This window comes from Astatotilapia calliptera, chromosome 3 (assembly GCF_900246225.1).
Source record: "Astatotilapia calliptera chromosome 3, fAstCal1.2, whole genome shotgun sequence".
In the NCBI taxonomy this organism is placed as follows: domain Eukaryota; kingdom Metazoa; phylum Chordata; class Actinopteri; order Cichliformes; family Cichlidae; genus Astatotilapia; species Astatotilapia calliptera.
Window position 1 is genome coordinate 3,709,112 of NC_039304.1, and position 576,716 is coordinate 4,285,827.

Sequence of the window (576,716 nt, forward strand, 5' to 3'; positions counted from 1 at the left end):
ATCTGGGTGCCCAGTAACCTGAAGGTGGAGACAGATTACACCCATTCTCCATTTGAGGGGAGTGGACCTCTCTGTGTCTCCTCCAGTCCATGATAGGTTCTTTCGTTTTAAGGATGTTCAGTGTCAGGTTGTTTTGGACAAATTCTCTACCTCGGCCCTGTACGCTGTCTCATCTCCATTGGACATCAGCCCACCACGGTGGTGTCAACAGCATTCTTAAAGATGATGTTGGTTGGATGGATTTGTGTACAGTCCTCCATGGACCGATTTGCTTTGTAAGCAACCTGGTAGGGGTCGAGAGAGAACGGTAGGCAGTCTCTGATTTGCTGGGACACCTTCCACTCAAAAATGTCATGACTACAAACGTGAGGGCTATAGGTCTATAGTCGCTAAGGCTGTCTATTCCAGACTTTTTTAGCACTTTGTTTAATGAGGGAATTAACACAGCCACAGAAATCCTTTATTCCTCATTAGGAACAGCAGCAAAAACCAGAGTGAACAATCACTCTAGCTAATGGTAATGGTGCTAGCTAACTACCTATCCAACATAAATTTACTGATCATTGTGCTGAGCTTACATTAGCATTTCATTTTCATTTCATTTATTTGTTCATTTTCAGGCACAACAAATACCTATATTGAACATAAAATGCACAAAACAAAAAACAAACATTACTTAGTTGACAGACATTCTGTCCACATTCCAGCAGTGTCTTCTCACTCGGTTTGTCCTATGGTTGGCAGTAAAATGGGACTGTTAATTCATGCCTGAGCCCTCGCTCTGAACCACAGAACAGTAACTCAGCAACATCAGTACATCACACTGTAAACCATGTTTATTATGCTAAAAGGAAACTGTACTAAGTCCATATGAAAACATGCATAATAAATCCCTGAAACCAACAATTAAAGGCTTTGAGAACATAACTAATAGGCATTAACTTGTAATTTTAAAAAATGAAAAGCATGTTGACTACTAAAGCAAACTCTGATTACCACCAGTGGTTTACTGTTTGTTATATTGTTTATTGATTATATTTTGTTATAGTAGACAATAGTATGTGTCCAAGAGTGATCCATTTTCTTCAGTCACAGGATATAAACCAAAAACCAGAGGAGTGCTTCTGATAGGTCCAACTCCAGTGTTGGAGCCTGAGGACTTGAAATACACTGTTAAAGAATATGGTAACACATTTAACCCCTAAAAACCGAGGGGATGAGCTGAGATCCCATTTGCATAACTATTTTTAAATCTCGGTAAAATGGCAACCAAGTAAGCTAGAGCACAAATGTTTTGCATATAAAAGCAGAGAAGTTTTATTTGCATATCATGCATTTAACTTGTCCAAGGCAGCAGTTTCCTTCCACTAATGGGTTTGCAGTGTCTCTTTTCCCACTGTATTATATCCACACAGAGAGTGTGTTGCAGTCAAGGCAGCTTCATTCTCTTCTCCAACTTCTCTGCTCCCAAACACTGGAACAAAGTCAGGATTAGCTTAAAATAGGTTAGGGATCCAAGTGATTAGATTCTGTGATTATTATTATTTAAATCTGCTTTTCCTTTGATCCTGCTAAATTGCTTTAATAAAATCTTCTGCATTAAAGAAGTCTAAATTGTGGACGTTCCCTTTTTAACCCTTCGTGAAACAGCAAAAGGTAAAAGTCCTCAGTATTAATCCACATTAGTATAAATAGCTTTACTTTTATACATCAGCCTTCTAAAAGTAACAGACCCTCTGGGCTTAGTTTTGTATAGCTGGAAATATGGAGGTGAATAAATAAAGGAGCTTAATAAAGGTTGGACCATATAAAATAATTTTTTTATTCATAGTTAATTGTTTGTTTTCTTGTTTGTTCCACGTTAACTTTGTCCGTTTGTCTGCATCCACATTTTTCAAGATACCAATACCAGCTTGAGCTGATTTATTTTGTTCAAAATCAGGTAACGGTAAAAGTCCACAATGTGAAAATCAGTGAAAAGTTCATATTACCCACAATTTTTTCTGGATATTCTTCAAAGTTCTCACCCAAATACTAGGCCTTAGGGGACATGAGTACCTAGGTTGGCTTATGCACTTGACCTTGAGTTTCACTGTTAGCATAGCAGGTCAAAGTTAACCTTGGGAAAAAAATGTCATGAAACTTTATCAAGTAATCCGGTCTTTAAGTCTGACGTCATTAGCCATATCTGGACCCAAACTCCGCAGCAGATCCCTAAGTCACACAATCACTGCGGCATCACTGAGAGTTAAAAACTGTCTAAATTCTTGCATCTGTAATAAAATGATCAGTGTGGCTGCTCTACCAGGTGTAACAGTTAAGTTTAACATCCAGGCATCCATGAAAATGGAATTCATGAAATTTAATAGAGTTAGAAGTTAGCAGGAAGTTATCTTGCTAGTTTCCATCTAAATATAATATAGCATGTTCTGACTGAGGGATTTCTGAAAAAATTAAGAGGTACAACTCTGTTATCACTTCCGACATAAATGAAGACAGGAAAGTAAACAGCAGTGACGTTTGTAGGGTTACTGACGTTTGGCTAGCTGGCATGTGCTACGTGATCACTAGCAAAACAGCTATGTTAGCATAATATAAACAGTGAAGCTGCAGGATGAATGCTAACCTTCTTCCACTCCAAAAGTTAATGTGAGGGTTCCCGAAGGTTAGGGACAATAATCCATCCACAATACGAGGTTAGTCATTAATATACTGCTGGGGTGTAGTTACATCGTACGGTTTTACAAAAATGAGATTTAAAATGAATAGCGGTAATAAAAACTGAGAGAGGCCAACAGTGATCACTGACTGTTTTTAGGGGATTGTTGAGATTAAATAGAACAAGATACAAAGCATTAAAACATGTAAAAAACATAAAAGCCTTATTAAACACAGTAGTTTGGGCCCAGAAGCAGGATTCATCACGTCATCACTTAAAGACTGGATATATCATGAAAGGCATGGAAAGTGCTGTACTACGCACTTTCAATCACCATCATGGTGATTTAAAATTCACCAACAGAGCATGTTTAAGTTCAGGTATTTCTGTAAATTATTCAATTTTCAAGGTGCACAAGAAGAATATGAGTCTATTTTTATAACAAAACTATCTGTGAGTGTGCATATTGTAATTAGTGTGTGTGTGTATCAAGATGCTGTGTACTGAGATCCATATCATGCATCACATGCATGTTTGTAGATTTGTAAATGTATAAATACATCTGTAAACCTGTAAAAGATTTGTGAACATCTGCTACAATCTACAATATGTATCCAGAATGTGTATGTTATCAGAGGCGTGAAAGTGTAAATATATCAGAAAACTTGCAATAATGGATAAAAAGTCTTATAATTATCAGTTACATGTCATCCAGCGAATGACTGGCAGTGACGCCACCTTAAAAATTGAAAGTTATCTCATTACTGTTCTGCATGCATATATATATATATATATGAATGAGGAATAATGAACAAGAGTGTCACGGCTGCACAGCAGTCGTGTGGTGAATTGAGTGAAGGATCCAAGATGCAGGCACTGACTGGGGTGCGAGTGAATATTTATTTGCAGAGGTGATAAGGTGACAAAAACAGGAGGAGCAGAGCGGGGAGTAAACCAACCTAAACTGGGGAAAACTAAAGAACTCAACTAAAACCAAACACGCACAGGGGGAGGAACAAAATACACAATGAAAGATGGCGGAGAGACGCAGACTAAACACCAAGTTACACAGAATGATGCAGACGGACACGGCGTTAAACAGACGACGCGACAGAGAGCACAGGAAAACACAGGGCTTAAATACACGGGGAGTAATCAGGGAATGGGCCACAGGAGGGAGACACAGCTGGGAGCAATAAGGCTAACGAGACAGGGGAGAGGTAAAACTGAACACACTGACATGAGACATGAACTTTCAGAATAAAACAGGAAACTAACAGACACAGAGAATCAGACAGGACACTGAACATGACAGGCAGACTCATGAGCAGACACAATAACACCATGGACAGACAGAGGGAACACAGAGAAGTGGGAGCAGGCAGGCAAAGAACAGAAACCTAACAAATGGCAAAATCACAACAGAATACACACTCGGAATGAACAAAAGCATAAGGAAACACAAAACACTGAGTCCTCAGACTCAGGACCATGACAAAGAGTCTCTTTTAAAAAAAAATTAAATTATGGAATCTACACCAAAAAGGGATGTTTTAGTAAAGTAAGTAAAGTTTTAGGACATACACATACAGGTGATTTTACTTAGGATGGATGAATGGTGTATACACGGCCCCTTTTTGCCCTTTTCATTTTTTTTTTATTGTAACCTGTAACATTGAATATATATACGAAAGAAAATGGGTGCAGCTTTGTGGGCAAACAACATTTTTTGCGCACCCTCCTACTGTCATTTTCCATCGCCGTGACAACACTGTGTGTCACCCAACTTGAAACCCACAGAAAGGCAAGCATTTAGCTCTGCAATAAAACCCCATGCAACAAATGCTGCAGTGCTTTCCGTGCAGCATTTGCTTCAAAAACAGCAGTTTTGAGCACTTCTACAATGGCCTTCATTTTTAGGAGGTTTCACCTCTAGCTATATTCAGAAGCAGACCCCACATCTTTTGCTAATTATTAGCAATTAAAAAAAGGTTTAAAATGCATTTTTATGAACAGGAGAACAGCAAAGTTACATTTGTTTATTTTGCCTTCACACTGCGCCCCTATTAGAGGGGTCCACCCCATAGTCTGAGAACCACTGCAGCATGCAACGTGTCACAAAGCTTATATCATTTCAGAATGCTCTCGTCAACATATCTTTTTGCTGTCAAATGGTTAGTAAGGTGACTATATCTCAACCTATCACATCTTTTGGGGATGTGATGGAACTGAAGGTTTGCTAAATGAAGGTCCTGTCTTCAGTTCTACAGAAATGATAGTCTCTGAGGAATGTTTTCAGCCGCTTGCTGTGTCTAAACTAAAGCATCTGGTCCAGCTCGATACCATCAAGCTATACCTAATCAAACGGCCTTGAAAAAACGGAATTGAATCTCAAACGATTTCCTCCTTTACCAAACTAATGTACAGTTTTTATCTTTTTTATTTCTTTGTTTTTTGCTTCGGGGAAAAAACAACAACAAAAAAAGGAAAATTGAGAAGTGGTGAAAACACTGGTTACTCATAATACCAGACAGGAAAGGTGCACCTCACGACCCCTGGCTCATTTTGGTACTTGTGGCGCATAACGTGGGAGTGATTTTAGAGCTGCTGTGTGTCTGAGCAGCGGGGTAAAAATAGGAACCTTCTTCTATACTGAACCTTCCTTAGTGAAGCTCTGTGATTTCATATCAACAGTGATGAGCTTTACTATAAGAACTGCTTTGCTGGTCTGCAGCCTCGGTAAGTAACAGACCTCATTTTATCTCAAAATGTCCGTGATAAAGGTGTGTTTAACCTGAATTTAAAACTACCAAAACCTTTGAGGGTATTAGTTTCTGTTTTGGTTTTACTGGATCAAAAATATATTTCTTTGCCGTTTGTTTCAGGCTGGATCTCCCGCTCAGAGTCCTCGATTGTGGAAGTCCAGCCTGGAGAAAATGCCACACTGCTTTGCTCCAAACTTTCAAGTTTTCCTACTCACACAGTCTGGTTCAGACTAGTGAACAGAACCCAGCCTTGTTGCATTAGCATTTACAATTCTATTGAGCCACCATCATTCTGCGACGGAGTTGATCAGGAAAAATTTGAAGTGACATCCAACTTTTCGACGATCTTCCTCAAAATCAAACATGTGGATTTGTCTGACACTGGGTTTTATTTTTGTGGATATTACACAAACGGACTCCCAGTGATTGTTAATTCAATGGATCTGCAGGTTCAAGGTAAGAATGGTGAGATAAGAAATAACAAAGAGAATGAGATACGCAGCTTTCACCACAGTCAGATTGAAATGTGGTAATGTAAAGAGTTTGGATCACATGTGAAGAATTTTGTCAATCTTTGCAACAAAACATATCATTCATGACATCAAGTGTAGGCACGTTTCTTCTAGAGGAAGCTGGTGAAACAACAAACCTGACAACCCTGATCCTGAGTGCTGTGACTGTCGTTCTCACTAAGGTCATCATTTGCCTTGTTGTCAAAATGAGGCTTCAGACAGGTACTGCTGGAGGACTTGTTGATATTTATTCCATTTTCTTTCTTCTTTAAAAATTTCTGTATCAACAGCACATCAAAAGCCAGCATAAGTTAAATTAAAAAAACAAATAACTAATTTGTCTGCGCCAAAAATAACTGATCAACCAGATAATCCATTTGTAATATTCAATATTGAATGTAATATTCAGTGGAAGATATAATCTGTCTCTTCCTTACAGAATCCGAATCGAGTCCCGAGTATTGATTGTCATCGAGCAAAACAGAAGAGGAAACTCAATCATTTCAGTTTGATTAAGATCAAGACCATTTTGAAACTCCAGATGTTTTTTGCCCCACAATTCCCAACTTTAACTGTGTTCACAGATGTTAGATGTTACATAAACATTTCATCTATAGTGTGCGATCTCTGGAATTCCTTGGATTCACCGCTCCATCAAACCTCCGTCCTCATAGAATACATTACGGAAGTTGCAGCTCTCTGAACTGCTTTCACTTCCAGACTTTAAAAGATGTAAAAATGACCTTGTGAAATAATTACTGTGAACTTCTTCCTGTTTATGATATGACTGTGTAAACATTAGACAATCTTAGCTATTTCATTGTTTCGTTTTTTAATATGTTTGTCTGAAACAGGTCTATTCTAAACGAGACAAAAAGTCTCAATTGAACTACCTGTATAAATAAAGGTTAAATAAATAATGACTTCTGAAAGTGTTTCTGAGCCACTACAGTGATTTCCATGACAGAATCATGCCCCGAGGGTCTCAGGATGATGGATAACCAATACTGATTTTTGGACTTATCCCTTCTGCACAGAGAATTTTCCATATTCCCTTAATATTATGTACTGTAGATAATGAGATACTCAAAAATGATTCTTAAAGTATTCAATAATTTATAGAAACAGTTATAGTTTTGTAGGGGTAGGTAGAGAGTGACCGGTGAGACTCTGTCAATCTTCTGCCTCTCTAAGATGCTCGTTTTGTATCCAGTCATGTCACTGATCTGTTGCCAATTAACATAATTAGCTGTGAAATATTTCTCCATGTTTATTTTGGTGCTACTTATTTTTCCAACCTTTTTTACCTTCTCTCAACTTTTTTGACACATGCTGCTGTAATCAACTTAAAAAGAGCTAAAAGTTTTCATGAAACAATAAAATGTCTCAGTTTAAAAATTTAGATTTTTTTCTGTGTTTTGCTGCTAATAAAATATGGGCTTATGAAATTGCAAATCATTGTAAGCAGTTTTATTTTTTTATTTTATATAGAATCACAACTTTTATGGAACTGAGATTTTGTATTTTATACACTTTCCAAAACACACTGAAAACTAGAGACAAGTAACTTTGTTACAGTTAATTGCTTGTAGGTGTTAATATTTTCATCTACAGCTACAGTTAACTACAGCTGTTGAAATGAGACGTACATTACCAAACATTTTCTTGGTTGAAATGAAAAATATTATTGGTGAGCTATTTTTCATGTCTTTCTTTATAAATATGTGGACAGTAGCATCAACAGTACATTGATGAGTATCAGTCGGCAATACTGACAACATCATGATCCACTTGCCGGGTGTCAGTTTGCATCTTTATAAAAGTCGTGATGTTATTTTGCTGGTTTTCCCATCCACAGAATTTCCCTTCCAGGGACTCGCTGACAGTTTCATGCATCATAAAGATCAATCTATTGCATATGTTTTAACATAATATTCTTTCAATGTAGTGCTTTCAGGCTTGTTTAATCACGTCAACTCAGTTATTTAGTGCATGTACTTTATTTACAAAACCTAGACTCCAATGACATGAAAGCACTGAGCATGCCCAATTTCATAATAAGAAGCAGAAGATCTGTAGCAGGTGGAGAAGTAGAGATGATTTTTATACCAGCAGCAGCTTTTGATCTCACCTGTCTCTATTTAATTTTGTCTGCTTTTGTGTTTCAGTGCGGGACATGCAAATCATATGAGTAAGCAGTGAGTCAGAAGTCAGAATTAGAGGGGAGTTTGCAGTAGGGCTGAAATGAGTGTTTGACAGGAAGAGGCAACATGGTGTGGTCGAACACAACTGAGGTGAGGAGAATGAGGACTGTAAGAGCAAAAGTCAAACCTGAAAAGGAAGCAGTAAACACCAGCTGAGAATATTCATGTTATTCACTGCACATTCAAAACCGAATATTTTAACTGCTATCATAAAATCTGTAAATGTTACTGCTAATAAAAGTAAATTTATAGAATTATATATCATCTATCAACATATATGTACTTCATTCGTGTTCTACCTGATTCTGTTTTAGATCATTTTTTCTAAGGTCGCTTGTAGACAAATTATTTGATTTTTGTGGCCAATATTTAACATCCACCATTATACCAGAATCTATGAGAGAGACTATATATGTATATACAGTGGGGCAAAAAAGTATTTAGTCAGCCACCGATTGTGCAAGTTCCCCCACCTAAAATGATGACAGAGGTCAGTAATTTGCACCAGAGGTACATTTCAACTGTGAGAGACAGAATGTGAAAAAAAAATCCATGAATCCACATGGTAGGATTTGTAAAGAATTTATTCGTAAATCAGGGTGGAAAATAAGTATTTGGTCAATAACAAAAATACAACTCAATACTTTGTAACATAACCTTTGTTGGCAATAACAGAGGTGAAACGTTTACTATAGATCTTTACCAGGTTTGCACACACAGTAGCTGGTATTTTGGCCCATTCCTCCATGCAGATCTTCTCGAGAGCAGTGATGTTTTGGGGCTGTCGCCGAGCAACACGGACTTTCAACTCCCGCCACAGATTTTCTATGGGGTTGAGGTCTGGAGACTGGCTAGGCCACTCCAGGGCTTTCAAATGCTTCTTACGGAGCCACTCCTTTGTTGCCCGGGCGCTGTGTTTTGGATCATTGTCATGTTGGAAGACCCAGCCTCGTTTCATCTTCAAAGTTCTCACTGATGGAAGGAGGTTTTGGCTCAAAATCTCATGATACATGGCCCCATTCATTCTGTCCTTAACACGGATCAGTCGTCCTGTCCCCTTGGCAGAAAAACAGCCCCATAGCATGATGTTTCCACCCCCATGCTTCACAGTAGGTATGGTGTTCTTGGGATGCAACTCAGTATTCTTCTTGCTCCAAACACGACGAGTTGAGTTTATACCAAAAAGTTCTACTTTGGTTTCATCTGACCACATGACATTCTCCCAATCCTCTGCTGTATCATCCATGTGCTCTCTGGCAAACTTCAGACGGGCCTGGACATGCACTGGCTTCAGCAGCGGAACACGTCTGGCACTGCGGGATTTGATTCCCTGCCGTTGTAGTGTGTTACTGATGGTGACCTTTGTTACTTTGGTCCCAGCTCTCTGAAGGTCATTCACCAGGTGTGGTTCTGGGATCTTTGCTCACCGTTCTCATGATCATTTTGACCCCACGGGATGAGATCTTGCGTGGAGCCCCAGATCGAGGGAGATTATCAGTGGCCTTGTATGTCTTCCATTTTCTGATGATTGCTCCCACAGTTGATTTTTTCACACCAAGCTGCTTGCCTATTGTAGATTCACTCTTCCCAGTCTGGTGCAGGTCTACAATACTTTTCCTGGTGTCCTTCGAAAGCTCTTTGGTCTTGGCCATGGCGGAGTTTGGAGTCTGACTGTTTGAGGCTGTGGACAGGTGTCTTTTATACAGATGATGAGTTCAAACAGGTGCCATTCATACAGGTAACGAGTGGGGGACAGAAAAGCTTCTTACAGAAGACGTTACAGGTCTGTGAGAGCCAGAGATTTTCCTTGTTTGAGGTGACCAAATACTTATTTTCCACCCTAATTTACGAATAAATTCTTTACAAATCCTACCATGTGGATTCATGGATTTTTTTTTTCACATTCTGTCTCTCACAGTTGAAGTGTACCTCTGGTGCAAATTACTGACCTCTGTCATCATTGTAGGTGGGGGAACTTGCACAATCGGTGGCTGACTAAATACTTTTTTGCCCCACTGTATGATATGTATATAAGCCCCACTTTAATCTTAGAAATCTGACTTAATCTGGCTTGATAATGGATATATAGAAAATGAATAGTTGATTAAAAAACGTACATGGTGAGTGTGCTCTGAGCGCCAGACGACGTGACAATGGAGCTCTTTATAGTCAACAAGGAGCTTCACTGTTAAAAGCTGCTAAGTTGTTCAGAGAGTGAGGACTGATTCAGTCAGTTGGAAGAAATCAAGAGCGTTTGTGTTTCTGCTTGCTGACAAAACCTAAATTAGGACACATCTTCACTGTAAGTCAACCTCACTCTGTTATTCATACAAACTCACATCACTACCCTCTGCTTCTCAGGGTGACACCTACACACCCTCGAATCAATGTGGTTACTCGTCCACGTGCTGCACACCAAAGCCACACTAGGTGAAGGGTCCACACTAGCATGCACTTGATCCTACTAAGCCTTGCTAACATAATATAATCAAGCATGGTGAAAAAATACGTTTAATTTGTTTTTTAGTGTGGGGCCAATAGTCAGCTTCATGCAGTGTTAGCAGTTACAAAATCAACAGAGAACTTCAGCGAGTGCGTCACATCAGATTATTATTTCTGGCATAAAGTAGGGCTGAACCTCTGCAAAGACTTGTGTAACAACTAGTGTATATTTTTATTTTAAAAAATGTTTGACATCTAATGGTGACGACAACAAATGCTGGGTAAAATTATGCAGACCGACAGCTTTTTCATGTATGTAAACTTCTAAAAAAGATATTATCTAGATTATCTGAAATGCTGTCAAAACATTAGTATATTATTTTGTTCCTAAAGCTGTAGGTTTGTACCATTCTCCTAAAACTGGTGGCACTGTGAGTATGAGGAACTGTACATATAACAAAGCAGCCCGCCTCTTTACAAAGAGATCACTTTTACTGGAGCGCAGTTCAGTTAGCAACATTGCAGTGGTCATACACACGATGCTGGAAGTTAAGTGGATTGCAGTTTTACTCTACACCTTAAGTAAGTAGACCCATCACTTTTTTCTCATGAAAGAATTACTTGTTGTTGAGTATTTCAAGAGAACTGACAACAATTCATAGGCATTGTTTGGTTCCTGTGGAATTTGAAGTTTATGAAAACGTGTTGTTTGGTTCAGGTTGGATCTCTTCCATAGTCACAGAGTTTCATGCTGTGGAGTTTCAGGCTGGTGAAGAAGTCACACTGCTCCAACTCCTGGTCACATATTCTGGTTCAAAATGATCAACAGACCTGACACGAGCTGCATCTTGTTTATATGCAGTGCTGATATCAATGCTTCTCTCCTTGTTGGTTTTCAAATTGGCAAATATAACATGATGTCCACTGTGCTGTTTGTTAAGCTCAAACAGCTGGACTCATTTGACTTATTGTATTTCTTTGGTGAATTTAACACTAATGCAACATATTTAACGGTTTAAGGTAGAGCTTTTTTTAAGACATCCCAATAAAATACACATTCATATTTTACTCATTTTGATGATAATTACTTGCCTCAAACCACAGCAGACCAAACGTTATGAGAATATTCTTATTTAAGTTACAAGTAAAATTGTAGTGCTACATGTATGTCAATTGTCTCTGTCTTGAAAGAAACACACTGAATCATAACTGTAGTTCTGGAATGCAGATGCAACTCAATAAAAGTTTATTTACAGCACAGCAATAAACCACAAATCATTTTCTCTGTAAGACTTTCTTTCATCAATCTCTGTCTTTCTGTCTCAGACAAAACTCTAAGGTTTCTGTGCAGAAGAGAAAAAAAGGGTGAATAATTCACAGGGCAAATACTGAGCAAACATTCAAGCAACAAGAACCGGCTTCACGAAAGCAGTTAGTTAATCTTAAGTTATTGCTGGAAATAAGATTTTCAATAGGTAAACTTGTTACCTCAAAGTGTGTGGATGTAGAGGGTGGAAACCCAGGAAAGGTCCCAAACACAAAGGTGAGGTTAACACGCAGGTGAGGTTAACTCGCACCACACTTACAGTATTCATACACACCAATGAGACAGAAGTAGCACAGGAAAAACAATTTAGAGCAGTTTCCTGTGGTGAGTTAGACTCACTTTTTTCCTCCTGCTCACCATCAGTCAAAATCTCCTGTTCACTCTGCAAAAGGGTTAATGACTAGCCCGTGCTGGGCTGTCAGAAGACTGGTCGTATTCATCCTGCTTCCATAAACACTATTCTGCCCTCTGAGACTCTAATTACAGATCATTATGTTTCTGAAACTGATCATTTCTGATCTCCTGTGGTTATTTCAGAACCTGTCTCTCAGCCTCTCAGCGGTTTCAATGGTAAACACGTTTGAAGAGCTAACTCGTCAGGCCAGGACTCCCAGTCTATTTACACCTACAGGCCAGTGGACACTCTTTCAATGGTGAGGATGTGTACACCCTGGACAGGGAGGAACGCTGGTTTGAGCGCGGAGTCAAGGAGGCCATTTACATGAAAAGGGAAAAACTATCTCTGAATCGAGGAGGAGGCCTAAGGGTACATTATTCCCCATCTTAAAATGCAGCCATTTCCCAACTCTCTGTGGATGGTGCTCACGGCCATTGATCAGTGGCCATGGCAATTTGCATATTAATGATCAAGGAACTGACCTCACAGCCCACTGTTCATTCAGTGGTGCTAGTTTCAGTCATTGTGCAAATGTTGTGTTTATAAGTCTGGGGAAACCTGCAGTCAGCTCAGACAGAAGAAGTCACTTGGATCAGTGATGAAACGTTTCTCCCACTGAAAACAACATGTCCAGATGAACAGAATCAACTTTTATGGATTTACTTACCTGGATGACTGAGCATGCATCAAGACATGTCGCTCAGCCTGTTCCTGCTGGCCGTGTGACTTGGACCCTGCCTTCCACTGCACCCATTGTGGGTGCACCTGGGTGAGTGTGGCTAGGGCCCAGCCAGTCCCTGCTCCTGTTCTTGTTTGCATTCCTGCTTGCAGAGCAGCTTGGGCCACCTTATACCCATTCCAGTTCTTCAGGTGATGGTGGCCAGGGCCCAGCCGGTCCCTGTCCTGGTTCCTAGAGCAGCTAGGGCCCAGTGTGTCCCCGCATCCATACCAGTTCCTCAGGTGGGGGCAGCTGGTGTCCATTGTTGCCTGCTCCTACGGTGAGGCCAGTCCACCTCTGGGCCTGTACCAAATCCTTGCGTGAGGGTGGCCGGTGTCCAGCAGGCTCCTGTACCCACAGGGCAAAGGCAGCTGACACTCAGTCCACTCCTGCACTCGTATCTGTTCCTTCGGTGGGGGTGGCTGGTGTCCAGCTAGCTCCTGCGCCTACCCCTGCTCCTAGGGTGAGAGTGGCCAGGACCTGAACCTTTCCCTGCATCCATACCTGTTTCTCGGGTGGTAATGGATGGGGTTTGGCCAGTTCCTCCACCCATTCCGGTTCCCAGGAATAGATGGCTAAGCCCTCAACGCGAGCTCCAGCCGCAGCACCCAGAGCCTGCAGCAAGCTCTGCACAGCCCCGACCACAGGTTTCTGCACCAAACTTTTGGTTCAGACTCTGGGGCCGGAAGGAAGAAACGCACATGGACACAAGACAGACCGGGGAGACAAAGGGAGGAGACACAAAGAGGGAGACACAGAAACAGTTAAGGGAGACGAGACACTGTGGGAGAGGGAGACATGAATGCACATGACGGAAAGGGAAAGATGGAATGAAACACAAGGAGGGAAATGTGAACAGAAAAAGGAAAAGAAATGCAACGACCTGTCCAAGACACAGAAGTGCGAGGAGCGATACAGACACATAAACACAGACTACAAGAGAGGGAGACACAAAGACAAAGGCACAAAATGGACCCAACAAACAAGAGAACGTAAACCAGAAATTACATTACAACACAAATAAATCACAAAAACGCGCTCTCAAAATGGTCGGTCAAATGACCCAGAACCATGACACGTAGTTCTGAATAGCCGTTAGCTGACATGTTTTGTTTGTCATGGTTAAAAAAAATAGTTCCAAAATAAAAATGAACTGACTTTGCAGATGTTACCACAACTTTGGTTTGAGCTATGTCTTCAGTGTTGGAAGAATCAGAAGACAAAGTTGCATTATGAATGTGACCCACAAACTCTTGCTGACTGGCAGACTGGGAGGAGATAATTGTAAGTCTGATGTGCTAAATTCAGCATGCCAGCATGCCAAATGAAACTGAAACTGGTTGTTGTGATTGTTGTTCTCATCCCCGTTATCACAGCTATGGCTGTAAAACTCTGGAGATTTCAGATAGGTACTTGATGAAGACTACAGTTAGATCTATTTACGTTGTACCAAAATGATAAACTAATCCAATAGCACATTCACAGATGGTGTACAGTTATTTTTGGTAAATGGTATGTCATCCAGATATGGGCCAGGTCTGGCAATGATGGCACTGTTTATGTGATGGCATGCCACATCTGGCCTGATTGTGGTGTATGTGGCCCAGGCTCATAGAAAACAGGTCTGGCCCAGATCCGGCATCAAGCTGGCACTTCTGACTGACTGGTGTCATGGAGGGTGTCTGTCAAAAAGATGTGGGCCAGGTTTGGCAATGATGGCACTATTTATGTTCCTATTTTCCTATTTTAGTTAGAAGACCCAAATGCCATGTTGCAACACTATACTGCTATGGTAGCCAACGTTTCAAATGCAAGGGTTTATGCATGAGTGTACACTTTATCCAAAACCTTGTGAGGGTTTACTCATGTTTACTACTGGGAGGCTGTAGCTCAGGAGGAGGTCACCTACTAATCGGAAGGTTAGTGGTTCGATCTCTAGCTCCTCCAGTCTGCATGTCAAGAGTGTGAATGCAGTTAGGAAGCACTCAGTTTAGAGAAAGTGTGTGATTGGGTGAATGTGGCATGTTGTATAGAGCACTATGAGTAATCCATGAGAGTAGAAAAGCGCTATATAAGCATCAGTCCATTCACTATCTGAATAAAGTTTCGTCATGCTACTTTTGCGCTATTATGTTCCGGCACATCTTGTTATTAGTTGGCTTGATTAAGGTACACATTAGGCTGACATCTGGGGCCAGAGCTGAAACTGTTCTGGGCCAGCACAGGTCCAGCAGTGTGTCTGCAACTGGCCCGTGGCTGCACACAACTTACACATGGCCCACATACCGCAAAAAATGACGGCCCTTTTGTGGCCCAGATCTACTTTGCCAGAGGTAATCCACACATGGGCCAGTTTGTGAGTCTGAAGGTTTGGGACCTGATTGACGTGAGGCGCTGACGTGAGGACACCTGTGGCCCTGGTTTTCCTGAAACAAGAGGATCTAGCGATGGCTTCCAAGGGCAGCCAACGATTCATTGCTATGGACCAGGGTTGTAGTGGTGCACAAAAGTTACAGTTTTGTATATAAGCTAATTTATATAACATTTATGTAACATTCTGTCATTTATGTTAAACAATGAGAATATTCCAATGTGTCTTATTCCTAATGAAACAATAGTGGTACCAATACTTCCAACTTATAAAGGCAGCTTATGTAGGGGAGGCTGGTCTGTCATGACTGATGAGATCATCAGTTTGCCAAATCTGAAGACATTTTAATGACAACTGAATCTCTGTGACTTTTACTTTCCAGAGTTAAGACAACAAAACACGCCTTTCAGTTTCATTGTGAAAATGCCTGTTTGGAGACCTGTGATGCAAATCTGTGTTTAAAGCACTCTGGGTCAGCTTCTGTTGTTATCTGTAGTAGACTTGACAGTCAGCACAAAAATGTTAATATTATGTTATTTTATTATGTTGAGACATTTTTCATACTGCATGTTTGAAGTGTATTTGTTTAATTTCCAATAAAAAATATTTATTTAACACAATGCAGTGGACTGAATGCATCATCTGAATGTCTGAACATAGTTTACAGGTAATCTGTGTGCTAAAGAAACTGCTATGATGTATCAAAACACAAACATTAACTAATGCTGAAGAACCGACATGTGTTGTGACTGAAACATCACTTCCATCATTAAATGAGCTACTTGGTTGGATCTCTGCGTCTCTGAAAGGACTTTAAAAGAGAAGCAGCAAAAAAAAAAAAAAAAAGCATCAAGAGGAGGAAATAAATCCCTCAGACAGACCCAGACGCCAAATGTTTTACATTGGTCACATCATTCTGAGTGAGCTCTAATCACCGCTATGCAAAAATTAACAATGATAAGCAGCTTCATAATTTTGAGATGAGTGACTGTGGTACCAACAATCATTCCAAGTTAAAGCTGATTAAATACATTTTTGCCCAAATTTTGTGAGACTGGACAAAAAGGACCTGTTGATTCGAAAAAGTAAACAATGAGTGCACCAGCTGATGTGACAATTGTGCTCAACAAGGAGCTTCACTAAGTTGCTAATTTATTCAGGGCTGATTCAGTCGGTTCACTCGAAGAGCATTTGTGTTGCTGCATGCTAAACAAATCTAGATCAGGACACATCTTCGTGGTAAATCAATCTCACGTTGTTATTCACACAAACTCACATCACTACCCTCTGCTGTAGCAAGGTGACACTTGCACAGCCTCATATCAAAGGGTTTACTCCTCCACAGGCTGTACGTTTCAAACCCACACTAGCTAAAGGCTCCACACTGAGATGCACTTGAACCTACTAAGCCTTGCTAACATAATATAATCATGCATGATGAAAAAAGATACTTGATTATAGTATTAATACTTTATTTAGTTTGGGGCCAATAGTCTGCTTCATGCAATGTTAGCAGTTACAGAATCAACAGAGAACCTCAGCGAGTGCTCGATATCAGGAATTTTTGTCACGTATTATTACTGACACGTCTGATGCTGAGTTAAACCTTTTCAAAGAGCTGCGTAACCACTAGCGCAAAGTCTTATTTAAAACATCTAATTGTAAAGACAACAAATATCTAATATATCAAAATGATACAGACTGACTGCTTTTGTAGATGTATTTTAAACTTGAGACTGTAAGACTAAGACTGTATTTTAAAATAAGTCATCTATTAAATATATCCTATTAACCAGCATTATCTGAAATGCTGTCAAACAATAAAATATTGATGTTCTGTTCTTCCTAAAGCTTTAGGTTTGCACCATTTTCCTAAATCTGGTGGCACCGTCAGGCTGAGGAACGGTACATATAAAAGAGCAGCCCGCCTCTTTATGTAGAGATCACTTTTACTGGAGCACAGTTCAGTTAGCAACATTGCAGTGGTCATACACACAATGCTGAAATTTAAGTGGATTGCAGTTTTACTCTACACCTTCAGTAAGTAGACCTATCACTTTTTTTCCTCATACAAGAATTACATTTTGTTGAGTAATCCAAGAGAACTGAATCTTGAGACACTGAATGGCCAGTGTAGTTCATAGGTATTGTTTGGTTTTGGTGGAGTTTGAAGTTTATTTTGTTGTTTGGTTCAGGTTGGATCTCTTCCATAGTCACACAGTTTTATGCTGTGGAGGTTCAGGCTGGTGAAGAAGTCACACTGGAGTGCTCCAACTTTAGCAGACATACTGGTCACATAACCTGGTTCAAAATGACCAACAGACCCAACGTGAGCAGAATCTCATCTATGGTCAGTGCTGAAGGAAATGCTTCTCTCCAAGATGGTTTTCAAGCTGGCAAATTTAACATGACGTCCAACACCTCTGTGCTGTTTCTCAAGATCAAACATCTGGATTCATCTGACTCTGGCTTGTATTTCTGTGGAGAGTACAATGATGAAAAGACGGTAATTTCAAGTGGAACATATTTAAAGGTGCAAGGTAAGAGTGTAATTATGTTTTCTGTCATTTAAATCTTGTTATTTTGCATGACTTTTTACTGTCATAGGCAGTATATTACACAAAGTTTTATTTAAATTGTCCATTTTGTAGATGTGTTTGATGGATTAACAAATGTGATGCCTGTGATCCTGGGCAGTTTAATTGTTCTCCTTCTACTGGTCATCATTGGTCTGGCTGTCCAAATCAGGAAATTTCACTCAGGTATTTATATGATTTGATTTCATTTAAATTACAAATACAAAAGCAGAAGCGAATTACTGACGGATGGATTGTTCCTGTCATTTAGCTCAAGATGATGGACAGAATCCACAACAGAGTGAGGTAATCTATTTAAGATTTATTCTCACCAAGCAAGATATTAAACTTAACTGCCTTGAACCCATTTAGGGTAACAGTTGGAGGCCGTGCCTGACCATACCAGGCTTGAATATGCACATTTTAAGGAATTACAGGATGCTAAAATCCAAATTAAGTCTCACATATTCATTTTGGCATTGCAGTTTTTCTGTCAAAAGCTCTTTCATTTTAATGATGAAAGTTCAGTAGCTGGACCCCAACACCAGAAGGGTTCCCTGTGACCTTCTGGATGTTAAGAGGTTAACAAGTAATGTGCAGGATTAGTGACTTTGAACATTTTCATTTACAGAATGTGGACTCTGATGACATGAACTATGCAGCACTGAATTTCCATCCCAAAGCTAAAATCAGAAGGCCTGTACCACAGAGTGAGCTGGACACAAATGTGGTGTATGCTTCTACGAAACACTTGAAAAACAACAGGAAGATCAGCACAGAGTGAAAGCTGTCACACTGATCTCTCGTGAGGGATTTGACACATACACACATGCATATATTCAGTCCTGTTTTTTGAGTATTAAAATCTGATGAACTGAACGGACGAACATGAATATCTCAAGGATTATAATATATAACATGATTATATTATATTTTATTATATTATAACTGTATAACACAATAATGATAATATTATTTACACTTTTCAAGCTTTAACTATCAAAAAGAAAGAAAGAGCAACCCAATTTTGGGCCATTTTCACAACTTTCTAGTTGTAACTGTAACTGAGAAAATACCTTTTTTTTAGCACTATCTGAAAATTCAGTTTCTATTTGCATGTAAATTATTATAATAATATATAATAATATTAATTTGTATAAATTTTTATTCTAAAGTATTATTCTAAGGTAATAAGGTAAAAGGTAAAATGAAATATGTATTCTTTTTGAAACTAAAAAGATATTTCTACTAATTAAGCAAATAGCAAACTGAATTTGTTATAACCTAATTTCACACACACACGACTTCTCTGAGAAATCAAGCATAACAAGCAACCACTGTTCCACACACTGTGGCGATCTTCAAACTTCATGTAAGAGATTTACTTCTCTGCAGCTTCTGTAAGTCCTGGAACTGAAATACCTACAAATCACTGATTTTATTCATTATTCTTCTCTTCTTTTGCTAATTTTTTTTCTTTATTATCAAAGAATTTATGTCTCTTTTGTTTCAGCCCAGGCAGTTCAGTTTGGTGAAGAATTCAAACTGCTCTACTGCAAACTTCTTCTCAGATATTCTGCCTTAGATACATAAACAGAAGCAGTCCTATTTGTCTGACCTACGTGCTCAGATTTTATTAGCAACATTTATATCTACATTCAACAAAGTATTCAAAGTATTAATGTGATAATGGCTGTAGTAAGTAATAAATTGGGCACATCATTTTTATCATTTAGGTGGAAATAAGAATCTTAACAAATAATGTAGAGATGTGAATAAACAGGTGACACAGCATAGCAAACACAGACATTTGAAATAAATTAATGCTTATCTTTAAAGAAGACCTTTCATAAATCTCCTTACCATCTGTCACACATATACTGGTACATTTGTGTATGTTCATATTAAAGATGGCCAAAGTTTCAGATAATGAGGTCGTCTTACGTACGAATAACCCCTGTGAGTCATAAGTACAGACGGCTGATTGTTCAGAGATAAATTTAGTCGTTAAACCCTTGCATCAGTTTGATGTCACAGATATAACTAATCTCACCTACACAGGTCTGGTTGGTAAATCTACAGTTTATGACGGGCAGCCAATCAACAGAAAGCTAGCGTAAACGGACAGTGAGGGCATCAGGAGGATTAGTTTAAAAGGAAATCATGAAAAACTGCTTCAGTAGTTGCCAAGAATAACTTTATGATGATGAGCTTAAATGCCCTCTTCTGAGAGCTATTAAGCTCTGTTGTTTAGTTGCATCTCATAAAGGGAAATCGTGTTTGACTCTTATGACTCAGCTCTTGATCTAGACTCTGATGATCATCAGGATGTAACACTTCATCTGCATGGAACAATTAAAACCAGGAGGCATGCAACAGGGGAGAAATAAGAAACTCGTGTTATCCATGCTGCAACCAGACAGCCTGAACACAACCAACTTTTTAAGATAGCGTTGATACGTTGTGTCTGTCCCAAAAAAATAAGATCGCTTCTGTATTGTGATTAAAAGTTAAGCTTGTAATAAATATGATGAACAGGATATTGTTGTCTTTATTAATTTTGATGTTGAAGGACATAAGTCAGGACATTAAAGACTGTCAAGTGTTTCTTAAGCTGAGAGTTAGATGGAGGTTTGCAGCAGTTGAGGAGAGAGTGAGATATACATCATGAGCAACAGGAAACAATAACACGGTGTGGTCTGAGCAAAGCTGACTTTGAGATCGTGAGGTCTGTCACATCAAATATCTGTCTCTTGTTTGTCTGTTGTTGTCTTGTTTGGGGTTTTTTTTTCTAAATAAAAAAAAAAAATTGTTTCTCAGCAGAACCACCTGTCTTCAGTATGCTATGACAGAGCAGGTGTAACGCTGGTGTAATGAGTGTTTTTTGAGTTTGGACAACTTTTCTGATGCTGCAACACAAAATTTATAATAATAATAATAATAATAATAAAGTATAACAATCCAGGAAATGATGTATGCAATGTTTATTGTAGATTCATATCATTTGTTGGAACATTTTCAATATAATTATCCGATAAATAATATAGCTGCGGATGCATATCCATGACACACAGTGCTTTCTCACCTCAGATGCTAAAACCCCAACGTGGTGACCCACAGAATGCAAACGCTCAGGCGTTAAGATGGCAACTTTTTTTATAGTATATTATTTATCGGATAATTATATTTAAAATGTTCCAACAAGATGAACATCATGGACAAGTCGGGTTTAGTACTGTCACGTGAGGCCTAGCAGTCAGCTAGAAGCCAGAGCTGCCTACACTGACATACCTGTCAATCAAAGTGACCAAGTCCATCATTTTAAGCCTCAAGAATGTCTAAATAGATGAGGTAGTCTTGGGGAAATTACTCCTTTTAGAGCCATATTTAAGAGGACATAAGAACTGCAGATTTTAGCTCTTTACTAGTTGGTTTCATTTTCCAGCCCCAGAAATTGCTCTTTAATTACAACTTATATATTTACTAGTTGTACCGATATCGCCCTCTAGTGGTCACAGCAATTAAAACATATCTAAGATAGTGGTAAAAGATACACAAAGTCTGTTTGGGGACCAGAATAGGTTAATTGTTTCTTTTTTTCACTACAGTCATTATTTTTCATCCATTATTTATTTTCCACCGTAACTGCAGCTCAGGAATAAACCATTAATCTTTCAGATTAAACTCCTATTGAGACTTCTGTGTATAAATGAGCATTTATTGACCTTTGCTTTGCTTTTGTAAGACATTATCTATTTTTTGCATATGACCTCACCTGTCCATTATTGCATTTACTCTGTGGTAACATTCACACCAGTGCGGTATTTCTATCTATATCTTGAATCAGGTCTTCAGCTGCCTGAGTCACAGCCACATACAGCAAGCCGCTGTATCTTTTGGTGGACTTCCTGTTGTTATTTAACCTGTCTATAAGTGTGAGATGTGGCGTGGCAGTTGCACAGCCTCAGATTATATTCTCCGGTCTGTACCAGGGTGATAGCCACAGCAAAGGTGCTGGTGCACAAGTACACAGTCTGCCTATAAGCTGCTGCTTCAAATAAGAAGCTATCTATATGCGGCTTCAGACTGCACAACCTTGGGAACCTTTACTGGTACACAATCTTTCGATGTATCTGATAAGTGGATTGATCCAGGCATGTTTCCAATTTTGTCACATTTTGTGTGGGTCAAATAAAACAGGTCTAACAGACGTGAGTGAAGTGCCCTGCCCCCACCTTCTTCAAATCAAACAAAACTGATGTCAAACGTGCTGTGTGCTGATTTTGTTTTAAAGACATTAAAAAGATGAACCTTTTGTGTGACTCCCCATTTACATGCAGAAATTGGAATATATCACATATTCAAATTATTCAAACCAATGAAGTGTGTTCTAGTCTTTGTAATAAGATATTGCGATCAGTAGTATTGAATACTGGACTGATGTCCAACAGGACAAGCACAAAGATGAGCATAACAAGGTCATTAGTAACCTTCACTGCTGTTTCTGTGATAAGATTCACTCTAAAACTCTGAATAAAAATATTCAAATGAACCATTCCTCAATTCTGTCTTGAAAGAGATATTTAAAATTAAAGCAGTAAATAACGATAAGAGGTTTTGAGCATTCTTGTAGGAATGTGTAACAGACATGTTAGTGGCATACAGGGAGTGCAGAATTATTAGGCAAATGAGTATTTTGTCCACATCATCCTCTTCATGCATGCTGTCTTACTCCAAGCTGTATAGGCTCTAAAGCCTACTACCAATTAAGCATATTAGGTGATGTGCATCTCTGTAATGAGAAGGGGTGTGGTCTAATGACATCAACACCCTATATCAGGTGTGCGTAATTATTAGGCAACGTCCTTTCCTTTGGCAAAATGGGTCAAAAGAAGGACTTGACAGGCTCAGAAAAGTCAAAAATAGTGAGATATCTTGCAGAGGGATGCAGCAGTCTCAAAATTGCAAAGCTTCTGAAGCGTGATCATCGAACAATCAAGCGTTTCATTCAAAATAGTCAACAGGGTCGCAAGAAGCGTGTGGAAAAACCAAGGCGCAAAATAACTGCCCATGAACTGAGAAAAGTCAAGCGTGCAGCTGCCAAGATGCCACTTGCCACCAGTTTGGCCATATTTCAGAGCTGCAACATCACTGGAGTGCCCAAAAGCACAAGGTGTGCAATACTCAGAGACATGGCCAAGGTAAGAAAGGCTGAAAGACGACCACCACTGAACAAGACACACAAGCTGAAACGTCAAGACTGGGCCAAGAAATATCTCAAGACTGATTTTTCTAAGGTTTTATGGACTGATGAAATGAGAGTGAGTCTTGATGGGCCAGATGGATGGGCCCGTGGCTGGATTGGTAAAGGGCAGAGAGCTCCAGTCCGACTCAGACGCCAGCAAGGTGGAGGTGGAGTACTGGTTTGGGCTGGTATCATCAAAGATGAGCTTGTGGGGCCTTTTCGGATTGAGGATGGAGTCAAGCTCAACTCCCAGTCCTACTTCCAGTTTCCAGCCTCCACCACTCTCAGCACTGGAACCCCCCAGGGGTGTGTTCTGAGCCCCCTGCTGTACTCTTTGTACACATATGACTGTGTGGCCACTACCAGCTCCACCACCATCATCAAGTTTGCTGACGACACCGTCGTGGTGGGCCTGATCTCTGATAACAACGAGACGGCCTACCTGAAGGAGATTAGGAATCTGGAGAACTGGTGCCAGAGGAACAACCTCCTTCTAAACGTCAGTAAGACAAAGGAGCTGATAGTGGACTTCAGCACTAAGCAGGAGAGGAACTACCAGACCCCCGTCATCAACGAGTGCCCAGTGGAGAGAGTGGACAGCTTCAAATACCTCGGAGTTCACATCACGCAGGACCTGTCATGGTCCTGTCACATCAACACCGTGGTGAAAAAGGCCCGACAGCGTCTCTACCACCTCAGACGCTTGAGAGACTTCCAACTGCCCTCCAAGGTGCTCAGGAACTTTTACTCGTGCACCATAGAGAGCATCCTGGCGGGAAACATCTTAACCTGGTTCGGGAACAGCACCATGCAGGACAGACGAGCTCTACAGAGGGTTGTGCGGTCAGCTGAGCGCACCATCCGCTCCGAGCTCCCTGACCTGCACTCAATCTACAGCAGGCGGTGCTGGACCAAGGCCAGGAAGATCGTGAAGGACCTCAGCCATCCCAACAACAGACTGTTCTCTCTGTTGAGGTCAGGAAAGCGATTCCGCTCCCTGAAGACCAACACAGAGAGACTGAGGAGGAGCTTCTTCCCGCAGGCGATACGGTCTCTCAATCACACCACCACACAGTACTGACCCACACATATGGTTCTTACACACACACTGGACTTTCTGGACTTTGGTTTTGCACAACACTGGTCACTATATTCTTCATTTCCAGTTAATACTTGTACAGCTGCTGTTATTGTGTATATATTTATTTATATTTAGATTTCTTCATACATTCTTATATAGTTCTATATTGTGTATTGTGTATTTTGTTGTACAGTTATTTTATTTTCAACTTTAATTTATATATTTATCTTTATCTTATTCTTCCCAGTTAAATTTACCCTTCATTCTAATTTGTGTTGTACAGCTATTTCATTTTTAACCTTAATTTATATTTTATTCCTTCCTAGTTAAATTTACCCTTTTTAATTTTTCATATTTATTTCCTATCTTATTCATAGCCTTTTCCTTTTTTGTTTTCTTTAGGTCACGAGCAGTTGTCCAAGCATTTCACTACATATCGTACTGTGTATGACTGTGTACGTGACAAATAAAATTTGAATTTGAATTTGGAAGACACCTTCTTCAAGCAGTGGTACAGGAAGAAGTCTGCATCCTTCAAGAAAAACATGATTTTCATGCAGGACAATGCTCCATCACACGCGTCCAAGTACTCCACAGCGTGGCTGGCAAGAAAGGGTATAAAAGAAGAAAGACTAATGACATGGCCACCTTGTTCACCTGATCTGAACCCCATTGAGAACCTGTGGTCCATCATCAAATGTGAGATTTACAAGGAGGGAAAACAGTACACCTCTCTGAACAGTGTCTGGGAGGCTGTGGTTGCTGCTGCACGCAATGTTGATGGTGAACAGATCAAAACACTGACAGAATCCATGGATGGCAGGCTTTTGAGTGTCCTTGCAAAGACAGGTGGCTATATTGGTCGCTGATTTGTTTTTGTTTTGTTTTTGAATGTCAGAAATGTATATTTGTGAATGTGGAGATGTTATATTGGTTTCACTGGTAAAAATAAATAATTGAAATGGGTATATATTTGTTTTTTGTTAAGTTGCCTAATAATTATGCACAGTAATAGTTACCTGCACACAGATATCCCCCTAAAATAGCTAAAACTAAAAACAAACTAAAAACTACTTCCAAAAACATTCAGCTTTGATATTAATGAGTTTTTTGGGTTCGTTGAGAACATGGTTGTTGTTCAATAATAAAATTATTCCTCAAAAATACAACTTGCCTAATAATTCTGCACTCCCTGTACATATGTGGGCTGGTCGGGGTCAGTGCATGACTCCAGGGTGCTCCACAACAGCCCACTGTACTGGCAGGCCATTTACCCTCCTCCAGTGCATTTCATCCTCACAGATGGAGGGTACCCATCTGTCCAACATCCACTCCCTCTTATCATTCCCTACAAGAGGCCAGTCCAAGGTGTGGGTGCCCAGCGCTTCAACTCTCATCAATCCAGGTCATGGTCTATTATAGAGCATGCTTTTGGAATGATGAAGACAAGGTTCCATGCCATCTTCCTCCAAGCGCTGGAGGTGCACCACACCTTTGTACCATATATAAGTCATTAGAATACATCTTTATTGTTTTTAGTGTATGTGCATGTATAAACACTTTATTTACAGAACGAAACATCTGTTTCAGGTCATAGCAGCATGTGCTGTTCTGCATAACATCTGCCTTGGTGTTGGTGACATTGCGGCCCCGGGGGATGAGCCCAAGGATGATATGCAAGATGAAGGGGAGACTGGTTTGCACCACTTTGATCTTGCATCGTTCTGAATACATTTTAGTGACATGGCAGGCATTAGTCACATCAGCCCTGCAAACCCAAGAGATACATGATGCAGTGGACAATGGAGAAGAGCATCCCTGAACACCTTGTGGAGACCACCCTGTATGATGCTCCACTCAGTAGCTGGAAACACAAACCAAGGGTCTCAGTTGTGGCACCTCCTTCTTCTTTTTGGTCCTGGTCCAGCAGATTCAGCAGCACTGCTCGAGACTTCATACTCAGGCAAATATCAGGCCTGATTAAAGGTGCCTGTGCACACTGGGACACTCAGGTTAATGGAGGTCATTAGGACTGGAGTCCTGGTAGAAGGCCTCTGCCTTAACACCTCATCCATGAGGGCAAACCAAAACTCATGATGGACCAGAAAGACCTCTTAGGACAGAGCTTGCATATGGGCAGAAATCTGTGCCATCAGAAACTGAATTTGAATAAGTTAAATTTGAATTTGAATTGCTCAGATTGAATCTGAATTGTAACTTGAATAAATGCTTTTGAAAACTGAATTTGAATTAGTCTAATTTGAAATTGAATTTATGGTTTGAAAATGATCATCACTAAATTGAAATTGAATTTTATATTTTGAAAATGAATTGATTTGCTTTGAAACTGCATTTTATCCTTTAAAAATTCAGCTCTCGAATAATTTCAGTTTCACTTCTCACCATTCAGTTTCAGTTCTACAATTCAATTTCAGTTCCAAAATTCAGTTTTTTGGAACTTACATCCGGTTCCGGTTCAAGCGCAGATTAATAGAGCTACGTTTTACTAGCGGACCGAAAGTGTTACTGACAGGAATCTACAGCGTCTTTAGCTGAATTAAGACTTCAGAAGTCATTCGTCATGTCGAATGAACTCTCAGGTTGGTAATACATGTATAAGAACAAGCGTCATGTTAACAAATGATAGCCGTACGGTAACTTTTATGCTTATTGTAGCTGCTAGCTAAAAACGCTAATTTAGCGTAGTTTGCCCTGAATTCAGCTTTGACAACAAATATGATCGACTGTTTCTAGTAGAATTCCAAAGTTGTCATCTTGGACCCTCTCAGAGTACCCCCTCTGTATGCTTGCAGAGACCCCTACAGTAGGGAAACATGCAAAATGGTGTCCAAACCTTTGTGTTTTAGCTTTATTTATGTCTTACACAGCATCCCAACTCTTTAGCTAACTTAATAACTTTAGCTAAAGTGAATAGTTAGTCTAATTCATTAGTGCAGCATTACTGGATCACCTCTGTTTGAAGTGGTATAATGTGATATATAACTATCACTGAAACAGCAAACTTTGTAAATAAGCAAACAACACTTCTCATTCTCTAAACGTTTGGCCACAGCTGTAGATTATACTATCAGTGCTTGTTCACTCTTGACAATAATTACATTTCTAAATTTACTTTGTGCATTTACAGGTAAACAATATCTAATATTTTATCTAAATGACTGCTTTGTCTTTGAAAAGGGTGAAGAGCCTGAGGCCGGTGACAGTCCAGTTCTACTCTAAGTACATCCTTACAGTGGCTCACAGGACAAGGCCACATTCTTGTCCTGCCAGAAGAGAAGAGAAGCTTCAGAGTCTTCATGCAGTTCAACCACACCTGTCATATTCCATATGACAGGGGTCTCAAACTCCAGTCCTCAAGGGCCAGTGTCATGCAACTTTTCCATGCCCTCGAGGACTGGAGTTTGAGACCCCTGCCGTATGGTGTTTATGCTGTTTTCTACCCCACAGTTACAGCATGTCTGGCTGCCTGTTCAGCATATGCAAAAATATATGATGAGTTCAAGCATGTGATGACTAAGGCCTTCCATTGTGGTGTTTGTCATCACATGTCACAGACATCTGGATGATCATTTGGAATAAACTAAAAACTAAAAACTTGTTACTTCAACTTATCTTTATTATTGTTCTTATTTTACACTTTTCATTGTTAGGCATTAGGTTTATTTGCAGTAGTCCTTTCCAACTTCTTTCCCTCTTCCATGTTACTGTGGCAGCTTGTCAGCATCTATTTGGGGTTGGGAGTGGAACAGAAAGTAAGGAAATCCAAAGTGCCATTAAAACCAGGAGAGGTTCTTATATTTCAGAAGAAGGGATTAATTCAAAAGACCTCAATGCCATATTTTATTTAGGAACCCTAGAGAGCACTTTGCAAAATAACACATTCTTATAATTTCACCCTCAGATGAGCCAAGCTACGACTGTCAGGGAAGGTGATGTAGGTACAGAGCATATGAGAGTGGTTACGTTTGTCTCTTGTCTAGATGAAGGCACAAGAGGGATGGATGGCAAGGCGTAGAGATTCAGTATCTTCAGTCTTCAGTGGACACTCCATTTCTGGCACAAACCACCTGTAAAAGATGGTCGATTTAGGAGGTGACCCGACAACTTCAGCCTGTCAAACATATTAATGGAGCAGTATGTTTAAAAAAAAAAAAAAAAAAAAATCTAATTAAGTAGAATTATTATGGTAGTTAAACACAGTGATAGTTGTATATCATATTATATCACTTCAAACAGAGGTGATCCAGTAATGCTGCACTAATGAATTAGACTAACTATTCACTTTAGCTAAAGTTATTAAGTTAGCTAAAGAGTTGGGATGCTGTGTAAGACATAAATAAAGTATTTTAGTATTTATTTATTTATTGTCATTGTCAAGAACAATGAAATTGCGTTTGGGGCTTCCATACAACCCAAAAAAAAGAAGAAAATAATAAATACCCCTTAAAACCCAAGTGTACATATTTAACCCAGTGTGACTCCAATGCAATAAGACAATCCTTAGCAATAATGTTCGTAGAAATTCAGACAAAGACCTGAGAAACATGACAAAATACAACAATGCAACCCATTCAATATTATTGTACTGTGAGATATGATATCAGATATGATAGTTATCTATTTAAGAAAGAGGGGGGGGCAGGAGGGGGAAGAGAATAAAGATATGATGCACCAAATAAAGCTAAAATACAAAGGTTTGGACACCGTTTTGCATGTTTCCCTACTGTAGGGGTCTCTGCAAGCATACAGAGGGGGTACTCTGAGAGGGTCCAAGATGACAACTTTGGAATTCTACTAGAAACAGTCGATCATATTTGTTGTCAAAGCTGAATTCAGGGCAAACTACGCTAAATTAGCGTTTTTAGCTAGCAGCTACAATAAGCATAAAAGTTACCGTACGGCTATCATTTGTTAACATGACGCTTGTTCTTATACATGTAGTACATTTATTACCAACCTGAGAGTTCATTCGACATGACGAATGACTTCTGAAGTCTTAATTCAGCTAAAGACGCTGTAGATTCCCGTCAGTAACACTTTCGGTCCGCTAGTAAAACGTAGCTCTATTAATCTGCGCTTGAACCAGAACCGGATGTAAGTTCCAAAAAACTGAATTTTAGAACTGAAATTGAATTGTATAACAAACTGAATGGTGAGAAGTGAAACTGAAATTATTCGAGAGCTGAATTTTTAAAGGATAAAATGCAGTTTCAAAGCAAATCAATTCATTTTCAAAATATAAAATTCAATTTCAATTTAGTGATGATCATTTTCAAACCATAAATTCAATTCCAAATTAGAATAATTCAAATTCAGTTTTCAAAAGCATTTATTCAAGTTACAATTCAGATTCAATCTGAGCAATTCAAATTCAAATTTAACTTATTCAAATTCAGTTTCTGATGGCACAGATTTCTGCCCATACTTGCATGCAAAAAAGAAAAATAGTGAAACAAAAGATACAAAACCGACTGGAAAAAAACACACGCTTGAAGCCTACAGCTATGTGAAACCAACAGTGAGTAACCTTAATGTCAACTTGGAGTGTAATTTTCTGTAATTATATATGCTTATAATTTTAGAAAGTTACGCCCAATTTTGCAAACAACAAAGTCATATGCAACATTTTACCTAAAAATTCAGCCTGTCAGGTTTTGGAGAAACAGGACTGGATAGGTGAGAGTTAATTTTTGAATTTATTTTTTTAATAGTGAACAAACAAGCAAAGATGTGCAAAAACAGTTTGAATAGCATGGTTTCCTCCGTGACAATCTCCCAACTTCCGAACAGTGAATTCTCCTCTTGGTCCGTGGTACAAGAAACAACTCCCTCAGCAATATTTATAAAAGTGCTCGGCTCCCCCCACACTCTCCCTTCTGGTTTGTTTGCAAAACAAGACACAATTTAGTTCATTTCTCACCGACAAAGGACAAAGACAGGTTCACCTGAGCGAGCCGGAGTTTACTGACTCACTTAGTGATCCCAAACCTCAGCCACTCTGTTTCAGGGTGAGCCTATGACGAGGATCATCAGCAGCAGGTGAGTATGATTGTTGGCAGGTGTGGCTGACTTCAGGGCGGGAAACTCTCCAGCCTTGGTGTTGCACATAAACAAGAACCTAGAGACACACATACACACAATGCAAAATCTTTCAAAATGACTGGTGTTCAAGTTCTTCCTCTCGTGGTTTCATGCTACGACTTGTCAGCCACAGAGCTTTTGTTCAGATCCCCTGATGGTTTGTGTTACTGTGGCATCTGACACACACCCAAGTCCTTCGCTGCAGGCTGTCTGATCCAAACATAATGATCATCACTGCTGAATGATGATGATGTGATGGTTCAGTAAATTTACTGAACCAACCATTATCACAAGAAAGGCTTTAAAATTCGAATTTGCAGAGTAACCTTTTGCTTTTAAATGTATATTATAAATATAAATGTATACATATTTATTTTGCTGCACGATTTAGCTTAATCAGTTAAATCACCACCACTCTGCACAAGGTTTAACTGCTGACAAGAACAGCACTTAAACTTTCCGCTGTCATTAAAATGGACAACAGAGAAAATTTAGACGATATTGTGTAAACATGGGGTCAGAAGGTACTCCTTTTTCTTGGGCCATTACCCAGCCCTTCCCGTCCTCCTCCTTTCCCCACTGGACCCTAACTCTAAAATCAATCTGCGGTCACCTTCCTTGTATTTTACCTTTGTGTAACTGTGCTTTGAAGCTTTGCTAATCAGTAAATCACTGCCAGCGAATCATAATTCAAAAGAAAACTCAGCAGCGTAAAGTGAAGTTATGTATGAATGTAGTTTTATGCACAGCCCACTGATCTCACTTTTAGTGGAGAAATCATAATCATACACAGCAAATCCAGCATGTCCAAATTAACACTGTCGGATTTGATTTCAACACTATTAAAGTGTCTATATGGGTCCACACCAGAGTGTTAATTTAACTCTTTTTGGAGAGTTGGTACGTTAACTCTGATTTAGTGTTAAACACCAAATCTGTCTGGAGTTGATAATTTAACACTTGGTGTTAAGAGTTTATATATTAACTCTCAAAGAGTATTTTAGTTTAACTACGTAAGAGTTATCTTCTAATTCATTCTAAAAAGCGGGAATTTTACTGTTCTGAACTTCTAGAAATTTCTTTTGGAAATAAACATTTACTAAAAAGACGCAATGGTTTTTGAAAAACATTTATTCTGAACTGTGCACCACAATTTCAAAACATTTTCTGAAAGATGTAACAGTATACATGTTCTCACTTTCATTAGAATTTTGTTTATCAAAATGTCTGACATAGTAAATGCAAATAACAGCATTCTCATCACTTATTTCTTCAATACAATATGCATGTCCTTCATTCATCCCTTTGTGGAACTTCAACGCACTTCTGCTCTCCCCCATATTCCATCTTCACAAGCATATCCTGTGCGGAGATTGAATAAAAATTAGTTGACACTAATTAATGGCACAAATAATCCAGTAATCAATTGCAGCACAGTAAAAAAAAAAAAAGGAATCCTCTTTGAGCCATTACTTGTGTAAAGTATTTTCCCAAAAGACAAGGACACAGGCAACAGGTAATACTGAACTAAATGTAAAACCTCAACCTTTTTAATTTTTACCTAAACCGTGTGCACAAAACTCTGGAGGGATCTAAATGCTAACGTAGAACCCAGTCAGGACGTCTGCTACTGCTGTTTGCTCGTCTTTTTTTTTTTAATTTTTATGGGAGATCATTTTCAGGCTTCGAGTAGCACCATTATACCAACATTTCACATTCTAGACATTGTTTTAGGTGTATTTGACCAAAGGTTTGACTGAAAATTCACATGCAAGCTTTTTTTCAAGGCTGTGGTATTTGCCCGCAAACAATATGTAAGGACAAGAAAGACATTGTGGACAAAACAAGACACCCCCCATAATCTTTAGTGACAATATTGTAGTGAGTTAAATGGTCTGATTGTTCAAATATGTATTTTCTTTGATTGTGGTAAAATAATGTGTGCCCCAGTCTCCAAAAATGACATAGTGCAGGAAGCGTAGTTATTCCTCCGTTACACCACAAGAGGGAGTATCCCCTAAAATGAGCAGCTCTAGCGGGAGTAAAGAAGCCAGCCACTACCCATAAGGCAGTGCGCCTATAAGCGTTATGTGAGACTGCAAAAGTGTGTAACGCTGTGCTATGTCCATGTATATATTTGCAGGTAAGCAGATACAAGATGGTAAATAACTTAAAATGTGTCTACAGATGAGTCCACGGGGTTGCAGAGAATGTGGGAAAGTTGGCCGTTAATCCCCACTATGTGTCATTAGTGTATAAGTTATTGGTAGCGATGTGAATTAGCTGTGATGCTAACGATTAGCAGCTAGATCTGATTCATTAGTTTGTGCGGAAACCTCGTGGCACTTTTGTGGCTTTATACCTGTACCGGGCTGTAATCACAGCAGATGTAGACTGGTGGATCACACTACCTTTTGTTTATGTTTATTTCATTGTTACACGGTAAGAAATATTAGTGATTTGAGTTTAAAGACTACCCATAAGGCAGTGCGCCTATAAGCGTTATGTGAGACTGCAAAAGTGTGTAACGCTGTGCTATGTCCATGTATATATTTGCAGATGCAGTAAAGGCGAACTCACAAAGCCACACTGGTTTCAATTCATTTTAATTCAAGTGTGCAACAAAATTTGGTGGCAGCGGTGGGATCAGCGGTGCTACTGAGAAGCAGTGTGAGATTACAGAATCGTCACACACAGTATGGAGTTGGAGCAACTGCAAGACCAGCTAAGTGAGAGCTTGCTGCAGTTAAGGTCAGACCAACTACAAGAAGTGTGTTTACAAGCTAAAATCTCAATTGGGAAACAGACAAAGAAGCACACGCTGATCAGAACAATAAGTGAAGCAGTTGAAACAATTATTGAAGTGGAGGAAGAGGAAGTAGCACACACATTCCTGGACAGATTAATTAAAACTGTTAAAGAACTAAAGGAAAGAGATGACCCTGCACAGGAACATGAAGAGAGTATCAGTAGGGATGCGGTTGCATTGGCCAGTCTACAAGAACAATATGCAGCATTGCAACTAAGTTTTCAAACCTCAACAAAAAGGTTAGAGGAAGAAATGGCAAGACTGACAGACAGAATGGCCTCCCAAGAAACTAGTCAGGGTCTGGCTGCACAGCTACCTACTCGTCCATCACCGTTACCTGCTTCACCAGCAACACAGCCCCCTGAAGTGACTATACGCAGGGAATTTAGAATCAGTGGCCAAATTGGGGAACGGGGTCAGAAAGACAAACTGTCATACTCCAACTTGATTCATCAAATCGAAATGGGACTTAAAAAGAATCACAGCGAAGCTGAAATTATTGAAGCTGTTGTTAGGGCCATAAGCCCAGGCCTAAGTCTCCGTGATATGTTGGAGATTAAAACAGACCTTACCCTCATGCAGCTTCGTACCATACTGAGGGGACACTACAAGGAGGATAGTTCTACTGACCTCTATCATCGTCTGATAAATATCACTCAAGGAAGTAATGAGTCCCCACAGAACTTTCTATTTAGGGCAATCGAGCTGAAAGAAAGACTCCTAGCATCATCAAGGGAGCCAGGGACAGATGAACAATACAGTGTCGAACTGATTCAGAAAAAGTTTCTGCGAGCCGTTGGCACAGGTCTGATTAGCGACAATGTGAAATACCAGATCAAACCCTACCTGGATGATCCAGCAGTCACTGACGATGTGCTGATTGCAAAGACAAATGAAGCGGCCAGCCTTGAGTGGGAGAGGCAACAAAAATTCAGAAAGACCACCCGAGAAATGAAAGTAAGAGAGATAAAAGCAGAGGCACAGTCAGTGCAAGAGGCAGCAGTTGGTGCAGTGGGTGGGCAAGACCAGCCATTCTCCACCTCGACAAAAGGTAAAGCTGCTAAAGCACCAGCAACAGTGACACGCAAGGAAACTGAGCTGTTTGATATCATCAATCAACTAAAAGGGGAAATAGCTGAAATAAAAGGAGTTATTCGTGAGTCGCACCGACCTTCTCCCTCACACCGCCCAAGTCTCAAACGTGGCTGCAGGGATTGTCAGGACAGCAATAGAGGAGAAAACTGCGACCACTGCTTCAAATGTGGACAAAGTGGGCATTTGTCTAGGGGATGCCGCACCCGGAGAAAACTTCCAGACAGGGCAGAGCAGATTGGTATGTCAGCTAGCACGGTGAACCCACGCCCGTCACCCTCTTTTCAGCTACTAAACCAAGGTGAGCAACAACAAGATGTTCACAAACTCTTGACGGACAGTATAAAACATTTGGAGACAAAAACAGCAGCCGCCACACCAGATAAGAGGAATGAAGCGGTTTCCGTCAGCCTCCTCTCCCCAAAACGAAGAGCCCAGCTCCTCAATCTTATAGGGAGGAAGCACCTGATCACCTGCCTGCTTGAGGGAGTAAAAACCGCAGCGTTGTGGGACACGGGATCACAGGTTTGTCTCATAAATGAAAAATGGAGACAACAGAACATCCCACACCTCAAAGTTAGGAGTTTAACTGAAATCATTGGGCCTGGTATATTAGATGGGAGGGCAGTAAACCAGACACCAATCCCATTTTCCGGGTGGGTTGAAATCAAATTCAGGTTGCCCACAGAAGAGGCTGCACAGTTAGAACTTCTCGTGCCAGTATTAGTAGCTCAGGAAGACGGGGTGGCGGAGGAGCCAATAATTGGCTTCAACGTGATTGAATACATGCTAGAGAGGGGAATAGAGCCACCTCGTGCTGTAACAGAAGCTGTTAGCACAGCATTCTCCATTGACTGTAAGAAAGCTGAGGTCTTTATAAAGGTGATGAAGAGTGGAGACGATGGGCTAGGTGAGGGCAGAGTGAAAACTGGGAGAGAATTAATGAGTATCCCACCTGGTCAGACAAGAGTGGTCAAGTGTAGTGTGAGAGCAGGCCCACTCCCAGCAGGTCAGGATGTACTGTTCGAGCCCAGCCCCTACCCTCAGATGCCAGAGGGATTGGAGGTGCAAGAGGGCGTTGTCCATTTACAGCAAGGCAGGTGGTCCTGTATGAGCCTCCCAGTCACTAATACCAAAGCTTATGAGATCATACTGCCTCCGAGAACTGTTTTGGGACAAACTCAGAGGGTTCGAACTATTTACCCAGCAAACACAGTGACAGTGGAAATAGAACAAATGGGAACAACAAGATCTACTGTAGAAGCAACAGCTACACCTCCAGCTAGCCAAATTGGGGAACAGGAAAACAGAACAAGAAGCAACAGTGAAGGTGTTTGGGACCCCCCAGTTCCCCTCGACCATCTCTCTCCGGCACAGCAGCTGAAGATCAGGCAGCTATTAAGGGAGGAGAGTAATGCCTTTGCTCGTGATGAACACGATGTTGGCAATATCCCCTCACTGCAGCTTAAGATCCGCCTCAGCGACCCCACACCTGTTCGCCGAACATATACATCAGTGCCTAAGCCACTTCATAAAGAAGTAAAAGAATATTTGGAAGACTTGCTGAATAGAGGGTGGATAAAGAAATCAAAATCCCCCTACTCCAGCCCCATCGTATGTGTGCGAAAAAAGGATGGCGGCCTCCGCTTGTGCTGCGACTATAGGGAGCTAAATACGAAGTCAATCCCGGACCGCCATCCCATACCACGCATACAGGATATGCTCAACACATTGAAAGGAAGCTCCTGGTTCTCGGTCTTAGACCAAGGGAAGGCTTATCACCAGGGCTTCCTGGAAGAGTCAAGTCGCCCTCTCACAGCATTCATCACACCCTGGGGATTGTATGAATGGGTAAGAATTCCTTTTGGGCTGTCGTCTGCACCGGCAGAGTTTCAGAGGTCGATGGAAGAATGCCTTGCAGGGCTGCGGGACGACACATGTCTGCCTTACTTGGATGACAACCTTGTTCATTCAAAAACATTTGAGGACCACTTAAATGATCTAAAGCAGGTCCTGCAGCGTTATCAGAGCCATGGAGTGAAATTAACACCCAGGAAATGTGAACTGTTCAAAAATCAGGTGAGATTCCTGGGGAGGTTGGTAACTCAAGATGGTCACACCATGGACCCCGCTGACATTGCGCCTGTCCAAGCCTTAAAACAAAGGAACCCCACCACCATTGGGGAAGTGAGGAAGCTGTTGGGATTCATCTCATACTATCGCAACTATATTCCTAACTTTTCGCGCATTGCAAAGCCACTCTATGACCTGCTCTCTTCAGAAAAGCCAGGGGAAGGGAGAGACAGGAAGTCAAAACACAACAAAAAGACAAAGAATCAAGGGGGTCAGCTACCATCCTCTCACCCAGTGGCATGGTCAGCTGAGCATCATCAGGTGGTCTGTCAGCTCGTCAACTTCCTCATTCAGCCCCCCGTTTTAGGTTATCCTGACTTCGAGCAACCATTCATCTTACACTGTGATGCATCACAGGAGGGACTTGGAGCTGTGCTTTACCAAAGACAAAATGGGAAGCTAGTGGTTATTGCATATGGGTCTAGGACCCTTACTGCCCCAGAGAAGAACTACCACCTTCATTCAGGGAAGCTGGAATTTCTTGCCATGAAGTGGGCCATATGTGAGAGGTTTAGAGATTATCTCTACTATTCACCACCCTTCATTGTCTACACTGACAATAACCCCCTCACATATGTGCTGACAACGGCAAAACTGAATGCAACCACACACAGATGGGTGGCCGAACTCGCTGACTTCCAGTTCTCCATCAAGTATCGACCTGGTAGAGCTAACAGGGATGCAGATGGTCTCTCACGAATGCCCTTGGATATGGAACACTACATACAAACGTGTACAGAAGCAGTGACACCTGAGGTCCTAGACAGCGTGACTCAGGCTCTGGCTGTTCAGCTGCAGGGAAGTGAACCCTGGCTCTGCCCGTTAAACATCTCAACTGTGGTAGCAGAGCAAAGTGAGGAGGTAGGGATGTCAGGTCTGGAAATCCCTAAGGCAAACTTAAGAGATGCACAAAAAGAGGATTCTGTGATCGGGGAAGTCCTGAAGTATGTCATCTCTAATCGGTGGCCAAAAGGCAGAAAACAGGCAGGCAACAAAGAGATCGCTGCCCTGGCAAGGGAAAAACAGAAACTGCACCTTGATAATGATGGGTTACTGTACAGGAAAACACTCAGCCGAACACAGCTACTCCTGCCTAAGAAGTTCCATTCGCTCATTTATAAAGAACTACATGAAGACATGGGTCACCTGGGGGTGGAGAGAGTTTTGGCCCTCATTCGGGATCGCTTTTACTGGCCTCACATGCAGAAGGACGTGGAGCACTACATAACACAGGTGTGTAGTTGTCTAAAAAACAAGCGTCCCCACAAGCCCACCAGAGCCCCACTGATCAATATCACTACAACGTACCCGTTTGAGCTGGTCTCCATTGATTTTCTACATTTGGAGAAATGTAAGGGAGGGTATGAGTATATCCTCGTGGCCATGGACCACTTTACACGATTTGCTCAGGCTTATCCCTGCAGAGATAAAAGTGCCAAAACAGCGGCAGAGAAAATATTTGGAGACTTTGTGTTGAAGTTTGGTTTTCCCACACGGCTCCATCATGACCAGGGAAGAGAGTTCGAAAACAAACTCTTTGCCAAGCTGGAGGGATACAGTGGAGTCAAGGGGTCCAGAACCACACCATACCACCCCCAGGGAAATGGTCAGGTAGAAAGGTTTAATAGGACACTGCTGGCCATGCTTCGGAACCTCCCAGAGGGGGCAAAAGCAGACTGGAAGGCATCCCTGGCAAAGGTGGTCCATGCGTACAACTGTACGCGCAGCGAGGCTACTGGATATGCACCTTATTTCCTCTTGTTTGGGAGGAACCCCAGACTCCCCATTGATATGATTTTTGGTCTCACAGCTAATGACCAAAGCCCTTCTCATCAAGACTATGCTGAGAAGTGGAAGATTCGCATGAAGGACGCTTACAAACTGGCCTCGGCGACAGCCTGTAAGGAGAGTCGACGGGGAAAAGTGCTCTATGACAGAAAAACACATGGTGCAGAGCTGTACCCAGGGTGCAGAGTACTGGTCCGAAATTTTGGTGAGAAGGGAGGACCAGGGAAACTGAGATCCTTCTGGGAGGACCAAGTGTTTCAGGTGACACAAAGGAAACATAAGGAGAGCCCAGTATATGAGATTAAGCCAGAAAATGGCAAGGGACGTGTCAGAGTCGTCCACAGGAACCTCCTGCTGCCGTGTGACTTCTTACCAGCCGGAAAAGTCAACTCCCATGCAGAACTGGGAAAGCAAAAACAGAAAAACAACAAGGACAGACATGAGCGGCATGAGCAAGAGGACAGTTCGGAGGATGAAGATGAATGGAGAGCAATCAGAGGACTGTCAACAGAACAAGGGGAACGTGGTAGACAGTCCTGGTGGACAGAAGCATCAGAGTTCAATGCAGAAAGTGGAGCAGGCAGTAGGGAGGATCTCTGTGATGACAATGACATGGAACACCAGGAGGATTGCGAAGAAGAGAATCTGGGCGTGAACGATATAGAACACCAACGCGACCAGCATGACGAGGATACAGAGGCACAAGAGAACATTAAAGACACAGAACAGACGCACCAGCTCGAGATGGAGTGCAGTGACCAAGAGGACACTGACCAGTCACCTGTCAGTGTGAAAAAGTATCCTTTCAGAATGAGAAAACAAAAGCGAATGTTTACTTACCACAAGTTAGGACAGCCAACGTTAGCACTTGAATAAATACCTCAGACACAGTCATATGTTACATATTGCAGTAAAGCAGTTATAACAGTTACATTTTCGGGTTTTTATTAATGCTTATTAGAAGGATAGAAATGTTAATTCTGTTTTGTTAGCCATAAAGAAGAGTTAGTGTAATGACCTGTTATGAGAATGGCACCCTATGTGATGTAGCGAGGTTATGTCCAGGTGAGAGCACCTTACTCAGTAAAGATGCAGATACCCGTGATATGGACGGAAAAGCAGTGGACTGTTATCGTGCACAATAACACCTGCTGCGGCATATGACATGAAGGGGAGATACATGTCATGTGTTTCACTGTGGCTAGCAGTGATGCTGAACTCTGACTCCTAAAGGGATGTAGCCTCCTACAAGCAATGTATAGTTGCCACATAAGGACTGATATTGGTAGAATGTCGGGACGCCATTAACTTTTTGAGGGGAGAGTGTAAGGACAAGAAAGACATTGTGGACAAAACAAGACACCCCCCATAATCTTTAGTGACAATATTGTAGTGAGTTAAATGGTCTGATTGTTCAAATATGTATTTTCTTTGATTGTGGTAAAATAATGTGTGCCCCAGTCTCCAAAAATGACATAGTGCAGGAAGCGTAGTTATTCCTCCGTTACACCACAAGAGGGAGTATCCCCTAAAATGAGCAGCTCTAGCGGGAGTAAAGAAGCCAGCCACTACCCATAAGGCAGTGCGCCTATAAGCGTTATGTGAGACTGCAAAAGTGTGTAACGCTGTGCTATGTCCATGTATATATTTGCAGGTAAGCAGATACAAGATGGTAAATAACTTAAAATGTGTCTACAGATGAGTCCACGGGGTTGCAGAGAATGTGGGAAAGTTGGCCGTTAATCCCCACTATGTGTCATTAGTGTATAAGTTATTGGTAGCGATGTGAATTAGCTGTGATGCTAACGATTAGCAGCTAGATCTGATTCATTAGTTTGTGCGGAAACCTCGTGGCACTTTTGTGGCTTTATACCTGTACCGGGCTGTAATCACAGCAGATGTAGACTGGTGGATCACACTACCTTTTGTTTATGTTTATTTCATTGTTACACGGTAAGAAATATTAGTGATTTGAGTTTAAAGACTACCCATAAGGCAGTGCGCCTATAAGCGTTATGTGAGACTGCAAAAGTGTGTAACGCTGTGCTATGTCCATGTATATATTTGCAGATGCAGTAAAGGCGAACTCACAAAGCCACACTGGTTTCAATTCATTTTAATTCAAGTGTGCAACAAATACCTTTCAGCTAGCTAAAACAGAATATTATGCTATCAGCAAGCAACATGGCTAATGCCTTTCACACAGCTTTGTCTCAACTCCAAAGAGCCACAGAAGTAAAAGCTAATAACAATTGAAACAATCTTTGAAAAAATGACTTACCAAGCATGGCAAACAACTCAAATATGTAGAGCAAAATGTTCTGAAACGGCTTCACTTCAGCTTCGATTGGAGCCGTGCTGGGGGCGGAGTCTGTGAATTTACTCTATTGGTGTCATAGCCCCTCTAGGAGTTCAGAGTTAAGAGGTCAAGAGTTAATGTTTCCATTGTAACACCTCCAGATTTGACATAGAAACACTCATTTTTAACACTCGATTTTAACTACTATCATTTTACACCTCAGAGTTACATTAAAAGAATGTGACTCTGCTTAGAGTAAAATTAACTCTACTTTTGCAAGAAGACTACTAACACCGAAACATTTAACACTTTTGAATTTGCTGTGTATCTGTCTCTCTGTATATCTGTAAGCACGGTGTGAAGGTGTGTGATTTTGTATCTCCTCCACCCGACAGCTCCACTCCAAAGTAAGTTTCTCTGCTGTTTTTTCTGGAAACTGACTACAATGATTCACGCAGAATCTGCTTGCTCTTACTCTGTGTCCCAACAAGATGAAGACAGGCCATACATCAAGAAGCCACCAAACGTCTTCATGCTTTATCCTAAGGAGCAAAGGCCAAAGGTCAAAGCTGAACTAAACGTCACTGAGAGAGCAGCTCTAAATGCAGTCGTGGGAGAGAGAGTAAGTTTGTAACTCTCCATATATTTATGCATCTCCTAATATTTCATGCCTGTGTTTGTGCATGCATGCTGTAGCTATGTGAAGTAGCAGTGTACCTGTGTATTTCTATGTGCTGAGTGTTTTTTTTGTGTTCTTCTGTCCACAGTGGAAGTCACTTTCAAAGGATGAGCATAGGAAATATTCTGATCAGGCGGAAACAGAAAGATGTCGTCATGCCAAAGAAAATCCAGCGTGGTCTACCAAAGACAACTACATACGTCCAAAGGGCCAATATGCAGTTCATACATGGGCCCATCGCTGCTCTAAATGATGAAACATTCACAGCAAAGCGTTTGAATCACTTTTTAAAATTCGAATGTGTTTGTATTTAGGGAAAAAAGAGGAGAAGACATCTCACACATCTAGCACAAGTGAAAAAACCATTTCAGTTATTTTTATTGCAAAATGTGATAAAAACAAGACAATAATTTGGTGTTTTTGTTTGTTTTGCAGCATCTGCAGTTGAATCCAAGGATGAAGCACAGCAAACCAAGAGGCTTTGTATGAGGCCAGCTGAGAGAGCCATCCACTTCCTCTTATTCAGTTGTGAAGGACCCAGATCAGCAGCCACAGCTAGATGTTAGCAAAGTGCCTCACCAGCAGTCAGTGTGTGCGCAGAATCCAAACACACAGACATCACTCAATACACCTGTGTGTCAAGGAAATCAGGTCCCCACTTCCTGTCACTGGCTGCCTCTGCTGCACCCGTTCAGCTCCGCACTGAGGTCACCTTTAACAGAGACGATCATTGAATTCAACTTGATCCTTTCACCTTCTCACAATCTCAGCAGCCCTCCTGTCTATGTGCAGACCCCGGCACTGATCTTCTATTTAAAAAGACCTGGGGCCCGTTCTTCGTACGTCGCTAAGTAAGTTAGCTGGATTTGATTGTTGACGATTTCGCGTGATCTTGGATCGTTCGGTTCCCCGACGCTCATCCGGGACTTGCTGTCATAGCAACAGAGCCGTAAGCGTAAACCTGCTCGGGAGCAGGCTTACTTTATGTAAACAGGATTAGATCGCGGCCACTCAGGTATGTCCGCCTCATGTATACGAAAGCAACAGCGATATCCCACCACTGTTTCACCAGAAATAGACATCATCAATGTAACTAAAGATAATGCAGCACTTGATACTGTTATTGATGTCACACAGATACATACAGGTCATTTCCTAAAAAAGGGAAATGCACTATTAATCAAGCTATGTCATGTAGGTGATCACGCCAGATGCAACTCATATGTCAGAGTAGTAACAGCAAATTACGTCGTGTAATCAAGATGGGAGACCACGGCTATAAAAGCGAAGGTGGAAGTGGGAAGTCTGTCGCAGCCATGTCCTGTCCGTTTGTACGCGAGCCACCCATTGCGGAAGGTGCAAGAGTGATAAGGAGAGTTTTCAGAATCCAACGTATATTGCGGGATAGACAGGATCCTTTAGCTCAGCGCGACAGTGTGCTCATAGAGAGATACCGATTTTCCCGTGAGGGTATCATCTACCTAACCAACTTGCTGGATCCCCATGTTAAGAGTACCACTCACCGTAGTCGGGCATTAACAACTGCACAAACTGTGTGCATTGCCTTGCGTTACTTTGCGAGTGACACGTTTCTGTACGCTGTTGGAGACGCAGAGAACGTTGGCAAGAGTGCTGTCTGCCGGGCCATTCGCAAAGTGTACCTGGCACTCAAGCATTTCCTGGGTGCGTTTGTGGTTTTTCCAAGCCACTTAAGACCACAGGTTGTCAAACAGGGCTTTTTTGCCATTGCAGGTACAGTAAATTCGATAGTGAATGTGATGCAATCATGACCTATGTCGGTAACTGTAGCTCGATTGTCCGCAGGCTTTCCGAATGTGATTGGTACCATAGACTGCACACACATTGCGATCAAGGCCCCCCCCAGGCCCCAATAAAGGGGATTTTGTCAATCGAAAGGGGGTCCACAGTATAAATGTGCAGGTGAGTAATACTAACATTCCAGATGGCAATATATAATGGGAGGAGTGTGTTCACATATAATGTAATCTCCCAGATGGTGTGTGACTCTATGTGCCATATCACAAATGTGGAAGCTAAATGGCCCGGATCAGTGCATGACTCAAGAATTTTCAGAGAGTCAGGGTTATGCACATTATTTGAGCGTGGTAAGAAAAAGAGACTTATTTTGATATTTCATACTTATTTTGGGCATAACATAACAGCATTTCTCCATTACACAGGGGCCTACGATGGGATTCTCCTTGGAGACAGGGGTTATGCATGCAGGCAGTACTTCATGACACCGTTCCCTGACCCCAACCCTGGGCCACAAACCCGCTACAATGCAGCTCTAGCCAGGACAAGGGCACGCATTGAAATGACCTTTGGGCAAATGAAGGAACGATTTCAGTGTCTGAAACGCCTGAGGGTTGCACCTGACAGGGCATGTGACATTATTGTTGCATGTGCCGTACTGCACAACATTGCCACCATCAGAAAAGAGAGGACTCCCGTGGTGGAGGTGCAGCCTGATGATGACCTCCAGCCAGTGCACTTGGACCAACCTAGTGGCAGAGCTGCACGGGACAGAATTGTGCAACACAATTTCGAATAATTAAATCATGACATAACATATTTTCTATTGACGTTTATTTGAGCATCTTTGTCTGTCATCACACACAAGCCAGTCATCAGTTGCCTGGAAAAACAAATCATATATACTGTGTCATGCAAGGTCATCAATAGTGCTCCGTATGAAAGTGTATTCTTACTTACTCTGAAGTTCCTTTTGAAGCAACTTGATTTCCAGTTGAAGTTTCTGCCTCATTAGAGCTTGAAGTTCGAGTTCACCTAGGAGCCTTTGTTTCTTCAGCTCAGTGTACTCCATTTTTTGCTGGAGACTTCTCTTGTAGAGCAGACGAATGTCACCCTGTTTCAATTGTAGTGACAACATTTAACGGGAAATACATGTCATATAGGCAGTAAAATTAATCACAACACTGCCCACCTCTGTATCAGCAGGCCTCTCTGCCGGCCTCTTGGCCTGCAAATCATACTGCAGTCAGACACACATGGCAGTGCACAAGTAGATGGCAATTCAGGCCAATTCATGCATGTACTCACAGGGTCTTCCTCCAAACCACAGTCATCTGACAGGGTTGCGTCACTGTCCTGTGCAATGGAAACACAATGGTGTTACAAAGGGACGTGGTACAGCCTATTGTTCTGTACAATTGGGTGGGGACAGATATATATATATATCTCCCAACTTACTATGCATGCTCCAGTCACCCCTTCCATGGGAACAGGTAAAAGTGATGGAGTGTCATGTAACACTACACACAAAGGAAACCCACAATGCCAATGAATGTCAAAGTACGAATAGCATTTTCATTAAGGCAACAATCAAATATTTTACATTGTGCAAATGGAATCATGAGCCCATTCACCAGTTATGTAGGTGCTGCTGCTACTGCACCCCGGCTTCTGGTCTGTGGAAGAGCTGCCCCCAGGGATGCCCTCAACAATGGGTCTGGTGGCATTCAACCTTAGGGCCAGCTCCTCTGCCGGGGTGTGACGAGGGGGTGCAGGACCACCACCTGTCTTTTGTTGCTCTGCCCTTTTCTTGGTTGCTGTTATACACAAACACAGGGATTGTTTCAGGGTGTCTTTTCAAGAGACTGACAGCAATATGAGTGATAGATATTACCATTCTGTAGAATGTTCTTGTATTTCACTTTTACTTGTTCCCATGTTCTGGTGGGTCCTTTTGTGGCTCTAATGTGTAGGAGGATATCATGTGATATGATTTGATATGATATAATATGATATGGTATGGTGTCATGTAATATGTTGAATTACTTACGTGTTTAATTTGTCAGCAACTTTCTGCCAGCCCTCTCTCCTTGCTTTTGCAGCCTTTGCAGTGTTCCCTTGCATTTTAATTACACTCTGGAACTCCTGAAATCCCTCAATCAAGAGTTCTTGCTCTGCTGCGGAGAAATACCGGGCGCGCTCCTTCGACATTTTCACCGACCAATCAGAGGGTTGCCGATCAATGTTTCTGCTATCGATGCGTAGCTCCTTTTACGACACCCAGTGATCTCACATTACTTCATCCAGCTGTACTAATCGTCAACAGCAGGTGTGTTCGGAGAACCGGATTAGCGAGCTCACGGTTAGCGCGATGATTTGGTCTTGGATTTGTCATTTGATCTTGGATGTAGTAAGCGACGTACGAAGAACGGGCCCCAGCCCTGCTTCTCCTGTTGATTCTACTTCATCTACATAATTTTCATCTGCAGTTACATTCTTTGAACACAGAAAAGAGCCCATCTGTTTTGCTGATGTTCAAGAAGACATGTGGTCACTGTTTGACTTTGATTTACAACCTCCTGGAGACACCCTACTTCCAGCCCCCACCCATCCACATCTGGGATTTAAAAATGCGGGACAGGGTCAGGGTCATCACCTGGGACCTACAGGATGGAGTGGCTAAACCACTCATCACAAAACAAAAAACAAAAAAAAACAAAAAAAAAAAAAACAAGGTGGCAGCCATCTCCGATGGGGAGATGGTCATAAAAATAGCATTGTTTGAGGAGTTCTCCTCAAAAGTCCTGGAGGGGGACATGAGCTCAGAGGCACAAATCCCCCTTACGTGATAAATATAACTGCCAAGACTCAGTTTTTCAGGGTAGCTGTCCTTCCAGTCCCTGAAGAGCTTATGGCAAAAGCGGAGGACCTTCTGCATTCCCTTGCCCCTGTAATGCCACTGAGAACGAGCTAAACTGTGGGGGGGCTTATGTCAGTGGACAAAGAGGTCGTGGAGGTAAGTGTTTGAGATTAGTCAAGAAAGAAACAACCATCATAGATCTATACAATCACTATTCCTGACATTGTATTTTAATTGAATTTTCAGTGTGTGGCAGTGAGGAAGGTTGTCTCACGGAAACAACTGAAAGTGGTGAAAGTAATTTGGCATATTTGAGATTGGTGGTAGATGAGCAGATTGTATTAGCTTGTAGGCTTGGTTTTGGTGTTAGTGGCTTTTCGTATTAATTAATGAAAACATCTTTTATTCTGTCATGTTTGTGATTTCAGGATTGTTATACCATGACAGTGTCTCTGTGGAGAGAGGCAGCAATGCAGCACTTTCACGTGGGAGATCACATAAAGGTCTCCCATGTCAAACTTAACCAGTCTGCTTATGGTCCGCAGCTGCACACGACCTCATTTACAAACATTGAGGTATGAAGAAGCCATATGTTTGTACCAACATGTAAAAGCAATGTAACAAAATGCTTAGAATTATAGGTTTTGAAATGTAAATAGATCCTCTGTCAGTGTTGGTCAAAATATGATATATATGTATATCTATATATGTCTAATTGTCTCTCTATATATCCCTATCGAAGATAGATAGATAATGCAAATGTAACCAACCCAAAAGGTTGATTCTGTTTATCTGGAAATAGCATTTTCAGTGGGATAAACATTTCCTCACTCATCCAAGTGACTTCTTCAGTCTCAGCTGATCAGTGGTTGTTGATCATTGGTCATGAGATTTTGCATATTGATCAAGGAACTGACTTCACAGCCCATTGTTCATTCAGTGGTGCTAGTTTCAGTCATTGTGCAAATGTACTGTTTATAAGATTGGGGGAACCTGCAGTCAGCTGAGACTGAAGAACTCGCTGGGATGAGTGATGAAACGTTTCTCCCACTGAAAACACTTCATCCAGATGAACAGAATCAACCTTTTGGTATCTACTTACAGTGGGGCAAAAAAGTATTTAGTCAGCCACCGATTGTGCAAGTTCCCCCACTTAAAATGATGACAGAGGTCAGTAATTTGCACCAGAGGTACACTTCAACTGTGAGATTTGTAAAGAATTTATTCGTAAATTAGGGTGGAAAATAAGTATTTGGTTACCTCAAACAAGGAAAATCTCTGGCTCTCACAGACCTGTAACATCTTCTGTAAGAAGCTTTTCTGTCCCCCACTCGTTACCTGTATGAATGGCACCTGTTTGAACTCATCATCTGTATAAAAGACACCTGTCCACAGCCTCAAACAGTCAGATTCCAAACTCCGCCATGGCCAAGACCAAAGAGCTTTCGAAGGACACCAGGAAAAGTATTGTAGACCTGCACCAGACTGGGAAGAGTGAATCTACAATAGGCAAGCAGCTTGGTGTGAAAAAAATCAACTGTGGGAGCAATCATCAGAAAATGGAAGACATACAAGACCACTGATAATCTCCCTCGATCTGGGGCTCCACGCAAGATCTCATCCCGTGGGGTCAAAATGATCATGAGAACGGTGAGCAAAGATCCCAGAACCACACGGGGGGACCTGGTGAATGACCTGCAGAGAGCTGGGACCAAAGTAACAAAGGTCACCATCAGTAACACACTACAACGGCAGGGAATCAAATCCCGCAGTGCCAGACGTGTTCCGCTGCTGAAGCCAGTGCATGTCCAGGCCCGTCTGAAGTTTGCCAGAGAGCACATGGATGATACAGCAGAGGATTGGGAGAATGTCATGTGGTCAGATGAAACCAAAGTAGAACTTTTTGGTATAAACTCAACTCGTCGTGTTTGGAGGAAGAAGAATACTGAGTTGCATCCCAAGAACACCATACCTACTGTGAAGCATGGGGGTGGAAACATCATGCTATGGGGCTGTTTTTCTGCCAAGGGGACAGGACGACTGATCCGTGTTAAGGACAGAATGAATGGGGCCATGTATCGTGAGATTTTGAGCCAAAACCTCCTTCCATCAGTGAGAACTTTGAAGATGAAACGAGGCTGGGTCTTCCAACATGACAATGATCCAAAACACACCGCCCGGGCAACAAAGGAGTGGCTCCGTAAGAAGCATTTGAAAGCCCTGGAGTGGCCTAGCCAGTCTCCAGACCTCAACCCCATAGAAAATCTGTGGCGGGAGTTGAAAGTCCGTGTTGCTCGGCGACAGCCCCAAAACATCACTGCTCTCGAGAAGATCTGCATGGAGGAATGGGCCAAAATACCAGCTACTGTGTGTGCAAACCTGGTAAAGACCTATAGTAAACGTTTGACCTCTGTTATTGCCAACAAAGGTTATGTTACAAAGTATTGAGTTGTTTTTTTGTTATTGACCAAATACTTATTTTCCACCCTGATTTACGAATAAATTCTTTACAAATCCTACCATGTGGATTCATGGATTTTTTTTTTTTTTTTCCACATTCTGTCTCTCACAGTTGAAGTGTACCTCTGGTGCAAATTACTGACCTCTGTCATCATTTTAAGTGGGGGAACTTGCACAATCGGTGGCTGACTAAATACTTTTTTGCCCCACTGTACCTGGATGAGCACACATTGAGACATGTGATTACCATATTTTTGTTGTTTTTATATGAAAACAGGTCAAGTTGCAAGGTTACATATTTGCTTATTGTGTATCCACAGACAAAGGAAGAGGACAGAGCAGAGGTTCATATAATTGGTGTGGCCACTGCAGAGAAGTCCAACCAGCTCGAGGTGCTCATAGAAACTGGCAAAACCCTGTACATTGACAGCGAAATGTGGAAGCCCTATGATGAAGACCTAGAGAAGGCAACTGTCATCGTCAGTGTGAAAATCAAAAAGGGAAACAAATTACTGACATCAAAAAGAGAATTTAAAATACAGTTACTTTGTTTTGTTCAAAGTGTTTATAATGTTCAAATATCCAAAATTATATTTTATAAAGGATGAATTAAGTTGTTTTTGTGGGTATTTATAATTGTTTGTTAGATGGTATGTTCGTTCATTTAAACTATATTTACATTTTATACTTTCAAGTGTATTCCTATGCCAAGTTTTTATATTTTGAAAAAATCTAATAAATAGCTGGAAATGCATAAAACAGTCTCATGTTTATTAATGAGACAGAAGGCATGTTAATAAAACACTCTTTAACGTACAATTATATTGCAACCTCCAAAGTTTTAGAAGTAGTTAGTCGTTATTAGAAGTGTTTGTGAACTCAAAATCAAGAATGTGGGATACTGTTTGTCTGTGATTTGGAGAGCCCAGCGTGTGCTCCCAACGCAAAAGCTCAACACTGCGCCTAGCATCCTGGAGCACTTCTGTTGTGTTTTGGAGTTCGTACGTGCTTTGTCTCTAGGGACCTATGGAGTTAAATCAGGGCCATAATGTTTGTGTAGTTAAAAGAAAAATTTGAAATCGAAAATATGTAAACTTAAAGCAAAAGTCACATTTTTAGAGTGAACTTTGAAAAAGAATGATTTTATTTGAAATCCAACTCTAACGTTTTGAATATTTGTATTATTTCTCTGAGTAAACTTTATTTAAAAATTTTCAGTAATCTTCTTTTCATTATTATTATTTTTAAAAATTCTATTCAGTCTCAGATTACATTTTTTCAGATTCAGATCTTTTAAATTAATGTACAAAAAAAAATTTCTTCAGGTTCGGATTTTTCTCTCAGTTTCAATTTTTTTTTTCACTTTAAGATCTCTATTTTTCAGTTACAGACTTTTGGCCCTGTTTTGGCCTGGTGGGCGTGGCTACACCGAGAGGGCCGGGGAGTCATGAGTGACAGCAGACCGCTGCAGGCTCAAGATGGTCCATTTTTCATGTTGCCTTCAGGAAACCTGGGAATGAACATAATTTATCAAACACCTCCTGCACTGTATTATTTGATAATGTTTAGAAAACATGTCATGCATAACTGCTAAAACTCAGTTACTAAAGCTCTTTCAAGCAGTAATGTGTACAAATTACGCCGTAACTGATCAATTATGACACGTTTTCCCAGCCACTACGTGAGAAGTGGTCATTTTCCATGCTCTCAAAGTAGCGCGCATTGTATCGGGTGGGGGCTGCTGTTAACTTGTCCCTCAGTGAACGATGGCGTCGTCTTCCAACAACACTGCTGGCGCGAACAATCAGGTGAGTGTTTAAGTTTGGAACAATTACACTGCAGTCTGTGAATACTACGAATTTAAGAAGTGGCTATTGTTACGGTTAATTTTTTCGGCTATTCTTTTTTTTTTTATTTTATAACGTTTTTTGCTGAAATGCTAGCTCAACAGAAACGCCTCGCTATCATTTTCGGCTGAAACTTATGTCCTAGTTGATCTGTAAGCTTGGAGAACAACAAAGTTAGTGAAGTAACGTAAAATTCTTTGTATTTAATTTAGGAGCAGCTAAAAAGAGAGATGCTTCAGCGACTACTGCATAAAGTTTCCCAGGTCATGCACAGACAACCCCTCGATGTGGACTATTTGCAATTTGTTATCTACCATGAGATGGTCCTTTTAAGATCTTTGTCCCATCAGGTTGAGATCCCTCAAAGTATTATAAATGCTCTGATAGAGCTGTCAACTGTGCTCAGTATGGAGGACGTCAATGAACAACCCCCCTCTCAGATGTCAGTGTCAGAAGGAAAGCTGGGATGTCCAAATTACAATGTATCGCCTGTATAGCTCCAGATACTGACAGAAATGTTCTTATCAATAAACAATAAATGTAAGTATATAGGGCTTGACATTACGCTTTGAATTCTGGTATGTGGGAGCCATGTTAATTGTGTAAGAAATGTAAATAAACCATAGAAACAAACAGTACATCAGAGAAACAGCCAATTTAGAAGAGGGAAGGTAAAAACAACATATTAAAATTCCCAAAAGTATGCTGCATATGAATACGTGAACGAGGGAAGCCTGGAATTTGTATGTGGACCAAAATCTGCATTATGTACAGGTTGGATCTATATGAAACAGCCAATAATGAGCACATAGACATAAGAAAAACTTCTTGCCACCGCAGTTTGCTCTCTCTCTCTCTGTTACGTAATAAATTGTAAACTCCTTTAGTAGTGCCTTTATTACTTAATTATTTTTATTATTATTATTATCATTTATTGTTATTTACATAATCATGTAAACATCCAAATAAACTAAACTCAAAACACCCAGGATCGTGACAATCTTTGCCTGTTATGTTATTTCCTGTTGTGTCCTTTGTGTGTTGTACTCTGTCCATAGTTTTAGTTATAATTGTCATTGATTATTTTCACCTGTACCTTTTTTCCCCAGCTGTGTCTCATCCCCTTAATTAGCCCTCAGTATATTTGAAACCCTGTCTACCATGCTGTTAGCTGGTTTCTTGTAACGTGTTCGTGTTTCTTCTGGGATCTCTTTTTCTTTTTTTTTTTTTCTTTTTTTTTTTTTTTTTTTTTTTGTGCCATAGTGTTTGCAGCCCTCTGGAGTCTGTTGTCTTTGGGTCTCCGCATAATGCCCAATGATGTAAATTTTGTTTTTCCAGATTTTGTGGCCTGCCTCAAATGGGGGCTCTTCCTGTTACAACATGTGGTGGTGTTATTCCATTGCAGGAATAGCAGCATTGCAACCTTCAGTGTTCTGCCTGAAACAAACACCCAGACAGTTGACTGTAGTAGGGTTTAACATCCAGGAGCCTGAGGTTAACAGGCAAGTGGTAACTAGGGGTGGGTTTTGATTATCGATTAAAATCCATTCTAGCTTGGATAACGTGATATCAATTCATTAAAATCCTGAATTGATTTTTTTTAATATAAATTTATTTTGGCCGAAACGCCAGAATTTCAGTGAGATGTCTCCTTTCTCACCCGATCGGGGCCATTTTTTATTATTAGAGTCAATAAATAAAAGAATCTTAACCTTCCCCCCCCCCCCCACTGTGCCCAAAATGATGCACCTGAAGATGAACTAACTGGGCAAAGCTCTGGCCACACTGATCACAAGAATAGGGTTTTTGTCCAGTGTGCAGACGCTGATGCACCTTCAAACTGTCACAGTCGGGCGGAGACAGATGTATATATTCTGAAGAGTGGACCCAAAATTCAGACACATAGGAACTTGGACCAAAGCTTGAGTATTAACAAAAAGCAAGCCGTTTAATATGGCTGGTAACAAAAGGTACAACTAGTGATGTGTCCTGTGTGTCGAAGCTTCGAATCGTGCGTCGGGTAATCGCGGGGGCGTTTTTCTGAAGCGCGTATCGAGGCTTGCTTTGATTACGTATGCAGTGACGTTCGAGGCCTCGCGGGTAGTCCGTACCACGTGACTGATTCAGGGACTGGTTCACCAGTTCGCGCCAGATTCGAAATAACATGGGCAGGAAAACAGCTGATTCCCCATCACACCGTGTTGTGGAATGGGATTACGTACGTGCTACATAGTTACTTGTGCATTTCTTCTTCGATGGAACCAGCAAGGAAGAGATTTTTTTTTTTTAATTTTGTCTCTCCTAATAAAGTATGCACACAGTAATAAATATCACAAATGATAAACACCAAAATATAAATAAACAACACTACACATCCTATAATCTGATTTCTGTCTTTTAGTTTATTAAAAAGTGAAGCACCAAACACTAGTTTGTGTCATTATCCAGATGTACATAAGGTTTACACATCATTATAATCAAAGAGCCCGCTTCACTTGAATTGTCCACTTGATGGCGCAGTAGAGCAAATGAATCATCACAATGCTTCGAACCATGAGTCGACCAATTGGATGGAAAGCTTCAGTTCATCATGAGGCTTCATCTCACCATCACTAGGTACAACCAAAGTGCAAGGCAAACTGAAGTAAAACTAACATTAACCTAAACTGGGAGAACTAAACAAACAACAAGAAAAACCTAGACTTGAACACATGGCGTGGACAACAGACGACCTGACAAGAAATGAACAGAAACACACAGACTAAATACACACAAGGGTGATTAGGGGAAGTGGAAACACATGGGGAAACAGCTGACACTAGTCTGACATAACGAGACAAAGGAAGCAAAGCTGACTACACTGACATAGGACACAGACCTTCAAAATATAACAGGAAACATGTGATGCAGACAAGACAATATAAACTTGACAACATAAGACACACAGCATGAAACACATAAAGGGCAAAGGGAGAGGGAAACTTAAATAGAAAACATAAAGGGAAACTAATAAACAACTTAGCTACCCTAAAGAACTCAAACATATCATCCAAATAAACTAAAACTCAAAACGCTGGGTCAACAGACCCAGGAACATAACACAAACTTAATAGTGTTTTGAACATTTTCCCACACTGCTCACAGAGGTATCGTTTGGTGTGAACTTTTGTGCGCAGATCCAGCTGTTCTTCAATTGAATCTTCCCCCTTCTTATGGTGAGGTCTTCTTTGCATTTTCCCGGTCTGTATATAAAGAGAAAGAAGAGATGGACAGAGTAACAACAATCTACAACCATTTGATCTTATAGACTTCCTCCTTACAAAGACTGAGGTGTTGTGAAGAAAGTGGAAATGGGAAATTAGTGAAGAGTTGTTGTGTCCTTCATAAACTCCTCCCGCCAGGTGAGGGAGGAAAAATGTGTGTGTAGTCAGAAGATGTTTTGATGCAGTCAGCATGCTCATTAACCCAACAATATTTTGCATATTAATTATACATGTTTTTTCCCCATTTATATGTAACTTGTTCGAATTCAAAGAGCACTCAAAATGTGGCGACAAATGCATCCTACCTCTCCGCGAATTTGAGGGTTAGTCGTGTCCGAATTCGGGGGAAGGATGCGCCAATGCCACACTTGGAGGCAATGACGTCACGGCGACACGACGAAGACTGTCCGAATTCAAAGAGTACTCAAAATGTGGCGACAAATGCGTCCTACTTTGCCCTGAATTCTAAGGATGGGTCCGATGTATCCTTCATGTCCTACTATATCCCAGGATTCATTGCGGGCCACCTGCCGCATAAATTCCGAACCAGTAGAAGGATTTTGGACCGGAACAATGGTGGGTGAACCAGGCGTGACAGTGGGAGACGGGATTATTTTTTAAAACGAAAACGGAAAATCTCCATTTTCAAAAATACCCGTGTACGTGTGGACGTAGCCTAAGATGTCAGAGATATGCAAGCAGGAGTGCCATGAAGTGCCATATACCACCGGAGAAAAGGTTCCTAGACAAATTTGCGCTTGCCTGTTAACAGTAGTTGTGGTCTGGTGGTACCTCCTCCAGGGCTGACACCTCAGATGACAGTTGGTCCCGCCAAGGAGCACCACTGACTGCCTCCAACCCAGCCTGGATCACTGAAAATATACACTTAATTCTTTCAACCCCACAATTATTGTTTCTACATAAATATTTTCTTGAATCCTGTAGTTGTTTTACTGTCCTTCAAATTGAACAAAAAGTGTAGAAAGTTCTGTTTGAATTATTGAAATGTCGTGTGACCGAGCAGTGAAAAATTAATTGACATCATAAGAAAACACAAGAATTTCATTAACATTTAAAGAAAAATGTATTTAAAATGCATTTGTATATATCTGTAAGCATCAACTTCCTTCACAGTAAACTGTTGGGAGAGATTAATCAAAATTGTAGATGTTTTCTCCAAAAATTAATATTGTATTAGTTTATCACAAGAAAGGCTTTAAAATTCAAATTTGCAGAGTAACCTTTTACTTTTAAATTTATATTATAAATATAAATGTATACATATTTAGTTTGCTGCACAATTTAGCTTAATCGGTTAAATCACCACCACTCTGCACAAGGTTTAAGTGCTGACAAGAACAGCACTTAAACTTTCCGCTGTCATTAAAATGGACAACAGAGAAAATTTAGACGATATTGTGTAAACATGGAGTCAGAAGGTACTCCTTTTTCTGGGGCCATCACCCAGCCCTCCCCGTCCTCCTCCTTTCCCCACTGGACCCTAACTCTAAAATCAGTCTGCGGTCACCTTCCTTGTATTTTACCTTTGCGTAACTGTGCTTTGAAGCTTTGCTAATCAGTAAATCACTGCCAGCGAATCATAATTCAAAAAGAATAACTCAGCAGCGCAAAGTGAAGCTATGTATTAATTTAGTTTTATGCACAGCCCACTGATCTCACTTCTAGTGGTGAAATGGTAAATGGCCTGCATTTGTATAGCGCTTTACTCAGTCCCTAAGAACCCCAAAGCGCTTTACACTACATTCAGTCATTCAACCATTCACACACTGGTGACGGCAAGCTACATTGTAGCCATAGCTGCCCTGGGGCGCACTGACAGAGGCGAGGCTGCCGGACACTGGCGCCACCGGGCCCTCTGACCACCACCAGTAGGCAAACACGGGGTTAGTATCTTGCCCAAGGATATTTGGCATGCAGCCAGGAGGCAGCCTGGGATCGAACCACTGACCTTCTGGTTAGTGGCTGACCTGCTCTGCCACCTGAGCTACAGCTACCCATCATAGTGTTGCATCGCATCTCATCATCTGTTGTATGTTTTGTGCGTTTTCAAGTGTGATGTCCTCGTGATTTTTGATGACACGGTACAACCTGCATCCTGTTGGAGAACTGTATGTAAAAGGAAACAAATTAGCGACATCAAAAAAAGAGTATTTAATATATAGTTGCTTTGTTTTGTTCAAAATGTTTATAATGTTCAAATATGCAAAATGATATTTTATAAAGGATGAATTAAATTGTTTTTGTGGATATTTATAATTGTTTGTTAGATGCTATGTTCGTTCATTTAAACTATATTTACATTTTATACTTTCAAGTGTATTCCTATGCCAAGTTTTTATATTTTAAAAAAAATCTAAAAAATAGCTGGAAATGCATTAACAGTCTCATGTTTATTAATGAAACAAAGCACTCTTTAACATACAGTTATGTTGCAACCTCCCAAGTTTTAGAAGTAGTTAGTCGTTATTAGAAGTGTTTGTGAACTAAAAATCAAGAATAGGGGATACTGTTTGTCCGTGATTTGGAGAGCCCAGCGTGTGCTCCCGACTCAGGGGAAACAAATTCTTGGAACAACAACTGTTGTGCAGGTGAAGCCAAAGGCAAGACATGCTTCGCATATCTTCTAGTTTTGGCTTGGAAGGAAGTTGGTTTGGAAGCATATTTGGCGCTGCTTCAACCTCTGCTTTCTGTTTGTGTGGGACCCCTGTCAAAAAAACCTTATGCTTGCAGTATTCAATTTTTTTTTTTTTTTAATTCAACCCCCCACTTTGGGATTCACTGGTGTAAATGTTTCTGCTGTAGATTACAGAAGACAGTCAGGGCTCAACTTGTGGTGAAGTTATTCAGTCTTTGTTTCCTTGGATCTTTTAGTCTAGTCTAAATGTATAATATATTTGCCTGTTATGTTATTTCCTGTTGTGTCCTTTGTGTGTTGTACTCTGTCCATAGCTTTAGTTATAATTGTCATTGATTATTTTCACCTGTACCTTCTTTTTCCCTAGCTGTGTCTCATCCCCTTGATTAGCCCTCAGTATATTTGAAACTAGTGACGGGATTTCCGGCTCTTTTTAGAGATCCGGCTCTTTCGGCTCGACTCACTAAAAAACCCCAGCTCTTTCGGCCCCCAACTGGCTCTTCAGGTTGTTTTGTTGCTTTAATTTATTATTAACAACAGTATGAAATCATGCTAAAAAAAATTACTAATGTAAAAAAAAACATGGTTTTATTTATATATGTTTATATATAAATATATACGGTGGCCCCTAGAGAAAAGCAAACTCCAAAACACATTTCTAGCATTAACTGAACTGCCAAAACAGAGCTACCTAGATCACTTAAATTACACAATTGAAAGCATAGGTGTATTGTTTCTGTATTTATACACAAGCACTCATATATATTTAAATAATGTAAAAAAAAAAAATGTTCATTTACCTGTTACTACTACACACCAAATCCGGTCGTTGGTACTTCCTGGCTTGTGTAGGTAGGTAACAAAAGCTCAACACTGCCTCAAACAACCTGGAGCACTGTTGTCTTTTGTACGTGCTTCGGAGTTTGTACGTGCCTTGCCTCTAGAGGCCACCGTAAATATACTTTTATTTATTCACTCCACATAAAATGCAATAAATAAACCATATAATACAAATTATACAAAATATAATACAAAAAACATTTCAACTTTTTCTATTTAAATTTTCAGCTTTTCCCTTTTAAACAAATTTAAAGTGAAACAACACAAAACACTGCACAACACAATTAAATATAAATTAAAATATGAAAACAAAAAGAAGATGCACATTCTCAGTCATGGGCCTACATGAATAAACTTTCTGAATCCTTTATCATCCGCAACTGAAAATAGTTGTGGATGATTACTATACCTTTCTAATGTGACGTTGTTGTCCCTGGCTCTTTCTCTCTCTCTCCCTCCCGCTCTGTTCCTGTGCTACTGCGAGTGTAACTACCGCCCCTCCCCCCTCTTCCCAGCGCAAAGCACAAGGCTCGCATGCGGAGTGACGCGGGAAAAAAGTGCGAGAGAGTCGTTTCGTTTGCGACCGACACATCACTAGTTTCTGCTGTAAATTACAGAAGACAGTGAGGGCTCAACTTGTGGTGAAGTTATTCAGTCTTTGTTTCCGTGGATCTTTTAGTCTAGTCTAAATGTATAACATCTTTGCCTGTTGCCCAATAATGTAAATTTTTTGTTTTTCTAAATTTTGTGGCCTGCCTCAAATGGGGGCTCTTCCTGTTACAACATGTGGTGGTGTTATTTCATTGCAGGAATAGCAGCGTTGCAACCTTCAGTGTTCTGCCTGAAACAAACACCCAGACAGTTGACTGTAACACCAAGAATAGCTGTCTTTTCCAAAAATATAAAAACTCCCAGGCTTCTAGACTTATGATTGCCCAAAATTTCATTTATAACGTTTACATGTGGACGGAGATATTTTTTTCAAAACTGCACATGTGGACAAGATGGTTTTTTTTGTTTTGTTTTTTTTAAAAATGCCCATGTACATGTGGACGTAGCCTAAAACATGCTACCAATAAATAGTGATAATAAAAACTATGAGAGGCCATTAGTACGGTGGCTGGGAAGTGCAAATCGCAACAAATTAAAAAACCGCAACAAATTACAAAAACCCCACAACAAAATACAAAAAGCCCACAACAAAATACAAAAAGCCCACAACAAATTACAAAAAGCCCACAACAAAATACAAAAAGCCCACAACAAATTACAAAAAGCCCACAACAAATTACAAAAAGCCCACAACAAAATACAAAAAGCCCACAACAAAATACAAAAAGCCCACAACAAATTACAAAAAGCCCACAACAAATTACAAAAAGCCCACAACAAAATACAAAAAGCCCACAACAAATTACAAAAAGCCCACAACAAAATACAAAACCCCCACAACAAAATACAAAACCCCCACAACAAAATACAAAACCCCCACAACAAAATACAAAAAGCCCACAACAAATTACAAAAAGCCCACAACAAATTACAAAACCCCCGCAACAAATTAAAAATCCTTGACGGAAAGGGATTGTCTGAAATACCGGAAGTGACACAACGATTAAGCTTACTCCATATTTTTAGCTCAGAAAAGTGATTCGGGATGTAAACAAACGTCGAGAAACGCACTCCTCACAGCGCTTCCTCATTACCCTGACCGTGCTCGCTGCATTAAAAATAGATGGAAAATGTTTTGTCCGTTTTGTGGCGTTAGCTTCTGCCTCTTCGCCCCTTTTTGTGCTTCCTGTGGACGGTCTCTGGAGCTTTTGCGGGACACAGACCAGGCCGAAGGATCAGACTCCCCAGGGACATCAAAACATACAAAAAATTCTGAACAAAGTAATTTTGATATATTACTCACTTTTTTTCTCTTCAGTCTATACTATTTCAGTTAAATAGCACGTTTATTTACCATTTTGGCTTTTGTTTCTTTTTATGTTTCCTTATACTGTATTCTCGTCTACGTTTAGTAATGGAGAGTGCTTATAACCCCGTTTTGATGTTAAACGTTTTTCATTCAACCAGAACAAACATGTCCGTCATACAAGCAGTTCATGGAGTACAAAAAATCAAAATCCAAAGAGCGTCAAGCCTTCAACTGTGGAGCAAAATTAAAACTCAAGCAACAGAGTAAACCTGTCAAGGTAAGCCATCACAGGTAAATTTATAAACGAGGATTTGGCAATTATTCTTAAAGTGATCTTGCTTTTATTATTTGTTTCTAGATCAATATAGGAATAATGGCGAAACAACAAACGGACTTAAAACCGCTAAGAGGGAAAACACTGCCCTTATTTATTAGCCCCGAAATTACAGCCCCTGACCTCCTGAAGCAGGCTGTAGAAAAAATGATAACATTCAACAAGGACTTGGTGGAGGGACCATATGTCCTTTTGTATCCCGACTGCACAGAGGTGATAAATGTGCCTGGGACAGAAAGGCCATTCCGACTGGCAGACTACAAAGATGAAATAGGAAAGAACTACAACAGGATTTCTCTTTTCATTTGCCCAGAGAGCCACTTCAAACAAGGTTTTTTAATTTTATATTTTGATGTATTTACATATACAACAACTAATAATGTGTTTATTTTCTCAGCTCTGATTGCAGAGGATGGTACCTCAGACTCAGACCCTGAGATTGTGATTACATCAAGAAGCACAGCTGAGTTCAACCAGGCAGACACATTGGTGTGTACCTTTTTCCCCCTCCACCATGCCAGAGGCCTGTGAGTGGCCCAGGCTGAGTGCTCTATTTTTTTCTCTATAATGATCATAATTCTGTAACATCCATGGGTGGATTATTTTCATTGTGTGATTGTATGTTCTTTAAAAAAATTATTATTATTATTTTGATGAACTAAATGCAATACGAAGTTGTTGAAAGCTTTGAAAAGTGCATATTTTTCATCTTAGGTTTTCAAACCACAAGACCAGAGTACCCCTAATGGTAAACATGCAGAGAAGGAGTAAGTTATTTCAGAGCTTGTTCTGCTATATATTAGAGTTGGGCAATACAATATGTCACAATATTTCTTTGTTTTATTTCAGGGAATATTGATATACATCACAATATAAACAGCTAGATTTGTACATATTAAATGTGCCGTTGCTCATAAGTAAGATGTGAAATCCTCAGAAGCTTGTTTTGATTTAAATATTTATTTCCTGTCATACGTTCAGACAGACAGATGTATTACCATATTACATTCCTTTCAGATAACTAAAAAAAGGTACATGTTAAAAACTAGATAAAAAGTCAGGGATAAAGATTTCCAGTTTCAAAAGACAACAAACACCATATCACTCAATTGCTTGGTCAATTACATTTAAAAACCAAAAAGAATGATTCTAAAAATAAATCTTAGTTTACAGTAAGTTTTACAGGAGAACAGACATAAAATTGACAGTTTTTGTCAATATCATATGAATAAGCTAAGAAATTGTCACGGCTGGCGGGGTGAGCCGTGTGGTGTGGGGGAAAAGGAGGACCCAAAATGCGGCAGTGACTGATGATTCGAGTGTTTATTTACAAGTGGTGGAGTGGCAAAAACAGGCAGTGAGGCATGACAAAACAACTGCAGAAACCTAAACTGGGAGAACTAAATGACAAACCTGAGACCATGCAAAAGGGGTGCGGGGCAGAGAGACAGGAACGGAACACCATAGAACGCAGACGAGCCGACAACGAACACAGACCGACACCCACTATATACACACACACATACACAAGGTAATCGGGTAATCGCACACAGGAGGGAAGAACAGCTGATCTGAATACACATGATGACTGGAGGACACAAGCTGAACACAATAACAGACACAGACTGTCAGAATAGAACAGGAAATCCAGAACACGAGCCTTCAAAGTAAAGCAGGAAACACACAGACTGATTTACAACACAACACGGGGACATGAACAGAGCACCAAGGACAGACACAGGTAGGGCTGAATATACACCAAACTTCAGGTTCAACCCTAAACTAATACAAAATCAGAATAAACACAAAACGCTGGGTCAACGACCCAGGACCATGACAGAAATAAAAGCAAATTCTCCTAATCTCTCCTTGTATATTTATTTTAATGGTTTGTTTAGATGTAAATGGTGCCCAAACATCTCCACGGGTGGTGTTGCTACTTCACTGTGCTGCAGGTAACAAGTCACCCTAACTGGACATGACGCTGTTCCCATAGCAATTGGTTGCTGCGCAACTTGATAAGGATTGACTATTCTTATGTCAATGAAAAAAAAGAGGGATTAGAGGAATAAGCAGCATGTAAAATGGATGGATAGCTCTATTGCAATAGTCTCATATTTCCATTGAGAAAAAAGTATAGTGCAATACATATTGTTATTTTATTGCCCCGCCCTAATACAAATATTTATTGGTTTCATAGCATTTTTATAATGTTGGTATCATAAAAAATATAAAACTGTATGAGATTCTTATCTGGACATTTTAATTCCAATTCTGTTTCAGACATGCTCCAGGACCTTCATCTACCATACAGCCATGTCAGGTATTTGGGCAATTTATGTCAGCATGAGGTTTTTTGCTATTGTTGAAATAATACAATGCTATGTATGTTTATGTACAGTATGCAATCTTTGTTGTTCTTGTTTTTCAGATTGTAATATCTGATACAGAGGATCTTGATCACCAAAACGAAACAAATCCAGTCATGAGTCCCTATAGGTAAATAAAATTGTGTCTTATACGTAATTTTAAACCTGTAACTACAGTACACGTTTGGGTTTGTGAAATGGGTAAAGATAGTTATAGGGTCAACACAAGTTTTTCTAATGTTGGAATTATAATTTCTCAACAGTAAATATGCAGACCTGTGTGCCCCCTGCATTGAGGACGAGGATGAAGAGCTGGTTGAAGTTGCTTCACCGATGGATTCCAAAACACTGTAAAATATCAAATAATACTTCAAATAACAACGCTAAATTGTATAGTCTTGCATTCTGTCTTTCATTTTTGTGATTACAGGGAAGACGTTAACATTACTCTACCTGACATCATTGCAAACTTATCCAGTGCTATTCATCATGGAAGTGTCAGCAGATTCAACATCTCAAGAGCAAATGTCTGGGATGGAGCAGTCAGGGGTTTCAGGCGGTTGTCATACTCTGAAACCAATGACATGTTGGTTAAATTTACTGATGATGCTGGCATTCTAGAAGAAGGACTTGATGCAGGTGGCCCAAAACGAGAGTTTTTGAGTCTGCTAATGAAACACATGAAAGATCGTCCCATTTTTGATGGACCAGAAGGACATCGATTCCTCGTCTACAATGCAAAGGGTATGCAATGATCAGATCTTTGATAAACTTAATTTAAAAACATTTTTGGGACTTGTAAATCAATTTGTTTTTAATTATTATCAGAAGCAACTCATTTTTTTTTGGATTATTTCAACACAGCATTAGTATGTCTATCTGGTCGATTGATCTGACATCGATCGGCTCTGATCGATTGATAGAGAGAGGTGTGTGTGTGTGAGAGAGTTTATCATTTACTGTATTCATTCACAGCTGTAAGAGAGGATGACTACTACCTAGCAGGAAAGATGATAGCCGTGTCAGTTGTGCATGGTGGTCCAGGGCCCCATTTCCTGTCAGAAGAGCTGGTACATTATCTTGCAGGCCAGACTTCAGTAAAAGCAACAGTTGCCTCAGTCACAGATGACGACATAGGGAAAGCTTTACTAGAGGTGAGGACAGCGCAGGATTTGAATGCAGGATAGAACTATAGTTTCTTCATCTGTATGAAATTAAAATCTTCTTTCTTTGTGTAGGGAAAAAAACAGGAATGAAAATCAGACACGTAAGCTTACATTGTGTATGTCCATTTTTATGGGTTTTTCAGATCGACAGTGCTGGTTCAGTGGATGTCCTGCGTGACTGTGTCATAAAACACAGTACTATGCTACAGGTGGCTGGTTGTCTAAGGCATGTTTCCACAGTTGAGGAAAAGAAAGACATTGTGTCTGACTATCTCCGGTGGTATATAATTGCTCGAAACTCATCTGTAATTGACAGGTAAGACTATTATAGAAGAGACTATGCACAACACCGTCATAACAATAATTCTATAATTTCCAACTGAAATGTTTTACATTCTCCAAGGTTTCCAAAGTTCAAAGTGTGTCCATAGTTTATGCATGTATTATGAACTGGTAAATGACACAAAGTTCTCCTCATTCTTTAGATTTAAAGAGGGTCTTTCAGCACTTAATTTCCTGAGTGCGCTCCAGCAACACCCTACTTTGCTTTCCCCGGTCCTGTGTCACATGGAAAAGAAACTCACAGCTCTTGAACTTGAGAGACTTTTCAAACCTGACTTCAGCCCATCTGGAAGTAACAGGAGACATCTGGAAAGTCAAACTGTGGGCTACTGGTCAGACTATCTGCTGGACTGTGAAGGTTTATACCAGTATTTCTTTTAGTACTCATTACAAGACAATGTGTTGAATTCACATATACATATATAATTTTTTTATTTTTTTTTAATTTTTTGCAGAATCACAAACTGCTGTGTCGGTGGGCGATGTTCTGATGTTTGCAACTGGGCTAACATCACTGCCACCTTCTGGATTAGATCCACTACCAAGCCTACAGTTCCTGGATGACTCTTTATTCCCGATGGCAAATACATGCTTAAACTTATTGAAACTACCCATGACAACCTCATATTCTGTGTTTAAATCCAACATGGATTTTGGAATTCAAAACTCCCCAGGATTTGGATGTTTCTAGGATGTCTGGCCTTGTATTTCAAACCTGCTGTTGATTTGTTTCTCTAGTTTTTAAGTCAAGATTTTTTTAAAATATGTTATGAATAGGAGAAGGTGGGACATACTAGTGGTACAGCACAAATCCATTTTGGTTTACCAGGTGTAATTTTATTAGATAACCCAGTCACTTACAGCTGCTTCTTCTTGGCATTACATTGTAAATTCTGTAGGGTTTTTTTGATACAGGACTTATCCAGAAATCAGTTATGTATTTGAGCGTGTTTTATTTTTTATTCTAAAATGTAGGTACATATGTTCAAAGGAGATTGAAAATACAATGGCTTGACTTGATTTGTTCAAAGGTTTGACAGTGCCGCTAAAAGTAAAGGCATTTAAAAGTGCACCGTGTTCTACTCTTAAAAGTTGTAATAAACCCACAATACAGTGCAAGATTTGATTTTATTATTTATCGAAATGTTCAGGACTGTATCTCAACTTCCATCAGCTAAACAAGCATCACAATTTGCAAGACATTGCAGTAAGAATGTGCTTTTACAAACACTAACTTAAACTTTTGGCATCTTCAGCCAACTCATGTAGCCTAGTCCAAAAATACAGCATATGCTATAGGTTTTGGTAAAAAACCAAAAAAAAAAAAGGTTGGTTTTTTTGGGGTTTTTTTTAGAAATTTGCAATTTCTAATAACTTCATGTAGAGTTCAGTGGCAGACTCCCAGCAGACTGGCTTTTGAAAATGATTTTGGTCCATTACAAAATCCAGATACTCCTGTATGTTTGAGTCCCCACATACAACTACTGACAACCTAGACTCAGGAAAAGTGTCCAGTTCAGATTGTTGAATCAGGAATCCACAGTCCCTGGAGCTGTATCTGTGGTCAATGGAAGACAATTGCATTAATATAGGTTTACACAAAGTAATTATTTGATCATTATTATCCATTACCTGTGGGGTAGGTAGTACAGTTCATTTGGCACGCCTCCTGGACATGAAGCTGTTCTTGAAGGACGAATCCGATGAGTGTTCCACAACTTCACACATTCATCAAGATCCTTCTGAACAATGTCAGTGAAGCAAAATCTCAAAAGGCACTGATGCTCATGACTTCCATTGAAGTATCCAGCGTCTCGAAGATCCGCAAACAGCTCCAACCAAAACTGAGCCCTACAGAAATTGTTAAAAAAAAATTGTTTAGAAATAGTTTAGTTAGTTTACATGGCATCGTTTCACAACATGTCATCGCATGGCACTTTACAGTTCATTTTAACTGAATCATATATAGACTCCAGTCAGTTTAAATGTTTTCTATTGAAAGGGATTGCATACAGGCAAAAATCGAAAACATTTGAGTAATGTGCAAAAGTTCATTTATTTTAGTAATTCAAATTAAATGTGAAATTACCAATATTGACTCATTACATACAAAGTGAGGCATTTCAAGTATTTGTTATAATGTTAATAATTAAGACGTAGAACTTATGAAAAACATGTTCTATTTGTTTGGGTCCTTTTTGCATAAATTACTGCCTCCATGCAGCGTGGTATGGATGCTATCAGTCTGTGGATGTGTTGAGGTGTTATGGAAGACCAGGATGCTTCAGTAGCAGCCTTGCGGTCTTAGCCACTACACTATGTGACACCCCTTTCATCCACACTTACATTGGACAAAACTTTCTATTAATGTGCTTTGATAGTCTCTGGGAACAGCCAACGTCTTTTAAGGTGTTCTTTATGGAGGGTGTCAATTATGTGTTTTTTTCCCCACAGCTGTCAGGACAGCAGTCATGTCCATCCTGTGAGTCGTCCTAAATTAGAAAGACCATTTAGAGGCTCAGGAACCCTTTGCAGATGATTTGAATTAATTAGCTCATAGTAGAGTGGCACTTTAAGTCTAAAATATTTAACCTTTTCACAATATTCTGGTTTTGAAGTTGGGTTTTCTTAAGTTCAAAATCATAATCATCATAATTACTAAATGGGCTAAAAATGTCTAGTTTGGCAAATAATGAGTATTTAATATCGGTTTTACTTTTTAAGTTGAATTACTGAAATAATAATAATAATAATAATAATAATAATAATAATAATAATAATAATAATAATGGATTGCATTTATATAGCACTTTTCGAGGCCCTCAAAGCACTTTACAATTCCAGTATTCATTCACTCTCACATTCATACACTGGTGGAGGCAGCTACAGTTGTAGCCACAGCTGCCCTGGGGCAGACTGACTATAAATCAACTTTTGCACAACATTCAAATTTGTTACACCTTTAAATATCAGGCAAACTTAAATGTTATATTTACCTTCCTTTTCGATATATGGACCACCAGGACTCAATTCGCTGGTTATTCGTTGATGAACCAAACATGTGACTGGACTCTCCGCTGAAGTGGTCATCATGATGGTGACGTAGTGCGCACTGAACTGCAGCCATAATGCCGTTTTCTGTCCCACAGTCAGTTCTCAGTCTCATCGGTACAACACCAAGGCTCCCAACACATGACAAGTAATAGTAAGCTATGACCACTGGATTATTATTGGTTGGTCCACATTCTAGCCACAAAACCTTGCGTGAAAATCCATCAATGCACCCTGAAATGGCCAAACCGAATGGTTTGAGCTTGTCATAACCATCAGCATGCCACATGTAGTTGGGTCCCAGCGAATGATAGGTTCTCCTAATGAATCTTCTGCGTGTTCTCATCTGGCATCCATGAGGATTAAGCTCCCGGAGTATTTTCATCACATCATCCCTCTTCACTTTAAGATGATGCTTTTGTTTAAGTACCTGCCACATTGTTCAATACCCAAACAATCGCCCAGGTCCTTGAAGCTCCGCTCTGATTGCGTTAATGATTGTTGTTCTGGAGTGAAAATGTTTTCTTCGGTAAAGTCCAGCATTATTGAGTTTACTTTTAAGACTCCTTAAACTCATCTTTACACCATGCAAAGTTAACATCATGTCCATGATAACACTATATGAGTGACCTTCGTTGAAATATTTAATGCAGCACTGTAGCTTGTCTGATCCTTCGGCCTGGTCTGTGTCCCGCAAAAGCTCCAGAGACCGTCCACAGGAAGCACAAAAAGGGGTGAAGAGGCAGAAGCTAACGCCACAAAACGGACAAAACATTTTCCATCTATTTTTAGTGCAGCGAGCACGGTCAGGGTAATGAGGAAGCGCTGTGAGGAGTGCGTTTCTCGACGTTTGTTTACATCCCGAATCACTTTTCTGAGCTACAAATATGGAGTAAGCCTAATCGTTGTGTCACTTCCGGTATTTCAGACAATCCCTTTCCGTCAAGGATTTTTAATTTGTTGCGGGTTTATTTTAATTTGTTGTGGGTTTTTGTAATTTGTTGTGGGCTTTTTGTATTTTGTTGTGGGCTTTTTGTAATTTGTTGTGGGCTTTTTGTATTTTGTTGTGGGCTTTTTGTAATTTGTTGTGGGCTTTTTGTATTTTGTTGTGGGCTTTTTGTATTTTGTTGTGGGCTTTTTGTAATTTGTTGTGGGCTTTTTGTATTTTGTTGTGGGCTTTTTGTAATTTGTTGTGGGCTTTTTGTAATTTGTTGTGGGCTTTTTGTAATTTGTTGTGGGCTTTTTGTAATTTGTTGTGGGCTTTTTGTAATTTTGTGGCTTTGTATTTGTTGTGGGCTTTTTGTAATTTGTTGTGGGGTTTTTGTAATTTGTTGTGGGCTTTTTGTATTTTGTTGTGGGCTTTTTGTATTTTGTTGTGGGCTTTTTGTAATTTGTTGTGGGGTTTTTGTAATTTGTTGTGGGGTTTTTGTAATTTGTTGCAGTTTTTTAATTTGTTGCGATTTGCACTTCCCAGCCACCGTACATTAGTGATCATTGACTGATTTTATGGGCTTGTTCAGATTAAACAGAACAAGATATAAAGTCTTAAGACATATTTCAGTCTTGTTCTCATGTCTGTTTCTGCACCTGCCACTGGAGCCTGGAGGCTAGTGCATGAACCAGGATCCAAAAGCAGATTCAAGCATGGAAGGAAAGTGAACTAGTTGAAACCTTAACATTAAGCACAGGAGTTAATAACAACGCAAGGAGAGACTCTTGGCAAGAAGGCAATCTCAACAGTGGATAATCCAGTCTGTAACGGTGTGTTCACACCGAACGCGATGGGCGCGTGAAAAAAGCCCCAAACGCCCCTAACTTGACGCGTGCACATTCGCACCTCTACGCGTGTCCAAGAAAAATCCATCGCGCCCCAAAATATCATATTTTAACGCGCGTGAACCGGAAATGTGGGAGGAAGTTTTGCAAGATGGCAGGTGTCGAGCTAGCGCTTGAGGAGAGAGTCTCCCTTCTCTATTTACTGTGGAGAGCAGAGCAGCGGCGTAAAAGACGTCCTCGCCGTAACTGGGTCCATCAGGTCCTCGAGACGCATGAGCAGTTTGGTGAGTTTCACCATTTGCTACAGGAGCTGCGCCTGGATGACGGCAGATTCCAGCGATATCATCGTCTGTCACTCGGCCAGTTTGAGGACCTGCTTTCCCGCGTCGGTCCCAGAATTGCCCGCCTAGACACCAATTACAGGCACTCAATCCCACCAGCAGACCGCCTGTCCATCTGCCTGAGGTTAGTAAAAGTGTTTAATACGGTAGTCCTTTATTGATACCTGCGCTAATATATGCTAAACCATCCATTTATACACTGCTAACATGGATGTGCTATGCTAATAGTGAATGCTGTCGGCGTTTACTGATAGCATAGCACATCCATGTTAGCAGTGTATACTAACATGGATGTGCTATGCTAACAGTGAATGCTCTCGGTGTTTACCGATAGCAAACTGGTACGAGACGACTTCATAATATTTGTAGTGATACTCAGACGGTCTCATCAAGTCCCGATTTAATTCGATTTATGCTGTTATCAGTGTTTGAATGATAGCATGGCTGTGGTGTCATAGGTATGCTCTCGGTGTTTGCTGATATCAAACTTGTACTAGGACCAATGTGGGTTAATCTTTGTAGTGATACTCACTCCTTTTTTAGACCTGGTTTAATTCTGGGATAGTTGAATATTTGTTTATGATCACGGCAGATTGTTCTAGATTATATCAAATATATATCATGTAATTATCCTTATAATTACAAAATGTTTTATGTAAGATTTATGTTTTGGAATTTGTAATTTTGGAATTTCAATAATGTATTTTGTAACTGCAGTACACATAATACTCATTTTAAACACTGTTGTCCAGGTTCCTTGCCACCGGGGACTCCTTCAGGACCATCGCGTTCAGTTTTCGAGTCGGTGTGTCCACGGTGAGCCAGATCATCCCCCAGGTAGCGACGGCCATCTGGGACTGTCTAGTGGACGATTTCATGGCTGTGCCTTCAACTGAAGACTGGCGGTCCATCGCAGAGGGATTCCAGGAGCGCTGGAACTTCCCTCTCTGCTGTGGAGCTCTGGATGGGAAGCACGTCCAGACGAAGGCACCCCCCAACTCAGGATCCATGTTCCACAACTACAAGGGAACTTTTTCCATTGTTCTCCTTGCGGTTGTGGATGCAGAGCATCGCTTCCGCGTCATTGATGTTGGGGGGTACGGGAGGACCAGCGACGGTGGTATTCTGGCCAACTCCACCTTTGGTCAGGCTCTTCGGGCTGGGACTCTCCATCTGCCTCCTGACCAGCCTCTACCTGGTGGAGAACACCGTGGAGCCCAGCCCCATGTCTTTGTGGCTGATGAAGCGTTCCCGCTGCGGCGTGAGCTCATGAGACCTTTCCCTGGACGCCTCCTCCCTTTAGAGAAGAGGGTCTTTAACTATCGCCTTTCCAGGGCCAGGATGATAGTGGAGGGTGCCTTCGGTATCCTCTCCTCACAGTGGAGGTTGTATCGGCGCGCCATAGAACTCCGTCCTGAAATTGCGGAGAAGTGTGTGAAGGCAACGTGTGTTCTCCACAACTTTCTGCGCTGTGTGGACGAGAGAGGGGCACCTGCTGTGAGAGGTGTGGCGCCTGCTGTGGTGGAGCAGTTGCAAGACCTGGGTCGTATGGCAGCAAACAACTCCTCCAGAGAGGCTGTCCTGGTGAGGGAGAAGTTCATGGCTCACTTCTCGGCAGAGGGAGCCGTGTCTTGGCAACCAAAGGAGTAGCCTGTTTGAAGTCTGAACGACTTCCCCACAACGGCTCTTTTAAGAGCCACCCACAAACCTCTAAAGAGTGTTCCTGTCTTTTTAAAATTTTCTTAATAAATGGAGCTCTACTCCAAAATAATCTAACCTCTTTTTACTCTCTTAAGTAACTTGTCTTCACTATGTTCCTATATACAGTGTGGTGCAAAAGTTTGGGCAACCTTATTAATAGTCATTATTTTCCTGTATGAATCGCTGTTACAGTAAAAAATGTCACTTACATATATCATATAGGAGACACACACATTGATATACACTACATATTTATGTTATTTCTCTTTTTAGTGTTGCCAATTTATGCACCTGCTTGCTTTAGTTTAAACAGTTATTGCACACTTTCTGTAAATCCAGTGAACTGCATTTCACTTCTCAAATATCACTGTGTCTCCTATATGATGTATTTAACTGACAATTTTTATTGAGACAACCAACAATTTGTACAGGAAAATAATTACTTTTCACAATGTTGCCCAAACTTATGCATCCCACTGTATTAGTATGTTTTGTTATTAGTGTAATATGAAATAAATTCTACTTTTGTCAAGTCGGGTGCCAATATTTGCTGTGTAGTAGAACAAAGACATTTGTCATTATAAATGTTTATTTGATAAAATATATAAATTCAGTAACAAAAGGACATAAATAACATAAATATATGAAATCTAACTATTTACAGACAGACAGGAATAAAAAGGACCCAGCTTGGAGTGGAAGAGCCTCAGGGAGAAGGAGGAGAAACATAAGAACATTGTTTCTGCCCTGGAGAGCTGCTGCCTCATCAGAAAACTACTGATCATTAGGGTCCAATGTTTCCAAATTTAGCACAGCTGTGCTATTTTCAAAAACTGATTTAGAAATTTGGAATTTCACGAATTCTCGTGTCTAAGGCGGCATGCTCTCCAGAGCAGGAACAAGGCTGAGGAGAAAATATTCTGTTGCAGACGGGCGTGGCCTCTTTAGGCACTCCAGGATAGCCAGCTCCACCGCCGATGGACCGTCCTGGGACCCTTCCCTCGCCCGCCTTCGAGTTGTCCTCCTCTGTGGGCCTGTAAAACACAGAACAAAACACCACAAAGAAATGAGAAGGCTGCTACTAGATTTTCATTTTCAAAATTGAAAAAAACCAGGATATGAACAGATTGGTTGTAGATATTTAGTAAAGGTGATCACAAGGGGATTCAAGCAAGTAAAAAGCTATCAGTGCTTGATGTTCATACCTGTGGGTGCAGCAGCAGGAGTGGAGGGACCAGGGACTGGGGAGTCAGGAGAAGCAACAGGGGAGGACTCTGCTGCATGATTACTTGACTCTATCAAGACAATATTAAATGTTAACAGGTCAAAGACAATAGTCATAGAGAATATTATATTATTATATACTTATTATTATATACAGTGGTCTCTCGTTTATTGCAGCACATGAACAGTAGTCACAGTTCTCACAAGTTGATTCTCAAAGTGCAAACCAAGTCAATTTTAAAACGTAAAAGTATGCCGCGCTTTTTCTCCGTCTGCGACGCCACTTTGGTGCGCCTTTTTCGCTCCCGGTGCAGGTGCCTATTTCCGAATGAGGGTCATAGTTATGAGTGTTTTTGTGCTGTTTTTTTCTATTTGAAGTGATGGTTATCAAAACCAAACATGATAAGTTTGGCAAGCGCAGGAGACATGACATGGAGGAGATTTGTCATTTCGGCTGCAGAATGCAATGCGCATTGTTGAAAGCTGTACGGTGCAATAAAAAAAAAAATCAGCGAAAAGGCGAGGCAGTGACGGATGAACAGTGGGACTACTGTATACTGTTTATTAATAAACAAAATATATTCCTGTATGACAACACGCATTAATTAACTGCCTACATTAATTCATTGTAAACATACCTTCTGACTGACACTCCCCTGCTGCCTCTTCGGGCTGTCCCTGGTCCTTGGGGGAGAAGTTCTCCACGGTCCGCACCATATTTCCGCTAGTCTCCCGCGGGGTGAGGAAGGGGTCCAGAAACCCCATGACCGCGAAGAACTTCCATCTCCTCCCCGATCCTGCTGCTGACCCACTCCTCTTCTCCTTCTCTGCCCTCTTCTCCTTATTATAGGTGTCCCTGAGGCTCTTCCACCTTCTCCTGCAGATGTCCTCTGAATAAACGCATTATCTGGTTAGCGGAAAGGTATTTGTACAACAGTGGGAAAATCGCGGGACAGTAGGCGGGCTTGCTAGCTTTTGCGCCGCTTCATCGGGTCAGTCTGAAAATTAAAAAGAAGGAATGAACTTACCAGGTTGCCCGATCTCCTCACTGATTTGTCTCCAAGCTAGGTCCTTTTTATTCCTGTCTCGGTAGAAATAGTAGGTAGCATCGTATAATTCGGGATGATTTGCCACAGCACTGATTAGTTTTTCCTCCATGATGAATGCAGAATGAATGGCTTTGGCGGGATCTGCCCCTTTGAACTAGGTAACAGCCACGTCACCAGGCTCCTGATTGGTTGTCGCGGCGCGATTTGACGCTGGAGTTCAGATTTTTCCAACTCGAGCGGGGGATGCGAAACGCATAGAAAAATCTGCGTTTTCAAAAATACCCGGGTACATGTGGACGTAGCCTTGGTGCCACTGAATCTTTGATTTTATCTATTTTTTGCTGTGTTTTACTTGCATTTATTTGAAAGTGTGAAACGCAAAACAGTTTATTTTATATGCTGGAATATGCAGAAAATGGGCTTAAATGTAAAACAAAAATCTTCCAATCAGAGAATGTTGCATGGAGTTTAATTTTTGCTTGATGCAGAAAATTAAAGTTAAAAGATTAATGAAACCAGTTTTAAAAAGAGACTTTTTCATTGTGTATTATGCAGAAAAAATAGAATTGGGCTGAAAGGTCTATTGCTTTATAACATATTGAGGTTGTGTAGAATGTTTTTTAAAAAGTAACTAAGTAATAAAGTAACCAGTTACTTTTAAAAATAAGTAATCAGTAAAGTGACAGGGTTACTTTCTTGGAGAAGTAATTAGTAACTAATTACTTTTTTCTTTTTTGTCTGTCCCGTTTGGTTCTTTTGCCACCAGAATTGTTGTCTAAAGGCAAAGAAAGATGCCCAACGGATTTACTTTACCAGATGGACCATCCCAGCCTTGCCGTATTGGTCTATTTGATTCACCTTTGCTTTTATTGTTTATTTTATTTTCATTTGCTGAACCGGTGGTTGCAGTGACATGCCCGTGAGCTCCACCGGCAGCCAGCTGTGCCAGAGTGACCAAGCTCTAATTACTATTTTCAAGTAACTTGACAAATAATCCTTATGAATCTTGTTGTTTTATTGTTTTGATCTTGAGGAATCAGTTACGCATAAAGGCCTGTGAGGGAGATGGGTGACGAGGTCAGTTCCTTGAGTGGTGACTGATGGGAAGGACAGGTAGGTGAAGTAGCAAATGGTGCTGTCTTGACGTCTGGCAACAACAATGAAGCTTTGTGGTGAAGATCTGCATCCATAATATACAGAGCTGCTTGAAGGGGTGATGGAGTAACGTGACAAATGAGGTTAGGTGACCCCATGCCTAGTGTCAAGCTGTGTGTCTTAGTCTGCATCTCAGTGTGCTTCCTGTTTTATTTTTACAGTTTCTCGTCGTGTATTGAATTTTCTCTCCCCGCCTCGTTATGTCTGTTTGTTTCAGCTGTGGTTTCATGTTACTATACTTTCCCTAATTACCCTTGTGTTTCAGGCTTTCCGTGTTTCCATGTTCAGGTTTCAAGTTTGGATTTCATTTTCAGTGTTTCTATGTTTTAGTGTAGTTTTGCTCAGTTTTAGTTTGATGTTAGTTTTGAGCAATGTGCTTTATTTAAAAAGCTCAATTAAAGTTTTTAACTGTCAATCTGGCTGACGTCCAGTTGTTGTCTGAGTGGGTGCAGCGCTTTTCTGGTTTAGCTGAGGACCAGTGGAGGCGTCTAACTGGTTGAGGTGAGATCAGATCACCCTGTGCTGTGATGGGAAGGTGGTCAAGCACTGATCACTTCTCAGTGTCAGTGAAAAGGATGGGCTCTGTTCGGGGTTGTCTTGCTTGGGAGGCAAATGATGTGGATGGAGTGGAATCCGCAGGAAAAGCAGGGCTGGTGTTACTTAGTTTAGGACCAGCACAGAGGTCTGTAGGAACATCCACATGTGAGGAGGAGAGGACCTGATTTGGCAGCTGCAGACACACTGCCTGCTGGTGAGGCAGGCTAGTAACACCTGGCTGTGGCTGCTGAGCTGGTGTGATGTAAGGCTTCTTGACCTGTTGATCTTCCTGGTCAGATGCAGACACTGCAACACAAACAAAACACAATGAGTCTTCTTTTTTTAAACAAATGTTTGTCTTTCACATGAAGGAAACGCCGTGATTCCCAGAAATAGTCTTTCACCGGTGGTACAGCTGCGATTTCTGATTCTCTTCCTCTTTTTGCCCTAAAAACAAACACATTAGAATTTTCACGGGCTGATACAAACTCTCTGATGTGAATGTTTCATCATTCAGTGCAGTCACAGGCACATGTATGAATATTGGCACTTTGGACATACATAGTTGTCTTTAGTGGACCACTGTGGATGCTCTTTTGTGTGACGCCATCTTTCTGTCTCCGCCCGATCAAAATATTTCGCCTGCTCATTTTTTGAGAGCAACTTCCACTGTGGACAGAAGACCACAGGAACACACTTTCAGCATATATAAATGCACAGCTACACTGTTACTACACATTACTACAGGACAGCTGGTACACATGCAAAGACACCAGCACAAAACATGAACAGATCCATAAATGTATGTAGAGTTAGTTACACACTTACTCTCGCTCCCACAACTGCATTCACAGCTGCACTCCCACTGACGTTCAGTTCAGCCTCCACCTTCGGCCTCTGCTCTTCCAGATAGACCATGGAGGCATTTGGTGGCTTCTTAATATAAGGACGGCCGTCATACTGATGGGATTGACACGGTTGTTTTCTACAGGGATAAAACACAGTGTAAGAGCACATGTCAACACTGCGAGAAACCTGCAGGACAGTGCAAAAAAGCAGTACAGCAAACTTACCTTGGAGTGGACCTGGTGGGTGGACGAGCAAAAACAGTGCCTGGTGGTGTTTTGGGGATCATATTTGCAGGCTACTTATACAGTAGCTTCTGTGGAGGGAGGGAGAAGGTTAAAACCACACAATACTGACACTTAACCCAGCACTTCAGAGGCTAATAATGATGAGCGCCACAGAAACATGTACGTGTGGGCAAATTCAAACTTTGGTAATTTCTTCACCAGATTCAGAGAAGATTGCATGAACAACACAAAGTAAAGTGATCACTGGGAGGAGAACGTGTGCATAAAACTACATTTATAGATAGCTTCACTTTGCTCTCAGTTATTTTTGGATTGATTACAGGTAGTGATTAAGTTTTCTGATCAGTGTGACAGTCCTGCTCAGGTGGAGCAGATGCTGCAGATGGACAGAGTGTGGTCTCCGCATGCGAACTTTCCACATTTGCAGCAGGTGGTGACAACTCTTCTTCTGCTTTCTGCGCAAAACTGGCACTGCCTCCTGACCTTCCTGGCTGGAGAGGGGCCTGCAGCAGCACCTTGCGCACTTTTGACAAAGTCTGCTGCGAGTGATGAGCGGGGAAGGTAGCCTCTCTTCGCTATCTGTGGATTGACTAGCATTTCTCCCACCTCCTCAATATACAGCCTCCTTCTGTGTGGTTTGGCCTGCTGCCATAAAGGGTCAATTGCGGTCCACAAGACGTAGCCATTGTAGAGCGAGACGTCAAGGAGATGGTGGAATAGGGCCAATGGCCACCGATTCGTTCGCCTCCTGCACGTGTAGGTGCCAACAACCTAACCCTAACAAAAAACAAACAAAAAAAACCCCGAAAACATTAAACCTACAATATATGAGCAAGAATGAATAAATGTGTGCGTAACTGCGTAATGACACCTCCTTTACATTTGTTGTAATCTTTTATTATTGCTGGCTTTCTCTCAGCATCATCGCTTACGCATGGAGTCCGGTGCTTTGTGTTCAGCAGGAGGACATTCGTGCCGCATCTGGGTGCATAAGACACGAGCGTGTGCGTCTTCGTGAAGGCGAAGATGAAGGAGAACACCTCTCTCCCGCTTGTCTCCAGCAAACGTGGTGGAAGTTCGGGCTTATTTTTCCGAATTGTGCCAACCAGGGCCAGTTTCCTCCTCAGTAGCTCTTCTGACAGAGGGAAGGAGGTGAAAAAAATTGTCACATGTTATAATGTGATCTGTCATGTCCAGGACCACCCTCATCCCCTGGTTGACCTCCAGGCGTTTGCCAGCTGCTTTGCCTGTCTAGACCTGTAGTCTGCAGGCGTAGGACGTCTTGACATCACATAGTGCCCAAATCTTCAGGCCATACTTGGCAGGCTTTTTTGGCATGTACTGCCTGAAGCTGCATCTGCCTTTGAATGGTACGAGTTGTTTGTCCACACAAACGTCTCTGTCTGGGCAGAACAGCATCTGGAGGCGGTGCGTCCACATATCCCAGACTTTGCGGATTGGAGCCAGTTTGTCACCTCGGGGTCAGGAAAGTTCATCATCAAAGCGCAGCGCCCTGGTGATGTAACGGAATCATTTTTCCAACACGGTCGCCCAAAAAATCCGCCATCCGGATTTCTCACTCCAAAGGTTGGCCGTTGATTCATTTTTTGAACGGTACACACTGGCCAAGATCAGCTGTCCCACATAGGCCCTTAATTCATCGGTGTCCACATCTCTCCAGTCTGCGATTGTGCGTCTCCCTTGCAGATTTGTCATTGATGCAATATGCAGCACGATTTCATCTTTGAGAAATAGTGCAAAGCTGGACTGTGGGTCGCTAATTCAGGCGGTGGCATAATGTGTGGGTCCCAGGATAAGTCCTGTGGCTGCAGGCACATAGCGGAGCGTCTTGGCATTTGTAGGAGACCACACTATTCTTCCGTTCTTAGACGTCCACTCTGCTGTCATCCCCAGAGTCCTCGGAGAATGACGCGGAGCCATCCTCGCAATCAGGGTCCAGGACCATTTCCAAAACTTCCTCAGTGCTATAGTACCTTGCCATCGTGAAAATGACTACTCCCACGCTACGGCTCATTCTTATAACCGCGGCTTTAGTGCAGCTGCATACACAACCTATCCACAAAGAAGTTTAGAAAGTCATCACTCTCAGATTTAGAGGACACGGGTACTGGGTGGTGCACGGGGGAAACAATAGATTAATTCTTGTCTGGAAATATCGTAAGAGTTTATTTTGTGACCCGGAAAAAGTAATATTAAAACTAACCGTAATGTTACAAAAAGAAAGCATCTACAGCACATGTCAAACTCAAGACGAGTGGTTAATGTGTCTTATAATATGTCTATATGTCAATATGTCGATTGTGTTACCAGTGCAGTGACAGTATTCCGCCATTAGGTCGCAGTTTATCCATTTCCGTGTTTAATTAATTAAGTGTTATCCACAAATAAAATAAAATAAATGCATGTCAACCATGTGCAATTTAATGATAGTACCTGCATGTTGTTTTGTGTTTGTTGTTTTCAGAACATGATCAATGGATGAGGTTGGTGGAGAGCGGATCCACTTGATGTGTTTAATGACAGGCAGCATGTCATTTTGAACTCAGTTGTGAGCTGAGACAATGTTTATTTGTCATTTTGAGTTATATTATACTACTTTATGTGCAACAATGTTTTTGTGGGCAGTCTTTTGTTTTTTCAAAATTCTACATCTGTCACGTTCTTTGTAGCTCACTATTGATGGTTGTATGTTATTCTGTAGTGATGGGTCGTTCTCGAACGAAATGGCTCTTAGAGCCGGCTCATTGACGTGAACGACACGAGCCGGCTCCTTATCGCGAGCCGTCACATGGGGGTTTTTTTTTTTCTTTCTCTCAGCCTCTCTCTCGCACTTTTTTTCCGCTTCACTCCGCACGCGAGCCTTGTGCTTTATGCTGGGAAGAGGGGGGAGGGGCGGTAAATACACTCAGTAGCCCAGCAACAGACCCAGAGGAAGAGAGAGAGAAAGAGAGCCAGGGACAACAACGTCACATTAGAAAGGTATAGTAATCATCCACAACTATTTTCGGTTGCAGATGATAAAGGATTCAGAAGGTTTATTCATGCAGGTCCATATGACAGAAAATATGCATGTTCTTTTTGTTTTCATATTTTAATTTATATTTGTGTTGTGGTTTGCAGTGTTTTGTGTTGTTTCACTTTAAATTTGTAAAAGGAAAAAGCTGAAAATTTAAATAGTTAAAAGTTGAAATGTGAATAGTTGATTTTTGTATTATATGATTTATTTATTACATTTTATGTGGAGTGAATAAATAAAAGTATATTTAAGGTGGCCCCTAGAGACAAAGCACATACAAACTTCAAAATCACGTACGAACTCTGAAGCACGTACAAACTCCAAAACACATTAAAAACATGTACAAACTCCAAAACACATAAAAACACGTACAAACTCCAAAACACGTAAAAACTCCAAAACACGTAAAAGACAACAGAAGTGCTCCAGGATGCTGGGCGCAGTGTTGAGCTTTTGTTATCTTGTGGCTACACAAACCAGCAAGTACCAACGACCGGATTTGGTGTGTGGTAGTAACAGGTAAATGAACTTTTTTTAAAATTATTTGAATATATATGAGTGCCTGTGTATAAATACAGAAACAATACACACATGCTTTCAATTGTGTAATTTAAGTGATCTAGTAGCTCTGCTTTGGAAGTTCAGTTCATGCTAGAATTGTGTTTTGAAGTTTGTACGTTTTTTGTCTCTAGGGGCCACCGCATATATTTATATATAAACATATATAAATAAAACCACTTTTTTTACATTAGTAATTCCTTTTGTGCATAATTTCATATTATTGTTAATAATAAATTAATTAAAGCAACAAAACAACCCGAAGAGCCGGTTCGGAGCCGAAAGAGCCGGCTCTTTTTAGTGAGCCGAACCGAAAGAGCCGGATCTCTAAAAAGAGCCGGAAATCCCATCACTATTATTCTGACCCTCTCAATTGAGACCAAACAATTTTGATAAGTTATTATCATACCTTGTTTAAATATTTTTCTTTATTTGCTTAAATAGTTTGATTGTGAGCAGTGGAGTAATGTGGGTTTCTTAACATGACAAATTAGATTAGATGTATGTTATCTATGCAACTTAAGACAATTTTGAATATTCTTTTTCCAGTCCCACCATTAATTGCGTACTCTACTATGGGACTTACAGTCTATAAAAAGTAAAGGTAAGAGTACTTGGAACCACTATTCACAATTACAAGTGGTTTCCCTTCTAAAGTCAACATTTACTCACCTTAACTTCCACCCCAGGGACAAAAACAGTGATTGGCAGATGTTTGGGTACTGGCTCAGTAGATCAGTACGACCATGAAGTTTTAGACCATCACGTAGCTGGGTGGGAAGAGGCACCAACTGAAGGATGGCATGAAGAACAACAGCATTGAAATGCAGAAAGAAAAAAAATTGCATACTGTTAAATTAAAAAGAAAAAAAAGTTTTTGTGGAAAAACAGAGTAAAACAATTTTACCAAACAATTTCTTCTTTCTTTTAAATATTAACAGTGAGTTCTGTCTTTTTATCTTCTGCGGCCGACTCAATCTTAAAGGACAGAAACACACACAAGAGATGGTACAATCTGTGCCACAAACATGTAATTCCAAACATTTTAGAGCAGTGAAACCTATAAAACTTAATACCTGAGAGATAAAAGAAGTATAATGAACATCACAGACATCCTCCTCTCATAATGCTTTCAATCAAAAGCTCTCCATTGCACAAGTACTGGTAACACCAATCTTTGAGGCAGCAGAAATTTCACCAGTACTACTGTGAGAGAAGAGATAAATAAGATCAGTCAAGTAATTTCCAAAATGTGTGTTTGTGTGTACACACAGACAAGGACCCCACTGCATGTAAGCAAGGCCTACTGGAAGTTTCCTTGATCAAGATCCAGCAAGGAATATTTGGGAGCCTTCGCAGTCTGGTCACTCTCAATGACCGTTGCTCCAAGCCTGCAACCATTTCTTTTAACACAAATTGTTAGTCAGGTTAAGTAGCTATTTTTATTCCTAGCAATTTAGAGCATATTTTAAATATGTGTACCATCTCTCCTGACACAATATTCTGCTAGAATGACACAATATTCAGAAGAAGCATCTCATTGTTTTATGCTAATTAATTTATATAGTACAAAAGTAACACACATGTCAAATGATTCAAAGGTTTTTTTGTTAATCTGTGCATGTGTTGCTTGCGTCTAGTTTCACAAAACCTGGGAGGCTCTTGGGGAGTTTGAACACTGGGCTGAACAGTGGTAGATGTAGAAGTGAGTAAATTTAGCAGGCGTCTTGCTGACCTGACAAGTTCTGAACTGTCTGTCAAACACAACAATTGAGCAGTATGTTAAGAGTACTCTGTAATTAAAAGATCCTTAAAAATAACTTAAGGCCAAAAAAACAGCCACTTCCCAAAAAGTGCTGCAAAAATGTTATATGTTAATATTTTAATATTAATTTAACATTCATGTCTGATGTCAGTGTGTTCAGGTTCACTTGCCTCCTGTCTCGTTAGCCCTAATTTCTCCCAGCTGTGTCTCCCTCCTGTTTCCCATTCCCTGATTACTCCCTGTGTATATAAGCCTTGTGTTTCCTTTGTTCTGTCGCGTTGTGAACGTCTGTTTACCCTCATACCACCCTGTGTGTTCTGTTTGCCTGCCTGCGAGTTTATTTGCTTTCCAGTTTAGTTAGTTCTTTGTTCAGTCTGTAATTCACCTGTGCCTCCGTGAGTTCTGCTCTCGGGTCCACCTTTCCTGCCTGCCTTCACACATTCATGACAGTTTTTTTTAACAGAAAAAACAAAAGGTTTAAATATTTTCCATAAAATGCATTTCAATAAATATTTGATTGTTATTATAATTAGGCCTTTAGGTGGGTGAAAGATTGGCACCAACACTGATTTTGATACATCATTATTATTAATTTTTTGCAGGGGCACAGTAAATTTAATAATTGTAGCCTAAATGGTATATGTTTTTCACTTTTCCCCACTAAATGTTTATTACCTTGTTGCGTTCTAAAATTAAAAAAAACATTGTGTAAATAAAAATACAAGATCAGTTTGAACCAGAAGAACATTTATTTTTGAAAGATAAACAAGAACAGGTGGAGCAGACGCTTCAAATTGAACTGGCTGTGGTCTCTGCAGGTAAACCTCCCACATTTGCAGCAGGTGTTCCCAATTCGTCTTTTTTTGTCAGTGCAAAACTCGCACTGCTTCCTGCCCTTGGATTTTATGAATCGAGAGGGGCCTGCAGCAGCACCCTGCACAGTTGTAGCGATGCCTGAAACGGCTGAGCGGGGAAAGCGCCCTCTCTTCATTATGTGCTGGTTGACTATCATTTCTCCCACCTCTTTGATGTACAGTTCCTACTGTGCCAGTGGCCACCAATTTGTTCGCCTCCTGCATGAGTAGGTGCCAACAATCTAACAAAAAAAAAAAACCCCGAAAACATCAAACCAATGTATATTTTACACAAGAATATATGAGCAAGAATGAATAAACGGGTGCGTAATTAATGCATAATGACACCTACCTTATCAAGGTTGTCGACACCTCCTTTGCATCGGTTGTAGTCCTGTATTATGATGGGCTTTCTTTTCCCTTCATCGCTGACGTCCTGACTGCAGTGTTTGGTGTTTAGTAGGACCACATTCTTGCCCAGGGGATGTAGGACATGAGTGCGTGCGTCATTGTAAATGCAAAGGTGGAGGAGAAGACCGCTCTCCCTTTTGCTTGGGAGCAAAAGAGGTGGAAGTTCGGGTTTTGTTTTGTCGAATTATGCCAACTAGAGCCAGTTTCTCTTGCGCAGCTCATCTGCCAGTGCAAACGAGGTGAAAAAATTATTGCAGGTGATGACATGTCCATGGAGCCCTCTGTCATTTCCAGGACCACCCTCATCCCCTGGTTAACTTCAGAGCGATCGCCAGCTGCTTTGCCCGTGTACACCTGCAGCTTCCAGGCATAGGATGTTTTCAAATCACAGACTGCCCAAATCTTTATGCCATATTTGTCTGCTTTTTCAGCATGTACTCTCTGAAGCTGCACCTGCCTCTGAATGGGACGAGCTGCTCATTTACACAGAGGTCTTTTTCTGGGATAACAGCATCACCAGGCGGTACGTCCACATATCCCATACCTGGCGGAAGACAGCCAACTTGTCTTCCCAGTGTCGGGGTCAGGAGAGCTTGTCATCAAAAGGCAGCGCCCTGGTGATGTGATTAAATCTCTTGTGGGACATCGTAGCCCGGAAAATGCTCCGTCCTGATTTTTCATACCAGAGGCTGAGGGTCCACATTTCCAAATCTCGCCAGGCTTGGATTGTGCGTCTCCCATCAGATTGGTCATGGCAACAATATGCTGCACGATTTCATCGGTCAGGAACAACACGAAGCTGGAGATTGTGTCAGTTATTCGGGCGGCGGCATAGTGAGTAGGTCCCGGGATAAACCCTGTGGCTGCTAGGACATAGTGGAGCGTCTTCGTATTTGTGGGAGACCAAACTATTCTCCAGTTTTTTGAGGTCCATCCTGCTGCTTCTTCATTCATCTCCCCTTTGCTCTCATTTTCAGAAGAGAAATCAGATGATTTGGACGTGGACTCCAGCAGCTCTGTGTGTATGCTTCCTCCGTGTCCTTGGCGGGTGACGAGGAGCCATCCTTGCTCTCACAGTGCATGAGCATGTCAACAACTTCCTCTGTGCTGTAGTATTTTGCCATCGTGGAAATGACTACTCCCGCGCTATGACTCATTCTTATAACCTCGGCTGCAGTGCACCTGAGCAGAGCTTCAAGACAAAATAAAATCTATTTTGCTTTTGGTCCATGCTTTTATATTTAATTTGTTTGTATTGCAGTGTGGACAATAGAAAAAAGAGTGTCTAAATCCAAAAGTCTTTTCTCTTTGAAGTTAGATACAGACATACTTTTTGGGGGGGGGGGGCAAAAAGACCCTTTTTTTTTTTTTTTTTTTTTTTTTTTATTAAACACACATGCCGTTATCCAGTATTGATAGTGACACATAAACCATTGCAGAAATTTAAGGCCAGTAGTCCAAAATGAAATCCTAACATAAAGGAGTGGATTAGTTGATGTTATAATAAATGTGGAATGGAAAATTGTGTTTTTAATGGTTCTCAGTGGGGCAGTTTTTGTCCCTAGGATCAATAGTTTAAGTTTTTGTGTATCTTAGCCATTTTAGGCTAATTTAATGGACCGAGGCCACAATTCTAAAATTAAAATATATATATATATATATATATATATATATATATATATATATATATATATATATATATATATATATATATATATATCCTTTAGCAAATTTGTCTATATTCCACTCAACACAAACACAGTGAAAATGGTTTAACATTAAAAAAGCAAATGGCAGAAAATGTCCCCAGGATCTTTTAAGGGAAATAACCTCTGAAGGATCCTCCATGGGTCTCTGTATCTTACCCAGAGTTGCTGTGGTGATTGATGACTGTTCCATGCATCTCTGAAAGAGTCGAGGTTGTTCTGCATCTCTGGAAGGAAGACTAGGTGCAAGGCATAAAGATGGATTTCATTGTCTGGCTGAGGTGTTCCCTGATCTACCAGTGAAATGAAGATCTGATCTGAAGAGCTTTAGTAACACACTGGATAAAAGTCATGACTTAAGCTGTAAATACCTTAAGCTGCTTTGTTCCATACGCCTCCTGATTGTCCTTTCAGACACTGAACCTCGCCACTATTTCTCTCACCGTTAATCTACAGAGAACATGATGTTATAGAACGGCACTCGGTATGTCAAAAGGTGGGTGCCCTGGTCTGTGAGTGTGCCGCTGTTCCAGGATTAGTGGTGTGCGGATCGATATTGATTCCTCCGATACCAGTTATTAAAATACCAATATTTTAGTAATTTGGGGTAAATTTCTAGTTTATCATTAACGGGATCAGTGGAAAGAAGCTCATTCGGATTGTCTAACTTGGAAGGAACTACTTCCTCTTCCGCGTTTCACAGTCATGTGCGAAATATGGCTGTATAAATGTGTCGCAGCCCTTTTGGCGTGCGCGCATTCACAACAATGGCTGAGCGTAAACAGAGTCATGTGTGGACGTATTGTACCTCCACAAACAGCCAAGACGCAGTTTGCGATACATGTGGCAAGAAAATGAGGTGTTGTGGCAACACCACTAACCTTGTCAGTCAGTCAGTTTGATATGATATATGATTCTATCAGTGTTTGACTACCCTAATCTTTCTTAATAACTCTTGGGTTACTGAGTGTATGATTAAAGAACAGCTTTTTAACAAAATTATTAAAATTGTCTACTCATAGGCAAAAAAAAATAGCTACATATTGATCTTAGTTTAGATCCAAACCTAAGCTCTCCAAGATTTTCTGAGCTGTGAAGGTTTCCTTTGGTGCATGTACATGTAGCAGAATTGTACTGTTTTACAATATGTATTTGGGAACATATAGTATTAAAAGAGTTGAGCAAAGTGCTTCACAATTGGTTAAAAACAAGAGAAAACAATAGAGAAACAAATATAGATAAATTGGAAACAAATACAGATAAATGAGAAGGCACTGTATTAACAATAAACATAACAAACAAAACGGGCCTGATGGTACTCATACTGAACTCTAATTAAAAGTCAAAATAAAAAAGCGATTTAAAAGACTGAATAGACTCTGAAGTACGAATCTCCTCTAGCAGATTATTCCAGAGTCTGGATGCTGCTACAGCGAAGACATGATCTCTTCTATTCTATACTTCAATCAAGACTATCTCAGTGCTCTTTTGGGGTCATACATGTTGAGGAGTTCATTTAAATAACTGGATCATACCTGGAGACAGTCCAAGTCCTGTCAAGAATCACAGGAGACTGACCAGGCTTTTTATTTAGCATGTTAAAACAAACAGAGATGCACTGTCACAGGTTTCAGAAGGACTCACGCGCAGACCAGGAATCCTTTTGCAAAGAGACTGTGATTTATTTATAATGTTTACCTAGTGCAATATATGCAATGCGCAAGGAGGGTCCATGAGAGGGATATGGGGAAAGGTCCACACATATGAAGCTCTCCAGAAAACTCTCCACTCTTTCCACATGGGAACACCTAATAATCTATTTACAAGAAATTATTAATCAGAACCAGGCTAGAGAAAACACACAGGTTCAGCTATTGGTTGCTGGACTAACTAACACAGGTTATTCAACGATCCAGCAACTAGAAGCACAGAACAGCCATCTTAAATAGCAATCAGGTAGATCAGCAGCAGGTTTGGCAACCAGGGCAGGTGTGTGGGCCAGAGGCGAGAGCCCAAAATGAGCCCTGCCCAGGCAGGCAAAGACAGAGGAGATGAATTAAAAATAATTTTAAAGCCCATTTCTTAAAGCCCGTCATCACGTTTGTCACATAGTTAAGCTTTTTTTTTAATATCACATTATAATCTTCGGTTTGTTGTAAATGAAATTACCTTTAACAAAAATAAACATGACGGCTGGAGATGCAAAACTGATAACTTTCTCTAAACGAAAGATACATTTTGAATAAAAATGTGAATCTGCTGTTTGTAAATGTGTAAAAAAAAATAGAAATAATTGCGTCCTCAAAATCTTTGTACATTTGGAAATGAGCTGGCAGCTTCAGAGTTTTAAAGCACGTGGAGGCTGTAGGAAAGGTCCCCCCAGAGATCTCCACTTTCAGTTCAGGAAGAAGCATTTAGTTCATTGTTCATAATACTTCAAAGGAACTACACCGTTAAACTATAATTTTCATGCATTCTATAACTTTAAGTGTTTTATTAACAAGCATTTGCAATATGAGCAATAGCTTTGTTTAAAAAAAAAAAAGTTGCCTATACCGGTTTCAATGAACATCCATAGAAAACCAGTGATGCAGCAATTCTGGACTCAACATCAAATTCTTCATCTTCATCAGTATCCTCAACTGGCCGTGTAATTTTGTCTAATACCATCTGATAGAACATGAAAGAGGACAACTTCAACCCTGTGAAAAGAATATATAGGTTACCATTTTTGTTAATAGGAAAATAACAAGTTCAGTATATAAATATTGCATGGTAAGTTCTACACACATATTTATAAATAAGGTTATATAAATGATGAGAAAGAACTGATTTACCTGCGGAGTAAACAGGATTTCTGTCATTCTTGGAAAAAGAAACGGGACAATATCTGGCCTACATGTACTGCTCAACAAACAAGGCAACTTAAAGATGGCAAGGCAGCTGTAGAGGTGAGCTAGAGCGTCGATCAAGCTAAAGACTTAGTATGGGTAATGCTAAGAGAGTACTGGAGACAGTCGGCTCTTCCTGTATCTTCCCATTAGGGAAACCATGTAGTCATGGGCTGCTATTCTGTGGAAGGTATATCACTTATCTGGATATCAGAATGTTTAAATGACTGAAACAGAAACACTGGACGCTGCCATCTAGCTAAGTGCTACGTGGAGCGCTGTTTACATGTGAAAGCCAGTCGTTAAAGCTTTGTGTGGGCTGTATGCTGTACAATCACACAAAGTTTAAAATAATATTTAAAAAAAATAAAAGAAGGTCCATTAATTTACAAGATAAGAAAAAAATACATTTATAAGAAGATGTGACACTGGGTAGTATATATAGAATACACCAGTATATACTTATTTTAAAAAAATTGCAGACTGTGGATGTATATTTCTGCAACAAGAAGCAAATGACTATTAATATGTGTGGCGTGGGTGTGGTCTCTGGTCGGCTGCAGAGGAGGGGTGATGCAGTGAGCTCCCGGGGCAGCGCAGAGGCGGGGTGAACAGGTGTGCTGGGATGTGAGTGTGATTATGTCTCTTTATATGTTCACAGTGACAGTCGGAGTGGGAGAGAGCGGACGTGACAGCAGAACGGGAGTGTCTGTGTCCCTGTGAAAACAAAAACCACAGTGTGATCACATTCGAAAATAAAGTAGTGCTGTCATTACGTCCGTGTCCTGTCTATGCTTAACGGGTCCAACGTTACAATATGAAATGGAAAATGTGTATTTAGTTCAACAACTACAACAATCGTTTTGACACTTGACCAGCAAGAAAATTGGGATCTCCCAGCAGTCACTGAAATAAATTGGAGATGGCTGCATACACAAGGCAGCACGGTGGCACGGTGGTTAGCACTGTTGCCGCACAGCAAGAAGGTCCTGAGTTCAATTCCACCATCAGGTCTTTCTGTGTGGAGTTTGCATGTTCTCCCCCTGTTTGCATGGGTTCCCTCCGGGTACTCCGGCTTCCTCCCGCAGTCTAAAGACATGCAGCTTGTGGGGATAGGTTAATTGGATAATCCAAATTACCACTAGGTGTGAATGTGCGAGTGAATGTGAGTGCGAATGGTTGTCTGTCCCTGTGTGTTGGCCCTGCGACAGACTGGCGACCTGTCCAGGGTGTACCCCGCCTCTCGCCCTATGACAGCTGGGATAGGCTCCAGCGCCCCCCGTGACCCTGAAAAGCGGAAGCGAATGGATGGATGGATGGCTGCATACAGTTTCTTGCTAACAGTGTCTGACAGGCTTTTGACATTTTTTTGTGCACATCGTGCGATGTATTTGTTGTTACTCGAGCCGTACCGGAAACCCGATCCATATCACGTATGTGCAAAAAGCATCTACTTCTACTCTGAGCATTTTACAATGGACCCTGTGCACGAGAAAATGCTAACTTCCTGGTTTGAGACCGGATGTGGGGTTGTACATTTCCGGTAGCTTTACTTTACGGTCAATCGCTACTGCGAAGATATACTCCAAAATCATGTCCAAAACTCGAAAACAGAAAGATCGCGTTAAGTTACAAAGAGGAGAAGGTGGGAACACTCGCCACCATTGTGTCATAAAAAAATCTAATGATCAATTTTGACGTTTAAAGAGTTTAGATCGATCAGTTGTTTATATCACTCAACACAAGCAGAACTGCATTACTGCAGCAGAAGACACATCGTCCACATTCAGAAGCACATCTCTGTATAATGACTGGTCTTATGATTTAAACAGGCAAATGTTCAGCATTCAAACTACAGGTGAAGAATAGTCCAACCAGATGTTTCCCTGTTATGTTGATATCAGCTAGTCAAGTACACACCTACACAGCATGTTAACAAACTGTGAAAAAAGCCACACAAAAAATGAATGATTGCTGGTAACGGTTTCTATGCATTAGTATTTACTCTGTATAAATACTAATGCAGGTATGTTGTGACTTACTTTCAAAATTACAGCGGTCCTTCGCTATAACGCGGTTCACCTTTCACCTCGCTGTTTCACAGATTTTTTTTTTTTAGTGCAAGTTTGCATGCTTTTTTTTTTTTTTTCTTACGTCACATTGTGTCCTGCGTCCTGATCGCTGCAGACGATCTCCTCCGTGACGTCTCTCCTGTACAGTCCAGAATCACTGCATCGATCATTAGCAGTGTAACACTGATGTGCAGTACTGGATGTCCACAATGTCCATGAAACGTTTTGCACCATCAAAAAATAAAATTGGCTACTTGATTTCACCCATCGCTGGTTATTTTTAGAACATAACACCCACAATAAACGAGGGACAGCTGAGAAATATAAAATTTGAATCCCTTTTCTCTTTTGCTCTGAGGCGCAGGGGAAAAAAAAATCGACAAGTCGATAAACATCATTTACAGATATATTGGATAAATGCCCAAGACATCTAGAGAAATGTAAATCGCAGCTTGATTCATTAATTTGCTTAACTTGTTTTGGACCGTAAACAAGGTGCGAATAGGACACCGGAAACAAAGCTCCCCACAGGAGTTTCCACACCGGAAGTAGCATATGCTAACGTGCACATAGCACATAGTTACGGGTGCACTCAGACCAAAGGGGGCTGAATAATTACACACACCCCACTTTGCAGTTATTTATTTGTAAAAAATGTTTGGAAGCATGTATGATTTTCATTCCACTTCTCACGTGTACACCACTTTGTATTGGTCTTTCACGTGGAATTCCAATAAAATTGATTCATGTTTGTGGCTGTAATGTGACAAAATGTGGAAAAGTTCAAGGGGGCCGAATACTTTTGCAAGCCACTGTATTCCACCTAAATGAAAAAAGCATTTCATGTGATTTTACTTCAATATAATATATACAATAATAAAGAAACAGATTAAAAAGACAACTACAAAATAAGGCTGGCATTATTTCTCATGCTTCAGCAATTCTAAAACCATCAAGGTTCAACGTGAATGCATAAAAATGCGCCTCACCAGACTGGAATAAATAGGGTCCAAGTCTTTCTGACACTTTGCTCCTGGACTGGCATACCGATGATCAATTTGCCATTCAGGAGTCCCATATGAGTGGTCCAGGAGAAACTTCCTCTCAGTTGGTGGATCTGATAATATGCAAATAATGAATAATGCATCTCTTGTGCGTCTCCTTTTTGGATCTCCTGACAAAAGAACATCATCGCCTGCTTGAACAACACAATGTTGTACCTGCTTCCTTTTCCGTGTTCCAAAGGTCTTCCACTAAACAAATCTCCTTTCCCTGTCAGTCAGCCCTTCTTAAATGTACAGACCATTTCATTCAGAATCGTCATCTCCTCAAGTCTTGTGTCTTTATGTCCTCTTCTGGGTTGGCAACTGCAAGGTCATCATCCATGGGACAGGCGTTTGTCACAGCAGGAAGACGTGGATGTCGGTGGAAGAGCAGGAAATAGGGACTGTGGTGGGTGTAGTGCTGATCACATAAAATCTCTTCATTAATTCATTATCTCTTGCACTTGTCAATAACTTTTAAACTTTAAATAAGTTTAAAAATACATTCTTAAGACGATGATACACTGTAAAGCATCACGAGTAGTCATCGTGGTTCTGGTTGATGCACTTTCTGAGAGCACGCTTAATGTTCTGGTTGGTCCTCTCATCCATTGAGTTGTATTGTAGAATAGATAAATAAGCATGACTGATTTCACTTGAGTTACTGAAGGTTAGACATCCAAATGCTAACCTGCCCGTTGGTCTGGGGGTGGTATGCACTGGACACAGCATGTTTAATATTGAGCTTGCTGAAAATGCTGTTGTTGAGCTGCAGTTACATGAGCAGACTTGGCCTAAATACATCATATCATAGGTAAAGGTACGAATAACACTTTCACAAGTTTTACCTGGTTCACAAACTCCTTTCCTTGGTCAGTCATGATTTTCCTGACCATGCCAAATGTGTATAACTTAAGAGATCATGATTGCAGAGACCTCAGCTGCAGTCTTGGACTTAAGAAGTTCTGCAATCAGCATTGCCAATTAGTATACAGATCGGTCATGGTTAGCACATATCGGTTCCCTAGACATGTTTCCGGGAGTGGTCCAATTAAATCCATGCCCAGCACTTCGAAAAAGTTCTTTTACCTGCAGGTCACAGAACTTTTCAAATTAAAATTTAAAGCTACCCTGGAGCACACAAGCTTTTTAACATGTAAATTAAAAGGGTGAACAGGCTTTAAGATGTACCTTGATGGGATGTAATCCTGGTGCCACGGTTTTGATTTGGTCCTTCATCTGGCAGCGATGATGACATCTGACCTGAAAAATGTACTCCAAACAATATTTCTAGGATACTGAAAAAACAGTTGATGTAAATTGATAACAATAAAATAAAAAGACAGAAACTAATGTTGAAATGTAAGTGTGCAAGTAAACACATTCATACAGAATTATATAGTTAACAAATGTTTTAGAAAAAATTAGGAAGAGGTTCTGATTTCTCTTGTTAACTCAAATAAGACCATGTCCATTCACCGATGTCCTGGTTCAATGTTGGCTAGTAATAGCCAGCAACAACCCTGTTTCTGGTACCTCTGACAAGATTCTTCTTATTTTTCGGCTTGTTGTTCAGTCGGAGGAAGCTCTCCGTTGAGAAGAAAAGCATGAATTTGTTTGTATACGGCGGTATCCATTGTTTAAATGTCTCGGGCAGTTGAAAAGGAGGCAGAGCTGTCGAGAAACGCTAGGAGCTGACTGGGTGCTAACCGTGTCATTTAAATATATTAACTGTCGCAATGTTGGCAAAGGGAGGAAGTGATGTAAGATTCGCGCATGCGGTACCACACATGCGCGAATGGTAATAGTGACGCACACAACTATTATCAAGTTATCCTCTTGATTTTTCAAGCATTCAGTATTTCAGCATTTAACTATTCAAACAAAGTTAACGATGAATATCGCCTCCTAAAGGAGCAGAGTGTAATTCACTGGGTGTACATCAATCTATTATCTGGCATGGACCTGTGTGGACTTGTTGTGCAGTTTAACCAATCAGATTTTAGACATGCCACAGTGGCAGTGTTAACCCCGCCCCCCGACTTTGATCAGTGAGACTGACAGATAAAATTAATTCATGATGACAGCTGCAGGGCCAGGAGTGCCAAAATGAATGAAATAAATACAGTATTAAATAATTAATTTAATGCTTCAATAATTAATTAAAATTTAAAATAACTAAATAATTAATTAAATGTGTCGATAATAAATAAATTAAATATATAAAAAATAAAATAAATGTGTCATTAATAATAGAAATAAATTAATTAATAATTTATTAAATGCTTAAATGAAATGGAAGGGCATTTAAGTAATTATTAATGGGATATTTAATTCATTCATTTTGTCACTCCTAGCCATCCATACACTATGGCCCTAAGTACATAAGTGGTTATAAAATTAAGCTGATATTGAATATGAACATTAAATGGAAATCCACTTGTAATAAAAAAATTCCTATGTATTCGTAAGACTTATACGAGTAATATGGATAACATTTAAAGACTGAATTGCTAACCTTAACCCTGGCTCAACAGTAGACAATTCCTGAACTGTCAGCATTAGTAAATTTTGTGAAGGTGAGCAGCTTCGATCATCGTTTCAAAACTTGTCCTCTGGGTTTTAACTTTGAGGTAGAGGTTATTGTGTTCATTTATGTTTTTTGAGCAGTGTAAAAAAAAAAATCATAAATAAACACCAAATTAAAGATGTCCTTTGTTTTAAACAGCATTCTATTTGTAAAGCTTCTCTCATACCTGTTTGCATCCATCCTTTACATCACTGACATCTTGTGGCCCCAGTTGGCCACTGTCACTGGAATAGTTTCTGCTTGTCTTATTGTAAAAGTCACCACACACCACCACAGCCACCAATCAAATCTAATCATTGAAATCTCTCCAGGGTAGTTGAATTAAACTGATTCTACAAAAAAATTAAAACTCAGGAAGGGGGCCAAAGACACACAAACACTGTTTACAACAGTATACCTTGAACTGGAAGCTAATGTTAAAGCTGAACTCATATGAAGGTCTTTAGAAATCTTCCTAATGAAGAAGTACATACGATTAGTCTGTTTCTGCTACCAAAAACGAAACATTGCTATCCATAACTCCAAATATGTGACTTCTTTATTGCAGTAAGAGAAATAAGCTTCAATAGCAGGTTGATGCCATGATGCAAAATAGAAAAAAAAAATCAGGATTATGAACATTTGAATAACTAAAAACCAGATTTGGCCTGCAGCCTAATTACATTTGGCCCGCGAAGCCATACCAAATTACTATTAGAGCTGGCCTACTGGTATTATACAGCTAATATATATATCGTTTAGTATTAAGCTTTGCTTGTTCCATATTCAGTTTTTCAGCAAAACTTGTTTGAGTCCATAAGAAGAGATTCATTCTTAAATCTGGAGGAAGATTTTTCTTTCAATAAATATTAACGTTAGCCCGCGACTTTGTTCCAGTTTTGAATTTTGGCCCACTGTGTATTTGAGTTTGACACCCCTGCTCTAAATAAACACCTCTGCGTTAGTGCATTTGGTGAGGTCTGTAGTTACAGGCAACAGCTCACATATCAATACAACTCACAGTTAAAGCAGGCATAGTCCTTCATCTTGACATTTTTTTATTTTTTTTTAAATAGAAAGAATAAGAAAAACAAAAACCTTCACCCACATCGACTGTTAGCTTTGTCGTAATTCAGGGGCTGCACCTTCTGAAGGGTGCCTTTGAAGGCTGATTGCGTCACAGCGAGGTGATGAGCCTTGGGAGAGCCTCCTTTTCCCCAGATTTGAAGGACAGTTAGGTGTATGCTTCATGGCCCAAACTATCCCAAGTTTCATAGTGCGATGGTGGGTAATTTAAAATGATGGACAGCTCAAGGCCCTTTCACATTGGATGCAGCAGTCACCACAAATTTTGGGTCAGCACAGCACATGCTGTGTCCTATTTGAAAAGGCCTCAAGGAATAATCGCGAAGAAATGCGATGAGCAGAATGTTTGTTGATTTTACGCTGCTTGTGTCAGGGCAGAGTCCGTGACCCAGCATTTTAAGTTCATTTTGTATTTTGTGATTTCTTACATTATATTGAATATATGCTTAGTTCTTGTGTTGACATTATTAGTTAGGGGTTGGTTCTCCTATAATTCCTGATTCATTGTTAGTTTCTTGTCTTTTGTGTCAATATGTCATGTGTTCCTTGTCTGCGTGCTTCATGTTGTCAAGCTTGTGTGCCATGTCTAAGTCTTTAATTGTTTCCTGTTTTATTTTGAAAGTCTGGTGTTTCTATGTTAAATGTGCTTATTTTTACTCTTCCCCTGTGGTGTCATTGGCTGTGTCTCAATTCAGTGACTACATCCTTCGGAGGCCGCATTTGAAGGTCGAATACGTTACAGCAACGCCTGTGTATAATTAGTCTGTGTGTGTGTCATTCAGTCTTTGTCAGATCGTCTGCTATCCTGCCACTTCATGCCATGTCCCAGGTCTTCATGTATTTATGCCAGGTAGCCACGTTTAAGGGTTTTTCATGTTTAAGATGTGTCATGTTTCCTGTGTAGTTTTCCCACTTTTGGTTATTGTTTAGCTTCGCCTTTTGTTTTGTAATGTTTTACCAGCCTTATTAAACTTGGGTCCTCTTCTTCACTCCACACAGTCAACTTTGCAGTTCATGAGTATGTCAATAACCAGCATGAGTTAAATTTAAAGGCAATAGAGGGGCTCTGATGACATGATTAGCAGTGACCTTCTGTCAAAGAGTGAAAACAGAAGTGTCACAGAGAGCTGATTCTACCACCACAGTGACTGACCTCTCCACTAGTGTCCCATTCAAGCCATTTGATATTCAATGTCTCACATTAATGAACAGATGCAATTTGTAGCAACACACTACTCCCTACAGTACAATACTGTTAAACTGAAGCTCACAGTTTAACTTCTATGTAGACAGAGGGGGGTTGTAAGTAATCCAGAAAAGGGTTTGATTATAAAAGTTGCTTACAGCTTTGTTAATTCTCTTTTGTTTTCTATTCTATTCATTCATTCTTGTCGCTGCTTCGGTTTTGTCTCTCTGTGGGTGTCTTTCACGTTTCCCCATTTAGTTATCGGTTAATCAGTTTCATCTCTCCATTCAGTTATGTCTCACTTACTGTTTTATTTTACTGACTGTTGCCCTGTCTTAGTTTGTGTTTAGTTTTACTTCCCCTTGAGTCATTATGCTAGCTTCCCTCAGCTGTGCTCCCACCTGTTTCCCCTTGTTATCTCGTGAGTGCTTATTGTCTGTGTCTCTTTCTGTCCTTTTAAGTTTGTTCAGCCTCTTAAATTCTCCATTCAGGTCCACTTCCTGCCTGCCAGACTGCTGAATATTGGCATATCGTTCATGATAATGTGGATTTATTGTGATAACTGGGTCTGAGGATGATCTGTACTGTCAGAATGAGCTTACTGTAATAGTGTGCCTTTATAAATCTTCTGTAGATTCCAGTCATTTCACATTCTGAGTTTTTATGATGAAGTCTCAGATTTTTACAACCCTGACTTTGGGACCAGTCAGATGACTTCCTGATACTGTGAGAGACGAGGTTTGCAGTGGGACTGTATGCAGTCCAAAAAAAATCCTCTGGTCTACACGTGCTGTGCTATTTGGAAACCGAATTTCCCAGAGGAGCCCACCCGAGAGATTGATTAAGTTTATCTAATCTAATCTAATGAAATGTGTAAACCTGACTGTCATGTTTATTGGACTAAGAAAACACTCAGAGCAACTGCACTGTCACAAGTCTTATTTACAAGAAAGAATGAGTTTAATAGGAAGAGGGAAGTGGCTTGAATAAATTTATTACCCAACAGGAATGAAACAAAGAGCTCCTCCAGAGAAGAAATGTTACGAATGGTCAAGGTGAGTTCAAAAAGTTCTTGAAATATTTGTGATTTGGTTCTGAGGCCTTACTTGTTTGCTTTTTAATCAGAGAATCTGGAGTAACTGGCGAGCAGACGAAATGCCGCTGCTCAGAGTGCAATGCAGGAGAATGGCAAAGCAGGTAAATTACTGGGAAGTACTTTCCTTTTCAGGTTCAGAAATCAGCTGGAAGGTTTAGTTAAGAATAGCTAGCAGTGGTTGTGAAAATCCTCAGGAGCACCAGGAGGCTGACAAAGTTACTGGCAAACAGCACTAGCATTAGCATGTTTCAGATGGGGCCTGCTTGCCACCATGGTGAGAAATAACAACCTTCAGAAAAAAGAACAAGGAATGATTGCCCACAGCTCCACCCGAGAATTACTGGGGATTTATACTTCAGAAGGCAGCATCAATTCAAGTCCACAAATCCACACCAGGTCGATGCAGCCTGCAGCGTGTTCAGTACTGTCCACACTTCATGTGCATTTTTGGCTACTTCTTCACTGCAGTTTTTGAATATAGCAGTGACAGAGTAACACCCCTAAAATAAACTGAAAGTTGGGAGCCAGGAGGGGAAAAGTGGCAGCATTTTATTTTTTTCTATTGACTGGTATAAAATGCCAGGAAACAATCACAAAATAAGGTCAGCCACAAAGATCCTCCAGAAATATGTAAATCAGGCCTTAGAGAGATGGCTTTCAGAGGGAGACAGACAAAACCTCAAGCCTGTCAGGATCGCTTTGGTTGCTGTATCCTTCAAGGTCATCTGTAACCCCAGTTCCAAGAGCGTTAATGTGAAGTTGTACTGGGACTCTCTGAGAGGTTTGTTTTTAATGAGCAGATGTGATAAAATATTTCAACAGTGGTTTGAGAGTCTACATGCGAACAATCACAATCTTTGTCTCTTGGTTCACTGTTAGGGTTAAACTTTCTGGGGGGCGTGATTATTCTTTCACAGATGTATTGTACAGCACATACAGATACTAAAAACCACACCTCTTCAGACTACCCTATATGAACTTGTAGAGCACCATTTCAGGGACATCGTGTGCACAATGAGGAACTTTGACTCTCTAACAGTTTTACTTGTCTGCAGCCTCAGTAAGTACAGCAACTCATTTACTCCACAGAACCAGCTGATTCTGTTGATTAAGATTCTGTTGCTTTAATGTTTGTGTTTATTTATTTTCTTTTGTTTTTCAGGTTGGATCCCTGTATCACAACCTGTGGAGGTTCAGTCTGGAAAAGAAGTCACGCTGCTGTGCTCCAACTTTTCCAGTTTTCCCACACAGATACTCTGGTTCAGAGTGACCAAGAGAGCCAAACTCACCTGTATCGCCTCCATGTTCGAACCTCATGAACCTGCTTCATTCTGCGCTGGATTTCAAAATGGAAAATTTGAAATGAGCACTAATTTATCCACTGTGTTTCTCAAAATTAAACAAGTGGATTTATTGGACTCTGGACTTTATTTCTGTGGATTTAAAATAGACCGCAGTCCGGTTATTGTTGAAGCAACAGATTTAGTGGTCCAAGGTAAGAATGACCTCTTCATTTGGTTTTATTGAATTTCATGAAAATAAGAGTCAAAGTTTAAGATGTTAGATTCTGAACCACACATTTAATAAACTGCAGCTGCTGTCATTTCATTTATTATAATCTTTGTCACAGACACTTTTATCGGATTACCAAATGTGATGAGTGTGATCCTCGGTGTTCTGACTGTTTTCCTCATCACAGTCATCGTTTGTCTGGCTGTTAAAATCAAAAAGCTTCAGAAAGGTATTTTTATTGTAACAGATTTTTACATGTCTTTTATGATTACACTTAAAAAGGAACAACAACTATTTTCTATTTTAAAAATCCCCCAACAGGAATATTTTTAACATTATAATTCAACCAACCTCATAAATTGTTTGTACTTTTTGCCGTAGTTCACACTAAAGGAAAGAATCTACAACAAGAAGAGGTGAAGTGTTTCATTTTGTGTCCTTCACACTCTTTATCAGTTAATGTTGCTAGTTTTTTACTCAGCCGTGAGACTGACAGTTCTCTTATTCACAGAGGCAGAGCTCAGAGCACCTGCACTATGCAGCTGTGACATTTCATCCAAAAACAGAAAGTCCTCACAGGCCTGCATCAGCCACAGAAGTGGACTCAGATGTTATTTACCGAGCACTTCATGGAACCGAGGCGTCATTATTGATCTGCTGATGTTTGTTTGGTGGATATTGTCATGCTGTGAAATCACAAGTGAAAATGTACATGAATCCTATTGGTGTCCTGTGTTACTGTTATAAGTGGTCTATATGTCATATGTCAAAACATTTTAGCCTCCACAATCTTTATTGTGTTTTTTGTCCTATCTTCCTCCCCTCACCTCAACTGGTTGTGGCAGATGCCTTTTCCTCTTTGGAGGTTTCTTCTTGCTAAAAGGGAGTTTTTCCTTCCCACTGTTGCCGAGTACTTGGGATCATGTAATTGTTGGGGTTTTCTCTGTATTATTGTAGGGTCTTTACCTTACAGCAGAAAGCACCTCGAGGCAACTGCTGTTGAGATGTGCGGCTGTATGAATTGAATTGATATTAGTGTCAGCCACTAATCAAAAACGTATCAATCACTCAGAATTATCAGTGCAAGAGGAAATAATTTGAACAAAGGTAACAGGAATGAATGTATTTCTGTCTGCTTCATATTATGCAATATAATATCAAGAGGTTATGAAGGTATTTTGTCGAGCCATGTGTTTTTTGTAAGTATGGTTTTTAGTGTTTGTTGGAGCAGTTCAGCCAACATTTTGCTGTGATCTTTAATTTGAATTTCTAATTATAATTTTCATTATTTTATGTTATAGTGTAATATACCGTGCTTCATAAATTGATCCTGCTTTGTTAGTCTTTTCTGTTGTTGTAAAGTGTTGGTAGGTGTCGTAAAGGGGGTGTGTTAAGCACGAGGGGGGATGAAAGGTTAGTCAAGTAAGCAGGACCCGGAGCAACAGTTTTCTAACCGGCACCGTTTATTGTGCTTTCGTTGTAACATAAAAGGAATGTAAACGGAGCTCCCACCAGAGGCCTTTGTTTGTATTTTTCAGTTTGTATGGAGAATAAATGTTTTTTCCTTTTTTACAAGCGCCTTGTTTTTGCTACCGAAAGGCATACAAGCGATTCAACAAGAGCACGAGTCAGAAACTTAAGTCCTGCAGAAGCGGCAAAGAAGGACCGAAGGTTGCCGCTACAGTGTTTGTGTTTTTTATTTTTGGTGCCAGCCTCAGGTGGCCATTGGAGGTACTGCACTTCTAAGCAGGCAAAGTTTTATTTTAGTCCTGGATGTTGCCATTTGGCTTTAATTCGGTATTAACAATTCTATATCGATATCATGGCACAGAAAAATGGGACAGTGTTATGATACAGTGAGCATTTGTACAGTTATTTTGGTCTTATTCTCAGAATTCTTTTATCTGTAATCAATCTTAAATATCAGTACAAATACAAAGGCCTTTCATCATCTTAAATCTTCTCATGTCTCATATAGCTTCACAACATCTTACAATGTTAGTAAGGGCAGAGCATAAAAGATAAAAATAAATAATTAAGTCATCTGCTAAATGCCAAAAGAATAATAAGTTGATAATGACAGGTTAACAGCCGTTCTTCATTCTCATCTTGTCAAAGCCGTGCAACTGCTGACCGTTAACCACAACAGAGCTCACTCTGTATCAAGTAGTGAATACTTCCTGTCAGACTGTGCAGAGTGTTTTCACAGACTAAACAGATCAGGGACATTAGCGTTATGCACTGGTGGTTCCCATTAACAGTAAAAGTTCAAATGTATAACTTTTCATTTCTTTAGATTTGCAAGGGTTGCAATATGTATCATTTTAACAAATTGTAAGCTTTTGTGCAGTGATTCAGTGATTTTCCATTTTAGTTATTGCATGCTTTGGTGTTTTAGTGTTTTGTGGGGAGTGGAGATTCCACTCTCGTCCAACTGCCACCTATTTGGAGTTGAGTACAGGGAGTAGCTGACTGGTAATGATTTGAATCCTTCTCTATAAAGGGGAGAGAAAACAGGAAGGAAGGGGATTTTTCTGTAGGACACAGTTATAGTGGGGAAGATGGTTGAAATTTTTGACTCCAGTGAGAGCGTGTGCGGTAGCATAACTTAAACAGCAAGGAAGGTGATAAGTAAATAGCATCAGCAGACCATTTAAGTTCTTTTAAGTATCCTTTATTTCTGGCATCTCCATTCTACCATAAAACAATTAACCTGGTATGCAAAAATCCCACTTGCTTTATACACCTGACCTCGTTAGTCTCTACCATTGAAACAAATAGGTCAGACCAAACAATACAATTCTAAACAAAGAACAGGAATAAGATCATGCATGAAGTTGACCTCATGACCCTATATAAACACGAAGTACTGGGGCGGCTCTTCCCATATACCTGTCTTAAATATAGGACCTGAATAAACAACATGGACAAACATGGTTAAAAAAACACATGCATGGATGTAATGGATGTAACTACTGCTACCACAAACAAAACCCGGGATAGTGTGTGTTAAGCAAAGTTACAGCAGCAATGTCTAAATTAAAGCATTATGGCTGACTGTAAAATAACAAGGAAAGAAATTATCAATATGGTTAAGGGATAAGTGGTAAATGAGTTCATGCCTAACCACTTTGTCACAGAGAGGTGAGCATTTTAGAGCAAAACCCTGCAGGCCTGGAGGGTTTTGCGTTAAAGTGATCAAATGACAGTGGGTGGAGGATTTGTTTCAATTATTATTTATATGGATTTGTTGTGATAAAAAAAAGACTGGATTGAAGACTGTTGGTGTGCTGGACCTGCATATTCTGGGAGTTCACAGAGGAAAAGCCTACTCCGAAATTAGAGGTAACCGATGAGAGGAAACTGTTCAAGACTTGGTGAGGAAGAGCAATATTGACATGTGCTTGGCTGTGTTTTCTCAGTGACCACCTTTTCCTGTTTTTAACCAGGCTAACAATTTTGACCATGGTGGCTTTGGACCTTGGATTGCAGGCCAGATCTGTGTCTGCAGCCACTAGTCTGCTTCAGAGGAAAATCTTGTATGCCCTAGTTTCACTTTGAATGTGGTGGTTTTCCACAGTTCACTATTTAGAACGTATTCATTTCCTGTGATGATGCCATTTTTGTGGCCCCTTTAGCATTGTCAACAGGATTGTGGCCAGTATATGAAACCACCTGCCTTAAAGTGATCAATATGGCAGATGAATTATCCAAAACTGTTAACATGGTCTCAAAAGTGGTCTGTAGTACAGCAGTGTGATTTTCTGCTGAGTGCAAAACCGTATGGGGATAAAACGGCTGTGGGTACCTTGCATGCCATGTTTTACAATTGCAGACAAAGGCCAGAAGAGCCTATTAGAAAGTTTACTTTACGTTCCAGAGAAGTCACCGCCCGCAGATAACGGAGCCACAAGACCCTTGGTGTGCTGACCTGCACATGTGTGATCAGTTTGCCTTAGGCCTCAGAGAAGGTGCGATATAAAATCTACAGCATCTGTTAAAGCATTACCCTAATCTCCCATTCAAACAGGTGAGCAAAGAGGCCTTACAGTGGGAAGCGCCTGCTTCCCACTGTAAGGCCTCTTTGTTACCAGTTATTACCAGGTTTTTGTTGTTGTTTTTTAATCCTATAATGCAAATATTTTTAACATTAGAAAATTTATTTTTGAATTATATTTTTTGCCGTAGCTCACACTGGAGAAGACAATCTGAAACAACAGGTGAAGTTTTTAGTTTTGTGTCTTTCACTATTTATCAGTTAATGGTTGTTTACTTTTCTACTCAGCTGTGAGACTGACAGTTCTTGTATCGACAGAGGCAGAGCTCAGGACTCCGGCACAATGGAGCTGTGACATTTTGGCCAGACACAGAAAGTCACCACAGCCCTGCATCAGTGGACACAAATGTTATTCCTCTGCTCGATAGACTCAGAAAGTAACTGAGCTTTCTGGCTGGTGGCTGTTCTTCTTTATAGGTTTCTTCCTCCTCCTTCGGTATTAATAATTCTAGATGAATATCATGGCACAGAAAGATGGGACAGTGTTATGATACAGTGAGCATTTGTACAGTTATTTTGGTCTTATTCTCAGAATTCTTTTATCTGTAATCAATCTTAAATATCAGTACAAATATAAAGGCCTTTCATCTTAAATCTTCTCGTGTTTCATATAGCTTCACTGCATCTTACTATGTTAGTAAAGGCAGAGGAACTCATGTACCTGTTTCCTAATAAATAATAGGGGGTTGTGAGAATAAATAAAAAAATTAATGAAATCATATCGATACTGCATAGAAATATATTTGACATGCCTAGAAAAGGCCTCCGCTAAATTCTAAAAGAGTAATAATTTGATAATGACAAGTTCACAACTTGTTTTTCATGCCCATCTTCTCAAAGCTGTGCAACTGCTGACCGTTAACCACAACAGAGTCAGTGGTTGCTTGACGTCTATACATAGTCATGACAAATACGAGCGCCTTTAGAACTTGTGAAAACACTCTGCACAGGCTGACAGGAAGTATTCACTACTTGATACAGACTGAACAGATCAGGTACATTAGCGTTACGATGGTTCCCATTAACAGTAAGAGTTCAAATGTATAGCAAAGTTTCGTTGTTTTTTTTTCTTTAGATTTGCAAGGCTTGCAATATGTATCATTTTAACAAATTGTAAGCTTTTGTGCAGTGATTCAACATGCACTTTTAAACCTCAGGGATATCATTCTGTCGATATGGGAAGCATAAATAATTGTGAATCAATTTGATCTCTTTTGATGTAAATGGATAAGACAACACAACCAGTAAAAAGGGAATGGATTTGCAGGTAGTGGCTGCAGGCTGTCCCCTTCTCCTTGTCCCTCTGGACTAATTTTTGTCTAGTTTTGCTTTTTGCTAGTGTCCTTTCTTTACTGGTAGCAGTATAGGTGTTGCTACAGCATCTCCAGACCATTTTATGGGGGTAATCCTGTTTAGTTTACTTTTCCATGTATCTATGTTTGCTTGTATGGCCCAGTTATTATGACCCAAACTGGCCAAGCACTATTGATTCATTCTAATTTATGTAGTATTAACCGTAGCATCTAATTACTTGTGACAGATGAAAGATGTGAAAGATGAAATGAACTGCCCAAACGTGGACATTTGCATCTAGCTGTCAGATATTCATGTTGTGATTATCTTAACCACTACTGTTGGGTGGCAGATACATTTCAAATAAGACTGTGCAGATTTTTTTATGGCCACTCTAACCTACAGCGTTTCAAGAACCAATTTTACAATTTATCTTGTGATACTTTATTTGAAACTGTGAAAAATGCCTAAGATAACACACAATTGTATTTTTGCACCAACAAGGTGATTCCCGAAGAGGTTGAGCAAAAAAAAACTAGTATAACACAGTATGATGTGCAGTGTCTCCTTAAAAATTTGAGGAAACTGGACAAGTGAAGGACAAAAGAAAACATGCCAAGTCTAAAATTGAATATTGCAAAAATATGTACGGACCTTAGTGTCTGCACATGTGTTTTGACATGTGTGCATTCACTGCTGTTGTACATTTTAGAGAAGCTGTAAGGAAAGACTTCCGAACTCTCTCCCTCGCATACTGTGGGTGCACCAATGTGTTACCGAAGGAGCTGTCCAGTGCTGTCAGGATGACCCTGGTGTATTGATGTCTGTGTGTGTCTGCACATGTGTAGTCGTCTGCAAGGTGTTGTAGAGTCTGACAGCAGTTGGAAGGAAAGACTTGTGGAATCACTCCGTCTCACATCGTGGGTGCCGCAGCCACTGAAAGAGCTGCTCAGTGCTGTCAGAGTCTCCTGCATGGAGTGGGAGATATTGTCCAATGGGGATGACAGCTTAGCCACCATCATCCTGTCACTCACAACCTATACTGGCTCCAGGGGGCTCTTAGAGTTGGCCCTCCGGATCAGCTTGTTCAGTCTCTTCCTGTCCCCAGCAAAGATGCTGCTGCCCAGCAGACCACACCATGAAATATGGCTGAGGCCACCACGGAGTCATAGAAGGTCTTCAGGTGTGGGCCTTTCACTCCAAAAGACCTGAACCACCTGCAGCTATCCACACTCTCAATGTCCATGCCTTGGATGTTTAGTGGTTGCAGTGGAGGATGTTTGTGCCTGCGGAAGTCTACCACCAGCTCCTTGGTTTTACTAGTGTTGATCTGGAGGTAGCTCTGCTGGCACCAGTTCAAAGTGATCTGCCACGTGATACAATCTGAAAAGTGTTTGACTGGCACATTTATTTATCCTCAAAAATAAAGCAGTTGCCAAACATATGATAATGGTCCCAAACACACTGCTGATGCAGTAAAAGCATGTCTGGATTTAAAAAACAAACAAACACAAACTGCAACATCATCATTTGGCCTCCCCAAGTTTAACATTGTTGAAGAAGTATGGGTACAAAAGATGGTAAACATCCAAAGAAGAGTTCTGAATATCATTCAGGAAGGCTGGAAAATTATTCCTCATGACTACAAGAAAGCTGCCCAACAGATTGCAGGCTGTGTTGAAGAATAGAAGTAATCATACCAAATATTGGCTTTCGTTTGTAAGCTGAGCAGGTTACTAATGGCATACAGAAGATATTCAGCTTACTCACAGTATGATGTATGCTGTATTCTAAACAGTAAAGAGTATTCAGCCACATTTCCTGTGTCTAACTTTCACAATTTACTCTGCAGCGGCTACATCATCAGATAAAGCCGTAACCAGCTGTACATGTGTTGCTTTCTCAGTCATAGTCGTCTGTTTGTCGTGCAGAATGTGTACAGACTTGAGGATGAGTAAGGCATGCATCTGTTAACCTATCCAACAGTGCACGAAAAGAAAATGTTTAATGTCATTTCATGCTAAAGTCAACATCTTTGCCCCTCTAGTTTACACCTTAATCTGTAGGTTTCCTTTAACCTGGCTGCATAAGAGAACCTCTTTCCTGTTGAGGCCATCTAGTCAAAACGTAGGGTCAAGAAAAGCTCACAATAATCATTTATGTCCATCTGATAAATAAACATTTCTAACTAAATGAGACCCAAATTAACAAAAATATGTGATAAAATATGTTTCATCACAGCGCTTTGGTGACATTTTGTGGAGGTAATGCTAAATTATCTATGTAGGAAAATTAACTTTCACCTTTAATCTTAATTATGCAAATTCTCATGACCATGAGTGACGAAACGTTTCTCCCACAAAACGCTACGTCCAGATGAACAGAATCAACTTTTGGAGATTTACTTTCCTGGATGATTGAGAATGCATCAAGACGCTTCTGCTCAAACATTGATGTACCCGGTTTGAATGAAGAAATAAACATGTACAGTACTCCACCTCTTTAAAGCAAAAGATCTCAGAGATAAAGTGTCATAGCAGTGAGGCAACGCACACAATGAGGAGCTTCATCTGGATACCAGCTTTATTTCCCTGCAGCCAGAGTAAGTACTGAATTAGGAATTGTTTAATATTAGCTGTCCCCTTCTCAGCTAAAAATAAATCAAATCTGAACAGTTTCTTTTAGACTGGATTTCTGTTTCGACCTCTGAGTCTGAGACTGTGGAGCCTTGTCATGCCACTGATATTTAAGGGCTCTTAAATGCGTTTGCCTTGAGGAGAATTTGTGTAAAATGTAAACATTTTAAATTCATAAAGTTTTGTCTCCTTTATTGATCATGCAGAGCAGTGTTCCAGTTTAATAACTAAGCTGGCATGTTTGATGATGGCTACTTTGGCTGCTGTATTTCTAGTGATCACCATCGGTAGGTAGTAAACGAATCGCTGCACTGATCCTACTTTTGTCTCCACATGATGTTACGTAGTTCATGAACAACAACACATTCACCAAGAGCAGAATCCTTGCATTTTTTGAGGATCTTGTGTTCAGTAGGAGTATCTGAGATGTGTTTTCTTGAAACACTGTTTCTGCGGCTTTCAAACCATAAAACGCACTACTCCAAAACTTGGTCCACTCCAAAGACCAGTCTAAGGAACTTGGAAAGAAAAGTGTCTGGACATCTTTAGGTTTCTTGAAGATGTCACCTCTCATCTGAGAAACTTCTTTTCAGTTCTAAGAGCAATTGGTGGAGAGTGCAGAACCTTCACAGACATATTGCCTTCCAAGGACCAGGTTCCCCAGCACAAACAGTAGTACAGTACACAAGGTGCAAGGACCATTGCCATAAACGTGTAGATTGGGGAAACCAAACAACCCCTGGCTAAGCAGATGACACGACAAATAAGAGCTGCCTCCTCAGGCCGGGACTCTGCAGTCTATTTACACCAACAGAGGACTAGCCACTCTTTCAGTGATCAGGTTGTGCACTTCATTGACAGGGAGGAACGGTCCATCCTGTGAGCATTGCAGAGGAACATTAAGTACTCAGTGATGGACAGGAAGGTGTTGCATCCACCAGGATCAGTTGGACAACAAGACTTGGGGAGGGGGAAAAAAAAAAAAGACCAAATGACAGAAATCAATGAGCTACAACTCTTAATACACAGCACATTGTTGCGTTTCTGAAAAGTGTTTCAAGTTCTGCAGGTTGGGACCCATTCTTCAGACAAACAGAGATCCCATAACAAGCAATTCATCATTTGCTGAAAGTCTACAAGGAAGTTTGCCGCTTAAATTATGTTTATCTGTCTCTCTAACCAAGCCTAACTTACCCTTAAATTAAGATTTTCCAATTAAGGTGAATAATAATGGACTTGATCTTTCACCTCACGTATTTGTTTAGTGATTTTTTTCCTCACTACACTGATCAAATGCTTTTCTACATTGTTGTGATTTGGCTCTATAAATAAAACTGAATCGAATCGTCCCTCCACTGGGCTCGTCACATCCCAGCCCAGCTCACACTCTGCACTGGAGTCTGTCGCTCTATGCCACTGCGGCTCCCCTCGTGGCATCGCCCTGCAAGTAAACAAATATTGGCCAGAAGCATCATCCCGGAAGCTGGCATGGCTAATAGCCGTGGCGACCCTCTCCCAGCACAGCTGCACCTGGTGAACAACAGTGGAGACACTACTCACAGATGTACTTCTGCCATGCTGTCAATCACACGCATTGTCTCCTACTGTCAGGACTGGGTTGCCACGTTACACTGACTGGTCAGTCTCCAAATGAGTCGCCACACTTCACAATCAGGAAGGAGGTCCCTCTTTTTCACACTGGCATTAGTACTCAGCCAGCTCCCTTTTAATAGGTCCATTAACAGCTGATAGGTCACCTCAGGACACATGGCCTCAGCAGGTGATCACTATCAGCCAATTTGTCAGGACCAGAGGAGTTTCCCGCCTTCAGGCTCGCACACCTGGTGGCAATAACACACTTGCTCTGATGATTTCATTTGGGCAGCTTAATAAGGAAGCAGCGGTGGATCAGGCTTTGTTTGACTGTAGCCCTGAAAGCAGTTCAATAAGAACAGATCATTAGAATGAAAGCAACATGCTTTACTGATGTCCAGAATTTTAAATTTTGGCGGTTAGAGTCCAACAGCCCGTCTCAGCACAACAGAACCCCAGCGGTGATAAGTATTAGAGTCGGACCTCTCAGAGTCTAGACGCTGGTGGTGGTAGAGATGAAGATGGAGGCTGAGCGATGAGGCGGGTTGCACAAAGGCATCTCCAAAGGAGAGTGACAGATAGACATAGACTGGCTTGACAGTCTATTCCTGTAATGCATTTTATAAAGTTAATTTTTGAGAACGCAGCTTCACAGGTGTATGTTGAGCCAAACATGGTGAGCACATACATGGCCAACGTGTATCATACTCTTGGGGACAAGCCACCCAACGGTGCTCAAGCTTTCCGATAGCCGATAGTGGAGTCCAGGTCTCTTGGTCATTCTGAACCAGAACATCTCTGGAGAGCAGCCTTCATGTCACTAGTGGCCTGGATGTCAATCAGTTCACTTCAAACAGCTGCCTCGTCAAGGCCAGTATATGGCTTGTTGTGCTTGGAGAAAACCCAGGCAGCCTGCTGAGACGTGGTTATTTTCCCTCTCTTGTTCAGTTAAAGTTCAGTTAAGTTTCAAAGCATCATTTTTTTTCTCTGATGGGTCTCTGACTGTTCAGGATATGACGCTTTGAGGTTTAAATACTTTGTGGTGTTGTGGTAGCTCAATTTATATTCTTCAGCAACAGCGACAGTTTCACTGCAAATGAGGTTTACAGGTACAGCGTTTCTAAAGGTTGCCCTATGAATACATATCGGTTCAGTCTTCATTATAGCAGCGGTTTTCTGCATCAACTGTCTGCTTGAGGTTGTGTTGTTGAGGTAAAGGTTAAGGTTAGGTTTTCTTTGCAAACCATGACATTGCATGTGACAGTGATGGACAACATGAGGGCCTCACAAGTATGAAGCTTAACATATCACAGTCGCCCTCTTGTGGCTTGTTGCAGTACCGATAATGAGTCCATCAACACTGACCAGGTGAAGAAATAACATCAACTTGGGAGGAAAAATATAATGAAATAATCACATATTACCAATGATACTGTATTATTTTATTGTACAACAGCATCTGCCCCTCAATGTCTACCAAGAAAAATTCAGGCCCTTGGACAAATGTAGTTGCCGACCCCTGCCATAAGCTCATTCAAAAGTCATTAAGCTGTTTTCCTGTAATAATAATAATGGATTGGATTTATATAGCGCTTTTCAAGGCACCCAAAGCGCTTTACAATACCACTATTCATTCACTCTCACATTCATACACTGGTGTAGGCAGCTACAGTTGTAGCCACAGCTGCCCTGGGGCAGACTGACAGAAGCGAGGCTGCCATATCGTGCCATGGGCCCCTCTGGCCAACACCAGTAGGCAAGTAGGGTAAAGTGTCTTGCCCAAGGACACAACAACCAGGACAGAGAGCCCAGGGATCGAACCGGCGACCTTCCGGTTACAGATGCGATTCCCTAACCCCCTGAGCCACGGTCGCCCTAGACTTCTACAGGACCAAAGTCTTTCTTTGCAACAGCATCTATTGCCATCTGGTGGCTTTCTGAGAGAATACAGGCAATGGACTTACACATTGCCTTCCCTTCCCCAACCCAGAAGCTGACATCCATATTTTATACTGTCTATGGCCCAAACCGATTCAGTTGGCACTCACAATTTAAGTCAAAATTAAGTGCAATTAACTGTTTTTTGCTTTTAATGGAAAGCTTGATGAATTATTAAACATGGTGTGTACAACATACTTTCAAGGTTGAAGATTTATTTTTAATTTGGTTAATTTGTTTATATGTGGACAATCATGTAATTTGTCTCTTACATTTAATTTTCTCAAAGCAAACGGTAACATTTATACAAACAATTTGAAGAAAGCAGCACTGGAGACTAATTAGCAAATCATCAGTGTTAAACTGTGTGTAGGCGTGTTCATATGTGTGTGCTTATAGTAGAAACCACACCTTTTCAGACCTTTGTGTAGAGCTCCATTTCAGGGGCATCGTATGCACAATGTGGAGCTGTCCCTCTCTCACAGTTTTGTTTCTCCTCAGCCTCAGTGAGTGGAATTCATTTACACAGAATTGATTGCATTTTCTAAACGATTCCGTTAATTCATTTGCCAAAACTTTATCTTGCATGTCCAGTTTTTTGGAGTTTTTTTTTTTATTTCTGTTTTGTTTTGTTCTTATTTTCAGGTTGGATCTCCGTCTCTGTTTCTGATTCTCAGACTTTTGAGGTTCAGTCTGGAGAAGAAGTCACGCTGCTGTGCTCCAACTATTCCAGTTCTCCCACAGAGATATTCTGGTTCAGAGTGACCAAGAGATCTGAACTCCACTGTATCTGCTCTATGTCCCAGCCTCATGAACCTGCTTCATTCTGCACAGGAATTCAAAGTGGAAAATTTGAAATGAGCACCAACATATCCACGGTGTTTCTTAAAATCAAACAAGTGGATTTATTGGACTCGGGGCTGTATTTCTGTGGAACATACTTAAGCAATTATGCAGTTATTGTTCATGCAACAAATGTAGAGGTCCAAGGTAGGAATTTTATATTGATTTCATTATGATGAATGCATGAAAACATGGATCTAAGTTTTAGATTCGGAATGTTGAAGTTGGAAAATCTTCCTAGCATTAAAACTTAACAACACTAAACTTAGCATTTATTTTATAACTGTAGCACACTGTGTCACTGTTATTTAATTCACTTATGTTTCTCATAGATGTGTTTGATGGATTACCAAAGATGATGAGTGTGGTCCTGGGTGCTCTGACAGTTTTTCTCATTGTGGCCGTCATCTATCTGGCTGCTAAAATCAAACATCTCCAGAAAGGTATTTTTGTTTCCACAGACTTTCACATATACTGTTGCTATATAAGAGAAACATTTTTCTTCTTGTTTAAAAAAAATCCTTCAATAGCATTAGTTAGAAACATTGCAACTAAAATGACTATACAATTTATTTCTGTGCTTTGCAGTACCTCACACTGGAGAACAGAATCTACAGGAAGAGGTGATGTGTTTCATTTTGTGTCCTTCCTAGATTACGATGTTTCTTTTTCTTTACCCGCTTAGTTATGAGACTGACAGTCCTTTCATTCACAGAGCCAGAGCTCAGACCCGGATTATGCTGCTGTGACATTTCATCCAAAAACAGAAAGTCACCACAGGCTGGCATCAGTCAGAGAAGTGGACTCAGATGTTATTTATTCCTCCACTAGATAGAATCAGAAAACATCTGGAACTGTGTGGAACTGAGGTTTTATTATTGATTTTCTGATGTTTGTTTGGTGGATTTCCATAGCTGGAAAAAAAAAAGAAATTATGAATAAAAGTTGGACAAAAATGAACAAAAAGAAAAATTGTTTTTTAATTTCTTACTATGTGCTATTATTTTAATTGCATGTTTTTTCTTTATAATTCTAGTAATGGCATCTCACTGGCAGAACATGTCTTTGTTTCATATAGTCCCGTAAACCTGATTGATTACTTTTTGCCACTGTTCTTCACTGCCGTTAGCATGAGACAAGGCCTGGGTATTCTCCTGATAAGATAACACACGATGTCACAGGAGATCTCCTCCCAGATTCAGATAGAGGTGATGAGTGATCTCCTGAACAGTGTGTGTATTGGCAGCATTGGATATGTGATATGTAACATCCCAGATTCTTTCAATTTTAGGTCTAAAGAAATTAAGACCCAGTTAATGTCTCTGCACTGCCCACCCAGCTGGTCACATATGACCAGGCACTGTCCTCGGTCAAAAGGAATTCAGAGTCAGCTGCCCCAAATGAGGTCTGAAAAAAGCTCTACGGCCTGAGGAACCACTCAGTACCACCCAGTCAGGGTACCAGTGGGTAGCAGGTCGGGGTCTGTATGTCCCTTCATGGATGTGTCTCCCCAAATCATCACCGCCCCACTGCCAAACTGGTGCAGGTGATATTTACTACAATTCTGTAACGGAAACCCTTTTTAAACTGCACAGATTACTGAGAGCCAAATATTCAGGCACACATACACAATTTGCAGTAGTTTACCCACAGTGTGTGGTTTGGTCTATGCTGTATTCTAAACAACAGGAAGAAGAGCGTTCACCAGCATGCTAGCATTTCCTGCATCTTTCACAATTTAGCCACAAAGGACAGTAGATAAAGTAATAACTGACTGTGCTCATGCTGTTTTCTCAAGCATGGTGGTCCATTAGTTCTGGAGAATGTGTTAAAGATCAGACATGCAACACTTTCACGTCCTGCAGGTTTTTAATATTGTTTACTGAATGGATTTTACTCCAATATAACCAACAGTACACAAAAAGAAAAGGTTCTAAAGTCACAGTCATCTTTCTGACTGTTTGGTGCCCATGGCAGATAACTTGTCTCTACAGATATTCTAAACTTACAACCCCTCTTTGTCACAAAGCATGCAGACTGCAGTCATGTTATCTGTACTGTTGTTTGAAGCCTTTACAGAATTAAATAACACTCACAAAGTGTGTGTGACTCAATTTATTTCAAATTTCAGCAAATGGCTGCAAGATATTGTCTCCATATAGGAAAATAGGCCTTACCCTATAAAATACATTCAGAAATCAAGTTGCATTACAATTAAACACTGTTACCTTTTTGCATTCTTTTTTAAACCAGTGTTATCAGTTGACTTAATCATTGCACTGTGGTGACCACGGTCTATGTCCACCTAGAACACCAGGGTAGGTAAAGCTTGTTAATTCACTGGTTAAGACTGAACTGAAGTGTCCAGTTTGAGTAAACAAATTAACATGTACAGGATCTCAAAGATAGTCCCAGGCAAACTGAATTACTGTAGTGCAACTGTTGGGTTATTTACCGGAATGATAACTGCTCTTTTTCCCAGCTAAAATAATAAAAATAGTAATTAAACTGTTTGTTTCGGACTGTTTTGACCTCTGAGTCTCAGACTGGGAGGTCCAGCCTGATTAAGAGGTCACCCTGAGGTGCTCCAACATCTCCAGAGTTATACCTTACACATTGTGGTCCAGAATAGATGTTAACAGAAACAAGATCAGAGCACCACCTCTATGCACTGGTCTAGTGGTGATGCAGCATTCTGTCGTGGATTTCAAAACGGAAAATTTGACATGAGCGCCAACATCTCCTTTCTTAAGAGCTTTCTTAAGTTTTGTCCACTTTATTGATCGAGCAGAGCAATGTTCTAGTTTAATAACTGAGCTGGCATGTTTAATAACTGCTTTGACTGCTGTTCTTGTAGTGATGATCGTGGATCTCCTGGTGAAAATCTTCATCCTTCAAACAGATCAGGTCAATCAGACGAGTGACCGAACAATTGCAAATGTCTTTTTTCGCCAGAAAGTAAATGAACCACTGCCCTGACCCTACTGTGTTTTACTTGTCATCAAACAGCTCGTCATCGGATCCCTTGTCTGCATTCGTGACACTCAGTTTCACTAAGCCTCGGTTTTTACCTTTGACTTACAGAGGGCAAAGTTTTGGATGATGGTGCATTCTGTGATTGTGCCATACTCGCTAAAGAGTGTCCTGAATTCTTCCTCATCTGCCTTTTGGGGCACATTTCCCACAAAAATATCTTCACCATTGTTAAATATCTGAATAAAAAACGTTTATAGACAAAAAGGAGAAAAAAAAATATGACACTTGGAAACAGGATTAACTTAAGTATTGATGAAAATAAATGAAAGCAACAGTCGTCCTGATGTCTTAGAACAGCAGCAGGATCGCATATTACTTTTTTGTATTTGTCTTGTAAATTACTGCACTCTTGTGGCCACAAGCAGGTACTGCATCTGAAAGCTTTTCTGGGGAGGTAGTTGTGATCAGATGACAAAGATGGAGCTTGTGAAACGGAGGGGAGAGCAGCATTTTTGGACAGCTCTGGCTTTGATGGGTGACTAGTTATAGCTGTGAACCCAAATCTACAGCGTGGTAAATACACTTTGAAAGCGTACAAGCGTCTTAAAACAGTCCGCTAGCAAGCAAAGCTAAGCTAACACTCAACAGCGCTGCAGAGGTGAAAAGCGGCGGAAAAACACTGAGGGTTAGGAACTATCCAGCTTTTAAAATGCGACCAATTGTAAATATCGTGACAAGATGATATACATGCCCTGCTACTTTTAGCCGCCACAGCGATTTAAAACCCGTGGAGACGTTTCCTTTTACCGACTTCCGGTGCTTTTTTGCCTGCCTGCCACGATACAAGCTAGATTCTATGACAAACACAGCGCCACCCTGTGTATAGGAGGGCGCATTGATCTACTGAAGGACTGGTTAATTTAAAGAAAAGTAAACCAGTACTTTAGACCTTTCAAGCCAATGATAACTAATAACTCTATGGTACATATAATCTACTTTCTATTCAATATGCCCAGTACAGTTAAAAATTATAATACTGCACTATTTTCTGTCTGAACAGCCTTAAACAAACTTCCTGTATCATACCGTGGCCCTTAAGTAAGTGACTTCATAAGCTGTGGTATGAAATGGTTTGTACATGTTTGGTCATATCCACCTCTCCGACATTTATTAACATTAGCTTTTCTCTGCTTGACTCATATCGTGGCAGAGGATTAGTTAATGTGTAACAGTTGAATATTGCAGAGTTCCTTCTTCCCGCTCTAGTTTTAGATACTGTGAAACAGATGCTGTGCCTTAATGTCAACTTTAAGGTTCATCCATGGACTCCAGGTGGAGATTTCACCAGTGTAGTGTGACATTCATACGCTCATCCACAGAGTGTGTGTTAGACTACTCACCAAGCTATGAGAATATACTGTGTCAATAGTAGCCATGCAGTCACAGAGTCCTCTCTTAAGTATTTCTTCACTAAACACGTTTTTTCAGGGAAATTCTATTTTCCTGACTTGTCTTACAGACACCTACCCTAAATTCTACACTGTTAACAAAATCAAATCAAATAAACTTTTTTTTTCTTTTCCAATAACGTGAACTTTACTTCATCCAGAACAGTCTTTGTGGTATTTGCAGATTTGCACTTGAAACCAGCAGGGTTACTGCAGAGCCAATGAGGAAACTTCCTTGAAACAAAGACAGCCGCTTGTAAAGAGCAGTATAGTCATAAAGACTCATTCATATTTTTCTCTGGCGGCGACAGCACAGTTAGTTGAATCTTCTTACTGAGATACTTTGCATTTCTTGTTTTCCATTTTACCGGTTAAAAGCAGCAATCTTCTACAATTTGAAAACTAAGTCACATTCTTACCTAAGATTATGTTTTTGCCTTGCCTCCAAATCAAGCTTTACCATCCTCAGCAGAGCTGTAAGGGCTTTTATGGTCGTCTTCCTCTGGGAGCCAGAAGAAGACACACTGCCGACGACCCTCTCAGGCTGGGCCGTGACACCGAAACCTGTGCCTACGTCCTGCTTGATCCCCGGGTGTCCCGTAAGCAGCTGGCGCTCTACGCCTACCACATTCCCCAGAGCTCAGAGATGCTGTTTACCATCCAGAATCTGAGCCAGAGGGGGAAACTGTCAGTGAACACCTCAGCACTGGGATACCTGGAGAGGATGGATCTGCCATACAAAGCTCTGATCCAGTTCGGAGAGTATGAGATCCTGATCATCCGCGAGTCTGGTGAAACCAAGGCCAACTTTGAGGTAGAGTTTGAGGTGCTGGCAGTACCTCCTTCCAGAGAGACACCCATGAGTATGATGAACAACTTCTCAGCTGAGCTCAGTGTACGCAACCCTCTGGAGAGTGATGAGATGCACTATCCTTACTGACATGTATATTGTTTATGTTAATGACTTAGCGAACTTACAGGCAAATTGCTGTGGTGTTGTTACATTAGAGTTCAAGCTGGCTGAGACAAATCTGCCCTCTTTGTACCCTGTAGATATTAAAAAACTCTTATCATAATATGATTACAGCTACATTTAAAGCGTTTTAAATGCAAATGTTTTAGAACCTTAAAGCAACTTGTTTCTATATTTTCAGTGTAAGAAATTAAACTGTTTTTCTGCACATGGTTTTAGATAATGTTTGATGTGACTGCCAATTATACACACTTTGAGTTTATGGAAATGGTTTATAGAGGCCTTTACCTTGAACACAAACCAATTTGGCTTATTGAGACAGGTTTATCAAGAGATCAGATAAAACAGCTACAGTTATAAAGTGATCTACATACACGACAAAGTGCAAACCCGGATAGTTTCAGACACAGCGTTCTGACATTTTGTCAGATGAATATAATTAAATATAATTTATAATTCTAATTTCCTTTGTGTGTCTTCAGTGTAACAGTTACAACATGGTTTTCCAGCTCAGGGCCATGCAAGGAAATAAAAATGACATCCGTAGCTGCAGGTACTGCAAAAGTCTCAGATAAGTCCACATAAACTCCTCAAAGTGTCAACAAGAAGTTGTTTAGCCATCAGATTGTTTGGTGAAGCAGCATACTGCATTCTAGTTTCAGTCTGACAAACACCGGTTACACAAGTGTAAATAGGAAAAATACCCACAGTATATGGCTTGAAATGAAGCAAAATGCATCCTAATGTTACTGCAGAACAGTTCACTTCACCTTTCATTTTGCTCTTGCACATATTTCTGTAAGCTTCACAAAGCCTGTTTCAGCTTCAGCTTGGCCAAAATGCTCTCTTTAGACCGTCTGCCTTCAGCATCAACTTTGTGTGTCAGCTGGCTAGTTTCCAGTTTCAGTGTGTGTGTGCCGGTATGCTTGGTGTTTGGTGAAACATATCAAGGAAGGTCAAAACAGAAAAAATACTTTGGGGAATGTAGGCTACTGTTGTTGCATCATTACTAGCCAGTATGGCAGGTTCAGACAAAAACAACATTTTTGTTGCCATAGTGAGAAAATATAATTTGAATTAGTTAAGCCAGCCATAGAGACACATGGGTCATCTGTTACCTCTGGGTCAGGTCCAAAAACTAGTTCTCATTGTCGTAGAGCAAAGTCCAACCTAAAGGTTCATGTTCCTACATTACTGAATTTACAAAGGGGGAACTCTGCTGAAGCTGTATCAGATTGTTATCTTATCTCGTGCTACATGAGATGAGGTGGAGATGCTCCAGCACGCCTATGACTAAATGACATTTCCCAGAAAAAGCAGATAAAATTATGTTTCTCATTCTTTGGCTAAACTTGATATTTTACTTTCAGTTTTACTATGATTCTCCTTTGTGTTCTACTGGGAAAATCAGTGTTACACACACACACACACACACACACACACACTATATACATATATAGAAACTAAAAGTTAAAGTCACTTTTTAAGATATATATGTACTATGCTGCTCTATACAGCATTATATGTTTTTAAAAATACCTTAACTTCATTAAGATGAGGAGTTAAATTAATAAGAATCAAACCTAAATACACAATATGATTAAGACCAAGTTGGAGGGCTCTTTCTCCCCATCACTGCGTCACTTGTGTCAGGTTTACAACAGGGAAACATCCTCTGATGAGTTTGAAGTTTCTGGTTACTCAGTGACTATTGAATGCAGCTTCCACACTCTGGTGATAGAAGAGTATTTATTGTCTCATTGCAACTTTCTGCAGATATTGTTTTACCGCTGTTTGGAATTTATTAGTCAAGATGGGGAAGTATCAGGACGCTGTTACTGCTCTGAACACTTACTTTACATAACATCACACAACATAAGTTTGCCTTCAGGAACTTTGCCAGAAATGCTCACTAAAATATTAATATTGTTGCTGAAAGGGTTAATGGTAACCTAAAGCCTTGTCCTGACAGCAAACATCACCCACTAAGGTTTGCTGGCATAGTGAAACAACTTTTTAAACGGATCAATTTACACCCAATCCTGCCACATGAAGTTAGTTGTGCACTTATTTATATCAAAAGTAGGAATTAATGTACACAAACTGTCCTAAAGTGTAATTTTTTATAGCAAAATTGAAATCCTTATTTTTAACTGATTTTGGTTATGGGACAGAAAAAAAGTGTTTCCCCATTCCATGACAAAAAGCCTGAATTTAGTTTTGTAGTATAAAATCTATGTTAGATTTACTTTCCCATATAAAATTGAGCAAAGAGCTCTTCCCATGAGGTATCATAGCTCTGCTACTGTCCAGTTAAAAACCAGGATGTTAAGAAATTGCTTCTTGTGCACGTGTTTGAAGACAAATAAATTTGGACAGGGCCAATGTGCAGTAGCAAACAGAACTAAAACAATGCAGTGAAAACAGTGACTCAAATGGCAACCAGCCAAGTAACTAGACACACAGCATGTAAGTTAACAGAGTCCATGTTGTTGTTTTTAAATATTTTATTGATATTTGCAAAAATCCAAAAACTAACAATACATTAAAGAAATTATTACTGTGAAATTCCCACACACTTAACCAACTTCATGTTTACAAGGGTTTAAAATCTATATTTATCATATATAGAAATATCACATCTTCAAGTCCAAATGTAGTGTTCTGTGGTAAATCCTTCACATTCATTCAATCAAAAAGAAAAAACTGTAAAAATAAATTATTCAAATTTCCAATTTTAAAAAGACCTCGACTTTCCCTAAAAGCTGCCATCATTTTTTTAAAATTCAGATGCATTTGAAACCCTACAGCTGGCATCCAATCTGTCAGCAGCAAAGCGTACCGCTCACAGTCTGTACAGTGTACATAAAGAACAGCCGGACAGTTTTGCAGACTAGCTAACACCTCTGAACCTCAGATTTCCCTAAAATAGATAAGAGAGAACCCAAATAAATAAGTGATCCAGTATTAGCCATCTATGAGCGATGGAATGACACAAACCAAAGCACCACTGTTCTTATTTAACCCCACTACCCCCTGCCCCAGCTGCTCTCTCACTTGTCCCTATCATCATTAGCAAACTGCAGACAGGCAGACGACAGTCGAGTTCTTCTCCATGCTGTGATTCAACATTAGAGAATGTGACAGATGTCTGATTACTTAAAAATGACCCGTTCTTTCAACTGCCGGCCCATGGCCCAAATCCACACTAGCACTGTTTACTCATTGGAGTGGAGGGTGAGATATACTGAGTGCTGATCCATACTACCTAAGTGGAAGTGGGTTACGAATCCCTAAACCACAGGTGTCGAACTCCAGACCTCGAGGGCCACGATCCTGCTTCTTTTCAAACTAACCAGCCCTTGTAGCTTCTTATTGGCAAAGCACACCTGATCCAGGTAATCAACAGCAGGTAGTGCAGGGATATCTCACAAACAAGCAGGATACTGGCCCTCGAGGCCTGGAGTTTGAGACCCCTGCCCTAAACGGTCTACACCATGGGTGTCGAACTCCAGGCCTCGAGGGCCAGTGTCCTGCAGATTTTAGATAACATCTTGGGTCAACATACCTGACATTTTGAAGAGGTAATTTAGCCATTTAAATCTGCCGCCCTCAAGGCCTGGAGTTCAACGCCTGTGGTCTACACCGAAGCAGGCGTACTAACCAACAATTACACTCACATGCCAGGTTTACACACACCGGATAGCTATAGAAACCACAGATGACAGTGGAAGTTCATTTAACCTTCAGAGAAGCACAAGGGCCTTAACAGACTCCACAAAACCAAACTGAGTTAACGTTTGTTCTCAACTTTCCTTCACCTGTTCAATCTAGCTTAAGACATTTGTGTAAGATTTTCCAGCATGATGATGTTTTTCCCCAAAAGATGCGTAAGAGTGGATCATTCCATCACTAAATAACTGACCACACCTGATGGTTTTCTCTTATTCATGTTCCCTGTATCTACCTTTGGTACTTTCAGGACTTTTTTGGCATAAAGAGCCTAAAGAAATCCCCAACTTTTTTCTGGCTACTACAAAAAACTATTGAATGAAAGTAATAATTCACCTAAAAGAATCATACAAATGTGGAATGTGTTTCAGCACTACATCAGCATTCTTTCCAATCCAGTAACCTGTCACTTACCTTTTCACTGCGAAGGTGTCCAGAAGTTGTTGAGGTAATACCCCCCTCCCCCTCCCCAATATGACTCAAGGTAAACCAGTCTCACCTATCAAAACCAGTGTGGGTTCAGTAGGTTTAGAGAGCGCTAGCTCGCTAGCTTTTCTTTACTTGCCTTCAACTTTGGCACTGAGGAAAGACGTCAGACGCCCTGCTGAGGAATAAAAGCTGCAGCATTTCAGACAAGACCAGTGAGGAAAGTTTGGGCGTGTTTTTTTTTAATCAGCGTGACGATTTTAACAAGCTTGTCTCACGGTATTTCATCGCTAACAAACGGATAACTTAAAATAATGATATTTCCGGTGACCCTACAACAATATTTGAATCAGGTTAATTAGAAGTGTTTGACAATGCACATATAAACGCTCTGAGGAGGCTTCCGATTGACATTTATTTTCTGTAAGTTAACAGTTACTTCCTGCATGCATCGAACTCCTACATTTGAGCAGTTTAAGTTTTTCACAGCGGTTTGTTGTGCGGTGTAAAAGTTTTACATGATGGAGTCAACGTGCAGATTAGATTTTATACCAAACAAAGTTAAGTTCAGTTAAATCTACAGTCACAAGTATCGCCTAGAAACTGTTGCTGAACTCATTCAGCTTCTCTAAGGTCACAAACAACATCAGTATTACTCAAACGAAAAAGTACAAAAAAAATAAAATAAAAAATAAACACCTACTCCAGACGGCAAGCAGTAAAAGTACTACAGCACAATTACATATTAAAACAACCAGGAGGAAAAATACGAGTGTAAAAATTGCCTCAAAGTAATAAAAACAGAAAGAGACGTGGACGTCGGCTATTCGGTTCCTCCTGTCAGCATCGCAGGGGAACGTTACGCGCTCAGCCACTGACAGGGAGAGGATAGAGTCACGTGCATCAGGAGGCGCCGAGCGGCGACGCAGTCGGACGACAATCCTGAAAAAAAGAGCAAATGACAGAAATGAACGATCTGCAACTCTTGAATACAGGACGTTGTTCCAGGTTAATTTCTAATTCGACTTGTTTTTCCCGAAATTCAGAGATTCCATCCTCAACAGTGCATCTTTGTCGTATTATAACACACTTAGTACTATTTTGTTATCTGAAAAGCCATGTTAAATGGATCGACGTGCATTACCAACGAATTTACTTGTGGAACAGCACCTTGTACGCATGCTTTTCAAATCCCCGGCTGCCTCTGCCGTTACAGGAACGCTGTTTTAGGAAAGAGCAACACCAGTCTACCTCAGACCTATCCTCACCTTCAAAATGCGCCGCCCTTGCTTAATAAGCGTAGCGTGCAGGCGGTGGCGGAGGCAGCCGATCTGCGTAGGGGTCCCTTGCACGTGGAACTCCGTATGCAGAGCGATCATAGGAGTAGCCGTTACTGGCAGGGGGCACTGGTGTGGTAGGCGGTCTCCTAAGCGGACTTCGATCTCGGGCGTAGTATGAGGACGGAGGAGGTGGAGGAAGGGGCCGACGCTCATATGGGTCGAGCGACGAGTTCGGAAGACGGTCTCGGACGACGGCTGACGGGGGAGGGGGAGGAGGAGGCACGCCGGGACGCTGGTCGTCGTAGGTGGCCATGCCATACGGACGGGCTCGATACTTCTCATAGTAATCTACCACGCCATATCTGTCCCTCTCAGCATCGTAAGGGCGATCTGGATAAACTGCTCGTCTAGGGGGAGGGGGAGGCAGAGGAGGGGCAGGGTAACCTGGGGGTATGTGGCTAAGACGACCCCTCATGTAGCCAGGTGGAGGAGGCTCGGGCCACTCTCCTGGATAGCGTGGGGGCCAATAGCCACCCCTGTCTGGGGGAGGAGGGGGGTAATCATCCCGTTCTTCATGTCTGGGACGACTCTTGGAAATCTGGACATGGATGCGTTTGCCTACATTAAAAAATAAAAAGTAAAAACACAGGTTATGTGGGCTGGTTTATAATAAGGCAACACTTTAAGGTTTCTTCTTGACCTCCTTATAAATGTTGGTAATCTCTCTTACCTTGAAATTCTGTGTTGTCCAGTCCCTTGATGGCATCCATGGCCTCGTCAGAGTTGGACATGTGTACAAAAGCAAAATTCTTAACAACAGCACACTCTGTGACCGTGCCGTACTCCTCGAACAAAGCACGCAGCTCATCATCAGATCCTTTCTCTACATTTGCTACATGCAGTTTGACTGAGCCCTGGTTCTTTCCGTGACTGGCCTCCACGTTGATTGGCGTGCCATGCAGCTTGTAGAGGTGCAGATTCTTGATGGCTTTGGTGGCAGCCTTGCGGTCGTCCATGTGGACGAAGGCAAAGTTTTTGATGATGGCACATTCTGTCACAGTGCCATACTCGGTAAAGAGTGCCTTGATCTCATCCTCGTTTGTCGCTCTGGGCAGATTTCCCACGAAAATCTTCACCATGATTACAAATCTGTTTCGAGATAATGCAGAGTGTTAAGAGAGAGAAAAACATATAGTTACAATTTTTTTAGTACATACTATTGAAGAGTACGTTTGACCCTTTCTGAGTCTATAAAAACAGCAGCGTTGTTAACAGGCCCGCGCATAGTAAAAACCTAGAGTCGTTCACGGCGGCACAAGTACCAACAATTTAACAACTTTAAATCATTATTATCAATAAATCGTTTCTTTCATATCTGTATATGTCTACAAAAAGAACAAATGAGCAGAGTTTAAACGCCGCTCGTGTAGCCTGTTAGCCCCGGTTAGCCACGCTAACAGACAAAGCAGCGCAGTCGATATTCTCGCGCAACGAGGCTAGCGGGCGAACAAAGGAACCGAGGTTAACAGGGTACTCCACACATACCTATGCGCCACACAAGTGCATTTATATAAAGACGTAAATTTTCTATTTTCATTACCTTTTAGTCGGCGCTCACAAAAAGGAATTGAAGTCCCCTTCGAGAGGTTTCCTTTTGCTAACTTCCGGTTGTGTCTTGCCTGTGGCATACAAAAAGCCAGCTGCACCGCCCCCTCCGCCCGGGCGTGCGCAGTAATCTAAAGTCTTCGGGTAAAACAACAATTTTACAACTTTACAACTTTTATCCGCATTAAATGTTACATATTATACACCCAGTAGTCTACAATATATCTATTTTTCTACTTTGCATGTCTAATAAAAATAATAACAATATAAAAAAAACTAGCTATAGCACTGTGCTTTGTTATAAATACCCTACATTATCTTACGGTACACTTTTGTCCATGTTTTGTAAGTCACCCCGTTTCGTATTTATTAACCAGTAACATTTCAGAACTACATTTATATGGTGAAGAAAAGAGAGTTAAGTACGTTTTAAACGTACTTGGTTAATGTGTAACGGTCTATTTTACGAGGTTGCTTCTTCCCGTTATAGTTGTAAATACCGCAGGGTGGGAAGCAGTGTCTTTAGTTGAGTCTGTTTACAGTAACTGGTTGTGACACTTCTGATGACATTATTATTATTTTTCACTAACCCCAGCCACCCCAGTAATGAAGAGCGACTTTTCATTCTGAAATAAGTAGCTAAATTTTGACATACATAAAATTACATTCCTTAACAGATTACCCTGTTATACTGCGTTTAAAGAAACACATCTCATTTTGTATTTTAAAACATTGTTGCTTCTGAAAAAACCCTATAAGTAATTTGTTAAGACTGCCGAGATATGCAAAACATAAAAATTATCACTAGTTGATCAATCCTCTTGTAAAAAAATGTTGTTGTTTTTTTGGTTCATTTACTTTTTTTATTTTTTATTTTTTTTTACAAAACATCATTAATGTCCTCTGTTTCACATCTAATTGTTTCTTCTGTATGTTTGCATGTCTGTATTTTATTTCTCTGCTTTGTTTACATAAAAAGTATTGTAAATAATCATAATACACGGCTCCAAATGAAGTTTTAAAAGCGTTTCTGTCTACTCCGGGTTGCGTCATCATGGAATTTTCAGTGTTGTAATGCTACATTCAGGTGCTCGCGTTAAAAATCGCACAGTACAGCAAACCAGCGGAAAAGAATGTAAATTGTAACAAAGACTTCGGTGAATTATGTTGAATTAGTATTTTTCTTATTAGCATTTTGTTTCATTTTCTTTAATTTCACGTGGCAAACTGTTTGCATTGACTTCGCAATCAAACATACATAAATATTTCAGATCTGCGTAACGCCATTACTGTCCAGTCTCCTGATTTAACAGTGGACATACTTTTACTTTAATAACTGTACTGTGTATTGTAGTGTCTAATTCTTGGATGCTATGTTTTTCAGCTTTTGAATGAAAATTTGTATTTTTCTTTCTTTTATGTTGCATTCACAAAATTTAATTCAACCTGAGAGTAAAATTTCCGGATTTGCACTTGAAAGCAACACTGTTGGACCAACAGGAAAACTGGCTGAATAAAAGGCAACAGCTTGCAAAGCGCAGCAATCAGTCTTCCTGTTTTCGCAGCAGTAGCAGCACCGTTAGATTCTTCTAACTCAGTTTCTTTCTGTCCCGTGAATGGAATAAAAACCTCGTTCTTTAATTAAGAAAGTTTCACATTCAGGTAAGGCATCTAAAAAAACAATGTTTGTTGATTATATGCAATACGATTTAACCCTGCTTTACAGATAAGATGGTCTATTTTCACTGTATGACTAATTTTGTTGTTTGGTTTTTATTTTTTGTCCTTTCTTTAACTATCAGCTGTCTTCTTTTTTTCATCTGGAGTTATTGTTTCACAATGAATGTGTCTATGACGATGGAGACAGAGGAGGACCTCCTGACTTGCCTCCAAATCAAGCTTTACCATCCTCAGCAGAGCTGTAACGACTTTTATGATCGGCTTCCTCTGGGGACCAGAAGAAGACATGCTGCCGATGACCCTCTCAGGCTGGGCCGTGACGACCAGGCCTGTGCCTACGTCCTGCTTGATCCCCGGGTGTCCCGTAAGCAGCTGGCGCTCTACGCCTATCACATTCCCCAGAGCTCAGAGATGCTGTTTATCATCCAGAATCTGAGCCAGAGGGGGAAACTGTCTGTGAACACCTCAGCGCTGGGATACCTGGAGAGAATGGATCTGCCAGACAAAGCTCTGATCCGGTTCGGCGAGTATGAGATCCTGATCATCCGCGAGTCTGGTGAGGCCATGGCCAACTTTGAGGTAGAGTTTGAGGTGCTGGCAGTACCTCCTTCCAGAGAGACATCCACGTCTCTCTGGAAGGAGCAGACATCCATGTCTCTTCCTCCAGTCATGGAGACATGCTCAGATAGTAGGATTAGTTTGTCACCCAAAGATAGCTCCTTTGGCCCCCAGGAGAGTGATGAGACTCTCCCTTGTTATTCATAACCAACCATTACTGCTTATTCACGTGTGACTTTTTTTGTTGTTATTTACTCGACTTAATGCTCAGTGCATTTATTACATTAGACAAGAAATCCCTCTTTGTATATGTGAAATCAATATTTTGCACCCTTTTCGTATCCTGTCTACATAAGCTGCATTGTTAATTTTGCAAATACTGTTAAAGTGCAAAGTTTGAAAGTTATGACTGAGAAATAAACAGTTTATCTGGAATACAGTTGTCTGCATGTTGATTATTTTGTTTTTGTTTTTTGGTGGAACCCTTTACTCTAAGGCAATCATTAATCAAAGAATGAAAAAAGTGTGGCTTTGCATTGAAGACAGAAACAGGTTTTTCTAGAAATCATTGAGATGAAGCGGTAACCTTTCAAGCCTGTAGAAATATGAGATCTCCACACAACCATGGCAGCTTAGGGGAAAACACAGCACTATTCTAGAAACAACACATGTAAGAGCCAATTAAAGGTTAATTTTATTGGTACTGGTAAAATGATTAGAGGAGAAATATACATGTTTGATGTTAAGAATATAATTCTAGTTGATTTTAAAATACTGTTTGTTAAATGTATAGAATATAGAAGTGCAACATTCTAATGCGCTTTTTAGTATTTTGGGCTTCCGGCACACTGTAATTACGTAGTTGGGGAGTCGGATAAGCTGGAGGCAACACAGTTTTTGAACGAGTCTTGCCATGTAAATTAAAAGTTTCAATAAACATATTTTTTGCAAGAAAAGTACTTGGACTAGCTCGCGTTTCAAATGCATGTTGCCGGACTGACTCCTAAAGGTGGAACAGAAGAGTGAAATAGAGACGGAGTGCTGCCACTACAACACACATTTATAGAGTTGAAAAAAGGCATTCCTAGTCTGGAATGTGGTCACTGTCGCTGCCATGCAGGCGGTAGTTGTACAAGTTTCACATACTCTAAATATCTAGCAATGTATTTTTGTGCTCTGTGGAGGACGTAATTGTGTGAGACCACTTCTTAAAACATCATTTATGCAATCTATACGAGTCCTATATACTGTCAGGAGAAATCAGTTGAGCAGAATGAATAGATTTCTTCTTCCCCCTGTTGATTTATTTAATTACTGTTCTAAAAGTACATTTAACTGTATCTCTCCTGTCTTTATCAAGTGAGTTCAAATTATTCAGAAATGGTGAAAATGGTTTTTCACCATGAAACATGAAAACAGGAAAAAATCTGCCCACAACTACCAAGACAGCTGGTCCTCTAATTATGTCAAACAGAAAAGATGCATCCAAGTTTCAGAGAAACGTAAAGGTCAGAGCACACAAACCAGAGGGATGTCCTCAACTACGAAGATAGCATTAGGCATGAAAACATTGTGTATGTGGATAACCTCAGATCTGAATTTACAGGTTTCTGGTTGTAGCTATGAATCGAGGCAGATTCTTCAAGATTAGGCAGCCCATCAAAGTAACGATCTTGATATCTCTGAAAGAACGTCCTCTGGGAGGTGAGAACTCTCTCAAACAGTGCTGTCATGGAAAGACGATTCCCTTCATTGGCTGGTGTCCTGTATGGCAACTAAGAAACCAAATCCCACAACTTCAAAGCCTTAGCTTCCATAATGGACTTTGGGTGTTGTTATTCTGCCCCTTTCAAGTTCCTCAAACCCTGGCCTGAACTTTCACCTTCCAGCTCTAATGTCTGTCCCCCTTCAACAGTTTGAGGAAAATGCTTCACTCAGCACTCTGTCATACCAGCTATGATCATGGAAGTGCCACTGGTGACATGACCTAACCAGTTTTCAGTATTCCAATATGTTTCATTGATCTGTTGTAATTCACGTGAAATAAACTAAAAATTTAACTTTGCCATAAATCCACATAAAAATGAGACAAAATATAATTCTGTGATCAAATAAGACTTGATGTCCACTACAAAAGACTGAAGATAAAGAATAACAAGTAAAGAAATAACAATTCAAAATGTAAGTATTAAAAAAAAAATTCTTCTTGGATGAGCGCACACGATTTCCAAGTATTTGTTTGATTTAGGGGAAAGTGACTTAGGGACTAGAGGAAATGATACTTCGCTCTTTAGCAGATCCAATGAACTCACTTCCAGTTTCACTGTTCATTGATTAGGCAACTATAGTATCCATCTATGCATTCTGCCCCTCACTCAGTGGAAACATCTGTTTAAAACCTGGATTCAACACTCCTCTGCTTTAACTGTCTGGTTTCTCACAAATGAATAACATCATGTTGCTGGTTTCTCACAAATAACATTATGTTAGTGAGTGCTGAATAAGCACAGCTGTGGAATCGTGCAAATAAAATCACACTGACTCATTGTGCTTTAGGTTTTTGGGGAGGGAGTATGTGATGACTGTATGTTTTAATGCTGCAGGCAGTTCCACACCCCTCTGGTGAAGATAACACTTTGTAGCTCAAAAACTACACTTTTGCACTCGGCCTGAAACCAAAGCAGCATCAGTCTAAGTCAGTTTATATGCTGAAGTCTGACTTTTATAGATGCTTTGTGCTCAAATCAATCAACCACTTGTAATTAATGATATGTGACATTTAAAGATCTCATAATAACGCCCCGAAAGAACACATTGCTGTCACATAGCTGGGTTCTTGTGGTTCCTGGGATATTTAAAAGTAAAATTGAAGGAAGAGCCTTCTGGTTTAAGATCCCTTTTCTGTGAAACCAACTCTCAGTTTAGATTCAGGGGAAGATACCCTCTCTACTTTTAAGATTAGGCTTAAAACTTTCCTTTTTTATAAAGTTCTTCCTCTCCTCATCTCCAGCCAGACATCTCAGATGGCCCCCGTCCCTGAGCCTGGTTCTGCTGGAGATTTCTTCCTGTTAAAGGGAAAGTTTTTCCTTCCCACCGTCACTAAGTGGTTGTTTGATTGTTGGGGTTTTCTCCATGTTATTGTAGACCTTACAATATAAAGCTCCTTGAGGCAAACGCTGTTGTGATTTGGCATAAATATATAGTCATCTGACAATTTATTAGATATACCTTACTAGTATGAGTTTTGCCTTCAGAACCATAATTCTTTATGGCATAGATTCAGACATTTTGGTCCATATTGACATACCGATAGCATCACACAGTTGCTGCAAATGTATGCTGTAAAAATCCGGTTCCACCACATTCCAACGGTGTCCTTATAGACTGAGACCTGATGACTGACAACCACTGGAGCACAGCAAACTCACTGTCACGTTCAAGAAACCAGTTTGAGATAATCTGAGCTTTGAGGCATGAAATGTTATCCTGCTACAAGCAGCCATCAGAAGATGGCTACTACCATAAATGGATGGTCAACAATACTTGGGCAGCTGTGGCATATAAGCAATTCTCACTTGGTACTCAAGGGCCCAAAGTGTGCCAAGAAATATTCTCCACATGCTCGCAGCATCAGAAGCAGCATGAACCTTTGACATGAGGCAGGGTGGATCCACACTTTCATGATGTTTACACCAATATTTGGTTACAGCAGAAATTAAGAATTATCAGACTAGCCAACATTTTTCCAGTCTTTTATCGTCATACTTTGGTGAGCCTGTGCAAAATGCAGCCCGAGCTTCCTGTTATGACCCCTGGTGTGGTCTTCTGCTACTGTGGCCCATCTGCTTTATAGTTCAACATGTTGAGAATTCAGAGATTCTCTTCTGCATACTTTAATTCTCGTCTGACACTGGACACCAACAAAAATATTTATTTATAATACAAAGAACTGGGTTTTTGTTTTTTTTTTGTTTTTTTAATGTCTTACACCCTAGAGATAGTTGCCTGGAAAAAGGTTTTGTTTTAAATCCCAGTAGATCAGAACAACCCATGCTAGCAGGCTGTGTTAACCAGTTCTACATGCGTAAATGCATTGAGTCGCTACCATGTGATTGGCTGCTTAGGAGCAGTTGAATTTATGCAACTTAAAAAAAGATAATTAAAAACTTCACTATCATATAACCCTAACGTACTGTATGATGTATGATGCTAACTTTTAAAAATAGAAATAAAGAAATCACAACATTTTCAAATGTAAATTGTTTATTTCATAATAGCTAAAATTCAAAAGGTAGAAAATGGGAGTTAAAAAAAAAAAGACAAAAAGTAGGTCCTTGTAGTCAATTGCAACATACAATAACTTTCAATTACATTTAAAAGAGGGAAATAGGAAAACCACTTAGTTGTCGTATTTCCCTCTTTCCCACATTTTTTTTTTTTACCCTCCAATCAAAGCAGAGATGTAGCGACACAGCCGTCCCATCGCCCATGATGTTCACTCCAACTCATCAACCAATCATTCAAACTTTCAGTGAGGGACAAAAATCCATACCCTGTAAGAGCAGACACTTTAAACAAGGTTCACAAATTGAACTGATCAAAGAAGAGTCCCTTTACCTTAAACTGCATTCTAACCAGGTCCTTCCCAGCTTGTAATCCCCTTTGAATTCACTTCTAGACCCGGAGCAAGTGCCAGAGGAAAGACACGTCTGTGAACAAAGACACAGATTCAAAGACTCCATAACAAGCCTTCAATCTACATGAATCAATTCTAACAAAGAGAGACAGTGTTGCTAAAATGTTATTAAGTAAAATGTTATTTATATGGCACCTTTTAAGATTAATATTAAATTGCTTTGAAACAAAATACCACAGCATTTTTTTAAAAGTTATTATCATTATTGTAAGTGCCAGGGTTTGTTTGTTTTTTTACTTTCAAAACTGCAACAGCAGAAAAAGTATGAATCCAAGAAGACAAAGTGTGATCATTTATTGCAATACCACAGTTTAAGCAGCATGTACCTGTTTTAATCTGGGTGCTGGACATCTTCTGAGGACTTACCATGAGCTGGCATCTCCTGCACTGAATCTAACAACCTATAAAGAGCACACAGGCTAAGAATATCACACGCGCATTTCATGTGTTACATATATTAATTTAGAAATAGTAGAAAAATGACTAAAATGTATGAAATGAAGGATGATACAAATAAATAAACTTTGGACAGAAGCATGGGGCCATTGATGAAAAACCCAAGGTAGGCAATGGGAGATGACTGACGAAATGTGACTTCAAAACACGGAGAAGCCGGTGTACACAGCTTTAAAAAAGTCTTTGTGTAGCCACAGAGTGGAACGGAAGTTTAAGTTGCCTATTTTTTTGCGACTTTTGGGAGTGGACATTTCCGTACTTCATTAACTGCGCTGGATTTGAGCTTTAAAGTTAAATCAACTTTTGGTTTCTTTTTGCAGTCTAACCTGGCAAGACTTCAAGAAGGCAGTGGTAAGTCTCGGGTGTGTCACAAAAAGGGGGGAGAGGGGCAGGGGGTTAATAAGCATTATAGTTTTTCACACTTTACATGGAAAACCAGTCTGGCAGGTTTTCTAGTAGTGAGCTGAGGATTAAAAAAAAAAATAAACACCTACCATGTGTCATGCTGATAATATCAGGACTGAAGAGTGAAACTGAAAGTGTTTCAAGAGTAAAGAAAACTAAATCTTATCTGACGAATTGGTTTTCGTCCTAAGAGGCCAACGCAACGAGGAATAATTTCACAGTTAAAATGTTTTTTTTTTGTTTTATTCATTTATTAAAAAGCTTTCAAAAAAAGCAGTCTGTAAAGTAAATAAAAATCATACATAAATGGTGGCTAAGGAGTCTACTGTCGCATGAAAAGAACACAAAGTGTAAAAAGAACAAAACCACACTGAAACTTCATGCTAACATGTGTCGCAAATCTTAAAGATTGCTGTACAACCTCCAACAGCAGGTGTTGTATTTAAGAACTACTATGCTGAAATTTCTTTAAAACTTGGATCAATAAGCATTTTGTAATCAACCAACAATCTTAAAATAAACAATTTTTGCTTACAAAGCCTACACGTATTTGTATCTAAATGAATCCCTTGTTCTAAAAAGAAGAAATAGGCCACAGTTTCCCAGATTACATTTTCCACTTAGAAAAATTGAAAAGCAGAGTGTCCAGTTTTGGTCACACTGGAAGTCCAAGCACCTATTCTGCAAAACATTTTGAAAGCTTTTAACAGGAAAACAAAGAGAGGAGGAGAAAAAGGCATGATCAGCTCAGAAGAACTGCAGACAAAGAAATCGTATATTTTTTAAATACGGGGCTGTCCGCAATACAGTATCTTCCAGTAAGTCTCAGCAAACGCAACGCAATCCGCCATAGACATGGGAGGGGGGAGGGGTGCGTATAGCGCCACGTGCATCAGCAGACGACGACGATCTTGTCATATTCTAAACCTGGAAAAAGAGCACACCACACATGTCAAGGAGCGCGTTTTACTTAGGATTCGCGCAACACTGATCTGAGAAGTTCAAGCAATAATATTTTAGGATTCTAGCAGCACCGTTTAAATTCCTTTATTATTAACCTGAAGGAAATTTTGAGTTTTGGCTGATGGTTTAAAGCGTGATTCTACCTCAATTAACGGATTCAGCTCTCATGTCTATTATAACTTTTGTTTCCGTGTCATTTCTGCTTGTTATCAATGTGATTAATGAGTTCATGAAGCATCCACTCTTTGTTCTCACCTTGTATTACACTCGAGGAGTCTTAATAGCCTGCATAGCGAGGCGGCGGCGGTGGTGGTGGCGGAGGCGGCACTCTCGCCGAGTAGGCTTCCCGGGGACGGGGAACTGCGTACATTGGCGCCCTTGACATCGGAGACAATCGAGAACGCTCGTAGGAGTAACCATTACCAGCTGCAGGAGCAGGCGGAGGGGGGGCTCTTCTGATAGGGCTTCGATCCCTCGCCATGTAACCTGCAGGAGCGGGCAGTGGACGCCGCTCATACGGATCAAGAGAGCCCATTCCGAGACGCTCCCTAACCAATGCAGAGGGAGGAGGGGGTGGAGGGGGGATGGCACTGGGACGCCTGTCATCGAAGTTCGGGGCGTAAGGACGGGCTCTGTATTTCTCATAGAAATCGACCACCCCATAAGGTTCTCGATCGCCATAGCCACGATCAGGATACGCTGCTCGTCTCGGAGGAGGGGGAGGTGGCGGGGGCGGAGGAGGAGGAGGGTAAGCGGACATGCGGCCTCTGTAGGGAGGCTCGGGTCTCTCCCCTGGAAAGGGAGGAGGAAAATAGCCTCCTCTCACAGGCGGAGGTGGATACTCCTCCTCCTCTGGTTCCCCTCTCGGTCTGCTTTTTGATATTTGAACGTGTATGCGTTTCCCTGCGAGAGAGAAAAACATTGTCCCTCAAATCTAAAAAGTAAGGAAGCCCTGAAAAACCCCTTATAGACCCAAACATTTACGCTTACCTTGAAACTCTGTATTATCCAGGCCCTGCAAGGCATCCATAGCCTCGTCAGAATTAGGCATATGCACAAAGGCAAAGTTTTTGACGATGGAGCACTCCGTGACATTGCCATACTCCAAAAACAGGTCACGGAGCTCTTTGTCAAAGCCCTTCTCCACATTGGCCACGTGAAGCTTCACGGGGCCCTGGTTCTTGCTTCTGCTTGGCTCTACGTTGATGGGTCTGCCATTCAGCTTATGAAGATGCAGTTCACGGATTGCTTTGGTGGCAGATTTGCGGTCTTCCATGTGAACAAAAGCATAGTTTTTGTACTTGGCACATTCTGTTACTGTGCCGTACTGAGTAAACAGAGCTTCAATCTCATCCTTCTCAGTGTTCTGAGAGAGGTTACCGATAAAGATCTTTACCATTGTTGCTCCAGTGTAGTACCTACAAAAGGTAAACACAGGATGTGTCATCAGAATCCACAATAGAATAAAATAAGCCTCTGTCCTGATCTCCAACACAGTACCGTTTACTGAAGAGTTTGGGTGGGTGTTTTTGCTTTTTAGGAATCAGAAGTAACAAAACAAATGGGTTGATGATTAATGTGGCAGAACACCTTAAAGGGTGTTAACACTAGTCTTGAGAAGGATATATGTACGTCACTTTTCCAATGCAAATAAAGACGGTGTCGCTCGTCTACAACAGGTAGCAAACTAACATGACATACACATGTTCTGTAAGTGCTGCCACTCACAACAGCAGAGGGCGGAGACAAAAGGCAGCAGTAAGCTAGACAGCTTCCAACAGCCTTCTGTGTGTAAAGAAAATTCTGCTTCATTCAGTAAATCATCAGACAGTGCCCCTCAGTGACAATAAACCCTGTTTGTTTGCTTTGTTTCAACTTTCTTACACTTCACCCTGATTCACTGCATACGCAACAAAACAAGGAACCACAAGTTATTATTGTGTTATTGTGGTGCAGGGATAGCTCAGTAGGTAAAGTGGTCGCCCCATGATCGGAAGGTCGGCGGTTCGAATCCACTTAACAGCTACCCTGAGGTACCCCTGAGCAAGGTACCGTCCCTACACACTGCTCCCCGGGCGCCTGCTTAGTGGGCTGCCCACTGCTTCACTGAGTGAATGGGTCAAATGCAGAGAAAAACAAGTAATTTCCCCATGGGGATCAATAAAGTATCCATTATTATTATTCTGGCTTGACAAGACCAACAAGCAGAGCGCCTGCTCCAAAAAAAAAAAGAAAAAAAAAAGCAACTAATATTTGGTGTTCCAGTATGAGGGATTAACTCATATATATGTTTATTAAGACTTTCATAAATACACAAATAGAGAGAAAGAAATAGAATAACTCAAATGCTGCCTTGTTGACTGCATTTTTTACCCAGACTATGATTTTTTTCCCCCAATTTACACCAAGCAACTGTGTTTGCAAGGCATAGAAGAAAAGGGTGTCTGTCAGAAAAAAGCCCCACGTCCACGTGATGTCACATCAAGTGACGATGAGTCGTGCAGGGACCCTGTTATTGACTTTTGCTGACTGCAGTCAAGTGAGCGAAGAGACAGTCAAGCAAGCTGCACCACCAGCCGTACCTACAATGTTGTTGCACTTTTCTTATACATATTACGGTACGGGTGCCGACTGGCTTATATACACACAAGAGTCTAATAAAGAGTTCTGAAATATTTGCAATTTTCTCACTATACTGTACATTTCTATTCAACTTGATCTTATCCCCAATTTAATAAAATTGCAAAACGGTATTTTTGATATTGTGTATTTTTTTTTTAGCATTTATTACAGGAAAACTATTACAGATGATGCAAATATTTCACTGGATTCTTACTCTGGATCACCCTCACTCTTCCTCTTCCGCCTCACAGCTCTCTGAATTGTATGGTTTCTGAGAAATTTCTGTACTGTACTTTGAATAATTTCATTTTTTAGCTGATAATACAGGGAACCCGTATGAGGTGACACAAATATTTCACTGGATTCTAACCCTAGGTCACCCTGACTCTTCCTCCTAATGAACTGTACGGTTTGACAGAAAACTAAACATAAACAGATACCATATTGAAAAGTTAGTGTACACTTTTACAGAGAGAACACTGGGAATGATTTCCTGAAGTGTTCTTCAGGGCTGAAATGTTGGATCAGTTAGAAGGAGCTCTGCTGCTTCACAAGGGTGAAATGGAGCAAGTGTAATGGATTGTCCATGATGGAGAGCAGTTTTTTCAGTGACCTATGTCATCCAGTCTAGTCTGTCATTCAGGTGAACCCCATAATACCTGTAGCTGTCCAATGTTTTGACCTCCACAACCATGTCGTCGATGGGCATAGTCCCAGTTTTTTCCTTCAGAAGTCAGCCAGCATCTTTTTTGTCTTACTGACATTCAGATGGAAGAGGTGATTTCATGCAGACCACTCAAAAAAGTTCCTCACCAGATTCCTGTGCTCCGATTTCTGCCCACCCTCAGTACACCCAACCAATACAGTGTTGTCAGTGTCAACCCTCTTCAGTTTGCTTACCAGCCTTGTGGGAGTGGAGCAACAGGTGCAACCGGTAGATAACTCTGACAACACTGCACTGTTACAGAATTTGTACTTTTTGTTGTTGTTATTTTCAATGTGTAGTGTAAGAATTATAATTTATGATTAGCTAATATTTCAAAGCTAGAAGTGGAATGAGTTGTGAAATAGTGAAAAATGAATAAGAAGACTTGTGTTTCTAAGCCTGTCGGCACCTGTACCGTAATATCCGTAAGAAAAGTGCAACAACATCGTAGGCGCGGCTGACTGTGCGGCTAGCTTGACTGTCACTTCGCATGTGAGGCTCACTTGACCGCGGTCCTAAACAAGCGCACGAGCTCATACTGACTTTCGGTTCCTTGCTGGTCCCACCCTCCACACAGGTCGTTGCTGTACATGTTTAAAAGCGAGGTGGGGCAGAATAAAGGCGCGGTTCATAGTGGTTTTACAAAAAGGGAGCTTAGAGAAAGCTTTCTGGGTCCCAATAGTGAATGTACAACGTCATTATGAGGAAATAGAAAGCTTGTAATGGAGTCGAGCGAGGAGGGCCACCACAGTAAAGCGATGACTCCATTTATCGTCATCGCCCATATTTAGCTTTCATTGCATTCGTATTTAAAATTAGCCACCAGCGTTAGCCTAAAGCGGTCAAATTCGGGGGACTTCAGCAAAACCTAAGTTCAGTAAGTTTCGTGTTTGCACTTCCTGGCTGTTAAGCTGCTAGCCAGGTTGCTGTTAGCAAGCTAATATTCGTTACCGACACTCACGCGAACGCGAACTGGCTAGCAAAATAAAAAATAACTTTAACAACTGAAAATGTCTGACGTTGCAATTGTGAGTCTGTAAAAGTAAAATGATGACACCTTAGGAAAAGGACAGGAGAACAACACCAAAAACTACCATACTCACTGATTGTGAACTGTGCAACAGCGAGGTCGAAACTCCAAAGATGAGTAGTAGATATCTGCTGGCGGTAGAAGCGCACGTAAGAATCTGATTGGTGGGAAGGTGTGTCTCTCAATAAGTCCGAGCTGCCATTGGGTGACGGGTTTAGTTTTATTCTGAAAGCGCTTCCGCTGCACTAGAGTGACGGGGCGTAGCGCGAACGAGTGTTTTGTAACGAGCGCCTTTAGCTTGTCGAAAACCGAAACCAAGTTTCTGTTTTCTATATCTAAATCGGACACTAAAAATAAATGCTTAAAAAAAGACGGCCTTAACCTCTCGTTGTATTGCTCACAGTAAACGCAGTGAGTGAATAGTGACAACTTATAGAACTTATTTCTAAGTTAAAAGTTTAATATATGAGAGTAAAAATGTCGTAAACTGCGCAGAATCGATGTCTCACAACCCGACATAAGTGAGCAGCAAAGGAGAACAACAAGTACGCAAAATAAGGCGCTGCTCTTGTTTTTCATGTCTTCTCTAACACCGAACCTGTGTTTGCTTTACCTTCACAGTTCATGTGACTGCTGCACGTCAAATTATGGAAATTGGAAATTCTTGGTGTCACTAACCGGCTTAGATAATAACCACTGGGTCAGTCTGAAACTTGTGTTATAATACTCAATGGAACTTCCTTCAAATTTAAAGCTGAATATTTTTTTTTCTCCTTAGCTAAGTATCATTAACTCACATCATTATCTCTTATCAGTAGCAAGTATTTGAAGGGCATGTTGATAACATCTTAAAATCTAAATAATAACAACATTAAGATCATATGATCTTGTGTAATTTAGCTTTTTTTTTTTAAACACAGTATATAAAATTATAGAATTATTCAAATTGCCATCTGTGTACAAAAAGCAATTACTAATGTAGCTAGATCTTTTTACATGAGGTTGCAGTGCATTATTAAACATTACTTATTTAGCATCAGCATTAGATTATTAGAATGACATATTCTTATGAGTGAAACTAAGACTGTTTTTCATCATTGAACCACTGCTTTACTTTTGCTAAAATGCCCCTTAAAAACTTACAACTTAAGACATTTATTTAGCAGTTAGTCTGCAAATGTGACATAACAGTAAACTTCCAGTAGAGGGAGACGCAGACAGAAAAACGCAAAGGAGTTGACTCATCATTACTTAGGGTAACTAATCAGGTGACACCCCAGTTTTGATAAAATCACTTCTTTATCTAACAAGGAGGAAACCTGCTGAGGGCAAGCTGTTGTGAATGTGTGTCTCAAGCCATAAAACCTTTTTATGTAAGATGTCATGCACAGTAGCACCAGTTGCCTTGAAGAAATAGGCTGATGGTAATTAAAAGGATGTTATACTACTGGCCATATATATCAATATATTTTTCCCAGTGTGTGAGTACTGCATGAATTTCCTTTTGTTTTACCTTTACTTATGTAGCCTACATTGTTATCATCTACTCATACTAATGTTTGAGGTGCATTTATATTTATCACTCTTTAACATCTACACATTATAATGTCCCCCAACAGAATGTTACAAAAGAGCCAATGTCCAGTCTCAAATCCTGGATTATACTGGACACTAATTTGGCGAAACTCTGGGTATAATATACTAATATCCTTACCTGCTGAATAAAGTCTTTCATTTTCCCCCCAAAAAAATCCTTTTTGTATCCACCATCAGATTTATGTATGTACGTAAAGTCAAACTCTGCAAACACAACCATGAAAGGATGTTTCTCCACCACCCTGTCTCTAAAAGCTTGTGACTTCTATCAGTTTTAATGCAGAAGCTGCTGTCTATCAAAGAAAGCAGCCATATTCTTGTATTATAGTACATTTCTCTCTTCTTGGTTTATTTCAAGCACTTTTAATCACACATTTGTCTCTTTTTGCTTTGAAATTTGATCAGCTGCGTTTTCATTTATAGCGATCTGCACTCATCCTTAAGATGGGCTGACCCGGTCACTAAAGAGGTGATGACTCACCATTTGTACGGGCAAATAGAAACTATGTTGCTGTAAATACCCCGCTGAATCACTACTGTGTAAAAGTACACGTTTTAAAGAGACATTTGATCAGATAGAGGGTGGGGTCTCATATCTGTATTAGACATTTAAAGTATTTTACTTTAATTATTCCATATCACAATAAGTCACCTTAACATGCTTTATATTGTAAAATAAAAAACTTAAAATATTACAGACCACCCACTATGAGCAAGCACTTGGTGACAGTGGGGAGAAAAAACAAAAAACAAACTTTTTAACAGGAAGACGCCTGCAGGAGAAGACCAGGCTCAGAGAGGGTTGACTATCTGCCATGAACGGTTGGTAGTTGAACAAAGGTCTTAAATCCCTTTAAAAATCTGTTCTTTCAGGTGCAAAAATGGTTCTTTGAAAGATTTTCCTCACATCTAATTAAACCTCACTATGCTCATTTACTGAAAAATTTTTAATGAAAAAGAGGGTAGGAGGGGGGTGTGTGAGATAATGGCCAACCAAATACTGGAAATAACAGACGATGCTTCTTTAAATTCAAAATAGGCTTGCTTAAAATAGCCTGGGACAAATTTAACACTGCAGTAGGAACAGTTATATCATCCATAATTTTTCTTTTTACAACTCAGAAGACACCATTGTGATCGTCCCCTAATTATTACACTGAAGTACACTCGCATCAACATAACATCCTAATCTAATGTGGTTTGTTTCGTATATGTTAAAAAGAAAAAAAAAAAATGTATACCAAACAATGAAAAGTCCTTTATTGCCATCAGAACATGAGTGAGAAAACCAGAGACAAAATCTGACAGAGTGAGGAGTCGACTGTACAACCAGCATCCACGCAGACGCACGTGCGCGCACGCACACACACACGCAGCAGTCTTTCAACAGGACGCGAGGGATACAGATACATTAGGGAATACAGTACTCACACAATGAGGTATAAAGGTAAACACAAACATACCACGCAAGGCTTCATCCTCCACTCGCACACATGCAACTGAACCAAGGTACAAATACTCAAGTGTTCGATCATCCTCTAAAAACACAACATACAGGTGAGCAGAAATGTAAAACAGCAGCATCTGGGTCATCTTGAGTCAACCACACTCCCATTCGTCTGTCTCTCAAAACCTTTGGTCATGTGGATGCTTGCTTGTCATGCACAATGTCGCCCTTTGTAATTTCACAATTTAACACTTTTGAAACTCTGAAAACTTGTAAGTAAAAGGAACCGGTCCCTTCCTGACTCGTACCCGCCAACAGAGTGTGTGTGGGGGGTTGGGGGTCTGGGCAGATATATAAGTATTGGAGGGGGAGAGAGAGAAAAAACAGAAAAATCAGTCACAAATAGTTCTTTTTCCTCTCTTCATGGTAGAGTTTCTACGTTAGTTGGACATTCAGTGTGTACATTAGCAGCAATTCTAGTGAATGAAACAATGGCTTTGTAAGTCAGATTAACAACACCCCTTTTTTCCTCATGCACAGGACAGGCACCACCTACTACTCGAATGGCCATGCAAGTTAGAAAAATAGACTGCAAACTCACAAGACAAGAGAAATCAAAGTTCATCTCCACAGAAGAGGTTGATTTCACTTCAGTTTTTTATTTCATATTTTCTACGATGTGGAAAGAGCAACAAAAAGAACTTGAGAGCGACAACCAAGACAACAGTAACAACATGAGCAGAGAGCCGCTGAGGTTTTCGAGTCCGTCTCTTACTCCGTATGCCGAAAACAAAGAAAACAAATAAAAAATTACCCCAAACCGCCAGGTACAAAAGACGGACAACCTCGCTCGCTCAGAGTTTTTGGGTCCTCTACTTTTGCACTACGCGGGCAACCACGCCGACCTGGTGTGTGTGTACCTGTAAATGTGGGCCTGTGTGTCGTGTGGCTCTCATGTCATTTTAAGCTGTCCCGTTCCCACAGTCTGCAGTCTCCAGGCTCTCCCCACCCCTTCCCACGTCACTAGCAGCACCCGTCCCAGAAAAGGTGGTCGCGCTCCCTCCCCCCTTTCGTGTGCGTCTGGAGCTGTGCACTGCAGTGGTTTTAATCAAGACACTAAGTGTGGCTGGAAGCTAGCGCCGCCGCCCCTCTGACACAGAAAGAGGCACGGTGTAGTTCTCTCTAAGTCGAAATCTTAACAGTTCAAGTGTGCGGTCGGTCTGGTCTCAGCCCATCCTGTTTGCGGGGCTGCACCGGGGTGCCGGCCCTGGAACAATTCCAAGGACCTGAAACAGGCGAGAGGAGGAAGAGACGCATGCCGTGACAACGCCCCTCGGGGCTACGTTAGGTTTTCCCCACGTCATCCGCTCTCAGTTTAAAATTTTTGTTGTTGCCAAATGTCTCAACTGTTCACACACAGACAGACACACGCGCCGACCCCGCTCCTCTTCCATTCCCCCACACTTACCTCCCCTAACGCCGTCCGTTCTACGCGGAATGAGAACAAGCGCCTTGAATTTCGCGTTTGGCACCAGATTGAATTTTCCTCACATCGGCCACCCACGCCATCTGTTTCTGCATCCTCTTTTTTTTGTTTTTGTTTTTCCTCATCACTCCCTCACAGATCTGTTCTCTCCTTCAAACCAAAAACAGAAAAAAAAAAAAAAAACCTGGAAGAAGAACTCATTTTCTTCCCCTCAAAAACAAACTTAATGGAAAAAAAAAAAAAAACAACTCAAGTTTTTTTTGTTTTTTTGTTTTATGTGTTTATATATATATATTTGTTTTTCAAATTCAAGGCACAATGTCTATCTGTATTCCAATCCGTCTTCACTCCCAGGTTCAGTGTGCGAACATGGCGTCACATGAGCCGGACTGTCTGCTCATACAGCTTTACATCTCTCCTGTGTGCACTTTAAACACCGTTATAAAGAGATGCGTCTGTTTTGGTTGAGAGAGCGACCGCCGAGTCGAAACCAGTGATAAACAATGAACAAAATTAACATTAACAGAAATAAAGACAAACAGTTCAAAACAAAAAACAAACAACAACAAAAAAAAAAAAAACGTCTCGTCCTGTTTCTCGTGTTTCAGTATTTTTAAAAATCAAGTCATATCCACCAGCTCTTTTTTTGGCAAGCTAGTTGTTTTTTTCCTCTTTTTTTTCTTTTAAATAAGCACTAAGTACTGATAGATAGGATAGCATACACCGTTAACGTGTGGTTTTAAGTAGATGCGTTTGTCGTTTTTTTGTACTTTTTCACTCTCGTAGTATGAACTCAGGTATTTTGTCAGGTACTTTTTCACTCATCTGTTTAAGGTTTAAGTTAATGCAAGCAGGGACAGAGTTTGCCATGGAGTCTTGCTCTAGACTTGGGTTCGCAAGGGTTCGCTCGTCTCTTTATGAGACCCCGTTGACCAAGGTCAGGGTCTCGCTGGGCGAGGTCAATCCTGTGCTGGGGGAACGCTTCGAGGGCGTTCGCTCTTCCTTCTTGGCGGTGGTGCCGTTCTCCTGTGGGTGCAAAACGTAGATCAAAGTGAGAATTGTCACTGAGCTAAAGCTGAGATCACTGCCTTGTTTACCACAGAATTAGATCATTTTTCTGCAAGCAGGAGGGGAACACGGTGTAACTATGCTTTTTTAAGTACATAATAGCTGCCCTCACCCTGAGTGCTTCATCTCATGAACAAGCTAAAACTGCAGTAGCCCTTGTTCTGCTCTGCTGCCTTGGTGAACGTAGCGTTAAGAAAGAAAGGTGATAACCAATGCTGTGAGAGATTATCTCTGAGGGGCGTTTTAGTTTCTGTCATGGCAGCAAAAGCAAAGATAGCCTGGCTAAGTTCAGCCTGCTCTGTGAGAGGAACTGTCCCCTGGTGAATCAATCACCTCATTCACTTAGAATGAACGCAAATGACAAAATGAACTTCAAAATGTAGCCGATATATAACCGAAACATCGGGGGTGGGGGGGGATAGTGTCTGTGCATATGTCAGCTTGTACCTTGGGCTCAGGGGCAGCGTGGTTTTCCTTCTGGGGCAGGTTCTGTCTGCTCTGGGACTCGGCGCGGGATATGTAGTCAGCAACAGTCACTGGAAACATTGAAGTCTGTTAGCTAGAACAGCAGCTGGGGTGTGTTCATTCTGAAAGTGGAAAGTAAAATAGCTAAACTAGTAAAAGGACAGCAACTCACCACTTTCTGGCTGTCTGTCACGGCTGGTTGAACCTCCCTCTGGGCGGTTGCCACGGTTACGGCGGCGGCGGCTTCGGTTGCGGCGCTGAGGCCGGGCTTCTTCATCTAACAGTCAAATTAGAAAATGTAGATCATCTCCCTCCAAAAGTTTCGGATTTCTGCTCGACTAACCACGAACGCACGGCAACAAGTTTCAACAAGGAGAACGCACCACCGCAACTCTCACCTAGTCCGTTCTCACTCGGGCCGGCCTGGCTGTCCGACTCTGCAGCTGCGTCCATGACACTGGGCTCCTGGTCGTTCCGGCGGCGGCGGGATCGTCTGCGGCGGTCTCCCATGCCTTCACTGATGTCTGCGTCAGCCAGCTCTCCTTCACCCTCCAGCAGGGAGTATGGATTACTGTCTGGGTCCTTCAGTACTGTTCAGGTGACAAAACAATAGTTTAACACTTGTGTATCATTTCTTCCATTTAATGAGTGCAGTTTTAACATAACGACCTGCAGTAAACCTTTTCTGACTGAAGGATGAAGCTTAGAGGTTTTTCAGGTTTTTCCTCTTCACTTCATTAAGAGGACCACACCTTTCAGGCTCAATTACAAAAAACTGCTTGCCCGCTGCTTCTCGGAAAATCTTCAGTAGCTGCTTGCACCAAAAATACATTTGGTTTCTTAATCTTAAAGTTCTTATATAGACTGTTACTAAGGTGGATGTTCATGTTAAACTTAGCAGTCATAAATAAAGAAGTCAGCTCAAGTAAGCTGCAAGCTCAGGCTTCAGACAGCTGTAAAGAGAAGAAAATTGTTTCTCCCATTCTTTGTTATGATCTTTTGGGAGAAAAGAGATGCCATATGTGTCATTAGGTACAAAGAGGGTTACCTGAGCTGATTGAGTTCGAAGGCTTGGATCCTGGCCCTCCGCGACCTCGTCCTGAGTTGGATCCTCGGCCCCTACCACCCCGTCGGGATCCCCTCTCATCGTTGCCTATTCCACGGGGCCTCTGGTCTCGCTCGGTGAGGTCCTCTGGCTCAGAGGCATTGGACAGCTCAGAGTTTGTGCCTGCATTAGGTAGACAATCAAATAAAAAATTATTTTTAATTTATTTCATGACTGAATCTTATGTTGTACTATTACTGTATTGTATTATTACAACCGCACGTTAAAGTCAAATTTGAACTCTGTAACTCTCACCATATCCGGAGTACTGACTGTTGGAGGCCCTTCGCCCTCTGCCGCGGCCCCCGTAGGTTCGAGTGTGGAGTGAATTGGTGCTTTCATCTGTCAGGTAGCCTTTCTCTCGATCAACACCAGGGCCCCCGGTTCGGCCGGTAGGCGCGCGGTACCCAACCCCGATCTGACGGAGCTGCTCGTCAATCTGCAGGCGCTCAAGGCGCAGCTGCTCCACCTCCTACAGGTCGGGGACAAATCGCATTTAAGAGCCTGTTCCGCGAACAGAAAGGACTCAAGAGTCCACTCACACAAGATTATTCTGTTGGGCCTAGAGCTCCCATCCGTTGTGGGCCTTGCTTTGCTTTGGTTCTCTTAATAAGCCTACTGCTCACCACTAGGTGGCAGCAATTGGTGAAGTTCAACCTGAGCATTCTCACAGAACACCCACTTGTGTTCACCTAGTGATTTTTAACAGATGGACCGGCTGACTGCGATAAACATTAATTCATAGTCGAGGGTTGAACAAGCAGCTGTATCTGTCACACAGACACAGGCATGCCTGCCATCAATTACAGTCTCTTTTTTTTAAGCAAACTGCTGCCTTTACACTTTTAGAAATGCACCCCCCCCCCTTTACTAAATCTCTAAAGGATAACAAAGAGCTCCACAGTCTGCTTGCTCACATGTTCTCAGTCAGTTCAAGTCACAGATGCTGAGTGGTTCTGCAGAGATTGTCCAGTTGGTTGGATCTCTGTATCATCTTGCTGGAGAGGATACCACATAAGCAACAGCCAATAAACCGATAACCTCTCCCACAGCCCTCTAATAAAACAACTTGACAGCAGGGATAAACTTAAAGGTATCAGTTTATCAAATTTGATGACACCTTCAATAAATTAAAAGCTTTTTTTTTTTTTTTTTTTTTTTAAATAGTAGATGAGTGGGCAGTGGTGACTAATGGCAGTTTAGAAGTGGGTGATCTAGAGGAGGATTTAGTGGGGAGAAAGGTCTCAGTTCACGGTGTGACAGCTGTCTCCACCAATGACAGCTGAACCTCAAGGGAAGTGTGAAGGAAGGGAGGGGCGACAGGAGGGGGTCTGATGTTATTTTTGAACACTGAGGGTCCAGATAGCTGGTAATCTATACTCAGGCATACTCTCCACCCCATCCCGTAGAGAGGAGCTATTTATAAAAGCACATGAGGTAAGGGCAAAATAAGGAGCTCTCAGCAGCTTTCCTCATGTGGAGCTGGAAAGTCGAGAGACAGGTGACCGATACACACCTACTCCACGTTCCCAAAGAAGAAGAAATAATTGTTGTGGGATGAACACATGTATTCAAATAAAGTCGAGGTGGCAGAGACAGAAAATACACTGTTTTTATCTTTTTCTGTCACAAAAAAAAAGACAAAAAACGAAAAGCAGTGGTGCCATCTACTGGTAAAAATGGAAGACTGACAAACCTGGAGATAGGACACGTGGTACTCCAACAGAGCCTGAGCGTTGCTGATGTTCTCCTTGGTTCCCACAAACACAAAGGGAACCATGCCCTGAAACAACAGCAGAGAGTGGGGGAGGAATTAAAAGCTGAAGGTCTTTTTTTTTTTTTTTTTTTTTTTAAAGAAAGGAAACAGATAATCATCAGTTTAAACAATGAGCAACTATATACTTAAATTGCACACTCAACAGGAGCATACCAACCCATCAGACCACAGTTGGCTAACCAGCCCAGTATAACATATATGCTGTGCAGTGGGCTGTGTGTGGAAAGCAAAGCAAACTCTGTGACAAAACAAGATACAAAGCAGCAGCAGAACGAACAGAGTCAAAGCAGACAGCACATGGGACGCTTGCACGCTGCTGCAGTTAAGTAGCTTTTCTGATTGGAGAGACGAGGGAAGATGGATGGTGGAGGGGGGAGGGTTCGGGAGGTTATAGGAGGGTCTGGGAGAGCAGCCGATCGGTCCATTCACCTCTTTGCTGCTGGCAGTGTCGTCCCTGCCAGCCCCCTGCCTGCCTACCTCCTCGCGGGGAAGCTTTTTGTCGTTGTCTCCCTCGATCCTGACACGGACCACGCCCGACTTGTCCACAATCTCCTGGATGACTTTGCCGTTTTTGCCGATGACTTTGCCTGCGCAACGGGGAAAGCGGAAAGGGTGTAAAGAATGTTCCAATATGGTGTGGTGATGAAGCAGAATGTCAGCAGCAAAATGAACCCAGGAATGTTATGTTGTTCACTCACCTACAAGGTTCCTGGGTACCTGAAAGTAGTCTTCCTTGAACTCGAGATACTCTCTGGCCTGCTTCACTGCCTCTGGGGTCTGTAACAACACAAACAATGCAGTGTACGGCACATAAGAACCAAAATGAAAGTATGCACAGCAAAAAGTTTTTATTCCGTTTCAGTGCATTATTCTGCACTAAAAAAGAACCGTGGCCCTTATGAAGTTTCAATTTTATTTATACAGCACTAAATCCCATCAACAGGTGTCTCTACCTTACAGTAATACAGAGAAAAATCCCACGAATCAAATGACTCCTTTTCAACAACCACTTGGCAACAGTGGGAAGGAAAAACTCCCTTTTAACAGGAAGAACCCTCCTACAGAACCAGGCTCAGAGAGGTGCAGCATTCTACTGTGACCGGTTGAATGTCGGGGGGGGAAGACGGACACACTGTGGAAGCAGTGCTGCTCTAGCCAGGACTCTGACAGCTTTGCTCAGACTCGGATGTTTGCAGTACTTCTGCATTTATCCGTTCGTTGTAAGCTAGCGAGTTCTCATTAACTTCTGCCTGCTGTGCTGCCCTCTCTCATTCAATAACAGCCACATGCACAAGTCTAGTGACCAAATATACAATCTAAAAAGTTAGTGCTTAATGCAACTCTCACATTAATTAGATAAAGTAATTAAAATCTGTTTCATTATTATTATGCATGTTTTTAAATTATTATCTCCAGTGGCTTCTGGGGCAGGCGGGGGTGACTGGCAACGGTAGGGTAAACACTAATTGAGTTTAAGACCAAAGTCCAAATCTGAACACAGACTTTGACAAGCAGGCAGTTTAGTTTCTCTGCATTTCTACGCACTGGCAAAAACTGTGAAGAGTCAATATTCTCAATCCATCACTCATAATCTTATGTTTTAAGACATCCCTACATCCAATAAATCACCTCATGTCGCTAATTAGCCTATAATTGCCATCTCACACTGGCAACAGCCTGAATGGATCAACTGAATTGTTATTCCATTGATCCAATCAGGATTAAAGTTTTAAAATAGTAAAAGAGAACCAAACAAATGTTATGGTTTCAGTGCTTCAGATGATATTTGCCCACCTACATTCACTAACAGTGAACTGTCAGTGCTGTATGTAAAAAAGGATCATTTGTTTTCTCCTGCTTGCTTCTCCAAAAACAGCAGCAGAAAGCCTCCTTAACCAGCGTACCTCTCCATAGATCCTGAACGTGCAGCTTTCCTCCTCCAGCTCGATCGCTGTAACACCAGGCACCTTCCTCGCTTGCTGGATGTTGGCACCGTGGGAGCCGATGGCGAGGCCCATCAGGTCCTCCCTGACCCTCACCTCCTCTTGGTACGCCGATGCTAACTGCTTACTTGTCTAGGAGAGGGGAAACGCAAGGTTGCTTGCCAAGATGCATGGCTAGGATTTAAATGATCAGGGAGACACATGTAGTTGACAGAATGTATTACCTCCAAATGTTTGGTGGCTTCTTCATTGCGGGACATTAGCATAAGCTTGGTACGGATGCTCCGGAAATGCATGTCGCTCAGAAGAGCTGCACGCTTTACTGTGGTTTCATTTGTGGACTGAAGACACAACATAAGACACACAAGGCAACAAAGGTTCAGAATCAGGTAAACTAATACAACAAAAGCCATAACCGACTCGTAAAGACGATCCAGACAGAACAGACATTCAATGCCCAGAGCAAGAAATGCTTTGAAAAACATGTTCCTAAACCACAACAGACAGTCATCCGGGATGTGTAGGGCATGAACCCCTTATTAGAGAGCCCTGAACTGAAATTTGGGTTAATTCTACAGCGGTAAAAGATGGTGGTAGAAGTCAAACTTTAAGGAGAGGGAAATTAAAAAAAGGTTTTTAAAAGTTTATTTTGGGCCAAAGGCTTCACATTTTTAAGTGGCTTTTATCAGAGTTCTCTAGCAGGCCCATAGATGTTTTTTTAATTGAGATAATGCTTTAAAATAACTGCCCAAATAAAGCATTGCAGAACGGCTGCTGTGTGGCCAGACTTTTTTCTGGTAAAGTTATTCAGCTCTAGCAAATTTATAAGACTTAAGGTCTTCGCAATTTACGATTCACACTTCTCTTTATTGACCACAATCCAAAGCACTGCTAAAATGCTCTTTCTGGAGCTGAAATGTAAACTCTTTGCCATCACTATGACACAGTTGTAGTTGAATTATTCCATGATTCAAATATCCCTACGCTGGGCCCAAACATCCAGGAGTTTGGATTTTAAGATGTTTTTAAAAGTTAGTCATCTAGTGAGCTCGACTTAAAACTGTTTACTTTCAGGGGATCGCTTATATTTCTTAAATACAGAAGCATTAGCAGAAGTATACAGTCCTATAGCCTTTACAAACATTTGTGAATGAATGTCTACACACTCAGTCACAAAGTAGCAGTGTGTGTATACGGTACAGTACTTTTGTGCATATAATGTTAGCAGCATTATCTGGATTCACATCTCTTCGTCTGTCTGCCTTCCCTGATGTTCACATTTGCGAGTGAGATTTTTTGCTGCTGCTTTGCATCATTCCTTCACGTGATGACATAAAACAAGGCCATTAACTTGATCAGGAGGCGTCTGCTGAAGTGTGTGTTCAGAGTACTAACCAGCACGATGAGCTCATGTGTTTGGGCACTGTAGAAGATGCAGTTGGCTCCGATTGCTTTCCTGAAGTCTTTGTGAATGTTGTCGTTTGCACAGCTGTCGATAAAACAATCCAGAGCAGGGTCGATCTCGTTATTCGTTTGGCACCACCGAATCATCATTACACGCATGATTGCTGACAACATATGAGAACTCTAAGGGAGCAAAGTGCTTGGATGTGTAGAGGCATGAGTGAGGGGTTGTTTATATGCAGGACTCACATGTCCCTCAGGTCTTCTGGGACGGGGATGGGGATCTTGTGGAAGGTGTTTCGAGAGGCAGGGCTGTTGGGGTTTAGAGGCCTGATGCGCTCTGACGTGACTATCTCGTTGTACGTGGCGTCGCACGCCGCATATTCGATCACATAGAACTGAAAACAACACGGGAGATACAGATTTTTAATAAAGTAGACAAAAACACAGATATATAAAGCTCCGATGGAGTCAAAGATGTCTCGAGATGCACCTCTGCGTCTTGCTGCTAATAAAACTACACTCTGTTGCTACTTTCTTCTATTTCATATACATAAAATCAAGTGAAAGAAGATGCATGAGAGTAAAGATACAGAAAAACACGACAAGTAGTGCAGAAAGAGTGCAGCAGCAAGACCAACACTGCACACTCCACGCTCAAAGGACTGAATTAAAGCCATCAGTCAATGCTAGACATTCCTGCAGGCTCTTATCAGACTGCTCCAAATAACAGCACTACAGCAGCAGCAGCAGCTCCCTTGGCACATTAGCCCTGCATAGCTGTCCTTTCCATATCCCACTGACCCACTATTCAACCTGCAGCTGGTGCCTGAGAGTCAGAGCTCCTTGTAATTATCTGAAAAATTTTAAAAAGACTGGTCCCGTGCAAATCCACTTTGACACAATAGGTCAGGGTGCAGAAGACACACAGAGTGAACGGGACAGGTAATTTGAATGTACAATGTCAGAGTCGATTAGGACAAACTCTTTGGGCCCATTACCCAGCAGCACTTCTTACTACTGGCCTATATTTATTTTACACACAGCATACTGCAGTACTCAGAGCTCCATAAAGACTTACTGGCAGTACAGCCAGAGGCAAAGTGAAAGACGACTGCTTACTGATTAATAAACAGAGAGGAAGCTGACCTAGGTGGATTCTATCACCGCTGCGTGATATCGTCTTCTCAATTATGATAGTTCCTTTCAGCTGAACAGCTCAGTGAAAGCCTCAGGAACTTAGAAACAGGAAGTAACTATTGAGTTTTCAACATATCCACAAAACAAAGATTAGGCTGGATTAAAAGAACAACTGTGTATTAAAATGTACTGAAGTGTTGTCTAATGATGGGCAGACGTTCAAACAGGGCTTGAAACGCAAAGGTAGAGGATGTTATACATACTAGTCACTCTTGCTTTATTATATAAGAGCAGGAAATATAATTTCAGTTTGTGTGTTTACCCACTTATCTCACTTGTTCAAAGATTTACTCTCAGCAAACACTTACTTCTCCCTTCATCATTCTGACCCGCGCCAGCCACCAGCCGCATGGCTCCTGTTCGTTGGCCCTGGAGTAAACCTGGAGAGACAGCGAATAAAAGCTGAACCACAGACAAAAGACAGAAACACGCTCATCCACTTTAAAAAAAAAAAAAAAAGACTAAAAATCAAATAAATAAATAAAAAGCATCACCTTGAAAAGAGAGAATGAAGCTGTTTGACTTTGAATGGGACTAATTTAACCCAAGACACCTCAGGTATTAGTTTAGTGGTTAGTAAAAACTTAACGAAACACTTGTATGAACAGCTCCCACTAATATTATGTGGATTCCACATCTATAACTCCCATAGTCCCAACTTTAAAAGATTTTTGGCACACCTTAAAAAACCGTTGCAACGAGACATTTCTGGTACTTTTTATCTAGAGCCACGTGTCCTTAAACTTGCATTTCCATGAAAACAAAAACAAAACTCTTAATGCTAAATAGATGCAGATGAGAGGTCTCCACGACTGGGACGTGTTTCAGTTATGGAGACATCTCAAAACAATCGAATGCAACACTTAAATGATCTGCGGGGTCCTCAGATCTCAGTCAGGATTGTTAAACTCACATTAGTGACAAAAATTCTAATTTAACTATGTCACTCTGTAAAAAGCGTGTGGGCTGGATCTATGCTATCGTTTTAGAAATGCTTTTTAAGTCCTTCGTAAAAGACTGCAGACCAAACCATGTTTATAAAAGCCTGAACACAACACATTTAAACAGTTACTTGATGGATAAGCACATATTCAACAGTCCAATAAACTCTGCCACACAGTATTTGATGCTTTTTATACAACTTCCTGTTTGTTACTGTTAAATGATTCCAGCTAGCGGATTAACTTTGGAAGGAACTGCTTCTTTCATTGGCTGTTAGAGAAACGGTCAAAAACACGTTTATTGGGTCTGAATACAACATCACCCACAGCAATAGAAACACATATGCACACATTTTATATACAATGTGTTTTAGATGTGACCTGTAACGTATTTAATCATTATATCAAGATCCATGATTCAAACTTCAGGCTTTTTAAATGAGCCTCAGGAACTCAGGTCATGTCTGAAATCACTGGGTGTATAGCAGACTATGTGATAATATACATCACATAACATAAACTGTAAGTACTTCCAATTAATAATGTGGAAAAAAGTATATGTGATCTAAAATGTGTACCTATCAAAGACTTCAGAATTTTCCAGGATTTTTGAAACGACAGGTGAAAAGTATCGGCGAATAATTATCTGACTGTCGGAGTGAAAAACAAGGCCTTGAGACATAATGTCGGAAAATTTATGTGTATGAGCTGAGTCAGACATATGCAAAGAGCCAGGCCTCACCTCCACTTCCTCTCCTTCACCAATTTCCTTGTGATAGTCGGCTGGAGGAGGCAACCGCACGTCACTGAAGGGCAACTGTCTCTCTGGCTGCCAGCTGTGGAGGAGACAAAACACTTGTCAACCTACCGACAATCACAGGTAAATGAAACGCTGTTGGCTGAAGCTCTTCTAAGTCACGTCACACTTGGATTGTAATGGTATGGGTACGTATTACCCACTCACTGCTGTGTAGCACATTTACAGACATAATAACAATAACAGTTTTAAAGGTTCATTAGGTTTAATGAGGAAGCCCAGGGACCGTGGCTGGTCAGTAAGTGGAAAAGTTGTCATTTTACACTCAACAAGAATTTAAAAATGACTCAGAAGCAGAAAAGTGAAAGACTTGCAAAACCTAAAGCTTGAGATTAATATACAGTATATAACAGCTCATTCAGTTTGATCTCTCAACTAAGTTTTTATAGGACTTTTCTTTTGAGAGCTTCCATCCTCCTTTGTGTTTTGTTTTGGTTTTTGTGGGTGGAGCTTTATTATGTGGTGTGGGTGGAGCTTTTATTATAGAAAGTAGCAACAATGCTTTAACATTGATAACAAAACAAACCAAAGGCATACAAATATCCTGATGTTTAAATTTTTATCCTCTACAGTCACCCCAGGACAAAGAGTATCAAGACTTGTTGTTCGTGTTTGTGTAATAGAACAACATAAGCACAAAATCCAGCTGTACTATACTTGAGCTACAACAAACCAACCAAACCACACTCACCAGCCACTCTCTTTGATACACCTTGCTAATATTGGGTTAGACTCCCTGACACAAGGCAGGATGGGATCCATCCTTTTGTTTATGCCCTACCAAATCCAAGACTCCTCAGTCTTGGACTCCTCCGCAGTGATTTTCCAAATTTCTCTAATCTGCCATCGGTCAGCCTGTGCTAACTGCAGCCTCAGTTTCCTGTTCTTAGCTGGCAGGAGATGCACCTGGTGTGGTCTTCTGCTGCTGTAGCCTGTGTGCTTCAAGGTTCATCAGGTTATGCATACCTTGCTTGAACAAGCAGTTATTACTAGTTACTGTTGCCATTCTATTGTTGTGTAACACTCTGGCCATCGTCTTCTGATTTCAACAAAGCATTTTCACCCAAAGGCCTCTTGCACCGGGACGAGCAGGGCGAATGGCCGGATTTGAGTCTGACCCGTGGCCCTTTGCCACATGTCTTCCCCTTTCTCCTCCCCCTCCCTCCCTCCCTCCCTCCCTCCGCTTTCCTGTCACTCTTCACTGCGTTGTGCAGTAAGGCTGAAAAAGGCCACACACAAAAAAAACAAAACAAAACAAAAACCTCTTGCATTGGGTCACTGAATATTTACTTTTTCTGACCAGTCTCTGTAAAGCCTAGAGATGGCTGTGAGGAATATACCAGTAGATGAGCAGTTTGTGAAACGCTCAGAACAGCCCATCCAGCACAAACCATGTTAAAAATCACTTAAATCACCTTTCATCTCCCATTCAAACGCTCGAACTTCACCAGGTTACCTGACAAAGTCTAAATGCCTATATAAATTTACTTGCTGCCATGTAATTGACCAATTAGATATCTGTTAATGAGGAGCTGAAGAGATGCATCTAACAGAGTGGTTGGTTACTGTACAAAATGCTGATGCTTCCATACACTGATAGAATAACTGTGCACGTGTCCTTGCTTACGCAGGTTCTCGCCGGGAGATCCCTTTTTTCATACCATTGGAAATAAAAACAGAGTTAATGTTGCACGTGTCAGATCAGGAACTCTGGCAAGAGGCTTATCAAGCACTTCACTTCCTGGTTAAATAACATTTTTTTAAAAATAATAGTCTATTTCATCTTTATCAACTGCACAATTGATTTTGCCTTTATGTGTGATAAACAGAGAAACAAATATTCATTCAGTCCAGTCCATTGAAAGGCTTGCAGCTGTGAACGCCACTCTATTAAAGCAGAATCCTTTCAGATTAAGAAAGGTTAGAGTCCAGATTTTTGTAAGGATTTCAGTTATTCTAAATTCAATTAAAAATAACCCCACTTTCTTTGAGTTAGAGGCATAGGGTATTTAACTTGTGTGGTTCACTCGTTGGCTTGGAACATCTCGAACTGGTAACCTGCACAGAATTTCGCTACCTTGGCTCCCAAGATGCCAAAACAAAGAAGTTATCTGAAAGCCGCTGGTTTATAAAGCCTTGATGGGTTGACGGCTAAAGCTTGACTTAAGACTACTTCCCATCCTTAAGTTGTGGTGGAGGGTTAATGGTACAGGTTACGACGTAGATCTGACGCAGACGTATAATTCACATGTAAGGAACATTTCAGTTGCTACATTATGAACCATACAGACTCTGCAGGTCATCGAGGGCCAGTTTCATTTATGCTCAGTCAAAATTAAACATGGAGATGCAATGTTTAGTTTTTATGCCGAACAAATTATCAATGAACTCCCAGAAACTGCAAACTGCTGCAACTCAGACCTTTCAAATTAAGCCTGAGGCACTTTGTTTACCACTATTAAATAAATTAATAACTAACTTCTTAAACTGTGCTTTACCTTTACTCCTTTTCTAATTGTTTTATTGGTTAAATTTAAACCATAAATTTAATTATAAGTGCCCTTACACCGTCTCATGCTTCTCAACTTAGCTCATAGACTGTTACATTTTATGAAGTACTTCTGATTGCCTTGGGGTTCAAATGTGTAGTAAACTTAAACTTGAAACACTTGGTTGAATAGTTTGATATTTTCATCAGTTTTGCCTCCCCATTCATTCTGTTGGTAGATAGCAGACAGCAAAGTGCATCTGCCTTAAGCAACCAAGTCACGATTGTCAGTGCAAATTTAAATCAGTCAACATCAGAACAAAAAATATTTTCCACTAACCAAGTCTCAATTCTTTTTAAGACCTTTGATGGATTTACGTAAGACCTTTTGCTTCTATTAAAGATTTATTTTTAGATTGATGAATTCAATGCCTTTTAGAATAAGGATGAGTAGGGACCCTTCAAAATGAGTCATCCTTTTTTAACATTTATATTCTAATCACAAACAACAGAAAATGACATTTATTAAAAAAAAAAAAAAAAAAATTATTCCAGGCTTCTCATTGATTTTCTTTCACAACCAAATTGTGGTGACCCCAAATGGGTCTCATCTTTCACTATAGACCAAAAACGTGTACAGTTCATTCACCATCTTATACAACCAGCTGCTCCAACAACTACGTGTGCTAAGGGAAAGTAAAAGGAGAAGGAAGGATGGATCCCAAAAATGACACAGGCCACCCTGTTGCCACCCCTCCCGAAGCGCATACCATGGGTCACTATTTTTAGGAGCTCCCTGATCTACACGCTGAGCCAAGTAGATAAAGAGGGACGAGTTGGGTGGTGGAGGGGTGGTAGAAGGGGACAGTAGGTGGGGCTTGGAATATAGGAAAGCATGCCACCAGGGTGGTGGTGCGAGAGGTGGGGGTTATAGAGCAGGAGGTGAAAAAACTGTTAGAGACATGTATGGACAGCTGCATGCCAAACACAGGTGCTGAACAGGACAATTTTTGATGCCTTGCAACATCCTAAACCAGGCATACTGCAGCTAAGGCTAAACAGGAGAGGTGCACAGGAAGAGCATACTTACTTGTTTTCAAACACAATTGTGAGCGAGTCTTCGTGGACATCTTTGATATAACCCTAAAAGACAAAAGAGAGAATTTTTATTCCCATGAATGCACAACAGAAAGACAGACGGGTGGGGCTGTGAGCATTTGATTTTTTTTTTTGTGTACATGTAAACAACACAGGCGGCTGTGAGCAATGTTAGACTGATACTGTGACTGGAAATACAAAAGGGAAAAAAAAAAAAAAGCGCATCTTGGGCTTTTTTAGAAGCCAAGACATCACATCGCTGACACAATTCTCTGGCTGTGAATTCTGTGTTGGATAAAGTGACGAGGAACACTGACTCCTCCTGACAGCACAGACAGCCGGGAAATCTCTCACACGCACGCTCACTCCCTCTCTCTCACACATACACACACACACGCGCAAACAACAACAGAATTAAAATCCAGAAGCGAGCCCTCTTCACTGTGTGTTTGTGTGGGAGATTTAAAGACAACAATTTTACACAGGACCGTTCAAATGAGTGCGTGTACAGGCATCCGGGCCAGCCTATAGGGGACAATCATTTGCCTGCCCATTACGAGAGATCACTTTAACCTACTACTCGTCCATCATGGCTGTCCACAGATCTGTCTCAGCATGCCATAAATTTTAAGCAACCTACTCCCCATTTGTGGTGTGGGTGTGTCACGTCTCTCGGTGTGACACGACCATATATGGGACAGAGGGGTTGTACAAGTATTCTTGATGGTTTGTACTGTAGGGGGTGGGGATTCACCTGCTGGAAAGATGCTAATGTTGACCTGAACCTGGATAAAATAAATGTTTAGACACGAGGGAGATCCTGATGCTCCAAAATACTGAGGTATAAATTTATACCGCAGTATTTTGTTTCTCATTGATTATGAATTAAAAACAAAAATACCTATAAAAAAAAACCTAATTTAAGTATAAATTACAAGATTCATTTTTATTTCAAAGTTTGCCTTCGATCCTTTCTGTTTCAACTTTCCCTACAGCTAGATGGTCAGGTCACTGTTGCAGCAGTTTGATGTCATCCAGCTACAGGACAAAATCCAAGCCTGCTGACTTAGACTGCAGCAAACGGTGACATAGTTCTGGTTCTGGTGTTGGAGGGGCATCTTTCACCAGTACCTGCTACACTGTAGCTCATCAAGGCTGCAGAGCAGAAATTAAGTCTGTACCTTCAATCCAAGACGACACAGCTGTGGTCTAGCCGCAAGATAAGACAATTACTGGAGATGCAACTGATTTGTGCTCCATTATTTACTGTCACAAAGTATGTATAGCATTAATTATTAAATAATTTAACAAAGTGTGGGTGTGCGCCCTGGGTACGGAAATGCTGAGAACACATAAGCTCCACACGGGAATCATGATACAGGAAGACAGAAACATGATACCACATTAAAAGTTTTCTAAAGCCACTTTGGTTTTGGTTGCATAGATGTCACACCATTTTTATTTTTTTGCAGTCTACTCTCAGATATTAATGCTAACCACCACTGCCTCAGTTTTGAGAAGGTCCTGGTTAGCATTCACACCATCCATCCCTCTATACTATACGTCATCGCAGGGTTCCAGCTTCAGAGCAGATTGGCCTTTATCACAGAAGTCAGCAATGCCAACCGATCGGAGTTACAAAGTAATCACCCTTCAGTTTCCACAGATCACATGTGGTGAGACAGCTGTGTGCATGCCCTGTCAAGTTACCTGCCCCTTACACAAGGCACTGCTAGGTTTGTACTACAGTTGCCCGTGTCCACAATTCAGCCTTAGGCCAGCACACACATGTGGTCACTAAGATCATTTGGAGAAAAGATGCCAGGTCTGCAATATTCCTCTCACAGATTTTTCAATATAACCAGCCACTGATCAGACTGGGCTTATAATAAAATATAAATAGATGAAAAGAAGGCAGTTTAATGCACAAGCTTCAGTGACATAGAGAAAAAAGGGAATGTCACAATGTTTAAAAATTAGTCTTCTCAGTTTTCCCATTGTGTTTTCTGCTGCAAAAGAAACCATATAGAGTGCCACTTTCCTGACACTTTAATAAACACGATGCCCATTCATAGCTCAACAGAAAACAAAGTGGTAACGGGGTGAATGGTGGTGGAATTGAATAAAATCCTTTTATACCCATGTGCCAATCACGACAGGAAAGGAGGAAAGTAGCAAAGCTTTCACCCCACTCACCTCCATCAAGGGCAAAAATATACACTAAAGAGAATCGCAGCTATGTGTCAATGACATCGGCCGAAAGAGCTGTGAAATAATGGACACAGCAGCGTTTCGTGGAAAGTGTTTGACGCCAGAGCCAAACTGTCACCCCGTAAACCAGAACAACAGGTGAGGCAGCATGAGGAGGGTAAATATAGGGTCATCACTAACCCACCATGTGCTCCACCGGCCAGCTGAAAGGTTGAGGAAAAAAAAGACTGAAGACGCAGGCAAAGAAATGGGCTATCTAAAAAGCTGAATCAAAGATGTTCTCTAAAACTAGACAGAGTTGGTGAGGGTGAGTAGGGTTTATTTCCCTATCCCCCAAAACGGTTTAGTGTCTCCTCAGTCTGAAGCTGCCCCTTAAACCTTACAATCTCTCGCAGAACCAAACCTGTGAGCCTGACCACTTAAGACATCTGAGAAAAAAAACAAACCAAAACATGCTTGATAGTATAGTTTGGCTGCCATCTTAATGTTACGTCGTAAACAAGCTGTGACACAGCAACAACAAAGACCTGAAGTCATGTGTCTGCATGTGAAAGTGATCTTTCTGTTTAAAATCAGGCAGAATTGAAACCAAAAGCGTCAGTCAGGGCAATAAACATGAGACACGCGGTACAGCGCTGTAGCTGAAACCTGGGCTGGGCTACAAAGCAATTATGAAGAATGTGAGCTTTGATGTAGCATCACATCACACTTGCACGTAGGAGCTGCACAACAGCTGTCTGATCAGCAGCTCGCTGCCCTTTTTAAATGTTTCCATCCAGGGTTTCATTAGCGGACCTGCCGTGTGTCGCTTCAAAACTGTTTACAGCGTGTTTTCACGCTGACATGTGATAAAAGAAAATGAACACACATAGGCCATGCATGGTGATGTCAAGTGTGCCTAGCCTAACTGCTAGCTACGGCTAGCTGCCTACACCACAATGGCCAGCCCTAATTGAACGCAAAACCATCCCTGTTCGTCAGGAGTGGACCCACGCTAGCATTAGCAGAGTACCAGTTAGCGAGAGCTGAGCTCAGAAGAGCGAAACCTAACGTTTTGAGAAGGAAACAAAACTTTAACTGGGACAGCTAGAAACTACGTTTGTAACCTGGTTACCTTGTAGAAGGCCCCGTTCGAGCCGCGAACTTCCACGGCCAGCCCGTCCATACTTGTCGGTAGATCCCCACGGCTGTGCTTGTCTGTAGCCGCTGTGACTCCCTGCGAGTCCGGTAGCGTTACCACCCCCAGCTTCGCCGGCCCCTCGCCGCTACCCGGCCGCTTGTGGATTTCCAGTGTTTCGGGTGGAGGAAGAGGGGCAGAGGTGATGGGGTTGGGTGTGATGGTGTCAACTAATGCAACGCAGACGCCGTCTCCAGCACCAGTGAGGAGGAACCGCTCTCTGTTTTTGTCTCAGTGTCGGATTTGATTGCCGCGACCTAAAAGGGACCGCCACGAGCGATGGCGAGGTCTCGACGTGCGCGAGGAGAAACGAGCTAATGATGCTACCGCTGAGGATGCTAGCTGATGGGCAATTAGCTGGGAGGCTAGCTATCAACACCTTGATCCCGTCTGTTTTCAGGGATGCTAGTAGGCTAACATTTGATAGCCCGGCTGCGTTTGCCTGGCTGTGCGTGTGGCGCAGTCGCTGCGTTGAAAAGATTCTTTTCACAGAAGTCGTCACCGGGGGTCGCTTCTTCGGTCTATGGTGTAATTTTTCAGCGGCGTTTCTTTCCCAAAAAAAAGCATTCGTGATGCACTAGCGCCCGGCGATTCCTTACTCCAACTACCCGTTCCCTCAACACACACACACGCCGATAGAGTGAATCAGAGAGGGACTGAATGACCTCGAACACCCCACCCCTCTACACGGAGACCCACCTACCGGGAAGTCCAACGTTATAATTGGCCGAAGTAGCTGTCGGTTAGCTTTAGCTTTCATTAATTGGTCAAGCGAATAAGGGCTGGTCTATAAGCGCAACCAATCACACCCATAGAGTCGCATCCCAGCACAATCCATTGGTTTTATCCCTTGTCAGTTACAATTTTACTCGAATTGACTGGCTCCCATGTCTAAATTTGCCCACTCATTGATGAGTGAGGACCACTAGTTATTGTGTAAACAGCAGTAGAGTGAAGTTACTATTTGTGGACCATTCAAAGTTACATTACTCTGTTGAAACAGCCACATTGAGACTGGAAACGCAAACCTTTCCGTCCAGTGGAGATCCACAAAGTTTAAAGCTGGCTAACGCTTACTGGGAGAGAAGTACACGCAGTGTTGGCAAATCTTAGGTAAGAAATCCTTCACTGAGAAGACCAGATATGGACAGGGACTGTTGCGAGGAAACAGCTGCGAGAAGCAAACATGAGAAGTCAGAGTTCATGTGGAAAAGACACTCTACAAGAATACCAGTATTGTGCAGCCCCATATGTACATATAATATGTATGGAAGAGAAACTGATAAATACAGGGGCTGATGTAGCCTGTAAAGACTTGACAGGCCCAATAAAAAAATAAATAAATAATCTACTTTAACAATGATGAACATACTGGGTTTTATTGCCTGTAAATAAACAGGGCAGTGTGCGCCATAGTCCTGCCAATCACCCCCTGCTAGTAATGTTCTGCTTGACATGTAGAAGGATATTTCCACGTCTTTGAATCCATTTTCTTTGCTGTATAATCAAAAACAGAAAAAGCAAGCAGGAGAAATCCCACAGCCAAAAATCCCCCAAATTTAGTGGAATGTAAAAACTTGATTGTCATTTATTAAAGCACAACGAGACATCTGCTTCTAATATCATATCTCCTTGGAGGTTCAAAGCGATGTTAGTTCCGCTGCCAGCAACCGCCGTGGTGCGAGGTGATCATACAAGCCCAGGGCACGAAAACAAAATCATCTTAAGGACGAGGAGACTGACAGTCAGCGTGAAAACACGAGAGCCCCATCTCTGTCCAATGAACACCCTCTCCACCTAACTTGCAGCACATAGTTGATCATATATAATTTGACCATATACACATAATTTGAGTCATTTATTGATTTTACTCCCCAACATCGAGCTATAAGAGTCAAAGCACATTTTGATTATTCGTCAATTTTATTAACTGCTTGTTCAAGGAAAGCCCAGAGACACAGCAGTGCATGCCTTATCCTCTGTCATGTGGTTGTGAAATACCTGTTTGTAGATGGATAAGATGCCAATTATAAGGAACACAGGGAAAGAGAACCCAGAGGAGACAAAGCAAAAGTCCAACATCTTTAATCGGAGGTTATGCAGATAGTGAAGCAAACAAACCAAGTGAGCAGTAAGCAAAAAGTGAAGATTAAAAATTAATTTAAAAAAAACAAATGAACAAGAAATGAACTAAAAATGTGATACAATTAAAAGTACAACAGGAAAATTGAAAATAAAAAGAATATCGAGGAGCAAAAGACACAAAAGAAAGAGAATATTCTGATAGTGTCATAATGGCCAAATGCGTTCTTTAGCTTCTAGTTGTTGTTACTGTAATTGTTGTTTAACAACAACAAACATTCAGTTTTATCTTAAGCCATGTCACTTTATTAATATTAATGTCAAAGGACGTTTAGTTGTTAGTGGGAAAAGATTAAAATCTCGATATTTTCCGCTTCAACACCTCACGCTCTCGTGAATAGCACGTTGCCGTCACCCAGGGACCGCTGTATGACCACGTGGTCCAGTTAGCCAATAAGAAGGCTTCCGGCAAACGCGCGCAACTTGATTCAGGAAGTACGTGTTTAAGATTTCAGCTCGTCTTCGTGTTTGAAAGAAATAGTTCACAAATCCACAAACCTCCTGTATGTTTGGATACTAAGGACAATAATTAATTGGAAAATGTCCGGTAGTACCGAGACAGCAAACATATCGTCGCTTGGGAAGGGTGACACTTTGCATCAACAGGGTAAGAAGACAAGTGGACTGCATATCTACTAGTAACCCTATATTGTAGCAATAACAGAAAGTAGATGTAATAAATTAACGTAGTTTAAAGTATTATCTATTAATGTATAAATAACGATGTTATTGTTAAATACGAAAGTAGGCTCTTTTAGCTTTATTTTCTTGCCAAATTTACTATTGTCCGTTTAGTTTGGCCGTCCTTAATTACTTCTCTGCATTTTGTGCCTTTCCCCTCAGTCCTCGCCTCCTTTCCACTGTGTCACATGACTGAAGAAGATCTGATCCAGAACCCGCAGTTTTGTAAACTCCTGGCCACTCTGGCACAGCATGTGGATCAAACCGGACTCACCGCTCCGCTGAAAACAGAGCTGGACAAGGTGTCTGTCGTTCCTGTTCCTATTTGTTCCTATTTGTTTTTATCAACACAGAAGTTAATCAGTGTAGAGTTTTAAAAAATAATTCAAACTGGGTCATGGAACAGTTTTTCTTGTATTTTTTTTTGTCTTGTACTATTCAGAAATGAGGAGTCATAATTTGTCACACCTCTATGGAAATGAGATTTTAGTCCACTCATTATGATTCAATAAATAGTCTGTGACTTACTGACCTCTACTGGCGAGAACTAAGAATTGCAACAACATGGATCGACCCTTTCTCTGCTCAAGAGAACAGTCTTTTTTTTTAAAAAAACTGAAAAATACTGGAATAAAAGAAGCTGTTTGTTTATTTATAGTTTTAAGAGAGCTAACTTAACCTCTGTGTCGTTTACCAGAGAAACAGATTATGTTCGAATAACCTGCTCACTGGCAAATTTTCTCCTGCAAAACCTGAAAAAGCTGTGTGGATAGCCAGACATGTAGTGAGCGCTACATGGACTAAACAGCTGGACTAAATGTATCTTACAATGGGTTTTGTGAATACAGGCTTCAGGCAGTCTGAATATGTTGTAACAATATTTCATTTCAAAAGCTTTATTTGCATTGGATTGGTCATCAGAAGCCACAGAGTCAGATTTTTACATGTAAAGTGGAAGTTTCAGGTTGGACTACAATGTTAAAATCACAGAAGTCTTTTATGTTTGGTCCATATTTGTATTACATTTTATTTTCATCTCCTATAACCTCGTCAGGTAACAGGTGAACGATTGCATTTAAAAATGAAACTGAATTCAAATAGAGACCCTGATCTTTATTGACGGGGTTACCATTAATGCTTTGGTTTATTTTTCCAGCACCCATAAAGGTGCTTAATTCAAGATGGAGCGACTCATCGTTACCTAAGCCTGATCAGCTGTTCTCGACTCCAAATCTCAAAGGTTCCTGTCTCAGTGTTTAGGGTCTGGCTCCAAGTTTGTTAAGCCTTCTTTCTAGAACTGGGACAGGATCTGACCGATTTTGTGAGGTACTGTGTGAGTCCTTACATGTGTGAGTGTTTTGGGTTTTTTTTCCCAGGCTGAAAAGAAGCTGCAGATTCAGAAACTTCAATGGCTGCGCTCCGAGAGCCTGCACAGAGGGCTGCAGGAGATGATCCAGAACCACTGTGTCAGGAAGCACCATGCCACTGTACCCCCTGACCAGAACATGGTACATTTCACTTCTTTACACAGTTTAAAAGTGCATAAAGAGCTATCAGTGAGCTATGGACAGGCTAACAAGCATTCATTGTATGTTCTTTGTCAAATTTTGAGCAGATTTTCATCTCGCTGTACGGCTAAAACGACTTTATTGAATGTTTTTTATAGATAAACGGTCAGATGAAAGTTTATAGACAAAAGTTTATCACATGGAGTTTTTAATCGATTAGGAGACTCTTACTAATGATGATCTTAAAAAAAAATACATATAATAAAACAAATAATTTGCGTTTGTTCCTTTATAGTTCTATGAGACGATGGAGAGGTGTCTACTGGTGGCTCAGTGTGTCAGGCAGCTGGATCCCAGTAACACAACAAACCAGGACCAGCCGTCGGTCCTGGGCCTGACCCCCCAGCTCGTGATGGAGCTCATGCCTTCCGAGAAGGTGAATCATAAAATTCAGTACATGCAAGTTAAAATCTGTTTGGGATGTGCTGCATCTGTTTAGCGTAAACCCATAAAAACATGCACACCACCAGAACCGTTTGGGAAACTTCTTTTAATATTCCTTTTATTTTATTTTATTTTATTTTTTTTTGATAATGAATTCAAACTACAAATGCTTTCCTCATGCCCACGCTGTATTTTCTTTACTAGAATGTACAAAGTCTGAAACAGGGTCTACCAAGACAGCTGGAGAAACATCTCAAAGAAAAGTGTCTGAGCCTTCTCTCTTACTATCAGCCTGAATGGGGTACAGCAGCTACAAACACTTTCACCACATGGCTTCATACCACGTCATTCTGTTCACTCGACACAACGACTAACCTGCTGTTTTGTGATTTCTTCTAGAGCATGAGAGCGAGGGTCTAAAGATGGCCAAGCTGTCTCATCTGTCAGCACAGCTGGACAAAGAGAAGAAAAGAGCAGAAAGTCTGAAGGAGACGTGCAGAGAAAACACTGTTCTTCTGCAGAGACAGACTGAGCTCTACCTCACTGTAAGGGAATGCTTTTAGTGGGGATATCGATCAGCAGTCCAGTCTATTTCATGCAGTTCTGTGTTTACTGTAACGCTATAATTTTACTAATGAATACCAGTATAGTGAATTACTATTCTTCAATTTAATTTTGTTACATTTTATTTCTCACATTAAATTTTTACTACAAAATTAAGAGAAAAAGAAGTAAGTTTTATGCTTTCATCAATCATCCCAGGCTCTTTCTTTGAGTGAGGGATTCAGCTCATTACATTAACACTGACAGTGGATTAGCAGACACCTGAAGCCAAAGTATTGGTATCTTATTAGAAGTGGAAAAAGCTGGATCCATGAATTCCTGCACCTGTGATTTTCTGCACACTGCATCATTCATCAAAATGCTCATTCTGACTTGACTAAGTGGTTATTATCCTGAGACCAACATTTATAAGGTATCCTTGAGGAAAAACTGCATCAGCCCATCATTGTCTGGTTCTGCTTTTTTATTTTGATGAAATTAAAATGTATTACAAAGTTCTGATATGAGCAAGTCACCACACCACATATAATTTTAAACTATTATATAAACAAACTTGAACCGCAGTCAGATTTGATAAAACATGGTTTTAAAATGCTCGGGTCAGAAAGCCAAAAACATGGGGCGCTAGTAGTAATAAGCAAGCTTGCAAGTCACAAAGTCACAGTGCTAACTAGCTTCTTTTTAAAGTGATAGCACTGCAAGCATGAATTGGTCGAGGCACTTGGGGAAGGGGGGGGAATAAGGATATGCTTCGAGGAAATGTACTCCCCACATTAAGCTGCATGAAATGCGTAAATGTGTTCTGTTTGCTTAGTCACTGTTTGCTCTTTTCATACACAGGAGCTGACAAAGTGCATTCAGCTTTTCCAGTCTTTCATCTTGAACCACAGGCTGAAGATCCAGACAGATCTGGACAGGAAGAAATTGGATTACTTTGAAGGCAAATGTGAATTAATCTTGCAGAAGATAAAGTAAGCCGTTTTCAGTGCTTCAGTACATCAGACTTGGTTTCTATATAAGGCCATTTGCATTACTCTAACGCTCTCGTAAATCAGATAGTTGGACTGCATTTCGTACTAAGAATGTTTTAATCCAGTGCTGATAGTCCAGTCGTGACTCATAGTCAAAAATGAGATGCATTAACTATACACACATTCCTGTTTCTCATGTTCATTTTTAAAGGGCGGAGATGGTGGAAATCCAGCTGGATACATACACGCCTGACTCGATTTCTGCTCACAGAAAAATAAGGCAAGACTAAAATTCTTCTGTTGAAGCTACATTCTGACTGATCCCTTTGTCCAAACCTAACCAGCTCGTCGGATCTCATTTTCAGGGAGAAGCTGGAGTCTGAGCTGAAGGCGTGTAAAGCGGAAAAGCAGTCTGTCGAGTTAAAGCTGGCCTCCTTCGAGATCTTGGGCAAAGACTTTGAGGCGCTGGCCGAGGAGTACTGCAGATTACGGCAGGAGATGGAGATGAAGAACTGGGCACTGAAAGAATTCACCCAGTATAACGACTAAGTGAAGGGCGTATCTGATGCTGACACATGCCAGCCTTGCCCTCATCCCGCTCTGGAATTCCACAGAATGACATGCTGGCTTTCAATTGTTGGACACTGTGGTGTGACGTGAATCAAATAAAGTTGGCTCTGAACATTGCTCTGTGGTCCCGCCGTGCCTTATTCACGCCACAGACACAAACTGTGGGCCTTTAGCCTGCAGTAACTTTGTAGCATGTCCATATTATTTCAGATAACAGGACTCCTGAAAGTGCCACTGAAGTGGTTCAGGCTTTTTAGTTTAAACCTGCTTTGCATGATTCACAGTTCAAAACAGAAACAGTCTGATTCTTCTTCCCTTTGCCAGAGCTGCAACGTCCTTTGACATCATCTACGAGCTGAGTCCATTGATTCATCTGGCTTAATTATTGATACTTTGCTGAGATCATCATGATGAGGGCATGAATATGAATTTGTGCCAAGAAGATGCAAAATTGCATTTATTTATTTTTAATCACCCTGCAGTCATAAAGAGTCCTTCAAAAAATTCCAGATCCGCATTAAGTTGACTCCAAAACCTTTGCTGGACAAAATGTTTGCATGACCTCCACATGTTTATGAGTAATGCAGAGATTAATAAAGCTATTCATTTGAATAAGATAAGCACTGTTACAGAAAACTTATAATATCTTTCATGTGGCTACATTAACATTTTGGCTTGCTTTCTAATATTGACATTATTGTTATTATTATTAGTGGAAATTCATACATCTTTATGGACACTGAAAAGTGTGCATGTCAGTTGTAGGTGGAAGAGCATGAGTGAAGCATCTATTCAGTGCCTCAGTCCAACGTTGTCTGAAGATAAAAGTCTTCCTTTAACAGTTTATGTAACTATGTAATATAAATTTTCAATTCATTTCTTAAACTTACTAACAGCCTGTGTTCATATTGTTGTTTCTTTGAGCTGACGGCTTCTCTCACTGCAGGTCCTGACAGGCACACAGCATCCTTTCATACAGGCTGGTGCTCATGTGTCAACACTTGATCCTAAATGAAATATAAACTTTGTCAGGACAAGAAAACTGAAGTGCATGCAGTGGGACATTAACATGAGTGTGAGTTAGCTGCTCTCATAAATAGCTTTGTACCTCTTAAACGATGCCTGACAAAGTTACCTTATATTATAATAAAAAGTAAAGGAAGACTGTAACTGAAACAAGCGCCCTCCCTCACTGCTAAACTGAACATTCAAACATAAAACTGAACCGCTGCAGACTACAGGTGGCACTTCGTTTGCTGCAGTTTGTGGAATAGTCCACAGGGTGGCAGTGTACTATTAGCTTTACCTGGAGCCAGCTATTGCACCTGAAGGATGAGATTCGGTAACTGATAAACAACCTGTTTCACATCTTCGGAACAATGTTTTATAATCCAAGACATCAAATGAGCCAAATTCCTGCGTACTAATACTTCAGATGTCACAAGATGCGCTCTAATAAATATATATAAAGGGGACACATACTTAATTTATTCCCGGCATTCTTTAACTCTTATAGAGCAGTTTTGCACAGTTCAAAATAGTCCTTGTTTGTTTTATTCCTGACCTCGTCACAACCCCTTCTTAACTCTCTTCCTCCTCCATTTAAACCAAATTTCTTCCCATTGGCTGCCCCTCTGAAACAAAAGGTTTGATCAACAGATAGATAGATAGATAGATAGATAGATAGATAGATAGATAGATAGATAGATAGATAGATAGATAGATAGATAGATAGATAGATAGATAGATAGATAGATAGATAGATAGATGACACACTGACAGTATGTTGGATATACAATAAAAACTAAAGATTAAACATCACAAAGTTCAAATTTTCAAAGAAACAAAGAAACAAACAGACAATTTGCTGTGGCGCTGTACCCTTGTTAAGTGGGTGGATGTGACCAGAAACATAACGTATACAGACATCAAACCATGGGCGTAACAACTCTGTGATGGGCCAGGGGAGGATATTTTTCTGGGCCCTTGCCCCCACGTTATACCACATTCTGTGTGTGTGTGTTTATATTTGGATGAAGGGGAAATGGTTATGTTTCAGTCTTCTATAATCATCTCTCAGAATTTCATCTGTTCAGCTTTGCACTCAGTACAGCCCTTGATAACACCACTAAAGTCTAAAGTCATCCTGATCTCTTCTCTCCTTCCTTCCTTTTCTGAGCACCGCTTTTTTTGTTCTTTTTGTGTGTCTTGATAAACATCATTAACAAAAACAAACTCCTCTATAAGATTCAAAAGAAAATTGTTGCACAGATAGCTGGTAGAGCTGACTTATGAGACGAATAATTATCAATTTGAAAATTCAGAATACATTTTAATGACCAATAAATCACTGCGATTTCTAATTTCCACAATAAATAGTTAAAACAACAAAACACAGCTTTAAGCTTCTCATATATTTTGAAACTGATTTTGTTTTGTTTTTTGTTTTTGGAAGTCTTGATTGTTAATGTGCCTTTCTGTACATCACTTATTAAATTTCGTTTTTGTGATATTTTATTTATGGACTTCTACTTCTTTTTGTCGCTTATCCTAGTAATGTAAATGTCAGGCTTTTTTTTTTCAAGAATAAGTAATACCTAAAAAGCCCACCTGTGACGCTAAAAATGTAATAAACTCTCCAAATGCGACCTGTGTTTGCAGTCCTTGTATGTGGACCGTGTTATCATCTCACACTGACGATCTTTGAATCTGCTCTCCGCCGGGGCGGGAGAAACGGAAGTGGGTCCGAGTGAAGCATCTCACGCTGTCAGCCCCTCTTTGGTCTCCTTCCAACATCATCAGCAGCAGCGGTGGCAGCACCACCAGCAGCAACGGCCCCGCCTCGCGACGTGAACCGCTGGCTGGTTCACCTCCAGCACCGTCTCACATCTGGCTGTCAGGAAACAGCGCTGCCCGCCGCTCCGTCCGGTACCGCGGCATGCTCATATCCGAAGAAGAAGAGGAAGAGGATTTTTATTTATCTAAAAGGGGAGCGAAATGTCTGAGGTGCGAAAATTCACAAAGAGGCTGAGCAAACCCGGGACGGCCGCGGAAGTCAGACAGAGCGTGTCGGAGGCTGTGAGGACCACCGTGGACCTTGTGGTGAGCGGAGCTTTTTAAAGGCTGGCTGTGAACCGGTCATTTTAGCCACCAGGGATAATGTAACTCATAGCCGACCCCCTCCACCCCCCTCCACTCTGCCCTCCTCGGGGAGGATAAGCCTATACGGACTAGTCCTCCTTTCTAGGTGGCTGCTCTTCTTCCTGGACTTTTATGTCTGTTTTGTGAGTTTTCGCGCTCCGTCCGTGTCCTCATTATTACATCTTTCTGTAAAGCCCTGGTATGTCTGCATAACTGCCACTGCTGCAACCTGTGCAAAGGCTTATAAACCAGGGTCACTGTGGGAGCAGGTATGTGCTTTAAATCCACTCCACGTGGTGGCTTGGTTTTTCTAAACGGCCTTTATTTGAAATAAATAAATAAAATGACAGCGTCCTCTAGCACACACGCTTTCTCAGCTCTGTGCGGCTCCTTTTGTGTGCTGGCGGATGAAGAGCAGTGCCAGTTGGACAGCTGCAGCAGCATGGCTTCCCTGTCCTTGCCTTGGAGCAGTGTGTGTGTGTCTGGCTGTGAGTGCTCGCCTCTCTGTTTCTGCTGGAAATTGCTCACATTGTGCATAGAGAAGCCTGTCTCCGTAATTGCTTTTTATCACATTTGTCTCGATGGTTGTGCAAAGCAGAAGGTGTTCTTTGAATGAATGTCGATGCTGGTGGCTGTCATTGGGATTAGGCGCAGTGGCTTGAAATGAACAGCGTTTAGTATCCTGCTGATGCAGCATTTGTGTGTCAGGGGAAGGATTTTCATAACAGTAAATCGAAGGCGTGACATTTGTCTTGAAGTTAAACCACAGTGATGTCAGCGCAGCATTAACACTTGCCTAATAATGACTTGTTTTCTTTTTCTTTTAACAAAATGCATCTGCCAACTCATCCGCTTTGTGTTTGTGTGACTGCGGCTTCTTGCATCTTTTTCCTTTTAGTTCTAGGTTAGTTTGGATAAGAGATAAACTCTTGTTCCCCTTGAGATCAGTCTCATGATGCTCATCTTGAGTTGTGTGATGTAAGGCGTTTCCAAGTTTAAAAACCCTGTGATAAGGCACTGATTGTTTTTCTTTTTACAGAGGTGAGAGTGTTGTGTGGCTGTGTGTATGTCTACTGTTTCCTGTTTTAAGGTTGGGCTGCAGCTGAGAACAAATGCTGTTTTGTGGAGGGTGCATGGCCTGTGCTAATTTCACATGGGGATTCCCTTGGGCATGCTGTGACCAATGCATCCTCTGTGACTGTGTCTGCGGATTCATTCTTAGCTTAGTCTCAGGAGAGTTGGTCTTATAGGAAGAGGACTCTACTCCTGGGCCCCAACAGGAAAAAAATAACTATCTTATCAGTTTCTAAGGAGAATGTTGAATAAAACTTAAAGTTGGGCTATGATACTCATTACAGGCTCCATATTTTTATTCTTGCTAGATTAGATTTCTGTAATTCATTTCAAGTAATCAGTATTTCTGCTGGGCCTTGGGGAAGCCCCTCACTATCTGAAGCAAGTTGTTTTGATCTCTTCTCTAGAGTGCATAAGGCAAAAACAGTTTGTTCCTAAAGTAGTAGTAAATTCTTTAAGTAGGAATAATTCTCCAACCGTCTTGAAGAACATTCGGAGCTCTGCTGTGGTTATCGGTCGCTGTCGAAGTGTCGAAACACTGCATCAGTCATGTTGAGGTCTGGGTATTGGTAAATCCATGACTTTAGAGTTATTTTGTGAGATGGTATTGCATGGTGGATTAAAATCTAATAGTTCTTTTCTGCCTTCATAAATTCATCAATTTCGACGAGATCCCAAACACCAGTGAGTGAAATGCAGTCCCAAACCCTCATAAGAGCCTCTGCTGAGTTTTACACATGGCTGTAAAAACTCACTATTGGACTTTTCTCTTGAAGCCGTCTGACTTTTTCTCATCTCTTTAGAAGATCTGTTTTCACAGCTTGTTTGATTTTGAGCCTTGTGTAATTTGACGTACTCCAGCCTTTTCTCCCCATTTCCCTTCTCTAAGAGTGGCTTCATGACAGTCCCTCTTCTATTGAGATCATTGCTGATGATGTTTCAGCGAACACTGGATGAATCAACTGAAGGCCCAGATGTGTCTCTCAGGTCCTAAACAGGACATAGGACTTCCTGTTTCTTAAGGACATGACTTTCAGATACTGGTCGTCTGGTGTAAAAAACTTTTTAGTCCTGATACTTTTTCGCTTATCCTCCATTTGTCCACTTTCCTTCATTTTTTTAAGGACATACTGCAAACTATGTTGAAATATACCACGTTTTTGGCTAATAGGCTTTTGTTGGAATGGACGTACAAAAACTACAGTTTTATGTTTGTGTTATCTTTGATATTTTTCATAGATTCAACAAAAGAAATGGGAACAAATTCTATGTTTTTGCGACAGGCTGTAATTACCAACATTAAAATTGGCTCTTTGCTAAGCTGTCTGTGCAGACATCCCCTGATTAGGTACCTGTTTTATGCTTGAATGATTCATATGCCAGCGTTATCTGGGTTAACGAAGCAAACAAACAAAAAGCACCCAGGGTCCAAATCAAGACTTTAAGGATCTTCAGAAAGCTCAGAGAACTATCGGTCGAGACCAGTTTAAAAGATGCAACAGAATCTGGATCCTTGGAAGCCAAAGATTTTTGCACAGTGTTATATATGACATAAAACATAGAAAAACTAAAAGGAAACTACACAATGGAGAACATGTGGGTTTTTGTCTGGCCTTGAGCCAACTGTGTTCCATGGAAATTCCCATTAGAGATGTGTTAGTGGTTATTGGGCTTCCTGCTGTTCCTAGAAAGTCCTGCTATCAAATCCACATCTGTGTGTGTGTTTTGTTTTCTATTATATTAAATTGCTTTGAACCAATTGGACAATGATAACGTACCAATCCTAAAATTGAAACCGTGTGATTACCGCTCTGTGTTGTGCCGGTGTCTCTGGCGTTATTTAATCTGACTTGATAAACGTGAGTCCTGCTGTGTGTTCTCAGGTAATCTGATAACAAGTACACAGTGATTTATAATTTCAGAAAACAGCCACTGGGAGTTGCTGGGATCTGTGGTGTGTCTGTGGTTCACACATTTGCCTTTCATGCAAAAGTCCCCTGGTTTGAGACCAGGAGGAGTCATAAACTCAGCCTCAGGGGGTCAGAAGGTAGTGTGTCCCACGTGTTGGTTGCAATGGATGAAAAAATAAGTCCAATATAAGGATCCATCTGCTGTAGTGCCCCACTGGGGAAATAAAGGAAGTGGGAAGTAGCTATAACAATGTTGGAATCCAGCTTTTTAAATGTGAAAATGAAATATCTTTGGATTTTGGACTAGTGGCACAGGAAGCCATCGATATATTGGCTGAATGTCGGTTTGGCAGATATGGGGGTTGATGACTCATGTCATTGTTTCTACAAATAAGGTAGCGTTTTCCAAAGTCAGTGGCCATTTAATCTGTTGAAGAGTGAAGAGATTTTTTTAAAATCTATTTTATAAATGGAATTTTTTTTCCCCCTCGTAAAAAGAGATATTTGATTGGTCAAATTGAAAATTAATAGCTGAGCATCATCCTTCAGATGGATCCCATTCTAAGGGTCTTGGAGTGCATCTGATGGTAGTCCCAATAGGAGCATTGCTGCATATCCGCTAGCTCTCCAAGGACTGCAGGTTAGAGCAGCACGCCAGCTCCCAGCAGATCTCTGGAGCAAAAGAAGGAATTCTATTGCCAGCTGGCAATTAGCCTCCATTTGACTGCAGGGTGATAGACTCTGTGGGAAAGTGGCTAAATGATACCGAGCACTGCCGCAAAAGCCGTCAGACTGGAGAACCAGTCATAAGTGAAAACACAAAGTGGGAAGAGTCGGGCCTAGCTGATTGGCAGTGACTAAACTTTCAAAATAAATCGATTGTGGATGGCTAAAAAAGGAGGAAAAGATCCCTAAAAGTTGTTCCTAATTCCAAGTTTAATCGTTAGCAAGTTTTTATGTGTGGGAAATACTGTACAAAAAACAAAAGAATTGGTACTGGCATGTGATATGAGTCATATTGGTATTTTAAATATAGCTTTGTCATAATCAGGGTATCTAAATAAAACAAGATGCCTGAGTGCATCTTGTTTCCATGGATTGTTGTCAGATATTCTGTAGACAATCGATACAGAAATCTATAAATAAATAGATTCATTTATTAATAAATTCTATAGATATCCTGTAACCCATGACATTACGGAGAAAACAGAGAACAGAGACAGGTGTAACTAAGAACAGATATGCTTTTTTCTAGATTAAGTAAAGATTAAAGATCAAGTCGTTGTTTGTTTGTTTTTTTAAAGAGACAGGAAGTAAGAGAAAGATTAAGCAGACGTATGCCTGTGTGTCTCACTTACACACAGATTGGAGTACTTAGTGGGGTCAGCTGTGGGACAGTGGAGCTGCTTTATGCTGTATGTGACTCTAATGTCAGTGTGTGTATATACTGTGTAAGCTCCCCTCTTAAAAGTAATGAAATCCACTCGGTCACGTTGGAGTCGCGAGTGCCTTACATCTGCAGAACCATAATGGGACACCAGACATCTGGAAATGCATGCTGCCCAACATCATCGTCATCATTGTAGTCCTATGGAGGCGGGCTGGGAGTTGTGCTTTGTACTCAGTGAATGTAGCTCACTGATAGCTGAGAGAAGTGAGTGTGTGTCCTAATTGGAGGTGGCAACAGTTTAAAGAGCCTCGACTGCTTTCAAGCTACACCCAAGTGTTGCGCTACATCCCTTTGATTGTTTTCAGTTTTCTTTGTGCCTCTCTGTTTCTCAATCAGTGACACCGCCTGTGGCTGCAAAGCTTCTTCAGTAAAAGCAGAACTTGCTCCTTCACAACTTGCTTCCTCTTACTCCCTCCTTCTGTCTGTAACGTGATCACCGTTGCAGTGGAGGCAGTGCGTGCTGCCGAGCCTGTCACCTCTGACTTGTAGCGCTGCGGTTCAGGCTTGTTGCACATGACAGGAAGCAGAGCTGCTGTGTTGGGTGCAGGGGCGGTGCACAGCCATATGTAATGGTTTTACCAGACTTGTAGGTGTTGTTTTGCTGCCGCCGGGTCTGCATGTAAAATGATAGCACAGATGCTACATAGCAGCATAAATAGGAAAATACTTAAATCCACATAGCACAAGTACCATTAGGGTCAGGAAGTTTTTATTTAAATTAGTGGTTTAAAAAATGCGAGACACAGGGTTTGTGTGGACTGCCAAGAAAGTCAGGCTCTGGTGGAAAATTGTGGAGGAACATGTACATGTACCACACTTCTTTCACAGGCTAAATTACTGGTTACTTACAAAAGGGAGAACTTTCTCTTCATTTATGGCTCATGCACAGATGCCACCATATTCAAGAAGCCGACATGCACTCCTGAAACATGCACCCTGATTTGAAGATTTAGGGTTTTGGAGAAAACGAAAAGCATTTGTTTTGGTTTAAAATGAAATAAAATTGATCAAAATGGCAATAATTACCATGTTAAAACTCAAACTGACTGTGTTAGCACATCTGAAATTATTTCTGTACAACTTTATTTGTACAGCAAATTTGAAAACACAGAATTACAAAGTGCTTCATGGTATCAATAAAAGCCAAATGTTAAAGATTAGAATACATGTTCCAGCATACAGACACACAATCAGCTGTAGGGTAACAGATTCATTCATAAATAGGTGTAAACTGTGGCCCAAAACAAGGGGAAAAGATTAAGGTAAAGCAAACCTGTAAAAATGTGTTTTCAGCAGCAGTTTGAAACAAACGTTCAAAGTTTAAGATCTGATTCTAAAGTAAGAGCGTGGAAGTGTTAGGAGAGCTGGATCAGATGATTTGTGACGCTGGCTGCAGTGATAGAGTCTCAGTAGCGCTCATGTATAACAGGAGCCTGTCCAAAGTGGATGTAGCTAGTTGTTTGTCTGGAGCATCATCTTTAGTTTCTTTAAAAATAAAGTTAATAAAGTTATCATTTGAGCCTGGAGTCATCTATTACAAGTCTTACCTCGGGGTCTCCCACTTTCCCCTCTGTTCTAGTTAGAGCTAGTCTGCAAATCTGTGAACACATTTGGATGGATTTTCTGAGCTCAGCTCTTTGAACAAGCAAACAAGCAGAGCTCTTATTTTTTGCCTTTTCACTTTTCTTTAAAAAAACAAAAAATAAACAAAGTGCAAAGTGGTCCCACACTTTTTACTTAACTAAACTGAAGAAGCCTGCACTTGTCTAAATCCAGCGCACTTTCGAAAATTGTAATATGCCCCAAAATATCCAATATGTCAGGAAGAAATTTGAGGAAACGATACAAAAAAACAGCTGGCATTTTGGTTTTGAGCTTCAACTTTACTTTTTCACACACTGTAAAAATACAGCCTAAATAGGGAGTGTATAGCAATATATGAGATGTTGCTGAAGACATATATATTTTTTCAAAGTGAGCAAAATATGTTTTAAGGCTCTTTTCATGCAATCAAAGGGGTGAATGCTATATTTGATCATAAAGCTGGATATTTCCAAAAGGCCTATGTGAGAGCTTGGATCCAGCCGGAATAATTGCACAGGTAAACAATCCTAATGATAGGCTTAACCTAAAGTGAAGAGAGAGGGGGGCAAGCAGGAGCCAAACTACTGCCTTTCTGTTGCAATAGAAGCACAAAGCTCTAATCTCAGCTACATGAATGGAAATATGACAGAGTACAAGGTGGAAAATCGCTCAGTCAGTCTCTTCCAGCTGCAAAGCTCAGTCAGCTCTTTACAACCTCGGCTCCTTAGATTCCTCACTGCGTCTGCCCACTAAGCGTGTATCAGACTATGTAGCAGCGGCTCACTAATGGGGCACAGACGCTGATCAAATCCATACAGTCTGATTGCCTCCAAGCAGCGTGGTGTCGCTGAGCCAGAGCCTTGTCGGGCTAAGCTTTTCATCACTTTTCTCTCTGCTTAACTTGAGCTTAAAATGGAACTTTGTTGGAATTAATTTTCAATCCTTCCAAGTGGGCTAGATTTATATGTGAGATCACATTCTGACCCAGTTGTGGAAAGCTACAGTGAACAGAGGCTGCATGCCTCTTTAAGACACCGTGGAAAGGCCCATTTGTTGTCATCTACTTCTCTATGAAACTTAAAACAGGAAGTCGTGATAGTTTGTTGTGGTATTTGGTTGAACTTGCTTTTTTTTAGTTTCATTATGTCTCTGTCAAGCTTTATCAGACTTCATGAATCGATGAAGTTGTTGCCTTTGCTACCCTTTCAGTCCTTACCTGAGACTTTATCTTCAGTTCCTTCCGTTTTTGTCATCTTTTGCTTTATTTCCCCCCCATCAGCCCACATTTCTCCCAGCAGCTGTTTTCCTGCACTGTGACAGCCCTCTGAACTTTGTGGTTGTGTCTTTAATCTCTTGTGGCTCTGCTGAAGCATGGGTGGTGAGGAGTTCCAGAGGTGAACACTCATTAGCTGCTTTCAAACAGCAGGGGTGTGCAGGGCCCACCAGAACCACAGAAAAGACAAACATAATTGGTGCATGAGATCAAAATGAAAAGAAAAAGAAAAAAAGTTTATTTGAAATGACATGTGTTGGTGTCCTTTCCTTCCTCCCCCTTCAGGAGCAGCCAAAGATCATTGAACCGCTCGACTATGAGGCTGTGGTGTTTCAGAGAAAGGCTCAGATCCACAGTGACCCCCACAGAGACCTGCTGCTCTGCCCTGTGGATGATGTCTCGGTGAGTCCACGCCATCAGAATAACCATGTGTCAGCTATTTTTTATAACAGGTGTAAACTGTTATTTTGTATAGATGTCTTCTGTAATCTGCAACAGTTCTGTTTATTGTGCTACATGGAATATAAACTTTAGATCTACAATATTGTCAGGTGCTTAGTTGTTATTATGCTCTTAGTTTAGTATCCTTATCAGTTTATTTCTTATTATCACAGGTGGCCCATTGCTAGCTAAACTTGAACCCTGTTTTGGGCCCCAAAACCACGTTACACCGTTAAAATAGCAAAAATCCAAGGACTATATGACATTAATTACCATTGTAACACTTTAAAAAGTAACGATTTGAACATAGTTACTTTTTAAAGTAAATTTTTTGAATCTCAAGTCATTCCTGTTATTTCAAGAGTTACACTAGTATTCTCCCAGAAGGTTAAAGTTAAAGGAAGTGCTCATTCGCAATATAAACTAGTGCAGGGCTTAACCCGTCACATATGTTGCCTCTGTCTTTGGCTCCGTCTACGGCCTGTGATTTATGGATCTTTTACAAATATGTTACGCTCAAAGCACCTGCGCTGAAATTTCCACAGTAAACAGCCAAAATCAGCTGCTTTTTCAGTCTGTCCGAGTCAAAGAGCTGTGAACTATTACTTTCCAAAGGACGTTTTCCCATCATTAATCACTGAACATCCTCAAAACACTAGGCCCAGTTATTCACGGCTGAGTCCAGCTCTCACATACGGTCCAGTCAGGTATTTATTGCTGTTGCTTCAGACACATGTGGTTTTGTTCTAGTGGTGCATCTGTTTGTGTCGACTCTTCTCCTTCGTACTGAGAGAATTTGTTTCTTTGTATATTTGTCTTCTGTTTTTGATGTTATGAGAAATATCTCCATCATGCACCATGCATGTGAATCCACATGTGGCTCATTTTGTGTTTGCATGCGTACAGGAGTCTCAGATCTCCCGGCAGAGGAGGACCGTTGTTCCCTCTGTGCCCCAGAATGCCGAGCGGGAGGCTAGGAGTCTGTTTGCCAAAGAGGTACCACAGTTATTTTGCATTATATTATCATATAGTCATTAAATACAGTCTGCTCAGTAAAGAATACGAGTAAAAATGATCAACAAAACAGGCTGTGTCTTGATGATTTCACACCAGCCTGCATGATACTGACCCTGACGTGTTCCTTGGGAGCTCATAAAGAAACGGGAGTACTCACCGTCCAGTCGTAAACACGAGCTACGCTGATGAAATATTGTATTAGCAATGAAAAACAGACTTCTCTGGCACGATGCAGTCATACACTGCTGCTCTACCAGGCTTTAAATCTGTGTTCATCTGCCAGCCGTCATGACTGCGATGTAGCACGGAAACAACTGTCATAGGGGCAGTTAAAACAGACCCTGGGCTTGCTCAGCATTTATTGAACAAAGATCCATTCAGATGACTTGCAGGAGACTTTTTGCTTGCAGTTCTATGCTGAATTAAAAACACAAAAAGTCCACTTAAAAGTGTCTGATGCTTTGCAGACTTGTATTTTGAGTTCATGAAAAATGATCGAAGTTGATTCGTCACCCCAAAATCCTCCTCCGTGATTTACAGTCATTAAAAAAAGGTCTGCTTGCTGGTATGGCTCGCTTTTTCCATTTGAACGTATCCACTGCTAATCCAGCTCTCTGTGTTCTGCAGTGCATTAAGATGTACAACACTGACTGGCACGTAATCAACTACAAATACGAGGCTTATTCTGGAGACTTCCGCATGTTGCCGAGGTAAGGAACATGAGACAGAAATGAGTGGAATAAACTGAAAATGTAGTTTGGATATATGGGAAAACATACAGGCTAAAATAAGGTAAAACAGCCAGATGTGTAACATGCAGCGGATTTCCTCAGCTGGATCAATGTGTTAGTGCAGCTCTGATGTTCAGCCAGATGTTCCTCCACACAGCAGGTGCAGTCCAGATGCAGTCCAGATGTAAAGAATTTATTTCCATGGTGATAAATATTACTGAGGAAATGACTTTATCACTGCAACCATGAATTTTGAGAAGTATTTTTGAACATAAAAAATACATGAAGGAGGCTGTAATCTGATCTAGCGTTACAAACAAGAAAGACATAAAGAACCCAGATATGTGACGTAGCTGTCAGCAGAGGGGGAGAAGGCCAGCTTCATCCGTTCACCCTCTGTTTTGTGTTTTTAAAGCAAAGGCCTGAAGACGGACAAACTGCCAGCTCATGTGTTTGAAATCGATGAAGACGCCAAAGACGAGGTGAGTAGAGCGGCCTGAGCGTGGTTAGATCACAGACGTCGTTCCCTACAGGGAGGAGGAATGATAGGCTATTGACTCACTGGGCCCTTTATGGACACATTGTGTCGCGTGCATGTGCACAGCTTTTAGTGCTCTTCTATAAATCTTGCTTAGAATTTCAAAGCCTTCTGCTCAGCGAAGCAGGTATTACCCGTGTCTTGCATGTTCCGGCTTGTCGTTCGACCCCTTCTTAGACTGACTGCAGGCCAGTGAAACCAGAACCCTTATAGTTTCTATAAATAGCTCTCATCAACCCTCCTCCCCCTGCTACCCTCAGGCCGGATGCAGATAAACTTAGACAGAGGAAATTTAACTGAAGGCAAGTAAATGCTGCTGCTCTGCTGGCTGCACAGGGAGGGCAGCTCAGGCTTCTATTATTTTATCTCTGCATCTTTGTGCATCCATGTTTTGATAAGATGATAAGAATAGTAGCACCTTTTTACAGACCTGCCAGTTTATGGGTTAATAGCACTCAGTCAGTAGATGATAATAGCAGGTATAGACTTGAGTCGCAGCTGTCAGGAGGACAACGAGAGCTGTGTGTCAGAGAAGGTACAAGAACCCTTCTTGCTCTGTGTTATGATTTCTGCATGTTGTATTCCTTCGAGTGGCCCGATGCATTACCATTATGTGTGTGTGCGTTTGTGTGTATGAGCGTGATCATTAACAGATTTGTTTTCTGTGGTGGTGATGAACAGTCCCATGATATTTACTAGTTGAGATGGAGATGTTACACTGACAGGACAAAGCCTGAATTATGATGAACTGCTTCATGGGATCCCAAAGAAATTCTCCCCATACACTGATTTATGTTCATGCTTTCTCACTGACAAAGTTAATACAGCTCTGCTCTAATTAACAAACAGTTCTCACAACCACAGGAAAAAATAATTGTTTCTTCATGGCAGAAAATACTACAAACAACGATATTAACGTGAGTTGACCGCAGTAATGAAATCCGTCTTTGCTGATTGCCAAGTGTTTGTGTTTGTGTGTCAGGACTCGGCATCGCTGTGCTCCCAGAGGGGAGGCATCTTGAAGCAGGGCTGGCTTCAGAAAGCCAACATCAATAGCAGCCTGTCTGTCTCCATGAGGGTGAGTCAGCACCAGACCTCCTGTCTGTTATCACAGCATAACAGCAACAAGTGAAACAACACAAACATGTAGAGGTCAGAATAGGAGCGTAGCTGCAGCTGCAATTTGTAATGCTGGAAAAATGATACACCGTTAAAGCTGCATCGATGTACGTGACTTTATCCTGTAACACCGTCCCACCCAGCATAAACCCTCACTTTCACAGTCCTGAATAATCAGCCCACATCATTTTACTTTCCCAGTGAAATTGCTGCTACTGTGAACCAGTGCTATATGGATAAAGTTAAACTGAATTGAACTGAGAATGTTTTGAATGTCCAGGATCGTGCAAATAAGTTCAGCATGCAACATATGAGACGTAGCGCCATGAGAAACATACAAACCCAACTCTGAAAATGTTGGGGTGGTATGTAAAATGTAAATAAAAACAGACTGTAATGATTTGCACATGAATCTGTCATTTATGAACAAAGGAACGCAGAGTTGGAGATAATTTATATGAATTTAAGGACTGGGACCACGCTTCAATGCATGCCCCTTCCAGTTCTCTCTCTACATACAACCCCTGTTTGTTCTCTTTTTTCGTGCCCCTCCCTCTCTTTTTCAATTCATTCACTTCTCATTAATACATGAGAAATACTCTGAGGCTTTCCCCAAACCGCATCCTTAATTTGTGTACAAGCTGTCTGCCATTATCTACTAGAAATGCTGTCTAACCTAAATGAGGATATGGTCTCAGATAGTGAAAGTATATAAACTGTTGGAACTGATAAACTGTACCATTTTAAGAATAATATTTGCTAATTTGGAATTTGATAACAGCAACTCATCTCCAAAGTTGGGACAGTAACAACAAAAGGCTGTTGCTGAAAGACACAGCTGTATAACTTGCAGTATCCAGTGTATTTGCCCTCATTCTGGAATTTTAACTACATTAGGAAGGCAGCACATGAGCTTGAAGTCACATGTCATAGTGTCATATTTTTGCTGTCATGAGTTGTCAGATGAGTCATATGAGATGTGCTCTGGATTGCAGGTGTTCAAGAGGAGGTACTTCTACTTGTCTCAGCTCCCCGATGGCTCCTACATCCTCAACTCTTATAAGGATGAGAAAAACTGCAAGGAAACCAAAGGATCCATCTACCTGGACTCCTGTATAGATGTCATCCAGGTAGACTCAGTACAATTAAGAACCCAGCAGCAGTGGATAAAGCTGTTTTCTCTGTTGTGACCATGTTGGTGTGCTTAATTAAACTCACTGTGTTTATTTCCCTCGTGCGCTCTCTGCGAGGTTTCAGAACTTGGCACGAGCTCCCACCCTCGTGAAATTCAGCGTGTTTCTGTGTCTTACTTTCCCTTGGGGGCTTTTGGCTGCTTTAATTGGGCAGATCTGCTGCATTCCAGTGACTTGGGCAGAAACGTCAGCTTCTAGCAGATTATGAAGAGCTGTTGCTGGCTCATGGCACAGCCTAGTACCTTGATTGCTCCTCAGGCAGAGCTGACAGCTTTCAGTTTAATGAGCACGCTCAGAATATGAATGGAGGGAGTGAGGGAGTTCATTCTGGCTCACGGATTTAATGAGGAAGCTTGAGTTTAGCATGGAAATCAGGTTTTGTTTGGTCATGGCCGAATAGCATTGACTCTCAGTTTGTTTCTGAATTTAAGTTGAGATTCTTCTGATTACATTTGATTCCCTACGCTGTGCTTTTAACGGCTTATTTAGTTGTACCAAAGATCCTGTAATTCTCATCAGTTTCCACCTGTTAGTCAAAAATCAGTCAAATATGATGTTTCTTCTTCAGAGTCCCAAGATGCGGCGGAATGGCTTTGAGCTTAAGATGCAAGACCGCTATAGCCACTTCCTGGCTGCAGACAGTGAGGCAGAGATGGAGGAATGGGTGGCCACACTGAAACAGGCTCTGCAGAGCAGCACAGAGGCTGGCCAGGACAGGAGGAACGGTGCTGAGTCGCTGGACTGTGTCCTTGGTGAGCTGTTCTACCAAACTTTGAGCAGTTACATGTCCACATTATCTTTCAGTCAACATAGTACTTATAGTCTTATTTAAAGGTTTCTATAGTTTCATAGTCAGTTTACTTTAAACACTGATTCTAACCACGGGCCTATCATGTTTTTTTCCATTGGTTTCCACGTTACAGTCACACATATGCAATTAGCAGGCGGACTCCTTCACCTGTAGCCCCTGAGACAATAACATGCTAGTATATCAGCTAACTGAGGAACAATGGAGTTTGTGTATACAGGACAGTGCAACAACCTTGAGCCACCGCTCACTTCTATTCAAGTGGACTTGAATAATGGTTCTCAAGACTTTCTGAAGGTCCTTCAAAGTCTTTCTTGGACTCAATCCTGAACATTGTCAGAGGAGTATTTTTTTTGTTAAGTCATTTACACGGACGTGTGAATCGATCAACCATAAAAAAGACACTTAGGATAAGTAAATGTGTCTACATAGAGCAGACAGAGGGAAATAAACATTTTAAAATTGTATCTTTAGGCACTTTGTTGCAAAAACAACAAATGTATTCCCATTTGTTTTGTTAAATCTACGAGAAGTGCCAAAGATAACACGATGACAGGCATAAAATACTAGTTTTGAACCAAGATGATATCAAAAGAGCTATTAGCCAAAAACTTGGCATAATATAATTTCCTTAGGGATTAATAAAGTATTCTGATTCTGATATTACTGAATGGTGTGGAAAGAAAGAAAACTGAGGAAACTAGATAAGAGGAGAACAAAAGAAGTATTAGCATTAAGGGAGGGAAGCTTTATAGGGACTTGTAGTGTGCATGGTTCTTGGTGAACAGGCATTCATGTGGATTACATGTACTGATGTCTGGTTATTGTCCTTTTCCTCTCAGATGATGACACGGCCAGCCAAGGTAAAGGCGAGAGCATGCTGGAGAACTCGGGGAGGAGCTTGCACACTGAACTCATCAAGGTATGAAGGAATGATAGATGATTAATGAAGCTGCGTTAGTTGGGCCAGACTTACCAAGTGGGTCAAATTAGTGTGAAGCTGCAGAAATGTGCTGAAGGGAGTGGAAAGTTCTGTGGCTATTAACACCGCGCTAATTTATGAACACAGACCCAGACGGGTCTTTTCAGTAACCATCAGCAAATTCTACACAGAGCTGCTCTCTGCAAACAGCCGTGCATGTGTTAAAATATAAGGGTGAAGTCCTCCATTAGAAACTAAAGGGGGTTTGTCACCCTATCAACCTTTAGCATAACATAAAACAACAACAAAAAAAGAAGTGTGCAAACTTTAAGGCATTAAATTCAACTAAATGTACATCTCGTTTTTGCATGTGTTCTTTGTGATGCTGCAGATATCTGCAAAAATCAAAGGAGAACAGTCTGACTCACAGCCACCTGTGGGCTACAGCTACAGATGCATAATCCTGAATACAGATCAGTGGTTTGTTAAATCACACTGTGGCGCTTTAGTAAATGACATAATAAGAAAGCATATGAGATGATTTTAATGAGACATTATCTAAAAAATGAATCGGAAGCAGAACAAGTTCAGCATCTCTTTTATTTGTGGTGCTCAGACAGAGCCGCTCTGATGTGTCTATAAACCCCAAACTACACAGCAGCAACAAAGCCCTCTGTTGCTGCTGTTCCACTCTGTTTGCTTTGGGCCACTGCAGCAAAGCTTTTCTCTGTGCACGTAAAAACAAGGTCGAGTTTGTCTGCAGGCTGAGCAGACAGTGAGAACAGAGGCGCGAACAGGAGGAAGAGAGGGGAGAGAAATGGACTCTGAGGGCTCTTACCTAAACCTGAGGCTTTGATTGTGCTCCATTGGACGCCCTTTGTTTTCCCCCTTTTGTCCCTTGACTACATATCAACCTTCCTGTCTTTTTCTGTTTGTGTAAGTTTACAAGCAGCTCACTGAGTACACTGTACCAGACCATTACAGTAAGGGCTGCTCTTCTACCTGCAGTTCCTGCCTCATTCATAAATGAAGTCCATGCAAATAAGCTATAAAAATCTGTTGCAATAAAGTGTGCAAATAAAAGAGAAGGAACGCAGCGGCTGAAGTGCTACTGTTTAATGTGTTAGAAGAGTTCACAAAAGGTATCAGAGATAGTTACAGATTTTTTTCTTAAAATGTGAGAGTAATATACATATTTTGGATATTTATGTAAAAAAAAAAAGCCAGACTTTGTCTTTTATCTCTAAAACATATCATCAGTTGATAACTTCCTGTTTATGTCTGCTTCAAGTGTTAAGCAGTTCGTTATGATAACTCTAACTCGGGGAGCCCTGAGGAGGCCAGGGCCCATGAAGGCATTGAATATTTTAATTTAGAGTTTTGGCGGGGATGTGGATCGAACAGAAACAGATGGGAATGCTGTTTGTTGTGGAAACAGTTTCTTCATGTTGTTTTGTTGTGTGGTTTATCCCTCAGCCTGAAAGGGTGATTGGGGTATTGTTGTCATCACTCCAGCGCAACTTTGTGAACTCGATACCTCGAGAACGAGGCGATGTAGGTTTTCAAATTTACACCATTTGTTTGTATAGATAAATAAATTCATGGGGGAAAAAATTCTGCAGTTAAAAAAAGAGAAGAAAGAAACACCTGATGGATTTTTAGCTCGCTTACATCGCTGCTGTCTGTCTGCAGTACACCAGGGAGACAGACCAGCTCAGTAAGATGAACAGGAACGAAGGCAGGCTGAAGCTCTCCTCTCTGGATCCTGAGACACAGGTACAAAAGGTTATTCCTTTAAAATGCTTAGCTTTCCTATGATTTATTTATTTCACTATTGATTCACCCTGTTTGATCTCTCCTCCCCCTTCCAACTCCTCACGCTCATCCTCCCTCCTCTCCGCGGGATCACTCTCTCCCCTCTCCTGCTTTCTCACTCTCCTCCTCCCTGATATCCAGAGGCTGGACTTCTCTGGGATCGAGCCAGACGTGAAGCCCTTCGAGGAGCGTTTTGGTCGACGTATAGTGGTCAGCTGCCACGACCTCACCTTCAGTCTGCAGGGCTGCGTGAATGAGAAGGGCGACGGTGTCCTTACCAATGTATGTCATCACCTTTGTTCCACAACACAGCTGTTCTGTGGTTTGCTACTTGTGCTACTGTTACATTAAACAGGTGTAAAAAAAGATGAATCATGGCCGCAGTTTTAAATAGGATGGCTTTGAGCACAGTCGCTCCATCTACCTGCTCTTTAAAGCATCAAGAGCTGAAGAGAGTTGAAACCAGGTATTATCTCTTCGTGCTGAGACTGTGAGGTAGCATAATGGCTCGTTATAGATTAAGACTTATGTTCAACAGAGTACATCACTACTCCTTCTAAAGGTATGTCGCCAGGTTGAAATCTATGGCTTTGACAGTGAATTACATCCTGAACCTGAGGATACATTTCTTAACTGCAGTACATAGCTTTCCTCTTCACACTGCAGATTTTCCGCCAGCCTCTCCCTCTGTAGTGCTGCCCCACATAATACACCTTCATAATTCATGTCAGTCTGGCTGGAAGCAACGGAAGTAGCCAAACTAGGATAACGCAACTCGATATTGTTGCATTAGCACTAAAACAAATCTTTCTTTATTTAAGCCTGAGGCATGGAGGGTCATGCAGAAATGTTTAATGTGTGCCGGATGAGGAGCTTTCAGTAGCGTGAGGTAGCATTTTTGAGCATATGTGAACTCGGCCTTTGTCAGGGCTTTAGATCGCTTTAGATATAAAACACAGAGCTAGACCAACTTCTCCCCCTCCTCCTTTTCCTGCTTGCTGATGCATTAGAAAGGCTGGCAGGAGAAATCATCTGACTCATTTGTGGTTTGGAAGCAGCACACGCTCTCGTTCCCTCCTCTTCTTCCATCCCTTCTTTCCCTCGGCGGTCTCAGACAGCTTTAAAGTTCACTGGATGGAGCGATTTTGTCCATCGTGCAGGAATTGCAGGTTTCCAAAATAGAAAACTTTTTGCTTGTGCTTGAGGATGACACACTGAGAGAATACAAATATTTTTAGACATTTATCCATAAATATTTTGTCTGAATCTAGAATTTTGATTATTTCAGATTAAACAGATTAAACCTGTCCATTGAATCCTATTATAATAATTATAAATATATTCTTGAGCTCACACATACGACTCTCATGTTGTATTTAGTAAAACTTTGCATGTTGGTTGGACCCAGAAGTGACCATATTTGGGCAAAAGGTTGCTAGCTGATGTTAGCAGGCTGCATTACTGGTGGGAAGAGTGTGCATTATTGCTTAATTCATGCTAAAACTAAAGAGTCATATGACCTGATTTCTGAGATTTTGTCCTAAAGTGAAATGTTGTAAAGTAATAAAGGTACGTGCTGGACTGCAGCCTGTAACCGTCCCCCTGACTCGCAGGTGGAACCGTTCTTCATCAGCCTCGCTCTCTTCGATGTCTCCAAGAGCTGCAAAATCTCGGCCGACTTCCACGTTGAGCTCAATCCACCATCTGTCAGGGAGATGCTCACCGACACCTCCGCTCAAGCATCTCCTTCATCTGACTCGGACGGTGGTGGTGGAGTGAAGGACGGGGGACAGGGAGGAGTCCTCGTGAACGGAGACTCAGGGAAAGGAAACGGCCTGCCGCTGCTTCAGAGGGTGTCAGAGGCTCTGCTGCGCTTCCCCACTCAGGTAGGAACTATAATAGCATGTCGACAGGTGTCTGATAGAGAAAGTGACTGCAGCTGAGTCACACAGTCAGACCTGGGTGTGAAAGCTGAGTCACACTGGGTCATACAGATCTTGCTGTGTGGAAAACAAAATATTTTGTGCTCTTTGCAAAACTTTGGTGCTGGAGCTGGATTATTAAAAAGAGATCCAGCATGTTTGTCATCCTGCTGCGTTACAGGTTTAGTTGATGTGAAACTGAGACTGAACTCTGCTTCTGGTTTTACGTGACCTATGGTCAGTTAGCTTATATATAGAATACACTGAAAAGGAGTGTTAATTTATTTGGGTGGGGCTTCCCTAATGACCGTAGGACATCACACAGATCGAAGAGTAAAACAATCTGAACTTAAGCTGCTGTCCTTATTTATAAAGATGGCGATGTCATTATGTGAAATCCATAACAGGAAATATATGAAAAAACCCTGAAAGCTGAAAAAACCCTAAAAAACTAACATGTTGAAACACGAAGAGTCGATCGTTCTTACGAGAAGAGGGAAAACGTGTCTTTGAGTAACTCTCTCCTTCGACAGAGCAGGTAGAAGCATGCAGAAACTAAAAAGTAATGAGAGACTGACTCAAACGCAAGAAAATGATGGTTTTATGAGCTAGAATTTATAGAAATCATTTGTCTTGCATTGTTTTTATCACTTTCTGCACTTTTCTAAGCCAAGTTGATGGTTGGAGGCGGCCCTCTGTCATGCTTAGTCTTTAAAATGTCTACACACTGTTGAGCTCTCATCTGGTTCTGTCACATAGGTTCAGCTTTGCCATATTGGTTGCAGCTGGCCCAGCACAGTCCTGGCCTCAGTCAGGACTGCTGACACTGTGTGTGCAGTGAGTTAGCTGTTTTGGCCAGTGCATGATCTTTTTTGTTTTTTCATTCATTTCTCCACTGTCATGCTGAGTGTGTCACAAGCCAGCCTTTGGTCCCCAACCAGACCTAAAGAACTGTGAAAGGATCCCGTTCGGCTCATTCGGCGAACATTTGCAAGTGATTTCAGAATCACTTTGCTTCCTGATGTGAGCTCAGGCCTCGGGATGTAAGCTTTATGTCCTGTCACTTTGTTTTGCAGTATTTTAAGTCTAGAGTTTATTTGGGGAGAAATAATGTGCATGTGTGAGCGTTACTCTTGGCTCAGGCCCTTCTGCAAACATTTGCAGGTGCTGTGAGTTCGGCGCACACACGGCCTGTTCTTTACCTCTTGCCGCTTGGCCCGTTGCAGCGATGAAGTCACTAAACAAGGCCGGTGCCTGGTATAAACCAGCAGCGGTTATAAAACAAGCTCACTTTCCATTTCCATGACGGGAGAAACGAGTTGATGAACAGCGCAGCAAAAAGCAGGAAAAAGCTCAGAGACGAGGGGATGAATCAGGGCAGAGAGTGACAAACGCAGGATTTCTGCAGCCAGCAAACCAGCAGCAGGGCCGCCTTAAAGCTACAGGCATGAAAAAGTTTCATTTTTGGACTTCTCTGCCAGAAACATCTGTGCAGCACCAGCAGAACACACATGTACACACAAATATATGCATACAAACAGAGCGGCTCCTGCCTCTGTGATTAGTGTGCTATTATAGGTCTGCAGACCGCAGTTTAATTTAGGTGCATTGGGTGTGTTCCAAGGACACAGGCTTCACCTCTCATCTCTGCAGTAGCTCTCAGGAGGACGCCACAACCTCTGGACCCTCTTTATTACGCAAGTCACAAATCTTACCCATTTGAGTTTCAGCATTTTCAGCAGTGAGATGGTTTATCTTTGCACAAAAAGGATGTGACACTGTTTATGAACTATGAGGAAAGTTTAATGCCCAAATGGAGCAGTTACAAGCTTTTTTTTAACCACACTGTAAGAACTGGTCGACGATGAGCGGTGAGGAGCAAATAACGTCAAAAACTGAAAGCAAAAGCAGCTGTGTGTGGTTTTAAGGGCTGTGAATGAGGACAGAGGATGGATAGGCTTATGGCCTGGAGAGTAACCCTGCTCTGTGTGTGTGTCTGTGACTGGCAGCATGCTAGCCTCCTTAAAGATAAGTGTTAGTAATGTCCAGATTGTTATGTCTGCATCTGAATCAGCTGCTTCCTTGGTACTGTCATTCAGTTTTGTCACTTATGCTTTTTTTCTATTTCCAGAAATTTCTATTGAAGTTTTTATTAGTCATACCAGTGCGAGCAGCATAGCTTAGTCTGATTGTAGTTACTGTCGCCTTTGTTTGCTTTACTTGAACTTGGAAGCTTAAATGCAGACGCATCTCATCGGCCCTTAAATAGACGTGTGAGCACCATGTGGTTTTCCTGTACAGCTTTAGCATCAACCATTTCCCCTGAATCGATCTCACACAGAAGCAGGTGATGAATTTAAGAGTGACTTTTACACTATCACACATTCATACAGCGCTTTATTCCACACTTTTAAATTCCTTTTACCTCTCTCACACACACCACTTGATTGGATGACCCTTCCAAACAGGAAGTCAGCAACCGTTCAAGCTTCTGTGCCCACAACTGTGTTCCTGGCATGACCACGTTAGGGATATCTGTTTTCACTGAGATCATACAGAGCCGTGAACAGACTTTGGGAGTGAGAACGTGTTGAGCAGTCTGATAGGTTGGCGTATCATTTGAAACTTTGGCCACGTCTGTAGTCAGAGTTTCTCTCCATAGAACTCGGCATCTCTCCTCTCCATTCACAGTAGCAGATTTCTCGGAAGAGCGTTCTAAGAAAAGACCCTCGAAAGCTGCCAAATCAAATCCCAACCACATGTCTTGATTGCTTCATTTCTCCCTCTCTTTTGCAGGGTATCTTTTCAGTGACTAACCCCCATGCAGATATCTTCCTGGTGGCCCGTGTGGAGAAGGTGTTACAGAATGGCATCACCCACTGTGCTGAGCCATACATGAAAACCTCTGACATCACTAAGGTACGCTGCCATTGATTTTGACCTCGTGGAGGAGACGGTGGAAACCGCTCCGGTGTTGACTTGATGATGTCTTTCCTGTGTCTCCTCAGACTGCTCAGAAGGTGCTCAAAGCTGCCAAGCAGACGTGCCAACGCTTGGGCCAGTACAGGATGCCGTTTGCTTGGGCTGCCAAGTAAGACAGAAATAATTCATGAGTCAAACCTCATAATCTTGTAAATAATCTGTTTTGATTCAACTCGGAGTGATCTCATGTGAACATGTGCAAAGGCATGAGCATAATAACATCATACAATTAGGTGTAAAGCCTCATCTATTTGTCATAGAGGGAGAAAATAAGATAATATTTACTTTTTGGACCCCAAAAGTTTAGGAATTTCTCAACTTTGAGGTTAAATAAAGTTCGTGTAAAAGAACATTTACTTGCTTGCTGATCTAGTTTGATCTGGATTATATTGATAAACATTATATTACGTTATCCCAGTTATGGAATTCAACATTCATAATGAAGAGCAGACAGTTCTGCTTTTTATTAGCTGCTGTTGGAAGTGCAGCTAATGAAAAGCAGCACAGAAAACTTCCAGGAACTGTCCGGTCTTGACGTGAAATTAGAATCTGTGACAGATTTTACAAGCCTCACGCCCCACCCCCATCTCCACCCTCATCCCCACCCCCATCTCCACCCTCATCCCCACCCCCATCTCCACCCTCATCCACACCCCAAGCCTCCAGGCCTAGTGGAGGCTTTCACATGTAACTGGTAATGCTGTGAGCTATAAAAATACTCCAGGCCAGCACAGAAGTCACACCTTTTTCTAAATGGTGTGAAAAATGATTAAGGGACTTCAGGCGTCATTCAAAAATGTTAGAACCCGCTGACATATATCCAAATATCCAGTAGAGATCACACAAAGACAAAAAGCCCCTTTCATACAACTGTTCTAAACTATAATCTGGAAGAAGAACAACAGCAACAAAAATATAGAAACACAGGGAAGCAGGGGAGTCTGTGTACAGGAGCAAGTAACTCTTTAATAGAACACATGAAGAAAACAAGTGTTTTTAAACAGTGAAAGCAAAACATTCCTTTATACTTCATACTTTATACTTTATACTGAAATGTTGGTATTTGGTTGCACATATGAGGCGAGAACTGTAATGAACCATGTGTGTTGTGGTTGCAGGCAGGTGTTCAAAGACGCTCAGGGCAGCCTGGATATGGATGGGAAGTTTTCTCCTCTCTATCGCCAAGACAGCAGCAAAATCTCGACCGATGACCTCATCAAGCTGCTGGCCGACATCAGGAAGTGAGTCAACACCACTCCTCTGCTATTTAAGCTAGCGCTTAGTTACTGTGGCACAAAACCGTCATCCAGGGGTACACTTATGCCTTTAGGTCTATATTTCACATGCCATTGCCTAAGAGGAAGTACTACTCACCCAGGATTGTCATTAAGGAGGTCATCACATCTAAAGCACACTTAACCCTTAAAAGGACACTGATCTTGTACTGAATCTCCTTTTCCCTGTCAGACCAGAGAAAAGCAAACTTCAGATCATCCCTGGACAGCTGAACGTCACCATCGAGTGTGTCCCGCCTGATTTCTCAAGTAAGCAGATTTGTGGTGTTCACTGCATAAAACCCAACAATTCCATTAAATGATTTTACATTGGCCATCTCTGCGCGGGATGCAAGCAGCTACCTGTCTGTCGAGTGTCTGGGTCTGATGTTGAGGAAATGATCTCCATTCCTGAATGAATGTAGCCTGCAGATAGGCAGTGGTCACTGCCTCTGATCAGCCTAGTATATCCCAGTGATGTTCAATAAGAGACATAAATGATTATTTAGCCACTTTCTGATCCATAAAGCCTGAACTATTAAGCCAGTGTGTACGTCAGTCTCCGTAGATCTGCTGAAACAGCCGCAGGGTGGGACGCTAAAGCAAAAATCGCACAAGCACAGGTTGGAGCAGACACTCTGTTCCTTCAGATTTCCACTAAGAGCGATCAGACTGGGCTATTAGCATGCTGGATGCTGCCTTGTAAAAGCCTTGTTAGCATGTTCTTTGAAGAACAACAGAATCAAATATTCCTGAATTAAAATTTTGTTAAATCTGAGAACTTTTGAGAAGTTAAATTTTTAGATCATCCGTATTATCAGATGCAATGATTCCCACAGAGAGCATGTGACACGGCGTGTAGGCAGCGTCAGGTTTCATGTCTGGGTTTGCACAGTGAAGGGTTTGTTTTGTAGCTCAGAAATGACGTTAACTGACATGACACGAGAGGCAGGGACACAGCAGTGGAGGTTTGGTCCTCTGACTCGACGTGTGCTCTGTGCCCCAGACACGGTGACGTCCTCTTACATTCCCGTCAAGCCCTTCGAGGACGGCTGTGAGCGGGTGTCGGTGGAGATCGAGGAATTCCTCCCCGAGGAAGCCAAGTACAACTACCCCTTCACCACTTACAAGAACCAGCTGTATGTCTACCCCCTGCAGCTCAAATATGACAACCAGAAGACCTTCACTAAGGTGCGTGAGTTAGGATGAAAAAGATGTGATGGGTGATGGTGCTGGTACATTTTAAATATTGCCCGTTTGTGTGTTACTGGTGCATACTGAGAACGAAGCGTGCGTGACTGACTGAGCTCAGAGACACAGTCGTTCTTACCGATCGTCTGCTTGGCTGACTAATGTCACCTTTCCTCCGTTGCAGGCTAGAAACATTGCCATCTGCATCCAGTTCCGAGATTCTGATGAGGAAGGTGCTGCTCCTCTAAAGGTCAGTGTGTACTGCAACATGTGACTTTTTCTAGATGCTGTTATGGTAAAGGTCAAACATTTTTCAGGTTTACCAATAAACTGTGATTGTCTTCAGACTATCATTGACATGATATATTGATGTATGAATTTATAACCAGATGTGTAGCAGTGGCTGGGGGTTGGAGCGGACTCATCGCTACATGTTCATGCAATCTGTCCAGTGTGTTTGAGAAGTACTGCACCTATATGACCTTGCTGTTCCCACTGTTTCTGTTATATATAGCAGATGGTCAGAAATGCATTAACCAAGTGCAACATTAAATCACCGCTGGCAGCCATATATAGGACAGAGAAGCAGCCACTGTGACGTCAGCCGTTGCTAGCAAAGAGCTGCTGTGAAGCCTCAGAGTGTTGTTACAGTTGCCACCTGGCTGTTGTAAAACTGGATGTGATGAGTAATTTGCATATCTTGTGGATGAATGAAAGGACGCTGCACACTAATAATTTATAAGCCTAATAGGGTCAGCTGGGGTCACGGCAGATAGCTGCCCCTCCCTGAGACTGGTTCTGCTGGAAGTTTCTTCCTGTTAAACTGGAGTTTTTGTTCCCACTTTTGCCAAACGCTCACTCACGGGGGGGTCGTTTGATTGTTGGGGGTTTCACTCTTTCATTGAAGCGTCTTTATAATACAGAATGCTTTGAGGCAACTTTTCTTGTGATTTGTTGTTGTATATAAACAAAACTGAAGTGAATTACTTACAAGGTAGGCCCACTCTAATTCAAACCCTGTTTTGCCATCTTTTTTACCTTTGTGGAGACTGTTGTTTACAAAATGAACATTGTGCTGTATGAAATAAGATTTCAAGCTAGCGGCTGAGACCATAAACTCATCAGGAAAGTTGTTTGTGAGCTCAAAGATCAACGGAGGTCCGTTTTTTCAGAGACGTTTATATGCACTAGGGCTCGGTATCGTCACTTATTTTGATTCAGATTCACAAGGTCCCGATTCAATGTGATCAGATTCGATTTGAATCGGGGAAATTTTGCCTCAGACTGTCAGAAATATTATAATTCTGATCATTTATCAGTACATATCCATATTTTTATGTCTATAAAAAGAAAGCTGACACTTGTGAGACTTTATCAAAGGTGTGAGCATCACAGCAGATGCCTTTATGTCAAAGTAGCTGAGGACAAAACACAGAAAAACATGTCAGAGATTTTCCTGGCCTGTTACAGAGGTTAAAGAGTTACAGAGGTTTTATTAGAGGCACAGCTAAGTGTTTTGCAATTTGGCATCATTTTAAGAAGTTTAATTTTCTTCAGTGAACAGCAGAAATGAGGCTTTGTTGTCAGAAGTCAGTTAAATTAAGTGGCCGACAGCGCTGTACATAACGGTAGACTGGTGCGTAATAAGCAAGCGAATGATGCAGAAAACAGAGATTTTTAGATGCGAAAGTGTTCTTAAAGTACAGAGAGAGAGAGAGAGAGTTGTGCAGGAAGTTTCATTATATCGTGGTGGAAGCAAAGCAGCAAAAGTAAGAGGGAATTCATGAGGATGTTTATGAGAAGCGAAATGTGAAGCGTAGTTTGGATCTTCTTTTGCTGCTGGTTCAGTCAATTTTGTTTGGAGACAGACAAAACTGCAGCTTCAGAGTCTAGTGCAAAAAAAGGACGTAAACACAAAGCACGGACCCGCCAACGCATCAGAATCTGTGAGCTTTTGGCTTTTAGCCCCGATGGCATCTCTGCGTACGTGCCGTCGGGTGAGAAACCTGACATCTCACTGATTCTGATGTGTTGTGCAGAATCCGTGTACCTGCTCTCATTTGGTGTTTGGTGGTTGTCGAAATTTTGTGAGGTTTAACCTGAGATTCTGTCGTTTTGGGCAAAATAAATTTTTATTTAAAAATCGATTCAGGATTTTAATGAATCGATATCGTGTTATTCAAGCTAAAATCGATTTTAATCAGAAAATCGATAATCTAAACCCACCCTAATATACACTTCTTTGCAGCCAGGAATCGCCCCTCTGCTGGCTGCCAGAAAGAATGCATCGGCTTCAGTTTTACAGACCCTGAAGCTTTTTTTTGACATTATTCTGTACATCATTTTTCTTGTCTTATATGGAATATCTGTTTTTGCCTTATTACTTCTAGAGCTTGAAAAGGAGAGTTTATAGACAAGGAATAATGTATGGAAGAGAGAGTGACTCACATCTGTGTCTCATAGTTTTGTCAAAAGACAGGCTTAGGGTGATATCCTGGCTCTCTACATAGCTCAGCAAAGCTAATGGAGAGAAGAACATAGGAAAGGTTTTGAAATGCTACAGTCAACATAACGATAAAAAGGACACAAGGAAACAAATAGAGGAAGACCAATACAAAAAAAGTGAAGATTGTTGAAGAGGCGCACCAGAAGCCCGGATTATTGTTTGAGAAACAATAACACTGCAGTGGAATGTCCTGGGAGAGATTCGATCAGTGACAGGGGCCTCAGATATGATAAACTTTTCCTTTTATTGCTTTTTACAAAGTGGACTTGAGATTGCAGCTGAGGGGCCCAGGAGGAGAAGGGAAGCTCTCGCAGCAACCAGTTATTATAGCTGGCAACAGAAGATAATGAATGGTCACTCTTTTTCTCTCTGGCCACACATTTCAAATATTTGTGGTCGGAAATAGTCATCAAAGCGCTGCAGATTGTTTTTCTTTTCACGTTTCTTGAGGGAGAGAAACAGAAATTCTGAGTTTAACCACGAAAACATTGAGAATTTTCAATCAGCGGGCAGTCAGACATATTACACCGCAGCTAGAAAACACACAGATTGACCCAGACGTGGGTCAGACTGCGTTCCAGACAACGCTCAAAGTACTGTGAGGCAGAAAGCTGTTTACAAACAGGAGCAGGCGGCACACCTCTCGGGAGATTTAATCAGAGTTAGCGGAAGCTCAGTAAGGTCCTGGGGTTTACATAAGACACAGCCGGACTGAGAGGAAATTCATTCAAAGCCTTATGGAGTCGGAATGTGAGGGCTGAAGAGGATGGAATTCTCAGAGGACGGGAATTTAAAGTGCATTCATTTCCATTTCATCGTTGAGAGACCAGTTGCTCCTCAATCCTTGAGTTCATGGTTGGAGTGCTCTCATTTTTGCACCAGTGGCCGACACTTTAAGTCATGTGTGGTACAGTTCATGTGCTAACATGCCAGCCTTTGTGATAGATAATATCAGAAGCAGCTCCTCCAGACCTCCTTCGGCCCCCATCCTGACTCAGACAATCGTAACTCCCATCAGCCTCTTTGCCTCTGCAGTGAGGGCTCTAAAGGTACACATCAAACCATGCACCACCTGCACTCCTGAATCTCAGATCTTTTCCCCCGCCTCTTTCCTGCTCCACCTACAGCTTGTTTCCAGATTGTTCTGGCATTTGTGAACCCTGTCCTCTCTCACGAAGCCTCTCCCATCCTCTGGGCTCGTCTCCTGCGGAGGCTTTCAGGCATTTGGCTCCTGTAGCTCTGTCCGTCCTGTTGGCTAGCACTGCACATTCATGCTCATTAGAGATGACAACAATAGTTAGCATCCTAATTACAGTATGAAGCCATCACAAGAGGTTGGAATTTTTTCCCTCCCCTTTGTCACCCCTCATTAGAAACATCCTGACCTGGTCAACCTTGAGCTTGTTGCGATTTTTTAATTTTTCCCACAGAGTTCTTGCACTGACTCCTCCTCAAAAGTGATCATCAGAGGTCAAAAGTCAACTTAACCTTAGCCTGGTCCTGCCAAAGGGTTCTTCCTGTTAACGGGGAGTTTTTCCTTCCCACTGTTACCAAATGCTTGCTCATGGAAACGGGGTGGGATCTCTATTATTAGAGAACCCAATAAAAGACCCTCTATTGTTGTAGGGTCTTTACCTGACAATATGAAGCAGCCCTCGAGACAACTCTTGTTGTCATTTATTGAATTGAATTGACTTGTTTGTGTCATCATGTCCTGGAGGAAGGGCTCTGCTGCTCACATAAAATAAGTCCGTGAGTTTTGTGCAAGGTTTGCGCTGTGGCATCTGTCTAGTCAGAGCCCAAACATTTTGCGATCTTAGGTCGTCCTTTGTAGTTTCTCTCAGGCTATGTTTAAATCATTGCTGATTCAAAGTGTAATGCATGATCCATACAGGCTTGCTCACTCCCTCGCCTTTTGTACAAATTATGGCAGTAACCACAGCTTCCTGAGCGCTTACTCATCACTGTGCCCGTAAAATCAAAGGAGTCCAATAACCAATGTGCCTCTTTGCCTTTCAGTGCATCTACGGCAAGCCGGGAGATTCACTCTTCACCAGCAGCACCTACGCAGCCGTCCTGCACCACAATCAGAGCCCTGACTTCTACGATGAGGTGAGCTCATGTTGCAGGCTCGACCTTATTTCTTCTATGGCATCGCCTTTCAATTCATATTAAATTAGATCAAGTTAGCAGATTTAGAGGAAGTTGAGTGCTTCCAAAAACTGAGAAATGAGTTTGATTTTAAAAAGAAATTTAGTTTATGCCCTTAAATCTTTTTTTTTTTTTTTCCTAATTGGCCGTCTTTAGTACTGACATTCCTCAGCAGCACTGAGATAATCCCATAAATCTGTCTCAGGGCTGTGATCTCGCACTAAACTGACCCGACAGTCAGTGCACGCATGCACATGCACACACACACAAATACAGCTCAGCGAGAGAGGTACAGTTAGAGCGGTAGAGCAGAGGGGGTCCATATGGCCTTGATATCAAACGGATTAGGATCTTAAGCTCCCCCTGTGTGCACCCACATGCATGCAGGAACACACAGAAGTGCACTCTGTGGGATTTCCCTTCACATTGTTCAGCTTCCAGTCACATCAACCAAAATTTCTGCTTCAGCAAGGCAACGATGATCTTTGTGCTTCTAAATCTGTCAGTCTTGTTAGTTCCATAGTGAAGTGCATTTAAAAGCAACATGTAGGACACATTTATAGTTACTGATATTATATAAAGGGTTCTGATTTTGTTTTTCACACCTAAAATTTGTTAACTTTTATATCTTAAGGATATATCTTGTCTGGTCTTTAGACTTTTGCCTAATTTACCGAGAAGAGTAAATTTAAAACAGAACGATGCATGAATCACGTGTTCTGGTGTTATAAATGTAAGAGCCGTGATATTCAGTCATGGCATTGAGAGGCTGTTTATGACGATGTGGGTCTGTGCATGTCATCAAAACTTTTTTGTGTCATTTCCTGTCAATAAAAAACAGCATGTGTGGTTGCAGGGAAAATCCATCTCCCTGTTGTTGCTGCCCTCTGGTGTCTCAGTGTCACAGCAGCAACTCCCAGATGAAACAATGCTTTTGCTGTTGTTTGTTTTTTTGATTTCATTCTAAACATTAATTTAAGGATAAACACATAAATAAAAAAGCACAAGCAAACCCCTTTCATTTTCTTCATGGAGAGAAAATGCACAAAGTGTTCAAATTCATGCCAGAAACACTCAAAAAGAGAACTGTTACACTACAAAAGCATCCCAAACGTCTCCAAACAGCTCCAGTTTCTGCTTCAGTACATGTGTCGTTCTCTGTAGAAGGTGATTTGACATCTTTAGTGTGTGACATTTACTCCAAAACAATGCTGTTAGCCTTTCGCCATCTAAAAAATATCATTTTCATTGATGTTCAACTTTTTTACTCAAGTAAAAGTGTCAAAGTACAGGCTCTGAAATGTACTCACAGTAAGAAAGTAGCTCTTTGAAGTTCTACTAACAACTTTCATACAAAGGTAACTGAACCGATATTAATATAATAATATCATAATATTAGTACATATTATTCAAATTTAAATTCAAATTTTAGTAAATGTAATTAGATGCAGTGAAACAACAACTGAATTCAACAAGATGTCAGCAGTTTCACTGTGGCAGATGTCCGTCCCTTACACTGACACTAAACTGTTTATCCTGACTTTATACCAGACAGAACACAGTTGGTATAAAGTTGGAATTCAGTGCATGAATCTAATCTTCATCAGCTTAAATGCAAATGCATCTCTGCTACACTTGATGTAACCTAACTCTGACTTTCTTTCTTATCCTTCTCCATCTCTGAGTGAAGCTGGCTCTCTTTCTTCTCTCCCTGTGAAATCCAGCAGGTGGACCTGTAGCTTGTAACACACTGCTGATGTTTGCTGATGTTCGCTGAACTGGTAGAAGCGTTGCATTTAAAATGACCTATTCTGCAGCACAAGCTAGATTCTGAAGTACTGCTATCACAACTTACACCTGCACTCACCTGCGCCCACTTTAACTCCCAACTCTATAGATGATACTGCTGAAGTAACAAGTCTGTTATGAAAATGTAAGGAATAGAAACTACAGATATTTGTTTAAAAATGTGGGGAGTAAAAATGAAAAGTAGTCCAAAAAAGCTACTCAAGTAAAGTACAGATAGCTGAAAATACACAAGATGGTTATTTTTAGATGCCTTTTGTTGATTTTATGTTAATTTTACCTCTTAATAATTTAGAGGCTGAAGGAAACCCTCACTGTCAGTACATTTTTGCAGGTTTAGAGAAACACTAACGCCATTATGGTTAATGTAACTCCCTTAATTTGAGCAAAAAAACATCAAAAAAGACAACAAGGAAATCACAGCATGTGGCACATCCTTTAAAATGTTGCCTTGGCAGTACTATGTAATACCTATATGGTATCCATTATTGGAATCAGTGCCTCTAATCTTGTTTATGGGTGAAGATTGAACTGATGGTGACATAAGAAGATTAAAACAGCGACCTGCTCCTCTGTGTGTGCAGGTGAAGATCGAGCTGCCGGTTCACGTGCATGAGAAACATCATATCCTCTTCACCTTTTACCACATCAGCTGTGAATCCAGCAGCAAAGCCAGCAGCAAGAAGAGGGACGGAGTGGAGTCACTTGGTGAGAAATTTGGCTTAATGAAGCTTTATTAAAATGTTGGTGAGCACATTATTTAGCTTGTTAAAATGCCTTCTTCTAAAGCTCGGCTGCTTTCGCGTGTTTCAGTGGGCTACTCCTGGATGCCTTTGCTTAAAGATGGGAGGATGCAGTCGTTGGAGTTCCAGTTGCCCGTGGCTGCCACTTTGCCTGCTGGATATCTTTGTCAGGACACCAGGAAGGTTAGATTGTAGCCATGAAAACGATCTGGTCAGCTCTGTCACTGTCATGCTCACGATGTTAAAGCGAACGTTGACCCCTCATGTTTTAGCCCTGAAGGTTATTGGAGTTTTGAGGGAATGTGAAAAGTTTGCAGATACTTTATTGACTCTGTTTTGTCTATTATTCTCTTCGAATGGTCTCAGGCTGATATCAAGTGGGTGGAAAACGCCAAGACACTGTTTAAAGTGAGGACCCACGTAGCATCAACGATATATCCTCAGGTACAATTTGGTTCTTTTGCTTTTTTATGCACAAATGAAGGTTTTCAGGAACACTGATGTCCTGTTTTGTTTCGCCGCAGGACCTCCACCTACACAAATTCTTCCAGCACTGCCAGCTGATGAGAACAGCATCAGAGGGCAACCCAGCAGAACTGATCAAATACCTGAAGGTAAGATGCTGTGAGGCAGTGCACAGTCAGTTTTTTAGCTTTGGTCCATGTGCAGTTATTGATCATTTACAGTACTTCCACTATATGTGTCATTCGGCAATGCACTAACAGATCGATCATTTTTGTAGGGCGTGCATCATTATGACTACTTATGAGCTTTCACAGTCATTCAACAATCAAAATACCTTTCAGTGCTATTATACAACAGCCTCCATTAAAGCAATAAAAGGCTTATAACACAGTTTATTAAGTTAATAAGGGATATGGATGGATGAATGGATGGATGATGGCAACCCCAAATGCAACAATGACAAAAGATATTGCCAAAAAACTAAATCTTTTTAGACATTAACCTCTTTTGTACTGAATTTTGTATGAAAAATCATAACTATTTAAATGCTAGAGGAAATCAGTTGAAGTATTTGTCTTATTTTTGAGAGGTTTTCCTTTGGGAAAACATTTTTATGGGATGACTAACATTTTAGGGAGCAATTAACATGTGTGGGGAATGAAGGCTGGCCCGGGTGGTCCGACCCAGCAGGCAAACTGCTGCAGGTCAAAGTTTTGCTGTTTTGGCAGCATAAGTGGTACCAACAGAATGTCACTGCGGCTAAGCCCATCTTTTTTATACAGTCTATGCTGTGAATATGAAGGAAATGTGTCAGCAATGTCTGACAGGGAATTTCATTACATCAAGCACAGAGATTCAGCTACAGATCAAGACAGATTTTCACATATATTTCTTATCAGATAAAATAATGCCGAGCGCTGATTTTATATCTAATAGGCTACAGTTTTTCAAGATCAGGGCGATATATATATATTGTGTGGAGGCGTGTAATTACGATTCTTGTAAATATCTGGGAGTCAGAAGTAAAAGTGATCTTGTCTGGCCTCTTTCCCTCAGTGCCTACATGCCATGGAGACTCATGTCATCATCACCTTCCTGCCAACAGTGCTGATGCAGCTGTTTGAGGTGCTCACAGCCGCCACCAAAGAAGCCCACGAGATTGCCGTTAACTCTTTGCGGTCAGCTAAAAAACAAATTCTTTGTACTTTTACTGCTTTTACTCCTGATAAAAGGACATAGATTGAATTTCCATGCTCTGTGCCCTCAGTGTGATCATACATATAGTTTCCAAATGCCACGAGGAGGGACTGGAACACTACCTGCGCTCTTTTGTTAAGGTAAGCTGCCGCAAACACTGCCTGTGTTTCTGCTTGTGTCTATAAACTAAAGTGCTTTTGTTTTACTGTTCTCTCTCTTCTTCGTAGTACGTGTTTGTAACCAACAATCCTGCATCAGGAAACTCAGTGACCACTCACGAGTTGCTGGCCACAGCTGTAACAGCCACCCTCAAGCAAACTGCTGATTTCAACACCAGCAATAAACTGCTCAAGGTGCGCACTCAGTCGCGCGGATAATTCATGCATCCGTCCACACGTAGAACCAACTTTAAGCAGCAGATGGTGCAACTCTCTAAGAATGGAAACGAAGGGTTCTGACAGCAGTTGTCACCAGTTTCGAAAGAGAAACTTGTTCAACATGTAGCTGCTTGTAGGACACTACACTTCTCATGTCTCTTTTATCTCTCTTCCAGTTTCCCCTGACTCACTCTGCTTGTAATGTACTCCCATTATATTCCTAGGAAGATTGCATAATGGGTAACCTTTCGCTCTTTTCTGCAGTACTCTTGGTTCTTCTTTGAAACCATGGCAAAATCCATGGCTCAGTACCTGCAGGAGGAGAACCGCATGAAGGTTGGTAAAAAGCGTTTTTCGCTCAATAACCCTGAGCAGTTCAAGAGTTTGTAGTCTTTAACTGAAAGTCTTATGTGGACTGGATGTTGTTATAAGACCTAGTCCACATATTGTTATGTCCGCGTAACCACATGCGATGACACAAAACACAGACACCCAAAGAAAACTCATTGTGTACTTGGCATTCTGATACCGCGAGCCTGTGTTACATCTGAGTCTTTGCCAAAAATCCTAAACATTCAGCAGCAGGCCGAGCTGCGCTGCTGTTTGCTGCTACACAGAAGTAGTTAGAGACAGTATAAACCTTTTAGTCTTATCTATATGCTGGGAATGATCTGTCTTCATAATATGGGTGGCTGTTTGACTTTAAAGTGATGCATCATTACATGCTATTCCTCCCCACTCTTTAGATGCCACGGGCCCAGCGCTTTCCGGAGAGTTTCCACCAGGCTCTGCAGTCCTTGGTGTTGTCCATTATGCCGCACATCACCATCCGCCACTCAGAAATCCCAGAGGAGGCTCGCTGCATCAACTTGAGCCTGGCGAATTTCATCAAGGTGTGAACCCCAAAGGCTAAATATGAAACCAGCTCAAAGAAGACCTGTTGCTCATTTCCAGCTGCTTATTTTTATTCATGGACTTTGCTAGAGTAGGGCCTTTTACTGGGCCTTGCTGTAGTCATTCAAGGCATCCCTTGATTTAAACAGGCTGATTTAGCTCCTTCTGATTGGCAGCCCTTCATAAGCAGACTGTTTACAACGGCAAGCTGGTGAGGCTTTGTTCTTTAAGCAGCTCTTTAAGCCTAAGATAACCATTTTAGGTACTCTCTTTGAGGCCCTTTCTTTAATAGGGATCACTGTTATTTATATATGACAGAAAATTAAAAAAACAAAACAGGTTTGCTGTAATTTTAGTTCAGGGTGTATTACGAGCCTGAACTTGTATTAGCAGTGTTGTTGTGATCCGTAAGATTATGTGTTACTGCTGTGCCTCAGGACACGACAGCGCCGCCTTTAAATGCTGATCTCAGACAAAATAGTGCATTGTTTTGTCTGAGATCTCCATCGTTTTGCATGAATTTCAGCAGCTTGTTTTCTCGTGTCTGCTTTCTCTCCTCAGAGGTGCCTGACTGTCATGAACAGAGGTTTCGGTTTCGGCCTGGTCAACCACTACATGTGTCATTTCAGCCCTAAAGATCCCAAGGTACGTGTTCCACAGAGCTGGGCAACCTCACAACGTCAGAGTGGAGGTGTAGCACATGTGTGACAACCCAAGGCTTCAATAATTCAATAATAAATAGCACATATCAATAATATTTAATTTATTTGTTCAATAAAATGTTAATAAAAGTAATTTTATGAATCATACACACTGTTATTGATTATAGCTGATGTAGTATGTTTTCTAATAAAGGTTCTATTACTTCTCAGTGAGTCAGTTCTAATAAAGCCGCTTCCTGCTCAGAGGTTTCCTGTCACGTACAAAATTTCATAAACGTATTAAACCATCTGTTGTAAACACAAGAACGTAAATATTTTACAAACCTGTGGACAAATTGTTTACAAATCTTAAAATCATATTGTTGTTTGTTAGTGAAATAAACTGAATGGATGTTTCTGAACTCAGCTTTGTGCAGGCATACTCTTCCTCTCTGAGATCAGAAATGAATTAAATGCAATATTAAACTCTTTTAGCAGCTTTCTTGTAAAACTGTGCGTTTGAAAAATTCATGCATGATTGCAATAATTATATTCGCATTAAAAATATTATTACTGATGGATTAACCATTACAGAAACATGAAAAATGAGTTATTATAGTTTTATATTTATTAGTTTTATATATATTTATATATAATTAATTTTAAATTTCATTTTAAATGTTTGTTTTTAGTTAGTTTTGAGGGCAGCTCTTCTTATTTCAGTTTAATTTTAATTGTTTGAAAATGTTTAATTTTAGTTGAGTTTTTATTCGCTTCAGTGTCACTTTGAGTCTTTATAATTATTACTGTACGGAGGGCATATGTCAGAGGCAAATTTAGGTTTTTAGGAAGTTTTTTTTTAAGTTTAAAAAAACAAAACAAAAACTAGTGAAACTACTCAAACTAGCCTAAAAAATTGTATCCAAAAAGGGGACATTTTTTCCCCCTTGGAGCAATTTATTATTGAATTTTCTTAAACACGTGCATCAGCACTGCTGCATTCTAAACATCAGTTGCACCTTTATGTTTGCAGATTCACGGCATTCATTATTTATTATTAACCACCTTAAAGGACAAAGATCTAAAGTGAACTGAAGCGTGCACTGGGGCGTTTTCGTGAGCGCCTCCACGATGTGTGTGTAGTCGCGCCCTGTCTCATGCTCACCTGTCGCTGTGTCTGATGTTGAACAGTTTCTCCCGGCCTTCTCTGTTTATGTTGTTTGGATTTGTTAGTCAAATGTGTTGCTCTCGCAGACGCCCCGCCGTGGGCAGCTTTTGATGTTACATTGAGAATTCTGTTTGGCCGAAATTTGCATATTTGTGTGCGAACCGCACTCTCGCCCGTTGGCCACAGGTGCTGACCGAGATGAAGTTTGACTTCTTGATGACCTTGTGTAACCACGAGCACTTCATCCCTCTCAACCTGCCCATGGCTTTCGGGCGCACCAAGCTGCAGAGGGTACAAGGTAAGAGCGCGCTGTGTAGGCCTACTTTTTACCGCACATGTATCCACTGACCTGCTGTCACTCGACCCCAGCCCCTGACCTTTTTCTGACATGCATCCACCACACTGATCCTATTAACCCGCCTGATTGTTTGGCCCACAAACACACCCACACACACACACATTACATCACACCTATCCGCATTAGTCGGATCTCTGGTGAACAAGGTTTGCCAACACTTTATCGCACAACCCGTTTTACACGACACCATGAAAACAAACACTGGAGTGCGCGCTGTGGAAATGCTGCATGGATTGTTTACAGTTTTACCCCAAATGTCTTTATTTTTACTCCACCCCTCTCTGTTTTTTGTTGTTTGTTTGTGTGTTTTTGCTTGTGGTCAGATTTTATTCCGTATGCGACGGAGCTTTTTGGGCCCGTAGGTAGGTGAAGCCCACCGCACCCATTGACACCACCACGTTTGCTGACACCTTGCACATGACTGCTCCTCCTTGTCCTCACCTGCACTAACCACACCGCCGCCTGATTTTTTTCCCTCCCACCCACCCTCATAGGGCACTCATTCCCCTCACACTCGGAATAATGCTAATTCCGGGCTCTTGCCTTCATTTTCCTACCAGGGCCCGAGCCTGCGTGCTGTAGAGGAGAGCAGCTGGGCTGTTATGGGAATCAACAAATCCTCTTTTCCTAATGCTTAATTCACTTGATTGTTGTAAACACCAGTCAGAAGCATCTCTCATGAAGCTGTGGTTCTCTCTCGCTTTCCTCCGCCCGTCTGTCTCTCTGTCTGCCTGCCCGTGTCTGTCATTAGAGGAGATAATTGGAGATGGTTTCTGTTTTCCAGGCTGCACTGCCTGTGTTAATATTAACCCAGGGCTGCTGTTGAACTCCATGTCATTGTTTCTGTTGAACTTCTCATTTTTTAGTGGTCTGTTTGTTTATTTCTCTTGTCTGAATAACACCGAAAGATCATTTCCAGCAGATTTCCTGATGAATTATTCAAGTCCGCTCCGCTTTGTGTGTTGTGGAAACGTTAATGTCCTGATGAATGTGTTCCGTGAGTTTGTTGCATAGTGGTTTGGAGCGATGCACTTTGAATGATTGAATTTGCCACACTTGCTTCTATCAAACATTATAACTACTGAATAAGACACATCATATCGTATAAATCTGCTGTGTTTGTGTCGGTGCTTGTTTGGTGCTTTTAATGCAAAGCGCTCTGAAGCATTTATCTTGCAAGGCGCCGCAAAAGAGAAAAGCCAGGAAGTAAAACTCTTGAGGGCCAAGTTGTGCACTATTAAGCCAGGATGTTTTTTATTTATAGTTATTTAGTAAAAATATGCAGTCTGAGGAGAAATTAAAGGAAAAAAACAAACAAAAACAGTTCATTAGCCGGATCACTGTTTCCCTTATGAAACATTGATTTCAGCTTTCGTGACTGGTCTAAAATCTCCTATATCCAATCAAAATGCATTGTTTCAAGCATGTGTTTATAATAAAATAAAGCTTATTTACTCATGCTTACTTTCAGTATGTTTCAGAACCTAATTTTATATGTCATTCTATCGTGTTTTAAGGGTGTGAGAAAATGTGGGAATATCACTTCCTGGCCGATGAGACGACAGAAAAGAATAACCTCACCAGTAGTTCTAGGAACCCAGTTGTAACTCCCAGAATATCCAAAAAAATCTTTTTATTGGGATTCCCGTTTTTTTTTTTGTCATTCACTCTTGCAGCTTGTCCACAGTTTCTGTCCTTTCCAGCCTTCAGCTGCCTTTACTGGGTTTTGCAGGGCTGGATGATGCTGGGCTGATTCTATCATGCTAACCTTTGTTTCAATAAAATTTTGTTCCCATTTTTCCTGTTAATAACTAACAATAGTTAAATGTGTCGTGCAGACTTTTTGTGGTTTGAGAAGTGAAGCATACCAAATGAAGTTCAGAGCACTGCCCTAAGGGGCCTAAAGTGTGCTAGCAGAGTGTGTTACACAGCTGCTGAGGTCGAGGATTTAGGCTTTCCCTTTAACATCTGCAGCTTACGTTGTTACATTATAGACTGATTGCTCACAAGGAAAAAAATGTTGTAAGAAGTCGATTCAATTAGATTGGAAACGGATTTTTACCAGACCAGAATTTACTGTTAGGAAATTTCACTTCAGCTCATCCTGATGCTCTCTCACTTCCTATTTGGCCCAATCACAGAGCAGAGTCTGGAGTTCAGTTTGACGGAGGAATACTGCCGTAACCACTTCCTGGTGGGGCTGCTGCTGAGAGAGGTGGCTGACGCCTTGCAGCAAGCGCCCGAAGTGAGGCAACAGGCCGTGGGCATCCTCAAGAACCTTCTTATTAAACACGCCATGGATGATCGCTACACCGCTTTCAAGGTTAGGAGCATGCAAACAGAAAGGAACTAGCAAAGGCAGGATGAGCAGGAATGTGGACGGAGAAAAGGGCAGAACAATGATTTATTGTTCTCAACGATTCTGTTTGGGAACAATGCAAAATAACAATGAGTTCCAATGATTAAAGTATTTGATTTGGCATTTACACAATACACACCTGCATTAAAAACAACGCCTATCTTAGAAACAAAAGTCTGAAGAGTCTGAATAAGAAATAAAGGAGATATTGTTTAATGTGTAATACATCAATCATCAACAGAGGCCAAATGTCCTACCAAGTGAGCTCAGCATTTTTACCCATAAAAGTAAATGAAGTATGTGACACAGGTCACCACCTGTGCATACCTTTCTATTTTAGTTTAGATAAGATTGTCTCTTATGCAAACCACCTAAGTTAGAGTGCAGCCACAGAAAGGTAAGGGCTATGTGTAGCTAACATTAACCTACAATAATCATCTCCTTTTACTTGTTTTCAAATGTTTATGGTTTCAGAACCAGCAGGCCAGGATCTGTTTGCTGTACCTCCCACTTTATGAGCTGCTCTACCAGAACTTGAAGCAGCTTTCCGCTCAGCCTCTCATCTCCAGTCCTGGGCTGGGCCTAAACGTGAGTCACCTCACAACGCTCCTTTTCTTGGGGATTTCTGTGATGTAACTCAAAGTCAGTTTCACATATGAATTGGCTGTTGTGCTGTAAGATCTTCAGTCAGGCATAGACTTATTCAGAAGGAGTGGTTGTTGTAATTCAATGGAATCATGAAGCATACTGTACAGTATGTACCAGTCTATTTTTATGACCGTGTTTATCAAAATAAAAATCTGATTTCATCTATAATTAGGGCCTCATAAGTTTCTCAGTTCAGTTCAAAAAGTCTCATTTACAGTTTTCCAGTTTCAAATAATTAGTTGCAAAATCCTTAATATGACAGCTACTTGTCGTATGCAGTACTAAACAAAGCCAGATACATGATGTAAAATCGAGGTAAGGAATCTTGAATTTTTCTCCAGCACGTGTCCAAACTAGCCTGTCTGACAGGACTGAAAATGACAAATGAATTAAAAAGGTTAGTTTACCTGTGCTATACAATAGGGCCCAGCCTACTGTGCTGTCGCTGTTGACCTGTTTTCAGTTCAGCAACATTGTGAGGCCTCTTGGTGGATGTGGAGTGAAAATTCAAAATGTTAATGCGAATGCAAAGGTAGAGTCTTAACACCTGGCTTGAAACCGTCTGCCAAGGACCAGCGTGGCCTGCAAAGCTTGGTTTTGGAGTGAAATTAGCCTCAAAAGGTTTACAAATGTGCGTGTGGTCTAATCCACAAACACAAGCTAACATTTACAAATGTTTACAATGATTTGTGTGCACATTTTTGAGTGCTAACAAATGTATACTCCAAACCGCACACAAATACAGAGCAATTCAAACACAACGCTATTTTGAAAAATTGATGGGAGACGGGAAACACCAGGGTAACAAGTCACAGCTGAAACTGATCAACAGCAATGAGACAGGGGAGGCAAAACTACACATCAACAAAAATATCAAAACACCAAACAGCGAGTGAGAGTTAACAGGGAAACACGGGAGGGGGGGATATAAACTGAAGGTCCAGGGATCAAAGAAACAGACGTATTCATCTTTCTGATGTCCTGAAACTCAAAGTGGTTGTTACAAAGATAGCTGAAGAAAGATCCCCGACTTGATCCCAGGACAAATACTCTCTGCCAAATCAAACATGCAAAGCTACCCGCTTTGGTGACCTCCTGTGGATAAGAGAGTAGTCAAAAGTAGCTTTTAGCTTTATTATTTGTTTTCCTTGGCAGATGACTTTAATGTCATGTAGTTTGAAGGAGCACGTTTCAAGAAGACTGCAAACCCCACCCACATGGAAAAGATATATATAAATCTTATAAAGTTTGTATCTGTCTTGTGTGAAACTTGTATGAAAAGCATATAAGAGTGAAAACAGATATAAGATCCCTTGAAAAATTATATAATGAAACTTGTATGTTTTGGATACTTACTAAAACAATATATGAAAGTGATGAGAAAGTGGCCACTTTCATGAGTAAATCACATATAAGTTTTTACTATTTCTTTTCCATATGGGCAGTGTCGCTGACGCCACTCCAGTACTGGGATTACTAGCATTACTAGCCGGAGCTTCACAACTATTCCATCCCAGGGAAGTGATCATAAGACAAAATCTTGCAGCATGAACTCTGACCCGCAGTGGGCACACATTCATGGGATCCTACAGACTATAAAAGTTCTAATGTCAGTCTCTCTATTTTAGATTCAATTCAGTTGTTGCCAAATAGTGTACCGTGGTGCCAAGTGCAGTGGATTTTGTGAAAACTGGTCTGGTCTGGTATACAGATCAGTTAAAACCCAGTGCATTTACAAAAATGTACAGCAATTATTTTGGTAATTACTGTTAATTTAGGGCAGCTGTAGAATAATAAATTGGTGGTCCAATAGATGTATTAAGCACCGTACGTGCTGGGAATCCCTCCTGTGTAATGCAGAAATTCTCAGACTGAGTGAGTAAACAGTAAAAGATTGCTCCGAGGAAGCTAAAGTGGCACAATACATTCCGAACAAAGGTGCCAGAACTGTTACGTTTTGTTTTCACCGTTAAAATATTTCCTCAAATTGCAGGAAATAGAATGTCGAACATCTGCTCTTGGTCTGATTATAATATTCGGAATGTGCCAGCTCACCTCTTTGCAACACAGTTTTCACTCGCTCCATCTTGTGGTTGGCCAGGGCTCCAGAGATGACCTAATATCCACAGACATGAGGAGGATCAGCACAGCGATCGAGAAAGAGCACGGTGAGTAGAGAACAATAGAAACCGTACATATGGCGTCTTCCTGTTTACGTTATTCATTATGATAGAAACATATGGCTTCAACACCCACTGATCCATTAGCAGCACTCTGTCTGAAAGCAGCAGCTGTTGGCCAGACAGACATCAAACTTCTTAGCCAATCCTACAACATTTCTAGTATTTTATTCACTACCAACATGATGTTGAAATCAGATGAATAAGATCGGTATCAAACAGAATCCTCGAAAACCCAGTGAACGTGGGTGTTTTACTGAGTTATAGCAGCTGCTCATTAGGTCAAATACACGTTGACCTGAGAAGATTGGGAGGCTAAACAGTTTTTATTCTTCGAGACCAAAAGGGTTAAATGTTTAAAACAGGGACCACGTAGTCTTGCATTTCGGTAGCGTAAACAGGCCAAAATAGGCAGATTGAAAGTAAACAAATATGAAAATCAAAGCAGCAGAAGCAACAATGTAATCATCTGTAGTCTCAAGTAGAAAGCCTTTGTTTATTCCAGAAAAGGAGTTCATTAGCTTCTTATTCCCTGGTGACACAACAAGGGTTGTGTTCTCAGACATCACGGTGCTGGACTACTGTGTACAATGATGTTCACAGGCTCAATGGAATGAGTAATGGTGTGTTGTTCCTGTATAGCATATTGGCCCAAACATTTCCTGAGAGTCCTGACGTAAGAATGGCTTCATACGTTTTTATTTAGAATTATGAATTTGTTTAATTTTATTGGAAAATATAAAGAATTTTCCACTAGGAGCTACTGTTAGGAAGCTTTGTGAATACGAGACATGGAGTGTAGCCAAATCTGCAGTCTTTGGACCCCAACAAACCTATTTTGGTTGCAGGTCAGCCAACTCAGAATGGCCACGTTGTGAGGAGGGAAGACTCCAGAGGCTCTCTATTTATGGACCCAGGAACACCGGACAGCAATGAGGTGAGGTAACATTTCATTTTAGCCCAACAGGTTAAACATATTTAGGGCAGATTGTCAGTCAGTTCATTTTTAGATAAATAAACTTTGTGGTTTCTCTAAGTTCCAGAAAACCGACAAGCTGGACACTGGTTTGTTCTTCTTTGTTTTTTCCCTTACCTGGAATGTCATTCAGAAATGTCAGTTATGCTGAACTGTTGACATCAAGACAAGTCTGACAATGTCTGATTATCACGGTTTTGCGTTGCAGCCCTGAAACTTTTTATATGCATTTTTAAATACTTCTAAGAATGCAGTCTGAGCCCTTTGGAGTCACCTCACGGAAGCACTTCTGAAACACTGTGCGGGAAACCTAAACATACCGTATGCAAAGCAGCCTTGAAACATGCGATATGCAAATTTCGGTTTAAGTGTTTTGTTCACTGGTAGGTTTGTTGTCACTTCCCAAATCAGGAAATTCTAATTAGTTCTGAAGTGCTCAAACTTTTGCGCTGCTTTGTTCCACTTTAACATTTTACTCACCGGACGTGGGCTTCGTGTAGGCCACGTACACACACGGCCTCGGCGTTACATCTGAAGCCTTCACGGCTCACTTTCTGGCAATGATGTTAAAAAGCAGCTGCATGTTACTTTTGGACAATGGCGGTGTCTTCTCAGCAGGAAACCTCTGTAAACTCAGAGCCAACATAAACTCTTCTCCTGCTCTTCAACCATGACTCATTTGGGAAACGTGTGACGTGGCTTGTACTGGAAAACGCCACCTTCATGTGAACCAGCGATCATTCGCGTTTCGCTATGAGATGCCAGATGAGCAGGCGCCCGTGCTTACAATTCAGTCGCAACGTGAGAAAGTGCTAGTCATGTGGATTTGACCTGTAAATGACAGTTAGATGAAACCCCTGACAGATTGAAGAAAAACACATAATGACGTTTAAACAGAAAAAGCACTCTGAAGCTATATCGTCCCCCTAAGGCCAAGGTGTAAAGACAAGTGAAAAATGAATAGGTTCTTCCTTTTCTCCGTCTCCTTCTCGCCTCCAGGACTGATGACATTCTGCTCAGTGGTTTTTGTGCAATTTTGCTCTAAATTTAGCTTTTCTGCTGGTTTATCTGTAAATCTGTATATTTTTACATCCACGATTCACCTCATCAGCATAATTCTAAGAATTGTTTCTTGTCACTGCTTTGTGTAATCAAAAGCAATAACATGTTTGTTTTGTGTGTTTGCTGATAAGAGATATTAATTGCGAAAGCAACCTCTCACATACTGTTTGCGCTCAGGATTTTTTTTGGTAACAAAGGTTTCATCAGTGAGCCTGTCCTCAAGTCTGGGTTTAAATAAATCATTCTCCTTCTGTAAAATACGACCGTTTAGATCCTCTGACACTCAAAGATTTTCCTCTAGTGCTGGTCCTAACCAAACAGGAAGTAGGAGTGCTTTAAAATGAGTTAACGAGCGTTTTCTGTGTGTTGTTCCAGCTGCAGAGACGCGCCTCAACCATGAGCAGCAGCACCATGCCTCCTATCGGCAGACTGGGACAATATGAAATCAAAGGCCTACTGTTCTCTTTCCTGCACATCGCCAAGACCTTGTCAGAAGGTCAGTGAGGCTCTATAGCCACAGTGCACATCACTTACTCAGAACGTGACTCGGCTACCTGTTCTGCTATTTCTGACAGTGATCGCTCTGGGGGACTAAAACCATATAGCCAAGTGTGTCCACTTTGTCTTTTTGCCCACAGACACTCTGATGGCCTACTGGAACAAAATCAGCCCTCAAGACATCATGAACTTCCTCAGTTTGCTCGAGTGAGTAGCTAATGAAACAACAGCCATATGTAAATATTAAACAAAACTATACGTGTGTTTTAACTGCTCTATCAGTCTTGTGTCAACATTCTAAGTGGATGCAAAAGGCGCTTCGTGCTTCATGTTTTCTCCGCAGGGTCTGTCTGGCTCAGTTCCGTTACATTGGAAAGAGGAACATCGGCAGGTAAGGCTGAAAAACAAAGCTGCGCCTTTGTATTGTGTGTCATATTTACCTTATCTGTCAGCGCCTGAAATTTGAAACCCAAATAAATTTAGTTGAGTTTTAAGGAAGCAAGGTGCCAGGTCATGTTCCAATGAAATACACCTTTACTCCTCTCTTTTTTTAAATGTATTAAAATGTTCTGTTTGGTATTAATCAGCTTGTGTCGATCTTTTATTAATTATCAGGTATTAACATATTTGTTATATATCGTAATACATCCAGCTCAGTGAGAGTTACAGGAACAGGGTCTTATGTTATTCCTCTTCCTCCTTCCTTCTTGCTCCTGTTATTATCGATATAGGAGCCAGGACGCATGTGTGTCGAAGCTGTTCTCGTCAGGTGGAAAGTCTCAGACAATGCCACCCATGCGCTGCAACCGTGCCAGCCTCATGCAGAGCAAGATACACCAGTTCAACACCATGGAAGCCTCCTTCACACTCAACATATGTAAGCACTCCCACTAGTTCACATGCAAAACGTCAGGTTGCAAAACACTTCACATCTAAGATTCCTAGAAATTTACAGGAATTGAAGTCGTAATGGAACAGTTAATTCTGCCAGCACCGCACTAATCGTCAAGAAATCATGCGGGTAAAGTGATATAGATTGCATTTGTGTTCCAGCCGAGGGAGTCTGCATACAGTTGAGGTTTGCACAGGAATATTTCATATGAAAGACAATAATTCCACAACCAATGATTTGTTTGTTAAAGATTAGGCTTGCAGAAAGATTCACAGGAGAATCTGGAGAGAGGCGGTTACATTCCTAATGTGGCACGCCTAGTCTGTAGTGACAGTCCTTATTATCCTTATGTTCACCTTTTCTGTTGAAATGAAAGTGTTTAATTTAAGAAATGTATGAATGTGAAATTATTAGTTTTGTTATTGTTTTATTTGGTATTATTTGAGGACACAAAAATCTATAAGTAGTAGAATCAGATGCAAGGAACTGGAGGCAACTGGAGCTACAATAGAGCATGCACACTAACACTCCCATCACATCATAAACCAAGTGCACGTTCCAATTTTGGCATTAAAAAGATAAAAAATGTTCTGTCTCAACCTCTGTCATGTGAGTGCTGCTGCATCACTGCCTGTTGCTTCAATCCTTCCACCACACCAGCTCCACGTGTAGGCTCTGGTAGGATGTTTGCTGGTCACGCTCCAATTTGTGTGTCATATTTGCTGGTGCAATGAGTAGTTGAAAAAGTGTGTCAACAACCTAACTGTTCAGCTCTTCTCTGTGCATGTGGACGAGGAAAAAGAAAACTTCTTAGTATGACACTAATTTCCCTGTAATCAAAAGGAATTTAAATGTATTTTATTTACAAGGTAATTAAGATTTTCCTGCAAATACTTAATACTACCAGTCAGGTTTTTACTGGAAACAAATAGTTAAACTAATTTTAAGTAAATTTTAATAGTCTGTAAGTAATACTTCTTTATTATTTGGTAATTTGTGGAAAAAACAACAGCATTTTCCCATCTTACCCTGTTGTAGGCTGTATTATGAAGGGGTTATTGTATAAGGTCACATAGGCCTGCAAATGTAAACTGGTAAAGAAGAACAGCCCTTATCACATTTATATTGGTAAAATAAAAAGACAGTTGAATGATAAATAATAAATGCACATCAGCATAATGAATTAAATAAAGTTGTAAAAAGGCAAGATTACGATTTATGATTATTTACATTTTTCTACAAAATTAGCATGAAATTGTACACTACTTAAAATTATTTACAGTATAGTCATTTCTTTGTTTCCTGTAAAAACCTGACTTGTTATTCTAGTGCCTCTACCTTTAGGTATTTATAGGTAAATGTAATTACATTGTAATTTCAAATAACATTGGTTGAAATGACATTTGATTACAGGGGAACTACGCTGTTAGTCGCCGACCATATTACAAAGTGCTACTTAAAGAACTATTAGAAACTATCAGTTCTGTTGCAGAGCAGCAGTTTCTCAACCGTGTGACCACTGATTTCACAAGTGCTAAAGTGTGAAAATCACCAAAGAAAATTGTATCTGTGAATCGTCAGAAGGTCTTTTTAGAACATGAATCCACGTGTGCATCTACATCCCCCTAACCTGGGGGATGTGGCCATGACCTGGTTAGGAGCTCTGGGGGCTCTTGGATGGTGTTTTCCTTGTGGCTGCATACAGCGGAGATGGGGGAGGGTCTGTGCTGGCGGACGTTGGTTACTGGCCTGGTAGCCTGGCTGCCCCTGGGAGGGTCCGGGACGGGCGTGGAGGCTTGGGGGTCTGGGGGTGCTCCGCCCCCCGGTCTGGGGTGCTGGCCGGGCCTTGGGCTTGGGGGCTTGGGTCCTGGCTGTTGTGTCGCCGGAGCAGTGGGCAGGTGGGTGCAGGGGGGCTCAGCCCCAGTGCAGGGGACCTCTGGTGCATCGGCCCAACTAGGGGGCTCTCTAACTGGTGGGGAGGTTGTTATATCTTTGCAGGTGGTCACCTCACTACAGGAGCTCACTCTGCAGGTGGGGGGAGAGATATAGGAGAGGTGGAGAATGAACTCAACCTGTCTGTGCAGTGTCTATTTGTGTCTGTCTACACGTTGGGTGAGTGCCGAGTATTTGGTTGTGCATATGGGGTGGGAATGCACGTCTGTGTCCGCGTGTGCCTGTTCGTCTGTGTCTATATGTCAGGTTGGGTCTTAGACTCGAGCTCTCTGGGTACATCTCAGGCCCTCTAAAGTACGCAGGCCTATCTCCCCTCACCACACTCCCTGCCGGTGGCTGATGCCCTCAGACGTTGGTGTGTTGGTGGTCCTTGTCGTCTGGGACTGGGCGCTCATGTATGTACTGGCTCACTCCTGGTGGCCGATTGGCGGGGCCGGGCGCCTGTGGCCCGGCTGGGCTCCTTCCGAGGGGTGGGGGGCCCTCAGGCCTCTGGCCTCTGGGCCTGAAGCTCGGCCCTCTCTGGCACAGCTGGCTGCCGGCAGAGCCCGCGGGCACACCACTGCAACCCCCTCTGGCCTCTGCTCCGTAGCTGCGGGGTGACCTCTCCTTTGGGGCTCTACTCAGCTCTTCCCAGGAGGGTGGCATGGTTCCCCCCCCTTTGGTGGTCCTCCTCGGGTCCTTGTACTCTGGGGCCTCTGGATATCTGGGGCCTGGATCTCTTCCATACCTGCTTCATACCCTGGAGGACGGGGCTGTGGCTCCCCACACTCCCTAGCAGATCGTTACATGGAGAAACCTTTGGAATACAAGCATGCTGATCCACACAGGTGTACACATGGGTGTTCACAGACGCGGACTACAGCTTTCTTGGCTGCTGCCTCAAAGCACATTGTGCGCTGTCTATCTTGCGTGCTGCACAATATCGTTTATTATTTAGTATCTACTGTTATCTACTGCTAGCTAGTTTATTGTGATGGTGCCGTTTTTTTTATTATGTTGCTCTTTGTTGTTTGCTTTCTCTTCTGTTTTTTTTCTCCATACAGGTGATCCAGGTGTTTTGTTTGTTTGTTTGTTTGTTTTTCTTTCTTCCCCCCCTTCTCACCGTCTCTTCTCCCCTTTGGTTTTCTTTCTCTCCCTCTCTTTCTTTCATTCTCTCTCCCTGTCCTATCCCCCAGTCATGTCTGTCGTGTTTGTAGCAACTGAAAATAAAATAAATTCATAATTATAATAAAGGTCAATCAAATGGACCAATATGGCAAGGCCATGATGATCCACTTGGCTAAAGATCCAAACGGGACACAAAAAAAAAAGAAAAAAAAAAAAGATGTGTTGTCAGCGAGATGAAGAGCGTAAGAACTGAGGGATGACAGGGGGTATATGTGCAGGAGGGGCTGTGTGTATGTCGTCACAGATCATCCACCTTAAAGGCGTGAATAAAGGTTTCTTCAGCCAGGAAATGCAAGGGCGCGATATCCCATACTTATGTGTTGTACCGAGTGAATCGACTGAAAGGAAACAGTTCATCATGGGTTGAAATGCCGCTCCTCCAAGACAGAGCTAGCCAACTGACTCTCAGGCTGTGCTTTCTAAACAGACATTATCTTGAGCCACTGACCGCAGTATGTCGAGCTCTAAGGCCTCTCTGGTCTTCACGTAATGGATTTGCAGCAATGCTAGATTAATGCAACAGTGTGTAGAATCACCACGGAAAACGCTGTTGCAGAAAATAAATGGGCGCGTTCACCCGCATACAAACAGGGATTTTCTTTGCTGCATCTTAATCTTAAACATAAAATCCTCTATAAAAAATTCTCTGTGGCTTTAATGCAGTGTTTGCTGTTTACAGGATTCCCAAAAGATTTGCATGTAATAACCTGTGTATAAAATGATTGTACATGTACCCTATAGACTGATGTGTCACATGTGTTTTCCTTGTTATTTTGCACTTTACCGAGAAACAAGTTGTTCTTATCTCTGGCTCTATGCTAATAATGAAAAATGGACTTGCGCTGGATGTTATGTTCTTTAATAACATTTGGTACCTACTAGGAGTATCTTAAACAAGATGTAATTACATGTTGATTTGTGCAATTAAATCAGTCAATGAAGCATTTGCCTAATGAGCTGTATGTAAATTACCATTTCAAAGCAAGCAGGAAATCAGCAAACACAACAATACTTAAGAATAACTTTGCAGTCATCAGTATTTTCTGGATAAAAGGGTTACAATTAGAATCTGTTCTACACCACAATGTGAACCATTAGCATGCACAGCACCTCAGGATTTCTTTATGTCTCCATGTGTGTTTCTGTGTTTCAGGGGCAGGGCTGTCAGAAGCAGAAATCCACCATCAGGCCCTGCTTGAAGGCAACACCTCCACCGAGGTCTGCCTCAGCGTCCTGGACATCCTGAGTCTGTTCACTCAGTGTTTCAAGGTAAGCACTGCACACACAGTCCAACCAAGATGGTAGATAAGCTTTTAAAGTGATTCAAATGTCACTGAGTCCTTAAATAAGTGATGTGCTTGTTATGAAATTTTGAGTCAGCCTCCGTGATGTTTAAGAGGTTTTCAGCTCTTAATAACACTCAGAGAAATCTTAATATGTATGCTCATCTTTTCTTTACATATTTCTGCAAGTCACCCGAGTAAGTGCTGAGTCTGATGTTGTCTAAATGAACGATTTAAAAAATGAACACATTTTAAACAGTTTTCTGTTATCTTTGTTTAACCTTTCGTGGCTCTGCCTGCTCCACTCTGTGTGTAGCGGGACACACACACTTTTGCCTTTTATGTCTTAGTGAGGACATCTAATTGACATAATGCTTTCACTAGCGGCTTACCCTAACCATCAAAAATGAATGCATAACCCTAACCCCTAGCATAAATCGAATCATAACCTAACAGTAACCACATTTTGAGCCTCAAAAATGTGTTCAAACTTGTGGGGCCTGGAATTTGGGCCCATTTTTTGTTGTCGTTGTATTTATGAGAGGCTATTCAAGCATTTAAAGCTCCTTCGAGTTTAACCATCACTCCTGAGTGCCAAGCTAAACCCAAGTCCTAGTCTTGACCTCATGCTTCACAGTGGATGGATGTCTTTGCTGGATTTGTGGAGCTAATTTTTTCATCCTTCATGCAGGTTCATATCATTCTGGGAGAGTTTGATTCGCTCTGCCTTTGTTTGACGTCACAGCTTCCTCAACTGCTCGGTGTTGTTTAACGCAGCTTACCTAAAGACAAAAAAACAAACCCAAACACCAGACTTGGTCCTTTTGCTTATTATCCTTAAGTGGAGATATGCTTTCGAGACAGTTCTGGACCCCAGCCAGCCTACTGAACATCTGGTGTTGTTCTCAAGTAGTCCTTTGGTGTGGATGGAGTGAAGTTGGACATATTTAGATGTCATTCTTTTTATTTGTTGGCAGCTGTTGTCTGGCTGGGTTTTTCTCAAGAAAGTTGCAACCAACAACCTACGCAATTCGCATTGCCACATTACAAGCAGGCTCACATATAGAAGCTTTTATTGGGTGTATCCTCATGCTCTAGCTGTGGTTTTTTTTTCGAAACAGTAACTTTATCAATGGCTTCATCTGATGCGAGCATGAGTACTGATACTGACACTGGATCCCAAATTGTAGGGTCCCGAAATTGATGGGACACAGTAAAAATCAGCCGCTGCCATCAGTCGTTGTCATCTCGTTTGCTTTTAGTCGATGAGAACAGAATGAGATGCGCCTAAAACGTCATCAGCATCGTTCAGCTCATAAATCTGCTCACACATCAACAGTGATGTAGGAAATTGATGAATATAGTTTGCACTGATATTTTGTGCATCTATTCTTGTGTGTGTGATTCAGAACCAGCTGCTGGACAGCGACGGTCACAACGCACTGATGAAGAAGGTGTTTGACGTCTACCTGACTTTCCTCAAAGTCGGCCAGTCAGAAGCTGCCCTCAGACACGTGTTCGCCGCTCTGCGTGCTTTCATTAACAAGGTATGTGTTCACATTCGTACGAAGTGTTGCTGCAGTAGTAAAATCAGTATGACTCAGATGATGCCTGGAGCAGGTAAACATGCTGTGTTTTTGATGACCGGAGCTGATATACATTTTTGTTTTTGTTTTTGCCGCTGCCTAAAAAACTTTCCACTGTGAACAATGAGATGAGTGAGATGTCTGGTTCCAGCCTTCACACAGACGTTCTCTCTCATTCCATCTAATAGCTAAAAAAAACCCATAGGTCACACTGCTCCAATAAAGTAACCTGGCTTTTCAGTGTTTCTCGTGTTTTCTGCCTCGTTCCCAGCCACTGGCTAGAAAAATGCTCTGAAATGTATCTAATAGGGCTGCCACAAACGATTATTTTGATAGTCGACTAGTCACCGATTATTTTTGCGATTAGTCGACTAATCAGATCATCATCCATTGGACGTAAAACGTACAGCTTATTGCACCAGCAGCATCTGCTCTTATATAACTATCATTAGCTTACAGCTTTAAGTGTTTAAGGTATGTGCTAACTAAAAATAAAGACAAGATGATAGTTTATTAAATTTTAATGAAATCTGCAGATTGTTTCATTGGAGTTTAATAAACTCAGCCGTCTGCTCCTTGCTATCTAAAATATAACAGGACACCGGAGTATATTCTTGAGCATCTCACACTTCTGATAATCAGCTGTCTGCTTGACGTTTATTCAGCTGTGTAAAAACTATAACTTTAATCTCAGCCAAACCGATTTACTCAGGAACAAATAAAATACTGAAAAAAGCCAAACAATAACATTTTAAGTTATCCAAGTGACTTATATATGTTTAACCTGAGTAGCGAAAGACGGCGGTGGGTTTGAAAACGATTTGCCCGGAGTCCGGTGTTCTCACCGGCTCTAGTGAGCCTTGAACCCCAGCTAGCTATCGAGCTGGTGGGTAACAGACGTCTCCGAAAATGTCTTGATAAACTGAGCAGATATTTGAGGTTTACACAGCTACATTCTCGCCTGAAAACATCTTAAAACTTTATTTTGTGACCCAGAAAGAATAATAAGAGTAATATTAAAACTAACTAGGTGCTGCCAATGTTGGAAACTGAGCAGGGCCACCCTATGAATTCTGGGATAGGTTGGGCCACGAAGTATACACCCGACCCATCCTTCATATCTGGAGAAATGAAGGGCGCATTTGTCGGGCGCATTTGTCGGAGTCTTCAAATTTGGACAGCCTTCGTCATGTCGCTGTAACGTAATCGGCCTACAAATGCGGGCAGAGGAGGATGTGGTTTCTGACTTTGGACACAGCTACGACACAGGAGTTGCTTCTTCTTCTTCGGGGTTTAACGGCAGCTGGCATCCTTGTACATGCAGTGCTGCCATTTTTCTGTTTCAGTCCGTTATTACACTCTTAAATCCTACTACTTATTCCTGCGTCTTTTGGGATCTTACAAAGCTTCAAACGACGCGTCGACTATTAAATTAGTCGTCGACGATTTTGATAGTCGACTAATCGTGGCAGCCCTAGTATCTAATTGAGTATTTCTCACTGTTATGTTGCATAGAAATGAGCTTCAGCACAACTCAGTCAAAAGCTGCTGAGGTAATAAAGGTAGGTCCCAAGGGAGAGAACAACCCTCTTCCTAGAGTTATCATATCAGCAGTGTCAGTGTCATGTGGGTTAATTAAGTGATGAATCAGAGAACAGCAGCGGTGAAGACTTTGTTCTGGCGTGCTTCCTCCTGTTACAGTTCAAGCATTAAAGGTTAGCCTCTGCAAATAGTAACTATCCGAACATGAACACTTTAAACACTCGTGCTTGGATCAGGCGAATAGTCGTCTGCAAATTGATTACAGTGTGTACAGGTTCATTAAAATGTCAAACAATGAGGTTTGTGAGATTCTAAAACCAATAAACTGCTCTTTGATTTCTTTGTAGTCCAGGTTTCCTGTGTCAACAGATTTTGCGCACAAACTGTTAAAGGCACACGAGCGAGCCACAGTGCAGACGTTGTCCTTCATTAACACAAATGGTGGAGTGTGTGAATGCACGGCTGAAAGTAGTCCCCCAAAAAATAGTCTTTGCAACTTGTACTTTAATCTATTCTGTCTTTATTTCTACAAAGTGGTCTGTTTACACTAGTTTGTTTTGTAGAGATTTAGTGTTTACACAGAATAAAAGTAGCAAAAACCATCACTAGGTGTTTAAATGCTACTGTAGACATCTACTAAAGAGACATGATGTCTATTTAGTAACTGAGCAGTGCTGATACAGTTATTTTTGCAGCCAGACTTATTAGGTTGTGTTTGGTATGTTTGTGTGTGTGTGTGTGTTTCATTTTCTCTGCAAACACTCAAAAAGCTTAATTTAACTGAATTCAAATAAAACTTTGTAGGAGTGTGGAGTGAGGTCAGCTTAACAAGCCTTTAAAAGGTCTTCAAGGTCAGAAATTGAGTCAACATATGGAAAGTACTTTGTAAACATTTAAAGTATCACATTACATTTGATGTTTTTTCTGCTTTTTACTGTTTAAAAAGAACGAAGAAAACAAAATGAATATGTACAAAATCCAATACTATTCCCTTAAAAGTCCACACAGCCCCGGTAGTCAGCTCTCTTGGCGGAGGTTTGAGTGCTTGTGTTTAATTTCACAACACAAAAAACAAAAGTTTGTCTTTATTTGCTTTGGCGGTCGTCATTCATTTATTTTAAATGCTGGATGAAGATGTTATCACTATGAACGATGATCCCAAAGCTGTGAGCCCCTTCATTTCTGTTATAACAATAACTTACTTGCTTAACTGATGTGAACTTATCATAGATTGCAAGAGGCAAATATGCAAACATGGTTTTCACATAGGCAGAGCGGTGTCTCTGGGTTTTAGCCGCAGTTTTGTGTGGCTAAAAATCCACCACACAGATAAGCTGAGAACGGTCTGTTTGTCTGTTCTCAGCAGTCGACACACAGTCGCGTTTTTCTTCTTTCTTCTTTCAGTATTGGATCTTTCACACTCCAAACGGAAATGTCTTTACAAACTCGGTGATCTTTTGCTTTCTTCTGCACATCATGTTTATATATGTTGGAGGTAATAATGGAGCCTTCTCTGGCTCAATCTTGTGCTCCAACTGAGCGGTCAGATTCATCCAGGTATCGCACGCATTTATCCACGCACGACACCTTCTAACAGAAGAGCTCGTCCTCGTATCAGAAACATATTGATTCTCCTTCAGCTGGCTTTCTTTGATCGGTTTCCATGTGGAACACATGCGTGAAACTTGTGCCGACTGTTATTTTAATCAGGGATTAGCCGCGCTCTCATCCGGTCTGCTTGTTTTTGATCCACTCATTTATGCTGCGTTTGGTAGAAATTAGGCCTTTGTTAGCAGACAAACAGAACTTTCCACTTCCAGAAGTGGATTTTTGCTATTGTGAGTATTGTGACTGCCTGAAAACTGGAGAAAGGTGATATGGGCAGCGAGGACTTTAACAGCAGCATTCTTTTGCAGTAAATAAAAAAATGTAGATAAACAGTTCAGATTTCCCCCCTCATTAGTTAGAGACAGAATATCAGTTTTTGTGACATTTTATTATTTATTTCGTCACAGGTTTATATTTGTAACTGCACTAGATTAAAACTCTTACCGGCAATCGTAATTCCTGGCAGCAGCGTGCCGTGTTTTCCTGTTAACAGCCAAACCTTTGCTGTTCTTGGCCACACAAACACTGGTAACAACATAGCGCATCGAGACTAATTCAAGTCTAAACACGACTCAAGACTTAGCTGGTACACAAGACTCATGAGGCAGGCATTGCAATAGTGTCCTTTAGTTCATCTTATATGTACTAGTTCAATTTATATGTACTAGTTTAAACCAGTCAGGGTCATTACAATGTGAAATAAGAACTAAAATGTTAACAGGTCCGTTTTTTGTTACTTCCTGACAATAAAATCACCACAAAAAAAAAACCCAAGCAAAACTTTGCAATAACCTTTTAACGCCAAGTGTATCATGTTTGATACACAGGTTGATGATGCAGATGTTTTCTAGACCTTTGATTTCCCCCCAAAACCTGAATAAATTTGACGTTTTACGATGTTTTGATTGAAACGTGCTGATGCCATCCTGCTTATTTTTAACAGCACCCTAATGTCTGACCTTTGACCTATGACGTCGAAGGATTATTTACCAGAGAAGCGTCTTTTCTTATCTCCTTTACCCAGTTGTCGTGCAACTCTCTCCATGCAGTTTCATGTTATTACTCAATATGGTTTCTTGAAATTTTTTTCAAGGTGAACTTTGACCTTGAGTGCTAACAATGAAGGTCAAATGCTTAGCCAACCTAGGTACTTAGCCCAGGAGGTCTACTATGTTTTTGTGAAGTTTGAAGATGATCCATAAAAAATTGTGGGTAATATAAAGTTTTTTGTTTTTTATTTTATTTTTTAGTTATTTTTTGTGGTTTTATTTTTATTTTCAGCCAAATCTAAATGGACTTATTATTAGTATCTACCATAACACAAAGTTTTAATGTGATATCTTCACTGTGTATCAAGTGATTTATCGTTTTCCTGCTGTCTTTCCTACACACTCACTCTATTTTCTAACTCCAGCCCTGTCCTGAATCTGTCTTTAATACACTAACCCGTTGTCCCGCCAGTTCCCTTCGGTGCTGTTCAAGGGTCGCGTGACGCTGTGCGAGGCTCTGTGCTGCGAGGTGCTCAAGTGCTGCGTCTCCAAGCTGGCCTCTCTGCGGGCCGAGGCGTCGGCCCTGCTCTACCTGCTCATGAGGAACAACTACGAGTACACCAAGAGGAAAACCTTCCTACGCACACACCTGCAGGTAAAGTGTTAATGTTGACAACTGTTGACGTTCAGCACTCGGTTTTCTTTTCTCCAAGCACGCTCCTCTGAGCAATTCACGTGCAGTAAGGGAGGAGAAGAATGTAAAGCGTGTTTAATTGCAGACGGTCTGCTGAGTTTCTCTTTCTGTTGTCTCGCAGTGATTAGTGCACATACTATTTACTGGATCGTGTGTGCATTTCCTCCTTTCATTTTCATCTTTCTCCGTGCCCACTGCCCCACCCCCTCCACCTTCCCCTGCTTTTCTTTCCCGAGTAGATCATCATTGCAGTAAGCCAGCTGATTTCTGACGTGGCGCTGACCGGCAGTTCACGCTTCCAGGAGTCTCTCTCCATCATCAACAACTTTGCAAACAGCGACAAGGCCATGAAGGTATTGTGGAAGTCTAGACAACCAATCACAGCTGGCACCAACAAACATTATTCATTGTTACCATTATTCACTGAGGAGTTTCCAGGTGGATGTATTGTAAAATCAATCTGTAGATTGATCTAAATCCACACTTTCTTCATAGATGATAATAATCAGCGAATGAGCTTTATTTTTATGCTCTTTTCGTGTAAATGAAGTGTCACAACAAGTCGTTACTCATTGCTTCATGATTTTTTCACTATAATTCACCATTTTTCTGTAGTACACACAAAGCACGGTGCTTCACTTCACTTATCAGGACAGAATGTGATGATTAGGAAATCCCGAGGTATTAGTGTTATAATTCAAAAACAGTAATTATAGTATTAAAGTATTAAAGATGTTATGACTTGGGTTTTTTTTTAACTTGTTAATCAGGATTCAGACAGTCTAGTTAGCAGTGGATGATTAACCACCAAAGTATCTCTGTTTTTGTCATGAGTTGTTTGGAAGAGACTGTGAATTAGCCTTCGACGATCTTCGATGACCTGAAGGTTAATCGAGCCTGACTTAACCTTCAGGTTGTTCCTGCTTCGTTTCTCTTGTTCTTTCATGAGCGATTGAAGGGAGCAAGTTTCGCTCCCCTTGTTGTTTCTTTGTGTTCTTAAGAGCAGCCACACAATCACACTTGTGAAACATTACTCCTCATGGGAATTTGAATCATTGCTTGAGTGATGTAATTTGGTTAAACAGTAAATACCGCTCAGGAGGTTTAGATGACAGATTCAAGTTACTGCTAGGACTGCTAGTGTGAAGTATGGCGCAGTGTTTTAAGGCGTATAGTATTTACTGATTAACTTAGCAGAACAAAGTGACGATGAGAATAAAAAGTTTACGTTTCAATAATGGCAAATGTAATCTAGCACAAATAAGAGGTCACAAACAACCAGCTTGTTGAGAAACTGACTGGACTCTGCAGCATCATGAAGCTTGCTGGAGACTTGGATTCATCTGGATACATTTCACACCTCACACGGACCCTAACAATCACCCAGAAAAAATGCTGCTTTACCACGGACAAGTCCATAATAGATGAGCTGGCGTTGCTGTGCCACTTGCGTAACTCGGTGATATTCTTCCTCCACGCAGTGTCATACAACAGTTGGTTAATAATGACTAAATGATGACTCTGATTTGCTCTGACTAGCTGGTGATCTGGTGTTGTTCCCCCCTCCGGCATTTCAAACAAATTGGCCTTCATGGCAACTATCAAAGATGCAAATTCCGACAAGTTTTGGCTCAACTTGCTCTTAATTGCTCGGCAAAAACGCTTTCGTGCGATTCCTGTAAATAGCTTCCTCCCCAGATACGATGCTCTGAAAAGGAAACAAATACACAGGAAGCACAGGCAGCAGCAAAAGCTACTGCATTCACACCTGTAGTCACTAAATTGTCTCTGTGCATTGCTGTTGAGTAAACCCCAATATTAGTATTTGAATGCAGAGTAAATCTGGTCCTACGTCTCTTGCACCTTCTTGTGGGTAGGACCTTACATAACGAGCCAACCATATGCATAGGTAAGATTGTAATGTAATGTAACTGTAATGTAACAAAGCAGTAACACACATAAAATGAAGGCTGGAACACAATATGGATGACCTGCATGTTGTCTTCTGTCGCTCCTATCAGAATAAGAGCCTTTTTTTAGAAGATTAGAAAGTCATCCCCCACGCTGCACTTAAAACGTTTAAAGGAGTTAATTTTAGTCTAGCAGCAGGATGCAGGCCACATCTGAAGCTCCTGTTTCCTCCTAGATCTGTTCCCTTTTTAACCAGTGTCTGTATGTTTGCTGCAGTCCACAGCTTTCCCCTCAGAAGTGAAGGGTCTGACCAAGCGGATCCGCACAGTTCTGATGGCTACAGCCCAGATGCGAGAGCATGAAAAAGATCCTGAAATGCTGCTGGACCTCCAGTACAGCCTGGCCCGGTCCTACGCCAGCACCCCTGAGCTGAGGCGGACCTGGTTGGACAGCATGGCCAGAGCGCACCTCAAAAATGGAGATTTGTCAGAGGTATGAACAGGAAGACTGTGAGTGATTCTGACGTCTGTGTCTCTCCCTTTTTAGTCATTATCTTTGTATTGTTACAGTCATGTGGATAGCGGTCTGTAGGAGAATAACGTGGACAGGCAGGTTGTGTTGTTTGACCAGGCATCTTTGATCGCACATCAATCACATTCACGCTGTCTGGTACACAGACAATGAGACCTGCAGAATTAGTCCTGCAGGCCATGTTTTCCTTTCTCAGCTGCAGTGGTGTTCAAGTTAATCCAAGATGCTGTCATTTCAAACTGGACACTGTAATATCTATAGGCCCAGCTCAACATGTATTTGAGTATTTTCAGCATTTAGTATTTTTATTGTTATTAAATGAAACTTTAAACGTACAAGTCCACTTACTTTTTGTCCCCTTTTCTTTTGTTTTTGTGTTTTTGGTGATGCTGCAGCAAAAGGTTATTCAGGGTGACTAAGAAACAAAACTGAATGCTGCATCCTCTGCCAAATGAAACTCAAATGAAAATTTTCATATTAATACCGTGAATACATCCAGTCCCGATGTTGTACAAGGAAACGCTTGGTCAGGATTAGATCATGGGAAAGCGAGTTCAAAGGTGAAGACTGATATAGAACTTGACCCTGGGTCGTGCAGCTGATGCGCTGTTAAGTGCAGGTCAAGTGTATTTATTTGGTTATTTAAAAGTTGATATTTATATAAGGACTTTTCTCAAAGGATTTCTCAAACTTTTCAGTATAAAGTGAGCCAGTTAATTTAAACACTCCAGAGGGATTGTAACATTAGATCTGTTTTTATCTCTGCCAACGAGGTTTTTGGTAGCGTTGTGTGCGTGTGTTCTGGACTTTGTAGGTGTGTGGACAGCGGTCAAATTAGCGATGCAGTTTAGCAGACATCGAGGTGTTCAAGGTCAGCTCAGTGATTTATTGATTTATTATTGATGTGAGGGTCAACATGATAATAATTCTATGTAGAGCTGCTATTCTTTTTATTTGCAACATATAGGCGTAGAATTATCGTGTTAGCTTATTGTGGCCTTGTTACATACATTACAGTAACAGGTTATAACAGTTTAAATACACATTTATGTGCAGTGTTCCTGAATACGTTTTTTGTACTTGATGTTTATTACTAAATATTTAAATAATGAATTGAATGCTGCACATGTAGCCACACAAAAACTAATTACACGTCAAATCATGTCAAGTTTATCCACATGGGTTTCAACAGGATGAACATTTTTATGTACAATTAAATGAGTGAAGTGAAAAGAACTGCTGAGCTTTTCAGCTACTGTCTATTCCACATCACGTCTCTTCCTGTGGAGAAACATATTGGGTTATGCTTCAGTAAAGGATAAGAGAAAGTCAAAAATGGCTTTCATGCCTTACAGCTATTTCGCACAGTCTGAGAAGACAGTTTCGTTTCAGTGGTAGGTGTGGCTGTAGATATCTGCCTGAATGACTGAACACAAAAAAGTCATTAAATGCAGCCTCGAAAATCATGTGTAATGATGTTATGTTGCTTGAAATATTATTGAGCAATTGCCAGCTGCATTTAAACAGTGTGCTCTGGTGTTAAAAAGTTTTTTTTCAGTGTGTTCTGTTCATGATGGCCTCTTCTTGTCTCCACAGGCTGCGATGTGTTATGTTCACGTGGCTGCGCTGGTTGCGGAATACCTGAACAGAAAAAGTAAGGTCCCCCGCCCTTCTGTACACAAGAAATACTTTGATCCTTCTTGGCATTGTGTGCCTAGTGTAACTGATCTGCTAGAAACTCGTGAAGCAGCCTTTACTGTGGACCTCCTGGTGATATACTTGGCAGTTTGTTTGTGGCTCGCTGTTGTCACAATGTGCAAACACTCCACAGCACAGTGGAGTCGCAAAAGCAAATTCTCACAATGCCGTATGTTATTTTTTTAGGTTATCCTTATCTTATGCAAAACTGGCTGTAAGTCTCTGTAATCCGCCAAACAAATGTGTGGTGGATATGCTGACAACAGTTGGTAGACGACAAAGCTTATCTCTGAAAATTTGTTTAGGTTTTAGTCCAGCGGTACGTATGAACTGAAGCTACCTTCCATCAGGTAGATTAACTATCACCAGGCAGTTACAGCATGTTGGGAATCGAAGAATATCCACCTTTCATGTGTTTCATTTGGTTGTGGGTCACACCTATCTGGATTTTCGTGAGTTCTCAGTGTCACAAAAACACCTGCCACACCTGCTGGGGGAAATAAATAAATAAATAAATAGAAATGTGTTTTGTAGAAAATGTTCTAGTGGAGGTTTATGTGAAACATTTTTTGTTTTCCTCACTCATCTTTGCTGTTTGCTTACCAGAGTTGTTCCCCAGCGGCTTGGCAGCTTTCAAGAAAATCACCTTTAACATCGACGAGGAAGCTGCCATGAAGGAAGACGCCGGCATGCAGGATGTCTATTACACTGAGGTGTGGCACCTGTTCAGGAAAAATGCTTATTTAAGATTTTCTGAAGATATAGAGATCGACCCGACAACCCAGTTAAACAGTCGTTTTACCTCAAATCAAACAGAAACAAAAATAAACGGCTTATTTGTCACTGAATTTTGTACTTGGATTTATGTTTCTCAAGCAAAGCATCAAAAATCTGTTTGGCCATCTCTACTGTAGGGTGTTTGTTAAAGAGGACCCACTGTGCTCAACACAAATTTGGATTCAACCCTTTCATGCATGAATTATGACGACCTCAATCAGGATTTCTTTTCTTAAGTATTTTTATTCGTCTTTAGGCATGAAAAAAATGTTTCAAAGAGTTTTTTACATGTCCACTGGCTGACCAGTGGGTTGCTGGGTATGGAGTGACAGGTTCTTATGATACACGCCGGGTTACAGGTAGAAATCCAGTAGAATGATGCTCCCGCTGATTTAAGTAAAACCAACATACATGTGTAGATTCATTCCAAATGGTTCTCATGTTTCCGATCTCGTAATATAGGGACGTATTAGGTGCCCGGAAGTGTGATATACCAACGATTTGTCACCTAGCGTAAAATGTTACGCTATGAGAGTGAGAACGTGTTAGGAGTGACACATCAGTGTCCAATGTACTGGCTTATGTGCGAGTATACCATCAACACTGACACAAATACCAGAAAACAGCCTTTGAATAGCTGTAGTGACCACTACGGGTTAAAGGGTTAAAACTGTGAATTCAGTTTATTAATCTAATAAAAAACAACATCATTTTTAGTTTTAGATTTCTAAAATATTTGGAGTTTTCTTGTTTTTATAACAAATGGGGTTTCCTAATCAGTGTGTTCAGCACCGTTACAGTGGTGGATACTTATATTAGACCTTTCAAATAATACGATGAGCAGTTATAAGACATTTTTAGGATCCAAATGTTTCAGCACCGAAGATGTGAAGACGTGTCAGACTGAATAGGCTACTGTCATGGGAAGAGTCAACATTCACAAACAGGTGTTAAAAATAATAAGACTTCTAGCAGGAGCAGCTAAACTTAAATTTTAATTTAATTTTAATTTGGTCATGTTACATATGCAACACTGGCTGTGAGAGTGAACCATCTAGGAAAAACTTGGTCCAAGGGGGAGGAGCCTAATTGGCTTGTTTCAGACAGAGAATGAACTGAGGGGCTGCCCCAAGGCTCAGTACAAACTGTAAATGATGCAAAGCTACTCTACCAGAGTCCACAAATAAAAGAGGAAATGAGCATAATGGGTCCCGTTTTATGAATCAGTGTTAACATTTTAAGGACATTTCTTTTTCTGCCATTGTTTAGGAAGTGTTGGTGGAACACCTGGAGGTCTGCGTGGACGCGCTGTGGAAAGCTGAGCGCTACGAAGTCATCACACACATCGCCAAACTTGTTATCCCCATTTATGAGAAGCGCCACGAATATGAGGTAGCGTGACATCATCCTTACACGCATCCGTCGTGCATAAGGCTGTGTTCCTGTGAGTGTCAGGAAATGGCCTGCATTTACAGAAGTGTCCTCTTTCACATGAAGTTCTCAGTAACTTTACCTGCACAGCGGGACGTCATTTCATCCCTTCACAGTGCATATTTTCACTTTGCGCACCTTCTCACCCTGTAAGAATTTGTGGTTGATGATTATTTCGGTTTGACAAATGCAGCTTTAGTGGATTTGGAGCGTTACTCTGGGAGTCATGAAAGTGGCTCTCTGAAGACCTGCCACGGAGAGTTTCAGTTTAAAATCAGCCAGAAATGACACCTTTTCATAAGCGTGTTCTAAGTGTGATATCAAACTGCGCAAAACTGCAAATGACTTCAATGCAAACAAGACTTCAATGCAAACTGTGCATCGCAGGGTTACTGGAACTTGCATGTGATCATTTAATGATGCAGAAAATGCCTAAATGTTGTTATAGGTGATTCTAATCTGCTGTAAAGGAATTTCAGCTGCTAGAACTTAGAAGCAAAGTTCCCTCTAAATTTTTCACGTGTCTGAGCGAACACACAAACCTCCTGAGCGATCCCTTTGACCACTGTGAGCGACGTCAGACGTGTGCACTGTGGTCACGCCGGCATCGAATCCATCCAAGTTACATGGTTTATTAAAATAATCAAATTAGAGCATTTACATTTATGTTAGACTACTTTTAATTAACTGCTTTAGCCCACTTACCATGAAAATTTAAAAAATCTTGTTCATGACCTAGTATTCCAATATGTTAACACTATTGGAAGCAAAAATAACTTGAACTCCAATTTCGAAAACACAACTTCTTTTTTTTATATATATATATATACAGCTCTGGCTTGTATTATGAGTCTGTGTGAGTGTCCTGTAACTCTCTGTCTGCAAAATACAGTAAATAATGACCAATGTTGGGCAATTAATTATATAGTTACTTCTTCAAAAAAGTAACTCAGTTTGGCAAGCAACAAAGTTTTTTGCAGCTATTTTTTTAAATGCAGCCAAGGCGTTTTTAAATAAACATTTCAAACTATTTATAGAACAATCAGCTGTTCTGCATCAAATCTGATGCCACACAAATTATTTGTGCCACTCCAAAAAATTATTTCTGTCCACTATGAGATAAAGGAGAACAACAGCCTGATGCAGGCCTGACAACAGGAGATGTATCACTCTGGAGTTTGTTTTTGCTCACAGGTGGAGAGTGCTTTCGAGCCTTTTTTTTTTTTAACGCCGATTTAATCGTTTCTTCCCGCAGTAAATATAAACAACCAGTATTCAGGAAGAAAACCAAACATTGCATTTTTTTTTATCACAACTCTGGTTTTACGTGGCCGATCAACACAATTTAAAAACTGGTATAAAGTCCACACATTTTCCCTCAATTGTTCCGTCTGTCCTGCTCACATCTCCAATGGTTGTACACGTTGTCATTAACGTCGCTTCACTCCACATCAGCCACGCCGCTTTGCCAGCTAAAACACTGGTGTCGGCACATAAGGACGCTGTCATAGGTTGTCAACGACCTTGATTGGCTGCGTATATATGGTAGGCATTATTGGCTGGACTATGGGATAAGGTGGCATTAACAATTTCCTGCTGCGTTAACCTCTTGTCTTGCTTGCAACAGTGTTGCATTTCACTGTTATATTTATCTTCTCTGTCGATTTTTACCACCAGTTCATCATCATCATCATCTGATAACGTCTCTGACTGGAGCAGGCGGCACTAATAGGGATCATTTTGTGCAGAAGAAGAGTCATATGATGCATGAAACATCTCCTTTTACTTCAGTGCGCACCAGTCTGAAGCATTGAATGGTAGAGGACTGTGAGCGCTCACCGAAACGTTCCTGTGTGTTTAAAAACTTCAAGAAAAACAATTAAAAAATGCAGGAAGCATCTTGAGTTTGAAATCAGAGATGTCAGCATTACAATCCCGAGGAGCCACTGGCACTGGTGTTTGTGTTAGATTATTTACTGCTTCATAACTTCATTTCAGTCTGTCAAATACCAATTTGACCTTTCAAAACGCCCAGTGTTACACTTTCTCTCACGAGTATATCTGGTTATATTTTGTGCTTTTAGCAGCTCTTTGCTCTGAATGGAGGAGGTCTTTCGCGGCATTTCACCCCACTCTTTTCCTCTTTTTTTTTAAGTACCTGCTTAACCGGTTCCGTCATATCTTTACTGTGCTCCACTGCGGCAACATGTTGTAACAGCATTGAAAAACAGCATGAACCAAATGTCAAAATGACAATGTGTGCAGTGCGTTGGCTCCTGCACTGGATGTGTGTGCGGCTCAGAAATAGCAATGCCTTCTTGGCGCCGTTAGTCTACTGGGGGCTGTGCTGGAACAAGTCTGATCCACAGACGTTCCAGTACTTAACCTACATCAGGGATGAGCGGCTAACCAAATACAACAGGACACCATGACTGGTGTCCAGAGTCCATGCCCAGGGAGGTCATGGTTGGCGTCACACGATGTAGCAGCGACATGTTTGGCAGAGCTGTCATAATATTTTGGTTTGTCTTGATATACAGAATTGCTTCTTTGAGCCGTGGGTTTGCAGTTTTGTTTTTTTTCTGTATACAAAAACAAATAGACTTTAATTCGTGTGTGTTTTGCCGAGTTGCATAACTCAAATTCCTGTGCCGGCTTTGTGTGTACGGCCCACTTGCTGCGATAAACAAACAATCGCTAACAACAGGCGAGCTCTGATGGCATCTGTTCTACTTTTTCCAGAAACTAAGCCGACTGTACGAAACTCTGCACAGAGCGTACAATAAGATCATGGAGGTGATCCAGTCGGGCCGCAGGCTGCTCGGGACCTATTTCAGAGTGGCCTTTTATGGACAGGTGAGGTCAACAAGCAGCTTCTGAAAGCACCCACACACTCACGAAGACTGTGTGAAATGTAAATGTTGAGTGTATACGGGGCCTGGTGATGATTCAAATAATATAAATAACAGTACTAATAGTCTTGTCACCTCTTTGCTCACTTACAAAGAGGTGAAGAGTCGTCTCTAGTTTCTGTGGGCGTTTACATGTTAATGGAGAGAGACCAAAATCACAGAAAAAAACACATTATCGATTTGCATGTCACTGAAGGACATAAACATTTGATCCCCTGCAACACAGAATTCTGGCTCCCACCGCAGATTGGCTGTGTGCCCGCAGGTTGCAATCAGTAGTCACTCATTCAGTCAGTCAGTCAGTCACAGATGCTCCGGATCTCACATAGTAATGCGTCTCTTCCAGTCTAACCTCTCCACGACCTTGGGCAAGACTAAAGATGTGTCAAAGGACGTCGGGGACACGACTGTAGAATAAAATGCTGACATCCAAATTAATTTCTCACTTCTTTAGTTGATATTCTGTCTCTCTCCTTTAAAATGAAACTACCATAAAAATTAGCCGCTGTTCATTTCTTTGTAAATGAGCAAACTTGCAATTTAGGCAGGGATCAAATAATTATTTCCCCCACTGGGAGTCCTCAGACTTATGTGTGAAACTTTGCTATTTTTGGTCATTCTCGCCTGTTAGGTTTATTAGTGGCTACTTCTGGCTTCTTTGCATGTTTAAGCTAACAGCTATGTTATCGTTGGCTGGGAAGCCAATGATGTATCAGATATTCATTTCTTCTGTTCTGACACCATCCTAGTTGGGTTAGATAGATAGAGCTTCCTCAAAAGTGTCCATGTTATGCTTTTCTCTATTAGGCAAAAGAAGAGTTGTTTCATGTGTCAGAGGTTTCAAATATCTATTTACTCAAACTACAAAAGCAGGCAGTTAGCAGGAACAGCACGCCTGCTAATTTGTCTGTGCTCATGTGCAGGAGAGCAAACAGGAAGAAATTACAAGCTGTACAAATCTCTTTGATGGACATTTCAGCATTGCAGTTATATAAATACAAAGCAGGATGTTCCGTGTTTTTTTATTTGAATGAAGCTGTCATGTTCCAGCCAGTCCATGTAAGGAAAAAGACGTTATGCTTTTGAACGTAAAAGACGTAAATTGTTCGATGGGAGATAATTAGGCCTTGAAATGCTTCTCCTTATTTCTAGGGTAGTCAGACATTATTGTGTGTTCACTTTTCTGGGAAAATGTCTCAAATTCAGACTTTAACCCTGGTCTGCGAACTACTAAGCTAAATGTTCTGCTTCTTGTTCCCTCTTGGCTTTATATGATGTCTTTAATATGGCAATCTGTGAGCACAGAAGCCCCACCCTCCTGCTGCCTAGTCTTTCTATTTATGTGAGGACAGCCAATCAGCCAATCAGACATTTGGCTTGAAGGAAGAGGAACCAAAAAGTACTTTTTCAGAAGAATAAATGAGGCAAAGTTGAAGGTAACTGAGGATTATTTAGAACTGTGAATCAGTTTCTCAACTTTGCTTTGTGTGATTCAAAGCTGTGAGTAAAAACAGTCACCTACACAATCTTAAATTATAACGGTTAGAAAGTGACTATAGCCAAGATTTGAGGAAGTTTGAGGAAAATAAAGCAAACATGTACAATGTGACATCCTTCAGCATGCGCCATGTGGTCTGTGACTGCATCTTTTATGATCATTTACTAATCAGTAAGGACATTTGTATTGAAGAAAAAGTTGAAAATTTAGTCCTAAGCAGTTTTGCCAAGTTTTTTTAAGATGTTTTCCAATATAAATGTGTATTTTGAACAGGGCTTCTTTGAGGAGGAGGACGGGAAGGAGTACATTTACAAAGAACCCAAACTGACCGGCCTGTCCGAAATCTCCCAGCGGCTGCTGACGCTCTACGGGGAAAAGTTTGGGCCAGAAAATGTCAAGATAATTCAAGACTCAAATAAGGTACAGTAGATAAATGGAGGAAGGAAAGGGTGGGAGACGGTTGGAATACTTTAATTGGCAGGCTCCTGTTTTTGTGGAAAGCAGAAAGTAGCAGAAATAGAAATAATTAATTTGGCAGTGAAGCCACACTCGGGTGTTTACTCAGAAAATATCATTTGTCCAACATAAAGTGATCAGTTTCCACCCCGTGGATTTTCAATGAAGTCCCAGTTGGTGGTTTTAAAGACTGTTTCTTTGTCTGCTTTTGATTTCAGAAGAATTCAGTGGGTTATCTAGTGATCTTTCTTTCTTTAATAACAAGACTTCATGTTGCTTCTGGATGACGTTCTCATTTAGCTTGCTGACTGCTTGCCTGCAGGTCAACCCCAAAGACCTTGACCCCAAGTTTGCCTACATCCAAGTGACCTTTGTCAAGCCCCACTTCGAGGAGAAGGAAGCGCCAGAGAAGAAGACGGACTTTGAGAAGTGCCACAACATCAGCCGCTTCGTGTTCGAGACGCCGTACACGCTGTCGGGGAAGAAGCACGGCGGGGTGGAGGAGCAGTGCAAGAGGAGGACCATCCTCATAAGTACATAGAACACGTTTAGAAAGCAAACACGAGAAGAACGTCTCATAGAGTTTTGCATGTGGATACGCCACATTAGTAACACATTCTTCCTCCGCCGTTGCACATTTCAAAGGCAAAAAAAACACCTAGTAGCAGTGTGCAGAAACATGGGTCTTTTTTTTTGTAGTTGCACGTCTGCCTACTGAATTATCAATAAATACTGAACTGTATTAACAGCTGGTTACTGTAGCAAGTGACAGCTGGACATTAGTCTCCTCTGAGCAATGAAGAGCACCTTTTATTTTATCTATTTATCTATTTCTGTTTATGTATGCTGAATGCTTGTATCTCTCATTGTTTGCGCACACAAAAGTTCATATGTCCACTTCTGCTCTGGCATGTCAGACAACAAGAATTCACCTGAATTCACCCCTACAACATGTCACTGTCTCTTTTTTTGTTGATTTTTCTTTCATTGTTTGTTGTATCTGCAGCGCAACATGACCTAACAGGTTCTGCCTGCGCTCTTGTCTTTAGCTGCCAACACTTTCCCATATGTTAAGAAGCGGGTGGAGGTGGTGGCTGAGAAGCAGGTGGAGCTTAAGCCGGTAGATGTGGCCATAGATGAGATGAAGGCACGGACGGCGGAGCTGATCAAGCTCTGCTCCAGCCAGGAAGTGGACATGATCCAGCTGCAGCTCAAACTGCAGGGCTGCGTCTCTGTGCAGGTAAAGGCGAAAAAAAAAACAAAATGTAAACTTTCTCAGATGTGCTGCACAGCTGATCACTCACTTTTATTATTATTTTTACATTGGTTTTTCTGTGAAGAGTGAAACGATAAGCGCTAGCCCATCTTAACTAATAAAAAGGTCCAGTACAAGACAGCGCTGCTCATCACTTTGTATCTCTAGCTATCAGAAGCACACACCACATAAGGCAGGGAGATGAATTGTTTTGAATTTCACAGATTTTCTTTAATCTTAGAGAAAGGTCATTCTAAAATCTGTGTTGTTTTAGTTTACAGATTACCAGTGTTGGTCAAGTTACTTGAAAATGGTAATTAGCTACCAATTGCTGATTACTTCTCCAAGAAAGGAATCCTGTTACTTTACTGATGACTTATTTTCAAAAGTATTGCTGAGTTACTTTTTAAAAACATGATACATAATACATAAAAAAGCAATAGACCTTTCAACCCAGCTCTATTTTTCTGCATAATTCATCATATAAAATTGAATCAAATGAAAAAGCCTCTTTTTAAAACTTGTTTTATTAGTTTTTTTTTTTTTTTTGAAAATATTTTTATTGAAAAAAGAAAACAGTACTTGCAGTTACCGAAATACAATCAACCTTTCATAATTTTCCTAATTAACACACACACACATTATATATACATATATATATACATACATATATACACACATACATACACACACATATATATATATATACATACATACATACACATATATATATACATATATATACACATACATATGAAAAGAAAAACAAAAAAAACAAAACACAACGCCCCCCCCCCCCCAGTCCCACACAGATCAACACAAACATATTAGAGGAATATAACAGTAACAAAAGTAGATTTAAACAGGCAATACCTCTAGACTAGCAAAATAAGAGATAAAGGGTTGCCACTTGTGAAAAAATTTGGCTGTGCAACCTCTCAAAGTATATTTAATTTTTTCAAGTTTTAAAAAAAACATGACATCTTTAAGCCACCGGGAAATAGTAGGACACTTAACAGACTTCCAATGCAACAATATTAGACGTCTCGCTAATAGGGATGTGAAGGCTATAATATCCCTTTGTGTGGAATCAAGTGTAAGTGAGCGAGCAGGAATCCCAAACACAGCAATCAGAGGACAAGGATGAAGAGTTACCCCAAGAACAGTTGACATAATAGCAAAATACCTTGTCCAGAAACCTTGTAGCTCAGGGCACAGAAAAAACATGTGGCTAAGGTGACAAGGAGAACCATGGCATTTATCACATTTATTTTCCACTTCTGAATACAATTCAGAAAGTCTAGACTTAGAGAAATGCACCCTGTGTATGACCTTAAATTGAATAAGTCCAAGACGAGCACAGGAGGTGGAAGATCGTACTCTCGCTATAGCCTGTTCCCAAGACTCCTCATGTATTCGAAATCCCAGTTCTTCTTCCCATGTACGCTTAAGCTTAACATTAGAGTGGTTACTAAAAGACAGAATAGCATCATAGAGTTTCGAAATGGTTCCTCTGTGATGAGGAATAAATGATAACGTAGTTTCCCACTGCTGTTCTGGAGGCAAAGAGGGGAAATTTGGGAAACACTTAGCAACAAAATTGTTTTATTAGTTTTAATCTTTTAACTTTATACACATTGCATCAAGCAAAAATTAAATTATATGCAACAGCCTCTGACTGGAAGAAATGTCTTTAACATTTAAACCTATTTTCTGCATATTCCAGCATAGAAAATAAAATAATGTTTTGTGTTTATACTCACTCTTTCAAATAGATGCGAGTAAAACACAGCAGAGAAAAAATAAAATCAAAGATTCAACGGCTCTTAAATCTATTTTCACCTGTATAGCAGGAGTGCGGCAGGCGGAGGTTTGCCCAGTGACCCAGCGGTCATGTCAGTGGGAGGATCCAGGGGTTTCACATTCAGCGTGCTAGCTGTTTGCTCAGATTTGAAGTTAAATTTTTTGCTGTAGAAAGAAGTTTTCCTCTCACGCAGAGTGAACAGCAGATGCTAATGTTTTTGTGACTTTTTACAGAATCAAACTCAAAGTAATGTCAGTACTTCCACGCTTTAGACGCTGCACTGTTGTACTCTCTCCCGCACTTGCTATACTGTCCATTGTTGTTGTTCTATGGCATTTCTTGCACACTCCCACTAAAATAGTATTTATAACTTATTAAGCATATATTCTTTAGGGGGTGAAACCTCAGTTGACTGGCCATAGGTACCTCCAGATTAGTTGAGATAACAAGATTTACGCATAAATAGATATTTCAGTTTTCTGTCTGTAGTTGACTTGTATCTGTAGTTGACTTGTATTATTTCTTTCTTTTACATGTTGATGAGTTATAAGTGTCATTCTTGAGTGAAAATGCTGATGGGGGGTGATTGACCCTCCTCCTCAGTCATACAGAGCACAGGATGAAAACGTGCAGTTACCTGGGAAATCCTCACTGACTCAGTAGTTACAAAGTAACAGCTCCATGGCTGAACTTCTGTCCGTAATAGGGCTGTAAATCTAAGGATGACTCAGAGCTCTTTCTTGGAATAGATTAACTGATAACCAGGCAGAAGATGTGCTGAACTGAAAATCTGATAATTTTGCTGGCTTTGTGTTTTTTTCCTCATTTTTTACAATCACCCAGTGGACATTACCCTTGAACAAGGCTGTGCTGGCAATGTGTCTGAAACCCCTGTTTTACTGTCTTTAGGTATTTCTCTCAGTGCCGCAGTCTTTCACGTTTTCACTCTTGTAGATCACCGAAGGAAATTCAAAGGGTTGATTCCAGAAACTCCCTCCAACAGTCTCCTTTTAGCTTTTGCAGTTTAACTATTAGTTATTAAATTAAATATTGCAGTTTTTACCAGAGGCTAACACACTTTTCCTGAAACCATTCACACTAAACAAACATTTCCCGAAGCTTATTGTCTGTACAGTCAGCTAGCATTTTTAAAGAAGTCAGACTTTGCCATCAGAGAAGACACGCAGGACTTTTGAAAGCTTCTTAGAAATCACGTTTACATTGCAAATGTAATTACTGAGCAACTACAGTGTGTCATCGTTTCTTGTGCGGTCTGGACCCGGCCACACTTTTTATTAACACCACATAGGATGTGTGGCCTGGTCAGGCAGTCTGCCAGCTTTAACCTTGGATGTCCCGTCAAGCCTTGCTTTGCATCTATGGATACTTCCCACAACCTCCCTAATGGAATTAAAGCGGTTTCCTTTCGTGTAGGAGTTTCTGTCAAAACACTCCCACTACTATGCTGAGAATAGATCCCCTGTTTACAAATGTGCAGTTTTTGATGACGAGAACAGGCTGGCGCTGCTCCAGTTCCCCTTCCTGTTAAAGTCACCTGAAGTAAGACTTCAAACAGATGTGCTCGTGAAGCGGCTGCTGTTTTGATGTACCATTTGTCCAGCTCGAATGTTTACAACAGGTTTTGTTGTTGTGGTCTTCTTTAAAGCTCTTATGCGGGGCAAATAAGGTGTTCACCTCCTAAAAACAAGTACATCATTCACTGTACCTGCGTGATGGATGGGACTGAAATTCATAGCTCTCTATTTGCCCTGTAACATGTGGCATTTCAGTTGTTTCTGCCCGTGAGGGTAACGTCTCTTTTTTCCAGTAAGCTGACAATTCCTGAAACTTCTGTTCCTCGCTGTGATTGGTGGACAGTTATCTTTGGCCACATGGCCACAGGCTCGATGTCGGACAGTTCACGTTAGCGACCTCCACGCTGCTTCTCTTTTCTTCGTGCATCCTTAGTCTGCCATATACTTCCAGGCGGTTGAATGAGCTGAGGTGCTTTGTAGTGCAGACACAGTCCTGTAGCACTCTTTGCTTATGATTTGTTCTTGTGGAACATCAAAGAACTTCTAAGCATTTGAAGTTTGTTGCATTCCTCCTCCAGATGGTTCAGGATAACGTTAACGCTACACAGTGGAAGGAACACAGTGTTCATGCGAGTATGTTTCAGGTGGCGATTGAGGGAGCGCTCGATTTGCTTTCGCTTCGCCTTCTGTCGGTGGTGCACACATTATCAATATCGCTCGATCGTGTTCGTTTAATTCCGGGAAGCCAAAATCACGATTGAGATTAAAATTCGATTAATTGCGCAGCCCTGCTGCTTTTCTTAATGATTTTTCTTAATGATACTTTTTCTTAATGTATGCTTGACATAAACTGGAGATATACTGATGAAGTAAATTTCATTTACCTGATTCCATTGCTAATGTTACATGTAATCAGATTAAGTCAACATTTTGGGTGTAAATAGTTTTTTTTTGAGTGCAACCTTCCTGGTATCTTGTAAGAATCTGCTTCACCAAATTTGACGAGTAACTTTGCGTTAGCACTTTACGAGAAAGTGCGTTCAGATGATAATCAGTGAAATGTGTTTGTTGTTGTGTGTTTATTTTATGACTCACTTGGGCAGAGTGCCAAGTGTTAACTGTGTGTATTTTTTATTATTAAATAAGTCCCCGTAAAAAACGAGTACAGAGCTGTTTTATTGCTGTTTGTAGTTAGAAAATACAGACGTTCCTTACACATCACTTGCAGACAGTCATAAAATCACTTGTATTCCCTGCAATCCACCCACCACGTTTGACGCTTGGATGAAAGTGAGTGGCATGTACCAGTTGTTATCTGCGTGCACTGATCAGTGAAGAAGAAGAATGCGTTACATTTTGAGGCATGTTTTTCTGCAGGTGAACGCAGGCCCCATGGCGTATGCCAGAGCATTCCTGGATGACAGTAAATCCAACCAGTCCGGCAACAAGAAAGTAAAAGAGCTCAAGGATGTTTTCAGGTATATGTCTGCTTTATGAGTAGAAAAAATCGCAAGGGGCTTATTGGCTTACCCTCACTTTAACTTGTTGACATAATGTCTTTCTTCTGATTCCAGACGTTTTGTCGAGGCTTGCAGCATGGCGCTGGACATAAACGAGCGTCTGATCAAAGAGGACCAGTTTGAGTATCACGAGGGCCTGAAAACCAATTTCAAAGAAATGGTAAAAGAGCTGTCGGACATCATCCACGAGCAGGTAATTTTATTTCCCCGAGCGCAACTCATACGTCATTTGTCTGTGTTAGGAGTGGGAAAATCCCACAGTGCATTAATTTAACCTTTATATTTTGTTCCGCTTTGAAGAGGTGTGTGGCAGAGAGGTTCCTGCAAGGCAAATCAAAATGTAGTTCACTAAAAATTTATTTTTCCGCTTGCGGTGCACACAGGTGCAATCAAAATGACCACACTCATAATAAGGTTTGAAGACAAAAGTACCAAATTTAAATTTGGCTGCAACCTTTTAAGGTCATTAAATGGTTCAGAAATGCACCGCTTCCAGCTCTATTGCCACATTTGGATCCTGCCCTGATAGTCCTGTTCTGACTGCCTACAGAAGCACTTTGTTGACACGCTCTGGTCTACCGTTTTTAAACCGACTTAAAACCACTATCTTGAAACTTGAATATCACTTTTGGGAAGCAGAACAAATTCCCATTTGGTAAGTGAGATCTGGTGGTGAGCCACAACTCACTATCATATCCAGATACAACAATGTGTGCACAATGGCATTTATGAAAATGTCAGGCCTTTGTACTAAATGTTTTCCCTGCGATGCATCAGGGCGCCGCACCACCATTTGATGTTCATTTTCAAAATCATGGTAAACAGTCCCATGATGACATAGGCAGCAAAGGCACTCATGAGCCTTTTGAACCTTCCCATTAAATAATGGAGGTCGGAAAGACGTACAGATCATGTCTGTATCAGGTCAGTCGGTCCATGACCAATTCTGGACATCTACACGACGTCCAAGGTCAGAAAATTGGACATCCTGCCGTGACCCAACTTGGACGTCAATATGACGTTCAACATTTGAACGTTGGACTCGGAAATTTTTTGGGACATCATGTGGACGTCTATGACAGGGTTAGGGAATTTACATGATTGTTAAATGTAAAATCTTTTTATTTACATTTACAACATGGATTATTTATAAACAAACACAATTTATTATGCGTTAGCCTACTGATTTATTCAGTACATGTGGGTTGGTTTTTTTGTTAATGTGGTTTTTAATTTTCCTGCTTTAACTGGTTTATTTATTTTAATTCATCAACTTACTTGTTTGTAACCAGTTTAAAACTGGGATTCATTATTTTTTTTAATATTAAAAACTTTGAAATATATGTTAAAATATAAAATAATAATGGTTAAAGTATTTAGAACAATGTTGGAATTCATTTCAATAGGAGTACAATGTGTTTAACAAGTTCAAAAGTGCATTTGCATTATATATAGTTTGTTTTTATTTTAGTGAGGTTGGTATCCTGTCTTATTGTAAAGAGTCTTGTCAGAGGAAGTGAGTGTGTGATCGGAAGTAGCACTGGGAGGAGTTGTGATGGAAAGTCCGAGAAGTTCGTGCGAGTGTGTTTGTATGAACTGGACTATCTGCTCCACAGTCTTTGTCGATGTGCACGTTTTGCAAACTGTCTGTGAGAAGCTCAGGACATTTCTGCTCCCCGGAGCAGCTGCTCACTGTTGTTTAGTTTAACAGCCCATCTGGAAACATGGGAATACAGAGTCTATACATGTGGAAGCATTACGAAAACGATATCGAAAACGAGTCTAAGTTTGACATTTAAAAGGCGTCCACAATGACCATGTTTGGATTATAAATACCCCGAACACGGAGGTTGTATGGACATCAACACTAGAAGTATAATAGACGCCTGCCGTTATAAAACAACCCCTTCAAAATTGTATGTCCAAAAGTGACTTTGTGCAGTGGGTTGTTTCTGGGTCGTTGCTGGACAGCTGTCAGGTGCAGGATGAAACCACGCAGCTGTAAAAGGTCAGAACAGGACTTCCAGGGACCGATCCCAATTCACTTCAGAAAGAGTCTGTCTTAGAGTCTAAACCTTTATATGCTGGACACACACTGAAAGATTCATGTGTAAAAGTCACTTCCTGTTGCAATGCCTGTGTGCTGGATTTTGCACCGGTGTGGAGAGTGGATATCTGAAAAGCTGGGCAAATGTCCACATCGGCAAACGAGCTGCCTGTTTTTAGGCTGATATTCAGAGTTACCCTAGTCAGGGTCAACAATGAAAAACTGTGCTTCATGCTCGATATAAACGGGAATGCTGGTGTGCTTATCATTCAACGTGAGCCAAGTTAAGTTTCATGAACACAGGCCTGATTTTGTGAAAGCGTATGTTGAGATTATTTGACCCTTTCGGTTACATAACTCACAGAGCGGTTTTCAGAAGCAGACTTTTGATTCCTCATTTTCACCACTGGGCACAACCAAACTGGAAGTGAGATGTGATGAGTGACAGTGGGAAGAAACAGTTCCTAGAAAAAATTATTCCCAGCATTACAGAACACTGCTTGTGTCCTTTGTCTTCAAAATCCTTGACAGTAGAATTTAGGCTAAACCAAAAAATGTTCGGCTTAAAAAAACCAAATGAGTCGGCTCTTGTGAAACACGTCTGTGTTGCAACTGTAACAGCGATAAATGAGTTTTTATGCATGAAAAAACTGGTCGGTGTTGCTCATCGCATTTGTGCATTAGTTTGACGTCTCTTCCCGTAAATGATAAGTCATGATGTATTGCTGCACAGCTGCCACACATCCCGTTGGTATTGTTAGGCCACATTTTCATTTGTTTTTGTGCCTGCCGATTTTTGATGCAACCAAACTAACTGGTCTGACTTTTTCTCTCCATTATGCTGGCCTTAAGCTTTAAGGAAAAAACCCAAGGTAATGTGCGACTGTGTGTGATTTTGTTTTTTTTTAAAGTATGTGTTTGATTAACATTAATGATGACTGTGCACTTTTGCGGTTAATTTCTTCCAGACACCTTATGGTTAAATCTAAAAGTAATCTAAATACATTTATCTGGATCCCCAAAAACATTCCAGCAGCAATCGATACCTGGGTGGTTAATAGTCAGGTCCTAATTAGAAATAAAACGGGATTAAAAGGAATGGATCCGACAAATGCTTGTTTAATGTCAAATAAAATGCATTCAGCTGGAAAGATCTTTATAATGCATTCAGAGGTTAAAAGTGGTTTGGCAGACGAGACACATTTTGCACACAGTTACTTCCTCCTTTGACAAACTTGTCAGATCACACTGGGACACACTGTCATCAGTAGCACTACTGATGGCGCTGAAAACCATGCAAATGAGAGACATCTTTAATCAAATCCTGTTTACAGTCACACTGGTGTCCTGGTTAAGGTTTGACTATTTGCGTGTCCGCATATGTAAAAACAGAATCCCAATTTAAAAAAAGGGATCTTCTGCCATCTGAATTATTCCCAAGCAAACTAGACTACAGGCAAACATACCATCCACTTGGCTGCCATCTGTCACCTTGTGTCTTATGTCACATGGGTGTGTTTTTAGTAGGAAGGCTTCTCTCCTTGTTAGAATAAAACAAATATAGTTTTGCACTGAATGGTCAAAGTTTTGATCCTGTTGATTTGAGGCGAGGTGCTGTTGTTGCGGGGTCATCGACAGCTGGGGAACACCCGGAGGATGCTGTGCAGCCTCACTGACTGCTGAATCATCTGTGGAATAAAGAAATATTTGCTTTTGTTTGCTTTACTGTTGCACCTTTTTTGTAAATATTCCTCGACATAGCTTGTTGACCCATATAGAAAAGATAGATAGATATATCTTATAAAGTTTGTATCTGTCTTGTGCGAAACTTGTATGAAAAGCATACAAGAGTGAAAACAGATGTAAGATCCCTTGAAAAATTATATAAATGAAACTTGTATGTTTTGGATACTTACTAAAACAATATATGAAAGTGGCCACTTTCATGAGTAAATCATATAAGCCTTATATGATTCACTATATGAAGTAGGCCACATCTTATGCAAGTATTTCATAAGTTTTTTCTATTTCTTTTCCATATGGGGAGGCTCAAATAGATCATAGTAATGCCAAGCTGTCGACGACCTTCCTCTGATTTATGAAAGCTCTGACACTGCCTGGATGAATATCTGCTAGCTAAAGTAATTTTTATGTTGTTGCATTTTATCTTTAATAAAATAAATAAAGTGACATGCATTTTAAGTCGATAAGACATTATTCTTCATAACCTTTTTCACTAAGAGTGCAGATTTTAGTGACATCACCCTTTCCAGTGTTTAGTTTTCATTGGAATGACGGATGATGTTTTTGACTTATTACAGGGCCTCTTAGTTAATATCATTCTATTATTTTTATATGAATATTTTTTAGATTATAAATATATATGTCACCGTATGTCAAATTTTTCAAAGGGAACCTATTGTGCTCATTTACATTCTTGGATTCTATTAAAGCAGCTTTACCTGAAATCACAATTCAAGTTTGGGCAAGCACTTGGCGACAGTGGGAAGGAAAAACCTCCTTTTAACAGGAACAAACCTCCAGCAGAACCAGGCTCAGGGAGGGGCAGCCATCTGCTGTTTTTGGACAGGATTAAGACACAAGACAAAAGAACCCTTAAGCCATAATGATCCACTTGAGAAAAACACCATTGGGCATCTTTCTTGGCCTTCACATAATAATTCTGATTGTAAAAGTAGCAAACGGGACAGGCCAAAAAAAATCCTTATTTTTCTCATGCGCCTTGGTGAAGCACTCTCACTTTAAACCTACTTTCTTCTTATTGCAAGACTCTCAAACATAAAGTTTCAACAGCAGGTGGGTGGGGCTTCTGTGAGCACAACCGCAGTTGTGTCCTTGAGAAGATCAGTTCTCACTGACATCACACGGAGCCAAGATTTAAAAACAAAACAAAAAACAGTCTGAAATGGAGCATTTTAAAAGGTCTTGCACAGACACTGACTTCATTAATTGCAATTTAGGATTATTATGAACATGCATGACTGTAACAGTGTGCACAGTGTTGATGTCCTGACAATGGCTAGTAACTCTTCCTACTCTGCTGGAGAGGAACTCTTTGGTTTTATGGTTTTGTTGCAGCAAAAACCAAACACAATGAACAACAGAGTTAGAAATTGTGACCGTCGTTGTCCTCGTTTCATGCTATTTGTTTAGAATTAATTATATATATATTTTACATGCTTCATTTTAAAAGAAAACAATGTCTTTGCTGCGGTTTTAAGTCAAGCTTGATTTACAGTACCACAGCAGCATAGACCCTAAGCTCTTGAACACTCTGAATGGTTCCATCCACCCTGTTATTTTCCTTGTGTCATTAAAGACTGCTGGTGTAAAACCCCAGCTGAAAAAAGAGATTATTATTATGCTAAAAATATTCAGAAAGTATTTTTAAATCAAATTAGTAATTTCTTGATGATTATTAATTGTTGTCCTGATGTCTTTCAATCAGGCTTTCATCAGTTTCACAGAAACTGCTTTTATATGGATTCAGGCAGACTAACTACCCTGGTACTGTTAGAGCTTAGTGCAGCATTTGACACTGTGCATCATAACATACTATTAGATTATAACATTCAGTTGGTCCCACAGGAACAATCCTTAAATGATTTAGTTCATACCTTGAAGGTATAATTATTATTTATTTATATAGATTATTTTGTCTTTATTAATACTTCTCAGTTGCATAAAATACTGCGTGGAGTCCCACAAGGGTCCGTTCTTGAGCCACTTTTGTTTAATCTGTATATGCTTCCTTTGTGTGACATCATTCAGGAATACAAGTCAGCCTATCATTGCTATGCAGATGATACTCAGATTTATTTGGCTATCTATGTTTGTGCCTTGAAAAAGTGAAAACAAAACAGAGATTATCCTATTTGGACACAAGGATACACGATTGCAACGTGTGGGAAAAAATCATGGAAGAGAACCTTAGATTCACTGAGCGTATTGGGGCTGTAACTAAATCAGCTTTTTGGCATCTCACAAAAGTAGCTAAACTGAGAGATTATGTCCTCAGCAAGATCTACAGAAGCTCATTCATGCCTTTATTTCTTATAGAGTTGACTTTATTGGCCTGGCTAAAAAGACTACAAGACATTTACATTTAGCCTAGAATTGTGCTGCTAGAATTTTAACAAAATCCAGGAAGAGAGTGGATATCACTCCAATTCTCAGCTCCCTGCATTGCTTCCATTAAAATACAAAATTCAATTTAAAGTTTTTTATTTTAAATAAAAAATAAAAATAATTTTTTACTGGTTGTTAAATGTATGCCTAAGATGTCTAAGATACAGATGTGGTAGGCTTCTCCAAGATCTGGTCACCTAGTGGTCACAGAGCTTAAACTAAATGGGGTGATTTAGCCAGTGTGATGCCCAAAGCTGGAACCAGCTGCCCACTGAGGTCAGGACTTCTCCAACTGTATCCATTGAAATTAAAAGAAGCTAAACCAGCTTTATTCACTATTGCTTTCAACTAACCGAGTAGCTGTTCCATCATTGTTACCATTGTCGTTTTTATTTATATTATTTCTGTCTTCTTTTTTTAAAAATCCTGTTATTTTTGTTTTTCATTTTTCTTGTAAAGCACCTTGAATGACTGTAGTGTTTGGTTCCATATAAATGAAATGCCTTGCCTTGCCTTGCATGACCTTCTCAGAAAACTATCTGCACTTTGTGGCAACACAGTACACAAAAACTGTGTTTTTGCTGCTTGGAATTAATATGCTTCATAAACACAGTTTATTGATCAACCATAGAATAATGCATCCGTTAAACACAATGTTTTATCCTGTAAATGTATCTAGCTTGCTCACAGTGCCATTAAGCCATTATTCTGCCAGTGCAGACTTATGCCATTTTCACATCTCCCACAGTCTGCGCGTTGACTCAGTACATTCTGAAATATTCTGCATTTGACAAAAAGTACCCCACTGTTGAAGATTATGGCCAAAATTCTGATCTTAGTCTCTGGTGAGGGCAGGGCGATGCAGGTGCACCATCACCCACTGTGGTGTAGGCCACTGTGCAGTACTATAAAGTCCAGCTTTAGTGTGCACTCAGCTTGCATGTGAAGAACACCAACTCACAGTACTCAAAGTGTGTGTCTGACACTGATTGTGCTTTTGTTTTGCTTTGACCCCAGATATACCCGGAGGATATGATGCGATCGCTACTACAGAACTCCCTCCATGTGTTCCGTGCCATCAGCGGGACGTCCACTGACCTCGGTTGACCTCCTGCACACCACCCTCCGTCTCTTGCGGCCACCCACACTTCTGTATATCCTTGCACTTCTCCCTTGAGGACCTGGATTGGTTTATAACAAGGAATTTGTCAGTGCAAATCTGCCCAGCTATGCATGCCAAAACATTCCCCCTGGTGAAGATGCCATTTGGCTATCAACGGCATCTTTGCTGGATGTGCAGTGGACGGTGGGGGTAACAGCTTGCGGCACAGCACTCAGATTTAGTCCTCAAACCACAGCAGCAGTAATTCTGAGAATGTATTACAGCAACACCATTTACGTGTCTGCATGTCAGGTTTAGGTGTTACGCTCAGCTGCATTGCACTTTTCCCCCCCCCCACCTTTACAGCAAACTGCCAGACTGACTGCTGGTTAAACAGTTTTTCTATTTTCTATTTGCAATGCCGCCCTTTAGATCTATGCAGGACACTGCGCTCCGTCCCAACTTTTACAACTTGAGTCACCTTTTTAAAGACAGTAGCACCTTTAGATTGCGTCTCAGTGTTTGTGGCGAGAGGTTTCGTGCTACCATACCGGCTCAACTAGTTCAACTCTTTTATAAAAGGCACTAACCGAAAGCATTTCGAGACTCTGTCTGGCAAAGGGTCGATGTTTATGTGCTAGCAGTGCATTCCTGACGACTGAGGAGAAGGTGATAAACAGATAAGTCACAACTAAAGAGCAACAGCTTATAGAGCATCAGGGCAAAGTTACTACCTTGTTTATTCAATGGCAGGCCTCTTGTGACTGCTCCAAAGTCACAGTGAAGACAAGACAGAGCTCAGGGTTGGAATAAATCTGACAGGAGTGGCTTGTGTAGTTTAAAAGTTGTCAAGTGCATTGTTAAGACAAAACAAAATCCCTTTGGAGTAACAGTGTTCTGGACTGTGCGCGCGTGAATGCATAATATAGATTGCTAATTCTATTACAGCTTGAAAACAATCATTGAAATATTATTATTTTTGGACATTTGAAATGAGAAATTGACAAAGCGATGACAGCGTTGTGATGAGATTTACTTCAGTGCATTGAGTTATTAAAGACCTGATTTTGGATCCAGTGCCTTTGTGCTCTGTCTTCTGAAAAGACTCCTTTATCTTGAGTAATAAGAAGCCTCACATGCTGGTTATTCACAGTATTTCACAAGTGCTACACTGAAATTAGCAGACAGATAAATAATATTTAAGCAGATGTACATAATTTGTCAACATGCTGTAAAATAAACTCTGTATCCATGTATGTTTATATGTATTGTATGTATGGTGTATTATTTAGCCACTTTTTTGGACTCTTGTTGGTCCAGAATCCGTCCTAGCAGAGATTTCTGTTTGTCATTTTTATTGCATTGTTTACTGAGGTGAAGCTGCTTGTCAAACTTCCTTTGTAAAATCCCTTTTTCAATAAAACCTGTGGGGGGGAAATACTCATTGCGTTTGCCTAAAATGATGTTTGAACTTAAAGACAGTAGTTGAAAAGATCTCTGTGGGGCTTTTTTAGTATCGCTCATACATTCTTTCTCCGCAGATGTGGCTGAGGACGCCGCACTGGCCTTTTAAAGCCAACATAAACAGTCTCCCAAAACATTTTCATTTCCATCACAGCTGGGAAAGCACAGGAGGAGCGTATACAGGCTGTGTCCAGTGTAAGTACAAGCAAAACCCAGTTATCTGGATATTATTTAAAAGGCTTTTAAAAAAAGAATTGTCAGTAACTGAATCAAACGATGAAATGAGAAATTAGATTTTTGCTCATTTAATGTCAGCAACATTTTTTTAAGAGAAAACATATTTCACCAAGACAGTACCAAAGCACATTCCTCATATATATACCAGCCTCGCTTCATAAGTTAAAAAACAAAAGTTGTTAGGTGTGACACTGCCTGTCAGCAAGCCTCATTGTTCAAAACACTTGAGCCATCATGAAATGAGGCCTGGAACAAATCCTACATGAGACGATCATGATAAAACTTTCCAAATGCATGAAGACGTAGATGATAAAATTATTCACAAATCACTGCAAGTACAGCGTGCAAACAAAAAAATGTATGGCTTTTGTCTGCACACTCGATTCTGCTTGTCCTAGTGAGAAACAGGGTTTATGACTGGATTATACTATCACGTCTCACACCACACATGAAGTGTCGCAGCAGCAGCTCGCTCACAGGTTTTGGTTTTTCAGGCTTCATGCGCTCTTTGGAAACCCTCGCTGGGGTTTGCTTGTTCCTCTTTCAACCACCGGCTGCTTTCTGCATGTTGAAACAGGCGAAATCCACCACAAAGTTTTCAGCAGTTTTCTTTACAACCGCAATTACTGTAGCATTAATTTAGTCTAATATCATCCACGGAGGCTTTGAGCTTGACCCATAACCGAATAAATCTGAAGTCTAACACAACTATCTATGTTTTTCTTGGCCTTTCCTGCACCCGTGTTATCAGTTTGGCCCACTCTATATTGTTTGTTGCAGCATAAAGCCATTACCACATAGATAATAAGCTTAATGATTCACAGACTCATTTAGGGCCTGACGACTTCCTGGAGGAATGGATGGACACTTGCGGTTTGATATATCGCACTTAAGATCACACGCATGCGTAATGTTGCCCCCATTAAGAGAGCGACGGGAGCAGCTTCCTTTATTCCCCAAAACGATTTGTTGTATGGACGCTGGATTCCCGTTTCCGACAGCGTTTGGTAACCGAGGCTGACGCATTTTCACTCCGTGACATGTCGTAGCTTCGTTGTCATTACAGTTTCCTCCCACTCGAAACAACTCCGCCCCGACCTTCCCGGTAAGGTTCAGTGGGCACGGAGACAGTTAAGGTGTAGCTGGAGTTTTGGCTTCGTTTTCTCGTTTCCCGGTTTCCATTCACTTTTTAGAAAAAAAACAACCTTTTTTTCTTTTAACCTAGACGGTCTGTCGCCGGTATTTTTTCCTTTTACATAGATATATATACATTTATTTTCTACTTTGATTCCTAGAGGGAATCAAACGAGCTCCTGAAACGCTTCCAGGAATAAAGTCCGGACGCTTGGAGGCAACATGACTGTCGCTCAGCAGTTTTTCATCTTTCTCTGCGCGACCACCATGACTTTCAACTGTAAAGCAGGTAAAACACTCATTAGTTGTTATCCCAGTTTTAATAATAGTCTACATCTAAAAATTGTTCGGTTAAAGGGAACCTGTCGGTGAGCGTACCCAGCCCGTCAAACCAGACTTTAATTAGCATGTTTTAGACGCACGCGCGTTATTCGTTAACCGAGCGTCTCGAGCTCTCTAACAACTTGCTATTTATTTGCCAATTAAATTAAAGCACTTTTGTGGTTGTAGTTTGTGTGTTTTTGCCCTTGTAAAAAATAATAAATTAACGCATAAGTCAGATAATATTTAAATTTTAAATGTAAGTGCGTATTTTTATTTTTATTTATTTATAGTTATTTCTGTCTCCGCTTTCCTCTCATCTTATCCGGGAATCCCACCCTGAGGTTTCTTCCTCTTCAAGGAGCATTTCCTTTCCGCTGCACTAATAACACTTGGTGAAGTGTTACTTTAAGGGTCTTGACCCTATTACACTAAGTGGTATTATTACTATTATTATTATTGTTGTTATTATTGGCATGTAATGAATTATTGCTATGAATAAACGAATTGGAAAGCACATTAAACTTGACCTCGGTGGTTTTGCGTTGTTAATTTTAATCCCCAGTAACAAAATGTGTTAATGTGTTAGGGTAGTTATCTCCAAGGATCTGGCTAATTCAGAGAGCTCTTTGGAACACATTCGCTGATGTCTTTCTGTTTGAGTATAAATTCAGAGTATATTTCTTATTCTTATGACTTCACTCAGTCTCCCTCGATTTTACCAAGTGCACCTTAACGGTTAGTTTGCGCTTAAAGAGGCTGTCTTTCACTTTACAGGTGCGCAGCGCAACCAGTTGCGGAGTAACCTGCGCAAGTGAAAGTGTAACAATGACAGAGCTGAGGCAAAATTTAAAAGGATGTCTCATAGCATTTAAATTAAATCATCTCCCCCATTATTTTTGATTCCAGGACATCTGTCTAAGATATGATATCCCCCATTATGTTGTGTCACTTTGCATAAAAAGCCTGTGCACATATACTGTAATCCGAAGAAAACGTCAGCGTCACATTTTCAACGCCGAGCAGCTGCACTTTATTGTGTGATTGTAAGATAAATCTAAAGACGCATTCATTTTTATGACAAATGAATTTAAAATGACACATTCATATTTATAATCATGTGTTTAAAAACTACTAGGAATCACTGCTGTCCTTTTCCATGCCCAGTGTGGATATCAGCGCATTTTACTACACCCTAACACTCCATGTGTGGGTGGTGCCGAGGACATTTTGCATATGATTCAAGAGCATTTCCAACCAATCTAATAGTAAAAACAGAGGTGGAGGGGGAATGTGAGGAATGTCCTCCAGTTCATGTACAGTCAGGTGATTTTCATGCTGGATATTTCCCTGATTTGGCGCAATTAAATGATTTCATTTTTCCTAGGTATTCCTAGGTGCAATGACATTTTCCGTGAGTTTGCTGGTAATAAATCTGATCATCTGTTTTTGGAGATGACTTTGCCAAATTACTGCCAATCAACTACCATTATTGCATAACAGAAGCACAAAAAATGATATATATAATGATGTATAATGATGACAACAGTTACAGCTTTACAATCTTCAGCTTCAGTCCGAGGTATTACAAAACACATCAGTGTCACAATGAGTGTCACAAGGAACTAATTGCAGACTGCAGCGAGTGTTGTGAAAGAGTTCGTGGGAAATGTCATTTCTGGCTTCGGTGGTAGCCCACCACGATCGTTTCTGAGCAGCATTGATCATTTATGCAAAGCTGGGAGTAACGGCTCTTCTTATACCTGCAGATTATCAACTTCCCGAACCAACAGATGTGACATATAGGTGGGATGACCAATTTCAAGTGACCGTGTCCTGGTCCTGGAAGAAGCCAGACAATCTCCCGAAAAACTGTACAGTCAAATATGCAGTATCCAGATATGAACTACCGCAGTCAGTTGAGGTAATATTGAACTGAAAGCCAGCAGTGAGACAGGCTGACATTAGATTTGTGAAACAAAGTTTTAACCTGTATTTGGTATTAGTTCTTATTAATAACTGTTTTTTCCATGTGTAATGACAGTTTTCAAATCTATAAAGAATATCCACTTGACCTATCTGGCATTTTTTTCATGTACCATAGACCTACTATCATCAAACGTATGGCAAATTAGTCCAAACATGTTTAATGATAATATGAAAACAAACAAAATATTAATCAAATTCTAGTTTTTCACAATGGTGAATTTATTGACCTGATAAGTTAAAATAAATAAATAAATAAAACATCATTTATATTGAACAATACAGCACTGTAAATAACCCTAAAGTTAAGTTAAAAAAACACAAAAAGCGTCATTTATCTAAAAAAATGTTTTCTATTTATGAAAATAAAGTGCCCTTAAAGTGGATATCAGACAGAGTGCTGGAGAACTAAGAATTATTTAAATTTCACTAAATATATATATTTTTTTTCCAGCCATTGCCCCGAAGCCTAGTTAATCATTTCACAGTGAAGTACTTCACAGAAGATGAGCACTCTGATCACTGGAATATCAGCATTCAAGCTGTTCTAGATCCTGTGTGTAGTCACTGGAAGGAAAGCAGACCTGTGATCAAAACCATTAAAACTTCAAAGCGCCGCAGTAAGTACCAGAAAGCTGAAATGCTGATATATAATAACTTAAGTCCTTCTAGAATAATTTTTTTTTAAATATATATCTATGTGTGTGACTTAATTCTTTTGTTGTACTTACAGCTGAATTGGTGACGGACTTCAGATGTTCACTTGAGTCTCACAGAACAAAGTGTTTCTGGAAACCAGTCAATGAGTCAGTCAAGCTGAACATCAGCTACAGGTGAGCATAAAAGCTGCAAACAACAAAAGAAATGTAACGCAGTCTCTGTGTGGAGCGAAATTTTATCTAAAGAAAAAATATAGGATTAGTGCCGTGAATCAGCACATCATTAGTCAGGGGTTCTGTGAAAATGAACTACTGCAATACATTTCTGTAGCAGTACTCTGTGTATGGATGTTACAGAGTGACAAATATTGGACAGCAGTATTTTGTTAAAACCTGCTTGTGGCTTCGTCAGAATCTTGTGCCGATTTGAATTATTTAACATTTCATCTGAATATTAATCTGGGAACTTTGAAGGAATCACATGAGTCACTGGCTGAAGTGAAAAAGCTTTTTATGTTTTTCACTTCTCTTGTTAACTCCTCATTCTGTTATTACAGGACTTCAGAGGAACATGATAAAATCAGAGCATGTGATGGGTCCACCAGCCATGAAAAGGATGTTTGTTATCTAAACGTGAATAATCTTAACTTTGGCATCTATGTGCTCGTGGAGACTGAAACTGGACGCAACACCCTCAAACCTAAATTTGGTTGGTGTTATTTTTAATTTTTTTATTGTTAATGTCATTCCAAGCTGTGAAAATGAATACGAAATGTTAACGGTTTTTTTTTTTTTTTTAACAAGTGTTTTGTTATTTCCTCAGTGATACCTTTACCAAAGATGAACATCGCAGAAGATAAAGGCTATCTCGACCTGACATGGGAAGATCGAGGTCCGGCTGTTGGAAAATGTGGATTAAACTATAGTGTCTGCATCACCGAGTGCAATAAAGTCAGAGTAAGTTCTCACATTGTGACGTTCTGCTTAAGTGTTTTATGAGACGCTGGAATAATCTCATAGCTGAACATTTCTATCAAATATCAGAAAAAAAATTATTTTCACATTTGTCTGTCTTAAATCCAGATATTATGTCAATGCTACAGTTGTTCCATACTGACAAAGTGCAACATTGGTTTTGTGTGCTTCTTATTTTTCAGACTCTCCACACTAAAGAGCCACCTCTGAAAATCCTCTATAACAAAAACTGCCAATACAAATTCCAATACAGTGTGCAGACTGATCAATACTGCATCCCTTTGTCCAGTGACCTCAGTGAAGTCATAACTCACGGTAACTGTCTAACCAGTATTACTAATTATTAATATGAGTATATTTAAATAATTATATCTACATTATCATGAGATCCCATGATGTGCACACAGAGTTGTATGTTCGTGTTTTTATCATGTACTAATCACATCACTGACAGCATATTGATTCAATGATTCAAGTTTCACTTCATCTTTAAATTTTGTGTCAAACTACATGTTGGTGCAGATATTGTAATGTAGGCCAAATCAGCGTGAGGCTGCAATCGGAAATGCACCAATTAGTGTATAAAGTTCTGTGGGTGGGTGAAGTCGGGTCATTTTAATAATGACTCATCATCATCAGGAACTTCGTTTACAAGAAAATAACTCACAGTCACTTGGACACAAGGAATCAAAGCAACACTGTCGTATACTAAACAGTATATTTTAAGGATCACACATTAATCTTACACACTCCATAAAACAAATAAATAACTAAAATGCCTGTGTCTGATGTTGCAGTGTACCGTGCTACAAAAAAGAATAGTTTTGCAGGTGCTGGCTCACTAATTCGAGCTATGTTGTACAACAGGAACACGGCTAGAAGCAGAAAATCCCAGCATTCATGTGATGGGTGATTGAGCTATCTGTTAGTTAATGAAAGCTCTATACAGCCTTGCTTTTTAGCTGTTCTCCATCATGTCTAATGGCACATTTTAAAATGAATTTACAAAAAGTATTGTTTGTAAACTTTGGAGCACTGAATTTGGATCATCAATTAGAAATTAGACACTAGCAAACCACTGTGATACACAATATTATGTGCAACACAATGTGCAAAAATGTTGAAAATCTCCTAAAAGCTTTACCAGGAAGTCTCTCTTGTTCACTCCAGGGGAGAATAGGTCTCCAGATGAGATGCTGACTGTGATCGCCATCGTCGTCCCAATTATTCTTTCTGTCTCCGTCATTCTGTCCTGCTACTGCTTCCAGAGGTATGTGCCAGAATGATTTCAAAAGTGAATGTTTGTGTGCAAGTGCAGATTTTGCAAAATCCATGTTTTAAACAATGGTTTTGCACAGCATACAGTATTGTTGAGTTGATTTAGTCAGTGTCAAGAATGATTTGTGCAGTAGCCTCATTGCACTCAGAGAGACATTAAAAGACTAATGTCAAAAGAAGCTTCTCCTACTGCGTCTGTCAAGCAATAGTTAACCAAATAAACACTAGCATGGAAGCTACCTGAGGAGGTTTCTTCTTGTAAAAGTTTTTTTCCCCTCCTCACTGTCAGTAAATGTTTGCCCCGGGGAGAGGGCTGAGTTTCTCTTTGCTTTTCATGTAGTGAAAATATCTCCTGATGTGACTTTGGTGTAATTTGATTTTATAAGAAAAGAAGATAATAGAATTGATAGACCATGGCGAGTGGCTACTCTTGAGGACTCTTGAGGACTAGTGTTTAATCAGTAAACAGAATGACGATGCCTCTGAGTGGAAAGGTTGACAAAACTGCCCCACCTGTAGCCACAGGCAGGTAGGTGTGGCCTGCAGCAAACACGTAGCAAATAGCAGAAGGCTTAGTCATAGGCCCAAATGATTAAAAACCTCTCACCCTCTCCTGCCAGACTGTGCCTTTATACACACAGACACAGCAGAAGTGAAAGCACTATAACCTCCCATAGTGCTATGAACTCATATGACTTAGCAGCTTAGTTTATTTACTCTAAGAAAAGCTTTCACACATTTTTATATCATAACTTTATTGAGTCTGTGGCGTGATCTATGTGCAGGGTAAAATAATAAAGGTTCAGACTAGAGCCTGGCCTATGCAGGATCTTTAAAACTGATATTCATGTTTGGTATTTTAAAAATCAGATATTCTGTTTGTTGTCAAAACATAAATAGATTTCTTTTACATTTATGTAGTCACTTATTTACTCTTTTGTGCTCTACATGACTCTGGATAAGCTGGTTGTTGTGTTTGTGATGTGTTGCCAAGAGGGAAGATTCAGAGTGCCCTCTGGTGAAGAAACTCTGTAACATCATGGCATGGTTGTGGGGTGTTTTTCCCATGTGTCATTTACTGGCCGCTATTAATGCCAATGCTAATAGATAGGCAAGTAGCTAATATCAGCTGGTTATACTGAGACCTAAAGTGATTCTCCCAGCACAACAGACTGGTGTGTCAGGTAGAGCTGCATCGATAAAATAGGTAAAAATATGACCTACTCTGCCATTTTCCAGCTGTGGATTTGTATTCATGGACCTACTCGACTAGCTGTGCATGATCCATAGTTGGAAATAATATTTATCTAATACTGGAGCTTCATATCGTATCTGTGTGAACGTCTGAAGTTACAAAACATACTGCTGTGACAGCCTCTTTCTGCCCTCATCCTGGCTATAGAATTTGAATATTTTATTACTACTATAGTTTCTAACTATTTAGCACTAGCTTGTAATGAGGAGTGAAGGACTGTTTAAAACTGCTGCTTTAGCAAAAGTAGCAAAAGAATACTTCACATGAAACTGTATTACTGTAAAATTGCACATAAAGTATCAAAAATCAAAGGATTTACTTTGCAGAAATATGTTTCCCATCAGTGCTAAATGAATTAATATTATTGCTGCAGATGTTTAAGGTTGGACTTATTCTAAACACTTTCTTTCATATACATGTTCTGTTTAATCTACACTAATGCCTCATATCCTATCAAATCATAGGTTTTCATCATGATTTTAGCATGTATTTTAATATTCATCTATTCAAAAAGAATCAGAGCTGAAATGAAAGACCTGAGCATGGTCTAACTTGATTTAAGAAAATATGTGGGATTAAATAATTAATGAAAAATGAAGGTTGTGTATTAGTAAAATAGCTGGGTTAATTGTACGTTAGGTCAACCAGGGGGTTTCTCAGAGATATTGAAAGTGCCTTTCAATATCTCTGAGAAACCCCCTGGTATAAAAAGTTAAAAGTAATAAAGTTAAGCAAGCTGACCAGGTGATGGTTCTACCGGCACGGTAGAACCATCACCTGGTCACCTGGTCACCTGGTCACCTGGTCACCTGCAAATTTAAACGTTTCTTACATCACGCATGTCGGCCAAAGTGGTCACTAAGAAAAAAACCTCTTCTCTTACAATGATAAATGAGAGCGCTAACTCTTATTTCTACAACTCTTATTTCTGGTAACTGATCTCAGAGCAGTGAAAGCAGAGCCAGCAACAGCTTAGCTAGCACGCTAATGTTTTGTCAGTCTTCCAACAAACACCAAAGATTTACCCACAATGCACATGTACAAAAAACTAACCAACTGCAAGCTGCTGAACACCTACCAGTCCAGATTTCAGTGGCTTCAGTGTTAATTGTGCTTCCAGAGACCATATCCACTGGTGGCCTCAAGATGGCAGTGGTGTAAAGGATGGGTCCAAACATGCACGTTTGAGGAGAGGTCTGCTTTTTACAGTTCACCTGACATGCTCTGGGTGTGTTGTTTGTCCTGACTGAATGCCAGTGAATCATGTAAAAGGTGCAACATGTTTTCAGATAAGATTTAAGATCTTTAATAATTAGTTAAAAACTTAAATAAAAATATAATATTTTTCTTGATAAGAATTAATGACAAAAATAAAGACTATATACTCCTATAGACACTGTCCTGTAAGAAATCCAGATTTATAATAAATGTTGATAAAACAGCAAACATGCAGACACACAGAAATAACACTAGACCTTCAAAGAGTCCCTGTTTTTTACACGAACTCCACCATCTTCCTTTTCTGCTGCTGTTTTCTTGGAGAAGGTGAATTGGTTCACTTCAAGACATAAAAACGACTCTGCTTTGAATCTCAGTTGGTGTTATCTTACCTGGCTAAAATACTGGAATAAAAACCAAAGAAACCTAGTTCTCACTTTTGGTTCTTGAAATCAATGAAAGAACTTGCAGGTATCTGTACTACTTCCCTGAAAAGTATTTGAATGATGGTTTAAATTTTCCATATGACGTTGTGTAACATGATTTCACACCACAAGGTACTTCCAAGGTATTTCCAGTGTCAGAGTCATGCCTAAACATGATGTGTTGGGGTTTTGTGTGTGTGTGTTGCAGGAACAGGGAAATCTTTTGTCCCAGGATACCTGATCCTTCAACAATATTCAAGGAAATGATGATGACTGGAAACAGAGATTCTAAGGTATATACTTGAAAAAAAAGTCTAGTCAAATGCTCTTTCTGTCCTCATAAATACTCATTTTTACACTGCTGTGTTTTTCAGCCCATCCCTGGAGATCTGTACAAAGCGGAGCCAGAATCCACTGAACACATCATCCTTGTATCTGAAAACACAATTCCTCAGGAAATCTCCTAATCACACATGTTCAGAGGAATGCTCGCAGTGCAGATGGACTTGAAGGAACATATACATAGTAACTTAACAGCAGGTTGAAAACATTTAGTTTCACTTGCCTTTTTTCGGTTGAAAGTTTCATACCTGTTGCAGGTTTGACGTGTGCTGTGGGGCACCTCTGCTGCACTGGTGAACACCTGTGTCCGTGTTTGCATAAAAAGGAATTTCACCTGCTAATAAGTAACTCTGTGGGACAGTGCAGATCCACGCTGATTGAGCGTGCTGTGGACAGGATAAAGAAATGCAGTAAATCTTCGGAATTTGCTTCAGAAAAGCTGCCCGACCGTGGACCCAGAAATGTGAGTGGGATTGATATCCTCATGCTGAGGCAGAGGAAGATAAGGGGAGGCTTTGCATTCCCGTTGGAAAGAGAAGACCAGAGGAGGCTGATTAATCTGGAAGATGTTCTAGTGGTAACAAGAGCTGACTTTTCCCTGGATATCTGCTGTAACTCATAAAATGGAAAGAAAAACAAGTGTAATCTTGTCACAACATGAACCTTATTTGTACAAATGAAAATTTGACTGCCATCCGGAGTCACCTGTGCAGGAATTAACTAGGATGCAAGGTTTTGGTAGCAAAAAAAGCCCCAAACTGTGGAAAACACGTCGGGATGAGAGCACACTGCTGGGCTTTAGTGCTGGGTGACTGCGACAGCCTACGTATACTTCTCTGTTTTACCATTGTTGGTGCATGTGAAAAGAACTTTCACCTTGTCCGTCTAAATATTCACTTGCATGAACTCTGCTGGCAGACATGTTTTGGATGGCATTTTCTTACTAAAGTTAAGCTGTATAAAAGATCTTTGATGTGTGGCATTAAGAGTTTTCTGTCTTTGTACAAAACTTTCAAACTTTGTAAAGAGAGAAGTGATGTAAGTACTCCAAGAACTGTAAACATCTGAACATATAATAAAATAATTACAAACTTCGACGTCACACTGTCAACTCCGTGCAGCGCTATTTTGACTTGGCATTTAACACAACCAAATGGAAATATCACCTTGAGAGGGAAATGCTCTTCCTTGAAAAGGAAGGAAGGAAGGTGAAGTCCAAAGTAGCTCCAGGGGAAATGGGGGCTTCCAACACAACTTTTGAGCTTTAGAGACTTTTTGAGAGAGATTAAAAACATGGATTTGTTTGGGGGAGGGAAACGTGTGTTGATCTGTGTTTTGGATGTGATAATGTGGAACCCGCTCAGCCTTTCTTGTAATAGTTGCTCAAACAGAAATGAGCAGCTTGTCTCAGCATCTGGATGTGTGTATTTTCAGTGAGCAGGTATTAACCTGAATCATTAACATGTTTTTGTTCCTGAAAGACGGAAACAAAAAAAACCTACCCATTGTAGATTAAACTGGAGGTTGCAGGGGGAGATACTCCCCGAGGATAAGTACAGAAGCTCAGTTTTTCAGCTCATTCTTAAAACAATAGTCAGGTTCCTGTATGAGCACTGAAACAGGATCTCATGATGTAAGTGAAGAAGGGCAGAACAATAACGCTCTTTCTAAAGCTTATATGAGGCTTCAGACACTGAGTTTGGGGTTTTTTTTTATCATTTTTTTAATGATCAACCTATTTTTCCCTTTTTGGCTGCTGTGAAGTCATAGCAAACAAAAATAGGCTTTAAATAAACTGACGCATTTGCGTGAAATCTTTAAAAAGTGAGGCCATTGCAATGGAGTTGTAAACCTGCACTTTGTTCTACTGGCCAGCAGGGGGAGTTGCTGCAAAAACAAGTGTATAAAGGTTTTAGGCTGGGCATGTGAATACTGTATGAGCACACAGTGTCTGTTTATCTGTCAGATCCAGCCCTGCTCAGCTGATTTCAAAACACTGAGGTGACAATGACAAAGAACTTTTTTACCCCACTAAACCATGTATTGTGCCACAGACGACAGTCCATTTTTATAAGTCTTTGCTTGAAGGTATGAGTGGCTGTCCATGCTCTTTCTCTGCCTGGAGAACAGGGTCGGACATCAGTTACTTCATTACTTACACATAGCTAATAGTGGGTTGAACCTCTTTTTGCCATCAGAACTGCATCAGTTCTTCATTGCATAGATACAAGATGCTGGAAACATTCATCAGAGATTCTGGTCCATATTGACACAACAACATCAAATCTGCAGCAAATTTGTTGGCCGCACATCCATGATGTGACTTTCCTGTTTAGCCACATCCCAAAGATGCTCTATTAGACAGTGATCTGCTGACCGTGATGGTCATTTGACTCATCGTTATGTTCAAGTTTAAGTTTACGATGTTTTAGACCAGTTGGGCTTTGTGACATGGCGTGTTATCCTGCTGGAAGAAGATGGGAATACTGTGGTCTTGAAGGGATGGACATGGCCTGCAACAATTCTCAAGGAGGCTGTGGCAGCTAAATCAACATTTGGCTTAAAAAAAAAAAGCCCAAAGTCCCCAAAATGATCCCCAAACCATAACACCACCACCAGAACCCTTAAATACCCATACAAACCAAGATGGATCCACGCTTTCATGGTATTTGTTCCAAATCTTGACCCTACCCCTCAGATTATTGAAGAAGTCTTTTGACCTTCCTCATTTGCACATCCTCAATTGCTCTCCTCACCCTCCTCTCTCTCAGCAACGTATTTCATTGGTCAACATAAACCAACCACACGTAGCATGAAGATAATGGACATATAAGTAAATACTTTTATGTGGGTGTCAAACATTTAACCTGTTTGCTATCACCGACGTGCGTGTTTGTGCTTTCAGTTTTTGAGAGGACAAAGGAATAAGACTGATGGGCAGAAAAGCGGAAATCTCAAACATGTTTTATTCACAATAGCACAAAGAAAACATCAGATGAGTGAACTGAGACGCTTTACTATTTCATGAAAAGAAAAATATGAACTCAGTTTGAATTTGTTGGCAGCAACGCATCCCAAAAAAGCAAAAAATAAATAAATAGGAACAAAAGACTAGAAAAGCAAGTGTTACTGGATGCAGCGCATTTATTCCACCAGCTGTTTTCAGCTGGATTTTCAAAGAGGCAGAGTTCCTCCGAAGAAAAGATTCCCAAGGTTCCCATTTATATCTGTACTGTTAAACAGATGTCTCAACATTTTTTGGGGAATTTGGCTCCACAGCGGCATTTACTCAGAAACTGCAGATATCTACGAAAACTAGTGAGGCAGGCAGCGAGGAAACTACTGTAAATATGCTCATACATGACGTGACCTTGCTTCCCACCTGCTGTCAAAATTAAATATAAAACGGCCATGTGTGACTCTCTCACTGCCCCGTTTCTTTGACTATACCAGCCAAGAATGACATGAGAGGTGTTATTTTTCTATTTTTTAACTAATGTATAAACAATTAAATTGGGTCTACAGCCACGGCATGCACCGCTAACATGTAAAAAACATGAAATATGAAGGTACAAGTTTCACAAGACATCATTAAAATATTATTTGCATGCACCACGGTGTAATGGTCACAGATGGTAGCTTTGCAAAAACAAAAAAATGTCTCTTAATGTTGCGACACGCTGAAACATCTCAAGGTTACAAAAACAATAGCATGTGTAGAAAGCAACAACAGCTGTTGTTCCCGTGTGCCTTTTGCTCATAAATACGTGATCACACTCAGGACACCAGGTCCTACAAGGCATCACAAGCTAAAAACGCAATGACACAACATTTCAGACATTGCAGCATTAAAAAGGTAAAATGTCCCTGATAAACTTGGATAGAATAGCATAACAAGAAATCTGATCATGTTGTCTTCTTAAATGACTGAACATCAACTTTACAGTAAAATATTGTTTTTAAAAAATAAAGTTTTAATCCTGTTGGAGTGATGCTTGTGAATGACTTGTGCAAACCTAGTGTTGTTAGCTGTCTACGCCTGCTTGGCTGCAAGAAGACCATGTTAGTCTACAACTGGTGCAGAGATGCAGAGCCTGATGTAAGCACATGGTTACACTGTGTTGGTGTATTGTGACCTTTGTGCTGCCCTCTTCAGATATCTCAGGCAGTCGTGTGTAAATACTTCAGGAAAGTAAACACTCTGAAAGCTCCTGGACCAGACAACATTCCAGGTCGAGTTTTCAAAGCATGTGCCCACCAGCTGGCAGATGTCCTGACATCATGGTGCGGCGACAACAACCTGCTGCTTAACGTCAGCAAAACCAAGGAGCTCATCGTGGATTACAGGAGACTGCAGAGAGGAGGCCACACCCTCATCCACGTCGAAGGAGCAGAGGTGGAGAGAGTCAGCTGCTTCAGATTCCTGGGCATCAACATCGGCGAGGATCTGAGCTGGTCACACCATGTTGGTGTGATCATAAAAGCAGCAAGACAGCGGCTCTTCTTCAGAAGATTCAGAATGAACCCCAGAATACTTACAAACTTCTATCGATGCACCATTTAAAGTATTCTGACTGGTTTCATCAGCACTTGGTACAGCAGCTGTAATGCTCTGGACCGCAAAGCTCTGCAGAGGCTGGTGAGAGGTGAACTGCCAGCCATGCTGCATAAGTAAGACGCAGCGGATCCCAGCCACAGACTTTTCACACTCCTGCCGTCCGGCAGGCGGCTCAGGAGCATCCAGACCCGCACTACCAGACACAGAGACAGTTTTTACTCACAAGCCATCAGACCTTTGAACTGCTGATATTCCATACACACCACTACACACTCACTACAATTACAGGATTCTGCACACCATCACTTCAACAAATGCCACTTAAATGCTCGTTGCACAACTTTGCACAACCTGTAAATACTCTTGCACAAACGCGTAAATACCAACTCGTCTCAACTCTCTAATATTTAATACTTTTTTTCTCTCCTTTTCTGCACACTCTCTATATGCTCATGTAAAGCTGAGGAGCACAAGCCAAAGAATTTCATTATGGATAAATGTGGCTATACTTTTTATCTGTACATGACAATAAAACGTGAATCTTTGTCCAAGCCTTTAAACGTTTTCACATACTTACAGACTACCTGCAGGTCTTAACACGTTCTCACTCCACACAGCACATTCTACCGGCTGTTGGGGGACCAGCAGCAGCCAATGTTTGTTTGTTTTTTTGTCTTTACGCCCCTGTTTGTTAGATTTTGTTTGGTTAGAGTTCTGAAACTTACAAATGTGTCTTAGTAGTTGTGCGAAGGTTTATCATAGGTTATTTGTTTTACATAAAAAATAGAATATGTGTACTGAAAAATATGACTCCTAAAAAACGGAAGAAAGCACAACATGTCAGTGCGTGCGTCAGCGTGTCTACATCAGAAGGAGGAAGCGTACCACCCACTTCCAGCCTCCCACTATTTTTCTGTGCCTTCCTCCCAAGAAGCTGGAAGCGAAAGTAGATCAGAGACATGGCAGACGTCTCTCTGCTTTTGCCTTCTGAACAGCTGTGACCACACAGAGTCTGAGAAGCAGGGGACCCCGTTTCAAGAGCGCTTCCCCCGCTCTCCTCACAACAGAAACTCAGGAGATAGAAAGTTTTCAGGGGGAGAGCTGAACACACGGGATCAGCAGGATGTTCCCAAGTTTGTTAGTTCTGTGCTGCCTGTCTCTGACGATCGAGTCCAGTCACGGTAAGACGATCTACACGTCCACGCTTACAACACATTTACCTGGGTTTTTGTTATTGCCTGCTTCTTTGACACCTTTTCCCAGTTTTCTCGCTCGGGTCATTTGCGGTGATTCCCACTAGTGACGTCACGTCTGGCATTCGCCACTGTGTAGCGGAACAGTAAAACGGACTCTGGAAAAAGAGAAAACTTTGTGGGAGAATGTGTTTCGTGTAAATCGCGCGTGTAAATCCTCTCAGCGCACCCCCATGTTAGTATTCCAATCCGGATTCTGTTTACGTGACAGAAACAGGAGGAATCTGACTTTTTTAAATTATCCACGTAGAAATCCGAAAGCAGGATCAGATCTGGTAAATAGACTGTTCAGCAGTGCAGAAGTGTGCGTAACAGCTGTGCCTTGAGGGAAAGATTTTTTTCCCTCCTGAGTGACTGGCTCAGCGCAACAGCTTGCTTGGCGAGCCACATAAATCGTCTTTATTCGCTGATCCTGCAGATGTTGACTCATTTTCTGTTCTTTCTCCTCCTTCACTAAGGCGAAATCTTACCACCACGAAATGTGTCCCTGCGGAGGATTAACGACTTTGATCATAACGTGACCTGGGTACCACCAGAGAATTCTGTCGATTACCAGTATAAAGTGTCTACAAATACAAACGGACAAAAATATGAATCCACTGTAAGTACGCTTATATGTGTATATGCTTACTTTAAAACCTCGTATATTCATTGTGATTACACAACGTTTATACCCCATAATTTAAAAGTCTTTCATCAGTTAATAACCAATAATTCCCGGAAAGACCGCTGCTAAGAGACTGCAAGTAATCTCAACCACCTCCTGGAAGTAGAGACTCATTATTTGCATACTGCTGAAAGACATTTTCAGATATGAAAAGTAGGTTTGAGTAATTTCTAGATTTTGTATAGACAACCGCTATTTTAAGTTTTGAGGGGAAGACTGTGTTGTGTTGCAGCGTACCGTTTCTCCAGCTGCACTCTTGTGGACCTCACATGTTTTAAGCCATGACAGCTATAGCTGTGTGTATGTGTGGCACTGAGTCCTGGGCTTTCTAGATCTCGCGTGGTAACCGGACCACTGTTGTCTTCACCCTCCACATCTTCTCTCAGCCTTTGGTGTTTCTCGGGCTTCTTGTGTTCCTTCTTCCTGATGTTTCTCTCTCGGTATTGCTACATCTATTACCACAACCCTTTTGTTCTGCATGTACACCACAACTATGTCTGGTTGGTTAGTCAGTTCTTCAAACAAAAGATCTGGGATTGGTTTAGACTGTTTACTCAAATTAGTTTTTTTCTTCTCTTTTTCTCTTAATAGCAGGGCACTTCCTTAGTTTTGAAGGGGTTAATGAATGGAAACGTCTTAAATGTGTCTATCAGAAGTTTTTGGAATAAGTCATCAAGCGAGCCAGTGGTCGTCAGTGAAACTAATCCAGGTAATTCTCACCACTGACTCTGCTTTGTTGTAAAAAAATGCTTTTGAGCCACATATGAAGCAAATTGCTGTCTATGTGTTTGATTATTAATCTGTGTCTGTGTCTCTGTCGCTCTCAGAGCTGGTGACAGATTTTCAGTGCTACGTCCACTCCCCAAAGCAAACAAACTGCTCATGGTCACCAACCGGTATCGCCGCAGATCTCCGTTTCTTCTACAAGTATGTGCTTTTTTATTATGCAGTTTAAAGAAATAGAAATTCAGCATTACGCAGTACAGGTAGTTTTGTAATTTTGCAACACTTCCTGATAGTCAGTGGTCACTCTGAGCTGAAGTGGAAGTAATGAGCCAGAGTTCAATCAGGGCTAAATTCTTGTGTTTAATGGCTCTGTCTTTTTTGCCAGCTGCAGGCTGTTTGTTGGGGGTGTGGGGATTTATGCATACAAAACCAAACCATATTTGGCAATGTAACATTAAATGAAGAGGGTTAAGTGTTAACTCAAGCCAACTGTAACACGCCGGAGCCCTGATATCCCAATGGACTGCCGTTTAAGGTCATGTATTTAAATAGGCAAAACCTAAGCAAATTAAGTAAACGTCTTCACAAACTTGAAACAAATACGTTGCAAGTAAAAAGAAAAAGAAAAAAAGAAAAAACAAAGAAACCCAAAAGCAAATACTGAAATGAACTAAAGCAACACAGCGGTTTTCTGCATGACAATCCATAAAAATGAAGTGATCTTGGACACAAGTGGGGATCATGTATCCAAACGCATTTTTATTTATTTAACTTTTATATTGCCAATCCAGAGCATAAGATATGTTACCAGTTTACATAGGAAACCCAAGACCTGCTGAATTGTACAAAGAGAAACTCTGCTGCTCGTTCAGTGTAGTCCTATTGCCCTCTTTTGTTTTAAAGGGCACACAGAATTATCATAAATAATAATTTAACACACATATAAAGGAAGTGGCAGCTTCCCACTCTCACTCTCTTTGTCACATCAACAGCAACATGACTTTATATTAAATGTATGAGCCTCACCAAAGGGGAGGGGAGATGTGTCATGAGAGAGCATAAGAACATTTCTTATTAGAATGAGCAGCAGGACTCAGTTACACATTAACTCAGTTTTTGCATTGGCTGAACAAAACCAGAATTATTCACCCCTGCTCTTACCTAGGGCTGTCCCAGGGGAGGAACCTGGAGGCAGGTCTGTGCTCTGACACAGAAGTGCTCTTTTGGGGTAAAATGGTACATTTAATGTGCAGCTTGGTGATTATTTAAAGGGCACCTGCATTAGAAGAAGGTATTTTAAATTTTCATCCACACTGCCCGGTAGCCAGTGCATCAAAGATAATATTGGAGAGGTATATGTTTAATCCGTCTGGGCCACAGAGCTCCACTGTTATCCATGACCCTAACACTTAAATGAGGTGTTTCTGCTGTAAATAACCTACCACACCCTGCGGAGTCAACTAACTTAGATAAATGTCTCGCGAGCTGTCGAGCGTAAAGTGAGAGGTTTCTGTATTACGAAAGTGGCTCTGTTTTTAACTGGCTAAATCACTACGCTAACTTGTAGTGAACACGTAACAAGTTCAGGAGCAGAGCATTTCTTTGTAAATCGGCTATAAGCACCACATTTTCACTGAGTCTTTTATTTACATCATTTCAAGTGTATTATAAATTCTCTACTATATATATATAATGGTGTTTTATATGTGCAGGTTGTTAGGCGTGAATACTAAAACCACTGAGTGAAGAGCAAACTGTGCCTAGTGTGGGTGAAATTTCTGTTATTAAAGTCTGCAACACAGTCAGCTGTGGTCAAGCTAATGTAATTGCTGGATGCAGGAAAGCTAACACACATCAAACATCACAGTTCTACAGTCACGAGAGCGCTAACCTTGGGATTTCCCAGCGTCCCTTTGATAACATCACACACACTCTTTGTATCTTTTCAGTTACAACAGTCTTTTGTCCCACCCGGGCTGTTGCTGGCCAGGGAAGACTTTCCCACTATCTATTTTCCAGGCAGCACCTGGCACTGGTCTTCTTGTGAGTTTCCCTAACAATTAGAGGTTAACTTAGTGAAACATCGTTAAGCATATCTAAGAAGTTTTCACCAGGTCATATTGACACACACACATCCTTCATCTAAGAAGGAAAAGGTCAAACTAAATCCAACAGTAAAGTTCTACAGACCTAAATCTAAATGTGAATTTTCCCCCGTTACACTAGCATTATAAGGAATTATAATCATTATATCCTCATATCATTATAAGGGAATGGGTAGGGGGCGCTCACGGGGATCATTTTTTGTGGAAGAAGAGTCTTATGACCTGTGAAATGCTGCTTTTTATATGAGCACGCTCAGAAGCTGAAGCAGAAAGCTCTGCTTAACAGTGATAACTTTGATCTCCAGCAGGGGTTTTAGGTTCAAACTTTTACTTGCAGTATACCCCTCTGACTCGTTGATTGAGATGACCTCTGGGAAGGTTGTATGTACATATTGGCATTCACTTGGAGAGTGTTATTCCTCACTGTCCACTGATTTTGTCAGGATGCTGTTGAAATTACTCAAAGATGTGAGAATTGTGTGTTTAAGTTGTTGCTTCAAATGTGTTATGACTGCACTCTTGTATCCAAAGCACAAAGGCTAACTTTCACAATAGCGCCTCTATTGCCTCACCCGTCGACATCGTCGAGAAGTTCATTGTCAACATAAACTTTTTAAAGTGTCTCAGATAACGAAGGTGACAATGACATTATTATGTGAACATCATGGTATTTGCACAATATTGTTACCAAGACGAGACTGAATCCAGAAGTCACTCCTGTTTTGTTAGGCTGCAACAAAGACCCATTTTCCTATGAACTTTTGTCTTCTTTGTTTCCCAGTGAGAGCACAAATAAGGAAGTAAAAGAAACTGTTTAATTATACAGTTTCATAGATGTTAAATTAGTATCTTAAATTAAAATGTTTTTGTTTTTTGCATCACAAAACTTTACAAAACATTGCATAAAACTGCAGCATCGCTAGTCCACGTAGCAAAAGGCTGTAGTTCTAATGAATGCGTTGACACTCTAGGTTTCAACACATTCATGCGTCACAATTGTGTCCAAACTTGTACTGTAGGTACAAATATTGTACATGGTATTGATAACTGGCTGTTTCCCACCGGGTGGCTTCTTTGTTAAACACAGTTATTACATTTTGCATTTAAAATATCCAACAAAATGTCACGAGATTAAAGAAATACTTCAAATTTTATTATTTTATTCGGTGGCTGAGTCCCACAGTCTATGTGATGCTGTTGTTGCACATTAGCAAGAAACACATTTCCCCTGCTTATTCTATTCACCAGCACCGAGAGGCAAAAGCATGCCAGTGTCTTATTATTAGTTCATTGTTTTGTCCTTTCCTTTTGGAATATACCGTGTGTTGGTAGAAAAGTAAATCACCTTTTTCTTTATGTTTCCAAGGTCTGAGGATGAGTGGGATGAAATCGTCAGTGGAATAGAAGAATGCCCATCGTATACTTACACTGATGATCTGAGGACTGGCTGTTATCTGCCAGTGAGCACACAACATATTATAAGCGTCTTGTTTAACACAACACTGAACAACAAAACTGTCAGGAACACCTTCCTTAAACGCCTCATTCGCTTTGGTAAGCTGTGTAGTGGTCAGTGCTAATTCAGAATTTAAAAGTAATGCGAGAGGAAACTTGTGTTGAAATATTTTGTGCTTCCTCATTCAGTTTCTGGGGTATAATTTGTTCTTTCTCTCCTTTCTTGGAAATATTTTAGCTGTTATCATGGTGTGTGTGTGTGTGTGTGTGTGGGGGGGGGGGGGGGTGGCATGCATCTGTGTGTATCTAGCACTGTGTATTTTATGACACAATCTAGAACTACCAACTTTTCGAAAGGCAAAATACACACTGTTTTGCATTATGATTTGCATTTAAGGCACCTCTGGCTAGCTTGTACTAACTGCAACATCTGTCTGTTATTCTCTGTGCAGTGAGACCACCGCCCCTTAACTGGAAAGTCGAGAAAAGTGGGAATCAATTTAATATTACTTGGTACCCTCCTGAAGTGATTGCACAGGACGAGTGGGAATATATAATAAATTACACTAAGTGTGGTCAACTAAAAGTAAGAATAACAACAATACTATCTTACTTTGTCTGTCATGTCCATTAGTTTAAAGTAATGTGTGTTACGATTGTGTTAAAAAACGAATAACTGAAAGCACTTAGAGCATAGGTGTCAAACTCTGGCCCGCGGGCCAAATTTGGCCCACAGCCTAATTACATTTGGCCCGTGAAGCCATACCAAATTACTATTAGAGCTGGCCTACTGGTATTATACAGCTAATATATATATATTGTTTAGTATTAAGCTTTGCTTGTTCCATATTCAGTTTTTCAGCAAAACGTGTTTGAGCACATAAGAAAAGATTCATTCTTATATCTGGAGGAATAAATATATTTCAAAAAATACTAACGTTAGCCCGCGACTTTGTTCCAGTTTTGAATTTTTGCCCACTGTGTATTTGAGTTTGACACCCCTGACTTAGAGAATGAGTTCCAGCATTAGAGTGAAGTTGGAGGACACGGTAAGGAGTTCAAAACATTGTGTGGGAGCTCATATAAGACATGGGGTCCTTTGTGTTAAAAGACATCTGTTAGAGGCTAACTCATATTTCAGTGGACAGATTATATAACCTTTTTTTTTTTTTTTTTTTAACTGGGAAAGTCTTGGAATCCCAGAGGGGGAGGAGGAAGTGGCTAAGGATCAGCTTCCAGGGCTCCCTCTGGAACAGGACTTAGCTTAAATACAACCTTAAGCCATGCTAGCATGATAGCTCTTGGTTTGGGAATAATGGTAGCCATCATTTTTCCCAAACCAAGAGCTATCATGCTCAATTTACCGGTCGATCTACGTCCCTACCCTCACCTATGGCCACGAGCTGTGGGTAGTGACCGAAAGAACGAGATCGCGGATACAAGCGGCGGAAATGAGCTTCCTCCGAAGGGTGGCTGGCCTCTCCCTTAGAGATAGGGTGAGAAGTTCGGCCATCCGGGAGGGGCTTAGAGTAGAGCAGCTGCTGCTCCACATCGAAAGGAGCCAGCTGAGGTGGTTCGGGCATCTGGCAAGGATGCCCCCTGGGCGCCTCCTGGGCGAGGTGTTCCAGGCATGTCCCACCGGGAGGAGGCCCCGGGGCAGACCCAGGACACGCTGGAGAGATTATATCTCTCGGCTGGCCTGGGAACGCCTTGGTATTCCCCCGGACAAGCTGGAGGAGGTGGCTGGGGAGAGGGAGGTCTGGACCTCTTTGCTTAGGCTGCTACCCCCGCGACCCGACCTCGGATAAGCGGATGAAGATGGATGGATGGATGGATGGTAGCCATCATATCCAGAGAAAATAAGAAGAGAAAATAAGGAGAAAATTACAGACTTTTCTCCAAGCAGCTAAAGCAGCTTTTTATTTAAAAAAAAAACAAACCCTCATCAGTTATAGTGGCGGTTGTTATTATATTTGGCAGAAATCGACAGGGTCCCAAGTAGATGAGTCCAAATTAAATATTTAAATTTGTCCTTTATGGTTACGTGCTGAATTTTGCAAACTCACTGATGTTTCTCTCAGGATGAAGTTTTAATCAACTGATTCAAGGCTCAAATCGATCGTTTCCCTCAAACACTTTTCACAGAGTCCAATAATACTAAAAGAAAAAACATCACACGAGCTGGACCGGGTCCCTCACTGTAGCTACAGCATGGCTATCAAAGCAAAGTATGGAGAAAAAGGAGAAACACCGTGGACCGACCAACAGTATTTTGGTAAAGTCATTTTCTGTTTTGTGTCTTTTTTCTAATCTTGTGTTAATAAAAAACAGAATGCACTGACTTATTATTTGTTTTTAAATTATAAAGGCCATACATTCTTCTCTGGGGTGGCTCTAGTGCAGGTCATCTGCTAATCAGAAGATAGTTTTATCCCTGGGTGTAAATGGATGAATGAAGCCGACATGTTATTTTCTCTATTAAAAAAAGCTGAAAGGGGAAAGTAACATCAAAGGCTGAAACATGAAACAGTTTCATTGTTGCTGAAATGAATGCTTATATGTGTTTGCATGCAGAAGCAGACTCGGGCTTCAGTCCATTAGTGTTTCTTGCGATTACAGTCCCATTGGTGGTTGCCACCCTGACAGTCCTGACTGTGATGTGTTACCAGAAGTAAGTAAAAAGTCTCTTCTTCTTACTGAATGGATCCTGTTGTTCGTTGGCTTTGTTTTGGTTTTATTTTGTTCTGTTTTTTTGGGGCTGCGCTAACCTCTGATATCTAACTGTCTCTGTGTAGAAACAAGGATACTATCTTTCCCAAAGTACCAGAGCCTCGGGATCTCCTCAGTGATATCTGCGACAACAACAATAAGGTGAGTTTTTTGCTCTTAGCTGTACTTGTGTGCTCGTTTCTCCTTTTCTTTTTCTTTGTAAGTGCATGCTTCTCATAATCACTGAGGTACTGCAAATTCTTAGAACTGCATTTGTTGTTGTTGTTGTTGTTGTTGTTGTTGTTGTTTTTCTTTGAATGCCAGGCTACAGTTGGCTTTCTCTTAAACACTATCACATTTTCTTTTCTACTTCTTCTTCTTCCTCTTTTCAGACGGCCCTGTGCAACTTTCAGGCCATGGCGGTGGAAGAAGACAACTGTAAAATTGCTCTTGTGGTAGAGCCCAAAATCAACAAGCCAGACTGGTGATAAGTGCCCGACGTCCCCTCGTGCTCCCAAAGAAGAAGAGCAACTAGAAGCAGCTGCTGCTGCTTCAGCACTTTGTATTTAGTGCTGCTAAAATCTGATGCCATGAATCTCACAGGGAAATACAACACTGCATGTCTTTATCATCCCTATGGAGTGACACACAACATATACCAACGCATTAAGTTGATTCTGTATTCACAGCAATGCTCCCATGGCATTTTGATCCCTTATCAACATGCTTTGTTTGCACACCGAAGTGGTTCCTTTTTTGGAAATCATGTCGGTTACATAATCGAGCCTAACACAAACGTCCATTTTAGTGCAGGGTCACAGCTTTGCATTGCACCGCCATGTGTCAGATACTGTGAGGCTCTTTGGACCCGTCTGCTGCTGATACAGATGAAACAACAACAACTGCAACCCCATCGGCAGCAGACAGTAGGCGGTTGGTCGTGAGCTGAGCCTGAATGTTGAGTCACATCAGAACAGCGTCATCCACGCATGTATCCCAACAGACTTACTACCTTTGCACCGCTTACAGGGCTGCGAAAAAGCATTTGCCCCCTTCCCGATTGCCACACTTAAATGTTTTATCAAGGAAATATTAGCATTAGGTAACACAAGTGAATATAAAATGCAGGTTTTAAATAATGATTTCATTCATTAAGGAAACAAATCTATCCAAAACTACTGTTTCCTATGTAAAAAAAAGTAACTAAAATGTAACTAAAAAATTGTTGGATGGCCTGAAATATGTAAGTGTGACAATCATTAAGTGGGCAAATACTTTTTCACACCGCCCCAATGGTGTCACTGTCACAGCTTAAATGTTTTTACTTCATATATATGGAAGACTTACTGAGCCAGTCTGCTGTTGACCTGTGAGCACTGTCCCTGTCCAGCTGCCATTAACTGTATTAACTGCCTTGGATTTCTTGCAGCCTGGTATGCTGTACATAAGAAACAAAGACATGCCCAGCTTTCTGAGAGTATACGATGTAATGAATGTATCACTTAGTTGCCTACTTTACTAAGAGTAAAAAACAAAAAAACAGGGAACAGATTTGCCGTCTTTTGTTTTAGACGGCCAGAAGGCTGAAAGGTTATACCCACATGTCCTTATGAATCATCAGCCTCATTGTTTGGTCTGTTAGTGGACAGTAGTCTGGGAAATACCTCATGCTCTTGGAGGAAGGAAATGGTGAACTTTTTATCAGAAGCAGAGGCTGATGATTTAGCTTTTAACAGCACCATGTTTCTCCAGCAGGCCTTTAACAGAGGATATCAGCCTTGATGAAAGGAACACCCTGTGCTTGTTTACCTTTTTACTTTTTTCTCAAGTAGAGATATAAACCACCTTCTTAAGTTTCTTTTTAACTAATGCTTCCACGTTTGCCCCGTAGCCAGTCACACGGCTGATTCGTCACCTCAGTGGTGCTCACGGTCGAACGTATAGTTTGGCTTCTCCTCCTGGACACTTAAACGCAGTGTAAAAACACAGAAGTCTTTGTGTGATAGTGTTTAAATGTTTTGATGAAATTATTATAGTGTTCAATGCTGAAAATAAGTTTATAATCGACTTTATTTTACTTCCTCTGATCTGTTTTTTTTTTAATGTCCCACAAGTAAGATTGTTTTTCTTCTTTTTTTCTTTTTTGTGGTTTTTACACATTTCTCATGAAGTATTGAGTCTTTCTCGTGTTTGTTTGGGTTCATGTGTCGGACTTCCAGATAAGCTAACTGAGCTTAGACTTCATGTGGAAAATACAGAAATCTAATTTCTCCTCTAAGAAATTTGAAAGCGTCTGGACTTCTTTAAGTTACTTGAAGACGTTTCACCTCTCATCCGAGAAGCTTCTTCAGTTCTAAGGTCAAATGGTGGAGAGTCCCAGATATAAACCTAGTGGGAGTTTCCCCCCACAGAGGGACAAAAGGACCCCCTGATGATCCTCTAATCGCCTGAGCCAAAGTGTGAAACTGGGTGTGGGTCCCAATCAGCCAGTTTCGGGTGTGTTCATTGTGAAACCTGGCCCCACCTTATCATGCGAATTCCTGAGATCAGATGGCCCAGGATGTGAGTGGGCGTTAAGGCGTCTGGGAAGGGATCTCAAAACTGGATTGTAGATGGCAGAGAGTTGGTGTCGTAAACCATCTTTCGGTGGTTTACGACCCCTTCCCAGACCCAGATCCCAGATCCCTTCCCAGACGCCTTAACGCCCACTCACATCCTGGGCCATCTGATCTCAGGAATTCGCATGATAAGGTGGGGCCAGGTTTCACAATGAACTCACCCGAAACTCTGGCTGATTGGGACCCACACCCAGTTTCACACCTTGGCTCAGGCGATTAGAGGATCATCAGGGGGTCCTTTTGTCCCTCTGTGGGGGGAAACTCCCACTAGGTTTATATCTGGGACTCTCCACCATTTGACCTTAGAACTGAAGAAGCTTCTCGGATGAGAGGTGAAATGTCTTCAAGTAACTTAAAGAAGTCCAGACGCTTTTCTTTGCAAGCTCCTTTGACTACGATGACCTGGATGACTGAGAACCTTCACAGACATATTTATACTTACTTTTTTTTGCTCTAAGTCTCAGCAAAAAAAGTGAGTAAGTATTTTCTCCATATGTTTATCATCGTGTTAATTTTAAGAAGACTGTATAATAAATAATGCAAACTTAATATTGTGTGAAATATAGACGGATAATAGATATAGAGAACTAACTGTTTATGTTTCTGTCCTCGACTGTTTCACAAGATTGGACCAAACAAGCCATTTGATGCTGTCTGTCTTTTATTCTTTAAAGTATGCTTCCTGGCAGCTTGCTGCACTCTTCCTGGGCCCTGTTCCAGGAGGGAGGTTCAACAAAACTTCGACTTTAAAAATAAACTCTGAGTTTATTACCTCTGAGATTGCAATTTCAGTTCCAGAACAGCTAATCAGAGAAGTTCGAGGAACTCTGAGTATGTTTGAAATGTATGTCATGTGCAGATGTAACTGCACACAAATCAGTGAGCATGAGTAAAACATGTTTTTTTTCCTATTCAATAATCTCGAAAAATGTCTAACTGTGCCTTAGTGTCCACTTTTTCTCCGAATAACTATATTTTTAAATGGATTTCCAAATATTTTTGAACAACAGCAACAAATTTCCTTAATATACTATTGTGTTCTTTATATAGTTATTTTCCCCTTCTGTCATTTTGTCATTATACTGTAACCAACATGCACCTCATTCGTCTGTACGAGTATTACCAGCACATAATATTTTGTGATCGGAATTTCACAATTTTGAATTTCGTAGCAAACGGTTTCTCAGATCCACTTCTGCAAATTATTTTTTCAAGGGTGTCGAGACAGTGTCAAAACTTAGGCAATACCAGCAAAGATTCAGAAGCAAAGCGAGTAAAGGCAGATCAAGTTTCACTGATTAGGGTCGCTGATCTAACAGAAATCAAAACCGAGGTATAGCGGGCTCAAAGAGCGCCATGTGTCTGCTGCTGGACGTAAACGGTTTATTTCCCTCTCTGAAGTTTCAGATCCCCTTAGTAGTAATGGCATCACACAACTTCAGAAGAACATGTTTCTCTTCAGTATAAGAAGGAAGTTGTGTAATCTGCTTTAAATAGAAAAATGTGTGACATTGGAGAAACCAAAGATTCTTTTCTATAAATGGTCTTCCTTACGTTTTCTGTGAAGTGGCTAGCTTCTGTTAATCTTTCGGTCTCTAAGCCTGCATGCATGCGATTAATCCAAAGTCCAAATATCAGCACTCAAATTTCAAGCTGAGGGACGTGTCTGTGCTTGTGGACTCTGAGTCTTGTATCCATTTTAAGGATGCCAGTTACATTAGATTTGGGTGGAAGTTCCTTTGCAGGGTAGATGTGGGGAAACCGGGGCTGGTTGTCACATTGCTGGGTGTTGCCACTTTAGAGGCCACTGTGGAATTCTATTGATATCATACAGTTTGTAGTTTTCATGGGTCAGAGTAAGTTTTCTTGGTTTTGATGTTATTGTATTAAAAGACGAGACAATATTAGTCTTTTATAAAATGGTCACTTGTTAAAAAGCTTTGATTTAAATCAGTTTTTCACTAGCCAGCTAAAGGTTAAAAGGTTGAGAGAAATGTTTTTGTTTTTCTTTCTTTCTTTTTTGTTTCTTTGTTGGAACAATGGTTTGTGTTGAGCCATACACCAAAGGAAGTATGATGTTGATGTATTGTGTGCCAGAACTGATTACGTGTTGTGATTACCCCTGGCAATTCAGGGAGAGAGTCTAGATCAAGACTAGCAACCTTAAAATGGAGATCCCTGAAAATTTGCTTACCTGGATGATCGAGCACACGTGGAGACTTAAAAAGGTTTAGAGTCGGTTTGATATTGATGTCATTCACTGTGGTTCTCGTGTTTACGCTGCCTTGCTCACTATTGCGCAGGTTACCTTGTGGGAAATCTTGCACAGACTGTTTTTGTCTTTTAAAAGATACAGACAACTGCTTTCATTAAAAAATAATAAATATAAATGTTATCATTGATATTTTTATGGAATGTGGAAGTCGTTTTGTGTCAATTCCTTAATTTTACTTCTCTTAATTCACAATAATTACCACTGCTTGATCAGCAATTCATGCAGAACAAAAAGTGTAGCAACCAACCCTACTGTCAGCAAGACAAGTGTCTCCACAGCTGTACGACGGGACAAAACCCGGAGTGACATGGAATGAATCGAGATGTGCACTCTGTGGTTTCTGGGGACGTGCACAACTGGATTCTGATGCAACCCTGGTGTAATGCCAGCAGGATGTCAGTCTCTTTAGTGAGTCTGCGCACCATTTCCACTCATAAACATAAAAACGACGGTGACGGTGGCCTGTAAAATTGACATTACACAGATATGAAATACTACACGCAACAGCCGACATTAGAAAGCCATTTCATTTAAGCGTATTAAAGGCCGCCCGCTAAAACAGACGCTTAATTTATGTGACGCTTAAGAAAAGCCTTTAATCGTTTTCGTTTCTAAATCCGTCAACTTACCGACACTCGGCCTAAAAAATAAAACGTTTGGTTATTTTGCTCCCACAAAAACCATTTTCGCTCTGTGGGGCTATTCTAATAGCTTGCGCTAAGATACAATAATAACGCTTAGCGTCTCGATGGTGCAGTTTCAAAATTAAAGCCCCAGTTACGAATACACGTTAAATTATTATCTGCAGGCTTCGCGGCTTTTATTTTTTAACGCACTAAGTCTGGATTTCCGCTTACACACAGGCTAGCTTGACGCACTCCTCCCCTCATCGCTGTACAACAGCGGCCTCTCGTGGTCAAAACAAGGCACTGCCAATATGTCGGCTCAGAGTGGTCCTGATGCTGCGGGGATGCAGAGAGCGGCGGTATGAGAGGATGTGAAGTATGTAAACCTTGGCAGAGAGGGGAAATCCTGGCGCAGTCTCTGTGGCGCAATGGAATAGCGCGCTGGACTTCTAATCCAGAGGCTCCGGGTTCGAGTCCCGGCAGAGATGAGTCACTCTGTGTGCCGCACGGCAGACCTGCGATATTTTTTTTAATCAAATTGTGCGGGTGACATTTTGATTGCAGATGATCATGCTATTAATAGTGAGCCTTAACTGGGAGCTCAGAAGGTTGATGTTCAGCTACACAGAGCACACAAACATAAATATAACCTCTAGTACAGATTTAATGCAGGAGCTGCAAACATGAGCCTGCCTGTTCTGTTCTGATATCCCAGTCTGATTAGTTTATGCTCTCCTTACGTTACCTTATTTATGTCCTCTTTCAAGTCCTCACGCCTTTGGTACTGATTTAGTATTTATGTCTCCATTTTCAAGAAGCTTAAAACCCATAAAATAGATTTTATAGGTATATATATAGCCATAACATTTTGGATTTTAAACTTTGGGATTTTCCCCCCATTATATTTCTGTGTTTAAAAGCTTTAGTAAGAGTTTGATGAAAGTCATTTTCCAGTACCTATGACCAAACATAACAATCCTAATCCAACTTTGCAATGTATTTTACTGCATATACTGCACTGTATGTATTTTAATGTCTTTTATTTAAAAAAAATGTGAAAACATTTAGACTTTTGACTGTAGCCAGTGCAGTGTATTCATAGCACCGCAAAAGCTTTTATCAGCCAGCATGTAGATGACTTTATTATTATTAGTATTATCGTTATTATTATTGTTATCAAAATATGATTACCTCAGGTTTTATCATTACTACATTTCGCCTCTAACATCCCCCGGTGAAATGTGTGCCTGCGCGCGCATATATGCGCATATATTTTCGGGCATCTTGCTCAGCAAGATACGGTTTTTGAGATATTAAACATTATTTTATAGGTCATTCAAAGGTCACCATCCCCCCAGACTGCTCCAAAACGGGCCAAAATGGTCTACTTTTTTAGTGCTACGTTTGTGCTGATTTGTGCAGGTAAAATTAGCGTTTGTGCTGCTACAGTATCTGAGATATTAAAAGTTATATTTTTTGCTGATGACATCACCATCCTCCCAGACTGCTCCAAAACGGGCCAAAATGGTCTACTTTTTTAGTGCTACGTTTGTGCTGATTTGTGCAGGTAAAATTAGCGTTTGTTCTGCTCTGGTTTCCGAGATATTAAACATTATTTTATAGGTCATTCAAAGGTCACCATCCCCCCAGACTGCTCCAAAACAAACCAAAATGGTCTACTTTTTTAGTGCTAGGTTTGTGCTGATTTGTGCAGGTAAAATTAGCGTTTGTGCTGCTACAGTATCTGAGATATTAAAAGTTATATTTTTTGCTGATGACATCACCATCCCCCCAGACTGCTCCAAAACAAACCAAAATGGTCTACTTTTTTAGTGCTAGGTTTGTGCAGATTTGTGCAGGTAAAATTATCGTTTGTGCTGCTATGATTTGAGATATTCTGTTATGGTTTACTGCTGAAAAATGTCTTTTTCAAATGACCTTTCACTTTGTGTGTCCACTTGTTCAATAAAGTTCTGTTAAAAAACCCTATTGTTGTATTTAATCAGCTAAATTTGTAATGAGTGTATTTTTTTTTTTAACTTCAATTTCTTTACTTCAATCACTTTTTGTTCATAAAACCACGATGCAAATGCTTGAGTATTTTCTTTTTTTTTTTAGAGTGGATTAAAAAAACTTTATTGAAAACTACATTTGAACATTTTACACTCCCATGACCACTTTTTGAGAAACGAACAAGCTCGCAGTCTTTTGCATCAAATACACATTTTCTGGCGGAAAAAACTATTATTTGGCATTACTGTGTCTGAAGGATTCTTAGAACAGCGTTCATCTGATTTCTGAACAAGGTAAGCTTACATTTAAAATACTGAGATTTTAGTTACTGAGTTAATACATGATATAGCTAACTGTTTGGATCAAAAGGATTTTTTTTCAATGTTAAACATTTTCAAAAATGTCCAAGAAAAAAGTTTCTAAAGCACTTTAAAACATGTAGCACACTGGACTAAAGTGCTGTACAGTACATAGGTTAAATAGTCAGACTCTTTAATAAACTCACAAATTCAATAGCTCCATCTTAAAAACAATAATTCCACAAAATATGAAAGTGTAGATTGGTGGAGAGCTTGGGGGAGGGGTTGCTCCTGGTTGTATATATAGTTCAGAAATCACGTTTTGCTCCATCATAATCATAGTGTGTGTTTTTGTGTTTTTTGTTTTTAAAGATGCCTCGAAAGCCATCTGTAGACAAGGTTTCCATTTTTGCAATTCTTTGCAATTCAAAAGAGGCCATAGTCCAAAATGGCAAAATAGCCACTCCAGCTGCATCAGTCTGGAAAGAGCTGAGTCAGCAGCTAGAAGACAAGATGTCAGCAAAGGCCCTGTACACTTTTGTGAAGCTAAATAGACACAACATCTGGTCAGCTTTGGAAATCAGTGATCAGGAAAGTAATAGTGAAGGAGAGTTAGATTCACATTGCATTTCTCCTGGACAAGAAAACTGTCAAGCTTTTGAACTAGAAGTCCCTTTTGAGGACTGGGTTAAATTTATTCCTGAAAAGGTTGAATACAATGACAAGTTTTCTCCTACCCAAAAAAGGGAATACACAATTTTGAAACCTGGCACTTGGACTCATATCATCAACGATCTTATATGGAAGAAGATCAAAAATACATGTACACTTGTGTTCCGTAGAGCAAAGGTCCATCCAATTGTCAACAATAATTATCTGGACATCAGAGGCGACTGTAAGGAGTGTCATGGGCAGTTAGAAATGTCATGTGACAGACAGCCAGCAATTAATAGTCCAATAGTACTCCAGTGTTTCATGAGAAATACAGATTTCTCCCTGCACACTGGCCACTCCAAGCGGTTCATGTCTGGAAACCTGGGTGAACAGATCGCTAAAGAGCTGTGTGAGGGCAGAATGGAACCAGCTGTATGGAGGTCAGCGAGGGCAGCAGATCTGATGGATGTTGGAGATCCTGAGCCAAGCCACCTTCCAAATTTAGCCACTCTGCGAAAAGCCAAACAAGAGAGAAAAGACTTGGAATTAGGAGATAAGGACCCCATTGCATCTCTGCAATTGTTAAAATATAGTGTTCCTCACAGTGGTAGCATCCGAGATATTGGACTGGACAGGTTTTTCTGTCACTACTGGAGTAAAACACAGATGAATGTTTATAAGACATTGTCAAAAAAATCTCCCCCAACTGTGTGTTTTGATGCAACCAGTTCAGTTGTGAAAAAACTGCTGAGACCAAATGGCAAATCTGGTCATATATTCCTTTATCAAGGTATTCTGAAAGAAAACAATTGCCGCAGTGTCCCAGTGGTGCAAATGCTGTCAGAGAAACATGATGTTAATGCCATCGCAAACTGGTTGACAGAATGGATTCGTGCAGGTGCACCTGTGCCAAAGGAAGCTGTGAGTGACTTTTCTCTGGCAATTCTGGGAGCTCTGGTCAAGGCTTTCACTCCTCATCCTGATCTGAAGTCATACCTTAATGAATGCTTTCATGTCCTTCTTGGAACCCAGTCTGCCAAACTCCCCTCTTGTTATATCAGGGTTGATGTTGCACACTGCATCAAGATGATATGCCAGTGGAACTGCCTGAAGAAGAAAACACATCGTGTTAAAGATTTCTTTTTCAGGTCATTAGCAAAACTTCTTCAGTCTCAATGTTTGGACCATGCAAAACAGCTCCTACATGCTATCACTGTTGTGGCCCTCAGTGAGGCAGAAGGTGATGACAGTTCTGGAGCCCCTCTTCCTTCAGAAAGGTGCAAGAAATACTTGAAAGCCCAAATTGCTCAAGACTCCATCATCATTCCAGATGAACAGACGGAGGAAAGTGAGAGAGTGGATTCAGTGGATGAGATCCAGACTGACCTACGACAGTGGGTAACAGAAAAATGTGAGGAGAGCAGGTCACTTGCTGCAGCAAACGGGGATAGAGATAATATTCACTTTCTCCCTGAGATTATTCCTCATATAATAAGACTGGCAAGTTACTTGCCACTCTGGACAGGAATAATGGTCCCTCTCTTCCAAAGCACCAGCATCACAGCAAGTTCAGCCACTGTTGAAGCTGAGTTCAAAAACATAAAACATGGCCTTCTCAAACATGACAACTTGCCTCTTCGAGTCAATCGCTTCATTGCTCGTCATCTTTCCTTCATCGAGGGAAATATGCGGATTTGTTCTGCAAAAGAAAAGGTCAAAGATGAGGCAACAGTGGGACCACTGAAAGTCACAGATGCCAATTCTGGATCCATGATGACTCACAATGCAGAAGATAAAATAAAAATGGATGCTCACCCGTTTGTGGGATCTGATGCTGCCACAAACATTCTTCCGGCTGATGGGGATGCAGTTGAGAACTGGAGGGGCCTAGCTGTTCCACCCAAAAAACAGGAAGAGGACTTCCTACCTCTCTTCATGTACCGAATGGCTCCATGCAGATGAAACTTTTGGGGCCAAAAGAGTGAAAGTGGGATTATTAAAAAATGGAAACCTCCATCAGCCTATTAGATTAGGGGGAATCGACAATCTCTGTGCTCAATACCTGTGCATTTGATGCATTTTTTCAGTGCTTATGTTGTGCCTTCTGTGACAGCTCCACATTTCAAAATGCTGTTCTGAAAGACAGTGAAAACCCAGTCCTGCAGCTGGTGAAAGCCATTGCCACAGATGGTGTGACCCAACAAACCTACAGAAGGAGAGCAGAGCTGCTTAGTGTAATGTTTGAAGCTGTCTCGTTGAGGTCTGGTGCGATCCAAATCGATGCTCAGTGCAATATCTCTGCTGTAATTGCTAAGACAATGAGGAACATCTCAAGTGTTTATTTTACCAAACACTGCTCTTCACAGCACTGCTAGCTCAGCAAAGGGATGACAAGGGAAGTGCCATTTGTTTCTCCTGCCATCCTGGTTTCCATGGAAAGTAATTGCTTTCCATGGAAAGATGACCACTGATGGTTTGGGGCATTACACTGCATACTGCAGGAGAGCTCCATGTGTGTGGGAGTGCTATGATGACCTGGGAAATGGAGTGACAGGAGCATCTGAAAAGAAAAAAATACAACCCCATGCTGTGTTATACACAGTATAATGAGTGCTGCCTGCATTTTTCTGTTTTATTTGGTTCATTACAGTTACATGTGTTCAAATGGCTAGTGTGTGTTATCAGTAAGTTCAGTTTTGCACATAAAGTTAAAGTTCTAAATTAAAAATCTTTTAACACTCTTTTCTTTGTCAGTCTGATGCATATTTGCTTTTACACACCCAGTCACCTTCACCTGTAGCCTTGAAAGTACCCGTTCCATTTTTCTGTCAATAATTTTTCTGTATTTGTTTTGTGTTTACCTGGTGGCTTAAGTCAGGGGTCAGCATCCTTTTCATTTCAAAGGGCCCCTTTTCCCCCTGCTGCTACAAAACCTGTCTAGAGCCTAAAAAAAGAAAGAGCCTATAAATATCTAGAAAATGAGTTGTTGTATCGTGTAAGCTATGGAAATGTAAATAAAAATGTTTATTTTTAGATTTGATAAGACAATGAATCATCAAAGCTTTATAACGAAAAAAAGTATTTGTTAAAATGAAGCCAGCTACGTGAGTCCTTTCCATAATAATTGAAAATTAGGAAAGATGGGCAACCAACTTGAAAATTACAGTAAACAGATTTGAAGCTAAGAAACATTAAATCACTTTTAAAAGCCTTGTACATTCAGTGAATAGTCAATGCAGATATTTCATTAAAAAAAACTGTTAACAGAACCCTTTCTTGTTGTCTTTATAATAAAAAAATGACTTACTTGGTCTTATAAGAGCCACAGTGGAGGGGCCGGAGAGCCACATGTTGCTTTAGAGCCGCAAGTTGAAGATCCCTCGCCTAGGTGCTGTGGAATATTCAGTTTTCTACACGTAGGTAACAACCTATCAAAGCAAACACTTCATTTTTTCTGAGACAGCTACATTAATAATAATGAACATATATAATTCAAAACAAAATCATAGAGGCCAACTGGGTATGTAAAAAATAATAATAATTTAGGTATACGTGAATCACTTCACATGAAACTCAGTTTTGCCACAGATAAAATAAAAACTTTAGCCTACCTTGTGTACGTTTCTGCACTAATAACAAAAGAAATATCGACCTTTCCGCTGAATAAATTGTGTTACTAAAGTGTAAACTAATAAAAGTTAATATGCAGCAAGCCTAGAAAAAGTGCAAAACTCCACAGCTGCTGAAAGTCACTGCCACAGACACTGGTGTTATACAGCGTAGGCCGTAATAATTAAAATCATTATATCTCAGATACTGTAGCAGCACAAACGCTAATTTTACCTGCACAAATCAGCACAAACGTAGCACTAAAAAAGTAGACCATTTTGGCCCGTTTTGGAGCAGTCTGGGGGGATGGTGACCTTTGAATGACCTATAAAATAATGTTTAATATCTCAAAAACCATAGCAGCACAAACGCTAATTTTACCTGCTCAAATCTGCACAAACGTAGCACTAACCGCTCCGCCTATTTGCCTTTACGTTTCAAGTGGTCAAAGAACGCGCAGGGTAGGTCTGGGTCCTGAACGCAAGGGGGCGCTCCAGCATCAGCGTAATCCCCGCTACTTACAGCGAGTCGGGAGGAACCAGCTCAGTGTGGAGACCTACTGAGCTGTGACAGCTACAGTAGGCCTGTCACGGGAATCCGTCACTAAAACCACTCTCCTACATGATGTGGCAAGAATAAGGACATGGGGTGTTTAGTCATCACAGTGGCATCACTGCGCAGTCAGTATTATTCTAATGATGTCGCTGCGGATTCTGTTGCTATAATAATAATAACAGAAAAACTAAAAACCCTTGCTGTAACCCAATGCTTGTAGTATCTCCTCTTTTATTTTAGGTGCACTGTGCTTATATGTTGGTCATAACAACATTAGTTGTACACTACAGCCAATGTCATGACATTTGACTATAACATCAGTTTATTACTCTAAGCCGTCTGGATTTACCTTAGTGTAATAATACGTTTCTGTTCAAACAGATGACCTCACGTTGACCTTAATGTGTACATGTTGATAATTTTAGGGTTACAGCTTATTTCATTACCTAATTCCACACAGTAAGCAGGAGAAAACAAGCAGTTCCGGCTACAGCAAATGTGTCAAAATGATTATGCCTCTCTAAGCGGGTTTTTTTTTTTTTTTTTTTATTTATTTAATACCCCCCCCCCCCCTTTTTTTTTACGGTGTTGGCCTGTTAAAGATCCAGAGGGAGAGGGAGAAGGGGGCAGTGCTGTGGCTCTGCTGACGTGATAGAAAGAGAGAGAGGAATGTGCCGCTAATGAGAATATGACGTCAAGTCGGACAGATTACTACACAACACCGGAAGTAGCGCGCAGGGTCATACTCAGTAAACGTTTACATTTATTGTATTTCACTATCATTTTTGTTTTTACGTATCATAGAAAGTTAAGAAGAAATTAACGGCATTCGAGCCGTTAGAATATTATTTCTACTCGTCTATTATTTGAAATGAGCTCTCACATTTTGTCAGAGTTCCCTAAAAAGTAATAGTAATGCAAATAAAAATCTTAAAGTCACAGTAAACCCAACAGTATAAAGACCTTTCATACAGTGCTTCTGAGTAAATGCTTAGGAAGCAATGACATAGCTACTTAAAACCGCCTGCTTCGAATTTTATTTTGTTTTGACGCTCTAACCGGAAGTAAGGTTTGTCATTGCCGCTCGCTTAGCGCCTCGATGTAGTAGAAAACGGACTGCCGCTTGAGAGAGCAGGAGAGAGGTAAAGAAAAAAAAGCAGTGAAATGGTATAAAACTCGAGCCAGTGCAAGCCTAGTAAGGGGGAAGACGAGGAGGGACAACGCCAGAGGATTATTGTTCTGTCTGTAATTACCGTCAAAGTCCTGTAAACTCCCGCTTTTTGATGCTGTCCTCACGGAGGTTTGAGCCAATAACGGACTTATTGGTCGGCTGAACCATGCAGAGGCTGCTCCTCCTGAGTTTGGTGCTGAGTTTTCAAACTGGTAAGACTACATTTTCTCTTTCTTTCGAGCTCGAATAACTCAAATTTTTGTGTGTGTGTGTGTACATTAAGCTCAATGCACACCGAGCCTGTCTTTAGTTTTTACTGTGCGGTCTGTGTGTGTAGAAACTAACGAGAGGGGATCTGATATGATTTCATTCCCATATGAACCGCAGCGATGGATCACCTTGTGAGCGCGTGTAGCTGCGTACGAGCACGCAGAACGCGCGCGCGTGTGACTGCACCGCGGCAATTACGCTCTTTTTTTTTTAGGATTATTGTCGCGACTACAGGCGTTCGATTGTGTGCGCGCGTGCGTCTAACTTGAACATGACTGGTGTGGCGCGCGCTCACCGGCCTAAATGACCTTTTGCGTATTTGACAAACTGCCAGCGCCGTTACTCAGACGGGTTGTGAGGCGCTGAGGACGTGACGGGAATGACAGTGATTGACCAGCGCTGCTCTACATGCCAGCAGCACTTCCACGCTGCTATCGCCTCTGAATGGCGTGTCAGTCAATGAGAGCTCTGCCACCATCTCCTGTAGTGATCCTCTGTGCTGAGAGGCAGCCGTCTCCCCCCCGTTTCCCCTCTGTCTGCCTCGCGCACACACACCTCTCTCCTGCTCTACCTGTGCGCCTCATCCATTTCACCCTCTCCTTTGGCGTCCTTTGTGCATTTAAGCAGCAGTAGCCGCCATGCATCTGCACCCCCTCCCAACACACCAACACACACACACCGTACCTGTGGGGTGCCAGGTATGCTATTGGCTTATGATAATCACAGCTGTAGCCGAGTTGCTAGGAAACAGGAGGCTGAAGGAGGATGAGGAGAGGATAATTTCTCTAAGCTACCTGTTTGATTGAGGCATATTTGTGTGTCTTTGTGATTGCACAGCCACAGCAGACCACCTATACCCCCCCCCCCCCCCCCCCCCCAATACACACACACACACCCCTTCCCTCACCTTGGATGACCGGGGAGTAATGCAATGCTGGCTGCTGGGCGGCCAGGAGACCACTTCATCATAGGTAGGGGGCGTGTTTGGAGGAAAGGAAGGTATAGAAAAGGATGATGTCACCTAGTCTGCCAGGCTTTGTATTTTTTATTTTTTTTGCTTCTGCTCAGCATCCACCCAGTAAGTGCTGCTGAGGGTTCACATAAGCACGCGAGGATGTACACGTACTAGGGAGCAGGTTCGTCTTCGTCTACATATTTGCCAACCGATGCGGCAGCACCACCACCGATCCCCCTCCTCGCCACCCTGACCCCTTGTTACTGTCACATGCCGTTCCCATTTCTCCCCCCTCATAAACCATTCAGTCCACATGACTGAATGTGCATGAGACACACTTGCTCGCAGCCTGTTTTACATGTGTGAAGCCCTGCGTCCCATTGTCTGCTACAGCTGTATAATCCATTATTACTCCACGCTGCGCTCTCAAACCAGGAGATATCTGCTCTCTGAAGGCTCTCCCCGAGACGTGATTAGCAGGGCCGTACATGAGAGCTCAAATGTTGCCCAGAGATTTTAAAAAAATTTTTGCACTGGGCTACAAAAACAGAAGAGGAGTTGACATAATCCAGAAAGAGCTGGAATTCATATCACCTCCAAAGAGATAACAGTTGCTTTCGGTTTGGGAGCACAATTTCTTTTGCTTCTGATCCCCACTCTTATCTCTTCATTAGATGGGTAAAACAGTATTCCATAGCCTGCAATTTGCTCACATATAATTGCCTGCTAGTGTTAATGATTGGATGGTTATTAGTGGAGCAGCTAATTAAAGCTTTGGAATATCAGAATGTTCTAAGGTATTTAAAGTCAATGCAAGCGTTAGTTTGTCTGTACTAGCAGCAGGAGTGATTGATTCAGGATCCCAGCCTTGTATCTACATACCAGCCTAGTAATAAGTCCTAAGCAAGCGCTGCCATTAATGCTGCTGTTAAATGTTACTGCATAATCAATCATTGCGAATTCTCTCCTTTAACTTATTAATGAGCGTTCAAGCCCCGAGGTTGGACTCGCAGCACTGCACCTATAGCCAGACCTCGGGCCTGAAATGCTGACGCGGACAAAGGCTCCAGTGCAGGTGTACCATTTGTCAGCCTCTGTCCTTTTGTGCACATCCAAGCCACGAGCTGCTGCTGCCTGTACTGTACTCTCCAGCCCTGAATCACACAGCCGGGCTGTGAATCACAGACCTCAGACGGATTCCTGTGTTGTCCTCAGCTAAGAAAATATTCACATGCTGGAAGAGTCAGACACACTCAGAGGGGATTTTACACCCAGAGAAAGAAGGGTTCCTCAGGGGTTGTTTGATCAGAGAAGCAGTGGTTCAACTGCAATATGTTAATGACTCAAAGTGGGCTGTAATAGCTCAAATAAAAATGAAGAATTGGGAAAGGCTCATAAAGAATCCAGTGTGGTGCTAAAACACTCTGTTAAAACTGCTGATTTACAACATTACATACATTCTTGCCAGTAATAATCTGTGGCATTTCCTCCCTCTGAATAAATTCACAGATTTCTTATCTCTGATTCAGGCATGGTTTCTTTTTCATTAGCATGGGAATATCCCATATCACACAACATATGGCGCTTTTTTATTGTCCTCACAATAAATAAAAGAAGGATTCTGTAGTTAGTCTGGGCTGATCTCACATAGACGAGCCTCACTTTTTAGCACATGAATGCATACTAGGAAAACAATATCCAGGGATCAAAAGTTTGCCACAAAATGATGCGATTCATTTGTTTCGACTCGGATGATGGCTACGGGAAATTAAAAAAAGAGAGCGCAGCACTAGTAACTGATGAAGAATAAAAGTTCCACCTACAGAAACTTGTCCTCCAAGTGGATTACCACTTTACACAACTATTTATAGCGATATGATGCTTTTTGAAAGCTCGCTGCTACGGTTTTTGAGGCTAACGAACCAGTTTTTTTCCCCTATACTGAGCTCTCTGTGGCTCAGAGTGTAGATCCGGAGTGACAGACTGTATGTAGCGAGGCAGAAGTCTGTTTTTAATTTTGATCCCAGTGAGCAGAGATATAGCTCTGCTGCATCCCACCGTTAATATGCGAATTGAGGTCACGGTTTTTATGTGATTCGAATGAAGCCTATTTACCAAAAAAGCATCTCTAATTGACATTAGCCACTGAAAGCAATCACTGAACCAGCTGTAATATAATGTACATGTACGCCCGTTGTTCCCCATTGGGTTCCATTCAATCAAGAAATTCTTGGCATCTCTGTCCCCCGCGGGTGTTTGTCAATGTGTGACATGTTGATTGCTTCTCTCAGTTGATATGTTTGTTTAAGGGCATTCCTCTGGACACGAGTGTCCTATTATGTTTTTTCAAGTGGCGCTCGGGAGGAGGAACGTACTCGCTTGCTCTCGGATGATCCAGCGAAAACCTCGAAGAAGTATGCAGTTGGATAATTCGCCGTCAGACTTGTGGTCCGAGATGAATTCGGTCAAAAGCGGGCACGCTTACTTGCAAGCATCCTCAGCAGCTATGCACGTAAATGTTCCTCAAGTGAAGCCCCAGGATTTAAAGGCCTCATAATCTGATTGTGTTTGACAGGCCGGCGGCCAACAAGTTATAAAAAGAAAAAAGAAAAAAAAAACTTCCCCTTAAAAATGTTTCTTTATGCACAGTCCCCCGAGCAAGAGAGAGGAACACTTTATCACATCTGACTGAATCTATTGGCCTTGTTATTTTCCAACATGGCACAGCCACATTTCTGTAGCAAGAAACAATTTGAGGTGATGGAGGGGTTACAGGAAAAAAAATAGAAAAAACCCCCAAACTTTTGGAAGGCAGGAAGGGGGACAGAGAGAGAGGGGGGGGTCGTCCTTTGGGCAGGTGGGTGAAGCAGGAATCGAGAGTGATTGCACTCTTTTTTTTTGTTTGTTTTAGAGGTGGTGAGGTGGGTGGGTGGCGGGGCAGTATTGAAGTGTAGGACGAGGTTGTGGATGAAAAGAAAAGCGAGCCGGGAGTGAGGAGAGAGGGACCAGGACGAAGGAGGAGGAGTGGTCGGGAGGCCAGCGGCATAGAGAAAGGGACTATTACTCAGGCTTGACTGCTCCCTCAGTGGGGACAGCAAAGCTGCTCATTCACACAGAATATGGTCGAGTCCGGTTCAAAGGCTACGTTTGCGCTGGAATCACAACTGATTGAACCCACATCTGAGGTGCCAGCCGAGCGCTTCCCCCGCTCCGTCCCCACTGAGGTTAATTGCCATTAGCCGGTGTCGCCGTTAACTTTCTTTTCTGCTCGTCTTTGACTTTCTGTCTCAGCGTGATCCCTTTTCTGCTTACCAAAGTTCATTCTTTCTCGCTTTCTGTTCCCTCCTGGACTTCTTTTTTTTTCACTCCCCTCCCCACCTCCACCACCACCATTACTTCTTCTCTTTCCATCTACCCCTTTCTCTCTTGCTCGCTCTCTAATAAGTTCCAGATGTGGTTCTTGCATTCCTCTGGTCGGTGGAGAGAGAAAGAGACGGGGTGGGGGGGGGGGGGGTGGGGTGGGGGTAGGGGGTTGGGGGAAGAGTGTATGAGTCGGGGAGGCAGTGGGGGGAGGGGACAGGAGGAGAAGCACATGAATTAAAACAGGGAGCACATGATGAGGAAGAGGAGCCCATGTACTTTATCACACAAAGAAATGTGTGCTAGAAAACATGCACACACACAGAGGGAGAGCGTGTTAGTGTGTCTGTGTTTTTGGGGGGTGCGGGTCCTGTAACCTCAAAAGTTTTGGGACATTCTCCTCCTCCTCCTCTTCTTCCCTCTCTCCCCCGCCTCCTCCTCCTCACCCCCTCCCTCTTCAGGAATGTGGCCTACGCTGATGATGTCACTTCATTTCTCTGCTCTCCCAGTTTCTGCTGCTCAGCAGGGACAGGGTCTGAGAGAGAGAGAGATTTGACTTGTTCCATCCATCTTTCCTTTATGATAAAAGCATTAGGGTCAGCCGTCCAACTAAATCGGTTACCACAGCGCGGCAACGCTCGCTGTCCTCATGTCATCGACTATAACAGCCTGCAGGCTAAAATGTTGCGGACTGCAAATAATGAGCGAGCCATCTTTTAGTTATAATAATCATCAATGGCTTCAGAGTCGAGTCCTTAAAACAATGTTCTGCGCGTGCTTTACTTTTGTCAGACTACAGCTGCCAACTTAATGCTCTACCCTCAAGGCTATGTTTACCATAACCCAGTGTGCCCAAGTTCTTAGAAGCAGATTAACCCAATTTACATTTTGCCAAGTCATCAGGAGTTTATATGAAGACACACTGTATAGCCAAAAGTACGTGGACTTCAACAATTTAGGGCAGGGGTGGGGAACTCCAGGCCTCAAGGGCCCGTGTCCTGCAGGTTTTAGATCTCACCCTGGGTCAACACACCTGAATCAGATGATTAGTTCATTACCAGGCCTCTGGAGGACTTCAAGACATGTTGAGGAGGTAATGTAGCCATTTAAATGAGCTGTGTTGGATCAAGGACACATCTAAAACCTGTAGGACACCGATTCTTGAAGCCTGAAGTCCCCCGCAACCCCTGCTTTATGGAAATCTTTCCTCAAGATCTTGGGCGCTGATGTTTGGCGATCTTCCAGTTTATCCCAAAGGTGGGGGGTGCAGCTGATTGGATGGAGGGTTCTGTGCAGGCTGGTCAAAGTTCTTCCACAACAAACTGATAATGTGATAAAGCTGGAATGTGTCTTTCCCAAACTGTTGGCAAAAAGGTGTTTAAAACACCACTGCGTTATTAAATCATTTTCTCTAACTGGAACGAGTTAAAAAGAACAAAAACACAAGTGCACTACAGTTTTGGGGACTATACCAGCTGTTGACAAAGTCTATTGCTGTTTTGTGTTATTTTTTTCTTCCATGCTTTTGCATCATATTTGACATTTTTTGTACGTCGTCTTAAGAATCTGACTAGGTAAGTAAACCATGAGTCAACTGCAGTTGTGGAACAGCTCAACATCTTGCTGTTGGAGTCTGCTGAGTTGGCCACCATTTGTTTTGTTGTCTTTTGGTGGGAGTGATTTTTAATTTTTAAAAAATTGTATGTTATTTTTTTAAGTTTTCCAACTGCATTGCAACATATTGCCTAACACAAATATTTGGCCCACGTAGAAAGCTACGATACAGATCAGTGAGTTAAAAAAAGCAGATGTTTGCTTTTGTGAAAATCGTTTTCTGTATTTCTTATCCTCATCCCAGAAAGCCTCGCTTTCTAGTGTGTTTTGGTATCTGCTGTTAACAAAGAAGCTTTCTTTTCAAAGAGACACGAGACACTGGAGGTGATATTGGACAGGGGGGAAGGGGGTGGGGGTATGTATGAATATTATTACACTCTAGCAGGTCAAGGCCCCCAGCTTTTATGGGATGCTTTTACTGACAGATGACATTGCAAGAGGCTACAGTACATACCAATAAAATTAGATTGCTCTGGATTGAATTAAAGCAGACCTTGGAAGGGCTGATTTATTGATGGGATGCTGCTTGTAAAATAGTCTTGCTGGATTCTGTCTCTGCACCATACTGTAACACGAGGTGGATTGAGGGACCTTGCCTGCTTGCCCGATCTCGAGGATTTCGGAGGCAGTGTGGCTGCTAACTATCGTCAATGTGGAACCACTGCTGGGAATCACAGGTTCATTATGATATTGATTGTGCCATTTGAATTCGGTGGCGACCCATGTGGCGCAAGCTACACAGTGCATATCTGCAGAGTAGCAGCTTGATATGTATGTATCCTCTTGTTCCAGCTTATCCAGAGGACAGCTATTGTTAGTTCTGCTCACCCTTGGTTACAGCAGAGTATCTTTTGTCAGTCGCTCGGCACGCTGGCCGCACAAAGGCTTGTGGATTACCAGCGACAGGCCGGCTTTCCAGCGATTGAGCATATTCATGTGGCCGTAATGTGTCAGAAGCCTCATCCGTGAATTATCATATTACCCACTAGTGATCATAGGGTTGCCATGGCCACTGTGTCTATCATTGTGTCAGTGGTCCTCACTGGGCTGTAGCCATGGTAACAATGTCTGTAACAGAGGTTTGGTACAAATAAAGCTCTTCAGATGTGAAATGTATGAGTGGAGCCCCAGAGAGTGGAAGGGTGGCACACGCACACTTTCCCAGCGCAAATATTCATGGAAAAACGACTCTGCACACCTTCACAGGAGCACGTGTGCACACAGTTGTATCAAAAACGGACAAACAAAGACCGAGGAATAATTTTCACCCCCCCTCTCCACCTGCTATTTCCAAATAAACCTGCCTCCAGAAGAAGAAAGATGTGCACAGAGATAGAAAGGGGGGGATAAGGTGGAAGGTGGAGGGGAGAAGGAGTAATAATTTCTAAGTAAGATGCCTGCCAGACAAAAGAAAGTGAATAAGCAATGAGGAAGGGGCATGGCCACAAAAGAGAGGAAGAAAAAGAGGGGTCGCTAACTGCAAGTAAGGGGGAGGACGGCTAGGTAAGGTGACAGAGGAAAGGAGTGAGCGGGCAGACAATGCGGCAAACAAAGGAAGGAGTCTCTGAGTCTTTCTGTTCTCTCTCCCCTCTGCCCTAATCTTCCCTGTGCTCCGTCCCCACCTCCAGGAGACACCTTTGTGTTTGAGTGACACGGTGTCAGCAGGCGCAGCGGGTCGCCTCCTTTCATTCGCTGCCTCTCTCCATCTATGTGACTTGCTTGTTCCTATAGCGCCGTCACCATGGTGATGGGTTATTATGGCCATCCTGCCAGGCGGCCATGTTGTTGAAAGAAGACAGGCACAGGTGGTAGAGTTCCCACAGCCAGCTAAATAAATGGAGACCGTGAATACACTTGAGTTAGCGCTAAAAGCTTTGGCTGATTTATCAATTAGACATTAATTGATCGTAGTTTTGATAGTGGAAGGTTTGTTTTAGTCTTTAATTTTAATATTTGAAACAATCTGAGCACTGCAGGGTAAAATGTGCTATAGAAATGAACTATTTAAGAAGGGAGGCGTTCAGCTGCGTAAGTATCAGGGTTTGGTCTGAGGATAAACTGAATCTGTCTGCGCTAGGTTTGGGTGATATGTTTTTGCCCAATTTGCCAATCTGACATTGCCTGTCCAACAACTGGTGACTACAGATATGTTTGAAGAGTTGTGTGTGCAACTGGTGCTTTGCTTCATGGTATTTAATATTGACCAGGTCTACACAGGACTTCATATGCTAGTCTCTATCTCAATTCAGCAAAAAGAATGGAGACTTCAATTTAGCCATGAGTTTTCATGGAAGCAGATCACTCAGTTAGTATAAAAAAAGCACGGTGAGCTGATTATCTCCTGTCAGGCCATGGAAGATTATTAATTTGGGTTATGATTATCATTTTTTACTCAATGTCCAATCACAGTGAGGGGAGGAAGGCGAATTCTATACCAACCAAACGTCACATCCTGCTTGTAACAGTGCTGAATAAGATTGAAGGATATGTTAATGTCACTGTTGAGTGGGTCTACCGCTGCCTCCATGTGCCTGAAAAGCACTTACTAGATGGGCCAAACACATGCTTCGGTATACACATCCCCTCAGTGGAAATGTAGCAATGGAATAGACCAGGATTTATATGGCAGTTTTCCTGTCTTACTGATGACCCAAAGTGCTTTAGACGACAAGACGTTTCATCTCTTGCATCACATACATTTTGTGCTGGCAAAACTTTTGAAGAACCAAAAAAAGACATAAAAATACTTATTATATTTCAGTGGCACGTGATGGGGATACATGAGGTGAGTAATAACAAACACACAGTGTTATTTCAGTATCTTAAACACTGATGTGGGTTCAGAAATACACAACAGGTGCTTCCCTGCTTATTGTTTGAAAGAAATAAGTAGTTTTAAAGAATCACCATAGACTCACATGTGAGTATATTTTATTGACCTAACAAAGAGACAATTAATAAATACATTGAATAAATATATTTATTTAATGTAATTAAAAATTCTTGCCATTCATCGCATATAGAGTAAATTAAAATGTATGTAGGCTACATAGTCTGAGTATTTTTACACGGTGCGGTAGGGCTTTAAAACCTCATATATCCAAATCAGTTTTTCAGGAAGAAAAAACAAATATGATCACAGAGCGACACACACACAGCTACTTGTACGCTATATACAGCAAACAGCGAGAGGGTGAGCCAGTGCGACTCCTATGGCTGCAACTTTGTCCTGAAACAATGATGTCATCCTCCATCACACTTCACAGCTCGGTGTCTGTGGACCTCGCCGTCTCTTTGTTCTCCCGCTCCTGCATCTCATTTTCGGCAGCCCCTCCATAGCACCAACGCATCGGCCACACACGGCGGCGATATGGAATTAGAGAGATAACAGAATCAATTTAGAGGGGATTGATTAATGGCGAACACAGAGGGAGTGAGGGCTGAAACAGAGAAATAATGAGAGCCCAGCATAGCCGTCTGGCTATTAATTGAATAGGTGGAGGGAGGATGAGGTCATTGAAAAATGTTTTTTCAGGAAAATGGGTGTACCAAGCACGAGGGAGGGTTTCATCAGACACAGATGCACATACGCGGGTGCGCTCGTAGACGCGTTTGTACAGAAAACTTTTTTTGGGCAGTTACTTTACACGTCAGCTGTTGCTATGGTGACGCAAGTCCGTGATCCAGCCGAGGCGGGGGATTGGCTGGAGGAGAGCGAGGGAGAGGAAGGCAGGGGGACTTTGTCGGAGGGGTACGGGGAGGGGGCCAGACACAAAGATAATTAGATCGATGCATAACAATCCATACAAATGGCTTTTTATTTAATAGCATCTAATTCAATGAGACTGAATGCCACCAGTCAAGCCTTTGCCAGAACTGTGGATTGCATGGCATCACTTCCAGCTTTGTCTCATATCCCACTGAGGTGAAGCAAACGTGTGTTTAAAAGGTGCAAACAAGTTTTGACAGTCGCCACCTAACAGCAGAATGTGCGGCACTTTCAGAAATGGGGGACGTATAAGGAGCACACTCGCTAAAAATAGCTCTGAACGTCTTTGCACGCATAAACCTTTTCGGTGATTTTCAAATGGATGGTTCATTACCTTGCTATTAAAACACCATTGCGTGGTGCGAGAGGTGCTCCCGGGGGAAACTGCTGTAGTAGTTCACACTGTGGCGATGTGTGGCCATGCTTTTGGTGAGTCACCCGACGAGGCAGCATGCGCTCGCCTTTGGCTTTGTGTGTGCATTGACAAGCAGAGGTTGGTGTCTCAGTGTCTGCAAGGGGCTGTTGTCCTTAGCCCCAGATTAATCCTAATCCCTTTCCAAACTTTGGCTAGGGCTGTACTTAATCCCAGACCAAACCGAGACCTATTCCCAGCGGAGATGAAGATGCGCCACTGGCTTGATGGTTTACGCCAAGCTGTGGTGTGATCCATGTTCAGGAAACCGCCTCTGTGTGTCAATTATATGGTTGGGGTTTTGAGTGGTTGTGTTTATGTGTGTGTTGACAGGAAATGGTTTGCCCATGTGGCGAAGGTTAGGTCATCCTTGCAGCCTATTTGTGTGCGGGCGCGTGCGTGTCTGCAAGCATCCCTTTGTGACCGTAGTTTGTGTGGGGACAGGGTGCTCGGAGTCTCCCGGTGGTGTCTTGGGGATCGGTGACTCAAAGAAATCAGGACACACTCTAAATTTGTCACTGCAGCATAACCCACATAATGAGAGAATACAAGCTCTCTTGCATGCACTCTCCTGTCTTTCCTTCACTCTGGCTACTCGCCGCTTGTAGATTTCCTTCTTTAAACACACAGAGACGAGCACATACACTCATGTTGACAAGTGTTAACTGTGTAATATGGAAATCAGAAGGCGATGAGCACATGTTTAAATGAGTCAATGTTTTCAGTCTTCAGCCTTTGCATGGGTGTTTTCTCTGCAGATTGTGTAGCCTCCACTCAGGAGTATTCAGTTTGGATTATGTTTTTGGTTTACTGAGGGAATACCTTCAGCTACCGTAGCAGAGGTGGTGGAAGGAAGGATTTACTTGCCCTCAGGCTACTGTCGAGGTTGCGGGGTAGTTTAAACCCAGATAAACTCTCTTTACACCATGTATAACTGAGAAAGGCTTGTCACGCTTTTTAAGACGCTATAAATCCACACTCCGCATCCCAGTAATTAGCTTTAGAAAAGTGCAACTTTCATTTAATTGGGGTGCATGCAGGAAAATTAAAGGACAAATCTACCATCAAAAATCTGCCATCGACAGTGATCTTTTTTTGTAATGGCAGGCAATATCCAAGCTAATTCTTCCTTTTCTACCTTAATCACCTCTGCATTAATGTTTTATTTACATTAACTGCTCAAGGCACACTGGATCTTTACACACTGTACCATCTCATTAGATCTGGCGTATGAGAAACAGATTCCAGCCACTCCTTTGATTTATCTTGTGCAAAGAGAGCATGCCACACCAACGCACTGCAGTCAGCATTTCTTTATTTCCAATGGAAACGAAGACGTTGTTCATAATGACAATCCCACTGAGACTTATTATCCCTGCTGTGTTTTGTGTGTTTCGGCAATAGACTGTACAGACTTTTTTATGAAATCTCCTGAAGTCTTGATGGCAGTATTTTGGTTGCTGTCAGGTAGTCTTTTTTTCCTGGAGCCAAATGTAAATATATTTGGACAATAGGGCCGCCACAAACGATTATTTTGATAGTCGACTAGTCACCGATTATTTTTGCGATTAGTCGACTAATCAGATCATGCATCCATTGGACGTAAAACGTACAAATAAAATACTGAAAAAAGCCAAACAATAACATTTTAAGTTATGTATATATCATGTTTAACCTGAGTAGTGAAAGACAGCGGTGGGTTTGAAAACGATTTGCCAGGTGTCCGGTGTTCTCACTGGCTCTAGTGAGCCTAGAACCCCGGCTAGCTATCGAGCTAGTGGGTAACAGACGTCTCCGAAAACGTCGGAGCGCTTTTGAAAATATGTGGTGTCTTGATAAACTGAGCAGATATTTGAGGTTTACACAGCTACATTCTCGCCTGAAAATACGTTAAACGTTTATTTTGTCACCCAGAAAGAATAATAAGAGTAACATTAAAACTAACTAGCTGCCACCATTGTTGGAAACTGAGCAGGGCCGCGCTGGGCCACCCTGTGAATTCTGGGATAGGTTGGGCCACGAAGTATACATCCGACCCATCCTTCAAATCTGGAGAAATGAAGGGCGCATTTGTCGGAGTCTTCGAATTTGGACAGCCTTCGTCGTGTCGCTGTAACGTAATTGGCCTACAAATGTGGGCAGAGGAGGATGTGGTTCCTGAATTTGGACACAGCTACGATACCGGACACAGCTTCTTCTTCTTCAGGGGCTTAACAGCAGCTGGCATCCTTGTACATGCAGTGCTGCCATCTTCTGTTTCAGTCCGTTATTACACTCTAGGATATCTAAGAGCATCTAGCTCAGTCTGCATCTTTTGGTACTCTTTTGGCTGTGTGGCTACACTCCAGACATAGATACCTATTTGAGACTTTTACTCACCAGAATTAAAGCAGACTTTTTCAGCAAATAGATCTATTGCACAAGAAATTCAGCTGACTAATTCCATTTTGGAACATGTATACAAAAGCTGGATGTAACCACTGTTACACTGATTTTACTCGCTGATTCTTTTGTGAAGCCCAGATCTTTTATTGGCTTTTCTTAAACGTCTTGGTTTTTTCAAACCGGATATGATGTGAATCCGACTGTGAAGCTGGGGAACGCCCTGTTCTCATTGCTTAAGAACTTGCAAATTGCAATCAGCATACCCTAGTTTATCCATAGGCCTTTGTACTAGTACAAGCCTTTTAGCAATGTAAGGAGTCTATAACTGTAGCCCATTAGTGATAATGCAGGTTTTCAGAACCTGGAAGCTACATCCATCTTTTATATACCGTCAGTGTTTTAGAACCAGCCTCCTGATGGGAGGAACTGCGGGCACTTAATTTTTCAGGTTCATTTTTCACTCGCAGTGTCTTCTGCTTGGTTTGAGCACATTGATTTGACTGTGCAGCTTGCAACTTTGCTTGATTTTTAAATCACAGCAATGAAAACCCGTTAGAAAACAAACAGAACTAAAAAGAACATTAATCTGGCATTGCGTGCACGGGAGTATGTAACATAAGTTTTTTTCCAACGAAGCTGCACCCACTTCAATCAGTCAGGCAGCATACAGAGAAAAACATGGATACGAATCTTTAATAATGCAAATAACACAAACGTGTTTTCGTGTGTGTTAATGAGGAATCTGTTGCTTACGGTAAGAGGATATTGAAGGATGATTTCCGGCCCTTTAAGAATTGATGTTCTTTTAGTTTCAAAACAGACAGATGTAGATTCTAGTTTGATTGTTGATTTGTCAGCGTTAGACAGCAATCACAAGTTCCTTATTTATCTCAACACAGTGAGTCAGGCTTGTATTGAGTGCCCATTAGGAGGATCATGTAGCTTTGGACTAATGTGCTTGCTCACTACTGAGAGATGACTTTTCATTATTCTTAGTTAAAAGCCTTTAATTAAGAACATTTTACTCCCTTCTTCTCATGGCTACTCACTTTTGCTCTGTCATCTTTTTTTAATCTTAATTCATCGATTTAGTTCTTTGGGGTCCTCAGGGAGCAGATTAAGGACTAGAATATGTTTTTTGGGGCAACACACTGAATTATTCTTGGTATGCATGCTGCAAAGCTCCATCTGCATCCAGTTCCCTTTTCACCGTGTATCCTTGCACACCTCCTTTATCTTCAGAATATTAATGTGCTGCACTGTCAGGAGCCATTGTTGTGATTGGTACAGAAATCTTTTTGCATGACTGGGTTCTTTTGTATTATCAGGCATATTGAACCTCTGCAGATCACACCAAATATGACATGATGGGGAGAGAGTGCATGTCTGTGTTTGTGAAAGGGATGGGGAATGCGAGAGATGGGCACTGAGGGTCATGATGGGGAGGCAGGAGGTGGGGTGCGGAGGCATATGGCAGTTGTTAAAAAAAGTGAGAGAGATGGAAACCTTTGGAAAAGCGCTGGAGGGCTCAAAGAGAGTGTGAGGGAATGAGTGAGAAAGAGGGTGTAAGGGAAACAGAAGGGCAAAACAAGTGATAAAAAAAAGTGGAGTGGACAAGTGAGAAGAAGAGATGGAAATGGCAGAAGGTGAAGAAAAAAGGAGTGAGGGGAAAAAGCGAGAGGAGAGAGAGATGGGTGAATGGGGGGATGAGAAAGAGAGGGAGAGAGAAAGTGCTAGAGGGCTGATATTTAATGTGATAAATGAGTTGTGACAGTCCGCCTCAAACCCCCTTCCAACCAGCAAAGGAGAAGCAACACAGAAATAGAAAGCATTATGGGTAAAAGGATATATACGGCGTTATGTATGTAGATAGAAAGAGAGAGGTGTGTACACACTGTAGGAAAGGAGAGGTGGAGGAAGCAAAAGGACAGTTATAGACAGAATTATAGATGTACAAAGTGAAGGAGGCGAGTGGGGATGCATACATATACACCAAAAGCAGGGAGTGACGCGAAGCAATTTGGGTAAAGGACGTACAACGTTACAGAGAGAGAACAGAAGAAGAGAGGCAATGACAAAGGAGGAGGAGGAAGGTGGGGGCTGGGGGGGGGGGGGTGTACAATGCAGCAGTGGGTTAATGATCTACAGTACGAGATTCTTCGAAATAACAAGTGGGAGAGAGGGAAAAAATGGAGGCGAGAGACCGAATGGAAAGACTGAAGATTTGAAGCAAATCTTGCAGCGGCTGTCTCTCGTGTATCGTACGTGCACCATGTCTTCAGGGGACACCTAATTACAACTCGTCATCGTACTGCATGAAACAGTGGCTGAAGCCCCCCCCACACACACACACACACACACCCGTTTTCCTCATGGTGGTAGTGGGCTACAAACTGGAGTGAGAGAGTGTGGTAGACAATGACAGCCACTGTAGTTTTGGTTGGGGAGTGGAAGCCTGGGAGATGACTCATAGGCAGGAATGAAGAAGGGAGAAACAAGAGGGAAACGAGAGGGAGGATCGGGGAGTTTTGGAGAAATAAAAGTCAGGAGTGAGGGAGAAAAGGGGGTGTGAGACACCCTATGGCTGAAGTTGTCAGTTTGATCTCCTCTCGTGAGTGAGCGTTGACTGCCTCTTCCACTTCATTCTTTCTCTTTCTTTCTTCTCCAGTTCTGCTCTGATTTGCTCTTTTCTGACACCCCTGTCTCACCACGCTGTTCTTTGCTGCCCTGTCACTTAATGCCCACGAGCCACTGTGTGATCAAACGTGGTAATTATGGCCTTCCGTTGCTGCTGGGAGAATAAAGTTTGAATCAATTAGCCATAAAAGGTATAGGCCGATACACTTGAACGAATGATTTTTACTTAAGCTTCTCTTTAGAGTGTACACATAAAAATATCTTATAATTCCATAACTTATCCCTCTGTTTTCTCCACCAGTTTGGACAGCGAGATTCTCTCAGGAGCCAGCAGACCAGTCGGTGGTGCGGGGCCAGAGGGTGATCCTGTCCTGTGTTGTATTCAACTATTCTGGCATTGTTCAGTGGACCAAAGATGGCTTGGCTCTGGGCATTGGAGAGGACCTCCGAGGTGAGACATCATACAGCCTCCCAAGGCCCTTCTTTCACTCAGTTAAGCATGTGACTAAGATTGTTTTATTATTAAAGCTGATTCTGATATCTTTGGATCGCAGCAGCTCTCGGGCTACGTTTCATGCTGCGTCTTTAGAGAAGCAGAAATTTTGATAGTGTCTGGACTTTTTCCCCCCCCTGATTCTCCATTCATGAGGTGTCTGGCCTACAATATTTACAGTGCACATGGGTAAAGTTGTACTGTGCTATGGCACCGAGCTAAAAGTGGGACTGCAGAAGGCATCAAGGTGCTACAATTGTTTAGTTTCTTTTTGTTTTGTTTGTGTGACTTTTTCCGACAATCAGCAAAAATTGGAAATGCACAAACCAAAGTACATGCAAGGCAAACGGGATGACTGAATTCCACCTTAATGAGAGCTTCTGCACCTGCCACAAAGTCCGAGTAGTAGGGCAGTTATTGGAATAGCTTGATAGCATGTTGAAAGGCTATAGAAATAGTGCAGTGATTTGCTCTTAAAGTTTGGAGGTTTTATTAAAAGTTCTTTAAAGCCATGTGAGTCTCAGCTGTGCTTTGGGCTAAATGTGATCATCAGCACAAAACTACCGTCTATGATGGCCTCACAAAATAAAATAGTTAGCAAGACAAAGTTGCTAGAAGCCTGGCTCCAACATCATGGCCTTGAAAGGGTTTTTCAATTGGACTGGTTAACACTGAGGACTGCCACTGATATTTGTTTTTGTAATGAATTAATCTGCAGAGTACTTTCTTGATAGGGTAATGAATCGCTTTCTCTAAAAGTAAACTGGTAATAATTTCCATAACCCAATGCCACATATTCACATGGTTTTAGTTGACCAACAGTAACCACCAAACATCATCCATTCAGTGTGATGCTGTGTATGCTAAAGAAAAACAGTTAGACTTTCACCGGGTCTATGCTGTGGCATGGTAGAAACATTGTTGCTTTTGTTTCTCTTGTGGACTTTGAGAGTTTTGTTAATAAAGCCACATTGTGAATGATACACTCTTGCTCAGTGTTACTAAAGCCTGTCTCATTGTAACTGTGGTATCTACTGGTTACTAAGTGTTTTTGCTGGAGAAAATGTTGGTTACAGGTGTGCCTGCGCGAGTTTCCCACAGTGATAAAAGAGGATACTGTCATATTAAAAAAAAGACACAGATGTCGCATCACTTACTGTTTATTACACTCACAAATATCCTTTTTGATAAAGTTAAGGCTGGACCAAGTATAGGCTGATAGGGGCTCATTTCATTGTTGGGCTGTTCTCCAGAATCCTGCGAGTGTCTTTGCATTATAATTCAAAGCACCTTGAGGTGATTTGTTGTGATTTGGTGCTGTATAAATACACCAGAATTGAATTGGAATCAGATTGTTGTGGCACACTGTGTACATCATTCAGCTTATGATATTTTTAGCCATTTCCTCCACATATCTTCAGTTTTTTTGATGGGAATTTCTAAACTCCCTTGGGCAGGTTTTGTAGACACCCTTCATTTTGACTAAGGAACATCACCACCTCTGTATTATTAGCAGTGGGTGACACTGATTAGCTGCCTGCTGATTTTTATTGAAAGGGCGATTCATCGCTATATACGTAACCCTCCTTCTGTTATGAAGCTCTCTGCCTGTACTGTTTCCATTTTTACCTCACATGATTCCTAGTCTGATTTTGCCTGACTTGGGCAAAACTCGGGGGCAAATGATGCATCTCATCGCTTGTTTCTAACATTGTCAGAACTGCACTGATTAGCCCAAAGGGACTAATGCTGGGGCTGTGCAATTACTGGTCTAAACAAGTGGGTACATTTTTAACTGATTGGTCCAGAGGGGCACTGCATCATCTGTCTCATGTTGTTGCCTTGCATTTGTTGTTATTGTTTTTCTGCAGATGTTGTCAATTTATAGTGTACACATTTTTTTCTGCTTGGCTCTGGATTACTTTTGTTTCACCATTTATTCCTCTCCTCTCCTCTCCTCTCCTCTCCTCTCCTCTCCTCTCCTCTCCTCTCCTCTCCTCTGTCATCTTATTCCTTTGTGACCTTCCCATCTAAGATCCCTTGTTCCTTTCTTTCTCCTTTGCTCTCCTTCTTTCAGCTGCCACTGTTGCACTGAGGCCTCTCTCATATTCTTCTTTTAACTTGTCGGGCTCGTCTCTCCTTAGCTTGACACACTCTTATTTCATCCCCTCCTCTTTCTGTCATCCTTTCTGTCATTTCTTTCTCCTTCGGCCTGTCCTTGTCTGTCCTGCCTTTTCCTCATTCCTCCTTACTTTAGTTGATTCATATTATTACTGTAACAGTCTAGTGCCTAAAGCTTGAAAAACAAACCCCCCCCCAAAAAACAAAAACGTGAATGAACACTGGCCACTTAGTGCACACATACTCTCACTGTGTGTGTGTTGTTTGTGTATGGAGCACTGTCCCTCTGCCCCCCACCACCATCCCTGCTTCTCTGGGCTTTTCATACGCTTTCTCGCCCTCAACATTTCACATGCAAATGCACGCATATACAAGGCACACGCATGCACAAATGCATGCAGAAAGAAGGACGCGCAAGGTTAGGCGAGCTGCAAGGCTCAGTTCAGAGGCTGCACATGCAAACGGCAGCAGAGATCTATTTTTTCACATGTGAACTACGTCTGGGCAGCAAACATGAATTCTGCACCATGGACTAGAGTCGATGTGAGTCCTCTAAAACGTTGCTGTCATAATGCATTCATCTTTTCCCCCTGCTGGGTAAAGAGAGCAGGGATGCCACCTAATGGTGAGAATGTATAGTGTATTGTCACACAACTGGGTTGTATGCTGGATGGGGGAAGGGAAGATTACAAGGCTGTGTCTCGTGTGTGTGTTTTACTGTGCATGCGCATCGTGAAACTAAGTGAATGCATGCTTGTTTTTTTTTAAAATCAGTCACGTCATGTGGCCGTGCTTTGCTCTGTTGTCCTTTACGCTGATGGTTAAAAGGTCCAATTTCTACCTCACGTATGACACATATCTGATGATTGAAATCTGCGTGAACTTCAGCAAGCTGCAAGATATTGCAGAATATGTTGGGCCCTTGAAGCATGTGACTATGGGTAGTTAGTATTTGAAGGTTCAAATATAAAAGATGAATAAAATAAAAAAAACATAAGCACACAAGACAACATTGATACGTGGGAATAGATTTGAGACTACAGCTAAAATGTCAACATAAGAGTGGAAATACAGATTAAAAATGTCCCTGTTGCTTGTCTTTTTATTGTTTTCAGATGTGCCGGAACCCTAAACAGATATACAAAGCAAGCAATAATATAATATGCACTCTTTGTTTGTTGTGAAGCTATATCCTTGGTTTGTGTATGTGTGTTCCCAGCCTGGCCCAGGTACCGTGTGCTGCGGGTCCAGGAGTTGGGCCAGTACAACCTGGAAATTCTGTCAGCTGATCTGTCCGATGACTCCCTGTATGAGTGCCAGGCGCCAGATGCTGCCCTGAGGTCCAGAAGGGCCAAACTCACTGTCCTCAGTATGTTTGTGTGCATCTGTGTCTTTGCACATGACTATGGGATGCACGCGAGACGGTGTTTGATTCTAACTGCGCTCTTTTTCTGCTGCAGTCCCCCCAGACGACCCAGTGATTGATGGGGGTCCGGAGGTACTGCTGAATGCAGGGGAGTCCTACAACCTGAGCTGTGTGTCTCGAGGGGCAAAGCCGCCCTCCATGATCGAGTGGCTCAAAGATGGTCTACCTGTGGAGGGGGCTAACAGCATCACTGTAAACCTAAAAAGACAAACCCACACATGAGCCTAGAAATACTGAACACACATACACAGTATCTGCAGTTCTAACACTCCTATATGTGCGTATCTCTCTCTGTCTTCCTATCCTCCAATCATCAGGAAGTGCTTCCAGACAGGAAGCGGGTGACCACACGGAGCTATCTGCCTATCCAGCCGGTTGACACCGATACTGGGAGGAACTACAGCTGTGTGGCCACCAATCTGGCTGTTCCCACTGGCAAAAGCACAACCGTCACTCTTAACGTGCACCGTAAGCAGTGATTTTCTTAATACAGACAAGTTAGCAAACTGAGAAGAAAAATAATGTATTCCACATCTCATTCAGATTCCCTGACTGAAGGATAAATACATATATTAACAGCAAATATTGACTACAGAGACAAACACAAATATAATGACTGTTCCCCCTGCTACTTTTATTATTATTATTTTTATGACAAAAAAGAACAAGCATCATAATTTTGAATGTATACCATCTGCCACCAGATAAAAGCTTTTATAGCAGCTATTAAGTAATGCGCGGCAGCCATTTTGCATCAGCCTGTCCTCCAGATTGCTGCATGCATTAGATGTGCTAGGGCCTGGTCTTATGTGAGTCTCTTTTGCTCTCTCTCTCCTCCAGATTCACCAATAGTGACCTTGTCCATTGAGCCTCGCTCTGTCCTAGAAGGGGACAGAGTCACTTTCACCTGCCAGGCTCACGCCAACCCTCCTATCATGGGCTACAGGTCGGCTTCATTCTCATTTTCAGCATGCTTCTTAAAGTAGCTGCTACAAAGTCAAAGTGACAGATTTTAGTTTCAAACTAAGTTATGGTTTCTTTTAAATCCACTCCGTGTACTCAGGGAAACAATTTTAGGTTTCAATTCATGTCACACATGCTACTCATCTTTGTGTTTTTCCGGGTTTTTTTTAGTACATCTAACGCACTGTATTAAATCCTAGATGGGCTAAGGGCGGCGTGGTGCTGCAGGGTGCCAGGGAAAGCGTGTTCACCACCAAGGCCGACCACTCCTTCTTCACCGAGCCGGTTTCATGTCTTGTTTTCAATGCTGTGGGAAAAACCAACGTCAGCATCTTGGTGGACGTTCACTGTGAGTCACACTGTAGTCATCTCACTATGTTCAATAAGTTGCGGCCCACTTCACTCACTACGGTCCAGAGTCAGAGGGATAAAACACACCGTTGTTGTGTTTCTTTTTCTCCGAGTAGCTTTTCCCCTTTTAGTCCTACTGCATTATTACTCTCTCTCTCTTTCAATCTCTGTCTCCAGTCGGTCCAATCCTGCTGGTGGAGCCACAGCCAAAAACAGTAGATGTTGACTCTGATGTGACCCTCAACTGCAAATGGGCTGGAAACCCTCCGCTCACACTCACCTGGTTCAAAAAGGGTTCAAACATGGTAAGAAGCTAAGAGCCCACGCTTTGCACATTTTCCTCTGTACTTGTGCTCACACTGTTTTTACAGGTCACACTTTCTTCCCAAGTGTTTACAAAAGCGCCCGGTCATCGAAAAGCATTATGTTATATTTTCAAACACCATCTTTTATATTTATAACTTACATGAAACTAGGTTTTGATTTGTTGTCTATAGTAATATGATTCCAATTTAGTAACTCTATCCTAATCTATAATCAGCAAAAGGTATTAATAATATTTAATATTTCAATTATGTCAATAAAGTTATTTTCAATTTGAATTTTAGAAAATCTGTTTGTTGACAAATGTCTGGTTAACTATTAGTAACTTGTCGCTCACATCTATTGTATTTCCCCCCCAAAAATGGTAAATTTAGTTGGTGTTTGCAAATAATAACCTGTATGTAAAAAAATGAGTGTAGTGATCATGACATCACTCACTGGTTTACAAAGTACCATTTTTTTATGGAGGATCGGGAGATGATGATTTCATGATTTAATATTGACTTGTGGAAAAAACTATGAGCTAGAAAATAAGACATTAATACAATAATTCATTATCTGATCATTTCATGGACAATAAAAATGTGAATTATAGATAAATATTTCTAAATTAACTATTAATATATTAATAAATACTTCAAATAGAAAAAGGATTTACAGAAAAAATCTCAATAAACTCTCAATAGGAAACCTCATTTAACCTCATGTAGTTAAGCTATTGGATTAGCTGCTCCAGTTAGCATTTAAGTAAATGTTTGTGCTTGTTTAAGGAGACTTAACCTCGTGTATGACTGAGCCTGTATAAGAAGTATGCAAAGGGACACTGCAGTGAAATGATCCTCTAAGTGTGCTCTGGTGAACTCAGCCTGACCACCTGTTATAAATAACGTGCTAACATGGCTAACCGTAGCATCACTTTTAGCCTCATGTTAGCTTTTGAAAATATTACTAGCACTAGCTAGCTATCGTTTTTAGTAAGCTAATTTGCTTTTCACAAACAAAAAGCCTGTCACATTTACACACAGTGTTAGAGCAATCACTGAAACATACAACCTTTAAAATAATTATTAAAATGCTCTCATCAGTCCAGATATTACCACATAACGTTCTGATGCTTAAAAGACTTTAGACAGGGTGATTACAATGACAGAACAGCAGTTCAGTCATTTCTTTTATTATTGATATTCAACAAAGTATGAAACACTGAATTATGAAAGTGCAGGAAAGCCAAGGACACGTGATTTCTGATAGACGGATCATAAATGGCCCAGCATTTTTCAAAGAATGCAAGCTGTCCAATTGTATGTTGGTATTGTTTCTGGAAATTGCACAGTTGGATTGATCAGTTCTGCAGAGCAGGGCATGGTACAGCTCAGGGATGAAAACTCTGTCTGTTCATCATCTACCTGAAATTGAGTTATTCATTATTTTGTCTGTTCCTATATCTTGTGCTGCTCAACAGAGCTGTAGACAGGTATAGACTTCTGGCTGATCTTGATGAGTGGTTGTTGCACAGAGGATGCAAAACACTGATGTTTGTCTCCTCGCCAGGATTAAGCCATCCCTCAGCTTTAAGGTGAAGGAAAGTGGCATAGAAGAGATTCAAGGAAATATTCAAATACGTTCCTCAGCAGCTGCTGATGAATTCTAAAAAGAAAGAGTCAAAAATACTTGCAGGTCACTTTCACCATTCACTTAACAGTGACATCCAACTGCTGATACATTTGAATAACTCTGATGTATAAAAGAAGATTTGGCAGATTTTTCATGGGTGCAACCCACATACACAACTCTGCTGCTCAACCGACAAATGCATTTTCTTTACAAATGTGGCACAATTTAAGGGAAAATAAACAGGCTTTCAAATGGTTTGAGATTTACTGACAATAAGCAAATCTACCAAACTCATACATCAGATGTGGTGTGATTTTGCAGGACTTACGGTATGTTATTAAACCTTTGATGGCTAGGTGTACAGTGCTCCTTAAATGGTTTTCATTGCTTAGATTTGTGTCAAAGTGTGTGCACTTGTGTAAGTAAGACAAATGAACTGAAATCAATAGCATCATCTTTAGCCTTTCTCTTGATAGAGCGCAGCAATACAAGGACTGACAGACATAATCGCCCTGTCAAGTCTTTTAAGGTTTCAAGTATCAGAAAATTATGTGTTAACATCTGGACTGATGAGCCCGTGTCTACTGCCATTTTTGTTTTACACACAATTCCTCTTTTTAAATAGCATTTTTGAAAATCTATTTTTTACACTGTAAATTTGAAATGTTTTTTTATTGAGAGTTATTTTTGTTCTGTAAATCCTTTTTTCTATTTGAAGTATTTATTAATGGGATAATAGTTAATTTAGAAGTATTTATATTTCTTATATATTCTTTCTTAAATATCTATAATTCCTCCTTTGGATGTTGATTAAATTACTGTCTAAATAAATAAAATAAACATCACAAAATGCTTTATTTGATCTCTGAGTCTTCTGGACCTCCATATTTTTGGCCAACACCCTGCTTCTTTTTTTTGTTTTCTTCTTTTTTGAGTTTAAAATGATCTGAGATCTAAGCCATTATAGAGGGAACCCTATTCTAACCTTTGCAGAAAGGTAAAGCAAGCATTTATGGAATGAATTTTGGTGTGTGTCACTTTGACTCTTTATGGATTATTTGCCAAAACTTTAACACAAGCTTTTAATAAAAGCAAAAATAATGCTTCTGTTTTGCCTAGGGTTAGAGTTATGGTGGGCACCAATGACAGCTCAGATCTCAGAGGCTCAACATGGGGCTCTTTGAGGATTGACTTGCGTCTGGAACCAGCCTCTAATGGTTATTCGGCACACTGCAGTTTCTGGCTTTATATCTGACTGAATTTTTGAGGATCAGCAGTTACCTCTTTGTGCTGTTGCTACCATAAGTGTCACCATGGACTGTTTGGTTAGCAATAAGGCTGTTTATGTTAGCTGCGGTGACTTACAGTGGGGAAGAGACCATCACTAAGACAGTAAAAGAAATGGGCTTGTTACATGTCTTTGTTTGGAAACTGTGGTCTGCCTTGGCCAAAAACCACATCTGTATAATCAAACTCGTTCAGGTGTTTTTCTTTCTACATGCTTACATATTTAGACATAATTTAACATGGCTAATTTTCAGATGGATTTGGTTGCTAAGCGTCTTCAAAACCTTTGTGATAGGTTAAAATTGGATGTGCATTTTTGCATTGTTGGCAATTTAGAGTCAGAGTGGAAGAACATGTATACTTAAATACTATCTACGATGGGATCTTTTGAGATAATACACATGGACCTTTTTTCTCCCTATACACTGTACATGTGGACCTTTATTCTGTTTATTCCTTGCTGCAGTTTTGCAGATGCCTTGTTTATATTTCTTTTTTCACTCCCCCACAGGTTCTGAGTAACAGCAATCAGCTGTTTCTGAAGTCGGTAAGCCAGGCGGATGCTGGCCAGTATGTATGCAAGGCTATCGTCCCACGGATTGGAGTAGGAGAGACTGAGGTCACGCTCACAGTCAACGGTCAGCAAACATCAACACAGTTTAATGTGTCACTGCTTGTAAACGAAAATGTTGTACTTTCGAAAAGGTCAGCGTCTCTGTAATTGAAAGAAAAAAAAATTGCTATATGTCTAAAGTGGTGGGCACTTGTTTTTGACCATCCTACACCTCCTTTTGAACAGGTCCGTAAGGTCAACAGTTAAAAAAAGAAACGAGCAATAAGCTTGGGTTTAGCGGTTTTTAGTAGTTTCTTTTACATTTTTGTTAAATGCATCCACATGTTCTCTCCCTGCAGGCCCACCCATCATTTCCAGTGATCCAGTCCAGTATGCCGGGAGAGGAGAGAGAGGAGAGGTGAAATGCTACATAGCTAGTACACCTCCTCCAGATAAGATAGTAAGTGAAAGGAAATGTGACTCATTTGTGGCAAAAAAAACCCGAAGATAATTTTTTCTACATTTTAGTCCAGACCGAGAAAAACGCCAAACCAGGAGAAGCTTTGGTCACAGAGACAACAAGGTTGTGCCTTTTAGTCCGACAGCAGTATCTATTTTATGGTTACTGTACCTTCCTTTTCGTAAATGGTTCTTTTCCTGCATGGCGAATGCTTTTAGGCACCGACACTGTCCCCTTTTCTATTTGAGTGGTGACTCACCCTTAAACTCTCCTAGAATGTTCTTCCATCCCATCACATAAACAAACCAACACTAAGCCGGCCCGCTTTTAGCTCTGCGTCAGAAATCGTCCTGGATGCTTTCCCTGCTTGGTTGTATCACAGAAACGCAGCAGTAGTAGCTCCGCGGCTCCCCCGCCTCTGTGACTGATCCATCCTGACTTGCGTTGCACGCTTCTAATGCAAGTGGCGGTGGTTTGGGCAGAGAAAGATTTATAAAATATAAAAGACTGGGGAAGAACAGTTGTCCCAGTAAACGCCACAGCCAAGAGAATCTCCTTCTCTCGAATAAGTGGGCAGATTATGGAAACATGTGGGCTTATGTATAATTAACTCACCTTAGCGCAGTACTTCAGTGCTGAATAATACAGCTGCTTTTAGTGGCTTTAAGGTTGGAGGGTGTGCAAGATTCTCACCAGCTTATTCATCTATTACTGTCATGTCATTCTACAATGTTAGTGTGACACATTATAGCCAGTTGGCATTTTTGAAAAGAAATATCTTAACAGCTACGATCACCCTGTTGTGTTGAGAAAAGCAAATATTTAAACAGCGGTAATTTCAATTTTTTTATTCATGTTTGAAAAACTGAAAATGTAGTGTGGCGATAGCACAAATCATTAAACTGCCAGTTACTTAGATCTTCTGCATTTATTAGCCATACTGTGAACACTTTTATGTAACCAGTTCTGTTTCAGGTACCCTTTAATGTGCTTGAATACAGCACATTAATATGTATTTGTGCACAAATGCATAACTGGAAGCATTTGACTTGACTGTGATTTGATAGCTGGGGTGGGAATCATAAAGTAAGTCATAATAATATCCTCATATGTTTCCCATGGTAACGACGGTATCACAGGACAACTCCTGCTATAATGGTTGCAAGAGTAGGACTCGTCACAGTATTTATGTAACTTTATTATGGAGTGAAATGAAGTAGTGACTCCTGCACGGCTACAAAAAAATCATGACATTAGTGCAAAACACAGTGTGATGTTTTTTTTCTATACTGAGCAGGTCTTACACAGCTTTCCTGACTACAATGAATCTGCTCTTGAAGCCTTTTAATTGAATCTGATTTAGTCTAACGGGGTTTGTGCGTGCGCGTCAGGTGTGGGCGTGGAAGGAAAACGTGTGGGAGAAGGAGAAGGGGACGCTGCTGGAGAGGTACACAGTGGAGCAGAGCAAACTGTCATCTGAGGGCGGTGGCGTCCTCTCCACCCTCACCATCAACAACGTGATGGAGTCCGACTTCCTGTCCACTTACAACTGCACGGCCTGGAACTCCTTCGGCCCGGGCACCATGATCATCACGCTGGAGGAGACCGGTGTGTTTCACATATATTTATAGAACATTTTTCAGTGTTCTGGAGAAAATCTCAATGAAATGGCCATCTAGTGGGAAGGAGAAGTGAACACAATTATTCAGAAGTTTCACAAGGAAAGAAGACAATGATTAGAGTATGAGTTTAAAACAAAATATGCACATAAATCATAGTAAAAGCTGATTGTGTGTATGCATATAGCGACTAAAAGATGTTTCCTGCTTATATATTAAATTTTACATGTCTTGTTATGTAGCTTCATAAAATATTTGTTCCATTAAAGCCTTGCTGCTGCAGCGAAGAGCAGACATCTGTAACTCACTGTTCCTCTCTCTCACCCTCTCATTACAGAGGAGTTTCCAGTGGGGCTAATAGCTGGTGGGACCGTGGGCTCTACCATCCTCTTGTTCATATTCCTGCTGGTCCTCGTTCTCATTTTCTACCGGCAACGCAAAGGCAGTGAGTCGTACTCTCCATATGCTTTCACGTACATTATAAAGAAAATCTGCAAATCCATTGTTTCCCATGCCTTTTAAGGGAGCATCGCAGATTAAATGCTTCATTTAATGCCAAAAAACGGGCAGCAAACCAGAGAAAATCAAACACCTACGACTTCCTCTCCACCGTATGGATGCAGGTCCCCTCTGAACTTGTTCCCTTCAGCTCACGAAAACACACCGACTGACAAGCGTGTGTCAAGCTGCATTCAACCTCGCCGTGTTTTGCTTCCAGGTCGGCGCGGGGTCACGCTGGGTAAGCCCGACATCAAGGTAGAAACGATAAACAAGGAGACCCACAGCTTAGAGGAGGACTCCGGCAGCGTGTCCACAGCTTCGCGCATGGTCAAGGCCATGTACTCGGTGAGAAGCGGCAGGGTGTGTGCGTCTGTGTGTGTGTGTTTGGGTTGGATACTGTTTACACAGCCTGTAGTTGTAGAAAAAAACCCTCAGATTAACTCGGTAACCTCTTCCTGCACCACACTGTGGCTTTTGACTAAAGAAAAACACCATGTTTTTTCCCTTTTAATCTCCCCTTTTTAACACTTTCAATCCCATTTTCTCTTCTCCTGTCACACTCTGTCGCCTCCTTCCCTTTTCCTGTCTCCTCCTTGTTTTTGTTTTTTTGTTTTGTTTTGTTGTTTGACGGTTTAGTTTCTCCCCTCTGTGTCCTTCTCTCCTTCCAATCAGCCCTTTAAAGATGACATAGAGCTCAAGTCTGACCTCCGCAGTGACACCCTGGACACCCGCCAGGAGTATGACCTCAAGGTGAGATCACACAGATGCCAGAAACATTTGCGTATGTCAGTTCAGGAATGAGTGTTCTTCAAAACGTTGGAAAAAAGTACGATTTCTGAAGCCAGATTTTTCCTTTGGGCTAATCGTCTTTTCAGCAGAGATGTGTTCTGCCTCATTTGCTGGTGGTATGCTGGGAATAGTGTAAGTGCTGTACTCAGTATCTGTGAGAATGTTAGAGTAGGATATTTAAGATCAAATTTTTTCAGTGCAGCTGGCCTTAATTGCTGGAGCTCTTTTGGTCTTTTCTGCCTTTCCCTCTCAGTCCAACTGTGATGTAACTCTTCCCTCTGATTACATAGCGAGCTGGCTGCAGAGTCATTACAAGACAAAACACAGAAGAAGACAAAAACTCCATAAATTGGAAAGAAATGTTTAAAAGAACAAACCAGGTTCAAGCACACTCTGCCTATTTAGCTGGCATGAATCATTTACACATTTTGACACTGTGGGGTTGGGCTAAGGTGATGAATGAATTTTCACGCAAACAGCTGCCAAAATGTTCTTCTGAACTCCCCGCGCCCCCACCCTCCACCCACCATGAATATTTTGTGAGGGCAAACAAACCACCCCACTAGCTGAAGTGCTGCCTCGGATCACTTTGAAGAAACAGAGACATGAATCCGCCCCAGGAGGTTGTTAGATCACCCCGACAACTGCCTCAGCCAGACTGCTTTTTAAAAAAATTTTGTTCTTCCTGCTGCCTGAAGCAGCAAAACAGTGAAGCAAAGTTGGGTGGGAGAGAAGTCTGAAAGACAATGAAATTGCAGAAACATGTTAGATTGAGCTGAAGAGCAAATTGCGATGTAGTGAGCAAGGAAAGCATCGTTTCATTTTTAACGCAGGCATCCTGGGGTCAGCCCTGCGTGTTGTCCTGCTGCTCATGGACGCTTAAATTCAGCAAGAATCAGAATTTCTTCTTATTGTTAACTTGACTAATCTGGTCTCCTGGGATACAAAATACACAATAAGAATACCTGCCAAATAAAAGCCCAAATTCTGTATATACACTGGAAAGTTGATATCTCTGTGAGCTGCTAACAGCAGTTAAAAACATCCAGATATAGACGGTGGAGAGATAATAGCACTAAAGCTACTAAACCTTTAAAAAAATGATTCTTATGTGTTGTCTTTTTTGGCAAATGAAACTTAAAATATAAGCACATGGAGGTGAGAGAGAGTCTGTAAACATAACTGTAGAATAATGTACAAATTATACAGTTATTTGCAGTTTTATCATCGGTTCATTTTTGACAAATCATTGATATTTCATTTTTAAATGGCCCAGTTATCGTCAGTTTTTTAGGACACCGTTAGTGTAATGTGCATTTTCTTGTTATTTTATATTTGAGTGAAATTCATAACAATAAAACAAACGGTGAAACTCGTGTGTTTCTGTTAGCAAATATTTGAACTGAAACTAATGAGATATACTCAGTGTACTCTTACATGCTATCCTCTTCCTTTCTATAATAATTTTGACCACTGGTTAAATATTGGTTACACATTTTTATGTGCATAATTTCCAGCTTTTCATTAAAATTATTACGCATGCAAATAAAAGTCTAAATGTAAAAACTGACAAGCAGGGTGACACGATGTCACGGTTCTCTCAGCTGTCGGGTTTGATAGGGCCGTGCTGCAGACGAATCATGCAGGGTGCTTTAGCCTTGAGTGTCATTTTTGAAGACTCCCAAGAAATCGATTTGCACTCATTTCTGCAAAGGACTCGAGCAGCTGAGTCACGATTAAGGAGCAAACTGGCCACACAGCACGATTTTAATGAATCTTCACCTTGATGTTAAACAGCTTAAAACTTGCGGTTAGCCCTGACCTCTGACCTTCCACGACTACAGAAAAGTCTCTGAGAGAACAGAAAGGAACATGATTTACTACAGAGACCTTTGAACTTTGCTAAATTGTTAAAAAATCATTAAAAATAAACTCTCTGAACTCTTTTTACTTATTCTTTCTTTTGTTTCCTGCTGTCTTGTTTCTCTCTTCAGGACCCCACCAATGGCTATTACAATGTGCGAGCCTCCACCCACGATGAAGTCCGTCCTGCCTCCCATTCCACCATGCACTACTCTGACTACCGCTCCCCCACGGGAACACCAGGGGGAGCTGCATCTATCAGCAGCAGCACCGGTGGCTCAGGTGCCACAGCCAGCGGAGGAGCCCCAGGGCCCCCTGGCCCCCTCACGTCACCCGGACGCCCACAAGCCTGCTACGACCCGCGACCGCCTTCCAGACTGTCCCACATCAGCTACGCCCAGTTCAACACCTTCACCCGCGGGGGCCAGAGCCAGCAGCCCCCGGCTAACCCTGCCCCTGCCACCAGTGAATTCCCTGGAGACTGCAGCCTCTTGGACTCCACTTCCCAGCTGGCCTACGACAACTATGGATACCCCTCGCACTACCAGACCTACCGAATGGGTTTTGCACCATCCAGCTTGGCTCCTCTGGAAGCCGGCCCGTCTTATGAGATGTACGGGGTAGGATCTGGGGTGGGCAGCCCTGGGGTTGGGGTTGGCCCAGGAGGCCCAGCTCCCTCGGGATCAGAGACTGGACTAGGAAAGTACGGCAGCTCCACTCGCTTCTCCTACACCTCACAACACTCTGACTACTCCCACAGCCGGCACACACAGCGGATGCAGACTCACGTGTGAGACAGAGATGCATACCCGCCTCACAGTCTTAGCTGCGCATGAGGAAGCATCTTATAAATAGAGTCACACCTGAAAACACTCAGTCACAAATTGACATGCACACATTATCACACACTAACATGAACACACCCTACTAAACACAAACACAACTACAGAAGACAAAAAAAACATGACACACACACACACAGGCACAAAGTCAGACAACCATGCCCGTGAGACGGGGGTAGGGGAAACAAGCAAGGAGCGAGCAAAAGAGAGGGTGGATAGGAAGGAGCTTAATGAGACAGGGAAGGGAAATTCCACAGTCTGGAATTCCCTCACTCCCGATGCGTTTGTAAATCTGAGCTCTGAAAGAGCGGACGGTGCAAGTCACAATCAAGATGGGTAATGAGAGCAAGAACCCGAGAGAGGACAAGAGATCGCTGATCTTTGGAGCCCATAGCCTTTGCTGTGAACTGACGTTGTAAAATGATGAGAGAGCGTCTTAAAAGCAAACTGAAAAACATAGTACAAACTGATCGGAAGAAACCTCAACCGGTGGAAGTCATTCCTGGCCGTCATTTTAACTTTCCTTTTTGCTGGTTGACTTATTCAGTGATCATAGAGCACATATACATAGTAGCCCAGCGCGCCCTTGTGTACAGTGGCACTTGGCCGTCATGCCTGTCAGGCAGGGTAGGGGACTGTTGGGCTGGGGAGGGGCGGGGGGGCTCGGGGGGGTTGTCGTCATTTTGCACTGCATCAACAGTATTCATGCTTAGACGTCTTAGACATCTATATCTGTGTTATGTCTTCTTTTTATTTGCACACAAGACTAGAGCTTTGTATTCTATTTTTTAACATTACAGAATTATTTTTGTCAGTGTAAAAACATGTAATGTGTACGTACGGACCAAAACTTTGAACGAGAGCGCACGTAGCTCGGGCCTGAGGGAAATCCACTGAGACAAGAGTGCCAACAGAAGAGCCTGAATTCAGGTTGTGTTTCACATCAGAAGGCTGTATCAGTGTATAAAAGAAACCTAGTGCCAAGTGTTCATGTTGTTCTTCACCTTAGACCATGTATATGCAGTAGAAGCTCCTACTATTGGCGGCTGTTGCTTTACAAACCAGGCTTGGGGGCCTTGAGTCATTCCCAGACAGTTTTTTGTAGGTTGGAGCCTTTATCTCCGAGCTCCGAACTACAAGCCTGGTGCAGACGGAGAGAGAAAACACAGATGTTGGGTTTAGAGTGGCCTTATAGAGGAACATGTCATACATTTCCATTTTTGAATCATTCCTCATCGTCCGTCTGCCAAAAATGGCCAGAGGAGAATGTGTAAGGAGAGGTTTAATGAAGGCTTGTCCACAATATTGACATGTAGTAGTGTATGACTGTGAGCGTGTGGGCGTGCGAGTGTGTGTGTGTGTGTGTGTGTGTGTGTGTGTGTGTGTGTGTGTGTGTGTGTGTGTGTGTGTGTGAGAGAGCGAGAGAGAGAAGGATCAAGGGGGAGTGCGTGGGCGTAGGCGCGCACATCGATTTGTACAGCGTGTTTGTATAGATGCGTGAATGACTGCGCGTGTACGGGAAGCATACTTTAAACACGCGGCGCCCCAATCGGAGCGCTCGCGTCACTATTGTATGCACTTGCGTGTGTGCATGTCTGTGTCTAAAAGTGTGTGGGTGTGTGTGTGTGTGTGTGTTTAAAGTATACGTCCATATCATTTCTCTCACAATCCTGTTACAGTACTTTTATACCTCTGGTAGGACTGTATCCTGTATTATTGTGTCTTTGAATTTAGAAAAATCCAATGTTTATCTTATTGTACTGTTCTTCGTAGCAGAGAAAACTGTTCAAAAGATGTACAACGAACGTTATCAAACTCTCATTTTTTAATTTCATTACCTTCAATATTTTTTAAAAATGGTATGTAATTATTTTTCCACAGTATTACATAAATAAAAGCACTGTTTTTTATAAAGTGTGGCATTTGTCATCTTTGAGTAGGTGGAGATTTTTTTTAACATGCACTGCTGGAGCTTCAATTCTTCATTGGAGAGTCCATTATAAGTCTGTAGTATGTTTATAGATGGCAGTACAAAGTGTTTTAGAAAAATAATAATAAACTTTTAATACTTTATCTAATTTTGGGGTCCTAATTTTGGCTGGTTTTGTAAAAACATTGAGTAAGTTCAATAGCCTGTGATTCTTTTTACCTTCCACTGCTGTTTTATATCCAATGTACCTGCTAGAGGTTACCAGCATGGGGGTAATCATTCAAATTCTTCCCATATTTATTAGGATCTAATTATAGTTAAGTTTAAATACAACCAAGACTGCACATGGATTATTGACTGGATGCACCATTGTATGATAATATAAGTGCAATATCCATCCAGGACAGAGAGACAGACAACCATTCAAGCTTGTATTCATGCCTGTGGTCAAATTAAGAATAACCAATTAACTATTAGTATAACTATTAGTAACTAAATGATGGATTGGGATTAAATAAGTTTATGCATCTTCCTGTTCCTTTATTAACATGTAAGTTATTTATTATTATTAATGTTTTGTTTTCCTTTTGATTTGCTTTTTTTGTTTGTCTTGTTTTTCTGTTTTTGTACTATTTTAACATGTTCAAAATAAAGATACAATACAATACAAATTAACCACCTGCATGTTTGTAGACAGTGAGAGCAAGCCAGAGTACCTGGGAGAACATGCCAAATCCACTTAAAAGACCTCAGTGAGAATTATTGATGTAAAAATGTAAGTTATGATATTAAATTGTTACTTTCATTTTATTATATATATATATATATATATATATATATATATATATATATATATATATATATATATATATATATATATATATATTTTAAATCTTCGTAGACATAAAAATAGAAAACAATGAATTGAACTACATTTACCGATAGGTGGCAGACACGACACCACGACTACAGAAGAGGAAACTCTTCTACGTCACTGGCCGGAGGTTGTCTAACAGCCAAGATGGCGGCCACAATGTTGAGGTCGCTTAGCAAACTCGGACGTCCTTCAACAAAATTGTTATTAGGCCATAATGTGCTGAGCCCTGGCTGTGCGCTGCTGCAGAACAGGTATGATAGCAAAAAGACAAACCGTGACTCCACGAGTTATCTTTGTCCTCATGACGGTCTTCGCTTAGCTCCTCACAGATGTGCATGCCGAGAGGCTCATGCTAGCAAAACGCTACATAATCCGGCTTTGCTTCTATAAAACATCGCAGGGCTCGCCCTGTGCAGTTTAGTAGTATGAAAATAAATGAAAAACATATTTATTGGCTGCTTGGCTATAACGAGTGCCCTCAGCAGCTTGTTTAGAGCATAGGTCCGCATCTCCCACTGTCGGGTTAACTGGAGATCTGGTGTCAGCGTGTGTCAGTGTTTACTACATCGGTGTTTCATGGTCAGTGAGGTCAAAATGGTTTTAACGCATAGACAGAAAATTAAAGGTTTTGGCACAAGGATGAAAATAAATAGATAATTTGGATGATTTTGGAGGTGTAGTACGCTATGTTTAACTCAGCTCAGGGCTTCAGAAGGTCTCTGAACCAAATTCAGGGGGATATAAACCTGTAACTAGCATTATGCAATGCTAGTTACTGACATATTTATGCCTCTGTATATTTGTAATATTCAGCATTAATACGTGCTATTTTATTACCGTGGCTGTATGTTACAGGACTCATGCAGTGCTGTCAAAAACATGTACATGCTTACTACTTCTATAGGAGTTAGGAGGGCACAGAGCAGCCAGATGGTGCTAATCAAATGCATTTGAATAACTGATCCGCAAATGTTACCAAACTAGCTGTTTGCTAGTTTTAGAGCACTCAGGTGTGTGTTAATACAACGCCACATTCTTTCCAGGGGTGGAAATCCCAACGAATGCAATCCACGGTCAGGCTGTGCAGTGCTCAGAGGAACTGGAAAATCCCAAGAGCTCCATCTTAGACTGTACAGGCCTGAGTTAGCATGTTAAGTGTTTAAATTCATGACAGTTCCCAGAGAAAAAGTTTGCAAAGTTGCTTCTGAAACCCCCCACAAGATTTAATTATCATTTAATAATAGTATGTAAGTTCACGCACAAATCAGTGATTTGCTGAATGACATCACTTACAGTTTTGGCATTGTCCCACATATTCTGGAGGATCTGTGGTTTTTTTCTCATTGCATTGTTGCTCTCATGCAAAGTCTTTGGAAGGCTGTACCTTTTCTGGCTTCCTTTTCGTACACAGTTGTTTCAGTGTCTTCAGGCTTCTTTCTTGCATTATTACCACTTTTTCCACTTTACCTGGAGCTCAGCGTATTTCCTTATGTAGACATGGGGCCTTGGCAGTATGCAGAGTGCACAAGCCTGCTGGTTCAGAGTGATTCTGATTTACTTACATACACACAATGGCAAGACCAAAATAGGCCGGTGCACACATTTCATAAACCTGGTGGTAGTTTTGAGTGTGTGTTTGTTTTTGCGTGGGATAAGAGTGTTTCCATACGTACTTATCTGCCTTCACACACATATGAAATTCATCAATAGGATTTAATATTATGTCTGCACAGAATTTCAGCTGTAACAGGTTCAGTTCTTCTGGGAAGGCTTTCCGCAAGGTTTAAGAGTGTGTTTATGGGAATTTTTGATCATTTTGTCACAAGTACATTTGTGAGGTCATGCACTGATGTTGAACGAGAAGGCTTGGGTTTCAGTCTCTCCTTTAGTTCATCCCAAAGATGTTCTTTCGGGTTGAGGTCAGGATTCTATCCACGCCAGTCAAGTTCGTCCACACCAAACTCACTCATCCTTGTCTTTATGGACCTTACTTTGTGCATTGGTGCACAATCATGTTGGAACAGGAAGGGGAAATCCCCAAACTGTTCCTACAAAGTTTGGAGCAGGAAATTGTCCAAAATGTCTTGATATGTTGAAACATTAAGAATTTCTTTCACTGGAACTAAAGGGCCGAGCCCAACTCCTGAAAAACAACTCCACACCATAATCCAGTGCAGTCACACAAGTACCGTTCGCCGGTCAACCACCAAACCCAGACTCATCCTTCAGATTGCCAGACAGAAGTGTGATTGGTCACTCCAGAGAACACGTCTCCACTGCTCTAGTTTCCAGGGATGGAGAGTTTTATACCACTCAATGCAGCTGCTCGACGATAAAAACCGATTCCATGAAGGTCTTTACGCACTGTTCTTTAGCTAATCCGAAGCCCATTGAAGTATGGAGGTCTGTAGAGATTCGCTCTGCAGAAAGTTGGTGACATCTGCACACTCTTCAGCATCCGCTGACTCTGAATGGATGAGTGAAAACTTAAAATGAGTAAATGAGGGATAGCTGTTCCAGTCGCAGAAGTAAATCTACAAAGTTTCAAAGTCCAAACCTCAACCTCATTGAAACATTGTCGGGAGATCTTAGGAGAGCCTGCAGACCTCAATGATCTGAAGCCGCATTGTAAAAAAAAAAAAACTTGGCCAAAATTCCTCCACAATGACACGAGAGACTGATAAAGTGATGCACAAAACAATTACTCGACCTAAGTTCTGCAAAAGGTGGCCCTCCAAACTACTGAATCATTGACATATTTTGTTTTTCACGAAGAAAACTTTCCATCTCTGCATGTTTCCTTGATGAGCTACTTCTAACGATCAGTCCTCAGGTTGGCAGGCTCAGTTCCAAGTAACATCTGATAATGAGGTTAAGGCTTTAAGCAGCGCGTAGGTAGCCTGAGGCACCACCTTTTTGTACTGCAGGATCGTGTTAGCACTGATAAAGGTCGCCACCCAGCCTCATACCTACATCGCCTTAAAAATAACCTTGCTGTGTTTCACAGGCAGAAACAATGGCAGCCAGATGTGGAGTGGACGGAGCAGTTCGCTGGTGCAGTCATGTACCCCACTGCTGTTAATGAGAAGTGGACACCGCCCCCGTGGAATGGTAAAGACTGCTGTTCACCAACATCTACTCGTTTCAAATATTACTTTTTTCTTTTAATTGTAACTGAAAGGGAAAATAATGAGCTGCCAAGACTGCGGGAGAGTTGAACACAGTCCAAGTCTAAATGTATCATGTCAGCCTTTGGCAGAGACAGAACGGTAAAACGTTTGACTTATTTCCATTTTTGTCCTCTGTGTTTTCTGTCTGCCAGCCTTCATTAAGATGGGAGGCAGGTATTCAGTGTCTGACTTACGCGTTTCTATTTCCACAGTGCACTTGATTTAAGATGTGCTCATAGTTTGGGCAGCTTGTTCCGCATTATGGTTATTTGTTTGATGAAAACAAACGTGCTGGTCTGTCAGACTGGTCGAACTTTAGTTTGCTGTTTTGTGCTCTTTGTTTTTCAGACAAAGATCCTCCTGCAGAGAAGGAGGTGTCCAACCTGACGATTAACTTCGGCCCTCAGCATCCTGCAGCTCACGGTGTGCTGCGTCTTGTGTTGGAGCTCAGCGGGGAGTCTGTCAAGAAATGTGACCCACACATTGGCCTGCTGCATCGTGGCACAGAAAAGCTAATCGAGTATAAGACATACCTGCAGGTACTGAACAATGGGATGACTTAAGTGGTCTTTGTACTCGCCAACTTCCAGCCATTACATACCTGTTAAATTATTTTGTATGCATGTAAGTGTAGGGGCAGTTTGTATTATTTTTGTAACCATCCTCATTTAAATAAAACACGTTCTGCTGCAGGCTCTGCCCTACTTTGACCGCCTGGACTATGTTTCCATGATGTGTAATGAGCAAGCCTACTCTCTGGCTGTGGAGAAGCTGCTCAACATCCAGGCCCCACCCCGTGCACAGTGGATCAGAGGTACTGAGCATGAGTGGTCAAATATGAAAACTCCTGAAGAAAAAATATTTAAAAAAACATTATTCTGGAAGTCTTATTTAACCACTATTAATGCCAAATTTGCATTTTATAAATTATTATATTATTATATTATTATTATATTATTATAATTTTTTTATTTAATTACAATGTGGTTTGCACTTATGTACTCATATCTACATATCTTTAGTTTGTGTATTTAGCTGAAGGAAACTGTGTTTTTTTTTTCTTTCTATTTTCTGACAGACTATTAAGTCTGTCAGAAAATAGAAAAAAATAAAAATGCTATAAATGAAATAAATATAAATATAGCTAGGGGCAGGGATAGTGGGTAAATTCAAATTCAAATTTTTATTTGTCACGTACACAGTCATACACAGTACGATATGCAGTGAAATGCTTAGACAACTGCTCGTGACCTAAAGTGGTCGCCCCATGATTGGAAGGTTGGGGGTTTGAATCTACTAAACGGCTACCCCGAGGTACCCATTCACTGAGTGAATGGGTTAAATGCAGATGAGTAATTTCCCTATGGGGATTAATAAAGTATGCATTACATTATTGTTATGACTGTAAGATGAATCAAATTTAATGTTGTGCACTTTCATGGTACTTGCGCAGCATTGTTTTCTCTGGAAGTGTAAGACCTTCACTGGGCAAAAAAAAACCCTTTTAAAGCTTGATTTCATGAGCATTTAACAAACGTTTACATTTTTTTGAGTTTCCAACAGCAGTTTTCTTTGTCTGGTATGTTTGTTTTTGACCCTTTGCTTTAAGATGCAGTTAAAAATGACACACTAGGGGGCGCTAACTAAACATAAGCGCTGCTACTGTCTTCTATTGGTCCATTACAAAGTTCACAGCATAGGCTGCACGGAGATGTACGCTCAGTGTGTTTCTGTGCCACAGACACGTGCCTCTCACCTTTAGCCTTGTACGGAACAAATGAGGTTTCTGGTAGAGATCAGGCAGCCACAATTGCACAACGTACATGAACTTGAAGATCTGAAAAGACTACATTTTCCAATGTGGAGAATTGGAAAATGTAGTTGTGGTTGCTTGGATTCTTCCTCAACAGGAAACAGTGAGAACCAAGGATCAGAGTCGTAGTTTTGTTTCAAAGAGGATCACTTTAAAGTCGTGTCTGGCAACAAAAAGCATCAACTACTGTGTTGACTGTTGTGTTGTGTACCTGCCTTTAATGTTTAGGCTCTATTTGTGAAGAGTTAACTTGACATACGAGCTATCTAGAGCTAACATGCCCTCTGTTCTTGCACTCAGTTAGTGTTCCTGGGGCTTTTTTATCTGATTGAATTGATTGTTTGACCAAGTAATCACCAATCTAATTTCAAGAAGCATTGAAGTGTTTAAGTAGATTTTTTTATTTTATTTTATTTTACGTGGACACTAACAAAACATGTTGAACTGAAAGTAAAGTAAAACTTCACCAGTGAGCAGCTGGAACCTGTTTCCAGTTTGTTGAGCTCTGTTCTGTGTCGTTTGTAGTGCTGTATGGAGAGTTGACTCGCATCCTGAACCACATCATGGCCATCACCACACATGCTCTCGACATTGGCGCCATGACTCCCTTCTTTTGGATGTTCGAGGAGCGAGAGAAGGTAACGGAACAACAATCACAAGGTGTACTGTGGTTCTAATCTGGGGATTGTTCTAGTTTTTTTTTGTTGAGTCAAGCCCGCTCCCAAAATCGCTGTATCTTTGATTCATAAACAGTAGCTATGTTCTCATCAGTTAGTGGCACAGTGACCTTCAGCTCTTCAGGTGTTTACTCAACAATATCCTGTGTGTGAGTCAGGATGTGGGCCACGTCTGACTTCACATTTTCACTGAGTCACTGAAAGTGTCCCAAAAATGACAGGACTGTAAAATGAGTCAACCGCTTGAGTCTGAATCTTCTGCTGGCGATACAATGTGATGATCTGAAGAGAATCCTGGTTTACGGCATCCAGCGTAGCATGAAATGAGGAGTTTGTGGCTCCACGGTGATGTTACTTAATTCTGGGTTGCTTTGATAGTGAGATTCGGGTTGTCTGTGTTTTTAGGTCAGAGTGTTACTTATCTTCTTTTTGACAATACCCCACAGATTCACTAAGGGGTTCAGCCAAGTCAAGCAAACACAGTAGTAAGTGGTCATCAAAGGATTTGGTGTTAGTGAAATGAAAACTGCATCATCATAAATCCTGACAACAGGTGGAATACGCAGTCCTCCAAAATCTACGGCTACACTGTTGCATAAAGTACTAATATGCTGATAAAACAATGGTACCCCGAATAATCAAAGTCAAGAAACTTCACACTGAACTTCAAACGTCTTGCATTCAGTGTCTGTTGACTAGACACTTGATTGCAGTGGCACCAGCCTCAGTCTACTCATTGAGAGTCTCAGTTGTTTGATTGTAACAGCATTCATCAGTGAAATGATAACCTATCACCGTGATCGACTGGTACATACGATTGTAGCTTTTCTTTTAAAATAGGCCGTCTAATCCAGCGTATGAGTTTTGCCACTAATCCTGAGACTGTGACACTACTGTACATGGAAATGTGTGGGGTTTTTTTCTTTTTCTTTCCTCTTTAAATCTTTAATTCTTGTCTCCTCTCAGATGTTTGAGTTTTATGAACGAGTGTCTGGAGCAAGGATGCACGCTGCATACGTCAGGCCTGGTGGCGTACATCAGGTAGGAGAAGAATTCATTACATTTTTATAACTAGAAAGTTCAACACTTCTCTAAACATGCTTTTTAAAATCTATCTATAGATACATATAGATTATATAGATAGATAGATGAGAGATGCAATCTAAAGATCAGTATAATATTGTTGCATTTGAATATATTTCAGGATTTGCCTCTTGGCCTGATGGATGACATCTATGAGTGGTGTAAGAATTTCTCCATTCGGATTGATGAAGTTGAAGAGGTGAATGACTCCATGTTCTCCTCAGTTCTCCACAAGCTCTCAGTGAGCTCAAGCACGATGGGCGTGTGGAGCTTGTGGATGCAATAAATTTAAAGTGACATTCATGTTGGATTTCCTTCATGCAGATGCTGACCAACAATCGTATCTGGAAGAATCGCACTGTGGACATCGGAGTGGTTTCTGCTGAGGAGGCCCTCAACTATGGTTTCAGGTAACCCATAAATGAAAGTTCACTGACATATTAGAAAATTAAGTTACACTGATGACAATGATGGCTTCACTTGCACAGTAGTGAGCTGTTATAAATGCATTCTAAATGAATAAACAAACCCTCCTAAAGGGAAGTGACACTGCTGTGTCAGAGGCAACGCGTGTTTTCAGTCTTAATAATGGTGCAATCTGCCACAAACTTATGAAATCAGTTTGTATAATTCATTTAAATAGTCTCCTTCTGGAAGCTGCTAGAAATACATGTGTTTGTAAACCTTGAAATGCATCACTCTGCTTTTCCCACCACCAGTGGAGTCATGTTACGAGGGTCTGGAATCAAGTGGGACCTGAGGAAGTCTCAGCCCTATGACAAGTACGATGAAGTGGAATTTGACGTTCCGATTGGAAGCAATGGAGACTGCTATGACAGGTAAGACTCCTCCAGACAAACAGCCCGAGTCTTCTCTATAGCAGCCCGGGTATGAGCACACCAGAAGAATATTTGGTCTCTTTATTATATATATTCTTCTACTGTCTCTTATTATTGAGCAGTTTAGTCTTTTTGAAATGAAATACTTGTGATTTATGTGAGTTTATCTGTTGCTTTTTTACAAAAGGCTGCCTATAGAACCAGGTCTTACCACTCGGCAGCTGCCATGGCGCATATCTCTGTTTCTGATCAAAGCAACACAATGTAAATTTAGCAGTAAATATGTCACCCAGTTTAAAACTCAGACGTTCAGCCTAGCAACAGAAAGCTTCACAGAGACATTATTGGCCAACTGTGTTTAAAAGGAATCCTGGTTTACGTGCCTACACGGTGAGAGCTTGATGCTCCTGGCTTTCATGAATGCAGCATAAATAATCAGAATGAGCCGTCACTCACAGACGGCAGAAGTTGGCGACCTCGTTTGTCCACAGAGTTTGACCTATTTTCTGATCACCCTCTTGGAGTGACTAAACATGTGGCTGCGTACAAAGCACATTGTGGTTCACCAGTCTCACTGGCATGAGTGGAACACATCCACTTCTGTTTTAATCAGTCAAAATGGCCCTGGGAACGATTTTTTTCTCCTTCAGGTCGATTTCCTGTACTATACTATGCCGTAGTACTGTAGTTGTGTAATGCACTCTGAGCATGATGATGCCAGACTGAGCTGCTAACGTCTGCCTTCCACCTTCTCTGCAGAGTGTTTGAGGTGTATATCGTGTAGTGGCGTAGAGCAACATCAGTCCTGTGGTTTACTGCTACTTGTGTGTGTATGTGTGCGGCTCAGGTATCTGTGCAGAGTGGAGGAGATGAGGCAGTCCCTGAGGATCATGCACCAGGCGATGAACAAGATGCCAGAGGGCGAGATAAAGGTGGATGATGCCAAAGTGGCTCCGCCTAAGAGGTCTGAGATGAAGGTGTGTTGAGTAGAGAGGTTTCCTCTTTTGCTGTGCAGCCTGCAGGCTATTTACGTTCTTCTCTGTATTTCATCACTCGTGTGTTATTTCAATTTCTTGTTAATTTGTGTTCACTCGTCCTTTTTCAGAGTTAGGACAGTTTTATTGTAAAACTCAATTAAATTTGGCTGCACTTAAGGCTGGAAACCACCTGTACTTCCCCTCACTGTTGTAATGTTAACATTCCCTCAATATACACTGATGCTCTTTTCTTTTTATGCTTTTTTCCCCCCACAAACTTTGTGTTATTTTGCTAGATGTCCATGGAGTCTCTGATTCACCACTTTAAACTGTACACAGAGGGCTACCAGGTCCCCCCAGGGGCCACATACACAGCTGTAGAGGCACCTAAGGTGAGAGCACTCAGTGTAGAGTATAAGGACAAATTGTGCAGTCATCAAAGTGTACGACTAAGGCTTTTTGAGTCTTAATTAGATGGGACTTTGTTGTGGTGTAATATGCTTATTGGAGTGTGTGTGTGTGTGTGTGTGTGTGTGTGTGTGTGTCTGTGTGTGCGTGTGTGTGGCTTGCAGGGAGAGTTTGGTGTATATATGGTTTCAGACGGCTCCAGCAGACCCTATCGCTGCAAGATCAAAGCCCCTGGATTCGCTCACTTGGTGCGTACTTAAAAATTTCACACGACACTGTGAAATATTAAATACTCCCACCATCAATTATTCAGCTCATTTAACGGCTTGTCCTCTAGGCTACTTTGACTTCATTAACTATATTTTATTAAGCGTTACGGAGCAGTTTTTTTTTTTTGTTTTTTTTTGTCCAAAGCTCTCCTCGGCTTCCTTCCTGTTCGTCTTAGCTCATGGTTAAACGAGCTAATGCAGTTGAACGTCGTCATTAGAATTTGGGTTTACAAGGCTAAAAATGTGTTTGAAGTTGCATAAACAAACTAATTGAGTCGTTACTGTGATAACTCGAGGCTATAATCTCATGAATTAAGACAACTTTTGTGCTCTCGTGCATACTGGAAGCTTCACTTGCTCTAAATGTTACTTCATGTTTGCTTCTTTCTAGGCCGGTCTGGATAAAATGGCCAAAGGACACATGTTGGCAGATGTGGTGGCCATCATTGGTGAGAATGTCACAATAACTTAAATACTTGCAGACATGCAGAAGCGAGCGTGCAAACGGAGCTGCTTCACATCGAGTGTTATCTTCTTGCAGGTACGCAGGACATAGTGTTTGGAGAGGTGGACCGTTAAAGCGATACTCTTAATGTGTCGCTTCCCCAGCGAGGACTCTCTCTCTCTGTCACACCACTATCTTGTCAGACGGGCTTTCTTCCTGTTCTCTTTTCACTGTAGTGAGCTTTTTGACAGGCGGCTTCGTTTATCACCATTCATGTACAATGCCCAAATCAACCTAATAAATATTTTATGTCTGAACAGTAAACGCATCTGTTTTCTTTGTCCCACTGCGATAAGTTGACATCTTAAGGCTTCGTAAAGTCTAAAACACCCTCTTTCTTTTTTTCTTTCCACGCTCTTGTGCCGCCTGAAAACAAATAAAGTATTAAAGATGACAGCAGACACCGACGCCTGAGTGAAGTCTTTCCTCTTGGTTGGTGTTAACAGGGGGAGTGGTCTGATGAGATCTGAGACAAATGGACTTAGAGCTCAGACCACAACTTCCCCTCTGAGCTGTAAAGCTGGGTATGCAGTAGTCGAAGTCTTTAGCGGAAAAAAAAAAACGCACCAAGCAGTCGTGTTTGCTCGCTGTTCAAGGAGCTGATTATCCGTGTCGAGCCTGTGTTATCATGGCTGGGTGGTGCAGGAACCAAATGCTGGTGGCCATTCCTCTGTGGATGTGTTTTGGGAAAGCCGGTGAGTTGACACAAATACTGGAACGCTTTGTTTTTATGTCACCAGATTTAATGTCCAGAGATCTCGCGCTTGGTTTCAGTTTCCGAGAAAAATGAACAGTTTTTGGGTGAACGGAGGTGTAAAGTTAATCAGGATGAACATGATGTGTTTTCATTATGTGGTTGACTAGATTCAACACTGCTGTTCAATTAAACAGCATTTCTTTAACTACACTATCCTGTTTACCGAAAGTTAGAGAACACTGAGGTTTTCTGACATTTGGCCTTATTCCGCTCAGTGTAGGCAGCAGATGTATTTACCACATTTTAGTTCCTGTGAGAAGAGAAACTGACCCTGCTGAGTTTGTTGCTTGTGGCAAGGGGTGTGGATGCTGGTCTATATGGCCAGTAGCAGCTTCTGCATTTGTTCAGCCACTTCTGCGTATGTAACAAATTCAGCTCCCTCCAAATATGGGAAACTTGTCTCTGACGGTGTATGTGCAAAAATCTTCTTCTTTTTTTTTGTTAAGTAAAAGATAAAATAAAATCACACTGTTGTTCCGTTTTTAATCAAATACAACCAACAGTTAATGGGATCAAATAAACACATTTTTACAGGCTAAGCTGAAACACGTACAGGTTGTCGGCCCCTAAATCGGCCATTAATTTTGCAGACGGAAACGCGTCTGGTGAAGTTGCTGTGAGATCATTCTGGGATATTTTTTTGACTTTTTAATGGTTGTCAAATGTCGATGTTTGTCTTTATGCAAATGTGGATTATGATTTTTTTTTTTTTTTAAAGAAAAAAGATGTTTTATTTATTTAAAGAACATAAGTGAGAAGGTAGCAGGGAACAGTTTCGTACTTTTATCCCTAAACATTTGCAGTTTGCATTTTTTTGTCTCAAAAAACTGAACAGATTAACCGTGTAAGAGACATTTGCACCTTATATAAGGTGCAAATGTCTGGTTCCATCTGAGCGGCCTACAGCTAGTCTACAACTAGTATAAAATTCTTAAAGAAAAAAATCTCTTCATGTTTCCTGAGTACCCCGCAGTTCTAATGCAAAAGGAAAAAAAGTAAAAGGGTCTCAGTGATTTTTATTTTTTATTTTGAATTGCTGTGCTCACTGCTGATGCCCCAGAAGTCAGGAAAGAAAAAACTGTTACTACATCACTATCAAACCAATAGCTGTCAGGTGACTTACATTTCTTAAGAACCCAACACTGCTTATGAAAAACCAAAGATGCCAAGAAAAAGTAAAGATAAACCGCAACATTTTAAGATCACATGCAAACGTAATGGATACACCTGAGAGCAAGCATGTCTGTTACACGTGTGGCAGAAATTTAGTGGCGGTCCAACTTTACATCACACTGTTTGGAAGCGAGTCTCTGTGTGCACAGCCGTCATGTGATCAGAGATTTTAGAGAAGTGAATTTATGAGAAGAGCGAAACAAATTGTGAAGGAAGGAACAGACCAAAATGACGTTAGCTGTCTGGGGAAATTCACAATGAAGACATCATCCTTTCATCCAACTGCAAATAACTGTGTACACATCAAAGTTTTAAAGGCCATAATATACTTTCAGTGTATACTTTCAGCCTTAATAAGAAAAGCCATTATTAAAAGTTAATTATAAACCATTCAGACTTTTTGATGAATTCTTCCTATGATCTCATCTTTTCCATCTGAATTTAGCAAATTTGAAGAAATCCAACTCTCTGTGCTTTGACTGGCCAATAGCTGTTTTTGGAGTCATAAGACAAAACTTCTCTTTTCATCTACCCAATCTAAAGTTACACGGGATCTTTGTAATCACGTAAGTTTTAGTTCCTTGAAAAACAAAGTAGCTGTCAAAAAAAAAAAGAGAGACTAGTACAAAAACTGAATTATTTGGGCAATAATTACTTATAATTCTAAAAAATACTTATCTTAAAAAAGGTCAGTTTCTTGAATTTCTTATATCCAGAACAGTTTTAGATTTATCAACACTTTTATGGATTATAAATGACTGAATATGACACGATCGCGCAATATTGAAATTACACACAACCTTCAAAGTACTGTAATGTAAGATCAATGCTTTTTAAGGCCGTTTGTTGCATCTTCTATAGTCAGTCAGATGTTTGTGATGTCAAAACATGACCCAGTTCTTTTGTTTGTTTGTCGACACTTTGCTTGTAATTTCTGCAAGATAAAAGAGGTTTTTATATGATCATAGAGTTAAAACTATCTGTTGAGTACTGTTCAGTGCTTCCATTATGTGGTAAACATGCAGCGAGAAGAGCCTGTTGAATTTTGTAGCGTAGGTTCTTATTCACTTTAAACTTTAGGCCTGAACATATTTGAAGTTTTCCTCCCATGCTGTTTGTTAGTCACACTTCTTTTAGTAGACGATCAACTGAGAGCACAGATAACAGCATTAAGGATTTTTGTTGTATCTTCTACAGTCAGTCAGACAGATGTTGGTCATTGAAAGATACGATCCAGTCCTTCTAGTTATTTGTAGACAGTTTGCTTGTAATTTTTGCAATATGAAAGGTTTTTGAATGATTATAGTGTTAAAACTATCTGTTGAGTACTGTGTAGCGCATATTTGAAGTTTTCCTCCCATGCTGTTTGTTAATCACAGTAGTCGATCAACTGAGAGCACAGATAAGACACAGCATTTAAAAAAGGCAACATACCCCATATCTTATGCTACTTGAATGTATTTATGGATACATTTAAACATGTTACATTACCCAACAAAACCGTGTTATCGCTGATATAAGTGATATATCAATGATATATAATCATTTTAAATGAATATATGATCTAATCTAATCTGCTAACGATATTCCCTTGTGTTTTCTCAGCGGCTCTTGCTGAGCCCCAGATCTGTTATATCCTGGATGGCATCCTGTTTCTGTACGGGATCATCCTGACAGCTCTCTACTGCAAAGTCAAGGTTTGCATATGATATCAATGTATATATCTTTGCAGAAGCCTACATCAACACTAATATAAGGTTTTCATAAAAGTTGTATCCAAGAAAGTTGAAATGTATCTACAGTAGGCTATCATCAGCAAAGTAAGCACACAAACTCTTAAGATGGTTATAAAAATATTCTCTTGACTGTGGTACTTCTACATGCTGACAGTGATGATTTTAGATTTAAACTATTTTTGCAGCACAAGTACTTGGTCATTATCTTACTGCACTGCACTTCCTTTATTTGTGACAAACGAAAGAAGATATATCTAAAGCGTGTGTAATGTTGCTAACTCTAAAGTGACAACAGGAAATGCACGTATAGCTTACCATACCTTTAGGGTTATACTCAAACGTTACTGTAGTTTTTCTTTAATGATCCCTAACTTTGCCTTCTACAGATCTCCAATGCTAAAGAGGCCGCTGGGAAAGGAAAGCCGAAGGGGGTGAGAATGGATGCAGACACATAAGTGCATACCTTACTGACACAGGCACAAAGAAGCAACACACTGTCTAAACTGCAGACAGCAGCGACACATACACACCACAGCACAAAAGTAGCGTTTCGGTAAACAACCAGAAGGCAGAACTTCACCAGAGACAAAGATGAGCTCATTGGCCAGGTCAAACCTCAGTGGACAAACCCTGAGGTCTGAAAATGGAGCAGAAACTGAAGGATGAAGCTGCCACACCATAGCCGCATACAACCACGTCTACTTAGTTCATGACATATTTAATCCAAATCTCTATTAAGGACTTACTACTCAGCTTACTTTCGAGCTCGTGTAGACATCTGTCGCTCTGGGAAGGTTTAGAAAATGAACAGGGTGTCACTTAGAGCCAAAGAATCTGGTTTTAGCTATGTGGACATTTAACATTTACATGAAGCCAAGACAGTTTTATAAATATCCGTAGTTCTAAATTTAATCCACAAGCAGCAGCTTCAGTGACAGTTTTTTTTCTTTCTGTCAAAAATCTGACTTGCACAGGATACAGAGATAGATAGTGTTCTTTTTCTCATGCAAAACTGGTGTGCTGCTTCACCCCCTTTTTAAGTCTATTAATTTCCTATTGCTAGCCACAAACTCTGCACCGCCTAAGCCACTCATGTGTTGCTTACTGGCTTCTGTTTTTTTTCTCAGATCTGTAACTAGTTACTAAGAACCAAAAAAACCCGTCATTACAATGTCCGATTTCTTTAATTTCTACTGTATCTGACATTTTTCTCTCCTCTTTCCTTGTCAGAATGTTGAAGAGGGCATATATACGGTGAGTTGTTGTGCTATCAACATGTCAAAGAGAAGAAAACCAGCAGATAGTCGAATGCTGGATTATTATTATAATTATATTTAATGAATTATGGACTGAAATTCTCCTCATCCTCCCCCTCAGGGTCTCACTCCTCATGCAACGGACACATATGAAACAATCGGCATGAAGAAGTGATATGACGAATGACTTCTTTCTCTCTTTGTAATTAAATGTTGCACATCATACTCAGCTTAGGTCTTCAAGAATGTATGAGATTTTGTACATCACGGGTTATTTCCCTTTTGCTTTTAGAGATTCTAGAGGAAGTTTGGAAGGAGTCACAAACAGGGAAGTTGAGGCCAGAAAGGGGAGATTGCGAGAAATGCTTTTTCCTTGTTGCATGACATACTTTGATTGCTTGTATATTTAACATTAACACAAACTCAGTTTGACAGCGGTAAAGCTTCAGAGATATTTTATATCCAGTATATATCCAGTATATTTTATACCCAGTAACTGAAAAAAGAGTGATTTTTGCTTGATATTTATATATATATAAATATAAACTCTTTTTTTTATATAGACAAGCTGTACTGTCCATCTCACTTCCTCCTTTTCTTCTTTTTTTTTGCTGCCCGTTTGTGTGAACATGAGAAATTGTGTGTTTTAGTTTTAGCCTCCCAAGTTCTGCTATTCAAAAAACAAGAAAACAACAAGAAAACAGAACAGAAGAAGACATGACTGTTTTAAAAAATGCTGCAGTTTAAGATGTTCAATTGTTGTTGAGGAGTACAGAAAAACATAATCGTGCTTCTCTTTAATGAGCAGTGTTTCCTGTACACCACAGGATGGCAGCGATGCTGTCTTTGGTCCTCACCTGTGTGCTATCGAAAAAAAATCATGCATGTTATTTTGTAAGTAAACTTCTGCCTTAAAACTGTCACATGTACATACACACCAAACCTATTAAAAGTTTTATGTTAACATTAAATGTTGTGTCTCCAAGAAGCCTCCAACCTTGTGATTTAAAACCCCAAAATAATAAAACAAAACATTACTATACTATACTAATAATGATTAGTAACTGGCAGTAGTTTTACTGCTGGCGTCCTGTTGGTTTAGCTGGTTACAGCTGCTCAGATTTATTTTGTAACAAGCTGTGAATATGCCAGTTACATGTATGCAAATTAACAAGATTACAAATACCATTATGTGCAGGGTGGTGTTTTATTGTGTGTGTTTGTGTGTTTTTCTTTTTAAATTGAGGAAGTCTTCACAGGAATTTTTTGCATAGTAATGATGTTTGTGACGATCCCTTTAAATTAAAGGATTAATTTGCTTTCTTTATGAGGGAGGAGGCACTAGTTTAGTATCAGGGTGAGTATTAAAGCGAAACATTCATTCTTTTAAACAGCGTCTTTGTGCCTGCTTTTCACCTGCCTCTCCTCTGAGCAGAGCAAGTAAAGACGAGAAAATAACTGTCATGTTGCCTCAACCAAACCGGAAAGGTGACTTTTTTTCCCCGCAGCTGTGTGCGCGTGAGTGTGTGTTTGTGGCTTGTCGGGTTGTTAGGTGTGTGTGTATGTCAGAGCGAGAGCAAGAGAGTGAGAGAGAGAGAGGGGTGTAGCTCAAACAGGTGTATCCCAAACAGGTAAAGCTGCGCCTTATTTTCCTCTAAAGGGCAAACATGATGGCGTGGGCTTAACAACCATACAGGACTCTAAACTCAAAGGATTTAACTTTTTCACAAGGACGGGGTTACGCACAGTTTTTCCATTTCTCAAAGGGACCTGGTTCTCAAAGAAAAAACATCTCCAAGGATGATCCGGCAGTACGAGCCATGAGCGTGCCTCAATGCTTCGAGCCTGCCTGTCAGTTAGGATCATATTACCTGGACTTATGAGCTTTCTTCCACTGCTGAAATTGTCAAAAGTTGTGCACAGTTAACAGCAACTCCCAGAGAGAATGACATCTCTGCTGAACAGACTCTCTCTGTGCCTCTTTGTCCTCCGTGTCTTTGGTAAGATAAGCGCTCATATGAAGTCTGATGAAAATGATATTTAAACATGTTTTGTGTTCTTTTAATACTATATATCTTTATCCCCTGCCTTTACTGACCCCTTTATTGTGCTGTGATTGTTTAATGTGTTGCCTATGCGCCGCTGTACTCCACTATTCGCAGCGATAAAGCAGCTGTGTGTCACACATCAAACGCATCGGAAGTTAAAAAAGGCTTTTTAAAAATATCATGATGCACACTTTGGTTTTCCTGTACCCTATTAAGGCCTAATACAGTATCTGAAGCATATTCATGAGCTATGTTTTGCAACCTCTAAAGGCATAGTCAGTTTTCTCAAGAATACATAGAGGAGGGCTGTTAGGAAACACTCCTGGCTTCTATTTCTGGAAAAACTGGTTGCTGTTGATCAATACGCTTCTTTCTGCAGCATTCATATGAACTCTGTGGATCCTCCTAGTGTGTATGTGTGTGTGCTGCTTAAGTATAAATATGTCATTCAAAAATGTGATGATATGATAAATAATATCCACACAGCCTTCATAAGACTTTCTACTACATATACTTAAACACAACACTCAACGTTATAAAATAATGTTGCTAAATTTACCCAGAAATGCAAATACTCCCATGTTGTCTACAGGTGTTCCGCAAGGCTCTATCCTGGGCCCACTATTCATTTCATATTTAAATACTATGTACAAACATCACTACTCAAATGTATGCAAAACATGTCAGAAGCTGCTGATGCACTTACAAAATACATGTTATACGGGTACTCCAGAGGTCTGAGTGATTTAAACTTTCGCTTAAAGCTCAAAGGGGATAAGGCCTGTGAGTCAGAATCAGTCAGACTGATCTGAGATAGAAGGTAAGGTCATTAGCCACATATGTTTGAAAACCTTACTGAAAGCTAGTTCTTACTTACTTCACTCTTACAGTGTTTGTCAAACACTGTTTACTCAAAGTGTGAATGGCTGTGGTTTTTATTATATACCGTTTGTCACTGTAAAAACTGCACATTAGCCCATAAGCTGTGCAGCGATCAGAAAGGGGAGGAACTCTTTGAGAGATGGACATCAAATTGATTTATTATCAAATAAGTCATTTATATTTATCTTTCTCAACAATAAAACTCAATGACACTTTAAAAAGTGTCCGCAGTCTTTCTGTGGACGCTGCACTTCCTCTTGATTTTTGTCTAAGCTTTCTTTGCTGGGTGCTATTGTCTGTCACCATCTCACTATTGGCAGTCTGCCCTCATCTACCTACATACATATCTCACCATTGTAGAGATGTAAGATGTGTATGTGATTTAAAGGTAAGAGATCCTGATCCCGATTTCTTATCTTTAAATCACAACAGTGGACACAGGGCTTTGTGTCATGACTCTGAGTACCCTTCCAGTTTCTACTGCATTTTAGTGTGTTTTTTGTGTAATTTATGTGGCTTTTTTGTCTTTGCTTCAGCCATGGACATTTTTGTTTTTAAACAATACATCATAATTTTGCCTGAATCAGTCCTTAAGTTTATAGATTGGTGCTATTATACATCTTTTGTGAGACTTGGGGTGCATGCTTAAAAAACAAAAAACCTAATATTGTATGAGATGAGAACTTTGCAGGTAATTCATGGACAAAAATGACTTGGAAAAAGTTAACATGAACAGATAATGCTACACTAGCCTGAAGAAAACCTTTCAATCCCATAAAAGCAGGGTAGGCTGGGCATCATTCCAGTAATGCAGCACAGGCAGATTCCAAAGTAGGTTTAAACATCAGGGTGACACATACACACACACATTCATGGAAAAAAAAACACACCTGTCTGATGAGAAGAGTCATCAGGTCTGCTGGTAAATGCATGATTCACATCGTACCCACCGACATATCTGAACAGATTCTACCACATCAGCTACTGAATCAACGTCCGAACGAAGCCATGAATGAAAATATGAATATTACTAAAAGCTCGAATGAAAACTAACTTATGTGGATAAACTGACTTATTCTAGCTGCTAGAAACCAGCTGAAAAGTTTAAATGAAACAACCAGAGTTTTCAGTTCTTGTTTCCAGATATATATGAGTATTAAAAACAAAACTACACCTTGTAACCTTATTAGGCAAGCAAGCTGTTTTTAGCTTTCAGCCTTTAGATGACAACCGGAAATGGTGGCATCGTAGTATCAATCAACTCCAGCTTGATCTAAGAGCAGCAATATGACAGCAGGCATTGTGCGTATAGGCAAAACTTCCACAAAATTGAATTCAGTTTTATTTTAGCATTGTGCCAAGGTGAACATGCACAAATGCAAAGAAGCATTAAATACAGTTTTAAACCGTGTAACAGTGCGCTGCACATATTGCAGGTAACGTGAAGGATTGTAGTCTGTTGAGAGCAAACAGGTTAGCAAACTGAAAGGAGGAAGGGGAGAAAAGTAAAAAAAACAACAAGATATTTATGTAAACTTGTGGTTTGCACTAAATAATGCTGCTTTGTGACAATGAGACATGTGATACGATGCACTTTGTGTTAACTTTATGTTTTCTGGGGTCCCTTTGTTTGTGTGCAGACACTGAGCATTTAGTTTCTTTGAAAGCTTATCTTGAACAACTAGTTATACGACATATCTTCACTTGTACTGACTCATGCTTATGATATACAGCTTGTTTTCTGTACTAACTCTGTAGCTTCAAACCTCATCCGTTGCCTTTAAACACTGCCATTTTTTAAAACTATGTTGCTGCCAGTCAGACTAGTGCACACCTGTCTCTACCGAAACTCTGCTCCTGAAACACTATATTAATGAAATCATTTTAAATGTTGCTTAGTCCTTCCAGACAGTTTGGCAAAAAGACAAAACTACTATCAGAGCTGCATTAAACCCTGCAGCTTGTTGGCTCAGCTTAACAGAAAAGCGTGACAGTACGAGAAGCAGCTCTGGCTTCCTGTGCTCGGACAAAATAGCCACCCCACATAACCACAGCTTGCTTACTCAAATAATATATAACTCCGGCACAGCCAGGCCACCATTTTCCACACTATTATGCTTTTAATTGAACTGGGACTTTTGACGCACGGCATAAAGCAGCTTCGCAAAGTTACTGTAGAACTGATGCAACTTCGTATTAATGTAAAACTGTATGCTTTTACTTTTCTTTAGGTAGCAAGTTGAAAACAGAAAACAAGTTAAAAGCCTTATCACCACTACAGCACACAAGTTACAGTAGTTACTGGCACATATAACTGAGACTTCTCTTTTTAAAGATACAACACTGTTTAAAAGTGTGATTTCTTTATATTTTGCCAGGAAAATTTAAAATAGATGGAATTATTTATATAGTGTATTTATAGATTTAATAAGAAAAAACTGAGATTGTGTGTTTCTAACAAGCTTTAAAGTCACTATTTGGTCACTTTATTATTTTTTTTAACACATCCTGAACTCTTTCTTTTCTTCTAATTTTCTGATGTTGTTTTCAGGAATAGTTTTCCAGGCTTCTTGAAGGACATTCAAAACCCTTTTTGCTGCCTTTTGTTTCATCCTCTGTTGAGATGATAGTTCTCCATTGTGTGTTTCTCTATCCAGAAATGCTTTTGCTGCACTCTCAGTGTGTTTGGGATCATGCTGAAAAATGAAGCAATGCCAATCAGACACTTTCCAGATGGTACATTTCTGTATTCATAATTCCATCAGTATTCCCGATCTCCTACATCAGTGGCTGAAATGCAGCCCCAAACCTTGACAGCGGCTCTGCAGTGGTGCACAGATGTTGTACCTCTCTCCTGATGTCCTCTGTACATATTGATCCATCTCTCAGGTCCTATCTCTTCTTTGTTGGACATTTTTCTGTTTCTCATGGATGTGACTTTGAGATTAAGATCAAACAGTTAAGGTTTTCATTTTCATGTTCATCTGCTGTACATCTTTTTAAACGCCTGCCGCTTGTTCAGTTCACCATTCTGAGATAGGCCAAGATTTCGGCTTCTAGCTCTTCTGGAATCAGCCTGTTGGTGCAGAATTGCAATGAAGCTGTGTTTTCATTTGCATTTTCTGTAGATTCAATTAAAGACATTGGAAAAAAATTCTTTGCTTTTGCCACAGGCTGGGATTAACAAGTTGCTAAAGACACTGTTTAAAATTGTTTTTCTTTGTTATGTTGTGTGTTATTTGTAGAGACAACCCTGGTTCTTCTATTAAGTTAGGTGGCTTCAGTGATTAATAAATTGCTGTTAGTTGTCTTAATGAAGAAACAAAGAAACAAGCATTCCTTTAAAATTGTTATTAATAAGGAGTCAACTGAAAATGATTGAAAAGACAGTCAATGTGCAAAGAAAAAAGAGCTTCAGAAAGCCTGTAGATCACTTCAAAAGAGTCTGGGGTTTGAGCCCAGGCAGAGTCCTTCTGTGAAGAGTTTGCTTGTGTTTTCTGAGTCTCAGGAGTTCCACTTTCTGGTTAAAACTTTTAAAAATGTGGCACTTGTAATGGGATTCTAGTATTTACGACCAGCGTGCCAAGCTCAGTGTCACTGTGTTAGAGATGAACAAGCCACCGTGCTGTCAATTAGCTGCAAGTACTTGATTCTTATATCAGATGAATTTATGGTCCTATCTTTCTCTTCCAGTGACAGTGATAAAAGGAGACTTTGTGGCACCTCCTCCAAACTATTCCTTAACTTCCCTGGCGGAGGAAAAGACCATCCTACCCTGTCGCTACGAGCCAGATGCCGAGAGTACAGTGGTGCAGGTCACCTGGTTTCAGGACAAACCTGATGGTACCAAGGAGCAGATCATCACCGCACATCATGTAAATGGAAAAACAGGTAACTGGCACTGTGTCTGAGCTCCAGTTCTCTTTCTGCCCTCGACCTTGTCTTTACGTCCTCTGCCAAGTGCTAAAAACTAAATTGTCACATTGAGTTACTTCCCTTTTCCTCACAGTGGGAAATGTTTTCTTTATCAATCCCTCACAAAGTTTCCTTGTATTGCAAGTTAATGCGTCTGTTTTAGCTGACAAGAGTTATTTAGTGGCTTTGTTTCTCCTCCCAGTAAACATATCATGCACCAAGGCTTGAGCTCATAAATGTCTAAAAGCAGTTTGCCAGAGATTTTTATAGTTTGGTGTAATTTTAGGTGATATTGGAGTCTTTGCTCACAGAAGGCATTAGTGCCCACGCCGTAACGTAATTTCAGTTATAAGAGAGGGATTCAGACATGTGTACGGAACTGAAAATGCTAAAAAGAAAGCCTGAGGTTTGTTTGAACTTGCTGGATTTAACTTTCTGTGTGACATCCTTCCTCTTGGGTTCCCTAAACTGTCTTTCTCTTTTTGTCTCTGTCTGTCCTTAGCGTTCGGACCGTGGGCCGATCGCGTGGAGTTTAACAGCAACCAACCCACCAAGGACTCGTCTCTGGTCATCAAGATCACAAAGATCTCTGATGAGGGGAAGTACACCTGCCATGTCAGCACTTTCCCCTTTGGAAACTTTGAGACAGAGTTGTCACTCCTTGTGCATAGTGAGTCCTTCCATCATGACTCTGGCATACAATACACAACAGAAGAGACAATATGTTGTCTTCTCAAGGATGGAAACTAATTCATATTGTCACCAGGTTGTTAGTTTATTAAGGCGTAGCTAATACATGACTAATAATGTAGTAACACAGACAAAATATGAATAACACACTTACTCATGACTGTATTTGTCACTCGATTAAGCATTTGTAGCACCTAATAAGGCATTACAAGTGGTCGTATTTTCAGGTTTTTACATTTAAGGTTGTAATTGAAGTTTATTGTTCAGAAGTATATTTTGTCGTGTTTCCAACGTTCACATTATCTTATCGTCTTACTGTCGATATATGGTTCTACACTTTTGAATTAATAAAACTGATCAAGTGCAAGTAATAATCAGTATATAGAATTTACAAGTGCTTCTAGGATTCAACCTCTAACAACACGTTTCCTCTAGTATGTAGCAAAAGAAGCCTTGATCAGGTTGCACTGAAGATTTTCTGCTTTGGTTTGAATTCAGACCAGAATCTACCTCTTGATTATTTGCTTATAACTCATTAGGAGGCAAATCAACACTAATAACGTTATTATTATAATGGTATCATTAGTGTTAACTGCATTATTCGACAGCAAAATCAGTCATCATCAGCTCTACTTAACTCTGAAGAAAATTGTTTTTACTGCCTACAATAATTGATATTTGGTGATATAGCTTCATTTTTGTCCCTCTTTACTTTACCACACATGGAAAGTCTGACCGTGACAGCAGCAGCAAGATCCCACAGTACTGAACAGATATGGCGCTGATTAAAATAGATACAGTATCAAGAGGATGTGGGGTGGAGGAAGGTTGCTTGCATAAGCTTTAAGAAACTGTAGGCAGGTTAAAGCACTTTAAATAAATGGCTTTACATGAGATTTGCTCAGTAGTAAATCAGCTGAGATGTCAACACTGAGATCAGCTGTTATCAGCTGATCTAACAAGACTGCAGACTTAAATGAACTCTGACTGCCTGAAAAAAAAACTATGCTCACTTAATTTTATTACCCTGAAAGCATTCAAATCTTATTTGAGCTTTAAATATTTAAGCATAAGCAGTTATTGCTGTTGTTACCATAAAGTTGTTTAATACTGATAAGCGAGGAAAGAAAGAAACTATGTATCTTATTTCTTCTCTAAAAACGTAGCCACACGCTCTTCTAATTAGTGAGCAAACTTTTGCTGCGACCCGCATGTTGCATAAGACCAGACACGCTTACTTAGAAAGACCTTTAAATATCTGTTTAAGTGTACAGCTGCCTTCAACACTGGCTGCTGAGTGTGTTGATCTAACCATCATTATCTCCTCCCTGATCAAACACTGTAACCACCCCTCTTCCAGCTCATCCCATTTCCACAGTGGACTCTGTGACTGTGGTGGAGGGACAGGAATTCAGCCAGGTTGCTACCTGCCGCTCCGTAGCCCGACCCCTGCCGCAGCTCTCCTGGGACACCGAACTGAACGGGAAGTCGATCAATCGCACCTCAGACACCGGGGCAGTCTCCTCTCACTTCTCCCTGTATCCCCTGAGAGGCATGAATGGAAAGAAGTTGGACTGCCTGGTTTGGCATCCGACTTACTCGGAACCCCGCAGGTTAAAAAACCAGCTGGTAGTGCACTGTGAGTTTCCCTCCACATTACACCCAAACTGGACTATGTTTTAAAAATCAAAAGAGTTGAGATGATCCAATAGTGCAGAAATGAGACACATTTAAATCATGAAAAACACAAGCATACGTAGAGTTAAAGCAGTAATAGGACCGATGTTCTCACTTCCTGTTTTTATCACTGTTGTGATCCCTTCAGAGTCACAAGAGACTTTCTGAACACTGTGTTGCTACACACGTTTCTCTCCATATTAGCAAGTCTAGCTCACACTACCTACATTTTATATCTATAAAACTCTCTTCACCTTTCATTTTCAAGATGAAGAGTGTGTTAAATATACATAAAAAATAGTAGTACTTCCCCTCCTTAATTTTTAATGCATTATCATTCACAATACCTTACACTGACGTTAAGCCGTGGCAGTGATTTTAACTATTTGTAAAATGTTGCATTCATATTCGCATCAGCTGTAAGTCTGATTATTCCATCTCAAAGCGTTAAAGTTGGTAAATTATTATCCTTTCTCTCAGATCCGCCGCACGCAGAGGTATCTGGCTACAATGGAAACTGGTATGTGGGTCTGGAGAATGCTGCCCTGAGTTGCGTGAGTGGAGGAAACCCCAAACCACACGTCTTCACCTGGATCAGGTATGGTAGGATCCACCTATCTCTCCGGGTGTCTGCTGTTTGTATGACTAACTGTCTGGTCATGGTTACTTTAATCAGAAGTGCCAGTTGTGATGCCAGTTTTGTGTCCCATGATTTCACCACTTTAATTTAACGTTTGGTGAAAGCAAATTCAGGTCATCACCAACTTACAGTTACTTTATTACTTATTAATTATGTATTAGTTACTATTACATACAGCAAGTCTTGTTGGAAAATGCTTAGTAGAAGCAACAGTCACTGTTGTTTACACATTAGGAGTTTACTTAAACACACAGAAAGACACCAGACAATATGATTAAACTTACAAAACTTTTAATTACTACTGTAATACTCTTATGCTGGGTACACACTGCACTGCATGTGCACAAGTGCATACATGGCAAAATGAAAGAGGAATGGTGACACCACTGTGAATAGGTGAAACTGTGAACTGGAGTTACACAATGCCGGCAGTAGACTACACATCACGGTAGTTTCTTGTCTTTTGACATTCTTTTCATGGAAATGTGTAGCTAGTGCTTCCTCCCCAATAATTCCTGCGTACTTATGTTATTAAATCTAATGTCTGTGTCTAATTTATGAATTTATGGAAACTAACCCTGAATTTCCAGTTAAATGGACTAAAATCAACTTAAATATTGTATATTTTACATATCTAAAATATACAGTTCATGCACTTACATTTGAATTATATTTAAATATTGTGGTGATATCATTAGCATCAGTGTTTTTGCATTGATAATTGTGAAGGCCTTACATGAAATCCTCATAGTGTGCTTTTGCCATCATACATCTGTCAAATTTATTCCAGCACTTCACACAGCTAACAGATTTTAGCTGTGTGAAGTGATTTTTTTTTTTGCGAGTAACACAAAAGCACAAAGTTGCAAAAGCAAGTGAGCAAGTTAAAGAATTTGAAGAAAAGCTATCTGGAGCATGTGCAGACTGATATTAATCTTTAATAGGGCTGTCAAAATTCAGAGCAAACAAAAGAACTGCTGTATAATGCCCTCCGCTATCTTAGTTTAATTGGTTACATGACTGCATCATATGACTAACATGCGTCATTGTTTTAGAAAGTCTGCGTTTTTGAGTGTCCACACTGCGACGCAATAGCACCGTTTCCAAATGTATGCGTTTTCGAGAGCGTTTTCAAAATGCTGCGTTTTCCATCAGCAAAAACGCCGTCTCAGTGTGGACGGGAGGCCAAAACGGAGAGAAAATGATGCGTTTTCAAACAAAAACGCATTAGTGTGGACGTAGTCTTAACCAAACAACCTCATTTCACTGTCACTTCCTGCTTCTGCGGCCTCAATGGAAGGCTGGAAGGCAGCTCATTCAGGAGAAGCCCTGCTTTCAGCCAGCTGAGGGTTTGACTCAGGTGTTTCAGTTCTTCTGCTTGAGTCACCAGCTGTCATTTTAAGCTGTTTGTTTCAATGCATTAATATATTCTCAGGGTGTGGTGTAGCTAGAAAAAATGCAGGCCTTGAAAAGCTGGAAGAGGAATGGCACCGATTAAATCTAGGCATGTGACAGTTAGGCTTTCACGGGGGAAAAACACGCAGAAAATATGTTTATCTATCTGAAGAGCAAATGTTTGGTTATGTCTTCGCTGTTTTGACAGAAAGTAAAGCATCTAATACTTTTTTTTTTAATAGTTATCAAAACAGGAACATACCTTATGAAAGGAGGTTTTGTGAGTAAAGATTAAGAGGCACACACCGTGTATACACGCTTACAGACTTATGAATGACTGTGTATGCACGTGCACACACACACACACGCACACACACACACGCACACACACACACACACACACACACACTGGGAAAACCTGTTAGTAAATGGCGGCAGGTGAAGTAATAGCTGCTGTCACAGTGTCATGTTCCGGCTTGTGCCGAGAGCAGACAGATGAGACAGTTTCACACGAAGGAGGGAGCAGGAGGGGGATGAGAAGTAAAAGGGAAAGGGATGAGCAATAATCAGAAGTTAACTAGTAGGAGCAGGTAGGCAGGGGTGGAGGGTGGAGGAAAAGGAAGCAGCGTGAGATCTGTGTGAGATGTTATCATGAAAATGTGTTGCATATGTAGTACAAGTATATGGTTCCTCCTTTCTGCTTAAAAGAAACGACTCTGTGAAACAAGAGTTCTATGCAACACACTTATGACATCTCTAATATAGATTACATTATAGAGTGGCCTCTATACAAAAGAAGATGTATTTCTGAGAATGTTCAAGTTGTGTCCTTTTTTAACTGTATGTAAAAGATGCAACCACGTCACCCAGTAGTTTCGGGGCTTTGCACTTTGAAGCCTCGTTGTTTGTCTTTTGGTCTCTATCGCGCTACTTTATTGGATCTAGAAGTAACCATTTTTGCGAGATAAATTATTATTTCATACTAGGACGCTTGGCTAGCAAGCTGCATTCATAAACTGTTCCGGTACAATGTACAGACAGATCCCTGCTAACTAATTTGGGTATTTTAACATGGTTGTCTGTGGGGAATAAGTTCTCTCTGTGGCTGCATTTCTCAGCCCCACAGGTAGCTGTTTGATTTTTGACATGATACAGTAGATAAACAATGTGTTCAGCTACTATATCATTAAGTTCTCTTCTAGAAGGTACAGAAGTATAATTAGTGTTGCTGGTGGATGGGGTGTTCAATTTTCTTTAAGATCTTGTGGAATTGATTGTTATCATTATGCGAGCATGCCATGTCCCACTGAATTATTATCTAAATAATACGAGGCTGCAAGCTATGAAAGAGTCTTTACTATAAAAGATGGTATAAGGTACACCAAAGTCACCCATTGCTTTCAGGTGGCTGTACGTTGAAGCCTTGGCATTATTTATTTATTTATTTATTTATTGCTATCATTTGTTTACAGCCATTATTCAGCATCTTAGGACCGGAGGGTGGAGTGACAGTTATCAGCTAATGCTAGCAAGCTTGTTAACTATTTATATCCCATAGCTGTTGTGGCTAGCTAGCGTGTTTCTACTACTGTTTTTGTATGTACACACTATATTAACGAAGATTAATATGGAAGTAAATCAGTAATAAGAAAAACAAATATTTGACAAATACTTTGTGATATTTTCGCTTTTTGTCCCCGAGTTACCTCAAACACTCCAGCTGGCTTTTATCTAGTGAGTCTAGGCTGTCGGATCACTGCTTAACTTATAATGCTGGGGGTAGAGCATCCACTTTGCAGGAGGTTATAAATCTTTGTGAGAGGAGTCTGATACAGGTCGATTAGTCAGCGAAACTCACTTCTGCATGATGACAGTGATAAGCACTTCTGTTTTTGCTCTTGCTATAAGCCGGTGTCACTGAACTTTCTTTGAAGTGGATCTAACATTGTTAGCGACTCGGACACTCAGCAAATAAACTCTAATTTATCTCATTTATTGGAGCGAAACTGCATTTTTTTTAGGACACTTGAGCCTAATAGGGTAAACATGTTTGTATGGGCTCTCTCTGGGTTCTTATCTGTTAGCCTTCAAACAGACTGACAACCTGTCCAGAGAGTTCAAGATTGAAGGTGACATTAATTGGTGTGGATTGACTGTGATGTAGTATTGTCTGTGTACGTTCTCTCTACAGGAAGGATGGAAAATTGCCGAAAGGCGTCATCGAACACCCGAATGGAACGCTAGCTTTTGGGCGACCCCTTAACCTTTCAGATGCGGGCACTTATCAGTGTGTGGCAACGAATAAAGTGGGAGTTGGAAAGACAGAGGTGGAGATTAATGTGGAAGGTAGATGGCAGCAGTATCAACATACTTCTCAAAGTAATATAAACTATGTGTATAGAAGTGCATATCCGTTTAATTCTAATCTTTCTAACTCTACCTTCACAGAAATTGCCCCGAAGCCGAGAGGTGTTGAAAAGGAGCTGATGTTCATTGTGGGGGGCGTGGCCATTGGGCTCCTGGTCTTGTTGCTCACCATCATCATTGCTGTCACATGTTACCACAAGCGCAAGAACAAGAAGCTAAAGAGACAGCTGACTGAGAAAAAGTATGAGATAATGTGATGTTTAATTAAGATGCGAAAAGATGAGATGAATTAATAATATCCGCAGGCTGAGAAGAATATATATAAAAATGGGGCAAATCACAGCTATTAAGAATATTCCAGCTGACAGATACAACAGCGGAACGTGTAAAATTAGAGGAGCATAAAGTGTAAAATGCACAGGCTAAATGACTCTGTGTGGGGGACTTGTAAATTAACAGCAGGCACAAATATGCATGAAATCTAAATTTCAAAAATGAAGCTTTAGCATAACTTGAGCTGCCAGAGAATAACACACGTGGCATTATAAGCCTCAGTGCCATTTACAAATTAATTTTTCTCTCTTTTTTTTTCTCACAGGGAGGAAATACACACTCTCTCCAGACAAGCCTCTATCAGGAGAATGAACTCCACGAGTACAGACACCAGGAGAACGGTACGTTTGCATGATTATTCTCTCACACTGCTCAGCACTGATCCAAATCAGTGGACCACTTGTATCACACAAACCTGTTTTCAACGTTCAGATTTCACTCTGACTAACTCCAAATACTTCAATATAACCACCGGCATCTGTTAGTCGCAACAGATAAATATTCATATCTTCTATCAATAATACCATCAGTTTTAAAGTAATCAAAGCATAGTATGGTAAGGTTTGAATGCACAGATTTTTTCACGATTTAGAATTTTGTTGTGTTTCTTTTGATTGCAGACAGAGGAAAACATCCCTCTGAGGGTGGAGGGAACACTGAGGAACAGCCTGTCTTCCCTTGGGGTCAGTCTACGTATCTATATAAATCTGCATGCAGGGCCAGGGCCCGGGACTGAGGCTTTACTAGCCAGATGCCAGATGGCTAAGTTCTGACTTTCAACATTTCGAATCTGCATGTAGTGCATCACAGCTCTTTTTCTCTTTCTCTTTTAACATCTCTGTTCCTCTCAATGGGCCCTAAAGTTCATGCTGAGAATTAGGGCAGACATTAGGCTGTTTTAAACTACAACCAACTACAACTGCAAGCCAGCAGCTCTAATTGGTGAAGTATAATGTAGCGTGGTGCAATTGGGAGGTTAGAAACTTTGTTACTGTGGACAGATGAATTTCCTCCTTTAGATAAGGTATAAAGCAAACAAAATTGAGGGGAGAAGAAGTTTGGGTTCACGTGTTTATACTTCTTGTCCTCATGCTCATTTTTATTTGATGCTTAGTTGGTTTTCTAGGCTGATAATAAGTCCATGATTTGGCCTTTACAACTTTATCAGAAGAGCAAAAATAGTGGCTGATTCTTTTAAAGAGAGTTAAAATGACAATGTTTAGCTCAGACATATGTCACTATGTAATGTGGTGTTAAGAGTCAGTAGTTACCTTTCACATTTTAGTGAGATCAGACTGGTTTAATAGTGCTCTGTTTCCTGAGCTAAATTACTGCTGGTTGTAGCTCCTGTAATTAGCATGAAGACATGGGAGTGGCAGGCTTTTATGTTTCAGGAAGAATACGCTGTAGCATATTTCCCAAAACAACAGAAAACCCATTTAATTTCATCTGTAGTGTCATCAAATGCAGCTTACTGAGAAAAGAAAAGTAACATTTTGTATGTGGCTATTCCCATTTTTTTGTCTTTTACAGCCCAACGTTTAGGCCCAAAAAAGCTACTTTTTAAAGCTTTCATTGCCTAATTGTATGTCAGGCCTGATTCAATCAGGACCTGGAGTGAAGTTTGGGGCCTAAAATTAAATCCCTTATATCTAATATATTATCCTTTTTTATATATATATTATCCTTATATATTATCCAATACTGTCCTCCGAATTTCTTGGAAACGGTGACTAATTTAATGCAAATAAATAACAGACTATTTTCCATTAAAACTGAATGTATTTTATTATTATTATTATTATTTTTTAAATTATTTTTAACATAACTAATTATGCCATTTTTTTATTTATTTATTTAACATCAAACTATTGGCATCAATATTATGTCAACTCCTTTTTGGAAGACTTTATTGAAGACTTCCAGGTTTAGCTTTATAATGGTTAAAGGGATATTACACAGTAATACCAATTTTTTCATCTGTCAGCAAGACAGCACATTTCCCCAGTTAATGCTAAGCTATTGTTTTAAAACCACTTTTTTTTAAATATACATGTAAGTAAATGATCTAACTATAATCAGGGATTCTTTAAAAAATGTGTTTTTTATGTGAATTTGGGGAGAATGTTTGTAGCAATTCTGTTGTTTTGAGCATAGAATTGCTACAATCTATGCACCTAATCAGTGTGTCGAATAATAGTTACTAGTGTTTTGTTTCCATGCCATAAACAGGAGCAGCCTCACTGCCGTGACAGCCGATCTACTATCTCAGGCAGTCGGGGAGGAGGAATTGCGTATGACTCTCTGGGCAGACCAGCCATATACAACAACTCCCGGAGGGGGAGAGAAAGGCCTCTGGACAGAGACGAGGAAAGCCGTCTCAGAGTGGAGAGATATGTGAAAAACAGCTCTTTATCTTTGGTAAGTGTGTCTTAGTGTGCGTGTCAAGGCTTGAGTTCGCCAAACTGTGGAATGCCTCGGCTCCATATTACTAACCACTGCATAGTTAACCTGATGATGATGCAATCAAAATCTGTTCTGTGTCTTTGTAGCCGGAAACTCACTACCACGCTCCTCTCACGCAAATGCCTCAGAGAATGCAAACGCCCGACTTTCTGAGGTCGATGAACGGCAGCCCCATTGTCCCACTGGATGTGGGTTTGCGACTGGGAAGCATCACCAAAAATCACCAACACCCTCCCGTGAGCAGCACCTGCCCACCCATAAGGGACGACGATGATGAAGTGGACGAAGGGCTGGGCGGTCCTGCCAGTCAAGAGCAACCTTTTGATCAAGACAGCGAGACGAACAGCTCTCAGGTGTCTGAGGGTCACAGCGTGCCCTGCCACCCCAGTAATGGCCTGTTAAAATACAAAAGGATCCCAAGCCCCCATCCGGTCAATCCCCACGCCTCTATAATCCACAAGGCTCAAATAGTTTAACAGCTGGTGAGAAAATAATACGTGAAACTACAGAACTGCACCGCTTTTGTGGATGCGGTTGACTCCAAAGCATCTTTAGGGCATTTCTTATTGCTGCCTGCTGTTTGGGTGTATTCCCCAAATGTTTGCAGAGCTACTGGAAACCAAAGACAATATCACACATTTTCCAGTGCAGCAAATTCAGCATCATCACCGATGATATTCCTTTCTGAGCTTTCACAACACAGCTGTTGCTCTAACCAGCTGCAGGTGAATGCAGCTGCCCGAGCTTATGAGGGGATATCGAAAGCACTTGTTGTGGAAAAAACAGGAAATACAGGAGGAGTAAACAAGGCTGTGGGAAAGTCGGTAAATCTAAAAAGGAGATTGCAAGAGATTGTGGTGAGTGTAAGAGTAACTGCCTGTGTTACATTCTCTTACACAACATTGGTTGGGACCTGATCCAGATTTTTTTGGCTTGTTCATCTCTGGCCACACCTGCAACCTCCATACCTTCATATTGTCTTACTGTCCTGCCGCCGTAGGCACTGAGACAGTTTGAATCAGATGAAACCTTAATACCAAAACAAGATTAATGTCCCTTACATGTAGTGATCTGTAAATCTGTACAAATACACGAGTGATCTCCCTTTTCTTAAAAAAACAAAGAACAAAAAAACCAAACAAAGAAAACTACAAACGCCTTTGAAATGGAGCTGTAATACTTAAATCTGAAGTAACAAAGACACAGCATAGTAACAACAACAAATAAAATGTGCTGCATCCATCTGCCAGGTCACGCATCCTTCTGCCTCAGTGGCCTCTTTCACATGCACATAGTACATGTGTACTGCAAACATACTGATGTATACATATATAAGATTAGAGATGAAAAAGCATATACGAAGCATGCACACTTAATACATTAGAGTGCATTTATGTTCAGTCTGTCGATGTTTACACACACAGTATGAATGTCAACGTCAATGGAATCTGGAAAAGCTGCCAAATATTTGGAAAACATAGTTAGAATTGATCAGAGTCTGTAAGTATTCCTGGATTCTCACAAAGCAGATCATAGAAATGAAAAAAAGGTTGCCACACATGGACTTTCTGTACAGTTTGGAACATTTCCTCCAAAAGAGGACCGTGTCTTTCCAAAAGGAGTTTCACAGGGACATGTTACAGCCTTTGATTGCAGCATAAAAGCCAAACATGTATTGTTTATCTGTGTACACATTTTAAAAAAAAATATCTGTTATGAGTATTGGGGAAAATGTGCCAAAGGGAAAACATGAAAAAAAAAAACAGGTTTGCTATTCTGACAAATATGAAGTATTATATTGTTTGTTACATACATTTTATTGTACAATTGTATAATTGTATTGTTTCCTTTTTGTTATGTTATCTGCTGTAAATACGACTTTTTTCCGAGACACTTGTCTGATGTTGTTTTAGTTGTGTAAAAAGTGTGCTGGGACAGTTTGTGGCAAATTTAAAGTGATGTGTGACTATTATCTGGCAGCACCTAACAAATGAGAAGCCATAATGTCTGAAAGCAAATGCATTTGCAGACAGCGCCCCCTGGTGTATACTGCTGGAAAGTGCAGGGGCCTGACTGAGGCAACAAACTGCAGAACTAACCAACTATGAAAGATTGTGATCCAGATGATCTTTTTGGACATTTGCCTGGATTTCTAATTATTTGGAGAGCTTTGGATGGTTATCAGCTAGTACTGATGGGTTGAAATAAATGTATGTGGTTTTTCTAAAGGTGCAGGTGTACAGCACTTTAGTTACCCCTGTTCATTCATTTTTTAAACTATTTTTTATATTGTAGAAAAAACTGAAGGCACAGAAACTATTACATTTTGTAGTTTTCTTCTTCTTTGAGCTGCTCCAGTCTGTCTCTACCAACCGTCTGCATGTCCTCCTTTACTTCACCCATAATCCCCCTCTTTAGTCTTGCTCCCAAAGAACATCTTTGCCACCTCCGCCTCCCGACTTCATCTCCAAATCATACATCACAGCAGGTCTCACTTTTAAACCTTCCCTTATGGGTTTTTTTGCTGCCTATGTTCACTGTCTGTTGCTTTGGTTGATCCCAGGTATTTAAACCCATCTGCCCTCACAGCTGAAATCAAAAAATGTTCAAGTAACGCCAATTCTTGCCTCTTCAGTCTCAGTGCTCTCACTCAGTAGGTACTGTTAATTGCAGAATTAGGAGGCTAATTAACCTTTTCACTGCAGCTCCTGGGACTTCTGGTCTCCTTCCCCAGAGGCTCTCCTTGTAATAGGAGCTTCATCATCACATCAGATGGGTTTTTTCACTTGAAACAGAACTTGCTCAAAGCGGGGACGTTGGGATACCAACAGTTTTTGCTCTTTTGTTGTAGTTATCGTAGAAAAACTAAACCTTAAAGAAACATCTTGGCCACTGAATAATTTACTATATTTTTAGTTCCTGTCCAATGGCTTCTATCACTGTGCATTGTCCATATATCCAATTGCTTCATCAGAGTTAATGTAGTCATCTTGGTTGCAACAGGATGAATATGTTTAAATGAACCAGCACCCACTGAGTCATGCTAACTGTCAGAGTCCTCGAACCACAGGCACAGCAGGAGGAGTGGCAGCCTTCCTCAAGGCTGGTTCTGCCCTACTTTGTTCCTGTTAAAAGGGTGTTTTTCCTCCCCACTGTCACAGAGTGCTTACTCATATGCGCTTGTTGTTGTGATTGTTGGGGTTTTCCTAAGAGTACTGTTGGGCAAGGGTGTCAAACATAAATCGGTCTGGTAAAGACTCCAGTTCAGACCACTGGACAGCTATGATAAATATGATGGAGTTTAATTTTTCCATGCATCTTAATGTTTTCCCCTCCCTTATGGAAATTCATGCATCAAAACTAATAGATAAACAATTAGATGACAGGACCCTTTCTGTTATTTTTTTAACTACTGATTCTGATACTATCAAAATGTCTCTTTTTTCATCCATAGTAACAAAACAAAACAAAAAAGATAAATAAATACATTTAAAAAACAGGATGTTTCCTGTGAATTAAGAAAAACGTTGTTTTGTAATAACAGGGCAGACTGGAGAATGAGCTACCATTTTTTTTTAGAAATGTAATTTGACACTTTTATTTCTTAAAATGTATGCCCAAAGAGAGACGCAAGAGATTTCTTACATTTATGTATTTATATTTAGATATGTTGTTGAAAGTGCTCTGCTTTTTCTAATACTAAGATCAAATGTGCAGTTAAACACCTTTATACTGACAGGAAAGGGCCAACTCAAAATCACAGAGGATGAATGTACAAAACGAATTGTTTGTGGTATTTTTACCTTCATCATAGATACTAAAGAACAGCCACTAACTTAATAAATAAAAACAAGCCATTTAGAACTAACGTATGCAGGGATTTTCTAACTCCTTAGCCCTTCTAATTTTAGAGTGAATTAGTGCATAATTTTCCCCATGTTTGCAATTAAACAAATGACCCCAAACCAGTGACTGTACAGGTCTGTGAGGGTCCATGGTTTTGTGGAAGGACTGCACACTTCACCTGCCTCATAATCCTGCCTGACCCTCAGAAAAGAAACCTGTTATAATGGCGTGGAGCAACAACACGAACCCTTTGACAACACTACCAAATATTCTATTCATTTTAGTTAAAGTTTTTAATTAATAAAGAAATAAATGTATATTAAATATGGTATAATACTGTAATTATATAAATAAATGCATTATTTACTGGAAGCCTCGTACGACGCTTTAGCTTTGTTAACAAAGTCATTATTCATGCGAAAAGGTTGCCCACCAACTAAATGAATGAATGAATGAATGAATAAATAAATAAATAAATAAATAAGTAAGTAAATAAAGTAAGTTTACCGTTGACCTGCGCTCGGAAGTGTGCGACGAGTGATGTCATGCGGAGGGAGGAAACCGATCTCAGCAGCTAAGATGGCGGAGGAGCAGCAAGAGTCATCACAGGGAGAGATGGAGGGTGAGAGAAACAGTTACACCAACAAATGTCAAGCAAAGTGCGCTGTCATTTCTCTTCTAAACAAAGCTCTTATTCACACGAGCATCTGTAAAGCGTTTCAGCCGTTACCTCCTCCGTGCTGAATCTGGCTGATGTGCAGCGGTGAGGGGCACACAGAGGCCAGAGCTTCTGGGCTAACGTTAGCTAGCTGCCACTGCTACACAAAGAAAAAAAAGCTTGTTTAGTTAATGTCAGGGCAGCAGTGAGTGACAGTTCCAGAGGTTTTGACTTTTGGAAATGCTTAAAATGTGTACTTAATATTAAAGAAAAGACGTCGTATTTTTAGTTTGTAAAACTGCGACTGTCGTCGTGGCTAAAATTTGTTTTGTTTTCGCACAAGTCGCGCTAGCCAAGTTTAGCTGACTGACGTTAGCTTGTAGGTTAACTTGTTTTCATGTTAAATGCTGACCAAGGGCTAAATGCGCTCTTGTTTGCTTATTGGTGTCGGCAGGTGACGAAAACGGAAAGGGGAAGTGTGTCTTTGTCAATTGATTTATTCCAGATTTTATTACATTTTGTTTACATGCAGCTGTCTGGCATTATAACGAAATCAGTGGTTTCGCCAGTGAGAAGGAAAACACCGAGCTAAAAGGGCTTTTTGACAAAAGACAAACATTTAAAGCAAAACGACATGCAGGACCTGGCACCGTTACTTTTATTAAGATACTAGTTCCTTACCTACACTGTATTACGGGTAATCAAGTTTATTTATTTATTTATTTTTACATCCAAGATAATGTAGTCGCATTTAATTGTGATTGCTAAATCCAAGCTAGGCGTTTTTAAAAAATATCCTAGAATAACCAAGTAATATAAAGTTATTTCAGTTTTAGTCCCTGGCTTGTTCGGGTATTACATTGTCACACAGCGTTGCAGGTGCAATGCAGGTACACTGACAGTGTCACTAGGTCACATCTGCTTAAACACACCAATTGTAAAAGTGAATGCAGTCAGCGATGGCCCAAATAGGCTTGTTCTGAATCCCATCCAATACCGATACCTTAGCTTTGCTAACTGCTAATACTGACTAGCGATAGGATACCAGTTTTAATTGAATAATCTATATCAATGTGAGCAAGAGACTAGAAAGTATTCTTTTATGTTTCAGGAAACACGAGACTCAAGTTAAAACATTTCCTAACTTTGAAAAAACTAAAAAGGAATGAATAAATAAATATAATTCTATACAATTTTTGGTATTTGTTAGTGAATTAAAAGAAAACAGCTCTAGGATACACGTGGCAAAGTAAACACAGAGCAACACAGAAGTGAATCGAATGGGCTGGCTCGTTATCACTGATAGCCGGTCCAGTTTTCACGGTTGGTATCGGATCAATATCCAATCCAAATATTGAATTTGTGCAACAGTTGTTTTCCTAGTAGCAAACGCTTGCATCCTAACTTTCTGAAACACTAGAAGGTGGAACTAGCTTTCAGTTCATCCTTTTTTCAATTTTTTCATTTTTTTAAACCACAGATCTGGGCAGTAGATCACATTAGGGTCCCTCTACTAAAGACGTTAACCTAATCAGTTTTTAAACATTAGAGTTTTCTCAGACTAGCATCCTTTGACGAAACATTAACACCTCTATACAGCTTGCACAGTTTGGGAAGATGGAGTTGTGCTTTGATACTGTAGATGTTTGTAGGGCAGTTTCAGTCTCAGTTTCAGAACTGTTACAGTGCTATTGTCTTTATATAGCACCATAAATGCTACTACATTTATGGTATTGTAAATCTGCTTCTAGTCTGATGTGCAGTTAAAATCCCAATGCCACAGCTTCACCATCCTCCATGTCGGCCAGTATGTCATTTAAGTACTACTCTACTCCTGAAGCCTCTTAAATATGTCACCTTTGTCTTACAGGAGTGAACTGCCTAGCATATGATGAGGCCATAATTGCTCAACAGGACCGGATTCAGCAGGAGGTAAGAAAGCCTTTAGTTTGGAAAGCAAAAAGAAATAAAGATGACTTTGTGTTATTCTCGGGATCCGGATGAGCAAATTTCCACATTCCACTGTAGGGCTGCCACGATTAGTCGACTAGTCACGATTACGTCGACTATCAAAATCGTCGACGACTGATTTAATAGTCGACGCGTCGTTTGAAGCTTTGTAAGATCCCAAAAGCAGGAATAAGTAGTAGGATTTAAGAGTGTAATAACGGACTGAAACAGAAGATGGCAGCACTGCATGTACAAGGATGCCAGCTGCCGTTAAACCCCGAAGAAGAAGAAACTGTGTCCCAGAATTCATAGCGCAGCCCAGCGCAGTTGTCAACAATGGCGGCAGCTAGTTAGTTTTAATATTACTCTTATTATTCTTTCTGGGTCACAAAATAAACGTTTAACATATTTTCAGGCGAGAATGTAGCTGTGTAAACCTCAAATATCTGCTCAGTTTATCAGGACACCACATATTTTCAAAAGCGCTCCGACGTTTTCAGAGACGTCTGTTACCCACTAGCTCGATAGCTAGCCGGGGGCCATGAGAGCACCGGACTCCCGGCAGATCGTTTTCAAACCCACCGCCCTACTCAGGTTAAACATGATATATAAGTCACTTAGATAACTTAAAAATGTTATTGTTTGGCTTTTTTCAGTATTTTATTTGTTCCTGAGTAAATCGGCTGAGTTTATTAAACTCCACCGAAACAATCTGCACATTTAATTAAAATTCAATTAACTATCATCTTGTCTTTATTTTTAGTTAGCACAGACCTTAAACACTTAAAGCTGTAAGCTAATGATAGTTATATAAGAGCAGATGCTGCTGGTGCAATAAGCTGTACTTTTACGTTCAATGGATGATGATCTGATTAGTCGACTAATCGCAAAAATAATCGGTGACTAGTTGACTATCAAAATAATCGTTTGTGGCAGCCCTATTCCACTGTCTTTATTTATTTATTTATTTATTTTTTTTTTTCACAGTTACAACTTCAGAAATCTCAGATGACATGTGGACAGGGCTATAAAAGCATCATTTGCACTCTGAACACAAATGAGATGCATTTCTTTGAGAATCTATCTGTGCAGTAATTACACTGACCTTGACCTGTAACAGGCTTTATGTGCACAGCTGTGAGATTATGATGAGCATAAAAAGAAATGTCACTAATGCATAATCACTGACATACTGTTTAATAAAAAGTCTAAAAACAAGTATTGAGATGGATTGCAATGACTAATTTGCAATTTTGTGTGTGTGGTTGTGCAGATAGCCAACAGTAACCCTTTAGTGTCAGACAGACAGGACCTGTCGGTGCTGCAGAGCGAGTACGCTGAGGATGACACGGTTTATCAGCTCAAGATCAAGGTCAGTCAGAGCGCTGCACCTCTCAGGTTACTGCAGCCACACGTCAATCCAAAGTTTCTCTGTTTAAATTCGCAAAAACTGTTTTGGATCTGGTGTTACAGATTTTTTTAAAATTATTGTTATTACAGGACCTGCACAAAAAATACTCGTACATTCGCAAGACGCGACCAGATGGAAACTGTTTCTACAGAGCCTTTGGCTTTGCACATCTCGAGTCCCTGCTAGATGACAGCAAAGAACTTCAGAGGTGAGTGCCAGAGTGGTTACTGTGTGTGCTCTGCTGGCTGTTAGTGTCTATGCTCAAATTCACACTTCATCATCATCTCAGACGATTTAAATGCGTTCTGCTGCTGTTCTGTCTGTTCATCGGATGTATGAGTGTGTGTGGGCAGTACACTGTGTTCTGTTTTCAATATTTTAAAATTCGGATAAGCACATAGGCGGCTGTAATATTTACAATTTTTACTTTTTAAATACACATTTTGTCTCATCAGGTTCAAAGCAGTTGCAGCTAAAAGTAAACTGGATCTGGTTAACGAAGGTTTCACTGAGTTTACTATTGAAGATTTTCACAATACTGTGAGTATTCTGGCAAACCTAAATGACTATTTTTGTGAAGTTGCTACAAATGCAAATGGATGTCATCTAGTTAGATACATTTGTTTTATTGTCTGGTTTTTTTTTACATTGTTGCTGTAAATAAGCTTAAAAAAAGAGGTGTAAAACCCTCAACCTGATTGACAGCATATCATTTGTTATGTTGGTTAAGGTGCAAATGATTTTTCCTTATTGATTAGCCAATTTTAGATGGCCATCTGCCAGAGCACATGTTTTGGCCAGTTAAATAGAAAGTTGGCAAGCTGAGGCCTGAGTACATGAGTCTAAACATGTAAATCTTGTTTTTCTTGCTAGTTCATGGACCTGATTGAGCTATGTGAGAAACAGCCGAGCCTGCAGGAGCTGCTGAACTCCTTCAATGACCAGAACGTATCAGACTATGTGGTGGTGTACCTGCGGTTGCTCACCTCAGGCTACTTGCAGCGACAGCATACCTTCTTTCAGCATTTCATAGAGGGTGGGCGCACTGTCAAGGAGTTCTGCCAGCAGGTGAAGGTTTTCCCTACGTAGATAATCATTTTCCTGCTTTTAAATTTAAATATAATGTACATAACTGTTGAACTGTTATGACATGTTATGACTGTTTGCCATTCTGGTACAAAAAACACGTTTTATTGTCTGAAACTCGCACCTAATGTGCTTTTTTTCTTCTCTTTTTCCAAGGAGGTAGAGCCAATGTCTAAAGAAAGTGACCACATTCACATCATCGCCTTAGCTCAGGCCTTGGACGTATCCATTCTGGTGGAGTACATGGATAGAGGAGAGGGAGGAACAGTCAATCACCACGTCTTTCCCGAAGGCGGAGACCCCCGCATCTTCCTCCTCTATAGACCTGGCCATTACGACATCTTGTACAAATAGCACTCCTGGCCACAGCCCATCTCATGCATCTCCTGCTGTGTGCCGCAGCAGCGCATTCAAGAAATCCTACCAGCAGCCATGCTGATGAAACGTACATCTGTGTATGAGATTACACTCGTGTATTTGGAAAAAAAAAAACGAAAAAGAGAGAGAAAATCACATTACTTGCCTCATTTGCCCTTCTTGCCCCAAACCCCCAAATTTACCTTCAGTCATGACAAAATGATTAAATTAAAAAAAAAAATCTTTGGAAATATAGAAGTGACTCCAACCATTTAGAGTTGTACAGGGTTTTTTTTTCTTTTGTGGTTGTAAATGTTATCTACTTGCTTTGTTTCTTTTCCTTTGTTACACTGCGTTTCATTGAGTTTTATTAAAGCAATTTACATCTTATTTCTTGTGTCAGTATGATTTTTGTTTTTCAGTTAAATATTGAAAGTTGAGAATAACGTTCTAAGTCTTTTTGTGTAAACAACACTGCACGTTGATGCATATTTGATGTCAGAACTGTGCTGCATCCATCTGTAGGAACCTGGTATAACCATACTTGAATTGAAAGCATTATTGCATTATTCCTGCAGGGAGAGGAGAAAGAAGAATATGGGACTATACAGTAATAAATAGTATATGACCTACAAGAGAAAACGTACATGTTAAAAGGTTTTTGGTACCTAGAAAGCGTTTGATATGTAGTTCTCAATATACAGATGTCAGTGATGTACACGGACAGCTGCTTTTTGACAGAATGGTTAAGTGGGTGTATGTTGTTTACGCTTGCACTCACACACATGCGCAGTTCCGTCACTGCAGCATAACCGAACCAAAGATCGTCTATAACCATAAAATACTTTGCTCTTTAGCATTTTATGGACGTTGAGTCCTGTTGGTACCAAGAAAAAATACCAAAGTGAGAACTCTTACGTTAAAGGTTAAAGTGAAAGGCAAGATGTCTCCGTTTTTAAAGTCATTTTTGTCAGGCAGAAGAGTTTTGGGGGCTTATTTGCGGTATCATTCTTCTCTAACTGGTATGTATAAACATGTTATATATTTTTTAATACCAGGCTAGCCTGACTGAAATGTGTTCATGACATTTCATGCTACACGTGACTGCAGACTAATAAGCTACAGCTAGCAACTAGCTACAACACCTTAGCCATTCACAGAGACGAAGGACTCTGCTGTGACTGGGGTGCAAGCTAGTGACGTATTCACTGAAAAAAAAGCAGTTGTACCACGAGGTAGTCCTGTAGTACAGTCGGCTGCTAGTTTACACATTAAAGCCCATTAAAGGTCATCGTAGCTGTGTAGAAAGATGTGCTTGAAGTCTCTAATCGCAGCCGCAGTGTGCCTTCTAAACAATTGTGCAGACCACAGTTGGGCAACACTTAGCCAAACACCTGTCAACAACATCATAAACCGCAGCTTCCGAAAAGCTGAACCAAACAGCAAAGCATGTTTATCACGTGGATTTGACTGAAAGGTTTTGTGCATCTTTACAACAATATCAGCAATGCATAAATGTATCTTATACACACTGCTGTTGTATAAACTTGGAAATCACATTAAAGTTGAGGGAACTTCCTCAAAAGAAACTATTAATGTCTATTTATAACCTAAGAAAAGAGCTCAGTCATGATCATGCTAAAATAACCGATGTTTTGTGTATTACTGATAACTCCTGTGTCCCATCTTTGTTTCACTGTAGCTGAACTGATTGAAAACATGGATAAGAAAGCAACCTGGGACCGCTTCTACACCGAGACCAGCAGCGGGAAAGCCACCTTCAAAAACTTTGAGTGGTTTTTTGGTTTCGATTCTGTCCGAGACTTCATCATGCCCCTCTTGCAAACTATGTCTCGCCCAGACGCTGCGCTCCAGGTGGTGGATATGGGCTGTGGTACGTCAGCACTGGGACCCTCTATCTACAGGCACTCTCCTGTCTCCGTCCATGTCACTTGTGCTGACATTTCCCCCATAGCTGTGAAACTAATGCAGGAACACATTCAAGCTAAAGCCATTCAACCTCACAGCTGTTCTTCTCAAATTGAGTTCGTAGAGCTGGACTGCACACAGCTTGATAAACGCTTCAGTCCTAGTACTGTGGACCTTATAATTGACAAGGGGACCACTGATGCCTTGTTAAGGTCCAGGGAGGGGAAGCGAAATGCCAGCCTGGTCTTGAAGCAGTGTTTAAGGGTGTTGCGGAGTTCAGGGTCCTTGCTCCAGTTTTCTGATGAGGACCCTGACTCCAGGCTTATTTGGCTGGAGACGGCTGCACAGGATCCGGGAGTGATGACAGCAGATGTTGGGGTGCAGGAAGTTGGAGAGCTAAGGGGGATCCATTACTACTGCTACCAGGTGACCCCTCATCCTGCTCTATAACTGAAACTTTTTACTCCAATAAATAAATAAAATAATACAACACAATTGTAATATCATCTCTGAACTGTAAATCAGTGTTTCATGTTTGAGTTGCATAGATTTGGAAATCTCTCTCTTTCATTACTTGTCACACACTGCCATCTAGTGGCCAGCAGGCACCCAGCATCCAGGATTTCAATCCCATCCAGCAGAACACAACACTGATACAATTTGCAAAGTAAATGTTCTCTATACTTACATCACACATATGCCTCTTTTAGAGAAATATTTTAAAGACATGTAGAGTAGAGTAGAAACATTTCCAGGCCTGGAGACGGCAGTTTTAGGTACACGTTAGTAATGTTTAAAGCCCAGTAGTTTTGGGCGATCATATTATGGAAGTACTTCTATATATATCTAACTTATATATAGAGAGATAAGTAGGCAAAGTTGTTGTGATGTTGTGGCAGTGTGTTTTCCAGGTCACGACCACATTGCTCATTTCCTCTTTGTAAACAGAAGAGTAGCTCTAGGTACAAAGTACCAAAGTTACAGTGCACTACAATAGGGAAGAAAGAAAAGGGAAGAAAAAACATCAGCTAGACACATTAATGGTTTCCAATCAAATTAATATTTTTTGGCAGTGATGGATCTCCCGCATTCAGATATTATTTCTGATTTATTAATTCATGTTACTCAGATTTATTTATGAGAAACATCTAAATACCTTGCAGCTTTACATAATGCATTACAAATGTCATTCGGTTCATCCAATTCTAGCTTTTTGGGAGGGTGGGTGGGTGGAAAAGGTGTCTCTCTAACACAAACACAACCGCTCACACCTATGGGCAAAACAACCTAACCCCACTGAGGCTTTAATGCCTCTGTGGGAAGAAGCTGGACTACTCACACACAGAGAGAAACGCCACAAAGAAATGATGATGAGGGATGCTTGTTGGGAGGTAACAGTGCATTGTGCATTTCAACCTGTCAGGCAGTAGTCCCATGCGTTTTCGAATCCTCCACCATCATACCAGTCTCCAAAAGACCGGACATGTCCACCTTAAACGACTTCAGGCCAGTGGCACTCACACCAATTGCCATGAAATGCCTCGAAAAACTGGTTCTCACACACATCAACCACATGGCCCAAGACACTGCTGATAGCCCTCAGTTTGCCTACCCCCCCAGTCAATCAGTGGATGACAGGGTGTAGCAATACCCTTACACCACGCTCTGCAACATCTGGAAAGTAGCAGAATGTATGCCATTAGATTTATTTCTTGATTTGTCCAGTTTTGTTGTGGAAGGTGTGAGGTTAAAATATTCATTTGAAGTCTTCTTGAAGTGGGAATGGCAAAATGCTTCTTCAGCTTCAGGATCTTCTTTGGTGTGATACTCCTGAACTTTGCCAACATGCCACCCAGTGGGACATACCAGTGGCCTTTAGTCTTTGCGTTGTTAGTCTGTGAGTATTGATTATTGCCACACTCCTACTGCAGTTTGTGCAGATCAGTGAAAAAAGTATCAGGAACAAAGTATCAGGCTCGACTTTTCTGAATTTGTTTTTATTTTCTTATGACATAAATGTTAAAACACTAATTTAACCGATAAACTGTTATGGGAAAATATTAAAAAAGAGAAACAGTGTGATTAAAAATAGATTTTAGAGGAAACGCTGCTCAATCTGATGAATGTAAAATATGTATGAAAATACTCTGATTAAATATTAGCATGAATTTTAACCAAATGAAGCTTGTTTATGAATGGCAGCAACGCAGTTCAGTGACTCATCATCATCATCATTGTCACCACCATTTGTAAAATCATTCTTTAAACAAGCTGAGAAATGTTACTGGCTCGTCTTCATCCCCCTGCTCAGCATTCATGCAGAAAAATGGCGGGTTGAGTTTTTGGGGATCGACTAATCCAATGACATTGTTATAGAAGCTGAAAAACAGAAACAAATAAAGCAAAATGAATCAGAGGATGCCAACAGTTTTCTTCAACCAGGATCACAGATTCTCAGAGACTTTAGAGTGTGAGAAAAAGCCAGTGCCCTACTGAGGGACCCAGTTCAGTGTTTACTGGCAAATATTAAGGAAAAAAACGCAACGTGACAAATAGTTTTGGAAACATGCATGAAAGTTCTAGAACAATATTAAAAGCCTTCTGCCCACTGACCTGTTGACCACCCAGTCACCGCTGCTGGTGTGGTACAGAGTACTGACGGGGATGCATCCAAACTGGGTGACAGTGGTAAAGTACTTGGCTGCAGAAACAAGAAGTGGATCACATGGGAGCCGAGGCAGCGCAACCAGACAAGCAGGTTTGTTTGTGATCAACACAAGCTTATGTAAGAGAATGTCATGTGTTACAAACTAACACATGACTTTGCAATTTTTCGCTTTGATTTCCTCTTATTGTACCTGATCCCGTCTTCGTCTTCTCCTCCCCGTACCAACTGTTGACCAGGACTCCCTGTCCAGGACCAGAGGAGGCGCCCAACACAACCTGGCCCATCAGGGTGGCATTTCTTGGAACTGCCAGCGGATGGAAGTCAGGGCTCAGATGCTGCTTAGTGCATGTGCGGTTCTTGTTGTTTATTTTGTACATAACACCCTAGAGGACAGGGCACCATTACACAGTCATTTATGGTATCCAGGATAAACTTGAATGCAAATATTACTGCTGTGCCGTCGCTACCTCTCTGTACAGTAGAAGCACATCAAGGTGGTAGGTCTTATTGTCATAGAGTCCAAACTGTCTGAAGCGGATGCGCTCTCCCAGTCCATCATAGATGTACTTGGAGAATGCCAGCAGTTTCTGATTTGCAGTGGACTTTCAAACAGAGGCAAATGTTCGTCATTGCAGATTACTTCTCACAGATTACTCTGAATAACTAACAACTGCATTAAGTATCAGTTGTTATTGCAACACTCAAATGTAATCGAGGGATATGAGAGGAGACTTACCACAGACAGGCTTCCGCTCATCAGTGGCGGGTATCCTGTGAAAATTAAAGCATTTTGGAGGATTTACACTACAGATGTGCTACATTGCTAACTTGGTCATTCTACACTGAAGCAAAAACAAATCGGCACCATCAGTTCTGATGCTAAAGCAAGAGAACTGCTGCATTTGGAGACATTTGAAGAAAGAGGACTTTCTTCAGATGTTTGCGTACTCACTGCAATGCCGTGGTCTCTGAGCGAGACAGCCCACGGACAGGCACACAAGCAGGACGAGGACCTTCATGCTGTTCGATTGCAGATCTGAATGTTTTCCTCTGCAACAGCTGCTCATATGATACTGCTTCAAAAATATCACTTCCTTAAAAAACAAGCAGGTGATACTCCCATTCTGTTTTCGCTGCCAAGTTTTTTGTTTGTCATTTCTCAATACACCAGTTATGTGAGAATAAAAGTCAAGGGAATGTCTTTTAATAGTAGAAACTGCGTTTTAGCTGTTTTGACCCCTAACTAACAAACCAAGGGGAGGAGCTAGAAGGCTGACTGAAGAGAAAGTTGAGAGGATAGACTGCATGTAGATGTAAAAGAGCAGCATTTGTAACCTTAACCACTCCCACTTCATATGTACACAAACTACTTTAACAAGCTAGAAACTATGTCTGCTGGTAAAGGTGACTAGTGTCACCTGTCTGGTGAACCAACCCAGAAAGCAAGTAACAACTGGAAACCAGCAAGGTGGGCATTAAACATAAAGACTTTTGATCCTCCAGGACTTTTTTTTTTCTCTTGAAACCATTAAGTCACATGTTGGTTTTTTTGTGTCAATAGACAGATTGTGAGAATACATCCTTCTTTACCTTTTCTTATGAAACAAGAAATACACCGCATGCATTCATGCGTTACATTTATATTGATGAACACAAGATGTGGCCACAACACAGTGTTAGAAAATGGGAAGTAAGAAAAGCAAATATGACAGGCAATAACCTGTTACAAAAAAACCAAACCAAACCAGATGATTTGTCGAACCGCTTTATCATTTTCTGCATGCCAAAAAGATTGCAAAGTTCATCCCGGTTAGAGATACACAGAAAGAACAATGAGGCCAAACTCGTCCTCCATGTTTTAAACAGGAATACGGGGGAGACAGCATTTTACATGCAATTACATGCCATTCATTTTTACTTATATAATGCCAATTTCCAACATTGGTGATCTCAGTGCACTGCGTAAGATAAAAACCCGCCGAAGCCTTCACTGCAGCTTAAAGAACAAGCTGGTGAAATCTTCAGGCTTCTCTCCATTCGACGTCATCTCTGTTGGGCAGAAGTCGGGGGGGTTGAGCTGACCAGGGTCAGAAATCCCAACGACGTTGTTGAAGAAGCTGGTGAGCACAAAAAAAAAAAAAAAGGGACACAGCTTTTACTTGGACGGACGCAAACGTATTTCATTCTACATTTTTCACACTATAGACTTGAGAGGAAACGAACCCTGTCACCATCCATCCATACTCTTGTGTCTGGTACATAGTGTTGACTGGAATGCATCCGAATTCAGTGAAGGTGGTCAGGTACTTTCCTGGAAGGACAGACATGAAATGTGTCCATAAACTGAGTGCAGATAAACAGCCAGGATGACAGTTCTGAACATTAGATGCCAACTCACCTGTGTTTCCAGGAAGATTTCCAGTCCAGGTGTTGACCAGGAGTCCTTCACCAGGTCCAGATGAGCTGCCCAGGACGGCTTGGCCCACCAGAGTTGAATTTATTGGGATTTCCATAGGATGGAAGTCTGCCTTCAGAGGCTTTTTCTTGCATGTACGAGCTTTGTCGTCGATCTCATACATGGCAGCCTGGTGCATGAGTTGTGGGGTAAGAATGAGAATTTCTTTTGCTGTTACATACAATAGGATTCAGTCTAAAGATGATGGTTATTTCAGTAACTTCTGTTTGCTGAAGATGGAAATAACAACCAAAACCTAGCACAGAAATAACATATATGGGTGCTCACACCCAAAATTATGCCATAATATCTATTCTAATCAAGAGAAAGATGTGCTAACCTTAAACTAATTAAATATGCTGTCATTGTCGGGGTTTTTTTTGTTTTTTGTTTTTTTAAATATGGCCCGCTTTTTATTGTGTCAGTTGCACATGCTTACGAGTTCCCATTATATTCCAGTAAAACATTAAGGAAAGAAAATACTTTCTTATAACATGTTGTGTTGTTGGCCTCATGCGTCTCCACTTCAGTAGAATCGTATCAGCAGTGATTTGCACACTAAAACAAATATTTGAGACGTTCTTGTGTTTGCTTTGGTCACCTCTCTGAAGAGCAGCAGGGCGTCATAGGTGAAAGACTTGTTCTGGTAGTTCCCCAGCTCCATGAGCCGGACCCTTTGTCCCCATGCATCGTACAGGTATTTGGCATAAACCCACAGCTTTTCATTCTGTGTGGACTGGAGAAACAGAATGCAAGATTGTTGACATCTTTCTCGTTCACACAGAATATGAATGACAATTAAATGTGGTTGCACGTTTGGTTCAAGTACAACTTTCATTTTCTTTGTTTGCTTTCCACACTGTCAGACGTGCTCACTCGCCATAAACATCAATCTGGACCTTGACCTGAGCACTGAAATGTCTGGACTTGTATCTCAACACCACAAGACCACCTCATTCCTAACTCTGATGCAGTGGCTGACACACTTTTATTCTTTTTTAAATGCTTTTTACCCACTGTTCACCCAAACATTAAACAATGGGTCATATTTTATGTTTCAATCAAACATTGCTAATGCACAACAACAACAGAGGCTCATTTCTCCCTCATAATTAATAGCAACAGCAAAAGTTTTAAGTACACAAAGCATAAACTCACAACAGTGAGGGCTCCAGTCAGAAGGGGAGGGCTTTCTGCGTGAAATAAGAGAAAACAGAATTATTTATTAATATTTACAAGTCAGCGAGAGAAAACAGCAATGAGAACCCAACAGTGAGCTATCACTGTAACCACAACGGAGCTCGTCTCCGATTTCCTTTTTTACTTACTGCATGGGCGAGGTTTCTCTGCCAGGCAGCCTGCCAGCACGCACACTAACACCACAAAGAGTTTCATCTTCGAGGAATCCGCAGACTTTCTCACAGGTAGTTGCGAAGTCTCTGTTGCTCTAGAGGAGCTGCACTTCCTTATATATGCTGACAGATGACCAGACAGGCCTAGATGCTTCCGGATTTTATTTTCAACCAACATCTGAGGGCTCAAGTTCAGATTCGGGTGTTGTCAGGGTGAGGTCGCAGTGTAAGCCCATAAAAGGAAATGTCTTTGTACATTAAAAGCTGGTTAATGTTTTCCAAGGGCAAGAGCCTCATACAGCAGAGTGTGTGTAGACTGTAAATGCTTACAAATGTACAAATTCTGCAACAAAAGTGAAACATAACCCCATTATGACCACCTGCCTCATATTGTGTGATGCACTCTGTATCCTGACATCTTTCTATCAGAACCACATTTAATCTGAGCTACGGCAGCTCGTCCATTGCTCGTCCCCACGTTTTATCAGTGAGCCTTGGCTGTCCACGACCGAGTCTCTGGTTCACCACTGTTCTTCATGGACCACTTTTCATAGATACCCACACCGGCCACCGCAGATTGAGAACATCCCACAAGAGCTGCAGTGTTTGGAAATGTTCTGACTCAGTCTCCAAACAGTCACAGTTTGGCGCTCGTCAAACTCACGCTAATCGTTACGCTTGCAGTTTTTCGTGCTTCTAACACACCTTTGAGGGCAAAATGTTCACCTGCTCCCTTACATATCCCACCCACTAACGGCTGCCACGATGAAGAGACCATCGGTGTTATTCTTCTATCTGTAGGTGCTTATAATGTTATGCCAACTCTATTCATACAGTGCACTTACAGTGAGGACAAACTTCAAAAATACACCGCTTTCCAGTCGAATATTCACAACAGCGCTTAGTGATACTGTGTCATACTGCGCACAGTGGGCCAAGGGTAAAGCATGCTGTGTTTACAAAAGAGGGCAGCTCATAAAGCCCGAACAGGATTTTGGCCGAATGGGGACGGGTAAACATGTGCGCATGAATGACATCACTGTCATGTGACTGTAGAGGTGTGTGACTGCTGTCAGCAGACCTAACCACCTGACAGCTTTAGATAAACTTACAAACCTACTACTTTAAAATGCATTAATTACATATAAGCCTATACAAAACTTGTAGTTATGCTATACAAGAAGGCGTTTCTAATATTGCAGTTCACACACATCCTTTGCAAGTTATGCTATGTGTAGTATTACAGTGTAGATTCTCCGAATTATTTTTGCTTTCATCATTGTCATCATCTTAATAATTCTACTCTTGGCTGACTCAGTAATGCACCTTGTGAGATGTTTTTAATGTGTACGAGCAGAGCATTTCTATACTGTTATCATTTTCCATTTGGAAATTGAACAAACACCAACAGTTACAAGGGTATCTGACCTACAGGTGTAGACCTGGAGCGGTCATTTGTCGCACTGAAATGATGTGCTGTTTATTGTAGACTGTACCCTTCATCGTGCTGCTGTAACACATCAATTTCCCTTGTGCAATCAATAAAGTATCTTTTTCAAACATCTATCTATCACTCATTTACTGGACCATATGCACCAAAAACATTTCAGTAGAGAAGACTGCACAATAATCATCTTCATGTAGCCTGTTTACACAGATTTTACAGTTCACTAAACATTGCTGGCTTTTATCATCAAAGTTAATTATTTTTTTTATCTATATTGTTACAAAAGGACAAAATATGCAGTGATACAAACAAGAAAAGAAGACAATACAACAGTTGCACATATTTGCATATTTTACATGTCATTAGAATTGTGTGGGAGTCACATGTGCATGAACGCATTGTGTGGTTATGCGGATGTGCATTATGAGACATTTTGTCAAGTTGTGCAACATTACCAAGCAAGCACAGCAATAGAGGGATTTTACAGCCCTGGGATATTGGATCATTTTTCAGTCTAAGAGGAGTGGATCGGGGGACAGCACCACAAATAAAGGCCCCAGACCCCAAACACAACATGTTTTTATATCCCAGTAAAAGGACAGACTACTTAAAATCTTCCATAATAGCATTCAAAACGACTTCAAACAGCATCAGGTGATTCACTCCCTTTCCAGTTAGGCAGCAATCCACTCATAGAGAGGAGACAGTGATGGATAACATCTTTAAAAAAATATTTTTTCTCTTATCAAATCATGTTTCCTTGTGACTGCAGTCACATGGTTTTTGTAACTTCCAATTAAAAAAAAAAGGTACAATAAGAAAAATTTCTGTCAGGCGTGAGATCTTTGACCACCTGATGAAAAGAGCCTAAGATGTTAACTGTTTGATAATCTGCTGACAATAATGAAACCACATAAACAATTTTGTAGCATTTGTCTTTTCAGATCCTTCTCTTATAAAAGAATGATCTCTTATCTCTTGTAACTAAATGTAGCACCCAAAAGCTCTTTGTAAATCTGTTACACTTCTAGCATTCCAAGAAAAGGGTGCACAATGCATTTATCGGTACATTTAAAAAAAAGAAAAGCAGTCAGTTCCAAAAACTTGCCAAAACAAGCCCCTTAAATAATTTTCAATTTTTTGTGGATAGCAATAAATAGTGTCCAACGTCTCAAAGTTTTTGAGGAGAAACGTTTGAGTTTGGGTCCAGTGGAGGTAGTTTGAGCAGGTGGCAAATCTGATTGCACTCAGGTCCATGCTGATATTTCAGGAACAAACTGAGCCCTCTGGCAGCAAAGTTAGAAGGACCCTTAGGGATCCTGGTGGAGTGAATCTGTGGGTCTGTGAGGTAGGTCAGTCCTTTGCCGTTGGCTGTCACCCATCCTGTGGAAAAATAAATGGATGACTACTAATCTTTGTCATGTGACAATATTGCGTTCAGTGAAAAGCAGCAGATGTCACACACCTTGTAAATCTACAACGACTTCCTGGCCACCAGAGAACAGGTAGGTGAAGTGTCCAAATGCGAGGCCATAATCTGTAGCATGGAACATCTTCTCCTTCTTTTCAGTGTTGTTGGTCAGTTTGACAAAGTCTCCAAGCATGTAGGGCTCCACGGTTACACAGCCCACAATCTCATCTCCATCCAGAATCTGATTACCGGAAAACAAGAGAGATATTTTGTAACATTTGAAGACTGTTTGGATTCTACTGGTAGCAACAATATTACTAAAATAAATCTTTGTATTTAAATGTTACTAATCTCAGTAATCCATTGGCTCTATGTGTCTTTTGGGTTTGTGATTGGCTCTCAGCACACACATTGCTGTACTGTTGTATTGTGTTTATAAAGATAAATGGCAGTACACAGTCTGGTTTACACTCAGTGAATAATGATAAAGGCTCTCTGTCTTTGGCCCAAATCAATAAATACTTTCCACACAGAATTGTAAAAATTTGCAGATCATAGCACCTCCTAGACTAATAACCTACAGAATAATTGCTTGACTATATCACAAAACAGATTTCTAGCTCTAAACTGAAAGTATTACATTTCAAGCTGCTGCAGTCTGTACCAAATTCTGGATGCGGGCTTCTATTAAAGCTGTTTTTACAAAGTAAGCACTTTGAATGCAACATTTGTTATCTTGAATTCCTTTAAATAAGTGTTTCCAGCAGTCCCTCACCAACAGGGCTTCTGACGGAATAAAGAAGATCTGAGCCATAACTTCTTTGTCGTAGAGACTTTTGTTGAATTCAGTTACCGTACATAGTACTGGGCTGTCATCTGTCGCTCCACATCTTTCAGAGGAAACTGGATCTGCTTTGGGTTCAAGTAATCTTTCCCCACATAACTAAGGACAAATACAGGAAAAAGATGAGACTTCAAGTCACCATATTTAGGTTGAACCAAGATTGCTACCATACTTGCTTAGCCGCTCCTCCTGGTGTAAAAACTGCACCCATATTGTTGTTCTCTGCGCGCCCTTCTCCCCCATTGAGTCACCAATGTAAACACAAGTTTCCATGGCTGTCCACAGTCCGGTGGCCTTGGAGAACTTTAAATGGAGAGCACCTAGATAGAGATCAACAGACAATTACAAGCTTTTTTGTTCTGTAAGACAAGGCTGGGGTTGATATATAAAAGCTACCCGCCTGCTGAACTCATTGGTGCTCATTTTCATGGAAAAAAAGATCATCTCAGCCCCTTAAATGGGGACATAGACCTATGGTCACGAGCTCTGGGTAGACACTGAACAAACAAGTGGCTGAAATAAGCTTTCTCTGTAGGGTGTCTGGTCTTTGCCTTAGAGATAGCACCTCAGCTGGCTCCTTTCGATGTGGTAGAGTAGCAGGTTTACTCAGAGCCTCTCCTAGATGACTGAGCTCGAAAGGAGCCAGCTGAGATGCTTTGGACACCTGATAAGGAAGCCTCCTTGGCATCTCCTGGGTGAGCTCCGGAGGGAGGGGCAGCCCCAGGACACAATGGAGAGATGATATCTCTCAGCTGGTCTGGGAACGCCTTCATGTTTCCCCTAGATAAGGTAGAGGAGGTAGCTAGAGAGGGGGTCTGGGCTTCCCTGCTTAGGCTGCAGCCCCTGTAACCTGGTTCCAGATAAATGGAAGAAAATGGATGGATGTAGCCCATTGAATAAGAAACTAAAGCCAAGCCATCTGTGAAGGTGGTAATTGGTCTAATTCTTATATAGCCAGATCTGTATGATATATATATAGCATATAGATCTGGGTGTGAGCACAGAAGCCCTACTTATATGGTTTAAACCTCCTATTTATGAGAGTGCAGCTAATCAGAAGAAAGTGAGGGAGGCTTAAAGGAGTCAGAACTGCTATGTATGAAGTGAGGCGCAGCCCAGTGTAGAAAGAAAATAAGGATTGTCATAAATGTGAATCATGCAAAACTATAGAATCAGATTCCAAGTATAAATTTAAAAGGGGAGCTGGAAAAAAATGGTGCAAAATGAAATCAAAGCAATGGAAATATCACGAGTGCTGAACATAAATATCTGTGCCAAACTCTGCTAGAATCCATCCAGTCGCCGTTGAGACACCTCACTCAAAACAGCAAGTGTGAACATCATGGTGTCACTACAGGGAAAGTGACAGTAGAATATATCGTTTGGGGACGGGGAATGTGAGTGTTTAAAATTTCACAGTAATCCATCCAACGCGTGATCATACATAATATATTTTACATTTAAGATATTTTTATCTAGAGTGACAGAATGATGCTGACACCCTAGAGACATAGTTCTTCTGCAGCTCACAGAAAGTACTGATGGTGACAAAGGAAGAGCAGGAATGTAAACTTACTGTGGGCAGTTTTGTACTGCTCCAACTTGAATTTTTTCTCATCATTGTGCAACCTCTTCAGCAGACAATCATTGCAAATGCCAGCCAGAAGGGCTCGGTAATCCCATTGTGACAACAAGAAGGGTTTCATAGGGACAGCATCAGCTACAGTGCTTGGGTCTAGGCAGCTGTAGCACATGGAGTTCTTCTTCTGGGGCACATTCTGCACCTCAGTTTGTTGACAACAACTTTGGTTTACCTCCAGGACTCCAAATGAACTTTTTGTAGAGGTTTCAGTGACAGGTAACAGTTCTGTGACAGCCTGAGATTGACTATTTTGCATTGCTAAAGTGCTGTTTGTTGCAGGTTGTACTTCAGTTTCCGCATTTTGGTAAACTTTGGGGCTTTTGATCGGTTGTGGTTTTAATAAAGCACGTATTTTCTGGTTTTTGCTCATGTGATCAGAAGGGGAATCATCTGTTTCAAAATCGACCGTTTCACAAATGAAGAAGCTCCCATCTGAATCTGGTGAATCGCTGTTTTGGCAAGCTCCTGCTTTGGAAATACTACTTGGTTGTGGTTTCCTGTATGTGGGAGAATTCAGATCAGCTGAAAGTTTTTCCCATGATGACTGGGAACCGAAACTGTCCCCAAGGGAGCAAGAGGATGTTATAGATAGCTGGGATAAGGACTGCACTACTCCTTCAGCTATTGCCTCAGCAGCATCAGACATCACGTCCTCTTCAGAGGTCAGCGTTTCTATTTCAGCTTTTATCATCTGAAAGTTTTCTGAATCCCTGCTCATGCTGAAGGAGGAAGTGGCAGGTAGTGCAGAACTGACACCAGAGTTACAACCCTGTAAGTTTCGCTTCTTGTTTTCATGGGGAGACTGTGACTTGTCGTCTGACCTTTCTTCATCATCTTCTGTGGGTAGACAGCTCTGATTGGTCGCTCCCTCTCTATGTCCAATAGCACTGCTTCCTGTATAGCTTCTGCTGGGCTGAGGAGAGCCTGAACTTGTTATGGACACTTCCTGCCACGAGGAGCCAAGGATATCTGTGCTTTCAGGCTTTTGAGGCATATGCACGCTGGATGAATGCGAGCCTCCCTGAGCCTCTGTGTTGAGTGTGCCAGTGGTTGTCCAAAGCGCTGTTATACACAGCCTTCCTCTGTCCATCTCTATCTCATCTTTAGCATCCCTACAGTGTGTGTTAGTGGTCTCACACAGTGACTCGTGATACTTTTGGAACCGCCTCATTATCTTAGCAAAACCTGCATGATTAAAATTTACAGAGGTGTCTTTGACATTTCTGTAGCTGTCAGGGACAAAAGACCCCTTGTCTGAATTAAGGAAAGGCTCCACTCGGAGAAGCAGCTTGACTTGGGTGACCAGGTGCATGATCTCAGTGCACAGGCTGTCTTTGTCTTGGGTACCAGCATGGCAGTAACTGTAAAAACTAGATAAAGCATTTTGACAAGCTTGAACTGCCTGTGCTACAACCTCCAAAGGAGTTCCAAGCCACTTGTGAGTGACAGTGAGGGAATAGGCAGCTTTTAGAAAGGTATGAAGCTCCTGCTTGCTGGTTACCAGATCACCCTCTGCTCTGGTGAGAAGGCCAATTGTAAATGCTTCTTGTGCCTGCTGGAGAAATGACTGTCTTTGAGAATCTGGACACTCCACAGAGAAACTGTATGATAGCAAGCAGGTACCTTGGGTTGTCTAAAGAAAAACACAAACAGAGGAACAATTACATAACCACAGGAAAGATCTCGTTTACGATCCTACATTCTGTGCAAGTCTTTAGCCACCCCTCATTTCTTTACTCACTCATTTTCAGTGCCGTTCTTGTACCTGACAGTATTCAAGCATTAAGAAGAACCTAATGCAATGCATGTACTAGTACTGTGTCTACACATAACAGACAAATTATCATAGAACCAATTTTGTATCTTTAGGCATTTTGTTATTAGCGGTCTGTCACAAAAACACATAATTTGTTCCCATTATTTTGGTTAATTCTGCGAAAAAGGTCAAAGATAACACAGCTCGACAGGCATATATTATTATTTTACTTAGCATATCTTGCCATGGTGTGCGATTTGTGATTAAAAAAACTGAGAATTGGAGAAGAGAAAAAGTGTCAGGACTAAAAAACTATCTACAGTGGATGAACTTTTTCTGAAAGTCTTATCTTTAAGAAATACGAAAAAATCCAGCAAAAGGTTGACATAGGAGCTGAGGGATGCATCTAGCCCACTAGTGGATCCAGCTACTGTTTGCTCATCAAGAATGGAAAGGGAATAGGAATGGAAATAACACACAAACTACACTGAAAATCAGTGGCGACCAGAGTGACAAATCCAAATGTGAAATTTTTGGTTCAAATTGTCATCAATTTGTACAGAGTAGGCCAGGAGAGAGGTACAACAGCGAGGGTCTATGGCCATCTGTAGGCTCTGTCACTGGGGCTGCATTTAAGCCAGTGGTGTTGGTGAGCTTGTCAAAATAATGGAACCCAAACCTCAACATTACTGAAACACTGTAAGGTCAGTGGAATAAAAGCCATCCAGCATCCAAGTAAGAGCTTTGAAATGTCCTTTTAGAACGCTGAAGAGCTGTTCCCGAAAATTCCTTAAACAAATCAGAAGAAAGCTGCGTGCAGGCTGTGTTGAAGAATAAATGTGGAATTGTACTGTTTCGCCCTCTGTACTATATTGCCATGTATGTTTACATGTGTTTAAATAATTCACTGCAGGTTTTCCTATTTTCATAGTAAAATATAAAGAAATGAGGGGTGGCTTCAGAGTTTTGCGCAGTGCTATACATCCAAAAAAAAGTTGGGTCACTGTATGTAAATATAAGCAAACTCAAAATGCAACAGTTGACAAATCATTTAAACCCTCTATTTACCTGAAAATATCATATCAAGACAGAACGAAATGATGATATTCAAAAAAGGTCATTTTGGGAGAAAAAGTGAAAACCAGTATTGAATGATTGTGATCTTTGAACTATTAGACATTAGTAGAAACCACTGTCTGGGTTAAGGAACTATGCATGAAAACCAGGATCCAGAATATCCCCTACCTCTGGGACTGAGGCAAAGGGGAAAACTTTCCTGTGGTCTGACTGACTAATCAAAATTTATATTTCTGACTGAATCACTGACTTTGCATCCTTTGGGTTAAAAGGAGAGGAACCATCCAGCCTGCGATCTGGACACTATTCAAAGCAATGACATTGCTATGCACATGTGAAACTTGCATCTCTGTGAAGGCCTTATTTATGCTGAACTAAGGCTGTCAGACACCAGATTTTTACTCTGTTATTATCAGTGCTAAAAGCCACAATTACAGATTAAGAAGCATTAGTCAAATTCATCTCTAACTCGTGTTTTTTTGGGGGGCAAATGAATCACAATCAAAAAACAAGCGTTGGAAAGTGGAGAATCTCTAAGTAACTATACAAAACCACATAAAAATATTTAGTTTTTTAAATATCATGGTTATCATCAGTAAAAGAATACTGAAACATCCCTTATATGGATCAATATAATTTTGGGTTTTGGAGAAACACATTGCTTTTCAGGAAGGCCTCGCTTATTTCAGAATGAAAAGGCCAAACCACATTCTTTCAGGTATGTCAGCGGCACAGTGCAGCACTGTGGTTGCTTAACTGGCATGCTAAGAGTCCTAAGCTGTCACTAATAGAATCACCTGACACGTTATCAAACATAAAATATGGCAAAGGTGACTCCGTCTTGCTCAAGTAAAGTAAAATGCTTTATCAAGCAACAAAATTATTTGCCCTCCACGTCAGTTCCCAAACACAGATAGTGTTGAAAGACAAGCTGATTAACCACAGTAGTTAACATTGCTCAGTTCTCATGTGGTACTGAATTCAAAATCGCAAAAACTATCACAGGCTAAATACAGGCTTTAAAAATCGTTAAGAAGTTAATTAACATTTTAAAAATCCCTTTTTTTGATGGAGCATTGCATTCAAGGGGATAGAGAAAACAGTAGTTGAAGACCACAACACAACCAAAATTATTGCAAACATGTGCCATGGTTTGCAATGAATTTCAACCTTAGTACATAAGTACAGAAATTCATGCAGCAACTACTTAACATTAAGAGTCCAACCAGAACCTAATGGAAATTCCTCCTCAAATAGTGACGCAGGGTGGCAGATTAACTGCAAAATGACAAAGGTGCTCTGCAACCTTACCTTTACATAGGAATATCACCAGGATAAAACCAAATACAAGCAGCTGAGTTGAGCCCAGTGTTGCAAAGAAACGTGTCAAGGACAAGTTGCACTTATCACAGCAGACTGACTCATACTGATTGCAACATTTTGGCTGTTTGTGTTTATAAGTTAGACAGCAGTTATTTGCAGACCTTTAACAGTGTGTCTGAAAGTGATTGCAGGCAGTCTGAGTCTGTTCGCAACTGTTTGGAGACAGGTTGCCTCCCACCAGGCAACTTGTGCAATTGTTTTGTGATCAGACAGTTAACGCAGTCACTCTGGAGGTAAAAAAAATCATAAGGTGTTTGCTGTTAGACTACTCTGGTGTAACTGAGCCGCAACAAGACTATCTACAAATCTGACATACATTCTTTTTGCATAGGTATTTATAACAATAATAATAATTGTCATTATTATTTATCTATTATTTAATCAGTCAGCAGTACCAATTTCATGCCTGAGTGGGGTTCTAATTAACAGACTCAAAAAAATAAGTCTGCAGGAAGGAAGATTTCAATATTATCAACAAAACAGCAAACACATTCAATGGAGGATTGCCTGATAACTACTTGCTTAAACATAAAACTTTTGCTGGACTATGAGGATTCTCTATCACTGCAGGAAATAAAACTTAGTTCAAATTAGTTATGCTGGGGAAGTTTCAGTTATCTGCGTCAGTAACCTATGCTGATAAACTAGAACTCTAAAGGTCAATTGCAGGCAAGTAGACAGAGATTATTCAGTAGAAGTAACTTACCACGTTAGTCAAAACATACAGTGAAGTATACTGAGTGTATACCACTGCCATCTTAGCAGCCTGGGCTGCTGAGAGAAGACGATGATTTCCATCCCCAAGTAACGTCTGAAAAAATGGACAGAATAAATAATGCAGCAAATTTTTTTTTAGAAAAAACAACTAATGAATGGAGATTGTGAGGCGGGCTTACAAAATCAATATCTGGATTAGTCCTAAAGGCATGGAAGTCCTCATTATTCATAGATACCAATATACTGGCCAGTATACAAAGGGAAGTTCCAATACCCTATAAAATAAACAGAGTTGCAGGTCAGAGGTTTATCACAGTGTGTAAACTGGGCCGACTAACATCTAAACCAGGATAGTCAAACATTAAACATAAGGCCTGGGGACCAGAATCAGTGTGTCAAAGACTTCAATCTGGTCCACTGAATGGCTTTGGAAAATGTGAAGGAGGACAAAAGTTTTATATTTTAAATGTATTTTCATAGATTTTACAGCTTCATCATGGCCATTCATACAACACCAAAGTAAAACAAATATCTGATAAACACTTAAATGACACAATCATTATCTGCTATAGAAATGCAGTATTTTTACAGTGTGTTCAGAGTAAAAATAAAAACAAAGCACATTCTGTAAATTAACAAAGATTTTCCATTTTTTTAATTACAGGAAAGTTTGAGCTAACAGAATCTTTTCTGTAATTTTACACTTTTATTTCTTACAATTAAAGCACACAGCAGCATTTCTTCATCATGTAGAAGTTACCTTTCTTTTGCTTATATTCAAATATCCCAGAGATAAAATGTGTACTTAAACTTCTTTAAGCTGACACAAAGCAGAGTGTCCCACAATGTCAAATGAGTTTGACATCCCTGATTTAAACCTCAACCAACTATGCCAACTATGGCAACCAAATGATAGTATTGTCTGTGGTACCTTTTTGTCAGGTTGAGGAAGCGAGTAGTACCCAACCAAGGAAGCCCATATTAGCTCTGCAGCCTCTAACCACAGGCCTAAAACACAACACAAAGACAATAAAAAATAATCACAAAATAATGACAATTATCTTTCACTTCACAAAAGTGATCTTACCCAGCTTTTGCAAAATCGTGCCACGCACTTGAACACTCACAGCCTGCACGAGCACCCGGTCACTTTCAGAGTGGTATATCCAATGACCTGCACATAAAAGATAAAGGCACATTATTTGTTTACTTTGTGGACTCAGTTTAATCCTCAATAAATGTCCGTGAAAAGGAACAGACAGGAAACTACCTGTCGTCCCGCTGTTGTTAATCAGGCTGCTCAGGATGTACTCTGCCTTCTGCAGTTTTCCTGTGGGGCAGATAATGATTATGTTTGCATTTACCCAGGTCTGCACAAGCCTTACTTAAAATAACCCTTTAATGAAATGTGGCAAAAATAACTAAGGAGTGAGAGCCGTTCATGTGCAATTTCCAGGTTATGAGTTTACGTCAATCACTATAATTTCTCCAAACAATAATTAGCACTAACATGTATCAAACAGGAGTTTATATAGTCGTTTCCAGCTCCAAATTGCTATTATTTCACTCTCCAAGAACGGCTTTGATTTATAGTTTAAAAAAAATATGTTTTTCTTATTTTGCTTTAGTCCATCCACTGTCTGAAAAAAAAGCTGCTTTAGCTCTTTCACCCCTCCCTACATGCCAAACTGATCTGTTGCCCCCTGCAGACAAAAGATTTGAACAGCTGATGGGTGGAGCTTCTGTGCTCGCAGCGTAGCTGAAATTACCATATTAGATAAATCCCGTGTCACTGATATCACACAGAGATGAGAAGACAAAAAATACTTTAAAAGCATCGATCCCAATCTTTCACTGCACTGTACCCGAGTTAAAATAGACCCTGGCCTGCCGTATGACCAGCTGGGGGGCTATGGGGGTCTCGGGGTAGCGTCTGTGGAGAAGCTTGGCAATCTTCAGCAGACGGCTTGAATCATCAGTCCAGTAGAGGTAACGGTCCACTAAGAAGACAACTGCCAGTGCACAGTGTGCCTCCTCAGCTCTGATGCAGGCCTTCAGGAGATCCTGGCAGACACAAACACGGCGTTTGGGATTGTGCTTATGTTTTTATTTACAATGACACCACAGGGTGCCAAGCTGAATAGGCTATTGTTTAATTATTACCAGTAGTTGAGACAAGTGTTTGCTGATGAGGTCATTGAGGTTGGTTTTGTCAGCGGCGCTGACAGACTGCTTATACTGCCACTTCTCCGGTGCAAAAGGCCATTTCATGTCCATGGCTTCCTGCAGGAGGGAGGCCAGTTCGGCACACAGCGAGTCTACAGGAAATAAAAATCCAGATGAGCAAACAGTATTGGGCTTAAGATACACTGATGCTTTCAAAATGTATTCACAAAAGAATATCTTTACCTAAAGTGACTACATTCAAGCTACACGGGGATTACTAGTACATAAACTGACCTCTTTATTTGAAACTTTGAACATGGTTAATATTAGCATCCACCATTAGAAAAAGTATATACAAAAAAAAGCATGAAAGATTCACATCAACGCAACGCAACACAAGGAAAAGCTGGATGGATTGCTGTTTAGAAATGTACTGCTGTTTGAACCAATAACAGGAAGTTCCCAAAAGGAAGACTTAATTTACTTAGACTTAGTTTAAGCTGCCTTGGACAGTTTTAGGTCTAAGATTCTAAAATAAGCAGCAAAACATCATTTATATGAAAAATCTAAGTGAAATGGAGCATGTTTTGTCCCTTGTTTAGCAGTGACATGTAACAGTACGTGTGTGTTGACCCTATAAGATGCGAGACACCAGCCCGCATTAGTTAAAGGCACATGCTTAACATCACAAAGTGTCAAATTCATGCCATGGAAGCTACAGAGCTGTACAGAGCTTATGCAAGCATAATTCCACCTCACCTTTGATCCTGACCCAAATCTCTGAGTATCTCACATGCTCAAAAAACACTAAACAGCACCATCTTGTGTCTGACCTCTGCAGCTGCAGTAATTCAGCCGCTCTTGTGTGGTGGGCCCTGCCTCAGAAACCCCGGTGGACTGCCGACCTGCTGCTTCTGCTGCCCCGAGGCACTCGTCCAGTAAATCTCCCACCTCTCGACTGTCCATTGTGGCAAACAGACGCAGTTAGCTGTTTTCGGAAAGGAAAAAAAATCCTTCTCTCTTGGCCTCCTCACCCCTGTTCCTGTAAGAGAGTGATCCAAGAGAGGGAAATTCCATGAAATGACAATACTGTTGAAATATTGTTGAGAAAGAGCGGCTCCACATCCGGCCCGTTTGTAATATTTTAAAACATTAACATTACGATAAAAATGTAAAAAAACAAACACACAAATAAGTCAACAAAACGCGTGATGAAATTGAACTTGTATACTTTTAAAAGGGGACTAAATATATAGTGTTAACGGCCTAATTTGTCAGGACTTTTCAAAAACTCCTCATCTAGTTCATTTTAAAGAATTTGCTTATAACACATAATAATGAATGCATACGGACCTAAGTTTAGTTCAGTAAGAATATTCTGAAATTCTTCAATAATATGTCGGATTTCAAACTATATAAAAAACATACACTATTCACCGAACTGCAATTTCATATGTTGTGTTGGCGCATGCTCAATCATCTGGACGTAAGGTTTTCAGTGTGAAAAACGTTTGGTCACTAATCTAAGCAACTTCTTCAGCCTCTTATATATATATAGATATATATCTATATATGTGTATATATGTATATATATGTATATGATATACTTGTACGTATGTTATTTCAATACACCATACAGTGCATTTCTGCTTTTTGAAAAACCCCAACCACAGAAAGTATTTCTGCACTATTCAGTGTAACTTAGCCTACAGCTAATTAGCATACATTCGTAATTAGACACCTCGGTTAAGTGTGGCTAACCTCGAAGTATTTATCTCTTTTCTTTTCATGTAAAATGTATGAAAAGTTCTTTTTTTAAACGCACCTATGGTTAGTTCTTGCTCCCTGCGTCTTCCTGGTGGGGCGGAATCATGAAATGCTGCTTTCAAAGTTTTCGGAAACATCAAACTTGTACCCCGGAGCGTACGATATTTGTTGCATTATTTAAACCTTGTTCTGTAAAACCCGAACATGAAGAAAATAGGTTAGACTTAACATCAAAATACGTGGTATGATTTATTTAACTGATTATTTTTCTATTTATAAGAAGAAAATAAAAAATTATTTATATTATTATTTATACCTGTCGTCCCGCTTATTTATAAAATACTGTCTAACAGATTTTTTTTAAAAATATTACTAAAAAATCTTATCAAATAAACAATTTTTGGTGGCTGTGCTTAAATTACTTCAGCAAAATACTGTATTTTTAGTATTTAATGTTTTCTCTGTTGTTTATACTTATTCCTGCGAGACCTGAATGCAACGCGTGACGTAATGAAGGGACACAACTGTGATCTACAGCAACAGGTAGCTGGGCTGTAGGAATGTGACTGAAATAAATAATTAAATGAATACATTTATGTATAAAATAATAAATATCCTGAAGGATCTTTGGGAGGACTTTTGAACTTTCAACGCATAAACCAAAATTCAAAAAAACAACTACATCATATATCATATATATATATATATATATACATCATATATATATCTGCTAAACAGCACTCACTCACCAAAACATTTACATTTTCATGAGTTTTTTTCAGGTAACACACGTCCACATTTAATAAATATGTGATCCCGGCTGATAGGACGCCTCGATCTCTCAGAAAAGCGATCAGACGATGAAAAGCCCCGTGGACAGGTTGTGGCGGTATTGCAGTCATACTACCAATAGGCGGGACTGTGGCTCTGCAGTGTGTTTGTGAGCTGCACAGCTGGAACACTAGAAGACTGGCACGCGTTCCAGCTGCGAGCAGATAACTGAGCTCGGCTGCCTCCGCTGCACCAACACGCATCACATCCACAACGTGCTTCCGAGTGCGCCACTCGAGAACTTGGAGACAGCCGCATGGCCCGTTCACAGCAGCAGCATTAATCCCCCGAGGTCGGACCCCAGTTGTTTATCATCTGATGACTTCTTGCGGGCTCCCATCTTTGCCGACTCTAACACTCGGTCGCCGAACAGACTTTGTGAGTTCGACAGTGTTACGGTGATGTAACGCTTCCCATATCAGAGCTCACTCCACAACTGTTGTCACTCCAGCCTCTCCTCTCAGAGCATGGGACGCTTCAAACTCTAAAGGTAAGAAATCTCCTATTTACTTGTTAGTACAACACTGGTGCCACTTTTTTTCCTTTTTAATCTGCAAGGTGGAGCTCAACTACGGCACCTATTTCTTGAAGAAATCTGCTGAAACGTTACACGTCCTTTTCTGGTTCTGTTAAAAGCCTTTCACAACCTAGATAGGCTGACTAATGCATGAGTGCAAGTGTTACTTCTTTTGCAACAGTGAAATTGCGCATGGGCATGCCTGATTGCACCATCAACAACTGCATTGTCTGTCTGATAATTTCACGTCGATTCATTGTGGAAAAAAAGGAGGTGAACTTAGTGCTGCTGGGCTCAGACTTGCAGCTGCAGATACATCTACCTGTTGAACAGTGTTCAGACAGTGATGGTGCTATTCACAGGGCCCAGTGTGTGACTGACTGTGTGCTTGTGTGTTTGTGTATATCTAGCTTGCAAACAACAAGCGTCGGCGGCTGTGTGTAAGAATGAATGAAGAAATGCATTATCTTTGTGGCTATTAATAGACTCACTATAACCACAATATAAAGCTGAGATGCTTAGAGCTGCAGCTACACTGGCGGTGGTTGGGGCGGGGGTAGAGGGATGGCTATTTCTAAAATCTAAAATCTTTGTCCTGCTTCAGCTGGCATGAGAATGATGGTTAACAGAGGTCTGCTGGCACGCACAGTTACAGCTCAAGATGCCAAAGCTCCAGCTGAGTTCTTCTCTTTAAACCTTATGCATCTTTCAGAGCTGACAGCACAGTGAGGTGTGCTTTATATTGCACATGCACTGAGTCTCAGGATTACTGGCTGCTCTACTACTAAACCAACGGATGTAATGATACCTGCATTGAAAGGAATTTACCTCGACTGTAACGCAACACTGTAGGCCACATCCCAGCTGATTGTGATTCAGCAGGCCCGAGTGGTGAGTCAAACGAGTGACAGGTCAGGTGTAGCTTTCTCAGCCTTCAGTCAACCTCTTCATTGCTTGTTTTCTTGTGCAGACTGCAGCTGTCTTAAATGTAATGATTCAAGGTGATTTCGTGCCAATGCGTGCAGAGCAGCAGGGATTAGGAGGCATCTCGGAATGTGTGGACGCTTACTCACACTGCAGCGTCTTCGCCAAGTTCACCCCAGCTTTATCCACCCTGAGCCGTGGTGTCAGAGCCGTGGGATTTCACTTGTAAGCTGGAATCCCTACTGATGTTTTTTTGCTGCATGCGAGAGGCTAAAACAGAGAAGTCACTTCAGTGTTTTCAGTGTGTAGCTCATTTGGCTGGAGCTACACGTTGCTGATGTAGCTCCCGCTGCTATTTTGAATATTGGACAAGCCTGCTTTTGTGCACTTGCTCATCCAGATTAGCAGCTGCTCATCTGGAGAATGCAAATGAGGCAGACATTCAACATCAACCATCATGCGTGTGGCTCCCACTTACACACTTCTGTCAGCGACCAACAAATCAATAATAAAAAAAAAAATAGTCCAAAGTCCATTTTGTCACATGCTGGCTCATTTGATCATCAGTCACCTCAAAGTCACCCATGGCCTCTGTGATCTCATGTACACAAACACTGAAGTGGTGCTTGACTTGAAAGGTAGAGCGCTTTAAAAAGACGGGATTTCAAGGATTAAAGTGCCTCCAAAAAACCGAGTGTAGAAAAAACTGAGTGGAAGAGATTAAAGTAGGAAATCTCTGCATCTCTGTTCTTTCGCGTTCTCCTCTGCTGCTGCAGTGCAATTACTTCTGGCCTGTGGAGCAGACACCCTTGATATTTAGCATCACTACCAGCTGCCTCCTTCCACCTCAACCTGCAGTGGTGGTGCACTTATCAGGAAAGCCAGCTATAATTGGTTGTATTGTAAAAAGCTTTGCTGCTTTATGCCAAAGGACCGACAGCAACAAATTAGGGAGGAAGGGATGGTGAGTTGAGGAAGGCAAGAACTAAAACAGAACGGGGGGGGGGGGGGGGGGGGGGGTGGAGGAAAATCAAGCTGAGAGAAAATAATTACAGAGAGCAGACAATGAGCAGCAGCTCAGACATGTGCACTGGATATTTGCCATCACCGGGATGGATGGTCCTGTGCTCTCTGTCTGTCCTCTACCTTCTCAAGTTTGCTTTTTATTAGCTAATCCAATTTAATCCTCCTTGATTACCACCACGGAGGCCGCCTGAATGTTGAAGTCTTTTTTTGAGCTGTTTGTTTGGTGATGCTTTTAACTGATTTAAACACCTGAAAGGAGAATTTAAAGGCACGCGGCGTAGGCAGAGCTGGAATCAGACTTGGTACGACTCCTACTAACTTGGCAGAAGAACAGCAATCCCAAAATTGTGACAACTAAGGATCTAATTGTGAATAGATGTGAACAGGGTTACTTCTAATTATGTATCAGCCTTCACAAACTGTTTTGCAAATGGTCTGCAAATAATTAAGCGGTCATCTGGGATATTTGGATTCCTCTGCTCCCTACTCAACTCTTCAGCTTGCAGCAAAGGCCACGTACTCTGTAAAAAGGTATGGCGGGAACACAGGAAAGAGAGGCGGCAGCAGAGGAGAGGGAGACATTCTGTAGGAGGGGAAGGTAGCGGGGGTGGGAAAGTGTCAGACCTGAAGAGCTATAAATCAAGCTGAGGCTTTGAATTCAATCAGATAGGGTGAAAGGCATTTGTGGGCAAATCCAAAGCTGATTACTAGAGAAATTAGCAGGTGGTTACAATATCACCATTATTTAAAGTTTGGGCTGAGTGGGGTCGCTCTGCACTGAACAGGTGTTAGGCGTGCCTCAGTTTCAGAAAGGGAATCGAAAGTGCCTGTTATCCCACATCTGCTACCAAGTAGTCTCTACCTTTGTTTTCCCACTCATTCTGTTTACAGTCTGTAATCTGTCAAGCTTTTTATCCGAATGTGCATAATATTTGGTGTGTTATGACTACAGGAAATTGAGGGCTTTGTGGTGTGCTCATGGATGTGTGCTGTTTTAGGGAGGAATACATAAACAGGAACTAGCCAGGGCTGTTAAAAAGCCTGCGGGGGTAAAAAGGAGGGTGGTTGTTTGAATGTGAAACTCCCAGCATTCACAACTAGTTCAAAATGACTGTTGTATAAAACCACTGTGCAGCTCAGTGAGCACATCTCTGACAGGCAGGAGGAAATGAAGCAGATAAACATTGCGAACAGAACAAATTGGCCTCCAGAACTGCAGTTTGTGCCTCATTCTGCAAACCGCAGGCCTTTCTTCGAAGATCGGAGTTTGTGAGAATTAAAACATGCAGCATCACTTGGTATGTGGCCCTAACCAGAAGCAGTTTTTACAGCAGCTGCACAGCTGTGCCTCCTTGTTTCTGAGTCAAGGGTGGAAAACAGCACCTTTGGGCAATATAAGTAGCTGAGATTTATATTGCGAAGGTGAAGCGGCTTAAAAAATACTTTTCAGTTTTCTTTTGTTCGGATGATTTCTTGCTTGAGTATAGCACGTTACTGCTGACTGTTGGTCAACGTTTACATTCAAGGCTTTGTGTTAGACAGGATTTATGAAGGAAAGCTTCTTAGGTTTTGGGCAACTGCTCTTTTTGCAACAAGACTTCCGGCTCTCTAAAAGTCTATGCAAAACGAACCTTGTCCAGTGACCACCAAACTTTGTCCCAATAGACTCAGTCACTACTTCCAGGTCAAAGTTCATAATTTCATATTGCAAATGAAGGTTACTATTAGAGCGAGAAAGCATGGTCATCCAGGATGTGCTTATTGACTAATGACTATCACTTATCAGTAGTGAAAAGATAGTGACAGCAAAAACACCCAGGTTGAGGCTTTTATGCACTAACCAGAGGGTGTTATCATTGTGACTACACCCATGTTTTACATCTTTTAATCTAGGGTTTAACTTTAACCTCATGTAAAAAATACAGAAAGCCTTAACCACAAACGTATTTTTCTGCTCTAGAAGGTAAATATAGTATGTAACAGCTTGCAGCTGCATAGCCTTGAGTAAAGATGGACAGTATTGCCTGGCAAACGGGGGATTACATGATTGTGTGTTGCACAAAGGGAAAACACAATCACACAACTAACTGGCTTTAGAGGTTCTTGTCTGTTAAGATAGCTCTTTGTTTTATTTTATTCTTTATGCTAAGCTAAGTAGTTTCTTGGCGCCGCTTCACATAAAGGTTTTCTTACATAAAAGTCTGACAAAAGTGCAAATGTGCCAGTTTCGCTCTGTTTAGAAGACTCACAACTCTGATCAGGAAAAAAAGGCTAGCCCGGCTGCATTCAAGGTCATAAAATCTGCTAAGTTAAACCCTTGTAAGCTAACTATAGGTAGCAATATCCTCATATTAACTGTGGAGACATGCAAGTAGAGTAAATTCCTCTTGGCAAATATATGAATGAATGTATTTCCCCTTTAATTTAAAATTTGGCCATTGGAGATGGAACACTTTGCAACAACAGGAAGTGATATCCCTGACTTCAGCAGAACACTAGAACACGAACCCTGACCGAGGCATGCTTTGAAGTTAATAGACAGCTGGCAGGAATCAAACCCAAATGCAGAATTCCATAAAATGATGTATCACATTGGGCCTTTCACACAATACGCCATGTGGCCTCATCTTTTACTCATCACGCAGTGAGGTTTGAAAAGGAAGTTTTGTGTGTCAGAGGGATAAATGACAGAGTGAGGAAAAACTCTAGCATATAGAGGAAATATGTGTGAAAAAAATTATTCATAACACTTACTCAAGCCGCTCTGTACAAGTGTGTTTGTAATAAGGTAGCAAAAAAAGAGAAAAGTGTGGACAAACAGAAGAAGTTGCCACATCTCACATACACATAGCAGCACACCCTTCCGGTATTTGTTGTGAAGCAAACTTTCACATCTGGTAAAGGACCCATACTTGAGCAGGAAGCTTGAACACAAAGCAGTGAAAACAATCTGACACAATGATGCATTGTCGCATTTGGGGGGGTGGTGGCAGGAGGCATACAATATAACACATGAAATCAGCCACGATGTCCTCTCTGTCTCCTGCGTTACGTTTTTCATTTGAAGTCAGAAATGGGAGATATAAGATATTAATTTGAGCCAGATGTGGAGCAGGATGCGTGACTTTATTTGTTAAAGGACACAACACAACATCCCACGTGGGTAGCTGCTGTCTCCCAGCAGGAGGACATTTACATATTTTTCTCCTTTTCCCCTCTCTGTTATTTCAAGATTACAAAGAAGTGCTGCTTTTCTCAATCTTTTGAGAAGCATTAGCATGAGTGCTTCCATGTGCCTATAGAAATTTCCCAGTTGCACTTTAATTTCATATATCTCATTGTGTCTTCTGTCAGTACTAACCCTCTATACTTAATCTCTTTCCTCCTTCGGCCAACAGTATCTTTTTGTGTTTTACTGAGCTGAAGCACACTCTTCCTGCCTCCCAGTCTCTCTCTTTATCACCCATTCAAACATTCCTCCTCTCCTCCCTCTGCTTCAACCCCTTCCCTCCCTAAGGAGCAACTGTAGCTGCTAATCTCAGTTTGCAGCCGGTGCCCCCCCACTGATGTGGCATTCTGCGTGTCCAGGGAAAGGGAAATGTTTCCCTTCCTGCTCTCAGTACCCTACAGTCTCTAAATAGAAGCCTGCCACCAGCTACTCTGAAGAACTATATCTGTCCCATCATGCAACACCCTTACTACAACTGGGGGATGTAGGGGAATAAACAAGGGTGGTGTGTATGAAGAACTGGTTTTTGTACGCGTATTACAGTCTGTCAAAGACAGGAAGATATGATTTAATATCATATACTTTTTTTTTAAAAGCTAATATCATTAGAAAAGGTTGTCTGCCTGTGCCTGCTGTTATGTTACATTTTCCATGGCCAAATTTGTTAGTGGAAATCTAAACGTAATGCTATTACAGTTTCTAGCTGTAACATATGATGAAAGGAAAACTGTCTTAGCATCATTACCCACCAGTAAGTGGTTCACAAAAATGGAAAATGGAACAGCAAAAGTAAAAAGGAGGCAGATAGGAGGAAAAGCCCGCGCGGGTGAAAATAATCAAAGGTTTTATAGGAAATCTGGCCTCTTTTTTTTCTTCTTTAAAACACGGTAGCTATTTAAGTCATTCATAAAGTATGTGACTAGACTATAAAACTATGTTTTAGTGTTGTTTTTGCATTTCTTCCACACAATAGTAAGAAACATTTACTATTGTAAACAATTATTACACGGTAGCCTCAAATTCAGAGCTCTTATATATTTGCTAAAGTTTTAGTAGAAGAATACTTAACTTATTTATTTCATACACTGAGGTTCATACAAGACTGACAGCTATAAGCAGCATCAGCATGACAATATGCTCCATTAATTAATAATGTGTCTGCCATGTTGTTCAGTATGTCACATGCTTATATCTGAAGATTCACACCAAACACAACATAGAGCCGAGGTCATCTTTGTGTGTCTGCTTAAAGAAAGTTGTGACAAAAGTTGTAAGCACACAAAATATGAGGCCCAAATGTACAATTTGGTAGTAATCCATCCAAACGTACTTGAAAAACGGGACTCTGTCCAATCAGTCTTGCTATGGCATTGACAATTTGAATAAAGAATCAAATTCTGTTAAAATTGTGTCTCTTTTCTTATAACTGTTATCCACAAAAAACTTGTTTTTCCCAAACGCCAATGAGAGAGGATAGAACTAAATCAATGATTGTGAATTAGCATGTAGCATTTATCAGCGTGGAATTGAGTCCATTATGGGAGTGTCGATAAGACGATGGACATGATTATTGCCTGTTTGTCAATGCCTTATCATCAGTTAGTACTTTAAGACGGGAAAGTCAATAAAGATTTAAGCTCTCGGTTTTCTTCTAATGTCTATAGCTGGAAAAAGTGTGCGTTTAGCATAAGCTCCTTTTATTAAGAGTTCTGCTGCTTTAAGTCAGCTCATAAACTCTGCATTTGAGCAGCAGAACAGAAGCCGTCATATTTGGAATATCAGTTTTCACAGACATCCTATAAAACCACTATTTGTTATTATTAGTTATGTTAACGTCATTATTTTAACTACATGTATATTTCAGGTGCTTTTAAATGTGTCCAACAGGAGTCATCAATTCTTAAACAGTAGCAACAATAATATGTCAGCGTGAATTCACTGTTATGGGTCAAACTTCAAAAGCATTGGTGTAAAGTTGAGAATGAGCTGAAAAGCAGCTCGCCTGTTATTCTGTGACCGTGATATTGAAAACGAGAGAGGCAGTAGTCTGAAGGGGGTCTGACTGCGTCTAGCCGGAGGATGTGACCTTTTTCACTGCCCAGTAAAGCAGCAGCACACAGCAGATTCTGCATGGCCAGGATTGACCAGGCACCCGTCAACTTCCCTTTATCCCCGCTGAGCCCCATCCACCCCTTAATCTGCCTGATCGATGGCCCCGGGTCCTCGTCACCAGGCAACCAAGGATGACACTAAAGCTCTCGCAGTGTGTGCTTCTTTACAATCAATTCGCCGCTTTGCAGATATCGGGACTGTATTAGAAAGACGCTGCTGGAAAAACACTTAAAGAATGTCTAGAAAAGAAGGGAGGAGGGACCCTGTTTAAGACAGATCAGTCTTAATTCATATAAAAACTTAGAGAACATTGTTCTCTGGGTAATGGCAAAGCGTTCCTGTCAGCAGGATGATGAATGGTGTATTTGGAAGATACCATCATCATCAAGATGGGCACAGTGTGTTCAGCAGCGCCAGACTAGACTCTGCTAAAGCGTTGGTGACACTTTAAAACACCTCTGCTTCTCCCTTTCTTGTTTTGTTTAGCCCCTGAGAGATGGGCCCCACACAGAAGGAGAAAGTGGTTTTAGGTCCTCATTCAGTTTTGAGGATGGACACTTTTGTAATAAACACTGAAAATGCAGAAGTGAAACAGAAGAGCACATTTTTTCACAGGCAAGGCCATCTCAGCTCAAACCTAGATGATCCTCAGGCTTATCTCCTGCAGTGAGGAAACAATTGACTTCAAGGCAATTTTCATTCTCATTATATTCATGACATGCGAGCAGACGTAACTGCCAGTGCACAGAGCCAATACTGATGGAGTGTAGGCTCCTTTTTCTGAGCTAGGCATCACAGGTCTTGGTGTTTGTTTGCTGAGGTTTTAATACTCACATGCAACACTGCTTTACTTCCTGTGGTGACTTTAGCAACCCACCTTGAAACTTTCATATCTATTTACAGCAACACAAAAGCCTTTTTAGTTGTTCGCCATTTATCTTCCCGTAATCTGACCATATCGTTTCAGCAGTTTAATCTTGCCTACTGATCAGCGCTGTGGCTGATCGCCCTAACAATGTGATGATTTAAATTGCGGTTGAGGATTATACTTCTATCTCTTTCTCTACGTTTGCTTCCCCCACCATCCCTGCAGAACGTGGCTGAGACAGCTTGTGAAGCCTGTAATTGAGTGTGTCCACCCACCGCGTTGCGGCAGAGACAGTGCAGTGAAAGGCTTCATTGTGTCAGGCACAATGGATACGTACACATACACATCACACCCTTCTCACACTCACAGAGCCACCACATTAAAATAAAGTTACAGCAGTGCACAGTGTGTTGTTGGGGACTTTGTTACCTAACTTTGTTACTTGAGCTTAACCTTAGTGTCACTTTTACACTTATAGTGTCATGAAAAAATGTTTACACCTACATGTTACAGACCACAAACAAATTTTTCTATTAGACAAAGTCAACCAGAGTAAATATCAAATATTTTTTAAATAATAATTTCATTCAGTCAGGAAAAAAAAGCTATTCAAATCTATCGGGCCCTATGTGATAAAAAATATCTATCATGAAATTAGTTTGACTAGCCTCACCCAGGCCTGATTACAGCCACACCCTTTTTTATTTTTTTATTTAGAAATAATTTCAATTGAACTGAGTCGAGTCTGACACAGTAAAAATAGGCTAAGAGATATCAGATCATGGAGAAACCTTGGAGCGCTGATGAACCATCCCAAAATTACTTCAGAACCCAGAACAACTAAAAGAAAGTGTTCATGATTCAGTAATAAGAAAGAGACTGGGAAGAACCATCTGACATAAAAATAACACAGCATTTCATAAAAAGAAGATCCCACCAACAGTCAGACACCGTAGAAGTGTGATCGTCCACTGCTGCTTCATGACCTGGAAGGTGGTTCCTTCAATTACCTTGCTGTAATTGAAGGAAGTATGAATTTTGCGACCAGAAAATCCTGCAGGAGACTGTCATCAGTTTGCGCCTGGAGGTTCAGGCCCACTTGGATTATGCAGCTGGACAATGATCCGAAACACATCTGCAAGTCCAGCTCCTAAAGCCTCAAAGAATTCCCAAAAAACCAAACAGATTTCAGAGCGACCTGGTCAAAATCTGACTGTCAAAGAATGACCTTAAACAAGCTGTTGATGCTTGAAAACTCTCCAATGAGGGTGAATGAAAGCAATTCTGCAAAGAAAAGTGGGGCAAAATTCCTCCACAGTGATGTGAAGGACTCCTCGCCAGTTATCGCAAAAGCTTGATTGGAGTTCTTGGTGCCAAGGGTGGTGCAACCAGGCTCAGGGGGCAACTGCTTTTTCACACAGGGCCAGGTAGGTTTGGAGCCTTTTGTCTGCCTGCATTTTAGATTAACTTGGGTTATCTTTATTTAATACTACAATTATCTTTCATGAGCTGAAACATTTCAGTGTGACAAATATGAAATAAAGTAAGAAATCAGGAGGGAAGGCAAATCCTTTTTTCACTGCACTGGGCCGTCAATGTTTTGATCTGGGGCTATATAAAAATGAATCAAAATTACTAGTTTCTTTAATGAATGGATGGATGGATGGATACATTTGACCAATTAATCATGTCATAACTTGGAAGATGGTATATTTTACTGATCGAGACACAAGTAAAGAATTTGGGATTACTCCAAAATAGTTTTTTTGTTCTTCTACTGAAGGTATTTTGTGCTCAGGTGTGTGTATATGTTGTTAAAAAGTAACTGGTCATTAAGTTGTTGTTGCCATGGTTACTTGGAGCCAGACCTTACCAAATCAAGAAAAGCACAGATGCAAATTTTTAGCTTGTTTCCTATGAATATGTGATAGAATGAAACGCATGTCAAAATATTTGCTATTGTGTCGTAAATATTCATCAAACTTTTTTATAGCCTGCTGCAGACAGCATTACAGCATGTCAGGAAAAGATAAATAGTGGTTTCCTGCTGATTGGGCTTGTGGCTTAGTATCTGTCTGATAGAAAAGCCACACACATCGGTGAAAACTGTTTATTATGCTTGGCTCCAAAGTGCAGTTATAAAGCATAGAATTGGTGTGTAAATGTAAAAACTGATTTTAGTTTGACGAAACAATCAGCCAGGATTATAGATCTGATTCTTTACTGATACAAAACTAGCATTGCCGCAGTCTGAAAACAATTTATTATCGAAGCAGTAATTTGTTCAGCTGGTTAAGATGTAACGCAAATATTTATGTAAACTTCTGGGCAAAACAATTTTAAAAGGGTCATATTTTGTAATCAATCGTGTAAAAATTGGGCGTCTGTAGTTTAGGAAGTAGAGCTGGTCATCTACTAACGGTGTAAATAGTCATTTGATTACTCGCTGCAGCGGACACAAGCTACACACATGGGTCCAAATACCTATTGTTTCTGCATTTTGCCACCAGTGTATCAAAATATAAAACATTTTCTATGAGGCTGTAGTCAAAGATAATGTTGGTCAGCAGAAATCTACTATTGTGAATTTGCAGTATAGATAGAAGTAATCACAGCAATTGTCTGGCCAATGAGAAGCAAATGACCAACCACTGGAGCAGTTGCAGCAGTGGGTCATATCTTGGCATTCTAGATGCTAATGGCCCTAATAGAAGTCTGTGTTCTTGTTGTGGGTGAGAATCTACACAAGTAGCCTTCATGCTCTTCAGCTGACAGTATTTTGTGCTCAGGTGTGCATATGTCTCATGAGGACCTCAAACGGACTATAATCCCTGGCTTCTTGGTATTGCCTTCTTTTTTTTTTTGTTTATTCCTTTATCGATCCCACAAATTTGACAAATTTGGAACACAGTGCTTGCTGTTAGACAATAATGATAGTCACATGAGCCTTCATATAAATAGCTAAGACTAGTACTGCATTCCAGAAACCTTTGTTAGGAAGTGATGTCCTTCTCGAGTTAGTGGGTTCCAGACAAAGGCAGGAAAAGCAGGATTTGTTTTGGTTCTTAGCAAAGTAGATCCATGCAGGTATCACTATGAATACAGCATAATATTTAAAAAACACAATCATGGATAGAACCTGATCAGTTTTCTGTGTACGACTTATTTAGGGAGTCAGAAATAAACAGGATTGGCAGTACGGATTAAAAGTTTGCAGTTTTACTTCTGTTTAAATTCAGTGCCGCCAGCTTGGATCGCTAATTAGGATATGTTGATATTCTAATTATTCATATTCAGTAATGCACTATAGGTGTAGTTAAGACTAGGTTTATGTTTGATTGGTCCTGATATCAAGATCCGGCCTTTGCTGTGAGGACCAGGCTTGGTAAAGACTGATTGGTGCAACTGTTCCCTGTAAACTAAAGCCCTAATTCACCAACTCATTTCCCCACACACAACACTAACAGACTGCAAAAACTTTAAACTGTTAACCCCGAAAACTGGGTCACTTAAAAGGTGCTTCTATAAGTAGAATGAGTTCATTGCAGATTTTGCACATTGACACCATGAATGTGTTTTGGCCATACTTAACCATCATATCAGATGACACTGACAGGCACATGTCCCAGTTAACTTACTGCAATGAATATGCCACTCTGCAGTGCTGAACAGGATATAGAAGAACTAACCACACAGCTATTTTAAGTGTGCTGCAGTAGCCAGAGTAAGTTTTGCTTCCCCTGTGTTTACTTAATAATTACTCCCCTCTCTTTTCATCTCCTTTTGTGTTCAGTGAGAACCAACAGATTCAAACCACAGAGAGGTAAACGAGGGGGAAAACTGAGAGGACAGCTACGATGGAGTCCATATTATCGGAACAGTCTGCCACTGTGGACGAGCTGGTGGAAGCCTGCATCAAAGCCTTTGGTTGGTTATTTAAGTATTATTTCTTTTATATGAATTATTCATCTGCTTGTAAAGGGAGGCAGTAGAATAAAAAACACAAGCACAAATTGAACATGCTGAGGTATCTTCTTAATGACAGGTGACTCCCTGTTTTTCCTCATAGATGAGAAGGGCACTTTGAAGGATGCATCCTTGGTCCGCATGTTCCTCATGATGCACCCTTGGTATATCCCTTCAGCTGACCTGGCCAAGAAGCTTGTGCTGAAGTATCCTTCACCTCTGAGTGTTCTTACATCAGTGACAAATGTTATGTTTTTTTTGCTCAGTGTTTTTCTAAGAATGCTGCCTATGAATATATCTTTTTTCACACATAATGCACAGAGCAATGGAAATAGTGCCAGACTTTGTTCCCCTTCTAAATCTGTGAAATCTAAATGAGATTTTTGAAGAAGTTGTTGTAGTGTTGCGAGGAGCAGCTCGGTTGCACCTTGACCTCAGCATCAGATCTCAAGAGGATGGCTGCACCGATGAGCGCCGAACAAAAATATGCCACCTCGTCAAGTAACAAACCATCTTTTCTGACTTCTGCTCGTCTCGTTGCCTTTTTCTAAGAGATCTTTGATCTTTCCAAGTGTCATTTCCATTTATCCTTTTATCCTTTCTAGTTTTTTCTATGGTCTTCTTCATGTGCTCCAATTAGGTGCTTTGTTTCATCAAATACCAAAACTATAATGCTATTTTAAATTATGAGTTGACCACAGCCCAGTCCTTTCAGTGTATGCCATCACGCTCACCTCTCTCTCTCTCCCTTTATTCTTTCTTCCAGGTACTGGATTTCTGAGTTTCCCGCAGAGTTCAATCTGAACCCGGAGCTGGCAGACCAGATCAAAGACTATAAAGACCTCTTGACCACTGAGGGCAATGAGAGGCAGAGTCAGCTCATTGACTTGGACAGCGTGTGAGTGAATAGGCCGCTGAATGCTGCGTGTGTTGTTGACAGTTTGAATGAGTGTCCCCATCTGCCGATGTTTATGTCAGCAAGCCCTTTATTGCCTGTTATTTGAAATTGCTGAGCTGTGCTATGCAGGGCCAGTGACCTGTCCTTTTCTGAGAAATGCCACTTCTATATGGCTCCGCTTTCTTTTATTGCTCCAAGGAAATGAATTCGTGGAGCTGATTTGATTTCTATGCCAGAATATCTTAGAATAAGCAGGGGAATAGCCTTCTAAAAATAACTTCTACAGCAATAGTTGGAGAGTTGTAGTTCAGTCTACAAATATGAGGTTTCTCAGGGCTTTTTATATTGTAGACACATTGTACTATCATCATTTTCTCATGGTAGTTTTTCCTTTTTTTCCCCAACAGCCCTTAAAGGCCAGCTGTAACTTTTGCAGCGGCTATAAAAGTGATCCTTGTGTAGTTTTTTATGGTGCAGTTCCAAAAGACCTTAAAAGAGACAACCGTGCTTTTTCTCCCCTCTCAGGCCGTCATATAAATGGAAGCGGCAGGTGACCCAGCGTGTCCCATCTGTGTCCAAAAAGAGGAAAATGTCCCTGCTGTTTGATCACCTCGACTCCTGTGAACTGGCTGAACACCTGACCTATCTGGAATACAAATCCTTCTGCAAGATCCTGGTCAGTGTGACCATGGCTCTGTTTTTATTTTTTTTTTACTGTGATGTTTACAGCTCTTAAATTCTCAAGTAACTCTGTGTTTACATGATTCAAGGCTCACTGCAGTTGCTAAGCAATAGTTGTTAAAATCAACTTTAACTGGGCAGTAATTATATTTAGTGACTGGAAATAGTGTTCAATTTGAGAGCTATTTCAGGAGGCAAAAGAAATGACTGGGTCTGTGCAGAATTAAACGCTTGAGGATTCTTTTTGTTGATAATTTATTCCAGTGGGATGATGCTCGTGGCACAGTAGGGACAGTGTTAATGGCGTTTCTTTTGTCTTTGTCTTCATGGCTCTGCTAAAATAGAGTTTTGCCTAAAAGGAAACAAAAAATGGAATTAATGAGGATCTAACAACGAGTACAGCTGTAATTACACAATATTATTTGTCTGCATTTGACTGATTACAGACAGTTAATATAATAATATAATTTCATAAACCAGGCTTGCTGTTTCCCATAGATTGCATTAGACAGACGTAATGGCGTCATCCAGTGTTTGTGGGGCTAATCGGACTGATACAGCATTAGATGCTCATGTGATAGGAAGTTGTCAATACCTTAATTGTTTTCTGTCTCGTGGCAATTTTAATCCAAATTTGACTTGGACATGCAGCTCTATTAGACACTTGAAACTAACAAATCAGACCATAAATGAATCGGGAAAGGATCTGCTGAGGTTATAAATACTGGATAATATTTCTTTTTGGAAACAGATGAGTCTCCGCCTGCTTTGACTATTAGAAATAATGCAGGCTTACGGTACTTCTCATTTCAGACTGCGTCTGTATTTTGTATCCAGTCTTGTTATTTCATTGTTTAAAGTTCTGTGCTCAGCTAAGCAAACCAACTGCATATCCAGGTTTACTGTATGGACATAGGAGACTGTCTACAATCAAGAGGAATATATACAAAACAAGAGAAAGGCCTTTGCATATATGTTTGTCGTCAGGCATTTTCTAATATTCAGAATTGCTGTGGGATGTGAATATGATGTACTGTAATTTAAATAGATAAAGGCTTTCAATGCTTTACTTCTCCTTCTAGTTTCAGGACTACCACAGCTTTGTGATGCATGGCTGCACGGTGGATAACCCCATCTTAGAGCGCTTCATCACGCTCTTTAACAGCGTCTCACAATGGATCCAGCTTATGGTGCTCAGCAAGCCCACCGCCCCGCAGAGAGCTGCTGTTATCTCCCATTTCATCCGAGTGGCACAGGTCTGTCTGCTGGGTCTGTTACAATCGGGAAAGCTTGGCGGTTCTGGGTTCATGGATAGAGAGTGTTAGTGGGTGATTGTTGGGGGCAGAGAGAAAAAAGCAGGAAAGGTGATTTGGAAGCAACTGTGAAAACCAGGAGGAGCAGAGAGAAGTGGAAAAGTCACCGAGGATCTCTTATGACTTGCAAACAAATGCAAAATATACTAGGATTTCCCATTAGCAGCACAACTGTGTGAAAAAGGGAACATTAATTCAAAAATGGCATTGGAGGTATTAGCATTCCAAGCTCCCTGCTCAGTGAGATAATGCTGCTGCCAATTTTGCATCTTTTAAAAATAAAGGAGATCTTTGGGCTCAGTTCCAGCTATCTATGGTTTTTTTTTGTTCCTGTAGTTTACCAGAGTAGTTCTCTGTGACTCACAGTACCAAATAATCCTTACTTATCTCACGCTGAGTCTTGGTGCAGTCCATGACTTCATCCACCTTCCGAAACAAGCTTCAGTCAGCTTACTTCTGACTGGCTGACCCCTGGAAACAGTGGGTGGGCTTCTGTGATGCAGAAAGAGCTGCGTGTCTGACATGACCATATTACAAATATCCTCTCATATTTACATCACACAGAGTAGAAAAAATTGCAGCAGAGTTTTTAGCATAAAGCTTGACCTGTTGCCCTACAGTCATGCCTTGAGTTTAGAGGGTTTCAGGAAAATATGATATTTATGGCAATGGTGATATTTAAAAATGAAATATTTATTTTGCACATATGCTACAGACAACTGATTTTTCTTTCTGTTTACCTTTGTACACTTATGCTTAAAGATTCTCTTACCACCTCCATAAACTTGTATTTTGAACATTTTTCATTTGCCAAAAAAGACAACAGACACACAAAACAGTTGTAGATACACTTGACTGACAGAATTATTGCAATTATTTCTTTTTTTAAAAATTGCTTTTCTATAAATGCTTCATTAATATTATTATGATGTTTTGTAGTGGAGGAATCTAGTTTCCAACTAGAGAAATATGACTGAAAACTGTGCCCACCTTCCTGTTTCTGTACTCATTCGCTATAGCGTTATGGTCGTCTGCATGTCATGATCGCTCTAATCCTAATCTTCACTTAATCTTAATACTTCCACAATTTCCTGGAAGAAACTGCCAGCTAGCTGCGCTGTATGGTTTTCCAATCATATGTCTGGAGACTGTCGTCCTTTCACTACAGACGCATGTCTTTAAGTGGCACCCGGGGCTTCTCTGTAATTGATTTCAGTTCAGCTTGATGTTATCGCTTGGTTCGGTCTGCCAGATGGGCTGAGTTTCCCCTCCACGCGACAACTCAGTCATCTAAGCCGTTAAGAGGAAGCTTCAGTCAGCCATAGAAAGTGCAGAAAAAGAATTTTCATCTTAATAGCCTGCAGTGCTCTGTGAATGCATGCTCATTACTTACTGCAAGTCTAGTGTGGGTTTGTTTTCATCTTTATGAGTCGCTTAGGTCTACTCCCGTTCTCCATTTATTTCATCTTCAGCAGAACACATGCTAGACGCACATAATGTGCTCTGTTGAGGTACGCCAGCAATCTAACACCTCTGCAGGGTTCTTATCAGGGGAAGCCCAGCAGAGCTCTCCCAAGTGTTTCAAACTGAACACTTAAGGTTGTTTGAGTGTTTCAGGGAGCTAGATACTTTAGAGGTGAGGACAGTATGAACAACTAAAGTTCGGTTGTGCAGACGGTGGATAATGAGCTCTTTCTGTGCAGCCCGATCCAAAGATCGCCATCAAACAGCAGTGTCTATTGGCCAGTCAGCTGGTCACATGATGTTCTGTGCACCAATTAAACTCTTTTATATTTGTCAGTGGTTTAATTTGGATTGATACTAATCAAAAATAAAAAGCGTGTTTCCTTATCCACAATATTAAAGCAGTGCAGTGACTGAAGTGTGCATCCCTTGGATGAATTGTAATGTGCTCTGATGACATTTGTTGTGTTGAATACACATTGGCCTTTGTGGTTGTGGATTGAAACAGCCTTCCAGCTGCTAGGTGGATATTCTCATTTGTTATGAGATCCTTCGTAATAACGGTGGTGATCCCCACACTGCTGACTCACTGCCATCACCAGAGAACTCTTTGTTCTTCAGTTATTTGAAAAGAATGACTTGCCATTAGGCTTCATTTTATTTTTGCTGGCTGTTCGATAATGCAATTATACTTACTTTGCTCAAATGTGTACACATTCAGAATGCTAGTGTGTGTATAAAGCTAGATTCATCAAAACTGACATCACCCAGATGTCAAGTTGAGCTAGTGGAATTACAGGAGGTGAAACACAGCACAGACTGAGTATCTCCAACTACAAGTACTAACACACCTGTTAATCAAAGTATCCTCAAGCCCAGCTGTCAGTCTTAACAGAAGCTGTTCACCCTCCTTACAGTTATTATGATGGGGAAATGATTCGCAGAGGTTAAAACAGTTCTCTGTCCCAGGCTATGCTTTTTAATTCTGTAAAGTCTGACTTTTAGAGCCAGCTTCAAGTGGCCATTATAGGAACTGCAGTGTTTCACATTTCCCGTTTGCTTCATTTTTCATCCCTGGAAATTGCGGCTTGATTCTGATTTTACTGTTAAAGGACCGCTGTGCTTGAGAACATCCTCACATACAAAGCTGGCTCAGTTTCAACCAGAGCAGATAACCATGGTAACATGAGCTGCACAGCTAACCCTGTTTGGTGAAGGTTAATTTGTGGCTTTATTAAGTAGAATGAATTCATGAATACAGAACTTCAGCTGATCTGTGCAGACATTTTAATGAAGCCAATGCTTAGTGTTAAATTCCCTTTTTTTTTTGGTCCTCTTAGGATGATTGTGCATGGCTGTCTATGCAGTTAATGATTAAAACCAAAGTAACTATCTTTCCCATGAAACACCTTACACCAACTCCACACATTTCAACTTCTTTATATTCAGATTCTGGGGCAGTGCCGTGAATGAAGCCAGTTTGCAAACATGTGTCCAATGCATCAGCAAAGCTTAACACAATCTAGTTCCTCACTTGAATGTACAGAGCCGTGAAAGATAGAACCACTGCTGACCAAAAAGAACACAGAGGCCGATTTCTCATTTATCTAAACCTCCCCCAAATCAACTAACTAACCAAACAAAAAAACCTGAAAAACATCTTGATTATCCCAAAGATTTTTGGGAGAATATTCTGTGGACTGACAAGACAAAATTTGAACCTTTTGGAAGAGTCAAATGTATTAGGCCATCAGTTTGTGCACTGAAGCTCAAGCACACTTTGTGCAGGATTATGCAGGACTGAAACAAACTGTACTGCACTTAAATTCGATTAAGATGCTTTGCATGACCTTAAATGGCGATTTATGCCCCAAAGTCCTCCAATAAGGCTAAGAGTGGGCCAAAATTAGAGCATACACATCTGAGAAGATCAAACCCTCCACAAAATTTCCTCATTCATTTTCCGCCCATTTAAAATGCCACAAACTTTGATATTCTCTGATGTATCCCAGGGCAAACACATGCTGGCTTCAGATGTATTCAGAGGCAGCACAGGAGGCAGTCTTATTGCACTTGACATTTCCTAAAGCTTCCCTCTGCTGGTTGTGTCCCATTTCGGCATCCTACTGGGAGCCCATCACAAATGACTCATGCTCATTAGTGTTTTTTTCTCAACTGCACACTTGCATTATAAATTCAATTGTGAACGTGGCTGCCTTCAGTTTATTGCACATTGTGTTCTTTGTGAATGTTCCACCTGCGTTTGATAAGCATACCGCATCACCAGTCCACTGTGTGCTAACTCTTAGGTGACAGGGAAAGGTGTGGCATGTTGACAGTGAAACCTTTCCCAGGCATCACTGATGAACACATGTATGCGTGGTGCAGCTACACTCTGCAAATGATGGCCTGCTTTCCATACTGCTTTGCAAATTGATTCTAAAGGTTGTTTGAGCTGAATCAAATGATCCCCTCTGGCAGCCCTCCCACGCAGCAGCGACCTCATTGATTTTCACTGAGATGCCAGCAGTCTGAAGGGCAGCGAGCAGCCCCACAGAGCGCCATTCACAAAGAGTTAGCTTAACTTTGACATAGACAGGTTAGAGCATTCACTAAATTCTTGGTATTCAGATTATGTGTGGATGTGTATTTGGCCTGCTAAACTCTTTCAGTATCTAACCCAGAAGTCTCTTCACCCTGTAACCATTTATTTCCATAGCTGCATCTTTCTGACTGCCTGTAAGTCTTTTTTCATAACTTATACCACCCTTCTTTATCTTTTTCTCTCTCCGCCTTAAAAAAAAAATTTGGCCAGGTTGCTCTTGGCAGTGTCTTACACATTCATAAAATATCTCTTCTTTCACCCTCACTCCTAATTTTTCTTCCTCCTCCGTTCACAGAAGCTGCTACAGTTGCAGAACTTCAATACACTCATGGCGGTAGTGGGCGGCCTCAGCAACAGCTCCATCTCTCGTCTCAAAGACACGCAGGCTCACATCAGTGCAGAGACCAACAAGGTGCAGTAGCTGCAGCCATCTGTCATCTATTTCTGGCAACCGCAACCAGGCGCTACCAGACAAATTCAATGTTCGCTGCATGTCTGTGCGCTGAGCTAATAAGTGATAATGCTTCCTGATTGAGTATTCAGCATCTTCTGTGTAAGCGGTACCAAGCTCCCTGTCTGTGCCCATTACTCCTACACAGTGTCTTTTTAGAACTATGAATTTGAGTCACATGACTAGAAAGTTAAATGCAACAGTTGGGCGAGTTACAGTTATGCAAGTCCATCTGGAGCAAAGTTTTCGACAATATTTGTGATGCTTCCAAATCAATCTTTTTTGAGACAGGCATTCTCTTTTCTGCTCCTCAAACCTATATTCCTTTCACTCTACGACAGGTTTTTAACAACTTAATTGAACTGGTGACATCATGTGGCAACTACAGTCAGTACCGCAAGCGTTTTTCTGAATGCTCCGGCTTCCGGTTCCCAATTCTTGGCGTGCACCTGAAAGACCTGATAGCTGTGCATGTGGCACTGCCAGACTGGGCCGACAAAGAGAAGACACGAGTCAACCTGGCAAAAACCCAGCAGCTGTACGCTATCCTTCAAGAGCTGGCGCTCATTCAGGCCACGCCACCTAACGTCGATGCCAACACAGACCTGCTCAACTTACTTACAGTGGGTATAAAGTTTGTTCCGAGTCCAAGAGAAATGTTTGGCTTCAATTACCTACCTCTACAGAAAGCAGTTAAAGGGGTAATAAGAGACAAATCAGGTCCCGAATCAAGTTAGTCATGATGAAGTGGCATTTGTTTGTCAACCAGACGGCTGTGAGGAGGTAGTAGGAGGAAACATTTTATTTCCAGCCAGTGAAGCAGGCAGTCTGTTTGACTTTGTTCTGCTGTGATTCGACTGGCTCGTGGTCAGACAGACTGTAGCCAGCTGGGACAAAATCTGTGCACAGACAAAAGTCAGAGATCATGTGTAGAGGAAAAGATTCAAAACATGAACCTTCAATCACAAAGCAAATGGGATTTACAGATGTGGTCCACAGTGGCATAACAGAGAAATGGTTACTAAGCGTTTGATTGGAAATGCACTGAAAATGAACAGCAAGATGAAGCAGAAGCGAGACAAGCTGGGTTACTTACATTTGCACTTACATGATGTTGTACAGCCGTACAGGAGGGAAAGAAATAAATGTGTCACAGGCTGAGCAAAATTCACAAAACTAAATGGGTAAAAAAGAAAAAGGCATCGTACGTTAGCTTTAATGCTAACGCTTGGGTGCAGAGAACATTAAAGAGGGCATTTAAGTCAGCATTGTTGTTTTCACTTTCGTAACACTGCTAGCCCAGTTCCACTGTTTGAAGTGACTCATTGTTCTTTATCAGGGACAGAGAGTTGTAACCCCTGCAGCATCGTTTTCACTGAACTTTAAGTTGTTAACCTGGACTGAAACCTCATGTCTATTCCTTTAGACTAAAAAGCTTTCCCTGTCAGGTTGCTTTAGCTTTGAAAGTACCCAAGGGGATCTCAGTAGCAGCAGTCTCTTCTTTGAAATCTGAACAGTTTTTCAAGAAAGCCCTTTACCTAAGAGATCACTGTACTAATAGCTCAGCTGTATTTATTCCTTTACTGAGGGAAGAACTGAGGAGGAGGCATGCGTTCACTGCTGTTTGTTGTCATGTGTATTGCTATACTTGCTAGCAAGGTGATACAAAGGCTTAAATAAAACTTAGTGAAGAGGTGAAGCTTGGGTAAAAAGTAACAACAAAGACCTTTGTGTTAAAGCCTGCTTAGGATCAGTTTAATTAAAATTGTAACATAGTGACATTGTGACATTTTCATTTTCATACGATTCTTACTTGGTTATCCAGATCAACAGAAATACAGTGGCGGAATTAATTGTTTGAACCAATGCTGAATTTTTCATTTTGAGATCTGGAGACTATATTGTGGGTCACTGTTATGCTGGAAGACCAATTCACAACCCATCTTCACCCATCCACAACCTTCCTCATGATCATCCTCACCCTGTGAGGCATGATCTTGCAGATCAAAGGTGACTGATGGAAATTTTATATTTCTTCCATTTCTGAGAAATCGCACCAACAGCTTTTCCCTTCCCACAAAGCTTCTTGCTGATGGTCTTCTGGCCCATTCCAGCTATGTGCAGGGCTGCAATCATGTCCCTGATGTCCTTTGACAGATCTTTGGTCTGGCCTATGTTGGCAGAGTGGCTGGAATGGAAGAAATTGACTCTGTGGACATGTTTGCTTTATACACATAACTAATTGAGACCACATTCATTTGGACTGGGCTGTTTTGTAGTTTTACAATAATAAAGACAAAAAAAACTAAGTAAAAAGTATACACCTCCCTACCAGGCTAATGCAAGACTGTAACCAATGTTACCACGGTGCCAGTCAGTGACATCTGCTTTGACTAGTGGCACTCTGCAACAACAAAAGGAAATGGCTCATAATTTGTGGTTGACAAACATTTTGATAGAGAGAGAAATGAGAGGGTTTTTAGAGAGCACAGTAGCACACAGGAAATATACAGCAGTGAGGATATCCTCAGCTGTTTTTATTTACCCAGGGAAAACAGACTAAACTGATTTGCATTCAGACCAAAATCTAACTGGAATTTAAACAAAAGGCAATGTTTTGGATTTACCTCAATGACTAAATAAGTCAGTATAAAGAAATATATTTTAAGCAAATATTTTACTACACATCCACTTGAAATAAAGTGGATGTACTGTAATATCATGTAACAGTGAGTGAGAATGATACCTTAATTGTTGCTACCTGCTCTTTAGTTTGAAAGCTGAGGTGGTAGTGGCATTTTACAACTTCACAACCCAGTGTGTGTGTGTGTATATGTCAGTATTTTTGGCAGATGCAGACAAGAATCTCCTGAATTTAAGCGCTTTCTGAATTTAAACAATCCAAGGAGATCAATTACTGGTAGCAGGTGTTGCTGTGAGATTGCAGCTGGTTTCTCCTTTTTTCTCCTGTGAAAATAAAAGAAAATAACTTGACAGCTTCTGGAGCTGAGAGGCAAGAGAAAAAGTTTGCTAGACAGAGTCAATATCCAATTATCTTATGCCAGTGCTTATTGGAGTTGATCTAGCATGAGGCCTGCTGGGTTTGCAGCGATAAGATGGAAAGCAAGTCAATAAATCCTTCAAAATAATGAAAAGGGGAAGGCATGCTTTATTTTAGACAGGTAAAATAAGCAAACCACGCAGGTTATTTTTCTCTTCAGCTTTTCAGATGTACTTTGCTTTGCAACTGAACCTTTTCCCTGAAATGTCTGGAATTCTTCGAAATGACACGGTTCAATAAAAAGAAAATAATTTAGCAATTTTGTCCCAGCTGACTAAAACACAAGACACACAAGTACAGTGAGAGAGTAGGACTTAAGGAAAACAAAAGTGTACGAGGCCAAGCGTGGATGCAGTAGACGAGTACGTGTAGCAGCAGACCTAAATGTGTTAACCATAGACCGTATATGCCACATGTCTATGGTGTTTACAAGTGCAAAAAATAGATGCTGCTCTCTCACTTGTTGCTATAATGGCTCTGTACGCAAGAGATGACTCTGCTTAACAGGTCTTCTGAGAAATATGTTTCTGTGTGAAAGGGTCTTTGTGTTAAGTACTCGACAGATGCGTTCAGAAACTATATGTGAATACATTTATATTCAACAAATTGTTGTTATGAGATGCCTGGATTTAGGTGTTTGGATTATTGCTATTGTTTTAAATTTTCACAATATAAAGTAATTAAGCTTATATATTGTCTTTAAACTTACAAATTAACAGATGCATATAGATCCATGTTTATTGACTATCCTCAGCTTTGAACTACATTTGACAGTAAGTCACTTAATGGAGCTACTTCAGCTGACATCATGTGACTTTAGAGTTAACACAAGTCAAGTGATGACAACCTTTGCCTTCATTAAAGAATCCAATATTATATTGCACCATACAAGAAACTGGATCAATGCCCATTAAATAAAAGGTTTCAATGTGCGTATGTGGGCAGTAATTAGCAAAAGATTGCAATAAATGGTGTGCGCTCAGACAACGTGGCAATATATTTTTCAGAACGAAAGCATGCAGTTACTCTATATCACTATATATAGCAGGTGACAAGTGTTCTGAAATGGTTTGCAGCTGAAATATTAGGTGACTTCTTTTGAGTTCCGTCAGCTAGCAACAATAAATGGCTGCAGGCTGCTAAGTGTTGCAGCAAATTGCTAACAGACCAAAGAACCAAAAAGTAAATTTATATAAGCTTTCCAAACTCAAATGTTAGTTCTAAGCTATGTTTCTGCACATTAAAGCGAAAGACTTTTGGGTCTTCCCCTCTCATTACATTTAAATATGTAGCTTGCCTTCACCAGTGACCTAGAACAGCTTCTGACTACAGCGGAAAAGGAGTTAAATAAAAAAAAAAACTGGTTTGATGTAAATAAGTTATCATTAAATATAAAGAAGACAATATTGATTCTTTTTGGCACTAGACAAATGAAAAATGTATCTAAAATAAGGGTTAATGGAATTGAAATTGAAAGAGTGTACGAAAATAAATTTCTTGGAGTGATAATTGATGATAAGCTGAGCTGGAAGTCTCATATAAACCATGTGAAAACAAAAATGTCAAAAACCATTGCTATTCTCTATAAAACAAAGCATGTCCTGAACAAAAAATCATTATACACACTTTATTGTACTCTGTTGCTTCCATATATGACTTACTGTCTGGAGATATGGGGTAATGCATATAAAACGAACACTCTTCCTATTTTCAAGTTACAAAAAAGAGCTATAAGAATTATAAACCAATCAAACTATATAGAACCAACTAACATTTTGTTTATTAATCTGAATACCCTGAAATTGTATGATTTAGTTGAATATAAAATGGCACAGATAATGTATAAAGCACAAAATAACTTGCTTTGCCCCAGTACTCAGAAGCTGTTCAAAGTCAGAGAGAGTCAGTATGACTTAAGGGGAACAGATTTCTTTAAAAAAAAAACAAGATGAGGACAAAAATAAAGCAGAGATGTGTTTCTGTTAGAGGAGTTAACCTGTGGAATAGTTATGACAGTGATTTAAAAAGGTGTAGTTCATTTTCCTTGTTTAAAAATATGTTTAAAAATACAGTATTAGAAAAATATATAAATCAAGAATGAAAAGAGCAAAAAACAAAAAAGAAAAAACAAACAAAAACAAAAAAAACTCTTGATTCCTTTGCTTTGATGTAGTTACTTATCTAAGGTGGAACGTTTTTTTTTCTTTTTCTTGTTTGTTTATTTGTTTGTTTGTCTTGTTTTTGCTTTGTTTTATTATTTGCTTCGAGCCCTGTGTACAGGAGCTGCATGCAAAAAGATCTTTTGTTAAAAGGGTTGGCGTAATAAGCAAATGCTTCAGCCAATACCTTTTGATTAGCCTTGTCTCATGCTTTCTTGCTTTGTGGTAGATCTTTGTTCTGTCCTCACTGAGATATTTGAATGCTAATCAATCAAATCAAATCAAATCAAATCAAATCAAATCAAACCAGTGTGTGAATGGGTGGATGACTGCATATGTTAAGCGCTTTGGAGTCCTTAGGCACTAGTAAAGCGCTATATAAATACAGGCCATTTACCATTTTAAATATGTATAGTGCCTTAGGTAACTCCAGTAGCTTGCTAACACAGTTCATACTTTAATAGCTAACTAGACACAGGCTGCTAGCATAAACCACTGATGTCTCAAAATGTCATATTTTTAGCTAGCAAACAATATTTTAGCCTTTAGTTTAGGTTTTGTAGGACTGATTTGGAAGGTATGAACCAAATTGTAACTCTATAAAAAACTTTACTTTTGATGTTTATAGAAAAAGTATTTTACATTTAAGAAATAAAAGTATTCTTATTTGAAATAACTGCTGGTGTTAATACCTGATTTTACCTGATAAATGGAAATTACTTGAATTTTTTCATGTGCCTTTTTCACATTGGCTGTTTGTGCAGGTGTCTCTGGACCAATACCACACAGAAGAGGAGATCTATCAGATGTCTTTACAGAGGGAACCACGCAAGCCAGTGGTAAGCAGCATGGTGATATACTCATCCCGTGTGTTCCCAGCCCCTCACCTCTCATGCACTAATATTGCTTTTCTACAGACTTGCTATGATAGATAATGGTGATTTTAAGCGTGCCTAATGAACCTCAGTCTAAAATTGCCTGCATTTCAGACAAATATACTGTAGACAATATTTATCTTAAGATATTAAAATATCAGAATTGTTACGCTGGAAATCTTTTTCAAAAAGTATTTTCATTCTGATCCACCGAGGTTATTCCTGACTTCTGCCCTGTGTGGCAGCTTTCTTTGCTTCACTTCCCTGGTTTATTATTGATCTCATGGTCTCTGATTTCTCATCAACTGTAGCAGAACTCCAGCCCTGCCCCCGCACCTGATCCCAAGCCCAGTATGATTGATGAGTGGGCCGTTTCAGTGAAGCCCAGCGCTGACCCCACGATCATCAAGAAACACATAGAGAAGATGGTGGAAGTGAGTTTCTCTGCTCCCTTCATATTCACATCTCTCAGAGCCTGAGAGGTGCTACAAGGATAAGGATAAAAATGAGCTATGGCTGTACTCACCACCACAACTGTCAAAGATCAAAAGTTTAAAAACTGATACATCTCTAGGCTTTTACCACTAAAATGATTAATTCAAAAACAATAACGCTCACCAGTGCTCTTCATTATCAAACTGCTGGATTATGAAATCATCTTTTAGACTGCATGAGTCTGATCTACTACATTTTATTGGGCTTGTCAAAGATTTAGCAAATGTCAGAGTGTATTTTTTTAGTCTTGCACAAACCATAACTACCATAACTAGGGCGTATGTGTTTTGGTAACTTCTTCCCCACAAATGCACATCTGCAAATGAGTTGCATGACAGATCTACTCTGTCTGTAAAATTCTGTTTCAGCAAATGTTATTTTCCAGATGTGTTAAGTTGGTTGTCACCCAGTCAAAGTGTTAGCTTTGTTCTATCTACTGTATGTATATATATTTATATTTATAAAGTTTAAAGACAATCAACATTATTTAATAAATGTGACCTGCTGTGATGCTGTGGGTTTCTCTGCCTTTTAGGGAGGGAATACTTGTTTCCCAGTTTGAACATTTAGTTTTTTAGGTTGCTCTGAGAGGTGTTATAGGTGTTAGTATCAGAACTGCTAATTCATCAAAACTACACAATAAACAAGTGAAATGCAGATATATGACCAAAGATGGAAAAGAAAAATGTTGTGAAACTTGGTGCAGAGCTCATGCATGGACAAATCTGTGGATCTAAATTTTAAATACATAAATTTTTGTGTTATTTTTCAGGCAATCACAATAATCACTTTTCCCTAAAACAGCCTAATTACTTCACATCTTTCTTCTTTTCAGTCAGTCTTCAAGAACTTTGACACAGATGGCGATGGCAATATTTCCAGGGATGAATTTGAAGCAATCAGGAACAACTTTCCATACCTCAGCAAGTTTGGAGAACTGGACAAGAACCAGTGAGAATCTGTAGCTTTATTCACAAGCACTTTATAGACTGAGCCAACTTACAATCTGCTTTCTATGACATTCATCTCTTTCTGCGTCCTCTTACAGAGACGGGAAGATCAGCAGGGAGGAGATGATAGACTACTTTATGAAAGCCAGCTCTCTGCTGAACTGCAAGATGGGTTTCATCCACACTTTTACTGAGACCACCTATGTCAAGCCCACGTTCTGTGAACACTGTGCTGGCTTTGTGAGTAAACATCTATGCCTAAAACTTAAACAGTAGCCATCTTTTCAGCTTGTGTATAATTCTGCTTTTGACCTCAGTCCATCCTAAAATGTTCATGAAACACAGTCCATGAAAAACTCGATTTTAGGCACTGACTCAGCTGTAGGATTTATAAATGCCCCAGTGTCATGCACTTCATTATTTGTCTTGGCTGTCACTGTCAAGCCGTGGTAGCACAACTCTTTAAGGTTCCTCCTGTCAGGTCAGGGTAGTGCAATCACTTTGAGCTGCAGCCACACACTGCTGAAGTTGCATTCTGGGAAATATGAGAGGAAGTTAACTGGGTGAGATGATAACCCTCGTCTGTGGCAGTGTTAAGGGTGTGTGAGTGTGCGTCCTCTGGCCCTCAACGTTCCCAAAAGTCCCCCAAGGATCTCTGTGTTATTGAGACACAGACAGTGACTAAGCTGTAATGAGAACAGGCCTTTAGTGTTGAAGTAGAGACACTGAGATGACATCACATTCATTTCTTTATATTGCATTATAAGCGGACCAATTCTCGAGAGAGACGTACAGACAACCGTATGTGTTTCCATTAAAATTAAACATGTATACAGCAGCACGTTAAACTCTGGGGAAAGTCTGTTACTTTTAAATCGTCATGGGGGAAATTCAGAATACAGAGCAGGGAAAGATAAGGACCCTGGCAGTCTGCCTCTTCCTTTGGATATATCTGTGTGTGTGTGTGTGTGTGTGTGGCAGAGGTAGATACTGTACACCAACCACTTCCTCATCTGTCTGCTTTCCTCTTGGCTCCTGTGCAAACAAAATATTTTCCTGCAGCACATTTTTCAACACTTGCCTAAAACATGCTGTCCAATTCCAGCTGGGCCTTCTGTAAACACCAGCGTCCAGTCACCGGTATTCGCACAAGGATGTTCAGTCTGGTGCTGTGGTGCCTGCATTCTTCTTTGGTCTTTTATTTTAATTACTGGCTTACAGATTACAGAAGCAAGCCGACAATGCACCGTGTGCAAGCTTCTCCATCTCCGGAGGATGCAGCAGGCTTCTGGAAAAGATTCAAACAAGTTTCAGAAGAGAAATTACACAGAGTGATGCATCGAGGCTTTTTGACGCATGCTGCATCTCTTATTCTGTTTTGAGTTACGAGAGTGTTCATACCTTGTGACAAAAGATAAAAATATCTCATTACAGTCACAGATCTTTTCCAGGCTGCGTGTCTTATGCAGTATATACTTGATTTCCAAGGTACATTTGTACATGCATGTATGCTCATACTGCAAACTAGCATTTCTAAACAAGCCTACTATGGACATGTGTGGGTGACCTTATCCTGCTGGACTGCAGAGTTTGGTAAGAGTATGTAATGTCTGAAACTAAGTGTTTGGAGCTGTCGATGAGCTTTTGGTTTGCAGGGTTAATTGTACATTGACGTCATATTATGTGTTTGATATGGTTACAGGTTCTTAAACTAGCATAAAGGTCTACAAACTGAAAAATAATAATGGAGGTTAAAAACTACATGTTAAGTTTAACTCCCAGTCCTGAGCCTGATTCTGAAAGATGTAAAATAACGCGTCTACTCTGAGAATCATTTACAGTGAACAGTGATGCTTTACTGCAAATGATTTCACAGCCTTAAACATAATTGAGTGAAAGAGGCGTGCCCGTCCACCAGGCTTTCCTGCCTGCTGCGTCCTGCACAGGGTCATGCTGCTGCTCTCCCTGTCCCTGTTTTTCCATGTGTGCACATGGAAAGGGTTGGATGTGTGCTCTTTTTTTTTACTTATGTGCATGACATAAATTACTACAAATTATTTTGTCTGACAGACTAAAATGTTAGTTCGATCAGTTAACCCCCTTCCTCCACTAGAGACAAAAAATAGGGTACTTTTGAGCTTGTCTAGATAAAGTGATTCCAATTCCAAATTTGCACATTTTCCTCCATTATTTCTTCCACAATAATGGCTGATGTCAGTCACTTAGAAAACAACTTGTTCCCTCATTTGAAAATACTTAAAATAAAATGGCGATAACAAAAAAAGGTTCATGGGAATTCAGTAGAATGATAAATGGAAACTTTTCTCGTCGTATAAAAGCCAAATTTTACCTTCTGTCACTTTTTTTGTGTTAAGCAATTTAGCAGGAACAGAATGACATTTGAGATTTGTTACAGTCGGGGCATTAAAGACAGCACAGTTTCCCTTATTTGAACTTTCCTATTTGATAAAAGATTGCCTTAAAATACCTGAGAAATTAAATACACACTGCTTGTCAGTGCTGGTTCAAAACTCAGAACTGAGGCACTAGAAATGATTTCAAAAATAGAAACATAAACGTCTCCCGGTGCATTTTTTAAATATCAAATGTGTAACTACAGCCAGTAGAGGTGGCAAAGCTTAAATTAAAACCAGCATGTTTCCAGCTGTTGTTTGTAGTGTGTTGTGTTTTAGCGTCTACAGAGGCTTTAAAGGTCAGTCAGCGTAGGCAGGGCTGTGATGATAGTTGTGTTTGGATATTCTGCTCAGAACTAACTTCTCTTTGTTTTAAAGCCTCTGGCTGTGTGTGTGTGTGTGTGTGTGTGTGTGTGTGTGTGTGTGTGTGAGAGAGACTTTCTTTGTGTCAGTGTGCAAATGTGCACCTACAGGTGTATGTGGCTTTGCTGTCATTCATGTAGGTTTGTGTGTGTCTGTATGTGTGTACGTGAAGAGGTCAGGATATTTTGTGCCTCCTCAGATGTGCCAGTGCGGTGTGTGATCTCCAGTTCAGCTCTTTCATGTCATTGTTCCCCCACTGCCTGTGCGCTCCCTGCATCCCGCTTGATCTCGGTCCCCCTCCACCCCCTCTGTCCAGCCGGCCTCCCGTCTCTCTCCCCCTTTCTTTCCCTCTATCTCGCTCTCACACCTTACGTGTCTCTTTGCTTCATTGTACCTCTTTCTTGCCTTGCTTTGCCAAGTGCGTACTCACAGTTGCCTGTTTGTTGCAGTTTTCTCTGTATTATTGTAGGGTCTTTACCTCATTATATAAAGCGCCTTGTGTCCTAAACAAAATAAAATCAGGATTAATGCCCAACCCCACTCCTTTTCCCCTCTCTTTTCTTTCTTTTTTTCCAGATCTGGGGATTTTACAAGCAAGGCTACAAATGTAAAGGTAAGAGAGGAGTCGTTCAGCTTTTGCTCGCTGTTTTCTGCACAAATAAACTTGTTCTAGCTACAAGGGTACAAGCTTCAAGGAATTAGTGCCTTTTTTTTTGAAGCCAATCGATTCCCATCTGTTGCACCTTCCACAGATTTTTGAGTGCTAAGTAAATGTCATCAAACATATCACACATTTAATTATATTCAAAGCCCTCTGCTTAAGCAGCTGGATAAACTCCATCACCGGAGAGCACACTATACACAATGGAGAATTATTTGCCCTTTCAGGCCTCCAAGTGGACCTGTGTTTGAGGAAGCTGGTTCATTTCACAAATGCACATACACAGAGGCCGGCTACCTTCTTAAACACATTTGCAGCTTGTCCACCCCCCCCCTCTGTGGACATGCTGTTGGTGGTCCGTGCTGATGTTGTAAAGCAGAGTGATGATCTGCAGACGTTAAACTCTCTAAATAATTTGCAACAAATATGTTGCTCTCCAGATGTCAAGCAAAGGTTTGGACATGATGCCGGATCTAAAATGCAAATAAACCTAGTTTCCATCTGCTGTAGTCTTTTAAGGAGTGATTGGATACAGCTCAGACATCTGAGCGAGAAAGGTAGGGCAGATATTTCATAGATGGCGTTTCCCTGCTTTTTCTGTGTTGCATAAACTAAATTCCACGTCAGGTTTTTGCAAAGATTTCTCAGTCAGCCTTGCCTACACAGTTTGTTCAGTTACTAGCGTGAATATCTCATTATTTAGAAGAAGTTAAGTATTGTGTTAATGCAATGACAGCTTGAGAAACCTCACAGTAGTATTGTATTGTGTGCAGAGTCCTTGTGTATCGCAGGATGTAACGCTTTGTTGTTCTCTTGGAGCCTTGGAGGTCTAAGTAGGAGAACAAAAGGACACATGTGTTAACAAATACAGATATTTGTGTTTGAATTAGTGTAACAACTTTAAGGATTAGTAATTTCTTATTTTTCATGATGACGTCATGTTGACTAGGTCACGGCCATACCACCCTAAGCACAACCGATCTTGTCGGGCCTGGTTAGTACTTGGATGGGAGACTTGGATTAGTACTTCAGGAGAGGTAGAGCAGGTCATTTGCTAATCCGAAGGTTGGTGGTTCAATCACTAGCTGCTCCAGTCTACATGTCAAACATCCTCGGGGAAGATGTTAACACCAAGTTGCTCTCTGTTGTGTGACTGCTACATAGAAAAAGTGTAGCAAAAAGTGCTTGCGTGAATGAGGCAAGTTATGTAAGGAGCTTTAAATCTTTAACTTGTGTTTGTTGTTAAAATACAAAGACAAGCATGTGATTGCTTTAAAAAATAACACAAGCAGATCCACACAAAGAGATCGATGCATTTCTCTGTGTATACAGACACACATACACACCACTGACCCTCACACTCTCCCGTGTCCTCTCCACTCTACAGGAGTGCATTCTGTGAGCCTGACTGAGAGTTTTAGTTCTGGCTTGTTCCATTAATGAGACCAGGGGAAGTCAATGAGAGAGCCCCACAGCCATTCATCCCCATTACCATTGTTAGCCCAAACTCAGGGAGGTAGACAGACCGGCAGGCACATAATTGAAATGAATCACCCACTGCAGTGCAGTGCAGTGCAGGAGCGCTCTTGATGTGTGTGGGTTGTCTGGTGTGTGTAATGGGGTAGTAGATGTCAGCTACTGAGATTTGAATCAGAAACCTCTCACTGTCTGAACAGATGTGGGGCTGTGCTCATGCCAGCATTCTAACATCCATATCACAGAAACATCTTTGCTTCTTTCTATCTCTTTGACGTTTTAGCAGGTAGGCTTCTTTTTTTTTGCTTTAGACCTTAAGACTGCTCTAAGATCTCCTTGTTAAATTTGAATTGTCATCCCCCAGCTGCTTTGCTCACCATAGCATGAAGACTGGGAATAGTAGCAACATTTATAGCTTCATATACATTGGAAAGACATGAGAGTACATGAGAGTTTAAGCAAAGACTGATAGGTATGTGTCATTATTTGGGAACTGACGAATATCTGTGATAATTATTTTAGAATGAAAAATTCATAGTGAGTTAAAGAAATAAGCATTATAAAAAAATCCAGTATGATCAAAATTTGTTATATTGCCACTATGTAGGTTGTTACTGTTTTCTTCTCTTGATATGATGCTTATCTGCACACTTTATAGTTATTTAAAGTCAGGTGACTACCACCAGTGACAGTGAAGAAATGAACCAGGAAAGATTTCTGTTGCCGTGGATTCCAGTAACTCAGTTGCTTTCCTGCTGCCTTGCTGGGTGACCCATCACTCCTCTCCTTGTAGACTACCCACAGCTGACAGAGCTGTTGTCGGGCACAGTCGGCCTTACCGTGTGCATGTGCCAGTGTTCGTGTGTCTGTACAGCATGTCGAAGCACTTTACTGTCACCGTTAGCTCTCCCGTTTGCCCCGTTTCATCAGTTTGCACCCGTCCCTTTGTCTGACCCTTCTTCTCCACCTCCATCTTCCTCTCGCCCCTGGCCCTCTCATCCTTTCTTCCTGTCTCGCCTGCTCTCTCGCCGATTGTCCCTCCCTCCCTTCCAATCCCCCCGTCCTCTCCTCCTCTCCCGAAACCTGTCCCTGCCTCCATCTTTCTCCCATCGTGCGAACATTCCCACTGCAGCCTGCGGGGTCAACTGCCATAAGGCCTGCCGAAGCCGGCTGGCTGTTGAGTGCCGGAAGAGGACCAAGAGCATCAGCCATGAAGCGCCGCCAGCTCTCCAGGCCAGATCTTACAGCTTCCCTCCTCCTGCTAACACCCCACCCAGCCTGCAGAACACTGGTAAGATGCATCTACATGCAGCTAGCATCCCTCATGTTTCCAAGAGGATGATTGCTGAAATGGACCCCTACACATGTCTAAATACGTATTACATTAAAAATTAAAAAATGATTTGTGATTCCACTGATAACTGTCTTTTATAACATTTCTGATCAATTTCAGCCTTTTTGGATCGAGCCAGCCCTCCTATTTCTAGTGTATATATATATACACATATATATATATATCTATGGTCCTTATGCAACTACCTGCTGCTGGTTGTGGCCTACAGGCATAAGCAAAAAGCCCCCACAGAATAAGTGTATTTTTCAAGCATCGAGTTACTTGTTTTTAGAATCTTTGTTTCTCACAGGAATGAATACAGTACCAGCTAGCTTGATATGTGTACAGACCTTAAAGTTTGACCCCTCGTGCTGATAAAATAGAATCTCCCATCGCAGGCATCAAAGATAAACAAGTGTAGCCCGGAGGAATTTTGACTTCATGTCACCACTGCAACACCTCCACTTTTTGATGGGGGCTTTTGTCTTCCTTTGAGTGTATGGGGAGCTGACATTTGGAGTGTTTTCTTCCAACAATAGAGTGTAATTTGCAATGGAAATGTAAATGGTCCACCACAGTGAGGCTAGTGACTCATAAAGGCAGTGTTTTCATCAGACATTAGCAAAAGTGGCGCCCTGCCTGGCTCAATTCTGTATCAGTGCAAACCTGCTCCATCAGTGGGCAGCACAATGCTGCCAGACGAATGAATTGGGAATGGTAAATAGACAAAGGCCGCACATTTCTGGATTTTAGGCGATGCTTTGCATTTCCAGATGGCTGACCAAACCGCCACTTATTTCTTTGCCCTCACCTTCTCTGTTCCCACTAGTAATTGCTGAGGAAGATATAGAGGCAGTGGAGGAAGGAGTATTTGATGTCCATCTATAACCAGGTGAGAGAGGTGCACTTTGACCGCTTATTTGCTGTTTAATAGATAATTGTTTTATATGTTTTTGCTGATTAGTTCTGTTCCTAATTAATTAAATGAGTTCATAGCTTCCATTTTGACCTGGAAGAATTCTTGTTGTCTGTAAAGTCAGCAGGACCTGACACAGTCTGTCAGCTACCACAGTAATCATTAAAAGCCTGGCTATCAACCTGTAGCTCTTTCACAAATAACAAATTGTGTGGAATTAGTTAATTAGCTACAGAGTTGCTGGTCACCTTCAAACATGCGTACATATTTCCCAGTTTTCTGGCATAACTCATTTCTCTTCCTGTTAAAGCCACTTAACCCATGCAACCGCACAGAAAACACACCAGTGTGTTGTCGTTTAATCCCTTTCTGGCTTGAAACCTCAAATGAAAGTTCACTTCTCTTCTCAGCTTATTCCCACAGAAGTGAAACTAGTTTGAGTTTGACAAAAACGAAAAATATCAGAGTGCATAAAAAAGGACCAGATATGGTATTGGAGATCATCCTGGAGATCTCTGTGAGAAGTAAACAAATATGTGGAGATTAATAATACTGAAATAATAATGATAATATTTACTCCTTTAAGGTCACTTAAAGGCGTTGCAGATGTAGTGCAATAAAATCGTGCACATTTCCACAGTATTTCACACCAAGTTACACACAGGGAATGTCAGACTCGTGCCTGATTTGCTTAGCTCGTGGTCTTCCCTTGAAGAGAGACAGTGCAATTATTCACCGTTACCACAGTTTCCCACAGCCTTTACACAGCATCGTCTGACTGTCAGTGTATGACAAATCTTTGCAGGAGTCTTGAACTGAAGAGCGGTTTTGATGAACAGGCCGGTGACAGATTTTGGCTCTTTTTTAGAATCCCTCCTACGGTCGGTGTTCGAGAAGCCAAATCAGCCCCTTTCGAGAGCGAGACGGAGAATGTGCTACAGTGTGTCAGATTTACAACCCGCAGCGCTGAGGAGAAATTGCACTGAACACGATCCAGGATACCTACATGCTGCCACACGGTGGACACACGCTGCAGCAGCACTCCTCTCTGCCCGACTCACAGGAATGTGACGACCAGTGGGAACCGAATGTCTCTGTATGATTTCTATGAAAAAAAAAAAGATGTGCATTTTGATTCTGTGTCGGCCACGAGTGTTACTGTAAAATACTTACTAAATACTTACTCTTTCGCTCTCTCTATATATCTATATCTATATATATTTAAAAGAAAATCCACAAAATTGTATTTTCTTGGTGAAATGTTCACGTCAGTGGAGTTTGTAAATTTGAGCACACTGCAGATTGGCGCAGTTGTCTTTTCTTTAAAACATAAAAGAGGTGCTGTTATTGCCAAGAATGTAAAGCTGCCACCCAGACTAAGCTACAGTCTCCTTTAAGTGGGAAGCTCAACTTTTTCCCCCCCCCTCTCCTCTTGTTTGTTGTTTTGAAATACATTTCAGCGGACCAATAATAGGACCAATTTTGATGTCAGATAAAATATTTGTGATGCCCGTCTGAAGTGCGATGACAACGGCAGCAAAGGAAACAGCTGAAAGAACCGTGGCGACGGCTGTAATTGGGATGGACTTTAATTAATGTTCTGTTCTTCGTCACGTTTACCTGAATATCAGTAACTATAGTTATTGCGGTTGGTGTTATTTTCAGTATAGAGTACTGTCTTGTACCAGTGCAGTGACAGATGACCCATCCTCCTGCAGTACTGTGAATGTAGCAGAAACAGGAATGCTGCTGTCACATGAAGAAGCCCATTTTTCTTTCCCAGTAAATGCGTTGAGAGCATTAAAGAAAAAATAAATGAAATAATCAAAAGAACAAGATTAGAACTGGAGCCGTTTTTTATTTGACAGCAGCTTCTAAAAACATTTTCCTGAGAAGTTTCCATGCAAGTTGTATTTTCGCTGTTTATAATCTGCATGCTTCTTCCTTCTTCCTCGTATTCTCCTGACAGATATTTTTTTCTATTTTTAAATTTGTAATTTTTTTTTTTTTACGTAGCACGCCAACTTTTCGTTTATTTAGCAAGTATGATGTCTTGAAATTCCACACAGAGGAAATGTTTCTGTCTCTTGGTGCCTGTGGAGAGATGACTTCAGACTTTGAGTGGCGTTTGCTTCAACTGCCAGTTTGTCGCTGAATGAGGCTCCTCAGTTTGCTGGTATTTATTTTTTTGGTAAAAAAACAAAGAAAAAAACGAATATGCCTGTCCTGTGCCACTCCTTGCCTGACGATTGGATGTTTGCTGTTATTCGGAACGATGTCATGCTATTCCTCGTGGTCTGTTTCTACATGATTCCTCAGTATTAAATGCAGCAGGCATCTTTCTAATATGTGTTCTTGTTATGAGATTCTGTGACTAATAATAATAATAATGATACTAACAGTAAAATTTGTCTTGCTTTAGTTCTCTTTTCACTTTGTATGCTGAATCAAAGGTGTATTCACATAAATCTTTCTCTTCTTTTACTTGAGCAGGGAACACTTTAAATTAAAGCAGCTGCTTTGATCTTAAAGATGGTTGATTTTACTTAAACTTTGTGCTGTTACTATAAATACAGATAATGTTTCATAATGAAAGCTGGCGATTTTGGTGAAGAAGAAATTCTTTTTTTTTTTTTTAAAAAAAATTGAACAATTGTGTCAAGTAAAACATCAAAGATATTCTTTCACAATTCATAAAAAGGGAGCTCTTTGTTCCCCTGTCTGAATCTGTCCATTCAAGATCAGCTTAGCTCAGTAAAACAGACAAAGAGGTTTAGCAGAGTGCAGGTGTGAAATCATTTAGTTAACACTAGCTGCAAACATGCTTAACTTCAGAACACGTTCTCACATTTAATACAAAACGGCCCAGTTTAATGTAGCATGTATGGCCTGCAGCACATTAAAATATCAATGCAACGTTTTTCTACGATTCCAAATTCAAGTATTTTCCAAGAGACAGTTTAACAGCAACTGAAAAAAGGTCTTTGAGATATTGCACCTATTATGGTCCTAGTTTTTTTAATGTACTGCATAAACTGTTGGATATATACAATTAGGGTATATACAAGCAACCCATGTGACTCAAAAGCTTTATTTTCTACTCTTGACTCTGTGTGATGTCAGTGGATAACCCTAATAAGGTCATTTTAGGGCACACAGCTCGTTCTGTCAGTTGGCTAGGGAAAGGGTTGTGAGCTAAAGTCACTCGATTCACACTGATGGCCTGCACCACACCCCGGTGTGAGGTAAATAAGGATGAGCCATGGCTCATTTGACTGCCCAAGTCAAGTTTACAAATAAAAATATGGACCTGGAAATGAGCACAATAGGTCCTTTTTAACAAAACAGGATACTACTGTACTACTGTACATTTCATTCACCCTTCATGTGACCATGATCCAGTGCCCTCTGCTGCCTGTCCATTATAGGCATTAATAACCAGCCTCGGAGTCAGTGCCACATGTAATTATTCTCTGAGATGAAGTCAGTTGTGGTGTCTGATTGCACAGCCCTTGCTCCGTGTTTTCTGTAGACTTTCTGCAGCCACTGGCTCGGCTCATATCTCATCCCTCCTGTCATCATGCTGCTAAATGCTCTCATGAGGGACTGTGCCAAATAAAAATGAGCTGATGAATTGGAGAGGTGATGTGTTGATAACCTGGCCTTTTGACCTTGGTCTATCACGCACAAGAATAGTGTCACAAAAAGTATTTGCTGCCATCTGGATTTCTTTGACCTTTAAATATTTCACATCCTCCAAAAAAATCAAAATCAAAAAATGAGACAGAGATCATCCAGAAAAAACTAAAATGCATTTTTTGTATGATGATCTAATTTATTAAGCTATGTGAAAAAGTAATTGCCACCTAAACGTAATAACTGGTCGTGCCACCCTTGGCAGCAAGAACTGCAATCAAGCCCTTGCAGTAAGTGGCAATGAGTGTTTCACATCGCTGTGGAGGGATTTTGGCCCATGCTTCTTTGAAGAGTTGTTTTCATCCAGCCACACACACCACAAGCTTTTGAATGGCCAGTTTGGAGTTATGCTAAAACATCTCAATCAATTTCTTTGAGCCATTCACAGCTGGACTTGCTGGTGTGTTTCACTGCCCTGCTACACAACTCAGGTGTGCTTCAGGGAACAAATTGATGGTCACACATTCTCCTTTAGGATTTTTTGGTAGAGGGCCAAATTCATGGGTCCATCATGGTCCAGGTCCATCATGATCTCAGTCATGGTTCAGGTAATGAAGCAGCAAAGCAGCCCCACACCACCACAGCACCACCACCATGTTTGACTGTTGGTATGTTGCTCTTTTTGCCAAATGCTGTGTTAGTATTAGATCATTTTGACCCAATCTCTTTCTTACTGTCGAATCATGAACCCTGGAGGCCTGCAGTTCTTTAAATGTTGTTTTGCTTTTGTGACCTCTGGATGAGTTGTTGATGCGCTCTTGTATACGTTTACACTCCTGGGAAGGTTCACCACTATTATCAGTGCACTACATTTGCAGATAATGGCTCTAACTCTGGTTTATTGGAGTACCAAAGGCTTAGAAATGGCTCTTTAACCCTTTCCAGACTGGTTCTTGAGTTTCTTTAGATTGTGGCACGATGTCTTCGAACACATGTCGATCAATGACTGATACATTCAGCTACTGAAAAGCAGCTTTATGAGATCTTTTAGCCTTCTTCACTTTGTCAGACAGGTTCTATTTAAGTCATTTCTTGATTCAAACAGATCTAGCAATAATCAGGCTGGGGTGTGGCTAGTGGAAATAATATAATTTGTTTGATAGTCTGTAACATTTAAGCATGACAAGGGGCAAATACCGCCTTGTACTGTAGATGCATTCAAGTTTAAGCACATAACCGTGCTACTGTGATACATTCAGCTTCTGTAGCCACTTGTTCCACCAGCAAGAAGGTCCAATTAATGATATCCAAACCAAAAAAAGTGTTTGTACCCATTTTTTGTACCTTTAAACTAAAGCAATGAATGAAAATCCGAAAAAGAAAGGAGACTCAAAGCAAAATTCAACAGACCCCACACAAGCAAATAAATGACCTTGATAATGATGATAGTGGAACCATTGTTCAAACTTGACATTAGCACAATCTCCTCTTTAAAAATCACCCAGTGTCCCCCGTATTTGTGAGACTGTTTTTGCAAAGTGTCTACAACCGCTCATCAAAGTGTGTGTGTGTGTGGCCATCGCCGACTACAGCTCTCAAACATCTCTTTTAGCTCAGTGACTGATGCCTCCCATTCAGCTATTGAAAAGCCCTACCAGCAGCGCAGCTACTTAGCCAGGAGCCTGAGCAATATCGATCTACAAAGTCTGAAATGAGGGAAATGGAATACCACCACAGCTAATTGTATAGTAATGAAGGCAGGAGGGAAATAACCTCGTGCATTGTTCACGCTCTCACACTGTGACCTTGATTGCAAGGAAAAAAAAGACTCCAGGGCCTGAAAGCTAAAACACATTCTAGCTAAGACCCCCCCCCAGCTGATGTTCAATTAGACAAAGATTCGACCCACAGCCCCCTGATAGACTATAGAGGCATATTTGTTCCTAGTTATTGGCATTTATTCGTTTCAGTTGCCAGAGATAAAAGATTATCATGTATGGAGAGAAGGATGTGGTGCAAAGAGTATCCACATGCAGTATTGATTTTTTTTTGCCTCTTTTGGGCAGCAGATCACTCTCAGATTTGCTCATGTAGGACTAATGAACAGATCATTGATTCCATGTCTGCTCATCAAAAACTGGGAATGCAGCCAAGCTGTGTGATTATTTGACGTCTGCTCGTCTCTTTGAGCCCCACAGTGACACCTGCATCTGCAGCGCCGTCCCCTTGTGCTGCACTGACTGCAAGCATCTGGAGCTGTTAACCTTCTGCCAAACCGGGGTCATGGCTGCTGTGTACCACTTGGTGGCAATGTTGAGCTATTGTAATCGAGCACGCAGCGATGTAGGGCTCTTAGCAGTGAGGTGGGAACCGTGCCAGTGATGTGACAAAAACAGAGCCACTGTCAGGGGTTCATGGTGAATCACAATGCAGCATCACAATGCAGATAACGGCGCTGGATTCCTCTGCCTTTTATATGTTTCGTCTCATAAAATGCAATAAAATGAAATAAAATAACATTTTTGAAACTGCCCAAGAAGATACATACTGTAAATAAAATAGACTGCTACTTCTTTATAAGCAGTCACTTATACTTGTATTTCTTATTCACCTGCACACAGACAAGCAATAAATAAATAAATAAAATACCCTCAGAACCGTTTCAGCAGACACATGCTAGCGGTGTTTAATATGTTTTCACCCCACAGCTTGCAGGTGTCTCTGCAGAGAAAAACGAGTGAGTACATGTGTTTTATTCAAAGAAACCACGTATGTATTAAAATCGCATCCACAGATGTCCCTCGCTCAAAGTAATCTTTAAAGTCAAACAGCATAAATGAAGTTGATGCCAAGTAAAGCAAGTCAAATAGGTTCCAGCGAAAGCGCCTCGAGCGCCTGAGCGCTGCTTATCTGGCTCTGTCGACATTTTTTAAAAAGCAGCCGGGCAAACAGTCGCAAAGTCGAAGCGGCTCAGTCAGGCTGCAGCCTTAATTGCATTAAGATCATTGCTGACTCTGGTGAAGCACTGGGCACTGTAGGGGGTTGGAATCCTCATTAGAGGAGAATCAGTTATGATGAATATTGCTTTAAGAAAATTTGACTTTCTCCAGAGAGACCCAGTGGGATGTGGCCAGGACCTGGTGTAACTTTAAAAGAATTAGAGAAACACTTCTAATGTCTGGTTCATCTCTGCAGTTTCAATACTCTCAAGGCTTTTTTCTTTTGAGAAGAGAAGAAGACAGCCAAGTAGCCAAGGTTATGCTATGTACTCAAATGCTATGTAAAATCAGCCTCAGCTGTCTCAAGACGTAAGATGAGAGACCAACTGAATCCTTAACCAAAGGGCTATGGACAAATATCAAGCTACCTGTAAACAAGGAGTCATTCCGAATGAGAAACCTGACAACCTTTCACCTCTTCTCCCATTCTTGCTGGGAGAAGTCTCATTTAGCCATTGCTGATACCAAATCATGTTACTGCGGCTTTGAGGATTGACACCAAATCAATAGCATTGCATCTGCAGTGGGGGACGCCTCGCATATTTAATATTCCTAAAGTGGCGGTACAGGGAGGAGGAGGAGAGGCAGGGAAGCACACCTCAGCAGCAAACCTGTTTTGACTGATAGACCCGCAGATTGTATCTCGTGACCCTGGCATCACCGACAGCGGAGCATCTGAGACTTATCTATGTATAACCTGAACAGCCGGGTCACCGTTGTTGCTAAGGGACCCCTAAAAAAAACAACTGAAGGAACGACAACAAGCTTATCCCTGGATGTACTTTACAGTCCCCATGCCTTTCATTCCCATGGTGTTTTTGAAGATTATAAGCAGCACTTTAGCGCATCTACCATTCCTGCTTTGAGGTATTCATGAAAGCACAGATATGATAGGCTATAAAAGTATGCATGCATAAATGGCTGCAATAAAGACCTGCCTCTAAATGCAGGCTATCATCGCTCTGAAAGGTGAGTTATATTTCATCAGTGAAAGCATGAAATAGTCTGCTTTCAGCCCAGAGCACCTCAGCAGTCCTGTGATTTCTACCCTTTGTAGCTCTTTGTCCTTCTGTCATTTATTCATTTGTGTGGTGTTGCTTATCTGTGTGGTGGAGGTTACTCAGTTGATTTATACCTGGAGGACATGAATTTAGTATTTATTATCCTTGGTTATCCTTTGAATAAAAGTGTTTGCTTTCTTTCTTTCTTTTTCTTTTTTTTAATTTAACAAAACGCCAAGAATAATGACACGGAGATCTCAGAGTGTTGTTAATACTTCAATTAAACATTTATTTATACATTATATCCAAATGACACACTGCAGAGCTTTGCTGTCTGAGTAGATGTCAGTTGTGGCTAAGACTGCTAAAAAGGAGTCATTCGTGGACATTTCTGACCACAACGTTTCTTCTCATTAGGCATAAATTTGTAGATTATTCATTTAATTGATTCATTTCCAGAATAAACTGATTAATGGTAGACTTTTACCGCTCCAGCTCCACAGTGTGAGATCTAAAATCATATCATATCTTGGATGGGTTCCTACTGCCCTCCACAGTCAGCTCAAAAAGTTCAATTAAATAAAACCCAACGGAAAATGAATCCTGGATTATTTAGCAGGAGAATTAGTTGCTCAGTGATGTACACTGTTTCATTTCAGTGTCCTTTTGCACCTAATATGTCCTGGAAAATGGACAATTTAAACATATCTCTTATTGTGATGCTGCCTGGTTGCAGCCGCTCACAACTATAACCAGAATGTCATCTTTCTATCAGGAGGAATAGCCTCCTGTATCTACAAAACCATCAATCTGAAAAAGTTGTTATTTCAGACTTGGGTATTCTAGGTAGATTCCCAGGTAATCTGAGGATTGGTAGATTGCGGCAAATGTGGTCTTGAAAGGAAAAACTCGAGCCTTGCTAAGGTTTCTGGCTGCTATGGCGACGGGCTGCTTTTTGGCAAACCACCAGATGACTCAGGAAAAGGATGCAGAGCCTTGCCAAGGCTGTTCTCAGCAGGAGACAAGAACTACTGAACCCAGCTGAAGATATAGTCAGGTAGAGGAAAGAAAAAAATCTGTAGACTTCCTAACACAACTCCCACACACCGCAAAAGAGGCATCATTAGAGATCTTGTTGGATACAATCTCCATCTCTTTTTCAGAGACCACGGAGGCAGTGGCAGTAGGTAATGGCAAATGGGTAGTATCTGACAACAAGACTGTTTAATAAAAAGAACAAAATGATCTTTCCTAGCAGGATATCTGGACTGTCCCTGAGGGATATCTCAGAATAGAACAGTCAGCAGTTGAGGTGATTTGGGAAAATGATTGACTTTCTCCTGCTTCCCTGCTGAAGTGTGGTCAGAGCCTTGAGCAGACCCGGAGCACACTAGAGGGATTACATATCTGGGTTGGCTTGGAAACCCCTTGCGATGCCCCAGGAAGAGCTAGAGGATGTGAAGAAGGATTTCGTAGCTTCCTTTCTCAGCCTTCTGCCACTGAGACCTAGAATATGAATAGAGAGGAAAGGGATAAAAGGATGAGCGCTCAGTTTCCCCTTCCATTTAGTACGTTTGCTTCCAATAACTGTAATTGTCGTCACCATTACGTGGCATCCTATTCCTCTCCTACGTCACTTTATTCACTTTTGCGGAAGCAAGGCATTGTCTCCTTTGTGGCTCTGAGGCAAACACATGCGTTCTGCCCAAAATAGTTGCTTTGTCTCAGTCTGTTCAGTTGCATAACCCACCTTGACAGCGGGCACAGAATGGGAAAACAGTGGAACTAATATACGTATCATAATGCCTCAGTTTTGAGCTGGGAGCACTCATAAGTTATTCACAGAATCTTTCTTTCTCCAGTTTTTTCTTCGCTGATCAAATCAAGCTGATGACAAAAATACTCCTAGATGTGCAGCAACAAAGAGGAACACAAGGGTCTGTAGGAAAAACGTGGAGGGGCAACAGGGCATTTTGGGACAGAGCATCATCCTAGGCCAATAATCTAAGGGTTATGAGGCTGTTGAAGGCCTAGAAAGTCTTCTAAAGACATTATTGTCATTGTGGTCAGAGGAGCATGCGAAGGATTTACAAGCCCATAAGAGACAACGATTTGCCAAAAACCTTCCAGGTTTTTTATGAGAAAATGCCCAAGAGGCATGTAAAGCCCACCATTATTAAAGGCCACTTAAGCTGCATTTATGACGCCTAACAGCATTTGCAGATGGGTATAGGCTTAACCTTGCTTCATGGGGTTTATGAGGTTTAAGGTTCATAAGTAGAAATCCTTTGGATGCAATGAGGAAGCATACCGTTCTTGTGTTTAAGAGTGATGCTTTCAAATGCGTTGAGTAGTTCCTAGCTATTGGACGCCTTTGGGCTAATTTTGCCAACATGTTGGTAGATTTTCATTTGTTTTTATGAGACCAGTCATTTTTGTTGGCAGCTGGAGCATATCCCAGCATGTGGCTGCAAGCAGGTAAACACCCTGCAGGGGTTGCCAATATAGTTTAACACCAATATACAGTAAAAAACAGAGCTAATCCTTAAACCTCACATTTAGACATGGCAATTTAGCATCTCCAACCACACAATATAAAAATCTTTCCAAAGTCTGAAGGCTTTTTGGCAGATAGAGCATTAAGAACATCTTTTCTTTCTTTCTTTCTTTCTTTCTTTCTTTCTTTCTTTCTTTCTTTCTTTCTTTCTTTCTTTCTTTCTTTCTTTCTTTCTTTCTTTCTTTCTTTCTTTCTTTCTTTCTTTCTTTCTTTCTTTCTTAGGTCTTTATTTCTAAAACTTCTCAACGTGACTCAGAACGATAGAATCAAAAACAATCGCTACATTATGGTTGCGTAATTCCCCAGAGAGGATTTTGTCAGTCTCCAGGCTCGTTGGGGTTTTAAACCCTGACAAGGGATCCCTGACCTGGGGAGTTGATTCTGCTCAGAGCCCCTGCTCTCCCAGGCATGAAAGCTGAATCTACAGTATGTGACTGTGCAGTCAGCCAAGCCCACTGGCCTTGTGGCTAGCCAGGCCTATCTCACTCTCTTTCTCCTGCTCTATTCATTTTTCCTTTGCTCTCATTCCACTCTCATAGCTTTGGTTTTAATTGCTTTGAAGCTGAGTGCTCACCTCAGGGAGCTCAACAGGATGTTTTACAGAGCTTTGGGGAGACTGACTATTAATAAATAATACCTCCCCTCTGTCCTCTTTCTTCACCTCGCAGTCGACACTACACATTGCACACTGCAGTGAGATGAAGAGGAGCATGGCAGAGGGGTAACAACAGGTTGTGGTAACCTACAGTATTCTCTTGCTAAGGTTTAGGAGGCTGAACAGGTTAAAGGGGAAAAAATGAAATATTTCCCTTTTCTGCATTGCTATTAGCTACAATCTCAGTGTTCAATTTACAACATATGTGGATTCATTAAACGCACCTTTATCAGGTCTCATATTTAAACTTACTGTACCCTGTTTATTGAATATCTTAAAGTGGAGGACTGTGTTTTAACCTTGTGTTGCCAGTTAATAGATCCAGCACTCTAAGGGAGTAGGCATAATCGTACTTTCTTTATTGAACCATGATGATAATAATAATAATAATAATAATAATAATAATAATAATAATAATAATAATAATAATAATAATAATATTTGTTTAAAAAAGTACAAATTTATCATTTGGCATGAAAAAAAGCACACACACGTACATCCAGCGTCTTCAGGTCTTACAAGCTTTCTTGCTACAAAGAGCTTTGGGGTTTTGCTTTGTTGTTCCACTACAAGACAAGATGCACACCTTGGCTTTATAGTGTGCTTTCATAGCTGTATTGACCTTATAACTGAGCTAAACGCCAAAGAAACAATGATTCCCAAATGGCTTCACTAAAAGCTTGCCCATCCAAGCTTTCGTTCACTTGCACCCAAAGGGTAAGTCTTGACCTCTTCTTAAAGGAAACATCAAGAACTGTGATAATGTCATTGAAACAGCTTTTGTTCATGAGCCTGCATATCTTGACCCACTTTTTTTTTGTTTTTTTGTTTTGTGCTTTATTTGCTACCGGTGGGATGAGATGGCTCACTTTATTTTCAGAACAAAGTGGAGTTGGCATACTTGAACAAGACATACTGTATATCTGAGTTTAGAAAAAAGTTCATTTTTGTGCTGGAAACAGATAAAATTATCTGCGTTTACACTTAAGAAGTCAACTCAAACTAAAGATTGAATATTTTTTGCAACACAAAAGCAACTCACATTAAAAACAGGCCAAAAAGTGAAGCGCATATGTCTTAATGTCAAAAAAACATACATCTGTCGGGAGAAGCCAAAGAGATAAATACTGTAATGTAATGCACTGACTCACAAACTATCCACATCCAGAGATGTTCCTTATCCTCCCTTTGTACTACCGTGTGGATATATGGGAGTTAGTTTAATGAAGACTTATCTACACCACTGGAGCCCACCTTGAATGTGCGGACCTGTTCCCCTGCTCCAGTTTCGCTCCCTGGGCTATGTGACTAATTAGATGCTCTAATGCATCATGATGGAAGGGGGAGATATTGGAGTTTAAAAAGGGAGGGGCCATGTGAGATTGATCTGGTCCTAAATGATAGAGGAATTGATCATGCCTGCACGTGGTGGAGGGAGCATAACATTCCCTAATGAGGAAGAATAGCCATTAGTGACAGAGTTAACAGATATGTGGGCAATCTCTCACGCTGATTAAAAAGGCTTATGAGCGGCTTGATGCGTTTGTCCTCCATATTCAGTGGGAACAAGGGGGGAAGGGAAAGACATGAAAAAGATGAGTCACAGATGAAGTCAGCAGTTAACCTCAGATTCTTTTCTAACCTATGGGATTTTACAAGCACGTATTACATATTAGATCCCTGATTTAAAACAATGGCTGCTGATCTCTATGTAAAAAAAAAGCATACTGATGAAATGGCTTGCTAGTAATGAATACAAGGAGCCCAAGGATTCACTGGGTAGATATGTAGCATAGGCAGACTCTGGGTGTATATACACAGAGGGCCCACAACACTGAAACCACTGTCAGGTGAAGTGGATAAGATTGATTGTCTCATTCAAATGCATTGTTCTGCTTGGAAACTTTGGACTGTGCTGCTCATGTGGAGACTGCCCACCTAAACATTGATGCAGATCAAGTACACTCCCCCGTGGCAATGATGGTCCCCAGTGGCAGCTGTCTCTAACAGCAGGACAATGTGCCCCACCACTCTGCAAAATCAGAGCCCCGGGCGCTGACGCAGCCTTCAAACTGCCCGCATAAATGGAAAGTGATAGAACAAGCCAGACACTCAGAGGCCCCACATTGGATGCTATTTGAGACACAAAGTTCTGCTGGTAGAGTCTTGGTGCCAGACTCCACTAGAAGTCCATGGACACTACGTTCTGGGCTAAATCTGATTGACCAGTCTTTGGTGCAAAAGTGAACGGTGAAAAGTTGTCAGCTGATTAAATTGAATATAAAATATTTAGTGCATGAATAATGCTTTTTTTCTTCCTTGGTCTCCTTTACTCTGGATGTCTGGAGCCTTGATCTCCATACCTGCTTCATGCCCTGGTGGACGGGGAATTTGTCATTTCAATATCTCTAATTATATTTCTCATTTGTTGCACAGAATCTCATGAGAAATCTCATGCAATGTTTGATATTCAACAGGTTTTGCTTTGAATCTGCAGGTTGAGTCTTTTCATTTTTCAGCCTCATTTAGATATAAAGGGAACGTCTCTATGAACATATTTTCAATGACTTGAGAAGATTGCCCCACCAAACATGCCCACAGCATGCAAATCCTATCAAACAAGCTAGTCACTGGAGTTGGAGAAAATGAAGTATATCAGTATATTCAGTTTAACTTATATTTTACTGAGGTTTTGAATCAGTAGTCTATGGTTTCATGTTTTCCACAGCAGTCACTTTTCTCTGTGTAGTGTTTTCTAATTTGAAAAATATGCAAGCTAACCCAATAGTGGGTAGGTGTGGGCGAACTGTGAAGCTGTCTGGGCAGATCAAACCCACACTCATTCCTTACACAGGCTCAAGTGGAAGTGAAACGTCAAAACTGCAATGGGCCCCATGTGGACTAGCTTGCTTTGGCCCCACATGGGTTGTTCTCTGGATAAGCCCACTGTGGGGTCGCCCACCAAATTCCCTCTTGGGAAAGAGGAGGGCCCAAAAAACCCAAAAACAAAGCTAGCCTACAAGGAGCCCCACATGTGTTCTCCCGTGTTCATTTCCATAGTGGATTTAACCATACAAAACCAAAAGCACAAAACTGCTGTCAGCCCTATACGAGTACATCTAACTAACCCACGTGTTTGGTTTGTCCCACCCAGAAAGTCCCACAGATTACCCACAGCTGACCACTGTGGGCTTAAACATTTGCCAAAAACATGTCAGACGTCTTTGCAACAGGTTTTGGGTGGGTGGGCAATATCTATAAGATGAGTTGCTATTAAAAATGCAATATTGTGATCAAAATTGATTTTAACTGTGTTTTTAAAAATATGTTGGCAATCTTTGTCACAAACTAAATGGTGATGACCTCTTATCTAACCTCCCTTTGTTGTGATATGTATCTTGCCTGACAACCCACCAGAGTCGCATACTCCAGGCGCAGTAATGTGCGAAAGGGTTGTTGTCAGGACACTGTTTTCACATAGCCCTACACAACAGACACAAATGAATACATGCACGGATCCCTGTGATCCCTGTGCCCTTTCTCTCTAATGTCAGCAGACCAACCTGCAACATTCGCGCTTCTGAGCAAATTTAGAAGTTGTTTGCAGAGATAAACCAACTTCCAGCTTCAAAATGTGTGTTACCTCTCTTCTCTGTTTACTCCTGTTTAGGTTTAATGCTTTGATGGGGTCAAATAACTGCAGACTGTTCTCAGTAAATGCATTACATTTGATTTTAAAGGGGGGAAATTTAATTTAAAGGGGTTTAAATTTACATCTGATATTGTCCCAAGCTGAGACCTCCACCCTAAGTTGCCCATGTAAACAAGATTGATGCCTTAGACAAATCCACACACATAAACACACATGCACACCCAGGAAAATCAATGGAATGCTGTTAGCATTTATATGGCTTTTACTTGAATATCACTAAGAGGGAGCCTGCAAGCGATAGAAACAAAATAAAAAAAAAGGATTGTTAGCAATGCTGTCCACTGGACGCAGTCCATAAAACACCACTCCAGACTAAATGGTTGTGTTTTAACACACATATTCATGGCATTCATAAATGTTTAGTGTCACTTTTAACCTGGGTAATTTCAAGATTTATCCACTGTTTATTTATGGGCACTTTCTTTCTGTCACAACTGAAGACACTGATTGGAATAATAATAATGCAAGATATTGAATCTGGATTTTCTAGGTTAACATTTCTTTTTCCAATGTGAACGCTGCTTAAACAGACAGCTTGCATGATAAACTGCCTATGGACTGTACCTGATATCCCTGTTACAGGCCAAATTTAGATCCCAGTTATCCATTTCCCTTTCTCCCCCACCTGTCTATGGAACAGTAAGACACCCCGACTGAAATCTGGGGGAAGAAGGGAGGAGAAACGGTGCAAAAAAAAAAAATGCAAGGGGAAGAGAGGAGGCTGAGAATAAAACTGAAACCTAATCTAGAACTATTGGGGGTAATCTTTTGATTTCAGCAATTTTCCCTCTACAGCTGAATCAAAAAGGTCTATTTGCATTTTTTTAACAGATGAGGTTTTAATTTCCACAGTTCTGTGGATTACCTCAATTCAAAGCACCCTGTCAGAAAATGAAAGATCTCTATCTTTACTCTTCAGTCTCCTCCCTTCCTCTCCTGCTGTTTTTGTATATACATGTGGATGACAAAAATCTAAAATAAAAACCCCTAAACTAAATATATAGAAGATGGTATTTTTTGCATAATGTAATCCTTCACACTCCTATCCTATACATAGATACATATACATTTGATAATTGAAGTCGCTCCTGTCTTTTGGTTAAAATTGTTGTTCTCCTGCAAGGGACACTTTTATCATAAAGGCATCAGTTTGATGTGATGCGCAAAGACAACAAACATTATTCCTAGGAGGATTTTCGCTCTTTTAAACAATAAGCTCTGGTTTTAAGAACAGCGAGAGTCTCAAGTTGCTCCGTACAGAGGGACAGGTGGAGGCTGGGGAGGCAACGGCAGCCGAAAAGCAATTAACATTCACAAATAGCGCTAGGGAAGCTATCTGCAGAGGTTACACTGGTGCTGAATGTCACCTACTGCCTGGGCCCAATTCCTTCATTCAACCCTCTCGTAAGGGCAGACACTCTTAAATACATATTTGCATACAAATGCAGTGATTAACCCTCTAAGTGCATTAGCGCTGCTGCTTCTTGGAGTCACAGTAGTAATATCCCGCTCACTATTTGTCTATGTGTACTTGAAATGAGGTGGAATCGTGAGCGTTTATTGACTTTGTTGAACTGACTTCCATTGGATTCCTGTGGGTGTTTTGTCTTGGATTTCTGAAATACCTTATTCCCTTTCCATGCGGCTAAATCACAGCTTTAGTTTGCAGTTGCCATTATGACTGTGCTGTGTTTGATTTGGGGAATGTATCTCCTTATTGTGTCCTATAAAGCAAGAAAGCAGTGAAGCACAAAAGTTAAATGATCCCAGCTTGAGGGAGCTGTGTCATTACAAAGCAATGCTAATAGGATACAGTATGTAAAGTATATATAAAGAACAGAATAAAGAAATGCATTCATCAAGTCATTGTAGCATTCTAATTGGAAAAAACTGCAGAAGAGCTTCCTCAAAATAAAGCAAGAGAGCAAAACATTTCTTGCTGCTTTGTAAGCTTTGTTCTTTTTTGCAGCAGATGAACACTGACATTCTGGGGAAAGCCACTAAATATGCCAAAGGGCTGCAATGTTCCTACACTGCTGCTGAGGTTAGTGTGTACCCTACACCCAGACAAGTCAGCCTGGGCGTAGAAAGGCAAAGAGCAAGAACAAACACAGAGGAAGAGGACAGAATGAAAGTAGTCAGTAGTGAGAGGCCTGATACTTTTATTTGACTTTATTTATTTAATTTTTTGAGTCATAAAACTTTAAAAGATGCACTTCCTGACCTTATAGTCTCACCTTGAGGCTGCAAAAGGGAACTGTTGGAGTCAAGAAGAAGAAGAAGAAGAAGAAGAAGAAGAAGAAAGAGAGAAATACTGCAAAAGCCAGAGAAGCTTGCTACTGTCTGAGTCGCTTCCATTCCTCCTCCACCTTCACTCCACAATAAGTAGGGTGCTGCGGCATTAAGATGAGGGGAAAAGTATTAAATAAGAAACGTTTTTCATTTTTCATGTCTGCATCTGGCCTTGACTATCTCTTTCCTCCTCCCTCATCTGTCCGTTGGCAGCACACACAGCCGTGAGCAGAGCTAATTAAATGCTTCTAAGTGAGTCGCCTCGCCTGCCATTCCAGCCTCGGCAAAAGGTCATCCTACTCACAGGCATGAGGCAGACATTTCTCATGACTGTTTTCGTTTTGAGAAATTTAGCAGATTGTTAATTATCAGATTACAAGTTTGCCTTTTTAAAGGCCAGGACGCCGCCCCGAGTTGCATGACTGGAAAAGAGAGAGAGGGAGAGAGAGACAGACAGACACAGAGATGAAAAATAGAGAAGAGGGGTATAAGCAGCAAAGATAGCTGAGGGGCTCTGGCTTTTCTCCTCTTTGCTTGAGTTAAGTCAGGGCTATGATTTGTGATCAGACAGAGAGAATCTGAGATAAGCAGAGGAGAGAGGGATCTCTGTCTGACAGTAACCCCTGTGCTCTCTGTCTGCTCCCACCATCCCCCTCTACCTCTCTTTCACTCCACCTAAATTTAAATTGAGACTGTAAAAGGAACCAAATCTGAGGGAGAAACACAGTCTTGCCTTCTGGAGATGGCCACGGCACACACACCAAGAACACTTCATTGCTACTTCACCTTTCATGAATCGTCCCAAACCATCCCGCTGTGTTGAGATGAACTCCAGGCAAGAGTGATGTCAGCTAGGTAGTGTTTTGCATTCTGCTAGTAAAGACAAATATATATTACTCTGTTGTCAGTGTAACGATCAGAACGATGGGGGCTTAAATGCTATTGTTGGGTACCCACAAATAACTGGGAGTCCGTTTGATGCGTTTTCTGTGGTTGAAACATGCAAAAGGTTCTCAGAGTGACTTTTCTACACATAAACTACATACTAAACATCAGTCTTTGTGGTGGAAATGTCCCTGTGATTATTACCATCTGTTTCGCTATATAGTTGCAGCTGAGCCACGAGGCATCTTAAACCTCAATTTACAAGCAATGCTCCACTATCTTCTAAATAGCTCATGTTTAACAGTGATTCTTAAGCTGGATCCATCAGCACCCCTGGGTTTAGTGCTTTTCATAGCCATCAATCTATAAATTGATACGGTGAGTTCATGAGCCAATAATCAGCTATGGAAATGGGCAATAGGAAGTCACTGATGAAATATCTGTGCCCTCTCAGCTGAAAACAAAGGGTGCAAACACTGCCCTGTATATGTAGGTTTTCAGCAAAACTAAGCAAACTTTGGTGTTCATAATTAGGTGAGTACAATAACAGCTAAAGACCACAGTCATTTTACACAATAGCGCTTCGGTCCTATTGCTTATCTAATGGTTTTACTTCGATCCTGTGGTTAAAAATATCTACAGACGTCCTCTCAAGTTAAACAGCATTTTGATCTTCTTTGCTTACTTCACTCTGTTGCAGTTCAAAAGTGAATATTGCACCTTTTATAAAATATCTGACAGCTCCTACAGTTACTTTGTAGAATAATATTTTACCTAAAAGCCATGTAATGAGCTTATAAAATATGTACTGTCACAGGGATTAAATTACCCAGAGGCATAAACTACTTAAAGACCAACGCTTTTCTTACACCAGTGTGCATGGAAACACTTCATGATCGCCATTGCTGAAGAACTGTAAACTGACAATTAATTAAACTTCAGTAAAAAGCTTTTATATGGCTAACAAGGATTTAAATAATTAATAATGGTCTCAAACTATCAGTAATGTCACGATTAATATTTATCTCAATGATGTCCATGATGCAAATAAGAACTGTGGTTTGTATTGTACCATAGATGATACATACATTTACATTCTGGAGAGGCTCATAACATTCTGTGTACTTTTTTTTTTTAATTCAATGCCAAATGTTGTTGTGGCTTATAAATAAAAGTTGATTACCAGTCACTGAGCCTGTCCTCATTTCCTGGGTTTCACATACTGCCACTCAGTTAGAGATGCTTACATCAAATGTGCCCTTTAGTGTTGTAGTAGCTGTGATACATGACAAGACAACACTGAGACTAGTCTCACTTTTGAATTTTAATGCAAACCATAAGCTTTTCCTAAGACTATCCTGCTACTTTTGATGCCCATTTCTACTGCAATAGCTGGTGAAAGTGAAAAAGGAAAGCCAACTGAACAAGAACAGCAGCCTCATTACCATCCATCCATCCGTCCGTCCGTCCGTCCGTCCATCCGTCCATCCGTCCATCCATCCATCCATCCATCCATCCGTCCGTCCATCCATCCATCCATCCGTCCGTCCATCCATCCATCCATCCACACACTGACACTTTACACATATGGTCAGTTTATAGTCACCAGTGTCTCTGGTCTGCAGGAGGAAGTCAGAGTGAACCTACGGCAGATGGTGGATTCGAACCAACAACAGTTCTAACCACCACGGGACCGTGCTGCCTATCTTGTTACCCGGCCTGCCTATTTTCTTAAACATCAACGATTACATCTAGATAATCAGAAACAAATTAATAACCACCCAAGTAACAGTCAATGTTGGTTAATAGTTAAAAAAAACCTGAATCTAAATAAAGTTAGATTTAAAAAAGAACATTTTTATTAAGACTGATTCTGTTCCACCATCAAATGGAAGCATATTTATTAAAGTCCCTTTTTAAATGTAGAAAATAGGATCTTTTTTTTTACATTAATTAAGATTCATGAACCAAGAAAACATACAACTCTCACACTGATGTGTGATACTGATAAAATGACAGTGGCAGATTGTCATGCTCAAGGATAATTAATATGAACCAATAGCTGCGTTTAATTGGAAAGGTCTAAAAAGTCATGTTACAAATGTTTGCACAGATAATGCACGTTCTTCAGCAAATCCACTTCGCATCCTCCTATGCTTCTTCAAGCCTCACCTATTCCCCATGTTCTGACCTTCACCCTGCATTGGTGATTTGTAACTAATGTGCATAAGATGATATTTGTGTCCCTGCCTGGGGCGACCAATGCTCTCTGTCCAAACAGCCCACTGCCTAGCCAACTAAGTAAATAAATGGGACAAGAAGAACAAATGAATAAGGAGATGGATGTTCCCTTCTTGGAGACACCGAAGCCTAATTTGAGCTAATAAAGGACCACATCAAGCGTGACCCCTTACTGAGAATGGAGGGTCGATGCAGTGTCTAAGAAGCCAAGCAATTCCAAGTCAATTGCTCCTGTGAGTAAATTGGATCTCATCACCTTCTTTTCGCTTTACAGAAAGAAGGTGTTAGAACAAGGAATGAGGAAGGACTGAAAGAGAAGGGAGGAGAAAGGTAAAGGACAGCCGATGTTTAAAAAAAACAACCACATTGTTCACCCTTTCAGTGCTCCTTCTGATCAGATCAATGCTAATCTGAAAAGGAGCCACTTAAGAAGAAACTGTTGTTTCGTATACCTACAACACTATGATGAACACTATATCGGTGGTAAAATGGCAGGGAAGCTGATGAGAGGAAAAAACACAGTAACAAAATTAGTCTCTAACCCTTTCACTCCTCCCTGTCTCCAAGTCTCTTTGGAGTTAGCCACTGATCTGTGGGGTGGGGGGTTATGGATAATCGCCAGAGCACTCCCAGCACCAACTGTGATCTGATTTGTGGCAGAGGGCAGCCAATTACAACCATCGTGTCACTTTGTGCAAGACTGCTACTGCCTGTAGGGGTGGAGAGGGAGGGAACGAGAGCGGAAGAAGGAAAGGAGGGATACAAATTGTGAGGAAGGAGAAGATGAATAAGCAACAGAGGAAGAGGGAGGAGCTGATAGAGTTTTGAGAAAGAAGGAAAGGATGCAGAGAGGGATGGTAATGAGCAATGAAGAAAGTGCAGGAATGAGGGAGAGAGAGAGAAATTAGATGATGTTATCATGTACAGGATAAGTCATTCGGAGGCTTACTTTTGAAACTTTCCTGTTTATCTTGAATATCCATAATTTTCCTTTTTGAAACATGCATGATTAAAACATTATTGCAATGAATTTTTAAAGAATAACTGCACATATGCAAGTAAAATGCTATATATTTGATATGCTATAAAAAATTATAAGGTTATTTAAAGTAGAGGAAGAATTTATAGTAATTTAGTAGGGTGTGTATATTTTCTTTCATTTCCCATGACAATGTTGTGGCCAGAAATCACTAACTGTACTCATACAATGAATAGTTTCTTTTCCTTATTTTTGCTTAATAGCCGCTGTCATCTCTTTACATCTTGAGCCATTCCAATGGGCTGCATCTCATAGAGTTGCTATTTTTGGCCATTTCAATATTGTGCTATATAAATCTATATTTCTATAGCACCAAATCACAACAACAGTCACCTCGAGATGCTTAATATAGTAAGGTGAAGATCCTACAATACTACAGAGAAAACAGGAAGGAACTTCCAGCAGAACAAACCTCAGGGAGGTTCAGCCATCTGCCACGGGTGTTTGGAGGTGAGGGGAGGGAGACAGGACAAAGGACATGCTGTGGAAGAGATAAGCATTAATCATAATAACTAAATCCAAAGGCATATAAACACACGAGAGGGAAAAAAGGTGAGTGAAGAAAAAGCACTGAGTGCATCATGCGAAGCCCCCAGCAGTTGAGGTCAATTGCAGGAGGGAGGGTTCAGGATCTGGATCTGATATCCCCATTTGGGTGTTGCTCCTGTATCATCATAACAATGCTGGTCCATGATGACATTGCCTGACCCAGTGTTTCCCATGCCATGGAAGATTATCTCGTTCCTTCTGATTAGTACTAAGCGATCTGTGTGATCAACGAGCTGAACAATTTCATTCTCTTCCACTAGAGGGCAGTACAACTATCTCATCTAATTAAATGGGTTGCCAACTGCCAGTAAAACAGAAAGAGACGAAGAAGAAACTACATGATAGTCATGCTGTGAGACAGCAATAGAAAAATATTTGAAAAGAAAAAGTAGTAAATCTGTCCTGGGTCCTGGAGAAAATTCCAACCCAGATGAAGGAGCTATTCAATTGAATTCAATTGAATTTTATTTATATAGCAGCAAATCACAACAATAGCTGCCTCAAGGTGCTTTATACACGATCTAGCATGAGTAGTGGTCAGAAGAAAGCAAAAAAGGTATACTGGGGACAAACTGAGCCAATTCCACTAGTGTGCAGGGGAATTTATTAATATGCTTTTTGTGACATGGTTTTTTTTGGGTGTTGTGCCGTGTGATTTTTCTAATGTGAAATATGTGCTGTGGCTTCAAAAGGTTGGGAAACACTGGTCTGACCATTCAGTTAGCATTAGCCAAGACGTTAGCTAATATGATTAAAAACTATTTTAACAATAAAAACCAGCATGAGTAACCTAACACTGGTTAACAGCAAACATAACTTGATAATATATTTGGTAGCTTGTTTAAATACACTTGAAATGCTTACCATTTGTTCAAGAAGAGTGTTTTATATAAACAATGGCACCAAATTCTAAAGCTATCAAATCACAATGACGTGACAGGTCAGTTGCAATGTTCATCCTGGATGATGTAGAAACAACACTAACACAGGGAATCATTTAACCATCCAGGGTCACCTGATTCAGCCCTAGCTTTAGCAATAGGGACAATTTTAAGCATAATCTCAAAAGCATCACAGTAGTATGATTTCTTTGCTTTTAAATATTCAAAGGATTCAAATCAGCACTGTTAACAATGGTCAAAAGGCAAAGGACATTTTAACCCCATCAAAAACAAGGTAGAGCACTACAAAATGCGGTGTGTCAGACTCCTGTTTCCTATCATTAAGTTCATTTCCTTTCAATGCTCCCTTCATTAGCACCCATGTTAAGCTCTGCAGAATTGCTAATAAGTTAATTGAGGCTTCTTAAGACTGTGTAGGTGACATTGAGAGGAAGATTGGCCTCACTCTGTGTGAGAATGAGCTTTGCATAATATTTAATGGCCACTTATTCTATAAACAGTGTAGCTGTAAAGACTTCTGGGCTCATATTGTCTTACACGCACGTGTGTCACACAGACACACACACACACACACACACACACACACACACACACACACACACACACACACACACACACACACACACACACACACGTTCACGTAAATTTACAGAACAAAACATGCAGACTTTCCTGCTAGGACTATGGTGTCGGTATTAATTAAACACGCTGGTTTCCATGGGGGGGGGGGGGGGGGGGGGGGGAGAGCTGTGTGTGTATGTGTGAGATCAACAACCGTCTGCATCATGGACCGAGCTGAGGTTTTAAGGATGAAATCGACTACATTAGAATTGTGACTGCTATTCCCTCTATCACATACACACTTTCACTGCAGTGCAAAGGTAATAGACTGTTTTTATCGTATGACGTATGCGTGTCTGTGTGTTTGTGGTCAGACAGGTTGACAGTGCATGCACAGAGTCAGAGAGAAGGAGTCAGGCAGGCAGGCAGAGGCTGTATTGGGACTTCCCTTTGGGGCCAAAGGTTTCCTGCCTCTCTTTCCCTCTTCCCCGTCTCTTTGCGTCTCTTGGATCTTCACCCCAGAGGCTTTGTGTAGACAGGAGAGACTTCCATCCACACACTCACGCTTCCTTCATAGCAGACCAATTCAACACCCACCAACAGGCCATAGATGGTTGTCTAAGTGTCAGAAGAAGTATACAGTAAAGTGAAATATTCAAAGGGAGGTCTAGTATGGTAATCCAGTCTCTTGAGTTTCTGTTTTGCTCCAGTTATGTGAGTGTGGGCTTGTGTGCATGCTTTTTGGATATCGGCAGGACAGCTTGATTGGCTAGCTGTCCAATGTCAGAATCCCCACAACAGATCAACCTTGAACAACCTTTCTGTCCACTGGATAAGGTCCACTTACCTCCGAAAGCTCTTATCTCATTCACTCATTCCCTGCAGTGAGGAAAGTGGGGAGAGAGACTGCAGAGTGGCTTCTTTTTGAAAGCTTTAAAACCAGTACAGGATACTGTTACTTGTTAGGAATTTTGAATTGCAGTTTGATTGACTAACTGAAGAAAACTAACCACTATCAAATGCTTATCCAATGTTATAATGAATGTACTATCACTAAACAAATCTGTTATTTGCTCTTTGTAGAGAATAGGTTTGCATCACCCAGATTTTGTACTGGTAACATTTATAGCTTTACAGATACCATATCAGTTTTGCACTTTCAATCGTGAAAGTCATTTTATATATAGATTTTCCACTCTTACCAAGGACTCAAAGCACCTTTAGAGCCATTCAGACAGACATTGACACAGCACTTCACTGTATGACTTTATGCACTTTTTACCTATCATGCACAACACATTCAATATCAGTAACCTGTTCAAGGACACTTTGGCACAAGGTCCAAGGTATCAAAACATAACTGGCTCAGTTGGTAGATGATCGGCTCTACCTCCTGAGCTACAGCCGCCACAAGCCTTCCCGAGAGTTAAGTTATCATGGGTAATTTGCCCCTGATAGGGCCTCCAAATGAGCCAATTGGTCCTGGGTAAAGCCCAGACAGAGTGTAATTCTAATGACTCCTATGATGAATATAAAAAAGAAAAATGTTACCTCGCTGTGGGTAGTGACAGAAAGAATAAGATTGTGGATACAAGTGGTGTGAGCTTTCTCAAAGTAGTGTGTATGGGCTCCCTTACAGATTTTAATTCAGAAGGGGCTCATAATAGAGACAGTAGATTCTCTTCCTCATTGATATTCATTCATTGAATAAACCACCTATTCATTTAGGTGGTCTAGGCATCTGATCAGGGTGCCTCCTGGATTACTTCCAGATGTGGTGTGGTAGGTTCAGGGAGACCCCGAGGCAGGCCAAGGACATGCTGGAGAGGTTTTTTCTCATGGTTGGCTCGTGAACAATGTGCTCCTGGCAAAGCTGTGGGGTTGCTGGGAAGATGGAGCAGTGGGTAATTCTGCTTATACTGTTGGCCCTGCACCCTGGACGGCATAGAAAATGGGCAGATGAATGAATGGATCAGTGACACTTGCTTTTTTGTTATAATTCAAAGACTGTTATGATAGAACTGCAAACTGTGTTTGATTCAAAACTGGTGGGCCCATCTTTCTAACCGACTGGGTAAAGTAAGTTAGTCTTAAAGCAGAAGATGTTTTAGTGATCTTGGTATGTGAACAAGACTTTTGGAAAACATGCACAGTTCTTCCATTCTGACCTCCATTCTGTGGAGGTCACGTTTCCCCCCCCTTTCATAATGGTTGGCTATTCGCTCTGCCCTCAAGTGAAACTGTACAGAATGACTATAAACACATTTTAAGTACTAATTCAGAGACCATAAGGCAGCCTTTGCCCACCCCATTATTTTACTGGCAGTGATGTAGCCTGACAATGCTGTAGCTGATTTGTGCCTTCTCAGCAACGTAATTACACATCAGACTCAAGCAGCTGTGGAGATACCAGGCGACGACAGCAAGAGCTGTAATTAGCTAGCTAGCGTTTACTGATGCTAGTGGAGTAAAAAAATCAAGTAAAAGTGCTTAATTTTAAATGTTGGTACAAAAAGCACCTTATCATAACAGAACACAAAAGAATCAAGCAGCATACAGTGGGGCAAAAAAGTATTTAGTCAGCCACCGATTGTGCAAGTTCCCCCACTTAAAATGATGACAGAGGTCAGTAATTTGCACCAGAGGTACACTTCAACTGTGAGAGACAGAATGTGAAAAAAAAATCCATGAATTCACATGGTAGGATTTGTAAAGAATTTATTCATAAATTAGGGTGGAAAATAAGTATTTGGTCACCTCAAACAAGGAAAATCTCTGGCTCTCACAGACCTGTAACGTCCTCTGTAAGAAGCTTTTCTGTCCCCCACTCGTTACCTGTATGAATGGCACCTGTTTGAACTCATCATCTGTATAAAAGACACCTGTCCACAGCCTCAAACAGTCAGACTCCAAACTCCGCCATGGCCAAGACCAAAGAGCTTTCGAAGGACACCAGGAAAAGTATTGTAGACCTGCACCAGACTGGGAAGAGTGAATCTACAATAGGCAAGCAGCTTGGTGTGAAAAAATCAACTGTGGGAGCAATCATCAGAAAATGGAAGACATACAAGACCACTGATAATCTCCCTCGATCTGGGGCTCCACGCAAGATCTCATCCCGTGGGGTCAAAATGATCATGAGAACAGTGAGCAAAGATCCCAGAACCACACGGGGGGACCTGGTGAATGACCTGCAGAGAGCTGGGACCAAAGTAACAAAGGTCACCATCAGTAACACACTACAACGGCAGGGAATCAAATCCCGCAGTGCCAGACGTGTTCCGCTGCTGAAGCCAGTGCATGTCCAGGCCCGTCTGAAGTTTGCCAGAGAGCACATGGATGATACAGCAGAGGATTGGGAGAATGTCATGTGGTCAGATGAAACCAAAGTAGAACTTTTTGGTATAAACTCAACTCGTCGTGTTTGGAGGAAGAAGAATACTGAGTTGCATCCCAAGAACACCATACCTACTGTGAAGCATGGGGGTGGAAACATCATGCTATGGGGCTGTTTTTCTGCCAAGGGGACAGGACGACTGATCCGTGTTAAGGACAGAATGAATGGGGCCATGTATCGTGAGATTTTGAGCCAAAACCTCCTTCCATCAGTGAGAACTTTGAAGATGAAACGAGGCTGGGTCTTCCAACATGACAATGATCCAAAACACACCGCCCGGGCAACAAAGGAGTGGCTCCGTAAGAAGCATTTGAAAGTCCTGGAGTGACCTAGCCAGTCTCCAGACCTCAACCCCATAGAAAATCTGTGGCGGGAGTTGAAAGTCCGTGTTGCTCGGCGACAGCCCCAAAACATCACTGCTCTCGAAAAGATCTGCATGGAGGAATGGGCCAAAATACCAGCTACTGTGTGTGCAAACCTGGTAAAGACCTATAGTAAACGTTTGACCTCTGTTATTGCCAACAAAGGTTATGTTACAAAGTATTGAGTTGTATTTTTGTTATTGACCAAATACTTGTTTTCCACCCTAATTTACGAATAAATTCTTTACAAATCCTACCATGTGGATTCATGGATTTTTTTTCACATTCTGTCTCTCACAGTTGAAGTGTACCTCTGGTGCAAATTACTGACCTCTGTCATCATTTTAGGTGGGGGAACTTGCACAATCGGTGGCTGACTAAATGCTTTTTTGCCCCACTGTACATATAGTACCTTTCTATGTAACTAAACTTCAGACTACAGAGTGCGGGGTCTTTATTTTTAACAGTGCTTTATACAGTTGACAAAATTCAGAGGTTTATATATATAACGGACACACAGGTGAAATACAGGACTATTTCTTTACATTTTTACCTTATGACATTGCTTAAATAAAATATCTGGAGACTTCCTACACAACTGCTCTGGCACATTAAAAACAATTCTATTATTGCTATCAGGCAGGCATCTCTGGCACTGAAATCAGAGCAGTAATTTGAAGCGATAACACCCAATTTGTATGAATTTGTTCAAGTTGGAAATGAAGCTCATTACGCTTGAGGTCTTGTTAAACCCCAAGTGAGAGAAGGAACATGAATTTGAAATGCTTTTGAAATACAGATGGGTTGCTCAATGTTGCTAAATGAAAATGTGAAAGCCTTGCAAATCAAATCATGACCAGTCTGGAGAAATCACTTCAGTGCTGTGTTACATTCTTCTCTCCAGGAAATATCACCCAAGTGTAACAGTTCATTTTATCCTAAAGAGCCATGTATACCGCCAATAAGAGCACTGTAAATGCACATGAGTCGAGATTCATGTGCAAGGAGCTCAATCACCGAGCTTTGTAATGAAGAAAGAGCACACAATGCAGGATTACCAATTCCGCACACAGCTGGAGTGCCCGCTGTGAATGATACCTGCTCCATGTATAGTGATTTTGTTAAGTGAATCTCTGCTTTCTCCTGCAACCCCAATCTCAGCTGTTCTGTCATGCTGGACAAGCGGTTATTGAGTAAAAGATTGAAAGTAAGAAAGAAGAGATTGGGTGAGAAGACTGGAGAAAGAGAGGGAGGGGTGCAAGGGCAAGAGACTCGGCTGGAAATAAAAGCAGATCCACGAGGGCACAGGATGAATGCGGGGAAAGGGAGAGGATGACAGAAGGTAGATGAGTGAGAGAACGAAGTGTTGGGATAATATGAAAGAAAGACAAAGAGGGATGGACGGACTTGACTGAATAAATAAGAAACGTATCCTGACAGAGACAGTACAGGCAAAGTGAGAGACTGACATGGGAAGCAAAAGATTTGGTGGAAGGAGAGGAGAGGACGGCACAGCTCTGCTGCTTGCTATTCCAGGTGTCATCTTTTCCAGTCGCTGCTGATTAGTGCCTGAACATATCTCCTGGGGAGAAAATTAAATATTGATCTATTTTTCTCTCTTCATTCTAACCCCCGTCCTCTTTTTTTTTTTACTCGGCTTCTTTTTTGTATAGACAAGACCACAGCCGATGGAATTTCTAATGTGACTGACTGCTCAGGGGAAAGCTTTTCACATATGACAGAAGACGAAAAACCCACCTTGCCCCCAGTGGGCTTAAATTCGCTCACCCAATGGGTTGTTCTTTTTTTGGCACCTGTTCAGGGCAGTGAAAGCTGCTCCACATTACATATTTGCCAATACTTTGGCCGTACTCCCATTGCATGTCATGTCAAAGTCCAAAAATGCACATTTCATTTGTCTTTGTTGAACTTTCCATCTGATCTTCAGGAAAATTAGTCAATAAATGTTTTACTGTGTTCATCACCTATCTGCTGCTATGGATGGATGGATGGATGGATTGACAGTGGAAGGAAACAAGTGTAAGAGACGGGATCATGATGGTCAGACAACACTGCCATAAATCTCAGTGTGCAAGCAGTTGTCTGTGGTGAGGCCATTGCATTGCCATTGATTACTTCTGAAAGTACACAGAAGTACACAAGGACACAAGGATACCATATGACCAGAAGGTGGATCATATATAAAAGACAAAATAATAAAACTATTAATATCCTTCACGCCCAGTGCAGCCTCCTATCCTCTCGGTGGTATCATAAATCCACCTGCTCCACCTGAGTCCTCTGGGTGGCATAAAAAGAACAGCCAAGCATTTAAATCCTCTCCTTTATGCCCCTTGTCCCTCCTCCTCTCCCCCATGTCCTGTTCTTCTCTGCGGAGCACTGGCTTTCATTGTGACGGCCTCAGCCGTGAGGGCCCAGAGTGGTTGTGACAGGCCAGGATAGCAGCCGTTCCCCGCTGTCTGGGAGGATTAGGCCTACTTTTTCAGGATGACTCGGGGAAGCCTCCTGGCCCCCTTACCTGGCTTCTATAGGGTTTCCTCCATATGACAGGACAGACAAGGCCACTATAAAGTTTGGACACAAAGTGCAGTTGTGATGATTTGAAGAATTTTAAAACGCGTTGATCTTGGATCCTGTGTAAAAACCTGTGTCATTAATTGCAATTAAACATTAACAGCATGGATTTATGCTACTTTGCCCACCGTCTCCTAAAGGTGCTACAGCACATGCTCTTGTTTTGGATGAAATAAACAACACAGATGTTAGAGTTTAGTGTAATTACTGTACACAAACAAGACTGTGGTATAGGCAGGCAAGCCTCCTCCGCACTACAAAGTGTGTTATACCATACGCTGTGGACTGTTTAATGGAGCACAACAACAAGTGAGCCTGCTAGTGTCATCACTGCAAACACAGGTAGGCTGAATAGACGTGGTGCCATTGTTTGAATCAAATATGAGTGTCATTAATTTTTGTTTTCTGCACAAGGTTTATTTTTCTATGTAAAAACAGCAACCAGAGACAGAGCAATTCTGCTAATTTTCGGTACCCATTTTTAACAGGTGTGGTATGATAAGATAGTTATTTTGAACCAAATCTGTCTGAAATTATCACTCTGCTCAAACCAGATGATACACATTAAGACATGATACACTCTCCTCCTATCTATTATGTTGTAAATAGCAACATATATCCTGCCCATGAAATAACAAATGAGGTTTTATTGTGGCTTATTTCTGAGAAATAAAACCTCTGACAGTGTCTGGAGGTACTGCCTGCAGGTTGAATACACACAAGAAGGCAACAAGCAAGCTGACTGCCAAAGCAGGTGGGTGATTGCTTTTGAAAGTACACAGAGGTACACAAGAGCATAATGCCAGGTAATCAAAAGCTGAACTCAAGTTGTTAGCTAGCTAGTTTTTTGATCACAATCACAAGTCAACCCAACAAAGGTATCACCCCTAGTAAAATATATGTGAATAGCTGCTTCAGTAGGATATACGTATGAAATGCGTATGTAACATGTTTCGTTTTTGCTATATGAATCCACTAATTAACTTTCACGTTGTTGTGTAATTACAGTGTGTGATAATATGAAAGGCAAATATGTGATGGTTAGTTTTTTCGTGTGCTCATGAAAAATGGATTGAATCCAGGAAAGCTCATTAAGCTTGAAGCTCAAGCTGTGCAAATATTTCAATTTGAAAGTAAAAGTTAAATGATTTTTTAAAACAAACATTCAGTTAAGTGAACAATCTGACCGTGATGAGACTTAACACAAATAGAGACGTCGTTAAATAAATAAATAAACACTACGAATACATGAAAAACAAATGAATGAATAAGTAATAAAGCCAAAATGTCTGCAATCCTTATGTGCAGTAGATTCTCTAGTTCTAAATGTCAAATGCATGTGGGTAAACCTCTACAACTTCTCCTGTGTGCTCATTTGCATTTATAACTGACATTGAATCTCCCTGGTGTGTCTCTTGTCAATAATCTTTCCCCATAAGATGCCAGGACGTTGGAACTGGCTTCATTCACAGTCACAGGCAGAGCAGCAGCTGACTATGTCTGTTGTATGTAAAAGAGCAGTGTGAAATCATGAAATTATCAAGTTATCATAGACTGTGGACCAATTGTTCAGTGTGAAATGGATTAAATCGTGCCATTTGCCTCAGCGTGGAGTCTAATATCTGCTATACAGCAAATGCACTCAGAATGACAAAAGCAACTGTAAATTAATTGTTAAAGCAATCAGTGCACTGCAACATCTCTGTGGTCCAGCTGAACCAAATACACCACCGTGCTATTCTAAAATTAAGAAGACAAAGTTGCATCACTGGCGTATATTGTTCCACAAATGCTGAAACCACATACTGTATGTGCAGCATTTGTTTTGTATTTTTCATCTTATCTGAATGGATTTATGTTTGATGTCACACTATGAATAAATCAAAGTTCTGCAGTTAAGCTGCTTGGGAAGGTTTACAGTGGCAGGCAAGACTAATTTCTTCATATAAAAGCCAAATGTTTGTCTGCAGTCTGATTTTAGTTTTATCATCATCTGTCAAGGCCTTTTAATAACAATGTGAGATCTACGTGCTTTTGTAAGGTTATTCTTAGAAAGAAAGAAAGAAAGAAAGAAAGAAAGAAAGAAAGAAGAAAAAAGAAAGAAATAAACTGCTTGCCAAGCAGGGGTCGTTTAAGGGTGGCCAATCATCCAATTATCTGGATAAAACAGGTGGCACCTCATTGGGAAAGCTCATTAAAATGGCGTTCAGTCTCAGCTCTTGGCTGCCTCTGGAAATGAAAGCACATTTCCTGTTTGGCCTGTTCAGATTTTTCAAATAAAGTCAGGCTCTGTAGAGGAAAGGCTTTCCCTGACACTGAATAATTGGATGTTTGGATCTCAGGCAGTCAAGATTTACTTGCTATTTCTTGTGGAAGCTACAGTGGACTGGTCATCATGATTGAGTCTGGTCCTAGGCCTTGGGCTTTGTCAGCCGAGTGAAGCATCCCATCTGTTCTGGAGTCAACCTTTTAATGCAAGAGCTGTTTTGCTGTTTCCCCCCTCAATCTCATGAGTTTACAGTATCTGCCTGATGGCTCTTTATGGTGCATGAAAGTTCAAAATGAACTTGTGGATCAAGGTGACCACACCAAATACACACACACACGTATTATATAGGCGTTTTTCTGCCCAGAGCTTTTGAGGGCTGTTGGCTTTTTCCTCTAGTACCAGAGGTAGTAAGAAGAATCACACTCTGGCATTTTTTTCTGTAACGCAAATGGTCCATAAAAACAAAGGTCATGCATTTTTTCATAGCGATTGTTCACCAATGTGGAAAGGAGAAGTCGATTGGGGAAAAGTGAGAATTGGTTTGCAAGCGCCTGCTTTACAGTTACCATGTCAGGGACAATAAGTCTTAATGGCTATATGGGACAAACAGGAAAGAAAACACAGTGTTCGCACAGCATTTTTTCTTCTAAATAGTAGCATTTAACTGGTTAACACCACTCATTCATTACAATAACAATTCCATATTATTTTCTTAAACACCGTTAAAAACATCATCACATGCATCTCTGAGCTGGCACCTGAGCTTAATAACATCAGCAGCACAGCCTTGGTCTTATTAGTACCACCAAATATCAGTCTGTTAGTATTATGGACTGGTTCTTATATAGCACTTTCTTATTCTTCTGAGCACTCAACTTGTGCATTCACCCAAGCAAGTGCTTGTGAGTGCTTTTTAACTATCATTCACACACTCATACTCCGATGGATGCATCGGAGAGCAATTTAGGGTTAGTATCTTGTCCAAGGATATTTGGCATGCAGACTAGGGAAGCCAGGAATTAGAACCACCAACCTTCCGATTAGTAGATGACCTGCTCTACAACCTGAGCTACAGCCACCCACTTTAAACTAGTGATACTTTTAATGTATCAGAGATACTCAAAAGTATGTAAAACAGCCACCAAGGAACAGATGAACCACGTGAATAAACTAGCTTTGTGATGAACTCATCCTGAGTCTGTAATCTGTAAGGCTACAGCCCATAACATCACATGTGAGTTTAAATCACGCTGACTCATGACACAGTTTCAATCCCAGGTTTGTTATTTGTATAAATGTACTGTTCTGAAAAGAGGACAGCTGTAAGGATGCACTCACTGAATGCTTACATGTGTGTTTCTGTGGCTGTCTCAAACCCAAAGGTGTGAAGTAACAAAGTTCAAATATGTTGTTAGTCTATTTAAGTAGATTTCTTCGGTATCTGTACTTGAATATTCTTTTTACTTTTCCTCCCCACATTTTTAAACAAACGGTTTCTACTCGTTTCTCATTTTCAAAACTTCTTTTTACTTTTAGTTTAATGCATTTAGAGGGGAGCCGTCACACATCATAAACAGTAACACGTGAAAGGCAGTCCTATTCGTTTATTAATTTCAAATGCAATGTTTTTATCAGCTCAGAAAACATCAGCAAACTGTTTGTGTGCAATTTGTCACACAGTGTGTCGCTAGCTAAAGGTCCAGCTGCTGTATTTCACAGGGAGATAAAAGAAGGAGAGACTTCACTCAGAGATGGAGAAAGATAAGAAAGACAGGACAGGAGAGGAAGAAGAGATGTTAGATTTAATGGTAAGGACTGCACAGTGAGGTGTGATAAACCGGAAATGTAAAGATTACATGTAAATGCTCATGTTTTTAAATCACATATTAGGTTTGTACAAGTGATATTATGTTTGTTTATGATTGTGAAATGTGCTGCAAAACAAACTGAGGTAGACTAAATGTGTTATTTACAATTGGCATTAAAATACTGTACTCATTTTCCAGTTTAGAGGCAAAGAAATTTTTATTTTTATTTTTAATTTATATAATTTAATTCCGTTTAATTGTAATTTAATTGTAATATTTTTCTCATGTTCTACATAAATGATTCAAGCTAAGAAAATTTATTAGAATTAAAATTTAGAGTGAAATAAAATCTTTATTCCCATATGCTAATATTATTTTAATATTACATTAATACATTCATATAGCACAGGGCTCAGCTAGCTTTGCACAAAAATAGCTGTTAGAAACATCCTCCAAAAAGCTACTGTTTACTTTCTTACTCTGAGTACATTTCAGAGGCTTTAGTTTTTTACTTGCATCTGGAATTTGAATCAGTTCCTTTACTGGACAGTAGTATCTGAACGTCTACGTAAGTACAAAATGTTTGTACTTTTGCCACCTCTGTCCAAACCTGTCAAAACATTAATTTTGTTGTTGTGAAGCTTTCCAGCAAACTGTTTACTGGGGGTGGCTGTAGCTCGACCCCTGGCTGTTCCAGTGTGCATGCTAAATATCCAAAGGTAAGATACTAACCACAGGTTTCTCTGATGCATCTGTTGGAGCATGAATGATAGATAAAAAGCACTTAAATGTAGGATGAGGCAAGTTGTATAAGGCACTTTGTGTGCTCACGTAGAAAAGGGCTTTATAAAACCAGTATATTTATCATTTAGTCATCAAGGAAAAGTAAGTGTCAAAGAAAAGAAATCAAATAAACACACAGCTATTTTTCACTTTTGCAGGTATCATAGTGAGGAATTAAAGTGAGCTAAGAGATTAAATTGTCTCAGAATAACTTTTGCTAACACTTGGTGATATGGCCCTCAAGGGGCGCAGTTCTATTGTAAGTGAACTGAATTTCAATGTATTTTATTTGAAATTGCAATGTAATTTATTTATTTACAAATCTTACAAACATAAGGCAGACATAAAAGGGTATCAAGCAGTAAGCAAATAAGTAAGTAAATAAATTTAAGGAGTAATATTAGTAATTCGTGGTAATTTTGCAGACAAATAAAAAATATTTCCCTTTTGTACTTTTTGGAGTGAAATAATTTTGCCTTTTTTACATCTGAATTTTAAATCTCTATATTTAATATTCATTATGTTGATGAGCATGATGGCTGTTCTATTTTTCAATTGCACTTTTATTTAACCAACATAAATGTAATAAGGACTTTTCTCCCTTTACTACTTTTATAGTAAAATACCTGGGAGGTAGGCAAGATTACGCCACCCCATAATACAGCCTGCAGATCAAAAAGTACAGTAGACTTACAATGTAAGATGGGAAAATATTGTTTGTTTTTTGTCAAAATTATCAAGAAAATACACAATACTTGTAATTACTAACACAATAATTATTATATATAATATATATATTGTATAATTTTTGTTTCATTTCCTGTAAAAAACCCACAATTTGTGCATTCCTTAAAATACCTAAAATGACACTTTGCTTATAATATTTAAATCACCCATGCGCTAAATAAAGTTACTGACAAGCTATTTAAATGTACTTATAATTTTTTTTTCTTTCTTGTAAACAGCTGACTTGTTGTCCCCTTATTCTAGTTGACTTACATTTAAGTATTTGTAGGTAAATATAATTAGTTGGAATTTCAAATAAAGTATATAAAAATTCCATGTAATTACACCCTTAGCCATATTATAAAGTGTTACACAGGTTTTAGCTGAAATGTGAGTATTCAACAACCTCATCACTGTGTTTACTTCAATTACCTGCAAAGCACCTGCAAAGTTTGAGGCAGCTGGATTAAACAGCTGCTGATAGAGAAGAAACAAAGGCTCTGGCATTATTAGTAACATGTTATGAAAAAGTGACTGCTATTAATGTCATGGGGTTATATGTAAGACACTATGAAAAACATTAGTAACTGTAAATCACTACAGGACTTGAGTAACTGCAAAGGGTACAATAAACAAGGACCACCACTTGTGCCTGACTGGGGACCTGACCTTTCCACAGTAGCTGGCCCTCAATTTCTCAACCCACACACCCATACAGGTAGATAATAGGCATTCTCAGAAGTCCCTATTACATCCATGTATCTATACAGTAGGGCAAGGACACACACTTTAATGTGTGCATTCAAATGTCAGGTATATTTGTTGGTAAAAGGCCACTGACAGGGACAATATCTGCTTGGTAGTGGAAGTGGAAATGTGGTTATTAAAAGTAAACTTGTAAAGGACAGTGGAGTAGAGGTTGTGCAGAGAGAAATATAGCAATCAATAAAAGAATGAAAACACTTGTTTTATATATGTTATTTACATTTAAAATAAAAAAGGTTCAAAATAGGAGAAGCTGATAGCATCCCCTTCAGCTGTGGAATCATCATCACTTAGTTTAAGGTGGTTTTCACCCCAAATTTGGACTCTACCCCTACAGGTCTGTTTTATAGAGACGTACAACGTTTTAGTTTTACACCTACTTTTCCCTTTGGGTCAATCTCAGAGCTCAAAAGGCACATGCTTTCTATCAGAAAAACAAATAGACAGTAAACCACATGCCTACCACCAAACAGCAGGCACAAAGATTTAGGAACTTGCTGGTGAACTCGGCTGAGCATTGCTAATTTAATCATGGACCACAAACAGAGATAAAAGGGATAGTAAATATTGGATTACCATTCGTGAATGGATAAGAAAACTAATTATAACTCTAAATATACTTGGGAAATAAAGACAACACCAAGAACTGTAGCTTTCTCACTACCCTTCAGAATAACATAGCCCCTCCCCTAAGCTCTGCTATGGTGAGTATGCTACACATTATCCCAGTGCTCAAATGAGACTAACCCATTTAAAGAATTCTGAAACTGCAAAAACTGGAGAGAGCTTTAAGGATGTAGTCAAAGACTTTCCTTAATCGCCTCTATCAGAGGAAGGGAAAGATTTGATATAGCAATATGAGGCAAATGGACATCTCAGATGGGATGATAGTTTGAATAACAAATGACATTTGTAGATTTTGTCTTATATTTTCAGTAAGATAGAATCGATCAGCTCTGTTTGCTTAGTCTGAAGGGTAACTGTGCTGAAAGAAAATCTGATATGCTGTTTAGTAGCATTGATTCCAAAAGTCCTTCTCCACTGTGTTTTTAAGGTGTTCTGAGCACAGAACAATAACATATTATAACACAATTTGTCTGAATGTGGATGTTAAACACTCACCTTCCTCAGTGTGCTGATAACTCAATCAATTTTCTAAACTGCTTATCCAATTCAAGATTACAAGGGGCTGAAGCTTATCTTTGCTATTAAGGGGCAAGAGGTCTATCACAGATATGTAAAGCCTCAGTACTAGTTAACATAAAGAATCTCAAACTAATGCAAGAAGTGAACAAGCATTTTCTTAGAATCTCCTGGTCAAGTTTGCACAGCCTCCTTTTGCCAGAGACGCTTCTCCTTCCATGGTGCAAACATTCACGCGTAAGTGTGCGCCTCCTTTCTCTATAACATAATGTTTAAATGACTGCATTGAATCTGGACTACATATAAAAAATACAGAATCTAAACACACTGCCTTTAATGTAACATCAAGGGGAGCAACGCCACTTCCTGTTCTAAAATGGGATGTTTCCACACTGTTGTCATGGCAACACTTACTGACCTGCAAAAACAAAGTGCTCTAAACTTGTTGTCACTTCCTGTCAACAGAAGTGAGAATGGCATCATTTGTCGTTTATCTATGCGTGTATGTGTTTTTGTGTACTCACAGATGTTTCAACCTGAGAGTCATGCGGGTGTGTGCACGGGTGGTGCTGGTAGGAGGAGGGGTTGGGCAGACTTGGCTGAGTAATTGAGTGTTTAATCCCATCAAAGACTGCTTCATGCTGTCCGCTTCTTCCATAATCTGCCCATAATTACACACTCACAGCATCTCACACACATATGCACAACACAAAGCTGTTCCTGCACGCATGTAAAGAAAGGCACTCACTCAGACCCTGTTGAGCATCAAAAACTGTTTATCTTAAGGGTATTGATTATATTGATAGTGACATTATCCCAGTGGTGAATTAAATAATCTAATTTGTGTCCACAGTTTCAAAGGACTGGCAACTGTCTGTCTGTGACATTTACTATTCTAAAGGTGGATGCTCATTAAGCATGGCCAAAGTTTCACATAATGAGGCCAACATCTGTGCAAGTATTCAGTGTGAGCCAAAAGCTCAGGCATCCGACTGTTTTAATACTTTTTTTTAAACTCTTGGCTCTGCATGATGTCAGTTAGCGATCATAGCCCTCACATGGGCACCAAGGCTCTGGCAGCAAGAGCATATGCCCCACCCACTTTCCATTCTTCTTCTTCTTCTTTTTTCCCAAAGGGACAGCCAATCAGAAGAAAGCTGGCTTAAAGGGAGCTAAAGCAGCTTATTTCAGACAGTGGATTAACCAAGGAGCTAAGCAAAGGCCCAGTATGAGATAAAAAGGATTATTTTAAACTGTGAATCATGCACAGCTGTTCCAGTAGACTCTAGGTGAGAAAATCTGCCCTCTAAAATGAGCATATTAGGTTCCGTTTAATACAGACTTTTATGGACATAGCTCATTCTTTAAGCTAAAACGTGCTCTAATTAGAAGTTGTCTTTCTGTTAGCATGAGTAATGTTGTATAAGAAAATTGGTATTAGGACTTTGAGCTCTGGAATTAATAGTCTTGTGAATTAATGAAAAGCAGCGTTTTCCCACTATTATGCAACTATATGCATAAAGGCACATCAAAATTTCACTGCATACTATCTGTTACATAAGTGAAACTGTGTACAAGTTTCTTGTCATCTCGCTGATGACACAACATCGACTGTCTTCATCTAGTGTTTGGTGTACATTTGATAAAAATCCCAGATTAATATCTTCCTCCATTCTTTATAATATCGTTCCTGCCACTCACTTTATATGACTTTTTTCCCGTTGCAGAGAGAAATCCATTAGTGTCCGTATTTGGTTTCAGGTTGTCCACAGAGATACAAAACCATTCATCTGTCACAGTATGATATATATGCTACACAGTGAATGAAACCCACTCTTAACCCGTGGGTCAGTGCAGTGAATCGCTGCACTGACACATCTTTGATCAAGCTACTAAATGGCTTGAACAGGATAGTTGTCCCACATAAATCCTAAATGATCCAGGAAAGCCAAAGAAAAGGAAGAGAAGGAGGAGGAAAATGAGGTGTTTTTTCTTAGCCTGGCATGGCCAAAGGGGCTAGCACTGATGGTAGTAAATAATATGGTAAATACTGACGCTTTTATTCCTGAACACTCCCATCTGTCTGGCCCAGGGAGAGAAAATAAATACTGGTGGAGTGGAAGAGGCAGAGGGAGTGTGATGAACCAGCAGGACCCACAGCAGATTAGAAATGCAGACTTTTGACTAGAGGCTTCCTGGAACCCATATCAGCCTGGAAAAAAAAATTGGTAGGGAATAATGAGTGTGTAAAACCTACTCTGCACCGTCAACCATCATCAACGTGACCATGAGCAAAGCACCAGATTGCTTCTTTAGAGGTGCTGGTGCATTGCTCTGCAAAATCTACATGTGAATGTGCTTCAGAAAGTGAAGTAAGTAAATGCAATTAGAAAATTAATACAACTTAATTAATGTAATAATTATGTCTCAGTTAAAACAAATTACATTAGCCAAGTTTTTCTTGGGTTACTAAAAGAACGAGTCAATGAATGGCAATGTTGGTGTGCCAGTCAGTCTATTGCTTTAGTGCAGATTCAATATTTTGTTCAAGGAATTTGGTAAAGACAGGCTGAATCCTGAAAATAAAAAAATAAATGCTATTGCAACAGAAAGCCTTACAGTTTTGTTTAAATATTCATGGCTCTTTTATGTCTTGCATACGGCACCATCATCAGTAAAAAATTTTAATTTAGTCACATTTCCAACCAGTGTACTCGCAACTTCAGTCCAAGGGAATTAAAAGCTTCCCCAGAAATTTCATTATTTGCATTTTCATTGCAGTGCAAAGTCCAAAAAAGTTTAAGGAAATTAGACTTGTATAAAAAAAAAAAAAAGCAATGGCTGTTTCTGCAAATTCTTCCACTCATTTGTAGTGTGAGGATATAATGCAGAGGACCAGTATATTATACACAACCAGTCAACGTTTTGGACACACCTTCTCATTTAATGGTTTTTCATGATTATTTCCATATTAGATTCTCACTGAAAGCATCAAAACTATGAATGGACACATATGGAATTATGTAATAAACAAAAAAGTGTGATATAGCTCAAAACATGAAAACATGTTGTAAGTTTTAAGCAGCTGGATAGTGTAGTGGTAAGACTACACACCTCTGGAGCGAGGGTCGCAAGTTTGATTGAGTTTACCCCTAATCCTAAAAAAACAGCCCTGGAGTGCAGCCTGTTTGCAGTTCAGGACACAAGCATTTCACTATATGTTGTACTGTTTATGTGACAAATAAAATCGGTATATTATGGATTCTTCAAAAGAGGCATCCTTTGCTTTGATTACTGCTTTGCACACTCTTGGCATTCTCTCAATAAGCTTCCTACGAGTCACCTGAAATGGTTTTCCAACAGGCTTGAAGGAGTTCCCAGAGATGCTGAGCACTTGTTCGCCCTTTCGCCTTCACTCTGAGGTCAATCTCATCCCAAACCATCTTCACTGGGTTTAGGTCAGGTGACTGTAAAGGACGGACCCAAAGATCTCAAATTCGGACTCATCAGACCTAAGCACAGATTTCCACTGGTCTAATGTCCATTCCTTGTGTTTCTTCACCCAAACAAATCTTGCTTTTCCTTAGCAGTGGTTTCGTAGTGGCTATTTGACCATAAAGGCCTGATTCACGCAGTTTCCTCTCAACAGTTGATGTGGAGATGCGTCTGCTACTGGAGCTCTGTGTGGCATTTATCTGGGCTCTAATCTGAGGTGCTGTTAACTTCCGATTTCTGAGGCTGGTGACTCGGATATAATAATAATAATATATCCTCAGTTCCAGAGGGGACTCCTGGTCTTCCTTCCCTTAATTATGCAAATTCTCATGACCATTGATCAACAACCACTGACCAAAACCCACTGATCAAAGACCACTGATCAATGGCCATGAGTACCATTCACAGAGAGTTGGGGAATGGCTGCAATCACAGCATTGTAAGATGGCGAAAGATGTACCCTTAGGCCCCCTCATCGATTCAGAGATGGTCTTTCCCTTTTCTTTCGCCATCTTACAATGCTATGCAATTAAGATTAAGGAACTGACCTCCCAGCCCATTGTTCCTTCAGTGGGCTGGTTTCAGTCATTATGCAAATGTACTGTTTATAAGATTGGGGAAACCTGCAGTCAGCTGAGACTGAAGAAGTCACTTGGATGAGTGACGAAACGTTTCTCCCACAAAACGCTACGTCCAGATGAACAGAATCAACATTTTGGAGATTTACTTTCCTGAATGATTGAGAATGCATCAAGACGTTACCATAATGTGAATTCTAACAGTTGTCAGCTGTGTACCAACCTGACTTCTACACAACATAGTTGATGATCCCAACCCCATTAAGAAGGCAAGGAATTCCACAAATGAACCACCTGTGAAGTGAAAACCATTTCAGGTGACTACATCACAAAGCTCGTTTGAGAGAAGGCCAAGGGTTGGCAGTGCTGTCAACAAAGCAAAGGGAGCTGCTTTCAGGAACCTAAAATGTGAGACACATGTAGAGTTATTTATCATTTTTTTCTTTGCTACATAATTTCATATATTGTGCTTCATATATTTCATGTCTTCAGTTTGTATCTAAAATGTGGAAAGTAGTAAAAAGTTGCGCTGCTGTAGATGTAATTCATTGCTTTACAAATTGGGTCATTGAGTCAGTGAAAGAAAAGAGATGAGTGGTACTAGCAGGTTGAATTAATAATGTCTGAAATGCTAAACTGAAAGTAAATAACTAGGTCTTACAGGGTATTGTGGAGGTTGACCTTAAATCACAGTAGATATTTATAAAAATTCAGGGGATACTCAACCAACACTCAAAAACGTTCAGGGTTGCAGGCCCCCTTCAGAAAAGTCGTCTCAGTACTTCTAGATGTGGTTTGTGGATTTTAACAAACATGGATGTAACTTATTAAACTGTAAAGAAAATACAGCATAGTGAAATAAACTTGAGAAAACATTATGCCTGAAAAATATTACAATACTACTAGTTTTGTCAGCTTGGCTTCACAGAAAATATGAGAATCCCTCCATATGTTGATAGTGCTGAATGAGTCCACTGGTGTCACTGCTGTGCAGTCCAGGCCATCATTAAAAGCCACTTTCAGTCCTCTGACCATTTGAATAGACTTTTAAATATTTGGTTTTAAAAATATGTAAATGAGTCTCTGTGAGCTTTAGTTAAAGTTTGACAAACACAGATGTTTTCAGTGCATCATCATTGCATGGAGGTTTAAATAACTATCTGCTGGTTGAATTGTGATGCAGTGTTTAGTGTTCTTACCTGAACATAAGTAGGTGAGATCCTACAAGGTGGCTTAACCCTTTTTGTCTAATCGCATATCTCACTGTGCTTATCTGCTCATTTGCTGTAAAAATATAGAATAATTACAGATATTCGATAAAGGTGTAGTTCAAGAGCTTTTACCTTTACATCCTGATTTATCTGTCACAATGTTAGGAGATTTATATAAATAATAAAGTGTGTTTGATCCCAAGAAACGGATGCAGGTGCAAAAAGAATAGACTTTGACAAAAGCATAAAAGAATGTGTTTACCTCTGTGCATTTCATCTCATTTTATCTGCATTTTTCTCCCAGAAGGTTTACGATGTACAATGTCATCATTTAGGAGGATCCTACAGAGGAAAAACAGAAATGATGAAACACATGCAAACAAATAAGATTACACTACATACAGCACCTTAGAACACAAACACAAATGGTGTGCTCATCCTTACTTAAAACATACCGGTTAAGGAAAAGTATTTACCCCCTTCCCGATAATTGTGTAAATGGGTATAAAACACTTTGAGTGCTTAGGTAAAGTAGACAAGCGCTATATAAAAACCAGTCCATTTACCATTTACTGTTGAATCATGAAAACTGAGCTTAATAGAAGAAAGTGAGGCCTGCGGGTTTTTAGATGTTGTTCTGTGTTCTTTTGTGAAGTCCTGGATGAGCCATCCATGCACTTTTGAAATAACTTTGATATGTTGGGCACTCCTGAGAAGGTTCAACACAGTTTATTTTTCCATTTCTGGATAATGACTCATATCTTTCTATACCTTAAAAAGAAATCTTTCTATATCTCAGTTCCACTGTGATTTCAAAGCACAAATGGCTGATGTAGAACAAAGACTTTTAAGAGAATATAAACATTAGCAGGTAAAACAAGCCTGAATCATTTCAAGAATACAATTTCAACGTTTAAACACCACTTGGATTTGAACAAATATAGACAAGAAGATTTCATGTGCCATTCAAAATTCACGTCTGACTAAATATATGGCCACTACTATTCACAAGTATTGGCACACTATATGTTCTGTCCCTATTATGAAGGGCTATTTGAGCAAGCTGCCACAGATTGCGTTCAAAAGACCCCCCAATCTTAGAAGCGTGTCAGTAAAAGCAGAGCTTTCTTCTTCTTCAACTATGTAGAATTTACAAATGCGACAATTCAGCAACGTAATCAGCAATGTAATTTTATTTATAAAACCAAGGCTCACTGGAGCACCAAAGCCTTAAAAATGGCTTTGTAACATTTTCCAGACTGATAGATATAAATAGCTATGTTTCTCATCTGTTCTTGTGTTTCTGTAGATCACAGCATTTTGTACAGCTTTTTGAGATATTTTAGCCCAGTTGACTTTTCAGACAGGTTCAGGTTCAGCTTTTTCTCGATTCAGCAGTAATCATGTCTGGGTGTAGGTGGTGAAATTAAACTTAGCTATTCAAAAACATGTGGTTAGTCACAGTTATTTCATGATTTAATAAGAGGAGGCAATTTTATGTGGCCAGGTAGACTTAAGAAATGAAAAAATCATTGAAAAATTGCATTTTGTATTAACTCAGATTACATTTGTCTTATTTTAAAATTTCTTTAATGGTCTGTAACATTTAAGCATTCCACAAACAAATTAATTACAAAGATCCAATAAGACATCAATAGTGCTTGCTTAAAGAGCAAAGAAAGCATTTCTACTCCTGTTTTTACTTTCAGACTTTCACAAACAAAAAGGAAAACAGGTTGTTTTAAGATGATAATTCAGGGATAATGCAAAGGAGTGAAAAACCTGATAAAAACAGAACTTTTATTTGATTCAAAATTAGTTATGAAATACTATAATGCCTGCAAAGAAAAGGGCTATTGCATGAATAGAAAGACTTGGAACCAAAAAAATATTCCATAAAAGAGGGGCAAATTAAGATAATAACATTTTAAAATGAACCTAATTGAGTGTCTTTTCTATACGCACTGCAACAGTTTCAGATTTCATCTCTTTGGCATCTTAGACGGTTGGCATAGAACTCTTAGCCAAATCTAGTGAGATGAAACCGTTTTAGTCTGCCTGCAGTTGGTGCAGCAGTTGAAGTGTTTTACTCTCTGGCTTTTCATGTATGTACTTTAAAGGCACATAAAGTGTAAATTTAAACTGTGCCTGAAAACAAAACTAACAAAATTTATCTACTGTAAATGAATGGGACAGGAGCAGCAGGAAGGGCCTAAATGAAAGAGGACAGAAAGAAAAAAGGCATGCTAAATATATACACTCATTTATTACAGCAACCACTCACACACGCATGCAGACACACACACACACACAAATGTTTACTCATGCTCCGTGAAAAGGTGGAAGTGGGCAAACATGCTTGGTGGCCAGGCTGACCCCTTGTCTTGCTCCAGTGTCTATCAGCTTAGACAGAGAGGGCGCCAGGAGAGGTGGTGAGGGGGAAGGAAGGGGAGGAGAACCATGATAGGACGAAGCAGAGGAGGCAACAGACTGCCAGATCACTGTGTGGCAGAGTAGTGTGGCCTCTGGCACTGTCACAACTGCTGCCACTGCTACTTCTGTGGTTGTTGCTGTCAGATGACGACAGGACAGAGAAAAACAGAGAAAAACAAGTGAGGGTCGGGTTAGGGAGGACAGTGCTGCTGATTGGAAAGACTGCCAGAATATCTTACTTAAGTAGAAATGCTGTCACCTTGTTTTTCTTAATTAGAAGTGAACTTAAACTGGAAATGCTGTAGGGCATACTGCTTGACTTTCCTATAGCATTTGCTCGCATTAATCCCTAATAAATCCCATAAAAGCTCTTCAGCTCGGTGCTAAAGTTTCTAAACTGAAGAATTAAATAAAGATTAGACGACTGAAGCATTTTAGATTTTATAATGTGTCCTTTGATCTTGACATTGTATCATTTTCCAACTTAAGTTTTGGCTATAAGCTCACGTTTGTGGCTCACACAATTCTATATCTAAACTCACCTGCAATCGTAGTAAAGCTTCTACAATTCTAATTTGGATATATGTTGGAGTTTAATACGCTTTGGTCCTCTCACTCCTCTCATTTTTTATTCTAAACAAATGCTCAGTCCGTCTCTTAAACACTGGAACATGTGCTAAATGTTTCAGGTAAAATGCACACTTGGAAAACGTAGAAAAAAAAGTATGAAACAGATAGCACATTAATTTAGAAAACGATGCTGTACAGCTAACACCTAAAACAATTTCCCCAACAGTCATAAAATGTTCAATAATTCAGTGAACAAATGCACTTTATATGAAAAAGAATATGAAATGAAACTGTGCAATGCAGGTATGACTTCCCTTTAGAGGAGCATGCCGATAAAGTGAGTAAATCTCTTATTGCTCTTGATGTCAAGGCTGTTGCAAATGTAATCACAGCTTGCAAATCATTTCGCTTGATAAATATTTGAGCATACACTTCTCCTTTTCTGGAAAAAACACAAGTAAAGAGGCCTTTATATATGAGCGGATCACTAATTAGATTGGAAAAGTGATCTTTTCCAATAAGAAAGAGCAAAGATGTGTGAAACTGTTAGTGTTCAATAAGTAGTTACTAGGGAATGCCTGAGAAATGACTCAGTCAGACACACATTAACACATTAGGTCATGATTTGTCTTAAATAACTATAAATTGATATACTGTAAATGTATTCATTAGTAGATCCTGATTAATGAAATCAGCCACTTACCACAGAAATAAGGACCTTTAACATTAACTTACTTAATTGTTAGCTGCTCCGTGTGCACTCTCATGAAGGAGTTCTAGACCTCTTAGGATCTATTAATGCGCCACTTTGCTTGAGAAGGCAAAAAAAGCAAGTAATATTAAGTAACAATTAAATAATGACAGCAGTTTAGTAAAATGTATATAAATTAATTATATCTGAAGTTTAAAACTTAAATAACTTGTACATAAGTCATATTTTCTTCAAATAAAGTAGCTAGTATCTACTACAATTCCTTACTGAAATATTGTAAAACAGTAAAATAAACATAAGGAAGGAACTTAATATTTTACTTCACAGGATATTACGTTTTTAAAATCTTCTGCTACAATAAAAATACAATTCTGTGATTGTTAAAAACACAAATGTTTGAAGGAAAGCAGAAATAGTTACATTTATGGCACAATCAGAAAGTAACAATAGGACAGCAACTTTGGTGCAATTTGGAAAAACTGATGGCTGCCTGGTGATTGCAATGAAATTGTTTTGCTGTTTGAGTCCATTTGCAAGTAGTTGAAGCAGCCAGCTTGTTGCTCAGAGGTTACGCATGCAAGAGCCTCAACCTCTGGGTGATTAATTTCATTTCCAAGGCAATTGTACACGTCACCTGGTGGCAGGTAACCTGTCACTAAACAATTCCGGTCCAGCCACACATTGCAAATGAGCTTAGTCAGAACACAACTCGTCTACATCACATTTCTTTTGCATTAGGACTGACCACCTTACTGAAGGAATGGCTGGACAGCACTAATCAGTGGGCATATGAAACAAAAGCCAGCTCATTATCTTACTATCACCAGACAAACACCATACAAGACAGCTTCAGGCCAGACAGTATCAGGTAAGACACCAACTCTTTGGGGACAAATGTAATGGTCATTGTGGGTTATACAACCGTTGTAAAGGTGACAGCAAGTAGAGTAGAAATGAAATTTACGCATTAGCTCAGATGTAACAGGCTGTGCAATGTAATCAAAGTGCCCTCAAAATCAGCTTATCTATAAAGAGACACGGTATTGCGACCGCAGGTTATAAAGCATCTACCTGCCTCCTCTGTGACAATCACACCCCAATCAAGAATGTGGAAAAGCGAATAAAATACTACTACAATACTCTCTGAAAAGGTAAGATATGGGGAGGAGAACACATAGCCTACCTTGTAGTTGTTTCAAAACATGATTAAAACCAGCATAGATTGCACTGCAATTTGCTGACAGCCAATACACAAGCCCCGGGCAAGACAAAGGAGTCAGTGAACGAGAGGGAAACCTGCCTGACTACATCCTGAGGAAAAGCCTCATAATTAACTTCCAGATGTTTTCCTGACTCCAGCATAACACAGGGAGGGAGCGTCTCAGCAAATAGGATGGCCTGACTGACTACCTAAGGAAATGCAATATATATATTTAACAACTTGTTGTGGCTAAGAGAGATAAAGATGCGTTTAAGTACTAGTATGGGTTTAAGTATAATAGTAGTAGATATCACTATACTGAAATATAAACCATATCAGGAAAAAATCACATGTAATCCATGAATTCGTTTTTTAAACAATGGTTTAGGAATGAAATGATGTTTATTTAGTTTTTCTAGTCTGATGGATTACTGAAGCAAAATTCAGCAGTTTAACTAACAACCGACCGTGGCTCAGGGCAGCCTCGCTTCTGTCAGTCTGCCCCAGGGCAGCTGTGGCTACAACTGTAGCTTGCCTACACCAGTGAATGAATAGTGGTATTGTAAAGCGCTTTGGGTGCCTTGAAAAGCGCTATATAAATCCAATCCATTATTATTAACACACATGTATGAAACATGTATGTATTCAACAGGATAAATTTGGCCTTCAATATCTTGTTGTAGGCCAGCATTTGTTCTAGTTTTATTATATAATGTAAAAAGAAAAGTTTGTATTCAAAAGTCCGCTATCTTAGGCCCCTCAGTGACTGTCTCTAAAAACCATCAGCCAATAGCACAAAATGTGCATCCCCTGACCAGTTTTGAGAGATTGCTGGTAGTCATTGCAAAACTGATTGCTAGTGCCCTGATCACTTAGGTCTAGAGACTGGTCAGTGAACCCCTGGCAACCAGTGGTTGCTAGGGAAAAGTATGTATTGTATGACCAATTGGTTAGTGGTTGAAAAGTGCTAGCAATTGCGAGCATTAAAATAGTGGCAAATAGGTGCATACTGCTGCATTGAAATCTGCCTAGCAACTTCTTTGGGAACTAGCATTTTCCAAACCGTTTCCAAATAGTTTTTGAACTTTGCAGACAAGTCAGCATCTTCCACGCGGACAAATGCCCATTGCATTAGGTGACCACAGCAACTTCCTAAAAGCAATCCTGAGGAGATTTTTGGTGCAGCACCTTCTTTGCAACGACTTCCACTTCCAAGAACCGAAAAGCACTTGGTTTGTTTACTGCTGCCTTAATGAAACATGGTGTCAATTTACATATCAAAGTTTGGACATTATATATGCTGGACATTGAAGTCTTATTTCTCTTTCATATTTCAACAGAAACAAGACAACAAAAATGAACTTTTTTTTTTACTTCTCCTTTTTTCAGTGTGTTCAAAATACTTCAATAATACCAAATATAAACTTCAAAGTATTGTGTTTTTCTACAGGCAGCATACTTTTTAAAAAAAATAGGCAAGCCAGCTGGTTTTGTTCTTATAGCTTTTATGTAAATGACTGACTGTGCATGTGCTGTTGACTGAAAATAATAGAGGACATACGAGGTTCTGGCTAAAATACCACATCACACCTTTGCTGACAGTCAAAACAGGAAATCCAACATTAAATTCTCCACTCATGCGTGTCAAACCCATAAATGCACAAATGCGCCCACGCATATGCGGTGGGGACGTTTACATCACTGCTATTCTAATTAGCTATATTCACACTTGGCTAGTTAGCAGTGTAAGCCTGTAAAAAGTTCCATCTGTTTATGTATCACAACTATGTGTTTCTCATACCAGCTTTCACAGGTCATTTAGTTTGCCAGAAGGGAGTCAAGCTTTTACAAATTCCACAAACAACTAAGCTGTCATTGTATTATTGTAGAAAAATCCTTTGACAGAGGTTATGTGGTTATAAAGGTGGATGTTGCAGCTGTTCTAAGATGGCACTGACATTTACCACGGTGGCTTCCGTGCGAGTTGTAGCTGCTGTACAAGATGTGAATGTTTCCATGGCTTGACATGAGGTGACTATTTTTAGCCAGAGGACATTTGATGATTTGATGAGGATTTCAGTGTCAACAGAGTTTTTCTTTTCCAAGAGCGATGACACGGAGCTAATCCTGCAGTGAGACAGATAGACAGTCAGAGAGTTTCATCCTTGGTCTTAGTGGAATGGCCCAAAACTTTTCACACATGTTCACAAACACACACACACACTCACTCACACACGCATGCACACACACAACTAATGATTATTACAGAAGTGCAAATCATCAGGCTTAATTAAATGCCATAATCACAATTAGACTGACAGATAAAGACAACCCCACACACTTATGAATACTCGCATTGCAGTAGATACACACATCATTTCACCCCATCTGTACATATTAGACTGACAATTTATTATGTGATATAGGCATTGCAAATATTATTTCACAACCTGACTGGACTGCCAGGTTTAGCAGCTAAATGTCTGTCTTACAGCAATGTTGTAGCAATCTAGGTTGTATAAACAGGAAGTTATCAGGGAAGATCGATCAAAGTTATCGAACAAATGATTACTTTGACTGTTTTTCTCCTTTCATTTTCAGTCCGTCCTTGAATGTCCTTGAAGCTTTATGTGTTTGAAGCTTTATGGTGACAAAAGGCAATTTATATGATTTATATGCTGTTTTTTCTAACAGTTACTGATACCAGCAATGGAAGGACATGTCATAAATGTACAGTGCAAGGTTTTCTAGCATCCCCTTGCTCATTGCTTGCCCCATTACTGTTACTATTGTTATCATCATTGTTAACTCGCTTTCGTAGATTTGTTTTTTTGTTGTTTGTTTTGGCCACAGCGGGTGAAAAAGTCCTAAAACCTCAGCATACGCTACCTGATCGCCTCAGCAAAATCAGCTACTTGCGGGAAAATGTGGTTCTGATATTTCCCTCAGAAGCCAGAGGCCAAACCAGATTAGCTACAAACCATGAAAAGATGAGTGAATGTTGGGCTTTCATCTATCAGGTGGCCAGAAATTTAAGTCAAAAATATATACTAGTGTGAATCCCTATCTGCTTTATGTCTGTGCCATGTTTACAGCTTATGAAGAAGAAAAAAATCAGTAATTACAATCTTCACTACGGGGCCATTTTGGGGAGTTTTATTCCCTGGTAGTGATAATTTTAAAAGTCAGATTCAGCAATTTTTCCACCAGTAGCTTTATGTTTGCAGGCGGCACTCTCACAAGCCTTAATCATAACCCCAAACATGACAGTCCATGGTGTGTGCATCTATGTACGCAGCTGACTGGAAAGGCTGAGAGAGTTTTGGGTGTGAGCCTGCAGCTATAACTGAAGTACTGTTGCAGTCATCGGAAATGTAAACCACTTATGAGAGCCAGAGGAACATTTCCTAGAGCAACTGTAAATGCTTTTATGAACCAGTTTGAATCACTATCATGTTCCACACAAAGAGAGTAAGAAGGAGAAAATAGCCAATTATTTGAAAAAGTTGTAGACTAGACTATTACTTTAAGAATGCAAAGAGATAGGGGAGCTACATGTGAGCAGCTGGGCTTCAGGCAGTGGACTGTGTGGGTTAGACACTTCATTACTTGGACTGATCAAACGTTTTTTAAATCTTAATTACCACATCCATGGGTATGCTGGGGCCCTTCAATCAGACACTTTGTTACAGCAGACTGTGACACTGAGCTTTGATGGTGTTGACCACTGTGCTCGTGTCATTTTCCATCCATCTTTTCTTTGATTGCATGCGGTGATATCATATCTGTCCGTTTGTGCATATTTTATGCGGTTTAGTTGACCCATCAGTGCAGATTCAGTGTCAGTGTTACACAGGGCTGAAACTGATGGTCCATATTTATGATTCTCTCTTTTCCCATTTTGCATCACCTCCCAGATGACCTGTTGCGATGGCTGTTACCATTGAGCTCTCATTATATTACTAATAGAGACATGATAGGGTTTTGACAAGAAGAGACATCGTAAAGTGCAGCAGCTCCGTGTATGAAGGAGGATTAGGTGACAGTCATGGTGAGGAAACTGAGGTATCTGTCTGCAATCTTCTTACCTTCTTAACTAAGGTTTGTGATGAAATAGTCAGGCTAATTGGACATCTGTTTAGCCACAGTCTCTTCTTCTAAACACATTTGGTGATGATCCAGAAATCATGTGTAAAAGGGTGAGTAGCATTTGAGAAAAATACCTTGCCGATGTGGAGTTAGATCCCTTTTCTCTTCAGAATGGCCTTAAATATTTATGGCATAGTTTCAACACGGTGCTGGAAACATTTCTCAGAGATTTTGGACCATATTGATGTGATAGCATAACACCGTTGCTGAAGATTTGTTGGCTGTACATCCATGATCTGATGTTCATCCGCATCCCAAAGGTGCTCTGTTGGATTCACTACCGTGAACTCATCGTCATAGTCAAGAAAGCAGTTTGAAATGATTTGAGCTCTGCCACAGGGCTGAAGCAGGCATCAGTAGATGGATACACTGTGGTCACAATGGTCAGTAACTATGCTCAGGTAGGCCAAGCAATGGTGTTTCTTTTGTTGTCCAATTTTAGTGAGCCCATGCAAAGTAGGGCCTCAGTTTCCTGTTTTTAATTGACAGCAGTGGTACCTGGGTGTGGTCTTCTGCTGCTGCAGCACATCTGCTTCAAGGTTCAATGTGGTGTCTATTCATCTATTCAGTGATTGACCTGAATTCAACCAAGGATATACAGTAGTTGGGTCTTCGAAGTCATACTTTGAGGATCTCCTCAATCCCACTGACATGCCTCGTATAGAGGAAGTAAATACAAGTATATCTTTTGTTTTTCTCTTATGTGGAAGCAAAGCCGTTTGAGGTAATGGTCAGACAAAATTTTGCCTTTTACACTTTAAATTATATCCTGGATTTGCCAAAGCAGCAGAATGTTTTATAGCCTTTTTTAAACACATCTTTTACAACACAGAAGGCTAATTACTTAAAGAGGTCATGGATAACTGTAATAGATTTCAGCACGCTGTAGCTTTCGACATTGGCCCCGACATCAGTTTCTATTCATCAAAGGAATTAATTGAGGAAACTAAATAGCAAATTGCCTTTCTTGCACTAATCTTAAGACATAGTACCAATCACTGTATACTTATGTCCAGATTGTTAGCCTGAGTCAAAGCTGCAGTTGTAAAAGGAAAAAAAGAAAAACACCAGACACGATTCCAGTGGCTGTATTTGTGTCCTGTCCGCCCTGGCTGCACACATGCCACACAGTGTTTGCACACATGCATGTGTTTGTCCACCTGTCTGTCCCTGTGTACAGCGTGTTAGCAGGGCTGCCTCCATTACACTGTGACTGTTCATCAAAGCCCTGCTCCCAGGCAACCTTGTCGCTTGGCAACGCGAGTGAGGTTCACCAAGGGGAGACTTAAACCAGGCGCGAAGGGAGAGAAAACAGAAGGAAAAAGAAAGGGCAGGACACTCCGGTTCCACCTCGAGCTCTTTTACCTTTCGGTTTGTTCTCCGCGCGGCTCTACATTTACTCCCAGAAAAATTTGTCAAGTCCATTTAAAATCTACAGTTTGGCAGCGTCCTGAAAAACTGCTTGTACTAATACAAGCCAAGCAGCTAAGGTGAGTATAAGTGTGGCTTGCAGCTCAGTATCACTGTGCCAATTATGTCACCCAGCTCCGTGTAGATATAGGACCGCGGTCACACTCTAAGCCTCTATCACCAATCACCAAATGTACATGCATCGATACTGGAGGCAAAGTGATTGAATGTGAAATGCGTCTTCATTTTAGAACTGTTACACCGTAGAGCTGCAATTACCCACTGATGCCTGCTTACCGCCAGGCAATCAACACTCCATTAGCCCCTCCACACTCAGCCCTAAGACACACATATGCACTGACACCCACAGACACACACTTGCGCTGGCAGACACAAGTACGCACAAATGCACACTACCCTCCCAGCAACTGTGATTCTGAAGGCGACACAAATCATTACTGACTGCTAAGGCTGTTTTTCTCTTTTTTGGGGGTTGATCTATCTCTTCCAGCTTTTTTCTTAATCGTTAAAATTGTGCTGCTTCCTTAGCTTCTGCTTCCTTAAGCAAGGAAGACAGAATTTTTTTTTTCATTTTTAGCATATCCTAGCAGAGGAAACTGATCATGTAGTTCTTCGCCTCAGGTACAGTTGATAGTAAATGTGTTATTCATGGCCAAAGGCATTTCTATCATGTTAAGTGGAAAATTCGCCACAGAGAGGTGACTGGGATTCAGGTGGTTCTGAAATAAACACAAGTACACACTGATTTAGTCAATCACACCCTCAGACACACACACACACAGCTGAAGCATGTTTATGAATCACAGATGAATACATTACAAACAGACACAGTCAAAAATAGGGAGGTAAAAGCTTAAACCTTCCGTGGTTAAAATAGTAGCTAAGCTTCTGCAGGGAGTTGTGCATCCAAGTCCCCAGCTTTAGCCTGGTATATACTCCTATTTGCTTCTGTTTTCTTTCTCTTAGCCCGACGAGCATGCAGGCACCCTCCAAGTCTATTTTCCACCCGCAGCACACATTACTTTCCTGATCAGACCTGTGCTCTCAGCATGTATGCATTGTCGTCACCGCCGCCCTTCAAACACTCAAGGCAAGGAGCGGGCTGTCCTTCATGTTGCCTTCTTTAAATTGCAGCTCTTTTGGGGATCTGTGAACAAACATTCAGCCCAAAGCGTCATTATTCATACCGATGACTCACAGACAAGAAGATGTTTTCCTGTTGGATCACTGACTGAGAGAAAACAGTCGACACCCCATATGGTGGTGTATCAGCGTGGTAAATCATACCATGCCTAAACCACACATGCGTGAACAGTCAAGCGTAACACGGCATTGTAACCACCACACAAATGTTTTTCTCCTCCTATATATGCTAGGTGTAAGGACAGAGGTGTAAGGCAAACATTTTATACAAGGAAAAATCTCTGAATCGGTGCTCGAGAGTGTCACACGTTTGGGTTTTTGCCATTGATTTATTGTGTTTAATTGATGCACTCTTTCACCCCTTCAGACCAGCCGCTTTCACCGCCAGCCCGCTGAATCACCTGATCCGATCACCCAACTACTTACCTGTTTCCATTCTCCCAATTAGCCCCATCAGTGTATACACTCCTAGCTTTCCACTGCTCAGTTGCCAGATATCTCTTTCCCCCTGTGCCTGAGCTTTTCAGGGTACATCTAGAATAGTCTCTGCTTGCTTTGTGAAACTTGTCTTTGGATTTTGCCTCAGCAGGGTTTCCTGGTCTTTGATTGCTAACCTGTTTTATTGTAACCTTGAACCCGCTTTTTATTGAAGTGTCACTAAAGTTGGCTTCTTTGTTGCTTTGAACTATATTTCCAATAGCCATTACTATGTGAATCAAAAGAATTAAATAATTACAAGTGCAGCGCTGTCAGGTTTCTAAGCATCAGAAAAGGTATGGCGTAGTCATAGTCGGCGGTTAAACTCTGATGCCTTTGATCTGTGACAGCAGACTGTTCAATATTTGCTCAGATGTTTATTTATAAACCATTTTATCTGAATGGTGACATAATTATGAGACTACAAAGGAATATTACATCATCTGTGAAGCCATAAAATAAGCACAAGAGGCTACAGTAAACTTACTTTGTAAAAACTTTTTTCCCCCAGCTAAGATTAGCTGAAATCCTTCTATACCAGAATAACCTTTGTGGTACAGTAAAGTAAAACAGTCCGCACATTTGCTTTTGAAAACAACCTGCTGAAGCTGAACTGTGGCATCCAGTTTGAACTCACACATTTAAGTCTCTTTTCTGCAATACAAAGTAAAAGCAGGCAAGCAGAAAAATAACCTCTGAAGTGGAACATTTATGAAAAGTCTCTCTAAAGCCCCATTGATTGTTCAGACCTGTCAACCTTACAGTGGGAGAATGTTTCAAATGTGCTTGGAAATGCAACTGCAATTTAATGATCTCCATATAGGCAGAATGCAAATATATTTATTTCCTGTGATAGACATGAATGCAGTTATTTATTTAGATATTCAGTCAACACCCACGGCAGTGCTGGACAGCGAATCCCTGTGATGCCTCCACAGTCAATTAATGCAAATAACTGAAACGTGGCCTTCAGCCTGCAGTGAAGTAATTCAGTTAGGCTATAGACTGGAGATGGAGTAGTTAGTTCATGAAGAAAAGTACACAGGTTAATATGGATTAATGCTGTAACTGCGCTCCGTGATAAATGCAGGTCAAAAGGATTCAGCCAGAGACCAAAGAGATTAACGGGGGTATTTAGAGCGGGTGTTACGCATGTTACCATGTATAACACAAACTCACACATCAAACGCATCACTGATGCTTCACAAAATAAATAAATTAAAAATCACGGCTTACACGCAACACAGCTCGAGAGCTGTGTTTGCAGTGTTTAGGTGCACAAATGAAGTCAGTTCTAACAACTCAGACATTAAGAGCAAGAGCAAATCAAAAGTTAAAAGGGGCAGTTTTCTTCCTCTTTGGCTGCACCATGGGCCTTTTGTTAGAGCTGTACAGTGAAAGTGAGGTGGAATCTAAACACTAATTATGTCACTATAGCCATTAAATTGTGCAATAAACATTAACTTCGTGATTAAAGCAACAAATGCGCATATTGCCATTTTTTGTAAAAACGCTACATTTCATTTGCAATCTTTGCATACCCCTAAGGACGAAAACACTCTCTTGTGTAGCATTTACTCGGATGACAACTGCAGACACATGCTGGTTGCTGTGATATACAATTTAATTTCAACTAAACAGTGTATTGGCCATAAACACTTTTATGTCTCTATACTAGGGCCATAGTCGTTTTGACTCTGTATGGGGATCACAGATAGCTGCCTATTATTCTGGACTTTTCCATGGGGTTGCAGAGGGAGGTAATGCTGTGGCAGTACTGCTCTTCTTCCAATGTTTATTCTCTTTAAATAAAGTGGCAGCCACCAGAAGTATAGTTCTTGTGCGCAGTATTCAGAGTAAGACCCACCGGAGAATTTCCCTTTTCACTGTGAGAACAACACAAGTTTTATTTCTCATTTTTCACTTTGATTATTTTGCTATCTTGGCTCATTTGTTCTGTTTGAAAGTACAAACTATTCAGCAACTAAAGTTTTAGTTTTATATTTTATGTTCCATTGTGTGCTTTGTATATTCTTAGGCTGTTTGGGAGCAGTTTTAGAATACCACATTTGTGCATGTTCCCCCTACTGTGTGTGTTCCTACCTGAAACTGTACCTGTAGGACAGAAGAAAGTCATTTTTGTTCTCCTGGTTTCTGTGCATTGAGCTGAGGCTGCAAGACCATTCATTTCAGTTTTGGTCAGTTGCAGTCATTCTGTCATTTTTTGGTCAGGCATCTAGCTATTGCTCTGGTGGCAGTGGCTCAGGAGGTAGAGCACATCGCCTATTGATTGGAAAGTTGGTGGTGTGATCCCCGTCTGTTCAAGTCTGCATGCTAAATATCCTTGGGCAAGATGCTAACCCTGAGATGATGCTCTCTGATGCATCTGTTGGAGTGTGAAAGCACTTGTATCAGGAAAAAAGTGCTTGTCTGAATGAAGCAAGTTGTATGAAGAGTAGAAAAGTGAAAAACTTTAAGAACCAGTCCATCTACCATTCTTTCAGTCTGTGTTATGCACAGTCACCAATATTGCCAAGACTAATGGTTGATGAGCACCAACACCAAAGAACACCTAGTAAACAACAAGAAGATGCAGCAAGTGTCTGAAAAAACTGTTAGATTAGGACGTGCTCCCTTCCATCTACAGCCAAACAGTGTAATCTCTTATTAGAAAAAGCACACATTTCAGTAATAGTGTAGAGTCATGCACAAATGATAGTGTTTTCTTTAATTATGCTGTATATCACCTGGAGGCGTCTTAAAAATGCATCCACCTTTGTGCTTAACGACAATAAATGTCCATTCCCCAAAAAGTGCTATAAAAACTTTATATATTCATATTTTTTTTCACTTTAAATTGGTCAGTCTTTTAAAACTATTTCTCCCTGAAATATTTATATAAAGTTTTAATTATATTTTCGTTGTTTTAACCCTTTAAATACCAGTTTCATTACATGAGCACCCTGTTTTTTTAGCCCCAAAAAACAAAAAAACTAAATATTTTCAAAAAAAAACATTTGAAGTAATATTTGATTGTTATTATAATTAGGCCTTCAGATGGACAAAAGATTGGCACCAAAATGAATTTTGACCTGCCATTATTTTTTTTGCAGGAGCACATTAAAAAAATCCATGAAAAATGCAAATTCCCCAAAAGTGCAATAAAAATATTAAATATTAATTTTTTTTTTTCACTTTAAATTGGTCAGTCTTTTAAAACTACTTCTCCCTGAAATATTCATATAAAGTTTTAATTATATTTTCGTTGTTTTAACCCTTTAAATCCCAGTTGTATTACAAAAAAACTAAAAAAAAACCTAAAAAACTAAATATTTTCCAAAAAAAACATTTGAAGTAATATTTGATAGTTAATATAATTAGGCCTTTAGATGGTCCAAAGATCGGCACCAAAATTAATTTCGATCTACTTTAAAAAAAAATTTCCGGAACCGAAAATAGTCTCCAGGCGGTCAGTCAGCAAGAGGAAGCATTGTCTTTTTTTTTTTTTTAAATCACAAATCACACTCGATCCTTTTCAGTGACACTGCCAATGTACATAACTATGCATAGTACGGAGAAAGCAAAACAAAAACAGGGGGGGAAAAAGAGGGGAAAAAATCTCCTATACAAACATCTTATCAACCACCACCCTGTCAAAAATGAGCCACATTCCAGATTGCAGTTTTCGATCTGTATGTCAGTGTATTGCTGAAAGTAGTAATTAGGTTGTCAAGGAGAGAGCATGCGAGAGAAACATAATAACCACCACACACATACACGCGCACAGAGAGACACACACACACAGAGTCTCTGTGGAAGGGACAGCTGGGGGACAGAAGAGCCATTATAAGTAAGCTGATGGCAGTGACAACGGTGTGCTGTATGCCTTTGCTCCACTGCTTTACTTCCAAAAGCATATTGACTATGTATTGATGTAATTCATCTTCTAAATCAAAAACATACACATTAGTGACAAGTCATTTAGAGCTAAATATGCATCTATTGTAGCAGCACTGCTCTCTGAAAGATGTACTGCACTGACATATCCAAACAACCGAAGAGGAACTTTATCATTTCACTCGACTCTTTATGCTGCATTATATGACTCAAACAGAGCATATTAAAGTGACAAGAAGCACTTAAACTAGAAGTTTACTTGTAGACTAGAGGAGTCAAACAGCTATCACTAAATATGCATCATTGTCATAAAGTTTCATTAGAGCGACATATGTTGGCCAATTTGGTAGTAAGCAGTGTTGCCCCCAGTGACTAGGCAATCTGGGGTAAGGCTTCTCTGTGCTAAGGGAAGTACAGATAAAAAGTGCGGGCACACAAGTTTGTGTTTACAGAGGTTAAAATTCCAGTAGTCAGATGGAACAAGGCTAAATGGGAAAATATGAAAAATGGGGATAACTTACAAAAATACCGAGAAACGGAGAAACACATACAGAACCTAATAAGCAAACAAACGTAAAGAGAACCTCCCAACCTTTTGGCAGTTAGTGGAGATCCCTGGCAAGCAGGAACACAAGCAAAAGAATTTGAATCCCCATCCTATCCATCTCAATCACCCATGGCTCTTGTTAGGCTCCGGCCATCAGCCACATGCAGAGCGGGTAACTAGCATCCCACTGTTCCATTGCCAATATGAGAGTGGCCTTAACAGCAGCGCCATGGTGGGACAGGGAGTAACAAGTCTAACATGCAAGAAAAATGCAGGCAGGAATGTTCTGATAGCTGAGTTGTTGACTTGTGTAGCAACCTCCATTAAGCCTTGTTTGCTTCTTAAGTGTCCAATGTTGAAAAAAGGCATATAATAAAAGGACCATGAATTTAAAAGTGTCCACACACAAACCAGTATCCGTGTCACCTGATGTGGCAGTAATCCAGTTTATGCAATGAGATCTATCCATCAAAACTAAATCTTGTCCACTAACTGGATCCCTGGAATCATTTTAGAGAAATACTTCTCTCACAACAATAAAATGATCATGATCCAATATGAACATACATAACCCATTTTAGTGCTTTGCTCTTCAATCACAGCCATGACTCAAATATATCATGTAGTCCTGTAGAACTTTTTATTGCCTTTATTCTTTCATACATTATCTTTTTTTCAACAAGTTACAGCCATCTGAGCACAGATAGAAATGTTTTTATGTTTACATACAACAAGTTCCATAGCAATGTTCTCAGTGGATACAAATTGCACCCATGTACGCCACCGCACACAATACTTGACCTCGGTTGCTCCTAAAAATGTATTTGGATTATATGTTCAATATGTCTAGCAATTGCGTTACATGTATTCTTTTATTTTGGGTAACTTAGCAGAAAGAACCCGCAGAAATGTGTGGGCTCTACTGTGTGCGACAGTTGAAGAAATTAGCCGATCAATATTAGGAGTGTTTCACTAAATGTGATTGCCTTCAACAGTCATGAGCAAATTTTGTGTTATCATCATGTAAAAAGGTTAGCATGAGAAACTTGAAATAGAAGTTAAGCAAGAATTATATTTGATTTGTTAAAAACTGCTAATATACACTAACCATTGGCAATATTCTGACACCACCCAGTGAATCAGGTGTACAAATGTGGAAAACTAAGTGGTTTGGACTTCTGTATTCAGCTCTTTTTCCATTCTTTACATGTGCATTTCTCTCTGAGACTGTGTAAAAGTATGCACGCATTTCAGTAATTATCACATCTTCTGGCTTTTCACCCTATTTAGCTGACAAAAGACTATAAACGTTTCTTTTTTATCTTCTGGTGCGATTACTGTGGTTTGTATTGGCTCTGGTCAAACTGCCTGTTGGCAACAGTAACGCCAAACTTATCACGTTCAGCAAGGCAACACCCTGTAATTTACTGAAAGTTTTGAGCAAACTTCGGACAAACAGGTCAAAGGATTTTCTACATTTGTCCTTTCTATAGATCATAGCAGAAAATAGCACACTTCGCTTGAGTTTGCGCTGCTGAAAGTAATGTTTTAGACTCTGCTTAGAAGAATGTAAAAAGGCAGCACATAAGACTCCCGATCACTCGTAGCATATCCACCAGATTACCTGCTCTATTTGTCCATCAGTGCAATCCAGCATCACACCAATTTGCTAAGCGTGAGCTGGCAGGTTAAATGCTAGCTAACGTCCAACTGCATTGGATGTTTCAGTTTTTACAGGCACCTCTTTCCTAGAAAAGTCCATGTTTGTATGTTTAAAAACATGTGTAGAGTTGGTTTTCTTGCAAGATTCAGGTTTGGTACACTTTCTTCAGTTTTCCATGTCAAACACACACTTTGAGTTTTGAAGATATTTGTATGTTTCAAGTCTGTCCTCTTCCTTTTTATTTTCATTTCCGTGAGAGTAAGATCCTCTGCGACCACAAGCTGGCTTTTCTCTCTTGATTAGGATCACAGCAGAAAGAGGTGGGAGGAAAAGAGGAGAACGGCAATGAGGAGGAGGTGGAGGACGGAGAGCTCTCGAAGAACACACACCAGTTGACTCTGCTGCACCCTTCACAGTTGAAGCTGTCAATCCAATTATGCCGACAGTCTGGCCCACGAACACACACAAATACACGCATTTGCACTCTCCGCCACTGCACACCACTGCCTTACATCACCTACCGGAGCTGCTCGTGCACACATGCTAATGCGTAACCCAACTCTGCAGACGTTTATATGCACATCTACACACACACACACACACACACTCATGAAGACAGCTCCAGCTGAGTCTCTGACTATCACCACATCCCCTGCTTGGTGAGGGTATCACAGCAACAACATGTGCAGCAGGGGGTGTGAAACTCTCTCCAGCTAATCAAGGCATGTAAGCACCGGCATCTCCACACATAGCCAGACACTTCAAAGCCCTGCTGCTGTGTGTTGTTTGCCTTCTTGTTGTAAATTCTCCTTTCAAATGCGAGAACAAACCCTTTGAACGCCCTTCCTGCCCCTTCTTCCTCTTCCTCTCTCTATCTCTCCATCTCGTCTGTCTTTCATTACAACTTGTTTACTGTGGACTTAACCCTTTTTCCTCCAGATGTGAACACCAGCTTTCCTTTGTGTTGATGTTACATTCTATTGCATTACCTGGCTGTTGTAATCATGTCTCAGGGAAAATATTGCATGATCTATTTTCTCAAATCGAACGCAAAACAGAGAATTGTCCCGCTTTCATTGCCACAAACACGGGGAATAAATACATGTAATCTAGCTCCAAACAATTTAATCAAAATGTGCATGCAGAGCTGCGAATCAATGTAGAATTGAGAAGGAATTTTTTGACATAAATTTGTAGCACAACGCAAAGTCTGCCGGAAGCACCAGTGTTCATACACCAATCATATGGTATGTCTGCTGCAGCTAACAATTACGAAGTAATGTACTTTACTAATGTTTACTCTTTGCTAATGATGTGGTTCTATTGGGTTCATCAGGTGGTAGCCTCCAGTTTCGCAGCCAAATGTGAAGCGGCGAGAATGAGCTCAAACCTCCAAGTCTGGTCCCCTGGTCCTGTGCCGGAAAAGGGTGGAGTGCCCACTCCAGGTCAGGGATGGGTTTACTGCCCCAAGTGGAGGAGTTTAAGTATCTCGGGATCTTGTTCACGAATAAGAGAAATAAACTATTCCTCTGCAGATGATCAGTCAGCTGTTAGACCTAGAGTTGTTCTTATTTTCTCAATCAGTGATAAACAGTAAGATGTCCTACCTTTACAGAGGGCTGTGTTTTATAGAGCAACAAACTCCTTTTCCAGGCTAATCTTCTAAATTACTGAGATGCTATTTCGTCTCCAGCTTATGATTTATCTGATTCAAAGTGCACATTTGTTTGCGTTTTTGTGAGCCATAGTATCCATTGTTGCAGTGAGAAGTAGAGTTTAGGCAGCTGCTCTGGCTTGTGTTGGCAAATTGCATTGAAGATAGCACTGGAGAAACTGTATCCTTAAACATAGTTGTAGCACTGTTGGCAAGACATCTACTATACTGAAATGTATTGCCCACTGCTGTGTTATCCATTATTGTAAATGTAAGTGTTGTTAAGAAATTCTATGACATATGTCAGAACAGCATCCAGAGTGTGATTAAAGTGGTAGCTGGGCTCATTTACATTTTGAGAGAAGCCAGTTGACTGATGGGCTTAGATCAGTTGTTGTTGATCAATGGTAATGACAATTTGCATATTAATTAATGATCAAGCAACTGACCTCACAGCTCATTGTGAAAATGTGCCGTTTATGAGATTGGGGAAACCTGCAGTGAGTGACGAAATGTTTCTCCCACTGAAAATGTTACATCCAGATGAACAGAATCAACCTTTTGAGATCTACTTACCTGGATGATTGAGCAGGCATCAAGACAATTGACTCTAATAATTGATCAAATGCAGTGTTGAGGCTGTTGGTTTCAGCATCCACAGGAATGTTAAATGAATGACTCGCTCACATATTCAACAACCAGGTCTCTGTAAGAGCAGATAAATCAATATGTTGATTAAATATTAGTTCATTTAATAACAAAAACTTTGAAGAGAGTAATTTTTCTTTCCTTTGGAAGAGAGACAAAACAATTGAGTGTTTTACTCTTTGGCGCAGTTCAGAATGCTGCATTTGTTCTTTCTTTTTGAGGTTTTATGCTTCAAAAGTTTTCAATCATTTTGCTGATTTTAAATTTCTTTTTGAGTGATCTAATTTGACCATAATGGTGCCAAATTTGGTGGAAACAAACAAACAAACAAAAAAAACATATTAGCACGAATGACTCATACCAGCTGTAAACCATAGTGGTGGACGGGTGTTAATTGTTTACCTCCCCTCTGATGTGGACATCGGGTCAGCTGGAGGTGCAGTTGAAGATTGCAGCGGTCCCAGATCAGATGTACACACTGGAACACTTTCACATGTTGCTGTCTGTGTTTATTGTGCTATGGTGTGTTGATATCTGTGCATTCCTGTATTATCCTTCTGTGTTACACATTTCAATGTGTTTTTCCTCGCTACCTAGCCTGACTGGTCTCCCCAATGTGATGTTTGTGTATTGTATGTACGGTTGGCAAGGTCTGTCATCTCGGTTGTGGGCAAAAGACCTGCAACTGACAAATAAAGGCTATCTCATCTCATCTCATCTCATCATAATTTAGGCTTGTTTTGCCATGGTTGTGGGCACCAAACTTCAATAAACTGAACCAGTGTTGTGAAGAAGGCCAAAATTCCCCTGCCATAATGTGAAAGACTGAAATCATGCTGAAAGTGATTACATCAAGTTAAAGGTAAAGTTAAAGGTAGCTCTACAAGCTTTTGAAGGGTGTATTTAATTTTACACACATTGCTTTTGCATTTTGGTTTAGTTTTTGTTAAATGTTGACATGGTGTTGTTCATTTGAAATTTTATTTAAATAATCTTAGATCCAGTTAAAGACAGATGATTTGTTTTATTAGGTTGTTAAACCTATGACAGATATCTTTTAACTGTGCATGATGGTGTCACTTTTAATGCAGTTACAATATAGAATTCTTAAATATAAATATTTTTTTATTTCATTTTCCCTTTCCTCTCTAAAGGTTCTTCCTGGTTCTCTCCTTTTTACCACACATATGAAAATTACAGTCGCGGTTGCAAGATATTTGCTTGAAAATGAGTTTTAAATTTAGCAGTGTGTTTACCAACACTACTAGATTTACTGAGGGGCCAGCCACAGCTTTCCTGAATTGCACAACTGTCACTGCCTTTTGAATAATGTTGTTGTATAGAAAGCAAAAAGGCAGCTGAACTTAGAACACTGGTTAAGAAGAAAGCAATGTTTGAGAAAGTAGCTACTCTGCAGAGATAAATCACAGGCAGCAGACATTTGATTGTATTTCAGGAACATTTTAAAAAACATTTTGCAATTTTTAGTGGTGCTGTTTTAAAAAAAAAAATAGCAAAGCTGCTTAAAACCACAGTGCTTTAATTAAGCTGACAGAACAACCTTCATGTAAATGCCTTTGTTTATTTCAGCTGAGTACCAGCCATTTGTTGTTAAGGTTTTACTATTGCCTTTTTTAGCAGAAAAAAATACCTTATAGAGCAAAATGAAATGTAACCCACACTGAAAAAAAGGCCATGTTGGATTTACTTAGTTCAATAGTGGACATTGGTTGCACACAACTGTTTTGCTTTGGCAGAAACTTAAACAACTGAGTTAAATCAACACAACTTATTCATATTCAATAAACCTGTGCATTTTGTGTTGATAAAACGTGATTGAAACATGTTTAGATGAAGTAAGGTGAGCTCTAAGAATATTTTAATCCTTCGTAATGTTGTTATTTTATTTCAACACTATTCAATAACGTTTAGCCCAGTACTACTTGGTCACTTAAATACTACATGTTGTCTTCATATTACATAATGTTCAACAAAGTCTAGAGTCTGGTTAGCATAAAAATGAAATGGATCTACAATAACTACCATCCTCTTATCTTTATCCTGGTTGCAGAAGGGCTGGGGCATAACCCTGAAGTGATAGGTTACAAGAGGCAGGGTACACCCTGGACAGCTCACCAGTCTATCACATAGAGACAAACAACGATTTTCACTTACATTCATGGGTAATTTAGAATCACCAATTAACCTAACCTAACTCTTTTGACTTTTAACTGTGGGAGGAAACTAGAATACCCAGAGAGAAACCACTGCAAACTAGCCAGATTGTGGATTTGAACCCAGGACTTTCTTTACTGTGAGGCAACAGCACTAACCATCATGCTACCAAGCCAGGCTTAACAAAAGTAGGAAAGCTATGATTTCAAGGCTTGATGCAGAATCTTTTGTGTGTTTTTGTCCTTGACAGGTTAAACCACAATAAATAGAGTAAATAGCGATAGCATACACGCGGTGTGGTAGTTGTCTGCCTCTTATAACTCCAGTGATTTTCCTGCAGTTTGAAATCTTGTGCAATCTTGTGAATTTCATGAGTCCAGCAACTAACCACTCATACTAGATTGTATCATGTCATCTTGTTGTTGAATTTCGTACAGATCCTACATGATTTAGTTACGTTCAAGATAGAAACATGAAATTTTTGTGTTCAAATTACAAGATAGACTTTTTTAATGTAACAACCACCCAATTTACTTTTTTCAGTATACCAAAAAAAGTAGAGGCGGCTGCTCGACTTGACTGAGATGGATGCCTTCCTCAAACCTGATATTCCTTGCGGTGTCGCGAGATTCAACATTGCTATATTACTGACTTACTTCACTCGAACATGATATGAACAATTTAATCTACCCTCTCTGCATATCATGCAGTTTCTACACTATATAGTTACACTTAACTTTAAAGCATAAGGTAATTGTGTTAAATACACGCAAGATGCTTACATAAATCCAAGCGATGACCAATCCCTTTTTTTCAGTGTAGGTGGAAGTTGAATTCTTCCTGCACAGAAATTTAAGGCGGAGGGGAAGGGATGACGTGACATTTGAGGGAAAAGTGAGAAAAGGCAGGCAAGTGCAAAGCATTTAGCTGAAAAGGGTGGTATGAAAGTAAAAGTAGTGAATTGAGTGAAGGGAAAAGGAAAAGATACAGGGTAGTTTATGGTACAAAAGATAAATATGATGTCTTTTTAGAGGCTGAGGCTAATGGAATTCTCTTGTTCCGTTCTGATCCTCTCTGAAACACATTCCCGTCCACCACAGCTTATACTGCAAGCGCCTGACCCTCGTCACAGCTCGCTGCCTTAAAGTAAGGGTGGATTGCTTCTAATATGAAATGACTGTTGATATAAGACCTTTTGTTGTTAGGATTTCCCATTTCTCTATCATTTCAATTGGCTCTGACGTATTGTAAGGCTGTGCACTTCACAAGCAGTGGTCTGCAGTCTCTGACATTTGAAACTGTGTGTTTGAGATCTTGTTGTGAGATTTTTCATTAGATTGAAACTGAGCACTCCATGGCTGATATGACATATGATAATGGCTTTTTTCTGCGCCATTCCCATGCATGACATATATCTCTGTCATATAATGATGAATGCGGTACCTCTCTTAGATTGATTTTTTTTTTATTCGGTGATTTCTCAGTTGGAAAAAATAGCTGTAAATATCTCTTGTTCTGTAGTCACTTCACTCGAAGGTACATGCCCTTGTCAGCAATTAAACGGTTTGTGAATAAACACTGCATTGACTAGGAAGCACCACTTGTCCACCAACAGTGTAGCAGTTCATTTTTAACCGTTAACATTTAAATGCCTGCCACGATTGATTGGCCAAGTTTGAATGGTAATTTTAACACACAAGTGATTCCTCTCATCCACTATCAGCAGTGATGTTGTCACAACATAGCATCACGGGTTCTTTAGCAATTATCTCTTCACTGTGCACAGAACTACTGCCAGACTCTCAAATAGCTCCATTTATAATAGCCTTAAAATCAGTGTGACACAATGGGAAATGCAGTGATGGCTACTTAAAGAAATAGCTGTTGGGGTATATATATAAAAATAATTTTAGTCATGATCTGGTTTGAGTCAGAACCGTTTTTTGCTGCTCGTGAGACCTCAGAGTTAACACTTAACTATGATTTTACCAACATTTCCAGCCAGCCAAATGTCACATGGTTCTAAAAAGTAAATAATGTGTATAAATCAGTGTTTTATGTGCTGAGGATCATTTAGAAATGGGATTGTGTTTAATGCTCCATATATAATATGATTGCCTCCCTCAGCAATTTGGTTGCATTGAGGATCTATGCATTCAGCTTACATTCCATTCATTCACTCATCCACCATTATATCTTTTTTTGTTTTTAATTGCAATCAAATGAAATTTCAGGTTGAGTTGAGCATTTCATAATAATTGCTCCAAGCATACTTTGTTTATTATTGGTGCTAATGGAAAAAACAGTGGCTGCACACTACAAACTGGTGAACAGCAAATATATAGATTTCAACGAACTACACCACAAACAAAAAGAAATAATCGTGCAAAAAGAGAACAGAAATAGTGATTTTTATAACTGCATTTTTATGAAATATCACTTGATATCAAGCAAATAATCTAAACACACAGCAGGAATGGTCTTTGTATACCCTCTCCTATGTCTACTCTCCAGTAAGTTCTAATAAAGTAGAACCTAAATACAACTTACATCCAGTGTTGGAGAGTAGCAGAATACATGTACTGGTGTTACGTATTTAACATATAAAATATGAGTAACTGTATTCCATTAAATAGGTGATAATTAGAATACAGTTACTTTTGTTGAAATAAATGGATTACATGGCAGTCCTTTCCTGTTTCATATGTTAGGCTATGCCCTCTTTAATTTCGGTAATGCCGGAAACCCAAAGAAAACACACAATAATAGGCTCTGACGGGAAAGCTGACCATGCGACTCTGTTTGCCAGCAACCAAGCTGCTCTCAGCATCAAAACACTCCGCCTCCAACCTAAAGAAACATCTGGAAATAAGTTATTTTTTTAAAACCAAGGTTAGCCTACTGCAACTACAGTGGAACCCCGACTTACGAAATGAATTCGTTCCAGAGGGTCTTTCGTAAGTCAAAATGTTCGTAAATCGAAGCGCCTTTTTCCATCGCCATTTTGAGGCGATGCTGGCTGAAGACAAAGTTCTTGGTGGAGGAGGAGGTGGCGGAGGTGGTGGAGGCTGAAGAAAGCATACGTATGCATGCATACATGTACATGTACGTGTACAGCCTCATTATGAATGAACGGCAGGCTAATTGCTAACTGCAACAACAGTACGCCTTTCACTTGGAACAGCGACGCAAGTACAAAAGCCAAGAGCTCATCACATGATTCGGAAGGCATTCTGGGCATTCTGGGCTCAGCCAATCAGAGCCAGCGGATTTCGTTACGTGGGCATTTTGCCGTACCACAAGCAGAAAAACTGCCGTTAAGTGCCTTCGTAACTTGAATTTTTCGTTTAAATGGGGTCTTCGTAAGCCGGGGTTCCACTGTACCTTGTTTTAGTATAGCTACCCAGGTTATGTGCCACTTCAGTATCTTTGATGTACTATTGCTGTGTGATTTATTACTGTTACTGAAGGATGTGTTAACAACCTGCTAGCTGCAAATAATAATGTGCAGTTCTGAAGTCAGACAAAAAGAAAACATATTACTGATACAGAAATAGTTTTCTATACAAGATCACTGCAAAAAAGTCTAGCCTTACCTAATGTCCATCCTACTGTTACTCATTTTATATTAACCCTCTCAGGCTCAAATTAAACTTTTTGTTGCTAAGGCACAACCAAGTCCTGCAGTGGTACTTCTGAGTAAAAAAAACTCAAAATATGTATGTGGGGTAATCAGGTTGTTAGTTTTTAACTGTTGCAAATCGGCAACGCCTGCCTTGAGAGGGTTAGGAGTTAAAAATAGTTCGGATTGCTTTCAGAACTGCTCGTGATTTTTTGCAGCTAGCAGGTTGTTAATGCCATCTATAAAGTCTAACAGTCTGCGATCTATGAACTAACCTCAGCTAACGCCAGCTAACAATGTTAGCCTGGTGGCGAGTAGCATTCAGTAATAGTAATAAATTACACAGTAACATTCATGTAGTTGTAAGAAGCATGACAATATAGTAAGTTATCCAAAGTATTCAGAATACTGTACTCTGTAATCTGTAGTGGAATAGCTTCTAAAAGTAACCTTCCCAACACTTCTCATAATACAGCAGAAAGTATAATATTTATAAGTCTTTCGACTGGAACTAACAATCGCTATGACTTAATGTCTCTGAATTGCTTCGGGTAATCCTCAAATGTCAGTTGTGAGCAGAGCCTGACTGATTGACCAACCAGTCCAATATGCCAGCAAATACCGAGTTGTGCAAACATATAGTTTCACAAAAACAGTTTCAGAAAACTGTTGTAGTCTTGCTTTGTGCATCTCCTTCAAAAATCACAAATCATTGACAAGGCAGCTGCAGTAAAGACAATATTTACTTATTTTAGGAGGCAGGTAATCAGGTAACACTCAAAAGTGTCATGTCAAAGAAATGCAAAAAGCGATACAGTTGCTGTAGGTTATATTTAAAGGCTCCAAATAAATGTAAAAGTTCAATTCAATTCAATTCAATTTTATTTATATAGCGCCAAATCACAATAAAAGTCGCCTCAAGGCGCTTCATAATGTTCAAAATGCTTGACTGCTTTATAGCAGTTAGGCACTATTGACAGTATTTGAGTTTATAATAACATAAATCCTACGGGATTATCGAAATGACAATGTGATAAGGTTTACTGTCATGCAGAAATAATCATGCAGGAAGGGTAGATAAATAGCGTTTTCTATAACTGCATTTTTATGGAAAATGGAGCAAATAATATAAACACACAGCATAGCAAGTATGGTCTTTGTTTATCCTCTCCCATTTCTACTCTCCAGATAAGGAACCACATCTGGTACATCACCATTAGCAAGTAATTAGGCTGGCCTTGTGGCCCATCGTCGTGCCAGACAAACAGATCCTAACCGAAGACCCTTACTAAATATGGGACTAACTCCGAAGTTGATGACGGTATATATATCATTACAAGTGGTATATTTCCTCCTTTCTACTTTTCATTTTAGTGGAACCATTTTAAACCTTAAAAGCTGCCTGGTTAAGTTAGTTCCAATAACTAACTATGAAAGAATTCAATGTCAGATTTTCGAGTGTAAAGTTATTAGTCTGCTCCACTGAATAAAGCATTTCAGCACCAACTGCTTAAATCAGCTTGCTCACAGTTTTAAATTAGAGTTAGGCCTGGTTATGCTGGTTTGTTGCACATGTGAAGGACAGCAGAGTTTAAAATCATTTTCTTAATAGTTACAAAAAGATATTGGCTTTTTCAATTGAAATAGGAACATGTCACACTAATACATTTAGCTTCATAAAATGGTTAAAAAAATGAAGGAAAAATAACATAAACACATAAGAGCTGAATTTGACATCATGACATCTTTTTGTGACTTTCAAGGCTGGCTTGGATTCCACAAAAATGTTAAGCCATGAAGCCTTTAGATTGAATAATACAGTAGGAAGATTTTTTTTTTTTTTTACAAGATACCGGGAAAGGAAAAATGAGCTGAATGAGTGAAAATGGACCAGATGTGGCTTTCTTTTCTATCTCTGCTGCAAGAGCTATAGTCATGCTTTTGAACATTCACAGCATTCTAGCAATGGAGAAACCATGTTAGAGGTACATCAAATAAATCTCTCCCTTGTGTTTGCCTGAGGGGTTCATCAGTGACAAATGGCTCCCAACCAACTCATGGGAGACATACGTGAGGGGAGCGATATCTAGTCTCAGCACTTTGATGTCTCCTGTAATAGTGTTTATCTGTGTATTTTGTAGAAAGTAGATGTAAGGAGACTCATAAAAAGCATGTGCTGTTGAATCTCCATGGTTGATGTATTTGTCTAATTGCCCAGTTCCATAGTGTTGGCGTTGCTGTGGTTGCTCTCAGATATAAAGGTATATTAAATTGATAGATGTTGAGCATATGCATAGGCACGGTGCTGTAGGAAACAGGCTGTGGAGCCTGTACTGTATGTTTGTGATTTTGCATCTGTGCAAAAGGTTATATTGTTTTTCTGTGGCCTTTAAACTAATAACATCTGTCTGACCAGTCTTTGTCTTTTTCTCTTTTTTAAGGGGCTTTTTTTTTGTTTTTAAAAAAGAAAGCACTTCTTTGTGTTCTCTCTCAGGACCAATTCTCTTTACATCATACATGCTTCCCCTAGGCTGCATCATTAGAAGGCAGAGCATACTTTTTCACTGCTACACAGATGATACCCAGCTTTATATATCCATGAAATCAGATCTGTACTCTGTATGCCATTTCCTTGGCCTTGAGTAACACTGTGAGAAATCTTGGAGTCATTTTTGACTAGGATGTCCTTCAATGCTCATATTAAACAAATATGCAGGGCTGCTTTCTTCCATTTAAGCAATATCAGAAACATCCAGCATCACATCTGTCTGTCAGAGTGACGCTGAAAAAGTAATTCATGAATATATTACTTCTGCGCTGGACTACTATTATCAGGATGTCCTAAAAACTCCCTGGAAAGCCTTCAGCTAATCCAAAATGCTACAGCAAGAGTACTGACAGGAAGTAGAAAGAGAGATCATATTTCTCCTGCACTGGCTTCTCTTCATTGGCTCCCTGTTAAATCCAGAATTGAATACAAAATCCTGCTTCTTACCTGCAATGTCTTGAATAATCAGGCCCCATCTTATCTTAAAGACCTCATGTCACCGTGTCACCCCAATAGAGCACTTCACTCTCAGACAGCTGGGTTACTTGTGGCTCCTAGGTTATTTCAAAGTAGAATGGGAGACAGAGCCTCCAACTTCCAGGTCCCTCATCTGTGGAAACAGCTCCCAGTTTGGATTTGGGAGACAGACACCCTATCTGTTTTTAAGATTAGGCTTTATTTATATGCCATTTTGGATTTAATCACTAGTTATTATTATTATTATTATTATTATTATTATTATTATTATTATTATTATTATTATTATTAATCAAAAAAAATTACAGCTAGGTCCCTTTTTGGACAATGACAAAGACACACCATTAGTTTAAAGGCCCACAATAAACCTATCAGACAAGTAGTGGCTGAATAAATAAATTTGCTACATTTTTAGAAGAATGAATGTACCAGCCAGCTCAACAATACTAAAAGTCCTGAAAGACCACAAAAGACAACTTTCTGATGAATTTTCTTGGTAACAAAAACCCCCAAATTTGCATTGCACACGCTGGAAAACAGTTCTAGGCTTATCAGGAGACATATACAGTCAAAGGGAAGTGCAGAAGGGACATAGAACACTTAAAACATGTAGTTATCCAAACTAGACCGCCATTAAATCAGCAACACACATAAGAAACAACCTGAGACACTGGCCAGGGAGAAACACAAAGACAAATGGAACAACACTGTTATCCCTTATCTGACAGGTTTGTCAGAGAAACTCAATAATTTTTTTTAAAGAATGACAATCCAGTCTACTTCAGAACAAGCAACACCATCAGACAAAAAGCGGTTTATGCCAAGGACAAAAGACACAAGCTAAACAATGCAGTGTATGCTGTGCAGTGCAGTGAGGTGTGCATGGATTTACAACAAGGTACACGCTGCTGGTTACTCTCAAAAACAGAAAAATCGAATTAAAGATCAAATATTTAGTTAAATACAAAGGCTAGATAATTAAAGAAAATACACATTCTCCCCCTCAAGCAGGAACTGGTGGTGCAGTCCCCTCTAAGTACTCTAAGCCCTGGCCATCATCTTTTGTCTGGCGACTCCGAGGGATGATTGTAGGTAAGGAACCAGTAAAAGAAACAAGGATTAGTCACAATCACAAACCAAAAAAAGAGAAATGAATTAGGTAAACTAAATGTGCGTGCTTACAAACAGAACAAATGTGTTTAAACCAATCAGTAAACGTACTGCAAACTAACGTAGGTCATTGTTTCTAGATGAAGGAATAAATAAAAGTAAATAAGAGTTAGTGACTTTAGAGCTTGGTCATGGGTTTGGACATCACACTGCTGATAGAAGTGTTGTAAAGTAATGTCGATGTGTTCAGAGCGACACTCCCTGCTCAGATTCAGCCAAATAGTTCTGTGCTGATCAGTGCAAATTAAATAAATAAATAATGTCAACCACCACTATGTCTGGCTGGTTGGGTAGCAGCTGCTTGTCTCTCTGGAACAGTCCCACAGCCCTGGTTTTCTCAGCAATCTTTGGTGGTGTCTCCCATCAGGACTTGGAGTCTTCTAGTTCATATGTTGCACTGATGTTCCTGTATGCTTCCCTGCCACTTGGTTGTGCCTCTCACTGTATGCTGTCCCAGCCTCCTTCTCTATGCTACTACTATGTGTAGGATAGTGTCTGAGGCGCCTTTGCAAAGTTTAGAACTGTAGGCTATGGTAAACTCCTGCCTCTAAGGACCCAGTGCTGTTCTTGTGCTACCATGATGAGGGCCTCTGTGCTGTCCTTCAAGCTGGCCTTTTCCAGCCACTGTAAGGATTTCTTGATGTCAGCTACTTGCTCAGATGGGATATACCATCTGTCGATGATATATCCAATGTAGGGGTTGGATTGTCAGTTCCTCCTCCTTTTCCTCATCACTGTCTGTCTCCAGCTGCCTGAGGCATTCTTAGAGGAGCTTATCTCGGAGCGCTATCTTCCTGTATACACACACACACGCACACACACACACACACACACACACACGCACGCACGCACGCACGCACGCACGCACGCACGCACGCACGCACACACACACAAGTATATGTATAAAGAGGGGACCACAGCATTGATATAATGGAAAACAATTGGAACATTTCCTTGTCATGTCACTAGAAAGATGCTGTTTTCATATTCTCTTCATTTAAAAACATCCTTATCACTTCTTCTATTCCCTCAAGGTAGAATAATGCAGTGAGGTAGGATCAAAATTAACCTGCGTGTCTGTCAGCTCTGAGAGCACAGATTGAGCATTATCGCAACCGGTTTTTAGTGACTCACACCACATGCTGCTGCCTTCAATAGCACAAAGGCAGTATGACTGAAATAGCAGTCATTTATGTATTTCCACTTTTAATTCTCCTTTTAATTGGGTTTTCTACACATTCAAATGCTCACACTGTATGCTTTGAGATGAACATACAGAGACACTGCATAGTTTCACTCACGTGGCCAATGAGAAATGAACAGAGTAAGTCCTTTCCCATTGATTTCTGCTTTTCATTATGCTGGTGCAGACACTGGGGGGTATTTCACAAAGCACTCTTTATCGCCCGTGTTCTTTTATGAAATGGAAATTATAACCGTGGGAGAAAAACCTTCCATCCGTCATTGTCGAAGCCAATCCAACTACGTCTTGGGATACATTCACTGCTATAGAACTGGCTGGAAGTCACATCAGCATTCGTGGGCAGCTGCTTATCTGTGGTTATTTACCTGTAAACAGTTTCCAAACAGTGTGTGGAGTGCAAGCAGTGTGTGGAGTGCTTCCTAACGATTTACTTCGTTAGGAAGACATCTAATCAAAATGTTGTCTGCATGGTCGGAATTTGTAGCTCTCAGTTGCCTGCCCCTTGAATATTTGCTCCTCTGAGTGACCGCTCATGATAGCGATGACTAAAAGCTTTCAGTTTTAAAAAGAAAAAAGAAAAAGGGCGTGAAAATTTTCTCTCCTCTGAGTGCCTTGGTGCATTTGTCAACATCACTTTACTTCCACCTGTCGCTCACGTTACTCCTTTTTTTTTTTACTAGCTTTTCTTGTCTAGATCTAAAAAGCTAACTCAAAGCCTATCTCCTTTCTCATCACAGACACATCCCTCCACCACCCCCACCCACTTATTTTCCTGACAATACTGTTCCACTTTCACCCACTTCTTTACACCAGTTGCTTCATCTCTGCTTCATACACACCATCCCCAGATTCATACTCCAGAGGAAAGTATTTTGACCAACAAAGGAGACAACTCGCCATTCCATATGTCATCTCTACACTCCACTGTGCCCCATCTTATTTTAGTAATTGGATTTTCTCTCTTGCAGCAAGCCAAACATCTGTTGTTTCAAGGATTTCACCAATTGACAGCAACTTTTCACATCTTTTTCATCTTATATATTCTATCTACAGAAATACTCATTCTAATCTTGAACTACAGTGCAGTGAGTATTGTTCCTGATGTATTTGCATGCTCTTGTCTAAGTATTCTAATTTTTAAAATTATTTTTAGAAAACATTTATTTATGCACTCTTTTGACTCAACCCATCTCATAAAATAGTTTAATATTATCTTTCCCAAATCTTCCGTAGTCTTTTGAGTTTCAGATCTCATTTTTCTTAGATGAAAGCAAGTTCAGTTGTTCACTATAAATGGTGGATAGAAAGATTATGGAATATGGATGTAGTTTACGATCAATAACAACATTGATACCAATATTTGGTGATTTTAAAAATTGATAATCTGATATATTGGCCAATATTTTTTCTATCATACACATGAAAATTTTCTTGCATTTGTTTTGTGTAGTTATTTACCTCTGCTAGGATCAGCTGGCTGCAGAGTGCCCTCTGGTGGATAAACTATGGAGTGTCAACATTCATCACATGATTGAAGGGTGTTTCTCCCATCTCTTCTTTACAGTTTCACTCGATTGGTTTGGCTCATTTCTTGAAACCGAGATGATATTCTCAAAACCATAAGGTCATTTGGCCAAACAGTCTTACAGTTCTGCCCAACATTATAGCTCACTAGCAAAATCAAATATCTTTCCCCAAACTCTTCGTCCATGCTTCAAAAGCAGATTCCTTTCCCATATAAAAGGTCAGTACAGTCAAAATAGCACAGATCCTTCTCAAGTGCCTTGGCACATGTGCATTCATTTAGTGCTTTTGTCAAAATAACCTGGATGGTTTAGCACAACACCATGGATCCCCTGCAAAAGCTCACACCTCTCCCAAAAGAGTTTATCCATGTGTCAGAACTAAATATCCTTCTCATATAAATAGTCAATGCCCCCAAAATGCATTATACCTTTGGCATTGTTTAAGCACTGCAAGTCAAAATGCTTAGACGTTATGTCACTGAGGCACAGGTCTAGCAACAAAATACCACTATGAATAAAACTAAAAGATTTTACAGTAAAATCAGCCTCCAATAAACCACTCATACTCAAGGAAACTGTAAACATTTTTATTCGTACAAAGAAATGTTAACATTAGAGAACATACTGTGAAAAGAAAACATATACAGGATTCTGTAAATGTGAACAGTTATAAACACAAACAAAAAACAAAAAAAACCTCTAGCCTACCATACTGTAAATAAAGTTTCAGAACTATAATACAGTAATATTTTCAGTGGTCGCCATTGTCACCCTCTTTCCTGGCCACCATCCTCATCCCCCTGGCCATCGACGCGCTGCTCTCTGTCAGGCCATAAATTCTCATCCACATCGCCACGGATATTTTCTCTTGCGATGCAGCGAGGGAAGAAACGGCGTGAATGTCTCAACCATCCCCTACATTGATCCCCTGTGATGTCCTCACATGCAGCATCCATTGCATGCAGCAGGGCCCTCTGGTCTTGAGCCTGATGCTCATACACCCTCCACCTCCAAGCTGAAAAAAACTCCTCAATTGGATTTAGGAAAGGAGAGTAAGGTGGAAGAAACTCCATTAGCATCCGGGGATGGGTGGTGAACCAGGTTCTGATGCGTGGGCCGCGGTGGAAGTTCACATTATCCCACACAATGACATAATGTGGTAGCTGAGGTCCTTCTTCACCTCTCTCATTTTCTGGGATCAGATCAGTATAAAGGTGGTCCAAAAAATTGAGGAGCTTTTGTGTATTGTAGGGCCCTAAACTGGGAAAATGTGTGTGGCCACACCTCTTTCTGATATAGCGGCACACATTGTTATATTTGCTCCTCGCTGGCCTGGGACATCCACAGTGGCTCGGTGGCCAATGATGTTACGGCCACGCCTTAGACCTTTGGCCAGGTTGAAGCCAGCTTCATCAACGAACACTAGGATGTGAGGGGTTTGCCTTCTAATGCCATTATTCTCTACAATAGAATAGAAATAAATCTAATCAGTCAAGTAGAGACAGATACTGCAGGGAGGATCTAAAGTACTGTAAAAACAGGGAGTGGAAAACTGAAGACAATTTCTAGGCAAAATGCTCTAGTCACACAAAGCTGGATTCTGAAGGTGAAAAGGATAACGCAAAACAAAAAAACAGTGGTAACCATGTCTTACTGTAATAGTGTTACAATGATAGACAACCAGTAGTTGACTTACATGCACATACTGGTACCGCAGCCCTTTCACTCTGTCAGAGTTTCTCTCAAATGGTACCCTGTAAATCTGTTTCATGGTCATCTGATGTTTCTTCAATACCCGGTCTATTGTGGAGATGCTGATAGAGTTTATATTTTGGAACATTACATTGTCTAGCAGGATTGCATTACGAATCTGTCTCAGTGTGATGGCATTATTTGCAATGACCATGTTGCATATTTCTCGTTCTTGTTGTTCATTTAGAAGTTTTCTTCTGCCACCCACTTGAGGCTGTCGTCCAATCCTAGACATACAAGTCAAAGGTCAACACTGTAAATTTGTTACAAAAATGAGTTACCAATGTAATTGTACTGCTGTTTTATGGTACTAAAAGTGTGATGCACTGCACAGTGACTGGAATACTATTCACAGTATTTTCTCCATTTTTTTTCTTTGTCATTTTTATAGTATCATATAACATCACATGAAGATATTACAGTACTCTTGGCCTACACACACACCAACACTGAATAGTTCAATAGCATAGTTCTGTACCTGTTTTCCCTGCGAAAGGTTTGGATGATGGAGGAGACTGTAGACCGAGGCACATTAGGCTGCACTCGGCGACCTGCCTCTGCCATTGTGAGGCGATGGTTTATAACGTGGTCAATAAGGGTGGCCCGGATTTCATCTGGGACATCATGGTGCCTCCGTGCTCCTCGGCCTCTTCCCCCTATTCCTCCACGCATTCTCACTCCTCCTCTTCCTCTTCTTCTTCCTCCTCTTCCTCGAGCAGGAAGTTGCGGTTGTACTTGGCGAGGTGCTTCCATGTTCACACTGCAAATGAAACTGGCCCCGGGCCAAGCTCTGTCTATATACTTTTGGCAGCAGTCATAATCATAGACAACACCTGTCAGGTATCTAAACAACCTGTTTGATTGGTCATCTGAGATGTGGGAAACTGCTCCTTCGTAAGTTCTAATTTCACCTGATTGATTGTCAAGTACTGTCATAACTTTATCAAATGTTCCAAGATATTCTTTCATGGTATTATATCTTTGACTAATTTTGACAGTTGAACAGACAATTGTGCATATGATGACTTACACAATGAAACCATGCTGATATGTTTTGGAGTGAGTAACCATTTCACTGAAAAATCAACTAATCAGTTTAGATCGCCAAGATCTATTTATTTGGAAAATGTGCTAAATGTGGGCTCATTGTGCTAACTGTAGCTACTTGTACATAATCATTTGAAAAGAAATGCACAGAGTCACTTGAGACATGTACTAAAGCATTTGCAATTTGATAAAACCAATGAAAAATGACATTCTGTTGTGAACAATTGCAAGGTGGTTTGGAGATTTGTCCATGTTATTTTGAGAATGTCATCTCGGTTTCAAGAAATGAGCCAAACCAATTGAGAAAAACTGTAATTGAATTTTCACATCTTTATTTTTAATTTTTGTTCATCGTCTGTTATAAATATTAGCTGATAATACTGGCTCACCAATAAATTACTCTAATGTCACCCACTAGTTCGTGGATTCGCGTTTAGTATCTCACCTTTTGCTGTTTCTTGCATGACATAAACATTATTTGTTCATGTCCTACTTCTTCCATTTAACCCTCTGACACTAAGTAACCCAAATATAGACTGTGTGAAATTTCTGCTGCTGTATCTGCTGTACAGCATCAGTCAATTTAATTTAGTTCGAAAGCACAGAGCTACATGATTTAAATATTGGAAACTGTATCAAGATGTCAATATTGCAAGCAGCAGCAATTGTCATTAGCTTCTTGTGTCGTAACAGTAGAGTAAACACAGCAAGAAAGGTATCCATTCTTGCTGTGTTTACTTGCTCCATAGGCGCTCATACTAGAATAACTGTGTACTACACACTGTTTTCACTGTAACAGTCAAACAACCAAAATGCTTCCAAGCTGTTAATGACACCTGTGCATTTCTTCCTGCAAAACATCATCCTGTGGAAAGTGAGTATTCTCGTGAAAGCGCTGAAGTATAAAGGCACAAAAAAAATGAAACATGGTTTTGTTATTAAAACAATAATTTAAGACGCTTAAATGGATTTTTGTGGCTTAAGCTGGGCAGCTCCCTAGGGTCCTCTCGTGTCCAGCCACCCCTGTTTAACTGATATATTGTTTGTTATTTAGCCATACTAATAAAAAAATAACACAAAAAGATTTTACTCTTTAATAAGAGGATGGTTGGATAAAAATAAATCTAGTATATATGAAAAAGGAGTGATCCGCACGCAAGCACCTCAATTGTTACCATATAAAGAATACAAGGAATCCTTCATGTATAAGAGCCTGGTGCTCAATTCTTCACACAGCAAATAAAATCCACATAAATGAGCTAAAAGAAAGCGAAGAGAAGAATTTTAAAATATTCATGTAATTGCCACCAGGAGGCTGACGCCTGACAACTCATGCATAAAATCCATGTTATTCGTATCCATTTACTTTGACATGTGTCCACCTTTGTCTTACTTGTGCTAGTACATGCGTGTACTTGTATTTGTAAGTACTTGAACATGTGTAATTAAGAACAACCTGAGCTGAAAACATGTAACTTCCTCAGCCAAATCACAGGGCTGCCAATTTATAGAACACTTCCGTGCTCTCCGGAGACAGTGTCTATATATATGAATACATCAGTAATTCAGAGTCAGAGTCAGGTAAGCTACCAACATGCCCAGTATCAGCAATATGCTGATTTGTGTAAGTGCAATTCCCATGTGATTCAGCACAATCACTTACAAACACTTCTTGAAGATCTCTATAATGACAGCTGTTAACATAAAAGGGCAGCTAATGGAAGCGCAGTATGTGGTTTCTGAGTGCCCGTGCAGCCAAGGTGAGGGGGTGCTGTGGCTGAAAGCGATCTATAATTTGCGTCTGCTTGTCTTCATGTGTGTGGGTGGAGACATGTCATTTGCATGTATGTGATTTTCTGTATAAGCACGTGAATATGTGTGTGTTCTAAATGTGTGCTCATGTCTGATGCAGAGGAAAACTGTGTTCTTTGGTGCTCTGTCCCCACAGGCTGTTTATATTTTCTCTTTTTCTTCTGCACTGCACACACACTTCAGAGCAGCCTCCCTGTCCATCCTTCCCCCTCCATCATACTTCTCTCCACGGAGCTGCCAGAAAAATGGCTGTCTTTTAAATGGCCCACTCAGCATGGCAAGATGACTCGCTTATCATCAAGGTCTGCTCTCTGCGTAGACATCACACCGGCACACAAAAAGAGAAGCACACAGCTGTGGATTTATGCAAGAATATAGATTTGCATAGACCGCACACACATACACATTCAGAAACCTTTGGCTCTGCGTGCACGCTTTTTTTTTTCTTTTTGCACACAGACAAATGCATGTACACACTGCACACCTGCCTGTGCTGAGGCTCATTCCTCATGTTCATTTCTAGCTTCTTCAACAACTACTGCACCCTTCCCTTCCCTTCCCTCCCACCCTCCCTGTTTCAGTCTGTCCGCCCCATAGGGGAGATTTCACACAGAGTGAAATACAACGTTGCCAACATATGTCTCTAGCAATCAATTTATGCCATGGGGCTACCCTCACTTGGCTCCCTGTGCTCAATACACTGCCATAGATGGCTGCATGCAGACTGCCTTGGCTCTGCTCACACCATGTAGGCAGGCATGCAGGCAGAAATACTGTAAAAATAAGTATTTCATTACATTGTCTGAGTTTGTGCTTTTCTGTGGGTGTATTAGGAAATGACAATAAACAAGTAGCTTCAACAGTTGTCACTGACATGGTGAGCAGGGTTATGGGAGCAGGTGTCTGTGTGGTGTGAGTAAACAAGTTTGTTTTTCATATATGAGTACGACAGTGACAATCAAAAAGATTTCCTTGACTTGATGTATGTATATAGATAGATAGATAGATAGATAGATAGATAGATAGATAGATAGATAGATAGATAGATAGATAGATAGATAGATAGATAGATAGATAGATAGATAGATAGATAGATAGATAGATAGATAGATAGATAGATAGATAGATAGATAGATAGTTCTTCTCACTGTAAAAATAAATGTTGCCCTGGACCAATGGAGTGAACAGTTCCTTGTGAGGTTTTCCTCTCCTTTGCCTTTGTTCTGCAGCAGTGCATTGTGAAGGCATGATCAAGGGAGAGAAGAAGGACAACAGATAAGATTTTAGAGAAAAAGTGAGTAGACAGTCTAAAACAGGTGGCTTCTTTTTATTCTTTTTTCTAGCTTTTAGGGGGAAATACACTGTAACCCTTATCTGAGCAGTGATGTGGGATCATTAATTTGCCTGCTTCTTCTGTTCCTGCTCCTCCTGAAGCCTGTCGTTTCAGTCGATTGCTTGTGGCCATTAAAACAAGAGGCAAGACAGAGGGAGGGAAAATGGAAAGGAGGAGAGATGAAGCTCAGATTTACGTAGACAGGCATGCATACATATAAAGCAACATACAGAGATTGTGGGCGCACAGATACTGCACACAAAGGAATTGATCCCTTTGATTCTCTAAAACGTACACTATGTACTTGCACCTACAGGTGCCTAATCGCAGCTACTGTGTGAAGTGGAGAGGTTAAATAAAAACATGGACTGACGAACCGTCTTCTTTACACTCCAGTTCTTCCTTGAAAACCACTGGGAGGAGACATGTGGGTAGGAGAGGTCTAAATCACCATAATCATTTCCCAGTGTTTTCTCACACATGCTTTTAAGTTCACCCTCTTTTTTTTTAAATCTTTTCATATTTGTCCAGCTCAAACTACCCATGTGAGGAAAATAGGTGCCCTTCACCACGTAATAACATCAAACTTTGGTGTCAATAAAAAAAGAGGAGTAGCGTAGGGTGTGAGGTGGGGTTCTATGGCCCCGCAGGGCTTCCAAACTCTGAATCAGAATATTCTACTTCATACATTCATTTATAATTGGCATGGACCCCCGGTGCTACCTCCCCTCCATCAGATTACATTCTGAGCTTTCAACGCTCCTATCAATTAGTGGCAGTCTAAAGATTGCTTAGGGCAACAGAACTCCACCTTAGTGATTCAACTTGTCATCTTTTATAGATGTTGGTGAGTCTAAGGCACATCTGCCTTCAGGGACCAGCGTGCTGAGTGGTCAGCTGTAGAATCCATTCTCCAGAAGTGTTCCAATAAAATAAGGGAATAATGAGCAATGGAGTGTGGAAACGTGAGGCTTGGCCGAATAACAAGGTCAGTATTATTGCATGTGCTTCGTTCATATTGATTATGAGACTGCTTTTTCTGAGCACTCAAACACACTGTGGAGTTTTTAACCAAGACCGGTTACACAAACTGACATTGATTCTATTTTCTCCAGAAGTGAAAAGCAGCCAGTGCAGCATTTAATGAGCCTCAGCGCTATTAAAACCTGAACTTTTCATTATAACTCTGGTTTTAAAATACTCCTAATTAGCCCAGCCTTTTTCGTTGGAGTAAAAGCTTTGTGTTAACTGTGGATTCTGCGCGTCTACTCAGTAATTACAGGTGGGACAATCAAAAAGAAACTGTAATTTAAAGAATTGTGAGATCAGCTAAAGGAGGAACAGGAAAATTGCACCTCTGATAATTATTGATTTTTCAAATGAGGACAAATAAATGGGCCCAAACGAAGAACAATTATACACAACACAGTTGAAACAAAGAAAAAAAAGATATGGGGCACAAAGCAGAGAACAGAGCTTTTGTCCCATTTCAATGCAGGCTGGCAGTGCAAATGACATTCAAGAGGTGTGATCTTGAGGACAAAATAAAATGATGAATAAAATGAATAGGGTAAAACTGGTCATGATTCAAACCTGGGAGGTTTATCAACAGGGCATTTATCTGACCAACCCACTGGGTATTGTTCTCCATGCCCAGCTTGACATCTCCACACAAGCCATTGTCATGAAGGTCATTTGAGAGAAAAGAAATGAAAAGGGTTTCACTGGAGAAAGTTCAGGGTGATCACCTCCACTTCATTCAGCCACTGCTGCATTATGCTCCCATGGATGACTTACACTATTCACTTAGTACAATACAGTGTGGCCTCTGCAGCCCCTACCTAGACAGCATGAATGAGGAGACCTGGAGCCAGGCCATCGGCACTTTGTCAAAAGTTGGATGACAGCCTCCTGGGAGGATACACACTTAGACGAAGGTCAGTTTCGAGTGTGGATGAGGTATGAGATGTGTGCGTTCAGTGGTGTTACTGAATGTATTTTTGTTTTCCAAAATAACAGGAAACTGTTCATGTCACCTGCATTAAATTATTTGTGGTGCTCAAAATGTTTACTTGCATTTTTTGTACGTCTGCATTCAATTAAGTCCTGATGACAAGCAACCGATACAGTAGATGTGCAGCATAAACCATCTATACTATAATATGACTGTTGTATATCTAGCTCTACTTTGCTGCACAACTATATGTGCTTTAGCTGCAGTAACAAGCTTATGGCTTACAATCATTATCAGCAATTTTCAAGTCCCACACATACTCATGGGACACTAATGAGGACACTTCTTCATCCCTCCAACTGTGTGATGCAAAGTAATAACTGTGTAGAAGAGTGCATATGTGTTTGTGTGTAGCAGAAAACCTTGTTCACGTATCATAAAAGTTGTGCAATGGTCAAGGGATTCAACTCTGACTTCCTGCTTTCAATTAAGCTGGTAATGAGCTGACATTAAGGTCAAGCATGGACAGTGGTGCAGGAGAGCTATGCACATTAATCAAAAGAAACTTCTCCAAGTGGCCAGAGAAAATTATTAAACACCATATTAAATCTTCTCCATGTTTTGCACCTATTGGTACAACCCTGTCATAAAATCCCTCCTCGTGTGCAGAACAGCTGAAGACAGAGGTGTGGACTCGAGTCACATGACTTGGACTCGAGTCAGACTCGAGTCATTAATTTTATGACTTTAGACTTGACTTGAAAAAATGTTCTAAGACTTGTGACTTGACTTGGACTTTTACACCAATGACTTGGGACTTGAATTGGACTTGAACCGGTTTACTTGAAAAGACTTGATATTTTACCCCAAATATAAAATTTAACATGCATATTATATAGAGATTGAAAATGTGACGTCATTCACGGGTAGAACCGCAAAGGATTCTGGGAACTCGTGGCAAGCGGTACTAGCGCATGCAGGCTTTCAATTAAAATCAGTTATACAGCGATAAAAAGAAACACAAAAATGTCAAGAAGCCGTTGTATTATTAACTGCAATAGCCGGTCACATGACAGCCACGGGAAGCCGACGAGTAAAGAGATCGGTTGTTATCGGATTACGTCGTTGAAGAGAAATTGTTCGAGCCATGTTTCCGAAGTAACAAAGAGGCGACTGGATTGCAGCCATTCAAAGAGCAAATATAACGTCCCAGAACACTCCAGCTCACAGGTTAGTCTGCTCCAAGCATTTCCACAAAGGTCAGTCTGCTGTTGTAGTTAATGCGTCATTTTTCTTAACATAATTGGTGATATAGGTTACAAGCAAGTCTGGCGCTGAACAGAAATTGTGGCGCTATGCTCCTTTGTTTATTGTGCATAAATAGTGAATTGTCCTGACACAATATTGCGTTTCGCTTCTGTTATTATGGTACATTGACAAAAACATATACTTTTATTCACAGGATAAAACAGGTTTTTTGTATCACTAATTGCCCAGTACGATTACAGCATACAATATTGTTGTCACTGCTACATTTCTGTAACGCTACCAGAAATTATTTCCACTGCTAATTAATTACCATTGAGCTCAAAGGTCCTATTAATAAACGGTTAACGAATGTGTATTTATGACGACGATTTGTGAGACTGGTAAACTTTTAAAAAAATATCATTTATTTATGTATGATATTTTTGTCATGCGATTTTAAAGCCGGTCCTACAACCGCATCCAAGAATAACATGCAGCTTATCTCAGAACCGTCGGTGAAAATTATTCTTGGAGCTAGGTTTAATTGAGCTGCATTTTATAGAGGTGCAATTTCACAATTTGTGTATATTTTCTAAGTTCACTGTTTTGTCATGTGTTGAGAAAAACACAGATTTAAAAATTACATGGTCTAATATTTACATTTAGCATATAACTGCAACATGCTTTTTTCGTTTTTTTTAAAGACTCGAAAGGACTTGAAATTCAAAATTTCAGACTTGTGACTTGACTCGGACTTTTACACCAGTGACTTGAGACTCGACTCTGACTTGCCTGACATTACTTGAGACTTGACTTGAGACTTGAGACTTGACTTGAGACTTGAGGATAAAGACTTGAGACTTACTTGAGACTTGCAAAACAATGACTTGGTCCCACCTCTGGCTGAAGATAATCGAATATTGAATTAAATTGAATTGATATACCTTTATTAGTCCCACAAGAGGAAATTTCATAAGGCTGCCGACCTATTGCACGCAATGGCGGCGCCATCTTACACACCGACCATACATACATAACACAAAACATCACATGGGGAAGACAGGTCAGAGAGGTATAACAATGGAAAATGCACCACACGAGGAAAGGTAAGGAGAAAAAAATAACTCCCCCCAGACTGAGCTCCAACAGGGAGATCAGTTTGAGAACAGAAAAAAACACCTCTGCACATAGCACATGAAAAAACTCTTAATACACCAAAGAAACACATGACAAGCAACAGGGGTGGGTAAAGGGTGAGAGACAGCCGATTTAGACAGTACATCCGGGCCTGCGTGCGCTAGTCTCCTTGATCCACCGTCAACATTGGAAGGGAATAAGCGTCGAAGGCGTTTGGAAAGGGAGGGGGGATGAGTGTGTGCATATCAGTGTATATGTATGTGTGTGCGTGTCCAGAGTTCAGCTGAGACAGTGTCCTTCGCCCTGCTAGGCTTTTTTTCTCCTCCCCTCTCCCCTGTGAGAGTGGACGCTTCATCTCTTTGCTCTTGAATGCTTTGCTTCTTATATTGATTTTTATTGATTTTTATGCTGATTTTTTCCCTTTTTTCCGTGTGAGCTTACCTGCGATAACTTCTGGACACTTGTAGATCATTAGGACTAAAGTGTTCTTAACAGAAACAGCAACATTTTATGGTTACCTTGTCCTCAGCGCTCCGTGTGTCTGTGGCCTAGACACAGCTGAAGCCTGATTACAGCGTCTGGGCACCGAGCAGCCTCAATAGCCTGGAAAGGTGCTAACCGCTAGGCTAACTAGCAACAAGATGCCTTCCCTCTCCACAGATGACTACCACAGCCTCCTGCAGAAGATTGCAGTACTGGAGACAAAAATTCATCGCTTAGAAGTAAACGTGGAGGTAAATGGACTGTGTGGAAATGAAACAACCTTGCCTTTGATTCAAAACAATGGCGATGAGCAAGCTAGTACACAGCTAAGGAGCACAGATAACATGACCAAGAAAGTAGACTGTGCATTATTATAAATCCTCAAGTGATAATCCCCCCTTAGACTGTCTTGGTGCAAAACCAAGACATAAATCATGTCTCCTGGAAGGGGGAGGACGTATCACAGGCAGGGCACAGCGAGCTGAAATCTCCGAAACCGACTGGCCTTCACTTCCTACGAGACAGAGAAGCTCTTCTACCCCTGTGTACGGGAGGAAACAGGACTGGACAACCGTGAATAGGAAGGTTAACAACAAACCTCCAAAACAACTGAATGTGAAACTGCAGAACAGATTTGCTCCACTATCAAAGGACCCTGGATCTATATCGGACAACCATCCATCTAAAAGCAGCGAAATAAGGTCTGAAAATCTGTTGAAAAGTGAAAGGCCACAGGGAAAGCTAAAGGCTAGGCCTGAAACTCTGATTGTGGGTGACTCTGCCGTAAAGGATGTACAAAGGATGTGCGGTAAGAACACTAAAGTCCTCTGCTTTCCTAACGATATGGTCAACAACCTGAAGGAGAGAATTCTTCAAATTGCAGATGAATATCCAACTGTGACAAACATTGTTCTGCATACAGGGTCAAACGATGTGTCCAAACAACAGTCGGAGGTTCTGAAACGGGACTTTACTGGATTATTAAATACTGTAAACTCTCTGAATGCAGCTGTATTCATCAGTGGACCTGTACCGCCGGTCAGAGGAGGAGACGAGAGATTCAGCAGGTTGTTTACACTGAATAAATGGCTTATATCAGCATGTGCTGACCACTCAGTGCACTTTATCGACAACTTTAATATTTTTTGGGAACGCAGGCATCTGTTCAAAGCAAATGGATTTAATTTTAACAAGTCAGGGGTGAAACTGTTCACCTCCAACTTGTTTTATTCCATACGTCATCCATCCGTGCTTGGTGCCAAGGCTGAGATAAACGAGGAGTTATCTCATAAAGAGGAACAAACAGTACTCCAAGAACAGACAAAGCCCAGCAGAAACCTTGAGGAGGAGCTCCATTTGCCCCCACCCGGGAAGAGCCTCAGAAAGGAGAGACATCCATGGCATCTGAGGAAGAGCCTCAGAAAGGAGAGACATCTAAGGCAAGAAGAGGGGTCCCTATTTGCCTCCAACTCTCTCAACAACACCAACGACCAGGACAAGGGACCACGACCTTCCCCAGTCCCCCAAACCCCTGACAGGCCATCACCCTCCTCCCCCTCCCTTTCTCCCTCCTCCCCATACCTGAAATTCACTGAGGAGATGATGGAGCGGGTCAATGCTGGGCTCAGATCTACCCCCCGTCCCAATCCCTTTTTGTCCCCCATAAACCCCCCACCAGAGCGGCCAAAGGTTCGCCATCGAGCCCCACCCTCAACAGAGCAATCGAAGTCACATTGCCCAGCCTCGCCCCCCTTAGTTCCTCTTCATGCCCTGTCTCCGCAGTCTGATGCGTGATGTGTGAAGGGCTGTGAGGATTATGGCAGTGGTGACTTTTCCCAGGAGAAGCTGGGACCCTGTTTACTAGAAGGTTTTAAAATTTCTGTACTTTTAGGTGACAGGAGACATGTGGCCTGGTCAAAACACAGAGAGCTGCACTCTAAAAGATCTTTAAACATAGTAAACATACCTTGTGTGCCACAGACTGCTCCCAAACACGAGGGGACAAGTAATACCTCTAAAACACTTAAGTTGGCTTTATTAAACATTAGATCTCTAGCTGGGAAAACATTTTTAATTAATCATTTAATCACTGAGCACAGCCTTGATTTTATGTTTTTAACTGAAACTTGGTTGGACCAAAGTAACAGTGGAGCTGTTCTCATCGAGACGACCCCTCCTAACTACAGTTTTATCAGTGAGGTCAGGGCGAGCAGGAGAGGAGGAGGGGTTGCTGTCTTATTTAATGAATCATTTCAATGTAAGCAGCTATCTCCTGGAATTTTTCAGTCTTTTGAATATGTGGCTTTACAGCTGAAGGCCCCATCCAAAGTTGTGTTTCTTAATGTTTACAGGCCTCCCAAATACTGCACAGACTTTTTTAATGACCTCAGTGAACTGCTGTCTGTGATCTGTGTTGATTTTGACTGTGTAATTATTGCTGGGGATTTTAACATTCATGTGGACAACCCTCAGGACAAAGGGACTAAAGACCTGAGTAACACTCTGGGCAACTTTGGGCTGACTCAGCATGCAACAGAGGCCACACATAATAGAGGACACACTCTTGACCTACTGATCTCCAAAGGCCTGAGCATTTCAAAGGTTACTGTGTCTGATGTGGGCGTGTCTGATCATTACTGTGTTTTCTTTGAAAGTAAAATCTCAGCCCACACAAATATATCAACAACAGTGATCACAAAACGGTGTATAACTGAAGACAGTAGTGAGATCTTTAACCAGGTCTTCCCATTAACACCTGACCTGCCCAGAGGGTCAGTCAATGAGCTCGTCAATAGCTTCAATGCTAACATGTTAAATGTAATGGACACTATTGCTCCCATTAAGGTGAAGGTTATCTCTGGAAGGAAAAAGTCTCCATGGAGAAACTCCACACTGGTGAAAAATGAAAAAAGAGAGTGTAGGAAAGCTGAGCGCAGATGGAGAAAAACAAACCTCCAGGTTCATTATGACATTTATAAAGAGAAACTTCACAATTATAATTTACAACTGAGGAATGCAAGGAGGTCCTACTTCTCTGACATCATCACTAAAAACAGCCATAATGCTCGGGTCTTATTTTCTACAGTTGACAGGCTAACAAACCCTCCTGTGTCAGTGGCAGCTGAACTTCATTCGACCATGGCCTGCAATGACTTTGCCAAATTCTTCACTGAAAAAATCCAAAAAATTAGACAAGCAATTGGTACATCAACAGCAGATCCAGGATATGTACTGTGTCCACCAAAAAACTGTTTAAACACCATGAAACAGTTTCAACCTATTAACAGCAAAGACCTGGAGGACATCTTAGGTCAACTGAACTCCTCCTCCTGCTGTTTAGATGTCCTGCCAACAAGTTTTTTCAAAAAGGTCTCAAAGACTTTAGAGTCAGACCTGTTACAGATCATCAACTTTTCTTTATTATCAGGTGTGTTTCCAGAATCACTAAAAACTGCTGTAATCAAACCTATACTGAAAAAGGACAATCTTGACAAGACACAAATGAACAACTACAGGCCGATCTCAAATCTCCCGTTTTTAAGTAAGATCATTGAAAAAGCAGTTTCTCAACAGCTCAGTTACTTCTTAAAACAGAATAATTGCTACGATGCCTTCCAGTCAGGTTTTAGACAGAACCACAGCACTGAAACCGCTCTGACCAAAGTGTTTAATGACATATGTCTGAATACAGACAGTGGAAAAATGTCAGTCTTAGTTTTACTGGATCTCAGTGCAGCATTTGATACAGTTGACCACAACATATTACTCAAACGACTGGAGAACTGGACAGGTCTTTCAGGAACTGTACTAAACTGGTTCAAAACATACGTAGAAAACAGGAAATACTTTGTATCAATAGGTAACTTCACATCTGAGCAGACAAGTATCACATGTGGAGTTCCCCAAGGTTCCATCTTGGGACCCCTTGTGTTTAACATCTACATGCTCCCACTGGCACAGATTATAAACAACAACAAAATAAACTATCACAGCTATGCAGATGACGCACAAATATATATCACAATGTCACCAGGAGACCGAGGCCCTGTACAGGCTCTTGGTAAATGCATTGAGGAAATCAATGACTGGTTGTGCCACAATTTTCTCCAGCTAAACAAAAACAAAACTGAGGTAATAGTCTTTGGCGCCAAAGAAAAACGATTACAGGTCACCAGAGAACTTCAATCTATACATCTAAAAACCACAAACCAGGTGAGAAATTTGGGTGTAGTGATGGATGCAGACCTAAACTTAGAAAAACACATTAAGACAATAACAAAGTCAGCTTACTATCACCTCAAGAATATATCAAGGATAAAAGATCTGATGTCTCAACAGGACCTGGAAAAACTAGTCCATGCATTCATCTTTAGTAGGCTTGATTACTGTAACAGCATCTTTACAGGTCTACCTAAAAAATCAGTCAGACAACTACAGCTCATTCAGAACTCTGCTGCTCGAGTCCTCACTAAGACCAAAAAAGTGGACCACATCAGTCCAGCTCTGAGGTCCTTACACTGGCTGCCTGTCCGTCAGAGGATAGACTTTAAAGTTCTGATGCTGGCCTATAAAGCTCTGAATGGTTTAGGTCCAAAATACATCAGTGACCTCCTGACCCAGTATGAACCATCCAGATCCCTCAGGTCATCTGGATCCGGTCTTTTATCAGTTCCCAGAGTCAGAACCAGACACGGAGAAGCTGCATTCAGCTTTTATGCTCCTTATATCTGGAACAAACTCCCAGAAAGCCTCAGATCAGCTGAAACACTCAGTTTATTTAAATCCAGGTTGAAGACTCACCTGTTCTCAGCTGCATTTGAATAAAACACCAAATCCACACTTTAAGCTTAAATTTCAAAACTTACATTTAACTACTGATTTTATCTACTGTTCTGATTTTATCTGTTTTGATTTTATATACTGTAATGTTCTTATTCCTCTATGAATAAAACATCAAGAATTGCTCCTGGTGCTAGCTTCAGCTAGCTGTTTATTATTCTTTCTACCACAATAACTTCTTCTTCTATTCTGTATATGTCATTGATTACAGAGCGCCCCCTGTGGGTAGCTTCAACAATAGCAACTATCATTACATCCCCTTTCCAAACAGGTTGGTGTTATACTAACCACAATTCCAAAGAGAACTGTTACTCTGTAACATCTGAACATTCTTGTCTAACATTCAACATGTTATAAATTGTGCAACAAACTACATTCAGTAGTGTTCTCTTTTTTTTTTTTATAACCAAAAGTTGTAGCACAAGTCAAAATAAATAAATCCAAATGTATACCTTACATCTTCCAGAATGAACCAAATGAATCCCATACAGCCCTCAAGCACATTAGAACTCTTCACCTTTGACAGCTTGAACAGTCAATAACACATAACTCAGCAGGTATCAATTAAGTGTGAACAATTACTATTCTAAATGAATTATTATCCGTTGTTTACTTGTGATTTGTGATTTATTATTATTATTTTTTAACAATTCTTTACCACAACAGTTCACACTTGTTCTATGAGCCTCTCTGTAGGTTTCTTAGGTCTGGTAGACCTTCTCAGTATCTCAGACATTGGGGAAGGTGAAGGAGGCTCACTGTGGTGCTCAACAGGGTTAGCACCTCGTTGTTCAGTTCCAGTCTCTGTGTCCTGATGTTTAACATCCTGTGTCTTTAATAGACTTCTCCGGTTTCTTCTTAACACTTGTCCATTCTCTGTCTGAACAGCAAACGATCTGGGCCCTACTTCGCTGAGAACTGTTGCTTTTTTGTCCCAGAAATCTGGACCTGCAATCCTCACAACATCTCTTTCCTGAAGCGGTTCCAGACGCCTTGCAGTTTTGTCATAGTTCCCTTTCTGTCTGTGCTTGAGTTTCATTCTTTTGTCGGTCAGCTTGTTGTCATGTGCATTGTCATTTTCCTTGGAAATGTGTGGAAGTGTGGTACGGAGCTTGCGATGCATGAGTAGCTCAGCAGGTGATGCCCCACACTCCAGGGATGAAGCTCTGTAGCTTAGCAGAGCCAGGTAAGGGTCGGTCTTACTGTCTCTTGCTTTTTTGAACAATCTCTTTACTATTTGGACTCCTTTTTCTGCCTGTCCATTCGCTTGGGGATACAAGGGACTAGAGGTGATATGTTGAAATCCATATTGTTTTGCAAAGTCACTAAATTCTCTACAGTCATATTGTGGACCATTGTCACTGATGACACACTGTGGAATTCCATGTCTGGCAAAAAAGCCCTTCATGTGTGTGATGACTGACTGTGCTGATGTACTGGAAAGCTGTGCCACTTCTGGATAATTAGAATAGTAGTCAATCACCAAAACATAGTCCTTGCCATCCAGATGAAATAAATCCGTGCCTACCTTTTGCCATGGTGCAGTGGGTAGGTCTGCTGCCAGCATTGGCTCTTTTGTTTGTTTGTAGTGATGTTTGAGACATGTTTCACATTTCTGTATCATCTCTTCAATATCCCTGTTGATGCCTGGCCAGTAAACTGCTTCTCTCGCTCTCCTTTTACATTTCTCCACTCCAAGATGTCCTTCATGGATACGCTGAAGCATGTCTTTCCGCATGGATTGAGGGATGACAATCTGGTTTTGTCTCAGCACCAGCCCATTAGCCATGCATAAATCAGCTCGCACAGAGTAGAACCCTGGACAGACTCCTTTTGACCACCCATTCTGTATAAGGTGTGATACTTTCTGCAGCACTGGATCTTTTGTCGTCTCCTGTACAATTTGCTGCAACATGACATCTGATGCTGGGAGTGAGGCAGTTACCATGTTTACATGTGTTTCAGCCTCCTCGGCTGTAGTGCTGACTAACCTGTCACCACTTGGTGCTGGCGCTCGGGATAAAGCATCCGCAAGTACGATATATTTCCCAGGCGTGTAGATCAGCTCAAAATCATAGCGCTGCAACACCATCATCATGCGCTGAATTCTGGGTGACATGTCGTTGAGGTTCTTTTTTCTGATCGAGATGAGAGGTTTGTGATCAGTCTCTGCTGTAAAGGTTGGTAATCCATATACATAGCTGTGAAATTTTCCACACCCAAACACTAAGCCCAAAGTCTCTTTTTCAATTTGAGCATAGCGTTGTTCAGTTTCTGTCATTGATCTGGACGCATATGCTACAGGTTGCCACTTGTCTTTGTTCCTTTGGAGCAGAACTGCTCCCAAGCCATCTTTTGAGGCATCTGTTGAAATTTTTGTTGGCTTTGATGGATCAAAGAATGTCAAGACCGGCTCTGTAGTTACAGTTTCCTTCAATTTTTTCCACTCTTTCTCATGCCGGGCCGTCCACTCGAACACTGTGTTGTGCTGTAGCAGCTCCCTTAGACATGCTGTCTTGGAGGTAAGATTAGGAATGAACTTACCCAGAAAGTTGATCATCCCCATTGCTCGCAAGACACCTTTTTTGTCAGTGGGTGCTGGCATATCCAATATGGCTTGTACCTTTGACTGATCAGGTTCCACCCCTTCACTTGTAACCTTATCTCCCAGGAAGGTCATCTCTGAAACACCAAAGAGGCACTTGTCTCTATTCAGTTTAAGTCCATTCTTGTTAACTCTCCACAAAAGTTTCTCCAGCCTTTCATCATGTTGTTGCCTTGTATTTCCCCAGACTACGAGGTCATCTATGTAGACTCTGGTGCCTTCCAGCCCTTCGATCAGGGACTCCATTGCCCTGTGGAAGATCTCTGGTGCTGATTTAATTCCAAATGGGAGCCTCAGGAAACAGTAACGCCCAAATGGCGTGTTAAAGGTAGTGTACCTGCTGCTTTCTGGGTCTAGCCTCAGCTGCCAAAATCCATGTGATGCATCCAGTTTGCTAAAAAACTTAGCTCCTGCCATTTCACTCATTATTTCCTCTCTCTTAGGGATCTGATAATGCTCTCTTTTAATATTTTCATTTAGATCTTTGGGATCAAGGCAGACTCTTAAGGCACCTGTATTCTTTTTCTTGACACAAGTGATAGAGTTCACCCAGTCTGTGGGCTCTTCCACTCGTTCAATGACACCCATTTGAGTCATTCTTTCAAGCTCTTTTTTCAAACTTGTCCGTAATGGAGCAGGCACTCTCCTTGGGGCATGCACCACAGGCACGGCATCATCCTTGAGCTGGATTTTGTAGGTGTAAGGCAATGTTCCATGTCCTTTGAAGACTGAAGGAAATTTACTGATAATGTCTGAACTTCCTTCATGCCCTTGGTGTTCCTGTCTTTTGCCTTGTTTGGCTTCTTTCATGGTGTCAGTATTAATCTGATAGATCCTCTTTACTAGTCCCAAATCCTCAGATGTTTTATCTCCTAAAAGTGACTCGTGTCCATCAGGCACGATGGTGAACAAAATGTTATGCTGTTTGCCTTTTGCTGTCACTTTAAGTCTGCATCCTCCTTTTGTTTGTATTGGCTGGTTATTGTAGGCCCTCAGCGGCGTGACTTTCTCTGTAAATCTTCTAGGCTTCTCAGTCAGTGCCTTGAAATCCTTCTCGTTGATCAAGTTAGCTTTGGCCCCTGTGTCAATTTTAAATGTTACCAATGTCCCATTGACTAACAGTGGAGCAGTCCATTTATCATCTGTGACTGAACTAACACTTTGGCCAGTGTTATGTCTTGAAGACTGTGCATTGACATCTTCTTCATGTGACACCATCTTAATGAAAAATGTTTCACTTAGATCATCACTGTCATCTGTGTCTTCCTGCACAGTGTGTACTTTTTGTCCCTTGTTTTTGGAGAGACACATTTTTGCATAATGGTTTTGTCCTTTACATTTTGCACATTTTTTTCCATATGCGGGACATTGTTTTGGTCTGTGTTTCTCTCCGCATCTCTTGCAAGTGAACATTTCATTGTCACATGTTTTGTTTTTGTTGTCGTTGTTTTTGAATTTACTCCATGGCTTTCTTTTAATCGACACTGCATTCACTGCCTCATTTTCCTGTTGCGCTGCTCCTTGAACAGGCTCTCTAAACGTCAGTACATGTTGTCGTGCTAGCTCACTGGCTTGACTTATCTTTATAGCACTTTCCAGCGTTAGTTCTGTTTCTCTCAACAGTTTCTCTCGGAGCTTCTTCTCATTAGTTCCAAACACTATTTGATCTCGTATCATAGAGTCTCTGAGATCACCAAAATTGCAGGACTGAGCTTTGATCTTGAGGTCTGTGAGAAAAGTATCAAATGACTCACCCTGATGCTGTAAGCGTGAGCGAAAGACGTATCTCTCGTATGTTTCATTTTTCTTTGACAGACAGTGCTCGTCAAATTTCTTCATGACTTCATCAAAGTTATCTTTGTCCTCGGGCTGAGCAAACACAAAAGTGTTGAAGACCTCTATTGCTTCTGTGCCGGCGATGGTGAGCAGCATGGCTATTTTCCTTTCATCTGCCCGTCGATCCACTCCGACAGCTGCAATATACAGTTTGAACTGCTGTTTGAAAGTCCTCCAACTTGCATCCACGTTTCCAGTCAGTTTCAACGGACTTGGCGGTTTTATTGCATCCATCTTGTTGCGTTGCTTCTTTTTCTTAACCCGACTCCTGGTACCATGTAATGTTCTTATTCCTCTATGAATAAAACATCAAGAATTGCTCCTGGTGCTAGCTTCAGCTAGCTGTTTATTATTCTTTCTACCACAATAACTTCTTCTTCTATTCTGTATATGTCATTGATTACAGAGCGCCCCCTGTGGGTAGCTTCAACAATAGCAACTATCATTACATATACTGTTGTTTGTTGTTTGTTTGTTAATTAGTTAGTTAGTTTATTTGCTTGTTTTAATCAATTTTAAATCATGCTTTTTATTTGTTCTTGTTTCTAATGTCTCTGTAAAGCACTTTGAATCACCTTGTTGTTGAATTTTGCTATACAAATAAACTTGCCTTGCCTTGCCTAAACAGTCTTCCAGCCAACCCAGGTGGCCTTGCATGGAATGGGAAGGAACAGCCTAAAGACAGTCGTTATCAGGGTGTTCTTTGTTCGGCTCCAGCCTTGCGACCGCAGCTGGCGCCGAGAGGGTATCCGCATGAAGTGATGGAATCCACATGAAGTGATGGATTGCCACATATTATACATGTGTGTCAACTAAAACTAAAGAGTGTAAACAGGGCTTCATAACAAATGAAAAAGGGCTAGCTTAGGAGAATCAGTCCTCCATCCAACACGATATCATAAACATTTAGTTTAACCAAATCAAACTTTGAATACATTTTCATCAGAGACTGCAACAGAAATGCTAAAACAAATTACCAATTAGAGTAGTAGTTGTACTCAGTTTCTCCCTTATAATTATTATTTATTAGTATTCTTGTCTCTCCTTTTGATTAAGACTTTAGACTTCTGTAAACTCAAGACTAACAACCAGTGATGGGAATAACAGCGTTACACGTAACGGCGTTACTTTTTTCAGTAATGAGTAATCTAACTAATTACTATTCCTATCGTTACAACGCTGTTACCGTTACTAACAAGAAAATGCGGTGGGGTCGCGTTACTATTTTTCAACAAACAGACGGTTGAAGCTGTGTTCATCTTACCGCATCTTATATCAGTTGCACAGAAGTAGCTGTAAGTAATCTGGGCGCTACAGCTTTAAGCAGCTGCGCGCTCCCGCGGACGGCAATCATGATCACTTTTTGGCACAACAGCTGTAGCTAGGGGGGCAAAACAATTGCGTGAGTGCTGCTGTTTGACTGAGGAAAAATAAAGTAGTCGTGGTAAGCCAATCACATGACCACTTCAAGATGACAAAGCAACAAGGTGATATATAAGGGTTAGGCCACGTAAAACCAGAGTCATGATAAACAATATATACACGGTGTTTTTTCCTGAATAGTTTCGGCACGTTTAACGTCTGCTTTTGAGCAAAACAAAAAACAAAAAAAAAACCCAGCCCGTTCCTGTTGGTGGAAAAATGCACCATGTCGACCAATCAAAAAATGATATGGCAACATGACATTTGGTTGTTTAGGAAGAGGGGGAAGTTTTAGGAGTGACTAGACTGGAAAAACACTTGGATCCTATCAAGGAAATTTATTATCACTAATAAGGTAAGAAAAGTTACTCTTAAGCTGATCCATAGATGTTATCCAGTAAAGACATATGTGGTTAAATTTAAGAAAAATATTGATACTCTTTGTACTTTTTGCAGCAATGCAGAGGAAACAATATGTCATCTATTTGGGGAATGCACGTATACACATATTTTTTGGATTGATTTAAATAATTTTATAAACACCAAAATTGATCCCTCATGCAAACTGAAGTTTCAACATATTCTATTCGGCCTCTCACATACCGATAAAATAAATCCAGGGAAAAAATATATTATCAATCTTCTGATTATTTTTGCCAAATTTCACATACATTGTACAAAATTTTAAAGTACTAAAGTACTTTTTTCTTTACGTACTTTTCTTTGTATTTGTATACATGACTTGTAAAAGATACTGCAAGATGTGAAATTTTTCATACCCTTTCTATAACTACATTGCTATGTATATTTGTTGTTCAATTGTTCAAATAAACAAAAAAAAGTTTTAGGAGAGAGAGAGAGAGAGAGAGAGAGAGGGAGAGAGAGAGAGAGAAAGAAAGAGCAGAAAAAGAGAGCGAGTTTTGAGATGTGAGAGATTTGTGACGTTTAGTGTGTTTGGAGTGTCTAGTTAATGTGTTGTCTCGTGTAGTTAGTGTGTAGTGTTGTGGATAGTTTTGTGTTGTGTGTTAGAACAATGAGGCAGCTGCTGTCTGCAGGTATCAGACTGTGATGTTTTCCTTTATGGTGGACAAATAATTCTTTTGGAGTGGCACAAATAATTTGTGTGGCATCTTGTTGAATGTAGAACACCTGATTGTTATGTAAATAGTTTGAAATGGTTATTAAAAAGGGTAAAAGGTAAATGGATGCAAATAACTTTGTTGTTTGCAAAACTTGTGTATATGATTTTGAAATTGACAATTTATGTTTGCATTTAAAGTTATGAAATATGATTCAATAAACATGTTTGTGGTTGTTACAGTAAAAAATATAAATTTTTCTACTCGGATTTTATATTTTTTGTCTGATTTTAGATCAATTGTGTTAATACAGTATGTCAAAATAAAAACATAACTGCAAATTCAGACATTCGAGGTTGTGCTGAAAAGGATGATACCAAACAAGGCAAAGTAAATAGTTTTTAAAGGGAAAATGTGGAGGGAAAATCAAAAGTAGTCAAAAATGGCCAATTATACCCTGGACCCCAGAGGGTTAAACGTTTTTTTTAAAGTAACGAGATAGTTACTTTTCAAGTAATTAATTACTTTTAGAATATTGTAACTCAGTTACTAACTCAGTTACTTTTTTGAAGAAATAACTAGTAACTATAATTAATTACTTTTTCAAAGTAACTTGCCCAACACTGCTAACAACTCTTCAGTTACATCTAAAGTACCTGGCTTTAATTACCATTCTTTGGAAGCGGCAAAGTAATATTGTTATATATGACACAGTGCTACTTACATGCAAATTTGTCATGTTAAAAGGATATTTGATCATCACATGAACCACCGTTCCAGCTCTGTATGGCTGAAAACTGTTGTGGTGATTAAAAAAACCCAAAAAACTACTTGATTTTATTACAACAGTGCCTACTAGTCCCTTCACAGAACAGTGCAATCTGGCTCTAACCAGACTGAAAAAGATAAGCGGGAGGCCCTTGTGCACAACTGAGCAAGAGGATAAGTACATCAGAGTCCCCAGTTTGAGAAACAGATGCCTCACAGGTCCTTAACTGGCAGCTTCATGAAATAATGCCCACAAATAAACAGACTCAACACCAACAGTCGTGGTGTAACTCCAGGATGTTGGCCTTCTGGGCAAAGTTGCAAAGAACACTGACCAGTACAAAGAAAAGACTAAGATGAGCAAAAGAACACAGACACTGGACAAAACAAGAGTGATGTAATGAATCTGATTGGATTATTGTGGGAAGAACTTGAATGAATGGTGAATAAGTCCATAAGTGAAATAGAAAAAGTCAAGGCTGTGCACTTTATGTTGGAAAATATTGGTTATTTGATTAAAGATAATTTGCATGCAAAAATTAAACTTTTTTTTAACCCTTTGACTATATTTTGTATTCATTTTGAAACTTATTTGATAAATGGAAGAATGAGTTTTCCTGAAATTGTGACATTTTCTGGAAGACAACAACCTGTCTCTGAATGTTGACAAGACAAAAGAGATGGTTGTTGACTTTAGGAGGACACGAGGCGACCACTCACCGCTGAGCATCAACGGCTCCTCTGTGGAGATCGTTGACAGCACCAAATTCCTGGGTGTACACCTGGAGAAGGACCTCGGCTGGTCCCTCAACACCAGCTCCCTGCACAAGAAAGCCCAACAGCGTCTCTTCTTTCTGAGAAGACTGAGAAAGGCCCGGCTTCCACCACCGATCCTGACCACCTTCTATAGAGGAACTATTGAGAGCATCCTGAGCGGCTGCATCACTGTCTGGTTTGGGAGCTGTGCCATATCAGACCGCAAGACCCTACAGCGGATAGTGGGAACAGCAGAGAAGATCATCGGGGTCTCTCTACCCTCTATTGAGGACATCTACACCACACGCTGCATTCGCAAAGCCACCAGCATTGTGGCTGATCGGACACACCCCTCTCACACACTCTTTACACTCCTGCCATCTGGAAAAAGGTACCGAAGCATTCGGGCACGCACATCCAGACTGTGCAACAGCTTTTTTCCACAAGCCATCCGTCTCCTCAGCAAAAAGGGACTGACTGATAAACACGCACACACACACATACACTAACATTATCACTCAGCTTAACTCAAATACCTCAAAACATTGAGACTGGACTGACTAACCAACACAAAGCGCAAACACACTGACCTACACCACCAAACCATCGCACACACCAACCTGTAAATGCTCTTTTGCACAATATTATTACTAGATATATTATATATATATTTTTTTTTTTGCACTAACTTGTCTTGTAGCACCTTGGTTCCTGGAGGAACGTTGTTTCGCCTCACTGTGTATTTTTAAACTGTATATGGTTGAAGTGACAATAAAGTTGAACTTGAACTTGAACTTGAACTTGAAGACCACAAACTTTTAAGCAGTGATGTATTTTGTATACTGACGCATGATCTATCAATCTCCTGCAGAATAACATATATTCATTTGTTTCTGCTCTATTGCACCTCACTAAACTTGGTGCAGTGCATCTAAATCATCTCAGAGGTATCCATTCACAATAAACTAATAGGTTATCCCGATTATCATTTGCTACTGCTAAGTAGCTTAGCTTAAAAAGAGAGAATTTTCTTCACTAAATTCAAATGTGTCTCGGCTGACATAAAGAATCAGGAGGTTTTTTGCTTATTTCAATACTCTACCACACACTCACACAGACATCTCTCTATCCACAGCCACTCATACATGTATGGTATAGATCTACCATAACTGTTCTGTCATCCATTGTACCAGCACTGGGGTAAAGAGAAGGCTTTGGAGGAGTATTTGGCAGTAGTGCCAGCCACCCAGGCACTCTGACAAGATTACCTCTACACCCAATTCAATTAGAAGCCCACTTTAGTCACCGTTCACCCCTTCAGGGTCTCCATAATCATAACAGATGGCGCTCTGTGAGACACCCACCATCTTTCACCTCCAAGAGGCCTGAAGAGCTAGAGAACTCATCATGGCACAGCACAGAATCATGCTGACTCTTTTTCATTATATGTCAGACTAATACTTCTTTTGTAGCTGATGTGTTTTGTGCATAGAAATACTATTTTAATATGAGTAAAAGCATTGTCAGTATTACAGAAATAGTGAAAATGGGGAGTAATTTTAAATGAATCCAAGCCAGGTTCCCTCATGCAGCTGCCTTGACTGAATGGCACTCCATAAAACTTTCCCATTGTGTTCAGACTGTCCAAACATAAATTCTGTTCTTTTAGCTGTCAAAATAACACAGCAGAGCCATCTATTTGTGAAACAGCTGAAGATGAGAACAGATGAGTTTCAATACCTTAAGTCGGTTGTGTCTTGCAGTATCAGGTCTTTGCCTTATGGGAACAAGTGTATTTTTCCAGAGCAAGTCGTATGAAATAAATTGTTTTAAATTACAGCCTATTTTAAATGCACATTGCAGCAGTGTGCAATTTATATGGAATAATTGCTTTTCCTAATTTGAGATATAATTTTTCTAAGCACAATTCATTATTTGCACTGCGTATCTTTTGCACAAAGTATAGCTTTGTGTTTAGGATGTTTGTTTGGAGTTCTGAATTCTTTGTTAAGAATACAAGAGTTTGCAGTAGTTTTGTCCTTTCTATAACACAAGGTCGTAGCAAACGAAGGCACTGAACTGGCTAAAAATGATAAACCTAACCCTGCTGGCACTGTCAGCAAACACTGACATCACGACAAGTCTAAACAGTATCTAGTAGCTGTAAATTGTATCCTCAGTTTTCACTTCCACTGAGTTTTTCTTTTCTTTGCTTTCTTGCCCTCGGCAAGATCTGATTCCATCCAATTGTTCCTACTAAGTTTGTTTTGGTTATTTTGTTGTATTGTTTATTGTATTGAACATTTTATTGTTGTTTGCTTCCTCTCAGCACCCACTAAATTCAATTCTAATTCTTCTAGGTGATGTCTGAAGGTCGAATATGGTGTCTGCATTTCTCGTGTATGATTTTGCTTTTCCGTTTTGCAAAAAAATTCCATCATGTTTTAAGGACTTGAGATACCTTCACAGGTGATTTCATCCTTTTCCCCTTCCAACACAAGTCACTCTGTTTTTCATGTGAACTAAAATTCTTCCCCATGGATCTGTAATCCTCAGTGAAAAAGTCCCACATGTGTCATTTCATGATACATGTTTAAAATCCTCACATCCTGACTGCATATGATGCTGCAAATAATGCCCCCTGCCACCTGCTCCTGGATCAAAGATTTCCTCAAGTGGCCTCAATCAGTTCGACTGCCCACTGTCACTGTGTGAGGGGAGTGCCTGTTCTCTTACTGCCTGGGTGTTTGGTACGCAGGGGCCAGTACTGAGAACAGAGGGGCTTAATAGAGAGATTTATAACAAGTGTGATTCAACAGAGAGTAATTAACACTGCCCAAAAAATCACTGGCTGACATCTGCCACCCCTGGAGGCACCACCAGCTTCTTCTGTCTGAGGAAAACCAGGGCAACCACAGGTGACCCTTTGCACCCTGCCCACCTCAAACAAGTGACCTCCCCCCACAACACACACACACACACACACACACACACGACTCTGCCCTCCCACCTCACTAATCTGAGCCATGGTCTGTGTAACCTGCATCACTCAGGCCACTCACACACAGAGTCTATTCAGACCAAGTCTCTTCTTGCAACAATTTTGTTCTCTCATTTTTATATATATTCTTTGGGTTTGTACATATCCCTATTGATTCTATATATTTCCCCTGTTTGCTATTTATTCCTGCTGTCTACTATTCATATTTTATTCTGGGACAGTTGCTGTGGAGCACCCACAGTCTCTCCACAGTCGCCCACATGTCTATATGCTTGTCTTCTTAAACCCAAATATAGCATTCTGTACTCCTGACACAAGATTTGAATACACTGTTGATATTAAAGACAATGCAAAGCAGTGGTTTGAATCTTATCTATCTGATAGATTTCGATTTATGCAGGTCAACGGGGAGTCTTCCTCACACATGAAAGTCAGGCATGCAGTTCCTCTGGGCTCCGTACTGGGACCGATGTTTTTGATATAATATTCCTTGAGGCAAATATTTTTTAGAAAACACTGCATTTTCATTACAATACAGATAGTACACAGCTATATATCTACAAATTGATACAGTTAAACTAAAGGCATCTCTTAAAGACATAAAGGTCTGAATGTCTCCAAACTGGTCTTATTTTATTTTTATTATTTTATTATTCACCTATCAGACTCTTTTACTGTGGAATTGGAATTGATTGTGTTTTTCTCCAGAATATTTTCCAGTCTTCCACTCTTTGCTTTGTTGACAGCGCTGCAAAGTCTTGGCCGTCTCTCAATGAGCTGAAAAGGTTTCATTTGCCCTTGTCAGGGTTCATTTGTGGAATTTCTTGCCTTCTTAATGGGAAATGCCTTCTTAGTGCAGAAGTCAGGTTGGTACACAGCTGACAGCCCTATTTGACACCTTTTAGAATTTATATTATGGCAAGGACCAATCAGCTGAGTAAAAGAATGTAAAAAAAAAATGACAGTGCATCAATACTACATCAATAAAAATTTATAAAACTTTCAATGTCTCCCTAAGTGCAGTCGCAAAAAAAAAAATCAACGCTACAACCAAACTGGCTCACATGAGGACCGCACCAGGAAATGAAAACCAAGAGTCACCTCTGCTTCTGAGGATAAACTCATCAGAGTCACCAGCCTCAGAAATTGCAAGTTAACAGCACCTGAGATTAGAACCCAGATAAATGCCACACAGAATTCCAGTAGATTCAGAGGAGACTGCGTGAATCAGGCCCTTATGGTCAAAGAGCTGCTAAAAAACCACTGCAAAGGAAAAGCAATGAGTGGAAGAGATTTGTTTGGGCCAAGAAACAAAAGGAATGGACATTAGACCAGTGGAAATCTGTGCTTTGGTCTAATGACTTCAAATTTGAGATCTTTGGTTCCACCTGCTGTGTCTTTGTGTGATGCAGAAAAGGTGAACGGATGGTCTCTAAATGCATAGTTCCCACCGTGAAGCATGGAGGAGGAGGTGTGATGGTGTGGGGGTGCTTTGCTGGTGTATTTAGTATTTATTTATTTATTGTCATTGTCAAGAACAATGAAATTGTGTTTGGGGCTTCCATACAACCCCCCAAAAAAGAAGAAAATAATAAATACCCCTTAAAACCCAAGTGACACTTTTGGGGATTTATTCACAATTGAACGCAAACTGAACCAACATGGCTACCACAGCATCCTGCAGTGACACACCATCCCTTTCGAGTTGCTTTTAGTTGGACCATCATTCTTTTTTCAACAGGACAATGACCCCAAACACACCTCCAGGCTGTGGCTATTTGCCCAAGAAGGAGAGTGATGGAGTGCTGCGCCAGATACCTGACTTAATCCCAATGGAGATGGTTTGGGATGAGATGGACCCAAGATTGAAGGTAAAAGGACCTTCAATCGGAAAAACATTTCAGGTGACTCATCATGACACTCACAAAGAGAATGCCAAGAGTGTGCAAAGCAGTAATCAAAGCAAAGGGTGGCTGTTTTGAATATAAAACAAAAATATAAAACAGGTTTTGAGTTATTTCACACTTTTTTGTTCACTACATAATTCCATATGTGTTCATTCATGGTTTGATGCCTTCAGTGAGAATCTACAATGCAAATAGTCATGAAAATGAAGAAAAACCATTAAATGAGGTGTGTATAAAGTGTATAAACTCCAAATGAACTGAAATTGAACCTCAAGCTAAGGCACATACCATGTCCTCCTGTCATTATGAGTGTGAGTCGAGCTCCAGACCCCTGTCTAATCTTATCCCTTATTTCTTTTTCACCTTCTCGCCTCATTTTGCTCTGGATAACACAACGATCACCAGAAGAGACTTGGAACTTTATCAAAAACAAAAAGGAGTGTTCTGCTGATTGGGTGTGCACAGTATGAACACAATATTGTGACTTTTTCAGCGTAAGATAGGAGTCGAGTTTCCCCCGCTGAGAGAGAACTTGGCACCAAAGTGCCTTTCAGTGTACACAAAACAGTGGATCAAAGACAAAAACAAGCGTTTTTGTTTTGGTAAGATGAGAATGTTCAGAGAATAAAAAGCAAACATCTAAACAACAGACAATGCGGTGATATTGCTCAGGCCTCTTTTGTTTGTCTTCCCTTTATTTTTGCTTGAATATAGATGATATGTCATTGTTCCCATGTCAGGGCTGTTAACTGCAGTCCAAAATAACATGTCAAATCAAATCACAAATCAAATCACTTTTATTGTCACATCACATGTGCAGGCACACTGGCACAGCACATGCGAGTGAAATTCTTGTGTGCGAGCCCCACAAGCAACAGAGATGTGCAAACACAACAACACAAACGAGCAAAATACAAGAATGGCCAACCTGAAACTAATAAATATATGTACAATATATAATAGTGTATGCATTTCTGGATGTGTATACTAAATATTTTCCTACGTGTGTGTGTGTGTGTGGTGTGTGTGTGTATGCACATTTTTACAAATTAAATAGTTAAAAAAAAAAAAATTAAAAAAATAAATAAATAAATAATAATAATAATAATAATAATAATAATAATAAAATATATAAAATATACAGAGTTTAATATGTGCAAAACAAGTGGCATTTATATACAGTGTGGAGTGCATAATGTTAAAGTTCCAGTAGTGAAGCTGAGGTGTCTATGACGTGTTCAGCAGTCTGATGGCCTGATGGAAAAAGCTGTCTCTCAGTCTGCTGGTACGGGACCGGATGCTGCAGAACCTCCTTCCTGATGGAAGTAGTCTGAACAGTTTATGGCTGGGGTGACTGGAGTCCTTGATGATCCTCCCCGCTTTCCTCAGGCACCGCTTCCTGTAGATGTCTTGGAGGGAGGGAAGCTCACCTCCAATTATCCGTTCAGAGCACCGCACTACTCGCTGGAGAGCTTTGCAGTTGTAGGCGGTGCTGTTGCCATACCAGGTGGTGATGCATCCAGTGAGGATGCTCTCAATGGCACAGTGATAGAAGGTCCTGAGGATGCGGGGGCTCATGCCGAATCTTTTCAGTCTCCTGAGAAAGAAGAGGCGCTGCTGCGCCTTCTTCACTGTTTTGTTTGTGTGTACTGACCACGTAAGATCCTCAGCCAGATGTACGCCAAGGAACCGGAAGCTGCTCACTCTCTCCACAGCAGCGCCGTTGATGGTGATGGGGGTGTGTACTTCTCTGCACCTCCGGAAGTCCACTATCAACTCCTTTGTCTTTGCGACGTTGAGGGTGAGATGGTTGTCTTGACACCAGTGGGTCAGGGCGCTGACCTCCTCCCTGTAAGCCGTCTCATCACCGTTAGTGATAAGACCCACCACTGTAGTGTCGTCCGCAAACTTCACGATGATGTTGGAGTTGTTAGTGGCTGTGCAGTCGTAGGTGTAGAGTGAGTACAGGAGAGGGCTCAGTACACACCCCTGTGGAGCACCAGTGTTCAGTGTGATGGGGGATGAGGTGATGCTGCCCAGTCTGACCACCTGGCGTCTGTCAGACAGGAAGCTAAGGATCCAGCTGCAGAGGGAGCTGCTCAGTCCTAGATCCTGCAGTTTCCTGTCCAGCTTCGAGGGAACGATGTTAAAATATGTTAAAACATAAGAAATCAGGAAGGGGCATGTATAGGAATTTCTTTTACTTATGCATTAATCACATTATTTTATTGTATGATACCTTGGTGCCACTGGATTTTAACATGTCTCACACTCATACAGTAAGACAAATGCTGGGGGTCTAGTAAGGAAGTTGGGGGAAGCAGACAACTCCACAGGAAGAGTCTTTTGTGTCTTTGAGGACTCTGGTAGGAAGCAAGGGAGTGTGAACCTTAAGGTGTGAAACAGCTGTGTACTGCCTTTTGTTCCTGGAGAAGGTATTTAACTGAGAGCCATGCTAGGCTCAGGGAGACTCTGCTGACCGTCTGTCCCGCGGTCATGCAGGGACTTCATCAAGCTTGCTTGTCTGTTCTTTGTGTGTTTTGATTAAAGAATGTTAGCTACCGCTCACCGCTCGTCTGCAGGCTTTATTTAAATGGAAAACTTCCACAACAGGCAAAAAAAAAAAAGCTTTTTGCTAAAAAAAAAAAAAAGATTTAAAGCAGAAGTTTTTTGCACTGCATTTTAAAATGAAAACATATTGCATTTATTTGCAATTAAAAACACACAGAGCAGAAAGTGTGTTACTGTTTTACATCCACAGACACACAAGAAAAGAAGCAGGCAACATGAGGTCAAGTTATGGCAATTTTATTTTTGTATGTCAGTACATGCATTCAGAATAGAGTTTTTAAAAAACAAACAAACGTCCCAAGTAAAGTTTGGGGGGATTTTTGTGAAAGAAAGGTTGAGAGAGGGGGAAGGAGGAAGATGCTGCTGGGTCAGTTCTTTCTCAGCAGTCTGCTCCAGAATCCCCTCCTGTCCTCGGCTTGCTTTTCTTTTGCCTTCAGCTCTTTTAAGGTTTTGTTGAGCTGCTCCTCGGCATCTTTAAATGTTTCTTTCAGCTGCTGTTTGGCCAGTTTCCCTTTGTGTTTGAGGAGCTCTTTAGCTTCCTTTTTGTGCTTTTGTATTTCTTTAAGTTCATCTTTGCAGCCTTTCTTGGTCACCGTCGTTTCTTTCTTGAATACCTTCAACTCAATTTTCCCTTCTGCAAGTTCCTCTTGCACTTTCATCAGTTCCTCCTTCATGTTTTGAGTGTAACTCTTTGTATCTTCCATTTCTTTCTTTGCTTCCTGTATTTTAATTTTCTCTTCCTCCAACACTTTTTGAGCTTCCAACAATTCTTTCTTCATATTTTCAATCTCATTTTCTGTCTCGTGTTTACATTTTTTCTCCTCTTCAAGTTGTTGCTTCACATGCAGTAATTCCTTCCTTAGTGTTTCAGCTTCAGCCATTACATTTGCAGCGCCTTGTGTTGCCAACTGCATTTTGCTTTTTTCCTCTTCAAAAGCTTCCTGCACCTCCTGTAATTCCTGCATCACATTTCCTGCCTCCTTCTTTGCAGTTTGATATTTATTTTTGGCTTCTTGTGCTGTGCTTTTCTCTTCCTCCAATGCTTTTTGAGCTTGCAACAGTTCTTTCTTCATGTTTTCATTCTCGTTTTCTGCCTGTTGTTTTCTTATCTTCTCTCCTTTAAGTTTGAGACCCACATCCAGTAATTCCTGCAATACTACTTCAGTTTCAAACTTTGAATTTTTAGCTTCTCCTCTTGATTTTTCTGCCTCTTCTTTTAATTTGACATTTTCAGCCTGTATCATTTGAAATTTAAAATGAATCAGCTGTACTGTATTGTGAGGTGAAGCACTCGCCGATCCTCTTCTCGATCTCCCTTGATTCATTTTGGCCTTTTAAACAAAGGAACCAACGTTTTGTAGAGGAGTGAAGTGAAGTTTTCGATGTTTCTTCGTCAACTGTCGTTTGTCCTGCACAGAGATGCTGCTGTAGATGTGTCTCTAGCTGTGTCTGGATACAATGAAACATGCTGGAACTAAGTGCTTGTGTTGCACAGTTCTACTAAACATTCCATTTCATGCATGCTCCGCCCACATGGTCAGGAATGTCAGGTGCTGCATCTCCAAATGCTGCTCCCGTTGCCTAGCAATAACAGCTGTTTACTTTTTGGGGTCTGGTTCATTGTTTAATAAAGAAAACATGTCCAAGTATTGGGTGCTGAGGCTCAGCGCATATTCTAGCCTGCTGTGTGGGTGGGCAGCTAGAAATCACTGGTGGGCAACATGAGTGAGGAGAAAACTGGAGCAGCCAAGCAGGGAGCTGCAGGTTGCTGGTTTGAGTCTCTGTTCAGATGCTGGTGTCTCCTCTCTCTGAGATGTCTGCAAACAGTCCCAGATAAAACAATAAGGATAATAAACAAACATGTGACTAAAATAACAATTATGACTCTGATGTGTTTCATGTGTAGCAGGATGGCCTCTATACAGCAGTCGCTGCAAACATCCACATCGCCACACTTACTATTCTTTAAGCAGGCGTGCTGGGCTCCTCCTAAGGAAAGTTTGAAACTTCATTTCCTTCATGCTGGTGAACTTTTTACCAAATATTTTCATCAAAGCTTCTCCATCACTGACAGGGATTGTTTGGATCTTCACACTCATCTCCACCAACCCTAAAAAATGAGTCTCACTTTGCTCATATAATGCCAGGAGTGTCTCCATATTCCACAAAAGTCTATGCAAACATGTAACAGTATCCCATATTCATAGAAATATTATTGATATTATAACAAAAGCTGTCACCAACACAATTGTCCCAAGTGCTTTTTTTTATTAGTTATTGCAAATGCTTGACTGCAGTTCTTGCTAGATGACAAAACCACTTATAAGGTTTAGAAGGAAATGACTTTTTCTACATGAGGTAAAGTTGGAGAGCTGTTTCCCCAAACTAAATGAAATCATCATTTGAAAAACTACAATCTGTATTTACTCTGAACATCTGTGTTAACATTTGAAATTGGAAACATGTAAGTGTAACAAACATGTTAAAACATAAGAAATCAGGAAGGGGCATGTATAGGAATTTCTTTTACTTATGCATTAATCACATTATTTTATTGTATGATACCTTGGTGCCACTGGATTTTAACATGTCTCACACTCATACAGTAAGACAAATGCTGGGGGTCTAGTAAGGAAGTTGGGGGAAGCAGACAACTCCACAGGAAGAGTCTTTTGTGTCTTTGAGGACTCTGGTAGGAAGCAAGGGAGTGTGAACCTTAAGGTGTGAAACAGCTGTGTACTGCCTTTTGTTCCTGGAGAAGGTATTTAACTGAGAGCCATGCTAGGCTCAGGGAGACTCTGCTGACCGTCTGTCCCGCGGTCATGCAGGGACTTCATCAAGCTTGCTTGTCTGTTCTTTGTGTGTTTGGATTAAAGAATGTTAGCTACCGCTCACCGCTCGTCTGCAGGCTTTATTTAAATGGAAAACTTCCACAACAGGCAAAAAAAAAAGCTTTTTGCTAAAAAAAAAAAAAAGATTTAAAGCAGAAGTTTTTTGCACTGCATTTTAAAATGAAAACATATTGCATTTATTTGCAATTAAAAACACACAGAGCAGAAAGTGTGTTACTGTTTTACATCCACAGACACACAAGAAAAGAAGCAGGCAACATGAGGTCAAGTTATGGCAATTTTATTTTTGTATGTCAGTACATGCATTCAGAATAGAGTTTTTAAAAAACAAACAAACGTCCCAAGTAAAGTTTGGGGGGATTTTTGTGAAAGAAAGGTTGAGAGAGGGGGAAGGAGGAAGATGCTGCTGGGTCAGTTCTTTCTCAGCAGTCTGCTCCAGAATCCCCTCCTGTCCTCGGCTTGCTTTTCTTTTGCCTTCAGCTCTTTTAAGGTTTTGTTGAGCTGCTCCTCGGCATCTTTAAATGTTTCTTTCAGCTGCTGTTTGGCCAGTTTCCCTTTGTGTTTGAGGAGCTCTTTAGCTTCCTTTTTGTGCTTTTGTATTTCTTTAAGTTCATCTTTGCAGCCTTTCTTGGTCACCGTCGTTTCTTTCTTGAATACCTTCAACTCAATTTTCCCTTCTGCAAGTTCCTCTTGCACTTTCATCAGTTCCTCCTTCATGTTTTGAGTGTAACTCTTTGTATCTTCCATTTCTTTCTTTGCTTCCTGTATTTTAATTTTCTCTTCCTCCAACACTTTTTGAGCTTCCAACAATTCTTTCTTCATATTTTCAATCTCATTTTCTGTCTCGTGTTTACATTTTTTCTCCTCTTCAAGTTGTTGCTTCACATGCAGTAATTCCTTCCTTAGTGTTTCAGCTTCAGCCATTACATTTGCAGCGTCTTGTGTTGCCAACTGCATTTTGCTTTTTTCCTCTTCAAAAGCTTCCTGCACCTCCTGTAATTCCTGCATCACATTTCCTGCCTCCTTCTTTGCAGTTTGATATTTATTTTTGGCTTCTTGTGCTGTGCTTTTCTCTTCCTCCAATGCTTTTTGAGCTTGCAACAGTTCTTTCTTCATGTTTTCATTCTCGTTTTCTGCCTGTTGTTTTCTTATCTTCTCTCCTTTAAGTTTGAGACCCACATCCTGTAATTCCTGCAATACTACTTCAGTTTCAAACTTTGAATTTTTAGCTTCTCCTCTTGATTTTTCTGCCTCTTCTTTTAATTTGACATTTTCAGCTTGTATCATTTGAAATTTAAAATGAATCAGCTGTACTGTATTGTGAGGTGAAGCACTCGCCGATCCTCTTCTCGATCTCCCTTGATTCATTTTGGCCTTTTAAACAAAGGAACCAACGTTTTGTAGAGGAGTGAAGTGAAGTTTTCGATGTTTCTTCGTCAACTGTCGTTTGTCCTGCACAGAGATGCTGCTGTAGATGTGTCTCTAGCTGTGTCTGGATACAATGAAACATGCTGGAACTAAGTGCTTGTGTTGCACAGTTCTACTAAACATTCCATTTCATGCATGCTCCGCCCACATGGTCAGGAATGTCAGGTGCTGCATCTCCAAATGCTGCTCCCGTTGCCTAGCAATAACAGCTGTTTACTTTTTGGGGTCTGGTTCATTGTTTAATAAAGAAAACATGTCCAAGTATTGGGTGCTGAGGCTCAGCGCATATTCTAGCCTGCTGTGTGGGTGGGCAGCTAGAAATCACTGGTGGGCAACATGAGTGAGGAGAAAACTGGAGCAGCCAAGCAGGGAGCTGCAGGTTGCTGGTTTGAGTCTCTGTTCAGATGCTGGTGTCTCCTCTCTCTGAGATGTCTGCAAACTGTCCCAGATAAAACAATAAGGATAATAAACAAACATGTGACTAAAATAACAATTATGACTCTGATGTGTTTCATGTGTAGCAGGATGGCCTCTATACAGCAGTCGCTGCAAGCATCCACATCGCCACACTTACTATTCTTTAAGCAGGCGTGCTGGGCTCCTCCTAAGGAAAGTTTGAAACTTCATTTCCTTCATGCTGGTGAACTTTTTACCAAATATTTTCATCAAAGCTTCTCCATCACTGACAGGGATTGTTTGGATCTTCACACTCATCTCCACCAACCCTAAAAAATGAGTCTCACTTTGCTCATATAATGCCAGGAGTGTCTCCATATTCCACAAAAGTCTATGCAAACATGTAACAGTATCCCATATTCATAGAAATATTATTGATATTATAACAAAAGCTGTCACCAACACAATTGTTCCAAGTGCTTTTTTTATTAGTTATTGCAAATGCTTGACTGCAGTTCTTGCTAGATGACAAAACCACTTATTAGGTTTAGAAGGAAATGACTTTTTCTACATGAGGTAAAGTTGGAGCTGTTTCCCCAAACTAAATGAAATCATCATTTGAAAAACTACAATCTGTATTTACTCTGAACATCTGTGTTAACATTTGAAATTGGAAACATGTAAGTGTAACAAACATGTTAAAACATAAGAAATCAGGAAGGGGCATGTATAGGAATTTCTTTTACTTATGCATTAATCACATTATTTTATTGTATGATACCTTGTATGATACCTTATTGTATGATACCAAACAAATCAAATCAAATCACTTTTATTGTCACATCACATGTGCAGGCACACTGGCACAGCACATGCGAGTGAAATTCTTGTGTGCGAGCCCCACAAGCAACAGAGATGTGCAAACACAACAACACAAACGAGCAAAATACAAGAATGGCCAACCTGAAACTAATAAATATATGTACAATATATAATAATGTATGCATTTCTGGATGTGTATACTAAATATTTTCCTACGTGTGTGTGTGTGTGTGTGTGTGTGTGTGTGTGTGTGTGTGTGTGTGTGTGTGTGTGTGTGTGTGTGTGTGTGTGTATACACATTTTTACAAATTAAATAGTAAAAAAATAAAATAAAATAATAATAATAATAATAATAATAGTAAAATATATAAAATATACAGAGTTGAATATGTGCAAAACAAGTGGCATTTATATACAGTGTGGAGTGCATAATGTTGAAGTTCCAGTAGTGAAGCTGAGGTGTCTATGACGTGTTCAGCAGTCTGATGGCCTGATGGAAAAAGCTGTCTCTCAGTCTGCTGGTACGGGACCGGATGCTGCAGAACCTCCTTCCTGATGGAAGCAGTCTGAACAGTTTATGGCTGGGGTGACTGGAGTCCTTGATGATCCTCCCCGCTTTCCTCAGGCACCGCTTCCTGTAGATGTCTTGGAGGGAGGGAAGCTCACCTCCAATTATCCGTTCAGAGCACCGCACTACTCGCTGGAGAGCTTTGCAGTTGTAGGCGGTGCTGTTGCCATACCAGGTGGTGATGCATCCAGTGAGGATGCTCTCAATGGCACAGCGATAGAAGGTCCTGAGGATGCGGGGGCTCATGCCGAATCTTTTCAGTCTCCTGAGAAAGAAGAGGCGCTGCTGCGCCTTCTTCACTGTTTTGTTTGTGTGTACTGACCACGTAAGATCCTCAGCCAGGTGTACGCCAAGGAACCGGAAGCTGCTCACTCTCTCCACAGCAGCGCCGTTGATGGTGATGGGGGTGTGTACTTCTCTGCACCTCCGGAAGTACACTATCAACTCCTTTGTCTTTGCGACGTTGAGGGTGAGATGGTTGTCTTGACACCAGTGGGTCAGGGCTCTGACCACCTGGCGTCTGTCAGACAGGAAGCTAAGGATCCAGCTGCAGAGGGAGCTGCTCAGTCCTAGATCCTGCAGTTTCCTGTCCAGCTTCGAGGGAACGATGGTATTGAATGCTGAGCTGTAATCTACAAACAGCATCCTCACATACGTGTCTCTCTTCTCCAGGTGTGACAGGGCAGTGTGTAGTGTCAGGGCTATGGCATCATCAGTGGACCTGTTGTGGCGGTATGCAAACTGTAGAGGGTCCAGTGAGTCGGGTAGTGCAGAGCAGATGAAGTCCCTGACCAGCTTCTCGAAGCATTTGCTTACGATGGGCGTCAGGGCTACAGGTCACCAGTCGTTCAATGAGGAGATGGTGGAGGATTTGGGTACAGGGACGATGGTGGCCATTTTGAAGCAGGCTGGGACTACAGACAGAGAGAGGGAAAGGTTGAAGATGTGCGTGAACACTCCAGCCAGCTGAGCCGCGCATGACCTGAGGACGCGGCCGGGAATCCCGTCCGGACCAGTAGCTTTGCGTGCGTTCACCTTCCTGAAGCACTTCCGCACATCCTCCTCAGACACAGTGTGCGCACTGACGTCATCCGCGGTGCGCACACTGTCCGGTCTCATGGTGTTCGCTGTGTCGAATCTAGCGTAGAATACGTTTAGATCCTCACACAGAGAGGCCGTGGTCTGCGGTGTGCTGGTTTTCCCTCTAAAGTCTGTGATCGTGTGTAGTCCCTGCCACATACTCCGAGGGTTGTCAAACTGTTGTTCCACCCTGTCCCTGTACTCACGTGCTGCTTTGATCGTCTTCCTGAGTTGGTAATGTGCGTGTTTGTAGTCCGATGTGTTCGCGGAGGCAAAGGCGGTGTTCCGTGCCGCCAGTGCCGCGCGAACATCTCCGTTAATCCAGGGTTTTTGATTTGGGAAGGATTTGACTGTTCTGGATGGGACGACATCTTCCACGCATTTCCTGATAAATCCACAGACTGAGTCTGTGTATTCATCAATGTCTCTGGCGGCCACGTGAAACATTTCCCAGTCCGCGTGATCAAAACAGTCCCGCAGCGCAGACTCCGATTGGTCCGTCCAACAGTGCACCGCCCTCCGGGTTGGAGCTTCCTGTTTCAGCTTCTGCCTGTAGGCGGGCAGGAGCAGGATGGAGCAGTGATCTGATTGGCCGAATGGGGCGCGGGGGAGGGCTTTGTACGCATCCCGGAAAGAGGTGTAACAGTGGTCGAGTTGCTGGTTTCCACGTGTGTTGAAAAGGATGTGTTGATGGAGTTTTGGTGAGACTTTCTTCAGGTTTCCCTTATTAAAGTCTCCGGCTGTGATAAACGCTGCCTCTGGGTGTGCGGTTTCCTCGCTGCTGATCGCGCTGTACAGTTCCCTGAGTGCACGGTCAGTGTCGGCTTGTGGGGGAATGTAAACAGCCGTAATAATCACTGCTGTAAATTCCCTCGGTAGCCAGAATGGCCGGCACTTAATCATCAGGTACTCCAGGTCCGGTGAGCAGAAGGATTTGACCGGGTGCACGTTCGCATAATCACACCAACTGTTGTTGATCATGAAACACACACCACCGCCTCTGCTTTTCCCAGTAAGATCCTGTGACCTGTCCGCGCGGTGCACAGAGAACCCCGGCAGTTGTATTGCGGAGTCCGGTACTTTGTCCGATAGCCAGGTTTCTGTGAGGCAGATCACGCAGCAGTCCCGCATCTCTCGCTGGAATGAGATCCGTGCCCGAAGCTCGCACAGCTTGTTCTCCAGAGACTGCATATTAGCCAGTAATAAACTGGGTAACGGTGGTCTGTAAGTGCGCCGTCTCAGTCGAACCAGAACGCCAGATCTTCTCCCTCTGCGTCGGCGTTTGCGGCCTCCAGGGCCAGAGAACAAAGGCGTCTCAGGTGAGATGAATGGGGGGTCTGCAAACGGAGCGTCCGTGTTGCAAAACTTGGACTCCGGAAAGTTATAAGAAAGACCGTCTTTTATGTCCAGTAAGGTTTGTCGGTCGTACACAAGGAGACAAGTGCTGCTCGTGAAAAAATAAAGGAAAAGTAAAATTAAACACAGAAGAAAGCCGTTGCTTGGGGGAGCTCGCGACGAGGCTGCCATACTCGGCGCCATCTTGATCACATGTAAATCACAAATGCCTCTCCACATGTGCTTCTTCACTTGCTTTCAAAACATTGAAGAGTAGGGAGGCAACATTCATGCTGGGTGTTTTTTACCTAGTATTTCATGTGTGTATGTGTATGTGTGTGTGTCTGTATGTGTCTGCGCGAGCGTGTATGATCAAAGCATCCCTACACCACCATGTGCTGATCTAGCTTAGACCTGATAGAGCTATTTAGTCCCCATAATGTCCTGGGGTCCCTTCTCATCGCTGCCTTTGAATCCTGTCACAGATAACACTGCAGATTATATGCCTCTCCTGAGTCACTTTCAAGTTGACTGTACTCCAAAATTGCAAATCTCTCAATCTGACTGCATACACGTTTTCAGTGTAGGGTGGCGCTATCAAGTCTCCCATCTGACTTTGTTGTTTCTTTTGGTGAACAACTGAAGGGAGCTTTTGTACGTAATGTTGTTAAGGAGAGAGAGGCAACATGCAGCATGATCGCTCTAGTACAGCATTCTCAAATTCAGGTTATATTGACCCCAAATACTCAGGCAAGAGTTTCTTATATGTCAAAAAAATGCAAGTCACTAAAATATAGTGACTTGCATTTTTTTAGTTTTAGTTTTAGTTGTCATCGTAGAAACTCAGCAAAGATGCTGCAACAGTAGTTTCTGCCTTTTTGTTTATTGAGAGGACAATGGCACTTGCAAATATGATATCTTTTCACTAATGTGTGGATAGCCCTTTGTCACTCATAGTCAGTGTTGGTCAAGTTACTTGAAAAAAGTAATCAGTAACTAATTACTGATTACTTCCCCAAAAAAGTAATCCCGTTACTTTACTGATTACTTATTTTCAAAAGTAATTAATTACTTAGTTACTTAGTTACTTTTTAAAAACACGATTTACGACCTGAATAGGTGATAAATCGATAGATCTTTCAGCCCAATTCTACTTTTTCTACATAATCCATCATACAAAATGTAATCAAATGGAAAAAGTCTCTTTTTAAAACTTGTTTTGTTAGTTTTAATCTTTTAACTTTATGCATCAAGCAAAAATGTAATTATATGCAACATTCTCTGACTGGAAGAAACTTGTTTAACATTTAAACCGATTTTCTGCACATTCCAGCACATAAAATATTTTTTTTGTGTGTGTTTACACTCACTCTTTCAAATAGATGCAAGTAAAACACAGCAGAAAATAAATAAAGTCACAGACTAGCGGTCCTGTTGCTCTATTTTCACCTGTAAAGCAGGAGTAGGGTAGGTGGAGGTTTACCCTGGTGCAGGTGTGCTGCAGCGGTCAGTGGAAGAATCCGCGAGTTTCTCTGCGAGTTTCCCATTACGTCGTAGCGCACTCGGTGGTAGCTTGGAAGTTTAGGGGTTTTTTCGCTGTAAAAAGAAGTTTTCTTCCCACGCACAACGGACACTAATGTTTTTGTCACTTTTTATGGAATCAAACTCAAAATAAGGTCAGTACTTCCACGCTTTAAACGCTGCACGCTCACACTCTCTCCTGCACTTGATATATGATCCATTGTTGATCTGCACACAGCTGTTGCCACAAACGTCGCACTCGCTTACGTCACTGTCATGAGACATTCTCGCAAAAAAATCAAGGTTTTAGTAACTCAGTAACGCAGCGTTCCTACGGGAAAGTAACGGTAATCTAATTACCGTTTTTGCAATAGTAATCCCTTACTTTACTCGTTACTTGAAAAAAGTAATCGGATTACAGTAACGAGTCACAAGTAACTCTGCTCATAGTATTTGATAGCCAGTTTAAGCAATATTTGTAGAGCACCTGTTTGTTTGTTATTTTTTCCCTCAACCCTTCTGAATTTTTATTATATATTACCACACTGTTGTGGTGAAAGTTTTTCTTCTCAAAACCTAATTGTAGATGCAATTTAATAACACCCACCAAGAGCAATTCTGTAAACTACACACAAATAATGTTTCCAAAGTTTTATAAGACTTAGTGCTCCCTCCCTTCAGATGATTCATGCTGTTGTATTCAGGCTAATACCTCACAGCTGAATCTCATGAGTCAGCACTGAATGCATGACTTTTAAGGCTAATAAAATATACTGGTTAGCATCTTCTTGCAATTCAATAAACTGATGCCAAAAGTCCATATTTTCTTTTTCAATTTCTCTAAATTGATATCCGCACCACTGTGACTTAACAAAATCAAAGGGTTACTATGACTACTCATAAGAAGAAACTCAGGGGGAAGGCAAATTAGAAAGCAAGTTATTTAACCAAACTGACACATTATCTATGCAAAGATTTATTATTTGTCAGTTCTGCTATTAATAGATAGTGACAGCTGAAGAGAAGACAGGAAGACAGGGAGAGAGAGGGAAAGGAAAACAGTGATACATCATTAAAACTGAATGATAGCGAGAATACACAGACATGCTAACACCACAATGTAGTGATTTAGAGCATAATTAGCATGCTTGACCTTCTTAAGTTTTAAGTCTTTTAATGTATTTACCCATGCTTTCTCTAATACCTCCAGTTAGAGTATTTTAAGTGTACTTATTGAAGTTGTTGCATCCATCTCAGAGGCTTCCCTAAAAATGTAATGAGAAGGACTAGCCCATCGGTCTAAGATATTAACAAATGACAATGCATGAATAAAGGTTACACATCAAGTTTAATGGGCACATTTTTGTTGTTGGCACTACAGTGGATTTCTTTGTTCTAGACAGCTACCTGTGCCCTGATTTGTTGCTAAACATGCTTCATAATACCAGTGGAGGGGCAGTGCACAACAAATATGTGCTGTTATTCTCTTCTGCAACACTTTTCTCTATTTGTCATTATTTTATGTGTGTTTTTACTTTCATAGGCACTTTATTCATTTTTAAGTTCCAGTTATTTTTTTCAGTGCTAAATCAACCACTAGAGGTGGTTTTAAAATAAAAGAAACAATTCTGGGGTGTCTCAGACAGTTTAAAAGGTGTATTAGATATCGATGCATTTTTGATTGTATATGGTTTTAGTGAACAAATTACACCCTTGACACTACACATCACAAAGATAAGGACATAACTACGTGTCAGGTCACCATCTCTTGCCAAACCAAAACCTCCCTCTTCTCAGTTCTATCTCATCTGTCTAAAGGAGAAGATTAGCACTCCATGCAGTTTTTCCCTATGCTAATGCTCTTGCTGTCTGGCCCGGGAGGGAACAAGCATGAACTCTGTCAAATTCAATTTTTTAATAAAACTGAATACTAAAGACAGACCCACTGCTTCCACCGTTCCACCCCTTTACCAGTTACTCATTTGGACTGCTCCCTCGTGAAAGTACGCTGCGGCAGAGCACTTAGCTTTACCCAAGACATGTCAGCCCTCAGTGGATGTGACGACTGAGAGGAAAGGAAGATGAGGAGGAGGGGACTGGAGGTTGGGGTGGAGTGGCTGGCAGCGGGGGGTGTATGCACACACAGCCTTGTTAATGGGTACACAATGTGCCGAGAGACAAGAAGCAGCACACTCCAGCAGACAGCACTGTCATCACAGGGGCTGAGACAAAGTGGGAGGGTGAGAGAGAGGAGAAGAGAAGGAGGAAGGGTCATTATTCTCCCACTTTGTTTATCTTTTATCCTTGGCAAGCACATAGACACAATAACAAAAGCATTAAACTCACGCGGGCACTGATTGACACACATGCAAGAGCACACTCAGTGATATGCAGGCAGACAAAGATGCATGTAGAAAGAGGAAAGTGAGCAAGACACAGATTCACACACGCAGCATGGTTAAGTGAATCTCCTGAATCACAAGCCAGTATTCAATTCATTAGGGAGCGCTAAGCAGCTGTTCTTGTCTAACCACATCAAGGCGAAGATTTAAAACATAAATCTCACACTCAGATAAGTCTGCTTTTCTAAGAGATGGTGGGAGTTTTCTAAATAATAGTCTGCCCTGAATTGGTTTAAAACCTTAAGTCATAAGTAGCATAAAGGCTGCAGTATACCACAAATGAAATCAAAACCTGTGTATTCTCATAGGCAATTAAGGGAATTTGTGCCCTAAAACAAAACTTTCATTTCGCTCTAATAGCTGCAGTGTCCACGAGCCTGTAATACACAAAGCTACACAATGTTTAAAGTGACATTTATTTTAATTTGTTACATTTTATCATAACGTAAAAATACACACAGCTTTCTTTGTTCATAAACTTTAAACATTTTTTGCAGTGTAAATCCATTACACTTTTAAATAGCTGTCATGTCTGTATCCTCTTGGAATCGTGGCTGTTTGCTGAAAACAAATTTCCTCTGTGTCATCTGCTTGTTATTGACATATTTCCCTAGACAAGTAAAGTTTTGGCCAGCTGGTGGCACCAGGCAGCAAGTCAGGGGACTTTCACAGTCATTTGGATTCATGTGGGACATGAATATCTATTCCAAATTTCATGGTAAATTAACATATAGTTGGAACTCAAACCCTCTTAAATCTCTTGGTTGTGCCAGAGGAATACGCATCTAAGCTAAGAAGAAAAAGAAAAAAGAAAAAGAGAAGGACTATATAGGGAACATAAATATTTGCAGGACATTTCGCTGTCATTCAAAATGTGATGTTATTACATAGATAAATATAGATATTTTAGCTTGAATACAGTGCAAGTAGCTAGTTGATCGACTTAAAGTTCAAAGCCGGGAAAATCAATGCTCTAGTAGAGGTACCACGTGTTTTGTTATCTACTGAAAAAAGATAGCTTGCTTTAAGCCCAGAGCAAAAATAGCCAAAATACAAAATTAATAAAACTGGGATTCAGTCCGTAGTTGTAAAGGTCAAGATGCTGCACATAATACTTTAAATGATGAAATAACTGACTCCACAAACTCTACCATACCTGAAATTATTATGAAATGAAAATGGTTTAAAAGGGGTATTTTAGAATCAATTTAAAAATAACATACTTTAAAAATACCATATTAAAGCTCCAAGTCAAACACCTATATATTAAAAAATATAAATATGCTGACACACATTTTTTGAATTAATACACTTAAACATTAAACTAAGCCCAATGACGTCATTGTTCTGTGATCCCTCACACCAAAGTTGAGGAAAATACCCAAAATGAACTGAATGAAAATCTTGCCAACAGTTTTAATGACAATTTTAGAAAAAAATCTTTCTAAAACTATTAGTATTTACTCTCATATATAAACAATATCTTCAAGCTAATTATTTAAAGGATTTTTCCTTGACACCAACTGATTAATGAAATCGTGACAACGAAGAGCTCCCATTAAACAGATCTGGGAGGCTTTTGTAGTGACATTATAAAAGCCATCTCTTATTCTATCAGTCTGTATGACTGTCCTATATCTATACTACTCATTCTTTCCAAACAACTGAAGAAAATTGTTTATTATAGGCATATTGAATGTTGTTATTTTTGTTGTTGTTTGTTTGTTGTTATAATTTTCAGAGGCGTCCTGGCAAAGTAAATGAATGAATTAACAAATGAATGCCATATCACGGCCTTAGGTAGATGCTCCCTGTCATCCTCTTTCATCGCTACTAATGTCTGAAGTTAACTGAGTGCAACATGTTTTCATAATGCCTGTGCAATGTGTAATATAGTATGTAGGCTTAACTACAGCTTATCCCAATATACTCTTCCTGTCACATGGATACATGGGAAAACGTTTGAGGGGAACGGAATGCAAATAGCTTTCAATTTAAAGTTCATACTTTAAATAATTCATACTAAAATGTTCATGTGCCACTGTCTAGGTGAACTGAATTAGTGTTATTTAAATGTTAGCATCCTTAGGGTAGTTTTAAGATATTTTTAGTGATTTAGGTTACTATGGTAATGTATCTTGGGAATTATAGCTTTTGGGAAGTTCATTTCACAAACAACTATGTTATAATATGTCATCATGTTTGGATTTTGCATTTCATTTGTGAATATATTAAACTGAATAAACATCATTCTGTCTCACAGAATGACAGAAAGTTCACGGGGAGAACAAACTCCACCTGGAAAGGCTCCAGCGGGTTGGTAGATTTCAACCCAGGACCCTGTAGAGTAAAAGGATGTGTGGGGCTCACCAGCACACTACCATGTCACCCACCTTGTTTGAAATGAAATGTACCAAATTGTGAATCTGACTTGCCAATCATATGGTAAACTTCACTGCATATTGATGCTGCTTTTCTCAGCCCATAAACTTTGTGGACAGTTGTTTGTTATGGTTTCTATGCCCTCTCTGTGCTCTCCTGTTTGTCTGTGTGGGCTTCATCTTTGTTACACTTTCATTTAGTTCCTGTTTTATTTTGAAGGTTATTTTACTTCTGTGGCTTCCCTCATTCTTTACTTTGTTCACCTGTGCAGTTGCTGTGCTGTCTGTTTTTATTTTTCTTGTTTTCCTTCTATGTTCTGAACTTATTTTCATGAACCTCCCTGCAGAACTATTTTTTATGTTCTCTAAAAGTGATTAAATTCTTGCTTTTCTTTTTGTTTGGCCTCTTTTCTTCTTTTCTGTCTGTCTGCTAAAGAAAAACACAACACTGTCCCATCAGCAAGCATATTCTATCATTACAACTAATATCGTATGCCAATGATTACCTTTTTCAAATTGTTTCGTTTAAATTTCACTACATTTCCAAGATTTTTAATAATGTTAATAATGCTATCTCCTCAACAGTGCCCGGCACATTTATTAAAAGGCTATTTAGCTTTTTTCAGATGATCATGTGTATTTGTCACATTTAGTCAGTAGCAGTAGTTGGCATTTAGTAGCTTGTCAATATAGTAAAAGAAAATCTGCCTTAACATTTGCTAAATAAACACCAGAATGAATCATTTGAGTTTTAGCACCATTTAATGTTTTAGGCATTAATAATAAAGGTAAGAAGTGTAAACAATAATGCGTCTAATAGCAGCAGCATGGTGGTCAGCACTTCCTCACAGCAATATGTGTTTATTTTGCTGGGTGCCTTGGATAATTTGTCCAGATTCTTACACATATCTGTGCTGTTTTCAAATGCATCTTTATCATCATCAAAGCCCAAATTTACTTTGAGGATGCTCGTATCATTTTGTGGGGTCATACAGACTCTGGTGGTAATGTTAAGGGTCATTGTCATGCTTGAGAATAAATTTGGGAGAGCCAATACTTTTACCCTGCATTTAAAACCTTTAAAATATTTGAAGCAGTTTAATCGTTTGGTTTTGTCGAGTTTTATCGCTTTTAAACATGATTTTTAATGAATTCTGGGGAACAGTTAAATAAGCTGCATGTGTTTACCTCACATCTTTTTCATCTAATGCTGAAACACTGATCCCTCAATTCAGCACCCTCGTTTGATTCACAAGCACATCATTTATTTTACTGTTTTTTTTTTATATCATTAATAAAAACATGTTTTCCCACCTAACAAAAGACCTACATTTCCTTTAGACACTTTTATTCCACTGGTATCTCCTCCACAGAGACGAACTCAAATTAACCAAACACCAGCTTGAAATCATTTTCAGCTGGGTGTATTATTTATGTGGATGTAACTTTTAGCACAACCAGAGCATTTGGTGTCATTTCTTTGCTTCCCCATTGGGGTTTATTTACTGAATCACCACCCTCCACAGGAAACAGACACACCTGAAGTTGCAACATCCAACAGCTGTTAAGGGATCTTGCTAATTAAAAGCTATGAGTAAGTGCCACGATTCGGGTAAGGTACATTTTTGCTATTCTAATGGTAAAAATATTGTATATCCGTAATTCTAAGTAGCTAATGAAAAGGAACAAATAGTAGAGCTATAAAAATATAAACTCAGATGTCATTCAGAGTTCTCCATGTCAGAATAACGACTTTGAACTGCAGTCCTTTCACAGTACGCACTCTGAATTACTTAAGCAAAGCTTCTGTGTTTATACTTGCTGTCAGGAACAATAAGCTCATGGGCAACATGGTGGGCAGTCATGGTGGCAGTGGGGATGGTGTAGAGGTCACAGAGACATAAACAGAGTAAGGCACAGGAGGGAAGGAAATGCAACAGAGGATCTGGAAGGGATAACCTGAGAACAAAAAAAATCAGTGGCTGCTTTTGTGTGTGTGTGTGACAGTGCATGACTGTGCATGAGCAAACCAGTGAGTAAGCAAGTCTGTATGTTAGTGTGAGAGACAGAGTGAGAGACATGTCTCCACCAGTGCTGAGGGCAGCAGGTTTTTGGCAGAAGCAGCGCTTTCGTGGGCGGAGGTAATGAAGAGGGGAAGGGAGAGTCGGAGGAGAAAGAGAGAATTTGGCCGTGGTACCGATGCCCAGCCATGTGGCGATGGAGGGGTCATGTCAAGCCTGATTGGCTTTAGTTTCCTGATGGAGGTTGACCTTGAGATGCGTCTGCCTTTAACCGACTCTGCTCGGTGAACACCAGGCGGACACATTCACATACTCTGTCCCTAAGGCCACAGTTAGCAGGAGACAACCATGCATGAGAGTGCACAGATGTGCACTTCACATCCTAACACACACTTCATTATCTATTTTCTCATTTACCTCTTGTATTTTCTAACTGGAGTTCTCTTAAATTGTTTGTACATACGATTTAAGCACAAATAAGTTCTGATGAGTGACTTTGTAGCCTAATGTTCTTTCTTGTTACTTGTTACTACCATATTTTCAGTTTTCCCTCCTTTTTTTTAAAGGTGGTAATATTTTCAAGTGTAAGTGATCAAACATTACTCTTGACCTGCATTTACATGGTCTCTATGATGTTAAATTACAATGTGTTTAAAGTTATAAGACCCAAAGGCGCATGAGGATCTTCCAAATTACATTTGTTCTGGGCTGAATATTGTAACCGTACACAGACACATATTTCATCCTCGCTAACAGTGAATGAATCTGAAAGGTTAGCCGGCACCCAAGGCACCTACGGTGGTGAAGGTCACACGTCTGAGTGGTTCGTGGAGGACATGGGTAAGTGATCCCACCTTGAAAAACCCTGATGACAACACATTAGCTGGCATCCAGGGAGCAACAGTCAAGACACACTTATACACACGGTTCCACATAGTGCCACACAGGGGATCCTGTTTCACCATTAAACATGTGATCTGATTTGTGGGAAATCCTATCAAATTGCACACATGATCCATGTACCCCCTTTGGGGAATAAATATCGAATCAACACTTTCAGCAGGTAAAGCTTGCAGCCAGAAGACCAAGCTTTTAGGTCTTAGTAATCATTGGTACCCTAACACAAGCCCAACTTGCATATAGTTTGTTACATGCCAGTGAGGTTTTACTGTCCAGTGATTTACTGTCCAGACTTTAAGACATTTGCATGACAATAACACTGGCATGCTGGTATTAAAACATGTTTATACAAATGTAGCTGATTGATGTTTTCATTATATATCAATAACATAACCCTGTACAGGGTCAAAATTCAAATTGTACCTTCATCTCCTTGTTTCAGACCTTGCTTCTTCTAGGAAACAAGACAACAAAATGTGGCTTTGATGGATTGTAAAACTCAATTATTCAAATGAATGTGTGTGTGTGTTGCAAACACCATTTCTAATGCATTTTCCTATTCAGCTTTATAAAAGCCAGTCTGCTTGATGACTGCTGCTTGTTTTTAAAGCCTACACTTTGAGATAAGTGCTGAGCAATTTTGCGAACGAGTTGCATGGTCCCTGTGTTCAAAGATAACAGAAGACATGAAGACACACACACACACACACACACACACACACACACACACACACACACACACACACACACACACACACACACACACACACCCTTGCCTGAGAGTCTTATCTTTGACAAGGGGAAAAAATAGTCATAACAGTGAATGATTTGACTGGACTAACTGATCAGTTGGGTAAATTGCAGACATTGTTGCATTTGTATCATAGAGTATGTTATTCTGAAAGGATAACTGGGTAAGTTCACACATACTTTTACATGGGGTTGCATATAACAAGTACATCAGAATGTTCCTGTACACTGTCGACAAAAGTTACTTTAACATAACAGTTTTAACACCACCTTTTGTGGAAATAATCGAAATTTAAGGTATTCACTAAAATATAGGTTACGCACCAGTCTAGGGGTACAGGAACGTAGCATAAGAGTTACAAAAAAAGGAAGTCACCCCGCCCTGGTCCCCAAAACCATACACAGAAAAAACAATTTCTTAGTGAATGGTGGTTTATTTGTCTACACTGAAAATGAAGCTCTGGGGTGAACAAAGGCCAAAATAACAAACAAAACAAGCTAAGTCAGGAGATGAGGTGAGTGGCTATTTACAATGTGCTATTTACAACTAATGTACACACTATATACAAAGCTCAGTAAGTCACGAGAATCACAAACACAAATGTCACAGGCTTTGGAAGCCAGGGTCAGGTCTGCTGCTGCTGTCAGTGTTTGGTAAGGAAGTTGGGGGGAAGCAGACACTCCACAGGAAGAGTCTTTTGTCTCTTCGAGGACTCTGGTAGGAAGCAAGGGAGTGTGAACCTTAAGGTGTGAAACAGCTGTGTACTGCCTTTTGTTCCTGGAGAAGGTATTTAACTGAGAGCCATGCTAGGCTCAGGTGAGACTCTGCTGACCGTCTGCCCCGCGATCATACAGGCTCTCCACCAAGCTTGGTTTTCTGTTCTTTGTTTGTGATTAAAGAATGTTAGCTACCGCTCACCGCTTGTCTGCAGGCTTTATTTAAATGGAAAACTTCCACAACACCCTCATCTCATCTGTCCTTGATTGTAGAACATATTACAGCTTTATGATTATTTTCATATCGAGTTTAGTGATCACGACGCACACCCCTTTGGTTGCTTTTAACTAACTGCTTCTGCTTGTGCAGGGCTGTGACGGTCTCCTCGCATTTACTAGATAGTACAAATATCAATATTTAGTGGAAATACCACAAAACACTATTCTGCATTCATAGTTTTGTTTCTATGGGTTCTATGCTGTAAAAGTAATCTGTACTTACGCAACAGAACGATAGAACAACACTTGATGTTAAAAGGCAGTGACATTTTACCATGAACTATATAGCTCCGAAACTTCGTAGAGGTTTCAAGCTCTCATGCACTATTCATGCTATATATATTTTTCCTCACATAATCTCTGCTGGATCAGGCAGCAGCTTGGATTTTCACAGTATGTGCTACACTATGTGCACATAGTAAAAATGGCTTGCAATTTGCAGACAAAGCCCTTAAAGGGCCCCCATGGTAACAGGAAGGATTGAAGTGGGGGAAAAGACCTAAAAATGTTTCTCTTGCTGTGTATATTCAGCCAAGCTGAGAGTTCCATGTTTTTTCAAATGTATTTCTAGCAAGTTTCCTACTGCAAACCTTTTTCTTGTTCATCTCCTGGGTCTAAATATAGAGATAGAGGAAAAGAGTGAGTGAGAAAGAGAAACATCTCACACTGGCATTTTGTCAGATCATCCTTTTTGTGCTGATTTTTCCAATTATGGCTGAGTGACATGTAATGTAGCAAATGGTGAAGTTGTTGGCACCCGTTTTCACTGCAGACATCAGTTAATGAGCTTTTTATCATCTATTTATGTGATTTCTGTGAGAGAGCAGATGAAAGCGACGATATCTCTGAGAAAGTGCTTTCCAGACACGTCTAATTGTGATGAAATAAAATACCATTTTTCAAAACAACGGCTCAGCTTTGATCACACTGTTTTTAGACTTTGTTTTTTTGTAATTTTTAGGACCACTAAATATCTACATTCTGTCACTTTAAACTTTCTCTTGTAAAATACGGTGATATGATTTGTGCTGCCACAGCTGCAAACAGTGATATACTGCATCTGCTTCTTTCAAATGAATCAAAAGAGTAGTGACCCATCAACCTAATTTCTGTTTAAACATTCGACTGATGTTACTCCACTTCATATACTTATGACCAATACTATTAAAAAAGTAGCTAAAAAGAAAAGCTAAAAAGTAGTTCAGACCCTATTGTATTAGTTTTATGAAGATTAAACATTCAGAGCCCTTAATTATATTTTTATTATTCTTAAAAAAATCATATTTGGACCGTAGAGGTTCTGTACTCTTTGTATAAATTTCACTGAATTAAAATCGTAGTCATACCAAGTCATAGCGAAGTCTATGGTGATTATTGACTGTGTTTGCATTGATCTGACTAAAGGTCATATTACCTGAAAATATTCCCGCTGAAAGAATACTGAGTAAAAAAGCCAAACAACATGATTTTTGATTATATTATGGCACATATTCTTATATTTCCAGAAATTGTAGATCCTAACCAATTTACCCACCTAATTCATTCATTTGAGCAGGCGTATATCAGTATGATTCAGAATGAAGCAGAACATCGAGCAGTTGGACAGCCTTAGTTTTGTTTGTATATATTCATAGTAGAAAATTACTTTTCCTGGGGGTAAAAGCACAGATAGAGACTGCTTGCAAAAAAAAAAAAAAAAAAAGAAAAAGAAAGAATTTTCAGCTTTAAACATAATTTTTCTATCTGACTATTTTGCCTGGGAATATAGTTAATGATTCACTCCCCAGTTAAAAACAACAACAACAAATAGCCTTGTAGCACTCGTTTCAAGTGCAAGCACAGGCATAAACCAATTGGATCACATTATGAAGATATCTCGAGATTGAAGTCGTTGCTTTTGTAGTAATGAGTTATTATTCATCTCTGGCTCTCTTCCACAGCGTGTCATTGTCTTATCTTCCTCCCCTCAACCCCAACTGGCTCCTCCCTCACTTGCCTCGCTGGTTCTGCCAGAGGTTTTTTCCTGTTAAAAGGGAGTTTCACCAAAGGGCTTGCTCATAGAGGGGGTCATATAATTGTTGGGGCTTTTTCTGTTTAATCTGTATAATTGAAGGTTCTTTAATTTACAGTATAAAGAGCAATTGAATTAAAAAGTCTGGCATCAAACTGACGGAGTTTATCAGTTTAACGGTGCTGCTCATTTGCTAGCTTTGCGAATAATTGGTTGTTGTTGCTATGACAAATGCACATCAAAGAAACAAACGAAAAAACTAAAAAAACAAACAGACAAAAACAACATAGGCTCCCCCACCATCACACACTGAAGCAACACCTACTTGTAAAGCGTGTATTAATGCATATGCATTATTCCTGCCTCAATCTGGTGTTTTTCCATGTGGTCAAAGCCATTAAAAGAGGGAAAGAGTAAGTCTGGAAACCTGGCAACCATCTTTAAACACCTTCAAACACTTACGTTCATTTCAGTGTCAGTGGTCACTTATAACACCACTTGCAAGAGTCTCCATGCTTTGAGGGTGGCTGTATCTCAGGAGGTAGAACAGCTAATCTATTAGGCGGAATGTTGGTGGGTTGATCATTGGCTGCTCTTGTCTGCATGCCAAAGTATTCTTGACCATGATAAACCTCCAGTTTCTCTCCTGGCATTCATTGTCATTGCTAGATAGAAAGCATTTAAATGTGCTTTGAGTTACTAATTAGAAAATTGCTTTATAAGGAACTAAACCATTTACTTTCTGGAATATGTTTGGTGCCAAGATTGAAATATCTAAAAATAGCATTTAAATTCAAGATAATTCTGTTTACGTATATGGAATCAGTGTATTCTAGAATTAGTGTGTAATAAATTAATTGATTTTTATGAAGCAATGAAAGACATAGACAGTATCACTCACTGCATTGGTGAATGCCACACACAGATCCCTCAGATGAACAGTTCTGCATGTCCTCCACCCTCTGTCCACCTCCTTTTTCCATCCTCATCCTGTGGGGATGTGGGGGAAATGCTGTAGTGGCTGGAGCGGGAGGGGTGAGACAGACACATCAGGCCTCAATGATTAAGAGTCCGGGTCCAATGACCATGAGTGTCCTCTTCTACTACACAAACACCTTACAGCGGCTCTGGTCTGGTAGAGTGTGAACCCTCCCCACCTTGCTTGGTCAGAGGCATGGATGGTGTGTGTGTGTGTGTCTGTTTGGGGGGGGGGGGGCATATGGCCCGTCATCTACTTCTGATGGATGGGGGACATTACGGCTCTTGGGGACAGGTGCCACTGACGATTAAAGGCTCCAGCCAGTGGCTTGGAAAGAATGGAAGTGGAAAGAGGAGAGAGGAAGGAAAGGGAAACTGTTGCCGCAGAACGAGTAAACACAAACACTGCAGGGAGAGCAGATGTGAAGCGAGTAGCTAGGTGGAGGGGAAGGAGCAGGCACTGCAGGTAGAGGAGAAACAGATGGCAAGGGCAGGGTTTTTTTCTCTGGATTTGGATTTTAAGTGTGATACAATACGACTGCCTATGTATCAAGACAGTGATCACATGAGCTAACATACCTGCGAACAGGTGCACAAACACTTTGCTCTGTCTCTTTAACCCCCTTTTACTGACACAGCCTGCCAGTGTCCAACAGCTGATTGGCTGCTCTGTGCTGTGATGATGACATTTGTTTCCTAACCCAGTCAGTAAGCTATGGGGACAAGTATCCCCCAGGTCCAGGTTCAGGAGTAATTCACCTGTCTGTCACTGGCACTAGCCCTCCTCCCTGTCTTGTCACAGCATTTTGTCACAATTGCTCTTCCAGCTTGCCTCCACTGCCTCAGCTACGCACTGAAAAGCATTTGCGAGTTGAACGAGTCCACGTAAATGTTTAATTTCTATCTTCCTCATCAGTGCAAATACAAGAACCTGTGTTTTATCTGATATAAAGCAAGTGAGTGTCAAATTAAGCACTCGCTGTCATGTTGTGTCGCCCATAGGACCTTCCATTCCTAGATAATGATCGCAGCTCTAAAATTGAACCCCCTGTGGAGGTAAAATGTGACAAAAATGATCAGCGTGCTGCAGCTCATTTCCATTATCGCTTCCGATCATGGAGAGAAGGAAAGAGGCTCCGTTAAGAGGAAAGCCACGAGTGAAAGACAGAAGATAGGTAGGAGAAAGCAGCATTCCACTGGGATTGGGCCTCTCTTTGTTGATGCCAAGTTCAGGAGACTGATGGTGGAATTGAATCTCTACAAAACCGAAGGAAGGAATAATAGGCCCCAGCTGAGAGAATGGAGCTATACTTTGAGTTTCTACTGGAGTGAAATGTACTGCCATCAGCAGGAAAAAAGAAGGACCCGAGTGGGAACCAATGTCTATCTCTGCAATACCAGTGATTATCTGGAAATTGCCTTGACATTCAGCTATAATTTGCTTTGTAATGACTGGAAATAGTTGGGGATGAGTCTTACCAGATTGCTGTAGTATCCAAAATTGCAACTGTGAAAAACAGCGTTTTCACATTTGCAAACAGCAGGAGGAACCACTTCATCAACACCCCTCCTTTTCCAGTTTCAGTTGAGGCCCTTATTCTGATCCCCTAGTCGTTGTTTTTTTTTTCCTTTTCAAGAAAGAAGGAATACATCAGTGTTTACTGTTGTAATGTCTAATGTTTGCTCATCTGCTTATCCATAATCCCTCAGCACACATTCCCTCTCCTCCTTGGCCTCCATATTAGGGCTTTGCTGTCATTGATGGATTAATTCCTCTGAATTTCTCAGGGATGATGCAGAGCTAAAACATACTATGAGCCATGTCTGACTGTCACAGCCACCACAGTGTCTCTTTGGGTTGTTTGTGTTTTTGTACTAAGATGAAGTAGGAGCTTTTGAGTGGGAATTCAAAACACATTTAAGTAACAACAGCACTAGAAGCACATTGCTTCAGATTGACTTTCTGACCCGTTCAACCCAGTAAGTCAGTGCGTCGTACTAAAACGTACGTTCTCTTTCACGTGCTGTGACAACCAAAACTAATTAGAAGTTTGAGTCCACCAACTGTTTATGGTCTTTTAAAGCACTTCTAAACAAATAGTGCATAAACCAAAACTTTTTAGCTCTGCTCTCCTAAAACCAATGCATTCCAGCTAATTATAATAAAAGTAGTGTTCCTTCTCAGTTAGTCCATGTCTGATAGGTTGTCATGTGGGTTTCTGCTTCCTCTTGAAAGTGTCCCTTTATCAGTGAATCCACACAGATACTGTTCTGAGCCTCTTGCCAGCTTATCTCTGTTAGACTGTTAATTAGTAGCAAGTGCAGCAATTACACTCAAATATCCTGAGCAACAAAGACACAAAAGATGCCCCCCAAACCTACTCCCACCCCCGCCTTACACTGGCCTTAAAACTAGACCATCTCCCACAAATGACAGAAAGGAGAAAGGGGTGAAGAGAAGGAAATGAGGAAGGGAGATTTTTGAGCAATACAAAGACAAAAATCGGATAAGACTCTGCTGTCGTTTTTAATTGGTTTGTCTCTCCTGAGAGGAGCCCCAAATCCGGAAGGTTTTAGATGTTGAGCCTTTTTTCCATATATGTCTGTAAGTTTGAAAGTCTGTCTATACATGAAGGCAATTTTGCACGTATGTAACACCACAGTGGAGGAAAATAATGCTCATTTTCCAGCTCAATATTTTTACGCTTGGACCCTTAAATAATCCTTATTTATACTATACCTAAACTTGGCACAGCCGCTGTCTAGAACTGTCTTCTGATTGGCTGTCCCTTGTAAACAAAAGGTTTGCACAGCAGCTGGATGTTGGCTCTGCATGTCTGAGATGACCATAGGCACATCCACTCTGCTTGACATCGTACAGGGTTAAAAAAAGAAGTTTGAGCCTGAGTGTGTGTTTGTGTTTGAATTTATTTATCCTTCTTCTGAATATAGGCACAGTTGTGTCACATTGTGTTTCCTGTTTTATTTTGACAGTTCCTCATCATGTGTGTTATGTTCTGCTTTGCTTCCTGTCTCTTGTCAGTTAGATTCCTTTGTGCCCCGGGTGTGTCCTCTCTGCCCTGATTCTTGTGTATTTATTGTCTGACTTTTCCCCTGATCTTTGTCATGTCTCCTTTCATTCAGTTACGTAACTGTGAGTCCTAGATCCCAGTTTAATTTGAGTTTTCCGTTATTTTGTATTTCATTTTCTGAGCTCCAGCAATAAAGTTCAGGTTCAGGTTCTGTCTCCAAGTCCATCCTAGTACTTAGAAGATGTACCTATTAAAGTTTTCAGTGAGTGCATGTATGTACATCCCAGCATAATTCATTCAGAAGATTTGTTGACATTTTTCTTTTGTTCCAGGAAGTTTTTTTATAAGAGCAAAGGACCAACATGATCTGAATTAGATCTAGCTTGTAGTCTCCACGTCCTGCAGATTCCTTTAATTGTGTGCACTGCTTCTAAATATGGACTGGAGATGCCTTACATGCAGAGGAAATATTGCCATCATTGGAATGTCAGAAATCATATTTAACCCATATTTGAATAACATTTTGAGAAGATAAATACAAATATAAGAGCAATTTGAGATGCCAAAGGGCCCTAAAGTCAGGGATTAAGAGAACCAATTTTTTGCCCATTACACTAGGCCAAGCTGCAGTAAATTGCACTAGTCTTTATCTTGATTTAGAGAATGACTATAGTCAATGATGACCTTCACAACAAGAACACAGAAGGACACACTATTGCAAGCTGTATGGACTGCGCTCCGCTGGATGTGTCATTATTTGAAAGCCCTCAGGTGTTAGCTTGTTCTCCTCACGTGTGCAATTGGCTGCTCTGTGAACAGCTGACTAGACAGCAACCAGGAAAATGGCAACCATCTGGCAGCACTGGGGATCCGGGTATCTCCCCATAGCATTCATTATGGGCAGCAGAACTCCAAGGGAAAGTTGAAGCACAAATTAGGATGTAGCACATAATCTTTAAAGGTTTGAGAATGCTTCAGAATTATGTTTAATTCTAGAGGGAGTTGGTAATCTGCATTAGATAGCATCTGTAACAGCAGGGTGTGTGGTATATCAGCTACCGAGACATTTAACAGACAATCATCAACTCATAACTTCATAAGCGCTGTACTACAGTAAACATCTGGCTCCTTATGGCAGCACTCAAAATCACAGGATTTTGAGCGTGTCTTCTGCAATTATACATATAGGTGTTTGCATGTGGGAATTTGTTTAGTTTTATCACTGCTGCTCTATCTAAAATCACTACTTTCAGTGTTTCATTGTGCCCCAACAGACACACACACACACACACACACACACACACACGTGCCCTTCATATCTTAGTGAGGACATCTAATTGACATAATGCTTTCCCTAGCCAATTATCCTAACCCTAACCTAACCATAACCTAACTGTAGGAATTTTGCCAAGAGTTTTGGCCCCATAAAGGACTGTTGATCCCCACAAGTACTGTAACAGTTGAATTTTTGGTCCTCAGAAAGATGTATATGTGAGAAAACACACACACACACACACACACACTGCATAGGAAAATAGGCTGAGGTATGATGGCAACTGTTAATTCAAGGTGACTGCTATCTGATGGCAATGATGTGGTAATGCTCACTGTGGGTGACTGAAGGCTCACAGTCGCATCTCATCAGTTTTTTGATGGAGAAGATTTAGTGAATTCTTTGAAATACCCTAGACAAGAGCAACCATCACCATTACTAATACTGTTTATATGTTATTTTTTTGCAGTGAAGTACCTGGATGTCTGATAACATTTCTACATCATCACTAGCAAATATTAAATCAGCAGCTGCCATTCAGTTACAAAAATATTATGGACCTTGCACCGGTAATTTCTGCTTTTAAACCAGTCTACAGATGATTTAAAAACACTTAAAAAAAAGCAGCAAATGATTTCAATAACGTTGCAGTTTCATCACTGCAGATTAACTGATTGATCTTGTTTTGCCACACTAAATTGCCACACAGACTAAGAGTTTGTGTGTTTTGTTTTTGCTTGTGTGGATTCTCTCAAGGGTGCTCCGGTTCCCTCCCACTGTCCAAAGACATGCAGTTAGGTAAACTGGTGATTCTCTAATGGCCCTATGTGAGACTGTGAGTGTCAGCAGTTCTGTCTGTGTCACACCTGTGATTGACTGGTGGGTCAGGCTTCAGTCCCATGCTACTCTGAACTGGATACACAGTGAAGTAAACAGATGCATCTAACAGATATTCCATTGCTCCACACCAGTGCTAATTTGACTGACTAATAATTTTCTTTAGAATTTTCATTAACGATTTTTTTTCCTGATGAAAACAAGACAAAAACTAAATAAAAACGAATGCTTAAGGGCAAAAACTATGATAAGATGATATGACACTTTCATCAACAAGTACAAACAAGGTCAAAATGTCCTGGAGAGACGAGATTCAATCAGAAGTAACCTCTCTGTGCAGTGAGGACAGATACACACATTTGATCTGTCGCCAACAAATGCCAATCCGGGCCAGGCGGAGGAGATCCCATGCTCTCTGTTTGTCATGAAAACTCAACAAAATGTCAACGCATGGGAGGAAGGAAATTGTAGACATTTCACATTTGAATTCATGGAAATTAAATCAATGATAAAAACAGGACAAACTTTTACACTTTATATTTATATCAACTTTGGATTTAATCTTATGGTATTTAACGACTTAAAGTAGACTAGAATTAAAACAAAATAGCCTTTTAGTCAAAAGAGAACAACTAAACTAAATGGCAAAATTAGATACCGCTCCCCACTACACTGAAAGCATCAACCAAGCCAAGAGCTGATCCAATGTTTGTCTGTCTCTCAGCAAAAAACTACCGGCTAAGGTTTCAGGATACTTAGTGGAAAGGTGGATTGTGGGCAAACCAAGAACCGGCTGAATTTTCCAAAATGCTAAACGGAGGATCAGCCATGCTGGAGGATGTGCTCTCCTATTAGCAGCTTTAGTTTGTCTCCATTTGCATTCTGCAGAGTGTCATGGTGGATAACGCTTTGTGCCAAGTGCAGAGGTGTAAAATCGTTATTTGGACTGAAAGTGAATCGGCTAACAAGCAGTTGGCAAAGTCAAATTTTTAGCCTGGACACATAATTGGATTTCCAGTGAATGATTCCTCAGAATAATAAAAGTACAAAAACAGAAAGACAGACATATTTGTATCATATTTTTGCTTGTAGCTTCTTTGACAGCTGATCTTTGAGATCACCTGAGAGCTGACACCACACTGATCATCATCAGCATTTTATGGAGCACATTCCCACCCTGACTGGTAGAGACTGCCTTTTTAATCAACCTCATTAGAATTAGTTTAAGATGTCAGCTTATCTGACAGGGAAGTAAAAAAAATGTCCATACGCATGAGAGATATAGCACAGGACCTAACTTTGGGCATTTTTGACTATTTGATTTATGTTTTGGTCAAGTTTAGTAATCAAAACCGCTCTGGATTTGGTTAATCTGCACACGTTCCCATTGTTTATCATGTCAGAAAGGATATTTCTCCTATCTAGGCTTCTTCTTGATTTGCTTCATTATCCAAGGAGAAGTTCTGTAACAGTGACAAAACCTGTAGAGAACTTTTGGTTTTGGCGATATCCTTTTCAGAGAGGGATTACTGTTAGTCTTTTTGACTACCTGGCACATGGAAAAATGGGTAATTAGCTAACCAAACATCATTATGTGTCCACTGATGAAACCATAAGTTGCAAAAACTATCCTATTAAAATTACAGCACCTTTATGACCATGTTTATCTTTAAAGCTGCGGCTTTAGAAGGAACTGAAAACTGCATAGACTTCCTAGTTTCATGATCATTCAAATTCAAATTCAAATTCAAATTTTATTTGTCACGTACACAGTCATACACAGTACGATATGTAGTGAAATGCTTGGACAACTGCTCGTGACCTAAAGAAAAAAAAGGAAAAGGCTATGAATAAGATAGGAAATAAATATGAAAAATTAAAAAGGGTAAATTTAACTAGGAAGGAATAAAATATAAATTAAGGTTAAAAATGAAATAACTGTACAACACAAATTAGAATGAAGGGTAAATTTAACTGGGAAAGAATAAGATAAAATATATAAATTAAAGTTGAAAATGAAATAACTGTACAACAAAATACACAATATAGAACTATATAAGAATGTATGAAGAAATATAAATAAATATATACACAATAACAGCAGCTGTACAAGTATTAACTGGAAATGAAGAATATAATGTCCAGTGTTGTGCAATCCACATTATGTCTTGTGCAGTCCAAATATGCTTAAAGTTATTTAAGTGATGAAGTGAAAACAATGTCCAGTGTGTGTGTAAGAACTATATGTGTGGGTCAGTATTGTGTGGTGGTGTGATTGCTGCCAACCCAACAAATCAACTAAATACAACCAAAAAACTTGGGATTTAATAAGACAAAACCCAGCACTGACAACAGGAATCTGAACTGTTCATTTCCTCTTAGAAATATGTTTGACAGCAGTAATTTAATCCATTTCCTCCATCTGCTGTGTTTTCTTAGTGACTGTAATCATGACCTTTTGTGGATTCTACAGCTCTACTTCTTTCCACAAAGTTCTCATTCCATCTTCTTTTCTACAGATTAATTTGCTCCTATGAGAATCAAACATCATTACACCCGAAGGTCACCCTGTTATCCCACACATACAGAATCCAAATTTTCAGTAACGTCCAGGAAGGGAGTGATATCAGTAGCACCTTTGCTGCTGATGAAACCCCAAATGCAGGGACCACGGCACAGATATCCAAGACAAAGATAAAACCTCAAATCTCTAAAATGCTCTAGGTTAAAGATTAAAAGTAGATGTTCACAGCAGTGGCTGTGAGAGATACCCACTGTATTTCAGAGAACGTTGCGGCCAGGAAGGCACGCGAGCAAAGGGAGAGGGCTGTGAGAAAAGGAACAAGAGTGTCACATCCATTTGTAACTCCCGCTGTGATGTCAGGATGCTGGCGGGGGCTCACCAACTGTGAACGGTGACATTGATGGATGCAGGTGAGCACACTGACTTTCTCTCAAAATACTCATCTGTGAAGATCTGTCTGTTGTTGTTTCTTTATAAAACCATAGCTGAAGCCGGAGACGGCATAAGATGGGAAATCAGGCAAGCAGGATAAGTGAGGATGATGAAAACAAGAAAAAAAAAGGTGAGAGTGAAGTGCAGGAATAAAAGTCTCTGTGAGAAAAGGTAAAAGAAGAAGAGATGGAGTAGCGTGACAAGAACTGAGAAAGCCAGACAGATAAAGAGCGCACATTAAAAAGTTTGTGTTGCCTTCTGCCTGGACTTGAACTTTTTCCCTCGATTCTGTTTAAAAATTAAAGGGCTGTAATTAAAAGGTGACGGAGTGAGATGCCACGGGGGTTCTGGTTTTATTGACTGAGTAGTGGCAAGCATTAGTTGCTACGGCTTGCCTCCTGCATCAAATGGGGGCTGGGGAGGGGGCTTTGGGATCCTGAGGCAAGCGCATCTGGATGTCTAGATGTTTTCATCTCTTTACGTTCCAGTTGCCTCCTGGGGAGCACTGACAAATCTGAGGCAGGAGCCCACCGTGGCAAATATGCGTTCTGAGCATTTATGTATTGCTTAATTTGTTTCTGTCCGCTGCGTGGGATTGAACTCGTACTGAGAGATGACTGGCAGACAAGAAGGAAGGAAGGGAGAAAAAAAAGGCAGTTTTCAGCACTTCAATGGAGTATGTAGTGCAGTGGCAATCCCCCTGCTACCAGAAACACTTTTCTACTCTGGACACATGCAGGGCAATCAATCACTGTATTTGGCCCTCTGTATGTCGTCTGAATGCTGAAGCTGCTTATTGTTTCAAGCACGCAAGGCGTTGAATGCACACATGAAAAAGAGCATGCAATGCAAATTGTAGCCGAAATCACAACACATCTCCATCTAATGGCAGCCGGGTCACAGGTTTGCATATTTAACCGCCTGAGAACAAGAAGCATAATTTTTGATACACTAATAACGTTCTGGTGTTGAAAGTTCCAGTGAGACCTCGAAACAAAAGCAGCAAGTGTACCTTGAGATGATTTTGGTAGGATGAGAGAAATGTCTGCTCACCCTTACACATCTCGCCACGCCATAACAAAGTTGTGAAACAGGCTCCAATATTGTATTGAATCCTTACCTTCATTAATCATACATGCCTTTGAGTAAATTCACAGCTCAACAGATTTAATAAAAGACGCGCTGGTATGCCCAGGCAGTCTTTGTGCTTCATATATACCAATGTAAGAGAGATCATTATGGAGATTCTCAGAGGGAGGTGAACTTTAATAACTGCTCAAAATAAATCAAGAGGCGATATGAAAATTGACAGGCGTTTCTTCCCCTGCAGACTTGAGGTAGAGTGAGGAATTGAAACAACACTAAGCGTCAGAACCTCTCAAGTAATATTGCTTCTTGGGAGAGATTCTGATTATGCAGGTTAGAATATTATATGCCACTGCTTTGGGTAATCATGTAGTGGTGCAGCCGTGCTACTATTGCAATAAATCACAGTTTATGATAATGGCTCAGGAGGAAATCATTGACACCTAGGCATCCAGAACACGCCGTGTGATCTTCATGCATATTCAGCTCAAACACCTTAGTGTGTTCCACACTTTGCTTGGAAGAGTATTTCCAAAGCGACATATGTGATAATGTGAGAAGATGTAAATCTGAGGCAAGCAACAAAACACAGATGACCTTTCCCAAGAAATGTGAGATGACCTTAGTGTGCGAATGCAAATGTGAGTGATAGTTTCAAAGGGCAGTTTTAGCTGCGGATAGAGAGCATGTTAGCCTGACAAGATTTCACTGATACGTGTTTCTGTGCATTCCCAGCATCTATTAGCATATATTAAAAAGGGAATGACTCCTGCATGAAATATGCAAAATGCTATGATGTTTACACCACATATGCTACACTAATGATTCCCAAATACAAAGAAGCAGTTGTTTAAATTTTAAATAATGTGATGACTACACATCTGCTTTCAACTGCAAGCAGTTTAATTCCAAATACATGCAAAGATGTTTCTTTCTTTCCTCATACTGTGTGTGGTGCAGTAACAACCCGAAACTGAAAATAAAGAAGCAAACCTCCGCCAAGGTGACTCGCTCTGGGAACAGTTTAAGGGAAAAAGTATTTTATTTTGTACATTTTAATTTTGTTTTCTTTGTTTTTTTTAGTGCAGTAAGTGCAGTAAAAACAACTACAAAGTGCTTGTTTTGCTTATTTGCCCCATTAAAACCAGTATTTGATCATCATTTTCAGAATGATTTGTTTTTATGGTTTTTATTTAGGTGGATATAGTACTCGTGTATCATTTCATTGTTTAGTAAAAGAAATATCAACAGGACAAAAAGTTAATGTAATGTTAATGGATTGTTTACACGACTCTCCTCTAGACCCCTACAAAGTTATATCAGAATTCATTCAAAAGATTTCACAAGCATTGACAAAAGCAGAACTTCCTAGGTGGAGGTAAAAAGTACTTTTTCTCCTACAGTTCCTTGAGTGTCCACTGAGAACGGCTCCAAAAGTGAGACAATTCTCCTTATATCACCATGTTAAATATTCTGTTTGTGTTTAGGAACAAAAAAAGCATGCCTTGATTTCTATAGATAATTTATCTCTACATAAATAAATATATCAAAGCTTTAAATCATGGCTGTGACTTGCTTTTGTTTTCTAATAAGTTAGCATACACAACATAGTATCAGCTTGTGTTTATGGCCGCATCTGTTAAAGTGAAGCTGTAACACATACAATATACATTTACTGATATTTATCACTAATGCATAGATGACAAAGATATTGTCTGTATGTTATTTACCTAATTTATTTAAGCTAATTTCACTTTAGTTGATTGTGAAAGTCTCTACTATGTTTTGCTGTCATTAGCTTCCTGTTAAATCCAGAACAGAATCCTTCTCATCAAAGGTCTTGAATAATCAGGTCCCATCCTATCTTAATTGCTAATGGCAGCATATCACCCATTAAAGCACTGCTCTCAGACTGTGGGCTAATTTGTAGTTTCTCAGGTATTTAAAAATTGAACCAGCTCCCAGTTTGGATTCGGGAGACAGTCACCCTCTCTCCTTTTAAGATTAACTTTAAAATTTTCCTTTTTGATAAAGCTTGTAGTCAGGGCTGGATCAAATGACCCTGAATCCTCCCTTAAATACACTGTAATAGGTCTAGGCTGCAAGTGAGTGTTTTTTTTTTTTTCACTCATTATGTGTTTATAAACCACTCTGCATTTAATCATTGTGAATGAACTGAATGGATGAATTGAATTGAGTTTATAGTTGTGCTAATTCCGCTCTCTTCTCTAATCTCTGATTTATATCATGTGCACCCCTGCAGACATGGAGTAAAGCAGGCAAGACACAGGTTAAGTGAAGATAACATTAATCAAGTTAAAGAAAACTTGTTTTGTTGCCGTAAATGAAATAACATCGCCCCAGCAAGTGGTTAACTTCAGTAAATCTAATAACAACGTGACAAAGAGAGAGAGGGAGAGAGAGAGGAAAACAAGAAACATGTTGTTAGCAGAGCTTTTAAGCTGTCATCAACTTAGTTGACCATGACAGCACTTGTAGGGGCCAATACACCTGCAATACATCTATTCTGCAACTTAGCTTGATTTGGGATAAATAAACATATACTGACGTTTGCATAGTACAAATACTGCTACTCCAGTTAATGGCTCTGAATTTGAAATTTTTTTATATTTGCTGTATGATATGATATTTATTGTTCAGTGGTGCATTGTGGGTAAGTTCAGTCTCTCACTGAACATGCTCCTGTGACTGGCCAGCACGTCATGGAGTGGGTGGGAGGTATTGTCCAGCATTGTCCTTATCTTGGACAACATCCGCCTCTCCGACACCACCTTAAGGGAGTAAATTTCCTTCCCTTATCTGTTAATACAAGGCAGGAAGAAGCCATGCTTACATGTTGTTCACACCAAATTCTAAACCTACCATCTGAATGTCACAGCAGCTGTCAGTAGCGACACTTGCTGTGGACTTCTGCTCGTGCAGGCCATCTGCATGTTCAACATGTTGTGTGCTCACATATGCTCTTCCGCATCACTTTGGAACAAGCGTCTATTTAAATTACTGTTGTCTTACAGCACTCTGGTCCTTCTCCTCTGACATCTGTGCACTGGATATTTGCTCTTTTTCCAGACCATTCTCTACGAATCCCAGAGATAACTGTGTGGGGAAAATCCCAACAGATCATCTGAAATACTCATGGCAATTTCAAAGTCCCTGAAGTCATTTTTCTTTAGTTGAGTAGGACGTCTTCACCATTCCTACATGTCTAAATGCATTAAGTTGCTCCCATGCAATTAACAGTTTATTATATTTGAACTGATGAAAAGTTTATACCAGCCTACCACCCGTGGAGGCGGGAAAATACTCGAACAGAGCAGCCAGCATCAGTGAGATTGGTAAATCAAGCCGCTCTCTGCAGAAGCACACAAACAAACCACTCAGCTGAAGGCCAGAATTTTTTTGTTTATTTGTTTGTTTGTTTTTCCAACTGCATTTCATCCTTAATCACAGACAGAATGTAATACAGGTAATAGGACCCTTGTGACTGCATGTTTGCTTTCTTTTTTCTGTCCAATACTCTAACCCTTCATACCCTTTTAGAATCTTGCAAAAAAGGTGAGAAAGAAAAAATATTACAGCGCTCACAGTGAAGACAGTGAAAACAGCGCAGTTTATGTCACCTTCACATTTATTACATACTTTTCACAAACTGTCAATACTCTTTTTTAACACTCTTGTTGAAAAAAGTAAATAAATAAATAAATAAGATGTTTGCTTTAATTCCATCAATCACAAAGTGTCATGGGAGCATCACTTCTAAATCTATATTCCTCCCTCTTCAACAAGAAAGTACAGTTGATAAAAAAGCGTCCTGACCTGTCATGATCCCTTATCATCACAGACTTACAATAGGGTTTAAAAAGGAAAAGAAATATAGTTTTAGTTTTGTGACTGCAGAGCCCTCTGGGGATTTGATGGAAGAGCTGACAAGCAGTGACAAACTTCCTGGACTGTCCCTGTAGGTGCTAGGGTGAGTATTAAGCAGGCAGAGTGATGGCCCCTATTTTAGTCCCTGGGTGCTGATAAGGCTGAGGTTCTGAATCACACATTTACACTCGGTTATTAAAAAGCAGAGTCACTCGACTCAGGCAAGCTCTTCAGATTCAGATTGGGGCTTAAAGAAAAGAAATGAATTAACAATGGCCACCTTTGTGTCTGTCAGACTAGAATTTCAAGGACTTTTAGTGCTGAACCCATTTAAAAAATACATTCTTAATAAAATCTGTTGTGCAGTTTTAAACGTATGTGCTTGTGTTGTAATTATTTAACATCTAAAAGACTCCGAACGTCTTTATTTGCTGTGGCAATTATCCTCTCTTTTTTCCCCTCTTTCTGCACTGGAAAATATGGTTGCTGTGAAGTAACAGTTTTCAATACAATATCCCCAAGGATAGGAAACTTGCGCTGGTACATAACTGCAAAAATCAATCAAACAGCAGTGTAAAAGAAAAGGAAAAACAATTGCTGTGCTGTCCTTCTCTGTTCTATTTTTTAGTGATTAATTTGGAAGAATTACGTATTCTGATCCCAAAACACTCAAGTCCATTTGTTTCTGTTTACTGTAACTCTTGACATTCTAAATAATAACTGAGCTCATTTTAGTATGAAATGTTTCACACTAATTAAATTTGTTTTTCTCCCCTTCCTCTCTCTACAAAGACCACTTAGAGTCTCTGCAGCTTAAATTATTGCTGTGCTGGAAATCTGGACTTTTGTGCAGCCCAGCATGATACTGTAATAATTTCTGACTAGGAACAGAAATTAAAATTATTATTTAAATTAGCAGGTCATTGTCTCATATGTTATGTGCCGGCTTTATCTTTTCTCAGAAAAAGGCTGTAAGAAAGAGCTTAAACTGGTAGATATCACACATATTTATTCTTTGTTATTCATCTGTGCAGAAACAGTTTGCTATTTCTACTGGATGTTAGTTTAGCTGTGAAATTTGTACAGGTGGTGTAAATTGGCTGATACATACCAAGTGCATACTGTATATAAGGGGAACATCACTTCCAGCACTGTAAGTAAAACTAATGGACAGCTGCCTTAAACCTGAATTTCTTTCTGTTGGCTAGAAGGGGAGACTCCTCTCTGGTTGCAAAGATACGATCTGTGCAACTCAGAAAGACTTTATTTATCCCTAAGGGGCAATTAAGAGTAATGAGTAATGAGTAACTCCTCATTAATGAAAGTACACCAATCAGGCACAATATTATGGCCACCTAGCTAATGTTGGGTTTTGCTGCCTTAACCCTAGCACCCTTTAGGGGTCCACTAGACCTGTAAAGGTGTGCTGTGGTATCTGACACCAAGCTGTTAGCATCACATCCTTTCAGTCCTGTAAGGCTACGTCCACACTAATGCGTTTTTGTTTGAAAACACAGTTTTCTCTCCGTTTTGCCCAAGGAAAAACGCAGCGTTTCGAAAACGCATACATTTCAAAATGGAGCTGTCCCGTCACAGTGTGGACACTCGAAAATGCAGACTTTCTAAAACGATGACGCATTTTAGTCATGTGATGCAGTCATGTGACCAAACAACGATAGCGGAGTGCATAATACAGCAGTTGCTTTGATTGCTCTCAATTTTGACAGCCCTAAAAAAGTTTAATATCAGTTTCTACATGCTCCAGATATCTTCTTCAAATTCTTTAATTCTCACTCGCTTTCACGCACACGCAGGACTGGAACACAAGTGTTTTTGGGCATTTCAATGTGGACGCACAACTCTGTGAAAACGACTGAAAACGCTAGTGTGGACGTGGAGCATTTTCAGACGAAAACGCCGTTTTCAAATATATCCAGGCTAGTGTGGACGTAGCCTAAGTTGTGAAGTCGGGCTTGCATCGATCACATTTGTTTGTTTAGCACATCCCACTGATGCGGGATTTGATTGTAATCTGAGGAATTTGGAGGCCAAGTCAACACGTCAAAGTCATTATTGTACTCTTTAAGCACTCCTGAACCATTTTTACTTTGTGGCAGAATATTATCCTGCTGAAAAAGGTTAGAGCCATCAGGGAATACCATTTCCATGAAAGGGTCTCTACAACGACTCTGTTGCTGCTTCACCACATTTGATTGATATTGACCACTGCAGATTGAGAACAACCCACAAGAGTACAGTTTAGGAGATACTCTGACCCAGTCATCTCGCCATCACAGTTTGGGTCTTGTCAGACTCACTCAAATCCTTACACTTGACCATTTTTCCTGCTTCTAACACATCAACTTTGAGGACAAAATGTTCACTTGCTCCCCAACATATCTCACCCACTAAGAGGTGCCATGATGAAGAGATAGTCAGTGTTATTCACTTTATCTGTCACTGGTCTTTATGTTTTTCTCTATATTTACAGAAAATTGTCTGAATGGTCTAAAAAAGAAAACAATATTCAGTGTGCAGCAGTTCTCTAGGCAAAAATGTCTTGTTGATGCCAGAGGTCAAAGGAGAATGAACTCAATGAAGGCAACATGAACTCAAATATGCAAGAATGCAAAAGACCATCTCTGAACTCACAGCACATTGAATCAAGATTCTGCTGGTTAATCAAAATTATACAACAGAAAATTAGAAAACCACTGATAGGTCTGTTGAGCCTTGACTTGTGTTGTAACATTCAGATAATACCATTTGGTGTAAACAGCATAGAAGCATGTCTTCATCCTGCCTTATACAACAGATACTATACTGGTGGTAGCGTAATGGTTTCAGGGGATATTTTCTTGGCACTCTTCAGGCCCCTCAGGACCAACTGAGCATCATTTAAAAGCCATCTTTTGATGGCTATATCCAGCAGAGTATCCAATTTGTCACAAAGCTCATCTCAAACTGGTTTCTTGAACATTACAGTCAGTTCACTGTACTAAAACCTCATCCACAGTCACCAGCTTTGGGATGTGGTGGAATGAGGGATTTGAATCATAGATGTGCAGCTTAGAAATCTGCAGCAACTGCATGATGTTATAATATCAGTATGGACCAAAACTACTAATTATATGTACTATAATTAGGAATATTACTAGCACCTCATTGAATCTATGCTATGAAGAATTAAGGCTCCTCAGAAGGCAACAAGTCGACCATTCAGTCACGAAATCTCAAAGTAGAGCGCATCTGGGCTGACAAATCTGCAGGAACTGTGTAATGCTGGTGTTAATGTCATTGACCAACATTTATACCGAATGTTTTCAGGACTTTGTTAAATCTGTGGCTGTCATAATGCGGCTGTGTGCAGGCAGGATGAGGACCCAAACGCAAGCTCACGGAGGCAGGAATGAACTCAAAACACAGCTTTATTGCTGGAGAGAAAACCATACAACCTTAACTGGGAAACTATAACGCAATACACAGAGAAACACGGCCATGAATGAGAGAGACCATCCCATCTGGACCAAAACTCCATGAGGGCCCTAAAATGTTCAGCTCACAGAACTGAGGGAGACGCAGACATAAATACACAGAGGGTTAACGAGGGAAGTGGGAGCACACGGGGAACACAGGTGACACTGATAATCATAACAAGACATGGCAGGAGTAAACGCAACACTAACGGGAGACTGTCAAAGTAAAACAGGAAGTACAGAGAGGTTCAGACAGGAGCAGGGTGAGCACGGACATAACGGGCTGGGAAAACATGGAATAAAACACAAGGAGGGGAAACGAGGGCTCACAGATACACAGAGGGGCACACAGGGGGTAATCAAATAAGGAACATCTTAACAGAACAACCTAGAAACCATGGCATAAATAAAGAACAAAACACAGGAAAACTAAGAATGCTGGGCCAACATGGCCCAGCATCATGACAGTGGCATAAAGGTTGTTTTGAAGGTAAAGAGTGTTCCAACAGGTACTATCAAGGTGTAAAACCTGTTGTACTGACATTTATGTAAGTTCAACACAATTATTCACCACTTACTTCATCTATGACTCCAGTGCTTAGGTAATGAGTTTATCAGCACCATGTTCTTTTTGTAAGTTATAGTCCTGATTAGTATGAAATAGACAAAAAGTCAGGTATTTCAGATGTGCCTATGATTGACACCAAAGCTACAACACTTCAGCATCCTATCTGGACCAAAACTCCATGAGGGCCCTAAAATGTTCAGCTCAAAATAAATTCAAACCTATTTTCATCAGTGGATATATCAATTGAAAACAAGTTAAAAGTATCCATCCATTCATCCATCTATTCTCTTCTGCTTATCCTTATCAGAGCTACGGGGAAGCTGGAGCCTGTCCCAGCTATCATAGGCCGAGAGGCAGGTTACACCCTGGACACTTCACCAGCCTGACGCAGAGCTGGAAAAAAAAAAGTTGGGGTTTTTTGGGGAGTTTTTTTATCCTGTGATTGTCAGGCCAATTTTTTTTACTCAATTACTTTATATTATTTATTCTAACAATGGAGGATTAGGGTTAGGATAATGAAATAAACTTGACAGAGTGGAAAATATATTCCAGATTTCATATTTCATTTTCTAGTTGAACATGTAATGGTCACACTGTTGCTAGCTTATCATTATATCTACCTGTGTCTCAACTAGGACCACTTGATAATTCCTTTATTCAATTTCATTAATATTTTTAAGTTTTAAACTGAAGCTTTTTTATGAATATTTTTTCAAGCCTCTTTCACATTGATGCTGTATATTGTTAGACCAGGCCAAGAAGCAATAATAAAATATTGACCAGCATAAACAAGGTCCTCTGGTCATATGTGGTTGTTAATATAATTCTTAAGGTGGGCAGCCGTCTATACAGAGCTGAATAGCGGCTGCGGCATCTTTCACAGGCCCAGAGAGTACATAATAATTTTCTCACTTTGAGCCATGAAGTCAAGCAACCAGCTACAAAATGAATCATGAGTTTATGAGATTCAAGAAAACACATACAAGACAAAACTAAGATGTATTTCACTGATGTTACTGCCTACATTTTAAGAAGACACCATTACTCATCGTATACAGCAGTGTGTCATTGCCAGTTCCCTTTGATTCATTAAAAATGCATTCGCAGAGTAAACCTTTGACTTTAAAATCTCATTCTCCTCTTTATTTTAAGAAACCACACCATGACTGTGATTCTTTTTTTCCCTCCTTCTTTCTTTTATATCAGAAATCAATGTAGGTGGCGGCATTAAACCTGACTACCATGCCTCATTCTCTTGAATCAAATAGTTCCCCCAGCACTCTATATTTATTTGTGCAGACACATACCAGAGGTGGTCAAGGTCAAAGAAGGTATCTTTTTGCTGATGCAAGAAATCCCCTTTCTGATAATACCAAATACCAAAGCTGGAGAGGCCACAGACATTAACCACAACTACAGTGAGAGAGAAACCTCAGTGAACTTTCCCCACACTGAACTAGCCAGTGATTGATTTTCTACACAGATCTCTAAACGGGTGTTACTCTCCTATCTGTAACAGTAATGAATTTCATTATAAGGCCCTGCAACACTGAGAGAAAGAGCAAGGGAGAGATGAAGATTCTGAGCAATGTCATGGAGAGAAAGAGGGAGACTAGAGAGGAAGGCAGAGCTGTCATTCAGGGTCTGTCTGTCAATACTAACGGTGTATATCCCTGTTGGCCAGATACTGAAATAACAGCCGACCACAGAGCAATTATAAATGCTGCCAAGTGCTTTTGGGCACCATGCATAACCTACATATTCCTTACCATGTCTGAGAGTCAAGGTCTTCTGGAAGTGTTTATTGTAAAGTGCATATAAATATAGACATATGAGTTTCCACTCTACTTCCTCCTCCAGCGTGTTGTAACCCGTGTGCCCTGTAACCACGGTGACCAAAGATGTCCTGAGGCTTGGGTTGTATCCAGGCCACAGTGAGTCAGGATGGATGATTGGATGACTCATTGCCTTCTTGGGGCTAAAAGAGCCCTTTCATCATTATCTTCCACTCTCTCTAATTCTCTGTCTTTCTCCTCACACCACCATCTCCTTCTCATTTTGCACTTATCTGCACTTCGGCGTTTCCCAGGTAAATAAAAGCCAGTTGGTTTCCTCCCAGACCCCCGGGGAAAGTGTTGTCGTCTGACACCACAGAGAAGTGTCGGGGCATTTTGTTGACTTGCCAGTTGCCTTATTTTCATATCTGCTCTACCCTTCTGTTTGGTTGCTAAGAAAGTGAATTGCTGCTCTATCATTTTGCGGTCATTAGTATTCATGGAGGGCCAGGTCAGGTAACCCAGGAGTGATTGCTGCTTATGAATAAGCCAAATGCCACCAGAGACTGCAGAAAAATTGTCTCTCCATTTTATTTTCTTAAGATTTTAATCTCAAGTGGACACTCACCGCGGCGTACGGCTTGTAATACTCAGACGTTATTAAAATTACTACACTTGTTATTTATTTATTCTTTATTGTTAATGAAATCAACTGGCAAATTTTCACTACAGGACCAAACATTACTAGTGAGAGCTTTGTCATTATTTATACACATTCATTTCCTCCTGAACAAAATTGATTTGACTCCATTTTCATCATGTTGCCCCAAGAAATGATTTCCCAGTTGGAGCATAATGTCATAAAAAAATATTAGGTTAACACTTAACATACACTAGAAGATTTTTATATATTTATTTTGAACTGCCTGCTTGATAAATGGGCTCAGAAATGTTGTCCTGCTAGATGAACACTGGACAAAGGGAGGAAATCAGTCTTCATGATTTAGTCTTTATGACTGCTTCATCATGCTGCTGTGATGCAGGTTTTCTTATATAAATAAGGTAGTAAAATAAGCTTATGTGAATAGTTTTCACTTGCACTTTTGCACTTGCAGTGAAGAAATTCAGAAGTGTTATTGTCGTTGTCTGCCATTAATATTTGTTCACTTTTTTTGCCTGTCCTGTCTGACACAGTAGCAATCAGCATTATTGTCTGAAGGCCACAAAAATGGCCGATTTATTTTCCCAAGTGGACTGGCTTTTGCTATACTGGTCCACTTCATTGTCATAGTTTATTTGATCTCAAAAAGAGAGTTTACAAAAGGAGGAGGAAAGAAAAATAGAGGAGAAAGGGGATCAAGAGAAAAGACAGAAAATCTGCTTTACCACCTGCTAAAAACAAAACAAGCAAAAAGAAAACAACACAGTAGGGAAACCACAGCAACAACCAACATATGCATAAGTAACAGTAAATAATAAATATCGAAATTTACTGAGCAGCATGGAGGACTAATAACACATGATATGTTTAGAGGCAGCAGCCAACCAAGCTAGTGTGTGTTTGTGAGTACCTGTTTGTACACCTGTGTGTGCAAGCGCGCTTGTATTCATAAGGTTTCTCCATGTAGGTGTAGGGGGGCATAGCCCTGCCCCCCAGGACATGAAGCAGGCATGAAGGAGATCCAGGCCCCAGACATCTAGAGTCCACCCGAGAGTACGAAAGCCCAAAGAGGACAAGTCCTGCCACCCACCTAGAAAAGAGTTGAGGAGTGCCCCAGACAGGGCACGCCTGTATTTCTTCCTAATACACCATTATTGCGGAAAAAAAATCTTATCAATTTCAGATTATTCTACAGCATCATATGAGCCTCAAATACAAACCACCAAAGAGCCTTGATCTCACATTAAGTCTGGAATCCATCGATCCATCTTCCTACTCCTTATCTGTCTCTAAGCAGAGCTGCTCAGGTTTCCCTTTCATTACCTTTCACCACCTCTAGATCTTCTGTAGGGGAAACAAATGTGTTCCCATGCCACCCAAGAGGCAGAAGCTCTCCAGGCTGTCCTGCAGCAGGTCTCACCCACTATTTCCTACCAAATACAGCCTGCACCCTGTCTTTGGAGGCATCTTAATCATAAAAATCACTCCAGTCCCACATAGCAAAATTGGTATGGCCCAGATCTGGCCCACACATGGCCCACATACCGCAAAGAATGACAGCCCTTTGGTGGCCCAGATCTGGTTTGCCAGATGTGGCCCACACATGGGTCAGCACAAGGCCAGTTGCAGACACACTGCTGGCCCTGTGCTGGCCCATATTAGATATTGGATAAAGTGTACACTCACAAACCTGTCAAACCTGCATTTGAAACGTTGGCTACCATAGCAGTATAGTATTGCAACATGGCATTTGGATCTTCTAACTAAAACAGGAAAATAGGAACATAAACAGTGCCATCATTGCCAGACCTGGCCCACATCTGGTTGACATACACTCTGTCATGACACCAGTTAGTCAGAAGTGCCAGCTTGATGCCAGATCTGGGCTAGACCTGTTTTTTATGGGCCTGGGCCACATACACCAAACCACAATCGGGCCAGATATGGCATGCCATCACATAGACAGAGCCATCTATGCCAGGCCTGGCCCATATCTGGATGACATACCACCAAGCCAGAAGTCAGCCAGCAGTGCCGGCTTTATACCAGATCTGGGCCAGACCAGCTTGCTATGTGGGGTTGGTTTCGTTTATGTGGCGGTGCACTGGCTCAAACCTCTGATGACGCTCCTCACCCTATCGCCAAGGACAGGCATAGGCACACATCACTGCAAGCTCATTTCAGCTCCTTGTATGCCATCATATACCATACAACCCAATAAAATGTTAATAAGATATGAAAAATGTTTCTTGACCAAGATTACTCTACTTGAAATTTGTCTCTATGCTAGAAATTAGTGAAGGATCATGTCTGTGTTAGAACCTACAGCTGGGTAGCAATAGTAGGCTATAGCAATAGCTTTTTTCGACTCTCTGTGACTCAGAAAATACATTTACAGTGAAGATAAGAAGAACATATGTTCCTGTTATGTGTGAGTGGTCATGCTCACAGGCTTGGTAAGGAAGCTAGTTCAAATTCAGCTGCTGGTCAGTCACTCACGTTTCTTCTCTAAGCATAACAAATCCCATCCCTTTGTCCTTTTTGTTTCTAATCCATCTACCTCACCAACTTCCCTGTCTCTTATACTCACTTAGACTCTAATCCCTTCACCCTGCCTTTTCCTTCAGCTTGAAATCGTATACTCCATTTCTCTCATTTTATCCAATTGTTCTGTAGTCTTTTGAACTTGTATTTAGTGTATTTTTCATCTCTTTCTTTTTCTCTGAGCCTCCTTCTTTCCTTAAATTTGTGCCTTCTTAAAATACACTGTCTTTAATCTCTTTATACTTTCTCCCTCTTTAGTTATGTATTCCTCGTCCACTGCTGCCATGTGCAACAAGACACTTTGCCTCCCTTTATCCGAAACCCCCTTTTGTCCACTTCTGTCATGACTTTACCTCCTTTCACCCCAGGCTGTTGCTCTTGCCTTTTCATCAGTTACATGCATGCTGTGTACACCTTGCATACTGTACATACTGTATTACTCTAGTTAACCCCTTCTCATCTTTGCCCCTGAGCAATACATGTTTAATCCCTAGATTTAATTTCATCCTGACCTGTTTTTTCTTTCTTTCCTACAATTCTGACACCACAAACACAAACTCATCCTCTCAAATGTAGCAATACAAACAAACACCCACACACTGCATCAAGCTTTGTTTCTCTCTCTCTCTCTTTAATGCTTCACCCATGCATGTTGACGGCTTGTCGCCTCTGTGACATGACTTCACAGAGGTGACACTGCGTCTGTCACTTTGACAGCTGGCATTTCACGAGAATCCTCTACCTAGGGTACGCAGAGTACAGACAGGAGATAGATAGAAAGTGAAGGGGGCACACAGAGAGGAGAGCTTATATAAAGCAAAGATCAGCAAAACAATAAAATAAAACATGATGACAGATGGACAGTTTTGCTTAATATCGCTGCCCTTATCTTACCCTTGTCTATGAAGATAAAGGTGAAACTAAGTCTGCTGCTTCAAACCTATTGTTCACATGCAATTTTGGAGGACATGCTGAAGGATGAGTTTTAAAGCAAATGCTAATTGGCCAGCTTTGTTATTAAAACCATATGGTCAGCTGCAAGTCCCATCTGTAATTTCAGCTGAGCAGTCATACGTTTAATGTGCCTAAAGTGTACACTCGGTGACAATAAAGATGACATAATTGCGAGACATAAATGATAATCCTGTGAATCTGATGGTTGCATTTTATACTGCTCTATCGCCGTATTCCATAGACAATGAGCCAATGCACTGTATTGTTAGAAAGACCTGATGGGGGAACCTTATGAACTGTTAACCCTTTGAGGAAAGACGTAAGACAGGTTTGCTGTAAATGGATCTTTATAGAGCTTCATAGATCTAAATAGCTATATGAGGATGATTGGCTATGTGATCTATCACTGAAGGTTGCCAGCGTGTAAATTTTTCTATGTTGTCTATTTAATTGTTAAATACAAACTTGCAGCATAATTGAATTTATGATTGTCACTTTAATAGTATTGTTCATATCACTTGTGTGTATCATTGGTGCAAATCTAAGATCAGGTAGCCCTATTCTCACTAGCTCTAAATCAGTTCTCAAATCAATCAACCCATTTCCTCATTCACATTACAGTTTTATCATTGCTCCTGTTTCTACAGATACTGTGACTACTATCTATATTGTATTCTGAAATTACTGAATGTCATGGGTCCGCTGTGTGATTTAATTACTTTAATGGTTCACATTTGTTTGTGTTAACATTTTCAGTTGATGCAGAATTTTAGTGTGAATCTTTACTTTGACTGTAGCTGTAAAAACGATCATATTCATTTGCATGAATTCTGTAAGGTTTCAGGTTAAGAATGGAAACACAAGATGCAGAGAAGAACAAAGACAAAGTTTAATTAAATTTACTGATAAACAAAAATGCTGGCATGTTCAGAAAATGAACAAAATAATATCCAAAAAGAAAACAAGGCAAAAGTCTAATAGGCAAAAGTGAAGAAACAAAGAAAGTGGCACAAAGAGAGACAGGAAATGTTAGTTACATTACACATTCTGTAACTTCTGTCGGTGCTGTGCAATTGGAAACCGAATTTCCCGGAGGAACCCACCCGAGGGATTAATAAAGTTTTATCTATCTATCTATCTATCTATCTATCTATCTATCTATCTATCTATCTATCTATCTATCTATCTATCTATCTATCTATCTATCTATCTATCTATCTATCTATAAAGAAGAAGAGCAAGACTGACAAGTTACCACAAACACAAAGGAATTGATCTGGAAACAAGGCACAGGTCAAACTAATGAGGACAAGCCATGTTATTGCAAAAGTGGGGGGGGGGGAGTAAGATGTATAACTACTAATAGGCCATAAAAATACTTGAAACAGGAAATGGAGAACAGAAAACTCTTTAATCAAATTGATATTTTTAATGCTCAGATATAATAATGGTTGTTATTCATCAGTGTTCAAACTGACTATTTTAAAGCAATTTAATTCAGTTTATTTCTACAGCTCCAAATCATTAAAACAATCACATCAACGCACTTTATATAAGCAAACGATGGGAACACTGGAAAGGAAAATTCCCTTTTAACTAGGGATGGGAATTGATAAGAATTCCGATTCCATTATCGATATCACTTATTGATTGGATTTTTCATTGCTTGTTTTATGGATTCTTTGGCTCCACTTTGGGAGTCACCACCATCAGCATATCAAAGCAGCATACAAGCAGCATATCAAAGACACCAGATCCATGCAAATTAATGACATGCTGTGGGCAAAATGTTTGTGCATGTTGGAGATTTTTCCCCTATTTGTTGTGATCAGCGTTGGGCTCATTACTAAAAAAAAAAAGTAACGTATTGCACAGAACACTTTTTTTTAAAGTAATGCAGTACATTACTTACATTACATTACTGTAAGTAATTTGTAACACATTTGTGAATTGCTATTGCATTTATTTGTAAAATGTCCTGGAACATATTGTCTCATAATTACCATTCAACAACATAAAACTGTAGCTACAGTGCCACACAACAAAATGGGATTGGCGTTCTCTCGGCTTTAACATCACTCTGGGTACCTGGCTAGCTTAGTGTTAGCATGCTATCTGTGAAGGTGCTTGCAAAGAGCTGAAGTTGTGTTAGCAGCTGTTTCTGTCATAGATGGAGTTTGCACTTTAAAATCACACTTCGTACTTTTGTGCAATAAAAATTAAGGTCCATATCCACGCAGTAAACTGCCCTACTAGTTTCCTCTGCCGACAACTGACATTTGTTGATTGTAGCATGAGTGCAAGAATTTATAAGCAAGATCGATAGGCAAGCAGACTAACCGGAACTGGTTTTTGTAGAAAACTGTTTCTCGATTCGCATCCCTACTTTTAACAACAAGAACCCTTTGTCAGAACAGTCATCTGCTGTGACAGGTTGTGGGTGAGGAGTGGTGATGATTAAATACAAAATGGTGTATGAACACAGAGACTTAAGAGAGGTGAGTGAAGAAGAAATACTCAGTGCATCATGGGGATCCCCAGCAGTCATTTACAGCATAACTATAGGATGATGCAGGGTCACCTGTTTTTACCCTAACAATAAGCTTATTCAAAAAATAAAGTTTTAAGCCTAATCTTAAAAGTAGAGAGGGTGTCTGTCTGCCGAGTCCAAACTGGGAGCTGGTTCCACAGAAGAGGGGCCTCAAAGCCGAAGGCTCTTATACTACTTTTAAATACCATAGGAATCACAAGAAAGCCTGCAGTCTGAAAGCAAAGTGCTCTGTTGGGGTGATAAGGAACTATTAAGTCTTAATATTGTTGTATGTGAGAAAAAGGATTTTAAATCCAATTTTGGAGTTGGAATATAATTTCAGACATATTGCACAAATGCATGAAAGCAGTCCTATGTATTTGTCCTATGTATGCTGAAGGACACATTCTGGTCAAAAACTCAGAAAAAATTAAATGTTAATGCTGGATTAACTTCTGACTTCCAAAGGTTCCCTCTACTTGCACCACCAGTAATTTCTGTCTTGTGGAGTATTTGATGACATAGCAAGTGGATTTAAAATGTTGTGTCCCAATAGCCTAGTGACTTTACCAACTCCATGAATTTTACTCAAACACCGTCATGTGGTCTGTTAAAATATTTGAAACCACTGTCCACTTATGGAGGTGATGATGTTAGCACTTCTAAAGTTTTGCATAAGGTCAAATTCCCTTTATTTTAAATTATGATTTCATTGACACCAAAGCCCAATATTTGAATTGGATATTGGTTCAGTCCTGACTGGTTTGGGTCACTATTAGTGACAATGGTACAGTCTGTTTAATTTCTGAATTTCTTTTTAAAATATGTTTTATCATCATTACACTGGTAGCTAGTGGGAGAGCACAGAGTGAAGGGCCAGCAGCTTGGAGTATTTCAGACCTGCTTCACCAACATTTCTTTACATGTTTCCAATAGCTTTTGACACAACCACCAACTGTTTTCAAGTAAGTTGACATGACTCAAAAGCTCTTACAGTGACAGAGCTTTCTCTGTAGATTTCTATCTGACTCTCACTTGCACTCTTGTTGTAACTGTTAGGTAACATTTGTTGGGAAGATTTTATTGTACTTGTGCATACTTATTTTTCACTTAATTTGTCATGATAGTTATTTATTATGTAAATAAATACTTATTCAGTAAATATATATCCATGTACAAGTTATAGAACAATGTTTAAACAATGTGTGATATTCCCTCATAAATACATTTAAAATGTATATTTTTACTTTTAAAAAGTAAAAATGCTCAACATTAACTTGCCTAGAGCTTGCCACTTATGGCTCTAGACTCTTCCGCCTTTGAGGAAAAAGTTGGATTGTTGTCTATTAAGAAAGTGAGAAATCTCAGATAAAAAGGGGTCTCGTTATACACAGAGCACTAGAGAATGAAATTCAGAAAAATAATAGAGGAAAGCATCAGAAGATGAGGGTGGAAAAGCTCTATATGTCAGAGGAAAATCCCTGAGAAAGATGAAGAAAAAGTGAGTTGAGAAAGAGCCCTACATGGATACTGCTAAATTTTTCAAAATTATTGTTTACCTACTGATAAGTACAACTTTGGAGAATATGCAAATAACTTCATGAAACAGTCAAACTGAAGTCATTAGAAGTAAGATCATTTTTGAATGATTCATGACAAAAAGATCCTAGCATACTGAGATGTTTAAAAAAGGAAAAATGCAGTGGTTGTGTATTAATGTCTGCTGGGAAGTTAGCACAACTTAGCAAATTTAAAAGTTAGGTAGTTCCTGAAAAATGTAGAAAATATCTGGCAATTGCAAAACTACTAAGTAAGTTTTTTTTTTAATATCACTGTAAGTGAAAATGAGTATAATGGGAAGGGAAAATAGTTTTAACTGAAAATACATTTTCTTGACATATCTGAACAAAAATGGCATTTTTAGGGTCTTTGGCTTATCCAGCTGAAAAAACAAAACCACAAAAAAAAAAAAAACGTGCTGTGAAATAGACCTGGAAACCATTTGGCTCAGCACCATAGAGTCTTTGATGGTGGATTTTTATTTCTTTTGTGTACCAAATGCCACCAAAAACATGTTAAAGCCAATTTTCGAGAGAAAATGTGCAAAATGTAATGTGCCTCACAACAGTAGATTGGCACTTACCAAAGCATGACAGTGCTTGACAATTGCTATCTTGGCAGGGTGCACAGCCTCCCATGTAGCATTCACAATGACAATGGAGGTAATCATTATGGCATCAAAGTGGCTTGTTGTTAGGAAAAGGCAGCTAAAGCCCAGTCAGATAAGTATTCTACACTGGCTTTATTAAAATGTACTGAAGAGACCAATTATGAAGTGACGAAAGTGGGATAGATAGTTAAACTAAAATGTGATTTCATTTTAGGATCATTAATTATTTGACTCTGACTTCACTGTCACAGTTCCATGTAGGTCCTGATGATGTACATCACCAAGGCACACTTCTACTCTTTTTTTTTCTGTTTGTTTGTTTGTTGTTTTTTTCAAACCAGTTAAATTACAATACTTCTGAATTTTGAAATTCACAACCTCACTCACAAAGGTTCTATTGTTAACAGCTGTCATTGTGGATCAGATTCAAGTTTTTCTGTTTTGTCAAAATGCTTGCTGCACCGTAAAAAAACAAATCCTAAAAAAACTGTAATATTCCGGCAGCAAAATAATAACAGAAAATAACAGAAAATAACTTTCACATGAAAATACGGTTATTTTCAGTAATGACAATACAGTTTGTTGCCCTAATTTTACATGGGATTTTGCCTTTTCAAGTGCTTTTAAACATTAAATTAGGAACATTTTAATGTGATTAAACAATGAAATTACCTATAAACAAGGTCAATGAATGTGACAATATGAATAATAATACTTAAATGTACAGAAATATACAGTTAACAGTTGGTTTAAATAATAATGGATTGCATTCATACAGCGCTTTCTGAGACCCTCAAAGCACTTTACAATTCCCCTCTGGCCATCACCAGTAGGTGGTAGGTAAAGTGTCAAGGACACAACGACCGAGAGTGTCCGAGCCGGGGCTCAAACCGGCAACCTTCTGATTACAAGGCGAACTGCCAACTCGTGAGCCACGATCGCCCTAAATAAAAATAATAATAATAATAATAATTTGATGTAAATTTTTTTTTATAAGAATCATTTTATATATTTGTCCATAGCGTTGCATTATATCTAAATATGCATATGTACAGACAAATACATTTAAAAACAAGAAAATTATGTTTTATTACATTTACAGTGATTTTACATTAATTTACATTTGAAATGTGAAATCACAGTCTATTTATGTAAATTTAATGATATTCTAGAAGAACAGTACAAAACTGTAAAATACACAGTAAAATACTTTTATATTACAATTTTTTGCAGTGTGGGGATGCAGTGTTCCAGCAGAAAAACTAAACAAGCTCCACTAAAATATAACTAGAAATTAAAACAGAGACAGCACCTTCAGAGCTTTAAAAATGTCACCCCCGAGTGACATTTCATAAATTAATCTATTTTAGTTAAAAGAGGATTAATTATAGTAATTATCATTAAAACTTCCAGCGCCCCCCGCGACCCTGAAAAGGATAAGCAGAAGTGAATGGATGGATGGATGGATCATTAAAACTGATACACATGTACAACTTTATGTAACATCTTGTGGTTTCCCCCTATCAGCATAAGCTACTACTTAAGCTACATGTTTAACTGACTAAAAACTGCCTATTGGTTTCAAAATGTTAACTAGCCATTGTTTTGTAAAATAAAGTAACAGGAAATTTGCATTTGCAGTTTCTGTTCTGCAAGCAGTGAGCTGCTTACAGACTGAATAAATCTGCTTACTTTCTAGAGAGTAAGGCACAACTATTTTTACTAATAGTGTAAATAATTATCCCTAAAATGGGTTCAAGGAAGTGGTCCAGTTTCCTCTGGAGAATTCACTAAGCAGTAATGCTGAAATCTGTTGGATAAAAAGAATAAAATGAATAAAAAGGAACAAATGACCCAAATACCACACAGCATTTTTCTTGCATATGCTAGTTTATGCTAGTTCCCAGCCCATTGTTCCTTCAGTGGGCTGGTTTCAGTTGTTATGCAAATGTACTGATTATAAGATTTGGGGAAACCTGCAGTCAGCTGAGACTGAAGAAGTCACTTGGATGAGTGACGAAACGTTTCTCCCACAAAACGCTACGTCCAGATGAACAGAATCAACTTTTGGAGATGCTAGTTTATATTATTTGTGTTAATATGGCACAATACATCAGGACACGATCATTTTTGCACATATTAACATTTTCAAACTTGAATTGACAATAAAAGACTGAAAAGATTTAAAAGAGAGATTCAGTGAGCTGTGCAATTCTTTTATTTATTTCAAAGTAGTGGCTTCCACTACCAAAGGCACAATGTTTTTCACTTACAGTGGGGCAAAAAAGTATTTAGTCAGCCACCGATTGTGCAAGTTCCCCCACTTAAAATGATGACAGAGGTCAGTAATTTGCACCAGAGGTACACTTCAACTGTGAGAGACAGAATGTGAAAAAAAAATCCATGAATTCACATGGTAGGATTTGTAAAGAATTTATTCGTAAATCAGGGTGGAAAAT

The 576,716-nt window shown here is 40.6% G+C and overlaps 26 protein-coding genes, 4 long non-coding RNA genes, 1 other non-coding gene and 1 pseudogene across 43 annotated transcripts; 20 read left to right on the top strand and 12 right to left on the bottom strand.

Moving 5' to 3' along the window:
- The first annotated feature begins 17,327 nt into the window (after positions 1 to 17,327).
- Positions 17,328 to 18,864, top strand: LOC113011693 (uncharacterized). The gene is made up of 5 exons (XM_026151356.1): positions 17,328 to 17,435; positions 17,591 to 17,935; positions 18,047 to 18,157; positions 18,243 to 18,277; positions 18,603 to 18,864. The coding sequence occupies exons 1-5, from the start codon at positions 17,393 to 17,395 to the stop codon at positions 18,753 to 18,755; spliced, it is 687 nt and encodes a 228-aa protein (XP_026007141.1). The 5' UTR covers positions 17,328 to 17,392; the 3' UTR covers positions 18,756 to 18,864.
- Positions 18,865 to 32,216: 13,352 nt separating this feature from the next.
- On the top strand, positions 32,217 to 40,349 carry LOC113016862 (uncharacterized). Of its 3 annotated transcripts, none has more exons than XR_003271321.1 (2): positions 32,217 to 39,875; positions 40,292 to 40,321. XR_003271321.1 is itself a non-coding variant. In XM_026160033.1 (2 exons), exons 1-2 carry the CDS (start codon positions 33,098 to 33,100, stop codon positions 39,324 to 39,326), a joined length of 5,931 nt encoding a protein of 1,976 aa, XP_026015818.1. In that variant the 5' UTR covers positions 32,217 to 33,097; the 3' UTR covers positions 39,327 to 40,349. The 3 variants fall into 3 exon arrangements, 2 of the variants coding, with proteins under 2 accessions (XP_026015818.1, XP_026015810.1); XM_026160033.1 differs by having other exon boundaries at positions 32,217 to 39,018; positions 39,317 to 40,349; XM_026160025.1 differs by having other exon boundaries at positions 32,217 to 32,542; positions 32,959 to 40,349.
- Positions 40,350 to 42,515: 2,166 nt separating this feature from the next.
- Positions 42,516 to 43,778, top strand: LOC113011698 (putative nuclease HARBI1; annotated as a pseudogene).
- Positions 43,779 to 43,805: 27 nt separating this feature from the next.
- LOC113013175 (uncharacterized) lies at positions 43,806 to 44,294 on the bottom strand. Its single transcript, XR_003270797.1, has 3 exons — positions 44,168 to 44,294; positions 43,936 to 44,089; positions 43,806 to 43,858 (listed from the first exon to the last, which is right to left on the bottom strand). It is a non-coding gene; the product is annotated as an uncharacterized LOC113013175 (long non-coding RNA).
- A 14,394-nt stretch (positions 44,295 to 58,688) lies between these two features.
- Positions 58,689 to 64,627, top strand: LOC113016877 (G2/M phase-specific E3 ubiquitin-protein ligase-like). Its single transcript, XM_026160043.1, has 12 exons — positions 58,689 to 59,099; positions 59,181 to 59,487; positions 59,554 to 59,645; positions 59,871 to 59,923; positions 61,440 to 61,479; positions 61,588 to 61,655; positions 61,789 to 61,875; positions 61,956 to 62,269; positions 62,501 to 62,679; positions 62,835 to 63,007; positions 63,177 to 63,391; positions 63,489 to 64,627. The coding sequence occupies exons 1-12, from the start codon at positions 59,010 to 59,012 to the stop codon at positions 63,722 to 63,724; spliced, it is 1,854 nt and encodes a 617-aa protein (XP_026015828.1). The 5' UTR covers positions 58,689 to 59,009; the 3' UTR covers positions 63,725 to 64,627.
- Positions 64,628 to 73,165: 8,538 nt separating this feature from the next.
- LOC113016886 (transcription factor 7-like) lies at positions 73,166 to 80,068 on the bottom strand. 3 transcript variants are annotated; one of them, XM_026160060.1, is made up of 6 exons: positions 79,633 to 80,068; positions 79,229 to 79,534; positions 74,941 to 75,029; positions 74,696 to 74,852; positions 74,429 to 74,536; positions 73,166 to 74,314 (listed from the first exon to the last, which is right to left on the bottom strand). In XM_026160060.1, exons 3-6 carry the CDS (start codon positions 75,000 to 75,002, stop codon positions 74,210 to 74,212), a joined length of 432 nt encoding a protein of 143 aa, XP_026015845.1. In that variant the 5' UTR covers positions 75,003 to 75,029; positions 79,229 to 79,534; positions 79,633 to 80,068; the 3' UTR covers positions 73,166 to 74,209. The 3 variants fall into 3 exon arrangements, with proteins under 3 accessions (XP_026015845.1, XP_026015836.1, XP_026015851.1); XM_026160051.1 differs by having other exon boundaries at positions 79,229 to 79,347; positions 79,464 to 80,068; XM_026160066.1 differs by lacking the exons at positions 79,229 to 79,534; positions 79,633 to 80,068 and having other exon boundaries at positions 74,941 to 75,757.
- Positions 80,069 to 95,871: 15,803 nt separating this feature from the next.
- On the top strand, positions 95,872 to 97,625 carry LOC113011719 (uncharacterized). Its single transcript, XM_026151400.1, has 5 exons — positions 95,872 to 96,295; positions 96,398 to 96,730; positions 96,866 to 96,976; positions 97,129 to 97,163; positions 97,259 to 97,625. The coding sequence occupies exons 1-5, from the start codon at positions 96,250 to 96,252 to the stop codon at positions 97,406 to 97,408; spliced, it is 675 nt and encodes a 224-aa protein (XP_026007185.1). The 5' UTR covers positions 95,872 to 96,249; the 3' UTR covers positions 97,409 to 97,625.
- An 11,089-nt stretch (positions 97,626 to 108,714) lies between these two features.
- On the top strand, positions 108,715 to 110,051 carry LOC113011725 (uncharacterized). The gene is made up of 5 exons (XM_026151414.1): positions 108,715 to 108,770; positions 108,910 to 109,254; positions 109,440 to 109,550; positions 109,696 to 109,730; positions 109,823 to 110,051. The coding sequence occupies exons 1-5, from the start codon at positions 108,725 to 108,727 to the stop codon at positions 109,940 to 109,942; spliced, it is 657 nt and encodes a 218-aa protein (XP_026007199.1). The 5' UTR covers positions 108,715 to 108,724; the 3' UTR covers positions 109,943 to 110,051.
- A 2,509-nt stretch (positions 110,052 to 112,560) lies between these two features.
- On the top strand, positions 112,561 to 114,661 carry LOC113011545 (TRAF-interacting protein with FHA domain-containing protein A-like). Its single transcript, XM_026151050.1, has 3 exons — positions 112,561 to 112,618; positions 112,704 to 112,768; positions 113,986 to 114,661. The coding sequence occupies exons 1-3, from the start codon at positions 112,561 to 112,563 to the stop codon at positions 114,469 to 114,471; spliced, it is 609 nt and encodes a 202-aa protein (XP_026006835.1). The 3' UTR covers positions 114,472 to 114,661.
- A 4,221-nt stretch (positions 114,662 to 118,882) lies between these two features.
- Positions 118,883 to 121,669, bottom strand: LOC113016904 (RNA-binding protein 4B-like). The gene is made up of 4 exons (XM_026160078.1): positions 121,543 to 121,669; positions 120,673 to 121,091; positions 119,931 to 120,560; positions 118,883 to 119,604 (listed from the first exon to the last, which is right to left on the bottom strand). The coding sequence occupies exons 2-3, from the start codon at positions 121,079 to 121,081 to the stop codon at positions 119,953 to 119,955; spliced, it is 1,017 nt and encodes a 338-aa protein (XP_026015863.1). The 5' UTR covers positions 121,082 to 121,091; positions 121,543 to 121,669; the 3' UTR covers positions 118,883 to 119,604; positions 119,931 to 119,952.
- A 1,364-nt stretch (positions 121,670 to 123,033) lies between these two features.
- On the top strand, positions 123,034 to 124,224 carry LOC113011729 (TRAF-interacting protein with FHA domain-containing protein A-like). The gene is made up of 2 exons (XM_026151425.1): positions 123,034 to 123,209; positions 123,350 to 124,224. Exon 2 carries the CDS (start codon positions 123,387 to 123,389, stop codon positions 123,990 to 123,992), a length of 606 nt encoding a protein of 201 aa, XP_026007210.1. The 5' UTR covers positions 123,034 to 123,209; positions 123,350 to 123,386; the 3' UTR covers positions 123,993 to 124,224.
- A 3,868-nt stretch (positions 124,225 to 128,092) lies between these two features.
- On the bottom strand, positions 128,093 to 134,816 carry LOC113016909 (RNA-binding protein 4B-like). The gene is made up of 4 exons (XM_026160094.1): positions 134,737 to 134,816; positions 131,296 to 131,723; positions 130,561 to 131,208; positions 128,093 to 130,269 (listed from the first exon to the last, which is right to left on the bottom strand). The coding sequence occupies exons 2-3, from the start codon at positions 131,702 to 131,704 to the stop codon at positions 130,583 to 130,585; spliced, it is 1,035 nt and encodes a 344-aa protein (XP_026015879.1). The 5' UTR covers positions 131,705 to 131,723; positions 134,737 to 134,816; the 3' UTR covers positions 128,093 to 130,269; positions 130,561 to 130,582.
- A 5,048-nt stretch (positions 134,817 to 139,864) lies between these two features.
- Positions 139,865 to 157,561, bottom strand: LOC113016914 (fragile X mental retardation syndrome-related protein 1-like). 2 transcript variants are annotated; one of them, XM_026160114.1, is made up of 17 exons: positions 156,824 to 157,561; positions 153,491 to 153,543; positions 149,838 to 149,931; positions 148,463 to 148,534; positions 147,204 to 147,352; positions 146,946 to 147,039; positions 145,775 to 145,891; positions 145,512 to 145,682; positions 144,306 to 144,384; positions 144,085 to 144,194; positions 143,527 to 143,613; positions 142,086 to 142,302; positions 141,774 to 141,953; positions 141,124 to 141,315; positions 140,898 to 141,002; positions 140,708 to 140,796; positions 139,865 to 140,218 (listed from the first exon to the last, which is right to left on the bottom strand). In XM_026160114.1, the coding sequence occupies exons 1-17, from the start codon at positions 156,872 to 156,874 to the stop codon at positions 140,108 to 140,110; spliced, it is 1,971 nt and encodes a 656-aa protein (XP_026015899.1). In that variant the 5' UTR covers positions 156,875 to 157,561; the 3' UTR covers positions 139,865 to 140,107. The 2 variants fall into 2 exon arrangements, with proteins under 2 accessions (XP_026015899.1, XP_026015891.1); XM_026160106.1 differs by having other exon boundaries at positions 144,037 to 144,194.
- Positions 157,562 to 159,448: 1,887 nt separating this feature from the next.
- Positions 159,449 to 163,883, top strand: haus4 (HAUS augmin-like complex, subunit 4). Its single transcript, XM_026151440.1, has 9 exons — positions 159,449 to 159,635; positions 159,872 to 160,011; positions 161,086 to 161,217; positions 161,513 to 161,653; positions 161,866 to 161,962; positions 162,061 to 162,206; positions 163,066 to 163,196; positions 163,408 to 163,476; positions 163,562 to 163,883. The coding sequence occupies exons 1-9, from the start codon at positions 159,569 to 159,571 to the stop codon at positions 163,743 to 163,745; spliced, it is 1,107 nt and encodes a 368-aa protein (XP_026007225.1). The 5' UTR covers positions 159,449 to 159,568; the 3' UTR covers positions 163,746 to 163,883.
- Positions 163,884 to 166,536: 2,653 nt separating this feature from the next.
- dock11 (dedicator of cytokinesis 11) lies at positions 166,537 to 248,391 on the top strand. 3 transcript variants are annotated; one of them, XM_026160142.1, is made up of 55 exons: positions 166,537 to 166,868; positions 174,484 to 174,600; positions 175,546 to 175,635; positions 176,284 to 176,366; positions 176,803 to 176,869; positions 177,908 to 178,003; positions 179,040 to 179,174; positions 179,806 to 179,989; positions 180,888 to 180,967; positions 182,660 to 182,743; positions 182,924 to 183,064; positions 184,396 to 184,668; positions 187,501 to 187,623; positions 187,713 to 187,795; positions 188,805 to 188,927; positions 189,154 to 189,230; positions 189,967 to 190,151; positions 190,336 to 190,401; positions 194,677 to 194,769; positions 197,199 to 197,322; positions 197,428 to 197,540; positions 197,724 to 197,801; positions 197,882 to 197,971; positions 198,879 to 199,000; positions 199,090 to 199,159; positions 199,247 to 199,372; positions 199,661 to 199,732; positions 200,143 to 200,289; positions 200,852 to 200,935; positions 202,286 to 202,397; positions 202,781 to 202,819; positions 204,599 to 204,780; positions 205,291 to 205,404; positions 207,566 to 207,632; positions 208,493 to 208,581; positions 210,058 to 210,178; positions 210,321 to 210,387; positions 210,524 to 210,571; positions 210,912 to 211,057; positions 215,346 to 215,461; positions 216,885 to 217,022; positions 221,673 to 221,855; positions 222,134 to 222,247; positions 224,082 to 224,297; positions 225,933 to 225,990; positions 226,641 to 226,747; positions 228,081 to 228,203; positions 230,985 to 231,098; positions 232,926 to 233,072; positions 233,431 to 233,641; positions 234,158 to 234,348; positions 239,080 to 239,180; positions 239,277 to 239,415; positions 242,122 to 242,141; positions 246,436 to 246,492. In XM_026160142.1, the coding sequence occupies exons 1-54, from the start codon at positions 166,764 to 166,766 to the stop codon at positions 242,125 to 242,127; spliced, it is 6,180 nt and encodes a 2,059-aa protein (XP_026015927.1). In that variant the 5' UTR covers positions 166,537 to 166,763; the 3' UTR covers positions 242,128 to 242,141; positions 246,436 to 246,492. The 3 variants fall into 3 exon arrangements, with proteins under 3 accessions (XP_026015927.1, XP_026015912.1, XP_026015921.1); XM_026160127.1 differs by lacking the exon at positions 242,122 to 242,141 and having other exon boundaries at positions 246,436 to 248,391; XM_026160136.1 differs by lacking the exons at positions 202,781 to 202,819; positions 242,122 to 242,141 and having other exon boundaries at positions 246,436 to 248,391.
- A 1,059-nt stretch (positions 248,392 to 249,450) lies between these two features.
- LOC113016941 (interleukin-13 receptor subunit alpha-1-like) lies at positions 249,451 to 258,911 on the top strand. The gene is made up of 10 exons (XM_026160155.1): positions 249,451 to 249,644; positions 251,446 to 251,600; positions 252,117 to 252,282; positions 252,396 to 252,495; positions 252,879 to 253,030; positions 253,145 to 253,278; positions 253,479 to 253,611; positions 254,467 to 254,566; positions 257,681 to 257,765; positions 257,847 to 258,911. Exons 1-10 carry the CDS (start codon positions 249,578 to 249,580, stop codon positions 257,937 to 257,939), a joined length of 1,185 nt encoding a protein of 394 aa, XP_026015940.1. The 5' UTR covers positions 249,451 to 249,577; the 3' UTR covers positions 257,940 to 258,911.
- Positions 258,912 to 263,260: 4,349 nt separating this feature from the next.
- il13ra1 (interleukin 13 receptor, alpha 1) lies at positions 263,261 to 273,145 on the top strand. Of its 2 annotated transcripts, none has more exons than XM_026160169.1 (10): positions 263,261 to 263,553; positions 264,084 to 264,226; positions 264,884 to 265,001; positions 265,120 to 265,219; positions 268,490 to 268,677; positions 269,031 to 269,164; positions 270,724 to 270,853; positions 271,153 to 271,249; positions 271,374 to 271,449; positions 271,680 to 273,145. In XM_026160169.1, the coding sequence occupies exons 1-10, from the start codon at positions 263,496 to 263,498 to the stop codon at positions 271,773 to 271,775; spliced, it is 1,140 nt and encodes a 379-aa protein (XP_026015954.1). In that variant the 5' UTR covers positions 263,261 to 263,495; the 3' UTR covers positions 271,776 to 273,145. The 2 variants fall into 2 exon arrangements, with proteins under 2 accessions (XP_026015954.1, XP_026015961.1); XM_026160176.1 differs by having other exon boundaries at positions 264,887 to 265,001.
- A 4,075-nt stretch (positions 273,146 to 277,220) lies between these two features.
- On the top strand, positions 277,221 to 277,294 carry trnar-ucu (transfer RNA arginine (anticodon UCU)). The gene has a single exon. It is a non-coding gene; the product is annotated as a tRNA-Arg (tRNA).
- A 4,080-nt stretch (positions 277,295 to 281,374) lies between these two features.
- LOC113011749 (uncharacterized) lies at positions 281,375 to 282,024 on the bottom strand. Its single transcript, XR_003270611.1, has 3 exons — positions 281,835 to 282,024; positions 281,588 to 281,736; positions 281,375 to 281,471 (listed from the first exon to the last, which is right to left on the bottom strand). It is a non-coding gene; the product is annotated as an uncharacterized LOC113011749 (long non-coding RNA).
- A 207-nt stretch (positions 282,025 to 282,231) lies between these two features.
- On the bottom strand, positions 282,232 to 283,343 carry LOC113011755 (uncharacterized). Its single transcript, XR_003270612.1, has 3 exons — positions 283,080 to 283,343; positions 282,634 to 282,716; positions 282,232 to 282,332 (listed from the first exon to the last, which is right to left on the bottom strand). It is a non-coding gene; the product is annotated as an uncharacterized LOC113011755 (long non-coding RNA).
- A 1,682-nt stretch (positions 283,344 to 285,025) lies between these two features.
- Positions 285,026 to 317,568, top strand: kirrel1a (kirre like nephrin family adhesion molecule 1a). 3 transcript variants are annotated; one of them, XM_026160198.1, is made up of 15 exons: positions 285,026 to 285,319; positions 300,811 to 300,960; positions 304,343 to 304,492; positions 304,584 to 304,741; positions 304,867 to 305,017; positions 305,390 to 305,495; positions 305,713 to 305,861; positions 306,041 to 306,168; positions 309,600 to 309,726; positions 310,001 to 310,101; positions 311,493 to 311,709; positions 312,058 to 312,165; positions 312,439 to 312,566; positions 312,858 to 312,971; positions 315,005 to 317,568. In XM_026160198.1, exons 1-15 carry the CDS (start codon positions 285,274 to 285,276, stop codon positions 315,665 to 315,667), a joined length of 2,496 nt encoding a protein of 831 aa, XP_026015983.1. In that variant the 5' UTR covers positions 285,026 to 285,273; the 3' UTR covers positions 315,668 to 317,568. The 3 variants fall into 3 exon arrangements, with proteins under 3 accessions (XP_026015983.1, XP_026016004.1, XP_026015995.1); XM_026160219.1 differs by having other exon boundaries at positions 312,894 to 312,971; XM_026160210.1 differs by lacking the exon at positions 285,026 to 285,319 and adding an exon at positions 290,808 to 290,949.
- Positions 317,569 to 318,623: 1,055 nt separating this feature from the next.
- On the top strand, positions 318,624 to 328,527 carry ndufs2 (NADH:ubiquinone oxidoreductase core subunit S2). Its single transcript, XM_026160235.1, has 14 exons — positions 318,624 to 318,773; positions 321,530 to 321,633; positions 322,041 to 322,231; positions 322,386 to 322,506; positions 324,031 to 324,143; positions 325,149 to 325,223; positions 325,387 to 325,464; positions 325,590 to 325,675; positions 325,985 to 326,104; positions 326,952 to 327,081; positions 327,378 to 327,473; positions 327,654 to 327,737; positions 328,150 to 328,207; positions 328,300 to 328,527. The coding sequence occupies exons 1-14, from the start codon at positions 318,667 to 318,669 to the stop codon at positions 328,335 to 328,337; spliced, it is 1,401 nt and encodes a 466-aa protein (XP_026016020.1). The 5' UTR covers positions 318,624 to 318,666; the 3' UTR covers positions 328,338 to 328,527.
- Positions 328,528 to 328,710: 183 nt separating this feature from the next.
- On the top strand, positions 328,711 to 334,373 carry fcer1g (Fc epsilon receptor IgFc epsilon receptor Ig). Its single transcript, XM_026160291.1, has 5 exons — positions 328,711 to 328,958; positions 331,799 to 331,890; positions 332,316 to 332,360; positions 333,160 to 333,183; positions 333,307 to 334,373. Exons 1-5 carry the CDS (start codon positions 328,892 to 328,894, stop codon positions 333,358 to 333,360), a joined length of 282 nt encoding a protein of 93 aa, XP_026016076.1. The 5' UTR covers positions 328,711 to 328,891; the 3' UTR covers positions 333,361 to 334,373.
- Positions 334,374 to 334,767: 394 nt separating this feature from the next.
- On the top strand, positions 334,768 to 351,852 carry nectin4a (nectin cell adhesion molecule 4a). Its single transcript, XM_026160224.1, has 11 exons — positions 334,768 to 335,185; positions 339,809 to 340,006; positions 340,533 to 340,700; positions 342,081 to 342,359; positions 342,878 to 342,995; positions 346,624 to 346,778; positions 346,881 to 347,040; positions 347,398 to 347,473; positions 347,753 to 347,815; positions 349,365 to 349,553; positions 349,685 to 351,852. The coding sequence occupies exons 1-11, from the start codon at positions 335,131 to 335,133 to the stop codon at positions 350,072 to 350,074; spliced, it is 1,851 nt and encodes a 616-aa protein (XP_026016009.1). The 5' UTR covers positions 334,768 to 335,130; the 3' UTR covers positions 350,075 to 351,852.
- Positions 351,853 to 353,984: 2,132 nt separating this feature from the next.
- LOC113016992 (ubiquitin thioesterase OTUB1) lies at positions 353,985 to 359,048 on the top strand. The gene is made up of 7 exons (XM_026160248.1): positions 353,985 to 354,066; positions 355,973 to 356,034; positions 357,326 to 357,424; positions 357,553 to 357,671; positions 357,919 to 358,003; positions 358,337 to 358,531; positions 358,706 to 359,048. The coding sequence occupies exons 1-7, from the start codon at positions 353,985 to 353,987 to the stop codon at positions 358,901 to 358,903; spliced, it is 840 nt and encodes a 279-aa protein (XP_026016033.1). The 3' UTR covers positions 358,904 to 359,048.
- A 706-nt stretch (positions 359,049 to 359,754) lies between these two features.
- Positions 359,755 to 361,330, top strand: cskmt (citrate synthase lysine methyltransferase). Its single transcript, XM_026160266.1, has 2 exons — positions 359,755 to 359,928; positions 360,609 to 361,330. The coding sequence occupies exons 1-2, from the start codon at positions 359,850 to 359,852 to the stop codon at positions 361,283 to 361,285; spliced, it is 756 nt and encodes a 251-aa protein (XP_026016051.1). The 5' UTR covers positions 359,755 to 359,849; the 3' UTR covers positions 361,286 to 361,330.
- Positions 361,331 to 362,805: 1,475 nt separating this feature from the next.
- LOC113017017 (ependymin-like) lies at positions 362,806 to 364,829 on the bottom strand. The gene is made up of 6 exons (XM_026160280.1): positions 364,456 to 364,829; positions 364,240 to 364,274; positions 363,971 to 364,105; positions 363,694 to 363,886; positions 363,449 to 363,536; positions 362,806 to 363,214 (listed from the first exon to the last, which is right to left on the bottom strand). Exons 1-6 carry the CDS (start codon positions 364,568 to 364,570, stop codon positions 363,091 to 363,093), a joined length of 690 nt encoding a protein of 229 aa, XP_026016065.1. The 5' UTR covers positions 364,571 to 364,829; the 3' UTR covers positions 362,806 to 363,090.
- A 423-nt stretch (positions 364,830 to 365,252) lies between these two features.
- LOC113017000 (ependymin-like) lies at positions 365,253 to 367,478 on the bottom strand. The gene is made up of 6 exons (XM_026160255.1): positions 367,287 to 367,478; positions 367,117 to 367,151; positions 366,560 to 366,694; positions 365,902 to 366,088; positions 365,727 to 365,814; positions 365,253 to 365,620 (listed from the first exon to the last, which is right to left on the bottom strand). The coding sequence occupies exons 1-6, from the start codon at positions 367,351 to 367,353 to the stop codon at positions 365,491 to 365,493; spliced, it is 642 nt and encodes a 213-aa protein (XP_026016040.1). The 5' UTR covers positions 367,354 to 367,478; the 3' UTR covers positions 365,253 to 365,490.
- Positions 367,479 to 368,581: 1,103 nt separating this feature from the next.
- Positions 368,582 to 381,690, bottom strand: alpk1 (alpha-kinase 1). The gene is given in 15 exon segments (XM_026160188.1): positions 368,582 to 370,140; positions 370,223 to 370,409; positions 370,944 to 371,021; positions 371,024 to 371,111; positions 371,185 to 371,332; positions 372,589 to 374,287; positions 377,577 to 377,681; positions 377,767 to 377,862; positions 378,519 to 378,595; positions 378,675 to 378,761; positions 378,858 to 378,917; positions 379,453 to 379,651; positions 379,751 to 379,905; positions 380,587 to 380,795; positions 381,579 to 381,690. Coding segments are annotated over 14 exon segments (3,324 nt in total). The 5' UTR covers positions 380,720 to 380,795; positions 381,579 to 381,690; the 3' UTR covers positions 368,582 to 369,928.
- A 630-nt stretch (positions 381,691 to 382,320) lies between these two features.
- LOC113017037 (RAS guanyl-releasing protein 2) lies at positions 382,321 to 419,515 on the top strand. 3 transcript variants are annotated; one of them, XM_026160295.1, is made up of 17 exons: positions 382,321 to 382,841; positions 394,821 to 394,954; positions 395,097 to 395,199; positions 395,438 to 395,494; positions 395,760 to 395,891; positions 396,417 to 396,567; positions 397,655 to 397,828; positions 402,250 to 402,366; positions 402,747 to 403,028; positions 408,390 to 408,464; positions 408,815 to 408,934; positions 409,831 to 409,946; positions 410,044 to 410,185; positions 413,299 to 413,335; positions 415,992 to 416,150; positions 417,022 to 417,084; positions 417,977 to 419,515. In XM_026160295.1, the coding sequence occupies exons 2-16, from the start codon at positions 394,885 to 394,887 to the stop codon at positions 417,078 to 417,080; spliced, it is 1,794 nt and encodes a 597-aa protein (XP_026016080.1). In that variant the 5' UTR covers positions 382,321 to 382,841; positions 394,821 to 394,884; the 3' UTR covers positions 417,081 to 417,084; positions 417,977 to 419,515. The 3 variants fall into 3 exon arrangements, with proteins under 3 accessions (XP_026016080.1, XP_026016077.1, XP_026016078.1); XM_026160292.1 differs by having other exon boundaries at positions 382,322 to 382,841; positions 408,812 to 408,934; XM_026160293.1 differs by lacking the exon at positions 382,321 to 382,841 and adding an exon at positions 383,506 to 383,759 and having other exon boundaries at positions 408,812 to 408,934.
- Positions 397,810 to 405,896, bottom strand: LOC113017073 (uncharacterized). Its single transcript, XR_003271396.1, has 3 exons — positions 403,084 to 405,896; positions 398,269 to 398,377; positions 397,810 to 397,871 (listed from the first exon to the last, which is right to left on the bottom strand). It is a non-coding gene; the product is annotated as an uncharacterized LOC113017073 (long non-coding RNA).
- Positions 419,516 to 508,303: 88,788 nt separating the features above from the next.
- On the bottom strand, positions 508,304 to 512,934 carry LOC113017084 (uncharacterized protein K02A2.6-like). Its single transcript, XM_026160296.1, has one exon. It carries the CDS (start codon positions 512,794 to 512,796, stop codon positions 508,789 to 508,791), a length of 4,008 nt encoding a protein of 1,335 aa, XP_026016081.1. The 5' UTR covers positions 512,797 to 512,934; the 3' UTR covers positions 508,304 to 508,788.
- Between the last annotated feature and the right edge of the window lie 63,782 nt (positions 512,935 to 576,716).

Excerpts from the sequence above, each read along its gene's own strand:
- LOC113011693 (XM_026151356.1), top strand. The coding sequence starts at position 17,393 with ATGCTGAAATTTAAGTGGATTGCAGTTTTACTCTACACCTTCA. Across the intron at positions 18,158-18,242 it reads AATCAGGAAATTTCACTCAG|CTCAAGATGATGGACAGAAT; the intron begins GTATTTATATGA and ends CCTGTCATTTAG. Across the intron at positions 18,278-18,602 it reads AGAATCCACAACAGAGTGAG|AATGTGGACTCTGATGACAT; the intron begins GTAATCTATTTA and ends TTTCATTTACAG.
- LOC113016862 (XM_026160025.1), top strand. The coding sequence starts at position 33,098 with ATGGAGTTGGAGCAACTGCAAGACCAGCTAAGTGAGAGCTTGCTGCAG.
- LOC113016877 (XM_026160043.1), top strand. The coding sequence starts at position 59,010 with ATGGAGTACAAAAAATCAAAATCCAAAGAGCGTCAAGCCTTCAACTGT. Across the intron at positions 59,100-59,180 it reads AACAGAGTAAACCTGTCAAG|ATCAATATAGGAATAATGGC; the intron begins GTAAGCCATCAC and ends ATTTGTTTCTAG. Across the intron at positions 61,876-61,955 it reads CCGATGGATTCCAAAACACT|GGAAGACGTTAACATTACTC; the intron begins GTAAAATATCAA and ends TTGTGATTACAG.
- LOC113016886 (XM_026160060.1), bottom strand. The coding sequence starts at position 75,002 with ATGATCCCCAAAACACCACCAGGCACTGTTTTTGCTCGTCCACCCACC. Across the intron at positions 74,853-74,940 it reads CCCACCAGGTCCACTCCAAG|AAAACAACCGTGTCAATCCC; the intron begins GTAAGTTTGCTG and ends TTATCCCTGTAG. Across the intron at positions 74,315-74,428 it reads GGTCCACTAAAGACAACTAT|GGCAAAAAGAGGAAGAGAAT; the intron begins GTATGTCCAAAG and ends GTTTGTTTTTAG.
- LOC113011719 (XM_026151400.1), top strand. The coding sequence starts at position 96,250 with ATGAGGAACTTTGACTCTCTAACAGTTTTACTTGTCTGCAGCCTCA. Across the intron at positions 96,731-96,865 it reads AACAGATTTAGTGGTCCAAG|ACACTTTTATCGGATTACCA; the intron begins GTAAGAATGACC and ends TCTTTGTCACAG. Across the intron at positions 97,164-97,258 it reads AGAATCTACAACAAGAAGAG|AGGCAGAGCTCAGAGCACCT; the intron begins GTGAAGTGTTTC and ends TCTTATTCACAG.
- LOC113011725 (XM_026151414.1), top strand. The coding sequence starts at position 108,725 with ATGTGGAGCTGTCCCTCTCTCACAGTTTTGTTTCTCCTCAGCCTCA. Across the intron at positions 109,255-109,439 it reads AACAAATGTAGAGGTCCAAG|ATGTGTTTGATGGATTACCA; the intron begins GTAGGAATTTTA and ends TGTTTCTCATAG. Across the intron at positions 109,731-109,822 it reads AACAGAATCTACAGGAAGAG|AGCCAGAGCTCAGACCCGGA; the intron begins GTGATGTGTTTC and ends TTTCATTCACAG.
- LOC113011545 (XM_026151050.1), top strand. The coding sequence starts at position 112,561 with ATGGAGCTTGTGAAACGGAGGGGAGAGCAGCATTTTTGGACAGCTCTG. Across the intron at positions 112,619-112,703 it reads GACAGCTCTGGCTTTGATGG|CAAGCAAAGCTAAGCTAACA; the intron begins GTGACTAGTTAT and ends ACAGTCCGCTAG. Across the intron at positions 112,769-113,985 it reads GCGGCGGAAAAACACTGAGG|CTTTACCATCCTCAGCAGAG; the intron begins GTTAGGAACTAT and ends CTCCAAATCAAG.
- LOC113016904 (XM_026160078.1), bottom strand. The coding sequence starts at position 121,081 with ATGGTGAAGATTTTCGTGGGAAATCTGCCCAGAGCGACAAACGAGGAT. Across the intron at positions 120,561-120,672 it reads GGACAACACAGAATTTCAAG|GCAAACGCATCCATGTCCAG; the intron begins GTAAGAGAGATT and ends TTTTTAATGTAG.
- LOC113011729 (XM_026151425.1), top strand. The coding sequence starts at position 123,387 with ATGAATGTGTCTATGACGATGGAGACAGAGGAGGACCTCCTGACTTGC.
- LOC113016909 (XM_026160094.1), bottom strand. The coding sequence starts at position 131,704 with ATGGTAAAGATCTTTATCGGTAACCTCTCTCAGAACACTGAGAAGGAT. Across the intron at positions 131,209-131,295 it reads GGATAATACAGAGTTTCAAG|GGAAACGCATACACGTTCAA; the intron begins GTAAGCGTAAAT and ends TCTCTCTCGCAG.
- LOC113016914 (XM_026160106.1), bottom strand. The coding sequence starts at position 156,874 with ATGGACGGGCTGGCCGTGGAAGTTCGCGGCTCGAACGGGGCCTTCTAC. Across the intron at positions 149,932-153,490 it reads ACAATTGTGTTTGAAAACAA|CTGGCAGCCAGAGAGACAGT; the intron begins GTAAGTATGCTC and ends TCTCCTCCACAG. Across the intron at positions 141,003-141,123 it reads CCCGAGTGAGAACGGACTAG|ATGAAGAAGCCCGGCCTCAG; the intron begins GTGAGAGTTGCG and ends TTTGACTGTTAG.
- haus4 (XM_026151440.1), top strand. The coding sequence starts at position 159,569 with ATGTCCGGTAGTACCGAGACAGCAAACATATCGTCGCTTGGGAAGGGT. Across the intron at positions 160,012-161,085 it reads TGAAAACAGAGCTGGACAAG|GCTGAAAAGAAGCTGCAGAT; the intron begins GTGTCTGTCGTT and ends TTTTTTTCCCAG. Across the intron at positions 162,207-163,065 it reads AGACTGAGCTCTACCTCACT|GAGCTGACAAAGTGCATTCA; the intron begins GTAAGGGAATGC and ends TTTCATACACAG.
- dock11 (XM_026160127.1), top strand. The coding sequence starts at position 166,764 with ATGTCTGAGGTGCGAAAATTCACAAAGAGGCTGAGCAAACCCGGGACG. Across the intron at positions 179,175-179,805 it reads CCTGTATAGATGTCATCCAG|AGTCCCAAGATGCGGCGGAA; the intron begins GTAGACTCAGTA and ends TTTCTTCTTCAG. Across the intron at positions 199,373-199,660 it reads CCAGCAATAAACTGCTCAAG|TACTCTTGGTTCTTCTTTGA; the intron begins GTGCGCACTCAG and ends TCTTTTCTGCAG.
- LOC113016941 (XM_026160155.1), top strand. The coding sequence starts at position 249,578 with ATGACTGTCGCTCAGCAGTTTTTCATCTTTCTCTGCGCGACCACCATG. Across the intron at positions 252,283-252,395 it reads TAAAACTTCAAAGCGCCGCA|CTGAATTGGTGACGGACTTC; the intron begins GTAAGTACCAGA and ends TTGTACTTACAG. Across the intron at positions 257,766-257,846 it reads CTGGAAACAGAGATTCTAAG|CCCATCCCTGGAGATCTGTA; the intron begins GTATATACTTGA and ends TGTGTTTTTCAG.
- il13ra1 (XM_026160169.1), top strand. The coding sequence starts at position 263,496 with ATGTTCCCAAGTTTGTTAGTTCTGTGCTGCCTGTCTCTGACGATCGAG. Across the intron at positions 265,002-265,119 it reads CGTCAGTGAAACTAATCCAG|AGCTGGTGACAGATTTTCAG; the intron begins GTAATTCTCACC and ends TGTCGCTCTCAG. Across the intron at positions 265,220-268,489 it reads GATCTCCGTTTCTTCTACAA|GTCTGAGGATGAGTGGGATG; the intron begins GTATGTGCTTTT and ends TATGTTTCCAAG.
- kirrel1a (XM_026160198.1), top strand. The coding sequence starts at position 285,274 with ATGCAGAGGCTGCTCCTCCTGAGTTTGGTGCTGAGTTTTCAAACTG. Across the intron at positions 312,166-312,438 it reads CTACCGGCAACGCAAAGGCA|GTCGGCGCGGGGTCACGCTG; the intron begins GTGAGTCGTACT and ends TTTTGCTTCCAG. Across the intron at positions 312,567-312,857 it reads TGGTCAAGGCCATGTACTCG|TTTCTCCCCTCTGTGTCCTT; the intron begins GTGAGAAGCGGC and ends TTGACGGTTTAG.
- ndufs2 (XM_026160235.1), top strand. The coding sequence starts at position 318,667 with ATGGCGGCCACAATGTTGAGGTCGCTTAGCAAACTCGGACGTCCTTCA. Across the intron at positions 326,105-326,951 it reads AATGGAGACTGCTATGACAG|GTATCTGTGCAGAGTGGAGG; the intron begins GTAAGACTCCTC and ends TGTGCGGCTCAG. Across the intron at positions 327,474-327,653 it reads CAGCTGTAGAGGCACCTAAG|GGAGAGTTTGGTGTATATAT; the intron begins GTGAGAGCACTC and ends TGTGGCTTGCAG.
- fcer1g (XM_026160291.1), top strand. The coding sequence starts at position 328,892 with ATGGCTGGGTGGTGCAGGAACCAAATGCTGGTGGCCATTCCTCTGTGG. Across the intron at positions 331,891-332,315 it reads CTCTCTACTGCAAAGTCAAG|ATCTCCAATGCTAAAGAGGC; the intron begins GTTTGCATATGA and ends TGCCTTCTACAG. Across the intron at positions 332,361-333,159 it reads GGAAAGGAAAGCCGAAGGGG|AATGTTGAAGAGGGCATATA; the intron begins GTGAGAATGGAT and ends TTTCCTTGTCAG.
- nectin4a (XM_026160224.1), top strand. The coding sequence starts at position 335,131 with ATGACATCTCTGCTGAACAGACTCTCTCTGTGCCTCTTTGTCCTCCGT. Across the intron at positions 342,360-342,877 it reads AAACCAGCTGGTAGTGCACT|ATCCGCCGCACGCAGAGGTA; the intron begins GTGAGTTTCCCT and ends CCTTTCTCTCAG. Across the intron at positions 347,474-347,752 it reads GTACAGACACCAGGAGAACG|ACAGAGGAAAACATCCCTCT; the intron begins GTACGTTTGCAT and ends TTTTGATTGCAG.
- LOC113016992 (XM_026160248.1), top strand. The coding sequence starts at position 353,985 with ATGTCATGCGGAGGGAGGAAACCGATCTCAGCAGCTAAGATGGCGGAG. Across the intron at positions 354,067-355,972 it reads ATCACAGGGAGAGATGGAGG|GAGTGAACTGCCTAGCATAT; the intron begins GTGAGAGAAACA and ends TTTGTCTTACAG. Across the intron at positions 357,672-357,918 it reads GACAGCAAAGAACTTCAGAG|GTTCAAAGCAGTTGCAGCTA; the intron begins GTGAGTGCCAGA and ends TTGTCTCATCAG.
- cskmt (XM_026160266.1), top strand. The coding sequence starts at position 359,850 with ATGTCTCCGTTTTTAAAGTCATTTTTGTCAGGCAGAAGAGTTTTGGGG. Across the intron at positions 359,929-360,608 it reads GTATCATTCTTCTCTAACTG|CTGAACTGATTGAAAACATG; the intron begins GTATGTATAAAC and ends GTTTCACTGTAG.
- LOC113017017 (XM_026160280.1), bottom strand. The coding sequence starts at position 364,570 with ATGAGCAGCTGTTGCAGAGGAAAACATTCAGATCTGCAATCGAACAGC. Across the intron at positions 364,106-364,239 it reads TGAGCGGAAGCCTGTCTGTG|TCCACTGCAAATCAGAAACT; the intron begins GTAAGTCTCCTC and ends TCTGTTTGAAAG. Across the intron at positions 363,215-363,448 it reads GGTGACTGGGTGGTCAACAG|CTTCTATAACAATGTCATTG; the intron begins GTCAGTGGGCAG and ends TCTGTTTTTCAG.
- LOC113017000 (XM_026160255.1), bottom strand. The coding sequence starts at position 367,353 with ATGAAACTCTTTGTGGTGTTAGTGTGCGTGCTGGCAGGCTGCCTGGCA. Across the intron at positions 367,152-367,286 it reads AGAGAAACCTCGCCCATGCA|AAAGCCCTCCCCTTCTGACT; the intron begins GTAAGTAAAAAA and ends TATTTCACGCAG. Across the intron at positions 366,695-367,116 it reads TGACTGGAGCCCTCACTGTT|TCCACACAGAATGAAAAGCT; the intron begins GTGAGTTTATGC and ends CTGTTTCTCCAG.
- LOC113017037 (XM_026160292.1), top strand. The coding sequence starts at position 394,885 with ATGGAGTCCATATTATCGGAACAGTCTGCCACTGTGGACGAGCTGGTG. Across the intron at positions 394,955-395,096 it reads AGCCTGCATCAAAGCCTTTG|ATGAGAAGGGCACTTTGAAG; the intron begins GTTGGTTATTTA and ends TTTTCCTCATAG. Across the intron at positions 402,367-402,746 it reads TCAGTGCAGAGACCAACAAG|GTTTTTAACAACTTAATTGA; the intron begins GTGCAGTAGCTG and ends ACTCTACGACAG.
- LOC113017084 (XM_026160296.1), bottom strand. The coding sequence starts at position 512,796 with ATGGATGCAATAAAACCGCCAAGTCCGTTGAAACTGACTGGAAACGTG.